The following is a 576,716-nucleotide window of genomic DNA, read 5'->3' on the forward strand; positions in this document are numbered from 1 at the left end:
ACAACAGGAAGTAATAAACATTTTTTTAGATGCAGACTTGATATTCAGTTTAATTCAATGTTGAAATGACATGGAACAAGTATAAGGCATTGCACAGCTAATAACAGGTTTGTTTAACTCTAGCATAGTATGTATCTCAAGTCTAGCATATATAGCATCTAGTTTCCAAAGAGTTAGTCCCCCTCATTTATGCACACAAACACTTGTAAAATATCAACCTACTACTATCCCAGGTATTTGGACTCATCAACCAGAGTTGAATTGAGTGAGAGAGATGCTCAGAACCAGAGGAAGAGGCACAGGCATTACATTTATTATCTTTTTTTTTTTTCTCAGAAGAATGGCATACTTAAAGGAACTCTTCTCCTAAGAAAAGGATCCCACCAGTTGAGGGCTAACTAACTTTTTATTGCTTCAAAACCACCATAGCTCAGGGGAAAGGCTACAACAATAAATCCCAAACACAAAAATCAAGAGAAACATGAAAAGTTTAGAAAATTATATGCACACCCAAACCATTAAGAAGTAGGGACATTTCCCTTTTATAGCATCCTTAGACCACTCCTTGGGAGAAGGGCTTCTATTTTTTGCTGATGTGAGCCAGTTGTGTGAACTATCATAGAACTTTAGAAAAATACAATGCATTTATTTTTTTATCCTCTGCTGCAACAGTAAAACAAAACTGAAATAGCTGATGAAAAAAAAAGTACTTAAAGGCACACTGAAACAGAATGAGAGAGATAACTAGAAAGAAGAAAATCAAAATAAAGTTTTAAAACTGTCTCTATAATTTCAAAGTTAGAACCTGCAGACGCTTATGTGGGGAACTTACCAAGATGTAAAGCTGCTATGTGCATTACTGAACTTCCTTCTATTTATACAATATTAATATCAAGATTAAAAAAATATTAGAACCACCCTTCAATATTATTTGACTGGATCTATACGGGAAAGGAAAAGTAGAGTTGAGACCACTATTCAAAAACAATGACTGTGAACGAAAATAAACCACCTGTGAATAAGGAACACATAAGAGTGTTTGATGCCTGACCTTTTTGGATTTTCAAATTCCCCTTCACCTATGTGGCTATAGTTTTGTTGGTACTCCAAGGGAATATAATTTTCTAAACTTTTCATGTTTCTCTTGATTTTTGTGTTTGGATATCAAACTTTCCACCTAGTTCTGGTCTTTTCTTTACAAATACTTGGAAATATTTTTTTTTTCTCTTCTAGTTATGGTCATTTTTATAAAATTTTATTTAGTCAATTTAGAACATTATTCCTTCCTTACAAGTGCAAAGATTGGATTTAGTTATCTCCTGATTGTAACAATGAAGATACTTAGTCTAACAAAATCAGGAATGGCTTCGGAACTTTAAATTACTCAACCCTGCTTAGATCTTACTTTATGGTGAAGATGAAATTGTAATCTCCTGATTGAACAATGAAGGTACTTAGTTCTTACTTTATATACCTTAGATTTAATTTGATTACTTTAGACCTTAATACAAAAAGGTGCTAAGTAACTATAAAGGTTAAATTAATCACAAAAGGTTGAGTAACTCACAAAAGGTGAATGTAACAAAGAAGTGTTAAGTAACTTTAAAGATATAATCTAATCAAATAAGATGAAAACTAAAGAATGGGCATTTAGAGGAGGGGACACAAAGGTAAAAGATCTATATATTTGGCTCACTTCCTCTCTCCGGGACCTTTTTGGCAGCAAAGATTTGGCTGGTGGCAGCATGCTGGGCCTTTCAGCATCTTAACATGGCTACAAGCTATTATCCGGTTCGGTGGTGAATTTCTGGCTGAGTTTTTTTCTCCATTCCTTTCCAAACTTATCCTCTTAGAAGCCTCTAATCTCCTTCAGAAACCTAATGGCAGAAATCTTGAACTCCCTGTGGCACAGGCCAGGCAGGAGAAAAATTATACCCTTTTCCCTCTTTCTCCTTGAATCCTTCCCTCTATATTAATTAAAATTAGCATAAATTTCCAGACTGACGGGTATTTTATTTGGGATTTTTTCCTTGGCAACCAATTAATTTAGATTTCAAGTCACAATCCTTAAATTGTGTTTATACAAGAATCGTATTCTATCCCTCCCTTCCCTAACCCCACCCTTTTCATAGCCCATGTGCAATTCCACTAGGTATTACATGTGTCCTTGATCAGAACCTATTTCTATGTTGTTGATGTCTGTACTAGGATGTTCATTTACAGTCTATATCCCCAATCATATCCCCCTAGACCCATGTAGTCAAGCAGTTGATTTTTTCTTCTGTGTTTCAACTCCCACAGTCTTTCTTCTGAATATGGATAGTGTTCAGTTTTTTAGATCCCTTCAAATTGTTCAGGATAATTGTATTGCCACTAATGGAGAAGTCCATTATATTCGATAGTACCACGGTGTGTCAGTCTCTGTATATCATGTTCTTCTGGTTCTGCTCCTTTCACTATACATCAATTCCTGTAGGTTATTCCAATTCACATGGAATTGCTCCAGTTTATTATTCCTTTGAGCACAATAGTATTCCATCATCAAAATATACCACAATTTGTTCAGCCATTCCCCAATTGAAGGGCATCCCCTCATTTTCCAATTTTTGGCCACCACAAAGAGCGCAGCTATGAATATTCTTGTACAAGTCTTTTTCCTCATTATCTCTTTGGGGTACAAACCCAGCAGTGCTATGGCTGGATCAAAGGGTAGACATTCTTTTATCACCCTTTGGTGATAGTTCCAAATTGCCCTCCAGAATGGCTGGATCAGTTCACAAATCCACCAGCAATGAATTAATGACCCAACTTTGCCACATCCCCTCCAACATTCATTACTTTCCATAGCTGTCATGTTAGCCAATCTGTTAGGTGTGAGGCGGTACCTGAGAGTTGTTTTGATTTGCATATCTCTGATTATAAGAGATTTAGAACACTTTTTCATGGGCTTATTAATAGTTTTGATTTCTTTGACTGAAAATTGCCTATTCATGTCCCTTGCCCATTTATCAAATGGAAAATGTATTGATTTTTTGTACAATTGATTTAGGTCTTTATGAATTTGAGTAATTAGACCTTTGTCAGAGGTTTTTGTTATGAAGATTATTTCCCAATTTGTTGCTTCCCTTCTAATTTAGGTGGCATTGGTTTTGCTTGTACAAACCTTTTTAATTGGATGTAATCAAAACTATTTATTTTATATTTTGTGATTTTTTTCTGTCTTTCTTGGTTTTAAAATCTTTCCTTTCCCAAAAGTTTGACATGTATACTATTCTGTGTTCACCTAATTTACTTATAGTTTCCTTCTTCATGTTCAAGTCATTCACCCATTCTGAGTTTATCTTGGTGTAGGGTGTGAGATGTTGATCCAAACCTAATCTCTCCCACACTTCTCTTCCAATTATTCCAGCAGTTTTTAACAAATAGATTTTGGTCCCAAAAGCTGGGATCTTTGGGCTTATCATAGACTGTCTTTCTGAGGTCACTTACCACAAGTCTATTGCACTGATCCACCTTTCTGACTCTTAGCCATTATCATATTGTTTTGATGACCACTGCTTTATAGTATAGTTTGCAATCTGGGACTGCAAGGCCATCTTTCTTCGCATTTTTTTTCCATTATATCCCTGGATATCCTTGACCTTTTGTTCATCCAAAAGAACTTTGTTATGTTTTTTACTAATTTAGTAAAAATGTTTTTTGGTAGAGATGGGTATGGTACTAAATTAGTAAATAAGTTTGGGTAGGATGGTCACTTTTATTATGTTAGCTCCTCCTACCCATGAGCAGTTAGTGTTTTTCCAATTGCTCAGATCTAGTTCTAATTGTGTGGAAAGTGTTTTGTAGTTGCATTCATATAGTTCCTGTGTTTGTCTTGGCAGATAGATTCCTAAGTATTTTATATTCTCTAGGGTGATTTTAAATGGAATTTCTCTTTCTAATGCTTGCTTTTGAGATGTGTTGGAGATATATAGAAATGCTGACAATTTATGTAGGCTTATTTTGTATCCTGCAAGTTTGATGAATTTGTTCATTATTTCCACTAGGTTTTTAGTTGATTCTCTAGGATTCTTTAAGTAGACCATCATATCATCTGCAAAGAGTGATGTCTTGGTCTCCTCATTGCCAGTTTTAATAACTTAAATTTCTTTTACTCCTCTAATTGCTACTGCTAGTGTTTCTAGTACAATGTTAAATAATAGAGGTGATAATGGGCATCCTTGTTTCACTCCTGATCTTGTTGGGAATGCACCTAGTTTATCCCCATTGCAGATAATATTTGCTGATGGTTTCAGATAAATACTGTTTATTATTTTTAGGAAAGGCCCTTCTATTCCTATGCTTTCTAGTGTGTTCAATAGGAATGAATGTTGTGTTTTGACAAAAGCTTTTTTTGCATCTATTGAGATAATCATGTGGTTTTTATTGGTTTGCTTGTGGATATGGTCAATTATGTGGATGTTTTTCCTAACATTGAACCTACCTGATCATAATGAATAACCTTCATAATGACTTGCTGGAGTCTTTTTGCTAGTATTCTATTTAAGATTTTTGTGTCTGTTCATTAGGGAGATTCGTCTATAGTTTTCTTTCTCTGTTTTTGACCTGCCTCGTTTTGGAAACAGTACTATATTTGTGTCATAAAAGAAATTTTATAAAATTCCCTCTTTGCCTATTATATCAAATAGTTTGTATAATATTGGGATTAGTTGTTCTTTGAATGTTTGTTAGAATTCACTTGTGAATCCATGAGGCCCTGATGATTTTTTCTTAGTGAGTTCTTTGATGGCCTGTTGGATTTCTTTTTCTGATATGGGATTATTTAAGTATTCTGTTTCTTCTTCTGTTAATCTAGGCAAATTATATTTTTGTAAATATCTATACATATCACCTAGATTGCCATATTTGTTGCCATATAATTAGGCAAAATAGTTTTTAATGATTGCCTTAATTTCCTCATCATTGGAGGTGAGATCTCCCTTTTCATCTATGATATGATTAATTTGATTTTCTGCATTCCATTCTTTTTATTAGGTTGACAAGTATTTTTTCTTTTTTATTGTTTTTTTTTTCAAAATACCAGCTTCTAGTCTTATTTATTAGCTCAATAAGTCTTTCACTCTCAAATTTATTAATTTTCCCTTAATTTTTAGGATCTCTAATTTAATTTTTATCTGAGGATTTTTTATTTGTTCTCTTTCAAGTTTTTGATTTGCATGTCCAATTCATTTAACCCTGCCCTTCATAATTTGTTAATATATGAACTCAAGGATATCCCCTGAGTACTGCTTTTGCTGCATCCCAAAGATTTTGAAAGGATGTCTCATCATTTTCATTTTCTTCAACAAAATTATTGTTTCTATGATTTGTTCTCTCACCAATTTTGGATAATCATATTATTTAATTTCCAATTAATTTTTGATTTGCCCCTCTATGTTCCCTTACTGATTATTATTTTTATTGTTATGATCTGGAAAGGTTTCATTTATTATTTCTGTTTTTCTGCATCTGTTTGCCATGATTACTCACTGATTCTTGGGTGTGCTGGCTCTGACTCTGGCTCCGTAGGTTGGGGTGAATGGAGGGTAGATCATCTTGTGTTTTGGTGGAAGCTTTTTCACCCCCTTATGGTGTGCAAATGCACAAATCCTACATACCTTCAATTCCGCGCCCTACTGTAGAGTGCCTTCGTTTATATGAATTTGTTTTTTTTGGCCTTTTAAGGTAATCCATATCAGTAGGTGTTGAGGAGAGGAAGAGTCCTGCATCTTGACTACCACCGTGTTTACCTGGAAATCAACATTTTTTTTAATGAAAAAAATAAGAGGATATTTGAAATCTCTGATTGGAAAAAAATTACTGACCTACAAAATAGATCATGCTGATGATCAAAGAAACTAGGCACAACATTGAAAGAAAGCATCAGGGGAAAATGTCCTGATGTTCTTTAATAAGAAAAGAAAATCACTGCCTGAAAGAAATCTCAAATTTAAAAATCCCATAACTATTATAGTTTAATTACAAAAATCCTAAGTAATTGGAAACATATTATAAACAGCCAGGAAAAAAAAAAAGGAATTCAAATATTATGTAACCAAAATCAGCATTACACAGGACTTAAAAATTTCTACATGAAAGGATCAGAAGTTGTGGGATATATTTCACAAGGCAAAGGATCTATGCTTACATCTAAATATCACCTACCCAGCAAAACTGAGCCTAATACTCCTGGCCAAGAAATAAACATTTAATGAAATGGAAGAATTCCAAGTATTCATGACAAAATACCTAGAGTTAAAAAGAAAATTAAATGATCAAATTTGACACTCAAAAGAAGTGGTTAAACTTATTATATTCCTCCATGGAAAAATAATTAGAATACTTACAATTACTATAGTACAGGAGATACCTAAAGTACTTAATGCAGTTAATCAAGGGTGCAAATAGGTTTAAACTAATTGAATTCCTTGTATGTGAAATTGATAGCTAGAAAACTTAAGATACATATGGTACGAGATGCTTAAGATACTTAAAATACTTAAAAAGAGAAACAAAAGGGTTAAATTGATTATATTACTAATAAGGTGATGACTAAGTTTCTTAAGATTTATATGATACTTTAAATACTTAAAATACCTAAAGTATTTAAGATGCTTAAGATACTGAAGATACTTAAGAATTTTATCAGTATTAAGGCAATGCAATAGGAGAGGGGGATCAAAAAAGGAGAGAACAAAAGGAAGGTGGAACTCAGAGAAGGGGATAAACAGAAGCAAAACTATTTGAGAATAGAGAAACACTGAAAGGTAAGAAAGAGAAGAATAGAGAGATGAAAAATAAGATAAGAGTGAAACAAAATAATCATAATTATGACATTATACTCATTCATAAAACATTATAGGACAGCAAAATGGATTAAATGCCATTATTCTACAATATTCTATCTATAAAAATCTCATTTAAAACAGGGACACACACATACAGAGTAAAGGTAAAGAGATGGAGCAAAATCTACTATTCCTCAGATAAATTTAAAAAAATCAGGGATAACAATTATGATCTCAGACAAAGCAAAAGTGAAAATTTAGCTAATTTAAAGAAGTGAGCAGGACCAGGAGAACACTGTACACAGTAACAGCAGTATTGTATGATGCTCACCTTTGGATGATTTAACTACTTTAAGCAATGTGAGGATTCAAGACAACTCCAAGGGACTCATAATGAAAAAAGTCATCTGACCCCATAAAACAAACTGATGGATTCTGAATGTAGATCAAAACATACTTTCATGTTATTTTCCTTAGAGATATGTATTATATGAGAGCACATGTAGAACTTATATCAGATTGCTTGCTGACTTGGTGATGGGAGAGAGGAAAGGGGGAAAGATTTTAGATTACAAAATATTAGAAAACAAATTCTGAAAATTGTGAACATAATTGCAAATATATATATCTGTGTGTGTGTGTGTGTGTGTGTGTGTGTGTGTGTGTGTGTGTGTGAGAAAGTCTTTGGGGAAAAAATCAATCTATACCCTGGAGTTTGAAGATTGAATCTCTAAATAGCTTGCCTTATTCATCCATCAATTCAACAAATATTAATTAATCACCAATTGAGCATAAGGCACCATGTTATAAGAGATTACTACTGGTAGCATTATTGTACTACCATAGGCCCCTGATGATACAAAGACAAAGATAAAGCAATTCTGGTTTTAGAAAAGCATCCTTTATTTCAGAAGAAAACATGTACCCAGAAAATAAACCTGGGGAAATAGATTGCTATAAGTTTGTAAAAGGCTTTAAAAGCTGGATGGACTTATATATTATTCTAGAGTCAGCTGGATAGCACAGTAGGTAGAATACTGCCTGGAGTGAAGAAGTTGTTATTATGTTGTTTCAATTATGTATGACTCTTCTTGACCCCATTTAGATTTCCCTTAGCAAAGATCATGGATTGTTTTGCCATTTCCTTCTCCAGCTCATTTTACAGATGAGGAAACTGAGGCAAACAGGGTTAAGTGATTTACCCAGGGCCATCCAACTAGTAAGTGTCTGAGAACAAATCTGAACTCAGGGAAAGGAGTCTTCCTTACTCCAGGCAGAACACTCTATGTACTGTGCCAACCAGGGAGTGTTGAGAAGACTTGAATTCAAAGTCAGAGATACTCACTAGCTATGTTTTTTTTTTTCAAATCAAAGGTTTTTAACTTATATTTGCTTCAGTTTCTTCACCCCTAAAATTGGTATAATAATACAACCTACCTCACATTGATGTGAAAATCAAATAAGATACTATCTATAAAGCATCTAGCATAGTGCCTTGCACATAGATGTTTAATTGTGTAAGGGAGAAAAGGAGTTATTTTTAAAAGCATTGGACTGGATTATTTAAGAATGTGGTCACCAGGAATTTATATTAATTCCAAAGAGATTTATTTACAATTTATTTACAAATGTAGAAAGAGTGAAGTAAGAAAATCAGAGAGTGGGTAAGGTAAGATATCTAAGTCTTTCAGAGGTAAGTCTCTCCCGAGGTAAGTTTTTTTTTTTTTTCAGACAATCTAGTAGTTGGGGTCATCTGGGTAGCTCAGTGAATTGAGAGCCAGGTCTAGAGATAATAGATCCTAGGTTCAAATCCGGCCTCAGACACTTCTCAGCTATGTGACCCTGGTCAAGTCACTTAACCCCCATTGCCTAGCCCTTACCCCTCTTCTGCCACCAATACACAGTATTGGTTCTAAGACGGAAGGTAAGGGTTTAAAAAAAAATCCAGCAGTTAAGAGTCAGCTTTTCACTCACTACGTATTAGTTCAAAGGAAGAGATTTTAGAACAGCCTCACCAGGAACAGGATCTCGGGCTCAGTCTCTACTTCCAAAGAATGAAGAACTCTCTTTCACAGGAAGTGACAGATCCTTTTACAGATGCTTCTTTTGTGTCACTTTCTGTCTCTTCCCCTAATTTTACATCTACCAATGACAGTTGAAGCTTTGCTTTAAGACTGCCCAGGGGCAGTTAGTTTAATTCTGATTCATCACCCACTATTGCACACATGGGTCACAGATCTCCCACCTAATGATTAAGTGGGATGTTTACACTTTTGGTGATTAGATCTAAAAATAGGCAGATCTCCATATTCAATTTTTAAGTAGGGTGTTTACACTTCTGGTGATTAAATCTAAAAATAGGCAGGGCTTATAATTTCAATCTTCATAATTAGGGGAGAGTTAATTTTAATCTTTACAATTAATATTTTTTCTTTCCTTATTTCTTTATTCTAGAGAGAGTTTGGAGCCTCTAGAGTTTCTTGAGTGGAGGATCAGAGAAGAGATTCACCCATACTTAAGAAAAATCAATTTGACAGCTCTGGAGATGAAAAATTGGAGAGGAAAAGGATGTAAGAAGATTATTTAGGACTTTATAATAGTAATTCAGACAAGAGATGATGGAGAACTTACCTAGGAAGATGGCTGTGTGATGGAGAAAAAGGATTGTCAAAATATTGATTGACAAAATATATTATGAAGGAAAATTGATGACTTGACAACTGATTAGCTATGAGGAATGTGGGATAAAAATGACACCATTGACTGAGACCAGGAAGTTAAGTGACTAGAATGATGTTGGTGGCATTAAAATTAACAGGGAAAGAAGAAGGGATAAGAATTTATATAGTGCCTAGTCTGTGCCAGGCACTGTGCTAAGCACTTTTTCCAAATATTATCTCATTTGATTTTCACAAATGTGAAGTAGATGCTATTAATATTTGTAATCATTTTGGTATCATACAAGGCTATCTATTTCATTCCTTTCTTCTTTTCTCTTACCTTTTTTTATTCACCTTTTTTTTTCATTTTTCATTTTTCATTCACCTCTTACTGGTGAGGTATGGAGTCTAAGAGAGGTTAAATTTTAATTTGCACAAGGTCACCCAGGTAGTAAGTGGGAAAGCTGGGATTCAGCTCTTTTTTTTTCTCCTGATCCCAGATCTAGCATGTTTTCCACTTTTACTATTTTCACTGTAATTTATAAATGAGGAAACTCTTGGAGACAGCAGTCAAGTGACTTGGTGGTGATCACATAGCTAGTCTATTTCTGGGTCATTATTCAAACTCATTGTTCTGGCTTTACATTCAGATACTACCCCACCTAGACAGCTTTTAAAATAAGAAAATTAGAGGTAGCCTGAAATGGATCTGATTCATCAGAAATTCAGTCTTATGGTGTATTATTGAGTCTGTTTCCTGGGATAGCTTCTAAAAACCTGACTCATTCCATTACAACATTTACCCATGATGGTGAATATCTTCCAGAAACATTCTACTCAACAAAATGAGGATCTTACTCTGACTACTTTTAATATTTTGTGAATATCAAAATATCATTCATACTATTCATCAATTCTTCCTCACAACCTATTATTTCCTTTATTATATCTTTTCCTCAAATATTTTTACTGTAATTTTTATTCTTAAATTATTGTTGATAAAATAACACAACCATTTTATATTGACCATGAAACTTTGTATTGTTGCTTTGATCACTTTTGTTTTTTCTCCTGAGAACATGGCATTTTATTATTCTCAGGCACAAAAAAGTATTGGGAGAACATAATCATTTAGACAGATGGGCTTTGGAGACAGCCAGCAGCTTAGGAGCAAGTGCAATTCACCCTGATCTTCTCCTCCTACTCATTTAGAGCCCCAACTCACTGGCCCATTACAGTTTTGTATTGTTGATTATCAGTGCCTTTCAAAGACATATGTCTTCATAGAAATACCAAGTGGTCTGCTTTTTTCCTGCTATATATAATAATTTAGGGAACATGAATTTTTAATAAATAATAATATTACCTACTGACATAAGAGGTCAATGCGTATTAGCAAATTGTTTTTAAAGGAAAAGTTCCAAATTATTCACAAACATTTAGACAGTTTCTCCAAATTACACATTGATACTTTCTAACTAACTCCTAGATTTCACCTTACAAGTAGCAAATTGACTAGTATGGAAAAAAAAACAAAACAGAAATAGATTTAGGGTAGCTGTGGGATAATAGATATACTAATATACTTTTGGTAGAGCTGTGAACTGATCCAACTACTAAGGAAATGATTCTTAACTAATTCTTAATTATGAGGGAAAAGTGATTAAATTCTTTAGATAGATGACTTCTGGGCATACACTTCCAAGTCATATAATTCGTATATGTGAGATATCTTATATATTCCAAAACATCCATAACAAACATTTTTGGTAGCAAAAATCTGGAAAGAAAATGGCTACCCAATACATGGAAAATGACTTAATAAAATGTTATAATAAATAAGTATATAATAGCAATATAATAAAATAATGAATATATTATCCATCTAATAAATAAAACATCATATTTTATAATGTATATGTAATATTAATAATTTATAATATAATAAATAAAATAAATATTAATGTTCTCAAGGAAAAATTATGTGAGGAAATCTGAAAAACAGAGATATATTATAATATATGTTATATTATATATTATATATGTATATGTATTAGAGGTATATAAAAATAACATAGTATTTGGATAACTTATTTAGTATTGTGAAGTAGCTTAAAAAATTCTCTCATTTTTTTTCTCACAAATTCCCTAGATCAGTGATGGTGAACCTATGGCACGGGTGCCAAAGATTGTGCACAGAGTACTCTCTGTGGGCACATGGCCAGCCTCACCACCCCCATCTCCCACCCCTAGAGTTCATTACTAGAAAGGCAGAGGGACTCAGATAGCTGCTTCCCTCCTTCTCTCTACTGTGCCTGATATTTTTGCCCTTCCCCTTCCCCTCATCCAGCAGCCCAATGGTAGCATATTCTCCCTTCCCTATGTAGGGTAAAGGGGAGGCAAGGCATGCCCTGCACTCAGTGACAGGGAAGGGCACAGCACTCAATCTAGAGTTTGGGTGGGGATAGGGACTGGCATTCCAGTTCTAAAAGTTTTGCCATTACTGCCCTAGGAGGTAGGGTTTTTATGACCACTATTTTACTGAGAAAACTGTGACAGTTGGACATAAAGTGATTTTACCAAGATCTAACACTTAATAAGTGTCTGAATCTGGATTTGAACTCAGGTCATTCTGATGATAGGTCTAGCACTCTATAAACTATATTACATAATTATCTCTATAAACAGAGATGGAAAGCTATATCACTACAGGTGAGGAATGTTATACATGCTGCCATATCAACCAGCTGCATTAGTGGACCTGACTTCATTGTTTTTATTCATTGATTGGATGGGGTTGAATCTATAGAAATAAAGCTAGGAAATTTATCAATAAAACATTTTAAAGAGAAAAATACATATACAAATAAATAAACCAAAAGGAATTAACTAAAATAAACTGTACTATAATTTAAAAAAATAAAAATGAAGTCAAAGCCATATGGACCTTTATAACATCTTTCACTTCCAACCTTAATAATGTCTCCACTAAGACCTCTGCTACCTAGGCATGTTAGTCTGTCTGTAGTTGTAAAGAACCCTGAGGGAGAGGCATGAGACTGACAACCCAAAAGGTCTTTCCCACCTCCCCTCAGAATCTAATGGCTACAGCCCACTCTCCTGGATTCATGAGTCCTGGCAAAAGCAGTGTTCTCTAGACCATCAGTCCTGCTTCTGGATTGTATCCCACTGCCATCATGGAGGGAAATGATCAACAAGTGTCTTCCTTTCCTCATTACCATCAACAAACAATGCAATTGCTTCCTCTTGGCATGGAAGCCTGACATCCTTAGGAATAGCTGTGTCTTCTTTCACCCCCAGCCAGATCATTTGTCCTTCCATTTCACAGGTATCATCCAGGGAAGCAATCCCTGTGGAAATGCAACCTGGCAACTACTTTGGCTGATGATTCAGCCTCTGGGCTCCTTAGCAACCATACTTCTTAAAGACACAGAAAAGAAAGTTCTATACACTAATCTGGCACTGTTACCTAGTTCGGCATCAGAAAGGGATATGACATCCGTGGACACAATTTTAAAGAACGTACCTTATCATCTGCCTTGCAGCTGTATCCAAAGGTCCATGGGGCTTTCTTGCCTACTCTGCAGCCAAATCTTTATATGTATTTTCTCTCTAACTTGAGTATGTTCTTGAGGAGAGAAACTATCTTTGCTTTTCTATTTGTATTTCCATTGCTTTGCAAATAGTGAAGGCTAATAAATATTTTTCATTCATTAATTCAGACCCTTATCAAAGTTAGCCTAGATTATTTCAATGACCTCTAAGACAAGTCTCCTTGCCTCAAGTGTCAAGAAACTCCAGTTCATCCTATAAAGTAATTTTAAACATAGTTCTATCCACATGGCTCCCTGCACAATGAAGTCTAGTGGCTGCCTATTACTGAAACTAGGATAAACTATAAACTACTCTATTTAGCTTTTAAAGTCTTATACAATTTCACTCCAATCAACCTTGCAAGCCTCAGGGCAAATTAATCTCCCACTTAATCTGTGCAGTTCAGCTAAACTGGTCTCCTCTCTGTCTTTCACATATGACTCCACCTCTCTTTCCTCCATATGCTTGGAAGGTATTCTTTCTCTATCTCATTCTGAGTATCCATTTTCCCCTTTCCAACCTGGCTCAAGCACCATCTTCTACATGAAGTCTTTCCCAATACACCCAATTATTAATGCTTTTCCTCTAAAACTGCCTTATTTGTAATTATTTTGTGTTTTTGTGTGTATATATACATGTATGTAAATGTGTAAACACATATACAGATATATATTTATTTGATTAATATTTGTGCTATAACCATATATACATTTGTTGATTCCTCAATTAGAATTACAGCTCACGATCCTCACTTCATAGCACATTTCTTGGCACATAGTAAATCCTTGTATATTTAGAGCTAGGATGTCTTTAGAGGTGATTTCCTCTAAATGCCTGATTTTACAGAAACCAAGTCAGAAAAAAGTAAGTGGCTTACTCATGGTCACACAGGAAATAAATGAGAGAAGCATGATTTGAATCCTGATTCTCCAACTTTAAAGACAGTTGTGCTTTCCATGATACCATTCACTCTCTTTATAGATAATATTACAGAGGATTCTCCTTCTGCTCCTCACCTCCTCACCACCACAACAGAATATTCCTGTGAATAAAGTCAATTCAAAGAAACAGAGGAACACTAAATTCAAGACAAGTGCTGCCCTAATGAAAGGCATCATGCATGACAGTGAGAAGGGATCAGTTGGCTAGAGAGGGATAGCTGCTGAAATATTGCTAGAGATCTCTGAATCTCATAAATTCAGAGTTGGATGGAAGAAAGCGTTTAATAAATATCTACCATGTGTTAGGCTTTACAATCCTTGCCTCATTTAATCCTTACAACACCCCTGGGAAGTGGGTGCTATTATTATTCTCATTTTATTGCTGCAGAACCCACAGGCAGAGATAAAGTGACTTTCAAAGGGGTCATAGAGTTAATGAGTATCTGAGACTGAACTGGAACTCAAGTCTTCCTTATGCCAGGCAGCATTCTATCCCTTGGGCCACAGACCAGCCCCTGAAGGGACTTCATTCATTGACTATTGAGTCCATCTTGAACTTGATCAAGAATTTAATCCACGTTTTATCTGATGTCAAACAGTCTTTGATTCAAGATGTACAATGAGAGAAAGGATCCTTTCTCCCATTCTCAAACCACAAATCTCTATATCAACTCAGTTATTCAGACCATAAGACTAATTCTCTGTTCATGTTTTATATTTCGTGCACTTCACCCTCTAAATCCCAGAGCCAGCTCCCTGGTCCTGCTTGCTCCAGTGACTGCTAACTTCAAGCACAAGTTATGACTATCTGTTATACAGCTGGAAGTAATCAGAAAATCAGTAAAAAGGAAAGGCTTTTGACTCAAGCATACAATCATTCTTCCTTCAATAGTGATAGAAATAGGAGATCATATAAAAAAGGTACAAGGAAATAGAATAGGGACATTCAGGATATCAGAGGCAAATTTTCTGGAATTCATCATTTTGCTTAGAGCAAACTTGAACAGTACCAACTGAACTTGCAGATGAAACCTAAAATTACCCAGAGACTTTGGCTCACATTTATTTTTTCTAGTGACCAGAATTTAACTAATATGGTTTTCTATTTCTTCCATTTCTTTATTCTTTGCTTAAGACCGAGCCACTATCTGACAATTTCCAATCAATATTATTACTAATTAAAGCCTAATAATCTGGCAACTCTCTATAGTACAGGCTTTAATATATAGTAGACTTCATTCCCAATCTGATTGATTCTTGATTTTTGAACTATGCTCTTTTCCTCACTTTTTAAAAACTTTAATCAATTTAGCCAGTATAGTCAGGATACTTTTAATGTGCATTTATTGTAGTAGTTATTCATGTTCAAATGATGGTTCAAAAGTTAAAAATAGCTCATATAAATCCAATATAAGCCAAAGCATTATATCAGTCATCTCTATCTCTGTAGTTTGTTTCTCCAAAGGCTTTCTTCCTTTTGACTTCCAAACCTGAGCTACAATGGAAGTGACAGATGACTCTTGCTTTAATTTGTTAAAACAGGTATTGTTCAAATGCCTTAACTTCATTTTTGTTGACTAGTAGAATCAAATCACAGAATCTCAGGTTTGAAAGGACCCCTATAAGTCATGCCTTCTCATATCACATCCAAAAAATAATCCTTACCTAAGTTGTATCTATCCTATTTGACAAGTGATTCACAGATAGGATCACAAAGCTGGAAAGGGAAGGAAACTCAACAGGCTCTTTAATATACCCCTCCTCATTTTACAGATGAGCAAACTGTGAGCTAGGTTAATTATAGAGACTTGTCTGAAGAGAAGGAGGTAGTAACCATCCTAAACTATATTTAAACCTAAATGCTCTAATTTAAGTGATGATATTCTTTTCATTGAATCATATCCATTTAGCCTCAGCCTAAACATTTACCATAACATGCAGAATTTAAAGGTAAGACTTGAATCTCTATCTTCATTCTTTTATTCATCATTCTGATTTTATTCTTTCACCTATATGTAACTAAATTTTGACTATGTCCCATGCAGTTCTAAATTCTATGATCCTAAGAATTTTGTGTCTTCTCCTCTCAGATCACCTTCTATTTATTGTCTAGAGTTTGAATATATCTAGTTATCTATATGTTGCATCTTCATTATACTATAACCTCCTTGAGAGCAGAGAATTATTTGTTTATTATCTTCATATACCCATAGGTTTAGCACAATGCATAATATTAATTTCTTAATGACTATTTGCTGATTCACTTTATTTTCATTGCCTTCTGTTTGAATATATGACATTTTAGCAAATTTACATGGTCTATATATTTATTATTCCTAATATGACCAATCATTTAGTGTTATTATTGTTACTAGAGCAATGGTGTATAGTGAATAGTGGACAAGTATTGGAGTCCAGGAAGATCTACTGTTCCTTAATCATAATGACTGTGAGATCCAAAGTAAGGCACTTCAATCCTCATTGTGCTAGGCAAATCTGTATGGCTATAAGTTTAACAAAAGATGCTAACTTATACAGACAGTAGAAGTTTCCTTATGTGGGAATCCTCATAAAATGAAATCAAAGATCACATATATAATTACCATAAAATTCGGGCAACTATGTGACAGTGAATAGGATTCTAGGTTTAGAATCAGGAAAACTTATTTTCCTAAGTTCAAATATTTAGTAGCGGTGTGACCTTCATCAAGTCATTTAAGCTTGTTTGCCTAAGTCTACTCATATATAGAATTTTCTGGAGAAACATATGGCAAACCACTCCAGTATCTTTGTCAAGAATATCCCAAATGGGGTCACAAAGAGTCAAACACAGCTGAACTAAAAAACAAACAATGAAATCAATAACTTCACAATGAATTTTTGTCATTAAAATGTTTTTAAATGAGGGTTTTAAAATTATTCCCTGGTGTTTGTGAGCCAAAGGCAAGTTCCTATCTTTCATTCCCCTAGTATAAGAAAAATATTAGATAAGGTTTATAACCATGAATAGTTTTCAACCTAGTTAGTTTATACTATATATACATATTTATATATAAATATATATATATATACACATATAAAACAGTAATTAGAGAATGTTATAAGATTATATACATACTTAAGATAATGTGTTGAGAGGTAGTCTACTGGGCTGGTAGTAAGGAAACCAGGGCCAGTTCTTAATGTGTACTATGTGACCCAGAGAATAGTACTGAACCTCAGTTTCCTCTTCTAAAAAAGATGAGAGTAATAGCCTCTGTAGCATACTTCAATGAGTCATTCTAAGAAATATTTTTAAACTTTAAAATGTTATGAAAATATAATCTGAATATAAGTCTATCTTGTATGATTCAGAGAATAATGACTATCAAATTTCAAGGCAGAGAAACATTATTGTGACCTAGTTGAAATAGTGAGGGAAAGATTTCCTCAAAAAAGGTAGGATTTCACGAACCTTGAGAGATGAATAGAGTTTGAAGGAGCTGGTGTGATGTGCAGTATGGGGAAGAAAAGCATTTCAATCATAGGCAATCCATTAAACAACACGTGGTTCCCTTTTTATAACACTTTTATAATGTTTATTCTTTTCCTTCCTTCTTTCCCTCCCTCCCTGCTTTTTCTCCCTTCCTTCCTTCCTTCCTTCCTTCCTTCCTTCCTTCCTTCCTTCCTTCCTTCCTTCCTTCCTTCCTTCCTTCCTTCCTTCCTTCCTTCCTTCCTTCTTCTTCCTTTCTTTCTTCCTTTCTTTCTTTCTTTCTTTCTTTCTTTCTTTCTTTCTTTCTTTCTTTCTTTCTTTCTTTCTTTCTTTCTTTCTTTCTTTCTTTCTTTCTTTCTTTCTTTCTTTCTTTCTTTCTTTCTTTCTTTCTTTCTTTCTTTCTTTCTTTCTTTCTTTCTTTCTTTCTTTCTTTCTTTCTTTCTTTCTTTCTTTCTTTCTTTCTTTCTTTCTTTCTCTCTTTCTCTCTTTCTCTCATTATCTCTCTCTTTCTCTCTTTCTCTCTTTCTCTTTTTCTCTCTTTCTCCCTCCTTCTCTCCCTCTCTCCCTCCCTCCCTTCCTCCCTCCCTCCCTTCCTTCCTTCCTTCCTTCCTTCCTTCCTTCCTTCCTTCCTTCCTTCCTTCCTTCCTTCCTTCCTTCCTTCCTTTCTTTCTTTCTCTAAGAGAAAAATGCATAGATCCTTTCTAAAGGCTAATGTTATTTGAGGAAACTTTAGAAAGTAAGAAGGAATTTGGAATTGTGTTATCTAGTTTCTAGAAAAAAAAAAGACTAGTATTATTTTAGGCCATACCCAGATAGCTGGGAGATCAAACTGAAGGGACAGAAGGAAGAAGAGGGAAAAGGGAAAGACTGGGAAAAGAAATAAGTTGAAAATGAAGAACTATGCAGAAATTCCCAAATCCTAGAGTATAACTATGATGAAAGAAGGAAGGAAAGGAACATGTCAGAAAGGAACTCTGTGCCTACTGGGCATAGATATTCACTAGAGAAGGCCTAAGTGGAAATCGATTCTGATAGTGGATGTGAGAGTAAAACCATAGTTGGAAAGCCCTGGGAGAAACATTCAGCTTTATCTACTATGGCTCCACAGGGAATCCATATAAGCAATACTTTCAGGAAATCTTACCAACTTGTAAATTTGGAAGTGTCCTGAGGAAAGTTGCAGCTCAGAATATAACTCGCCCTACCTAGAGCAAATGTTCTCAACTTGTTTTCACTGACCTTATCCCACCAAGTGGTCCAATCATAAATTCCAAGGGATATATGAATTCTGATGAGAAAAAAAGCACAACTTTATCTCAGCATAATTGTTTTACTTTGCAATCCTATATTTTTTCTATGTGTTTAAATACATTTTTTCTGGGAAAGGAGTCAACAAACTTTAATAGTCTATCTTGTAGGATTTTTTCTTTTGTTTGAAAGCTTTGGAATTTGGCAATTACATTCCTGGGAGTTGTCTTTTGGGGATTTAGTGTAGAGGGTGTTCTGTGAGCTCTTTCAGTGGCTTTATTGCCCCCTTGTTCTAGAATCTCTGGGCAATTTTCTTTGATTATATCTTCTGGTAGTCCAATTATTCTTAAATTATCTCTTCTTCCTCTACTTTCCAAGTCTGTCACCTTGTCAGTGAGATATTTTATGTTGTCTTCTAATTTTTGATCTTTTGGCTTTGCTTTATTGATTCTTGGTCTTTTACCTGCTCGTTGTCTTCCAGTTGCCTAATTCTGACCTTTAAAGCCTGGTTTTCCTTTTCAGTTTGGTCAAACTGGTTTTGTAGTTGCGTGAAATTCTTTTGCATTAATTCCCACTTTTCCTGCCAGAAGGCTTCCATCTTTTTGATCATTTTTGATTCAAATTCTTCAAAAGTTTGTGGAGAGTTTCCATTTCCTTTGGAAGGTTTAGGCGCATTTGCTTGTGTTTCCTCTTCTATCTCCTCTGTATTTTGTATTTTTGCTCCATAAAATGTGTCCAAAGTTGCCCCCTCCTTGTTTTTCTTGTTGTTTTGCAGCTTTTTTGCTTCTGTGCTGTTTGCCATCTCTATCTGAGTGAGGGGGGCTGGATCTTCTGTTATCTGTCTGGTGTTCAGTGGCTTTAGCCCCAGGCAAATTGTCTGTCTTCCCCAGGAAGCCCAGAATTGCTGGTGTTTTGGTGTTACTACCCTCCTCAGTTCCCTCCCAATGCTTCTCTGTTGCCTTACTTCTATGCTCTGCACCTGGCTTGACACCCTCAGATGTATTTCAATGCCTTTGCTGGCCAGAGGAGCCTGCACTCTGAGTGGGAGGGGCCGTGGCTTCCCTGAGCTCCAAGGGCTGGTGATAGGATTAACCTCAGACTGAGTATGCCCTGAGGCAGGGACCTTTGGTGAGACTCAGATGGAAGGATCTGGTCAGGGGGCTACAGGCTCCTCCTGTCTCTCTCTGTTTCCTTGCTGTCTGGGTGCCCCCTCAACTGGCTCAGGTTTTTTTAAGGGTGTGGCCTTCAGAATAGCCGGCTCCCGAGGCCCTTTTGCCTGCCCTGAGGTTCCTGCTGCTGCCTAGGATTCAGTACTCTGGGTTGGGGGGGATGGGTCCTGGGACCTTCCTTTTGCCTACCTCTTAGATCCGAGTGATCTCAGGTTCTGACCTTTGGGGGGCCGTACCTTTTGATCCAGGTCCAGGAGGAGTGTTCCCGGGGTCTATTCTGTTGTTTCTTTTGAATTTCGGTGCCCTAGGAGCATTCAGTTTGAGATCGGTAAGGAAGGGTTTCTGGAGCTCTGAACTTTAGCTTTCTCTAAGCTGCCATCTTGACCGCTAATAGTCTATCAAAAGAGACCATGACCCAAACAATAATTATGAAAATCTTTCAAAAGTCAAATACCTAGGCCTATACTTGATCTCTAATATTTGCTAACAGTAGGAATACATGCAAATCACTTGTTATTTCTAAGCCTCAATTCCTATAAAATGGCATTTGTAATTGTCCCTCAGTGTTTTTGTGAGTATCACATGTAATAATATATGTGAAGCATAATAGAAATATAAGCTCTTATGATTAAAATAACCTTTTCCTGAATAAAGACTCTCCCTACAACATGTCAAAAACATGATCAAGCCAGTTTTTGCTTAACCAGTCCCCTGGATTTGGGGAATTCATTACTCCCAGAGGTAAACCATCTTATAGCTGACAGACACCTCCAGGGTATTCACTTCAGAATTACCAGATGGGCCCAGATGGTACTTTCCTCGAAACAATAGGGAAAGTACGAACAAATATCAAACACATTCAAAAAGCATATTAATTCATACTATTTTCTTTTCATTGGAAAATGGTTGCTACATACTATACCTTTCTCAACTGATCCAAAATCTTAAAGATTTTTCTCTTTAATCATATTTCTTTAAATCAGCCCATCTATGCTATTATACTTTATTTCTTGAGAGAGAAAAATAAAAGTAAATAAAGAACTTTATCTTTCAATTGAATTACATTTAAAATGAAAGACACTGGTAATCATGGCTTTTACAGTGAGGTTCAAATTCATTTTTGGCTGCTAATGTTGAAAAGCTCTTACCATCAGATGAATGTTTGGCTGCCACCGAGGCATAAATTGATGGCATCAGATGAATTGGTAGTGGCCAGTGATAAATCATAGCCGACCATATCATCTACTTGCATTAGCTGTCCATTTCTCCATTTGTCAGAGAAAATCACTGTGATCAGTTGGGGCTATGAGAATGGATCCCTACCTTTTTTGAACTCCAAGATCATTTATTCTCTGCATTGCATATTTTACCATTTTGTTCTTTTGATTCATTTGTTCTACAAATATTTGGGAGCACCTAATAGAAACGACATTTGATATTCATTGTTCTCTAATTGTGTCCTTTTTACAGTTCCTCTCTTTAAAAGGAAGATATAAACTCTTTAAGGATAAGAACTATTCTTATAAATATGATAGAACATTCAGCATGTCTTAAATATAAAAGAAAAGAATATAAGATTTTGAAACTGGAAGGTACTTTATAATGTAGAATTGTGCAACTGAAAAGAAAATAACAGAATTGAATATTAGAAGTCAAAGAGATCTTGGAAAAAAAGAATTTTAGAGCTGGGAGCTACCTTAGATCAATGGTGTCAAACTCAAACTTCAACAGGGACCACATAAGGATCCCTATGGATCACATACTAACAGTTTTTAAATATAACATTATCTATTTTCTTATATATATATATATATATATATATATATACTTCTCAATTACATATTAATCTCATTCTGTCTGCACTCATGAGTGACTTACTGTTCACATGTTTTAAAACTCTGCCTTAGATATTAGTATGTTTGAAATGAAAGGGACTTTAGACTACATACTGTTAGAGCTAGAAGGGGTCTTAGAATATAGAATAATAATACTATGAGAGATAATAGAGATTATCTAATGGTTGGCAGTTTATATATACTTATGGAATTAAATTTAACTAAATCCTATTCATATGATAAGAAAATCTGGAAGGAATTATAATAAGACGTAGCAAGTAAGCAACATATGAAAAGAAGTAAAAAAGAAGAGTTTTATCACAATTGTCCACATTTATATAAGACTAGGTTCACACAGCACTTTGTTCATACCAGATCTTTCCAGGAAGACAGAATGGCAAAGAATTCATCATAGGCTCATCAAGAATATATCATGTCAGACAAAACTCATGATTGAAGGCTATTGCCTATGACTATACTTTTTTACAGACTTTAGCAAAGCATTGGATAAAATACCTCAGAGTATTCTTGTGGCAAAGATGGAGAAATGAGGATAACACATTAAAAGAATTCAAAACTAGGAGGATGATCAGAATTAAAGAGAATCTAATGTTAAAGTGGTAGGAGATCTATAATAGAAAATGGCCATGGATTCCTGAACTTGGTCCTATGTTGTTTAATATTTTAAATATTGAGATGAATAAAGGCATAGATATAATTTTCAAAATGGTAAATAACACAAATCTGGGAGATATTGTGAACACAGTGGTCAATTTTGACCAAGAAGATCTTGAGATAATTGGATATTGGGTACAATCTTGATGAAATTCAGTAAGGATAAGTGTACATGGAATTTTATACATAAATTTAAAAGTAAAAATAACTGCCTTCTTCACTAATACAACATGAGAGAGGCAAAAGCTTAGTTAGACAGTCACATTAAAAAGTGAATTGGTCGTTTTAGTAGACTGCAAACCCACTTTGAGTCTCAGCAGTGTCATATGGCAAAGAAAGAAAGCTAATGCAGTTATGGGATGCATTGAGTGACACAGTTTCCAGGAAAAGGCAAATGATAGTTCTGCTATCTGTTATTAGCATTAATTAAAAGAGAAAGAAATGAAACTTCCTATTGATAAAGTTAACAAGCCTTAACAGAAAAAATGTAAGAGAGTTGTTCTTTAAGTCAGAAGACCTAGGTTCAAATCGCATTAATTCCTAGCTATGTGATCATGGAAATATCACTTAATCTTTTAGAAACTCAATTCTCTCATCCGTAAAATGGAAATAATATATCTTAGCCATTGATTTCAGGGGATTACTTAGAATAAAATATTTTGTAATACGTTATTTTAAAGAATAACCCTATTATAACTATTTGAAAAGGGAAAACAAATACTAGATTATAAGAAATTAGAGACATCAAGTTGAAAGAGAAGGTCAATGATTGACAATTTTCTATATTTGAAGAAAGGCAACACAATTAACAGTAAGAGGAAAATCAAAATGAGGAAGAGACATTTAAGGAAAAGTAATGAATTCAAATTTCCAGATCCAGTTTCTTCTAAAAAAGAAAAATTCTACCAATTAAACCAAAATATTTTTACTAGGAAGCAAAAGGTACCAGGGGTAAGACAGGTTGTGCAGGGATCACTGTTAGTTTTTACTAAAAGTCATATTTATTAGTGGGAAATATGTAAGAGAGAATTTGCAAGGCAAGCATGCAACAGAAAGCTGAGAAAAGAAGAACTGTCAATCAAATGTAAAATTCTGTTTTGAATGATCCCAGGAAGAGGCAGTTGGAAGCTAACCCCACAGTGGAATAGAACTAACTCTCTTGGTTTTGGAGAGAGAAGGGAGGGAGAGGTCCTTGGCTTCTGACCAAGGGAGAGGCTGGTTTCTTCTGACCATTGATGAAGCTTTTGTGTGGCTGATGTTAGTGACTGACCATTATATACTGGGCTGATTAGAAAAAAAAAAAAAAGAAAATAAATTGTCCTTCATAACTCCCTGAGAGACTTTTGTGTCACAGCTGTGACAGGACTGACATTTCTCAAAATCTTCCTAACCCTCATTATAGACTACGGATAATCCCTTCCCTCTCACCTTATCTTCCATCCTTGTCTATTTTTCCCAATAAGCCCCCTTACTTGAGAAAGAGAGAAAGAGTATCTCTCCAAACCTCACAGTTTATCTTTGAGTTACATAAAAAGGTGGCTGACTAACAGGGGGGAGGGGAAGGGAGGCAGGAGAGAATAGGTGGAAAACTGAGAGGTGAAGGGTGGAGGGTAGGAAATATCTTGATCTATTAGCCATCAGTAGTGATCAAAAGGCAACCCCAGGGTATCCCCTCTGGTAGTATCTCTCTATCCTCAAGTATATCCTTTATTAATGTAGGCAACCCCAGTATCTCCTTTATTACAACTAGGCACCTTGGTTTCCCCTAGTATCTCTCTAGTCAAATCAGAGTATCTCATTTATTACAACTAGAAATATCTCCAGAGTATCCATTTATATTACAACAGACACCAGAGTATCTAGTTATTACAATTAGAACACCAGTATCTAATTTATTATAGAAACCAAGTCAAATAGAAAAAAGAAAACTTAGTAGAAAATTGACTTGCATAGTATAGAGTAGAGGGTGCTGGATTTAAAGTAGGAAAGACCTGGGTTCAAATCTTATCTTATGCACTTGATCCTACTATCCCTTCCAGCTATTATCTTATCTGTCTCTTTCCCTTGTCAGCTAAACCCTGTGGGGGGTGGGGAAGCAATTTATACTTTGTGACTTTAATTGACTCAATCACTGTCTTCTAAGCCTTCTGCAATCTGTTTTCTGGTCTCATCAGTGAACTAAAATTCTTCTTTCCCAAGTTACCGAACATATTTTAAGTGAAAAACTTAATGGTCTTATTTCCAATCTTCATCCTTCTTGAATTCTATACAGTATTTGACACTATTGATCACTGTCTCCTTCTGAATGTTCTCTGGGTTTTACTCATATGACTTTCTTCTAATTCTTTTATCTGCTTGATATTCCTTCTCAGTCCACTTTGCTAGATCTTCATTTATGTCACTAGAAATATCCCCCAATTCCTATGGCCTCTTCTATTTATTTTCTATATCTCACCTTTCTATAATATAATCTCCTTTAATTATCATTTTTATGTATTTGATTTCCAAAGCTCTATATTTAACATGACTAAGATATTCTGAACTCCATCTCATATCACCACCTGTCCTTTGGACACACTTAGATGAATGTCCAATGGATAACTCAAACTGTAGCTGTCCAAAATTGATATATTTTTCCCATATACCATCTCATCTTCTGAACTTCCATGTTATGGCTGAGTATCACCACTATCCTTTTAGTGATCCAAAATCACAATCTCACTGCCATCCTACAATCTTCAACTTTGATTATACCAATTTTATAATCAGTGGCCAAATTTTGTCATTCCTTTTTTAATAATTCTGATATGTGATTATGTTTATTGAGAGATAATTATGTCTATCTGTGCATTGAAATTGGTTATAACCCTCTGATTTCTGGCTTGAAATATAGTATTTTCTGAATATGGAGCCGAACAAAGATGGAAAAGCAAGAGAATAAGGTTGGAACTAGTCAGTTATAATACAGAAAAACTATTGAGGAAATTATTCAGATCTATTTTGAGATAACTATCTAGCAAAAAGTTGGAATAATCTATGATCTACAGAGCAGAGCACACCATTTTTTGAGGTTCCTGCTCAATATGTCAACTTCAAAGAGCAAATATGGGAGGTCATTCTCTTGAATCTCTTCATTAACTCTAAAAGGGACCTCATTTTGGAGTGACACAGACTAGACTTACACAGACATCATCCATAGATGACTTGAAGAGGTCCCTGTCTTTGAGACATAATTAATACAGGGTCTTGACATAGCCATCATCAAAATCTTTTTAATCTGCTTAACAAATTATAGAAAGTCAATTTATAGCACCCCATTGGTTTGAGTTTTGGCAACACCTTCTTTCATATGGTACAAATAATCATAAAATTAAACAGCTTCCACTTATTATTTTATAGCTTTTCCTGCCTAGCCCTTGCCAACATTTTCATAATAACTTCACATATAATTAGTATGTAATCTTCAGGCATAAATAACACCCTAATTAGTTAGTAATCTGTAATTATGATATATTTACTGACTAGGTGTGTGTATGTATTTGGATGCTTTGAAATAAAACAGTCTTTTTAATAAAAAATACTGAAAGGGAATTATAAAGGATTTTATACGTAAGCTGTTTACTAGGCTATCAAGGAACAAGAGAAATTAGTCATAATCCATTCACTGAAAGTGAGTATCCTCATCTTATGCACATGCACAATAATAGTAGTCCTCCAATGAAAGAATGAAAATGTGGAATGGATTAAAGGAGAAGATCAGGGATTCTAAACAAAAGAACATATATCTTGACCCTTTTGGTCTCATCTTTCTAATTTGCAAAATTATAATATTAAGCACTCACATTTATAGAAAATTTTAGGATTTACAAAACATTTTACACATCATTGCAGTTTTTCTTCATAATAACCTTGAGAGTTGTGTTATTATTTTCCCCATTTTACAAATGAGGAAACTAAGGTAGATAAAGATACAATGACTTGTCCAGAGTTACATAGCTAATTAGCCTGAGCCAAGATTTCTGCTTTGTGTTGCCTTCTTTCCAAAGTTATCAGAAGAATGAAGGAGATAATAGATTTTTAAATAAGTTGTAAATTTAAAGTACTAGGTTCAAAAATGGTTATTATTCATTTTTTTTGAAGAGGATGAATGACATCACATAATATATCTTGACTTGTGCATGAATTGGATTCAAGTGAGATAAAGCTTCACAAAGTCTTCAGCCTTACTCTCTCTTCTAGAGATGTCAAAGTCCTATGGAAAGACACAAGCCAGTACAATTGGCAATAGCCTGAGATGCAGTAGATGACTTTAAAGTCTTTGATGTATGGCCAAGCTTTAAGTGTACCACAGTGCATGTTTCAGTGACTTTCTCACCTAGGAATAATTTATTGTCATTTTTGCATTCAACCAAGGGAAATCCCCACATGCTTGAGGTAGACATTCACTTAGAACACCACAAGAGAGGTTTAAAGCACACTGGCTACCCTCAAACTGGCTTAGCTCCTCTGCCAGGATGATTTTCCAGAGTGTGGCCACTGCATCTCTGACATCTTCTTGGGGTCTCAGATGAAAAGTTGGGTGAAAGGTAGCCAGCAAATGTATCCAAAGCAGTTCTGAAAGAGGCTCTTCACATTTTCACATCTGAAGTGTTAATTCTTCCCAAATATTTGTGAAGATTAAATAAACTCCCCTGCCCAGTTTTTAGATTTAATCGCCAAAGGTTTAAATACCCCATTCACACTTGGGGGGGGGGGTCTGTGACCCATGTGTGTGATAGTAGGTGACAAATAAGAATTTACTGACTGTCCCCTGGGCAGTCCTAAGCAAAGCTTAAGACTATGATTTGTCCATGTAAAAAGTGGAGGAAGGCACAGGAAGTGACACACAAAAAGTGTCTTTAAAAGGGAGTTACAACTTCCTGTGGGGAGAATTTGGTCTTCTTCTGGAGTTCTGAGTTCAAGTTGGAGGCTTGTAAGAATCTTCTTACTGGACCTGAGACCTGGGACTTGGTGAGGCTGTTCTTCAATCTCTCCCTTTGGACTGACACATGGTGAGTTAAAAAGGCTGACTCCTTTCCTGGATTTTTTTAAGAGACTAGCCTCAGGAGAGACCTACCTCTTGAGAGAGGCTCCCTGCATCCCAAGGTCCTCAGCTCAAGGACAAATCTTCTCTGGCTAAGCCCTGCCTGGGTTGAGCTAGGTGTCAGAGCAAAATACTTAGTGCATAGGCTAGATTTCTTACCCTATCCTCTTTCTCTCATTTTCTTACTTTCACTATTCCCATATTTTGTAAATAAACTGTCAATAAATGTCTTTGGAATTAATATAAATTCCTGGTGACCATATTCTTAAATAATACAGTCCAACCTTTTATAAAAAAACAAAACAAAACAAAACAAAACAAAAAAAAACAACTTTCTCCCCCTTACATACATCATACATCCCCTGCCCAGGAAAAGAAGGAATGGAAAGAAAAGGTAATATGGTATGCAGAATTCTGTCTTCTGATATCCAGTTTATACTTCTTCAGATGTTACTGAGCTGGGCTACCATAAAGACGGAGTTATTTCTTCCTCAGTAGAAGTCTCTAATTAGGGACTGAATAAATTACTTAACAGGAATGTTGCAGAATGTTGGTCATGAGTTGGGCTTAATAAGGTCCCTATGAACTTGGACATTGTGTGAGTTGTTGTGTGAATTTAGACAAATTACTTTTCAGTTTGCTCACCTGTAAAATGGGGACTGAAGGGAATTACCAAATGTTTAATATCCCTTCCATAACTGAGAATCTAAAATTATGTAATCCTTAATCAATTATGCAATGGAGTGGTTTCTTTCTATGCCTGTATAAGGCTGGAAAAGTAATATTAACCCAGGCACCTAGAAAATTTTGTGAGTGCAAAGTTAAGACAACTTGATGAAATCCATTGGTGAAGGCAGTTTCATACTTGGAGTATGATCAAAAGTCCAGACTACCCAAAAGAGTAATACTAAAAATATTCAGAATATATGTATGTAGATGAATATATGTTCTGTGTGTATGTGTTGAGAGAAAGAAAGAGAGATAGAGACAGAGAGAGACAGAGACAGAGAGAAATCAGATAAAATAAGTATTTCCTTCCATGTGAGAAACTATTAATATGGGAATACTCACCAATATCTACCATCTCTTCTATAACTTATATTCTTAGTTTAAATGACTTATTACAGGATGGCACAGATAGTATATGTCACTAGTAAAACACCCAGCTCAGATATTTTGCTTCCAAGCTTAGCCCTCTATCCACTGCCATGCTTCTTCTCAATAATTATTTTTCTTATATATGACAATTCTTATTCTATAATAACCCTGAAATATTTACATATAATACCTTATCACAATAATTTTAAGTATTATTACTGATTCTTATATATTTAATGTTGTTTAAACTCTTTGTAGATTAAAGTTTTCCTTTTTTTAAATTGACTAAGAATAACAAGGTGTGATCTCAACTTCTATGGGCTCACTAATAGCATCTTTCATATAACTCTAGTAGCAGATAGAATAGCAGGGCTACCATTTACCTTGTCTTTTTCCATATAATTTTCTTTTTTAAACTATTCCCTTTTGTCTAAGAATCAATACCATCTATCAAGTCCATGGTAGAAAAGTGATAAAGGCCAGGCAATGAGGGTTAAGTGATTGGTCCAGTCACACAACTGGGAAGTATCTAAGGCCATGTTTGAACCCAACACCTCCTTTCTCTAGGCCTGGCTCTTAATCCATTAAGTGTCCTAGCTGCTCCAGTCTCCATATAGCCTTAACTTCTTATACCAGGTATTACTTTTGGAAATTTTTTTCATTCCAAGTAATTTCTGATTATGAATATTCAGTTTGAAAAGATCTATTAATTTTTTCTTAAAAATTTAGTTCATTTCTAAAGAGGAATAATACCTATATCTCAGCAGATGTGGGCAAACAGATCTATCTCTGAGGATACTCCAGTTTAGGAGAATTTATCACCTAAATTCTCCAGGATACTAAAGGGTTTGAATTTGAAGGAAAGGAGTATGTTATTCTATTAATTTATAGGGTCAAATAAGATTCTGGTTGTATAATTCTATCTTAATTTTACATGAGAAATTATTCAATAGACTCTAAATATTTGCAGTTTTCAACAGTATGCTACCCAGTTACCTCTACTTCATTGTAGATTTTGCATTTGCTGTTGTTGCTGTTGTTTTCATTGTCATTACTATTATCATCATCATCATCATCATCATCATCATCATCATCATCACCTTACATGCTATACAGAAAAAAAGAGGAAGGAGAATGAAGACAAGAATTGTCTTAGAGATCCTTCCCAAGTGCAACAATAAGAATGCTGATACTCCACATTTTATCACAGACATGGTCTGCTATCTAAGTCCTAATAAAACAATTTAAGAAGGGATTATGTTTATTGGTGTATGGCTAGACTTCCCAGAAAAAGCCAGACAATGAAATCCAAAGAGGACAATGTGATTAAGTCTGTGACAATATTAGGTTAATTCCATATCCCATTTAGTTCCATTTGGATGTTGGTCGGGAGTACATTTCTCTCTCTGAGCCAATGCTTGCTAAAACTCGAAGCAAATTCTAAAAAGGAACCTATTTTGTCCCATGTCTAGAGCTGAGCAGTAATTCACAAGCTTGGTCCCATAATAGCTTCATATCATTTATTTGTTCACAATTTTCCGGTTGTCATGAGCATCTAGCAATACCTTTCCAATTCAGTTTTCCACTAATAGAAGGTTTAGATTTCAACCAGATCTTTAGCTGTGGGAACCATAAACACAGGCAGTGAATGGAACATTTTAAATTAAAATGGTAAGTAGGTAAATAAATAAACAAAATCTGACTAGGGGGAACATCCTTTACTCTCCCAGTGGGGACTGATCAACTGCAGCTGATTTTTTTTTCTTTATATATTTGTAGTTTCTGACAATGGTTGTTGCAAAGGCTGTGACTTTTAGGTAATAATTTAATATGAGCTATTCAAACAAAAGGACATAGAGGAAGAAAGGGAGACAGAATGGAAGAAAGAGAAGAGGGGATATTTTAAGGAATGAATGAAGTATTGAAAGGAAAAAAGAAAGGGAAAGGGGGAAGGTAAAGGGAAAGAAGGAAGGAAGGAAGGAAGGAAGGAAGGGGCTAAGGGAGAGAGGAAGGGAGGGAGGGATATTTAAAACTTTAAAGTAGCTAATGCTTAAAAAAATTGAATGGCTTCTAACCAGATGGTTTCTAAGAAAAAAAACAGCCTAAAATGACTGATCAAAGATTTTCTGGGTGGCTCAGCTAGGTCTTTTTAAAATCCTCATTTTGATAAGACAAGTGCAAATGGAATGTAAAAAATAGACAATATACAATCCCCAACTAATCTTTGTGAAATTCAAACTTCAGAGAGAATACAGATGAGAATTCATACTTAATCAAACTCAGAGGAAAAAGGTTGGGAAGAAGGAAGGAAGCGAATAAGCAAGCAAGCATTATTAAGCATAAGCAGAGTGACTACTGAAATTCACTAGATCTGTAAAAGCATCCATTCTTCTCACCTTCTTCACCTATTATCAGGCTGATACCTGAGGTCTCCTACTTGTTTTTAAGTTCATTATGTCTCTATCCCTATTCTCTCTCAGGGTCACATAGCCAGTAAGTGTCTAAGAAGGAGTGATTCATACAGTATAAGACCTGTGGCCCTTCCACTCTGCATTGTGTTATCAGAATTATGACTTTGCTCATTTGACTGTTTCTTCCTATATACAGAGAATAAATGATTCTCACTGGATTTATTAGCAATCTAGGAGTAACATGATGCATTTCCCAATTAAGAAATGGTCAAAGCATATAAAAAGGTAATTTTCAAATAAAGAAATTTAAACTATTCATATAAAATAGTTACCAAATCACTATTAATTAGGGAAATACAAATTAAAACATCTCTGAGGTATCACTTCATATCTATCAGAGTAACTAACAGGACAGAAAAATGAAATAATAAATGCTGGCAGGGATATGGTAAAAGAGGGACATTAACATGCTTCCAGTGGACTACAAACTGATACAACCATTCTGGAAAGCAATCTGGAATTGTGTATACCCTTTGACCCATCAATATCATTACTAGGTCTGTATCCCAAAGAGATCAGAGATAGGGAAACAGGACCTATTTGTACAAAACTATTTATAGCATCTCTTTTTGTGATGGCCAAGAACTGGAAACCAAATGATTGTCTATAAATTGGGAAAAGGTTGAACATGTTGTGGTATATGATTGTATTGGAATGTATTGCATCATAAGAAATGACGAATAAGACAATCACCAGGAAAAAAAAAAAACAACAACCTGTAAAGACTTATATGAAATGATGCAAAATGAAGCGAGCAGAACCAGGTAAATACTGTATGCTATAATGGCAGCAAATTATGATGATGAATTTTATGCATGATTAACTGTGAATTAATTAACTGTTATCAGCATTGCAAGGTTCCAAGACAATTCCAAGGGATTCATGATGAAAACTGCCATAGAAGGAAATGAAAGATTCTAAATGCATGTTGAAGCATAGCATTCTTCAGTTTAATTGCTCTATAAATTTTCTGTAATGTAAGCAGTATGTGTCTTCTTTCACAATATGATGAACATGGAAAATGTATTACATGAAAACAAGTATATGACCTATATTATTTTTAATCTGCCATCTTGGGGAGGGGGGAAGATAGAACAGTAGGAAAGAATGGGAATTGCAAAATGTCAGAATAGGATTACTAAAAATTTCATTCAATTGCAAATGAAAAAAGAATATTAAAAACAAAACAATACAAACTATGTAAGAATATAATACATGATTGGCCATCAGAGTGTGCACCCCTTGGACTACTGATCCTGTGACTATGTCAGAGGGCCATTACTGTCGGGCAGACCTGGTTATCTCCATCTCTGCTCATTGGTTTTTCTGGTTTTCTGGTTTTTTGGTTTTCTGACTTGACACAAATCATCTCTGTCCTCTGCTCATATCACTGGCCTTCTCTCCTGGCTCAAAAATTTGCCATATTTTTTTCTGAATGGCCATAATATTTAATAAACCAGTGACTAAATTAAACATTATAGTAGAACACAATGAATTTTAAAGAAGCCTTTAAATAGCAAACTTCAAGATAAACAGTAGAAATACTATATTGCAATAAAAGGAGAGGGAAATAGAGAATTGAGTTTGTTAAAGTTTTACCTATCTAAATTTCTTTAGTAACTGTTCAGACAAAACAAGAAGGAAATGCTGAAGTTGACCTCCACCTGATGTTACTATAGGTTTGTTTCACAGAACATTCTATGCCAATTTGGGATCGACACTTCTCAATTCCATTTCTGATTCCCCTTTTCTGAACTCTCTTTATGAAGAAGATTCTTTCTCTGAGAAGTCCCTTACTGTTCCCCAGAAGATGCCCACAGATGTGATCTCAATTTGCTCCTGATCACTGTGGCTGCAACACCATTGACCCTCCTCATTTCTTCAGAAGGAGAAGTCAAAAGAGAATATGACTGAAGTCTTTCTTATAGGTCCTAACCAAAATATCCACAGCAGGACACATTTTCAAGGACAGAGGGATTGGAAATCTCATACTCTGCGAAGGTATGTCTACATACATCCTTCATTCATGGCAGTTAGGAGTTACAGTGGGCAGAGCATTGGCTTAGAATCTTGCTGAACTCAGCTCAAATCTGGCCTCAGATACTATCTATGTGACCCGGGGCAAGTCACTTATCCCTGTCTACCTCAGTTTCTTCAACTGCAAAATGAAGATGATATTAATAACATTTACTTCCTAGGGATGATATAAAGACCAAATGAGATATTTATAAAGCATTTAACACAGTGCCTAGAACATAGTAGGTGTTATAAAAATATTTATTCACTCCCACTCTTATCCAGCTTTAGCCTAGGGGAAATGTTACTTAGAAAGGATATTGTATTTTGAATAAAAACACTTGAATTTTAATCCTGGTGTTAGTGAAAACTTGCTGTTGGACTTTGGTCAAGTCACATCCAGTCTCTGGGTTTCAGTTAGCTTATCTCTAAAGTAAAGGTATTTGGTTACATCAAAACCCTTTCATCAAATCTCTTGCAGACCTCTCCCATGACAAATGGTCTTTGCTTTGCTCCCAGGTTAAAGAAAACAAGTCAAATTCTTCCTTCATATGACAGTCCTCCTGGTGTTTGAGGTAGTGATCATGCTTCTTCCTACAGAATCTGTGCCTGCAACAATATAGGCCAGGTCATCCTTCTGTGAAGAAATATAAATACAATAAACGCTCCCTAAAAGGCAAAGGATGATTGAATCTCTCTAAGCACTGTTTCTAGGTTGAGATTTTTTTTTTCCTTTCATGTAGCAAGCTGACAGAGAGAGGTACCTTAGGAGCTACTGTATCCCTTTTCAAACTCTCTGGGAACAATGAGAAAAGCAGAAGGTTGTACATCGAGGAGTGAGGTAAGGTTCAACAAAGCAATGAACTTTCTTTTAGGAATTTTACTAGTAACATCCTTGTGCCCATCAAAAATAAAAAAAGAAGAAGAAAAAGCTAAATAATGAAGGGAAAATTTATTTGTGCATGTCTGTATGTTTTAAACTAATTCTTGGCAGCTAGGTAGTATAGAAGAAAAATAAACACTGTAAATCATTTAACTTTGTAGGGTTTTTTATTACTAGGTACGAGAGAAAGGGATTCTTTCTCTCAGTAGGCAGAAGCAAGATCCAGAGTCCCAGCAACCTGCCACACTGGATTTGCAGGCAAGAGCCCTGGGAGTGGGATTAGCAAACCCATACCAGGATTTAACATAGGGACATAAGAAAAAGGAACCCCACGAAGAGTAGATAATGCTGGGGGATGAAGTCCCTCAGGTATAAAATTTTAAAACACGCATCCCTCTGGACCAGTCTCCCCAATGGATCACTTTAAACATAACCAACTTAGAACCCTAAAGATTTTTAACTAAAGGTGCATACAGTTTTGGCAGTTTCTAAGGCGAAATTGCAATAATTTGGGGATAAGGAGGAAAGAAAGAGAAAAAGAACAAACTCAATTAAGGAACCCCCTTTGGCATAAAAGTGTACATTCAAAACAAATGCATTCAACCCCCCAAAGTTCAATTCAGCAATCCAAAAGTTCACTCAGGATCTTTTGGAGCAGTTTGTAGTCTCTGCAGGCATCTTCATGCCACCTTCTGTAAGCAATTCACTTTTCCGGATGGTAGAAAGTCTCTTATTCTAAAATAACTGTCAAAAGAAATTAAAGTTTATAAAACAGGACAATAACACAGTGGCACAGTTGATAGAGTGCTGGCCCTAGAGTCAGGAAGACTTGAGGTTAAATCCATCTCCAGGCACTTACTGGCTATGTGACCCTGTGCCACATAAGTAACCGTGTTTGCCTCAGTTGCTTCATTTATAAAATGAGCTGGAGAAGCAAATGACAAACCACTCTAGTATCTTTGCCTGGAAAACTTCAAAAAGTGGGACATGACTTAAAACGAACTAAACAACATGATTATGAGGCGAATGTCTATAAATTATAAATCCAGGGTATTTTATAGATAGAACTTTGAATTTGGGGGCAGAGGGATTCTGTCCAATATGCTTTCCTGAAATTCTTCCTATATAAATGATTTTTATTCTATGTCATTTTATTTATTACTTAAGAGTCATTTAATCTGGATCTTGGGAAAGTTGCTTAGAGAGTTTCTTCCAAATACTATAAAGGTGGAGGATCACCATAAGGATGATACCCAGAAAATTCCCATGAACATTTCCTACAATTACTCTCCTGAACTTAATGGTCCCCAAGAAGCCATCGTTTTTCAAGATGAAATCAATTCTGAAACTCTCACTTCCTCATTTCCTTCCCATTTTGTCTGCAGGACTTATTTATGCCCCCATACTGAGTGACCTTCTCCCCCTACACTCCCCATCACTTTTGACCTTCTTTTTTGAGTTGTCTTCTCCCATTAGATTGTTAATAACATTAAGGTCAAGGACTGTTTCATGCCTTTTTTTTTTTATTTATTTTTTTTGGTAGCCCCAGAACTTAGTACAGTGCCAGCAAATAGGAGACATTTCTTACTTTGGAAAAAGCACTGGCCTGGAGTCAGAGGACCTAGATTCAAATTCTGGCTACCTCTGCAAACTTAGGAAAGTTGCTAAACGTTTTCAAGTCTCACTCTCCAAATCTTTAAAATTAAGAGGCTATACTAAATGCCTTCTGGGGTCTCTTCCAGCTTTGTCTATGATCTTATGATTCCATAGTCCTATTACATAGACAGAACAAAGACAATATCAAAGATAGAATATGAGTGGGGATGATTTGTCCTTAAGATTCCACCCTAGAGGTATGTATTTTGGGAATGAACTCATTCCACTCTCAATTGGAAAGAAGGCTAACAGTCAACAACATAATGTGACAAATGCCTCCTGTGCTCACATTAGCTTGGGTGACTATCACATCAGCAGCCTATTGACTCAGATGAGGTTTGCAGTCCACTGAACAGAATATCCCAGGTGTGGTCCAGTCAAGGATATATACCAATTTTTTTACAAGAGGAAATTCAAAATGCAATTTAATTTCCTGTTTTTGAGAAACAATTCTAGCCCCTTTGTTGTTGTCTGTTTTTTGAAAAATCAAGTCTAAAGAGTTCATCTCCTTTTTAGAAAGCTGTCACTGAGAATATAATTAGACATGATTTAGACAATGCATATGATTATTTCATCTAATTTGAAAAGCATTTACATTTCTTGATAGAGATCACAGTCCTTTTTTCAGTGCCATGGAGTTGTTTTTAAAGAAGTTTGTGTTATTTGTTTTTTATGCACTTCTGAATGAATCTTGATTTCTTCCAGATGGGTGCCCCTTCCACTGATTCGAATTCTGACCCCTCATCTCTTTTTTCCCATTCTTGTCCATGTTTTCCCTTACATTCTGCATAGGGATCTATTCTTTTTGAGAAAGGCCTTACCTTTGCCCTTTCCTTATCTCAGGTGTGAATATTAATATTACTTTAGGCTAATTATCTGCTATTCCTTGTTTTCACTATATGACCAGCTCCACTCTTCTTCTGGACATCAATATCCTCTGTTCTATAGATTTTGCTATTTTTGCCATGGAAGTCAAAATGGGCAAATGCCATGCATTGCTTATATTCAATATATATTTTGTTCCTTTATTTTTTTTTCTCTTTCTCCCACAAATTTCCAGTTTCTCTTACTCCTAAAATCACAATATATCTTACATTTATTCTCTCCTTTTCATTTTCTCGGTGTCAGCTCTAGGTCAAACTCTCATGTCTTCTTGCCTATACTACAGTAATAATCTACTAAATTTATTCTGATCTACTTCCTGCCTATTCTCCCTCCTTCATATATCAATCTAGCTATGCCATTCCCTCTTACAAAAACCATTAGCTTCTCACTTTTTGCCTACCCAACACATACTGATGATCAAAGTATTCAAGACCCTCCACAATCTTTATCCAATTAATCTTTCAAATGTTATCCTATATTACCTTCTTAAGCTCAAAATTCTAGCCAAGTAACACTATTTTCCATTACCTTGTTATCTTATCCTCTACTATTCTATTAATCCAGTCATTCCCTAACCTTAATAGGGGCTTTGTCTGAATAGAGAATTTACCCTCATCTGTTTTTCCTAGATATCATATTGTTATTATTGTTTATTAATTTTCAGTCATGCCCAACATTTAGTGACCCCCTTTTAGGGAGTTCTTAACAAAGATCCTGAAACTGTCATTTCCTTGTCCAGCTCATTTTACATTTAAGGAAACTGAGGTAAATAGGGTAAAGTGACTTGCAAGAGTCACACAGCTAGTAAGACCAGATTTGAACTCTGTTCTTCCTGACTCCAGCTTAGCACTCTTTCAATTGCATCACCCAGCTGCAACCTATTGTCATAGTCCAGGGAGCAGTAGGAACTTTTTTTAAAGGAAGAGGATTTTCCAGCCCTAGGTTTTTTGTTTTGTTTTGTTTTGTTTTGTTTTTTCCCCAGTCATAAGTTGTCTGTGCCCTAATTATATTGCTTTTCTTTACCTTCTGGCTCCCTTTTTTCCTACCATGTTCTTTCTTTGGAATCTCCCATATGTATATTATCTATACCTGGATTTTTCTGGCTCATAGTTGGTTGGCACTTCCATTTTTTTGGTGTTAGATGTAAGAAACCCATAAGAATGCTTGAAAGAGATTCCACATCCCTCCTTCTTTTAAAATACTTTGTGCTTTCCAGAGTGAAATTTGTTCATGGCATGGATATAAAATATTAATAATAGTAATAATAATAATAGTTATTCTTATTTTATAACATTTTCAAAGCTGGTTAATGTTTGCAAAGATATAGATAGATAGATAGATATAGATATAAACATATTAATTAATTTGATTCTTAAATGCAAAACGCTTTTTAGCTTAGCCATGCAAGGAATTTTGGAGCAGACTTTCACAAGGTGGTCATAGACTCCCTGATTCTTCCATGCCTTTAAAGATCATCATACCAGAGTCTTCTTGGTGATACCTTGATTATGTTCTTCTCCTGCCCTTCCCCAGCTACCCTTTGATCTATCTCTCCAGCCCATAATTTTAGATGTCATCATTCTGAACATGAATGGGGAGATATACTTGCTGGGCTGCAGGAGTTACTGAGTTATCAAATGCTTCACAAGTATGGGAAATTAATGCTAAACTAAGACCAAGCTCTTTTTGCCCTTGATTTCTGTTCTGGCATCTCTTGAGTATCTTTCTTCAAGTGACATGGTGTTTACTTTAAGCACACTGAATAAAAGAGACTAAGCATTGACTAGTTTTAATTCTTCTGTAAAAACATGTCTGATTATGTCCAATCACAAAAATATGTGGTGATTTTTCATTTCTTTTAGATCAGAAATTTATTGATGCTGGCATTGATGTTTCAAATTATTACTTATCTTTTTAAGATATAAGATGGTATTTCCCATCAAAATAAGATTAATCTTTTTGAAAATACGGAATGAGAAATATTTAAATTGTGATTTATTTTAACTTAGGCGAAATAATAGAAATTATTTCCTGAAACTTTAGTGGTTCCCCCTACCCCCCATTAGTGCATTTCAATATAAAAGTTAAATTTTTAACTTCAAGAAACTTCATGATCAGTATTTGGGGATATTGATAAAAATGAATTCATTTAAAGTTTTTTTTTAATGGCTAATTTATTATGTCAACAAATACTAATATTTTAGCATTTGAAGATATAAAATGCTTATATTTGAAACCATTAACATGTTACATAATTTTAAAAGTATATTGTATTAAAAAAATTTAAATAGAAATAAATCTATTCAATTTAGTTTTCCCTTCAGAACTATATTTTGTTTTTAAACGTTTTATTGGTGTTTTGAATGTTTTATACATGTACATTTCATTTATACTCCATTCTTTTTATTGTTTTTGCTTTTTTTATTCAGCTTTAAGAAAAAAATAATTCCTTTTCAGGTATGAGTGAGACTTATAATCATTTTTGTGATGTAAGTTCTAGTTTTTACTTATAAGGAAGTGAGGCAAGACAACTCCTCTGGCCTACAGTTTCTTCATCTCTAAATTAGTCAGAAATAAAACTTTGCCTGATTAAAGTAAAGATTTGTATTATAATGATTTAAGTATAAAACACTAAAAAAAATGAGGTTTTATTAATCACAATCTCCTTCCTTGCCCTCTCCCACTATCAATTCAACCATCAATATTGTATATTAATGGTTATGTTTGCATTATGAGGACAAAGGAAGTTAGAGTTACATAAAAATGACATTTATGTTTTTTCTACTACTCTAGAGCATTCCTATTATCCATATATCCCAAGGGTTCTGTCAATAAAACTTTAATCAATCCAGGATCCAATATGTGAGTTATATATATATATATATGTACATATATATATCCATAACCAAAAATATATATAAAGTATAAATATTTGTCTCTAAGAATTGATTGATGTATTGATTGACTTAGTACTTTTTAAATTCTATGTATTTTATTAAATTTTCATTTAAAATAATTTTTCAGTGATGATATTTCAATATATATATATATAGTATAAATATTAACAACTTCCATTTACTTAGATCTATACTTTATAGCATTAACTACTATACTGTATCTCAAGGCACTCTTCCTCCCTAGGTCTCAGTTTCATTTATTAAATATGGAAATTGTATAAGATCCTTCACAACTTTAAAATTTCACATTCTATGATTTAAGTTCCCTTCCTTATACTTCCTCAGAAGAGACCTTAAGCATAAAATTTTGGAACATAAAATAAAATATTTGAATAAGGAACATAGAATGCTAGAAGTAGAAGGAATCTCAGAGCACAGAAAGCTTGTCCAAAAAGTATATAATCCATATTTCAAATAATGACAGGCAGTTAAATAGCCATCCTGCCTATTTCCTATAGAAATGTATTTTTCCTCTTTTTTCCCCTTTTTTCCCAGCTCCACTTTTACTACACTTAAGCACTAAGGAGCCCATTATTTTAAATGAAAGGTCTTGATGCAATTGCACCTGGGGGTTAGGAGAGGCTAAGAGGGATAACCCTCAAGGAGCCAATGATTTTGCTTCCACACATAGAACCTATTCAGCCAATTCTAGTTGTCCCATGAACAGGGAAGCAAATCAATAGGGCTTTTATTGCTATAACTGTCTGCCTTATAATAGTATTACTCCATTAGAGAGAAGCATTTGCTTTCCAACTTGACAAATCTGCTATTGCTATCCAAGTTAGAAAGTGAGTGGGATTTTTGTGGTTCCTACTATATTACACAATGACATCTAAGAGGGATGCACATAAATTGTAAAACTTCAGCTTTCTTTGGCTCCATCCATGTCCTTCCCCCCAACCTCTATCATCTCCTGTTGAGAACCCATCTTTCAAACTCAGATCAACCACTACCTCCTCCATTTAATCTTTCTTTGTTTAATGCTGGTTAGAAACAATTTCAAACTACTTTCTTTTTATAGAAGATCACATAAGTCACATTAATCATATCTTTATCTATTTTAATAACTATGTAAACATGGGAGTCCAGTGAATTTATAAATCAGTCACCCTATATCAAGTGTGAACACCTCCACTGAGTCAAACACTTCACCGAAGTATGAGCAAAGGCTAAACATTTTCTTTGAATCAATCAATCAACCAATTAAAGATATTGGAGTTGATTCAAGAGTCCTTGAAAACCAATAGGACAAAATGTAGTGGCATTGTACAGGATCTATATTTAACCTGGCCAAAGAAACTTGGTATTGCCCAATGGCTCTGGCATAAGATAGTGAACAAATTAGGGACTCTGGGGATTCAGAGGAACAAGGAGAGAGAAATACAGACGAGCTCTTGAGAAAAAAAAATTCTTGGTAGGAAAATTATAGAGTTGTGTCTTCTCTGTACCACATCTTCCATCCCTTCTTGAACAAGATGATGATGATGATGATAACAATGATAATAATGATCACATTAATATCCTAAAGTGAAGAAAGTATCAAGGAGGAAACACAGTGTGTTACATTTGAGAGAGTTTATTGAAATGGAGCTAGGAAGACCTAAAATGAAATTCCATCTGGGACACAATTTGCTGGTGTAGACCCATTCTTCTCTGCATCTATGTATGACACATGTGCATCTTATGTACATATTATTTATGAAAGCATATATTCTATTTGTGTTCTTCTCTTACTAGCTTTGCACTGAGAATGCCTCCTGAATTATATTGATCATGGGCAGATGCGGGGAGACACTATTTGATTAAATGCCTTTAGCTTTAAATTAATGTGTCCTCTGGCCAGCTAGTAAGTGCTGACCTCAAAGCCTTTAAAACTAAGGTATCTTTTTAAAATGGAAGATCCCTTGTAATTATAATCAAACCAAGTCATTTGATCAATGGGCATACTCCTTCCAGCAGTATGGACCACTTCCCAAACAAAACTTCTTGATTCACATGGCTTTTTTTTTTCTGTCTTCTAACACAAATCCTTAATGGAGATTCTAGCTAACATGCAAATGCCTTCTCGAAGGATTTTAAATTTTTTTTGGAGATTGCCATTATAATACTCTCTGTTCCCCTGTTAGTTTAAGCACTCAAACATAACCAGTGCCCTTTCTGTCTAATTCATTTCCATGTTCATGTTTTAACACTGTTCACATGCTAATCATTTCTGATAATATGCTACAGCCTGCTTATGTTGAAGATGTATTTCCATACTTACCTTTAGGACATCCAAAATTTTGGTCATAACTAGTAGATTCGGGGGGCAGGTAGATGGTTTAGTGGTTGAGAGCCAGAGCTATAGATGGGAGATCTGGGGATCAAATCAGGCCTCATATACTTCCTAGCTGTGTGATCCTGGGCATGTTATTTTACTCCCATTGCCTAGTCTCTTAATCTCTTCTTCCTTGATTCTAAGAGGGTAAGATGGAAGATAAGGGTCTAAACAAAACAAACAAATAGTAGTCTCTTAATAAACGTTTATTAAATGCTTTCAAATGAAGCCAACTTATGTGCAAGCCATTAATATGTCCATGAACTAAGCAGTGACATCACTGTGCTATACTACACGGTGATTATCTACTAAGTTTCCTTTATGGCAATGAAAATAGTTAACATTGCTATTTCCCAGAAGTAAAATTCTGCAACAGCTGCCTTAAAACATCTCAAGTGGGCCATGTTCTGATTAGCTTTTTATATAACTGAAATCAGGCATATCCACGCTTAGGTGAATGAGACCCTGTCACAGTATCTCAGAATCTCAGAGTTGGAAAGGACCTCAGGAATCATTACCTCAACAAGTACCTGGACAGGAATTCCCCGCACAGCTACGCATCTCCTGCCAAGAAAAATAGAAAGGGAAAAATCAACAGCCCATTGGTGGTGATGGAGGGATGGTACAGTGCTAGATAGTAGTAGTAATCGTACGATGCTGAATACATATGAGTTCTTATTATAGACCATATTATCTAGGGTTGACAGCTGGTTACAACCTGCAAAGTGTACCAGGTGGTCAGGAACACTTTAAACCTATCTCCTTCATATGGATATTTAAGATTCTTTGCTGAGGCACTAGCGGCTCAATATTTGCCAAGGAAAAAAATCTTCATTGCCAAGGGTGCCAAGGAGCTCTGAGCTTTCAAAACAGAAGCTGAGGAGAGGAGAAAAAAACCCATCAATCAATGGTACTCACAACGGGAAGAAGACAGAGTAAGAATGCTAGCATTGCATATATCTGTCAACTTTACGTGTGTGTGTTTTAATTACTCTACTAATTAGTAGTCAGACTAAAATTAGAGGCTTTTTTTGTAGCTTCCCATCTCTTTCCCATGCATTTTAATTGAATGCTGCCACTGTCAGCTGTCACCCATGGAGATGAATGGAGGCCCTGATTCCTGCAGCATTCACACAAGATCAGGATGTCAGAGTTCCAGAAAGAGAACAAAAGCAAGATAATATATGTTTAAGAAGTAATGAAAAGAGGGTAAGTAAGAGGAAAAGGAAACAAAACAGCAAAAAGGTAAAGGGGAGAAGGAGGAATCTCATAGTAAAACTATGAAATCTGTAGATTGAGAATCAAAGTTTATTAGAATTCTAGAATCTAAGCATTATAGAACCTTCGACTGAATTAAAGAATCTTACAAACCCAGAGACACAGAATTTTAAAAACACAGACCTTTAATTTTTAAAAATTCAATTATAACAGAATCAGAGGATTAGGGATATAGAAGTCTTTATATTAAATTAGATTTTATTGATATTTGTTTAGTTATGCTGAAATATTTTTCTTTACTCTTTTGATTTTAATTTCTTTTTATAATGAATGGATCCCTGGAAGGAGGCAGGGAAGCATGTATTTGAGGATGAAAGTAATATAAAAATACAGTAATATGACATTTAAATATTCCTATATTTTTAAGTAAAAGTCATAATAAAATTTAGAATATGAGAACCAGATTTTTTGAATCATGGACTCAGAATTTTAGGACTACATAACCTCTGAATCATGGCATCACATTTTCTTACAGAAGCTGAGTTTTGGAATGACTCTTCAGAGCCCAGTTCATCTCCTTCCTAATATGTGAATCCTATCTATGTATGACATTGCTTAAAAAAAAAAAGTATGAATCTTCCAAGCAGTCCAAAGGTTATATGAAAGGAATTGCATTGCCATGAAGGTTAATTTAAGACAAGGTAGTTCATTAGGTGTTTTTGAGGGCATATTTCTTCTATTTCCTTCATCTCTCATCTTATTGCCAGGTTACTATTATAGGCTGCCTCATTTTCAAAGATGGTTTAGTGTGATATAATGCTTGACTGAAAATAAGGTTCAAAGTTCAAATTCTGATTATATATTGAAGGATGTTAGAGAACTGGGGAGGAGGGAGAGAAGTGACAGAGACAGAGAGACAAGCACAGATAACATGAGACAGAGAGATAGAAAAAGGAAAAGAGAAACAATGAGAGACAAGGACCAAAGACAGACAGGGTTAGAGGGAGAAAAGGAGGTAGGGAGAAAAGGGATAATGAACAGGAGAGAGATCTGAGAGGAGGAAGAGGGAGGCAATGAAAGAGGAGGAGGAGAAAGAGAGGAGGCAGAGTGAGTAGGTGGGGAGCTCCCTCCCCCATGCCTTATCAAAAAGAAAAAACAAAAGTCTCATTCTTGGTGACTCAGAAACATTAGTATAAACCTCCATTTTTGTTGGTAATAAAACAGCAGAATTTTTTTATCAGCTTTTGAGTATTTGTTCTCTCCTCTAGCATTGGTTATAGTGGTAGTGTTATTTTGTAAGGGGGAAAATTCTTTAGACTATGATAGAAGCGTGTAGGTCTGTGTGTGAATTCTGACTTTTAAAAATTAGCCCTGTGAAACTGGCACAAAACCATTTTATTCTTTGAGCCTCATTTTCCTCTTCTATAAAATGGATTGAATGCTTCCTCATTTAGGGAAATATCTTTTTAAAAGGAAAATAATAAGTTCACCTGAACTGCAGTAACCTGACCAAGGTAACAAAAATCAAGAAGGAAATTTGAGCACAAGTCTGACTGACTTTAAATTGAGTGTTATTTCAAAGCCAAGTCCAGAACAATCAAATTCTCTTAATTGAAAGGGACTTTAGAGGAACCTAGTACAACCCATATTTGAACAAGTGTCTCCTCTATACCATATATGTCAAGTGTTAATGTACTGAGTAGTTTTTGTTTGTTTTGTGACTGTTATTCTTCACCCAAAGAGTCCATTTAACCCATAATTTACCTAACTGCAATTCTGAGCCTAACTACCTATCACAGAATTGCTTTTATACGAAATTATACTGGCCTCTGACTTGGGATTCCAGAAACATTCCACCACTTGGTATTACTCCCAAAAGGCCAAGTATCCATACAAATGGAAGTAGACCTAGCAAGACTCCAATCATAGCAGGAAAGAATGTAGGAAAAGATAATGAAAGGCATCACGCTTTTTTTAATTTTTGGTAGATGAGAAAGAAATCATCATAATCTCCAGGAAGAATGTGACATCCTCTTTCTCAGCATTTATGGGAAAAAGAAAGGAAATTCTGACATTTGAAACCCAATGCCAGTAATATTTGCTCTTTGCCCATCTTCCTATGTTTTACATCCCAGGTTAGAGGACCTGGATTTATAAAGAAGTGGGCCTATAGACACTGGTCCAAATGCTGCTCCTTACATAATGTCTGGCCATTCTCTTCTTTTTCATCTCTGCATCCTAGCTTTCCTGGCTTCCTTCAAGGCTCAGCTAAAATCTTACATTCTTCAGGAAACCTTTCATAGTCCCTTATAGAATTAATACCTTTCCTCTGAGATTTTTTTCCCAATTTATCCTGTATATTTTTTGTTTGTTCATACTTATTTATCTAGTCTTTCCCATTAAATACTGAGTTCTTTGAGATTAAAAAAAAAAACAAGAAGTAGGCATACAACAAGAGCTTACTGGATGAAGCAAGAGATGAGTGAATACTGAATAATTGCTATTTTTCCCTACTTTTTTCTATGTTCCATTAATCACTGTCTATCCATGTCCCCCAATTAGAAACACACTATACTCTAAACACACAAGAATCAAATCCTAATTTTCCTCTGATGCAGCTGAAGTATGAGAGTGCCAGATTCAGAATGAGCATTTGACTTATGATCCTAGTTCGGCAATTTGGAATCCATGTAAATTTGGGCATCCCCCTTAAGCTTTCTTGACTTCAAGTCTTTGACTTTATATGTCTAATACATTTATAAATGAAAGATTGGGCTTTTTGATCCCTAAGTTCTCTTCTATCTCTATGATTTTTTCCTGTCAAGTAACTGCATCCCATCAGTTAATAGAGTAAATTGAGGATCAGAGAGGTTATTTGATTTCATTTTTTGCTTCCTAGAAAAGGTGGTCCATGGCAACCTCGCCATATTCTGAGCTATATTTTCACTTGTCTGGGGTCTATATCACTGAGTTTAATGCTTTCTTTTATTTATGCTAGTCATTTACTGTGTGCATATTTTGTCTTTCTAATTAAAGTGGGAATGCCTTTTCCCCTCCCCACCCCAACACATGGATGGCCTCTTATAACTCTTTGTATCTGCCACTGTGTTTAAAAACGCGCCCAGGTGCTCTCATTTCAAAGTCAATGGGGCATTTACACTACATTAAATTGCTTAAGCTCTCAATTAATGGAGAATCAGCACTGTTATAAAGAAAGAGAATTAAATAGGAAGCCTGCAGACATGGATTATATAATCTTGGGTTTGCCTCTTACTTGATGTTTGGTAGTGGGGAAATCATGGTCCTTCTCCAGCTCTCAGTTTCCTCCTTTGCAAAACCAGACTTAGCTGAAATAGACAACCCTTATACTCTCTGACAGTTCTGATGCTCCAAGATAACACTGAAAGTTCTAAATTTCTGTCCACTACTAATACCTGCTGCATTTAATGTCTGTGTCAATCCAAACATTGCTTGTCCCTAGGTCCTTTGCAACTCTAACCACACTTTAAGGGGTAACATTCTACGATCTCTACACCATGAATTCAAGTGATGCCAAGACTATCAGTGTGGCCTTGTATTTATTTTCGCATCACTATTGGTTCATAGACTTGGATAATCATAAAATTTTCCACCAGACTAGAAGCATGAATATGTATGTTTGCTCCTCTGGCTGGCTCTTTGCTGCATGTCTAATGAGAAGATCAAGACCCACACGGGAGAAGGGAAGGCACCAGGTGCATGGCAGAAAGCCTACAAGGTGAGGAGGCCAGTTTTACTCAAGCACTTTTCTTTGGCAAACCTTCCACTAGACATCTAAGATTTGCCCTTGAGGCCAATAGGTTACCACCAAGCTTTTCTTTTTGTCATTTTTTCCTCTTGTGCATTGTCAGCTAATTGATACCTGATGCTTCAACTAAGGAAAAGCAAGCCAATTTGAGAATCATTTTGGGAGAAAATATCCTCTCAGAGAAATCAGAGGATCTTATGTGTCTGGTTCATTCTGAGAAGTTAGGTGTAGTCAGCACGACTTTTTTAGCTCAAGTTCTGCTGAAAATATAGCATGGGAGAAAAATATTGATTTTTGCAGTCATTGTATATGAGTTTAAATCCTAGGGCTTCCATTTACTATCTGTATGACCTTGGGAAAGTCACAAAACCTCTCTGGTCCTCAGTTTGCTCCTCCATAAACAAGCGATGTGGTGTTCCATTACTTCTAAGATTTCCTTTAGCTTTAAATCTATGGATCTAAGTTTTATTAATATAGCTATAAATTATACTTATGTTAATGCTTAGGATAATACTACTCACAGACTAATCTTTTGCTGATCACCTAATAGCTGCTGACCAATGGGGCAGATAAAATGTGGAAATTTTGAAGAGAGATAAAAGGTATAGTTTGGTATATTCTTATTCAGAAACTTTGCCAATGTGTGTATGGGTATGTATTGGACAATACTTTAATATGCTAAAGATTTGGATGACAGAAACTATAACCTAAAAGTGTAACTAAAATCCCAACACAATTTAGATACAATCTAAAAAAATTACTAGTTACCAATGTTCCAGAAATATCCTGATATTCTAATGACATCCCCATGTGTTATCTTATCTGCAGATAGTAAAAAAGCATCTTTATTATACAGGTGTTCATATTCCACAAACAAGATATTCCATCTCTATACTTAAGGTATTTTTGCTTGCTGTTCTATGTGATCTTCTTCTTCTCCTCTACTTATTGAATTCCCTAGCTTCTTTTAAATCCCAACTAAAATCTCAACTTTTATGGAAAGCCTTTTCCAATCCCTCTTAATTCTAGTGCACCCTTTCTGCTAATTATTTCCTATTATTTCCTGTATATAACTTGTTTTGTATATATTTGTTTGCAGGTTGTCTCCCATCACTGATTAGATTGTAAGATTCTTGAAGACAAGGACATTATTTTTTTCTCTTTTTGTATGCCCAGAACTTAGCATAGTTCTTGACATTTAATAAATGTTGGTTAATTGTTGATTTGAAGAGAGGGAGGAAATAAATGAGAAAACAATGGGGTGAGGAAGAGTAGACAAGGAAAATGCAGGAGTAGTGAAAGTTATCTTTCATTTTCAAAGATGTTATAATTAAAAGTAGAATTCTATCAGACCTATTAATAGATATTTTGATATCTCTGGTACATTTAAGCCAATTGTTTCAAGCCAAATTGCAGCCTCTCTAATTTTCTACTATTTATTTATAGGACCAATCTGGAAAGTTATCTACTCAAAGCATGTGAAGATTTCCCCTAGGGGAATGAGTGGATGAAAACAATTTATTCCAATGGTTGTGAAGGAGGCTAAACCAGGCACTATGGAGTAGTTAGAGACCAAAGATGCCAAGTCTTCCTTTGCATTCCAGTTCATTTTCCAGTGATCCCGACTTTTGTCTTACAATTGTGATCCACTATAGCCAATGGCCAAAGGGGGAAAAAACCCTTAGATACTTATGGAATGATATCTAAAGCTAAAATATAAAATCCACATCTCATGTCCTTACTAAATTGTAAACTTCTTCAGTACAAGAACTGAGATATTTGTCCTGTCATTCAGTGATTAGCTCAAGTCTTTGAATACATTAGGAGCTCATCATTTATTGGGCTTGAATTTGTTGAACTGGAATGAAATTCACTCCTCTTTCTCATTTGGAAAGTCTTCATTTAGTAACACAATCTTTAGGATGATCATTCTTGCACTTTTCACACATATTAGGCACCTACTGAGTATCTGACCATCCTCTAATTAGAAGACTGTGAAATCATTACAATGAGTTTAGCATATGCAGTGCCCTAGGTAGACTCGTGCTGACACAACTCATTCTTCTCCCAGTATGACAAGAAACTTCATTGCAGATTCTGATCCCTGCTGAAAGCTGGGCATCAATATGCCCAGCTGAATATTTATGCTCATGTGGGGTTGACCATTAAAGCATAGCTCATGCCCATATCAGGTGGGGAGAGCAAAACATCTATATCTGAGGAATAGTCAACCTGCTCCAACTGGGTTATTAGCACCTCACCATGATGCACTGTTTATTCTTTCCTCTCAAGCTGACTCAGCTTGGTGAAATTGCTTCTTTAAGTAACTTATTTTGGCTTTTCAAATGATTATAGATATAAGGGTTGAAGAGATTTTTAGGGGCCATTAAGCTCAACCTCTTCATTTTATATGTGTAGAAACTGAGTCAAAAATATGTTAAGTGACTTGCCCAGAGTGACACAGTTATTTAGTGTCTGAAGTAAGATTTAAAGCAGGACTTCATTTCTCTAAGCTCAGTGTCCTATCAACTGAATCATGAAGTTTTTCTTTCTAAGACATATTTTTTATCTCTCTCTCCCCTATTTTCTCCTGCCTCGATAGCATCATTAACCCTGACCCCACAGACTGATACAGAGATGTACAAATCAACAGAAACATCAGAATCATGCTTAGCTGTTGCTCAGACATGTGACATCTCCCTAGAATGTATTAAAAATGCAGAAATACAAATTGCATTTGAAAGATCAGAGAATGTAGATTTGGGAGATTAGAGATTGTTTAATGCAACTCTTATTTTATGGAGCGATATTACAATGGTCAAGACATTTAAAGTCTTCAAGTGACAGTCATCTTTTCTTCAATCACTATGTCTCTAAATTCAACATATACAATTCCAGTTGAACAGTAATCATGGCTGTTGATAGTCATCTCGAAGCTTAGTGCTCGAAGAGGACAAAAATGACACCACTAGCTTAGGGTCAATGCCCAGTGTGTTTCACTGTTGCTGATCAGAGCAATACAATCGGTCAGGAAGAATACCTTCATACATATTTGGGATGTGTAAAAATGGAGATTTGAACATTGGACTTCAATCCCCAGAAGTCCTTGCTCTAGTTCCCAAGATGCCCTCTAATCTCACTGAGATCAACACCTGGGTGAGATCAAAATTTCTATTTAAACTGGCTGTAAAGCCTACTGAGGCCTCTCTCTATCTTCCTGCTTCTGTTTCCAAGCACACAGGTCTCTCAAGATATAGTGTAAGTGAAATTGAATGGGCCTTTCGGCCCTCTTAGGCACGTGCTTTCTTATTTTGTATTTTCTTTATTTCTTAATCTTTAATAAACCTCATAAAAATATAATACTTTTAGCAAAGAAACTGAATTTTAATCTTAACAGATGACGATGTCTAAATGTTCATATTTCACTTTTCTTTGGACTACTTCCATTCTGCTTTGCTCAAAGAGCAGAGCACTCTCTTTTTCATGTGGGCATCCCATGCTAGACAGTCCTGTGCCAGTGACTCCCATGTCTCATCCCTGATACGAAAGTTCTTCAGAGGGATTTTGAGTGTCCTGCCTTTTCTGACCCCCACAGGAGCACTTGCCTTGTGCCAGGTGTTCATTAAATACTTTTAAGTAAACATATATTTGACATGAGAACATGAGCAGCCCATCAAAATTGTGCTGTCATCAGTAGAACCATGGTAGTTTAGCTCAAGAAAGGACCTCAATGGCTTGTCAGATGATCTTCAGAACTTTGATACCATAATTTATATGGAAGTGATTCAGTTCTCTGACATCATGATGTTATATTGTCCAGGTATCACAGGCAAATAGCAAAGGGGTCACTACAGTAGATCTTCATTTTGGTTGGCAGCCTGATAATACTTCTTTCCCACACTTTCCTTCAGAGCCTCCCATAAATTGAGCTAGCTTGGGCAATGTGTGTGTCAACCTTAACACCCATGTGGACATTCCTGGAAGGTATACTGTCAAGGTAAGTGAACGTATCCACTTTTAATGAGATATTAAAATGTTAAATAGGAAAATGGTATGGGTGATATCTTCTAATTTGCACATGAATTGGATTTAGGTGAGGCAAAATTGTGTAAAGTTGGTGGTCTCACCCTCTATACCAAAGTCATCAAAGTCTAGTGACAAAAATTAAGATGATTGGTGATAGCTTGGGTATCATCATATTTCCTGGTTCTTCAATGTTTAACCAATTTCTAAGTGTTTCACCTTAACTCACCAATGGTTTTGAGGCCCATCATTTATCCTCAACCTAATAAGAGAGTTTTATTGGTGTGTGGCCTCTGTGCATGCTATAGCTTCTTAGGTGGCTGGTGGATATTTATAAATAGCCCCCAAAAAAGGTGGAGAGTAGCTTGACAAGCCTTCACAGTAGTGGTGCTAGTCTTCTTTGAACACCCTGTACAACATATCATAAAGTCTTGGACAGAAGCAAGTTATCTCACATTTTGGTATTATTATTGCCTAGGATTTTTTATTTTTGTTGATGTCTCATATATAACTCTTTTTTCTTCCTATAATATCAAATGTAGGGAAAGGTGGATGTAAAGTACAAGCATAATTGACTAAGGAAATAGTGTTAGAACAGACAACTGAAGCCATCTAGACCAACCTATATCTCCCAAAAGACTCCTTAGTAGAACAACTTATCAATGGTCATGCACAATTTATTTAAAGACCTCCAATGATAGGAATCCTTTTTATCTTGTGAAATAATACATTTAACTTTTGAATAATTTTGATTTTCAAGCATTTTTTCATGACATGAAAATATAATTTGCCTTTTTAAAATTCTACACATTTTCCTAGTTATATTCCTAGTTATATTTTCCAAGTTTTTTTTCTAATTTTGTTCTAAAAATTAAAATATTATAGTTATTAAAATTAACCCTATATCATAATATAATGATTTATTAGATAGAGAGCTACCTTCAAGGACAGGAAGAATTTGAGTATAAATCCCACATCTGATATACATTGGCTATATGACTTTCGCAAGACACTAAATCACACAATACCTCAAGTAACCATAAAATTACATATTGTAGAACAAGGGATTACCTCTCTTTATAGAGGGAGGGGAAACACTTAGAAATTCTTATGCAATGAAATCACAAACCTGATTGGAAATAAAATATCCCCCAAACTATACTCAACTCCTTCAGGTTAGATTCATGTTCCAGGAATAATAAATAACAATCTGATAATTTGTAATGAATGCCTTGCTTAAGTGGGCTCCACTATGAAAATGTCTGAATTGTTACCCCTCAAAAAATAATTCCTTTAATGAACATAATGATACTGACTAACAAAATTTGGATCAATATTGCTAGGAAGCTAGTGTTAAGTGAATGTCTTTATATGATTATTAGTTTCATTTTCCATGGTTGTTGTCCTTCATACTAAGAAAAGACCAAAATCACATCACTACTGACATTTTTTGACTCACATATAAATAGATTTAAGTCTGACAAGGTCGCCCACAGTTGTCAACCTTGCTCTCTCTTCGAAAGTCATCAGAATTCAGTTACAAGACAAAATTGAAGATGGTTGTCCACAACCTTCTGTAGCTTGATGTCCATATGAGAAACAATTTGAACCTATGTGATTCTGAGAAGAGGCATCTAGGTGGCATAGCTGGAGTCAAGAAGATTCATCACCCTGAGTTCAAATCTGGCCTCAGGCAGATTTGTATGTATGACTCTAGGAAAAATACTTAATTTTGTCTGTATCACCTCTTCATCTGGAAAATAAGCTGGAAGAAGGAAATGGGAAATTACTACAGGATCTTTGCCAAGAAAAACCTAAATGGGATCACCAAGATTTGATAGAACTGAAATGACTAAGCAATAACAACAACTTTCTATGTCTACTCCTAAATTACAAATTTAGTTGTGTAAAACAGAGAATTGCTAAAGTGACTTGAAGATAGTAGCTCTGAGTAAGAAGGAAGTTCAAAAGTCATCCATTTCAACTTATAGAATTTGGGATCCCATGCCCTTTCTGCTCCACTTGAGAAACCTTTGACACTACATTATCCTGGAGTGAAAAGTCGTGGTTTGCAGGGGGAGAAAATGAGAGAAGTTAGCATGCTTAGAAATGAAGACAGGAGAAGGAAATCCTGAGGAGGGGACAGAATCTTTGAATTGAAAATACAGAAGAAAAGATAAACCTAAAAACAATAAATGTATTTGAAAAATTTGAAGTGGATTGAATGATAATTGATTGTTTACATTCTCTTAAATGAAGAGAAAGGACTTTAGAACTCCATTTTCTTAAAGGAGATATTTTTTTATTCTGATTTTAAATAGAAGAAAGAAAAAGTAAAGATAATATACTCAGGAAGAAATGCTGAAGGAAGGGTAGGAACTTGCTATTTCTTAAACTTAGAATACTATACAAACATGGAGGTAGGAAGTGGAAAGTAAGCATTTCAGTAACACTACTCTTATCTGAAATGGACTAAAAATGGTAAACAAACACACATGCACTGTTTGTAACAGAAATTGATTAAATATCATAGGGAAACAAGAAGAGTCCTTGAAATCAGAATATGATTTAAGAAAGAGGAGAAATTTTGGTAATGGAAACATTGCAAGAAATACAAACCAGCTTTGGAGGGAGGATTATAATTAGAGATTAAAAAGGAAGGGGGGGAAAGTAAGAACCCATGCTTGAAGTATAAACTGGATGGAAAGGGACCTGATTAGAATATATAATGAAAGATATTACATTTTACTTAAACAGACTAAGGTGAAATTATACACATCATGCTATGTAAAAGTTATCCATCACCATAGAAGAAATTGATGAAATCTGAATGCAGATTTAGGTATGCCATTTTTCACCTTATTTTCTTTATTATTTTTTCTCTAGTATAAGTAATATGTGTCTTCTTTTATAACATGATGAACATGGGAAATATATATTGCATGATACTACATATACAACCTATAAAGGAGAGAAATGGGAGGCAGGGAGAGAGCATGCATCACAAAATATCAGAAAATTATTAATAAAATTTTATCTACATAATTTGAAAAAAAATTACAAAACAAACAAGTAAAAATAACTTTTTCTGCATCGGTTGATATACCATATGATTTCTGTTTTTTTTTTTTATTTTGACATATTCATACGTGCATATAATTTATATTCCTAACTGTTCTGACTTCCTTGTCTTCTGAGTTTATGTCTTAATCATCCTTTATAAACTTTTTTATTGTTGGGTTCTTTCTTTGTTGCTTGTTAATTTTTCTGGTCTATTTCTTAACTTGCTGGATACTATTCCCATGGGGTGGTGAGATAAGGGACACTGTCTCAAGATTTAGTCATTTTTCCATCACTGTTTTCAGAGCTAATTCTTAGGAATTAGAAATTGTTTTTGTGTTTACAAGGTGATGTAATCCAGGGAGAGATATGGTGACTTGTCTTTTGTGACCAGAAGCAGTAGTGTTCCTCAGGGCCTTTTCTTCTTACAGAATAAACACTCCTCCCTACCCTGGAACTGTGACCCAGAAGTGGGACACTGGAGTTGTCAATTGTTTCCTGTCATGCTTAGTGCTAGCATAACAGTCTCCTTGGTCTCTTTCTGACCAGTTGCCCAATCCTCTGGTTGCATTTTGCTTGGGAGTTCTTGAAGCTGTTATTTCTGTTGCTGCCACCTTTTAAGCCCATTTCTGGGGTTGCTGCTAAGTGAGCTATGAGCCCGTAATAGTATCACAGTCCTCTTTTCCCAACCTCCTAATTTGCTGTTGGATGGAAAAAATGTCTCATCTTAACTTTTTATTGACTCTGCTGCTCCAGAATATGATTTGAGATTTAATTTTATAGTCATTTGGAGACTATTATGAGAACTTGGCTATTTCATATATTTTGCCTCTTAGGTTCACCTCCAGAAGTCCCTATTTTTAAATAATTAAATTTAAAAATTATTACCTATTTTTATAAAAAATTTAAGAAAAACACATTACTTCAAAAAAGGACATTTCACAACAGATGACGGTTACATAGTGGAGGTATTATGAACAATTCTGCCCAATTATATGAAAAGCAAACTCATATCTTAAATGAAGTGAATAAATATTTGTAAAACAAATGTAAAATGTCAATTTTAACAAACAAAAAGTGAATTTAAGTAACTGTATCCCAGAACAATGAATTTCATAAGTTAAGATTACTTCCATAGGAAGAAAAAAGAAAAAAAATCCAGATGTATTTGCATGTGAGTTTTGTTAAGCATTTAAAGAAAAAAATAATGTCAATATTACATAAATTGTTTGCAAAAATAGATAAAGACATTTTACCAATCTCTTTCTGTCAGATTAATACAGTTCTAATGAGGTATAACAAAGAAAGTGATCCATAAACAATTCAAAATTATTTATTAAAATTTTTTATGATGGCCTCAGACACTTCCTAGCTATGTGACCTTGAGCATGTCACTTAAACCCCATTGCCTAGCCCTTACCGCTCTTCTGCCTTGGAGACAATACACAATATTGACTCCAAGATAGTAGGTAGGGGCTTTTAAAAAAATTCAGATGAGAAGTTATGCAAAGCAACATATTAAAAATATCATGTATTATAATAATGTTTCATTTAAATTAAGAATTTGTGTTGGTAAAATGTTAGGAAAATTGTAAACAACATAGGTCTTATTTGTAACGGAAATCATAAAATCACATGATCATGTGAATATATGTAAAACAAACTTTTAACAGAGTACAAGAACCTGATTTTAAAATGTTATACAAAGCATAATGTTAAATGTATTTTTCTTTATTATATTCAACCTTATTACATCTAAGAAATGGTATCATTTTGTACTAAAGAAATCCTAAAGGACTTTCTTGTGGGATATTTATTTGTACTATCACCTTCATTTTTGTTGATGTTATATTTTTATATTACACAATTCATGTATCACTCCCCTTTTCATGACAGGTTTCTAATAATAAAATAAAACATTTAAATGTAATAATAGCAATAAACATATGTGAATATGCATGTTATATTTCACATTGTAAGGTGTAAATTTAGGGAGTTTTGACTAATATATTGTACTAATGTTCGCCAGGGATTAATTCAAATCCCAATAAAAATACTCAGTCAGTTTGGGAATTTTATGGTGGTTTAAGTAATATAAAGGGAAGGAATTAAGAAGAAGAGAGAGAGAGAAAGGGGTATAAGATTTTTCCAGCTTAGCCTAAACCAAGGGAAGTTCAGAGACCTCAGCCACTAGGCCTCCTCCAAGATTAAAACTAGCTCGGCTTCCAACCGATGTCTACTCTGAGATGAGGGGCCTTCTAAGAGGATAGTGTTTTTAGGAAAGGTAAAGGAAAAAAAAAAAGAACCAGCCTAAACTACAAGAGAGCTCAGGGAAGATGCCTCACCTGACCCATGCTATTGAGCTACTCGCAGTCACCGCACTAAGGACACTCACTGCCAAAACCGGACAAGAACTGCAGGCATGCCAAGATGCCGAGATGCTGCCACCAGTCACACTGCTATGGAACCCAATGTCTCTGAGAGGGAGAGAGAGAGAGAGAGAGAGAGAGAGAGAGAGAGAGAGAGAGAGAGAGAGAGAGAGACCCAGAGCTCAACACCTCTGCCATGAAAGAGAGACTGGAAAGAGGAAGTGACGCAAATATATAGACTTTTTTTTTAACATCACTTCCTGTGTCTCATATGTACCAATAATAGCTTGAGCTTGACTTAGGACATCCCAGGGGGTCTGTCAGTTGTTTCTTATTTATGTAAAGATAACTTTTAGTGTCTTGATTTAAAATCTAAAATTAAGTGGTCACCATGGGAAAACTTTGCAAATATGAAAATACCCAAGTCAGCTGGGTTTTATGGAGATTTCAATGAATACAAATGAAGGATTTAAGGGAAGGGGAGAGAGAGAGAAAGAAAGAGAAAATAATAGAAAGGGCCTAGGCCAAATGGCCTAGGCCTGAGCCTAAGGGAGAGTGAGTCAGTCTTTATTACTCACCACAGGATTGTCTAAAGCATGCTCCAGTCCTCCACTGAACTCCTGAACTTCTGAACTGAGTTCAGAGCTCCAATTCAGCTTCTAAACTGAACTAAACTCAAACTGAACTGAATTTTCCTTTTAAAGAAATTTTCTCTTATGTCACCTCCCCTAAATTTTCACATCTACCAATCACAGTAGATGCTTTTTTCCAGGACTGCCCATTCTTAGTTCTCACCACTCTTTAGTTCTCACCTTCTCTGGGTAGATTATAACTTCTAAGTACTTCACACATCTTTTGTTGAGCTTGCCTTCTGTAAGTTGCTTGACCTTTTAGTGATTAATTTAACCTTTATAGGTACTGAGCACCTTTTTGTATTAGATATAAAAATGGACCAAGCTTAAGGTTTTAGCTTCACTATAAGTATGAGTTAGGGACTTTTCATTGTTCAATCAGGAGTTTGCAACTTTATCTTCCCCTAAGGCACTGTCTGAGTAGGGTGGAGTAATTTTAAAAGTTCTCAATACATTCCTGACCAAGTACCTCCATTGTTAAAAATGGGGAATAGATTAATCAAATCTTCTGAAGTAGAGTCTGAGTAGTTTTAAGATTTACATTTGTCACTTGCTAGTCCATGTCTGTCATAGGCCATCCTCCTTAACACTTAATCCTTAAGTAGAGGTGTATACATTCCTGATTACTAGACTAAGCAGGGTGGAGTAAATCTAAAATTCACAACATCATTGGCAATTTATCCCTCTCACTACCTTTTTTAAAAATTAGAATAGAAAACAAGGCAAGAAAAGAGGAATGGAAGAAAATTTCCTCTAACAATGTTCATAGCCAAACAAAACGAACCAGTGCATGTACACAAAAATATATATGTCTTATTCCATACTCTAAACCTTTCAACCTTATATTATGGGTAGCATATTTCATTTCTGAACATCTAGAATCATGAATGGTCACTGTGTCGATCATAGATCTTACAGATTTCTGTTTGTTTATTTATTTTTACATTGTGGTCGTCATTATATAGGCTTATCTCTTGGTCATTTTCATTTCATTCTTAATTGTTTTATAAAAGTCAGGAATTATTCATTTAAAAAATATTAATGTTTTAATATAGTTTATTCTGTAGGTTTTGATCACTTTGCTCTACATCATTTTGTAGCCTTTCATGTCTTGTTAAAGTAATCTGTTTTTTTTTTCATTTCTTATAAGAAAATAATATCCCAGTTTATTTATATACTCCAAACTACTCAGCCATTCCTTAATTATTGAACATCTTCTAAGTTCCATTTTTGGCCATTATATGAATAAAATAAAGGAAGGATGTCTATTTTCACCATGACTATTTGATATAGCTCTAGAAATTTTATGTACTATATTAGAGCAAAAAAAAAATTAGGGAGAATTTGTTCAGGGAAAAAGTATAATCAAAGGAGAAATAAAATTATCACTTTTTGCAGATGTTAAAATGGTCTACTTAGAGAACCCCAGGGATTCAATTACAAATAATTGAAACAATTAACAACTTCTTGTGACAGGATATATAAAAAACTCCACAAAATAATTGTCCTTTCTGTATATCATCAATAAAACTCAACAGTAGAGAAGGGAAAAAAATCTGTTCAAAAGAATAAAGATCATAAAATTAACTTGTAGTTCACCTACTAAGAGATACTTATAAATTATATCATTATAACAATAAAGCACTATTTATAGAAATTAATGAATCTTTAAATAAGAGGAGATGTGTTTAATTGTTCAGTGTGGGATGAAGATCATATACTTGTACTGGAAATGCTACGTTAGTTACTGCACAAATAGAGTATTTTAAAAATAAAATTAGGTTAGGGATTCTCAAACTTTTTGATCTCAGAACATTCCATACTCTAAAATTATTGAGCACCCCAGTCCTCTCAAGTGCTTTTATTTATATGGGCTATTTAAATTTATATTTTCCATATTATATTTCAAATAATCTTTTTTATTATTTATATTATTGAAAATAGTCTTCAACTCATAAAATCCAGGAAAGAGTCTATGAAACTCACAGAAATCCCCAGACCACACTTGGAGGAATACTGACCTAGATAATCTAATAAAATTATTTGAGGAGCAATCATGAGTATAAAGAGAAATATGAAAAAATAAAAATGGAAAGGAATTATCGCTAGCAATTATAAACTACATTTTAAAGCAATGATATGAACTACAATTTGTCAATTGCAATAAATTCTATTTAATATTGGTTAAAAATGGGGAAAAGATTAATCGGTGGAGCCAATTAGGTCAAATAAGCCTAGAATGAATCAAACATAATAGCACATTACTAGACTAATCAAAGGACACCAACCATCAACCGCTGGTGAGGTTCCTATTTGATGGAGGGGCAGGGAAGGCCAGGAAAAATATAAGACAGTCTGGTAGAAATTAGATTAAAATCATTATCTCTCAAATCGACCATAATATACTACAAATAAATACACAACATTCATATAATATATCACATCATAAGCAGATTACAGAAAAAATGAATGAATGAAGTTGTTTATGAAATGTTGATTATATCCTTCTTGGAAGTCTTCAAGCAGAGGCTATATGACTATTTCTTTGGTATTTTAGAGTGTGGGGTCCTTCCTTGTATATGAGTTAGATTAGATGACAACAGGGTCATTTCAAAATCTCAAATTCTGTGATTTTATGCTTTTGTGAGATATTTAACAATGATAAAGACTGTACAATTAGGATAGAGATCATAAAAAGATAAAAATAAAACAAATGATATGATAAATAAATGAATTAATAAAATAAATGATAAAAAAATAAGTAAAATGGATAATTAAATAAAATTAAAAATCTTTTGCATAAATAAAATAAATATAATTGGTATTAGATAGGAAATCATTTTTGGGAAAATGCAACAGTTTTCTCTGACAAATGGCTGATATCCAAGATATATAAAGAATTAATATAAATGTATAAGAACAAGAACCATTCTTCAAACAGATTAATGTTGAAAGGATATGAACATTATTTCAAAGAAATAATGGCAAGCTATTAATAACCTTATGAAAACATGATAAAATGTCTAAAAATAAAAACAATGCTAATCAAAACAACTGAGATTTTATCTTAAACCCTGCAAATTGACCAAAATGAGAAAAGTAAATGTTAGAGAAGCTGTGAAGATATTTACATGAATATACTGTTAATGGAGTTATGAACTAGTCCAGTCATTCTAGGGAGTATTTGGGAATTAGGATAAAGACATGACTAAAATATACAAACTTCCATAACTCCTAGAGAGGTTTACAGCCTCAAAGAGGTTAACAATTGTATGACCCATTCTCTGATGATGATCATTATTCCAACTCCTACTGTCAGAAATGAATATCTCTCCTTAAGTACATCAAAGGTACATCTATACTACATTTTCTAATAAGGTTCTACAGATATCAATGAGCAATTGGGGAGGGAGGCAATTCTTCAATGCCATCAGCTCAATTCCCCAATACTGTTCTTCCTACACCAATATTATCAGTGGAGAATCTATTAGTCAGCTAGTCTTTAGAAAGAGGTATTTACTGTCAGTACAGTGAGAACAGTTTGTATAAAATTCCCTTCATAGGTGTGTGACATTCTTTTACACCAATACAAAGAGATCCCTGAGGAAAGTGAACTCAAACTCAGGGAATAAAAATTGAAATTAGATCATTACTAGCCCCTGGCAGATGGGAGATCTTTTCTCTCATTCATGAAGGGCTTAAGAAGTTTCTCTTAAGTGTGATGAATATGTGTACAGTATGCCATTTATTTCTAATGCAGACAGTGCTGCACACCACCCATAGAATCATATAGGATGATTAGAAGAACAATACTTTTGGATCTGCAAAGTAACCTAAAGACAGGAAATCTTGGGTTCAACTCTAACCTCAGACACTTCCTCATAGTGTGACCCTGGGTCCCAACTCTTCTTCCTTGGAAACAATATATAGTATTGATTCCAAGATGGAAAGTAAGGGCTTAAAAGAAAAAAGAAAGAAAAAACAAAAATTTTTGGATCCTTCAAAGTACAGAAGATCCTTCTCTAGTCAAGGAAAGGGGCAGTCAATCAGTCGATCAGCAAGCACTTACTAAGCACCTACTGTATGCCAGATATTGATTCTGGCATTAAGAACACCAGGATTAAAAAGAAAAAGACATTTTTGTCTAGAAACTGATAGCTTAAAGGATGAGACAACATGAAAAAATATTTAGAATAAATTAGATATTAGTCAGAAGGCTTAATGGGAACTGAGGATCCAAAAGTGGTCATTCCTTTATTAATGAATATGAAACTGGATCATTATAGAAATCATGAAAAAACTGTTCCATTCTACATCTATTTTTTTTCTTCCTTACAGTTTTATGTATAAATATTAATTGTAAAATCTAACTCATTTGTGTCCCATTCTAAGATTGCTAAAAGGTTGATTTGACTTCTACCTTTAATTATGTCTTTAATCTCTTTTTAAAACTTTGGAGTGTAGTAACTGTACCTCTAATTTTACTATGGTAGTGAACTGCTTATGAGGAAATTCCCTCTACCTATGCCAGTTAATCTGTTTTCTGCAACTTAGAGCATTAGAGAATTGGGTGTCTATTAATCCTTCACTATTCTCCTTTATTATTATTCTGTTGTTTTCTGTCATGTCCAACTCTTCATGGCTACTTTGGGGTTTTCTTGATAGAGACACTAGACTGGTTCACCATTTCCTTCTCCAGCTTACTTTATAAACAAGTAAACTGAGGCAGACAAGATAAAGTGAATTACTCAGGGTTACAAAACTAGTTGTGTCTGAGGTCAGATCTGAATTCAGGGAGATAATTCTGATTCTAGACTCAGAATTCTAAACAATGTGTCACAAAGCTGCCCTTTACTATCCTCCACTGTGATGTTTAATATATGACATTATCTTTTAATTTAATAATGCCCTAAATATCATTGTTCTCTGCTTGGAAAGAATAAATGTTTTCTAGCAAAATTGTTTTCTGAGCTGTTTTGGCATCCTTAAGGTGATAATTATTTAACATTTCTTCAGTCTTTATGTGAAGTAGTGATACCTGATATCAACATTTCTTTTTTTTTGTTTGTTTGCCTTTCCATTATTTACTCTCAGCATCTACTGATCTGTTGAAGAGGTCACACTGAAAATGTTCTAAATTGTTTAAATTGTCTTCATAGTAAGGTGTCAACTAATTTGATGTTGATTTTGTCCTTTCCCTTAATTAATGATGGGCTGATTCTTAGGTGATTTCCTCATCAATAATGAGTCATTTTTCTGCCTGTTAAGACAGTCAGTTTCACTTTTTGAGATGTTGTTCAGTGCTTGAAATATCCAACACCTACCATCTATCTTCTGGAAACACAAATTCAGGATATTTAAACATGAAAATTCTGTGCAGCCAACAGACACTTGCTAACACAAGAATATTTTATGGTAAGCCCTGGGTTTGAAGATAATGGACATTGATTCTAATGTGAAATTTACCATATACTACCTGTGAGACCTTAATCCAGTCATTCCTTTTTTCTGAATCTGAGTGCCTCTTTTGTACAATGAGGATAAGGGGGCTAGGAGATTTGACAACATAATCTTTCAATATGTTATTATAATTAAAAGAGCACAGTATTTTTGAATCAGAGGATCTGGGTTCAAAATATCCCTCTGAAACATCCAACCTTTGGCGACCCTGAGCTATTTACTTAAACACCACAGATTTCATGTTCCTTATTTCTAAATTTGGATTACAGGGTTTTGAGCTAATTTCTAAGGGTATAGAGATGATTCCATGCTTCTAGATGTAAATTCTGGAATTTTCAATCTGGAGAGGCCTACTTTGAGTAAATGAAGTTGCTAAACTGAAGAATTAACTAGTACTGTTTTAGTTTCTCAGTATCACGTATTTAGAGTTTAATATAAAACTGTTTCTGAAATCATATGACTATCCTTGACTTTTTTTAGTATCCCTTTTGCTTAGCATAGTACCTGAAACAGAGACACTTGGTGTTTCCTGATTGGGAACAAATAAGTAATGAAAGTTGTTTTGCCAAATTAGAAAGAAAGCAGAAAATTGGGGAGAAATTTTCATGGACAGTCTCTCTGATAGAGGTTTCACATATAAAATACAGAGAGAACTTTCAATTGATAAATAGACACAAGATAGAAACAGACAGTTTTAAAATAAAGAAATCAAAGTCATATTTAGGTATATGAAAAAGTGTTCTACATCATTACTGATTAGAGAAATGCAAACCAATACAATTCGGAGGCATCATTTCATACCCATGAGATTGGCTAAAATGACAAAAGCTTGAGGCTCCCAGAGAAATCACAATTTTTCCTAAAATCAAACAAAAATGAGGGAATATATTTGAAATCAGGATCCATTTTATAGAAATAGGAGCTAGACTGAATTCTGGACCTGTGGGAGAAGTCTGAAATTCAGATGATGGGATTTCAGATACAATAACAATCAATTAGAGAGAATTTGGGATCTCAAGTCATATTGTATAGGCTGTCCTTTATGCACCACACCTTTCCTTCATCCCTGTGTGCTAATTGAGATAGAAAACAGAAAACAAAAAACAAAAAATTTAGAACTGGAGAAAATCTTAGACATCATTTGGTCTAAACTTTCCTTTTGTTATTGAGGATCCTGAATCTCAGAGGAGATGAGTAACATCCCAGAGATTCCACACCCAGGATCAGGATGATGTCAGATATCAAATATGAAATTACATCCAATAGTCCATGGACAGAGTTCTTGTCTTTGATCTCTGGCATTCTCTCTTCTACCAAAGAATGGCATTGAGGATTTTATTGAAAATTCTAAAAAAAAAAAAAAAAGGTAGGCCAAGGCTTCATCCCATTCCTGAGAGAAGTGACTGTCATCTTCTTTCTGTTTTCCCTGGATGTATTCCTCTCAGAAAAGCATCAGTAGAATTTTTCTATGTGTCCTCAAAACCTTTGCTATCTGCAATTTTGGACCAAGCTTTTCCTGCATTGGCCAGAAAACAAACTGGTATCTTTTGCAAGCTGCGTATTGCTACTCTGATATGATGTCTGCCTCAATTCTCTATTTCATTTTCTTTCAATTATTTCAAAAATAGTCTCTGTGTGAGCTGAACTCACATTCTCTCTTTCTATGTGCATTTCCACCCCACCCAACACCCATTTCCTCATTTCTTTGCCAAAAGAGATAGGCTCTGAGTTTAGGTTCATTCTTGTAAGCCTTCAAAAAGTTCATTCAAAGCTTATTTTAACTTTATGAGTCTATGAAATTGAACTCCAATCTTATGGGAATTGCCATCCTCAACAGACTTTCCAGACCTTCCATCAGAGGGATAAAAGAGATCTCTGAAAACAAGCCCACCTGCAGCTACCAATTTCTTGTTAACTCAAAGATTTGGAATCAGAGAATTTTTTTAGTCAAAATGAACTGCAGAGATGAATTACTTCACATTCATCATTTTACATTTGTAAATGATTTTACAGATGGGGAAATTGAGTCCTAGAGAGGGAATGTGAATTCCCTAAGGTTATAAAGGATTAAAGTTATCCTTTTTAGATTTTTCTACCAATGCTGGTATCTAAAAGTTTATTAATATTTCAGGGTTTCAATTACATTATCGATATAATCCAGTAAAAAAGATGAATGAATAATATATGAATGTGTAATATAGAACTTTTGTTTCTTTTCTGAGCTCTTTTCTGCATCACTACCTGCCTGTTAATCATTTCTACCTGGATGTTCCACTGACATCCCATATTCCAAAAGGCCAAATTGGAACATATTTCATTTCCTTGAAACATCACTTCAAGCATCTTTATTTCTGCTGAAGAAACCATCACAATTCCAGTCACCTAGGTTTCCAACCTTAGAATTGTTTATCATTCTTCATTCTTCTCTATTAAACAAATGATCAAATACTAATAATTTTACTTTTACATCATTTCTTGAATCTTTCCTTTTCTCTGTGGTAATATAAGTCCTACCTATATTCAAGCCATCATTTACCATCATCTAAGTTTCTGCTTAAAATTTGGTGAACCTGTTTCCAGTCTCTCTCAAATGTACACAACTAATAAAGAGCAATCTGGATATGATAATGGCATGCTTCTTTTTAACAATTTATGAATTTAACAAATAGGCTTCTTATTGTCTATTGTTTATATATCCCAGTGGCTAAAACAGTGACCTTCTACATAGTAGGTGCTTAATATGTATTGAAATTAATTGACTTTGATATTGAAATTAACAGTTGAATTTGAGCAGTGTTCAAAAGACAAGTGAAAAATATAGTATGACAGGTATATGATTATGGAGAGAATACTGGATATGGTAACTATAACTTACAAGTCTGAGGAATAAACATCTTCTATAGATAAGGAAACCATGACCCAGAAGAGTTAGGTGTCATACTTATAATTATAAGAACAGATGTCATGGTTTAGAAGCATGATTTTAATGTTGGTCTCCTGTTGCTAAATTTCATTTACATTCTACTTTTTTGTTGTTTGTTTTCTGTTCTCTCTACTCTGCATTCTTCCCCTCCCTGATTTCATCTCTATCTCCCAGGATAAGCTATCATTTCTAAATTCACCAGCATGCTGTTTACTCAAACCTTGATTGACTACATCTCCTGCTTCTTCTCCACTTTGAGCAGAGGGCTAGAAGGCTGAGTACCAAACTCTTACCAGTGCTTTCCTATTTAGAAGGAAGAAGTTGGGCTCTCTGCTCACTCTATTCTGAATTTGTTAATACTTTGCCTGCTTTCAGCTCCATGGAATAGAATGTGCTTGCATCAAGTAGCCTCTGGTATCCAACCTTCCCATTCATTTTGGTAAGTTATCACCACCTTTAGTTTATAAGCTCTTTAAGGTCAGGGGCTACCTTTTGATTCATAGTTTTCCCAGCCCTTAGCACTGTGCCTAGCACATAATAAGTGATTAAATGTCTATTTGATTTTTTATTGGATTCTATGACAAATTATCCAAGTTCAAGTCAAGATTTCTATTGTATACTTGTTTATGGACTTTTACTTTATTGTCTGACTTTGGATAAATCACATACATTCTTTGACTTTCAGTTTTCTAATATGAAAAATAGAGGTGATAATCCATACTCTATTTCACAAATAGTAGGATGTCAAAGTGGATGAAGAGCTCATCACTGAGTTAAAAATCATCTGTGATCAAACCCTACCTCTGACTGAATATGTGACCCTGGGAAATTATCTCAGCTTCTTAGTGCCTCAGGAAAACACTGCAGAACCATTGATGATATTATTGGTTAAGGAAATTTCTGACTTTGATCTGCATATACTAATGAAATCATAGATCCAGTAAAAAGTAAATGAATAGATAACAGACACAGAGGAAAAGAGACAAAGAGAGAAAGGAAATCCTATCTCAATAAATTGAATGTTACTTGTATGATATAAGATCATATATGCAAAGGCAAATACAAAATGCTAAATTAGTGTCTTATTATTATCAATATCATAATGTGAATATTATAGCCCACATTCTTTGACTTCCTGGGAATCATCCTACTGTTCAGAGTCATTGTTTTTGTTTGTTTTAAATATTTTATAATATAGTCTGGTAAGGGAAAAATCACTTCTCTTGTATGTCCTTAATCATCTGATAATTTTATTCATTGTAGATGTATAATTGAAAATCTGTTACCTTAAAAAAGAACTACATTTCCCAGGAGCACACCGACTTTCTGTCATTGTGTACTTCCTGTAGACAGGGGATATTAGGTGGGGACATGAAGGGTTCCACCTCATTTTTTTTACTTCTTGTCCTGAGCTTGGTGGTTGTAAGGTGGGCATTTTGAGCTGACTGAACAGCAATGGGTATGGGGTCTTTATTTTCTATCCTCTTTATTCCTTGATTTCTAATGATCGTTTAATAAACTTCCTAAAATATAATATTTTATTATTGAGATTTAAATTTAATTTTTACATAAATCAAACCCCTAAAGGCAGCTCTGATTTAGTGATAAGAGTTTCTATAACTTCTTTCCTTTGACAAAGTTGCAGTTTATATAGCCTACTGAAAAATGATTATAGAAGGAAAGTGCTATATGAATATTTATTTCCCAAATATGGCATTTCTTGATATCAGTGGTGGGCTCATTTCATTGATTTTAATACCCAAATCATTATAGCTGTTATCTCAGTGCTCTAACAATCTTCATTATTGTTTATTATGCTGGTCCATTCATTGTGTTACTAATTTAAGAGGTATGGAGGACTATTAAAAGTTATTCATATTTATAGAGTAGACAAAGTTAATTCTCCTCTTCATCATTCCATTCACTCAACTTTCAGGTTTGGGATTTGTTATCTCTTATTTCTCTTTCTCCTGAATCCTCTATAACAAAACATTTGTTAATTTTTATGGTTCCTGCCTTCACAGAACCCTTCATATCCATCTACTTCTCTCCACTAAACAACTTTTCCATAGTTTAGGTCTTCACTAACTTCACCCTGGACTAGTGGAATATCCTGGTAATTGGTCCCCATGACTTGAGTCATTCTCCTCTCCAATTCATCCTTCATATAGAAAACTCATAGATATAGATACATGGACCCACATAGGCACAAAACCAATAATAATAATAATAATAGTGGCTCCCAATTTCTAGTATCAAGTGTCAAATCATCAGCCTGAAATTTAAATTATTCTACAATCTAGCCCCTCCACATATCACCATTTTTACCACCATCTTTACCATGTTGACAACCTAGGACCCTAACCCCAGGAACCTTGAGAATAAGAAGTATTTCTCAAGCAGGTCCAATCCTAAACCAGCCTGCATAGTCATCATTAAATGAAGAAATTACAAAGAGGAGACCCATATCCACCACCAACTGCTGACTATACAACCAATAGGAACAAGACCACTGCAAGTAATAGTGCCTTTCAGATAAGTAGTCTTGCTTCCAACTTAGCCTTGAAACTTATTATCCAGGAAGCATTTTCTATGGAGAAAATACCAACTAACCCCATAAACTTCCAGCCACCTGTCATTTATAGGATAGGTAGGATAGTTTACCTGAAGCCACAAGTTACCATCAGAGAGAAATAGGAATCAGCTTGCATGAGACAGATCAAATAATGATCCCTACCAACTTTACCCTTTTTCCCCTCAGACTCTGATGGAGACCACTCAGGACGTTCAATCCCAGATGACCCTTTGAAATAATAATACTCTCAGCCCAGTTCCCTCAGTCTAGGCAGCATGGAGATATGGAGATACTGTCTGGTAGCTACTCTACATGTATTATACTCACATCTATTAAATAACCAGGAAAATACAATTCTTGCCACCAAAATCATTGGCACTGTGAAATTATTCAATATCAGAAAAAAACATATAATTTAATCAGTGGATATGCCATTTAAGAAAGAGACATTATCATCCACTTTTCAAACTGGCACCCTAGGACTTTTCCATATATATCTTATAATTGAAAACCCTCTCTCTATATATATATATATATTTTTGCTTTTTTTCCTCATTTGTACTTGGACTTTTTTAAAACAACATCTTTCTTTTCTATGTGTTTCCCTACCATTTAGCAAAATGCAAATAAATATATATGGTGTTTAAAATTCTTCACTAATTCATTTCAATAATCCTTAATATAATAAAACTTAACTGGAGCTATTCTGAATTTTGTGTGATTCAATTACTGCCTTATACCTTTGCCCTGATAGTACCACATAATTGAAATTATACTTCTTTTTTTATCTCCGTTTCATAGAATTTCTCATAGTTTTCAAAGCATAGTTTAAGTTCCACCTTCCATATAATACCTTTCTTGATCTCCTCTTTCCATATGTTATCAACAATCTTTCCCTCTTGAAATTAATGCAATTATTTATAATCATTTATATAAGTATAAGCTTTATCACTTCCAGTAGAATGTAAATTCCTTGAGACCAGGAACTGAACTATTTTTGTCTTTGTATCTACATTGGTATACAGTGCCTTGCATGTCACAGGTAGTTAATGAAGCTTTCTTGAATCAATATCACTATTATCATCAATAAGACAATGATCATTATCTTCTGACTAGTTCAATAATCCTGAAGAATCTATAAGGTACTGTTACTCTCTTCAAAGGCTTGGATCACAACTTCCCCATGACTTTGTGTGGAGCTTCTGTGTTTAAATATCTATCCATCTATATATCTATTTATCTATCTATCTATATGTATATATATGTATATATAAGTATATATACATATATCTACCTATATGTTTACCTTTTGATCAACATAAGTCACCTACTGAAGGCGTTTTATTCATTTTGACTGATCCTAAAATATGAAATTCCTGTCCTATAATCTGACTTTATATTCCCAGCCTATTCATCTTGGAAAGTTGTGCAATAACTTTGTCATTACTGGATAATCATTCAAGAACTTATTGTGTAAAAAGAGAAGTTGCTTACTAAGGGAAAAAGTCAATCAATATCTGTGATAAAATTCTGAGAAAGGAGATATAAAGGGAATGAATAAAAATAAATAAAAAGAACTATTCCTCATTAATTAACAAATAGTTCCCAAAAGAACAAATGCAAACAGTTACATGCCATAGGAAAGGTTATTTCAAGTCACTAATAAGAAAAATGCAAATTAAGTCAGCTGTGAAATTTAACCAAACACACAGAAAAATATAAAAGTTTTAAAAAAAATTAATTGAGAAAAACTGTGGGAAGGAAGATAGGAAAATTGTTATTCTATTGGTAGAGCTATTACAGAATCAAAGATTAGAGCTGGAAATGACCTCATAATCAATCTTCTCATTTTACATGAGTCTCAAGGAGAGTGATTCACCTAAGACTGTACAGATAATAATTGACAGAAAAGGAATTTGAACCCAATCCTGTGATTCCAGAGCCAATATTCTTTTGGAACTGAGGAGTAAATAACTACAGGGACCATACTGAGAAATCTTAATAATATAGAAATTTATATGCTAAGTGTTCATAACAAGGACGTTAAAGACAAAACAAAAAATCACATGTATTAAACAGCTGCACCTTTTGTGTCAACCAAGAAATGGACAAAGTCAGTACTGATAGACTAAAGACTATCTAAACAAATGGTGGTAGATGTATATAAAGGAATATTATTGAGCACTAAGAAATGATGAGGAAGAGGAAGTCAGAGAAATTTAGGAAACCTATCAGCTGATTGAGAGTGAAGTAAATGGAATTAGGAAAGCAATATACAAGACTACAACAATCTACATGGAAGCAATAATATGAAAGTGAATGAAAGGCAATTATCATGATAAAGTGTGCTGTTGGAAGAGAGAGGAAAACACAACATCCTTTTGTTGGAAAGGTTGGAATTTATGGTGGTGGAAAACAGAATATGCTGTCAGACATGGTTGATGTATTGATTAATTTTGTTGAACTTAAAAAAAATAGTCTTTGTTACCCAAGAAGGAAGGCTTACTGGATACGGGAGGGAAATAGGGATATATTAAAGAGACTGGGATTAAAAAAAAATATTAGAACTGAAGAGAGACATTGTTGCACAGTAAATGAATTGTTCTCAATGTCATAAGAAATTAGGTTCAACTTCTACCTCAATATCATACTTTCAAAAGATGGTCACACTCTCTTTATGCCTATGGAACTCTTAAGACTATATTACAGAGAAGATGCCAATAACTTCTGAAAGAAGAACTTCTCCATTGAGTTCTCCTCTCACTAATAAAATAAGAGGTCCAGTTAAAAATAGAAAAAAGGCAAAGAACCCAAAGTTGTCATCATTATATTAAATGAAGACTCTAACTTAAAAGGATAGTAACTGGATGATGTGGGGAAGCTTCAAAGAATGATATGGCTCTATCAGAGATAAAAAAAAATTGATTTGAAATGTCACACTAAGTTGATATCTATCTTGCAACTTAAATGGTTTCCTCCTGAATACAGGGAAATAACTAAGAATTTTTACAACTAGGTCAAATTCATTAGGAGATGTGACAGGGCATAACACAGAACACCCTTTGAATGAAAATGCTATCATGACAAGATCAGGGATGAAGAAACCCTACAGAAACATCAAGATTATCTTTTGAAAGTGATTTTTTTTTTTTTGGTGGGGAGGGAGGGTAGTGGTGATCCACAGAGGTGGTTGTGATTCACAGTGCTGCAGGCTGGCCAAGAACTCTGTGAAATAGTCAATAGTATAGGGAGAAAGCTGATGCTCACTCCCCACCACTGGAACAGGAAGATTTTGAGAATAGTAAAGACATTAAAGATATAGTGAAGAATGGTGCAAAAAATATTGCCTGAGTAGTGAGTTTATTTCTTTCTTTTTGTTTGTTTTCTTTTATTAGCAGGAAATTAAAAAAAATAAAATTCATTTTATTTTTAGAACCCTTTGCATTTTTCTAGTATTATTTTGTCTGGCTCCAAAGGGAAAAAATAGTTGAACTGGGTAGAAGTTACAAAGAGACAAATTGAGACTTGATATAAGGAAACATGCTCTAAGAATTAGAAAATCTCCAGAAGGAAAAATGGATACTTTTGTAAATTAGTGAATTTTTCTTCCCTGGAAAATTTGCAAAGGCTTCTTGTTTGTGTCATTTGTTGGAAAATAGATTCTTGTTCAGACATGGGTTGGATTAGATGGTCATTGAGGCTCCTTCTAACACAGATGTCCTGTAATTCAGAGGAAGACAGAAGTGCTTATGCAGCCACATCAGACTCTTATTCACCAACAGCCGAGTCCTTTAGCTGGATTTTACTGGCCAAATAGAGAACGTGTTAAATTTTTAGTGTAAGCATTTATACCTTGGAAATAGAAAATGCTAAAAATCAGAACTTGATTTATTGTTTCATTGATTGTCTAGACTTAATCTGATGCTGAAAATGCAGATTAAACTTTAAAATGTGTTGTTTTTAGATTTTTTTTTCATCCAGAGAGCCAGATATTAAACATTTGCTAGTATACACCTGGTCACCCATCCCTCCTTCTTAGTCATCACAATAATTTTCAATGCTATCCTCATAATTTTGGTTGGGGCATTAAAAGAAATGAGTTATTTCTGTTGGCTAGATTTATGACAGAAGTCTTTTTTTTTCCTTGGAAATTTGGATTGAGTTGACTTAAACTGAAGCCTGAAAGATGGGAAGTTGTTTTTTTTTTTTTTAAATACTTACCTTCTATGTTAGAATCAGTGCTTTTCATTGGAGTTCTAAGGCAGAAGAGTGGTAAGGTCTAGGAAATGGAGGATGTCTGAGGGCAGATTTGAACCCAGGATCTTCTGTCTCTAGGCCTGACTAATTAATTCCTATAACTAAATCTGACACTAACTTTAGAATGTCCTATTCTGTTCTGAATAATATTAAGAGAAAGGAAGGATGCAGTCTGATATAAAAAAAAAATGTGGTTAATTAGGAAGTATTAAGCCTCTTGCAAAAAATAGCTATGTCAACAATAAGATTAAAGAATATGTCCTATGAAAAAGAGAACATATTTAGATGAGTACAGGCAAATGCCTTGCATATATATATATATATATATATATATATATATATAATTTTATTTTATTAGCTTTTTCCTTTAATTTCCCTTTAATTACTTGTTATATATATAACTAGCTAATAAAATTACAGAACTACTTAAAGTTCCTTAAAGGGGGGAAAATCATACTAAAGGTAGACAAGGCCAAAAAAAGGAAATAAAAAAATGTATGTGACACAAATTTCCCTACTATTCCTTCCACATGAAATTTCTCTATTTCCTTCTACATACTCAAAATTCAAAATAGAAACATCATATTAAATGGTCTTACTTGTCTCCAATGCTGTTATTCTTTGATGGGAGAGGATGACAATTGTTTCCTTAATGAGCATCTCCCTAATTTTTCTTAATATTATACCAAGGAGTTGTCAATTTTAAATTAAATTAAATTAAATTAATCAGAAATTTTGCCTATAGAAAACTTAAATGGAAAATGAGACTATCACATATCTATCTATCTATATCTATCTATCTATCTATCTATCTATCTATCTATCTATCTATCTGTCTGTCTGTCTGTTTGTTTGTCTCTCTATCTTTGGATATAGATACATATTTATCTATTCCAAAGGATATCATTTAGAAAATGTATAACAGATCCTGTTCCAGTGGAATGAACTAGGAACAATGGGGCAAGTCATTGAGAGGTTAAATGTTGGGAAGGATTTCCTAATAATTAAATGGTCCAAGGATGGAAAGGGCTACGCTGAAAAATGAATTTCTTGTCATTGGAGATATTCAAGCAATCAGAACCAATCTGTCAGTAAGTATTTATTAAGGGCCTTCTATATGTTAAACATTGTATTAGGCTGAGGAAATAAAGAAAAATGACACAACAATCCCTACTTGTAAGGAGCTTTGTTCTAAGTAGATAACAGTACATGATAAAGAATAAATACAGAATAAACACAAACAAAACAGACTGGACAATCTCTGGTTGTTGTTGTAGGCAGGGTCTCAGTTTTAAATTCAACAGCTTCTATTAGTAATTCTATTTTATAGTTCAAAAACTGATGAAATAAACACCAAGTGACTTTTCTGAGATCACCTCCTTAGTATGTGTCTGAGGCCAAATTCAGGCAAATCCAGTGCTCTATTCACTGTACCATCTAGCTGCTTGACCATCATCTTATGGGGAAAATGATTTGTACTAATAAATTGTTTACATGATTTGTTTTGCATCAAAGTCCCCTTCCAGTACCTGAAATAACCCTGGTTTCTTACAGGCTATAAAAATATGGAATAAGCTTGAAAAGTTCCTAACTAGTTGGAAAACCTTTGAACAAAAGGCTGATTAAAGACTCATGTGTCAAAATAAAGTGCAGAGAGCTTCATCAACAGATGGTTAGCCACCAGAGGTTCCTTCACCATTTTTCTTTTATTTTCTTTTTTGTTGCTTCTATTAATTTGGCCATAGCAACTTATAAAAATACTCATTAAAAGGTAGATTAGTCTATGATTTGCAGTGACATAGGCTATAATCATATATTAAATCATAAATGTTTTGAATTATGGGTTGCACATATATGTGTGGATCCAAATAGCGTACCTCGTACTTACAGCAGGGATGTTCGGCAGCATCCTGGGCAACTGAGCAGCCCTCTCTAGGACAGCACTGCTCACCCTAATCAAGGGAGGGGACTAGAAAAGGCGTCTCAAACATTGCCTTCCCTACACCACCGGGTCAGCACACCGCGGCTGGCGGGTCATCCCTTTAAGTGGTCAAAATCAAAAGAAACAAAATACAAAAAAACTCATAAACCTCAAAAAAGATAAAAAAAAAGGCATCAGCAACAGGTGAAAGAACACTTCAGTCAGCTTCTCAACCAACCCTCTTCAGTCGACCAAAGCGCCCTTGACCAGATCCCCCAAAACCCCTCCATTGAACAACTTGATGTCCCTCCTTCAATAGAGGAAGTCCAAAAAGCCATTAAACAAATGAGTGCAAGCAAGGCACCCGGTAAAGATGGGATCCCAACTGAGGTGTACAAGGCCTTAAATAGAAAGGCGCTCCAGGCATTCAACATAGTGCGGACCAGCATATGGGAAGAGGAAGACATGCCCCCAGAACTCAGAGATGCCTCCATCGTAGCCCTATACAAGAACAAAGGCTCACGAGCAGCCTGTGACAACTACAGAGGCATCTCACTACTCTCCACTGCTGGAAAGATCCTCGCCCGTGTTATACTCAACAGACTCCTGTCATCTGTTTCAGAGCAGAACCTGCCTGAATCACAATGTGGCTTCCGACCAGATCGCAGCACCATCGACATGGTCTTCACGGTGAGGCAAATGCAGGAAAAATGCCTTGAGCAGAACCTGAGTCTCTACATTGTCTTCATAGACCTGACAAAGGCGTTCGACACAGTGAACAGGGACACATTGTGGGTGATCCTTAGCAAGCTCGGCTGTCCAGCAAAATTCGTCAAACTGATCCAGCTCTTTCATGTCGACATGACAGGGGAAGTCCTATCTGGTGGAGAGACTTCCGATCGCTTCAACATCTCCAATGGCATGAAACAAGGCTGTGTCCTCGCTCCAGTACTATTCAACCTATACTTCACCCAAATATTACGACATGCTGTGATGGATCTAGACCTGGGTGTCTACATCAAATACAGACTGGATGGCTCACTATTTGACCTTCACCACCTGACTGCAAAAACAAAGACAACAGAGAGACTCATGGCCCACCAAGAAAACCATCTCCAAACCATTGTGGACAGGTTCTCTACCGCAACAAAACTGTTTGGCCTGACTATCAGCCTCAGCAAAACAGAGGTGCTGTTCCAACCTGCACCAGGGAGGCCAATGAACCAGCCATGCATTATAATCGACGGCACGTAGCTTTCTAACGTCAACACTTTCAAGCACCTGGGCAGCACGATCGCCAATGATGGGTCCCTAGACCACGAGATTAATGCCAGGATCCAAAAGGTCAGCCAGGCACTTGGGCGGCTGCGCTCCAAATTCCTCCAACACAGAGGTGTAAGCACTGTGACTAAGCTCAAAGTGTATAACGCAGTGGTCCTCAGCTCACTCCTATACGGTTGTGAGACATGGACACTGTACCGGAAGCACATGAAACAGCTGGAGCAATTCCACCAATGCTTCCTCTGGTCAATCGTGAGGATCCAATGGCAGGACCAAATCACCAACCAGGAAGTCCTCGACAGAGCCAACTCCACCAGCATCGAAGTCATGGTCCTCAAAACCCAGCTACGATGGTCTGGACACGTCATCCGCATGAACCCACAGCGAATACCAAGACAGGTATTCTATGGTGAACTGTCAGCTGGACTCAGGAAACAAGGCCGACCAAAGAAAAGATTCAAGGATCAGCTAAAGTCCAACTTGAGGTGGGCTGGCATTACACCAAAGGAACTAGAACTCGCTGCCTCTGATAGAAGCAGCTGGTGAACCCACATTAATTATGCCGCCACCACCTTTGAAGATGAACAACGTCGACATCTCGCCGCTGCGCGTGAACGCCGACACCAGGCCACAACCGCACCTCCCATAACAACTGGTGTCCCATGCCCCATGTGCCACAAACTCTGCACCTCAGCCTTTGGACTCCAAAGCCACATGAGGGTACACCGTAGATGAAACTGCACAAAGACAATAGTCATTCTCGGTCACTGAGAGACTACCACTAAATGTTTCTGTGCATGTGTGTATTTATGTAAGTATTATGACAATTTCCTGACTTCAAGAAGCTTATATTCTATTGATTAACCGGGAACATCTAAATGGAATGGTGGCCAGAGAAGGGATTGTCTGGAAAACTACAATGATTATGAATGGAACAATAGAGTGGTCCATTAACAAACCCATTATTTAATGGCTTACTATTTAATTCTCATTATATAGTGTGATATTGGAATCACTTTAAAAGACTGATATATATTAATTTAAGGTCGCCAAGGAATTCATTTATGTAATTCCAAAATGAAACACTCAAGTCAGCTGCCATATTTTTATGGTGTTTTAATTACAAACAGGAGGAAGAAAGTATTAGAGGGAGAGAAACAGAGAGAGACAGAGACAGAGAAAGAGAGAGAGAGAGAGAGAGAGAGAGAGAGAGAGAGAGAGAGAGAGAGAGAGAGAGAGAGAGAGAGAGAGAAAAGAAAGGGAGAAAAGGAAAAAGAAAGAGGTTTAACTCAGACCCCACTCTGGCTCAGGCTGAGCCAAAGCAGGCTTTAAGGCCTTGGATAGCCAAGGTAGAGAAAAAGGATCAGTCCTTATCACTCACATGACCAATCTGAAGGAAAGCAGTCCACAGAGCTCCTCCAACTCCAAGCACAGTCTCCAACTGACTCTAGCCCTCCTCACAGGAAGTCCTGAGAACTCCAGAGGCTGTTCTCTACCTCACTTCCTGCATCTCACATTTGCCAATGGTGGCTCTAGCTTGACCTAGGATTGCCCAGAGATCTGTCCTTTAATTGCACATGTCTGTTGAAGGCCATATTCTCAAATAATTAAATCTTGAGTTTGCTGCAGCCCTTCCTAATCTTGTTGCACTGAGTAGGGTGGAGATTGTAGTTTCCAAGACCTGATTCTGTTATTCCAAGTATCTCTATTGTTATTGACCAGGAAATAGCTAAATCCCATCTTCTAAAGAATGGTCTGAATAGGGTAGAGTAGGTTTGAAATTCACAATAGTATATGTTTGTTTGTTTAAAAAACATTAGCCAGTTCAGGTCTATAGGAGTGCTCAATGAGAGTGTTACAGATATTATAATACCAGTAAACATGGATTAAGTAACAAAATGATGCTGATAAACTATGAGGGGCCATCACTTGCTAACAAATGGGATGTTTGTATTTAAATAGAATTATTACATGCTTATATGAAAATGTCAACAGGAGCGATGATCAATCACAGGCTCTATTTTTGAATTAAAGCTTCCCCACTGATTAAACTCTGTGTATGTGTGACATTGGGCAAATCATTTAACCCAGATGTAATCCTTTGTACATTTTTGAAATGGAGATAATGGGATATTTTATCTCATGTGATTTTTATTTGGATTTTATGTTGCCATAGCCAAAGGGGCAGGATCAGCATCTTACACTCTGTTATGAGGGCAGGACTTAGGTGGGGGCCCCAATGATGGCCTCAGCAAGGGCTCAAAGACCTACTGACCTGAAACTAAAAATAACAAAGCTGTTCTCAGATATTATCTGGATCATGAGTGCTGGAAATCAAAGTGCGGATTGTCAGGAAATAATTAGGCAGATTCAGACGATGTGCCTGGAGGGAAAAGCAAAAATTTTACTCTTCAAATATCGTTTCAGACTTCTGTCATAAAGGTATATAAAACACCTTAACCAAGAGAAAGCTAAGAGATTTCCATATACTGAGTTCAAGCAGTGTTCCTTCCAGTTAAGTTCATTTCAATTTCATTTTTATTAAGTGTCTGTAACATGCAAAATAGTGGGAGACAGCATTAAATATGTAATCGAAACCCCCAAAGCCATAGGTATAGAACTCTCTCCTCACTGATAGAGATCAATGATTGCTCCAAGCCTAGAGAAATTCAGACTCTTCAAGTTTTCAGTTGCTTTGTGCTCTACAAACATTTCAAGCACTTTTGGCTTTAAGCTTAAAGATTTTCTGAGGCAAACAGAATGACCATGCTTCTAGCCTCAAACTCCCATTTCCTCTTCTGGTAGGAATTAAAACTTCCCTTGGAAAAGGATGGAGGAACAGGAGAGGCAAGAGAGATCTATCCTGCCTCCCTCAAGCCACTCTCCAAATCAACATGCATATGTGGGGGATAGATTTGTTACAAATGAAATACAATGTTCATATATGTCAGTAGTCAATAACTTTTCTTTCCATCCTGATTATCAGCCCATCTTCCAACCTTAGAGTACCCTCCTCTTTGAGGTCATGTTCTCCCATCTGCTTTTCAGAACACTGTTTCAGGAGGGTCCCTTAGAAAGCTTTGTATCACTCATCACTAAACTCTCAGCACCTTCCCTTAACAAACACCTTTCCTTTTGGATCCATTTCTATACAACTGATCGACCCTCACTTTCTGGATTTTCTCTTTGTAATCTTCTATTACTTAAAAACATTATTCTGAGGACACATAGTTTCAATGAGGCAAAGGAGTTTCTCTACTTTCTCTGTCTCTCTGTCTCTCTGTCTCTCTCTGTCTCTGTCTCTCTCTCTCTCTCTCACACACACACATACACAAGATTAAGAATCATTATTCTAGTCTACCTTTTTTTCTTTTCACAAACTAGGAGACTGAGGCAGAGGAAAGGGAACTGACTTTAACTAAACATTACATGGCTATTTGTGACAAGGCTGAAATTAGACTGCCTTAAATTAGTACTTCAATATTAAGTATCAGGATTTTTTTAAAGGAAAGATTATTTTCACACTTAACTACTTTAACTTTCTGTTCATCCATTTGCCATATGCTGTCTTTATGAAACTTTTTCAATTTAAAAAATATACATTAACTGACTCTCTTAATTATGCTGCAAAATGCTTTGTCATCTCCTACTCATCTGGATATAATCTCATTTTTCAAAGATCATGTTCCCTAACCCAATTTTGGACGTAACCATTTCTGGAAAATATACAGCATTCCTTAATTAACCATAGCTTTTTCTTTTTCATTTTTCTTGTTATGTTCTGATTTTAAGTCCTCTTTGTATTCAAGTTTATTAGTAATACCATTCATTTCACATACTTTCTCATTTCTTGGCTGAACTGTTTTCATTCTAATCTTTCTTCACACAGAAGGTTTTAAAACTCCTTTATAGTGATAGTGTGACATAATGGGAAGAGCACTGAAAAGGGAGATGGAGACCTGAGTTATAGCACTGACACAATAATACCTGACACTTACTCTCCTGGTGTTCTTGGGCAGGTCATTTTATGTCTCTAGTCCTCATTTTTCTGTAAGCGATCCTCTCTGACTTTTAAAATAAATCAACTAATTTCTGTTGGATTCATATCATAAGACTCAAACAAGATAAAATACATTTAATAACCATGAAGTTTTATGTTAATGAGTTATATTTAGCCTCATTTTGAAATTTTCTTTGTTATGAGTATTAAATCACTGACAAATAGTTGATTCATTTACTTGTTTATATTAGGGGATTTTGATTTTTAATCATTTTCCAATCACATCTGATTCTTTATGACCCCTTTTGGGGGGTAACTTGGCAAAAAAATTAGTGTTTTGCCATCCCCTTCTCTAGCTCATTTTACAAATGAAGATCTGAGGCAAAGAGGGTTAAATAACTTGCCCCAGGATAACACAGCTAATAAATGACTGAGGCCAGATTTGATTACAGGTATTCCTAACTCCAAATCTTAGAATACCTTTTTCACAGATACCTGAACCGAGTCCAGCTAGGTATTTTTTGCTTTCCCTGTAATTTGGATATCTTTTTGAAAGGAGCCCTGAAATAAATTTTAATTAACCAATCAAGCTGCCCCAGAGGAAGACACAGAGTTATAAAGACAAGCAAGAGACCTAGAATGTCCAGCCAAACACAGAAAAAAACTTAGTGACAGTTTGCTGATACAAGCAGGACACAAGTTCCCCAGGTCTTAAGGAAAGAGGAGGCAAACAATCATAACTTATCATAACCCTAGATTGAGTTGAAGATGGACAATATTTATATATATATATATATACATATATATATATATCTAAAGGAATAATTCAACAATATATTAAGAAATAAATTGAAATGTAAAGAACAGAAGCTATGGAAAGTTGTTCCTGGGGGAGAAATGAGGGGAAAAGGAAGAATAGAGGCATTCTTACTCTAATACTTGCACTGAAGTGTTTCCAAGACCATTAAGCATAAGAGTGAGATTAGAACTCAATAACATTTGCTCCAGGTGATCCAGGAATAAGAAAGTTGGCTCCCTGAAAAAAAAAAGTGATGATCACCATTTGTTGGACAATAGAACATTATGGACATTTAAAAAAGGAAGTTAGCTTTAGGCAGAGCAAAGCAGGACGATGGCTTTGGGAGATAATATATACATCAGCTAGGAGAATACTGTGGAGAATAACATTACAACTTAAGTAGGGAAGTAAAAGTTATGGCAAGAGAGGAGTTAATAGAACTAAAAGTGATGGCACACAATAGTACTTGAACTTGATTATGGTAGGCAAAGAGTGATGAGTAATAGAAAGCAATAACGTTTGTCTAATGAAAATTTTGGAAAAAAACATAAATCAGGGCACAGACCTGTGCAAATATGGAGGAATAAAAATATCATTTATGGAGACTTACCAAGGATATTATTGTAAATAAGGGACAAATTATGTTTCTATAAAATTTTACATAAGGGAAAAGTTATGATTCTATGGGAACACAAGGTGGTTCAGTGGATAGAATATTGGATCTAGAGTCAAGAAGGCCTAAGTTCAATTTCAGCCTCAGACATTTACTACCTGTGTGATTCTGAGCAAGTCACTTAACCCTATTTGTCTCAGTTTGCTCATGTGAAAAATGAAACAGAAAGAATGTCAAATTGCCCAGCATCTTTACCACGGAAACCCCAAATGAGGTCACAAAAAGATAAATACAACTGAAATGACCAAACAACAACTATGATTCTAGAAGGCAAAGAATGTTTACTAAAGTGGGACATTTTGGCACTTTGTGAAGCATAGAGAGTCCTTTTTATGTTCCAATTAACAAATAAATAAGATTGACATATGCCTATCTACTCAATAAATGTTTAGATACTTCTATATACCAGTTAACTGAGGGGAGGTTAAGAAGGGCAATTAAACCGATGCTCTCTTTAAGGCACTTCTCTCTTTTGAGCTGTGTGAGCCCTTATAAAGAAAATTGTTGACTAATCATGGGTAAGTGACAGCTACTAGAGCCAGTAAAGTAAGTTTCCCAAAGTGCACTCAGACCTTTCATAGGGAGTATCTGGCAAGAGAGCTGTTAGTTTTTACATTGAATATACATATGCCATACATCTGAAGTTCTTTAGGCAATATAAAGAAAAGAAGGTTGTTTTTTCATGAACAGAATGAGAGCAATGAGAGTTAGAAGGGTTCAGTGAAAAGAGAACTGAACTTAATGTAAACAGCTCTAGATTTTAATTCAGGTCCCTCTATGTGACGGCCAGTTGAATTTTCCAAGACATAGTTTCAATACCTCTAAAATGTGATTGTTAAATAAGGTAATCACTATTGGTCCTTACATTCCTAAATCATATAATCCTGGAACACTACATGATCACTAATATTACCTGAAACTTTAAAGAAAATATTGTTAAAATATTTGTATATTTAGTTAGGGAAATATTATTTTTACAACTGAATTTCAATTTCAATTTAAAGCATCTATAGTTAGTGAGAAGAGAGTGGTAGATCTAATAAAAGTAATTTTAATGTGTAAGAATGGTTTACTTTTTTAGACTTGATTACAGAGAACTGAACTGAGAGCAATGGATAGAAGTTACATAGAGAAATATTTTAGACCAAATTCAAAAGGGGAGAAGATGGTACTAAAAATTATTACTGATTGAAACTTGGGCAGTAGCAGTGGCAGATCAGGCCAATATGCCAAAATAAGAAACATCCCCAGACTTCCATTCACCTTTCAAACAACCACAAGAAGACAAAAATGCCTCAAAATGAATACCAAGGAGGCAGAACCAAGAGAAAAAGGCATAAAGCAGCCCAGAGTAACATCAAGAGACAGCAAGGAGAATTCATCTGGAATGAATAGATGAACAAGCTTCAGCAGGATTTAGAAACAATACAGAACAATCAGTAGGAGAAAGAACTGGCTCAGACCAGTTTCAGAAGGCTGGCCAACAAGGAATCTAAGTTTGAGATATCTGAGCCAAACAAACTCAAGAGGAAAAATATAACCCCCAAAGAGCAAAATTCACAAGAAAACAGAAATAAATATAAATAAATAAGTAAAGCCTCAAAGAAAAATATAAAAGAATGTCAAGCCCAATTAGAACCCTTGGAAGAGATCAAAATAAAAATAGAGCAACAAACAATAAAAATCTAGAAGAAAGGGGGCAGCTGGGTAGCTCAGTGAATTGAGAGGCAGGCCTAGAGATGGGAGGTCCTAGGTTCAAATCTGGCCTCAGACACTTCCCAGCTGTGTGACCCTGGGCAAGTCACTTAACCCTCATTGCCTAGCCCTTACCACTCTTCTGCCTTGGAGCCAATACACAGTATTGATTCCAAGATGGAAGGTAAGGGTTTAAAAAAAAATCTAGAAGAAAAATTAGAAAAAATATTTCAAAAATCAAACTTAGAACAAAATCTTACTGAAGAAAATAGTTCTCTAAAAAAATGAAATATAATAACTAAAACAAGGAAATAACTCCCTAAAAAGGAAAGAATAAAGCCTAGAAGAAGAAAAAAAAAGCTTTCTAAAATTAGAAATGGAGAAATAGAAGATAACAATTTCAGACAGTAGGAAACAATAATTGACAAATTCAAAAGAATAAAAAAAAATAGAAGAAAATTTGAAATCTCTCACCAGAAAAACAAATGACTAGGAAAATAGATTTAGGAGGGAAAATATAAGTATCATAGGATTGCTTGAAATAAATGATTAACAAAAGAACCTGGATGCCTTGATGTTCTTGAAGAAAAGGAGAAAATACAAATTGGAAGAATCTACCAATCATATCCTGAAAGAAATGGTAAATTTCCATATCCCAAAACTATTATAACAAGTTCTAGAAATCCAAAATCAAGAGAAAATACTACAACAGCCAGGAAAATTAAAAAAAAAATTACCGTGGAACAATAGTCTGGATTACACAGAACCTAGCAGCTTTTACAATAAAGGATCAGAAGACATGGGATATCATATTCTATGAGATTTAGGCCTACAACCAAAAATCATCTACCCAGTGAAACTGAGCATAAACCCTAGTAAAGAAATGGATATTCAATGAAATAGAGCAATTCCAGACATTCCTGATAAAATGGCTAGAACTAACAAGAAAATTAATCTAAATTGACCCTCAAAAAAAGCATAAAAAAGTAAACAGTCAAAAAAATAAGATAAAAGGAAATAAATGGGATTAGACTAGACATATCCCTGCTTAGGAAAGTGTTATTTAGGATACTTAAGTTTACTATATTATAAGGGATATCTAAAGCCCTTAATGTACTTAAAACAGTCAAGGGAAACAATGGGGTTAAACTGATTACATTGCTAGTAAGAAGGTAATAACTAAGATATTGAAGATCTTAAAATTACCTAAAGTACTTTGGATGCTTAATGAAATGAAGACAAATAAGAATTTTATCACTATTAGGGCAATGAGCAAGCTCACACATAGATAAAAATCAAGGAGTAATTTGAATGTGATAACATTTTTAATCAAGGAATAAAAAGTAATATACTAGGAAAAGAAAAAAGTAGAGAAAATTGGAAATAAATTTTCTCACCTGAGGAGGCATGAAAGAATCAATCTAGTAAAAGGCAAGATGACAGGGTGATGGGTAATGCTTCAACCTTATTCTCATCAGAATAGGTACAAAGTGGGAATGGCATCCAAATTTAATAAATTGTAGAACTCTATTTTACCCAATAGGGAAGTAAGTAGGGGAAGGGGAACCAAAAAAGGTAGGGAACAGACAAAAGGGAGGAGAATCTGAATTGCAAAAATGTAAGAAAATAATTGTCGAAAATTATTTCTACATGAAACTGAACAAAATAAAACCTAAGTAAGAAAACTGAAACAAGGAGAAGGGAGTAACTTACTAATAGGGCTATCCAATAAAAGGATAAGTTACTATAATAAGTAGTAAATTGCTAACCAATGGTAATGTACAAGTAGAAACTTGATGAAAAGTTAAAAGAGATTCTATAGATGGAATTTCCTAATTTAAGGATTTTTTAATTTTATCCTAACAATGATCCCATAGATATGTACTTTTATTGTTTCCCTTTAACACATGAGGAAACTGAGGCGAAGAGGATGATTTGTCCAGAACAAAACAGATGGTAAGTATCTGAGGTAGTATTTGAACTTGTTACCCAATTTAAAGTTAAGTACTCTATGCACTGTGCTCCATAGCTTCCTCAAAAGTCTCCTCACTGGTAAATGAATTTTCTTAGCTACTGAGAGGTAGTACCTGAGACAGATGAAATTGGGATAACTACAGAAACCAGCATAAGCTTGACAAAAGATGTTTTAGGATCCTGTACCTTTAATGATTTACTCTCCTAACTTCTTGAAATTTGGAGAGTCATGGCATCCACTTTTTTTTTTTCCACTTAAAATGAAAAAATAAACATCAAGGCAAAGTCATGAAATCTTATTGCAGAGGCTACACATATTGGCCTCAGATAAAGGAAGTCCAAAAATTCTCCCTTTAGGGAATTGTCTCACTTCTCACTAGATCAATTAAGGGAGGTTATCAGATGAAGAAAAGAGGCCAAACCTAGAAGGACTAAGCATGCCTTTGACTTTTGAATGCTTCCTTTCCCCTCCTTCCACTAGTTCTTATTGAATAACTACCTATAGGTGAAGAAATAACTCAAGTTAGTCTCAGCACTCTCCATTTTATTATGACCCCCTTTTTGAAGAAGTATTGCATTCTCAAGATCATGAATGAATAACAAAATGCCATCTCAAGAGGATAATTGAGCAGGAAATTCATTGATTTGAAAAATACTTGCCCTCTACAACTAAAAGTGGATTGGTCCAATTGAGTAAGATGCCAATAAGTTTCATTAGCCAAGAGTCCATTGAATTTTTACTGTTTTTGCATTAAGCAAATGCAAAGCTAATATCACACATTTGTGATTTTCTGTAAGTTGCTTGGAGATGAGATAGCATTTACATGGGATAGCCATTCGGCTCAGTGCCAAGTGATGTTACAGCAAGGGCTCTGTTAGCATTTCTTTCCAAAACCATATTTTCTATGCTGACTATCTGGCAGTTTCAGATCGCTCCAGGCTGATCACTGGCAACTGAGCTGTTAGACCAGATGGTATTTATTTATTTATTTTATGAGAGGCGAAAAGATGATGGGGGTGGGCTCAAAAACAACCTCACATGATGTTAAATTGTGAGTCCATTTTTAGTTAGGGAGCAAAAAAATAAAGGAGAAAAGAAATTGATTTTAAGCAGTTCCAGATGTTGCAAGTGTTTCCTTTTTTTTTTTTGATAACCCACAGCTAAAAGAGGAACATCATTTAAGACAGAAAGAAAAAAAAGAAAAGAAAAATTATCAGTGTAATATCCAGTTGCATTCAGGTCACAAAGGTGAGGCATATAGTGAATACAGGCATGGATTATTAGAGTAAAATAATTTCAACTCATGATATTATATTGGAATAAGCATTTAAATCCCATGTCTCTATGAATGGAATAAAACCTTCTCAGTTGGTTAATTCTCCATGGTATTGTATCATAATCACCAAAACAGTACTATATATGATCCAGGTTTCTGAAGGCATCTAGGAGATTCCATTATGTTCTACCATCTTTTTGTCATTTTCATGGGCACTCATTCATTGCTTTTGTAACAAGTGAATGACGAATGAATCTAGTTCTTAAGAGTATGGGCATAGTACATAGTGCTACTGATATAATTTCTCTATAGTGGAGGTTGGGGAACTTGATCCTAGAAGGTTTGTGACAATCTGGAATGGAATTGCCTTAAAACATCTTTGGAGCATGAATAGATGTTCCACAACTGATTCTAGTCTACTAACCATGTGGTGAGGAAGAGCCTTTTGATTGTCCGTGGCCATAGAACTGGAAATAGTGAGATAAAATAGGAAGAAATAGTCAAAGGCCAGAGTTGGTTTAACCCTTCCTGACTAGGTTTGCCTTTTTTTTTCAGCTGATTGAAAAAGAAAGTGATCTTTGTAAAAGCCCAAACATAAATAATTCATTAGGAATGAATATTAATGTTGAATAAGGAAATAGTAAGAGAAGCACCTCAGGACCATAAAGAATTCTGGCCATCTGACCCAGGTGAACTGAATTCTATGGTACTTAACTAACAAGAAGATATAAATTCTGAGTCACTGTCAGTGATCTCTGAAAGAATGTGAGGAATGCAAAAGCTACTGCAAGACTAAAGTAGAACAACTATAGACTTGGTCTTCAAAAAATGGAAGAATATGGCATCTGTCAAATATAGGCCACTGAAGTTGACAAACTTCTCATCATGTAATTAAAAACATGATCAATTGATATTTAGCAAAAGAAGTTTTGTTCAGAGAGATTCAACATGGCTTCAACAAAAACATAACATATTACCTTACTTAAATTTCACTTTTTTACAGGGTAACTAAGTTAGCAGATCAGAATTTATAATAGAATTAGATAAGATTTACTTAGATTTTAGCAAAGCATTCCACAAAGTCTTTCATGCAATTCTTATAGATAAGAGAAATTTGGATTATACTCTAATGTATTAGTTGGATCTAGAACTGGTGGAGTGATCAAAAACTTAAAAAAAAAAAGGAGTCATCAATAATTTAAGATCAGTTTCTAAGGCCTTCTGCAGTGGAGTTCACCAGGTTTTTATGCTTGGGCCAAACCTATGTGAAATGCTTGACTATTATATAAATAAAAGCTTATTGAATTTTTTGGTTGCAAAGTTGTAAGTGGGATCTAATGTATTAAATGACAGAGCTAAATATGAAACACATCTTGATGAAAATAAGTGTTGGGCTGAATCTCCTAAAGAAAAAATGGTGACAATTACCAAGTCTTGGGTACAAAATATAAAATTTATAATGTATAATTTAAGGGTGGAAGTGTAAAGGTAAGTTTTCAGAGATAGGAGTTTTGGTGGATAAGAAGCCAATATGATTCAATATTGGTTGGCAGACAAAAAAAGTTCATGTGATAGACATAGTATCCAGAACTAAGAAGTTGATTATATCACTCTACCCAATCACTGACATATATTATTATACCAAGTACCTTAGGATAAACATTAATAAAATGAAGACTATCTAGAGGAAGTCAACCAGGATTTCTTGACTAAACAGTCCATTCATTTAAGGAGACCTTAATCAAAGTGTTGATGATTCCATAAACTGACCTCTCTGTTCATAAACTTCCTCAACTCACAAGACATTCATATGCATTTTGTCTCACTTCCTTATAAGGGTGTTATCATCCATCTCATCATCACCAACAACTTTTGTTCCTCTGTGATCTGGAATTCTGTAATTTTGCCTTCCTGATTCTAATGTCTTATCATCCTATCTCTATGTCTTCCTCACTGCCACCCAACTTTCTGTCCTTGTTATAATTAATATCACAATCCTTCTTTGTAGTAAGAACATGAGAAGTGATTCAAAGGCAAAATGTTAGTGAAATAGGACAACTAGAAAAAATAGAAGTAGGGGAGATAGAATTAAAGAACAGGTATAAACAATCAAAATCTCTTCCTTACTAGTTCAGGAAAAAATCAGAATGTCACTGGTGTTTCTGATAATATATATCTGTTGGTAAAACATGAGAGATAATATACAGTCTTAAGTAGACTAAATAATCAAACTTGTGCCTTTATAAGACTGACAGACATTGGGAATCAAATCCATCATCAATCTAGTCAAGGAAACTGTGATACTATATTGAAGTGGATACAGGAATACCAAGTTGCTTTAATGAAGACAAGACAACTATTTCTGTTCAATGATGCTATTCATGTCAATTGGAGTGATTACCTTTGAAAGATCAATATGAGTTGGACCCATGTGTTTATCTATGTGCCTCTACCTGGCAAAAATATATTGTATTGGTCCTCTTTCTTCCTTTCCAGTACAGAATACATGGTTATCCAGATTATTGCATTGTAGTCAAGTCTGTCACCATGTTAGCCACCAACAAAATTCCATCTTACTTTTGTGACTTCCTTGAAATATATTCATTTTTCTTCTATGTCTGTCTGCAAAATGGAAGGGAATAACTTGGGAGAGAAAGTTCTTGCTTTTTTGGGCTCCTTTTGGAAAGGTTATATGATCCTTAGCTGGGTATATGAAAGAGATAATTCTTTTTCAAGAAATGATTTGACTAGATAGATATTGCAGTATCTTTTAACCATGAAATACAATGAATTCTAGCTTTGACAATTAGGAATCATGCAACAATAACCAAATCATTTAGTCTTTTAATTGCCTAATTTCTTTAGCCTTTTTTGTTGATTTTTTTCAGTTATGACTATCTCTTTGTGACCAAATTTGGGGTTTTCTAGGCAAAGATGCTGGAGAGGATTGCCATTTCCTTTCCATCTCATTTTATAGATGAGATAACTGAGGCAAACTGGGTAAGTGAATTGTCAGTCACACAGCTGATAATTGTCTGAGCCTGAATTTGAACTCAGGTTCTCCTGACTCCAGGACTAGTGCTCTATATCACCATTCACTGTGCCACCTATTGTTTTTGTGTGTGTGGAAAAAAAATGCTTATGCAACATGCCAGATTTTTTTTTTGATATGAGGATAATGCTTTCTAAATCTTAAAAGTACTATAAAACTGTAAATTAATATTATTATTATTTTCTTTTGTCATCTTATTCTCTCCATTAATGTAGTCAATCAACTGTAGGTTAGTATTGGGAAAATGTTCTTCCTGACTCTCAATGATAATCACTTTGTGCCTCCAAGCATGAGAGTTAATTATTCTTATTATCTTGGTTTGCATATTTAAGAAAGTTGGAATTATGTAATTAAGAAGACCCCCCCCCTTCAATCTGTTGACAGAAGTGGGCTCATAATTTTCAAATGTTTAAAGAAAAGAAACCTCAGTGATACTTCATAGAGTCATTGTCATGGGCATGACAAGTATTCTCAGCTTTTGAGCTCTATGTATTATTATATCACACTTTCATTCACAAATTTAAGAGTGATGTTAAATATTATTTATACTAGAATTGCTATTAGTAATAGTAATCTCAGTAAAGACAATAAAGTGGTGGTGGGTGAATAGAAAGCCAATTGCTATCCAGAAGACTTTGGTTTAGATCTTTGAGATGTACTGTGTGACCCTGAGCAAGTCATATAACCTCTCATTGTCTCCCTACTTCTCCTGGGTACTCTCTTAGATGATAAATTGCAGAGAAATTATAGTTTGTCAATGAAAGAAGAAGTTTCCTTGAAAAGCGTCCTTACTACCACTAATAATCCAGATTCGGATCCAAACCCATCTGAAAAAATATATGTAGGTATAATTTTACCTGTAGGGACTAATTGAGTGGTCTTCTTTTAATCAATAAGAAATCCAAGTTATGTAATTTTTTTTAGATTTCATGTCAATACAATATTTAATCATTGTTTTCTGACATTTTGCAATCCATAATCTCTCCCTCCTAGGATTTCCCCACCCACTCCCCATGGCGACAGGTAAAATGATTTAGATTGTACATGTGTTATCATGCAATACATATTTCCATGTTTGTCATGTTGGAAAAGAAGATATATGTTGTTTACACTAGAGAAAATTCATGATGGAAATAAAGTGACAATTTGTATTCCTCAACCTGCATTATGTCAGCACCTTCTATGGTGGTGGATATACAAATATTTCAATAGAAATCTTGGTTTATGATTTCTGTAGGGGAAAGGGGGGTTATTGACAAACCCATAGAAGATATAAAAGGAGCGATCAGAGTGTTGAAAGTACTGGAAACTAAACCCTATGAAAACTAGTATAATGTAAATTCCTTGAGATTAGGAATGTCAATATTGCAAGATTTGAGTTCAAATCCAGTTTCAGGCATTTACAAGTCATATAACTCTAAATAAGTCCCTTAATTTCTGTCTACAAACCTTAAAACACTATGTAAATGCTACTTATTGCTATTATTAGTGATGTTAGATTTTATTATCAGTGACTTTTTTATCTAAAGTTCCTAGAACAATGGCTAGACCATATTAGATTCTTCATAAATGTTTATTGACCATTGCTTGACTGAATGGATTGGACATACTAACCCTTCAGAAGAGATAAGTTAAGAGGGAGGGAAGCATAAAAGGTATCTTTAAGTATTATGGCTATCATTGAAAAGAAGAACTAAACTTATTCATCTTTACCCCAAAGACAGACTAAATGTTGTAGTTTTATAGGAAATAAAGCATTATAAGATTTTTGTACTGAAAGATTGGTGACAGTAAGAGAAATTGCCTTGTAAAGTAAGATTTTCAAAAGCACATTAAAAGCATTTAAAATTACTCTGGAGAAAAAGAAGTTAAAAGAAAGCAAACATCAAAGTGATATACAAGAGAAGGGAAGGGAGTAAGCACGTTTTAAGTGCTTACTTAAAGTGCCAGGCACTGTGCTGATAAATATCTCATTTGATCCTCCATCCTCCCAATAGCCCTTTCAAGTCATTAATATTTTCATTTCCTTTTTGCATTTGAGAAAAAAAGAGGTAAACAGATTAAGTGACAGACTAAGGGAAGAATTTCCTAACAATTAGAGCTATATTAAAAATGGAATGCTCTGTTTCATAAGGTAGTGAGTTTCCCATCACTGAATATCTAGATTATCATTTGTCTATAATATTTTCAAAAGAGATACAAAATATTTGAAAGAGGCAGTGTAGCGCAGTGGAAGAAAGGTTTTGTTCATAGTCAAAGAAACAAAATCTTTGTTTTTATTTTTATTTATTACCTTGTGACCTTGGGCAAGTCACTTAATTTTTCTTGTATTGAATTTTGATACTCTATGATTATGCCTGACATCCATCATCATTTATATTCCATTTCCTAGTAACTTACCCTTTGTCATGGTACTAAGGACTACCTCATTTTTGGCCTATCTTTGTGAAGCTGACCAATAAAACATCAGAACATCTCAAACATAGGACTAAAGGGAAAATAATGAAATCCATTAAAACAACACAACTATAAAATTTTTCTCAAGAGAGTTATTTTATAATTTCCTTCTAACTATGGGAACTTGAACTCTAAGAAATTGGTATCAAGTAGAAACATTAATCAATAAGAATTATTTATAATTAATGTCAATTATTTTAATAGCTAAGTACTTTGAAATTGCTTTTAAAATTATGTTCTCTTTAGTAGATTAAACATTTCCCCTTTAGTCTCTACTAAGAAATTAATTTTGTTTAGTAATTCCATCCTCCTGTGTTAGGGCTTGTTTTCCATTTGTAAAAGAAGGAGGTTGGAAAAGATGATCCCTAATTTTCTTTTAGCTCTGACCTTCTATTCTTAGATAAAAGGCATGCAATACATCATTGGTGTCATAAAATTGAAAGAACACCAATCTTTTATTTAGATTTCATTTCATATCCTGGCTCAGAAACTTCTAAGCTATGGGATCCTTAATAAGTCACAGTATTGTGAGCTTGAAGGAACTTTATGAGTCAGCTTGTCCCAACTCCCCATTTTAGTAAATGAGGAAATTGAAGCCCTAACTTGCTAAGTGTCATTCCCTAAGTCAGATAAGTAGAAAGAGTCCCTATTCAAGCCTCATCCTTCTAATTCCAAATGTAGCATTCTTTCCATTGGTCCATAGTCCTTTTTTTGGATAATGTATCCACTCTGATCCTCAGATAAATCATTTCCAAAAGAGTGAACAATCACTGTATCAACTCCCTCACAATGCTGTTGTGCTTTGCAAATTCAAAGCATTATTATTATTATTATAAACTGTCAGTCAGATAGTAATAATAAATCATTTTTTAAAATCTCAGGGAAAGAGCATTTCTATCACAAGGTGAGGAAAAGGCAACTTCTAGTTACTGGGTGAAATAATATTCCTTCCATGAAACCCAAACTGCCAATGGTGTCAAAACTGACCAGAAGAGCTGCACTTAATTATTTGGGCAGTGGCCAAACAAAGCATTTTCTTGGGCTTCCTCTCACAGGTATCCACCAAGTGAAAATGATTGAGGTTTTGGTCTCAAATTGTAAACTGATAAAAAAAAAAGTCACTGAAATGCCATGGGTTGAAGGTGAAGAAAGGAGTTCCTCATGATAATAGTTATAAAAGCTAACATGTATGTAATATTTCAGGGCTTGCATAAACCTTTGCATGAATTAGATTTTTTTTTACTACTAACCTGTCTTTATAAAGTAGATGATGGAGACATGATATCATGCTGATTTACAAGTGAAGGAACCACGGTTCAAGGATATTAGGTGATTTGTCCACAGATACAGAGAATGTTAAAAAAAAATCAACCTAAATTTCTGTGATTAAATTCAGTACTCTTTTCCATATACCATGCTACCCATTTAGATGGTGTGCTGATAGGTCAGTTGGCCAGTTAAAAAACATTGATTAGTCCCCTATGTTCCAAACACTGTGCCAAGTTCTCTCTCATCACAGATTTTCCATTTAAGGAGATGGGCGTATCAAGTCCACTCATCTCTTCATTTTCCACCTAGCTGAACTCCTCTTGAATTCATTAAGCTTTCAAGAAGAAATTCACTTTCCTGAAAGATCATATCAGAACTGGAACTCCCTGTCCCTAGAATGCATCTTTCCCTTTGATGGGAAAGATTGAAGAGTAGAAGGTGGAAAGAGAGGAGTTACTCCTGGATCTCCCATTTAAGAAGGATGCCCAAAGGCATTTTCTGCTCTTCTGCACTCTCCTGAATTACATACATCAGGTAATCTCCCCCCTCCCATACAGCCCTTCTCCTGCCCCACTACCCTCATCACACTCCATCACACACCTCTAGTTTTTAGGTGTTTTTCCCACATTAGATTGTGAGCTCTTTGAGGGCAGGGGCTGTCTTCTTACATCATGTCTGGTTAGTAGTAGGCAAATGTTTGTTGATTTACTCATTGTCTGAAAACCCTGAGATACAAAGAAAGGGAAAAGGTAGTCACTGATTTAGAGGTGTTCATAATATAATGCACGAGACAACATCCAAACAATTATGTACAAACTATGTACAAGATAAACATGAAATGTCCAACAAAGGGAAGGCATTCATATTAAGATGGACTGGTAGAAAAAACCTCCCATTGCAGATAATATGCCAACTCATACTTGAAGAAAAACAGGGAAGAGAGGAGGCAGAGAAGAAGAGGGAGAGCATTCCAGGTATGGAAGATAGCTAGTGAAAATGTCCATAGTCAGGAGATGGAGAAACAACAATGAGACCTGTGGTAGTTACTATATTGCAGAATGAAAGGCAGCAGGAGCCAGAGGAGTTATAAGGTGAAAGAACACTGGAAAGGTAGGGATAGCTGGTTCTAAAAAGCTTTGAATATCAGAGGATTTTCTATTTGATCCTGGACATAATAGGAAGCCATTATAATTTATTGAGTACAGTGGTCACATGGAAGGACTTATACTTGAGGAAAATCACTTTCCTGATGAATAGAGGAAGGCTAGAGTGAAAAGAAATTTGTTCTAGGCAGACCAAGCAGCAGGCTCTTTAAATGATTCAAGCATAAACAAATGAGGGACTAAATTAGACTGGTGCCTGCATTAAAGAAGAGAAGAAAGCATATTTGAAAGATGTTACAAAGATTTCTCCTCTGACCCTGCCACCACTCTAGTACAGTCCCTCTAGTTCATACCTAGTTTATTGCACTAGCCTGCTGATGGGACTGCCTACCTCAAGTCTCTCCACCTTCCAATCCTTCCTCTATTCAATCACCAAAGCATTTCTCATCAAGCATAAATGGCACTTCCTTACTCAATTAATTCTAGTTATTCTCTATGACTTCCAAAATGAAATATAAAATGGTCTGTTTAGCAATCAAAACCTTTCATAATCTAGTCCCCATCCTACCTGTTCACGTTTTTATTTCTTGTTTTGTAACTGTTACTCTTTGATCTAATGACACTGACTTCATGGCTTTTCTATCAATAAGACACTCTTTTGCCTCCAGGTAAGGTAAGCCTGGGCAAATTACTTAACCCTCATTTCCTGGCTCTTGCCACTCTTTTTGTCTTAGAATTAATATTAAGATATAAGGTGTTTATTTAAAAAATAAAAACAGAAGAAAGGCATGGGCTCTTCCTCACTGGACATCTCCAGTCAAAGACTTGGGCGCATTTGTTGAGTATATTGTAGTAGGGATCACTTGGGATTCGATTGCTATTCAAGTTTCTTTCAAATTGGAATAGCTGTAATTCTATTAAAATTATATATATATCACTCCATTTATATTTCTTTACTTGGGTTTCATAACAGACCTCTAAGATAGAACAATGATTACTAGTATCATATTACAGGTGAGAAAACTGAGGTTGAGAGAGTTATCCATATGCCTTATATGGGGGTACTTAGTGATGTAAGTGGAAGGTCTGGGAATAGAACCTAGATTCTCTAACTTCATGTCTAGTCTACTGGACCACATCACATATCTTCTTCTACTATATCACATATCTCTTCAAGGTGCCATCCCTAAATAGCATTGGATGATATATATGAGTGTTATCTCTCAACAGAACTCTAGGGACTGGTCTCAAGGTCACTAGTGCTGGAAGAATAATGATTACCAGCTTCCTTTCTACCCCCATGTCAGTTGTAGGTTTGTTTTTGTTTTAATAGACTTTGTTTGATATGACAAACAATAATTCAAACCTAATTGTAGAGTTCCTTTCCTCTAAGTATAACAGTGGAGCACGTAGACTCCCTCAGTACAGAAGCTATTTAATTTTTGTCATTGTATCCCCAGTACATAACATAGTTGGGGGCACATAATAGGCATTTAATAAATTTTATTGAATTAAAGTATAAGTATATATATATATATATGTACATATATATATATAAAGATATATAAATAGTAAAGAGAGATGGATGGATAAATGGAGGATGGATAGATAGATCTAGATAGATAAGCGAAAGAGAGAGAAATGAATGGATGAATGGATAGATAGATGGATATAGATAGATAGTGAAAGAGAGATGATGGATAAATAGATGGATAGATAGATAAGTGAAAGAGAGACAGATGGATGGATGGGTGGATGGAAGGATAAATGGAACTAGATAGTAAAAGAGAGATGGATGGATAAATGAATGCATAGATAGATAGTGAAAGAGAGATGGAATGATAAATGGATAGATAGACAGATCTAGATAGATGAGTGAAAGAGAGATGGATGGATGGATAGATAGAAAGATGGTTATAGATTGTAAATCTTGAAATTTCTCAGACTTATGAATGTTAAAAATTTCCCCATCGGGGAATTCTCTATTGGAACAATTCCCTACTGGGAACATTCCACATTTGGATGTGAGAACTCTACTTGGATCAGAAATGGGAGGACCTCTGCTCCACTGGTACTTGGGACTGCTTTGGGGAAAAAACTCCTTGCTAAACAATGAGGGTACTTGGGCCCATACTTATAGTGAGACAAAAAGTTCTTTAAGCCATGCCTATTTTTAGAATTAATACAATGGGGTGCTATTAAAGGTCAGGCAACTTGTAAACTTGCCAGGAACAAAGAGGTGAAAACTTATTCAGAAGTTTTTTTTCTGGTACAAACTTACTAAAGGGATTAGTCGACCCAGCAGTGTTTTTAGAATGGGTTGTCCTTTGGAAAACTTCTACTATGATTGGTAGATGGAAGAACTTAGGGGAGGTGACATAGGAGAAAACCCCCTATATAAGAAAAAGCAGATTCACTTGAGAAAAGATTCCTTTTGAAGAATCTCTTGAGAGAGGCTCTGGAGAAGGGAAGCTCTTGGAGGACAATCTCTAAGGAGGTCTCTCTGGAGCTCCTCTGAGGGGACTCTGTTCCCCTGGAGGCTCTTGAGAAAGGCCCTTTGAAACAGTCTCTGGCTGGAAGGCTTTTTGAGGAGGACTCTGGCTGGAACTCTCTCTGAGGAGACTCTGTCACTAGAATCCTTACTTAGACAGACCTTGTGGTGAGTGATAAAAGACTGACTGACTGATCTCTCTCTCTTAAGACTCAGGTCTAGGCCATGTTGGCTTAAGGCCCTTCATACTTATTTCCTTTTTCTCTCTTTCTCTCTTTCTTTAATTCCTCATTGTATTATTAATTAAAATCTCTATAAAACCCAGTTGACTTGGGTATATTCATAATTGGGAATATTTCCCTGGCGACCACCTTATATTTGATTAAAAACCAAGACACTGTAGTGAAACATATTTTCTGCAGTCACAAATTTACTCACCCACTCTTATATCTACTATAATTTATATCTTCCACTATTTTACTCACTACAGTTTACAACCTCAACTCTTTTAACTCTTACAGTTTAAGACATCCAACCATTTAAATTATTACAGTTTATGGCAGACAACTATTTTAAATATAACAAGATAGATAGTGAAAGAGAGATGGATGGATAAATGGATGGATGGATAGATTGATACATAAGTGAAAGAGACAGACAGACAGATAGACAGACAGACAGACAGACAGACAGACAGACAGACAGACAGACAGACAGACAGATAGATAGATAGATAGATAGATAGATAGATAGATAGATAGATAGATAGATAGATAGATAGATGGATGGATGGATGGATGGACATAGGTAAGGAGACCAGTATTTATAAAGCACTTACTACAGGCCAGGCACTATGCTAAGCACATCAAAAATATCTCATTTGATACTGTGGGTAAATTGTCTGTTTAAGAATGAATTAGAACCAGTACCAAGATCAAAACCAAAATGATTCAGTCAAATGTTTAGGAAGCAAAATGAGTTTATTCGATTTGCCAGCAAGGGAGCTCCACTCACAGGAGTGGTGACTCCTCTAAGAAACAAAAGGACAAAACTTATACAAGATTCAGTTTAGGCAGAGAGATGAATTGGGTGTGGGGTACCTCAGGATTGGACAGGGCTTGTTGCTGAAGGCCTGGTGGATAGGAATAGAGAATGTGGTATCCTTGGATTGCAACAAGAAAGACTTCTTCAAGTTAGCTCTCTCTTGTAACCCCACACTAATTAATTGGCCTGTCCTTGCTATTTCAGCAGTAAGGAAGGTCATCAACAGGGAGAGAGCTGCAATACAAGCAGATTCTGGGCAAAATAGAGAAATTACAGGCAAAAAGGAGTTGTTTTAGTTTTTGTGGCTGGTAATAATCCCTCACAATCTGTGAGGAAGATGCTATAGTTGTTCATATTTTACAGTTAAGGAAATTGAGTGAATCAGAAGCTAAGAAACTTGCCCAGTGTCATAGATATAGGAAGTATCTGAGGCTTTATTTGTACTCAGATGTTCTTGACAACAGTCCAAGGAATCTATCCACTGTGGCAATGAGCTGTCTATATGAACTCTTTGGGGATAGGGGATAAATGGCAAAGTATTAAAAGTTTGCTCCTAATTTTCCTGCTCAGACATGTTTCTGCTTGTTGAAAGAGATAGACTGTGGGGCTCTGGACAGCCATTGGTCAGCACAGCAGCACTTGGGCCCCTGGTAGAGAGGAAATCAAGGTATATAAAGGGAGAGAGAAAAGAAACATAAATGGACAAGAGGGCACTTCACAGAAAGCACCTGATTTCATAATTTTGTCAAAGTTTGACTATACCTGACTTTCCTTATGAGTGTCTCGATTATAGAACTCTAGTACAAGAAGAGACCTTTGAAAATAATCATGTTAGCATTTCATTGTATAGATTAAGGTACAGACTCTGAGCAAGGGAGGTAGTTCTGTAAGGTATCTAGCTGCTTGGCAGAAGAGCAAAGACAGTATGTAGGTCTCAGAGAATTGGCTAAGTGATAGGACTATGAGGGATAATTTTGAAGATAATCTATGTAAGGAAATGGGTTCAGAGAGGTTGAGTAACTTATTCCTCCATCCCACAGCTAGGATTAATACATCAAGCACAACAAGAAAAAGAAAAAAAGGAGAAATAAGAGAAGGAGGAAGATAAACATTTACATAGCACAGTAAAATTGGCAAGTCATATCATGAATATTATTGTTTGGAGGGCTTCATTTACAAATAGAAAAATATGAGACTAAGAAAAACCCTACATCAAGCCTTTGATGATTTAGTGTGCTAGAATTAGGTGTGGGATGGATTTGCAATGAGGACTGAAAAAGCAGAAGAAATATTCTACCAGGACAAGATTAAAGAAAAATATTTTTTGGAAAGCACTTGGAAGATATTTTTTTCTTTTTTAATAATGTTATCTAATTGTCAAATAAATCCAAACTCTGCATCTAATTGAATAAGACTAGGTTATTTGATGAAGCTGAAATAGATTAATGTCAAGATAATCAATTCAATTTTAATTTAGCAAATTTATTAAATGGCTACTATGGGACAGCTACTGTGCTAGGCACTAGGGATAGAAATAAAAAAGAAAGAACCCTTCCCTGAAGGAGCTTACATTCTTACGATATGTACATGGGAGGACAGATAAATGAATACAAATTACATGAAAAATAAACACAAGTATTTGATGAAATATTAACAACTGAGAGGATCAAGAGAGATTGCATGTATAATCAAATGTAATAGACTTCTCTACTAGCATTGTGAGATTTAAAATGGTTGAGGTCTTAAACTGTAGTGATTAAAATAGTGGAAGATGTAAATTGTGATAGATATAAGAGAGGGTGAGTAAATTTGACCGCAGAAATATGTTTCACTACAGTGTCTTGGGTTTAAAATCAAATATAAGGTGGTCGCCAGGGAAATATTCCCAATTATTCAAATACCCAAGTCAATTGGGTTTTATAGAGATTTTAATTAACAATACAATGAGTAATCAAAGAAAGAGAGAGAGAGAGAGTAAGAAAGGAATAAGTATGAAGGGCCTCAAGCCAATATGGCCTAGACCTGAGCCTTAAGAGAGAAATCAGTCAGTTTTTTTTAACACTCACCACAAGGTCTGACTAAACAAGGATTTTAGTGACACCAAGCCAGTTCCATCTCAGCTGACTTCACCAGAGAGCCTTCCAGCCAGAGATTGTTCCAATGGGCCTCTCTCCAGAGCCTCCAGAGGGACAGAGTCCCCTTAGAGGAGCTCCAGGGAGACTTCCTTAGAGATTGTCATCCAAGAGCTTCCCTTCTCCAGAGTCTCTCTCAAGAGATTCTTCCCAAGTGATCCCCATCAGAGATCCTCCAAAAGGATCTCCCAATCAAGAGATTCTGCTTTTTCTTATTTAGGGGTTTTTCTCCCATGTCACCTCCCCTAAGTCCCTACATCTACCAATCACTGTAGATGTTTTCCAAAAGACAGCCCATTTTGAATTCACAGCTGAGTAGATTAATCTCTTTAGTAAGAGAGAAAAAAAATGCTGCTGTGTTGACTAATTTCATTAAGAAAAAACCTCTGAGTAAGTTTTCACCTTTTAGGTCTAAGTAGTTTACAAGTTGCCCACCTTTATAGGTACTTAGTATCCCATTGTATCAATTCTAAAACAGTCATGACTCAAAGAACTTCCTGTCCCTTCCATAAGCATGGATCAAAGTACTTTTCATTGTTCTCAAGGAGCTCTCTGTCCTAAAGCAGTCCTAAGTAGGGTGGAGTAGGGATATTCCCAAGGCAAGGAGCCCCCACACTCAAGTAGAGTTCTCACCATCTGCTAGGGAATTTTTTTAAGTAGAAGATTCCCCAAAGGGGGAAACCCCTAACATTCATAAGTCTGAGAAATTTTGAGGTTTACAGCAGCAATGTAATGATCCAGGACAATTCTGAGGAGTTATGAGAAAGAATGCTATCCAATCCCAGAGAAAGAACTGTGGAAGGAGAAACAAGAAGGAAAACAACTGCTTGATCACATGGTTTGATGGGGAAATGATTGATGATGGAGACTCTAAATAATCATTCTAATGCAAATATTAATAATATGGAAATAGGTCTTGATCAATGATAAATGTAAAACCCAGTGGAATTGTGCATTGGCTACAGGAGGATGTTGGGAGGAGGGGAGAGAAAGAACATGATTCATGTAACTATGGAAAGATATTCTAAATTAATTAATTAATTAAAACTTAAAAATAAATTTTAAAAAAAGAAAGACTCTATGTGGAAGCTCTCAAGTTGGTTGAGTCTTAGAGTAGACTAGTGGTTCCAAAAAGGAAAAAGTCTAAGTGAAAGAGCCAGAATGCAACTTCAGGTTTTCTGATATTGATTTCTCTGGTTTGATGATTTTTCAGAGGTTTTATGTTCTGACTATGTAGAATCTTAGAAAGAGCAAGTCTTTTTCCTGTTTTTATTTTTATCCATTTGACAAATAGCTTTCTTGTGACTGTCACCAAAGAGGAATATTAATTGTGACTGCTTTTTTTTACTGCTTATTTTGACCCTTGGTGGAAGATCTCTCATCTGATAATATATACATCAAAATTCCTTGGAGGAGTTCCAATCTAATCCAATAATTATTTATTAATTATGTACAATGTGCCAGGAACTGATCTAAGCCCTAGGGATGATATCAATAAAAATAAAGACAATCTCTGTACTCAATCTAAAGGCAGTGGTAACACAAAAAGAGTCAGGTAGAGGGCTGGGGGCTAGGAAGGAGGGACAAGACACCATGGTGCTGGTGTAGCTTGATTTCCTTAGGACTTGAAATCATCCAGGATAGCAAATACAAAGTAGAATTATCAGAGAATCTAGTTTCTGAGTTGAATAAAAGAAGTCATTGGGATGAGTTTGGTACTCTGCCCTACAGCCTTTCAGTGACAGGGTCAAGGGGGATGAGAGAGCTGGTGTCAACCACAAGTGAGTTAGCAGCATGGTGGTGAGTTGAGAAATATTGAGTATAACCTAGGAGGAGCATCCTGTTTCTTGGAGCTGAAACTAGGCACAGCAGAAGTGCAAGGTGAGTTTTCAAGTCTGTGGAGACTGGAAAATTCATCACCCTATAAATAGCCACCTATCTCCTCATGGAATGGAGACTCTCATATTCTGTTTAGTTTTGATAGTGTGTGTTTTTACAACTTGTGAGTACATATGTGTGTGCGTGGGCATTTCACATCACCTTAGTAAAATATAATCACCTTAAAGGAAAGGAAACTTCCTTTGTAAATTGTAGCCCTTGACAACTTGTGTAGTGAATTGACAAATAAATGCATGTTGAAGGCATTAAAATTTAATGAAGTTTCTCTGTTCAGAGGTCCTATTCTTTTTTTTTTTCTCCTGTATCCCATACTTCTAGTTACCAGTGTCCTAATATATGTCAGAATTACTGTATTCCTTTTCAGATAGACTGTGTGTGTGTTTTTTTTCTGTCTCTGTGTCATTCTATATCTCTTTCTTCCTATCTGTTTCTATTTCTGTGTCTATCTGTGCTTATATCTTTATGTCTATGTTTGTTTCTTTCTCTCTTTTCTCATTTTTAGGCACTGTAGACTCACTTCCTTTTTTATTATAGTTTATAAAGAACACTTCATTTCCTATGTTTTGCATGATTCATATTTATAATTGATATAATATTGCTTGATTTTTCAATGAGTAGAGGAGGAGTGGGAAGAAGGGAAAGAATTTGGAACTCAATATTTTTTAACTTGTTAAAAATAAATTTAAAAATTAAAAAAGAACACTTCATTTCCACAAATAACAAGAAAAGTAGAGGCATTACTCACTTCCTTTACCTTATCTCCAAGGAGTCTTACTGGCCTGTGATAAAAACTGTGTTATTCGGTTCCTAGAGAAACCTGTTTGTTTGTTTCGTTGTCATTGCTATTGTTATCATTTTTCTTGTTTTGTTTTGTCTCTAAAATAGGTGAGAACCACATTTTTTTCACTTTACATTTTGCAAAGCAATGTCTTCACAAGCTATTATAATGGACAATATCCCCAATTTAATAATGAGGAAACTAAGTCTCAGAAATCAAATGAAAGATCCACTATATAATGAAATTTGTAAATATCTGAGGCGAGATTTAAGGCCAGATCTCTTGATGTCAGATCCAGACCTCTCTTTTCAATGCTATTGCTAGCTCCAACTATCTGTGTGGCTTGAGAAAGGTCAGTTCATCTCTCTGCACCCTGGTTTCATCTACTGTAAAATTAGGGATTTTGAGTAGATGTTCTCTGAAATGCCTTTTAGCTCTAATGATCTATGACTCAAGTGAGGTAAACAAAGTAAGGTAATTGGGTCAAGCTCTCTCCCCTTCAACTGTAATGTTGAACTCCTAAGCCTTTGCTTTTGGAATATGCTGAGCCTAATAACTTCAAAGTAGTTCACAGCTGAATTTTCTGAATTAGGAAAACCAGAAAGGAAAGACTTTAAAAGCATAATTGATACTTACAGCCTTCCTTAAAAGAAGAGAAGAGGGGGAAAGAGGAAGTGAGAAGATCATCAAATTCTAGAATGCATATGGTCTATCTAAGGCCATTTTAGGGACCTTAGAATATTTAAATATTGACCATCAAAGATAGAAATGACTTTAGAAATCAATTCATCCAGCCCCCCATGAGGAAAATGCTATCTAGCATTGAGAGACATTGAATAAAGGAAAACCATAGTCAGCTCTTAGAACTGGAAGGGACTTGGGATATTATCTGATTAAATATAATCCCCATTTTGTAGGTGAAAGAATTAAAGTTCAGAGAAGTGATTTCCTAAGAAAGGTTCAAGAATATAGTCAATGGGTTGAAGATGGATATGAACCCAGTCATCCAGTTTCTTAGTGTATTACTGTGTCGGAAAAAAAATGAGGAGGGGGAAAAGGTACTGAAGGTTCTTTTTTTTTGTAAAAGAAGCAATTAGGTCAAGAACTTCTGTGCACTTCCAGGTCAGGAACGGACAGTAGATTCTCCAACTTCCATCCAGTCAATATATTTTCATGATCCCATGGGGCCTCTTTTTTTCTGTCTATTCCTTCTTTAAGATTTTAGGTGAGTATTCAGAGATGGATCTGATCATGTTACAACCTGCTGAATTTCAATTTTTTTTTTAAGAATCATTAGAGAGATGCTGTTGGGAATCTGAGGAAATAGCTTGGTGCCCAGGATTTGGTCATAGTGACCAACAAAAAATGCCTGTTAATAAGGTGAAAAGATATAGTGACATCATCTTCATATATTTGGAAAACTGTTGGATGATATTTGTCCTTCCTATGTCTTGAAGCTATTTTATGGAAAACTTGTTTATACAATGTATGATCCATCAAAAAGGAAAATATGACCATGCTCTAAGGAAATGACCCTCATTCACAGTGCCTGGTGTCTGACAGACACTTAATAAATGTTTGTTGATTTATTGATCAATTAAATTCCCTTCAGTTAGCCTGGATTGAAGCCAAGAAATCAACATGAACTGACTGGAGAGATCCAGTTGTTAAATTTTCACTATGAGCATTTACATCTCAGAAAATAAATAGCAAATGCAACAAATAGGGCTTAATTTACTGATTTATTGATGCTCTAGAATTTTTAAAAAAAGTGATAAAAGAAATGTTAATGCAGATCAAACTTTAAATATATTAGAGATTTTCAGAGATGATTATTTAATATCAGCCTACTGTGGGGGTAGTACATATACATGAATATTATTAATTTGGGAAAGACATATTCTCCCCAGATAAAGTAATCTCTGAATTTGAGTATATAGAACTGTGGGCCTTATAATTTATTTTCCTCCCTAAATGCAACAACATGATGAACAAAAAATTTCTATTTTTAAAGAATGTCTCTATCATCTTAGAGCAGTAGATAGAGTGCCAGGCCTGGAGTCAGGAAGACCTAAGTTTGAATTTGACTTCAAATACTTCCTAGCTGTGTGATCCTGGGAGAGTCATTTAACTCTCTTTGACTCAGTCCCTCATCTGTAAAATAAGCTCAAGAAGAAAATGGCAAACCACTCCAGTATCTTTCCCAAGAAAACCCCAAATAGGGTGACAAAGAGACTAACACAACTGAAAATGACTAAACAACAACTCTACCATCTTGTAGAACTGCTAATACAGAGAATTTTGAGGTGACCAGTCTCAAAGACATTCATTTCCTACAAAAATATATACCTGCCATCAGGCAATTCATATAACCTTAAGTCTTACATCCCTCATTTTCATTCTGCCTAACCATCTTTTTCGTTTATATTATCCAGTGATATAAACTGAGCTGGAACCTTCAGAAAGGTAGGAGAAAAAGCAAGAAAGTGGAACCAAGGAAACCAAGGGAATAGAGATTATTCAGGAGAAGGGGTTATTTGGCAATAACTGAAGCTTCAGATAAAATGAGGAATGAAAGAAGATCATTGAATTTAGCAGTTCATAGTTGGTAAATAACTTCATGGAACATGATTTCAGTCAAATGTTTGTGTGAGTTTCTTGAGGAACAATGTTTATTATTGTTGTTCTGTTTTCCTTGTAGTTCTAGTTCTTAGCGCAGCATCTAGAACTACTAGGTGCTTAGTAGATGCCAGTTGAGAAGATGATTGATTGAGTAGTAAGTAAAAAAATAAAGGCAGTTTCTTTTTCAGGAAAGGGTATTTCAAACTGGATGTCATATACCTCAAACTCAAAATGTCAAATAAATCAGCAAACATTTATTAAGTGGGATAAGAGGAAAGCATTTGGAATAACCGCCATGGGGAACTTGATAGGCAGTCACTCAAGAAAGAATTAAAGTATTTCTTTGCAATAGTGAGGACACTGTTGTTATGAGATAATGGTAATTTGTAGTGGGTAAGGTTGACCCAGCTGTAGGACTCTTTTTATAAATATTTAGCATTACTCCAAAAGAAGTGGAAGAGTATATTAAGGGTGACCCAGGATTGAGCTTTGGCAATGTTTTAGTGGGAATATGAAAAAGTGGCAGGATATTCAAAGGTAGTGAATATATAGTAGAGGTGGTCAGTCATAAGAATAAGGAAAAATGGGGGGAAAGTGAGAATGGTGGAAAAATATACTTGTTCCAAATGAATAAGTTTTAGGTAAGTACTATTCAACCAACTTACCATGTTTATACTTAAGTCTTCTCACTTTAGTTCTCTTTTTATAAAGGATCAAGAATCAGAGCTTTGATAGACTATTTTTGAATGGCTGAACCTCTTTTTAATCCATACAAACATTATTATTTTTGGTTTACTTCCCTTGTGATATCAACAATAGAGGTAACATAATATGAAGAAACTCCTTTTACTAAGGTAAAATTGCCAATTGTGTAACTTGTAGAAATTAGAGTGTAGCTAGGGACACAGAAATTCTTTTTTGTGATCAAATTAGTGGTTTGAAGACATGATCTAGAATGAAGAAGAACTTGGGATATTATGTATGCAGCTTAAAAAATGCATGTCTCACTCCAAGTTTTGTCACATGAATCTGTTGACTACAGGTAATTTCTTTTCGCCTCCAAACTTCAGGATCTTTTTATATTATATTGTTACTATTATGGATATATTTACTAATACTTGCACTGCATTCTTCTTAGTGATGTTGTGACACCAGAATCTTGTGATTTAAAATGCACTATATAAATGTGCATTATTCAATGATTAGATGTAATATTAAGAAGTTAGACTTTTGGTGGAGTCAAGATAGCAGCGGTGGGTTAGAAGCAAAAAAGTCAATACTCTGGAAAAACCCTTCCACACTAATCAAAAACAATGTGCTTCCAGGGGGACAGAAAAACAAATCCAACAAGAAGACATACCCGAGGGACCCTCCTGCTCAATTCAATTTAAAAACTACACAGAGAAGCTTGAATTCTTTGGTTTAAGGAAAAGAAAGAAGGAAGGTCCCAGGACATTTCACCCACCTACTGTGCTCAGACTCCAGTGGTGGTGTCTGAGATGTCAGGGCCAGGGATCCAACCAGAACAAAATACCTTCCTACCTCAACTGTCCAAAGCTCAGGGCTCTAACCACAGCTGGGAAGGGGGCATTTGGAGGAGAGAAGTAGAGGAGAGAAGTAGAGGAGAGGGCAGACCAGTCATAGCCTTCAGCTTCCACACCTCTATCTTGGACCTCTGTCTCTGGAAGTTTTGGCCTCAGGGCACATTCAGCTCTGCAGATTAGTTGTTCCCCCCCCCCCATCCACCCCTGCTTAATCCTGTTTATCAATAATGAAGAAAAGAAACCTCCAAAGGGCTGAGGGTTCAGTCTCAGGGAAGTGGCAGAAAATTAGAGGAGCAAGGGTACAGATTGAACAAAGAGTCAGTCTCAGCAGCAGGACAGTCATGGGTCTCTCTTGCTCCACCCAACCTGAAAACCTCTGCTGGCAGCTAGGGAAAATCTGGCCTCAGGGCACATTAATACAACTGGTCAGCTCTATCAGCCTAAACCAGTTAATCAGCTGAGCATAAAAGTCCAGACTAACACATCCAGAAAATAGAAGAGTGAGAATATAGCCAGTAAGGAGGGGAAAAGAAGAAAAAAAAAATATGAGTAAACAACAGAAAAAGAAAAAAATAAATTACAATTTTCAGCTTCTATTCTGATAATGAACAAATAACAAATGGAACAGAGGAGGAGCAAGGAGCACCAAGCAAAACCTCAGGAACTCCAGCAAATTGGACCCAGGCTCTGGAAGAACTCAAAACACAGTTCAAAAAACAATTAAGAGAGGCTGAAAAAAAAATCAGAAAGAACTTAAAAAGGCAAAATAGGTTATCTGGAAACATAAACATGATCTAAAACAAGATAACAGTGCTTTGAAAGCCAAAATTGAAATGTTTGAAAATGAGGCAAAGAAGGTAAAAGATAAAAACAATGGTTTACAGAGAAAAATAGCTTAAAAGGAAAAAGAGGTGCAAAATATCAGTGATTAAATTCAGTCTTTAAAAATTAGAATTGAACAATTAGAAGTAAATGACTTCACAAGGCAGCAAGAGTCTATAAAACAAAATCAAAATAGTGAAAAAATGAGGAAAATATGAAACGCCTCATTGATAATACAACAGACCTAGAAAAATAGATCCAGGAGAGATATTTTAAGAATTATTGGTCTATAGGAAAATCATGACCAGAGAAAAAAACCTGGAATTCATCCTATAGGAAATTATCCAAGAACACTGCCTTGATATTCTTGAACAAGAGGGTAAAGTGGAGATTGAAAGAATCCACAGATCACCTCCTATAGTAAATCCCCAATTGACAATGCCCAGGAATGTTATAGCCATGTTCAAGAACTTCTAAACCAAGGAAAAGATATATGCTACTAAAAAAAATTCAGGTATCTTGGAACCACAGTCAGAATAACACATGATCTGGCTGCATCTACACTGAAGGTCCAGAAAGCATGTAATATGCTGGAAATCAAGGGAACTGAGTCTACAACCAAGGATAAACTACCCAGAAAACTGACTATATTCTTGCAGGGGAAAGTATGGTCATTTAATTAAATAGAAGATTTCTAAGTATCTCTGAAGTAAATCCTGGACTTAAAAGATAAAATTTGATGTCTAAATACAAAACCCAAAAGAATCACCAAAAGGTATTTAAGAAAGGGAAAAAAATTAAGGAACCCAATAAGTTAAAATGATTTATATTCCTATATGAAAAGATGATATTGGTAACTTATAAAAATATTATTATCATAGAAGTATACTTAGAGAGTACAGTGACAAACTGTACAGAATGATATGTAAAAAAATATAAAAAACTATATGTAAAAAAGAATACTAAGAAAAATGGGAAAAGAGGTAAAATGGGATAAATATATATTTCATAAAGAAGTGCACAGGGAAAGGTCAAGGAAAAGAGTAATACAAATGAAAGGAGGAAGAGGTTGGTGACAGGAGCTAAGTCAATTGTACAAAAAATCAAGCAATTGATAAATGGTCAAGGGACACGAATAGGCAGTTTTTGAAAAGGAAATCAAAACTATCAATAAGCACATGAGAAAATGTTCTAAATCTCTAATAATTAGAAAAATGCAAATCCAAATCACTCTGAAATACCACCTGACAGCTATCAGATTGGTCAATATGACAACAAAAGAACGTGATAAATGTTAGAGAGGATGTGGCAAAATTAGAACATTAATACACTGCTCAACCATTCTGGAAGGCAATTTACAATTATTCCCAAATGACTTTAAATGACTGCTTGCCCTTTGATCTAGCCATACCACTGCTGAGTTTGTTCTCCCAAAAGATAATAAGGAAAAACACTTGTCGAAAAATATTTATAGCCATATTTTTTGTGGTGGCAAAATATTGGAAATGAGTGGGTGTTCATCTTTTGGGGAATGGTTGAACAAATTGCGGTATCTGATGGTGATGGAATACTATTGTGCTGAAAGGAATGATGAACTGGAGGACTTCCATGTGAACTGGAAAGACCTCCAGGAATTGATGCAGAACAAAAGGAGCAGAACCAGGATAACATCCTACATAGAGACTGATACACTGTGGCATAATCAAACGTAATTAACTTCTCTACTAGCAGCAATGCAATGACTCAGGACAATCCAGAAAAACTGGAGAAATAATTCCACATCCAGAGAAAGAACTGTGGGAGCAGAAATGTGGAAGAAATGTGGATCATCGATCATGTGGTTCGATGAGGATATGATTGGAGATATTGACTTTAAATGATCACTCTATTACAAATATTAATAATATGTAAATAGATTTTGAATAGTTATACATGTATAACCCAGTGGAATTGCTTGTCAGCTCTGGGAGGGAGAGTAAAGAGGGGTGGGAAAGAACATGGATCATGTAACCATGGGAAAAATCTCTTAATTAATAAATAAATTAATTAAATTTTAAGTTATGATTTTCTTTAGAAAAAGTCATGTTTACCTGAATTTTCAACTCAAGTATTTTTGTCTTTAGTGAAGTGAAAAGACAGCTAAGTGACACAGTGGAAATAGTTTTTAACCTGGAGAGAGGAAGATTTTGAGTTCAATACCACCTCAAATATATACTAGCCATGTGGTTGTCAATTTAAATTGTTTGCTTCAATTTCCTTATCAACTAATTGAAGATAATAGTAAGGCCCTTCCAGGATTGTTGTGAGGATAAAATGAGGTAACATATAAAGTACTTATAAACCTATATAAATATTAACTGTCAAAAATAATATTTTTAAAACAATTTATTTATTTAGTCAATTTAGAACATTATTCCTTAGTTACAAGAATCATATTCTTTCCCTCCCTTTCCTTTCCATAGCTGACATGTAATTCCACATGTGTCCTTGAACGAAAACTATTTCCATGTGGTTATTTGCACTAGAGTCTTTATCCCCAATCATATCCCTTCGACCCATGGAATCAAGCAGTTGATATTCTTCTGTGTTTCCACTCCCACAGTTTTTCCTCTGAATGTGGATAGTGTTCTTTCTCCTAGATCCCTACAAGTTGTTTAGGATCACTGCATTGCCAGTAATAGAGAAGTCCATTACATTCGATTGTACCACAGTGTATCAGTCTCTGTGTACAATGCTTTCCTGGTTCTGCTCCTCTCACTCTGCATCAATTCCTGGAGGTTCTTCCAGTTCCCATTGAATTCCTCCACTTTATTATTCCTTTGAACACAATAGTATTCCATCACCAACATATACCACAATTTGTTCAGCCATTCCCCAACTGAAGGGCATCCCCTCCTTTTTCAATTTTTGCCACCACAAAGAGTGCAGCTATGAATATTCTTTACAAGTCTTTTCCCCCATTATCTCTTTGGGTTACAAACCCAGCAGTCCTATTGCTGGATCAAAGGGCAGAGAGTCTTTTAGCGCCCTTTGGGCATAGTTTCAAATTGCTTTCCAGAATGGTTGGATCAATTCACAACTCCACCAACAATGCATTAATGTCCTGACTTTGCCACATCCCCTCCAGCATTCATTACTTTCTGTTGCTGTCATGTTAGCCAATCTTCTAGGTGTGAGGTGATACTTCAGAGTCCATTTTGATTTGCATCTCTCTGAGTATAAGAGATTTAGAACATTTTTTCATGTGCTTATTAATAGTTTTGATTTCTTTATCTGAGAACTGCCTATTCATGTCCCTTGCCCATTTACCAATTGGAGAATGGCTTGATAGTTTGTACAATTGATTTAGCTCTTTATAAATCTGAGTAATTAGACCTTTGTCAGAGGTTTTCATTATGAAGATCTGTTGTTTCCCTTCTAATTTTTGTTGCACTGGTGTTATTTATACAAAAACTTTTTAATTTAATGTATTCAAAATTATTTTTTCACATTTGTGACTTTTCCTAAGTCTTACTTGGTTTTAAAATCTTTCCTTTCCCAAAGATCTGACATGTATACTATTCTGTGTTCACCTAATTTGCTTATAGTTTCCTTCTTTATATTCAAGTCATTCACCCATTCTGAATTTATCTTGGTGTAGGATGTGAGATGTTGATCCAAACCTAATCTCTCCCACACTTCTCTTCCAATTATTCCAGCAGTTTTTAACAAATAGATTTTGGTCCCAAAAGCTGGGATCTTTGGGCTTATCATAGACTGTCTTACTGAGGTCACTTATCCCAAGTCTCTTCCACTGATCCTCCTTTCTGTCTCTTAGCCAGTACCAAATTGTTTTGATGACAATTGCTTTATAGTAGTGTTTGAGATCAGGGACTATAAGGCTTCCTTCCTTTGCATTTTTGTTTTCATTATTTCCCTGGATATCCTTGATCTTTTGTTCTTTCAAATGAACTTTTTTATGGTTTTTTTTTCTAATTCTATAAAAAAATGTTTTTTTGGTAGTTCCATGGGTATGGCACTAAATAAGTAAATTAATTTGGGTAGGATTGTCATTTTTATTGTGTTAGCTCATGCTACCCTCAACAATAATATTTTAAAGCATTGAATTTGGATTCACTATCCTACTTATATCTAATCTGGGACAATTTTATTCTTCCCTCTCCAATTCAGTTACCTCCTCTTTAAGAGGAGAATAATGAACCATATGTTCTCAAAAATTCCTTACAATTCCAGATATTAGGAATTATTATTATTTTTGGTTTTGTTTCTATTTTATATATTACCTTTTCAATAAAATTCCCATATCCTAAAGAAATCACCATCTGACTTAGAGTGTGCAGAAAAAGCAATCTGGTAATCTACTTTAACTAGCCATGATCAAATTGGTACATATTATTGACTACTTGTCATACTGACAGTAAAAGAATAAAAATTCACCTTAGCACACCTCAAATGTCAGAACAATCCTCTGTTCCAAATGGGCTCCCTTTAACCACATTTGTTATAATCTCATACTAATTCTACTGAGATTACAAGAATTAGCCTCCCCTTAATTGGCAGTTGTTACTGAGTCTCCACAGGAGCCTTTTCCCTAACAGAAGATTTAAAATTCCATTAGCAGTGATGACAGCATTGTAGCTGAGAGGAGGAAGGGCTGGCCTGATCTTTTGTCTAAGATATTCAGAGTAATTGATGATAAAAAAGAGAAACCATTAGCTGAATGATGGATAGCAGGACCTTTCTAATTACATCAGCCCTTTCCAGAGGAGACAGGTCATGAAACTTAGAGATCTACAGCACAAGTTTGAGAGTTTTTGACAAATACCCATAATTTAAAATACAGTTATAAAAAATAAGATAGATATTATACTACTCTCTATATGTCTCTGATTCTGTCTCTATCTGTCTCTGTTTCTATCTGTCTCTTTCTCTGCTTTTTCTCACTCTCTTTGTCTCTAATCTTTCTCTGAATCTGGCTATCTTCCCTTTCATATTCTCTCTTTCTTTCTTTCTTTCTTTCTTTCTTTCTTTCTCTTTCTTTCTTTCTTTCTTTCTTTCTTTCTTTCTTTCTTTCTTTCTTTCTTTCTTTCTTTCTTTCTTTCTTTCTTTCTTTCTTTCTTTCTTTCTTTCTTTCTTTCTTTCTTTCTTTCTTTCTTTCTTTCTTTCTTTCTTTCTTTCTTTCTTTCTTTCTTTCTTTCTTTCTTTCTTTCTTTCTTTCTTTCTTTCTTTCTTTCCTGTCTTCAATTCCCCACCCTCTCTCCCTCTCTCTCTCTTTATCACTCTTTCTCTCCTTTCTCTCCCTCTCACCCTGCCCCCTATACCTCTCTCTTTTTCATTCTTTCTCTTTCATTCATTAACTAGGAGAAGTGCCTTAGTTCTCATCTAAGAGCCTACATGGTAAGATTTATCTGGAACCACTGCAAAAAAAATGGGGAATATGGAGAGAAAAGTAGATAAATGATTTCAGTTGCTGTTGTACAGTGTTTGAATAGTTTAATTCCATAGCAATATATCAGTGTAACAAAAGTTCATAGGATCATTTGCTGTAGTGTTGCAAGCTACCCTGGAGATCTTCTAAGCCTAAGTCTTCTTTTGACAAATGAGGAAAATAAGAACCTAGAGAGGGTAAATGATATTCCCAAGATGACACCAATAGTAAGTAGAAGGTATGGCATTATAAACTCTGGCTTCTCATTCTAAACCTAAAGTAAAAGAAAAACTACAGACACTACCACAGCAAAATAACCTGACATTAATTTCCAAAATTCATTGCATTTTGGTAATTTCTCCCTCTCCATTTCCCTTTCCTTCTCTTTCTCTCTCCCTCTCTTTTTCTATTCTTCCTCTTCCTCCCTATTTCTCTCTGACTCTGTCTGTTTCTATTTCTCTTGAACTTTCCAATCATTCCTCCATAGATGCTAAATAATACTTCTAAAACACACATCTACCCAAGTCAAAAACAAAATATACTAAGTGACTGCTCACTGCCTCAATGATAAAACATGATTTCCTCAGTCAGACTGTTGCACTTCCCCAAAATGTGGACCACCTATAAACTTTCCACATGATGCTATATGACTCTCCATCAAATGTTTTATGTCCTAGGCAAATCAGAAGTCTCAGTTTTCAAATTTTAATTTGTCTTTATACAGGTTGTTGAGTATTTTTGCAATGTGTTTCTCTTCACCTCCATGTCTTCAAACCTCTAGGCTCATTAAGGTTCAACACAGATCCAATCTTATATATAACCATTTTCTGAAACACCAAATCATCCTATTTTTATACACACACATGAACACATGCACATGGATATGTATATAATATATAATAGATTTATAGTAGAATGCCTTTATTTCTATTTCTTTATCATTAGTTCCAACTAAGGTATCTTACATATAGTATGCTTTTTAAAAAAAAGTTTTTGATATATTAATTTCTTATATAACTATAATATCTTGTGTATTTCTACACTCCCCACCCTAGGCATTCTGTATGGAAAATCGGTATTTTTAGAGAATAAAAATTAAAAGTCAACTGGTTGTTAAAGTGAAAAAGTCCAAAAATATGGATAATGAGTAAATGCTCTAGACCTCGCACTTCCACAAAGAGGTACAGGTTACTTCTCAAATCTCTTCATTAAATTTACTTTTGATTTTGGGAATGGCATTTTTTCCCACTTATATGATTGTAATTACTAGTATTTTGAACCCTCTGCATATGTCACTTTGAATTAGTTAACAATAAACTTTTCATACTTCTTTATATTTATATATTTTATAACAGTAATGTTCCATTATATTCATGTACCCACAAATTGTGTAGTTATTCCCCAGTTGAAAGAGATCTATTTTGTTTGTAATTCTTAGCTATCAAAAACAGTTTTCCATAAATATTTAGAAGTTTATGGGATCTTTTTTATTGATGGATTTCTTTGTATAAAGCCAAGTAATGGAGTCTGATTCAAAAGATATGAGCATTTACAGAGTTTCAAATTGCTTTTCAAAATGGAAACATCATGTCACAGCTCCAGAAACAATTTATTAATTTGCTTATCTTCTCACAAAACTTCCAACATTGATTATTGCCATTGTTGCCAGTTTTCAGTGTGATATCAAATCATAGAGGTACCTTGATTAAATTTCTCTTTATTGTTAATGATTTGGATAATTTTTCAAGTAGTTGTGAATTCTTTATATACTTTTAACAATTGTTTTTTCATATCCTTTGATCATTTATCTTGGCAGTGTTATGTATGTTCACTAATTATCTATCTATCTTGAATTATAAGTCCTTATCAGAGAAAATTAATACATTTTATTCCATTCAGCAATTTCTCTTCTTGTCCTTGAGTAAATGTTTTCTATGTAGAAGTACTTCAGTTTCAAGTAAATCAAAGTTATCGAATATTTTGCTATTATCTTTCTTTTTTATTAAGAACACATTGCCTTCCCATAGCTGTAAGATGCATATGATCTATTTTTTCCTAATTTTTAATTGCAAAATCTTTACTATTAAGGTCATGTATCCATTTCGAATGCATTATGGAGATTGTTGCAAATTATTTGTCTAAAATCCAATATTTTTTTTTCCAGAATGCTTTTGAATCTTCTCGTGAATTTTTATCAGATAGGGAGTCCCCACACCAGATTTCATATATTTTCCACTATATCAAAACATTTTATTACTGAATCCTCTTATTTCTGAATCACCCTTGTCTGTTTTGTTCCCTTTATCCATTTTTCTATTCTTTAATCAATTCCAGATTGTTTTGATGACTGCTTCTTTATAACATAGTTTGAGGTATGAAAGTGGATGCAGCCTTCATCCTTACTTCTTTTTATCATTTCCCTTGATGTTCTAGGTCTTTTAATTTTCCTAATAAATTTTATTATTTCAAGTTCTAAAAAGCATTCCATCAACAATTTCATTGGTATAACAATAAGGTATAAATTTATTTTAGTAGTATTTTCATTTTTATCATATTTGCCTGACCTGACCATGAGAGCTAAATATTCCTTCTGCTATTTAGGTTGCTCTTTATTTCTTTAAGGAATGATTATTCCTTCTTGTGTTTCATTTTTATTTTATGCAAATACTGTTGATTTTTGAGGATTTGTTTTGTTGCCTACAACTTTACTGAATTTATTGCCCCAATTATCATCTTTGATGTTATATAGTAAGGTTTTATTTTTGTAATTTGGAGTAATTAAAATGAATACTTAGAGTCCTCCAAAAGTTCTACCTTTATTTCTAGTCACTATTACCAGGTAATAAGTAGTGCTTCTACTTGGATATGTGAATATATCTAGTATAAAATTTGGAGGGGCATAAAATGATACCAAAATAAATATCATTTAAAGCTTTCCATACTATCATGCTTCTCCATAGTAAAATTATGATAATTCAATTAAATTAAGTAAATCAGTTATTCAACAAACATATAGTAAGTTCTGACTAAAGGCCTAAAAAATATTGTAAACACAGATGATATGAAGAAATGCAAAAGTAGTCTGTCTTCAAGCAATGCACATTCAAATAAGGTAGTGCACCATGTAAATAACTGTATGCATTCAAGTTATATGCAGAGTAAATACAAATTACAGTAATCTCAAAGAAGAGGGGCAATGGAAATTGAGAAAAGTCTCCTGCAGAATGTGGCATTTGAGAAAGGTCTTCAAGGATGCCAGAGAAGCTAAGAGGCAGAGAGATGAGGAAGGAGAGTATTCCAGGAATGGAGGGTATCCAGTGAAAGGGAAGAGTTGGGAAATGGATTGTGGTGTGTGAAAACTACCAAGTAGGTGCATAGAGCTAGGTCATAAAATGTATATTGGGAAGTAAATTGTAAAAAAAAAAAAATAGAAAGTTATGAAGGAGCTTGTTACAAAAATCCCTAGATGCCAAAAACTATTTTTATATGAACTTGGAAAGGACAGGAAATAACTGGAATTTCCTGAGGGGATAGGAAGAGATAACATGGTCAAACATACACTTTAAAAAATCACTTTGGCACCTAAATGGAAAAAGGGTTTGAATGGGAGGCTGGGGGGAGGGGAGGGAAGATGAGGCAGGGAAACCAATTTAAAAGCTATTAAAATAGTCCTTTTGGGAGGTGATGAGGGCCAGAACTAGGATAGGGCTCTATGAATGGAGAAAAGCAAATTATATGTGAGAGATCGTGAATATAGAAAACAAGATTTATACAATGAATTAAATATATGGGCTAAGTCTGAGTGCGGAGTCAAGGATGACACGTAGATAATGAACCTGAGTTCTTGGAAAAGTGGTAGTACTCTTAAGAAATATGGGAGTGTGGAATGGGAAGCTTTTGGGGGAAATACAAGTTCTATTTTCGAGCTCGAGTTTTTGAGATGACCATGGGAAATACAGTTCAATATGCCTCCAAATCACTTGACAATGAAGTCTTAGAACTCAGGAAAGAGAATATTGCTAGATATATAGTTGTGTGAATAATCTGTATAGAGATGATAATTAAATCCTTGGGATTTATGAAATCACACAAGTGAGAGCACACCCGGGGAAAGAGAAATGACTGCAGGACAAAACCTTAAGGGAACACATATTTTGTATTCATGACAAAGTTGTAGAATCCAAAAAAAGAAACAGAGAAAGGTCTTCCAAATTGTTAGGAGGAGGACCAGTAACAAAAGATGATATAAAAATTGAGAGGAATAAATATTGATGAGAAGGTAATCAACAGAGTCAAATGCTGTTTTAAGGTTAAGATAGATGAGAATTTAGAAAGATCTATTGTATTTGATAATTAAGAGATTATTGGTAATTTTGGGGGGGAATTAGTTTTGGGTAAATGGTTTAGTGGAATCCCAGTTTTCAGAGGGTGAAGAAGAAAATGAGAAGAGAAGGATGAGGGAAAATGGCTTTCTCATTGTGCCTTGTTGAAAATAAAAGAGGAATAAGAAATGAAATCTAATAAGAATGGTAAGATCACATGAGTGGTTTTTGGTGAGTCTTGCACTGTTTTGTTTTGTTTTAGACAGAGGAGAAATAAGTTTGCTGGCTGAAAGCTCAGAAGACACCAACAATTAGGGAGAGATAGAGTAGGAATTATAAATGGACAACTCCTAAAGAGAGAAATAGAGTCATCCTGGGATTAAATGTAGCCTTGAACACTAGTAGCTATGTGACTGTGAGTAAGTCACTTTAGCCTGTTTGCCTCAGTTTTCTCATCTATAAAATGAAGTGGAGAAGGCAATGGCAAACTACTTTGATATCTTTACCAAGAAAAACCCAATTGTGGACACAAAGAATGTAACATAACTGAAAGGATTGGGCACAAATAAATCTGCTGGAGAAGACAGAAGAGGATGAGATTGAAGACATATTAGGAGAGTTACCTTTGGAAAAGAGAAGGGTGAGACTGGAGTGCAAAAGAGATTATAGGAAAATGATTCTGAATCACATAAGAAGAAGAAAAAAGATAAGGAGAATTTTGGAGAATGGTCACATTTTTTTCAGTGAAGTATGAGGCTAGGTCTTCAATTGAGAGGTTAGATGAATGAATGCCTCAGGATAATGAACATCTGGATCTGTAAAGTACAAACAAAAATTGAAGAAAAGAAAGAAAACAAACATCTATAAGGCATGGACTCATGTGCTAGATATATACATATCTCCAATTGTGTAAATTTTTTGTTTTTCATATATATATATATATATACATATATAAATATATACATATTTACATGTATGAATAAATTTTGCCTAAATCAATGAGGTGGTCAAGGAAATCTACCTGATTCCCCATAACTCCCTCCATAAATGGGCAAACAAAATAAACAAATAAAAATATTCCCAAGTTCACAATTGAAAGAAATACAATAATTCATTTTGGTACATATTCCCTAGGTTTGTAAATGTAGAATTCACTAGAAAGTATGATGTAATATATAGTTATAAATGCCTTGCTCAGCATTGTCAGCAAATTTTCCTTTGCTGGTTTGTTAAATAATGGATCCTTTCCCCAGTTATTTTCTAAAGACTTGCTGCACATTAATCGTTTTTATACAAAGTTAGTGTAATGCCTCATTTATTTATTTTACCTATCGATCTATTTCTCTATACTTTGCCTAGTACAAGTAGTTTTGATGATTATCACTTTATAATGTATTTTAAACCCTGTGAGTTCAATGACTTATATATTGTTTTTTCTCTTTTATGCCCCTTAATATACATGTCAAGCTCTTTTTCATAAATAAATGTCATTATAAAATCATTATTTTCTCATGTACTAGGAAAGCCCATTGATATTTTGATTTATGTTATATTAAAATATTAATTAATCTGAGGCATAGCATTATATTATTACATAAATATGATATATCCAAGATTATAAGTTTTTTCATTCTTTTGACTATCCTTTATTTTGGTCATTATTGTTTAACAGTATTGCTCTATAAGCTCATTTCTAGTTTAGTTACTTCTCATTAGTTGATTGTTTTATTATTATAAATGGTGTTTCTTTTCATCATGCTTTCTTAAAACTTTTTTAAAATAAATAACACAATAAAGGGAATTGGTGTTAGTGAATCTTTAAAAATTTATCCTTCAATTCCAGACACCTACTTCTTAGCCAGTTATTCACCTCTTAAGTTACTTTTTCTTTTCTTGATCTTTATTTTTGATTGGCAGCGATGAGGGAACTCATCTGTGCCTCTAAGGGCTTCTCTTTCTTGCCCAATACTTTGTAATCTTTAGTAATGCTTTCTTGTTAAACCCTTTAACTAGGTTTACTCCTGTGGCAATATCACTTGTTTTCATGTGAATTAACAGTAGTGGGTTATTATTGATCTGCTTTGACAAGTCAAGTCAGGTCAAGTCATAGAACATTTATTACGCACCAATTTTGTAGCAAAACTATTTTAAGCAATAGAGATACAATGAAAGACAGTAACAGTGCCTGCTCTCAAGGAGTTCAATATGATAGACAAGTTGTGATATAGTACCTGGAACAAAAAATTGATTAACTTGTGGACTGGATATTGCCAGGTTCTGTCCATAATGCCCCAGCCCTGCCTTTTCACTTGTTAATATTATAAGACTTTTGACTTGTGTCCCTGTTTACTTGTGTACATTTAACAAGAAGTCTCATTGGTTTTTCCTTTCCTCTTGCTGTTGCTGTCCTCAGCTGTTGCATTTATTCACTCCTGTGTTTCTTTTGGTGTGTTCAAAAACTGAATCTCTCTAGTTCTGGTTTATTTCTAAAAATATTTCAAACACCTCTTTATTATTGAACATCCATCTTTTTTTCATTTATAATTAACCTCAGATTTATAGAGAAATTTATCCTGGACTGTATTCTGAGCTTTATTGAACATTGGAACACATTATCCCATTCCCTTATATTTTCATGGGAGTGCAGAATAGTCTTGCATTATTCAAATTTCCCTTTTTTATAGTTGAAAGTTTTTTCTCCTGATGGCTGGAAGCAATTGTTGTTTCTGAACTGAATTGTTAAATTAAACTATTATGTATCTAGGGAATTGCAGATTTGTTTTTTGTTTGTTTGTTTGTTTTGGAAGTAATCTATGAATTCTTTCTATTTGTATTTAGTTGTCTAATTTTACAATTTCTAGGCAGTTCTATTATTTCTTGCATTGTGGTTTTAAAGATTTTTCTTGTCATGTTCTTCTAGGAAATACAAGATAATGAATTGTCCTATGTCCTGTTTATCAGATCCATGTATTTTGTTTGTCTGGTGAACATATATTATTTTAATATTTATTTTTTGCTTTGCTTCTAAATTTTCCTTCTCTTTTTTATATTTGAATTCCCATTCTATTTTTCTCCATTTTGTTACTTTAGCAAGATTTGACCTCAAAAATTCCAGGTTTTCTATTTTTCCCGATTATTTTTACTGTTCAGACCATTAATTTTACTCAAATAATTCCCATTTTTCTTTTAGTTTCATGATCTCCACACTTCTTACAGCACCCTATGCCTCATCAAGCGTTTAATCATTTGTGTTTGTTTTGTTGTAGTTATTCCTATAGTCTTGATATGAAAGTGTATTTGGAAAAGTCTTGAAAGCTTTTCTACCATGTTAAAAAAATGACCTTGAGAGAAAATACTGACTATCTATTGTACTTATTTATGAGATCAACAAATAACTTCCTTGGTACCCCTCATAAGAGAGTCACCTATTAAGACTACTATATTCTTCCTCCTATGCCTTTTATTGTAGAATCCCTGCCAGAATCTATATATTTTCATTTTCATTATTTGGAGGACACATACTTGCCTAATTCCTCAGAAGGGCCATCTCTTTCCTTATTGGATAAAAGAAATCTATACAGTGCATTTATTTTCTTCTATTTCTGTTTTAGTTTTACATACAATAAGAATGGACAGTAGGATTACTCCTTGGTTCCATTTTGAAGCACTTTTATACTTTTCTGTTTGTTTTTGTTTCTTTTAAGAATCACTTGATGGTCCAGATAAACTTGAGTCAAACTGTCATTTCCTTTAACTTTTCTATACAGAAAATAACCTGTATTATTGGCTTAGATAATAATCACTTTATTTTTTTTCAGAAATTCATACATCTACCACTCTTTGAAAATCATTGTCATTTAATTTATTCATTATGTCAATCATTTTATGAAAATCCTACTCTCATTCTTATTGTAAGTAAAATCCATAGACCTTTGTCACTCTTGCTGATAGCTCCTCTATATTACTTCACATTATAAGGTCTTCCTATCATTTAATCAAGATAACAACACACCGGGCAACACAAAGGTGATAAGGAATTTTCCTTTTTTAATATCTCATGAAATTATGCCATCATTTTTATATTGAACTAGGTGATTACTAAGGTCTTTTTCACTTCTAAGCTTAGATATTCTACATTCCAGTTATCCAGGCCTTAGGGTCAGTTCCAGGATTAATTCTCTATGCTTCTGATTCTGTATTTATTTAACTGAAAAAAATTGTAAACATAATTCCATAAGATAAAGAGTGGGGTTCATTATTAATTCATTCTGTCTAATACATTATTACCTAAAGATAGACAAATCTCTCTCTCTTATCTATCTATCAATTGTTCTATGTCTGTCTGTCTGTTAAGTGATTGATGCTCATAAGAATGAAGATAAAATATGGCACACCAAGCAGAGACACAAAAATGACTAGGCTCCCTTTTTAACTAGGTTCATTCCTTTGAGAAGGCATTTACTAGAATTCCATGCACCAGCTCCCAAACATTAGCAGTCTCTTTTATTTTTCTACAAGTTCAACACTTTGTTCTTTGGGTTTCCCAGGGATTAATACATGAGCCTACCAAAAAGGAAAACAAGCTCATTATGCAAATTATTTCTACTGATATGTGTTTAGGCATATCAATTTAAAAGAAATATAAGTAATTAGAGGCTTATATAAATTCATATAATTTCAGAGCTGAAAGCAAACTCAGATATCACCTAACCCAACTCGTCATTTTAAAGATGATATATTGGCTAAAAAAAAAATTAATGCCAACAAGATTCTCTACCTAATATCAACATTAACTTTGGGGACTCAAAAATGGCAAAATACATTCCATAATGTCATAGATTAGAGCTGGAAAGGATCTCAGAGGCCATTCATTGGTAGTGTCTCATTGTGACTTTGGAACTCTCTGAATCTGTTTCCTAATCTACAGAATGAAGCAGTCAGCTGTAAATTTGTGATCCTTTGATGGGGAAAGTGAGAAAACTGGGAATCATTCCATAAGCATGCCAGGTAAAGAAATAAGCAATGTTTATGTCAGAGAAGATAAAATATGTTGATTGATCAAATAAAATTTGAAAGATTGGATTGAAAGACCATAAGTTTGGGGCAGTTAGATGGCTCAGTGGATTGAAAGACAAATCTAGAGACAATAGAAGTCCTAGGTTCAAATCTGCCTCAGACATGTCCTAGCTATATGACTCTGAGCAAGTCACGTAACCCCTATTGCCTAGCCCTTACCACTGCTCTCTCTTCGAGTGAATACATAGCATTGATTCTAATGTGAAAGGTAAGGGTTTAGGGAAAAAAAAGATCATAAAAGCATAGCTTTAAATTTGGAAGGAAACTCTGACTCCATCTTCTTCATTTTAAAGTTAAGTAAATATACTTTCAACAATGCTAAAACTAAAGAAAGGAAATGAATACATTAATGAATTCCCCTCTTTCATTAGAAAATAGATATTCCTCAATATAATAGTGCCAATGAATGTATATGTTGACATTCTCCTTTAATATCTCCTGATGTGGTATAATTCCAATCTAAAAGACATCCTTGATATTTGCTTTAGCCATACCTATTTGGCAGTGGGTTTTAAAATATTGTGGCTGGGGGAACTGCATCCCTGAGCCTGCCACAGGGGTTTCTACCCCCTACTTTCCTAGTGTGGGATTGGTCTTGAATTGGACCAATCCTGTGCTAGGGAGGGGCCATCCCCCTACTTCCAGGTACAGAATTGGTCTATATAAGGACCAATCCCTGCCAAGGAGGGAACTTTGAATCAGAGAAGATTCAGGGTTTAGTGGGGTTAGTCTATTTCAGGCAGGGGAAACTCTGGGTTTTTTTTTCTTCTTCTTTTAAATAAAGTTTTAGTTAGATCAGAGAAATACTTTGTTTTCCTTTATTCATGGCTAAGGATACCCAATGCTCCTCTATCCCTGAAGGGATTTTTTTCCTATGCCCATGCTTCTCCACTGATCATAAATCCTTCCAAGATATTGGGGAATCGCTAGAGTTGAAATACACAATGTGCAATAGTTTCTGTCTCCTAACACAAATCACCTTTTGGTAATTAGAAAAATAATGAAATTCAAGAGTCAGTCAGGGCCTAATAGCCTTATTTCATGCAATATTTACCTTCTACATTAATACTGTAATTAGACAGCTTTACTACTTCTTAATATAAATGTAATTCCAATAGCATAGAGAATGTGGGTAAATATGTATATACATGTATGTATGAATGTGTTCATCGATGCACATATACAAATAAATTACATGTATGTGTACATACCTATATATCAATTTTTATTTAACCTTTAATTGTAAAAAGTATATTAAAATGGAATATTAGATATTAGCCCAAGGGGGGGTGTAAAAGACAAGAATGACTAATAAGATTGACTTAATTATGATGTGATCATGAAGTAGTCACTTCATCTCTATAAGCCTCAGTTATCTCATATATAAAATGAGGATACTCATTCTCATATGACTTAGCTCAGAGAGTTATTGCAAATAAATGAATGACTTAAGCATTAAAAGCTCTTTACAACCTCACTCTTTCCTACTTGTCAATTTCTCACACCTTCCTTGTACCCTTGCACATTTGCTATGGTTCATCCACACTGACCTATTTGCTATTCCTAAGACTGGAAGCTCTACTGCCCATGCCTACAGTTTACATTAGTAATCTCCCACATCTTGAAGCCCCTCCTTCCTCATCCCTCCCTTCTGGAATCCCAGTTTCCTTTTAAGGCTCAACTCAAGTATACTTTGCATATGTATCTTTTCTTGATCTTCCAAACTACTGCATTCCTTTTTTTTTTATCAAAACTCACCTGGGTTCATTTTATATATATTCTGTGGGTGCTTGTTGTCTCCTTCATTAGAACACAATCTCCTGAAGGACAGGAAGTGCTTGACTTTTGTTTTAGTATTTCCAGTACTTAACATTATTCCTGGTGCATGGCAAGAGCTACATAAATGTTTGATAATTTATTGATATTTATGTTAAAGAAAGAGCAAGAATTTTGATATGTCCTCAGATTGCATGATGTGTACATTAAACATTTACAGAAATATTTCTGGAATAGACCCTATAAAATCATAGTGAAGGTTGACAATAGGCTTGCACTACTCATCTCATCAGTTGTAACCTATATTGAACTCAAATCAATAATATGTTGACTAGAACAACAAAAAGATAAATAAATGGTTATATTTTGTCAATTCCTTTTTGAAATTGGAGAGGTTTATGGTTGCAATCCAGGACCACATATTTATCACTTGAAATTACAAAAAGATTTTCCTTAATGAGTTTATATTAATTAATGTAGATTATTCTATGAAACAATAGAAATCACAAAACACAATAGGTTGGAAAAGCTGTAGCACATGCTAAATATCTAGACAAACACAGTAGGATGCACAGATTTATACTCCAGAAATTCTTGATTCTTTATAACCTGAGAGGACAAATCCTTTTTTCAAAAAATACAGATTTCAAAATTGCTTTGAGAATTTCAACAAATAAACAGTTCTACAAATTAGCCATTAAGACAGACAGAATGGTTACCTACCAGTACCTAGATGGGCAAAATACTAATCTCTCATTATTTTTAAATTAAGACCATCTCTTTTAACAATAATTCATAAACATGTAAGAATATATTGAGAATGTGAAAAGAAAAGAAGGCCCAGGACAGATCATTGGAGAATATCTAAAAATAATGAACATGACATGGATGAAGATATAGCAAAAGAAACTTAAAACAAATAGTAAGGCAGATAGCAGGTCCACTACCAATAATTTTTACAAAATCTAAAGGAGAGGGTATCCAGAAAGAAAATAAATGGATAAATAAAAGAGAATATATTGAGTGATTACTATAACCAAAGCTCTATACTAAGTGCTATTTATACAAGAGGAAAAGTCATACAATTTCTGCTCTTAAAGAGCTTACATTCTAATGGAGAAGACAACTTGGATAGGAGGTTTTATCTCCAAGTTAGATAAAAATTTCTGATGGTACTGAGATGAAGCAACCGAGCAGAATAGAGTTCCTTCTTTAATATTGTTTCAGTTTCTGATGTTGAAATATTTGACAGTGCCAAGGTGTTTAGCAGTAAGAACTTTCTGTTTTGGATCTTCCATCTGTGGCTGCATCTAGCACAGAAGCAATTGCTTCCCCTGATGATAGCTGTTCCAAATGAGCTTGAAGTATCCACATTCCCAAGGCTCTTGACTGCAAGATCCTGGGCTATCTGCACTAAAGACTGAAGGGAGATAATGGTTATAGTTTGACTTCCCTGGCATGTGTTTTCTCTTGTTTCTCTAGCAGGATACTTTTCTGATTCAGCTACACTCCATTGTTAATTCCAAAGTTAGAACTTGGTTGATGGTGAGTGGTCATGGATGGCCCAATTTACAAAAGTTGCATTCCTTGATGGTGGCTATTCTGTTTGGGCTCTAAACAGAACTGGAATCCTGGGTGGTATCAAGAGTCAATAAACTTTTATTAAGGACTTACTATTTGCCAAACACTGAGCTAACAACATATCAACATAAAAGTAGATTATTAGAGCTGGACTCTCACATAGATGATATCCTTGATACAGGCATGAACTGACAAAGGACATAAACTACATTGGAAAGATGGGACCCTAAATTATCTGTGTGAATGTGGGCAAGTCACTTAACCCAATTCTAACTCAGTTTCACCATCTATTAAACAGGGATACTAATAGCACCTACCTCCCATGGTTGTTGTGAGAATAAAATAGTATTTTTAAAGTGCTTTATAAACATTAAAGCACTACATAAATTCAAGTTATTCTTCTTACTATTAGTCACAGTAATGAAAAGAGATATAAGAAATATTGCAAAGAAATAATCCATTATACTAGTAACTGATTTTAGAGAGTGAAGAAGGCAATGATGACTGACATTTCAAGCCTTAGCTATTGGAAAATTATAGCACCATCAGCTTCAAATCGTCAGGGGAAACTATATTTGAGGAGAAATAATTGAGTTTTGTTTCAGATATGTCAAAAGTGTTATTAGAACATATGAATGGAAATATCCAAGAGGCAGATAGTTACGTAAAATTTTAATTCTTAAGGTTACAGATGTAAATTTAAAAATCATCCAAATAAAGAAAATAAATGAAACTAAATGAATTAAAAACAACCAAAAAACAGAGGACATAGAGAAAACTTAACAAAGAACCAAGACCCCACCTTAGAGAATTTATATATTTTTTTGTATTCAGAAAGAAAAGACAAAGAGGAAGAATTCAAGAACATAGGATTAGAATGACATGGCTTAGTGTTGAGTATTCCAAATAAGAAGAGATGGAAAAATGATAGAGTGCTAAAAAATCAACATAAAGAGTAAAACTTTAAAATTGAGTTTTTCTCTCTTCAGGGGCCTAATTATAGGTTTTCAGGAGGCCCAAAAGAAAAGTACCAGAAGGGATATTCATTTTGTGTTGGATGTCTAACTACTTATAAGTTACAACCATTGCTCACACTCCCCACTCCTGATGAATTCCACAATATCTTTGTCCATATGTTAGAAATTCAGGAGTCCTAAAAAGAAACTGAAAAAATATATATCTGAACTTTAGAGATCGTGTTCTTCCAATGTAACCACCTCCACAAGTAGCTATCTATAGAAAGTATATATATATTCACACACATATGTATGTATATATATGTGCACATATACATATATAGCATATACATACATTCATACAGATAGATATATTGATAAGACAGACAGACAGATAGATAGATAGATAGATAGATAGATAGATAGATAGATAGATAGATAGATAGACAGGCTATATTATTATAGGCCCCCTTTCTCTCTCTTAAGTGGGTTGGTTTCCACACTTATAAAAATAAGGCACATTTCCTTGCAGCACTCTCCAACATTAGCCTAATATAGTGGAAGGAAAGCTCAACAAGTCATCAAGATTTGAACCTTATTACAGGATTATCCACTGATTTGATTTCCTGTCTTGACCTTGGTTAAGTGATTTCATTATCTTCCTCCAAACCACTCTCACAATGCACCCCCTCTTTTGGACTTCCCTGATCCTATCAAGGGCACTTCCATCCTCCAAGACACTAAGGTTAGTAATCCTTTTGTCACCCTTGACACTTTATTTTTTTCTAAACCCTTACCTTCCATCAAAGAATTAATACTGTGTATTGGCTCCAATGCAGAAGAGTAGTAAAGGCTAGCCAGTGTAAATCTTGAAATTTCTCAGACTTGTGAATGTTAAAAATTTCCCCATCAGGGAATTCTCAATTTGAACAATTCCCTACTGGGAACATTCCCCATTTTGACTGTGAGAACTCACCAGGATCAGAAATGGAAGGACCTCTACTTCACCCGTACTTAAGACTGCTTTAGGGGAGAAAACTCCTTGCTAAACAATGAAAGTACTTGGACCCATGCTTATGATGAGGCAGGGAGTTCTTTGAGCCAGGCCTGTTTTTAGAATTGATACAATGGGATGCTAGGTACCTATAAAGGTCGGGCAACTTGTAAACTTGCCAGGATCAAAGAGGTGAAAACTTACTTAGAGGTTTTCTCTTGAGGGGATTAGTTTTCTCTGGTTCAGACTTACTAAAGGGATTAGTCGACCCAGCAGTGTTTTTAGAATGGGTTGTCCTTTGTAAAACGTCTACTGTGATTGGTAGTAGATGTAAGGACTTAGGGGAGGTGACATAGGAGAAAACCCCCTATATAAGAAAAAGCAGAATCTCTTGAAAGACAATCCTTTTGAGGAAGATCTCTTATGAGCAATCCTTTTGGAGAAATCTCTGATGAGGATTGCTTGGGAAGAATCTCTTGAGAGAGGCTCTTGAGAAGGGAAGCTCTTGGAGGACAATCTCTAAGGAGGTCTCGCTGGATAGCCTCTGAGGGGACTCTGTCCCTCTGGAGGCTCTGGAGAGAGGCCCTTTGAAACAGTCTCTGGCTGGATCTCTCTTTGAGGGGGACTCTGGCTAGAACTCTCTCTGGTGAAGTCAGCTGAGATGGAGCTGGCCTGGTGTCACTAGAATCCTTGCTTAAACAGACCTTGTGGTGAGTGATAAAAGACTGACTGACTGATCTCTCTCTCTTAAGACTCAGGTCTAGGCCATGTTGGCTTAAGGCCCTTCGTACTTATTTCCTTTTTCTCTCTTTCTCTCTTTTCTTTAATTCCTCATTGTATTATTAATTAAAATTCTCTATAAACTCAGTTGACTTGGGTATATTCATAATTGGGAATATTTCCCTGGCGACCACCTTATATTTGATTTAAAACCAAGACACTGTAGTGAAACATATTTTCTGCAGTCAAATTTACTCACCCACTATTATATCTATCACAATATCTATCTTCCACTATTTTAACTCTTACAGTTTATAGCATTAACTCTTTTAAATGCTACAGTTTATGTCTCCAACTATTTTAAATGTTACAATTTATGACATCAACAATTTTAATTATTACACCAGTGAGGGTTAAGTCACTTGCCCAGGATCACACAGCTAGTAAGTGTCTGAGGCCAGATTTGCTGTCTCCAGGCCTGGTACTCTACACACTGTATGTCCCTCTGTTGTTAGATCCAGTGATTAGAATCACTAATTCCATTTAACCAAATTAATACTGATTAGCTTTTACAAAAATGATTATTTCAGATTTAACATGAACAGAAGTACAAATATTCTCCACTTGTTCCCAATACTTTAGGTTCATAGTCTTTTCCTTACTATCTCAGTTTCTAGAGATAATGAGTTCAGAAATAATGTTTCAACATAGTACTGCTATATGAAATGAGGATTTAATAATATTGAGTTCCTCTCAAAGTCACTGTTGGGATCAGTCCCAAAGGTTTGCCTAAGAGTCTCTAAGAACATCAAAAGACTAAGTGGCCTGGATATAATGCCTTGAATCCATTATTAGTACTTGGGCTATTCACTGTCCTGCCATCTCTAATTCTCCAAAGTTATAGTCATTTCATGCCCCTTTATCTCAAATGAACAATCACTGAATCAAAAATAATCCAGAGAGGGACCATTTATGGATCTCAACTATAGAGGATCTGAGCCTTCTCCCCTTGTAACACTTGTCTCTTGCTGGAATGCTCCCAAACTAGAAGGAATCAAATCAAGAAAATGTAGGTAAGGTCTTCTAAGTGCTTTGTGAATATACTTCTAGTTCTGGCTAGACATCCACACTCAATCTAAGAGCTCCTCTTCACCAAGTATTTAGCAGAATGACACTAACAGAATGGAGATAAACGAATCAAAGTCTGCATTGGCACATTATCTGTCAAAGACTACCCACTCATAAGGGCTGAGATTATTGTCCCTTCTCTTATCAAACTCATCATGCTCTCTCAGTTTTATTCTGGTTCAGCATAAGAGGAAACCATTCTCTTTACACAGACTTTCCAGTTTTTTCTATACTTTTCATCAATCTATCCCCTCTATCATTCAGTCTACTTGTTATTCCTGACACAAGGCATTCCCTATTCTCTGCATTTTTACTGGTTGTCTCCACTGTCTATAATACCCTTCCTCATCATATCCAAGATTCTACTCAAAATTCACTTTTCCTAATCACTCTACCTCCCACTATCTTCTCCTTTGAGATTATCTTCCATTTACTCTCTCTCTCTCTCTCTCTCTCTCTCTCTCTCTCTCTCTCTCTCTCTCTCTCTCTCTCTCTTTCTCTCTCTCTCTCTCTCTCTTTCTCTCTATCTCTATCTCTATCTCTATCTCTATATCTCTATCTATATCTATTTTAGGCTTCTTATTTAATCACCCTTTGTTAGAAAAAGAAATCTAGGAGGACAGGGAATATTTTTGCCTTTCTTTTTATCAGCATTTAAAACATAGAAGTTATTGCTTCACACCCAGTAAGCACTTAATCAGTGTTTGAGAACCGATTGCCAAAAGAATGAAATGCTCTAGAAATGTTAGAAACCATCACTGGTTGTATAAGGTAACAGTAATAATGTATGATGATTAACTGTGAATGATAATTTTTATCAGCAATACAAGAATCCAGGTGTGAATTTCAAAACTACTCAACCCTATTCAGACCATTCTTTAGAAGATGGGATTTAGCTATTTCCTGATAAATAACAATAGAGATACTTGGAATAACAGAATCAGGTCTTGGAAACTATAATCTCTACCCTACTCAGGGTAACAAGATTAGGAAGGGCTTCAGCAAAACTCAAGATTTAATTATTTGAGAATATGGCCTTCAACAGACATGTGCAAAAAGGACAGACCTCTGGGCAGTCCTAGGTCAAGCTAGAGCCACAATTGGCACATGTGAGACACAGGAAGTGAGGTAAAGGACAGCTCAGGAGTTCTCGTGACTTCCTGGGAGGAGGGAGAGAGTTAGTGGGGGCCTGGTTCTTGGAGTTGGAGGAGACCACAGACTGTTTTCTCCATTTTGGTCACATGAGTGATAGGGACTGATATCTTTCTTTGCTGTGGCTATCCAGGGCCTTGGGCCTGCTTTGGCTCAGCCTAAGCAGAGTGGGCATTTAAGCCCTATTTCCTTCTTTCCTCTTTCCCTCTCTCTTTCTCTCCCTCTAATACTTTCTTCCTCCTGTTTGTAATTAAAACACCATAAAAATTGGCAGCTGACTTGAGTGTTTCATTTATGAATTACATAGCTGAATTCCTTGGCTAACTTAAGTAAATCTATATCAGTCTTTTAAGGTGATTTCCTTATCACACAGCACAATTCCAAGGAACTTATGACAAAAAGGGATGGAATTGAAATAATCTGAATGCAGATTAAAGCAAATCATTTTCCACTTAATTAATTTGTTTTTCTTTATATAGTGATATATAGTGATTGTCTTCTTTCACATTCCAATGAACATGAAAATATATATTTCATGATAGCAGCCTCTGACACTATCAATTACTCTCTACTTCTCAATATTCTCTTTTTTTTCTAGGTTTATAAGCCACTGTTGTCTCCTGATTTTCCTCCCACCTACTATTTTGTATTCCTTCTCTATCTCCTTTGCTGGGTGTTTAATCAGGTTACACCATGTAAAGGATAATTTTAGCATTGTGACCTAAATTATGTTAATTATTTGGTCACCATGGATATCCCAAATATAAAAAAAAAAATATAACCATCAGCTGGAAATTTATGGTGATTTAATTGATATAGTGGAAATAAATGAAGAAGAAGGAAGAAGGAAAGGGTTTAGGATTTCTCCTGCCTGGCTAGTACCAGGAGGAATACCAGAGCTTCTAGGAAGGTAAGGATTTGGAGAGTAAGGAGGAAAGAATCAGCCTGAACTCCAAAAAGGGGCAGCCAAGATGAATCAGCTCAAGGGCAAACTCACTGCCAAACCCAGACAAATAGCTGCCACCATGCCAAGATGTTGGAATGCTTAGCATGCTGCCAGCCAGAGTTGCCTCTCTGGGGAAAAAGAGAGAAGAGAGGAAGTGACATGACTTATATAGATGGTTTTACATCACTTTCCTGTGTCTCATCTGTACCAACAATAGCTTAGCTTGACTTAGGACAGCCCAGGAGTCTGTCTGCTGTTTCTGCACATGTCTGTTGAAGGCCATTTCCTCAGATAATTAATCCTTGAGTATGGTGCATACACTCTTGACCTTGTTAAACTAAGTAGGGTGGAGCAATATAGAGTTCCCAAGACCTGATTCTGTTAAACCAAGTATCTCCATTGTTACTAATCAGGAAATAGCTAAATCAGATCTTCTAAAGTATGGTCTGAGTAGGGTGGAGTAGTTTTAAAATTCATAACCATCTAACAAGAGATGTCCCACAAAGTTCTTCCTGGGACTTCTCTCCCTATGCTACTTCTCCTGATGATCTCATCAGCTAACCTGCATTTAATTACCATCTCTATGCCAATGATTTTTATATCTCCCTTTCAAGACAATCTCTTAGCCGAACTCCAATCTCACATATTTCATTTGCCTTTCTTACATCTCAAACTGGATATCCAGTAGACATCTTAACTATGTCCAAAACAGAACTCATTCTCTTTCCTCCTAAATACTCCCTCTCTCCTACCTTCCTTATTAGTATAGAGGGCAACACCAGTCTCTCAGACTTACTGTCCTTGACTCCTTACTATCTCTCACCTTCCATATCCAAGGTATTACCAAGGACCATAGATTACACTTCTGCTATACTTCTTGCATATGCTCCCTTCTCTCCTCTGACACTGCCACCATTTTGGTGCAGGCATTCATCATCTCACTCTTGGACTATGGAAAAGGCCTATTTGTACATCTGTTAATTAGAGTTTCTGCTCTTTCCAATCCATACTTCATTCAGTCACCAATTGATTTTCCTAAAGCATAGGTTTGTCTATGTCATACACACACACACACACACACACACACCCCACACCCTTACTCAGTAAAATCCAGCGTCTTCCTATTGCCCCTAGTATCAAAAGTAAAATTATTTGGCATTCAAAATTTCTTATTACTTACCCCTGGAGGCCTTAGTCTTCTTAATTCTTACTCTCCAACACATTTTTTATCAAGTGACACTGGCCTTATTATTCCACAGACATGATATTCTTTCTCTTGGCTATGGGCATTTTCTCTGGCTTTCCTCCATGCCTGGAATGTTCTCCCTCCTCAGCTATGCCTACTTACTTCCTTAGGTTCTTTTAGATTTCAAATAAAATCCTATGTTTTACAGGGTGACTTTCCTAACATCTCTTAATTCTAGTACCTTCCCTGGGCTAATTATTTTTTTTTAATTTATCCTGTATATAGCTTGTTTTGCATATGTCTCTCTGCATGATGCTTCCCCCTCTGGATTGCAAGCTGCTTAAAAACAGAGACTATCTTTTGCCTTCTTGGGCATTCCAGGGCTTAGCATAGTACCTGGTAAATGTTGGACACTTAATAAATGCTGATTTATTGATTGATATTATTGGTAGATTTCTTCATGAAGTTTAATGAGATCTAGACAAAAATCCTACCATGTTCATCTCTAAGAAATCTAAAGATATATGAGAGACCTCCTAATTCTTTCTGGCTTGAACATTGTTTCTAAAATGAGAATTATTTTGAATTTTAAGACTAGAAACACTGAAGTAGTCTCCTGGCAATTCTCTGATTTAGTGTTTATATTTTCATCCCTATAAGTAGTTTCCTCATTCCTTCATTACCCATTATATTTATGCCACAGAGCTTCAAACTTCATACTGGATTCGGAAAGCCTGAGCCTCTCTCAGGAATGAAATCCCATTTTGAGAGGGCATAGCCACCACTAACATATTTGCCTAGTGTTGACAGAAATCAGCTTAGGAACAGACAGGGCAATATCATTTCACCAGTCAGCCTCATTTACATCTCATTTCTGGCTGAGAACAGCTTGTCCCCAAGCAAAGCTTCTAATGAACAGGTGTTAAAGGTTATTGGTATAAGTTTGGAGACGTAAGTAAATGCATTGCAAAAGGCATAGCAATACCGATTCAACTCAGGATACATTTATTGTGCTCCTGTTATATACAGATTTCCTTCCCTTAAGAAGTTAATGCTCCTGTAGGGGACATAAATCATATACACAAATAGATATGTTATAGGATGAATGTTACAAATGTAAAGAGAGAAAAACAGGTGCTATGTTATGTCTGAGGAATAAAAAATCATTTCTAGGAGAGACTTCAGAGAGGAAGTGTCATTTGAACTGGGCATTGAATAGGAGGTGGAATTGAAATCAGATAAATGGAAGAGAAGACATTCAGACATGGGGAAGTATGAAAAAAGAGGAGAGGAGGGAAGCCATGGCATATTCAGGTATTATGAAATCATTTATTAGGCAAGAGATATGAAAGAAGGCAAGAAAGGTGGGGACTGAGACGTGGGTTTTGAAAGAATTTGAAGGCTAAACTAAAGAAATTCAATTTCAATTCAGTTCAATTCAAATTCAATTAGCTCCTGGAGCAATGATATTAGGGGCATTTCTTTTTTTCTCCAGATACAATTTTTGGATACACAAGCAAAGAGGATGAGTGAAAACTTCCTAAACACAGTCTTAGTGTGGTCTGGAGTTATAATTCATCCTTGAAAGCCTGTTTATATAATACCACCTGACCCCTCAATTCCTTTATTTTACCTTCAGGCAAATGAAAATAGCAGACTACCTTATCAAAGTTCTCCCTTTCTCTAGGAACGTAGACAGACAGGGACCAAACCTTCTAGGGAATTTGGTCAGGAATCGGTCACCTCATCATTCCTAAGACAAATCTAATACTTTTGTGGATAGAAAATTCTCTGAGGTCAGATTAGATATTAATATTTATTAATACTATTACACATAAGGCAGCTAGGTGGCTCTGTGGATAGAGTTAGGTCTAAAGACAGGAGGTCCTGTGTTCAAAAATGGCCTCAAATACATCCTAGCTGTGTTATCCTGGGCAAATCACTTAATCCCCATTGCCTAGCCTTTACTGCTCATCTCCTTGGAATTATCAAGAGTTTTTTGTTTTGTTTTTTTTAATTGCTTTCCCAATACTTTACCTTTTCTACAATAAGGTAAGAACCCATACCAACAGCAGATCACCAATACAAGGATATTCCTGTTGCTGGTTTTCATTTGCTAGCCTGGGTGACTTAAACTGTGGATATAAGTTGCTGGCAGGTACTTATTTTTATGCTTTTTTTTTCAGCATTTCTCTGCTAGCTAACACTATGTAGAGATTAGGGATGCTTTTTGTTGTTGTTGTTGTTTTTAGTTTCTCTTCTCCTTTGGACTAGATGTCATTATTGTTATTGCCTTTATATTGCAAAAATTAAATTAGTACCCAGTAATAAAAGTATTATATTTTATGAGGTTTATTAAGGATTATTAGAAATCAAGGAATAAAGAAGATATGAATAAAAAAACCATTTGCCCATGGCTGATTAGCCAAGTCAGAATCCCCATGCTAAGCTTACCACTAACTTCCTATATCATTGCAATGGCAGAGAAGAGAGCATGGTAGGTGTTACTGCCAGTTAAATACTAATTATGATCTCACCTATGGGGAGACTCAGGTGAGATTATGGGGAATTCTGGGAAATACCAAGGACTTCTGGGGATTGAAGTCTAGAGTTCAACATCTCCATTTTTACATACTGCCTGTGATCCTATTGGGAAACCAGTTTCCCCAAAAAGATCATGGAAACATAATCAACTTAAATATTGCAATAATTTGTGGATAAAAGGAAAACAGAACAAAAACAATGATTACTAGGTACATTGACAAAAAGCCAGTTAGGGGCCAGTCCCCTTTGGTATAAGAGTATACTTACAAAACAAATGCATTCAAACCCCACACAATTCAAATCACCACATCCCAAAGTTTACTCTGGATTTTCTGGGGAAGCATGTGGCCTGTGCAGGCATCTTAATGGTGTCTTCTCCAAACAGTTGACTTTCTGGATGTGGAAAGGTAGCATGTTTCTTAACCTAAAATTCTTCTCAAAAGGAATTTAAACTTTGCAATTTAAAATAATAATATTTTTACATACCCCCCTGAAGAGGGCGATTGAAAAACACAGTGATCACTTAGGGATGCATGGCTGAGTTATGAGGTATATGAATCAATTGTAAAGAGAAATAAAAAAAACATAAAAAATTCCAAATAAAAAAATGATAAGTTCTGGATGGAATATAGACTATCAAAGTCTTATGTTTAAAAATTCCAAGTAAAGGAAAAATAAATCTATAACAGTTCCTTGAATCAGGACCCAATTAAAATGATATAAGCATTTACCCAATCATTAGCCAAGACTACAGAAAGTTCTCCACACTACAAAAGACAGAAAAGGGACTAGATTATAGGAGACAGGTAGGAGTCAAATTTGAGATACTTGGTAGAATGTGGAACAAGGAAGAACTGCCTTTAACACATGTTAAACAACCGCAACCTTGAACCCCAAACATGTTCAAGTCCTCTTTGTCTTGGCTCAAAATTACATCAATCCCATTGGAATTGGTTGATCTCTTTGACCTTGTGCTCGATTGGCACTATGCAGTTTAGCTTTGTGCTTCTTTGGCACAATGAAATGGCTCTTTTTATATTCTCTTGTCCTGGAATCAGACAGAATCATTAAACAAAGTCCCATAAATTTTTTTTTAAAGTCAGTGGCATCATTTTTATAATCTCAAGATTTTGAGGCATGCATTGACATTATAGCAAATATATTTTAAACTTATTTTACTGCAAAATCAAAAAAAATTAAAATCTTAATACTGTGACATGTGCTTCAATTATAAAAGGAGAAAAATAATAAAAAACTGAAATAGTATATTGCACATTCAAGAGAATATAATAATAAAAGAGTTTTTAAAAAATAAAAAATATAGCTTATAATCATTGAAGACATGTAGAATACAAAGGTTTCTCACCAAAAATGAGATCCATTTCCTCTTTATATCTGGCCATGATCGACTGTGAGTGCAAGCAAATGAATTTCATGAAGTAACAGTTTTTTATAAAGAACAGTAGTACAACAGGTAATGCACATTCAAAAAATATCAAAATCCCCAAAATTCACAATAGTCCATTTAATTATAATAGCAAACAAACCTGCTATCATATTTCACATAAGTTGTTGTATGGCATTTAGAGAAATAGATACTTGTCACAAGTTTTTCAGGTGTATCAATGTTTCAACCTTGGTTGAGATATTTTAAAACTAAGTAAAACTTAGTTGGGTCTAGAACATGACCAAGAAATCTAGATTACTTTGGTGGAAGGAAAATGAGCTGAATAGTTATAAATTAGAGATGCTCCCTCTTTTGGAGCCATCCAGGGTTACCTTGCCCTGGGATTAACTTCCCAGCTCCTTTGGTATGAGCTGTGATGTTCCATCCATTCACATTTTTATAAATGTGGGAGGTGAGTATTATAATTATATTTCACTTCAGCTACTAAAACGGACCTTACCCTCCTGTTAGAGGCAGGCAAAATGATCTGTTGCTGAAAAAAAAATCTAAAAATCTAAAGACCACTTAAAATCAATTTGAGATATTTAGCTCATTAAATTTTCCAAAGATTGTTATACAATTGTAACCAGTTTTGATGAAGTCCATCCATTCTCTATGTGACAATTTGCAAAGTCAAAATAGAAAAAAAGGCTGTTTTTTTTGAAAATATGGGCTTATTCAATACTATTTGTTTAGTATAGTTATAGGGGAAAAGCAACAGAATATAATATAACAGTAGTTAAAATCCAGTACATTAAAATGATTCAGTGTAACAAAATATTATTGAATATATTAAAATGTGAACTTAAAACCAAAAAATTAAATCTTAAACAAAACAATCAGCAAAATGTAATAATATACAGAGATTTTTATAAAACATTGGAGTCTGAAAAGCCTTAAAAATATAACCTCCAGTCTCTTTAAAGTTTTTTTTTTTATCTGTTGAGATTCCTTTTGTCAGTACTGTGAAATATCCTACAGCGAGGAGGAACATGGATTTTAGGAATCTCAAATTGGGTAGGCCCAAATGGCAAAGAGTTGCAAGGAGATGAATTCCTCCCCTGAATCTCAGGTAAAATAAGTAAAAGAATCAGTGCACTTAAAAGATATCCTTTGAAGTATGCCATGCTTGTAATCAACTTCCTGTTTGGAAAAGTCTCTTCCTTCTCCTTGTTCCCCAACCCCCCTGAGATCTACTGCCACATGGAGGCTAATTTTTGCCTAAGGAAAAAACATCTCATTTTTTACCAGTTTGTTTGTGATTCTGAATACACAGGGGCAGGTACCAGAGGCCTGCATCCTGAGGCTGGGCCTGGAGCGATATGGGTCAGGAAGTCAGCTGGGGCTGACGGCTCCCTGGGGTTGGAACTGGGGTGGGAGGCAGGAATAGGCAGCAAGAGCGAGCTGAATCAAGAAAGCTTTATGAGGGGGGCTGAAAAGCCTTGGCAGGAGAAACGTGGCTTTAAAAAATTACCTATACTATCTTTTAAAAAAAATTGTGAAGTTCTTATCCAATCTTGTGGTTGCCAAAAACTGTAAAGGATAATTTTGTAGTTGTGACTTGATATCTAAATTAATTATTGGTCACCATGGGATATCCCAAATAGTAAAATACCAAAGTCACCTGGAAATTATGGTGATTTTAATTAATATAGAGAGAAGGAATTAAGGAGAAGAGAGAGAGAGAGGAAAGAGTTAATTTAAATTGCTCTAGCTCAGACTGAGCCAGGCAGGAGTTAAAGGCCTTGGCCAAAGGGGCCTCCCCCGAGTCCAAGGGAAAAGGAAGTCAGTCTTATCACTCACCATGTCAAGGAAGCCTGTCTGAGGGAGCTCCTCCAGGCTTGAGTTCCAGGACTGAACTGGTGCCCAGGACTGCTCACAGGAAATCACCAGCCAGATCCACTTCTCCAGGGAAAGACCCCAAAGAGAGGAAGTTACATGCCCTATATAGACAGTTTTACATCACTTTCCTGTGTCTCATCTGTACCAATGGTAGTTCAGCTTGACTTAGGACAGCCCAAGGTCTGTCAGCTATTTCTGCACATGTCTGTGAATCCTTGAGTATGGGCACAGACACTCCTGACCTTGTTAGACTAAGTTGGGTGGAGCAATGTAGAGTTCATGAGACATTCCTGATTCTGTTAGACCAAGCATCTTCATTGTTACAATCAGGAGATTACAACTTTATATTCCCCTAAAGTATGGTCTGAGTAGGGTGGAGTAGTTTTAAAGTTCACAATATATGGTATTTTTCTGTGTCGATCATTTCTAACTTTTGTTTTTGGTAATTGTATGTCCATGATGAGTACATTTCTCTATTGCCTAATAATAGATTCATATGATTATAGATTTAAATGTGGAAGAGATATAGAGGGTTTTTTTAATTTAATTTTCCTTTTTTAAAGATAAGAAAACTCAGGCCCAAAGAGATAAAATCATTTACCACAATGGCACAGTTGGGATGACCAAACCACTAAGGGATTATAAGTAGGATCTAAGTAGGATATCAACCTGTTTCAGGCAGGAAGGAATTTTTCATTTTATTCTTCAGATTTGTACATTGCACAAATTGGTTAAAATGGTTGCTGAACTGAAATGAGTAACAAGATTTAGGCATCAGAATGCTCTACTTGGCAGCTGAATACAGGATATATTAGAGAAGTACGAAATCAAAGGCAGGAAAAACAGTTAGTATGGTTCAGGTGAAAGGTAATTTTGTTCTGAACTAGGATGGTTATAGTGAGAATGGAAAGATAAGGATGGATGTGAAAAAAAAAAGCATAAAAGGCAAAATCATTGGGATTTGGTCACTTGTTGGGATTTGGAAGTAAAGAAAAAGCAAGAGTCAGAGAGCTATTTGAGATACTAAATCAGTTACTTGGAAAATAGTGTGGTCATTTATAGGAAGGGAGAGGCAAGGAGAAGGTTTGTGAATTTTTTGGAGAAAGATATATTTTCCTTTAGAATACAAATTGCTAAAGGAGTATCTAAATACAACTATGTGAGACAGAGCTGGAAATAGAAATCTAAAATTAAGAGAAAATTAATGAAAAGTTGGAATTAAACGAAAGATTTATGAATCATGGGACTAGAAGTAAAAGGGAAAGAAATGTTCCAGTTTTAAATTGTGTAATTACATAGACCAGTTCCAACCAAATCTTCATTTTTGGAAATATACAACAACATTTCTATATTCTTGTCTTGATACCTATGCATCTTCTTTCCAGTGATGTTTCCAAAGTCATATTCAAGACTCTGAAGAGATTTGTGTGGGAAAATGAGAATTTAACCTAGAGAAAAGAAGACTAAGAGGTTGCCATTATCCCTGTCTTCAAGTGATTCTAGGAATGTCATAGGAAAGGAGGATTATTCTGTTGGGCTTCAGGGAACAGAAGTTAAATCCTCAGTGAAGGAGACAAAGGATTATTAGAAAAATGTGCAAAAAGAATGTCAGCGGCATTGAGAACAAGAATGAATCAGCTTATTTTATCAACTAGGCAATCAGTAGAATCAGAAGTCAGCTGTACAAAGTTAAACAATCAAAACCAGAATATAGAGCTGCTTAGCAACTGTAAATTTGAAATGGATATGAAAAATTATTAATGTCTGTAATAGTTTATATTTGCATCACATTTGGCTTAGATTACATAAAGGGAGATTCCGATTTCTTGTCAAAATAATGAATGTTGTAAAAGGCTAAAGATTAGAGGAACTGGGGATGTTTAGCCTAGAAGGAAAGGATTTGAAAGAACTTGATTGCTCCCTTCAAATATTTTATTTTAAAAGGCTGACAAGTCGAATAATAGAAGTTTATATCAATGACATGCTTTAAAATTTATAAAATGCTTTCTTTACAACAATCCTGTGAATATTACTCCTGCTTTAATGATGAAAAAAAAATAAGGAATAGAGAATTCATTAGAGAGTTAAATAAGATTAGAAAATGGAAGTGATTTTGCCAAGGACACACAGCCATTCGTGGTGTGCATAGTAAGTGGGGTAGGAAAGAAAGAATGGGGTGCAATTTGAAAGGAATGAGATTAGAAACTAAAGAAGGAGAGTATAAAATATACTGAAAAAGAAAGAGGAGAAGAAGAATTAACAGAGAGAAGGGAAAGGAGGGGAGAATAAGAGTGAGCATAGAGAGAGAATGAGAAATGGATAGGAGAGGGGGTAGAGAGAAAAATAGATTAAGAAGCTAGGTTAAAGAAAAAAAGAGGTAACTAAGGGGAGAATGGCTCCAATAAGGCCATATTTCTTTCTCACTTGTGAGTTGGTGAAAGTGTTGGATTGGCAGGAATGAAATGTGAAATCCTTTTTTTATTAAGCTTACCAGTACAGTATCATCTTTTCAGAGGTGTTTATGGAAACATTCAAACACAGTAAAACTGGCTTCAATCGAACTTGCTTATATTGAATTCTCTCAACTATCCATCAAATGTAAAAATCCAGGTCTATTACTATATCTCTACCTAAAGAGCACCCTGTGTCTATTGCATTCTTGTTTAGATGAAATTTTCTTTCACCCTCTGAATTGTGACGAAGAATTCACTGCCCCTGTCTATCTGAGAAATCCCCTGTAGCCACTGTATTTTTAAGCTTCTCTGGGGATTTAATGAAAACAACATTCTGCCCCTCGTTTTTCAATTTCTTTGGAGTGGGGGTGAAAATTGCCAAGAGGATAAAGGAAAATAAAAAAAAATCCATTGGCACTTTTATTATATCAGCCTTCAATTATCCAGGGGCCAATGATCTTATCCAGTGCTGCCTGCGCCTTCCCCGCATACTTGTATTTACTCATCTCATGGTTCACTCCTCAATGTCAACTGAAAGATGATCAGGAGATGGGAGAGGAGGGTCAGAGGAACACCAATCAGTGTTCTAATTGGAGAAAAAAAAAACATTGACCATGAAAAGTGGAAAAATTTTCCCCATTGTTGATTTCAGTGGATAGGAAATTAGGATAATAGGATTTTAGAGTCTGAAATGTCCTTAATTTTCCAAATTCATAATTATATAAAGGAGAAGACTGAGACATTCAAGAAGTAAAAAGACATATTCAAAATCATCCAGAAATTTCATTACATTTAAATTTAATTCTACAAGGATTTGTGTCTACTATTTACAGGATGAGAGACAGCCAATTATAGTGTGTAGACAACTAGCTTGAGAGTCCAGAAGAACTGTGTTCATCCCCCTCCTTAATACATTCTCGACTAAATTATCCTTATTGGTGCACTGTGTTTCAGATGACTCTATAAGTTTATGAGGTTTGAAAAAGTTGTCAGAATTCAGTGATAAAGGGACTATCTTCACCATATGTTTCCTATACCATTGAAACCACAGGTATGAACCAAAAATAAATAAATACAAATTTAAAAAATGCTGGAAGCTAGGAATAGAAAGGCAGAAAGAAGTGAAATTGTACCTGCAGCTGGATAGTATAATGAATTAGAGCCCCAGACCTGGAAACAGGAAGACCTCGGCTCAAATCCAGTCCTGGACATTGGCTGGCTGTGTGATCCTGGACCAGTCATTTAACTTTTATCAGCCTCAGTTTCTGTATATATCAAACGGGAATAATAATAACACCAGCCTCCCAGAGTTACTGTGATTGTTAGATTATTGAGGATTAAATGAAGTAATATAAGCAAGGCTCTTTGCAAATATTAAAGATCTATATGAATTTGCTTTATTATAATTTGCACTTTCAAGGGGGAGGAGGAAACAAAAAACTACATAAGTACAAAGTATGAAAAAAATAAATATAAGGGGATGAATAAGGGGAGGAGGGAATAAACATTTACATGGTGTCCACTATGAGCCAGGTAGTGCTTCATCTGGTGAAGGATTTGAATTCCAGAACTTGTGCTGCCATGATTATCCATATTTCTTGGATTGCTCACCTACAAAATTAAGAAATTGGGCTACACAAAGGTCCCATTTCTTCTTTTATTTTTTTAAGAATATTAGCGAATTAAAATTGATTATAGACTTGATTTATATTGGCTCCTTAAGTGATAATCATAGAATCTGAAAACATCAAAACTACATGGGACCATAGAAATGATTGAATTTCAAATCTCCTTTGATTCCATAGCCAAATTTGGATTTTATCAAAGTTTGAACTCAATTTTTTTGGTTCCCCTTTTCATTTACAAATATTTCTAGTTGGCCACATTCCAGATTATCCACTGGATTCTAGAGTCTTCCCTTAGAATTGCTAACCAAATTATAAGAATCCCCTGGCAATTGTTACAGGTTAGGCACTAAAACTCCACCATTGTCATAATGGTTACCATCTAACAAAATCCCCATCAGGAAAAGGTGTTCTTTATCATAAAATGACTAGAGTTGGAAGAGATTCCTGAAGTCATTTAGCCAAAACCTCCACCTGGAAAACATTAAAATTTACAAAGGACTGTCCTCACAACAAGCCAATGAGGTAGGAGGTGCTAGTGATATAATCTGTATTTTACAGATGAATATTTTTCTTTTGCACAAATGGGCAGGAAGTAGTGGAAAGATAACTAAAATGTGCATCCTCCAATTTCCAAGTATGGATCCCCTTACACTAAGCACCTTGTCACTAATTGTCACTTACCTACATTCTTATTTATTTTGTTTAGTTTTCCATCTTTATGTCCTCATTGCCTGAAATACCATTTCCAAAACAAAATAAATGAAGAAGAATAAATCTTTTGTAAGCTAAGATTTAATTTTTGTGTTATTTTTTGCCACTTGTAGTTTTTTGTGTTATTTTTTGGCATTTACAGTATTTGTTTAGTGTTCATGATTTCTTTCAAAATTAAAAAAAAAAATGAATCACATTGGAAACAAGAGATTATAAACTCCTCTAAACTAGGGGTGTGAGTTGATGTGTCATGACTTACTTCATCCAGAACTATTAGGGAGTCAATGACTAGAAGGGAAAAGGGTCAAAAGCTGAGTACTGGCTCACCAAGAAACTTGGAATGTTGGTTGGCAACAATCTAATCAAAGTAAACTCATCCAAGGAATACAAACCCTGTTCCTTAAAATACACAGGTAGTCTTAGATTCTCTACCTGACAGGCAATAACTTAATGCCAACAACACCAGGGCCTCAGACAACAGGACAATTGTCGAAAGGATAAATGCTTTGCCCAGTATCTCTGACAACTTCAACAATATTTTGATAATTATTTGTCAAGATATGTTTACCATTCCATCACATGCAGGTCTCCTGGCACAGCAACTTCCTTCCATCAGGGGGTCAGATAAGATTCAATTATATCTAGCTCTGAAACAAAAAATGAAGGCTTGTATGCCTTATTTCCCAGTCATTTTAGAAAGTGGCTACTGTTTATATAGTATCTTAATAATTCTATATAAATATATAAAATAATGGATACATGTATGTAGTATTCTAAGGTTTTCAAAGTTATGTGCACAAGTCATTTTATTTTCATCATCAATCTGTGAAATATTTGGTATTATTATTCCTATTTTGCAGATAAGGAAACTAAAAGATCCCAGAATGAAATGATTCTGTTACTAAGCATATTTTATCCACTGATTTTTAATGGTTTATGAAATGATGCTAATCATTCTCTTTCATCAATGTGCATCAACTTCTTAACCATTCTGAAGATAGCTCTAACTTCAACTCTTTTTACTGATTGATAAGTCTGTTTCTGGCACTGGAGAATTATGAAAATTGCCAGCCAAACTTTTTATTTATATTTCAGCACATTCTTCTGTCTGCTGTATCTTAGTAACAACTGCCTTGCCTGCTATGCAGGTATCCTACTTCCTCCTCACTCACATAGCTCTCCTTTATGTCTTGTTTTCCCTATTAGAACAAAAGCTTCATGAAGATAGGAACTGGGTTATTTTCTGATTTTATATGCATTGTGCTTTGTATAGTGCTTTTTGTAAGTGCTCATAAATATTTTATCAATCTGTTAACTCACTATAAAATTTTGAAGATTTCTGTGCTCTAAGCCAGGGAAGGGAATTTTCTCTATTTCATGACCAATGTAGTTTCTAGGAGTTTATGACCTACTCTTTAACATTAAGATATTTAAATATAATATTCTGATGGGGTGATAATTGTGACAATATCTGTTCTATCATTAATTTTCCATTTTTTCTACCAATAGTTTGGTCAAGTAAGATTTGTATTAATTGTGGTTTATATTTCTTAATTTTAATTCTTTTTTCTAATCTAACATTACATTTAAATTTTGATCTCTCAGGTCAGTTCTATAATAGTTTGGGAGAAGTTGGTTTTTTTTTTCCTTGTGAGAAATTGAAATCCTATAGCCTCCAAATAACTTGAATTTGTTTTACATTAAAATCTGACATGTTCTCTTAAACATGACACCCATCCATTGGACCTTGGAGCTTCTCCAGTATGAAAATTTGTATGCATGGATAATTAATATGTCTATATTAAATTCAAAATTAGAGTCAAAATTCTCTTTCCCAAGGAACTTTTGAAAAACTAATTTAATGTGAGATTTCTTTTTTCCTCTAGTGTCTGTTTTATATACACATTGATTTAAAGTTAAATGTCCATGTCAATATGATTTCCTGGATGTAATTGATCAGAATATACTACTACCACTACCGATGTTTTGAGATTTTAGGACCATTTGTGAAGAAGTATAATCTACAGTTGTGGTAGAGAATGTAGAATCCACTGGGGGAAAAAAAATCTCTTAATTACCTTCAGGGATCAAGTCAAGTGACATTTTCTTAAAATGGTCTTTAATTTACTTTACCTTACTGCTAGTGTATATATACACTAGCAGTAAGGTAATAATAAGCAAATACAAGATATATATGTATACATATGTATACATATATATCTTGTATTTGCTTATTATTAATTTACTTTTTACTTTATATTTTAATTTATAAATTAATTTCCTTATTATTAAAACAGGTCTTCACTGATCAAAGACAAAAAACTGTTTCCTTTTTTTTTTTATATTTTTTTACTATATCCCAGGTGTTAAGATTAAAATTTAGGGGAATCTGATAGATAGAAATTAGTTTTTTTTCTGCAAGGAGTATTATATTTTTAGAGGTTTATTAAAGGTTAAGGATTAAAGAAAATACAGAATAAGAAAACATGTGTCTAGGCCTCTGACCTAGACAACCTCACCTAAGTTATGAAAAGAGCCACTTCTGCTTGCAAGCGGAAACAGGAAAGAAAAAAGAGCCCCCAAACCCTTTCCAATCAGGTTAAATACCCCTTCTGGATCTTGGCCCAGGTGAGAACTCAGTGATATTACAAAGCATTCTGGGAAGTGAGCAAGGACTCCTGGGGATTGAAGTTCTGGATCCATTTTTTACACAGATCTACGATGTTGTCTAGCAAATAATAAGTTAACTAGAATTTAAGTACTTATTATGGACCAGGTAATATGCTAAATTTTGGGGATACCAAGAAAGGCAAACTTAAAAAATATTACAGCTCTCTAATATGGGTATAATATGCAAAATCCTGTATCCAATCAAGATATATTCAAAATAATTTGGATGTAGTCTCAAATGGAAGATACTAAGATTAAGGACCATGAAAGCCTTTTTCCAGAAAGTGACACTTTAGCTGAACCTTGAAGGAAAACATGCATATCAGGAGGCAAAGAGGAGGAGGAAAAGAATTCTAGAAATAGTAGGCAGTATTTGAAAAATGGAACACAGGGCTTTTTGTGTGAGGAACAGCAAATAGGATAATGTCCCTGAAACAAAAAGACTGAAAATATAAAAAAAGGGCCAGCTTTTAAAGAGCTTTAAAAATGAAATAGAGGATTGTATATTTGATTGTAGAGGTAAAAGGGAGATGCTGGCGTTTATGATTAGTGTGATATGGTCAGACCTATATTTTAAGGTCAGCTGATTAAAGATGGATGAAGTAAGGAGAGACTTGAGGCAAGGGGATCAACCAGAAGCAAAAGCAATAGTTCAGATGAAAGTTGAGGAGGGCCTATACCAGGTGGTTTCTGTGTCAAAGAAAAGAAGGGGACATATGTGAAAGGTGTTACAAAAGGAAAATGATACAAGTTGACAACTTATTGGATATAAGAAGGGATGAGAGAGGAATTAAAGATGATAGTGAACTTGTAATTCTGGATAACTGAGAGAATGAAGATACCCTCAACAGTAACAGGAAGTTAGAGAAAGGAGATAATAACATTTTGAGACATATTGAATTTGATGTCTTCAGTATATCTTATTTATATGCTTACTGATTAATAGATCAAATGTCCAAAATACAGTAAAAGAATATAAGAATATTCCTGTGGGGAAAGAAGGAAGGGCCACAGAAGGAAAATTTCTAAGATTTGGGATTAGATAGGAAGTAAAAATAATTCAAATGGCCACTTTTTTATTTTGATTTTTTGAATTAACATTTTAAAAAATGAGTCTGTACTTGGTATGAGTCCTTTTCCTTTTGAGGAAATTGGAAGAAAGAAAGAAAGAAAGAAAGAAAGAAAGAAAGAAAGAAAGAAAGAAAGAAAGAAAGAAAGAAAGAAAGAAAGAAAGAAAGAAAGAAAGAAAGAAAGAAAGAAAGAAAGAAAGAAAGAAAGAAAGAAGAACAAAGGAAAAAGAAAAACAGAAGGACAGAAAGAAAGAAAAACAGAAGGACAGAAAGACAGATAGAAGGAAAAAAGAAAGGAAGTAAGAAAGTAAGGAAAAGAAAGATCCCTCAATATGTATCTACAAATCCCTATATTTTGCAGTCCTTATTAACCTCATTTATCTGTAGCAACTGAGGTATGAATGCTAGTATGGAGACAAAAGACTCAAATAGGTTTTATCCAAGAGCTCAAGAAAGTAGGTGATGAGCTTGAATATGGATTTCTGAGAATTAATTTTGACAGTTTCTGGGAGGGAAGAGTTAAAAGCTAGATGGAGCAGATTCATAAAATATCACTTATTTTGTCTGTCAGTGAATGATAGATTTCATTTTTATTCATTTGGACTCATGGTTTATCATTGCATTAATCACAGTTTTATAGTCTTTAAAAAAGTTAACTTTTCCCTCTAATGCTGCCATCTATGCACAAATTCTTTTAGTTCTATTCCTTTCTTTTTGCATCAGTTCACAAAAGATTTTTTTCCCAGTTTTCTCTGAAATTTCATCATACTTTATGGCATCATAATACTCCATTACATTTATATACCACAATATGTTTACTCTTGCTAAAAACAAGCTGATCAGCAAAATCTAATCATCCATGTGTTGTCTCTGAGATGAGCATTGATTCTGGAGTGAGAAGCCCATAGCTCAGGTCCTAGACACAGTATTTACCAGATTCGTGACTCAACTTTCTTAATCTCATGTGGAAAAGGCTGACAATATTTCTACTATGTATCTCATAAACCTGAAGGGAAGAAAAATAATCTTCTAATTGATCTTTAAATGCTATGTGTTATGTTGTTATTATAATTAGGAAGGTATTGTATATAAGAAAGAGCCACCAGTTAATATTTTATAATATTTTATTAAATATTATTATTAATTTATATTTTATATATAATATATTCTATATAATATAGTATTAAATATTAAATATAATATAATATTTAATAATATATAATAAATTAACATTTATTAATTGAACCTCCAATAAGACTGCTAAATTCTGTGGGATACAAAGAAATGAAAAAGTATCTATTCTTAAAGAGTTTTAGACTAAAGGAGATAGCATATATATTCATATATTGATTATTATTAATTTATGTATTTCTATAAATATAGAAGTATAGCTAAACCATATATAAAAGAATATTTAAGTGATTTGGGACTTCTATCCCTCTGGGACCCCCTATTAACTGGGGATAGATGTTTGGACAGGGATCAGGAAAGATTTCAGTTCAGGTAGAAGGCTTTTGAATTTAGATTTAGACAAAACTAGTGATTCTCAGAGGGGAGCAAGGAATACATTTTAGGCATAGGGACAGGCAGTATAAAAACATGAAGGATTAGATTAGATAAATTGTGTCAAACTCAAACAGAAACAGGGGTCAATAAACCATATATAAGTATCCATTTAGGCTGCATATTGATTTATATTTAAATATTATATTATGTAAATTTTATTATATTTTATTTATTACATGAAATGGTTCCCCATTTAATTTTAATCTTGTTTAACCTCACTCAGAGTATTGTGGGCTATATTCATCCAATGAGCAGTAAATGAGACACCTATATAGTAGATAATCTCTAATATCCCGTCTAACTTCAGTAATTTTTTTATAACTGTTCATTGTCAAGTTATCAATTTAGTTTAACATTCCTCACATTTAGGTATTTTAATGTGGCTTCTTTCTTTCTTCAAGAGATTAGATATAACAATTTCATTTGCTTCCCACACTGGTCCACTCACTTGAACTTCCTTACATCTTGAGTGCGTACTACCCTGACAATGAACTGCTGCTGATGTTAATAGTGCTTCTGATCTCATTTGGTAATTATTAACACACTCGCACTTGAACATATTTTACTCATCCCAGTGATCTTAAACCACTAGATGATTTAAATATTTATTCACTGACTGACAACAGGAAAGACTGCATGTTGAACTTTGATAAGTACGCAACACACATTCCTTAATTCCCTTAGAATATATTTTGGAAACTAGATGAAAGGAAACAGCAGATACACATTGTCTTTCCCTACCAAAGAGTCCAGTTATAATTGTGTCAAATTCTTGAGATACCCAGAGGAATTTGATAAAGATTGGATCATAAAAAGTGAATGATTTATGGCTCCCTTTTGGCCCTAAGTAAGTGGTTGCTCTGTGCTATTCATCTCTCAAAATGTAATTAAAGTTAAAATTAAAACTCAATTACGCATCAGTTCTTTGGGAGGAACCTGGTGTGTTGGACAGAAGCAGTAGCTTTTGGCAGTGGATCCATTAAGAGCATTGGGAGAAATTTGTCTTGGCTGCTGTCTGGAGAAGAGATGGAGTAGAGATGAAAAGAATCTCAACTAGGAGGCAAACTCTAGAAGAGGGGAAAAAATGTAAAAGAAAAACAGCAGTCACCTATGACCCGGTTGTAATGGCTAGATCAGGATCTTGCTACCCAGAAGAGACAGCTAACCTAGAAACACTATTTTCTGCCTCCCAGGCTTTATTATTCTCATACTGGTTATAAACTAGGTTTCAAAGAAAAGATCAAGGTAGGAAATCATTCAGCTAAAACACATATCAAACTCTGATATATGGAACAACAAAAGTAAATTGAGGAAGATAGGATCCTTTCTATACAAAAAAAACTATAGAAAGTCAAACGGATCAAATCTAGGATGACTGATGGATTATAGATATTATGAGTCTATTGTCCTTAGCATCTGATTTCCTTTAGAATTTTAGTAATAGAGAAGTTCAGAATGGGGATGGTTTGGGAAAACAATGAGTTTAGTTTTGAATGTATTGATTTAAGATATTGACAAGTCATCCTATTTAAGATATCTTACAGGCATTTAGAACCAATGCTAAGGTGGCCAGGGAGGATATGTTGTCAGGAGGGAGCCAGGCAGCTAGGAGAGAGTCAGAAGATAGAAGGAGAGGGAAGGGATAAGATTTAAGAGGAAAATGCATTTACTGCCTGTGGATCATTTATTCTATACAACACAAGGAAAGGGATGAATAGCTTTAGATTGTGACATTGAAGGAACTGATTTGAGGAGAATAGGAATAAGAAATCAGGTGATGCAAATGGAATATACCATTTGTATGCCAGTTGGGAATATAGTATTGCTGGAATAAGGAGGATGTGATGGAATGACTTTTTTACTGAGTCCCTATACAATATTATTTGTTGTGCCATAAGAAAGAACCAAAGAAACAATTTTCTTAGGCATATGAACAAATGCAAGGTAAGTTGAGGAGAACCAGAAAATTTCTGCAAAGAAAATATTTTAAAAAATATATATCTTTGAAAGACTTAAAGAATCTGATCAATACAATGACCCAATGTGTCTCCAGAGAACATGTGATTTAACATGTCATTTCCCTCTTTCTGATAAAGGTGATAAAACTACTATGTAACATATATTTTTGGATATGACCATTGCATGAATTTGTTTTTCTTGATCAACCTTATTTGTTATGTTATGTTATGTTATATTTGTTTTAATTAGGATGAAGAATAGAAGAGAAGAGGTTTGCAGTACCAAGATTTTAAAAAATGGTCATTGAAACTTAAAAAAAAAATTACAGAAGATTGAACAGAAGGAAGTTAAGAAGAAAGCACAAATGAGCAGTACAGATTTAAACATAATGTGAAGAATTTATTATATACTTGAAAAAAATAAGCCATGTGAAATGGAGATTAATGATTTCACATCTAATCCTATTTTGTGCATGTTCTGCTGTATGGAGCACAATGAAAGTTATTACAAAGAAGGGGATAGTGAGTTGCTTTCAGTGTGAAGAAGACCCAGGGTCGACCCCTATAGGTTTTCAATGACCAGGCAAAATCCTAAGACACAGTTTATGTCATAGACCCCTTGGCAGCATGGTGAAGCACCTCCATCTCTTCTCAGAATGTTTTCAAATGCATAAAATTAAATGCAGGGGACTCCAAAAATTATGTTGAAATACATTTATATATATACATAAATACATATATTCATATATATATATATATATACATACATACATATAAACACATACACATATATGGTCTCCCCAAGACTAAAAACTACACATTTCCAGAGAAGGACTTTTTGGAAACTAGACATAATGCTATGTACTGGGGACACAAATACAAGCAAAACATACAATTCTTCCTTTCAGGAAGTTTTTATTTTAATATTTTCAAAACACTTTCAAACAATTCAAAATTTGAAACTACTTTTCAAAACAATCCTATGATGTTATATCACAGGATTATATAATAAATAATAAATATTATAAATATAAACAATAAACACATTAATAATATAATAATAAATAATATTTATTTAATTTTAATTATTTTAATTATTTAATATTAATAAAATAATTTAAATTAATAAATTATTTTGTTTATTTAATATTAATAAAATATTGTTTTATTATTAGTTAGTGTTAGTATTATGATCATTAGTATCATCTAAAATAGTGTTAGTATTAAAAGATGCTTAGGGTCACGGCTGTTCCAGTCGCCATGGAATTCCTCCACTTTATTATTCCTTTGAGCACAATAGTATTCCATCACCAACATATACCACAATTTGTTCAGCCATTCTCCAATTGAAGGGCATCCCTTCATTTTGCAATTTTTTACCAACACAAAGAGCACAGCTATGAATATTCTGGTACATATATTTTTCCTTATTATCTCATTGGGGTACAAATGCAGCAGTGCTATGGCAGGATCAAAGGGGAGACAGTCTTTTAGTGCCCTTTGGGCATAGTTCTAAATTGCCCTCCAGAATGGTTGGATCAGTTCACAACTCCACCAGCAATGAATTAATATCCTGACTTTGCCACATCCCCTCCAGCATTCATTACTTTCTGTTGCTGTCATGTTAGCCAATCTGCAAGGTGTGAGGTGATACCTCAGAGTTGTTTTGATTTGCATCTCTCTGATTATAAGAGATTTAGAACACTTTTTCATATGCTTATTAATAGTTTTGATTTCTTTGGCTGAAAATTGCCTATTCATGTCCCTTGCCCATTTATCAATTGCAGAATGGCTTGATTTTTTATACAATTGATTTAGCTCTTTGTAAGTTTGAGTAATTAGACCTTTGTCAGAGATTTTTGTAATGAAGATTATTTCCCAATTTGTTGCTTCCCTTCTAATTTTGTTTGCATTTGTTTTGTTTTTACGAAAACATTTTAATTTGATGTAACCAAATTATTTATTTTACATTTTCTGATTATTTCTAGCTCTTACCTGGTTTTAATGTCTTTCCTTTCCCAAAGATCTGGCATGTATATTATTCTGTGTTCACCTAATATGCTTATGGTTTCCTTCTTTATATTCAAGTCATTCACCCATTCTGAGTTTATCTTGGTGTAGGGTGTGACATGTTGATCTAAACCTAATCTCTCCCAAACTCTCTTCCAATTTTCCCAGCAGTTTTTATCAAAAAGTGGATTTTGGTCCCCAAAACTGGGATCTTTGGGCTTATCATAGACTATCTTGCTGAGTTCACTTACCCCAAGTCTATTCCATTGATCCTCCTTTTTGTCTTTTAGCCAGCACCAAATTGTTTTGATGACAACTGCTTTATAGTACAGTTTGAGATCTGGGACAGCAAGGCCTCCTTCCTTTGCATTTTTTTTTTCATGATTTCCCTGGATATCCTTGTTCTTTTATTCTTCCAAATGAACTTTGTTATAGTGTTTTCTAATTCAGAAAAAAAAAATTGTGGCATTTTGATGGGCATGACACTAAATAAGTAAATTAATTTGGGTAGGATTGTCATTTTTATTATGTTAGCTCATCCTACCCATGAGCAATTTATGTTTTTCCAATTTTTTTTGATCTAGTTTTAATTATGTGGAGAGTGTTTTGTAGTTGTGTTCATATAGTTCCTGTGTTTGCCTTGGCAGATAGATTCCTAAATATTTTATATTGTCTTGGGTGATTTTAAATGGAATTTCTCTTTCTAATTCTTGCTGCTGAGATGTATTGGAAATATATAGAAATGCTGATGACTTATGTGGGTTTATTTTGTATCCTGCAACTTTGCTAAAGTTGTTGATTATTTCCACTAGCTTCTTAATTGATTCTCTAGGATTCTTTAAGTAGACCATCATATCATTCGCAAAGAGTGATAGCTTGATCTCCTCATTTCCTATTTTAATACCTTCAATTTCTTTTTCTTCTCTAATTGCTATTGCTAGTGTCTCTAGTACAATGTTAAATAATAGAGGTGATAATGCACATCCTTATTTCACTCCTGATCTTATTGGGAATGCATCTAGTTTATCTCCATTGCAGATGATGTTTGCTGAGGGTTTTATATATATACTGTCTACTATGTTTAGGAAAGGCCCTTCTATTCCTGTACTTTCTAGTGTTTTCAATAGGAATAAGTGTTGTATTTTGTCAAAGGCCTTTTCTGCAACTATTGAGATAATTATGTGATTTTTGTCAGTTTGCCTGTTAATATGGTCAATTATGTGGATGGTTTTCCTAATATTGAACCATCCTTGCATTCGTGATATGAATCCTATTTGGTCATGGTGAATAAAACTCATTATCACTTGCTGAAGTCTTTTAGCTAGTATCCTATTTAAAATTTTTGCGTCTATATTCATTAAGGAGATTGGTCTGTAGTTTTCTTTCTCTTTTCTTGACCTGCTTGATTTTGGGATCAGTACGTTATTTGTGTTTTAAAATGAATTTGGTAGAACCCCTTCTTTGCTTATTCTGTCAAATAGTTTGTATAATATTGTGATTAGCTGTTCTTTGAACATTTGGTAGAATTCATTTGTGAATCCATCTGGACCTGGGGATTTTTTCTTAGGGTGTTCGTTGATGACTTGTTCAATTTCTTTTTCTGATATGGAATTGTTCAGGTAGTCTATTTATTCATCTGTTAGTCTAGGCAATTTATGTTTTTGTAAATATTCATCCATATCATCTAGATTGACATATTTATTGCCATATAATTGGGCATAATAATTTTTAATGATTGCCTTAATTTCCTCTTCACTAGAGGTGAGATATCCCTTTTCATCTTGGACACTGTAAATTTGGTTTTCTTCTTTCCTTTTTTTTAATTAGACTGACCAGTACTTTGTCCATTTTATTTGTTTTGTCAAAGTACCAGCTTCTTGTGTCATTTATTAAATGAATAGTTCTTTGACTTTTGATGGTATTAATTTCTCCTTTGATTTTTAGGATCTCTAATTTGTTCTTGTCTGAATGTTTTTAATTTGTTCACTTTCTAGTTTTTTAATTTGCAGTTCCAATTCATTGACCTCTGTCCTCTCTAATTTGTTAATATATTAATTCAAGGATATAATTTTCCCCCAAGTACTACTTTGGCTGTATCCCACAGATTTTGAAAGAATGTCTCATCATTGTCATTTTCTTCAATGAACTTATTAATTGTTTCTATGATTTGTTCTTTAACTAACTGATTCTGGAGAATCTTACTGTTTAATTTCCAATTAATTTTCAATTTGCCTCTCCATATACCCTCACTAATTATTATTTTCATTGCTTTGTGATCCAAGAGGGTTGCACTTATTATTTCTGATCTTTTGTACTTGTTTGCAATGTTTTTATGCCCTAGTATATGGTCAATCTTTGTGAATGTACCATATGCTTCTGAAAAGAAGGTGTATTCCTTTTTGTCCCCATTTATTTTTCTCCACATATCTACTAACTCTATTTTTTCCCAAGATTTCATTCACTTCTATTTCCTCTTTCTTATTCATTTTTTTGTTTTGATTTATCTAGTTTGGATAGAGGAAGGTTCAGGTCTCCCACTAGTATAGATTTTCTATCTATTTCATTGTTGAGCTCCTCTAGTTTCTCCTTTAGAAATTTGGAGGCTATGCCATTTGGTGCATACTTGTTGAGTCCTGATATTTCCTCATTGTCTAAATGGCCTTTTCTCAGGATATAATTACATTCCCTATCTCTTTTAACTAGATCTATTTTTAATTTGGCTTTGTCAGATATCATGATTGTGACTCCTTCCTTCTTTTTATCAGTTGATGCCCAATAAATTTGGCTCTACCCTCTTACTTTCACCCTATGTATATCTACCTTCCTCATGTGTGTTTCTCATAGACAGCATATGGTAGGGTTTTGGGTTCTCATCCACTCTGCTATTCGCTTGTGTTTCATGGGTGTGTTAATTCCATTCACATTTAGAGTTATGATTACCACATGTGTATTTCCCAGTATTTTGATTTCCACTCCTACTCCTGCTTTTTCTTCTTTCATTATTTCCTTCAACAACAATGTTTTGTCTTTAATCAGTCCCCCTAATTCTCACCCCTATTTTACTTCCCTTTCTACACCCCTCTGATTTCCTTTACAGTCTTTTTAAATTACCCCCACTCTCTCCCTCCCTTCTTTGCTTCCCTCACCACCAGTCCATTTGTTACCATTCTACTTCCCTATATGGCGCAAATCAATTCTCTGTCCCAATGTATTTGATTATTCTTCCCTCTTTGAGTGAATTTAAATGCACATAATATTTGAATATTTCCTATCTCTAACCTCTTTACCCTTCCAGTGTATTGATGTTTTCCCCTCTCCTGCCATGAATTTCTTTTTGACATATAAATTTACCCCATTTTGTTTCTTTTCTCATTTGTTTTAGTATTAACCTGTTTTTAGCTCTAGTTCTCTCTCTTTCTCTCTCTTTCTCTCTCTCTCTCTCTCTCTCTCTTTCTCTCTCTCTCTCTGTATACACACACACACACATACACACATACACATGTATCTATAAATATATTTATGTTTTGGCATTTCATCTTATACAATTTGTCAGTGTTCCCTCTAAGTGTAATACTTCTAGCTGCCCAGGTGGTAATAACAATTTTTAATAGTTACCAATGACCTCTTTTCTTATAGGGATACATATTGTTTTAAGTTAGTGATTTTTTTGGTCATCTTTCTCCTTCTAGTCTGACTTTATTTGGAGGTTGTCTTTCATCTTCTTTTCCTCATCTTTCATCTCCATTGCCTTATTTTCAAGGTGATTAATTTTGGCTTTCAAGACACTGTTTTCTGTTTTCAGATGACTGATCTTAGTTTTTAAGTTCTTTTCCCTGTTGTCTTCAGCCTCTCTTCATTGTGTTTTGAATTGTATTATAAGTTCTTCCAAAGTCTAAATCCAGTTTACTGGGTTTTCTGTTTTTTTGCTTGGTGTTCCCTCATCCTTCTCTGTTTTTTTTGCTCTTTGTTTATTACCTGTATAGTAGCGGTTAATTGTAATTTCTTTTTTCTTTTTCTGTTGTTTGCTCATATTTATCCTTTCTCTACTCCCTATATTTGCCTGTGCTTTTGATCTTTTCATTTTTTTGTTGTATCTGCGGTTCAGGGTTTTTCTGTCAGCCTTCACTCTTGGAGCTTAGTCAGCTAATCTCTCAGCACTCTGTGTTGGAGGGTTGTTGAAGCTTGAGATTCCTTTCCCTCTAAAGACTTTGATGGGGTTAAGTCCAGCTGGGTTGAGCTGGATGTGCCCTGAGGCCAAAACCTCAGGAAGGTTGAGGGCAATATGGAATGTCTCTGCTGCTGCAACTAGGCTGCACAATCTTAGCTCCGTGCTTCTTCTCCAACTGCTTGCCCACCGCCTATGTTTGACACTGAGCCTAGAATGGCTTTTCCCACAAGGTACTCCCTCCAGACCAGCACCCTTGCCTGCCCAGAGGTTCCAGCTGCCATTGTAGGCTTAGAGATCTAGGTAGAGGAGGGTCCTGGGACCTTCCTTCTTCCTTCCTCTTAGACACAAGTGTTCTCAAATTCAGGCTTTTGGGGGGGGGTGTACCTTTTAAGTTGAGTCCTGCAGGAAGGTTCCTTGGCTCTGTCTTGGTGGTAGGTTTGATTTTCAGTCCCCTGGGAGCATTTAATTTGTAATTTGTAAGGAAGGGTTTTCAGAGGTCTGAACTTTCGCTGCCTCTACACTGCCATCTTGCCATGCTAACACTTTTGAGGGGTATTCCCAGTGGCCCTTCCATAAAGAAGGTACCTCCTGAAATATAGTATCATAAATTAAGGGCTAGAAAGGGACCTTGGGAATCATTTAGTTCAACCACCTCATTTTATAGATCAGGAAACAAGCCCAGAGAGATTATCTGATTGCCTATGGTCATATTGGTATCAATTATCACAGGTACCATTTGAATCTACATTTTTCTGACTCCAAGATCAGCATTCTATCAAATATGTCACACTTCCTCCAGATATACAGAACATATTTTTCAAGAATTATTTACTACATGTAGGATGAATACTGATAATCCCAGAAATCCTTACTGTGTTGAATTTAATAGTATTTATATACACTTATGTCATATTTACTCTATTAGACTGGAAACTCTTTGAGGGTAGTGGTCACATCTTATTAAACACTATAAAGATGATGCTATTGAGCAGGATACAGAGTACAGAACAGATGCTTGACAAAAGTTTGTTCAACAAATTAGCAGAGGATTGGATGTGTGTGTGGTGTGTAACTCCATGTGGCTATGGATTCAGTGAATTTCAGAGAATAATATTTTTCAACAATTTAAATCCCCAGTGTGCAATTTCTTCACCAATACTACTTTTGCTATGCTGAGTCTTGATTCTGTATGATACATAATTGAAGACTCTCTTTGCTTTCATGGTAAAAAAGTACCAACTTTTTTCCTTCTGCTTTCACGTATTTAGAAGTCCTGTCTCCTCTTGGGCTCCAAATATGCTCTAATCTCTCTTTTTTTTTTGTGTACAGGGTATTTTCAATGCAGGATGCCATCCACAAAGAATAAACTGCTAAATGAACCTTCTGTTAACAATATATCTTCAGTGGTGGGTTTGAAAAAAATTTAAATGTATTTTTTGGCAAGATATTGCAGACTCCTGCTGTGCCCCTTGTAGTGGGAGCCCAGGTGTAAAACATAAGAAGGCCCACTTCTAAAATTGCTGTGATGGAATTTTTAAACTTTAATATACACCCAAGCTTAATTGGCAAAATTCATAAAGATTTTGTAAATCATCCAAACCAAAAAACATCTGTGTATAGCAGCTTCCTGTGCTCAAGACAGGAATTGCCCAATGCAGAGTTATCTCAATTGGTGAATCATAGGATTACAGGATCACTGATTTAGAGCTGAAATAGGTGTCATCTGGCCAAATTCCCCTTCCCCATAGCTATTTTATAGATTAAAAAATGGAGATCCAAAGAGCTAAAATTACTTGATCATGATCAGAACAAAGGGGAAACAGAGCTAAAGGAAAAGACAGAAGACCTGGTAATAAGTACAGTACAGACTCTGTTCTTAACACACTGACCTAAAGCAAGCCAAATTCCATAACCTCTTTTCATCTCAATTTCCTCTTTTAAAATCACTGAATTAGATCCATTTCAGTTTTGACATATAGTGAAAACAATTCCCATAATAATAATAATAATAATATTTTAAGATTTATAAAACACTTTCTTCACAAAAAGCCTTTGATGATGATTAGTACAAATTAAATGAGACTCAGAGAAATTAACTGATGAAGCCATGAAGTTGATAGAATAATAGATTTAAAACTCAAAAGAATTTTAGAATTTTTTAAACCCTTACCTTTAGTCTTAGAATCAATATCGTGTATTGATCCCAAAGCAAAAGAATGTTAAGGGATAGGCAATTGGGGTTAAGGGGTTTGCCCAGGGTCACATGACTAGGAAATGCCTAAGGCCATATTTGAACTGAGGACCTCCCTTTTCCAGGATTGGCTCTCAACCCACTGAAGAACTTGGTTCCCCACTAACATATCCTTACTTTACAGATAAGGAAACAGTCTATTTAAACATAAGTGATTTGTTCAGGGTTATACAGACAGTAAACAGCAGTGTACAGTTTTGAATCTACAGTCCTCTGATTCCAAAATTTAGAATTCTTCAAACTGCAAGCTGCTGCAATCAAATGTTGGAATCATATTTAACCCAATTTTCTCCTGATCTCAAGTCCTATGCTCTTTCTACTCTTGTCACAATTAGTTTGGAGCCTTAATTGCCTGACTTAAAATCTATTATTCTTTATATCCTGAAACACAGAATACTCTAATTCTAAATTATATATTATTTCTTCTATGTTCTAACATTCTATAGCCTCTCTTCCAACTTTCTACATTCTAAGATCTTTTCCAACATCAGCCTTCTGTGGAGATTGGGAATAATAAGGCATAACCTCTCACTCATTTGTTTCCTATCAATTTATCCTCAACCCCAGCTGACTGAAGACAATTACAGATAGCCAAAAGCAAAGCTTTTTAAATCTTGAAATGTTATCTCACCATTTCCAGGCTTTCCTATGCCTGTGATGAATTTCAGATTAGCAGACATCCTCCTGTAACAACAGCCACACAGTTATAATTTTACTTAACCTCATAACAGTTCAAAAAGCACAAAATATAAAAGAATATTAGCCTAAAATGGTTTGTTCCCATTTCATTTTGTTGGTGCATCAAATAGAAAAGAGAGTGAGTCTGACAGATAGCTCTGTGCAACTCTGACTCACTTAAATCCAATTCACATGCAAGTCAAGATATCACCCTGTGGTCCTGTGGTGATGTTACTGGTCCTCTTTGAAAATAAAGAATGAACAATAGCAACAATATGCATGTATCGCCACATATATATATATATATATATATATATATATATATGCATGTCCTCCCCACCCCCCAGGTAGTTAAAATGTAAATTCCTTAAAGGAAAGAAATATTTGTATATTTTTCCTTTTGAGGAAATTACAAATCTCAGAAGTATGAATATCATGTTGATACCTCAAATTCAATGTATTTAAACTGTTCATCCCCCTGATTTCCCTAAAGTATCTTTACCTTCAATAAGGGGGGTATAAGAGAAAAGGAAGAGAATTTAATAGAGAATGGAAGAGAAGGAAAAGGAAAGAGAAGGGAGGAGAGGGAAGGGAAGAAAAATGGAAGGGGAAGCTTTGTTCAAGTAAAAGATTTAGGACTTTCCTACAAGAACAGCTTGTTCTATCTGCCTATAGTTTTGGATCTAGCTATCTGGGTGTATCTTTCTACAGAAAGCAGAATGCTAGAGTGGAAAAAAAACTAGGCTGCACTTTGGGAGGTTTTGAGTCTAGTCCTGGTGCTCCCACAAATCTTGGTCTTGAATATGTCACTTTTTATCTCTGTGTCTCAATGTTGTCATCTTTAAATGAGATAGTTGAATCTGATAGTGGCTAAGTTCCTTTCCAGTCTCTCTTTATTCCATTTTAACATTCTACATCCTAAGGTTCCTTCCATCTGTAATGTTCTAATAGTCTAAAGACTGAGGTCTCTTCTAGCCCTCAGATATGTTTATATAAATGATTTTGATACTAATTTTAATATGCACAACTTGTCCTTCTATGCGAGTGATGAAGATGTGTAATGCTCACTTTATTTGCCTGGGACTCAGAGCGATTTGGAGAAACTTACTGTCTTTAGGACCCAAAGTAACCTGAAGATATTTGTATTTATTTGTCTTTGTGTCCTTAGCATAGTGCCAGTGAAATAATGGGTGCTTGATAAATGCATTCATTGAGGATGGAGAAGGATGGAGAAGAGAGCAAAGAACACAATTCATCTTGGATTAGTTTCAGGCATATGAATAGGGTGTCCTCCTGTACAAACTAGAATTAGTTTCATCCTGTTTTCACATTACTTTTTTAGCCTTTCTACTCATTGAGGTGATGTGGCAAAAGATAAAGACCTTAATTGCTTAATTAACCAGGAGTTTGGGACTTCAGGTATAGCCTGTGAGGTCCAGAAGATAGTGGGAGTGGAGTAAGTGGAGTGAGGGGAGAGTAGAATAAAGTTTGAATTTAGACTCAGAAAATGTTTCCCGTCCTAGCTAGGGTACTAAATGTCTAGATGACTGTGGGGAAAACATGATCTCTTTCGGAGCTTGAATTAGTCATCTGAAAAATGCAGAATGGGAAAAGGGAACAAATAGAGGTGAAGTGGTTTAAAATAATGCTCTCTGATGTTCTCTCCAGTTCTAATATTTTGAGATTCTCAGGTTATGTGTGTGTGTGTGTGTTTTTTTTTTTTTTTGTCAGTTCAGCTCAAACAGACTCTACAGCTAGATGATCTACAAGTTCTGGTCCAGACCTAACGTTTCATGATTCTCCCAAGTTTTTACTTTGCAAAAGATGAGGAAATTTTACCTAAGTGTATGCAAACTAGTCTATTGGCCACCACATTGTGCTCAGCAGCAGAGAATCAATCTTGCCTTTGTAGATGCAGATGTTATTCATTATGCTGTACAGAAATTAGGTTGCACTGATTTAGCATTGTGCTTAATTGGGTTTCAGACTAATACAAAGCAATGAGCCTTAAGAGCTACTTTGTTTCAAAATGGAAAAATGAATTCTGCAGTGATTTGACTTTGCCAGTCTTCAGTGTGGAAGTGCCCTGCTGGTTATGAGCCTCAGCTTCTACTTCTAATACTCCATGATTCTTTGTCACAGCCCCTGGAAGAACCTCAGTTTTCTCCTGTGTAAAAAAGATAGTGATCTCTGTCCTGGCTACTGTATAGGGTGCTTGTGAAAAAAGCACTTGGAAAATGATAAAAATTTTTACAAATCTGTAGACTAAAAATCTCTATGGAAATGTGAGAAATTAATATAAATAAATCGTAACATTTCTTAATTATATCATTTCAGGTGTCATTTATCATATCACATATTACAAAGCGGCACAAATGCAAAATGCAGGGAAGAATGACAAAGGAGATGAACCCAAACACCACAGAAGTGATTATTTTATAATGGATTATTATTTTATAGAATACAAAGGGGGAAGTGAACATGTCTGAGAAAGGGGACAGTTAGAACAATGATTTTCAAATTTAGCTTCATATGAGTTCAGAGTTGGAAGGGACCTTTAGAACATGTAAATCAAGGCTTGAACTTTGGTCTCTCCATCAACAGGGACAAAGACTCTGGGGCACTGAGACTTCTGGTCCACTTTCTCAGAACTGGAAGATAACCAAAGGATACTGCCCTTAAAAATGAAGATAATTTTATTAGACAAAGACAGACATTAAAATGTGAAATGAAATGGACTAGTACCAAAAGCTCAAAGTTTAGCTGACAAATTACTATACTTACAATTCTTAGCAAAGGGAGGCAGAGACGGGGATGATTCAGAAAACAATCTAGGATAGTATGTGCAAAGAAATAGAAGTCATATATTGTCAGGTATAATCCATTTGCCAGGGAAACAGAAACATCTCTGGTACATATTCTTGTGATAAGACAGCAAGATAAGAGTATGAAGTAACACTGTCTCAAGGTTTCAGCTATACAATCACCCACTGAGTCTCAGGACCAGGGCCAATTTGTCCCATAGTTGAGGTCAAGTGATAACAATTAAAAAGTTCAAAAATAATTTAATCAGAGATAAAGAGTGTAGGACCAAAAGCACAAGGACATCTGATTATCTCATCCAAGAGAGATTATGCCAGCTGGTATGGAATGAGCCAGTAGTTGGCAGGACCTAAATCCAGTCCAGCATTCCAGGAGAGAGAGACTTGATTTACATGGTGACCTCATTCAGGTGGCTACTTTCAGAGAGAGTATCTTCAGGTTACTTTGAATCCTAAAGACAGTTTCTCCAAATTGCTTTGAGTCCCAGGCAAATAAAGTGAGCATTACACATCTTCATCCGTCACATAGAAGGATAAGTTGTGCATATCAAAATTAGTATCAAAATCACTTACATAAACATATCTTAGGGCTAGAAGAGACCTCAGTCTTTAGACTATTAGAACATTACAGATGGAAGGAACCTTAGGATGTAGAATGTTAAAATGGAATAAAGAGAGACTGGAAAGGAACTTAACCACGATCAGATTCAACTATCTCATTTAAAGATGACAACGTTGAGACACAGAGATAAAAAGTGACATATTCAAGACCAAGATTTGTGGGAGCACCAGGACTAAACTCAAAACCTCCCAAAGTGCAGCCTAGTTTTTTTTTCCACTCTAGCATTCTGCTTTCTGTAGAAGGATACACCCAGATAGCTAGATCCAAAACTATAGGCAGGTAGAACAAGCTGTTCTTGTAGGAAAGTCCTAAATCTTTTACTTGAACAAAGCTTCCCCTTCTATTTTTCTTCCCTTCCCTCTCCTCCCTTCTCTTTCCTTTCCCTTCTCTTGCATTCTCTATTAAATTCTCTTCCTTTTCTCTTACACCCCCCCCCCCCGTATTGAAGGTAAAGATACTTTAGGGAAATCAGGAGCTGAACAGTTTAAATACATTGAATTTGAGGTATCAACATGATATTCATACTTCTGAGATTTGTAATTTCCTCATAAGGAAAAAATCATCTATTAGTATAAGAGTATTAAATTAGTGTGAGAGTGAATGAATCTATAATATATAATATTCTCTTATTTTAGTGTATTGAATTTGTTCAAATAAACGATTCAGCGATTGGAAAATGAAATTTTTTATGTTGTATTTTTGCATTGTTTCATTTTGGTCATTGGATCAAGTTCTATTCTGATGGTTCATCTTGGTATTAGGATCCAGAAGAGTATGCCTTTTGGTAGTTACCACCCAAAGGATTCACATATAGCTCAGTAATGGGTCATATGAATGTTTCAAAAAATAATCTAAGTGTAGAGATGTCCGTTACAAGAATGGTGAAAAAAATGTGACTCATTTTTTGGTTACAAGCAAACTCCAGGGACTTCTGGGTAAACATGGCTGCAATCTAGAAGAGACTCGCTTCCTCTCCCCAGCACGGAATGAAATAGACTACTGCAAAAGAGCATAAAAATCACATTTGGACGAATGGAGGGACTCTCCAGTACCCCACAGAAAGGAAGGTACGTGGGGTTTGAACATTCCCACACTCTAAGGAGGAGGGAAAGCTCGCACAAAAATGTGAACTGAGCTGCCCCTCCCTGCACCCCCCACCAAACCAGAGTAAGCTATCAGAGCATTCACTGGGACAGCGAGTGAGTGAGGAGCATCTCTGTCTGGGGGGAGGGGGGGCACACCAGGGTCCTTGGGATCTAAAGATTGCTAGGAAACGACCTCTCAGGGCAGTTTCATGGGAGAATCCTGCGCTCATCACAGGGGGGTGAGGAGCTGAACTCGGGGTGGTTGTGCTGAACAGCTTGGCGGAGCTAAACACCTGGGTGGGCTGCTCTGATTGCCTGGGCAGTTGGGCTGAACAAAGGGACCCGCTCTCTAAGAAACCTCAGAGGCTGGGAAGAACTAGTCTGAGGCAACCTAAATTCACAGAAAACCCGCCCACATCACCCAGACCCCAGACCAAAAAGGAAAGGGGAATAAAACCACTAAAGGGATGGCTCACATGTCCCAAAATCAAGCCTCCAAGAAGAAAGGGGGGGAAAGTGACTATTGAAAACTTTTATGGAGGGAGTACCCAAGGAAAAGAAGAGAATGAGGATGAAATCCAAACAAAATCAGAACATGCCTCCCCAAATGGAAACTATCCACAAGCTCTGGAAGATCCCAAACTGGAGCTTACCCAAAATATGGAAATCTTTTGGGAAAAAAAATGGGAGAAAGAGATCAGCAGTCTGATAGACAAGACTTCAAAATTGGAGAAGGAGCTGGAAGCTTCTAATAGAAGGGCAGACAAAGCTGAAAAGCACAACCAGTCCCTAACGACCAGAATTAAGCAGCTGGAAGACAGCGAGCATGCCCAAAAGATGGAAACCTTTTGGAAAGAAAGGTTTTCTTTTTGGAGAAAGAGAACAGCAGTCTGATAGACAAGACTACAAGCAAACTCCAAATGAGAAGCAAGGTGACACAGTAGATAGAATGCCATGTCTGGAGTCAGGAAGACTCATATTCCTCAATTCAAATCTGATTTCAGCGTGACCCTGGGGATGCCACTTGACCCTTTTGCCTCCATTTCCTCATCTGTAAAATGAGCTAGAGAAGGAAATGGCAAACCACTTCAGTCTCTCCGCCAAGAAAGCTTCAAGTAGAGCAACAAAGTGTCAGGCATGACTGAAAATGAGTACCAGAAAATCCCCAAATATTATGTTCAAAGTTCTAAAAAGATTATGATCTATAGTTGAAAGTATACCTCACACCAAGGAAGTTACAGGTCATTGAAATATTGAAGTATTTGTCTTAATTGGAAGACAACATCATCATTTAAGCAAAGGCAATAAGCATTTTTCAGGGAATTATTTTGCATTAGGTATTGTCTTAAATGCTGATGATATAAAGAAAACTAAAACATGATCCTTGCTCCCAAGTAGCCCACAGACTAATCAATGACAACACATGCAAACAATTATGTACACTTAAGTGTCTCCTCTTATCTCAGAGATATACAATAAGTTTGAACCTGCTACTTTTTAAAGCAGCATTCCACTTTTGAATGGCTTCAACTAATAGTGAATTTTTAATTCCATCAAATCTAAATTTACCTCTTTTCAACTTCACCTATTTTTTTTCTTTTTTTTCTTCCAGGGCCTAGAAGTAAAATCGAATCCTTTTTCAAATACTTGAAACCAGCTATATTCTCTTAAAATCTCCAATCTAAATATTTCCAAATATGGGACAAATAATGACTTTGAGGAAGTTATTTCCCTTCCCAATGCCCAATTTTAGCACATTTAAAATGATTTGGAAAAGATAATCTATAATTTCCCTCTCTCAGGTGTCTGTGGTCCAGCAGTAATGACCTCCTTGCTATTCTTGCTCATGGCATTCCATTTTTCCACTCCATGCCTTTTTGCTAGCCATTTCTCATGCTTGCAGATTTCTTCTTCATCATCTCTACCTCCTGGCTTCTCTGATTTACTTCAACATTCAGCTAACATCCTAATTTTTTAAGAGCCCTTTCCTCATCCCTCCATTTCTCACCACTAATATTTTACCTTTGGAATCACCTTCCTTTTACCCCATATTAATCTATATGTACATATAACACAGCTAGTAGATTTTGAGTTTCTTGAAGGCAAGTTTTTTGGTCTTGAGGGGTTTGATTAATTTATCTTTTACTTTCTTTGTATTTTCAGGACTTGTAACACTCTCTGGCACATAATTGGTTCTTGGTTTCCAGCTGTTTAATTTTGGTCTGTAATTTATTTATAATTTCATTTGATTTCTGGGCTTCTTCCTCCAATTGGGTGTTCCTGTCTTTTAAGCTGTTATTTTCTTTTTGAACCATTTCCCACTTTTCTTGCCAATATTCTTCCATCTTTTTGATAAGCTCTGATTTAAATTCTTCAAGGGCTTGTGGCCAATTTCCATTTTTTGGAAGTTTTAGATGCATTTAATTGTATGTCATCTTCTGCTATTTCCTCTGTAGTCTGGATTTTTCCTCCATAAAAATTATCCTGGGTCAAAGCCTTCTTCTTGTTTTTCTTGGTGTTGGGAAGTTGTTTTATCCTGGACGTTTTTTTTTTTTGCCATCACTATGGTGATTTTTCCTTCCCTTTCCCATCAGAAATCTGAGTGAGGAGGGAAGGCTCTCTGTGTATGGAGCTAAGACCTTTTTTTTTTTTTTGCCTAAGGCCACATCTCCAGTTTCTGAATTGTTTGTTCTACTGTTTGCAGCCCTTCTTTGCACTATCTTTTCCCCCAAGATCTGCGCTCTTCCACCTATTGGGGTCTCAAGTATAGCTGCTCTCAGGGGGTAGGATTTTGGTGGTCTTACTCAGCTGCCAAGAACCTAGAGGTGCCCCTCACTGCATGACTGATTCTAGTGGGTGCTGGCTCTAAGTCTAGTGCATTATCTCCATAGGTGGAATAGGGGAGGGTCTAGATTGGTTTGTGTTTTGGTGGAAGCTAACTCACCCTCTTATAGTATGGAAATGCCCAAATCTCACCTACCTTCAATGCTGTGCCCTACTGTGGAGTCCCTTTGTTCATATGAATTTGTTTTTGTTTTTGTTTTTTGTTTTTGTTTTTTGTCCTTTTGAGGTAGTCAGTGCTGTTAGGTGCTGAGGAGAGGTAGATTCCTCAGCCTAAACTGCAGGCATGTTTACCCGGAAGTCCCACATAATTGGTTCTTAATATATCTTGACTAGCAAAATATTAAACTAATGAGAGAGATCAAGGGTATTATATGGAGCTAGCACAAATCAGTTTGGGACAGAAGACTGATACATTTTCATTATAAGTATTTGTACTTCAGAAATAGGAAAACATTACAAATCAGGGCTTGGTTTATTATAGTATCCATTGTCTAAACTTACGCAAGTGGTAGAAAAAATGTTAATAATACAAATTAACCTTGAGTGTTAATTATATACACTCCCACACCAAGAACTGGTCATTAAACATTTAATAGCACACTACTAGTTTGGGTAATGTAGAAGAAAGAACATTGAAGTTGAAGTGAGATTAAAGTTGAAAATTCATCTCTTCTACTTAGAATCATGGAGCCAGATCTAAGAAGGACCTGAGAGATGATGTAATCTTATTCTCTCTTTTTATAGATGAATAAACTGAGTCTCGGAGAGATAGCATAGCTTCTTCAAAGTCACCCATGTAGTAAGTAACCCATTCCCAGAACAATGTACATTCTGCTATAATGCACTTAATATTTGTGTGATCTTAGGAAAGGTATCTTTCTATGCCTTAACTTATTCACCTGCAAAATGAGGAGGATATATCATCTTTAATATATTTGGTGTTGTTCATTCATTTTCCACTTGTGTCTGATTCTTTGTGGTCCCATCTGGGTTTTTTTTGGCAGAGACTGGGGTGATTTAAAATTTTCTTCTCCAGATCATTTTATGGATGGGGAATGTGAGGCACACAGGGTTAAATGATTTGCTAACTGTCTGAGGTCACATTTGAACCATAGAAGATAAATTCCTGACTCTAGGTGCAGAAAACTATCCACCCACTGGGTCACTTAGCTACCCCATTTTTAATATACCTTTTCACTATAAATAATATTATTCTATAAATGACATAAATGCTACCTATTTAATTATTCTTCCATGGACAAGACAAATGACTGAATATATTCCCCTTATACCAATGACTTATCAGCTTGATCTTTACCCTAAAGCAAGAGTCACCTGTGAGTACAATTCTTTGTCTGAGTTGCCTTCAGTTTTTAGAGACTTTTTAACTAGAAATATGTTCATACCAGTGCATCAAGTCTTTTTTCCTATCCATTGGAGCAGAGAACTCTTCTTCCCCGGTACTGACAACAAGAACTGAAGAGGCATCATTTAAAAATAGCAAGTCAGAGGTTGGAGCTGATTGACCAAATCTAATTAGGCACCTTGCTAATTGATCCCAGAGGTGCTCACCAATTGACCTCCACTAAAGAGTTCTCAGTACAACTCAGCAGTCAAGTACACAAAAGCAGCCAGAACTACAGAAAGAGTGGTTTCTTTCTTGGTAAAATTAAGCGCCAGATTCACAGTCCACAAACACAGACTGCTTACTATATTGAATTCACTGGGATTCAGTTCACCAAACATTTATTAAGCACTATTATACAGCAGGCCCTATGCTCAGTGGTAGAAATATTAAGATGCAAAAATGACTATCTTTTCCTTCAATGAATTTACAGAACAATAGGTTAGGGGTGATGAGATAAAACACTTGAAAAATGAGAGTGAGATAAGATAAAGTATGATAATAAAAACAGAGAGTTCTAGAAAAAATGCTATAGGAAAATTGGAGAGGATAAGGAAAGCTTCATGGAAGATTTAACACCAAAGCTGGGCCTAAAAAGAAGAGAATGAAATCAACAGATTAGGATACTGGGTATTCTGAGCATGAATGAATATAATTCCATGGTAAAACCAATTTTCCTTGCCCTTTAAAATTCACTCTACAAAAATGCATACACATCATTGAGAAGATTATTGTCCAAGGAGAATTAACCATGAGTTTCACTGAGGTTGTAATGATCCTGTTTTAAATATTTCACTTTTTTATTTCTCTTTGAAATTCCTAGAATAATCCAAAATCTGATTGTGGGTTGCTAACACTGAAAACCAACATTTAAAGTCATTCTACACCTGATTCAACCTGAACCTCATTACCCTTTCTGGATGTGCTGATCCAGGAAAATTGCTTTGCCTTCGTCCTTTAGTGAATAGAATGAACACCAATAGGTGGAATTTGAAGCATGACAGATTTCAGCTTAAAATAAGGAATGATTTTCTAAGATTTGCACCATTATAGCAACAAAGAAGGCTGAATCATGAGATAGTGAGTAACAGGAGAGGTTCAGAAAGATGGCCACTTGACAAAGATGGTCTCTTTTCTTTCTATATTCTCTCCCAATGCACTACCCATCTTTGAGCTTAATTATGTTCACTATAGTCATAATTACCATATAAAGTAATTATAAGTATATCTATATGTCTATAAACATGTTTATATAGATAAATGGATATATGCAAATAAATATATTTGTATATGTATCCATGTATTTGTATATGTAGACATGTGGGGGTGCACATATATATGCATCTATGGGTTTATGGAGAGAGATAGATGGAGAGAGAAAGAAAGTGAGAGAGAGGATAGATGGATAAATAGATAGACTGACAGGTAGATAAATAGATAGTAAGATAGATGGATGGATAGATAGATAGATAGATGGACAGATAGATAGAATGACAGGTAGATAAATAGATAGAAAGATAGATGGATGGATGGATAGATAGATGGATGACAAGTAAACAGGAATTCATTAGACTTGTGTGCCAGATAATATGCTAAGTACTAGAAACAAAATTAGAAGCATAAGAAATATAGTCCCTGTGCCATAAGAAACAAAGGGCAGATGATTAAAAAACTTGGAAAGAACTTCATGAAATAATGAAGAATGAAATAAGTAGAACCAAGAGAATATATACAGATATAGAATTAATTATTGAAGAATAACTTGTGAATGCTCACCTCCAGAGAATGAACTGGAAAGTGAAAACATGAAAGACATAATCTATATATGTACATATGCATTTTCTGGATGATACCTTCTATGGTGGGGATAAGGGAATGAGAAGCTGAGATATATGGAAATAAATTTTATTAATAAGAAAAAGAAAAAAAGATAGTTTCTGAGAATAGGCCACAGAAATAAAAAGAAGCCTATAAAATAAAGCATAATAGCATAGTAGAGAAAGGAAGGGAAATGAGCATTTATATAGCAATGTCTTGTGCCAAAGACTATGTTAAACTTTTTACAAATGTTACCTCATTTGATTCTAACCACTATAGTTCCTATGATTATCCCCATTTAATAGTTGAGGAAATTAAGGCCCATAGAGGCTAATTTGCCCAGAATTACATAGCTATTAAATGTCTAAGGTTGGATTTGAATTTAAGTTTCTTAAACTCAAGTCCCAGAGTTCTATCCACTATGTCACCTAAATGCCTAGAAATTAGGACAGTCAATAGCAAGGAATATAAATTTCTCCCTTGAACTGCATACCCACAAACAAAGTTTCATGCTAGATAAAACCAACTAGATGTTAAACTGTTCAAATACAAATTTATTTTCCTCACCATCACTCAAAAATCTGCTTGTCCTTAAAACTTTTCTATTTATGTCATTATATTTACAATTACTCCCATACGGGGGGGGTATGGGGTACTCAGGGAGGAGTAATATCTTTGGTATGGAGGGCTTGTCGTGCCTTCCTAGGGCAGCTCTCCAGCCTCTGATCCCCACCTGACACCCAGCTCTCACGTGTGGCTCCCAGTAGCTGCTAGCATGTGGCAGCGGCCACACCCTGGGCAACGGCTTCGACAGGCCGGCTAAACCTTGTGAGGGTAGCCAGCAGGTCGTGGACCCCTGGTGAACCAGGGCTTTGCTCACCCAGCATGTAAAGACTGCTTTGGCTGGACAGGCGGAAGAAACCAATAAGAAGTTTCAATGGCTGAGATGGCAACGCAGCAAAGCACTGTGGAGTGCTTAGGGCGTGTTGGAGCATAAAAGACAACACGGCCATCCAATGCAGCTGAGGAAGTCTCCAGGTGTAACGACTTTTCGTGCCACTGGACCCAGGCTTCCAATGCCGAGAGAGTGGGACTGTCTCTGTGCATCGACTTTTCCACTTAAATCTTCATGCACAAGTGTCTTTGTGCACAAAAACACACAAAGACAATTGTCATCCTTGGTTACCAATAGACTACTACTATACTATACTCCCATATCTGAATTTCAACTATCAAAATTTTTCAAAGTTCTGTCTTTCTCAACTCCATATTCAGTAAATTGTCATTTTGTAATTTCTTCTTCTAGAATATGTTCTTTATCGATCCCATCTTTGAATCACTTTGCACTCAACATAATAAAGATCTCCATTAATGATTACTAAACTTAGCAATCAAATTTTACATAGTACACTTAGTTAACTTAAGTTACTTTCCATTAACTATTGGATAAAATATTTCCTTAGACTTAGAGGCAGCATTATGCAAACAAGGGAGAACTTGATTTATCTTCTGGTTTGACACTTTGGAAAGGTCACTTATCATCAAAGCCTCTGTTTACTTATTTGTCAAATCAGGGTAAAAATACTTGCACAGCTGACTACATAAGTGTGTAATGAGGAACACTGTTGGTAAATCTTAAAGAATTTCCACCATATGAACCATGAACCTGGGACTAAATGTCCCTCCCCCATATTTCTGAGATTATTTGCCATTTCCATTCATTCATTTTTTTCATTCATCCAATCTTAGTTCCAGTGAAACAGAAGTCCTAGGTGTTCTCTGATATTATCCTGTTCTCTTTTCCTTCCAAGAATTAGAATTGACCATCCTCCATATATGAAGTATGTGCATCTCAGCCTCATGAAATATTTTTCTTTCTTCAGATACAACTTATTTGTAAGGGCTAGCTAATTGCCCCCTGAAGTCTTTGATCTTATAATTCTTACAGTTTTGTCAAGACCTACCCTTTGTTTGTATACTTTGTGTCATTCTAACTTACTCATATTGTATATTTCCCCCTCTTTCTAGTAAATTGCAAGATTCATTAAGGCAGGAACTAGAATTATTTAAATTTTTTTGTTTTTGTTTTTGACACACTTTGCACAAAAGCATTTAGTTTGTTTAATTAAATTCAGACACTGGAAAGTAGGTTAGACTAGTAGTTATAAATGAAGATTTAAGAGATCCTTGAATTCTGCCATTTCAAAAATAGCATTATTTCAATATATCAAAGATCCATGATTTTAATAGCTAGGTGGTATAGTGTGTAGAGTGACAAAGTCTGGTGTTAGGAAGACTTGTGATTAAATCCTGCCTCAGACAATTGTTCCTTCTGTGACCTTGATCAAGTCAAGTAACTTCTACCTCAGTTTCCTCAATTGTAAAATGGAAATAAATATAGTACCTTTCTCTCAGGGTCATTGTTAGGATCAAATGAGATAATAATTATAAAATGCATAGCATGGTATCCAGCATATAATAAGCTCTATAAATGTTAGCTATTATTATTAAGCATGGAATTGAAAACAATAAAAATTGTAATATTTTCTCACCTTAAATAGAAAATTTTTTGAGTTTCAGTTGCTAAAAAATTCATCCATCAATTCTTACATATTTATAGGATAAGAGTATTATCATAATTATGATACTAGTGGGGACTTCAGAGGCAATCTAGTCTAATTCCCTCATTATATTGATGAGAAAATTGAAGCCCAAGGTATGTGTGCATGTTGTTTCATTTGATGAAATGTAAGCTTCTTCACAAAAGGGAATGCTTAATTTTATCTCCATCATGTAGCACAGTGTCTGGAACATAGTAGGTGTTTGCTAAATGCTAGGTCAAATAATTAAATCAACAACATTCATTAATCACCCCTTCCATTACATATTGATTGAATAAGCTTGTCTGAACTTAGCCATGCTGGTTCTTAGTTGACAAACATACATATTCACTCCAGTATTATAGAAGCATGTCATGCACCAAGATTGGAGTGGTTTGGACACAACCTCTGAGAACTGAAAGACATCCTCATGCCCCAAACAGGCAGTAAGTATAGGAGGGTTTGACAGAAAGGGATCATGTAATCCCAAAGTAGAATGAATGATCAGCAGTATCAAATGCAGCTGATAGGTAGGAAAGAATTCAATCCATGCCTTATTCTGTTGGAATTGTGTGAAAACGTAGAAGCTAGTTAACCTCTCAGGTCCTAAGAAAACTCAATGGGGCCAAAAGTTGTAGATCAGCTGCCCATCTCCATTAGTAGCAGGCGTCTCATTGGGGGTTTCCTATACTGGACAAATCCAAGACTGGCTCTGCACATTTCCCCAAATCATAATACTATAATAGCTATGCCTTTGAAAAAATAGTCATCTATAGACAAGTATGTATAAATGTATAGGCATGTCTTGTAAGATGTATTTATTCATCAGTGTTGTTTGGTCTATAGAAAGTGTGTTCACTTATTCATTATCCTCAATCGTTGAATGAACTAACTGGTAATCTTTGTAGCTTTCAGATCTGAATTAAAGTGAAAATGCTTAATGCTTAGATGGATTTGAGATTCTCTTACAAAAATCATGCTCTCAAGCATTTATTTAATACTTGTTGTGTACTAGGTACTGTGCTAACAAAGGAACAGCCTCTCACTTCCAGGAGCTCACAATAAAGTGAGAAACAAAACAATAATGATACATATAATAAAGCTATATAGAATAGATGGATGGTAATGGCAGAGGCAAAGGCACTAGAAGATACAGGGAGTAATAAATTTCTCCTGTAGAAGATAAGAATCAGCCCAAGATATGAAGGATATCAGAGCAACTGAAAGGTGGAGATGAGGAACAAGAGTATTCTAGGCATGCAGGACAATTAAAAAAAATGATTGAAATAAGAAATACAGGTTCTTGTCAGGAACTGCAAATGACTACAATCCAATGTAAATCTAATTGGGATGGTAGGAGGAACGGAGAGTTTTAGGGGAAAACGATGAGTTTGGTTTCAGCCATGTTGAGTTTGAAATGTTAATGAAACATTTTGTTTGGCATCTTAGAAGCAATTGGAAATGTGAGACTGTATCTCAGTATAGATCTGGGAAATATATTAATGGAAATCATAATTGAACCATTGGGATTTAATAAGATAATCAAATGAGTTATGTTAATGGGAAAAGAGAAGACCAAAAGCAGAAATTCAGATAACACTCAGGATTAGTTGGTAGGACCTGAATGAAGATTCAGAAAAGAGAAATGAGAAGCTCTGGTCAAGCAAAGAAGAGGGAACTGGGAGAAAAGGTCCCTTAAAAACCTAGTGATAAGAGCTTCTATAGGAAGAAATCAATAGTGCTGAATGCAGAGCAAATTAGTTAACAAAATATTTATAAAGTACTTAATATGAGCTAGTCATTGTTCCAATGGTCATTAGACTGGCAATTAAGAGATCATTGGTGACTTTGGAGGGTGTAGTTTTATTTGAGCAATGAGTTCAAAATCCAGATTGAAGGCTTATAAAGGAATGATCAGAGTGGAAATACCAATTATGGATGGTATTTCAAGAAGTTTAGCTAGGAAGGGAAGGAGCAATATAGGATGATTTTTAGTGGGGATGGAGGGATCAAATGAGTTAATATCCAAAATAGTATTTGAATCCCCTCATTTATTTAGCCAGCCATTTATTCAATGCTCTTTACCATGTAAATAATGGCCACCTAACTCATATTTATTTATTTGAATTTGATTGTTGGTGGAGTCAGGATCTTGAACCCAAGTTTCCCTAGTCTATAGTTATTAGACTACCTATGACATCAATCTGCCTTGAAAAAATATATCATACAAATACCTCACAGCTTTATCTAGTGGCCATGCTCCCCAGAGATCTAGAAATGCTTATTAATATACCCAATGGAAATAATGACTCTCAAATAACTGTAATTTAGGTTAATGGACAATATTCCTATCTCCAGTCCTTGTGATGGGAATGAAATGAACTTATTGGTGGTTTATTATTAGAAAAAATCATTAAAATGTTCTCCGTTAGTGAATCACAATGACATTTTCATCTGTTTTAGGGGTGCTTGAGGCATTTTTGCTCAATTTTATGGCATACCCTGGGCAACTTCTCTTACAATATATAACACAGCAAATTCCCAGCTCTGGGGAGAACTGTGAAGTGAGAAAACTTGCTTTTAGCAGACTTCTCATTTTACCCTTCTGGGCTCCTTAAGGTACTCTGACGTTTTCATTAATTTAATCCCTAACCCTTCTAACTACTCCAAACTGCAATATTATCTAGTAACATGATCCTGGTCAGCTGTTAACTCTCCACGGGACTGGAAGTCAGATACTATACTCTTCTGTCACATTTTGTTCATATATAAAATGGAGATTATAGTACTTATACTATCTACTTTAAAGGGATGCTAGGAAGAAAACACTTTTATAAACTGTCAAGCACCATATAAACGTGAGACATTGCTACTATACCAGTATTATCTCTGCTTCCATAAATACTTAGTATCTTATACCTTTAGACTTCTTATTTCTATGTGCCAAGGTGATAGTTAACCTGAAAAACTCATCTTGGATAAGATCTTAATAGCTAACATTGACTCAATAAGTTACTTTACTACAATAACCAATTTTTATTTTGACCAGAGAATTCAAAAGATAAAAATCTCTTCACCAGATGGGGTTTCATACTACTGATAGAACTTGAATAACTTTGGACAAAATATGAAAGTATTTATTTATTATTAAGTATTATTATTATAGTATCTTGGCTACTATGTATGACTATTTCAGTAATTTTAGATAAAGGTAGGGTGGTATTTGATTTAAATGATATTCTCCTTTCTGTTTAACTTTGTCATTTTTAATTAAAAGTTTTATAGTTATCATCAACAAACCCAGTAAAACTTACCCTTCATTTACTTTGTAATTAATTTCAATGCAGTAGAAAGCTAAATTTGGGGAAAGGAAATTCTGGATTTGAATTCCACCTAATATTCCCTCTGTGACCATGGACAAATCACTTAACCTTTCTTTGCCTCAGCTTTCTCATCAATACACTTGTATGACTTTCTTTGAAAGTATATATTTGGATCCCTCTGGCTCGTAGGTCTAGTTTTATGTATTACACTCTTTTTTAACCTGCCAGATGTTGACAAGCAAAGCATTCACCCAAGGGTTGAGCAATTATATCACACTTCAAAGTCAATGACAGTTACATCTTTGATAGCATTTTTTGATTGCTCTCCTATTCTCTTGGTTTTTCCCTGATGGAGGTTTCAAAAGCATGAATTCCATTCCTTTTTCCTGCCTCTGCCTAGACTCATTGAATTATATATCTCGATGAACTATAGCTTTATCCAGTCCAAACTCTCATCATTCTCTGAGACTACCCTATGTACCATTCTTATTTTTCTAGGAAGAGTCTTTTTCTATTCATGCTGTCCCCTTTAATTACTGGCATGCTTGGGCCCATTCCTACTGTGGGAAGTGGGGAGGGGACAAGAACTCTGGCAAAATGTCCCCAATTAACTATAAAAATTAGATTCCTAGCAGTGGCCAAGACAAAAGAAAATTTTCTTAGTTATAATACATTTCATGAGGTTCAAGGTCTCAGGTCTTTGAGAGAGAGATAATTATACCAAAGAATGGACCCAGCTCCTGAGTTTCTCCATAAACACTAAGGATCTGGTGCCATTATTTCCATTCCATAGAACAGCTGTTAAGAGAAAAACAGAAGCCATTAAAAGCCATTTGAATTAGATGTGGTCCACTTGCTGAAAATATACAGTGTAGAGTCCATGGGTGTTCACTAATCAAGCACAGAGTCGAGTTACTGTTTATTTATTAACTAAAATGTGAGCCTGGGTAAAGAACACAAATTAAGTGCTCTATGAAGGAGTTCTCTGCCTTTTTTAATTTTCATTTTTTAGAAGAGACTTATTAGGAAATTGTTTTAAATATGAATTGTAGTTACTGAGAAATATCTTGCTCCAAACCACAGACATGAGCAACTCACTATTCTGGAAAGGGCATGTATTGTTTGGGAAAAATAAAAAACAAAGATTATGAGACCTGGTTGCTATTTGTGTGACAGTTAACTTCTATTATTAAGTAGCTGTGCAATCTTGACCAACCCACTTTGCTCTGAGTCTTTGTTTTTCATCTGTCAGAAGAATGGTTTGGACAAGAGGATGTCTGAGCTTCTTTCCACCTCTGGCATTTGCTGGTGCTTTAAGTTTCAGAGTCCTGAGGAATAGAAAAGGGAACAAAGAAGGAAGGTTCTATGTGGCCTCCCAGTGAACAGCTGGATAGAATAGGTGGAGGCTACAAAGGAGCCCATTGTAAGTCAAGGTTTCTTCCAATTGGAGCTCTGTAAAGTGAAATCAGCTGAGTTTGGATTGAATGGACTCTTCCTCTTAGAAAATTTTTAAACAAAGGATTTCTTCCACCACTTGTGGAAGAGATTTTTAGAAGGGGTTCTTTAACAGAGATGGGATGGGCTAAAAAGTCAAGTTTCTTTCCAAATATGAAATTCTATGAGTCATAGGTTAATCAGATCATAGAGCAATAGCTGGAAGGGATCTTAGATGTCATTGAGTCCATTTCCTTCATTTTACAGTTTGATAGACAAGGTCAAATGGATCAGAGGTGGCAGAAAACAGAATGCAAACCAACTCAAATTCCTCTGACTCCAAACCTGACATTCTTTGCACTTTGTCATGATTCCTTTCACTTAAAATGAGATTCTTTGGCACAGAAATGAAAGACTTTCCACTGCTCAGGTGCCACAGATAAGAGAGAAAATGATTTTATTTGTACCTTTAAATTTCTAAGCCCTTTCCTCCATTGATATATATATATATATATATATATATATATGTGTGTGTGTGTGTGTGTGTGTGTGTGTGTGTGTGTGTGTGTATGTGTACATGAATTACACTCTCCATTATAATTACATGAGAAAAAATTCAAGGTTAAAATCAAAATGCTAATTTTCATATTGAAATAAAAGCCCAGAAGTTTTGACACTATTCTGAATACCATTTTGTGGACTTTGAGTTGCTCTTAACCAGAGTATAGTGTTTATGAGTAATTTAATATCCAAATGTGTTCAATTCAACAAAATACATTTAATTCAACAAGCACATGTGTATGTGAGGTACTTGTCTAGGTCCTGAGAATAAAAAAAAACAAAAATGAAGAAGTCCCTGAAACTGAGAATCTTACAACATAATTGGAGATCTAACATTTATACAGATAAGTAAATGCAATATAATTTGAATAGAAATAGAGAGCACTAATAGCTCAGATAGAGAGATCAGTTAAGCCTTCTCTTAGAAGTGGTAAATGAACTGACATTTGAAAGGAGCTGGGAAGGAAGCCTCTGAGAGTCAGGGAAAAGAGGAAGTCTGCTAGGCAGAATGGAGAGGTTGGGCAAGAACACAAGTTGAGAAATGAAATACTGAACAGGTAGGTCCAATCTGGCTAGCATACTAAGTTAGAAAGCTAGATTGGAGTAAATTAGTGAAGGGTTTTAATGCATATCTAAAAAACTTGTCTATTTATTCTGTATGCAAATGGGAGTCATTGAAAATTCTGGAGGAGGGGATTGATTTGCTCAGATCTATTCATTAGGAAGATAAAGTTAATGACTGTTTGGTGGACAATTTCAAAGAAAATACAATAAAAGAAGTGGGTCTAATTAGGAGGCTTTTTCAATAATGCAGGGAAAAAGCTATGAGAGTCAGAAAAGTTGTAATTTTTTGAGTTGTGGTTGTCCATTCTCCATTTTCAAAGAAGACCAAACACAGGGTGATTACTTGACATGCCAGCAAATTGGATTTATGTGAGATAAATTGCACAAATTCATCAGCCTCACTCTGTTCTAGTCATGAAAGTCCAATAGCAAGACAAAATTCCAGATCATCTGATGATGGTCTGAGATGAGATGTAGTGGATGACCTTTGGTACTGTTGATATTTGACCAAGTTCTGAGCTCTCTAGTGTAGCTGCTTCAGGCATCTTCATGGTCTTTATAACAAATTATTCACATCTTCCTATTCCTCTGGAGTAAGTCTTCTGGTGTAAAGGTTTGCTTTTCAAGACTGCTCATCCACTTTTAGTGTCCACTTTTACTCAGCTCTCACTTGTGGCTCCAAGAACTAAAGCATGCACAGAAACCACATCCCAGAGAAACTATCTCAACAGATGTGCTAATACAAGTTGAGGGTAACTGACAGGTCTCACAAGAGTTGGTGACTTAGGAGGATGTCTACCCAAAGCTTTCTGAGTCAAGTAAAATGCATAACAAAGATACTATGGAAATATAATTCAAAAGGCATGGCAATTGGTTTGATAGCAGGATAAAGAAGAAAGAATAGATGATGACAGTGATGTTAGAAACATTGGTAAAGGGAAATGATGGTGGCACATTTAGCAAAAAATAAAGGAACTTGAGAGAAAATGTCTTCTATGGGGAAAGAAACAAGTTATGGATTGGAAATGTTAAGTTTAACATGCCTGTCGGACCACCAAGCAGAGACATTAATAAGGCAATTTTGATTGTGCAGCACTGAAACTAACTCCAAGAATTCTTTATCCCCAGTATTGCCCCATCTCTATTATAACTGCTCATTGACTTGGCTTTTCTTGGTTGTATTACAATAGAGTAAGTATAAATTGATTCTGCTTTTCTTTTAGTTGTTCATTCATTTTGGATTATGACTTCAGAATCAGAAGACTTATGTCTGAGACTTAGCTGTCACATGTACTAATCTTGTGATCTGGATAAATCATTTTAGTTCTCTGATCCTCAGTTTTATCTTTTCTAAAAACAGAGATCATTGTGTTTTACTACCAATCTCACAACGTTGTTATGAGAAAAGCTCTTTGTTAAATTTAAAATATTATTGTAATATAAATTATATTCATATTCATCTATCATATGGGCATCTTCCAAGTTGACATTGGAATGGATAGGTTCAGGGAATATTTTCTGTTAAAACTCCAAAATGACTAACAAGATGAATTATTCATCCTTTCATTTATTCACCAAAACATTTTTGGAGGCTACTTTGCACATTATGAATGACAGGAAGACAACACAATGAAGAAGAAAAAGCCTTGGTTTCAAGAAGTTTATGGTGTAAAGAGGATTGTAACACATATAATTCAGCAACTCCTAATACAAAATTGAATTTATCTTTTTTGGATAGGCAAAATAGAAACACAGTTCTATGTAAGCTCAGGACAGGTAGAAATCCACGAAGACTTAATAAAGCAGATGGCATCTGAGTTATACAATAAAGAATAACTAAGATTTTTGAGAGGTGGAGATGGAGCAGAAGAATTCTAAGTATAAAGAAAAGGATGAACAAAGGTATATAGAAGCAACAATGTGTTATTATTTCAAGTATATTAATTAGTCCAGTTTGGTTAGCGGAAAGGTGAGTGAAGAGAGAATAGTAGAAAATACACATGATAAAATCGCATATTAGGGAGTCTTTGAACACCGACCTTCAAAGAACTGTCACCTTTATATTCTATACAATAGAAAAGAAAGTTTTGAAAACCTTTGGGCAGAGAAATGAAAAACAGAGCTGTTTTTAAAAATGGAGTAGTTATTGGAAAAGTGAGAAAATAGAAATGGTGAGACTAGTTAGGAGATGATTTGAAAAGTACAGAGAAGATATGATATAATTCAGAAACAGAGTGATTGAAGTGGGAATGGAAAACAGAATTATAGAATCACAATGACAAAAAAGGGTTCCAAAAATGACCTGACTGGCTAACACATTGGGAAAAAACTGATAATATTATATATAGTTTAGAAAAATATGAAGTCTTACATTTGAATTCAGAGTAAAAAAGAAATTTCAGAAGGACAAAAACAGGAGAAATTACTTTATAGGCATTCCTCTATAAAAGATCTGGGTGTTTTACCATTAAACTAAAGATTTGGGCATTTTATAACTGAACTGCAAACTAAATATAAGTCAATAGTGTGATATGAATGTGAAGAATGCTAGTGACATCTTAGGTTTTTCTTATGAGAGGCATAGTGTTCAGGACTATGGAAATGATATTCCCACTATAATTTTCCCTGACTTGACCCTTACCTACCTCTAAGAATTTGGGGTAAAAAATTCTATGGAACACTTTATTCTTTATAAATACAAACTTTAAATGATTTTCCAACTACCATGTCTATGGCACCAGACGAGTAGCCAGTAAATACTGGCAAAATTGAAGCTGTTTATTTAAGAAAGTGATTAAGTACATATTTTGTTATTATAGTTCAACCATTCAGTAGTATGTGACTCTATGAGACTCCCTGGATAAGGTCCTTGGAGTTTTCTTGGCAAAATTACTTGAATGATTTTCTTGGCAAAGATACTAGAGTGGTTTCCTTGAAGTTAGGAAAATGGTTGGTTAAATGACTTGTCCTAGATCAAACAAATGGTAAATATCTGAAGCCAGATTTGAAATTAGATCTTCCTGACTCCAGGAATCTATCCACTGTACCAACCAGATCGTCCAAGTACCTAGTACATGAGGTTGAATATTTTAATATGAAGATCTGATGGTCTTTAAATTCAAAAGACCTGGATTCAAGCTCTTGTTTTGACAGTTATTGGATATATGATTTTAGTCAAGGGTCTTCACTTTTCTTCTTGACTTGGTGGGAGATTGGGTTACATTCCAGGTGAGCATAAATTGAAGGAATTGGGGACTTTTTTCTTGAAGAAAAGAAAAATTAAAGGGGACATGAAAGTGTTCTTTAAGAACTTAGAAGATTTGAATATGGGAGATTGATTCAACTTGTACTGATCAGCTCCAAGAGGGAAGAACTAGTAGGAATAAATATTACAAATGTACAAATTAAGATCAATGTAAAAAAACTTCCTAATAGACAGTATTATTTAATACTAAAATATGCTGTCCCTATAGAGAATAGATTTCCATTCATTGTAAATGTCATGAGGAATTGACGCATCCTCAGATCATCTATAATGAACCATACATATTGGAGAGCCTGAGAATTTGCCTCGGGGAGACAGGAGAGATGATGAAAACAAGGGCAGTCCATGATGAACTATAATATGTTTTGGAGAAGGATTTTCCATTGCCTGTATAGCTGGAACTATCTGCATATTTAAAACAATCTAACTGAACATAGTACAGTTCTCTCCGACATCTATCCAACCTCTAAGAGTACTGGGTTCCATCTTTCATTGCAAGTGATACTCTGGGATAAGTGGAAAGGATCTAAGAACCACTATCTCCTTCTTCCTTAGGCCAGTTGGCCCTCTTAAATAGCTCAGACCATTATGTTTAGTTCTAAATGCAGGGCACTGAGTGCCCAACTCAGGATCTTAAATTACAAGAATTAAGTAGACCAGATATCCAGGCTGAGAATCATACCACGTCCAACATCAATGCCCTGAGGAACAAAGCATATTAGACAAGTGTGATTTCAGACTTGAATTTGCTGGACTGATGCTATGAAGAAATTGAGATAAACTATGAACCTATTCCTTTTCGACCATAAGGCCTAGGTGGTAAGAGCAGGATTATGGTCCCAAGGTGCTAGAAGAAAATGTGTTTGTTCTTACTTTGTCTTTGAAGTTAATAGTTCTTTCTAAAGTTAATCTGAGGGAGTCAATAAGGCGGCGTAGAAGCAGCAAAAGTTCAGACCTCTGAAAACCCTTCCTTACAGATCACAAACTGAATATTCCTAGGGGACTGAAAATCAAACCTAACAACAAGACAGAGCCAAGGAACCCTCCTGCTGAACTCAGTTCAGAAGGTACACCCCACCAAAATCCAGAATCTGAGAACACTCGGGTTTAAGGGAAAGGCAGAAGGAAGGACCCAGGAACTTTCCCCCTCCTACCTAAAGCACTAAGCACCCAGTGGCATCAGGAACCTATGGGCGAGCAAAGGTGCTGGTCTGGAGGATGTACCTTGCAGGCAGGGCTATGCCAGGCTCAGAGTGTCTAACACATGTGGTGGGGAAGAAGCTGGAGAGGGAGCGCAGAGCAGGCAGCCTGTTCAGAGTGGTGAAGACCCTCCATATTGTTCCTGACTTCCAGGAGGTTTTGACCTCAGAGCACATCCAGCCCAAGGCAGCTGAACTTAATCCCATCAAAAGTCTTCAGAAGTCAGGGAAGTCCAAGCTTCAACACCCCTCCCTCACAGACTGCACTGAGATATCTGACAAAGGTCCAAGAGGGGAGACTGACAGAAAGCCCCCAAACCAAAAAAATGAGAGGAGCAAGAGCCAGACAAATACGGGGAGCAAAGAAGGGGTAAAAATGAGCAAAGAACAGAAAAAGAAGAAAGATATTACAATCAACAGCTTCTGTACAGGCAAGGAACAAAGAGCAAATGGAACAGAGGAGGAGGCAAGCAATAAAACAGAAATCCTAGTGAATTGGATACAGGCTTTTGAAGAACTCAAAATGCAATTCAAAACACAATAAAGAGAGGCTGAAGACAATTAGGAAAACAATTTAAACACTAAAATAAGTCATCTGGAAACAGAAAATTGTGTCTCAAAAGCCAAAATCAACCAGCTGGAAAATGAGGCAAAGGAGATGAAAGATAAGGCAAAGAAGATGAAAGATGACCTCCAGAAAAAATCAGATCAGAAGGAAAAGGATGACCAAAACTCCAGGGATGAAATCCAGTCTTTAAGAACCAGAATACAACAAGTAGAATTAAGTGACCTCACAAGGCAGCAGGACACTATAAAACAAAACCAAAAGAATGAAAAAAATTGAGGAAAATATGAACCATCTCTTTCACAAAACAGAGGATTTAGAAAATCGTTTGAGGAGAGACAATTTAAGAATCATTGGTCTACCAGAAGACCATGACAAAAGAAAAAGCCTGGACATAGTGCTACAGGAAATTATCCAAGAAAACTGCCTCAATATTCTAGAACAAGATGGAAAAGTGGAGATTGAAAGAATCCACAGATCACGTCCTGTACTTAATCCCCAACTGACAACATCCAGGAATGTTATAGCCAAAATCAAGAACTATCAGACTAAAGAAAATATATTACAAGCTGCCAAGAAGAAGTCATTCAGATACCATGGAACCACAGTGAGGACCTGGCTGCATCAACACTGAAGAACTGAAAGGCATGTAATATGATATTCTGGAAAGCAAGGGAACTAGGTCTACAACCAAGAATCAACTACCCAGTAAAATTGACTATATTCTTACAGGGGAAAATATGGTCATTCAACAAAATAGAAGAATTCCAAGAATTTGTAAAGAAAAGACCACACCTGAACAGAAAATTTGATGCCCAAGCACAGAACTCAAGAGAATCATCAAAAGGTAATTAAAAAAGAGGGAAAGAAAAACAAAACAAAGCAAAACAAAATACTTTTTTTTAAGTGACTCAATAAGTTAAAATAATATGTATCCCTATTAGAAAAGAGGTCATTGGTATCTCTTAAAAATTATTATTTTCACCTGGGCAGCTAGAAGTATTACTCTTAGAGGAAACAGTGGCAAACTGTATAGAATGAAAGGACAAGACATAAATATGTATATAGATATATGTATGCATAAATGCATGTACATATGTATAACTAGAGCTAAAACAGAGGTTAATACTAAAAGAAGTGGGAAAAGAAACAAAAGGGGGTAAATTTATATGTCATAAAGAAGCTCATGGCGGGAGAGGGGAGAACATCAATACACTGAAAGCTTAAAGAGGTTGGAGATAGGAAATACTCAACTCTTACATGCATTGAAATTGACTGAAAGAGGGAAGAACAATCCAATCCATTGGGGCAGAGAATAATTAGCACCCTATAAGGGAGTAGAAGGGTAACAAACGGATTGGTGAGGAGGGAAGCAGTACCAGGGAGGGTGAGAGTGGGGTAGTTTTAGAAAGATTACAAGGAAAACAAGGGGGGGGTAATAAGATGGGAGAGGTGTAGAAAGGTAAGTAGAATAACGGTGGGAATTAGGGGGACTGATAAAAGACAAAACATTGATGTTGAAGGAAATAATGAAAGAAGAAAAGGCAGGACTAGGAGTGGCAATCAAAATGCTGGAAAATACACAACTAATAATCATAACTTTGTATGTGAATGGAATGAACTCACCCATAAAACACAAGCAAATAGCAGAGTGGATTAGAATCCAAAACCCTACCATTTGCTGTCTATAAGAAACACATATGAGGAAGGTAAATACCCATAGGGGGAAAGTAAGAGGATGGAGCAACATCTATTGAGCATCAACTGATAAAAAAGAAGGCAGGAGTCGCAATCATGATATCTGACAAAGCTAAAGTAAAAATAAATCTAGTTAAAAGAGATAGGGAAGGTGATTACATCCTGATAAAAGGCAATATAAACAAAGAGGAAATATAAGTACTCAACATGTATGTACCAAATGGCATAGAATCCTAATTTCTAAAGGAGAAACTAGTGGAGCTCAAGGATAAAAAAGATAGAAAAACTACCCTAGTAGGAGACCTGAACCTTCCTTTACCCAAATTAGATAAGTCAAACCAAAAAATAAATAAGAAAGAGGTAAGATAAGATAATGCAATCTTAGAAAAAACTGTAGTTAGTAGATATGTGGAGAAAAATAAGTAAGGATAAAAAGTAATACACCTTCTTTTCAGGAGCACATGGTACATTCACAAAAATTGACCATGTATTAGGGCATAAAAACATTACAAACAAGTGCAAAAGAGCAGAAATAATAAAATCAAGCTTCTCAGATCACAATGCAATGAAAATAATACTTACTAAGAGTACATGGAGAGGTAAATAAAAAATTAATTGGAAATTAAACAATACAATTCTCCAAAACTGTTTAGTTAAAGAACAAATAATAGAAACAATTAATAACTTCATTGAAGAAAATGACAATGATTAGACATTCTTTCAAAACCTATGGGATGCAGCCAAGGCAGTACTCAGGAGAAAATTCATATCCTTGAGTTCATATATTAACAAATTAGGGAGGGTAGAGATCAATGAATTGGTTATGCAAATTTAAAAAATCTAGAAAGTGAAAAAAATTAAAAATCCTCAGATGAAGACTAAATTAGAGATCCTAAAAATCAAAGGAGAACTTAATAAAATTGAAAGTCAAAGAACTATTGATTTAATAAATAAGACTAGAAGCTGGTACTTTGAAAAAACAAATGAAATAGACAAAGGGCTGGTCAGTCTAATTAAAAAAAAGGAAGATGAAAACCAAATTGACAGTATCCAAGATCAAAAGGCAGACCTCACCTCTAATGAAGAGGAAATTAAGGCAATTATTAAAAACGATTATGCCCAATGATATGGCAACAAATATGGCAATCTACGTGACATGAATGAATACTTACAAAAATAAAAATTGCCTAGACTAACAGAGGAAGAAATAGATTACCTAAAGAACCCCATATCAGAAAAAGAAATTGAAGAAGCCATCAAAGAACTACCTAAGAAAAAATCCCCAGGTCCAGATGGATTTACAAATGAATTCTATCAAACATTCAAAGAACAATTAATCACAATATTATACAAAGTATTTGACAGAATAAGCAAAGAAGTAGTTCTACCAAATTCTAGCAAATTTACGACACAATTTCTGCATTTTGTTGAATATTAGAAGGAACAATCGTTTGGTTTGACTGGTAAAAGGGTTTTTCAAGGGGAGACTGACCTAAATCTTTTATTAGATTCCATATCTTATGCATACTATTTTTCAGGACTCTTAGAGAGAATTAGGTACATTACAGCTCCAACAAGTAAAATCACAAACAGAAACAGTGTGTAGTATAGCCATTACCATACATAATCTGGGATTATGACATAGACAAAGAACTATAATTGAACTGGAAAAAGAACAATGTATTTACCGAAAAGCCTGAAAAACCAATTGTGGACTAAGTTGTGAACTGGCTATAGCCACATATACATATATATATATATATATATTTATATATATATATATATCAAGTAACCAATTGGGGAACAGGACAGGGCCAGAGCTTTCTCCAGATTTCCCTTAATCCTAATCTAGGCAGTTGTTTAAGGAGAAATTAAAATGTTTTTTACTCACCTGCTCTTGCAGTTGTGTTTTGAAGCCAAGTTAGCACGTTTAAAAAGACTGAATAAATTTAGCAAGTAATAAAGAGAGAAAGGAAATAAATTTCACAGAAATTTGAGGGTTTTCATTACAATTTATGTGGTCTGCCAAAACTGTAACCATGAAAATGTGGTTTCTAAGATTGTGAATTGCCAAAACTGTAAAGGTTTCAGAAAAACTGTAAAGATAAATTTTAGTGTCTTGATGAGAGAGAGAGAGAGAGAGAGAGAGAGAGAGAGAGAGAGAGAGAGAAAATAGTAGAAAGGGCCTAGGCCAAATGGCGTAGGCCTGAGACTAAGGGAGAGCGAGTGATTCTTTACACAAGATAGTCTTCAAGCTGGGTTCTTTCACTCCGAACTGAAATTAGCCTCCAAACTGAATTCAAATTTTAACTGATTTCAATTGCCCTGAACTTGTTCCTTCATTTCCTTTTAAAGAGATTTTTCTCTTGTGTCACTCCCCTAAATTTTTATGTCTACCAATTACAGTAGACGCTTTTTCCCAGGACTGCCCGTTCGTAGTTTTATCTTCTTTGGTTCTCACCTTTTCTGGTTAGACTAAAACTTTACACCTCTTTCATTAAACTTCCCTTTTGTAAGTTGCTTGACCTATTAGTGATTAATTTAACTTTTATAGGTACTTAGCACCATTTTGTATTAGATCTAAAAATAGACCACCTAGCTTAAGATTTTGTCTTCATTATAAGGTATGACTTAGGGACTTTTCATTGTTCAATCAGGAGTTTGCAACTTTATCTTCCCCTAAGGCACTGTCTTAGTAGGATGGAGTAATTTTAACAGTTCTCAATACATTCCTGATCAAGTACCTCCATTGTTACATTAGGGGAACTTGCTTAGCCAAATCTTCTAAGGTATAGTCTGAGCAGTTTTGAGATTCACATCCCAAAATTCACATTTGACCAGGCAGGTCAAAAACAGAGAAAGAAAACTATAGGCCAATCTCCTTAATGAATATAGATGAAAAAATCTTAAATAGGATACTAGCAAAAAGAATCCAGCAAGTCATCACAAGGGTTATTTACTATGACCAGGTAGGATTCATACCAGGAATGCAAGGATGGTTCAATGGTTAGGAAAAGCATCCACATAATTGACCATATTAAGAAGCAAACAAACAAAAATCACATGATTACTTCAAATAGATCCAGAAAAAAGCCTTTGATATAATACAATAACTATTCCTATTGAAAACACTAGAAAGTATAGGAATAGAAGGGTCTTTCCTAAATACACTAAACAGTATATATCTAAAACCCTCAGCAAACATCATCTGCAATGGGGATAAACTAGATGCATTCCCAATAAGATCAGGAGTGAAACAAGGATGCCCATTATCACCTCTATTATTTAACATTGTACTAGAAACACTACCTGTAGCAATTAGAGAAGAAAAAGAAATTGAAGATATTAAAATTGGCAATGAGGAAAACAAGCTATCACTCTTTACAAATGATATGATGGTCTACTTAAAGAATCCTAGAGAATCAACCAAATAATCAACAACTTTAGAAAAGTTGCAGGATACAAAATAAACCCACATAAGTCATCAGCATTTCTATATATCTCCAACCCATTTCAGCAGCAAGAATTAGAAAGAGAAAATTCCATTTAAAATCACTCTAGACAATATAAAATACTTAGGAATCTATCTGCCGAGACAAATACAGGAACTATGTGAACACAACTACAAAACACTTTTCACACAATTAAAAGTAGATCTAAACAATTGGAAAAATATTGATTTCTCATGGGTGGGATGATCTAACATAATAAAATGACAATCCTACCCAAATTAATTTACTTATTTATTGCCATACCCATTGAACTATCAAAAAACTTTTTTACTGCATTAGAAAAAAAATAACAAAGTTCATTCAGAAGTACAAAAAATCAAGGATATCCAGGGAAATCATGAAAAAAAAATGCAAAGGAAGAAGGACTTGTAGTCGAGATCTCAAACTATACTATGAAGCAGTGGTCATCAAAACAATTTGGTACTGACTAAGAGGCAGAAAGGAGGATCAGTGGAATAGACTTTGGGTAAATTACCTCAGCAAGACAGTCTATGATAAACCCAAAGATCCCAGTTTTGGGGACAAAAACCCACTTTTTGATAAAAACTGCTGGGAAATTTGGAAGACAGTATGGAAGGGATTAGGTTTGGATTAACATCTCACATGCTACATCAAGATAAACTCAGAATGGGTGAATGACCTGAATATAAAGAAGGAAACTATAAGCAAATTAGGAAAACACAGACTAGTGTACTTGTCAGATCTTTGGGATAGGAAAGATTTTAAAAGCAAATAAGTGCTATAAAAATCACAAAATATAAAATTATCAATAATTTTGATTACATCAAGTTAAAAAGTATTTGTACAAACAAAACAAATGCTTCCAAAATTAGAAGGGAAGCAACAAATTAGGAAACAATCTTCATTACAAAATCCTCTGACAAAGGTCTAATTACTCAAATCTATAAAGAGCTAAACCAGTTGTACAAAAAATCAAGCCATTCTCCAATTGATAAATGGGCAAGGGACATGAACAGGCAATTTTCAGTTAAAGAAATCAAAGCTATTAATAAACACATGAAAAAGTATTCTAAATCTCTTATAATCAGAGAAATTGCAAATCAAAACAACTCTGAAGTGTCACCTCATACCTAGCAGATTGGCTAATATGACAGCAAAGGAAAGTAATAAATGCTGGAAGGGATGTGGCAAAGTTACGACATTAATTCATTGCTGGTGGGGTTTTGAATTGATCCAACCATTCTAAGGGCAATTTGGAACAAAGACTGTCTGCGCTTTGATCTAGCCATTGCACTTCTCAGTTTGTACCCCAAAGAGGTAATAATGAAAAAGAAATGTACAAAAATATTCATAGCTGCTCTCTTTGTGGTGGCAAAAAATTGGAAAATTTGAGGATGCCCTTCAATTGGGGAATGGCTGAACAAATTGTGGTATATTTTGGTGATGGAATACTATTGTGCTCAAAGGAATAATAAACTGGAGGAATTCCATGGAGACTGGAACAACCTCCAAGAAGTGATGCAGAGTGAGAGGAGCAGAACCAGGAAAATATTGTACACAGAGACTGAGACACTGTGGTACAATCAAATGTAATGGACTTCTCCATTAGTGGCAATGCAATGACCCTGAACAAGTCAGAGGAATCTATGAAAAATACCACTATCCACATCCAGAGGAAACACTGAAGGAGTAAAAACACTGAAGAAAAACACCTGCTTGAATACATGGGTTGTAGGGATATGGTTGAGAATGTAGACTCTAAATGAACATCCTAGTGCAAACATCAACAACATGGAAATAGGTTCTGATCAAGGACACATGTAATACCCAATGAAATTGCACATTAGTTGTGGGAAGAGTAGATGGAGGGGAGGGAGGGATATTATGATTAATGTAACCAAGGAATAATGTTCTAGATTGACTAAATAAACTAATTCAAATGAAAAAAAAGTGCAATATAACTAAAAAAATAAAGTTAATCTGATATTACTGCTTAAATGGAGTTGGGGTACTAGTCACTGACCCCTAAAAAGAAGGCAGAATTTAATCTGGAGTTAGAGCTTGAGCCAATGGTAGAAGAACTGAGATTACCCCAATTCCAATAAGGTGCCATAGATTTCTGGCAGAGGTGTGGGAGTAAAAAACTAAAGACCTGGCCTGAAATGGGGGGCTGGAATACCCTATATATTACATAGATATTGAGGAATGGCTAGATGACCATAGTCTGGCATGGAGGGAATTTTGTTCAGGTAGCCATTCTACTAGATGGTTTTTTGAGTTCTTTTTTGCCTCATCAATAATCAGAAATTTTTTTGATTCTGTAAAGGAGTTGTGAGAAATAATGAAGATATAAAACTGATAAGACTGTGACTAATTAATGAGAGGGAAAAGTGAAAGAAAGGAGTCAAAGGTTATAATAAAATTTGAAGCCTTGCTAACTTAGACTAAAGTCATTAATAGAAACAGAAGAATCAAGAGGTTGTACAGATTTATATAGAACCATATAGAAAGCAAGAGTTCAGTATATGAATGTTAAACAAATGAATAATGCACATAGAGGCCAAAAGTTAGAGGAAAATGCTATAGCCCATGCCGAATCATTAAAAATGTGTTAGCATAAGCTTGACTTTAACAGCCAGTCTTACAAGGGCAGTAGATCAATTAAGAAGAGGTGTTAATGTGGCTGAGCCTGTGGAAGTTGAGATTCTGTGATTCTGTGAATTTATCAGCACTTTTTTTCTTTCCTGTTACTGAACAAAATGCTAAAAGTTAAGGATGTAAAAATAAATAAAAAGTTATACTTCAAATTTCTCAGTGATCCAAATTTTGCCAAAATGAGTCCTGTCCACAGAATGAAATCTCGAAAACAAACAAACAAACAAAAAAGCCCCTTTCCTTTCATTTATAATTAATACTGTGTATTGGTTCCAAGGCAGAAGAGTGGTAAGAGCTAGGCAATAGGGGTTAAATGACTTGCCCAGTGTCACACAGCTGGGAAGTATTTGAGGCCAGATTTGAACCTGTCACTAGACCTGGTTCTCTATCCACTGAGTCACTCAGCAGCCTTGCTAGACTTTTTAATGAGTTGCATCATTTTTTTCCCCCTCTATCTCTAATGGCTATCCTTCTGGTGATTAGTATTAGCATACACACACACACACACACACACACACACATATATAGATGTTCACATACATGTATATGCATATATGTTACCTTTTTAAGAAGATATTTGCATTATTACATCATGGTCTACAAAAAGCTTTATATGTATTATCTAATTCAATTGTGACTTAGGTATTATTATCTCTGTTTTACAGATGAGAAAATGGAAGGTCGCATAGATCAAGAATCTTGCTCAGGATCATAGAGCTAGCAATTATTTCAAACAAGATTTGAACTCAAGTCTTCCTAACTCCATGTTCAGCACCCATCCACTGTGCCAAGACTATGAACTTTGCTCGACTTGCCCTTGAATGAGAGACACAGAGATCATTGCCAAGCTGTTCCACCTTGGAAGTACATGCCAACCTCATCCTTAGCTTGCATAGTCTTTGGGGATGCAGGGTCACCTCTATAAAACAATGACACATTAGAGAATCTTAGTGGAGGAAGTGAAAAGGTATCCCAAGAAAGTGAAAATGCCTGGAGGCTATGACAAGGCTGGACTTTATATGTATATATATATATATATTTTTTTTTCCCCCAATGCTCTAAGTTTAATCAGTTAAGATTATTTAACTGCAATCTTATTCAGCTGAGTGAATCGAAGTATTTGCCTTTTAATGGGAACTCTTTGTTTCATTGTCAAGATAAAACAGTGTCCTTGACGTAGGTCACTCCAAACTACATACTGTAAAAAATAAAGTTTAGTCCATTGGATTCCTGACAAATTCTTCAATTGAACTCAAATCAAGCCTGAGGCTTTGAAATAGCAATAACTTATATATATATATATATATATATACATATATATATATATATATGTATATATATATATATATACAGCTTTTTATAGTTTCCAAAGCTTCTTCAATTCAAGTGAACAAGCATTTATTAATCACTTACTATGTTCAAGGCTTTATGCTAGATACAGGAAATACAGACATTTCCCGCCCTAGAGGTTCAGCTTCAAAATCAGCCAGCAAATAATCATTTTTTTAATTGCCTACTATGTTCCAGGCACTTGAGTAAGTACTGAGGACAAATGAAAACAAAATTCCTTCAAGGAGATCATAGATTTGATTCTCTTTTTTTTTCAGTTTAATTTTTTTCTTATCTTTTTTAGATCACCTTTCCCTTTTTTTCCTCCTTTCCTTGCTTGATGAGTTATCCCTTAGATCACCTTTCCCTTTTTTTCCTCCTTTCCTTGCTTGATGAGTTATCCCTTATAACCAGGAAGCAAATTGAAAACACAAAACAAAACAAATAAAAGCATTCAGTAAAATGAACCTATGTTCCAAATACAGAAGTATATGCAAGGTCACATATATGTGACTCTCACCTATGCAAGGAAGGGAGGGGAATTTATTTTCTTTTTCCTCTGAAAGAGATAATTTTTGTCATTAAAATTACAAGTGTAGTTTTTCTTCCTTTGTTATTATTCCTTTATTTTCTATAATTGTAGCTATTTTGTATGCTATTTTCCAGGTTCTTTTTGTTCACTTAATTCTCAAGTCTTCCCAAGATTTTCTGAAATCAACATGTTTGTCACTTCATGCAGTGAGTAATATTTCAAAATGCATTCTTTAATCCTTCCTCAAAAATGAGCATCTACTTTGGAAGAAAAAGTTATTTGATGGGAATGTGAGAAGAGAGTATATTTTGGGCAAGGCAGAGAGCCTTGGCTTGGGGAAAGAGGTAGATTAAATACCCTCTTTAAGAATGAAGGAATAGGGCAATTTGGCTAAAACATAAGACAGGAAAATTAGGGTTAAGTTAAATAAGTGTGTAAAGGGAATTTCAATCTTCTCTCTCTCCTGGGTTGTCTATCCACTTCCCACATCCCATTTTGTAGGCTTATTGGACATTACCGCACAGGTGATACATGCAGGTCAAGACAACTCTCTCGATTCCCTTGAATGGACCACTCTCTCTATTCCCTTGGATGGTGGCAGAGGAGCACCGTGGTGGGGAGAGGCAGCCATGTGGAGAACCAAGTGGTCAGAGTTAGGTTAAAATAGGCTTAAATTTCTATATATATCTGCTTTCTCTAATTCAAGTAATTATTAATCAACTCTATGGAAAATAAGAACTTGGAGTTATTAATTTAACTCTAACATAAGTACTTTGAGTTATGTGAAATAAGTAATAAGAAAGATTCCTCACTTCACCTCTAGGAGGATAGTAGTGCAAGCATTACTGGTTTCATTAGTTAAAAAGATATTTATCACTAAATGTTCTCACTCACATAATTCTCAAGTGTTTGTGGAATAAACAACTTCAATTTCAAAAGTATTTATTGGCCACATACTTAGACACTTGGACTGTTCTAAACTCCTTAGGGAAAACAAATTATTATAGCTTTCATGTTCTCTGTAGTTAACAGAGCACTTTGCACCCCCCTTGTGCTAAAATAAAAATAGTTCACATATTATTACCCCCATTTTACAGACAAGAAGGAGACTCAGAGAGATGATGACTTAATTGAGGTCATAGAGTACACATTTGAACTCTATGGACTCCAATGTTTTGTACATAATTTGTTTAGATTTTGGTAAAACATCTTCTTAAGTAGTTCATGATAATTTTGTTAAAAAAATTAAATTATACCTTAATTAGCAGGACAGGATGGATTGGATGACTGGGCTCAAACAGTTGTTTTTAAACATCTTGTGTCAACTTGACAGAAAAATTCTAGGAAGATTCAACTGGGTATCTATGCTGTTTATTTTTTTTCCAATGCATTAGGATGGACATTGCTTCCAGGAATAGGGAAGTGAAAATACCACTGTACTGTGCCTTTAAAAGACTCATCTCCAGTATTATGTTCAGTTCTGGGAACTGCAGCTTATGAATGACATCGATAAACTGAAGAATGTTCAGAGGATAGTAAACAGGATGGGAAAGAGCCTAGAGTTCATGACATATGTATAAAGTTTGAAATAATTGGGATATGTTTAGCCTGGGAAAGAAAAGAGTCAAAGGGGACATGATAGCCATGTTTGAGTATTTGAAGGGTTGTCAATTTTTAGAAGAATTAAACTTGTGCTGTTAGATCCCAGAGGCCAGAAAAAAAATAGATGGATGTTACTAAGGGGTCAAATCATGCCCCCCCGCCAAAAAAAAACAAAAAAACAAACAAACAAAGCCCAATTTCAGGTTGTCCAAAATTGGAAATCTCTCTAGAAAAATGGATGAATTTTTCTCCTTAGTTGTCTTCAAGCAGAGTCTAGATTGACAACTTGTCAGGTAAGTGATAGAGATTTCTTTATCTATGAATTAGGCATTTTCCACTTTTCAGATCTGGTGACTGGGATTCAATGACTAAATGTAGTATTCTTTTCTATGAACAATGCTGTCCAACTTCATTAGTTATTTAGCTTAGAGGATGATCTGAAAATTAAATGGGAAAATATAAAATAACTAAATGTATTGATCTATCCATTAAGCCTCTCACATTTTTATCTTAAAATGTTAATAAATGGGGACTTCCGGTCAAGATGGCAGCTTAGAGAAAGCTAAAGTTCAGATCTCTGGAAAACCTTCCCTACCAAATTCAAGCTACATGCTCCTAGGGCACCGAAATTCAAAACGATCAACAGCATAGACCCTGGCAATCTTCCTCCTGGACCTGGATCAAAAGGTACACCCCCCCCCCCAAAAAAAAAAGCCAGAACCTGAGATCACTCAGATCAAAGGGGTAGGCAGAAGGAAGGTCCCATGACCCATTCCCCCCAACCCAGAGCGCCAAGTCCAAGGCAGCAGAGGGAACCTCAAAGAAGGCCACCTCCTGAAAACAACCTGACTCAGAAGAGGTGGCATCCAACACAGACAGCAGGGAAACAGAGAGAGACGGGGGGAGCCTGTAACACCCTGGCTGGATCCTTCCATCTGATTCTCAAGGAAGGTTCCTGCCTCAAGCCATACTCAGTTCAACCCAGTGAAATCTAATCTTATAGGGAGCCCTCAGAGCTCCGGGAAGCCACGGCACCCCTGCTCTCCCCCCAGATTGCTGGCTCTTCTGGCCGGCTAAGGCACAGAAACAAACACCCCGCAGAAAGGGCCAAGCCAGGCTCAGAGTGTGGAAGTAAAGCAACAGAGAAGCATCGGGAGGGAACCGAAGAAGGCAGTAACATGGAAACACCAGCAATTCCTGGCTTCCCCGGGAAGACAGAACAACAACTTCATAGAACGGACAATCTGCCTAGTGCTAAAACCTCTGAACACCAGACAGAGATAAGAAAAGCTAGTCCTCCCCACTCAGATAGAGATGGCAAACTCCACAGAAGCACAAAAGCCCCAAAATTCCAAGAAACACAAGAAGAAGGGGGTGACTTTGGACACATTTTATGGAGCAAAAATACAAAACACAGAGGAGATAGAAGAGGAAACAAAAGCAAATGCTCTGAAATCTTCCAAAGGAAATGGAAACTCTACACAAACCCATGAAGAATTTGAATTGGAAAAGATAAAAAAGATGGAAGCCCTCTGGGAGGAAAAGTGGGAAATAATGCAAAAGAAATTCATACATCTACAAAAGTCAGAATCAGGCAACTCGAAGACAAAGAGCAAGAATTAATAAAGCAAAGCCAAAAGACCAAGAAATTAGAAGAGAACATAAAATATCTCACTGACAAGGTGACAGACTTGGAAAATAGAGGAAGAAGAGATAATTTAAGAATAATTGGACTTCCAGAAAAGCCAGAAATAAACAGCAAACTCAACATCGTAATACAAGATATAATCAAAGAAAATTACCCAGAGATTCTAGAACAAGGGGGCAATACAGCCACTGACAGAGCTCACAGAACACCCTCTACACTAAATCCCCAAAAGACAACTCCCAGGAATGTAATTGCCAAATTCCAAAGCCTTCAAACAAAAGAAAAAATCCTACAAGAAGCCAGAAAGAGACAATTTAGATATAAAGGAATACGAATCAGGGTCACACAAGACCTTGCAAGTTCCACTCTGAATGATTGTAAGGCATGGAATATGATTTTCACAAAGGCAAGAGAGCTGGGCCTTCAACCAAGAATCAGCTATCCATCAAAACTGACTATATACTTCCAAGGGAATGTATGGGCATTCAACAAAATAGAAGTTTTCCAAGTTTTTGCAAAGAAAAGACCAGAGTTCTGTGGAGAGTTCGACATCGAAAAACAAAGACCATGGAATACCTGAAAAGGTAAATATGATGGAAAGGGAAAAGGAGAAAAATGTTACCGTTTTCTTTTACTCAAACTCTCTTCTATAAGGACTACATTTATATCAATCTATGTATATCAACATGTGGGGAAAATGTAATGTGTAAATAGGGTGAAAAGAAAAACTAAATAGAATAATCTTTCTCACACAAAGATTCACACGGGAAGGGGAGGGGAAGAAAACTCCTATAAGAAGGAGAGGAAGAGAGTTTTAACTTAAACCTTACTCTCAGGGAAATCAACTCTGAGAGGGAAGAACATCCAGATCCATTGGGATCTTGAATTCCAACTTACCCAACAAGGGAAGGGAGAAGGGAAAACCAAGGGGAGTAGGGGGGAGGGAACAGAAAAAAGGGAAGGAAGAAGAGGGGGGAGGGGAAGGGAACAAAAAGGGAGGGACTAAAAAAGGAAACATATCAAGGGAGGGGACAAGAGGGACTGATTTAAAGTAAATCAATGAACTAAAAGGTAGAGCTGAAAAAGAAAGGTTAGAATTAGGGAAGGATATCAAAATGCCAGGGAGTACACAAGTGACAGTCATAACTTTGAACGTGAATGGGATGAACTCACCCATAAAACGTAGACGAATAGCAGAATGGATTAGAATCCAAAACCCTACCATATGTTGTCTTCAAGAAACATACATGAGGTGGGTAGACACCCACAAGGTCAGAATTAAAGGATGGAGTAAGACCTTCTGGGCCTCAACTGACAGAAAGAAGGCAGGAGTGGTAATCATGATATCTGATAAAGCCAAAGCAAAAATAGACCTGATCAAAAGGGATAGGGAAGGTAATTATATTTTGTTAAAAGGGACTTTAGATAATGAGGAAATATCACTAATCAACATGTATGCACCAAATAATATAGCACCCAAATTTCTAATGGAGAAACTAGGAGAATTGAAGGAAAAAATAGACAGTAAAACCATATTAGTGGGAGACAAACCAACCATTATCAAATTTAGATAAATCAAATCAAAAAAATAAATAAGAAAGAGGTAAAAGAAGTGAATGAAATCTTAGAAAAATTAGAATTAATAGACATATGGAGAAAAATAAATACGGATAAAAAGGAATACACCTTCTTCTCAGCACCACATGGCACATTCACAAAAAATGACCATATATTAGGTCACAGAAACATAGCACACAAATGCAGAAAAGCAGAAATAATGAATGCAGCCTTCTCAGATCACAAGGCAATAAAAATAATGATCAGTAATGGTACATGGAAAACCAAATCAAAAACTAATTGGAAATTAAACAATATGATACTCCAAAATTGTTTAGTTAAAGAAGAAATCATAGAAACAATTAATAATTTCATCGAGGAAAATGACAGTGGCGAGATATCCTTTCAAACCTTTTGGGATGCAGCCAAAGAGGTAATCAGAGGTAAATTCATATCCCTGAATGAATTATATTATATTATATTATTAACAAACTAGGGAGAACAGAGATCAATCAATTGGAAATGCAAATGAAAAAAACTCGAAAGCAATCAAATTAAAAACCTCCAGCAGAAAACCAAACTAGAAATCCTAAAAATTAAGGGAGAAATTAATAAAATCGAAAGTGATAGAACTATTGATTTAATAAATAAGACAAAAAGCTGGTACTTTGACAAAACAAATAAAATAGACAAAGTACTCATCAATCTAATTAAAAAAAGGAAAGAAGAAAAGCAAATTAACAGCATCAAAGACGAAAAGGGGGACAGCACCTCCGATGAAGAGGAAATTAACCCAATCATTAAAAATTACTTTGCCCAATTATATGGCAATAAAAACACCAATTTAGGTGATATGGATAAATATATACAAAAATACAAACTGCCAAGACTAACAGAAGAAGAAATAGAATTCTTAAATAATCCCATATCAGAAAATGAAATCCAATAAGCCATCAAAGAACTTCCTAAGAAAAAATCCCCAGGGCCTGATGGATTCACCAGTGAATTCTATCAAACATTCAGAGAACAGTTAATCCTAATACTATACAAACTATTTGACATAATAAGCAAAGAGGGAGTTCTACCAAACTCCTTTTACGACACAAACATGGTACTAATTCCAAAATCAGGCAGGCCAAAAACAGAGAAAGAAAACTATAGACCAATCTCCCTAATGAATATAGATGCAAAAATCTTAAATAGGATACTAGCAAAAAGACTCCAGCAAGTGATCAGAAGGGTCATCCACCATGATCAAGTAGGATTTATACCAGGGATGCAGGGCTGGTTCAATATTAGGAAAGCTGTCCACATAATTGACCACATCAACAAGCAAACCAACAAGAACCACATGATTATCTCAATAGATGCAGAAAAAGCCTTTGATAAAATACAACACCCATTCCTATTAAAAACACTAGAAAGCATAGGAATAGAAGGGTCATTCCTAAAAATAATAAACAGTATATATCTAAAACCATCAGCTAATATCATCTGCAATGGGGATAAACTAAATCCATTCCCATTAAGATCAGGAGTGAAACAAGGATGCCCATTATCACCTCTACTATTTGACATTGTACTAGAACCACTAGCAGTAGCAATTAGAGAAGATAAAGGAATTGAAGGCATCAAAATAGGCAAGGAGAAGACCAAGTTATCACTCTTTGCAGATGACATGATGGTCTACTTAAAGAATCCTAGAGATTCAACCAAAAAGCTAATTGAAATAATCAACAACTTTAGCAAAGTTGCAGGATACAAAAAAAACTCACATAAGTCATCAGCATTTCTATATATCTCCAATACAGCTCAGCAGCAAAAACTAGAAAGAGAAATCTTAGACAAAATAAAATACTTAGGAATCTATCTCCCGAGACAAACGCAGGAACTATATGAACACAACTACAAAACACTCCACACAACTAAAACTAGATTTGAGCAATTGGAAAAACATTAACTGCTCATGGATAGGACAAGCCAATATAATAAAAATGACCATCCTATCCAAACTTATTTATCTATTTAGTGCCATACCCATTGAACTACCAAAATATTTCTTTACTGACTTAGAGAAAACCATAACAAAGTTCATTTGGAATAACAAAAGATCAAGGATATCCAGGGAAATAATAAAAAAAAATGATGGGGTCCTTGCAGTCCCAGAGTTCAAACTATATTACAAAGCAGCAGTCATCAAAACAATTTGTTACTGGCTAAGAGACAGAAAGGAGGATCAGTGGAATAGACTGTTGCAAGAGACCTTAGCAATTCAGTATACGATAAACCCAAAGATCCCAGCTTTTGGGACAAAAATCCACTATTCGATAAAAACTGCTGGGAAAATTGGAAGACAGTGTGGGAGAGACTAGGAATAGATCAACACCTCACACCCTACACCAAGATAAATTCAAAATGGGTGAATGACTTAAACATAAAGAAGGAAACCATAAGTAAATTGGGTAAACACAGAATAGTATACATGTCAGACCTTTGGGAGGGCAAAGGCTTTAAAACCAAGCAAGATATAGAAAGAATCACAAAATGTAAAATAAATAATTTTGACTACATCAAATTAAAAAGCTTTTGTACAAACAAACCAATGTAACTAAAATCAGAAGGGAAACAACAAAATGGGAAAAAATCTTCATAGAGACCTCTGACAAAGGTTTAATTACTCAAATTTATGAAGAGCTAAATCAACTGTACAAAAAATCAAGCCATTCTCCAATTGATAAATGGGCAAGGGACATGGATAGGCAGTTCTCAGATAAAGAAATCAAAACTATTATTAAGCACATGAAGAAGTGCTCTAAATCTCTTATAATCAGAGAGATGCAAATCAAAACAACTCTGAGGTATCACCTCACACCTAGCAGATTGGCTAACATGACAGCTATGGAAAGTAATGAATGCTGGAGGGGATGTGGAAAAGTAGGGACATTAATTCATTGTTGGTGGAGTTGTTAACTGATCCAACCATTCTGGAGAGCAATTTGGAACTATACCCAAAGGGCTACAAAAGAATGTTTACCCTTTGACCCAGCCATAGCCCTGCTGGGTCTGTACCCCAAAGAGATAATGGACAAAAAAACTTGTACAAAAATATTCATAGCTGCGCTCTTTGTGGTGGCCAAAAATTGGAAAACGAGGGGATGCCCATAAATTGGGGAATGGCTGGACAAATTGTGGTATATGTTGGTGATGGAATACTATTGTGCTAAAAGGAATAATAAAGTGGAGGAGTTCCATGGAGACTGGAACAACCTCCAGGAAGTGATGCAGAGCGAGAGGAGCAGAACCAGGAAAACATTGTACACAGAGACTAATACACTGTGGTATAATTGAACGTAATGAACTTTTCCATTAGTGGTGGTGTAATGTCCCTTAACAATCTGCAGTGTCTAGGAGAAAAAAACACTATTCATAAGCAGAGCATAAACTGTGGGAGTAGAAACACTGAGGAAAAGCAACTGCCTGACTACAGAGGTTGAGGGGACATGACAGAGGAGAGACTCTAAACAAACACTCTAATGCAAATATTAACAACATGGCAATTGGTTCGAATCAAGAACACATTTGATACCCAATGGAATCACGTGTCGGCTATGGGGGTGGGGGGGAGGAAAAGAAAATGATCTTTGTCTTTAATAAATATTGCTTGGAAATGATCAAATAAAATATTATAAAATTTAAAAAATGTTAATAAAATATAACCTATATTAATTTAAATCTCTTTTTAATATTGAATTTATAAAATTTTGACATATATTCTTAACTGTTTCATTGTGAAATCATAATTTATTTGCATTGGGTAGTAAATTGAGCAGTCATTATATCATCTAACTTTTATTATAGGTTTTCAATAAGGTTTAAATTATATCTCTTCAGGGGTTTTAAAACACATATACTTCCATTTTTTAATATGCTTATTAACATTTTTAGACATGCCTCCTAGTATAAATAACAGTAAAATCATTTTGTAGTATTCAATCTCCATTTGGGATTTTTTTTATAACCATGAAAGAGTTCTGCTTCTTTTGTTTTTTGCTGTTCAATTTTTTCAGGGGTGTACAAGTATTTTTGACTCCATTTGATGCTCTTGATGAAGGTAATGGAGTTATTTACCATTTCCTTCTTTAGCTCATTTTACAGATGAAGAAAATGAGGCAAACAGGATTAAGAGAACTCTCGAGGTTCATATAGCTAGTGAATGTCTGAAAATAGAATTGAAATCAGGTTTTCTTGACTCCATATCCAGTGTTCTATCCACTGTACCACCTAACAGCCCTTATGCTTCTTAGTTTATCACTATTTATTGTTTATGTCAAGTTTTTTTTTCTTTCTTTTCTTTATTTCATGGTAATAATTAGCAGATTTTATTTTTATACAACTCTTCTCACTGTTTTACCAACTCACAGAAGTTATGGTACAGAATGAATATGGTACAGAAGAATAAACAGAAACACCTAAAGCTGAATGTACTTCTGAGTTCTTTGCTTGTTTTCCAAGGAACAATTAGCATACTTTTCAGCAATATTTCATCATTTCTTTCTTTTATCCATCTTTTAAATTTTCTATCAGATTTTTGATTTGCTACAAATGATCCTATTTCAACATGGGTTTAAATGTTTCATGAAACATGAAATTTCCCTACGCTAACAGTTACTACAATGTCACTAACGTTCATTGAAATTTATTATTCAGGAAATATACTTTTCACCTGTTTCTTTGGTGAAATACTTGTTCCTTAAAAACTCACACACACAATTAAATCGCATCAAAGGTGTAAAGAAACGTTTTTATGGTACAAAATTAAAAACTCACCCAAAAGAGAAGTAGCTGAGAATGTTTTCCGTGTGAGAATTCATCAAAGTTGAAGGTTCAAAGGGCCACAAGAATATAAAAGGGAAGGCCTTCAGAAACAAATTAAATATTCCACACCTCAGATTGAATATGAGGCTTAAATATCTCAGTTACATTTGCAAAGGTAAGCAAGACAATAAACTTGCATCTAGTGTAATACTAGATTCAACTGTTTGCCATTAGCCACTTATTGGCCAAAAGGTATGTGGAACGTGATGGAATGAATCATTATTTATCACCATGATCCAAGATGTGATCCTTGATTGAGGGAAATGATCTGGAAGCAAATAGGAATATAAAATAATACAGGATAGATCTTTCCCTTCTACCTTGCTTAGAAATAACCAGCCTCAGAGTTGAGATTTTGAGGGAGTTTTCTACAATTCCTAGACTTAGGTTTGTTTGCTTAGATGAAAATTCTATAGCTTAAAAGAGTTCTATTAGCATTTCCACTTAAAGAAAGCATAATATCATCTTAAAAATTATTGAAGGTGATGTAATACATAATGAGCATGACAAATGAACAAGGTTAGGAAATCTAGCACACATACTTTAATATGGTAATGAAGAATTAAATGAGCAGAACTAGGGGAAATATTTAGTTATAAACAACCTTGAAAGCTGTAAGAGGAATGATCAAAAGAGTAATCATCTATGAATTTAAAGAATTGGTGACAAAAAAATACATCTGAATGAGATATGTAGGAATTTTTTTCTTTTCTTTTAAGGAACTAATAAGTGGGAGAAAGAGAAAAGAATTTTATTATTCTTTTAATTCTATTAAAATATTTATTAGTTAAATTATTTTCATTTAAATTCTTTACATTTTATTAATTTAAATATTTAAAAGAAATGCATGTATTGTTGTCATTTTCCTGTCATTAGAGATTTCTCACATAATAAAATATGTAAGTATTGTAATATAAAAATAAAACATATCAATAAAAGTTAAAAAAGAAAGCAAAAAATGCTATTATATTCCCTCTGAATCTTCTCTTCCCTAGACTGATTTTTCTTCATTCTTCCACTGGTTTATTTATAACATGTATAAAAGGCTCTAAACTATTCTGCTTTCTTTCTTGTGGATATCCCCTCTTAAAGGTCTCATGTTCCTATGCTCTAAAGGCTCTACTACATGTAATTACCTAGGATTCTATTAATATGAATAAATTTAAGTTAAAAATAACTCATACAACTCGCTGGTAGTAATTTTGCAGATTAGAGACAAATAGAAGGACTTTTCTGTAGAAACTTCTGAGGTCTCTGAAGGAAACAAATTTGTTTTTCCTTTCTATGCTGAAGAAAGCAAAGTGTCCTATAATTGTAAACAAAGCATTCTACTTCCCATTGTGGAAATTTCAACCCAATGCAGTTCAACCTTGTTCTTTTTCAAGGGTTATATTTGAAAGTGTTCAGTATTCATAAATATTGAAAAATATAAACCACTATAAATCTGTAAGAAATAGTCCATTATCTCTATAATGTTATTGCTGAAATAGACTACAAGACCATCTAATTGTTATTTAGTGAGTGTACATATTATAGGTATATGTGTATGTTTATATATGCAGACATATATGCACATGTGTATTTTATATATGTACTTATACATATGAGTATCAAGCATAGAATTTCCCATCACGAGTTTAGTTTTTTCTAAAATAAAACTTTTGACTATATAAAGAGAAACTAAATTTGGGGTTTCAGCTTCAATTAAGACTGGACATAGAGAAGCAGAGGGAGAGGAAAGGGAAATTGCATGTAAGTGGATACAAGTGTTGAGAAGGAGATTAAGCTATTGAAAAAGGGAAAATTGAGAAGAGAGAACAATTAAGAGAAAAAATAATAAAGAAGGAAAGACCATCTGGCTTTTTCATTCTTTGGGGTTGTTACACCAAGTCTGGGGTCTAATCTTTAACTTTTCAGGTCTAGAAATTAAATTGCTGGAAAGAATATAGAGAAGATTATCACAATCAAACTTGAAAGAGATTGAGTTACATACAATAATAGAAATTTATTTATTTCATATAAATATACCCTCTGAGCTGTGGAGGAGAGAAATTATAAAGCATGCAAAAGGACAAGAAGCAAGACAAAAAACTGGAGATTGATCAGTTGTCAATCAAAGGAAAATTCCATTTGGAATGTGACAGGGAAACAGTTGAAGGCTAAAGCTAGTGGTGACTGGATTTCTGGGCTTTGGGCTGATGGTGGTGACTTTGAAGGAAGAAGCTGGGTTTATCTCTGGGACTTGGGATAATCAAGCTGGAGGTGACCTGGCTGATTGAAGACAGAAGAAGAAGGACAATAGTCCTTATATCTCTCTCTGACTTGCCTTGTTTCATGCTAGTGACTGAATTGTCATTTCTCTCAGTATCCTCCATCCTAAGACTCACTGTAGATAATAGGGAAACCTCCACCACTCTCACCTCCATCCTCCATCTTGTCCTGTTTTCCCCAATAAACCCTTACTTGAGATAAAGAAGAGAAAAGAGTATTTCTTCTGAAACATCATAGTTCACCCTGAGTGACTTAGAAGGAGGCTGAAGAAGAAGGGGGAAGGGGAAACTGAAGGGAAGATGAGGGGTGGAGGTTTCAAAGTACAAAAAAACATGAGAAGACTTATATGAACTAATACAAAATGAAGTAATGACAACTAGGAAAATATTATTCACGAGTACAAGAACATAAGTGGAAAGAATAGTAACAATCAAAACTCTAAATTTTTGTAAAGGAAAAAAAACATGTTCCTCTCTCTGTCATTGTGGAGATAGATGAACTATAGATTTATGAAATAAATGAATGAATTAATGAAATCATGCATTAAGTATTTGCTATGGCCCAAGTACTGTGCTAAGTGCTAATGATAGAAACACAACAATGACACAATTCCTACCCTAAACTCTAATAGGGGAAACCATATCCACAGATGCTCTCTACCTTTGACATCCACTTACAAAGAGGTAAAGGAGTAGAGTACAAAAAAAGAATGCTTTGGTTGGAGATGTCAAAAGATAGGGATTGAGAGTGGAATCAAAAGAGAGTTGATTAACACATTCTTTGTACAAGTAATGGTACCATCAAATTGATTATAGATCCTAGTCCAAAAGGTGAGTATTGTGTTGACATTTACTATGAAGTGGTATAATATGAATAGTGACAGGCAAGTTGGCAAGAAGATGGTTAGATATGAAGAAAATCAGATATTCTGTTTACCATCTTAATGTGTTGGTTTTAGTTTTAATTTCTTTTCTCTCTTATGTTTTACATTCTTTGTTACAAAGTATATGTAGCTTTGTGTAATAAGAGTTAAGAAAATGTATATTTTGAAATAAAGGGGGGACAGGAAATGAAGGCTTGATATTTTTTAAAGTTCCCTAAAATTAAGTATTAAACTAATAAATTGAAATAAATAAATAAATAGATAAAATTAGTAAAAGTGAGATAAGTTTTCTCAGGAAGTAGCAGGTCCTTTTTTATTTTTATTTATTTTTTTTTTTTAGATTTAGGTTAATTTATTTACTCAAATTAGAACATTATTTTTGGTTACAATAATTATATTTTTCCCTCCCTCCCCTCTCCCCACCCTTCCTGCAGCTAATGCACAATTTTATTGTGTATTACATGTGTCCTTGATCAAAACCTATTTCCATGTTGTTGGTTTTTGCATTAGTATGTTCATTTAGAGACTACATACTCAACCATATCCCCTCAATCCATGTAATCAAGTAGTTGTTTTTTCTTCTGTGTTTCTATTCCCACAGTTTTTCCTCTGAATGTAGATAGTGTTGTTTTTTTTTTTGTAGATTGCTCCAAGTTGTTTGGATCACTACATAGCCACTAATGGAGAAGTTCATTACATTCGATTGTACCATAGTGTATCAGTCTCTGTGTACAATGTTCTCCTGGTTCTGCTCCTCTCACTCTGCATCACTTCCTGGAGGTTGTTCAAGTCCCCAAGGAATTCCTCCACTTTATTATTCCTTTCAGCACAATAGTATTCTATCACCAACATACAATTTGTTCAACCATTCCCCAGTTGAAGGGCATCCCCTCATTTTCCATTTTTTAGCCATCACAAAGAACACAGCTATGAATATTCTTGTACATGTCTTTTCCTTATTATCCCTTTGGGGTACAAACCCGGCAGTACTATGGCTGGATCAAAGGGTAGACAGTCTTTTTGTGCCCTTTGGGCATAATTCCAAATTGCCCTCCAGAATAGTTGGGCCAATTCACAACTCCAACCAGCAATGCATTAATGTCCTGACTTTGCCACATCCCCTCCAGCATTCACTACTTTCCTTTGCTGTCATGTTAGCCAATCTGCTAGGTGTGAGGTGATACCTCAGAGTTGTTTTGATTTTCATCTCTCTGATTATAAGAGATTTAGAACACTTTTTCATGTGCCTATTAATAATTTTGATTTCTTTGACTGAAAATTGCCTATTCATGTCCCTTGCCCATTTATCAGTTGGAGAATGGCTTGATTTTTTGTACAATTGGTTTAGCTCTTTGTAAATTTGAGTAATTAGAGCTTTGTCAGAGGTTTTATTATGAGGATTGTTTCCCAAATTGTTGCTTCCCTTCTAATTTTCATTACATTGGTTTTGTTTGTACAAAAACTTTTTAATTTGATATAATCAAAATTATTTATTTCACATTTGTGACTTTTTCTAAGTCTTGCTTGGTTTCAAAATCTTTCCTTTCCCAAAGGTCTGACATGTATACTATTCTGGTTTCACATAATTTACTTATAGTTTCCTTCTTTATGTTCAAGTAATTCACCCATTCAGAATTTATATTGGTTTAGGGTGTGAGGTGTTGATCCAAACCTAATCTCTCCCACACTGTCTTCCATTACTAAATAAGTAAATAAGTTTGGGTGGGATGGTCATTTTTATTAAGTTAGATCTTCTTACCCAATAGCAGTTAATGTTTTTCCAAATGTTTAGATCTAGTTTTAATTGTGTGAAAAGTGTTTTTGTAGTTGTATTCATAGAGTTTCTGCACTTTTCTTGGCAGATAGATACCTAAGTATTTTATATTGTCTAGGGTGATTAGAAATGGAATTTCTCTTTTTAATTCTTGCTGCTGAGATGTGTTGTAGATATATAGAAATGCTGATGACTTATGTGGGTTTATTTTGTATCCTGCAACTTTGCTAAAGTTGTTGATTATTTCCACTAGCTTTTTAGTTGAATTTCTAGGATTCTTTAAGTAGACCATCATGTCATCTGCAAAGAATGATAGCTTAGTCTCTTCATTGCTAATTTTAATAGCTTTAATTTAATTTTCTTCTCTAATTGCTACTGTTAGTGTTTCTAGCACAATGTTAAATAATAGAGGTGATAATGGCCATCCTTGTTTCACTCCTTATCTTATTGGGAATGCATTTAATTTATCCCCCTTGTAGATGATGTTGGCTAATAGTTTTAGATAAATACTGTTTATTATTTTTAGGAAAGACCCTTCTATTCCTATGTGTTCTAGTGTTTTCAATAGGAATGAGTGTTGTACTTTTTCAAAGGCTTTTTCTGCATCTGTTGAGATAATCATGTGACTTTTGTTGGTTTGTTTGTTGATATGGTCAATTATGTAGATGGTTTTCCTAATATTGAACCATCCTTGCATTCCTGGTATAAATCCCACCTGATCATAATGAATAACCTTTGTAATGACTTCCTGGAGTCTTTTTGCTAGTGTTCTATTTAAGATTTTTGCATCTATGGTCATTAAGGGGATTCATCTATATTTTATTTCTCTGTTTTGGACTGGCCTGGCTTTGGAATCAGTACCATATTTGTGTCATAAAAGGAATTTGGTAGAATTCCCTCTTTTCTTATTAATAGTTTGTATAGTATCAGGATTAGCTGTTCTTTGAATGTTTGATCGAATTCACTTGTGAATCCATCAAGCCCTGGGGATTATTCTTAGGGAGTTCTTTGATGGTTTGTTCACTTTCTTTTTCTGATATGGAATTATTTAAGAATTCTATTTCTTCTTCTTTTAATCTAGGAAATTTATATTCTGTAACTATTCATCCATGTCACCTAGATTGCCATATTTGTTGCCATATAATTGGGCAAAATACTTTTTAATGATTGCCTTAATTCCCTCTTCATTGGAGATTGTCTCCCTTTTCATCTATGATACTCTTAATTTGGTTTTCTTCTATTCTTTTTTTTATTAGACTGCCCATTGATTTTTCTATTTAGTTTTTTTAAAATACCAGCTTCTAGTCTTATTTACTACTTCAATAGTTCTTTCACTTTCGAGTTTATTAATTTCTCCCTTAATTTTTAGAATCTCTAATTTAGTTTTCATCTGGGGATTTTTGATTCATTTGCTTTCAAGTTTTTTGATTTACATGTCCAATTCTTGTACCTCTGCCCTTCCAAATTTGTTAATATATGAACTCAAAGATATAAATTTCCCCCTGAGTACTGCGTTGCTACATCCAATAGTTTTTTGAAAGGATGTCTCATCATTGTCATTTTCTTCAATGAAATTATTAATTCTTTCTATGATTTGTTCTCTAACTGATTTTGGAAAATAATATTGTTTAATTTACAATTAATTTTTATTTGCCTCTCCATGTCCCCTTACTGATTATTATTTTTATTGTATTATGATCTGAAAATGTTGCATTAATTGTTTCTTCTTTTCTGCATTTGTTTGCCATGTTTTTATTACCTAGTACATGGTCAATCATTGTGAATGTACCATGTGAAGCTGAAAAGAAGGTGTAATACATTTTGTCCCTATTTATTTTTCTCCAAACCTATTAACTCTAATTTTTCTAACATTTCATTCACATCTCTTACCTCTTTCTTATTTATTTGATTTGATTTATCTAAATTTGATAATGCTAAGTTCATGTCTCCCACTAGTATAATTTTACTATTTATTTCCTCCTTCAACTCCACTAGTTTCACCTTTAGAAATGTGGATGCTATGCTATTTGGTTCATACATGTTGATTACTGATATTTCCTCATTATGCATACTGCCTTTTATCCGGATATAGTTATCTTCCCTATCCCTTTTAATCAGATATATTTTTACTTTGGCTTTGTCAGATATCATGATAGCAACTTCTGCCTTCTTTCTATCAGTTAAGGCCCAATAGGTTTTTCTCCAACCTTTAATTCTAACCTATTGAGTGTCTACCCAACTCAAGTGTGTTTCTTACAGACAACATATGGTAGGCTTTTGATTTATAATCCAGTCTCCTATTTGTTTGTTGTCCTTCAGTACAGATACAGCCAGATCTTGTATTAACCTCACTGTGGTTCCCTGGTATCTGAATGACTTCTTTTTAGCAGCTTGTAATATTTTTCCTTGGTCTGATAGTTCTTTAATTTGGCTATAACATTCCTGGGTGTTGTCAGTTGGGGATTAAGTACAGGAGGTGATCTGTGGATTCTTTCAATCTCTACTTTTCCCTCTTTTTCTAGAATATTGGGGCAGTTTTCTTTGATAATTTCCTGTAGTATGATACCCAGGATTTTTATATTGTCATGGTCTTTCAGGAGACCAATGATTCTTAAGTTGTCTCTCCTCAAACAATTTTCTAAATCTTCTGTTTTGTGAATGAGGTGCTTCATATTTTCCTCAATTTTTTCATTCTTTTGATTTTGTTTTATAGTGTCCTGTTGCTTTGTGAAGTTGCTTGATTCTAGTTGTATTCTGGTTCTCAATGACTGGATTTCATTCCTGGCTTTTTGGTCATCCTTCTCCTTCTGGTCAGATTTTCTTTAGAGGTCATCTTTCATCTTCTTTTCCTCATGTTTCATCTCCTTTGCCTCATCTTTCATCTACTTTGCTCTTATTATCAAGCTGGTTGATTTGTCTTTTAAGACACTATTTTCTTTTTTAGTTCAAACGCCTCTGTTTCCAGATGACTTATCTTAGTTAAGTTCTTTTCCCAGTTGTCAGTCTCTCTTAATTGTGTTTTGAATTTTATTTTGAGTTCTTCCAGAGCCTAAATCCAGTTCACTAGGGTTACTGTTTTTTTTTTTTTTTGCATGGTGTTCCCTCATCCTTCTCTGTTCAGTTTGTTCTTTGGTCATTGCTTGTATAGAAGCTATTGATTGTAATTTCTTTTTTTTCTGTTGTTTGCTTAGATTTATCCCTTCTTACTCCCTTCAGTTGCCTGAGCTCTTGCTCCTCTCATTTTTTTTGTGGTTTTGGACTTTTCTTTCTGCCTTCACCCTTGGAGTTTGTCAGGAAATCTCTCAGGTCAGTCTATGGGGGTAGGGTGTTGGAGTTTGAGCTTCAATGCCTTCTGAAGGCTTTGACTGGATTAAGTCCAGCTGGTTTGCTGAGTGTGCCTTGAGACCAAAACCTCAGGAAGCGGGAGAGGGAATATGGAGTGTCTCTTCTGCTGCAACTAGGCTTCATGCTCTTTAGTCTGTGCTTCTTCTCTAACTGCTTCCTCACTTCCTGTGTTGGACATTCTGAGCTTGGCACAGCTTTGCCTGCAAGGTACTACCTCCAGACCAGCAACTTTGCCTGCCCAGATATTCTACCTGCAGCTGGAGCCTTAGGGCTCTAGGTGGAGGAGGGGTCCAGGGACCTTCTTCTTCCTTCTTCCTTCCCCTTAAACCAGAGTGTTCCTGAATTCTAGCTTTTGGGGGCATACCTTTTAAGTTGAGTCCTGCAGGAGGGTTCCTTGGCTCTGTATTGTTGTTAGTTTTGATTTTAAGTCCCATAGGAGAATTTAGTTTGTAATTGGTAATTAAGAGTTTTCAGAGGTCTGAACTTTCGCTGCCTCTATGCTGCCATCTTGACTCTGCCTCCCCAATTCTTGCTGTTTTGCAAGATCATTGGATTCCAATTGTCTAATTCTGGTCATTAAAGACTGGATTTCCTTTTCGGTTTGGTCTATCCTGCTATTCATGGCTTCCAGCTGTTTCTCCAGTTGGGAGTTTTTCTATTTTTAACTGCTATTTTCTTTTTGAACTATTTCACAGTTTTCTTGCCAGAAGGCTTTCATCTTTTTGATAAGCTCCAATTTAAATTCTTCAAGAGCTTGTGGACAATTTCCATTTTTTTGAAAGGTTTTGGTGCATTTATTTGTATTTCCTCTCCTTTTTCCTCTATAGCCTGGGATTTCCCTCCATAAAAATTATCCAGGGCCAATACCTTCTTCTTGTTTTTCTTGGTGTTGGCATGTTGTTGTTCCTGGACACTGTTTGCCATTATTGTGGTGGTTTATCCTTCCCTTTCCAGTTAGAAATATGAGTGAGATTGTCAGGCTCTCTGTGTATAGAGCTAAGGAGAAAGGGTTTTTTTGGCTGAGTATAGCGCTAGAGTCTCTCCACCTTCCGCTGTTTGATTTCCCTCTCTGTGCTATTTCCCTACTACTGCCCATGGTCTTCTTTCCTCAGCCTGCTGGGGCCACAGGTCTAGCTGCTCTCAGGGGTAGGTGCTCTGTGGCCTCAGTCAACTGCCAAAGACCCAGAGGTGCCCCTCATTCACTCCAGAGGTGCCTGGCTCACTCACTGTTTCTAGCATGTGCTGGCTCTGACTCTGGCTCCATAGGTTTGATGGGCAATGGGGGATCAATTGGCTGTTGCTCATTAGTCCTGAAAAGTCTGACCTAGGGACCTGGGTTACTTTAATTCCAGAGTAGGCACAAAGTATTGGATATGGGAGGAAATCTTTGGGAGAAATACAATCAGAAATAGTAACAGCAATGGTCAGTTCTTACTGAAGACTTGTGTGTCTCATGAACATCGCCAGTATTGTCTTTCATTTATCTAAGTGTAACAAAACATAATGAATGCATCATTGTAGTAAACATTGGAATTAAATGGACTTTATAATTTTAAGTAGAAAAGTCAGATAGGATGCAAGAGTGATGAAGGTGATGTGTGGCACACAGTACTGGACTGATCATAGACTTATCCTCTCCATGTCAAATATACACATTCAATAACATTGGTAGCCCTAAAGCAGGAAAACTATCAGAAGGCTTAACATCCACATATTCTAGGACTTTTCCTTGTGAGAACACTGAACCAAAACATTGTTAGCAACAGTGGAGCTGGAAAGGAGTGGGCTTCTTTCAGAAACTAAATGTAAAGAACTGACTACTTATCTAGATCTGAAAACTTGTAAACATAAGAACTGGTTTGCTAAAAATTATATATAAATTCTGAAGCTAATATGAAAAATGAGCATCCCACAGGGTTTGCAAGCAAGATATTGTATCCGTCTTCAAGAAGGCAGCATTTAACACCATCAAAAATAAAGTGTAAACAAAGCTTCAAGTGATTCCAGATTCTTGCCTTAGGAAGAAAGCAGATGAAATACAGTTTTACATTTAAAGTAACATCTCATGACAAAGACCTTTGATACATCCCAACTACTTGGTGCTGATGGAGTCACATTGAGTAGTGATAAGAATATGATTCTGGAGAAATGAGTTGAATACTTCCATAGTGTTCTCAGCAGACTATCATCACTCAATGTTGAATCCATTGACCATATACCTCAGGTTAAAGTTATTGCCTCTCTAGCCAAACCTACAACTGAAGAAAATATTTTCAATGTCATTAGTATCCTTTCCTTTGGCAAAATGCCTGGCACCAATTTCCTTCCATCATAGATTTACAAGGCAGGGCATCCAATGTTCATACAAAAGCTGCCTGAAATATTCCAGGTTATATTACCAGAGGAGGTTATGCTCCCCGAGATCAAGGGTGTTTCCATTGTCCATCTCTATAAGGGAAAAGAAAATGTTTTCCTGTGAGGGATCTCTTTCTTAGTCATTGCCTACAAGAATCTTTTCAGAGTCCTCCTTAATTTGGTGAGCCTTTCCTTTGGAAGATGGTCATCTCCCCAAGAACTAGTATGGCTTTAGAAAGGGACAAAAGAAAGTTGACATGATTTTTGCTCCTGATGACTCCAGATAAAATGCCAGGACCAGAACAGAGTTCTCTATAAAATGTTGATTTATATGACCAAGGCCTTTGATACTTTTGTAAGGGCTTAATCTGGTTGTCCTTAGAAGTTCATCAGTAATGTATACCAATTCCACGATGACATTCTTTCAAGGATTCTGAAAAAATGGACAATGTTCTCAAGCTTTTCCAGTCACCAATGGAGTGAAGCAAGGCTTTTTTCTTGCTCCCATCCTTTTTAGCATGATGTTTTCAGCAGTGTTGTCAAATGCTTTCAACAAAGGTAAAAATAGCATCAAAGTAACTGATGGCAAATTATTTAATTTGAAAAGGCTATGAGCCAAAACTAAAGTGGAGCGAGAGTTGGTGTGCAAATTTCTATTCATAGATGATGGTGTACTCAGTGCAACCTCTGAGACTGAGATGTAACAAAATATGGAACAGCCTTCTGCCACTTGAGCTAATTTTGGTCTGACAATTAACACCAAGAGAACTCCACTAGCCAATACTATAATATCCATACACTGAACCCTCAGTTATAGCAAATGGGAAAATTTTGAAAGCTATAGATAAATCAACTTATCGTGGCAGGATACTCTACAAGGTATCAACACACACATTACTAGAGGTAGCTCAGTGTTTGAGAGGCTTCTAAGGAAAGTATGGGAGAGAAGAGGAATAGGCTGCATAACAAACAGAAAGTTTAGAGAGCCATTGTATTGACCGCATTGTTGTATATCTTTGAGCCCAGGTCAGTAGTCTAGTGCCATGCCAGCAAATGGAATTTCATCCATCTGAATTCGTAGGAAAATCCTGAAGATAATCTATCAAGATGAAGTACCCACCTGAGGTATTTTCTTGAGCTGAACTGCCAACAATTCAAGCTCTACTGAAGAAAGCACAACTCCAATATCCTGGCCATATTGTTTGAATAAAAAGTTTATGTTTGCTTAACAGACGGTTTTACAGAGAATTCACAGAATTTAAGCATTCTTACAGAAGTCAGAAGAAGCCATAAAAGAAGTACTCTCTAGTACTACTCTGAAAAACTTTGGTATAGTTTGTGAGACATGGGAGACACTGCCTCAGGGATATCCAGGATGGTGTGCCTACATCAAAGAAATCTGATGCTCAATGAGCAAATCAAAATTTCAGAAACTCAAGAGAAATGTGAAATGTGCAAATTTAGAGATATCTCCATCCCAACTATCCATATAGTCTACTTGTCTCTGACCTTGAATAGAACCTTTAGAACTTACATTGGTCTAATTAGCTACTGTCAGACACATTGTACATTAATCTGACTAAGGATATCATTTGGGTTGTCTTTGAAAACAAAGGACAGCAACCATCCAACAAACCAACCAATAAGAGAAAAGTAATTCAAAATAATAAATATTTCATCTTTAGTGCAACACATTGGCAAAAAAAATAGGAATGGTCAATGTTGGAAGGATTATAGGTATATACATAGGCACATTAGTGCATTTTTCTTGGAGATGATGAAAATCCATACTTTGATCCAAAGATTTTAGTGTTAGGTATATACTCCAAGGAGATCACTGATAAAATAAACAAAATCCCTATAGATACTCAAATATCTATAGCAATGTATGTGTGACCCCAAAGAACTAGAAACAAAGTAGGTGCCAAACTATTGGAGGACAACTAACAAACTGTTTTACATGAATATAATATTATACTGTTAAAAAAAAGTGATAAATAGAAAAAAATTTTGGAAAGTCTTATATGAACAAGTAGAATGTAAAGTAAGTAGAGGCAAGAAAGATATGAATGTATATTATAAATATATATATATATTAAAATGAAATTATAATTAGAAAGAACACTTACCAGAAAACAATTAAAAATGAATCTTGTAAAATTACAAAAAAGCAAGGCTAGCACCAAAAGCAAATAAAAATAATATCCTTTCAAACAATAGACACATACACACACACATACAGAAACACAGAAGCATACACACAAGAAGAAATGCTAAATCCACAAGAGTCAAACAATGAATATATTTTCAGATTTAAAAAAATTACTGATCAATTTTGCTGAATTTTTTTCTTTTTATAGATATTTATTTTGAAAAGAACCTAAATATTGGATGGCTTTCTGGAAAGGGAGAGGAGGTAGAAGAAATAGAAATTTTGGCTGTGTAAAAACAAAAAGCTATTGATATAATTTGTTTCAAAAAGAAGAAATATTTTAATTTTTCATGTATAGTTCCAGGTTCTTATTTTCCAGAGTTTATTAATAATCACTTAAAATAAAGAAAGCAGATATATAGAGATTTAAGCCTAATTTAAACTAACCCTGACCATTTGATTCTCCACATGACTGTCTCTCTCAGCCATCGTGTTCCCCTTTCACCTCCAAGGGAATAGAGAGACTCCCTACAACACACCTTTTATCTCTGTGCCTGGAGGAGTGAGGAAGGCCAGAGCTGGGTCACACAAGCTGGAAGTTCAAGACTCTGGTGGGGCAGGGGGTTTTATTTACACATTATTATGATGAATATTATTGTTATTTAAGCTAGTGCTTACATAACTACATCAAATAATAGTGGTAATAGTGAGTATTCTTCATTTACCCCTTATTTTATTGTAAGTAATTCTATTCTTTTTTTTTTTTTCATTTCAGATCATGCTAGCTTCTGCTTGTGGACAGATACTGGTTTTGTATTTTTGTGTTCTCAACATTTAGTACAGTGCCTAGAAAAGACTAAGGACTTAATAAATACTCATGAATTGATTAAAAGTTTTTCTATTCTTACACTTTTTAATGGTTTAGCATGAACGTGTTTTGTCAGAATCTTTTTCTTTATATTTTGATCTAATAACATGATTGTTAAAATTATTATTCATTCATCACTTTTGTTTATTCTTTTCCCAATATTAGAGTAAATGATATACTCCTAATAAAAAACAACAACAAAAGAATGGATGAATGAAAAAGCATTTTTAAACACTTAGCAAGCACTTAAACAACTTGTAAGTAGTGGGAATAAAAATGGAAAAATCCAATAAGTGTCTTCTCTCAAAGAGTTTAAAAGAAAGTTCATCTACGGGAAAAAGATGGAAATACCCAGAAATCCTAATGGTTCAGTGGGGTGGTAAATAGAATATCCCAGAGGTCCTTTAAGTAGAATAAATGATAGTGCTGGGAAACTGAATGGTTTGCAGGAAGTGCAAATGCTAAGGCCTAGTGCACCTTAGAAATCAGTAGTATGGAAGATGTTTATGTATCTCATCATATGGAATAAATATGTTGACCTTCATCTCTGAAAACTAATAGCCTGTTTGACTGTTAGCAAGGGGAAAAGGAAAAATAGGAGGGTGTACCCTATGGCAAATTCATCCCACTCTCTGAAGATCCTGGCATGACATAAAGCTAGGGGAGGAGTCATGTGTCATAAGTAAAGGAAAAGGGGCACACCTGGTTGTGACTGATTTTTTCACCTCTCAGTCATTCTGGATGAGTCATAGAGTATGATATTTTAAATGTATTGCTGAATTCATTAGAATGCAAATTCCTTGATGGCAAATTTTTGGTATTTTTTTCTTTGTATCCTTGGTGCCTCAATGTTTGATACAAAATAAATATAGCATTAAACAACATAAAAGTTTATTGGTTATTTAATTTTCTAATATTTTCTAATGATATTCAATAGACAAACTTCCCATATTTTTCTTTTTCTGTTTTATTACATCATGGCTTGGACATTAGAATCATTTTTATGTCATAGAAAAAGTATGGTATGATGCCTCATTTTTATACTTTTGAAAATGATATATACACATAATATTAGAACTGATAATATATTTGAGAGTTTAAGTCTCATAGAATTCACTTGTAAAACTAACATCATTTGGAGCTAATTCGCCCCTCCTGCTTTGGTAGTTCATTTACCTCTTCTTCAGTTTCTTTTTTCTAAGATAAATTTATTTAAAGTCTATCTTATTCTGCTTAGTATTTTATACTTTAGAAGATATTTTTTTCTTGATCAAATAAGTTATTAGTTTTGTTGTCATATGATCAGGAAAAATATTTCCAGGAAATTATTTTACTTCATATTAAATAATTATAAATTCATCTTTTAATTTTTAAATGTGATATTTCTTTTCTCTCTGCCAAATTTGGTAATGATTTGTTTATTTCATTAGTTCTTAAGATCTAGTTTTAACTTTTTACTTTTTAGTATTCAGTTTTGGCTGTTTTGATTTTCAAAATTTCTGACATTTGTATCTAGTTTTGTTTTGTTTTTTCCTTGTTGCTTGTTTCTGATTGGCATTTTGGTCAAGTTTTGAAGAGTAGTTCTAGGACTTTTTCATTGTATTTGGTATGTATGTTTGCCCTATATCCTTGGATATTGTCCTAAAGGATTTATTCTCCTGAATTGGGCTAGTGGCAATATACTTTCAAATTCTGTGACAAGGCATGTTAGGGCTTGGTAAACTCATCCTTTTAGTTGTTCCAAAAGTCCACATCTATCAAGAACTGACTTTAACAGCTAGGCATATCATACATCACTTCCTATGGGAAGCTATCAGCATTTTACTTCATGTGATCCCAGCAACAAAAACATTTTTACCTTCATTGATTCAATTGAATGAGGTCTTATCCAGCAAGTCTCTAATATTCTCTCTGATGGCACAGAATGAAGAATCTGACAGAAATATTGGCTGAGATCTTTGCTCCTCTCTTCTCTAGCTAAACCTAATCCATGCTCTACATGGCCATGATAGGATCAGTTAATTTCCTCAGGTATTTCCCATAACAATGAGATGATTGGCTTCTATTATTTAATTGAGAGAGATCAATGAATTTTCTTAATAATTGTCTGGCAAATTTTGGCATGGACATTGCTCTTAGATTTCTGGTAGCTGGCTCTCCTGTCCTTTTAAAGCTCACAAGGTCATAGCCATCCCTAATCTCTTTTATTTAAAATAAGAAAAAAAAAAACCAAACAGGAAACACTAAAAGACAAAGGTCAGAAATCAGTATTCACAATTAGATGCCCAAGATTTTTCTGGCCTCGGGGATCTGGATAACCCATCAATTGCCTTAAAATATGTTTTATGCTATCATCAGACCTCTTGGAGTATATCAAGTATGTATGCAATGATATGTCCCTTATTGGTCACAGGCCTCCTGGAGGGCATGCCGCTGAGTACTACATTGGCTCCATCTATTCCTGTGGCTCTAACAGGACAACTGGATTTTGACCTCATTATCCTGAAGTATATAAACAGTGCCAGGATCCTTTCTGCTCATTTGCTTCTGTTTGATTGGATTCATCTTCCTGCTGTTGTTCCAACAGACCAGGGCTGAGATGCCACTGATTCCCTATTTTCTTCTCAGTCCTCCCTGAGAAGAACTGAGCTGACTTCTTGCCATCCCTACATAGCAGAATATTTCTGAGGTTTTGATTTTTGGTAACTAGAATGGTAGGGAGATGATAATTATTTCCATTTAGGATATTCAGAGATTAAGATTCCCATAGGACATCCAAGAAGATTCATAAGTAGATGATTTTTGACATATTCAAGAGGAATTATTGCTGAATATATAGCTTAGGGAGTGATACTTATATGACTATCAAATAGAATGTCATTTTATTGTCAAGAATCAATAATGTAAAACTTTTTCTTCCCAGTATCTCTAACAGGAAAACTTCAAATGGGATGATGAAGAATAGGACATGACTAAACAACAAAATCATTGTTTATATTAATATTTAAGATATCCTGTACAGATTGTCATAATTCTTCTGCTAGTAAGTGAAATCCTAGAATTTTAAATGCAGAATCTTTATACTAGATTTAGACATAGACCTATTTTATCCTCCTCCTCTCCCCTCTTAGTATCTCCAATAGAGGAAAACATTTTAAGACAAAAAAGACCAGTTAAAATCTCTGGTTCATTGCTTCTTAACCATAACCAATTTCCCCCCAAGATCGTTCTGTATTCTTACTGGTTGCACACACATTTACAAGACAGTGTAGAGTTCTGCCATGACTTTTCCTGGAAGGAAATAAGCCCTGATGCTCCAATCAGCTTAAATGTCCTTCAAAATTCAATAGGATAGAACTCTGCCTTACTTACCTCTGGGCTAAGTATAGTGCCTAAAGGCTTTGGAGGAGGTGAGAGAGGCTTTCTTTTCTAAGAAGACATAAATAGTAACCTAGATTCCCTATTCCATCTGGTAATAGTAACTATGAGTCATGGTGAGTCATCTTCATTTCCCAGACTTCAGTGATGGACCCCTGTAAGTAGAGCAGTGGATATTCTGACATTTAACTTAAGGTTTATATTACAAATATTTCCCTGATAGAGAGAATTTAAAGCCTCTTTATTGGTCTTTTCTCAGTAACATTCAATTCTGTTCCTTCTGAGGAATTATGTACGATTGACTCTTCCTTTATTCTTTTATATAAGTCCTAGCACATTGCAGACTCTATTACTTAGGACAAGAACAATGATAAACATTAGAAAGATAGAAATATAGATAGATAGACAGGAACATATATACATATTTATTAACACATCCCATGCATTTTCTTCGTAAGTGACACCAGGACTACTGGAATTTATGTGTAACTTACTGACCATTAAGTTCTACCTGTCCTTTTGTTCTTTCTCCCCCAGGGCCTTCTCTTAGCCCTCTACCAGATCAGATTCCTCCTACCTATAACCTTCTATCTTTTTGCCCCTGTGTCAGGAAACATTACCATATATATTGATACTTCCTCAAATTCCCAACTGCCAATATTTTCTCCAGTTCTCCTGAAGCCATCCAAGAAAAATTGTTTTCCCAACACACATTTTTCAGCATCTCACCACACTGCTACCTGCTCCTTTCTTAACATATCCCCTGAGGCCATACCTCCATATATATTCCTCTTTGCTGTTAGCCTGACCTACTGAGACACAATATTACTACATGCCAAGAGATTGGATATCAAGAGAGGAATTTGAACAGTTTTATCACCTGTTTCTCAGTAGGAACCACTCTCTCCAGTCACTGATACTTTTCTTAACTCATTCTTCAATGGTTTGCACATTCCAATTCCACTATACTCTCCCCATCCCAGCAATTCTGAATCCCATGCTACTGTAGAGCAAAATTTCAGACTTTCCCTCTGCCACCATTACTCAACAACTCCTCTTCCTTTGAAATTCATGCTATCCAAATTTAAGAATCCATCCATATCTTGATGGGTATTATTTATCAACCATCAAAGACATTCTCCTTCATTCTCCTATGAATTCTGTGTTAGGTTCAAGATCTTTCTCTATGATACAGCTCCTGCCCCTGTATCAAGGAACCTAGGAATGCACCTAGGAATGCACAAGGAACCTAGTATGCACACACACACACACACACACACACACACACACACACACACAAATTGTGTGTGTGTGAGTGTGAGTATAGATAAATAGATATCAATGCTTCCTCAATTACCCAACTGCAAGTACTTCAGTCTTTTGAAAAATCATAACTTCTTCACTCTACCTCAGCTACACATAGGGATGACCATACTCTTTATCTTGCCATCATTGTCAAGTACCCTACTTCCACATTCAAGAATTCTGGAATATCTTCAATTTATCCTTTCCTCTTTTCCCATACCTTATGACTCAATTCTGTTCTTCATCCTCACCATGATCTCCATTCCATCCACCCCTCGTTTCTTTCACAGTCTAGACCCCTTCTTTTTTTCCATTTTATCTGGTCTTCACTTCTTGTTGAATCACAATATTCCAGACCTGAAGCCCTTGCCACACACATCATTGTCTGATAATCTATTACAACTTGAGAAGCTGAAAACGTGTTTTATTCTCAACATCTATCTCCTTCACTTTTATTCACATGCTGTTGAATGGAACTAGGGACAATCATGGACTCATTCTTTTTGAGTCCAATACAAATTTATATTATTTAAGCTCAACTGGATCCTCATTGCAAGGCAATCTTTTTAGCTCCCACCAAATCAATTTCTGATTCCACTACACTAGCTAGAGTAACTATTCCAAAGTTTTATAGTCCTTCTCAATCTCTCCCATGGTACTCCCCACTTCCATTCTCTCAGCTCAGGGACTCACCTCATAATTCACCAAAATAATTGAGGACATGCAACAGGAGGTCCCTTATCCTATTTATTTCTCATCTCATATAACACTGACATATTTCTGCACTATTTTCAATTATGTCTCAGAGGAAAAGCTGGATTTTATTCTGGCTAATGCAAAACTTTCTACCTTTACCTTTGTCCCTGTTTCTTGCTTCAAGGAGGTGTTCTCTACTGTCCTTTAACCTAATCTGTGATCTCTACATATCTATTGCTCTTTACTGTATATACGACAAATATATTTATGTCTGTTCTATCCTAAAAAGAAAAACAAGAACAAACAAAAAATCTTCACTCAGTCTTCCCATTCCTATTACATACTGTTCTATGACTGTTTTCCTCTTCTTGTCCAAACTCCATGAAAAAGCCTTTTGTCCTATGTTTATCTATTTCCTTTGCTCTCATTTTGTTTTCAATTGGTTGGTTTTGAGTCATATTCAATTCCTCATGATTCCTTTTGGGATTTCCTTGGCAGAGATAGTGATGGAGTGGTTTGCCATTTCCTTTTCCAGCTCATTTTATAGAAGAGAAAACTAAAGCAAACAGGATTATAAGTGACTTGCCCAGGGTCACGGAGATTAGAATTTGATGACAGATTTGAACTCAGGTTTTTTAAACTCTCCAGGCCCAATATTCTATTCAATACACCGCCTAGCTACTCCTCTTCTCCTCTCACTCACATTTTACAATTTTCCCTCTATCCTCATCATTCAACTGCAATGGTACTCTCCAAAATTATCACTTCTCTTTCTTTGTATGCCTAGTCTTGCTTTTATGATTTTGATCTCTCTGAAGGTCTTAATATTATCATTCCCAGGCTCAGAATGAAGTTTGTCTCTCTCCAGGTTTTCTTGACACTGCTTCTTGTCCTGGTACCTTTGAGATGACTGCTCAGTCTTCTTTTCTGAATCTTCATCCATCTCATAGCCATTAACCTAGTATATACCAAGTGTCTTTGCTTTTTGTTCTTTTTCTTTAGATGCCAAACACACTTGGTAATTATTTGCTCATCATTTCTTCTCTAATGGCTTAGGCTTATCAGATCACTATAGAATGTGCATGTGTGTGTGTGTGTGTGTGTATGTGTGTGTGTATAAAATCTATTGTTGGATTTTAGTTCTTCACAACTTTCCCCTTTCCTATCTTAATTAAGCAAGATAGTATAAAGTGTTTTGCAAACTTAAAATGCTGTATAAATGTTAACTCTAATAATTATAATTATAATAATAATAATGTAGTTAATATGTTATATAGTAACATGAGGCTATAATAATAAAAATTGTTATTTCCATTTCACCCCAGTCTAACACTTTATCCCCTAGATTATTCTGTGGTTGCTATTATTTAGTTGTTTCAATTGTGTCCAACTCATTGTGAGACCCTTTGTAATTTACTTGGCAAAGATACTGGAGTAGTTTGCCATTTCCTTCTCTAGGTCATTTTACTTGAGGAAACTGAGAAAACTAAGTTAAGTGATTTGCCCAGGATCACACAGTTATAACTTTCTAAATCCAGATTTGAATTCAGGAAGAGGAGTTTTCCTTACTCCATATCCAGCACACTAACCATTATTCTACCTGCCTCCCCAATGGATCACCTACAACTCATCATATATTACACTGCATTCTCTTCTCCATGCCTTTGAACTGACTTTCCCTAGTGCCTGGAATATTCTTCCTCTTTAACTGTTGAAAAATTATTTCTTCACTTTATTGAAGTGGTGGATCACTCCACATGCAGGATGAAACATATGTTCACAGATATTGCTAATGTGTTAATGTTTTTGTTTAAATTATATAACCTTGTTTCAAGGAAAGGTGCATTGTTTTTAGTAAGTGGATGGTTAGCTGGAAGAAAAATGTGTGCAAAAACATTGATAAAACAATTATTTTTTAAAAGTAATTCCTGGAAAGACTTACATGAAGTGATGCAAAATAAAATGAGCAGAACCAGAACCCTGTACACAGTACCAACAATAATGTATGATGAGCAAATGTCTTAACTATCATCAACAAGGCAAAGGCCTAGGACAACTCCTAGGTACTTATGACATAAAGGGACATCCATTGACATAGAAGGAACAGAGTCTAAATGCAGATTGATATAGACCATTCTTCACTTTATTCATGAATTTTTCTCTGTTGTAAGCAATATGTATCCTATTTCACAATATGATGAACATGAAAATATGTATTATGTGATAATACATGTACAACTTATATTATCTGGCTTTTTGCGGAGGGGTTTGAGGAAGGAAGGAGTGAGGATGAATATAAAAATTGTATCAATATGTACTATGGAAAAAAGTAATTAAAAAAGATATCACTGCAATCTTCCTCGTACATCAGAGACTAGTGTATCACATTTATAAAGCCCAATTGAATATGCTGACCTTGATCTTTGAAAAATTTGATCCAAGAAAAATGAGATGGGTTTAACACAAATTCTCATATACACCAAGCCACGTCTGTTGGATTTCTGTTGTATTTTGTTAGGGTCACAAAAGACAATAGCAAGGAAGCTTGATTCTAAATCTTGGAGAGATTTCTACCAGGCTTATAAAGCTTATGCTGAAGTTAGAGCCTCACCACAAACAGACTCACATACTTTTTGCAACAAAATATTAATATTCAAGCAATGGCATAACTTTTATCACATTTTCTCTTTTTCTCTCCTTTGAAATACTCTCTGATGCAAAGCTTCTAAAGTGGGGCTAGGGGTAGAGAAAAGAAATACATGTTTTGATCCAGAGAGCAGCTTTAAGTGGAAAGTGCACATCACTTAAAGCATATAGGATAACAATATCAATTATTTACAGTATCAAATACAAAGCATAAATATTTCAATTCATGTCAAGAAACACATGGCTCATAAAAGACAAATGTTGGAATGGTCTTCTGAGGGATTTGAATATGACAGTTTGGCTACTCAAAGCAAATCATTGAATGTATATTTTCCATTAAACATAAAAAATGCATAACCTTGAAGAGCTTAAATCAAATTCACAAAAGGAGAAGAATTCAAAGATAAAATCCCTGTAATATCCTCCCTTTGCTTATCACTAAAGGGAATAGATGACTTTGGTAGAATTCAAAATAGCAGACGAGGACATCTAGCTCCTCTTTTCTGATTAGTTTGATATCTTTATAAAACTGGGAGTCAGGATAGGGGTAGTGCTAGAGGAGATGTACTGGCCTGTATTGATTTCCTTAAAATAAAGATAAACTACAGTGTGCAACACACCTTGCACTTCCTGAAATCAGCTTAAGACCTCATGCTGAAATGATTCCTTTGTCCAGAGCTACACATTTGGGGGGGGGGGGGTTTAATTATTTAAATTAGAATATTTTCCATGTTTACATGATTCATGTTCTTACCCTCCTCTCCTCCCCCAACCACCTCCCATAGCTGACACATGATTCCCCTGGGTTTTACATGTGCCATTGATCCAGACCTATTTCCATATTATTGATATTTGTACTAGGGTGATCATTTAGAACCTGCATCCCTAATCATATCCCCATCAACCAATGTGATCAGGCAGTTTTTCTTCTGTGTTTCTGCTCCCACAGATCTTTCTCTGGATATGGATAGTGTTCTTTCTCATAAGTCCCTCAGAATTATCCTGGATCATTGCATTGCTGCTAGTAGAGAAGTCCATTACATCCAATTGTACCACAGTCCCAGAGTTACACTTTTGAATTGAGTGACTGGATTTGTTCACTGGGTTTTGAAATTTTGAAAGATTTGATAGTATTCTTTATCAGGTACTAAGACAAACAAACACCAGGCTAATATGTAATAATTGAACAAACTAATAGCCCTTGTTGAGCATGCGAAAGATGAGCTCCCCTTTATTGTTTATTTACTTTTCATTCATTCATTATTAATTAATTTGGCTTCTTGGTGCTATTCCCTCCCTCATTAAAACCTCTGATGCAGTGGCTTTGAAGTATATTCTATCTCCTTTACTCCATAGTGTCATACCCACCATCTCCCCTCCACCTTTGGACTTTTTTGTCTCAGCATTTGAGATAAAAGGTCTTTTCGTACATTCTCTCCCTATCCATCTCCCAAATTAATTTGCATTTCCCCAAGCATGTTTATGAGATTCTTTCATTAGGCATAAGAATTGTTAGTTATAGATCTACCTGTATTTTAATCTCTTTTCTCTTTGACTCCTCTCAAACACACTCCTTATTGCCTACTTTTTTCCTTCTAATGTAGCTCTAAATTCACTTTGATGTTATGTCTGATCCTCCTGTCCTGACATTCCTATGATTTCTGGATTCAAATAGAATTTGGTCTCTGGTCTCCATTTCTTTTTTGCTCTCAGTTCTGGTATTCAGAATATCATCCTACAAGTAACTTTCAGTGTGCCTATATAATCCTCTTCCTGAAACCACTGTAATTGGAAATAGATTTTTCTTTTACATGCTAATATGAAGTTACAGAAGGTATCTTGATACCTACATGGAACAGTGGATAGAGTATTAAATTTAAGTCAGGGAGTCCTTAGTTCAAATCCTTCCCCAGATGCTTATTAGTGATTAGGTCTAAATCACTTAATCTTAATTTCTCAGCTCAGAGGTCTTATCTAAAATGGGAAATAGCTCCTACCTGACAAGGTTTTGTGAGAATAAAACAGGACAATATATAAGAAGTGATTTACATACTGTCAAGACTTATGTAAACACTAGATATTATTATCATAGTATTTAGCATGGAAAATACTTAAAGGAGCTACAATTGGTTATATCTATGCAAGCAGTCTTGGAAAAATAGCTGCACAGGTAAAATTCGAGTAGTCAGTCTGTTGTTTAGCCTGACATGTAGACACACAAGAGATATGAATATGAAGAAATGAATTAACATCAATATTTTAACTGAATTGACTATATAAAGTTTTTACTCATCTTTATTTGGCTTAATTGTTGAAATCACTGTAAATTGAATACATGATTTATTATCATTTTTAATATGCCTCATTTCTCTTAGAATTAGCAATTTTTAGAGGCAGGGGTAGGACTAAACTATTAAATTGCAAATAGATAAAGAAAATCTATAGCTGGCCAGATTCAAGTAATACAACTATGCCAAAATCCCTCACCAAAGTGGTTAGAAAATCAGAATGAGAGGTATGATTTATCAACAAGTCATGAAAAAGTCTTTTTTGTGTGTGTTACAAGCTCAAAGGAAGGTTACATTGTTACATGGTCAAAAAGGTTCATGAATGTTCAATAAAACTCTACTGGGGAAAGCTAGCATCATGTGGTGGAGTAAAGGAAGGAGGGAAGGAAGGAAGGAGGGAAGGAAGGAAGGAAGGAAGGAAGGAAGGAAGGAAGGAAGGAAGGAAGGAAGGAAGGAAGGAAGGAAGGAAGGAAGGAAGAAGGAAGGAAGGAGGGAGGGAGGAAGGGAGGGAGGGAGAAAGGAGGGAGGCATGGAGGGAGGGAGGAAGGAGGGAGGAAAGAAGGAAAGGAAGAGAGGGACTGAGGGAGGAAGAAAGGGAGGAGGGTGGGAGAAAGAAAAAGAGGAAGGGAAGGAGGGAGGAAGGAAGGGAGGAAAGAAGCATTATTTAAGCACCTACTATGAGCTATGCAGTGTACTAAGCATTTCACAAAATCTGATTTGATCCTCACAACAACCCCAGGAATTAAGTGTTATTTTTATCCACATTTCATAGTTCAGGAAATTGAGGCAAAGGTTAAATGACTTGTATGGAGTCACATGACTGGTAAATGTCCGAGGTCACATTTAAATGCAGTTCTTTCAAATTTTTGATCCCACATTCTATATACTATGCTCCCTTGCTAAGTCTTAGGACAAGGTCAGAATACTTCCTACAAAAATGTATTCTACAGCTTTGAGCAAGTCACATATTCACTATGTAACAGTTTCCTCTAATGTAGATGGTGGAAAATAATATCTGGAGGGATCTAAAAACAGTGTGACCTCATGGATTAGGTCAAGGCTTGGAAACATAGAAACTTTGGTTTGAATCCTGACTCTAACCATGAATAAGTCACTTCACTTTCCCTAAAACCATTCCTTAACTATCTAAAAGTATTTTTTACTTACAAATATTTTATTTAAAAATAATTTTGTCAATCTGCTCAAGTAAAGTGGGTTTCTGCCCTCTGAGTTTACTATATTGTAGAAACATTTTTTTTGTCTGGATCTACCACCTGCATACCAATACAAGGTACTTATTTTATAGGATTGTCAAATGAGACAAAATTTTTAATTAATTATCCTGTAATAATTATTTATTACTAGAAAGACTCCTGGCAAGAGAACTACAAGAACTGTTTTTATCTCCATGTCTGCCACTAAGAAACTCTGTGACCTTGGGCAACCCATTTGCTCTCTCTGGACTCCATCAATTTATAGGATTGGTTTAGATTTTTTGGTAAGATCTCTTATCCTCTTATAGTCTATGACTTTTCTGGTACTTTATTTTCTCACACTTTTAATAAAACTTTATTTTGGTCTATTTTCTTTCACCAAATGACTAATATGGAAATATGTTTTTCATGACTGCACATGTATAACTTTTATCATGTTTCTTTCCTTCTCAATAAGGGGGGGAGGGAGAAAGAGAAAGAATTTGGAACCCAAAATTTAAAAAAAATGAACTTTAAAATTACTTTTGCATGTAATTGGGAAAATATTTTAAAAGTAAAAGAAATTTCCTGGTAATTCATACAGACCACTTTCTCACTTATAGGAACTCACCTTTCACTGAATCCACTTGTTCATTCTTTCTGGAGTTGGATTGGACGATCTCTGTGGTCCCTTCTAGCTCAAACAATCCCTGAGTCCATAAGTCATTAACCTAACAGATGCTCCTGGCTTTCCTGTACTCTCCACGGGTCCTCGTCCAAAGCTGACATTGTCGCCCCTGGAAGAAGATGTTCTCTCAGCGGTGACTGAGTGTCCTGGTGCCTCAGGAGTGTCAATGGCTGCGGCCCACAGGGCTCCACTGACCCCAGGGCTATTACAGCAGCTCTGCCTGTGCCAGATTCTTTACATCAATAGAAATGTTCCTGGTCATTCATGCTCCTGCTTAAAAGCAGAATCCAAAAGGAGATGCTGCAGGAAGCAGCCATAAATCAATGTGAAACATCCAGCAAAGTCGTGAATGTCAAGGAAATGCAGGGCTCCCAGCAGAGTTCAATCTGTGTGACTGGCACACACTGGAGTGCTCAGGGCTTCCCTGGTGGGAACAAGTCAACCCTCATCAAGGGTCCCGTCACTTCTATTTTCTCAATAAAGCCTAGTATTGGTACCTGGAACCAGCAGAAGCCTTGCAGAGGAGAGAGGCCAGTGAATGGAGAGCCAAAGGATCTGGGTTCAAACCTCCTAAGCTCTGCCACATTGGAGCTGCATGATTCTGAGCTACTTATATCACTGCTCTGAGTTTTCAGTTTCCCTGTCAGTACTAGGGGGAATAAGACCTGGTCTACCTTGACCATCTCACAGGATAATAATAGTAATAATAAAAATTATAATAATAGCATTTATATTCACAAAGATTTGCAAAATACTTTATAAATATTATCTCATTTGGCCCTCACAGAAACTCAGGAAGGTAAGTGTCATTATTTTGACCATGTTACAAATGAGGAAACTGGGGCAGATTAAAGTTAAGAGACTTGCTCAGGATCCCACAGTTTGTGACTAAGGCCAGATTTGAATTTAGTCTTTCCCAGCTCCAAGCCTAGAACTTGATTACTTCACTATCTAATGAGGTATGTGAGTGCTATGAGGTTTCATGGAATATATGGAGTAATAAGAACCAGTGGACTGGTGATAGAATCCCTGCTTTTTCCTGGCAGTAACCTATGATCAGCACATAGTAGAGAGCCTGGCACATAGTAGGTATTCAATAAAACCTTGTTGACTTGTCCTGATTATGGAACCATGGGGAAGACCTTCCTCCTTCATGACTTACTTTGTTAAGTAAGGAGATAATACTATAGTTCTATGAAATTCTACCTCTAGATCCCTTGATTCTATGAAATTGCTTCCTCATAGCAAAGCAGTAGAGATATGTAGGTTATTATTTCTTTTTCTCTCTCTTTTATGCCCTGACTATAATTTTTGGTGTTTAAATGAAGGAGGGATAGTGAAAACAGCCACAGTAGAAATATTAGAAATCCTAAAAACTGTCAGGGAGTCCAGGCCAGTAAGAAATTTTATATTGACTGACCACATCCTTAATTTCTATGTGACCTTGGGGGGGGAGGGGGAATCCACTAGTTACGGTGGTAGAAGTAGATTCTGAGATCAATCAGTTAGTCGTTATGAGATCTGAATAAATCACTTAATAACTAACTCTCAATATGCTTCACTATATTATAGGAATAATAGCATTGCCTTCCTGGATTCTTTTCTTCAACGTGCATCATAAGCTTTATATAGTTTCTAATTGATGCTTTCTTATTTTTATTACTTTTGTGATCATTCACTTCCCTTAGCCTCAGTTTCCTAATTTATAAAAGTTTCCCCGTTTTAATCATCTCTTCTTTACTCTTCTACCTCCCAGAGTTGTATTTTTTTAACGTTTTGGGCTATAAAACATTGCCTGTTGTTTTTCTTTCATATTTGAATAGGGCCGATGATGTCACAATGTTGGTGTAAAGGTATAAAATATCTGACAGTGTCTGATAAGTCCAATATGAGCTTTGAAGACTACATTTGGGACAGAGATGTCTCTAGATTTTTGCATCACACATTTCCTTTGTGCTACTGCAATTTTGCTTTGCTCATGGAATAATACATAGCAGAGTGAGTTATAACTCCCACTCAGAAGGTTTCCTGAGCCTTCTCCAAAACCTTGAGGCGAATCTGTGTCAACAAGGCTTGTATATAGGCACCAGAAGTTCGGGGCCATCTTAACTGCCCAGGGCTTGGATTACTTTTCCGACTCCAATAAAATCAACTATAGAAATAGAGAAAGCTTGCTAGGGAGGAAGTCATTTTCTTCTGAGGATACAAACTGTGGGAGCCATTCATTAAAGAGAAAAAAGGAAACCTGGGGGAAAGAGAGAAAGGCAAAGGAACAAGCATTGTAATGCACAGGGTTCCTGGAAGTCTGGGCTATGTCTGTCTTTGCTTGTTCCCCATGAACCAATCTTCTCACATCTTAATTAACACAATCTGAGTGAAGGGCTCAGGCCACAGAAAGTGTGAGTAAAAGGCAGCCTTGGGCTGTTTTTCTTTTTATTCTTTCCAGTCCTTTAATGCTTCTCCTATGACTCTTCCACTACCACTCCCCATCTTGAGTAGCAAACAAGGTGACACAGTGGTGAGAATGCCCTAAAGTTATTTACTGAATTATTTTGTTCAACATGGGCAGGAGCCCTGGGCAGTCTTAGAAGGAGAGACTGGCTATCTGACTGCTTCAAGGAGATTTTCACTCCACATGACCAAGTATTAGAAGGATGTTTGAAATTCCTTTTTACAACAAACACACACACACACACATGAGAAAAGAATTGTATTATTTTTAAAATGTTTTTAACCCTTACCTTCTTACTTATAACTAATATGAAGTCTGAGTTCCAAGACAGAATTGTGGTAAGGGGTAAGCAATTGGGGTTAAGTGACTTGCCCAGGGTCAAATCACCAGGAAATTCCTGAGACCAGATTTGAACATAAGACTTCCCATTTCTAGACCTGATTCTCTATCCACTGATCCATTTCATGCTCTTCTACTATTTATTTTCGAAAAGTCAAGCTTCTATAAAAATAGAATGATAGAACATGAGAATGGGTAATGTATACAGATATTTGGTCCTCTTTCCTAAACGTGAATTACAAATGAGAATTCCTAGCAAGAATACACAGGGAGTTGTTTGTTTGAATCACTGAACTGTCCACTTGAAATAGACTATAGACATCATCCTTTAAAAAAAGGACTATACAATATCAGACTAAAGAAAGACCTCAGATTTAGAATATTAGAACATAAAGTGATAGGTAACTTAGACAAAGTTATGTCTAACTCAAGGCTTGCAAAACTACCATGTGGTCCCTGAAAACCAGGTAAAAATGTAAATGGGAAAAGTTTAACAAAAAAAAGTAATAAAGTATAATATAATATAGATAATGTTAATTCAAGGTTTTTCAGTATGTAACCAGAAGCGATTGGTTTCAATTTCAGTGACAAATGCCTTAAAACATAGATTGTTAGACTATAGACTATAAAATATTGGAATTAGAAAAACCAGACATATCATCTAGTCCAAATTCATCATTTGAAAGTAGATAAACTGAGGTTTAGAGTAGTGAAAGGACTGGTTAAGTGATTGATAGCTAGTTAATGAGAGGTGGGACCATAATCCAAAACTGAATACTGAGTAAAGCTCAGATTTCTTTACCTTAGAGTTAAAGAGAAATTGGTACAATAGTGTCCTAAAGCCATCCTGTCTCCTCTTAGACATTAAACTTCTAAATAATATTTGGAAGTTTTTCCTTACAAGACTGAAAGGAAATACTCCAGAACATGTTTAAATCATTCACTGCTGTTTGATTTGCTCCTGTCACTAGACTTGAAACAGGGGTCAAGGTTTCTATTTTGTTTTCTTTATTCATTTTTCCTATTGCTATTGGCTATGCTTTTGTCACTATTCTTAGAACAGGGGTCAAGTTTTTGTTTTGATCTACATTCTAAAATCCCAAAGTTGTGAATGTTGAATGGAAGCTATTTCGATCTGCCAGTTTTAATCTATGTCCTCCAAAGATAATTTCCTTTTTTCTTATTTTTAAAGGTCCAAAGATATATAGCCTAAGTTGCAATATAGGGAGTCTCCTTTTATAACAATAATGCTCACAAAGGGAAAAGGACCTCTTTTAAAAATATTTATTGCAACTGTTTCTGTGGTAGCAAAGAATTGGAAATGGAGTGGTTGTCCATCAATTGGAGAATATCTGAACGTTCTCCATTTGTGGTACATGATTGTGATTGAATACTATTTTGCTATAAGAAATGATGAACAGGATGTTTCAGAAAAATCTGGAAAAACTGATATGAACTGATACAAAGTAAAATTAGCAGAACTAAAATAACATTGTTATTTAGTGACAGAAATATTTTTTGATTAAATATTTTTGATTAAATTAAAAATTGTCAATGATCTTATTATTCTCAGCAATGCTATGATATAAGACATTCCTAGAGACTCATGGCAAAAAATGCCATGCCTTCCAAGAAAGAACTGAATTATATTTTACTTTCTACTCTTTGGTTTGTTTATTTTTGGGAATCTCTTACATAAAATGACTAATATGGAAAATGTTTTGCATGATTGCACATGGAAAATATAGATCAGATTGCTTATTATCTTAGGGAGGGGAAAGAGTTGGAGGGAGGGTGAGAGTGGGCAAGGAGAGACAATTTGGAACTCAAAATTAAAAAGAAATCATGTTAAAATGCATTTTACCTGTAATTGAAAAAATAAATTATTATTTTAAAAAAGTATTCTGCTCCAAAGTATTTTATAGCAAACCTGTTGGAGTAGGCAAGGTGTACAGCCAAGTGCATGAACTAGAAGTATATGTATGGGGAGAAAGTGAGGGGAGGACGAGGAAGAGTGGGAAGAGAAGTATGCAACAAAGGACACTTTTAATATTCCTTTTTATAAATGCCTATCTTTTTAATTCCAGGAATTTCTGATTGCTCTGGAGTCTAAGAATTGTTTTTCTTAGAATTTTAGAATATCAAAACTAGAAGAAACCTTAGAGTCCATCTATTCTAAGTTATGTATGACCAATAATCCCTTCTCCAGACTCTCAGACTAGTGATGAACTGCTCTCTTTTCTGCAAAGAGGAAACAATGATGTCAGGAAAACTAAATAATTCCACTTTGGGACAAGCTTAAATCATTAAGACAAATCTTCTACAACACAACAAAATCTATTCCTCTGAAATTTCCTCCAACTGTTCCTGGTTGTGTTTGTTGGTTGGCTAGTCAATCAACAAGAATTTATTAAGCACTTACTAAGTGTCAGGCACTATGCTAGGTGCTGAGGATAACAAATGGAAAGAATATGTTCCACAAAATTTCAAAATTATGTACTTGAATGTACTTGAAATGGTGAATTGAGGAAGACACAAATTGAATTCAGAAGAATTCAAATAACTAATGGACTTGTGACAAGGAAATCACTTTAAAAGACTGATATATATTAATTTAAGGTCGACAAGGAATTCAGCTATGTAATTCCTTAATGAAAACTCAAGTCAGCAGTCAACCTTTTATGGAGTTTAATTACAAACAGGAGGAAGAAAAGTATGAGAGAGAGAGAGAGAGAGAGAGAGAGAGAGAGAGAGAGAGAGAGAGAGAGAGAGAGAGAGAGAAGGGAATAGGGCTTAAATACCCCCTCTGTTTAGGCTGGGCCAAAAGGCCCAAGCCCTTAGATAGCTGAGGCAAAGAAAAGTGATCAGTCCATATCACTCACGTGACCAAAATGGAGAAACAGTCTCAGGGGCCTCCACCTCCAGCTTCCTTCAGAGAAAACTTCTCAGAGTACAACCTCTCAGAGCAAAAACTCTCCAACCTCCTCAGTCCTCAGACCCCGCTATCTTTAAGGAAACCATCCAAGTTCCCTCCCCTCAGTTCTCACATCTACCAATCACTGTCCATGTCTTCCCTATGCCAATGGTGGCTCTAGCTTAACCCAGGACCACCCAGAGGTCTGCCCCTTTACACATATCTGTTGAAGGTCATATTCTCAAATAATTAAATCTTGACCTTTGCTGCAGCCCTTCCTAAATCCTGTTACTCTAAGTAGGGTAGAAATTGTATTTTCCAAGACCTGGTTCTGTCATTCCAAGTATCTCTATTGTATCAATTCTAAAATCAATCATGACTCAAAGAACTTCCTGTTCTATGCTTAAGCATAGGTCAAAGCCCTTTCCATTGTTTAGCAAAAGGTTTCTGTCCTAAAGTAATCTTAGGTAGGGAGAAGAATGAAGAAATACATTCAGGAAGTTGTAACTCCCTTTTTAAAGACACTTTCTCTTGCATCACTTCCTGTGCCTTCCCCTAAGTCTAAGTCTACCAGACAGTTGAATTCTTGCTTTGGGACTGCCCAGGAGGCAGTCAGTCAATTCTGATTCATCAACCACTATCACACACATGGGTCACAGACTTCCCACTTAATGATTAAGTAGGATGGTTACACTTTTGGTGATTACATCTAAAAAATGGACAGATCTCCATACTCAACTTTTAAGTAGGGTATTTACACTTTTGGTGATAAAATCTAAAAATAGGCAGGGGTTGCAATTTTAATCTTCACACTCAGAGGAGAGTTGATTTTAATCTTCACATCATCAAAAGGTGGGAAGTTGTTCTTCAAAGCTTCAAAAAAAGCTAGATGACCACTTATTTTGGTTGTGGTAGGGACTTTTATCACACATGGATTAGACTAGATGGCTCCCAAAGACCTACTAACTCCCAGATACTATTGCTTTTTATGTCACAGTATTTGAAAATGTGTCAAATCCTAATTGACCTAGTATCTCAAAGATCAAACACAGTTAAGCAAACATGAAATCATCATAGTCAATCAACAAAAGCCAATAATGAGTCACAACCCACAACCATTCCACCTTACTTCCAATGGCCATCATCTCATAATGAGCCACAATAAACCAACACTATGACAAACCATCTCCACATCATCATAGCCATCAGAAATAACAATGAAAACAATTTTCCATTGATAGTTGACCTCAGGATGAATATAATTCTCCTCAATCTCCCCAACTCTCTTGTTGTATGTGTTTGTATGTGTGAGTGTGTGTACACTATGGGCATATAATATTCTCTTAGTTGGGGAATTCCAATCGCTTCCGATCGCTTCAACATCTCCAATGGCATGAAACAAGGCTGTGTCCTCGGTCCAGTACTATTCAACCTCTTTTTCACCCAAGTATTACGACATGCTGTGATGGATCTAGACCTGGGCGTCTACATCAAATACTGACTGGATGGCTCACTATTCAACCTTTGCAACCTGACTGCAAAAACAGAGACAACAGAGAGACTCATCCTGGAAGCTCTCTTTGCAGATGACTGTGCTCTCATGGCCCACCAAGAAAATCATCTCCAAACCATTGTGGACAGGTTCTCCACTGCAACAAAACTGTTTGGCTTGACTATCAGCCTCAGCAAAACAGAGGTGCTGTTCCAAACTGCACTAGGGAGGCCAACGAACCAGCCTGCATTACAATTGACAGCACGCAGCTTTCTAACGTCAACACTTTCAAGTACCTGGGCAGCACCATTGCCAACGATGGGTCCCTAGACCACAAGATCAATGCCAGGATCCAAAAGGCCAGCCAGGCACTCGGGCAGCTGTGCTGCAAAGTCCTCCAACACTGAGGTGTAAGCACTGCTACGAAGCTCAAAGTGTACAACGCCGTGGTCCTCAGCTCGCTCCTGTATGGTTACGAAACATGGACACTGTACCGAAAGCACATGAAACAGCTGGAGCAATTCCACCAACACTCTCTCCGGTCAATCATGAGGATCCGATTGCAGGACTGAATCACCAATCAGGAAGTCCTCAACAGAGCCAACTCCACCAGCATAGAAGTCATGGTCCTCAAAACCCAGCTACGATGGTCTGGACACGTCATCTGCATGGACCCACAGCGAATACCAAGACAGGTATTCTATGGTGAACTGTCAGCTGGACTCAGGAAACAAGGCCGACCAAAGGGAAGATACAAGGATCAGCTAAAGTCCAACTTGAAGTGGGCTGGCATTACACCAAAGCAACTAGAACTCGCTGCCTCTGACAGAAGCAGCTGGCAAACCCACATTAACCATGCCGCCACCACCTTTGAAGATGATCAACATCAATGTCTTGCCGCTGCGCATGAACGCCGACACCAGGCCACAACCACACCTCCCATAACAACTGGAGTCCCATGCCCCATGTGCCACAGGCTTTGCGCCTCAGCCTTTGGACTCCAAAGCCACATGAGGGTACACCGTAGATGAAAGTGTACAAAGACAATAGTCATTCTTGGTCACCAAGAGATTACCACTAGTTGGGGAATAGTAGGATCCAAAATAATACTTAATTGGGAGAAGGACTATTTCTTCTATGTCTTCTAATTTTCTATGTCCTCACTCATACTAACATTCATAATAAATGTCCAAGAAATATTTGTTGAATTGAAAGGGAAGGAACTAGATTAATTCTCCTTTGCCCAGAGAGGAGAAATTGAACTGGTGGTTGGAACATACAGGGAAGCAGATGTAGCTCATTAGAGGGAAGAACTTTCTATCACAACTAATTGATAGTGCAGTAGGCTACATCTGATTGAAGTTATTTATCCAATGCCATTAAAAGTGTTCAGACAGAGCCCTATGGCCACATATGGGGAAGGATTCCAGGGTCTAAAGGGTTGTTAAATTAGGTGACCTCAAAGTTGTCTTCTAAGCTCCAAATTTTATTACTCTTAGAATGGTTGTCACTGATAAATGTAAAAGAATTTCAAGGCATTTGGGTCAAACTCTTTAGCCTCACTATGATTATGACCCTTGTACCCTGGCAAAAATAGGGCCATTATTTCTATAGTTATGAGATTAAAAAAACACTCCCATTCATTGACAGTGTCAATGGGGTACACTTCAGAAATGTTTACAAAATGGGTGTCTAGGAAGCCTAGTCATTTTCTTGAAAAAAAATAAAATATTGCCTTCTTTAGATATGATTCTGTGTCTTATCAAGCAATTGTCTTTCCTCCCAAATACTTTTAGATTCAAACTATGATTAATAGGTTTTCTCTGTTGCTAATAGACAATGTTACATGCTTAGAGAAATAAATTAAACATTTGTGGGGTTTCTTCTTTTTTTAAATAACTTTGATGATATTAATGAGTTTATCAATATTGCTTTGGTAGTTTGAACAGCCTATTTCTGACTTGTGAGCTTGGGACTAAAGATAACCTTTTCTTGGTCTTTCTCAGATTGTTTTAAAATCACTTTTTTGGAGATTATATTGACATGTTGACTTTTCCCAACAGAGTTTTTAATTTTTAAACTCTAAGAAATTTTAAACTCTAAAAAATATGAGTTTGATTTTTTTAATTATAGACATCTTCAGAATAAGAAATTAGATGTGTGATTTAATTGGTATATGGAACTACAGGTGATAAAATTCTATCAATCTATCAATGACAATTCTTCACTTCAATTTCTATTCTTAGAGAGTTGTTTGAATCATTGAAGATCAGTAAAATCTGAATTCAGTTTATAAATAATTTGAAAAGTTAGACATCTTTGCTTCTCAAAATTTTATATACTCATCCTCTCACCCTAAAATTAATTTAATCTTCTTATCCTTTGTCTCATACCCTCTCATTTCCTATTTTCTCATTCTCTAAGGTATCTCTTACTCATGTAGGTTTAATTTTCTCGAACCTATTCCTGAAAGTAGATTTTTCCCCTCCTTAGAATAGGTTTGGTTTTAAAACTCAAATCTGAACTCCCACTTGAAGATTTTTCTCATCTTGCTATGGGACTAATTGATCATAGTTAGATGAAAGTGAAATTTGGCTCAATACAAGGATGGTTTCCTCAAGGATTATAGTGTCCTTATCATTGGAAATGCTGCTTGAAGTTAGTGAGTTATCCCTTTTTGGGGCTGTGAAGTGGAATGATACTTTAGGCAGAGGTTAGAATAGCTGGCTTTGAAGATCTGATTGAATTCTAAATTTCTATGAAATTACATTTTTCTGAGAAAATCCCTGTGCAATATAAGAAGGGACTCTTTTTATTCAATGGGCATAAATTTGGGACCTATTCAGTGAAAGAAGGGTTATTCATCATAAATCCTTCATATGTATTTTACTTATCAGTTAAGAAACTTTTCAAAACACTTCTCCAAAGAGATTTGGAAATTTGGTTGGTTTCAAATTATGATTAGATTCACTGTTGCTTTGTGTCTTGACAAACTAGAATATTTGATTACTCACTTCTGGAATTGTAACAAGGAATAAATCTGTTTTTCAAACTAACATATTGGACTGAAAGTGTCAGCTGAAGAGCAAGTTCCCAAGCATCAGTGCTCTATTTGTACTAAAATTGGTGAATAGAGAGTAAACACAAAGAAAAGTGTACTAAAAGTGATGGGAATAAACAGGTAGGTTTGTTAGGCCAATAGAAGATCTCTTCAGTATGAACAAATAAAAACAAAAAGAAGAATGATACATTCATGAATTTGGGAAGAGCATCAGAGATCACACAATTCAATCCCACTTGAAATCATAAATCCTGTCAACATGAAAAAAGCTCTGATGTTCATGTATTACTTTAAGGTTCTCAATGTGCTTTATGGATATTAAATCAATAAACATTAATTAAGATTCTATTATATAACAAATACTATACTAATCTCTAGGGATAGAGGAAGAAAGATAATATCTGCTTTCCAGAAGCTTACAATAGAGGAAGATAACATAAGATGTGGTAGAGTGGAAATCAATCTGAATTGCTGAATGAAAATGGAAATTATTTCATTTGACAGCCATTTGAAATTTTATTTACCTGTTCAAAATAAACTAAAACTCAAAAATATTAAGTCACCAGGGATCAAGTAGTCATTCAATAGGCAAGAAGAATTTAGTAACTTAGTAAAATAGGTGCTAAGCACTGGAGATATATGTATAAGAAAAAATACAATCTCTGCCCTCAAAAGGCATACATTCTAATGAGAGAAAATAACACACCAAAAGAAGATGAAAAGGTGCTTTCTGTTGGGGGAAGAGGATGAAAGTGTGAGGCACAGGGACATGAATTTGAAGCATGCAGAGTATGAAGCAGAAGCAGATAAAAAAATAAAGGAAGGCTTGCTTGAGCTGTTCTCCAAAATGGTGACCTGGAAGAAATTCACCAGTATCAGAATGGGCCTGGCATGGTGGAGAAATATTTTAGGGAGGAGGCTGCATGAGAAAATTAATGCTCCAAATTATGATAGAACTAATAGCTACCAATGTATACTTATCATATGAACAAAGCTCATGCCTCCTTCCTATTCTCCCAAACCTCAATTAGGCTCCTCCTCCACCTTTCCTGAAACACAATAAAGTTTTCCTTATAATGCATCAGATTAGTCTCTGGGACATAAGTGGCCCTTGTCTCCCTTGGGGCACCTCTCTGGTCACCTGAGGACACACATATCTGAAATGTAGGGGTGTTATGAAGACCCTAAGAGCCACCATAATCTCTGCTGGCCAGATTCCTTTTCTCTTGATTTGTTTTTAATACTAGAAACACATAATTTGTGTACCTTTATTTATATTCTGCTACTTTCCTGAAATTATTTATTATCTCAACTCATTTTTTTCTTGATTCTATAGGTTTTTCTTTTTTTTTCATGTTATTCAATCCATCTTTTTGTTGTTGTTAATTTTAAACATTATTTTATTTGGTCATTTCCAAACATTATTCACTGGAAACAAAGATCATTTTCTTTTCCTCCCCGACCCCCCTCCCACCACCTTTCCCTCTCCCATAGCAGACACATGATTCCACTGGTTATCACATGTGTTCTTGACTGGAACCCATTTCCCTGTTGTTGGTATTTGCATTAGAGTGTTCATTTAGAATCTCTCCTCAATCATATCCCCTCAACCCCTGTAGTCAAGCAGTTGCTTTTCATTGGTATTTTTACTCCCACAGTTTATTCTCTGCTTGTGGATAGTATATTTTAGATTCCTGCAGATTGTTCAGGGACATTGCATTGCCACTAATGGATAAGTCCATTACCTTTGATTGTACCACAATGTATCAATCTCTGTGTACAATGTTTTCCTGGTTCTGCTACTTTCGCACTGCATCACTTCCTGGAGGTTGTTCCAGTCTCCATGGAATTCCTCTACTTTATTATTCCTTTTAGGACAATAGTATTCCATCACCAACATATACCACAATTTGTTCAGCCATTCACCAATTGATGGTGTGATAATTAAAATGTTTTGGGAGCAAGGGAAATATATAACAATTATGACAGCTGAAATATGTTTTCTACTGTGTCTTGGTTTTATATAAATATAAGATGGTCACCAGGGAATATATTCCCAATTTATGAGTATGCCCAAGCCAACTGGGTTTTATAGAGAAATTTAATTTATAATGCACTGATTAATCAATAGAAAAAGAGAGAAAGTAAGAAAGGAATAAGAATGAATAAATCAGTCAGTTGGTTTTATTACTCACCCAAGATCTCTCTAGGTAAGGCTTCTCATGCCAACCTCAGGCTCCACCTTCAAGAGAGCCTCCTTTCAAGAAATGTTCCAGAGAATTCTCCTCCTGACTCCTCCTGAGTTCTCCTTCCACAGCCTCCTTCAAGACCTCTCCAGGAGCTCTCCCTCCAGGACCTCTCTCCTCTCAGACTCCTTCAGAGAAAAACCTCTCAGAGCAAAACCTCCTTCAGCAAAACCTCCTCAGAGCAAAAAACTCTCCTCAGAGCAAAACCTTTCAGAGCAAAAAAACTCTCCTCCCTCTGTCCTCAGACCCCCCTATCTTTAAGGAAACCATCCAAGTTCCCTCCCCTCAGTTCTCACATCTACCAATCACTGTCGATGTCTCCCCTGTGCCAATGGTGGCTCTAGTTTATCCCAGGACCACCCAGAGGTCTGTGTCTTTGCATATGTCTGTTGAAGGTCATATTCTCAAATAATTAAATCTTGATCTTTGCTGCAGCCCTTCCTAAATCCTGTTACTCTAAGTAGGGTGGAGATTGTATTTTCCAAGACCTGGTTCTGTCATTCCAAGTATCTCTATTGTATCGATTCTAAAATCAATCATGACTCAAAGAACTTCCTGTTCTATGCTTAAGCATAGGTCAAAGCCCTTTCCATTGTTTAGCAAAAGGTTTCTGTCCTAAAGTAGTCTTAAGTAGGGAGGAGAAGGATCCTCCCATGCCAAGGGGTTTCACATTCCAATAGAGTTCTTACTATCAGTAGGAAATTTTTTCCAGTATGAAATTTCCCAATGGGGAAATTTCCAACATTCATAAGTCTAAGAAATTTTAAGGTTTACAATCCCCCCTGATGATTTTTGAGAGACTAGTCTCCCCATTGATCATTTAACATAATCATTTTGTAGTAGTTCTAAATGCAATTCTAACTATAGATATACACAATATTCAATTTTCTAAGAGTAATTAGAATAGTGAGAGGAAATAGAAAAGAAAACAAAGTAAAACCAATGTTTTGCTAGGCGCATTGACAGAAAGCCAAATTAGGGGCAGTACCTTTCAGCATAAATGTGTACAATTACAATAAATGTTCAATCAAAAGTTCAGTCCAATCAATCATATCCAAAGTTCATTCTTGATCTTCTTGATGAAGTGTAGGTTTTTGGCATCTTTCTGCAACAGTTCATTCTCTGGATATAAAAGTTTCAAGCTTCTTTCTTGAAGATCTTTTCTTGAACAGAATCAAAATCATGAATTTTTATAACAGTAAAATCTTAAACAAAAATCAAAATTCTTAGATTTTTATAAAAATACAATCTAAAACAAATAAAAAAATTCAAAAATTCTTAGAATTTAAATTAAAATACAATCCCCCCTGAAGTAAGTATTAAAAAATAACAAGTTTAGCTCAGAATGCAATGTTCAGTTATGGGGGTGTATGTGTCAATTATCAAAAGAATAGAAAAATAATCAAAAACATAAGAAAAATTCAAAATAGGCCTTGTATAGGTCCAGTTTAAAGTAATTTCTATCCCACAAGTATGTAGGACAGAATACAGTCATATTTCACTTAGCAATTTGTAGCCAAGACTACAGGAAGTTGCCATAATATAAGAAGAAAAGAATTAGAATTCTATTTTGATGGGGAAATATCATTCCCTTGTCTGATTTTTTTTTCTTCAGGGATATAGGGAGCCAGCATGATAGTCAAGCTTTGTAATTGTTTGAGTACTTCGTAAAGAGTGTAGATACAAGGATGTCCTACGACTTAAACATAAGTTAAGCGTCGCAACCTCGAGTCTCACTTTAATATTTCTTGTGTGCTCTATTGGCACTATTCAGGTTTAGTCTGTGCTCCTTGTTTTTATCCCTTTTCCTGGAATCAGACACAAACATTAATCACAGTCCTATAATATTTTATCAATAAATGGCAGGTTCCCATTGTTTAAAGCTTTTAGGCATATATTGATATTATAGCAAGAGTATATATATTAACTTGTATTACTGCAGGAAAAAAATAATATTAATATTAATTATGTGTACCTTCAGTACAAAAAAATAAGAAAAAAAGAAATATTCTGATAAAAAATAAAAGAAAAGAAATAAGAAAAATAAGAAAAAAAATCGGTAATTCAATGTGTTCTTGAAAAAACAGCATCCATTTGTCTATGGATTATTATCTCCAATTCATATGATAAGATATAGTCACAATTCATATGATAGGATAGAGTCAATCAGTCTCAGCAGAAGATGCTTTCTTCACATGTGAGCAGTGAATCCAAGAGTCTCTTTCTCCAATCTTTATAGATGTTGGAGTAGTTAATAATATTTGGAATGGTCCTTCCCATGAAGGTTGAGTTGCTCCAGTTCACTTGAAATTTTTGATATAAACTTTATCTCCTGGGTTCAGGTCATGCAGAGAAAAGTCTAATGGTACAGCTTGTACTGCAGCTCCAGATTCATAAAGTTCATGTAGTTTGCGCTGTAACTCCTGTATATAGGAAGCAATAGTAATATCTCCCCCTAATAGTGACGTATAAGCTGGGGAGAAAGACTTAGCCTGTATAGGTGGATGTCCAAAAAGCATCTCAAATGGTGAAATATGGAAGTCTCCTCTAGGCCTGCTTCTAAGATAAAATAGGGCCAGAGGGAGAATTTCAGGTCATTTTAAATGGGTCTCAGTGCATAATTTGCCAATCATAGTCTTAAGTTCTTTATTCATCCTCTCCACTTGGCCTGAGCTCTGGGGGTGATATGGAACATGGAATTTGGGAGTTATCCCCAAGCAAGAATATATTTGGTTTATGAATCGGTAAAATGACTCCCTCTATCAGAGTCAATACGTGCAGGCAGGCCAAAATGAGGAATAATTTCCTTTAAAAGTATCTTTGCAACAAAATCTGCTGTGGCTCGGGTTGTAGGAAATGCTTCCGGCCATCTGGTTAGTTGATCTACAATTACTAGACAAAATTTATAACGTCCAGCCTTTGGCATCATTATGAAATCTATCTATAGATGTTCAAAAGGTGTGTAAGCCAGAGGACGTCCCCCAAAGCTTTTCCACGATATGCATTTTGGTTATATTCCTGGCAGATAGGGCAGGCTGAACATACTTTAGAGGATATAGTAGTTATACCAGGGTCTATCCATACTCTCTTGACAGAGTCCACGATGCCCTGGGTGCCAAAATGACCATTTTTATGAATAGATTGGCGAATTTGGTTATAGAACCTCCTAGGGAGCAGGGGTTTTACTTCATATGACATCCATACTCCATTAATCTGTTTTGCTTTAAATTTTTGTTTCCATTTTTCCACTTCCTTTTCATTATAGGAAAGTGATAAAATTAAATTATCAGTGGTTGATGATGTTAAAATTAATCCAGGTCCTTCTATGGCTGCTAGTTTTGCAGCTGCATCTGCTTGGTCATTTCCTCTAGAGACAGGGTCAGAGCCACCTGTGTGGGCAGAGCAATAAACTACAGCTAGGGCTTTAGGCAGTTTGAGAGCAGAAAGAACTTCACTAATAATTTCTGCATTAGCTATGTTTCCCAATTTGTTGCTACCCTTCTGATTTTGATTACATTGGTTTTGTTTGTACAAAAACTTTTTAATTTGATGTATTCCAGATTATTCATTTTGCATTTTTTAACTCTTTCTAATTCTTGCTTGGTTTTGAAGTCTTTCCCTTCCCAAAGGTCTGACATGTATACTATTCTGTGTTCACCTAATTTTCTTATAGTTTCCATCTTTATGTTCAAGTCATTCACCCATTTTGAATTTATATTGATGTAGGGTGTGAGGTGTTAATCTAAACCTAATCTTTCCCACACTGTCCTCCAATTTTCCCAGCAGTTTTTATGAAATAGTGGATTTTTGTCCCAAAAGTTGGGATCTTTGGGTTTGTCATATACTGTCTTGCTGAGGTTGCTTACCTCCAGTCTATTCCACTGATCCTCCTTTCTGTCTCTTAGCCAGAACCAAATTGTTTTGATGACCGTTGCTTTATAATATAGTCTGAGATCTGGGACTGCAAGACCCCCTTCCTTTGTATTTTTTCTTTTCATTATTTCCCTGGATATCCTTGATCTTTTGTTCTTCCAAATGAATTTTGTTATGTTTTTTTCTAAATCAGTAAAAAAAATTTTTTTTGGAAGTTTCATGGGTATGGCACTAAATAGATAAATAAGTTTGGGTAGGATGGTCATTTTTATTATATTGGCTCATCCTACCCATGAGCAGTTAATGTTCTTCTAATTGTTCAAGTCTAGTTTTAGTTGTGTAGAAACTGTTTTGTAGTTGTGTTCATATAGATCCTGTGTTTGTCTCGGGAGATAGATTCCTAAGTATTTTATTTTGTCAAAGGTAATTTTGAATGGGATTTCTCTTTCTAGTTCTTGCTGCTGAGCTGTGTTGGAATTATATAGAATTGCTGATGACTTATGTGGGTTTATTTTGTATCCTGCAACTTTGCTAAAGTTGTTGATTATTTCGATTAGCTTTTTGGTTGAATCTCTAGGATTCTTTAAGTAGACCCTCATGTCATCTGCAAAGAGTGATAATTTGGTCTCCTCCTTTCCTATTTTAATGCGTTCATTTCTTTTTCTTCTCTAATTGCTACTGCTAGTGTTTCTAATACAATGTCAAATAATAGAGGTAATAATGGGCATCCTTCTTTCACTCCTGATCTTAATGGGAATAGATTTAGTTTATCCCCATTGCAGATGATATTAGTTGATGGTTTTAGATATATACTGTTTATTATTTTTAGGAATGACCCTTCTATTCCTATGCTTTCTAGTGTTTTTAGTAGGAATGGGTGTTGTATTTTATCAAAGGCTTTTTCTGCATCTATTGAGATAATCATGTGGTTCTTGCTAGTTTGCTTGTTGATGTGGTCAATTATGTGGATAGTTTTCCTAATATTGAACCAGCCCTGCATCTCTGGTATAAATCATACTAGATCATGGTGGATGACCCTTCTGATCACTTGCTGGAGTCTTTTTGCTAGTATCCTATTTAAGATTTTTGCATCTATATTCATTAGGGTGATTGGTCTATAATTTTCTTTCCTTGTTTTTGGCCTGCCTGGCTTTGGAATTAGTACCATGTTTGTGTCATAAAAGGAGTTTGGTAGAACTCCCTCTTTGCTTATTATGTCAAGTTGTTTGTATAGTATTGGATTTAGCTCTTCTTTGAATGTTTGATACAATTCACTGGTGAATCCATCAGCCCTGGGGATTTTTTCTTAGGAAGTTCTTTGATGGCCTGTTGGATTTCTTTTTCTGATATGGGATTATTTAAGAAATCTATTTCTTCATCTGTTAGTCTAGGCAATATATATTTTTGTAAATATTCATCCATATCACCTAGGTTGGTATATTTATTGCCATATAGTTGGGCAAAGTAGTTTTTAATGATTGCCTTAATTTCCTCTTCATTGGAGGTGATATCCCCCTTTTCATCCTTGATGCTGTTAATTTGCCTTTCTTCTTTCTTTTTTTAATTAGATTAACCAGTACTTTGTCTATTTTGTCTGTTTTTTTCAAAGTAACAGCTTCTAAACTTGTTTATTAGCTCAATAGTTCTGTCACTTTCGATTTTATTAATTTCTCCCTTAATTTTTAGTATCTCAAGTTTGGTTTTGTTCTGGGGGTTTTTAATTTTTTTGTTCTCAAGTGTTTTGATTTGCACTTCTAATTCCTTGATCTCTGTCCTCCCTAATTTGTTAATATATGCACTCAGGGATATGAATTTTCCTCTAAGTACTACCTTGGCTGCATCCCATAAGGTTTGAAAGGATGTCTCGCCTTTGTCATTTTCCTCAACAAAATTATTAATTGTTTCTATGATTTCTTCTCTAACTAACCGATTTTGGAGTATCATATTATTTAATTTCCAATTAATTTTTGATTTTGCTCTCCATGTACCCTTACCAATCAATATTTTCATTGCCTTGTGATCTGAAAAGGCTGCATTTATTATTTCTGCTTTTCTGCATTTGAGTGCCATATTTCTATGACCTAGTGTATGATCTATTTTTGTGAATGTGCCATGTGGTGCTGAAAAGAAGGTGTATTCCTTTTTGTCCCTATTTATTTTTCTCCATATGTCTATTAACTCTAATTTTTCTAAGATTTCATTCACCTCTTTTACTTCTTTCTTGTTTATTTTTTGGTTTGATTTATCTAAATTTGATAGTGGTTGGTTCAAGTATCCCACTACTATGGTTTTACTGTCTATTTCCTCCTTCAATTCTCCTAGTTCCTCTATTAAAAATTTGGATGCTATACCATTTGTTGCATTCATGTTGATTAGTGATTTTTCCTCATTGTCTATACTCCCTTTTAACAGAATATATTTACCTTCCCTATGCCTTTTGATCAGGTCTATTTTTACTTTGGCTTTGTCAGATATCATGATTGCAACTCCTGCCTTCTTTCTATCAGTTGAGCCCCAGAAGGTCTTACTCCAACCTTTAATTCTAACCTTGTGAGTGTCAACCCTCCTCATATGTGTTTCTTGAAGACAACAAATGGTAGGGTTTGGGGTTCTAATCCAATCTGATATTTGTCTACATTTCATGGGTGAGTTCATCCCATTCACGTTCAAAGTTATGATTGTCATTTGGGGATTTGCTGGCATTTTGATCTCTTCCCCTAGTTCTGACCTTTCTTCTTTAGCTATCTCCTTTTGAACCAGTGATTTACTTTAGGTCAGTCCCCCTAGTCCCCTCCCTAGGGATTCTTTCCTTTCTAGGCCCTCCCTTTTTATGCTCCCTTCCCCTTCCCCCTCTCCTTCCCTCTCTTTTTATATTCCCTCCCCCTCCCCCTCCTTAATTTTCCTTTCTTTCTTGCCCTGTTGGATAAGATAGAATTCAGGATCCCACTGGATCTAGATGTTCTTCCCTCTCAGATTTGATTTCACTGAAAGTAAGGATTAAGTAATTCCACTTCACACTCTCTTCCTCTCCTTCTCATATGAGAGTTCTTCTCCTCCCCTTCCCATGTGTATCTTTATATGGGAAAGATTATTCTGTTAAGTCCCCCCCCTATTCCTTGAATCCAATGTTAGTGTTATCGATGGTTCCCCCCCTCCCTTTTCCTTTCTTTGCCCCCACTTTCCGCAAATCTTCTTAATGCCCCAATCTTTTCCTATGCATGTTTCTTCTAACTTCTCTTATGATGCTACAATTTTTTGAGAGTTACACAAAACATTTTCCCCAGATTTTAATATTTATAATTTGATGTAAATGTAGTCCTTATAGAAGAGAGTTTGACTTAAAGAAAAAAGATAAGATTTATCTCCTTTTCCCTTTCTTTCATATTGACCTTTTCATGTTTCTCTTGCTTTCTGTGCTTGGATATCAAATTTTCCACTAAGTTATGGTCTTTTCTTAGCAAATGCTTGGAAATCTTCTATTTTGTTGAATGCACATACTTTCCCCTGGAAGTATATAGTCAGTTTTGCTGAGTAGTTGATTCTTGGTTGGAGACCCAGCTCTCTTGCCTTTCTAAATATCATATTCCATGCTTTGTGGTCTCTTAGTGTGTTAGTTGCTAAGTCGTATGTGATCCTTATGGGAGCCCCCTTATATCTGAAGCTTCTCTTCTTGGCTTCTTGTAGGAATTTCTCTTTTTCTTGGAAGCTCTTGAATTTGGCAATTACATTCCTAGGGGTGGTCTTTTGGGGATTTAGTATAGAGGGTGTTCTATGAATTCTTTCTATTTCTATTTTACCCCCTTGCTCCAGAACGTGGGGGCAATCTTCTTTTATAATCTCCTGTAGAATAATATCAATTTTATTGTTTATCTCCGGTTTTTCTGGGAGACCGATAATTCAGAGGTTGTCTCTTCTCCCTCTGTTTTCCACATCTGTGACCTTCTCAGTGAGATATTTTATGTTTTCTTCTAATTCATTATTTTTTTGGGTTTGTTTTATTGATTCTTGCTGTTTTATGATCTCACTTTCTTCAAGTTGCTTAATTCTGGTCATTAGGGACTGATTTTGCTTTTCAGCTTTGTCTGCCCTTCTATTGGATGCTTCAGGCTCTTTTTCCAATTGAATATTCTTATCTGTCAGACTGCTGATCTCTTTCTCCCATATTTCTTTCCAGGTTTCCATCTTTTGGATAAGTTCCAGTTTGACATCTTCCAGAGCTTGTTGATAGTTTCCATTTTGGGGGTCATGTTCTGATTTTTTTTTTTTATTTCCTCCTCATTCTCTTCTTTTCCTTGGGTACTACTACCATAAAAGTTTTCAATAGTCACCTTTTTCCCTTTCTTCCTGGAGGCTTGATTTTTGGGCCATGTGAGCTATCCCTTTGGTGGTTTTATTCCCTTTTCCTTTTTGGTCTGGGGTCTGGGTGATATGGGCAGGTTTTCTGTATGCCTCAGACTAGTTCTTCCCAGCCTCCAAGGTTTCTTAGAGTGCTGGGGCCCTGATCACAGCCAATCTGCCCAGGTGTTCAGCTCTGCCCAGATAATCAGATGTTCTGCGCAACCACCCCAAGTACAGCTCCGAGGACCCCTCTGCTCCGGGCCGGATTCTCCCATGAAACCGCCCTGAGACGTTTTTTCCTGACAGTCCCCAGATCCCAAGGACCCTGGAATGCCCCCACCCAGACAGACTTTCCCCACTCACTCGCTGTCCCAGTGAGTGATCCGGTAGCTCGCTCCAGTTTGGTGGGGGAGGTGGGGGGGGGAAGGGCAGCTCAGTTTACGTTTCTGGGCAAGCTTCCCTCCTTCTTATTATAGTGTGGAAATGTTCAAAGCCCATGTACCTTTGCCTCTGTGGGGTACTGGGGAGTACTGGGGTGTCCTTCTGTTCCTCCAGAGGTGATTTTTATGCTCCTTTGATGTAATCTATTTCATTCGGTGCCAGGGAGAGGAAGCGAGTGGTGTTTAGATTGCATCCATGATTATGAGGAAGTCCAGTTTTCTAAATTAATTGCTGTGTTGCTTTCAAATAGGAATAGTTTCATTATTTGGTTGTTGTTGTTGTTTTTTTCTTTTTGCAAAGACCTATCTCACTTATTTTAGCCAAGTTTAACCCTTGGCCACTAGAACAAATCTTGTGTCATTGTGGGAGAATTTATAGCCTCCTCTGAAGTAGTTATTTTATTTTCACTGAAGATATTCAACTAACTCTAATGACATTCATTTGCTCCTAAAACAAAATATAAATATCTCTAAGGTGTAATATGTTACACAATATGAATCCAACCAACTATTCCAATATCATGAGATATACCCCCATTCACATTTTGTTATATAGCCAACTTTACCATTTCTCTGTTCCTCACTCATGACACTCCATTTACCATCTCTCCACCTTTGTACTGATTTTCTATCATTCCTTGAATGTACTTCCTCTATATCTCTGACTCACAGATCCCTCATTATCTTCAACACAGAACTGATACATCATCTTCTACATGAAACCTTTACTGATTACAGGAACAAATATGTAATTTTTGTTGTGAACTAGTTGTGTACTCAATTTCTTTTTTGATTTAAAAACATAGGATATAGATAGAATATTTATATCTATAATAAGAGATATGCAGTACTTACTCTTCATTGGAATATAAATAGAGGATGTTTTATTATTTGGACTTGTGTATGAATATGAGGCCATTGTTCTGAGAATAACATTGTTTATTGAGATGCATATATCTTCTAACAAAAAAATAGCTCTCTCCCTAGCCTCTTAAGCAAAAAGAGGATGATTGAATCCTGTCTTGCCAAGAAAGAGACTTGTGTCCTCTTTCTGATTGTCCTGACAGTTTTGAGACGTTAGGATCTCCTCTTCTAGTTCCCATTGATGGACATTTTGAGAGAGGAGCTAAACTGAAATATCTCAGTTCCTCCATCATTAATTCATCATAGGAAAAGTAAGTTTCACAAGGAAGAAGCCAGCACAAGTTTATCCCCAGTCACACTGCAAAGTCCAATAGGTAAAACTTATTGATTTCCCTTACGTAAGAGAGTTCTTGTTTATAAATGGATAAGGAGCAGGTCTCTACTCTGCCTCTAAGAGAAGCCAGCACAGTGAGATGCCTTAAGATCTGGCAGTAAATTGCTTTAGCTTAGAAGCTGGCTGACCTCCAAAACCAAGAATTAAGGAAGGTTTCTTATAGAAATTATTAGAATTCAATATTAATTTTCCACATATCCCTTCCAGAACAGGTTCTGACACACTGAAGTTATGTAATAAATACTTATTGGTTGAATTGATATTGAATTGATTTTATATAGAGATAAATATAGATATATAAGAAATTAACAGAGATATATAAGAGCAAAAGTCATTCCTCTCTATATAATTCATCCAACAATCAAAAGATGATCAGGAATATGAAAATGTTTTTAGTCTGGTTGTTGATAGTTTTAATTTCTTCTTTTGATAATATTTTATTTATATTGTTTGACTACTTGTTTATTTTTGAAGAAATGGTTTTTAATTTTAAATATTTTCTATATATTTCTGATTTTATTAGAGATGAAAATATATTTTCCCCATATCAAATATTTTACTCTTTTTTAGGTCATATGTTTTATGTTAGCCCAATATATTTTTTGCTTTACATCCTTTAGAACACAGATGCTTAAGATTCTTTTTCTCCCTTCTCCAATTATCAAAGATATATCTATCACTCTGCTTTAGTTTTCTAATGGGGTGATTTTTATATATGATAAACAATGCTATTCTAAATCCCTTTGTATCTCACTCATCCTGTGTGACATTAGATAAATCACTTAATCTTTGTTTGCCTCAGTTTCCTCAACTTTTAAATGGGAATAATAATAGCACCTATCTCCAAGAATAGTTCTGAGCTAATATTTGCAAGGGATTTAGCAGGCTGACCTGGAACATAGTAGGTAGTATATAAATGTTAGTTATCATTATCAACATTAGCATTAGCATCACCACCATCACCTTCATCATCATTATGTTACATTATTATTTTACCCATAGTTTCACTGAATAATGAGTTATTCTCCATAAATTCTTGTTCTTGAAGTTTTCATGAATAAAGTATTGTGTATTACTTCCTAAATATATTTTATAACTTTTATCTATTCTATTTATTTATTTATTCTCTAAAGTTCATCTATTACCAGATAGTTTTGATGATATGCTTGATTTTTTCTCCTTTCATGTTTTTTCCCATAATGTAATCTCATCTCATAAAATATTTGAATAATATATCTATATATTAAATTGTATACTGTTGTAATCATTACCATTAATCTAGTCATGAGCATTGTATATTCAAAACTTATTTTGTATTCAATCTTCAGACACACTTAGTGAGGGAAATGTTATTATCCCCATTTTATAGATGAGAAAACAAGCTGACTAACAGAAATTAAATGATCTTCCTGGGTTCACATAGCTATTGAGTGTCTGAGGCAGAATTTCAACTCAATTCTTCCTGAGTCTAAATCTGATATTCTAATCGTAATCATATTCCAATAACAGATTTAAGATTATTTCAGGTAGGGTCACTTTAATAATTTTACTATTATCCCCTGCATCTAGCATATTATCTGACACTAGTAGGCACTTAATACAGTCTAATTGATTGAAGATTTATAAGTAATTAACAGAAATGTATAAGAACAAGAGTCATTCCAAGAGAGAAATTATTAAAAGGATAGCAATAGGTCTCAAAGGATTGTCAGTGATCTTGAGGACACCCAGCTCGAGCTCTTAAGGTGACTCATTTCACGTTTGAAAAATTAGATCTTTATTCTGGTAAAGCTATCATTGGTGTTATACTGCTATGGCACTTGTGTTTATCTTTGTGAACAAACCTCAATTTCCGTTTAAATTGATATCTTTCCTTTTTTAGAGTATTTTTCATATTTCTTGCTAATAATTAAAGAAAATTGTCTTTGTGCGTTTCTCATTCTGATATTTTGCTGACACTATTATCTTAAATTATTATTTTGTTTGTTCTGTTAGGATTTTCTAAGGATCCATTATATCCTTCACTAATTAACGTTTTTTTTGTCTCCTCTTGGCTAATGTGGTTTTTTCAGTTACTTGCAAGTAATGAAAGCAAGAAATGAAATGTCATAAGGCTTAAACACTCTTAGCTTGTGCCTTAAAAATAAAGGATAAATGGGCTATAATCAGAGGAGAAGCATGAAGGTTAAGAAGACCAAAGAAAAGCTTGTTGCAGAAGTTGGAATGAAAAGGTCTGTGTTTTAAAAAGGGTTGAAATATAGTTTTGTTATATTATATCTAGAACATAATGAAAAAATCATTTTAGTCATTTTTAGTGCAATTCTAGTTAATTTTAATCAGTGGCTTTTTCCTGCCTTGTTTGCTATATTTTTCTTAATTTTTATTATAATAACTTCTCCAATCAATTAAAAAAGATCTTTGGTTTCTTGCCACAAATATACATTTGTTATACTCAGAAGTTTCATATGCATTCCCATACTCTTTTGCCAGTATTTTAGTTAGTATTTTAAATAAAAACATATTACTGCTATTAAGTTAAAATTCTCTTTCCCTGAATTATCCTTCCCTGTTTTGTATATTGTAAACATTTTTTCTAATACAATGTGTTTGATAAAATAAAGCATTTCTTCATTATCAAAAATGTTTTAAGCAACAGAGATATCAAATATTTATGGCTTGAACTAATAGCATCTGTCTGATCCTAGAGGTTTTTTTATTATTATTATTTTTAGATTCTATTTTTCTCCCCTCTGTGGGATATTACTTGGGACTTGCTAAATTTCAAATTCTGAGATTACATGATTGAATAATAATGCTTACTATATTCTTTCCACAATGCTAAGCATTTTACCAATATCTCATTTGATCCTCACAATAATATAGTTGAAGTAATTGAGGTAGACTGAGTTTGTGACTTGTTCAGATCACAGCATATAGATTTGAACCTTATTCCTCTGACCCATTTTCTTCACAACCATGTTTACCACCCTACTATGGCTACTCTGACTGAATCTTTTGGAGGATGGTTTCTAAATATACTATATATCCATGTTACTTTCTTGTTTGGAAAACAAGGTAATCCAAGCTAATTTATTCGCTCATCTCACCTTGAACAAAAAATTTTAATGAAGCTTATAAGTGATGCCATTATTTTTGCCAAATTAGGCCTAGGACAAGTTTAAACTTGCCTATTTTTAATGAGTTTTTCAGAACATTTATGCTGCCCATATACCAAGTCAACTTAACATTAAATGGTAGCAAATTATCTATGATGATTTAAGAGAACAACTGAGCACAAATTTTAAAAAACACAATCACATAAAAATGCTTTTATTCATATCATTACAGTTGAACAAATGAATTCTTCCATTTTTCATACCAAAAATGCTTCTCTATATTTGAAATTCATAACCATTTATATTTTTTATTAAATTATATCAATGTATTCATTTGCTGACATTTATTTCTTTGTTTGCTTAAATGTTCATTCATTTTTTCATTTGTTCCTTTTTATTGCTGAAAAGTTAAAATAGTAAATAAATAGGTTTTTAATGATTTCTAGAATGATGAGAATAATGCTATGTCTCTGTTTTGATATCTTTTCATTCCATGTAACTTGAATATTGAGTGTTTGGTATGCCAATACATATTATAATCATTGTTTTGGAGGAAAGGATCATATTTCTAAAATATTATGAAAAAATAATTTTGTCTTGGCTAATGTTCTATTTCTACTACAGTTTGTTTATTGAATCCTCTTTTAAAGTCTATATTGAAATTAAAAGAATTTTTCCATCTTTTACTCTATATCTTGCTAAGTGGCTGGGGCTGTCCCTTCTTAGAAGGATATCTTTTCATCATTATCAACCTCATGATGACTTATTTTGCTTTCACTTATGTAGACTTTTAGAACCTACTATGTTTGATTCTTGTTTGGTCATTTCATTCATGTCTGACTGCCATTTTATTTACACACACATACGTATTCTGAAATGATTGAGATATCTGGCTTCCTTAGGGATATTTTTTGTGATATATGGTGATAATATTTTGCCATCATAAATATATCTGTTTTTTAAATGAGTCTTTATAATTCTACCATTTGTTCTTTGTTTGATGTTTCTTTAGTAGCATATCATTGACTGACTTCATGAGGATAGTACCAATGACTGGCTTGATTCCACTCTTGAATTTTAGTTGATTCATAGGCTATTTGTTACTATTATTTTTTCAGCATACTCTGTCTCTTTTTATGCTCATTGTATCCATTTTGCCCAGTTCTATAAAATCTTCTATAAATTGTGCTTCTTCTCTCTTGATCATGGTACCTTTATTATACCAAATTTTCAAAATTTATTGCTATAAAGCATAGCCTGAATTTCTTAGTTTGATTTTCAATGGCCTTTGTAACTGTGTTTCCAACTAAATTTCTAATCATCCTTCATTAAACTCTTAGAATCTGAAGAATTAGATCAGATGTTTGTCAAGGTAATTTGATTTTGTAGTATAAAGTATCTTCATCTTCAAAATGAATGGGTTGGACTAAATGCCCAGATGTCAATATTATTCTGTCTCAGCTGAATTTTACCATAGAACTTCTCTCAAGATCTTGGATCTTCTAATCCTTTCTAAGGTCCCTTCTGGTGCTAAATCTATTATCACCAAGTTGGTAGAAATATGAAGCATTTTTGTGTGTTCCCATCTCTATGCCTTTTCGCATCATTTCCCACTGAGTTGGAATAGGTCAGAATCTGTCACAGAATCATATATGTAAGATCTATAAAGTTTCTCATAGAAAATTAAGAATAAACTTTTTTTTTCTAATTAGGAAACTATAGTCATAGGAGATTAAATGACTTGCCTAAGATCACACAAGTATTTAAGTGACTGAGTTAAAATGTCAAGCACATTTTTTATTCCAATATTTATTGAGCCTGATCATTATTTGTCTGTCACAATCCTTCAAGACTCATTTCTAGTATCACTTCCTCCATTAAGCTTTCCCTCACTCCCCAGCTAGAAGCAGTTTCTTCCTTTAAACTACCACTACGTTGTTTATATATACATAAGGACATTAACATAGTTTGATTTGTAATAAAGTTATTTGTTTTCTTGTAACAACTGAACTGTTAGTTTCAAATGATTTTCAACTGCATCTCATCCATGTCTATATTTCCCAGAACATGAAATATGGTGTCTTGATCTATTAATAAATGAATCAATCTATATATCACTAACTTGATTAATGGAGTAATAAATATGTAAAATGATTGATGGGAACATGGGTTGTAAGCACTTGATTTGGAACAAAGCCACAATTTGGCCCTGGATTATGTAGTTAATTTGGCTTCTTAGAGTCTTAAGAGAAAAATCAAGTCTAATTGTCCATTTTCATTATGTTGACCCAATAATTAAGGTGAAATGTCAGCCCCTCTATCATTTCTGCTGTGTTTACTCAACCATGAAAACAAATTAAAAAGAAAACCACTTTCTTTAATCTTTAGATCCAACATGCATTTATGAAATGGATGTTTTTAAGTGCAGCTGCATAATATTTTAATAAGAATATCTTATATAGATAAAACACTTTAGGTTTGGTAAATGGCCTGCCTATATAATCTTGTTTGATCTTCATAATAGCTTTCTGGTTTAATTGATACAGGTTTTATTTTCAGTCCTTAAAAATACAAATGAATTTTTTTCTTTGTGATTCTAGATAGCTGCAAATCACAAAACAGTATGATCTAAGAAGAATTAAAATTTTAAGTAACACAAGGGTCAAGAAAAAAGATGCCTGCTGAGTATAAATATACAAAAAGTATGTGGGTATTATAATAAACATAATTCACTCAATTGGTGAACACATTAAATATATATTTTGTACCAGGTTTTGTAGTAGGTGCTGAGAATGTAAAGACCAACAACAAAATAGACTATACCCTCAAGAAATGTATGTTATATTGAAGGATGATTCATTTTTGCTTGTTCTGTCTACAGAGCCTAGAACTGGGACTCAAATATAATAGGCTTTTAATAAAAATTCACCAATTCATTTATTGGGGGAGGAACCATATGCAAAATACATGCAAAAGTAAATGCAAAGTATTTTTGGGAGGAGGCACTAATCGATACAAGAAATAGTAATAAAATTTCAGGTGGTGTCATTATGCTCAACTTTAAAGGAAATTAGAAAGTTAAAAAATGGCAGTGAGAAGATAGTCCATTATAGGAATACAGGACTGCTTCATCAAAAACATAGAGAAGAGAGATCCAATACCATGTACACGGAAAGGTCATAAGGCTTTTGTCTTTTTTCCTAGAAGTAATAGAGAGCCATTGCAAACATGAAGTAGGAGAATAACATGATTGGATTGCCACTTTGGGCATATAAACTTGGCAGCTGTTTGGTGGATAAACTAGAGAGAGGAGACGAGATCCTCTAAATATAGTACAATATGATATAAAAAGGAGCCTGAATGAGAAAGGAAATCAGATGAGAGGAGGGAACAGGATAGGAATGTGGGTGATGCTGGGGAAATAGAATTGATAAGAGATGACAAATGACTGGATATGTGGGATGAGAGACAATGACAACAGAAGGAAGATTCTAAGATTGCAAACCTTTGTGGATAGAAGGACGATGGTGCCCTTGACAGAAAAGGGAAGCTCACAAAACACATGGGTTAGGAGGCAAGGACAGGAAAAACAGTGAGATTTCTTTTGGACAAGTCAAATTTAAGATTTTTTGCCTATGTGATATCCCATTCTGAATGTCCAATGGACAATCAATAATGTGTGACTAATACTTGGAAGAGTGATGATATAGAGTTGGGAGAAATCTGCATAGATATGATCATTGAAGTCATGGAAGTGAGGTCCCCAAAAGAGATAATTCTGGGAAGAAAAACAAACTAATGAGAAAAGGCTCATCTAGGAAAGAGTTTGGGGCCATATTGGCAGTTAGGTGGCATGAAATGAATGATGATCTAGCATGTATTCAGAAGGGGTGATCAGATAGGTAAGTGAAGAACAAAGTAAAAACAATATGAGGGAAACAGAAGAAAGAGAAAACAGAGTTAAATACTGAAGAGAGGTTAAGAAGAATGAAGAGTAGCATATTCCATTTTTAAGACCAAATAATAGAATTCAGAGATAGGTCTAGCTGAGAAATGGCACAAAAATACATTAAGGAGATATATGATTAGACAAGGAGGTAGTCCAGAGAAAGAACTATTGAAGTTAGAATGCAAATAAATGCATATAATTATTCAATTGTTTATTTGGGCTTAGTTTTTAGAGATAATACATGTATAACATAGATTGAATCACCTGTATGCACTAGAATGAGGAAGAGAAGGGTGGGAGGGAGATAAATTTGATCATATGACTTGGGAAAACTTATGTGGAAATTTGTTATTACATGTAATTGGTTTAAAAAATAAAAATATATATGCATATATACATATGAAAGAAAAGGAGGTGAACTGTAATCTAATAAAAATGATAGCAAACACATGGGCAGTGTGAGTAAGAGAAGTAGAAGAACTAGACAGAAATATTTTATAATAAGGACTTGGAATGTTTATTAGGGAAGTAAAAAACATAAAATACAATCACAGATCCATCTGAATATCTTTTGAAGAAGAATACAGAGAGGTCAAGTGGCTTTTTGAGCTCAGGTAGCTAGGAAGAGGCAAAACCAGGTCTTGAGTTAATGTACCCTCTTTTCCATACAAGTGCCCTTTCCATTACATAATTCTTTTAACTATATCCCCTGAGCTTAGATTTACAAAGTTGTTTTTTTTTTTTAATTGGTGCTGTTGAAACTGTGCTCATGGGGAGTGAAGAGAGAGAGGAGGGCAGGGATAGATATGACATACTTTTCAACATTTCTCTCAAAACAATTTGGCCAAATGGAATTAAAATGCCTTTCCTACAATTTCCGACTTGCTCTATTTTTATTAGTCTTTTTCTTATTCTGTTTCTGTTTTAGGAATTGAACAACTCAAGCTTTGGCAATGATTTGTTTTGGATAACGTCATCTTAGAATTCTTGTTAATGTCAGATTTAATCTAACCCAGTGGTTTCATAAGGCAGAGGGTGATTGCAGTGGCATTTTTAGGATGCAAACCTTAAGCAGTCATTTTGTACATTTTAAAGTATCATTTTAAAATTAGAGGTCACCTTACCTATTATGTTCTGCTACATAAAGGATCCTTTTTAGTATGTGCTTTTTTCCCTTCCATCCTTTCATGGAAGGGGAAAAAATTACACATTTGTAATTCTAGACACCTGATTGCAGGAACAGTTTAGGAATTCATAGAAGTAAAATCTTCCTAATAGAATTATCAAAACAATGAAATAGAATTTCATGGGAGGTATAAGTTTCCTGCTATGGACCATGGACTGGATGTCCTTTATTCTAGAGTTCATGACTGTGTATTTGTCTTTCAATGATAGCAAAATTTGGGGTTTAGGGAATGTGAAGGCATGCAGTAAAAAGAGAAATGGAGTAGCAAGCCAGGGTAAAGAATTAGAGAGAAGCAGACATGCAATAGGAATAAAAGAATGGAAGGAGGAAAAAGGAATGGGTGGGATGAAGCTGAGTAAGGAATGCAAGTGTAGAGGAAGAGGATTCAGCAAAAAAAAAGAAAAGTGGGAAACTGAGAAATGGAGAATGCAAATGGTGAAGGCAAGAGGAGGAAAATTCTTTAAAAACAGATGAAAGAAGAAAAGATATAAGGGGGAAAAGGATACAAAGAGAGGAAGAAAAGGGATAGAAGAAAAAAAGAAAAGTTAAATGAGAATGGGAAAACAGGAGAAAGAAGAGTAAGAGTAAGATGAATAACTATTAGGGAAAATGGAACAAGAAGAGGGGGAGGACTAAAGAATGGATGAGAGTAAGAAAGAGAATGGAGAGGAAACAGGGAATAGGAAGTAAGAAAAAGGAAACAAATATTATGCACCTATGATGTAGCAAACGCTATGCTAAATAAAATGTTATTTCCTTGGATCTTCACAACAATTCTGCAAGGAAGGCAATATTCTTGGCCTCATTTTGCATTGAGGAAACTGAGGGAGACAGAGGTTAAGTGACTTTCCCAGGATCATTCATCTATGAAATATCTGAGGCTAGATTTGATATCAGGTATACTACTGTTTCCAAGAATAATATTCTATCTACTCACAGTCATATCTGTAGGAAGAAGGAAAAGAAGAAAGAAGGAATCCCTGGTCTTAGTAGTAGTATAGACATCAATCACCTAAGTAATGCCAATAATAACAGACACAGGCAGACATTGTTTCCTTGGTCTTTGTTATGGAGTTTACTTTTCATTCAACTTCTGAGATATGTGCAATTTCTGGTTCAAAAGCATAGCCAAAATCCATTCTTTACACTTATTTAACATTCTGACCTTTTCAAAGTGCTCCTACATCTGTTACTGCATGAGATCACTGTCCCCAATTGATTTATGACAAAATTGAGGCTCTGAGAAGGGTATGCAATGAGCAAGGCCAGAGAGTTACCTTACTCCAAGTCCAAAGTACTTCCCACTACATCACAGTGTCCATCAACAGCCATTTGCAGGAAATAGACATCAGAATTGGGAATTCTTTCAATAATTCAGGGTAAAAAAAAAAGGCCCTCATTAAAATTTAACACTATCCCTAGAGTGAGAACCTTTGGCATTTCAAACATCATGACTGTTGTTAATTACAATAGATGAATAGTTCTCTAAAACTACCTCAACAAAAATTGATTTCACATGCATTAAAGTTTATTACCTACTCCTAAAAGTCTAAATCATTTTGTCATCACTTCTCAGACAGTTGGCTCAGTAGTAGTCATATAAAAAGGTCAAGATGGGAAAATTGTATGGAAACTAACAAGAAATCTGCTTTGTTTTTTATTTTATTTTTCTTGTGACATCAAAAAGAGAGTCAAAAACCCTATAGTGGTGTCCAAATTATTCTTCCCAGTTAAAGTTCATATCACAGAGGCATGGCTGGGCTGGTTATAGGATATCCGGATTATAGTCCTGCTTCTCCTATTTGCTAGCTCTAACTAGCTGGTAAACCATTTAATCTTTTTGTGATTTTGTTTATCTATAAAACAGAGGAAGGAGTACAAGAGAAAGCTAAAACTTATCTTCTCTAAGGTCCTCTCTAGCTGTGTCATTCTATATAATTATATATATATATATATAATTGAGATTTATATATATATATATATATATATATATATATATATATATATATATATATCAATCTCAGTTGTAGTTCCAGCAGATTTTATTTCTATCTGGAATATTTTATTCAGTTCAGTTGCCACATTTCTGGTAGGGAATTTATAAGCTGCATAATATCCTGAAAAGAGGTAATTAAGTCAGTGAAGGGCCTTAAGTTCATGGCAAGTGAGAATTGGTTGAAGAATTAGGTAGATTACCTTGGGAAAGATTTGAGTGAATTATCATACCTCTCATCAAACAGAGGAAAAGTTATCATGTGGAGCATGGATTAGATTAGTTCTACTTGACCCAGAAGACAAAACAAAGATTAATAAATGGAACTGAAACAAAGAACAAAGGAGAGAAGTTATGAAGTCATGAGTTTAGGTACAATATAGAGTCCTGTAAAATTTAAAATTAAATCTCAAATACTAATATTATTATATTTTAGGAGATGTATTAAATGTTCATTAGAAATCAAGGAATACAGAGGAAACAAAATAAAGGCCCATGGTTTATTAGCCATTTAAAAATCCTTGAGATTAGCTTACCACTTCCACCATGTTCACTGCATCCTGCCAAAAAGAGAGAGAGCCTCAATGCCACTGACTTTATCCTCTGTCTAGGAAATCAGAGGGCTCCCAGGAAATGTAGTTCTTTTTTAGGGTAACATTTCAATTAAACCCCCCGCCCCGCAGATCCAAAGAAGACTAGTCTCTCCAATGGATCTTGTAAACATAACCAACTTTAATATTACAATAACTTGGGGATAAAAGGAAAAGAGAACAAAACCACTAATTGCTAGGCACATTGACAAAAAGCCAGTTAGGGGGAAGTCCCCTTCAGCATAAGAGTATACATACAAAACAACTGCATTAAACCCCACACAGTTCAAATCTGGATCTTCTAGTGCAGTTTGTGGTCTGTGGAGGCACCTTCATGGTGCCTTCTCCAAACAGTTCACTTTCTGGATTCTGAGAGGTAGCATGTTTCAAAACCTAAAATTACTCTCAGAAAGAATTTAAACTTTGTAATTTAGGATAATTATATAGTCCCTAACCATTGGATCTATCCAAGTATAGACTGAATTGTTGAAAGGGGTTATTGGGTTCCTCTTCACTGGAAATCTAGGAAAGGATGAGTGAATACTAGTGAGTTGTGTTGTATAGAAGATCTTGGACAGAAGGAACAAGATGACAATTAGAATTCTTTCCAGCCCTCTTTTTCTCTTCTCATTATCTATCCTTTGAACCAAGTAAGAAAATGTCTTCATGAATTCCTAAACACTTCATATCCCATTACAGTTTCTAAGCTCATCCTATTCCCTCTACCTAGAACTTCTTTCTCCTTTTACATGTTTATTAGGGAGAAGCTCAAGTCTCACAACAGCCATGACATTTCATAGTAATCAGAGAACTCATGTTATGAGACACAGATTGCAAAACCACATGATCTCATTTAGAAAGGATGTCAATAGATAACTAGTCAAGTTCTTGCTTTTAACAGAGAATATTCTACAATATTTCCTACAGGTGGTCCTCCAACACTCACTGGAAGACTTCTACTTTGAAAAAATCTCTCTAATGGCTTCCCATTTCACGTTTGGATAGCTCTATGAAACAGGATCATATATAAAATTTTATGTTTGGTTTCTAAAGACCCTAACAACGGGTTTTTTCCTACCTTTTTCCAGTCTTCTTTAGACTCGGACTTCCCTCTATACACTCTATGGTGCAAGCTACAATAACCTACTTACTGTTCCTCAAACATAACTTTCTTTCACAGTTTTGCATTTACATACTTTTTACTGGTTATCCTCTATTTTTAGAATGCACTGCTGCCCCCTCTCCTTTTTTCAGGATTTCCATGCCTTCCTTCAAAATTCAACACAAATTTCACTCATTGAAAGAAATCTTTCTCTCCTCTCTGTAGTCTCTTCTCATACTCCCTTGCTGTCTTCCCTGATTTCATTCTCCTAACTCTAATGTTGTTTACCCAAATCTTTGTGAGCTTATTAGAAGTTAGACTGATTGCATTATTGATATCCAAGGTCAAAGGGCATACATTAAATATCGACATTATATATCTTAAAAAATATTAACTTTTTTGATCCTCACAAATGGGGGGAGATAAAGTACTCTTATCCCCATTTTATAGTTGAGAAAACACAGGCAGGCAGCAGTTAAGAGTTTTACCTAAAGTCTAACACCATCACATAGTTAGGAAGTATCTAAAAAAGTATCTAAATTCAGGTTTCTCTGACTCCCGGCAGAGAGCTCCATCTACCATAACATCACATTAGCCAGTAAGTGAAAATTATAGGTAGATAATTTTTTCCTTGTTGTAAAGTAATAATATTTCTCAGTATTTAAAGCTAACCTAAAGTACAAGCTGCCCTTAGGATAGGGTAAATAAGTTCAGGATCATTTAACATTGTCAAATAGAAAGTGGGAAATGACCATCTCTCAGGGTTTTTTTTTTTTTTTAGAAAAATCATTTTCTTTTTTTGTATCCACAGTGCCTGGGACATAAGAAATGATTTTCACTAAGTAGCTGACTATAGTTACTCTAGTTTCAGAAATTGGATTTGAACCTAGAACTCCTGGATCTGCTGATTTCAGTGTATTTTCCAAGTTTCTTTCATAAAGTATCAGTTCACATTTTTCTTTTTTTTTTGGCTGCCACAGAGGTGGAGTATTAGTTCATCCTCTATCAGACTGTGTAATCTTAAGCAAGTTACCTCACATTTCTAACCCAAAGTGTCTTCATCTATAAAATAACAGATGTCTCCAAGTTTATCTTAATTGTCCTATTCTATTTCTCCCTGAGATTCTGTTAAAAGGTCCTTTAATGGAAAATTGAAGATTTGAACTGGAAGGTTACTTGGAGACCATTTTCTAGTTCTACCCTCTCATTTTAGACTTGAGGAAAAGTGAAGTGCTGAAAGTCACCCTAAATCACACAAATGCAGATAGAGCTAGAACCCAGGTCTACTCTACTGACTTCTAATACAAACAAACAAACAAACAAATAAATGAATGAATGAATAAATAAATAAATAAATAACCCTCTCTTTTGTTGTGAACTTTTCAATTCTGATGCAATACAAAATGTTTGTTCTTAAGCAATTTCTTATTGTTCCCATTGTCTCCATATGTACTTTCACATTTTATCTTTCCTATGTCTTAGATCTATCTCTTCTGCATTATAAATTCCTTCTAAGAGGGGATTCATAAGTAGAATCATGGAACCACCAAGTCAGAAGGAGCCTCAGAGAGCATGTTTTTCATTGAATATCTGGAACAGTCTCAGTTAAAAAACGTGTGAGAACTGGTCATCGTCCAGATTCTAACTGAAGACTGCCAGTGATGAAAACTTTATTTCCTGGGGCAGCATGTTCTTCTATTGTTAGTTGTTCAGTTGCTTTAAACTCTTGAAACTTTCTGAGCTCTTCCTGATTCTGAGTTCAATTCATGTTTTTCTTTTGGTCTTTGAATGTGTTTGCTTTGTTTTCACTGTCCGCTTCTGTGTCTGTGCCTTGCTTTTTGTCTCCATAAAATTTTTCTAGTTAGGTGCTTTTTTTATGTCTGCTCATTTTCCCAACCTTTTTTATACCTAGGTTCTGTTCTCTGGGAAGTTAGGGTATACTCTTAAACTTCAGACCTTCTCCAATGCTACCCTTAGCTGTATTTCTGGGTTTCAGTTCTTCCAAGATAGTATTATGGCCTGAGGACTGGGAGCTCTGAGAGCCATCTCCTACTGCTAATTTAATTAACTAATGATACTAATAATAGCTGAAATTTTAGCCTCAGATTTGGGTGGGAGCTTTCTGTCTCATTCTGGACTTGATCAGACCAGGCACATAGCAGACTGCTCTGCCTTGGGGCTCCTCCTTGGCCTTTTGGCAAGTGGATGAGGGGGCTCAGCTTTGGGTCTACTGACTACCCAGATTTGGCCTATTCAGTGTGGACTGTCCCAGGTTGGAATTCTGGACTTCACTGAAGGTTTGCTTGAAATTTTAAGGGGTGTGCATTGGTTTGGATCACTATTGGCCCTGGCAGGGTCTCAGAGTCTGGATGTTGGCTTGAGCTTATGTTTGGAACCTGGCACAGTAGATACAGGGGTAGAAAAGGGGTTTGGCAGGGCTTGATCCTTACTCCTTGGCTGTAGCCTCCTGCAAGTTGAGCTCTCCTCTCACCCCAATACCCCAGATGTTCTCTGACTCTTATTGATCCCATTTGCTGTTTTCTTGGTAAAGATACTTTGGGTGGTTTTTAATTTCCTTCTCTGTCCCATTTAATATTTAAGGACACTAACACAAACCCTGTTGAGTGATTCACCCAGGGTCATATAGCTTATTAGTGTCTGAGGCCAGATTTAAATCAAGAGGATGACTCTTCCTGACTCCCAGCCTGGTGGTCCATTTACTGTACCACATAGCTGCCCTGTTCTACTCTAGATTAGCTCAAAATATAACAGAATGATTCCAAATAATAAATGGAAACCCAATTACCTGTGACTTCTACCCATTTGTCTTAGTTTAATCCTTGGACACTAAGCAGAATACATCTAACTCAGCTTTTATGTAAAAGATAAGGATGCCACATGCTGTGGTAAAAAAAAAAAAAAACAAGAGATTTAGAGATGTACATCTTTCGTTTAAGTCCAAAATTTGCTCCTTTTTTACCATGTGTACTGAGGAAAACCAATTAAATCATCTTTAATACTCTCATTTATAAAATATGGGGCTACAATTGGATGACCTCAAAGGTCCTTGTTATTAAATTCTATAAATTTATGAATCCTTCAAATATTTGATGACAGTTAACATAATAGGCAGTGTGGTGGCTTAATGGATTGAGTACCAGGTTTAGAGTTAGGAAGGCTAGATTCAATTCTAGCCTAGGATTCTTATTGTATGTGTGACCCTGGGTAAGTCACTTAACCTCTATTTCTGTCAGTTTCCTCCAATGCAAAAGAGTGATAATATCAGCACCTACTCTCAGAGTTGTTGTGATGACCTGATTAAATAATACCTGTAAAGTGCTTAGTACAGAGCTTGGTACATAGTAGGTATTATATAAATACTTATTCCCTTTTTCTTTAATCAACTCCTTACCCCATAGCTCCCCTTCTCGAGGTTCAATATCATTAGGACCTTTCCTTTCCTATCCTAGTAATGTTCTTCTGAAGATAATTCAGTCTTTCAAAATCCCAAATAAATTACTCATTTTCATTGTTCTGGACACTATCCATTCCAACACCCTAAAACTGGAAAAGTTGATTATTATTTTTCCCATCTGTCATGCCTACCATGAATTTTAGATTTATTCCACCCTACTTAGTCTTTAGAATTTTAGCAACCAGGTATGTATATACCCCTACTTAAGGATTAAGTGTGGGAGAGGAAGTTCTATGTGTGGGAGAAGGTCTATGACCAACATGTGCTAGCAAGTGACAAATCAGAAACAACTGACTGAATCTCTGGGCCATTCAAAGCCAAGTTTAATCTACCATTGGTACATGTGAAACACAGGAAGTGGCATAAAGAACTGCCTGAATTCAGCCAGGTTGCAGGTCCAAAAAAAGGAAAAGGGCGGAGTTATAGACACTGAAATACAATCATGCAAAATGCTGGGAAGCAGGAAAAGGGAATTTTGGGAAATACTGAGGGGATTCTAGGGGATGAAGTCTAAAGGCTCAAAAATCTCCATTTATGCATACTTTTTGGTGGGAATTTTATGGTGGTTTATTTACAATAGAGTGAAGATATTAAGGAAGAAAGAAAGAGAAGAAAAAGAGAGAGATACCAGGCAGGAGTTTAGCGGCCCCAGCTAAGGGGAGGGGCACAGAGGATTAAATCTAGTATAGCTTCCAGCCACCAGACCTCTTCTAAGATAAGGGGCCTCTTCCAAGGCTGGTGCCTCCAAAAAGCCAAAGGAAAGGGAGTCCCAAGAGATCGGCCTATCCAGAGGCTTGTGCCTCCAGAAAAGCCAAGGAAATGGGGAGTAAGCTTTACACTTACCATGTGACAGTCTAAGGGAAGCAGTCTGAGGTCTTACCCTCGAGTTCCTCCATAATCAAGTTCTACAGTCAAGTCCCTCTCACAGGATGTCACTGTAAATATGGTTTTTAATAGTCTTTTTCAGTTACTAAAACTTAAGGTTTTCTAAATTTCTTATATTTTACAAAATGCTGGACAGATAGGAGGCATTAGAGTAAATATTGGTTCTTTTCCCCCACCCTAGGGAAAACAGACGTGGACAAAACATCAGAAAGGTAGAAATTCAATTGCTTCATTACCTACATCTGGAAATAAAATTACATTTCCAGGTCGGGGGGACAAATCAAAATATTTCTCTCTATTTTTCCCCAAACTGTTATTGCTGTGAAAGCAGGAAATTTACACCTGGAGGAAATCTGCATCTAATTTTGTAATTTATTCTAGCATGAAATTTTACCAGATCTGTCGAGAATGAAACAAAAACCAATTCATGTGTTCACTGAGATGATGGAGGAGCCCCCCACCCCTCTTGCTGTGTTTGACGCAATTTTCTTTTCTGCCAGGCTCAGCATGGGACCTGTCTGGAGTCCATTCACTGGTCTGTAATTCCTGTGGCTACTGATTGCAGGTGAAAATGGAAAGATCACAGCCCTTTTGGCCTCCCTGCAGAGTCATAGAGCTGAAAAGGAGACGATGTCTGTTCCACAAGAAAAAGCAGGTTTTGCCCAGAGCTTTACACTTTAGCTTGTGGGTCATCGCTATACAGTGGTAATGGACCAAGTCCATTTCCAAACTTTGTCCCAAAGCCCCCTCTTTGACATTCCTAACAAGTGACCATCAAGACCCTGCTTGAAGGCTTCCAAAGAACCCATTACCTCCTAAGGTAGTTTAAACCATCGAGCTCTAATTGCCCTTATGTTTTGCCAAAAGCCTCCTCTCTGCAATTCCACCAAGGACTTCTGGTTCTCTGGCCATGCACATACAAATGAGAATAGTTCTAAGCTAACATTCATGGAATCATATGATGTCAGAGCCAGAAAAGAACACAGAAAAAAATTACTTTTATATTACAGTTATAGAAACTGTAAAATCAAACAGCTAGCAACACTCAGAGATGGATGGGGCTCAGTACAACATCATCTGATTCCCAGGTCTGAAATCATTACCCCTATTCCATGGGACTCTTCTCCTGGCTCCCTTTTCTGTATTATCTTGTCTTTTGTGAAAAGAGGATTAACTGTGAGGTGAAGAAACCTCGCTTCAAGACCTAAATCTGTCAGTTACAAGTTGTATGATTTTGGATGAGTTACAGAAGTTTCTTCATCTGAAAAATGAGGATAATAGTCTGTGACCTGACTATCCCATAAGGTGATTGTGAGTATCAAATGAGATGCTGAATGTGAAAATCATCTGGAAAGCTTTAGGAAAAAAAGGTTACCTATTAGTGCCTCATCCTTCAAAGAAAGAATCTTTGGATTTGGAGAGAAGATTTGGGTTTGATTTTGAAGGACTTTGGGGAAAAAAAGAACTATGTAATGTAACTACACTGAGACCAAGGTTTCATTTCTACAAAATAGAGATATTTATATTTGATCTCTTGATCTCAACAGGTTGCTTTAAACAAAGTGTTCTGTGAACTAGAAAGTACTCTATTAAGTACACCCATATACACAGACACAGAGAAACACACATGATGATTGTAATTCCCTAGTCATATGAGATTATATGTATTAAGTTTTTTGCAAACCTTAAAATACCATATACATTCTTCTTATTATTCCCACCAGTGCATATTAATGGAACCATGTTATAGAAAACCACTGGTCAATTCATTTCTTTGGGTCTCGGTTTTCTTATTTCTAAAGGTATAAAGGTAAATTTAGATGTAATTAAAAAAAAAAAGCATTTTAGATTGGGATTCCGAATAGCTTGAGTCTAGTCCCCGGTCTATCACAAACTCATTTCAGCAATTTATTTCCTCTCCTAGGTTTTTAATTTCCTCATCTGTAAAATAAAGGGATTAGAAAGGATAAACCCTAAATTCTTTTCCAAATCTAACATTCTGTAGGAATTAGAGATAGGGAGGGGGTACATAGCCTGTACTGATAGATAATTTTTGTACTCAGATACCAACTTCCTCACAGTCTTTTCTACATATGCCTTATTCTTTATCTCATGAGGTTCTTAAAGGTCTAGGGTTAGAGACAACACAATTAAAAGATCTTAGCATGAGCATAAATGAGATTCATCCATTCTAAGAATAAGCATTCTTGACTTTTCTCTTAAGCAAAAACCAAGGCCAAATTGATCCTTCTAGGAGTTTTCACCAACAAATCATTTTCTGGAGTCCTAATTACCCACATTATTTTCTAAAGGTTATTGCCATGACTTTAGACAAATTACTTCTGTGACTATACAGGGTTCATAGAGGCACAGAAGAGTAACTTATCCAGAAATGTTTAATATCTATTTATTCCTTCAATGAGCAGCCAGGATGTCCTTCTGATTTGACGTCAAACAATCTAAGATCAGTATTGAGTACCTTATGAAATTAATTGGAGAACAAATGTCGAGATATTAGGAAAGAATAAATTTCTCCCTTTAACAACAGTTGGAAACATCTTCTGTAAGCCTGAATAAGGCTATTTATTTACTCCTTTGCTGAAAGGAATAAAATTCCCCTAATTAAATAAAATAAGCCAAAATCATCAGAAACTATAATTCTTTTTTAATTTTTATTTGAATCCTTTCTATATATTGCTCAATAGAGGTTCTTATAGATTTCAAGGTCAGTGTGACTAATTGTAACATCCTAGGCAAATCACTGCTTCCTTATGAACCTGATATTTCTCTTTTATAAAATGGAAACAATAACATTAACCTCACAAGGTTATTATGAGAATCAAAGTGTTTTTGGAAAGTTTAAATCACTATAAAAGTGCTAATTAGTGTAATTAATATTATCGGGTGAGAAAAAATATGTAAACTATTTTGTAAACCTTAAAATCCCATATCTAGCAAGGACCTGAGCTATTACATGCTGTAAGAGATAAAATGATGAGGAAAATATAGCCTAGAGCCCCCAGAAGTTTATTATATTTTCATATAAATATGAAAAAGTCATATATATGAAAAATTAAATAGGTGCATATGTCCATACATATACATACTTCATATACATGTGTGTATGTATGTATATATATATATGTATATATATATATATATATATAAATACCTATCCCTTCAATTTAGTGACTTTACCCATCATAGTTTCAATATGCCATGCATGGGCATGAGAAATTAAGCAGTAGTTTTGGGGAGAATTTTGTAGAAGTCACAGACAAAATGCAAAGGACAGTAGATGACAAAGAAAAATATTAGAAAATCAGAAATGCATAAAATATGTGTATAGTATTGTATAATATCAATGTGCTTTATCTTTTAATACCATAAATATACACAATTTCTTTTTTGAAGTTAAATTGGGTAAAAAGTTAAAGTTTGGGAAAACAAACTAAAGCAAGTGGATGATACCAAATCTTTAAAATGCTTAATAACTCAGAAATGCTTATAAGGTACTGTAAATATCCCATGAATGAAAAAGAAAAACTGTTCAGATCTTTGGGTATAAAGAGAAGGACAAAAACTTTTTGCAGATTTTCCAGATTACTGGGGTATTATACCATGTGGAAAGAATACCTCTCTTGTTATTGTCATTGTCTTTGTTGTTGTTCTTGTTGCTATTCTTTTTCTTCTCTCTCTTTTTCATTCTCAGTATATGTGTATGTATGTTTGTAGACATATATATATATATAACAATAGTTATGTTTCCTTCTCTCCATGATAAACATTCCCAATTCCTCCAAATGGCATACTATGCAGTCCTTTGACCATTTTTATATCTATCCATCCATTCATTTATCCATTTATCTATCTATCTATCTATCTATCTATCTATCTATCTATATTTATGTGTGTGTCTATCTACAAATTTTCCTTTCTATACTTATATGTGCATATATATGATATATGTATGTATACATATACAGGTACAAATACAAAAAATAGAGTCCCTTCCCGAGAAGTTTAAAATATAATTTGAAAAGACAACAAACAAAGGGAAACTTAAGGTGGGAGGAAGGGAGGTATTTTGGGTGGGGACATGAAGGAGATGTCCAAAGAAGTCCAAATGAGTGAAACTAAGAGGGAAATGAGAAAAGAAAAGAGAAAATAGGCACAGAGGATGGTCAATTTGATAGAAGGGCTCATTGTTATTTCTAATTGAATTTTTTTAGAAAATTCTTTTTTTGTTTGGCATGAAAACTCCCAGTAGAAAAGAAGGAGCAGTGCTATATTTAGAAATAAAGATGATGAGGAATCAAAAAGTTTCATTAAAAAAAAAAGAAAAATACTAGTAAGAAATAAAAAGTGACTAAATAACTCATACTTTTTAACCTATTTCTGGGAGAATACTCCTGGGTTCATTGGCCTTTTACTTGCCTTTTAAAGTAATCTGCTGATCTATCTCATAGATGTGAGATACCTCCAAATACAAAGCATTAAAACCCAGCTTATGAAATGTGTTCTATATGGCTTTAAAATGTCATTCCTGGAGGGTGATTGAAGCCTGCATTCCAGGTCACAAAGATAGACCTTGAGATAATGAATAAAGAAAATTTCTCAAGTTAATTTATTTTTCATCCAATTCCAAATTATTAGATCTTTATAAATGCCTCCCTCCCTTTTCATTCTAGAACCACCTGGCCTTTTAAAATAGTAAATGAAAAACGCATCTTTTCTGTTTGTTAATAATGCTTTAGTTGCTTAAGACAGTCACCTGAGGAACTGATTGACAATAGCTTCTATGATAATAAATTGATTCAATTCAAAATTAGCATTTCAATTTAAAAAAACAAAACTAAGATAACTTTTTCTTACTGAGAACCTAAAGAGAGATATTTATTAATTTGATCCAAATAAGGATATTTGTATAATATTAAAATATAAAAAATCTAAGGGATATTTGCATTATCTTAAAATAAAAAATCTATATCATGCTATATATTGTGAGATTTAAAATGGTTGAGGTCTTAAACTGTAGTGATTAAAATAGTGGAAGATATAAATTGTGATAAATAAAAGAGACAGTGAGTAAATTTGACCGCAGAAATATGTTTCACTACAATGTCTTGGGTTTAAAATCAAATATAAGGTGGTCACCAGGGAAATATTCCCAATTATTCAAATACCCAAGTCAATTGGGTTTTATAGAGATTTTAATTAACAATACAAGGAGTAATCAAAGAAAGAGAGAGAGAGTAAGAAAGGAATAAGTATGAAGGGCCTCAAGCCAACATGGCCTAGACCTGAGTCTTAAAAGAGAAATCAGTCAGTTTTTTATAACTCACCATAAGATCTGTCTAAGTAAGGATTTCTAAAGGCGCCAGGTCAGCAGCATCTCAGCTGCTTTCACCAGCTCCCTCCTCCATCTGAATGTTTCAGAATCAGTCTCCTCAGAATGAGTCTCTCCAATCTGAATTTTTCAGAATCACTTCCCAGCTCTTCCCTGAGCTCTTATTTTTAAGGGCAAAATCTTCTCTGTCACCTCCCCTAAGTCCTTACATCTACCAATCACTGTAGATGTTTCTAAAGGACCGCCCATTCTTAGTCCACACCTAAGAAGGTGTGGATTTTTGAGTAATTCACACCAGGAAAGCTCTAAGTTTCCCAGTTCTTTGTTCCTTGTAAATTCACAAGTTGCTTGACCTTTATAGGTATTTAGCTTAAGAAAAGTATGGGTTTAAGTACTTTTCATTGTTCAGAAAAGAGTTTACAACTTTATCTTCCCCTAGGGCAGACCCAAGTAGGTAAAGTAGAATTCTCACATTCCTGCTTTAAGTAGAGTTCACTGCCCAAATGGGGAATGGTCTTAATCCAATCTTATAAAGTAGGGTCTGGGAAATTTTAAGGTTTACAATACGTGTGTGTGTGTGTGTGTGTGTGTAGTCATATATATTGCTTTTTCTGGAATGGTATAGTTTAGAAAGTAAAGTCCCTTCAAAATATAGAATTCTGTGAAACTCTGTGTCTACCTTGCTAAAAATTATATCAGTTAAATTCCAGTATACCACTTATACATCCACTTGCTTATTATGCATATTTTTAGAAAATAGGAATAGATGTAGATATATAGATATATGTGTCCATGCATTTATTTATATTAGTTATTTTTTAATGTCCCTGATGCTTTTTGTTCATTATTAGCCCTCCATTCCTAACACTGATCTACTCTTTTCCTGCCCCTATTATTTGATTTTAAAAAATCCACCTGAAGAATTCACCCTCTGTGCCTGTGTACAGAAGATGTCTCTCAGCATGTCTGAGTTTAAGGCTTACTATAAAATTTTTTTGTTTTCCTTCTGTATTCCTTTTAATTATTATAAATTTTGGTATTTTAAAAATCAAAAACATAACCCTACATACAGAACTCCACTACATTTCATCTTTTTTCACTTTTCAAATTTAATATAGTAGTTCCAAAATGGCACTATTTGTGTGCCCCCTTATGAATTTTGCTGTATCTTCTATTTATGTTGAAAATTTGATAACATCTTGTTCTTCCTTTTTGTATTGCTAAACTCTCTATTTTCCAACACCAATAAAATTCACTTTTGTAACAAATAAGTACAATTACCACAAACAGTCCCTGGATAAGGAGTCCATTCCATAAGGGCTCTATCTTCTCCCTTCCTAATCAGATTATATCATGAAGATGACTTCTGCTCTCTTCTGTTCCTTCATTCCAGTTACAGAGGAAGAAGGGGGTCTTCTTGCCAAGGTAGACTCTTCTACATGCACATTACATTCTTTCTTTTCTAGCAGATTACCTTTGCTACCATTTCCACCTTTAAACTTATTTTCAATATCCCCCTGTCTATTGACCATGTCTCTGTCTACAAATATTCCATAAGTATCCCATCCTCAAAGACTATTCAAACCCTATTCCTGCTCACTACTGTCCACATTTCTCTTCCTGATTCTCCTTTTATCTATCAGCCTATTCTTTTTCAGTCTCCTTGCTAGATGGTAATCCAGGTCACAGAGTGCCTTGTACTTAAGAGGAGCACAAAATTTATTGATTGACTGACATATATTGCCCATGTCTTAAAATATATGTCTTGTTCTATATTTCTCGTCCCATGCCTCTCTGATATGAGATGGGATGTCACCCTTGTTAATCTTCTCAAGTCATGACTGATCATGGCATTACACTGCTTAAGTCTTTCACAGTTGTTCTCTTTTACAATGTTATAGTCATTTAATTAATTATTTTCATTTTCTTTTCATTCATCATCAGTTCTTTTTTTTTTCTTTAACCCTTACCTTCTGCTTTGAATTGATACTAAGTATTGGTTCCAAGGTTGAAGAGTAGTTAAAGATAGTCAATTGAATTAAATACCTTGCCCAGGGACACATAGGTAGGAAGTGTCTGAGGTCAAATTCTAATCAAGGACCTTCTGGATATCTATTCACTGAACCACCTAGCTGTTCCTCTGAGCATTCTTTCATTGTTTTTTTATGACACAATAATATTCCATTCATTCATATACCATTATGAAATTAAGCTTTCAATTTGGCCTCTGGCTCCACTAACTAGTGGGGAAGACTAATGCATTCCCCAAATCCAATTAAATTCAAGGAGGTCAAAGCCAGAAACCAAAGAACAAATATATTAAAATATTCATGGCGACACTTTCTCTGGGAGCAAATAAATGGAAATACCAAAAGAACAATATGCACATTGACTATAATTATACAAATGAAAGATCATCCTAGGAAGTTAAACATGGAGTTTATGAAAGATGAATTGAAACATGAATTTCTGTTTCTCTGCTCAAAATAATAAAACATACAGCTTGCTTTTTAGCTGAGAGACAATGGAATCTAATATATTTTATACTATTTAAACATAGTTTTTATGTAAGGTTTAAATATTTAAATGTGTGCTTTGTTTCTTCTTTGTCATGAGGAAGGGTTCAATTTGTAGAATAATGTGGGGAGAAGTGATTAGAAAAAGAAGTAACCTTGTTTAAATTAGCTCTGTAAAATGAAGGTGTGGAATTTGATGATTTTTAGTTCTTCCCTGCTCTAGATTTAGGATTCTATGTTGCTATGGTTGTAATGTAAATCTCTAAGTCCTTTAAAAATGTTTTTGTTGTTTCTTAATTTTTTCACGACCAGATAAAGAGTTTTTGTTTTGTTTTGTTAGTCATGTTGGCAGGAGGGAACCAGTAGATATTCCTGAGTACATGTATGCATAATGAGTTTTAATACACTATTTTGGAAGTTCTTTAGTATAGATTGGAGCAGATTGGTGTTGGAAGAAGGGAGTTCAGTTAGGAGTTAATTGCACTAGACCAGGAAATGGTACTGAGACTGTAAATCATAGTTATGAACTTATATATCCTTGATCATGTAAGAGAGTGGGAAAATATATATTATGGCAGAAGCACTGACAAAATTTAGAAACTGATTACATGTGGTGTATGTAGATACAGAAGAGTACAAGATGACTCCAAGTTTGCATACTTGATTATATCTAACACACATTTCTTTATCAAAAGAATGTCATGAAGAATTTTATTTAAATGCTTCCGTGAAACTGAGGCAAGATACATCTATGCTTTTGTACTTAATCTACAGGTCCAGAAAAATCTGTTTTTAAAAATAGATGATTTTTAAAAAATAAATGAGACCAGTCTTTTATTACTTGTTTAGTTCATAGTTCTGTCACTTTTTTCATCATCTTTTTTAATATAGTTTATGAAGAGCCAAAACAAATAACCAGTTTTTGTTGTCCTTATCACTACTTAAAAGTTTTAGATCATTTTTAACATCAATCTTCTTGATAATTACATTACAAGCACATGTCACACTTACGGTTTTGTATTCATCATGTCATTACTTAAATCTTCTGATCTTCTGTAAATGGTAAAAAAAAACAAAACTCATCTCAATGAGTTTCCTTTATACATCTGTCTTTTTATTCAGCTTCTCCATTTCCTCCTTATTATTTTTCCCTATCTTTAGAATTTATTATTTTAATTTTGAAAACTGAAATTTCAAATTTTCGATTTTGAAAGCTTGCTATACCTCTAGTCTAAATTCACCTTTAACAGATTAGATAAATGTCTCACACATCTTTTCTATGAATGCCTTGAATTCTGTTTTCTCTTCTAAGGTGCAGGTCTTGCCTGGACTTGGCTTTCTTTGTTTCTTTACTGCATCTTTATTGCAAAAAAACAGTTGGTATGGTTATGCTCTTTTGTGATTTTATTTACAAAGGAGATTGAGGCAGGTTTAGGGCTGCATTTAGCTTAGTTGATCATTTATCTTCATTAATATAGTGAATACTGGGATCAGCAGGACTACCAAGTCCTAATGAGAGAGTTTGAACAGGGAAACCTATGAAGACGAAGTAAACAATAGATAAGTAAAGTGACAGAGAAACAGACTGGCAGCAGACAGACAGATAGACAGATGATAGATAGATAGATAGATAGATAGATAGATAGATAGATAGATAGATAGACAGACAGACAGACACAGATTGATAGCTAGCTAGCTAGCTAGATAGATAGATAGATAGATAGATAGCTGGATAGATAGATAGATAGATAGCTGGATGGTTAAACAGATGATTGATTTATTGGAAGAATGAACAAATAAATCATTAAAGAGATAAATTAATGAATAAACAATTCAACCAAACAAAATTAAATAGGATGGACGACAGAGACAGAAACTGAAAGCAAGTGAAAGCACATTCAATGAAAAAGTGTACAGTTTCCTCTCAAATTCCCATTGTTTCAGTTTTAGTATCTAATTATTCTTTTTATGAGAATTAAGTTCAATATAGCACTTCTAACTTTTGTAGTAATATCCTTAAAATGACTTACTAAGTTATTAGATGCTCTGTTTTTAGCAGAGGGAAAAAATTCTTTAGGATAAGGCTATATAATTGAAGCCCTTAACATCACCAAACTGAATTTTGTGTCAATCAGGCAATATGCTAAATATTGGGAATATAAGGAAAAGGAAAAGACAGCCCTGGCCATCAAGAAGCTCACAGTCTAATGAAGGAGAAGACAATATACAAACAATTACCAACAAGTTTTATAGGGAATAAATTAATAAACATAGAGAAGGCAGTAGAATTAAGGGGAATTGGGAAAGACTTCTTGTAGAATGGGATTTTAACTCAGACTTGAAGGAAAACAGCGAACCCAGCAGACAGAAATGAGGAGAGAGAAAATACCAGGCATGGGAGACAACCAGTGACAAATTCCCAGAGACAGAAGATGAAATATGGTGTGCAAGGAACATCAGAGAGGCCAGTAGTGTGATATGATTCCTAAGTTTAACATGTACTTTCATTTTCTTTCTTTTCTAGTGGTCTGTAATAAACTCTCAGAACAATATTATTCTCCATTAATCTTTAACGACACTCAATATAATATGGAATTACAGTTTCTTAGGTACCTATTTTGAGTTCTCTCTTCTCAATAGTTCCTTTGTTATTGCCTTGTAGATCCTTGCCAGTTTTTAAAAAAATTGTTTTTCATCTTAAAAGTATGGATTCCTATAGGACCTTTGATCCTAAGTTGTCTCTATCAGTCTTGTTTTCAAGGTCATAGATTTTACTTGCATAAAAATGATTTTTAAAAATTGTCTTTCATTTTACTTTTTCCAGGTTGCCCTTCATCTCTGTATATTTACATTCATAATCAATTGGTATATAATTTTTTCTTTTGATGAAATTTGCCACCAAATCTTCAAGCTTTTCTATTATGCCAATTTTTTCTTTTGTGTAGGTTATAAATTGCCTTTTCATAATTTTTTTTCTCTCTTAAGCCATTGTAATATTTATTGGGAAATGTGTGGGATTGAAAAACAGGGGATACGGAAGGTTTTGTAGCAGTGAATGGAGGAGTTGTAGGGAGAGAGGGAATATAGCCACAGGTGAGATAAAAGGTTATACCCCCTGGTGAGAGACTATCATTGAAAATTGGGGTTCCTGAGAAATAGGTCACTTATGATAGCCTGAGGGGATGTCTTCTCTATGGATTGATGTGGAAGATACCCCAGAGAAGGTAAGCATGGACCCTACTGAGAGACAAGTCACCCCTGACCAAGGTTGCCCAGCAGGGGTCCAATAAGGACCCTTTATAATTGAATGGCTGTCCTAAGGTTCAGCTCCCTCTATGTTTCCTGAAATGTTAGTCCTCTTATATGACTGCAGTTATTTAAATAAAGATAAATTTTAATAACAAATATGGATTCAGTAGACATCAAGGAAGAGGGAATCAGGATTTCCCTAGAAGAGGTTTGAGTGTATCTCAGCTTTTGAGCTGAGGCCAGGCCTCACAGTTACTGGAGCATTTCTTTTATTCCTGTCTATGCTGATCTGTGCTAGTTTTCTTGAGTTCAAAGTTTTAGCAGTAGACAGCAAGAGGAAGAAAAGTTCTGACTTTCAGAGCTGGTTGGGCCTGTCTCTTCTGGCTGACACCCCTAAAGACCAGCCTTACAGTTCAAACTGTTTCCCTTAAGTTCTTTTGTCCAATGACTCGATCATAGTAATCCAGGTAGAGCATACAGTTGGGAAATTCAAGAATTTCTATCCAGAAATTCTATCCAGAGACAGGAAAAGAGCAGTTCCAGGGCCAGAAAGCAAGTCAGTTACAAGACCAACTACCATCCCTATTGTCCCTTCCCCCACCAACTATCATTCTTGCCAGCATCTTCTCTCTATCATTCCAACTGATGTTTGTTCCTCCTAATTGACAGAAAGTCCAAAACTTGCCTCAGTTTTCCCTTTCACACCATCCAGAAATGTTCTGCTGTTCCCATGCTCTTTTGGGAATCCTTGGGAACTTCTATCTCATAAGTTATTGATCTATTTTACTTTGTCTCATGATGTTTATTCAAGGATTTTAGACTTATCTAGATGTCATGGAGGCAATTTCTCCTTCTTTTCTATTGGTTCATCTGTTTGTACTTAAGATTTTTCTCTGGGTTTTTGTCTTTCTGAATTGTTTAGCAATTTCAGTCTTTTCCCCTCTTTTATTTGAGCATCAATCACTATATAATTTCTCCTTTGATGACAACTATACCAGAGATTTGATTGATACCATATTCTTTACACTCTCTTCCCCTTTATTTGGAGGGCTGGGGAATGAAACTCCAAATTCTACCCAATGTCTTCCTTTATTCAGGGTAGAACTAATTGCTCAGATCAGTGATGGCAAACCTTTTAGAGACAAAATGTTGGGCCCTGCCCCCATCCCACTCCCCAGACTGAAGAACTGAGTGTGTGCCTGCCCCACCAGAGACCACATATTGTGGCCTTTTCCTGAAAAGAATGCTAAGTGCTCCCTGCCCCCAACCCCTTTCCCCACACAGGGGTGCTTCTATTGGGCTTATAGGTGGAGGGTAGTGTCAAATAAGGAATGCCCTCAGTGAATGTGGGGGGGAGGGCAAGGGAGTGGCCCAAGTGCTCTGCTCCCCCCACCTCTGCAACCCTGTGAGCTGCCCACCTTATCCCCTGTGAGTTCCCATTGGGCTCTTTGGTGGAGGGGAAGTGAAAAAAATTATCCTTAGGTGTGGTGGAGAGGGGGAAGTGAGCAGCTCTAACCAAGTCCCTCTGCCTTACTAGTAATGGACTTTAAGGGGAGGGTGGCCACATACCCACAGAGAGTGCTCTGCATGCCATCTTTGGCACCCATGCCATAGATTTTCTATCACTGTGGTAGATTATGTTAAATCAGATGCCCTACCAGGTTTCTATTCCATATAATAAGATGCCTTCCATGTCCATCCCCACCCCATCCTCCACTTTCCCCTTTCCTGTTTATTTTTGTACATTGTCTTAACCTTTAGATTGTAAACATTTTGAGGGAAGGCATACATTTTTAAAAAATAATTACATCCTCCAGTGCTTGGCACATTTAGTAAATATTAGTACATTAGTACATAGGAGACATTTAATACATATTTATTAGATTAGATTATTGGATTGGATTGGTTAGGCCTCATATTTATTTCAACCTCCTCTCATGTGGGAGAATTCACTTTTCATTAGTCTCAGTCTTTGTCCTAATTGACTTCAGGAAGAAGAGGATTGCTTTCATCTGGAAGCTGATAACCTTTCCTCCAGACTTGATGGAGCTACAAAGGGACACACACACACACACACACACACACACACACACACACACACACACATACACACATACACAAAAGGGGAGAGACAGAGAGACAGAGAGAATGCAAAGGGTTGTCCTGTCAGAATCTAGAGCAGCAAAGGAATTGCTGCATGGGACACAGAAAATCACTGCAGCTCTGCCAGAAGATGGAGCCCATGAGAGAAGACATCAGGAATTATATGACTCTATTTTTAGTATCAAACTATTATCTCATTAGTATTCATGATGCCTTAGCCTATGGAGATATCTGCAATTGCTTCCTATTTGTAAAAAATTCCTATTTGGGAGAAGTTTAAAAGATCAATATTAGTTCAAATATTCTCCATCTTTTTGGCCGGCTACATGATGAAGACTTCTTCAAAAACAACCTAACCAAGATATCAAAATGAGTTAGTTATGTCTCTTTCCTACTAGTCATCATTGGAGAAAGGATCTTTTGATATGACCTTAAATTAATAAGCTACTCAGATTCACAGAATTTTAGAGTTAGAGGCCCCTGATAAACAAGAACATAATTTTCATTATTTTATGTTAAAATTACTTTTTTTGACCAAACCCATTATCTTGTTTTTCTTCATTCTTTTGACTCTTCATGAAATAAATTGGACTTGGAAGCAGTTAAAGTCATTCTTAAAGGACAAATATTTGCGATTACTGCAGAGAATGATATGCCATCTCTGAAAGGTGTTCCCATAGGCCTTCCAGACATGTTTTGAGCAATAGTGGACTAATTGGAATAAGTGTATAGTTTCCCCAAGGTTCTATTATGAAACAAGGCATACTCATTTATTTGACTTGGTTCTGCTATGTTTGCTAAAAATAACTCTGCCATCACTTAAAGAAAACATCTTACAAAGAATAATGAAGTATGGTGAAGTAGACTTCAATGACATTGTTCTGTATACCACATCACCCTTTTTGATGAGTTTGTGCCCCCATAATTAATATGGGAATGATATGTGTCCTTCCTACCAAAAAGGTTTGTTCTTAATATCTGTATAAAGTGTTTTGCACCTATAAAGAGATATAGAAATGTGACATATTCAATTGCCATCAAATTATCTGTATGACCTTGAGTAAATTATTGTCGCCTTGGCCTCAGTTTCCTGACAAAGAAAGTGATTATATTAATGCTTCCATTAAATTTTTCATATAGACTGTCAGACTATTAACAAGCACTTGTTAATCACCTACAATGTGCCAGGAACTGTATAAGTAGTGGGAATAAAAAAAAGTCTAAAGATAAACTTGATTCTCAAGGGTTTGTAGATTATAAAGGAGATAACATGAAAACTAATTTATAAATATATATTAATATATACATGCACATATATGTGTTAAATTGGAAATAATAAACAGAAGAAAGGCACTAGCATTAAGTTGTACCAGGAAAAGACTTCTTGTATAAATTGAGATTTTAGAAGGTATTTGAAGGAAACCAGGGAAGCTAAGAGGTGAAAATAAGGAGAAAGAGAATTTTGGGCATGGGAGACAGATAATAAAAATGCACACTCTGGAGACAGAGTTTCTTGTGTGAGGAATAATATGGAGGGGGTCACTAAATACATGGTGAGTCAGGTCTAAGAAGATTGGAAAGGTTAAAAGGGACCAGATTATTAAAGGCTTTAAATGACAGAGGATTTTATACTTGATCCTGGAGGTGAAAGGAAGTCAATGGTGTTTAATGTATAAGGAAGAGGGTGACATGGCCAGACTAGTGCTTAAGGAAGAATAATTGAGTAGAAGATAAACTGAAGTGGGAAAAGATTTAAAGAAGGAGGATTGATCAAAAGGTTATTACATTACTTAACTCCCATTGCTTAGCCCTTCTTCCTTGGAACCAATACTTAGGATCAATTCTAAGAGAGAATGTAAGGCTAAAAAAAAAAGGCTTGGTCTACTCTCAGTAATGCAATGATCTGGGACAATCCTGAAAGACGTATGATGGGGGATGCTATCCACCTTCAGAGAAAGAACTGTAGGATTCATCTTTCACATTAATCTATGATTTTATTTGGGGGTTTTGATTATGTATGAGTTTCTTTTACAACAATGACCAATATGGGGAAAAAAGAAATTTTATAATCAAAGAAGAAAAATAATTGACATAATTAAAAGAAAACTGTTATTGTTAATTGAAAAAAAATACTTATTTCGGTAGTCCAGGAGTTGGACCTGGTGGCATCAGTGTCCCAGACTATCAATGGAAGCAGCCCATAAACCCTAATTCAATACAATAATGATATTTGGGAGTAGTAAGAATAGATGAATGACAACATAGAATTTATAATGTGCATTTATTAATGGAGTCTTAGATCAGAAAGTATAAGTCCTCCTGAGAATAGTGTCTGTTTCAGGCCACAGTGTAGTTGGGAGGCCAGATGGGAAGTTGGGTAAGGTACATCAAAAGCCTTTATAGTTCTTAGCAGGAGCACCATCAGTAATAGAACAAGTTGGAAAAGGAAAGAATAAGGGAGGGATTTGGGAAATGTATAAATGGAGATTTTGAGCCTTTGGACTTCATCTCCCAGTAGTCCCTTAGTATTCCCCCAAATTCCCTTTTCCTGTGTCCCCTCATTTTGTGTATTGTAGTTAAATGGCTCTAACTCCTCCCGCTCTCTCTTGGACCTGTGACCAGGCTGAAGTCAGGCAGTTCTTTTGTTTTAGTTATTATTAATAAAACTTTATTAAATATAATATTTAGTTATTGATTATTAATTTTAAAACCCACATTTTTACTTACCACAAAGGGATTATGATTCTCAAAGATTTATGAGCAGTTAGCCTTATAGTAAAGATAGTAAGTTTGCCAGGTCGCTGCCCACCATGAGGGTCCCTGGCGGGGTGTTACTTAGTTCCTGACCCACCATGCCACCTGCAGCTGCCTGTTGTTTCTCCTGTCCATCTCCTTGGCCAGCATTTCTCACCACTCTTCACCCAGCTTGGAGCCTTCTCTTCTTTCTGTTTGCTCTTTAAACAAACCCCATTCAGTGTCTTTCAGGAAAAATGCTATTGCAAAGCATGCTTGAAACTCTGAAACAACAATTTGAGTTGGTAGAGCTAAAAAGTGCAGTTTGGATCTGCTTAATTCTTATCCTGGGACTTTTTATTTTATTGGAGATTTCCTATTTTATTGCCCTCTCCTCAAAAATATGCCACAAGCTAGACTGCTTATGCTACAAACCAACTTGAAATATTTTGACAGAGTTCTAAAAGTCCTAACTGCTCTTAACATGCAGAGTAGAGATTCTGCCCTGTGCTTCTATGAGGAAATTCAGAGTGCTGACAAAAGAAATCTAAATGGATAATAAATATGGGGGGAGGGGAAGGAAACTTTAAAAGAGATCTAGAAGTTTCTTGCTAACTATTTTGATTTTATTCTCCTATAATAGTGAATAAGTCTATTGGGATTGGTGAAAAGGATTTTGACTGCACTGCATGCCAGCACCTTTCTTTATATTATTGTATTTACTGACTGCTTTAAGGTTTAATTTTTTTAAGTTTATCTGTTTTAATTTAACCAATATCTTTCTGTTATACTGAATATTTTACACTATGTTTTGTCTATATTGATCTTTAATTTGTACCTTTACCTTTGCTGAAGAACAAAAATATCATTGTAAGCCCATGATGTAAGCCCATCTTGCCCAAACCATTTTCACTACATCCATTGAAGATGACATGTTGCCTTTGTGTATTGTCACACAGATGATGATGGATGGACTTCATCAAAAGCTATATACAACCATTACAGAATTTAATAAGTTAAGAATTGAATTATAATTTTAAGGGGTCTTCAGAAATAATTTTACATTACTAGTAGTTTCTGAATGGATGATATTTTATCTTTATATTTAATATTATAAAGAATGTTGTATTCAAGGTAGAGAAATAAAGAAATGTTCCTACCAAGATGTTTCTATGAATCAGGAAGCCATAAAAAGAGCTCCTGCAAAACTCTTCATTTTAATTTACTTCCACCAGAACAATCTAGATTTATTGATGATGTTCTAGACCCAAATAAGTTTTACTTTGTTTAAAAATAGGGTTGTCAAGGTTGAAAGATTTGCTACATTTATAGAAAGTGAGACAAATCCATCAGATCATAGGATTTTAATGGCATACAGCAACTTCTGTAAAATATGATAGTGTGTTTGTTTGCTATTTTAATTAACAGGTTTATTGTGAATTTTGGAAACATTGGTACTTCTTTAAATGTGCATTATCTACTGTGTTACTGTTTTATTCTGAAAATCATTTTGTACTCACACATGGCTGACACACTGTGTCACTGATTTTAAGCTATACATTTTTGATTTCTAAAACTTGTTCTTAAAATCTTTGATTTTTATTGCATGTGCAATATAGTATCTGAGTTTTATTTTTCTCTCCTTTTTGTATTTGAAGCACATGTCAACAGTATTGAAAATATTTTTCTTTATTTTTTTATTTTGCAGTAATATGTTTTAAATATATTTGTTCTAATATTAATCCATGCCCCCCAAAGCTTTAGACTATAAAAATGATGCCATGGATTGTTTAAAAAAATATGGGACTTTGCTTAATGATTCTGTCTGATTCCAGAACAAAAGAATACAAAAAGAGCCATTGCACAGTGCCAAAGAAGCACGAAGCTAAACTGCATAGTGCCAATCAAGCACAAGGTCAAAGAGACCAACCAATCCCAATGGGATTCATGAAAATTTTAAGCCAAGACAAGAGGATTAGAACTTGTTTGGGTTTCAAGATAATGGCTGTTTAACATTTGTTAAAGGCTGGTCTTCATTGTCCCACATTCTACCAATTATCTCAAATTTGACTCCTACCTGGCACCTATAATCTAGTCCCTTTTCTGTCTTACATGGTGTGGCAAACTCTGTAGCCCTGGCTACTGATTGGGTAAATTCATAATTGATTTAATCATTTTAATTGGGCCCTGATTATAGAGTTGTTTTTCCTTTAGATAGATTTTTTTAGACATAAGACTTTTACATTTTGCATTCCATCCACAAGTTATTTTTTCTCTTTGAATTTTTTCATGTTTTTTTTATTTTATTTTGCAAACTGATTCATATACCTCATAACTCAGCCATTCATCTCCAAGTGATCCCTATGTTTATTATTATTCACCTCAGGGGAGCCAAGTTATTGTTGCAAACTTTGATTTAAATTTGAGCAATTTTAGGATAAGAAACTTGCTACCTCCCAGAATCTAGAATGTGCCATAGAGATAGATGCCTGCAGAGACCCCATGCTGAACCAAAAGATCCAGAGTGAACTTTAGGATGTGAATTGAACTATGGGGTGTTGAAATGCCTTTGTTTTGAATGTATACTCTTATGCTAAAGGGGACTGCCCCCAAATTGGCTTTTTGTCAACCTAGTAATCATTAGTTTTGTTCTCTTTTCCTTTTATCCACAAATTATTGCAATTTTTAAGTTGATTATGTTTCCATGATCCTTTTGGGGAAACTGGATTCCCAATAGGATCACAGGGAGAATATGTATAAATGGAGCTTTTTGAGCCCTTGGACTTCATCTCCCAGAAGTCCCTTAGTATTTCCCAAAATTCCCTTTTTCTGCATCCCCATATTTTGCATGATTGTATTTAAGTGGCTATAACTCCTCCCTCTCTCTCTTGGACCTGAGACCAGGCTGAAGTCAGGCAGTTCTTCTGTTTTAGTTATTATTGATAAAACTTTATAAAATATATTTAGTTATTCATTATTAATTTTAAAACCCACAAAAAGATGGTAAAGGTTACCTGCCTTTCAATTTTTTTCACAAGACTATCTCATCACAATGGAAGTGAAAGGAATTCCATAATGGCAGCTGTATCCAGTTCCTGGCAGGTTTTCAAGTGAAATCCCTGGAATGATTTGAAGTAGATAAAGATTAGTGAGTCCATGAGAGAAATTAAAAAGTCTCTCAGATCATAACTCAAATAAACATTTTAAAATGAAGGCCCAATGTCAGAAGAAGAGAAATATTTTTAATGGGACTTTGAAATGCTTAAGAATTCAGCTGGTTGGGGTTTAATGCACAATAGAACTAAAGTTCTCCCCTGGAGATAATAAAATAAATAACTGATATCTTGGGATCGTATAACCAGAAGTTGTGGAGAATAGCAAAAACAACAAAAATGGGTATTCTCTGTAGCAAACACTTCTAGCTCAGTGAAAAGAGCAACCCATTCAATTGACATCATCAGAGAACATGGAGGTTAACAGTCTATAATGATGGTGATACGAATTGCCCTAGTCGTGCATGGAAATATGGATGCTCTGACCACAAACATTCTCTACATGTATGTCTTTTCATGCTTGTTTCTCGGAGATACATGTACTATATATACATCATTTATATTCCTTTGGACTAGTAATTAGGGTACCAGGGCTGAGGGCAGAAAATTGTCAGGCAAATCCAACCTCAGATACTTACTACCTATTTAATCCTGGGCAAGTCACAACCTCTGTTTGCCTCAGTTTCTTCACCTCTCAAATGAGGATAATAATAGCACCTACTTTGAAGAGTTGTGGTTAGGATCACATGAGGATCACACAATAAATAAATGAGCAAAATTCCTGGCAAGTAGTAAGCATTAAGACATTATTTTGATTGTTGAATTGACAGAAATAACTTATTAAGCACGTACTACCTACAAAATATAGTGGTAGTGGTTAATGAAATATAACTGAAAAAATAATTTATTTGAAAGAATTAATTTTCAAAAGAGGGAGAAAACATATATAGGTTTTGGTCTCAAGTCATTTGGAGAGACTCTGCTGATTAGAATACAGCTAAGCAGAGGGTAATTTTTGTTCTTTCATTTTATTGCTACTGATAAATATCTATTTCTGAACCACTGACAAGACCAAAGATATTGGTTCCCAAAAATGTCTTTTTCTTCTCCTCAGTAGGAATGGTTGATAAGGAAGCAAGTACTGTAGTTAGCACCATCAGAAGCAGTTGCTAGGTTGTCTTTCAAATTTCTTGGATAATGGTGACAAGGGCTAGGCTGGAAGCAGATCTGCTGCTCTATTTCTGTGATCCTTGGATGTTCATGCTCATTGATTGAATGCAATGAAGATTGTAGTGGGCACATTCTCTACATCAACGACTCTTCATGATGATGGCTTTGGGGGCCAGACTAAAAGTCTAGGGGAAGAATACAGCTATTCCTAAATGAGGTGATGATAAAGGTAATGGCAGAGAAGGAAATGGCAAACCACTCTAATATTGTTGCAAGAAAATCCCAAAATGGGGTCACAAAAAATAACTGAACAGGGGGCAGCTAGGTGACTCAGTGGATTGAGAGCCAGACCCAGAGACAGGAGGTCCTGGTTTCAAATCTGGCCTCAGACACTTCCTAGCTATATGACCCTGGGCAAGTCGCTTGACCCCCATTGCCTAAAATAACATAAAATAAAATAAAATAAAATAAAATAAAATAAAATAAAATAAAATAAAATAAAATAACTGAATAACTACTGTAGATAATTTAATTCTCCTGGCACATATATGAGATAAACTTTGTCACAACTTAAATAGGTATATTAAAATAATGGGTAAAACATATAAATATAACAAAATAATAGTTTAGTTTAAGGTAAGGGAAGAAGGCAAAGAAATTGGGAATATCTTATCTTAAACCCAAAACCAAATTGCTACACCACACTATTTAATAATTTTCACTATCTAACTACAACTAATTAAATTTACCCCCCTTAGTTTATAAATTTGGGAAAGACTTGAAGTTTACAGGAACAAGTATAAAGGAAGTCTCACTGTCAGTTGTCCTCTTGTGTCTGGAGTAGATCTGTTGGTAAACCTCTCAACTTCAAGAGGATTCCCAGTCATATTCTGGATCATGAGAAAAAGCCACAGGATAGAGAATTGCCTAGTTATCTAGGACCACCCTAGAAAGACTAGACTTTTACTCAGCTTCTGGCTGCTTAACTGTCCTCTCCTTGAGAAGAAAAACTGTCAGTGTGTTCTTCAAAGTTCCGGAATATTCCTCCTGCCTGCAAGATTTCTGTTCCTGCTTTTTTAGCATTTCTCTTGCTTAATCCCTTATAACACAATCCGGTCACATATGCATTAGTCTACTCCAACACTGGTGGTCTGAGAACTTGTGTAAGAATGTTGTCAGTTGTCAATGAAATCTTATTGCTTTGAACTCATTTGTCCTCTGGTTATCTGGCAAAAGAAGCAAAACAGTGCAGTGGATGTAAATTGTCATTCTGAGGGGCTACTGCCCCATCCTCTACCATTCTTTGAATCTGGGTCCATGTGTGATGGAACAGAACCCTCCTTTTGAACACAAGAGAATTAGAGACAATATAACAGAAATATGTGCTAGTTCCTTAGTAGAATATTTATGAAATTCCATGGATAAGAATTACACACATGAGTATTGCGGTATTAGGCTCCATACCAGTGGGAACACCGTTGAGTTCATGAATCTGGTGATGGATGTAAATATAGAAATAGAGAGCTAAGTGAAAAACGCAATTACCACTGCTTCCCATTGAATGTCTAAAGCTGTTAAGCAGCATGGGGTTCCTTAATTGTATCTATGAATTTGCTTTATAAATAAAGGGAAATTCTATATAAAACAGGGAAATCACCCTTTTCCTATCACATGACCTCCTAAGTAATTCTTACATTGGAGTACTCACATATGCATTTGAAGCAAGATTATTCCTTTCTACACAGGCCATAGGGGCACATTTTTTTAAATTTGATTGTGCAACATAATCATCTCCTGCCATTATTCTTGGACATATAGACACTATTCTTGGAGATAACAGACAGACAGATAGATAGATAGATAGATATGAAAGATGTTTGACAGAGATAGAGAGATCAAATGATATATTTAAACAGGTAAAGCCACAAATACAGATATAGATTTCAAAATATCAAATTCACATTTCCAAGTATACAAAGAATCCTAATAGGCTATTGCATGTTCTTATGGAAATGGGTGATGTAGAGAAGTGATAACTTGTTTAATTAAATAAATGGTGGCAATAATTGATAAAAATTATCTAAATGATAAAAATTATCATCATTTTAATCTTTAGTTTTGGGTTCTATAGTTGATTCTGAGAACTTTCCTATATCTCACATTAGTATAGCAATCAGGGAAGAAATAAGATCAAATGTAACCATCAAGATCTTTGGTTCAGTGGACTTGGGTGCTTTTTAAGCAATGTGAAGAAAATAAAAAGAATATTGTATTTTATTACACTCCTGCCACTATTCTCATCTCCTCACATTGAAATCTTCTACTTGCTCTTAGCAGTATTATGGGTTCTAATAGTTGAGCTTTTGTCTAATCTCTGCTGAAACCAAACTTAAAAGTCACTTCTGGGCCACCATTCCAAACCATATCCCATTATTTTCCATTTCCCTCTCATGTATTGTCTTCAATATTGGAATGTGAATTCTTTGAGGACAAGTGCTGCCTTCTCCCTACTTATATTTGTATCCTGAAATGCCAGTGCTAGGCATTATATAGAAAGTGCTTAGTAAATATTTCAACCATACATTTCTCTCTCTCTCTCTCTCTCTCTCTCTCTCTCTCTCTCTCTCTCTCTCTCTCTCTCTCTCTCTCTCTCTCTCTCTCTCTGTCTCTCTCTCTGTTTACATGTCTCTCTCATACATACACTTACACACAAAAAGAACAAATTTCCCTGATATATTCTGATTTGTGGTTTCCTTGTGAAGGCGACCTCATGTTGTGGGAAGCTGTTTGTAATTGTAGTCAGAAGACTATTTTTTGTATTATAATAATTGTAACAATAACAATGACAGCTAGTATTACATAGTGTTTCAAGGCATACAAAGCAATCTATGTTAGTTATCTCATTTGATCCTCTCAACAACCCTGTGAAGTAGATACTATCATTCCTGTTTTACACTCGAGGAAACAGAGTCAAATGACTTGCCTAGGGAAATACGCCTATCTATGGCAGGTTTTGAACAATTCAGGTCTTTCTGACTTCAAGCTCAGCACCTGGTCCACCATGCATCCCGAGTCTGTGAGCTCATCAGACTTCACATTTCATAGGAGAGAGTAGAAGGACTAGAAATACAAAATGAGACATACTCCTTCAGATAGGGCAAATGTGCATCAGTCAATCAGTCAATAAACATTTACTAAGTACCAACTATGTGCCACACATTGTGCTAAGTACTTTACTGGAGGTACAAAAGGAGACAAAAAGACAAACCCTTCCCTCAAGAAACTCAGTCTAAGAGGCGACACAACAAGCAAACAAATAGGTGCAGACTATATGCCAGAACAATAGGAAATATTTAAAAAGGAAGACTAGAATTAAGAATAACTGTGAAAGACTATCTGTAAAAGATATAATTTTAATCAGGACTGGAAGGAAGCCAGGAAAGACGGTATAATGAAAATATAATGTATGTACCAAACACCTTAAAGATCATTGGAAGTAAATCACTTTATAAACCTTAAGGAGCTATTTAAAAATTCATTGGTGTGTGTGTGTGTGTGTGTGTGTGTGTGTGTGTGTGTGTGTGTGTGTGTGTGTGTTTGTAGCTGTGTGTGTTTTAATGAGCATGGTATTTGACAGGCCACTTAATGATAAGGGAACAAAATAAGGTTAGGACTCAAAAAAGTACCCACACTCCCCCATCCAATCCCATATCTCTACTTTGATCAGCCCATATAATATCTAAGCCATGTGTGAGACATGACATCCTTTTCTCTGTGTGGTGCTAAGAAGAATTGGCATAGTCCCAACCCACAGACATGATGGTCTAAGAAATAATCCATCCGGCTTTTACAGTCTTTATAAGGAAGGGGAGAAAAGTCATAAGACATTAGGAGTGGGTGAGAGCAGCTGGACCTGAGAATGAATCACACCCTAAGCCTCATTTGCCTTCTCCCTGACATCGAAATGTAGGACACAGTCAGTCTAGAATATTTCTTTCTGCCACAGCTCTTTAATAAATGCTGCTATATTGCTTGGGCAGTGGAGGAGAGAAATAATTCTCTTGCCTATCACACTTGTCTTTAACTTCTAATAAAATGGTCTGTTGTGTTTTTAAAGGCTGGAATCTTGGATATCCAGTGGTCATTGTTTCTTTTGTCTCCGGCAACTGATTTTCAAGCTCTGTGCCTGTCAAGAGAGCCAGTGATTCATTCCAACTCAACAATCAAACAAGCATTTACAAGGTGCCAAGGATATGCAACATCCCATACAAGGTGATGGAGACACAAAAACTAAGTTCCTTATCTCAAAGAGCTTATGATTTACCTGGGGAATATACATTTAGTTAAAAAAATACCTCAAGGCAGAAAAGAAAGTATATTTTATCCTAAATGGGAAATATTTGTTATATATAGAAGACAAGACCCTTAAAAGATTATATCTCTACTTTTTCTTTGGAAATGGATAGCTGTGCAATGTTGGACAAATCCTTTAAGCCTTCTGGTCCTCAGTTTTTAATCTATAAAATGGGAATAACAATAGATGATCCAATTGTTTCACTGAGTCATTATCATTATTAGATTTAAGCAATGTAATAGATTCAATGGACCCTGAATAAATAAAATCTTATATTAATTTATAACTATCTGCTTAATTAAATCTGCTTAATTAGAAAGGCCCTCATTGACCTTCCTTTCATCTGATTTTCTATTATAGCACTTATAATCATTAATAGCATCCAAAAATATATAAACTTCAAGGTTTACAAAATAGCTTATGTACATTATGTCCTTGATCTTGCCACAATTCAGTTGGATAAAATCAACAATTATCATCCACATTTTACAAGTGAAGAAACTGAGGATTCAGAGAAGTGACTTGTCTATCATCACAGCATTAGTGAACATCAGAGACAAGATCTGGAATTAGCACTATCGTAACTGCAAGACTAACTGAATAGGCAATGTCACCTAGTGGGCTGAGACCCTCCCTTAGATCTCTAAAGGACTGGAGTCAAGACCTACCTTCTCCAAATACTATTTGGTTCAGTGTAAGTCACTTCTCTAAGATACCAAGCAGAACAGGTAAAAGGAGTGTCCTCATTGGGTGCTTCATATGCAAATGAAATTATAAGTCCCCATTTCATCCTAGAACCTTTCAGCTACCTTTCCAAACAAATCATGCCCTAGGGAACCTAAAATTTAAACTTCTGGAACTTCTGTACTAAGGTCTTACTTTCCTATTGCTGAATGCCTCTCATGGGCTATTAGACCTGCTTAGACTCCATCCATGCTTCATTTAAGTTCCTGACCATCTTCCCACTTTCAAAGTGTACTTCTGGAATTATAATGAAATCACTACTGATATGGTGGTAATGGGCATTTCTACACCACTTTCTGATTTTCACAGTATTTTATTCATAAGAATCTTATTCAGTAGATTTGTAAACTAGTTTTTCTCTTTTTAAAGCTGAACAATTTGGGACTCCAAGGGGTTAAATAATTTTCCTAAGTTCATTTGCCTAGCAAATGGTAGAGCCAAAATTTGAAGCCAGTTCTTCCAGGTCAAATTAATAGGAATTATTCCAGCACATGATTCATAGCCTTATAGTTTTTTTCCAAGGATTGAACTTAGCAATCATTTATCTTGTTGAATAGAGTTGTTACCCAAGTAGTATAAATATGAAAGCAGGTACAACTAAATAGTGGTAATGACTCAAATTTTCATTGTTTCAGGTTCATAATCTTTCTTTTCAAAGCTCCTCTATTTGAAAAAAATATATATTTTATCCAATTAATTTGTGCCTTGTCCTGGAGTGGTTTTCCTGAAAGATAGCTTAGTAACTAACGTGGTATGCTGCCTAGGAGGAAGGAGATGTTATTTATGATTGGCTGAGTAGTGTGGAGTTTGGCAGAGATGGATAGAGATAGAAGCAATCTCTATTTGTTGATTGGTGGATTTGAGAGTCTCTAACATGTGAGAAAACCAGCTTCCAACATATCCTCTGATTCTCAACAGCTGCTACCAAGAGACTGCTAAGGGTAGAACATTCCCTTTTTGTACTTCCCCCACCCCTAATTATTTTCACTCCTTGCTTGAGCTGTGATCTTATCTCACTTCTAGTTCAAAAGAATATTTACTCATGTGTATTCTTTTGTCTACTCTAATCTGTATCATTTCCCAAATTTATGTTTAGTGCTTACTTTCATAAAGAGACTTACTAGCTATTCATAATGGTCTTTCGTGTAATTACATCTTATGGGAGTTAAGCTAGAAAGACTACTCTCCTTGTGAGCAGTCCAAAATTGTGACTTTTATTCTGAGCCTTTTTATACCCCAAACTAGAGCTGTTTGATTTGCAATGATAAATATAATTCTAGAATGATAACTTCCTTGGACATAGCAGAGTGAAGAAAAGAATCAGTTACAATAAGTTCAACTTGGTTCTTGCCTGCATGGTTGCCAATTTGACCCTCCTAGTCTCTCTATATTTGGATTTTGGAATTTCCCTTGGTTAAAGGATGGGCCAAATCAATATTTATCCCTGACACTTGCGGGCTAACTAAATTTTTACTGGACTCACATCCACATTTGATTTATAAACAACCGAGGAAGCTAAAAGTTCAGAGAGTTTAAATGATTTGCCAGTGTCAGAGTTCCATCAAAGCCAAGATCCTCCAGTTCTAACTTCAGTGCCCTCTCTAGTACCACACTGCCTCTATCAATGCTTGTTCTGAGGATACCTCGAGAAAGGTGGGAAAATAAGAAGGCATGAGCCCTCAGAACCACCATGGAGAATATCTGTCAAGACAGCATAGACTTACACACTTGGAAGTTCACTTTGTCACTTGAAGGAGATGTGGTAAGACCCTTCTTTTAATAAACACCTTAAAAAAGCAATAACTCTTTATTTTTAACATTTTTTGGTTTGTTTGTTTTTGGCAAAGAAGCATCAATAAAAACTGAAGAAGTACCTGGAGGAACCCTCAAATAATTTCCAGGCCATAAGAAGGGATGGAGAAAGAAATCATTAGAATCAGCCCTTCAACAAGGACCCAGAAAGCACTTGCTTTTTTGTAAAGCAAGGGTGGAAATTCAAAAATAGGAAATGAATATGTAAGTGATTTAAACTCATAAAGATGGGATTAATTCGAGGCAATGCAAATTTCAGATGAATATCAGAGAGTTGATGGGTTTTGAAGACATCATTGAATTATGACCACAGTTAAGGCAAAATGTGAAGAGTGCTAAGAGGCAGAAGGCATGGGATCTAAATCCTCTTCCTAGATAAAGAGGATAACCATGGGAAAGTCACACAAGAATAGCAGCAAAAGCAGCATGAGCAAAAAACTCTTTACTGTTGTATAGAGTCCTGGAGAATGCAACAAAGAACTATGAAATTCAGATAAAACATAGTCCTCTCCTATGAAAAACTCTGGGCCATAGTTTACAAAATTTTACAAAATTTATTTGCAAATTTTTACATTTACAAAATCAAGTCAACAAAGCATTTATTGAGTACCTACACTATGTCAGGCATTGAACTGTTCATCTTTAGTTTCTGAAGAAGACCAATGACATAATGATGTATATTCTGCTATGGATGATCAATCTCAATACAAGTTTGGTAAGCACTACCACAGATGAAGTACAAGTGGTCCATTCGAACATTTAAGATGGAGGTGGCTCTAGATTTGCACATCACACATTTCCTTTATACATCTACAATTCTACTTTGTTCATGGAATATAGTACTTTCTTTGATATGGGCATACCATGCTGACTAGTCCTGTGCCATCATCTCCCATGTTTCATAGGCAATAAAAAAGTTCTTCAGAGATAACTTGAATGTGCTTATATCACTTCTTCTGACTACCAGAAATTGCTATCTTATACAATTCTCTGTAAAATATTCTTTTGGGTAAGTGTGCCTTGGGCATTCACACTAAGTGACCAGTCCATGAGAGTTTTAGTCTCTGCAATTTCCAAAAGCAATATGCTAATCTTTGTGAATACAAATGTAAGTACAGGAAATAAAAAGAGATAATTTCTGCCCTCCGGGAATTTACATTGTGGAGAAGACAACACATTTTAAAAGTAAGCTTAAAAAGTTGGAGGGAGATATCCTGATGGGGGCATGGTTGAGTAAGTCTAGAGAGTTAATGTACCCTGGAGATGAATGAAGATTTTTCTGACATGGATGTTTTCCCATAAAAATAGAGGTTCTTGGAGGAACTGAATAATGAGAAGAAGCTACAGGAGAGGAGGATACTTACAGTATGAGAAGTCCAGGACAGGCTGAACTTCCAGAAAAAAAGAGTTAACTATGGAATGGTTCAGAAAATCCAGTCAGGAGGGCAGCATGGAGAAGATGAAGGGGTAAAAGGTAGAAGGCTGAAGTAAATTATCTTTCATTTTCAGGATCATTATTCTGGCTTTGCTAATGAAATAATGGAAATAAAAGTGCTATGGTGATATCTAAATAAGAAGCCCATTATCATCTGTGATAAAGTAACATGTAATCAATTCAATTTCGAAATGTGTTGCCAAAGAGCTAAGGCCTATTGTTCCCCCAACACCATTCCCACTCTATACCCAGTTCCCAGCCACCATGATCTCATGATCATGTAAGCTTGCCTGGGTGAAACACTGTACAGAATAAAAAGGAAATCATTGTTTCTGCCTTTAGATCTAACTGGGATGGAAGTAGGAAAAAAAAATCTATGGAAGGGTTTTGTAATTAAAGATTTAGGTGACAATAATAATATTTTATATTTGCTACAGGCTTTATGTTTTGTACTCACTTCTTCATTTAACATGCCTCTATTCAATTCAGTCTAATTTAACCAACATTTATGAAGTGCTCATTATATGCAAGGTACTATATTGAATCTGAGAACATGAATAAAGAAGAAAAATTGTTCATTCTAGTAAGCAATTTAGAATGTGGATGAGGGTACAACGTTTATAGAAGTAAGTAAATGCAAATCGATACACAATAAGGAAAAATAATTTAAAGAGAGTGAAAACTAAAACTTCAAAACTTGAGAATTCCTTAAAAACTTTATACAACCTTAAAAGCCATCTTACCTGTGTCTTTTTTTCTTGCTCTTTTTATTTACTGTAAAAGCAAATTTTCAAATAAGTTTTCCAGTCATATGATCCATGTTGTCTCCTTCCTTTCTTCCTTCTCCCCATGTAGAGCTGACAGGCAATTCAATATGGGTTATACATATGTTATCATATGAAACATATGTCCATATTCATTTCCATAAACAAATAATCCTATAGAATCAAAAACCTAAAACATATATGCAAATAAAAAAGTGATAAATCACATATTTTCAATATCATTTCTACTTCAATAGTTCTTTCTCTGGAAGGTAGATACCATTCTTTTTCATACATCTTTAATAATTTCCTGGATCATTGTATTGTTGTTAATAGCGAAGTCTATCACATTTGATCAATCCATAATATTGCATTTACTGTGTGTAATGATCTCTTGGTTCTCCTTATTTCACTCTGCACCAACACATGAAGGTTTTTCCAGCTCTTTCTGAAATCATCCTGTTCATCAGCACAATAGCATTCTATCACCATTATATACCATAATTTTTTCAACCATTCCCCGGTTGAGGGACATTCCTTTAGTTTCCAATGATTTGCCACCACAAAAAGAGCAGCTATAAATATTTTGTACAAACATGTCCTTTCCCATTTTTTTTTATCTTTTTGCATACAGACCCAGTAGTGGAATTACTGTATCAAAGGATATACATATATTATTTTATAGCCCTTTGGGCATAATTCCAAATTGACCTCCAGAATGGTTGGCTCGATTCATAACTCAATCAGCAATGCATCAGTGTCCCAATTTTGCCACATCCTCTCCAACATTTATCATTTTACTTTACTGTCATATTGATCAATCTAATAGGTGTGAGGTGGCACCTTAGAGTTATTTTAATTTGCATTTCTCTAATCTACAGGGATTTAGAACATTTTTCATATGATTATTGATAGCTTTGATTTCTGTATTTGAACTCTGCTTATTCATATTATTCATATCCTTTGACCATTTATCAATTGGGGAATGATTTGGACTCTTATAAATTTGACTTAGTTCTTTATATATGTGATAAATGAAACTTTTAATGGACAAATTTGTTTTAAAAATATTTTTCCCAGTTTGTTGTTTCCCTCTTAATCTTGGTTGCATTGGTTTTATTTGTACAAAAACTTTCCAGATTTAATATAATCAAAATTGTTCACTTTGCATCTTGTAATATTCTCTATCTCTTGTTTGGTCATAAATTCTTCCCTTTTCCATAGATCTGACAGGTATACTATTCTGTGTTCCCCTAATTTACTTATAATATCACTTTATGTTCAAATAATATACCGATTTTGACCTTATCTTGATACAGGGTGTGAGATGTTGATCTAAACCTAATTTTTGTCATGGTGTTTTCTAATTTTCCCAGCAGTTTTTGGCAAATTGTAGGTTCTTATTCCAAAAGCTGGGATCTTTGGGTTTACTTACCACTAGCTTGCTCAGGTCATTTACTCCTCATCTATTCCATTGATCCATCCTTCTATTCTTACCTGTATTTTGAAGAAAACTAAGGATTTCAGAAGTTAGAGATGAAAAAGTATATTCTAAATATTGGTACTATAGTATCTTTCTTAGATGAGGGAAAAGTGAGGGATGACAGTATGGGAAATAACTATTGAGTTAATTCAATTGGAACAAAGAATAAGTAAAAATAAGTAGTTGCCAAATCTTGCCGTTTCCTTTTACATAACATCTCTCTGATATGCTTCCTTCTCTTTAGTTCCACAGTACTATTCTACTTCAGAATCTCATCACCTTTGCCCAGATGATTACAGTAGTCTCGCAATTGTTTTCCTTGACTCAAGTCTGTATTGTGTCCCTTTGATCTGACCTTCACAATATTGACAAAGTGATTTTCTTTCTGAAGCATTTCACCAGTTACGGCATGCCCCTCCCCCAGACACACATTACTCAGAACTAGTGGTTCCAGATTATTCGTGTTTATCCTGGGAAGGATTCATAGCCTCATGAGTAATGTCTTGATTTGTGTATGATTTGGATTTCAGTGAGACAGAGTTGCACAAAATCATCACACTCACTCTCTTCCAGAGTTATCAAAGACCAGTGGCAAGACAAAAGTCAGGACAACTGGTGATGGCCCAGGATGCAGTGGATAACCTTGATGTCTACAATATCTGACCAAGCTTTTAGCTTCATCTACCTTCAGGGCTATTGGCAAAAAATGATTGTCATTTGTCCTTTCCACTGGTGGAAATCTTTGCATCCTTGGGGTAGACATTTCCTAATTTTCTTATGGAGTTGAGATATGTTAGTTGCCCTCCACTTGATTTGATCCTTCTACTGGGGTGGTTTTACCAGAGTGTGGATACTGAAGAATACTACAGCTTGTTGGAGCCATAGCTGAGAGTTTAGGGTCATGTGGACACCAACAATGGAAGAGCAGCCCAGAAAAGAGCTCAGCAAATCCTCACTCCAGAAGTGCTAGTCTATCCTGAACACCCATAAACTTCAGTTCTATATTACCTCTAAGTTCAAGTTTTACTCTCTGATTTTGTAAAACTCTTCCAAATCTGACCTCTTCCTTTCTTTCTACTCTTCACACTCCATTGTCTAGCCTGCTTAACTTCTCCCAATTCACAGTGCTTCCATGTTTAATGTCCTTAACTGCACACTGACTCTTGTAGGATTTAAATTAATGTCCAATACTTCAAGTATTGTTTTTATAACGTTTATGATCTGACAAAACATAACCACGTGACTAAATTTTTCTGGCTGCTTAAAAATCCCTGCTCCACCAAAAGCTGAGACAGGAAGGAAAGGCACCTTTATATCCTGTCTATCTCACCATGTAATGACAGGAAATGAGTTGGGTGCTGGGAAACATAGTTTTGCTGGAGATCATAGTTTTTTGGGATTGGATTCAAATGACCCACTCTCCTTCAGTCCTAAAATGGTTTTCCTATTCACCTCTGCCTCTTAGACCCCCCCCATTTCCTTCAAGCTCTTAGAAAAGGCATTTAATCAAATGTCATAGTCAACATAGTAGTAACAAAGAATTTCTTTTTAAAAACTTAAACATATCCTCCCACAAAGACACACAGAGTCCATGGACAAAGAATGAGAATGAAATTAGCTTGAATTAATCAACTTGATGAAGTTACAATGACAGTGAGGCATACATATAGGGAGTTATATGTGGCTAAATGAAAGGACTGAAAATAAAATAAAACTGACTCCAATCTTTTTTCAAAACTTTACTCAAAGAAGAAAAACAAAAAACAAAAAACAAAAAAAAAAACAACAAAAATGGAGTTCCTGAGCTGAAATTAACTAGAGGCCCCACTACTCTGAATCTTCTCAGATTCAATGGTCCCTCCAGGTGCAGGATTGGTCTGTATACAGACCAATCCCATGCCAAGAAGTAGGGGAGGTATGGCCCCTCCCTAGCACAGGATTGGTCCAATTCAAGACCAATCCCATGCCAGGAAGTAGGGGGCATGGTACCTCCCCCAGTATGGGATTGGTCCATTCAAGACCAATCTAATGCCAGGAAGTAGTAAGGAGGGACCTCTGAGGCACACTGGGGGCAGTTCCCCCGACCACAACATTTCAAAACTCACATAAGACAACAGCAAGTCTTTAATGTGCTTTACAGACACCGTAGAGCAGAGTTTCCGTTTTAGAGATTCAATTAACTACCAGATTGAGTTGGCTTATCATAATGCATGGTATTTCCTTTAGACAGATGAATCAGGGGGTTTAACTCCACAGAAGATGTGACATCTGGACTGGACAGGTCTATCTACTGCTGGGCTAGACTAGCAGTTCATTTACCTGTAGAGCTGGTTCTTCATTGGACTCAGCTGGAACTGGTCTGCTCCAGACAGGTCACTGAACTATGAGTCTATTGCAGCTGGCCTGGGTCATACAGGGCATTCAACCTGTAGTTATTGCAGGACTTAGACTTGGCAGGTTACCTTGTTGTCAAGGAGCCTAGACTAAACACTGCTGGATTTTCCCCAAGATAGAGCATCTCGCTTAGTTAATCTGCTGGATTTTGTGCAATTTTTTGATGAGAAGCCATAGTCTCCATAACCACCAGACACTGTATGAGTTTTTTTTTTTGTCTGGAGTGATATAGTTTTCTTTTTATCTTTGGAACTACTACATTATTTCATTAAAGACACCAATCTTTAGCTAAATCTTTAAGACTAAATCCTCTCTCCCTTGATATCAATACTTAAGGCCTTGGCACGGAGGTTCTTCATCTCCAGGAAAGCATAGGGATAGGTCTAGTCTCTTTTTTTCAATAATTCTCCCTGATTCCCATCTTAGTGAGGAACTTCACTCTTATTTATGATGGTTGGCAACTTATATTTCCCAGAGTATTTTGGGGGTTTCATACAGATTGGTGACTGAGAACAAAGGAATAGAGGCAGGTGTTAGCATGGAGCAAGTTAATTGTTCTCTTTACATTTCCATTATATATCTCAATCTTTAGTTTGGCTAAAGTCTCTGTAAAGTATAGCATCACATTGGTATGCCCAAAGCTTAGCACAGTGCCTGACCCAAAGTGTTTAATAAATGCTTATTGATTGATTGATTGAATTATTAGTATGTAATTAATATAGAAAGGTTGATGGGAATCAATTTGTAAAGGGCCTTCAATTTTAGGCTATGGATTGCCAGCATTTTTGGTGTGTATTTGTTATTTTTCCCCTTCAAGGCAATAATTTGCCAGTAAAGGGCTAGTGGTGTTTTTTTATGTTTATTAATCTTAAGGAAGTTTATGTTATACATTTAGACCTCAAACAAATACATTCATTAATTTAGCATTATTATATTCATTCATTCAATGTCTAGTAAATCTTAAATCTACTTGTCTAATCCTAATTTTCCCTATCCATTATTCCACATTCAATCACTATCAAGATTTTAATTTTTCTACCTTCATAATATCTCTTTCATATGCCTCCTCTTCTTCTCTTAGACAATAACAATGTAGTCTGGTATAGTCTCTTACTGTCTCATGCCTAGATTATTGCATTATTCTGCTGCTTGATCTCCCCTTCTCATTTGTCTTCCCATCCTCCACTCCACTGTCAAATTGATTTTCCTAAAATGTAGTTCTATCTATATTATCCTACTATTCAACAACCTTTTTTGGTTCCCTGTTAACTCCAGGATCAAATATAAGATCCTCTTGTTGATTTTTTAAGGCTTTTCATAACCTATTCCCTTCCTGCCTTCCCAATTTTCTTCTTTTTCTCTTTCTATATATTCTGTGATCCAATGACATTGTCATCCTTGTTCTTCCTTATATGTACTAATCCCTCCTTCTGATTCTGATAGCCTCCCAAACCTGTAACATTCTCCCTCCTCAGCGCTGCTTCCTGGCTTTCCTAAATTCCTTCAAATCTCAGGTAAAGTAAATTCTCCAAAAATGCTTATCTTAATTCTCCTTAATCTTACTGTTTTCCCTCTATGCTTTCTCCCAAGTTTTTCCTTTATAAATCTTATTTATACCCAAGTATCCACATATTATTTCCTTTATTTTCTTCATTGTACAATCCTTGATAGCACAGACTATTTTATGCCTATTATAAAAATAGTATCCTTAGTACTTGGTACATGTCTGGCACATAGCAAGGGCTTAATAAATTATTGGCTGACTCTTCATCCTTTCAATATTTAGCAAGTATCTAGTTTTGTAGCAGGTTGGATTATGAACGAATTAATATAACTTATTTGTAGAGTAATTTAGGATTTTATATCCATCCATCTTTTCATTTATTTTTCATTTATACTTCATCTAATTTCCCTCTTTCTATCCTTTCCCTACCCCTCAATGGGAGTAATTTGCAAAGTATTAGTGAACAGATGATGTCATTTGTTCCTTGTAACAGTCCTGAGACAGATGAATTTTTCACTCAAATAAGTTTGTCAAACTATTTTGAGAGAAACACAGCCAAATTTATTGTGGATTCTCACCCCAAGAATAGGAGACTCAAACTCAGTTCAATCCAGAAGTAAGAAAAGAATTTTATTTGAAGAAGAGGTTTAAGGTGGAATAATAACCTAATAGGTGGTAGATTTGTCTAGGAGCTGGGCAGAGCAGTACTTCAGTTGGGAGTAGCAGTTCCATTAGCTCTGGGTTGACTGCAGATAATAGGGTAGCCATGAAGCCAGTAGAGTAGTCCTGAATAGTGGATTAGCACATCCATATTCCTTGGCTAATGGAGTAACAGCTCTCTGGGTGATGGAGTAGCCCTTGTTCCCCATGGAATAGACCAATATGTAATGGAGTAGCAGCCCCAGGTTTGGACGAAGGCTTGAATATATATATTAGGAATTGGGGAGCTAATAGTCTCCCATCACAGAGAAATCTTCATCTTTCCTGAAAACCCTGAAAAATGGGCATGGCCAAATTCAGGTAGAGGCGTAGTTTGAGGTTTGACACATATGTCATAGGGAATAAAGAGGATGAGCAGATTTGGGGAAACCCGTGTTACTGACCCCATTGTCTACCTTGTCACCATTTGTTAATGTGGGAGAGTTCTCTCTACCCTTCTGGAATGGGACCATCAGGAAGGGGATGCAGGATGGTCCTAGCATTTGAGAACTAAGTTAAATAAAGAACAATATGAGTAATTCCTAACACCAAACAACACAAAGCTGGTGCCCAGTACAGAACGGTACAGATCCAGTACATGTGATTGATGCTACAGAATGGATAACTGATCAACAATACCGATTCTGTGATTTATGCTTAACTATTATTGAAACCAAATGTTTTGAGTTGATGTTTACTATTGTTAACTGTTGAGAAATACAAGATTTCAGAGTGTGAAGGTCCTATTCCTATTCTTACCACTCACTGCCCATTGCCAGTATCCATCTAAACTTTCTAGCTTTAGATCTTGGAGCTTGAAGACCTAACTTGGAGACATTTGACCTAGTTTCTTCCTTTGGGCTTATGTAATATTAATATTCATATTATATAAAGCCTAATGAGGTCAATTGAGATTACATAATTACATAATATACTCAGGAATCAAAGTAGAAGACTACTATAATCTATTGCACTCTATTATTTCTGCCTTATAAACAAGTTCCTCAAAAACTTGGCTTAAAAAGAGAAGCTACACATATTGCTTACATGCACAAATGCATGTGTGTACATGTATGATTATATCTAGCTGGCCTTTTTGGTTCTAATGTCCTAAGACACAGGTGTCAACACATGGATCATTTTTTTTGTCACTGTTAAGTGCTTCCTTACAATGTTTTCTTTGTCCTCTGTTTCTAGTAACTTCTTCTACCTTGCCATATATTATCTACTAATGTCCATTTTCCTTATATTTGGCTTGGGTTAGAAGCATGGTCAAGCAAATCATTATATGTAGTCAAGAAAAAATAAGTACTTGAAACTTAGATTCAAATTCCCATTCTGCCATTAACTCAGAGTTAAGATGAGCCATTTTACATCTCTCTAGGACTCTTCATCTAAGGAGTGGTATATTGGATAGAACACTGAAATTAAATTTAGGAAGGCCTGATTATTAAATCTATCTTAGTCAGTTAATAGTCAATAAGTATTGATTAAGTGTTCACTGTGTCAGGCAATGGGTAAGAATTTTGGCCCATGGTAGTCACTTAATAAATGTTGACTGATTAGTTGATTTATTGATTTACTCTGTATATGATGCTGAGCAAATCACAATATCTCAGAGAGCCTTAGTTTACTTATTTGTAAAATTCAGAAGCACTTCCTGCTCAAGGTTGTTATGAGGAATCATACCCATCTGTAACACTCTTTATAAACCTCAAAACATAATATGAATGTGTTATTATGAGCATAAAGTTACACAGATCATCAGAGAAGCAATTACCATGGAGACTGGGCTGGCTATACTTACCATCTACTAACTGACAGATGCACATGGGGAAAGCAAACTAGCCTAGTGAAGCAGCAAGATGCCTTGAGGGAGAGACATGAGGTGGCATGGGCCAGAAATGTCTATTGACCATCTCCACCCTGACCACAACTTTCTCTGAGACTCTGATGTAAATTACCAAAATTCTGAATTCCTGAGAGCTTTGGGAATAGCAATGCCCTTCAGACTACTGGATCTGTTACCAACCAGGGTTCATGGCTATCCCAGAGGGAAGTAATCTCAGTGGAAGAGGGACCCACATTTCTTTCTGTCACAAATTCCAACTGCCAATAGCCCAGAAGGACTTGCCTGGATGTCACAGAGAAAGGATTTTGCTGGAGACTGCCACTGTAGTAGGAGACTGGAAGAGAGAGAGCTAAACCCCAGCTTTGTCTGGTTGTGTTGATAAGAACAGAGAAACAGATCTGAAGGTCAGAGGCATGCATATATCCTGAAAGGGAATCCACGAATGGTTCCTTATCAAGGCCCTTACCTTTCAGGGGACAGACAGCTTTGATGATTCACATGAAAAAGTGACACATTCCAGGGTTCTGAATTCCCTTGAGGCAGGTATATAAATTCATCAGGTATATAAAAAGTTTCCCCAACATTTCTATCTCTTGTTATGTTGGAATGTTGAAAGGGAAATTCATGCTTCAGGCAGGGGCAGGGGCCAGTCCATTTCTCAGTTCTCTTTGTTAAATTTAAATCAGAGATAATACTTAATATTAATGTAGCACTTTGAAGGTGCTTTATTGTGCCTCAATTTTCCTCCACTGTAAAAAAGATTTTTTTCATCTCTAAATCAGTGATCCTATTATCTTTTGGAATCCTGAATGTCCTTCAAAAATCACCTCTAATACCATCTGAACAAAGCATCATCTTCACCATAACACTGTCATCCAGGTGGTCAAATTGTTGAACTGGGTGATCGTTAGGGCTTCTTCCAATTCTCAACCCAAAGGTCCTAGGAGGTGCCCAGAGAAACAAGGTTGATAAATGACAGAGCTCAGAGAATCCATATATGCCATTTCCCAATACTCTTTCTCTTGGTAAGAATTGGGTCAATTAATATAAACATTTATTAAGGACTTGCTATATTCTGGATAGTATAGTAAGCAGAATTTGATATTTATTTGTTTCAGCCATGTCTCATTTCTTAAGGGTAAATTTAGGGTGAAACTGAATATATTTTTAGTGGTCACCAAGGATTTAAATTCTAAATCCCAATAAAATACTCAAGTCAGAATGGAATTTTATGGCAGTTTATTTACAATAGAAGGAAGAAATTAAGAATGAGGGAGAGAGAGAAAGGGGAAGTTCTGCTCCAGCCTGGTCTGAGCCAAGGGGAGTTCAGAGGCCTCAGCCAAGGGGCCTTTCCAGAAAATTAAATCTACCTCAGCTTCAAGCCAGGAGGCTTCCTCCAAGATGAGGGGCCTCCTTGGAGCCTAATGCCTTCAGAAAGTCAAGGAAAGGGGATTCTTCCTTAACACTCACCATGTGGTCACCTAAGGTAAGCAGTCTGAGGTCCCACACTGGAGCTCCTCCAAGTCCAATACCACCATCAAGGCCACAAAAGTCCCTCTCACAGGAAGTGATGCAAACTATAAAGGCAGTTCTTTATATCACTTCCTGTGTCTCACATGTACCAATGGTGTCTTAAACTTGGCTTAGGACAGCCCTTAGCTGTCCCCTAAGGGGGTCAGTCAGCTGTTTCTGATTTGTCACTTGCTAGCACACACGAGTCAAAGACCATCCTCCCCTACAGTTAATTCTTAAGTGGGGTTTTATACATTCCTGGTTGCTAAAATTCTAAAGACTAAGCAGGGTGGAGTAAATATAAAATTCACAGATTCTTGGTGACTGCTATTGGGGGTAAGGATACTGGAGTGGTTTACTCTTTTGTTCCACAGATCATTTTACAGATTAAGAAATTGAGGCAGAGTTAAATGACTTTCCCAGTGTCACACAGATAGTTAAGTCTCACAAAGATGAGTCTTCCTGACTCCAGGCCTGGCCCTTTATCTGCCGTGCTACCTCATCTTACTTTTTTATTGGAGGCAGATGACATAAATATCTATAAATATTAACAAGACACATACAAAAATGCAAAATAATTTTTTTGGGGAGCAGAGGCATGATAGCAGTTAGAATCATCATGAAAGGTTAAAGGAGATATCAAGAAGGGATATTGCAAGTGAGTTTTTAAGACTACTAGAGATTCTAAGAGATAATAGGATCACAGATTTAGAGATAAAGAAATCTTCAGATAATCTTACAGGATAAGAAAATTAAGGCACCATAATGTAAAATTGCTTATCTGATGTGTCACATACAGTAAGAAGCAGAGACAGAATTGGAACCCAATAGTGTGGCAGTTAGGTGACTCAGGGATAGAGTATTGGTCCTGGAGTCAGGATGACCTGAGTTCAAATCTGATATTAGATATTTGCTAGCTGTTAAATCAACCTGTTTGCCTCAATCTATTGGATAAGAAAATAACAGACCACAAAAATTCCAGTCTTTCTCAAGAAAATACCACAGACAACTTTTGTTTGCTATGGTCCACAGAGTCATGAAGAGTCAGATACAACTGAACAACAATAACTGTAACACTGTGGTACAATTAGTTAATAAATCCACAACATTTATTCAGTGCCTACTATGCGAAATATAGAGCAGTTGGGTGGCATAGTGGATTGAGTATCAGGCCTGCAGTCAGGAAGAATCATTTTTGTGAGTTCTAATCTGGCCTCAGACATTTTACTAGCTATGTGACCCTCGGCAAGTCTCTTAACCCCATTTGCCTCGATTTCCCCATCTGCAAAATACACTGGAGAAAGAAATGGTAGTCCAATCCTCTATCTTTGCCAAGAAAACTCCACATAGGGTCATAAGAAGTGTGACATGACTGAAATGAAGAACAAGCACAATGTACTCAATATAGTGCTAGATAGTAGAAATACCAAGGCGAAAATGAAACAAATATGAAATATTTATAATATCTTGACATCAATGAGCTTACATTCTATTTGCAAGAGAAAATATTTAAACTAATAAACTATTTTAAATAAATAAAAAAAATTTTGTCTTTTAGTTTGTTTTATTTTTATGAGGAGGAAAGGAGAGACACTGACATTTAAGGGGACAACGACTTTATGTAAAAGAACTGGAGTGGATTTTGGAAGGCAAAGAGGGACTCAATGAGGTGAGGGACAAATATATTTCAGGCCAAGGGACAGATAGTCTGTTGAAAGGCACTTAGAGGGGGAAATGGAGTACCAATAGGAAGTGTATGGGTACAAACATATATTGAGGCATGATTATAAAATACTTTAAGGGCCAGAGGGATTTGTATTTAATCATAGAGACAACTGGGAGGCATTTTTGTTTGTAGAGTGTAGTAGTGATATAGAATAATCTGGACTGTTGGGCCAACTTTAGTAGATATCTAAATGGTGAGTGTAAGAGGGGAAAAGACTAGAAACAGAAATAATAATTACAAGGATTTTTTGATGAGGGTTAGGAGTAGTGAGGTGGTTTATGAATAGGATTGAAGGAGGTGATAGATATTATAAAATTAAAAAAAGACAAATTTTAGCAACTGATTTTCTATATGAGGTAATGATAATGAGAATGATTCCTGAACTTGGTACTAGAGTGACTAAAAGCACAATTATGCCCATGACAAAATAAGGAATTTTGGAAGAGGTATGAGTTTGGAGGGAAAGATCATGAGTTCTGTCTTAGATATACTGAGTCTGAAATATCTATAGGACATCCAATCTGAAATACCTAATAAAATCTCCCTGATTCCAGACACTATGCTCTATCCTCTGTGCCATCTGGCTACCTCTAGGTCCTTGTGTGATCCAACCTAATTCAAGAAATATTGATTAAGGGACCACCTTCTAGGTACTAAGTATTAAAGATACACTTATTAAAATGAAAGATAGTCCCTCCAGTCAAGGAACTCACAATATAATGGGAGATACACATAAAAGAAGGAGGGAAAGGAAAGGGGAGCAAAAGCATCTTGTAGGTGAAACCTGGCAAGGCAGCAGATGCAAAATGGAGTGAACAAAAGTCTAGTTTCTGCCCTCTATAAAGGAAGGCATTGGGAGGAGGAAAATACTCCACCCAAGATACTACCAGTAGCAAGGGTCATGCCTAGGATTGTAATCCAAATCCTGAGGCTCCTACTCCAGTAATCTTTTCACAGCATCACAGTTTTATTTCATCTAGATTATTTATTCCTTTCCTACATTTTCATCCCTAGCTGCACTTTAAAACACAATTGAGTTAATAATGTAAACTACCTAAATAGAAACACTTCTCTCCTAATCCCACCTCCATCCCTACCCTGGAGGAAAATGAGCCACAACACTGCAGGAGGCTAGGAGCTTTCACCTTGGTTTTGCATAATTAGCATCATTATCTGTCAGATAGCTTGGCTCAGCCTGGTAGTCATTATGAAATCATTAGGCAAAGGGTTGTAATAAGTTCAACAGGCCAATGGGCTGTATTCTAATCGCCTGAGAAAGCACTGATGATGGAAGCCATTGGAAAAATGAAGAAGAGTTTAATGGCTGAATCAAGTTAAGAATGGAAAGTACCACCTGTGTTTTAGTTAACAAGAAAATTTCACTTGGGGATTGGGAGGTAGCTTCAGTTAGGAAGAATTCCCTATGGCTAAGACACCTCTTGTTATAGGTCAGTCTAGATGGTCACTGATGTCCCTTCCAACCTAGGTGTAAACTGGAGCCAGCTAATACTTACTGGTTTAAGGGAGCCCATTCATAATTTTTCTTTGAATTTATTCATTTGTTGGGCTGCCTTATGCAAAAGGTAGAAATGCATTTTTATTTAATGCAAATCCTGACTCACCCATTTGAAATTCAAATTAGTAAGTACCAAATGAAATATCTGACAACAAATGACCAAACCTATTAATTAAGTCTACAACAACAACAACAACAACAACAACAACAAAACTCAATATAATCTAACTAGTCTAATTCCTAAATGACAAGCAGGCCAAGAGTTACAAAAGAGATAATTTTTTTAAGCTAATTATCTGGGCTCTTAAAGGTAGTTCACACTTAACCACAGAATGTTCCAGAACTTCTTCCATTTTTTTTTTTACTTCTCCATAATGTTTATAGCTGCTTTCTTTATCCTTTCTGGAAGACTTTTTATGCTGGAAAAAAGGGACTCTACCACGAACAGAATCACATATACTTGTTATCTACTGTGGGTTCTTCCCTTTTATTTTCATCAGCAAGCTCCACAATAGGCTTCTCTTCATCTAAGTCCTGACTAGGGTCTTCTGCTTTATTAATTACTGATGTTAATAGCTCAGGTTCTTTCAGACATAGCCCATTAAGGAGCTCTGAGGTTCACTCCTTAGCAATGTGGATGTTTATGAATATATTTTCCTTTGTGAGGTTTTGCTTGTTGGGATATCTAGTTTCAGGTCCTGTTGCAAGAAGCAATTAAGTTTATTCCAGCCACATTTCATGATATCATTAAATTGTTGACTCTGTTCCAATAGTTTTTTCTGGTCATTAGTTATCTCATCATGAAAGGAGGTTAGCTGGCTGTCTTGAACTGCCTTTTTTGTCCATTGACTTTTTCCATGATCTCTGAACTGGACATAACACAATCTTGCTTTACAACCTTTTGTAAATTATATAGATAATTTTTCAGTGTGAATATTTATGTCTCAGAAATTGGCAAAATGACCAAATAGTGATCAATTCATTTTGTTGATTTTTTTATACTTAAGAAGGCAATGGAGAAAATATAACAATACAGATTAAACCAAAAAGTTATTTGTAGGCAATGTTTTTGTTTTCTTTTCAGGGGAGTTAGTTGTTAAATATTTAGCAATATGCCACGGTTTCCAACCTTAAGATTCTATTATTCAATATATGAAAGATGACAGAGAAATGGGAAAAGACAGAGTTGGCAGAAGGGTCCATGGACAGGCAGGAGCAGTTGCTAAAAATAGAGCTAAAGTTAGAGGGAGAAGACCTATGTTTGCATTTTACTTCTACTTTATAGTATTTGTATGATCTTTAAAAAGTCTTTCATTTCTGGGGCTCCTACTGGCTCTAGATGTTTCAGTGGGGAGAAGAGAAACTGAATCTCTTCTATTTAGATTTGAGTAACAGTCAACTGAGAATTCTGTGGCCAGGGTGCCCCAATCCTTCCTGGTACAAATTCATTGTGACATATCAGATTTTTAGGTCAATGTATTTTTCTCAGGTTGTTTTCAAAATCAAGAACTTTTTATGAAAATAAAACTGAGATGAAGGAGAGAGAAAAAGGAAAAACAATCTCCTAATGGAATGAAAATATAATTTAAAATCTCCTTTCCACAAGGCATCTGGACATACTGTTTTAATGTGGACAGTTACCTAGGAGTCTATTTCCTGCCCAGCAGCCTATGGAGGGGGGTGCTATTGAGCAAAATGATGTAATGGGCCATGGGAACTAGATCTGGAACTGAGGGCATCACAAGTGCCTTCCACTTTATAGAACAGAAGCACTAATGGTAGCACATCTCAGATAATGTTGTTGTCACTTTGGGTATCTTTATTAAATGTTGTCATAAGGGGAAAATTTTCTTCCATACATGAACATCTTTCTCGAAAGTTTGCAGCTTGAAAAGATCTTCACAGATTAGGTCTTAAATTCTATTAAAAATGCTGAGAATGTTGAATTTAGCAGGAAGAGACAGGGGAAGGTGAGGGCAATTTGAATCTGGTCTTTAAAAACCTATTCCTTAAATGTAAAAAAAAAAGAATGGATTAAAACCACTTTACTTATTTTGCACGAGACCCAATGAGAAAGTACATGAAAATGTTCTGTGAAATATAAGGGAGCATTGTCATATAGCCATCATTTCATAATTCACTTAGCTCCTACTCTTATGGCCCATAGAGACAAAGAACCCTAGATTCTTCATGGTGATGCTAACAGAAGACAGTTCTAGTAGTTCCTGTTGAGATGTCCAGCTTAGGAAAGACTCGGATCTCAAGATCAGAATGATCAAAGAAAGACAGTTTATAGACAATTATAGGCAATTTTAGGTGGCGAATAGAGAATTGGACCTGAAATTAGGATGACTTGAATTTAATCTGGCCTCAAATCCAGATAAGTCATCAAATAATCTGTCTTCATCTGTAAAATTGGGTTTATAATGACACCTACCTCCCAGTATTGTTGTGAGGAATAAATTGTCAAGTTCTTTGCAAACCAATATAAAAGCTAACAATTATTATCAACTATCATCGTCATCATCAAATATAAAAAAGAAATTAATTGTCTCAAGGTTGGCTATTAGGTGATATTTTTGTCCACAGCATCATCTCTCTCACTCACTATCTGAGTGATCATCTCTAAGTTACTTAAAATTGCCAGGACCATAATTTCTTCATCTTTATTTATAATGAGATTGGGTTAGAAGTTCTCTGATTTCCCTTCCAGCTATAAATCTATTATCCAATGGCCTCATTAGAAATAAGGTAGGATTATAAACTATGTTAAATCAGGGAATACACATGTTTAAGGAACAACACATATTAAAAGATATTAAATTCTATTATTTTGTGTCACTCTCCAATGGCTTAGTGTGTGCATGCCCTGATGCACCAAAAGATGCCAAACTCTCTTTATAATCCCTGCCCTTTTTCTATGCTACCCCTCACAGTGCCTAGAGTATAGGAAGTATTCACTAAATACTTGTGGGCATAACACAAAGTGATTTTTAATTTATTTTCCCTAGAACAAGAAGCATGAATCTAGTGTGTCCCAGACACTGAAGGCAATTATATTATTAGTTATAGATTATAGAGCTAGTCATGGAAAAGGATTTAGAAGTCATCTAGTTCAGTCCACTCATTTTATAGAAAACAAAATGGCCTTTAAGAGATTTCACTCAAACTGACTTCCTGTATGATCCATTAGAATGTAATCTCCTAGGGACAGCTAGTTGGCTCAGTGGATTGACAGTCAGATCTAGAGATTAGAAGTCTTGAATTTAAATTTGACCTCAATCATTTCCTAGTTTTATGACCCTAGGCAATTCATTTAACCCCGATTGCCTAGCCATTGTGGCTCTTCTGCTTTAGAACCAAAACTTAAGCCAATGGTCTAAAAAAACTAACAAGAACAAAAAAAGAATGTGATCTTCTTGGGTATTGCTATCATACATTTAAGCACTAAAAAGAAAACTAATGGAAGACAGAAGACCTGAGAACTAATATGGATTCTACTATTATCATGGGCAAATATATTTATCTCTTAAGGACTTCATTTCCTCCACTGCAGAAGAAGGTGGTGGTTAGAATAGAGGATCTTCAGAAGTCTCATGTTCTTTGATTCAGTGAATATCATTTGCTCAGGATTACACAATTTGAGTAGGAAGTGGTTAGTACTTTTAGCCAGATCTTCTGAACCCCTCTCTTTTTTTCCATTTAATGTTTTGCATATAGATTATATTGAAAAATTAGGACTTCATAGCCTCCATTAAAAAACCAAAAATCTACCTGCCCTCTTGAGTTGCACCTGTTCATGGGAACTAAGAGGTTTCTGTAGAAGAGGCAAACCAACCAATAATGCTACCTCACACATGGGAGGGTACTTAAATGTAGAGAAACTTGGGAGATGAAAGGGGAGAAAAAGCTATATGAGCACCATTGTCACCTACAATACAAGGGTCCAATTAAATACACAGAGCTCCAGCCCTTTTCGGACTGTGATCTTTAGGCTGTTTTAGGAGGAGGAAGGATGTTATTAGTATTGTAGAAAAAAGGCAAACTCATCCTCTAATACCCAGGCCATGCCAATTCCGGCACTACAGAAGTCACTCCTTTGGTCCTTCTGTGAAGGTTGTCTGGGCTACGCAAATAACAGGATCATGTAGTGATGGAGAAAAGGATCTGATGCTTAATAGGAAGTGGTAGAGTCTCAGGTTTACACTCTGGTTTGCCACCCTTATGGGATAGGTAAGTTGTTGCCATTTACTGAGGTGTCACAGGAGATGGGAATGTCTGATGTGGAAGGCAGAATAAGAACAAATGGGTGGATCTTGCATTGATGCAAAGTTAGCCCTGAAAAAAGGAAAATCTTTCCAATAATTAGTTATCCTAAGAATAATAAACAGGCTAGGAAGGGGAGTCCTCTCGCTTTTTCCAGGCAAAGGCTACATGATCACTTGTCATCTGGGTTGTAGACAGAATTATTTTTCATATTTGGCTTGTAGAGGAAAGCCTTTGAGGTCCCTTTCGATTCTCAGATTCTATGAATTGCATAGTCTGGAAAGGGGAAGGGTTTCTACAAAATGGATGAATGGAAGACAGGAAGAGACATAACTCTAGACCCAGCCTGTCACTGAACCGAATGATCCCTCCTAGAAAATGTTTCCTTGCTTAAAAAGACTTGGTAAGAAGTTTAATTCAGTTTTTTTTCTGCCCAGGTATGTGTTGTCGCCACTTATGGTTAGATTCTCCTATCCCTCTGAGGATGGCTTTGGGAAAGCTTCTGTGTAAGTATGTATTACCGCTGACAAGTTTGCCTGTTGGTCTTTGAACCACACACTGTGATTTAATTTGAAACTTCATGGCTGCTGAAGTACCAGGAGCTCTCTCAGCAGAATCCCCTCTTTGCCACAGTGGACAAGTAGGGAGCAGTTTGATCAACAAGTACAGGCTTGTTAGGAGGCACTGGGGGAAGCCTATATATTATTCATCACATTAAATCCCTTCACGCATTCAGTTTGGTCAACAGGAACATGAAGACAGCAAGAGAACAAGGGAGCTGCCGTCTGCCTTATATATCACACTCTTCAGATGCTCGTTTTTCAATTCCATGTAAACAGTTGCTGGAGTCTGGCACATCCACCAGTATGCCACATCTTGAACCTTCCTGAGAGTAAGGAGAACAAAGGAGGACATCCATTCCTCTCTGCAATGACCCCCAGAGCCTTAACACAGTTAACAACCATTATTGAGCACCTACTGTGTTCAAAGCACTGAGCTGGGATTTATTAAGAGAAATCACATGCAACCCCTACTACTGGGGAGACAGAAGATAGTGGATTGCTTGAGCTTAAAAATAGGAACTATAGCAGAACTAAAGCCAATTGGGTGTCCACACTAAGTATGGAACCCATAAGATGAACCCCTGAGAGACGGAAGACATCCTGTTGCCCAAGGAAGGGTAAATCCAGATCAAAAAAAGAGTGGGTTAAAGCTCCTTACACCATTGGCACTTATGGTGAGGTCAAGTTGGTGAGTGGCAGTTGAATTTACAATCTGGACAAAAGAGAAAGATCTTGTGTGTGTGTGTGTGTGTGTGTGTGTGTGTGTGTGTGTGCACAAGATAGACAGACACAAACAGAAAAAGAGGCAAAGAGACAAAAAGAGACAGAAACAAAGAGACAGGGACAGAAATGCACAATAAGAGATAGGGAACAGAGACACATTGTGTACAGTAACAAAGAGGAAGTTCATACTCCAACTGTACTTGCTGTTAGACTTCAACTGGTCAGATTGGTCAGATCTCAAGTATTGTCTCCAGTTATAAGTGCCACATTTTGGGAAATAAAATCATTGATTAAACTGGAAGATATCCAGAGGTGAAGAGGCCCAAGAGCATGGCACATCACATGAGGAATAGTTGAAGGAATTAGGGTAGTTAGCCTAGAGATTAGAGAATTTGGAGGACACAGGCAAGATAGCTGTCTTCAACTATTTGAAGTTCTGCCACTTGGAAGAGAAATTAGATTTATTTTGACTGGCCCAGGAAGGCAGAACTAAGACCTATGGGCAGAAGTTACAAGGATGCATATTTAGGTGTGACCTAAGGAAATCTTCCCAATTAGAGAAGACCTAAAGAGTAAAAGATGGTTGGTTAACTTTTTTTTTGGACATCTTTAAACTAAGACTAGACTATTTATCAGGTATATTATAGAAGGAATTCTGGTTTGTGTATGCTTTGCTTTGGATAGCATATATCCCCTTTCCATTTGTAGATTCTCTGAATTGTTAATGGAAAGAGAATTAGAAATGTTTTTAGAAGAATTGGGCTCAAAGGCTAAATCTATGCAACCTCTAAAATATCCCAAAACAACCGAATCAAAATCAATCTCTCAGAGTCTGAAGAAAGAAGCTTTGGAGATTATTTAGTCCTCTGGGTGCCTGAGAAAGAACCCCTCATAACTACCCTGGCAAGCCTTCATTTAAATTTTGCTTCAATATATATAATGGGGATAGGGGTAGAAATGAAATGGTTCCATTTTCCTTCTCTTAAGGAAGCTAACCAAGCAAATGTGCATGTATTTCTCCAGAGAAACAAAGAAACTATGATATTGGGGTGCGGTATGAATACTTCATTCTTTTCCTTCCTTTAATGGAATTTTTTAATATAAAAGATTAGATTAAACCTGGCAAACCCATCCTATATTAATTTTCCCTTGAGCAAGAGAATCCTAGGTATAGCCAAAGGGAGAAAGATTTAATGGAATGATGAGACTGACTTATGGCTAATTGGTGTCTTAATGTGGAAAAACAAATAAATATTTGAAGACCATTCACTACATGTCCTTCTATCCAGATAATTCTCTTACTGACTAAAGAAGGGAGTGCAGTATGTACTTCACACAGCAACTCATCATAGATAGATAGACAGATAGATGAATGGATAGAGAGATAGAGAGATAAGTAGACAGATGAATGGATAGATGGAAAGATAGATGAATGGATGGATGGATAGAGAGATAGATAGACAGACAAATGGATAGATGGAAAGATGGATGGATGGATGGATAGATAGACAGACAGACAGACAGATAGGCAGACAGGCAGACAGACAGTTAGATAGATAGATAGATAGATAGATAGATAGATAGATAGATAGATAGATACTGTACTGGGTAGGCATTATTCTAAGCTATGAATACAAATAAGACTAAGAAATAGATAACCCCTATCTCTGAGGAGGTTAGGTGATGATAGGGGAAGGAAAGATATAAAAGGGAACTAAAAAGGCTCTATATGGTAGAGAAGAGAAGAAGAACATATCTACATAGGCAAGGTGGAGAGGTGATGTGAGGAAACAAGGGCTGGTTCAGTTTTGAAGAGAGCATGCTAGCTAGGGAGAATGCTTTCTAAAATAGAGGTTTGGGAAGAACTCGTCAATTAATATACATCATATTGCAAAAATATGATATTGAATCAAAAAAAGCTAATGTCATCTTGGGCTGCATTGAAAATATGGTTTCCAGGAAGAAGAAGATGTTATTCCCTCTGTTCTCTAACCTGGTACCTTATTCCTAGCTTTCTTATTCTTTCTTTCTATTCATCTAGTTTTGAATTCTCTGTTCTTAAATAGTTCTTAAATCTTCACCAACACTTGCTCCTGATATTTAAGGAGAAAGCATTACATAGTGAATAGAGTAGTGGACATGGAGTTAGGAAGACTTGGGTTTATATCCTATCTTAGAAACTAACTAGGTGATCATGAGCAAATTACTTAAATTTTACTCAGTCCCGGGTTTCATCTGCAAAATGGAGATAAAAGTAGCAACTACTTCTCAGGGCAATTGTAAGATCAGATAAGAAATTGTAAAGTGTTTAGTATGGTGCCTGGCACATAGTAAAGGCTATATTTGTTAATAATTGTTATTACTAGATGGGATAATGTGTGTAAAGTATTTTATAAATCTTAAATCACCGTATCAATGTTAGCTATCCAGGCATTTGAGAAGTGTTATGGATTCTGTTTCAGTTATATCATTCATATCCTCCCACTTCTATCAATCACATGTCCTTTACTCTTGTTTAGGACCTTATCTGGGCCTGGCTTTTTTGAACAGCATTCTTATTATTCTACTTACCATCAATGTCGACCTTTTCCAGTCTATCTTGCACCCAACTTCCAAAATAACATACATAAGGGGAAGATCTCTAACTTTAAAAGTCCTTTACTATCAGGTTCAAATAGACTCTTTTCAGGCCTGTTGCATATTACATGATTTCAAACACACTATCTAACTTGCTAGCTGTTCTAAGACTTCATGTTCATCATACACTGTGAGTCATTGTCTGCCTCCCTACCATTGGTGAAATTAGTGTGAGTGACCTCCTCATTTAAACTTTATAGCCCTGGGCCTTCTTTCAAGACTCAATGCAAATGCTCTTTCTTACCGAAGTCCTTGTCTTGGTCCAAACACTTGTTTTTCCTCTTTCATATCACTTTGCATACATTTTGCGTTTTATTTTCTTTGTACATTTTGTAGTGTTCCACTTTCCCACTCCTTCCTTCTTCCTAGCTCTTATCCCTCAGTAAAAATTCCTTGGGAGAAAGAACTATCTTGCTTCCCCTCCCCTCTGTTCCCAACACCAAGCACAGTAGCTGCCAGATGGTAGGCACTTAATAAATGGGCTTTGAATGAATGAATGAATGAATGAATAGCCCCCCAAGGCAGTTTATTTTATTTTAACTGTTAGGAAGTTTGTTTTCCCTGAATGGAATGATAATTTGCTTCTTCAAAGCTTTGTCCCAGGTTGCTGTAGTAATCAAAGTGTGAAAATAAAAATGGAACAAAATTCAAAGGTTATTGGAGAAAGAAATGGGTAGTCTTGGCTATTGGTTGGTTTATGTTAATAATAGATCATATTTAAATTGAAGCTTCAATTTCATATCACTAGCTTCACATAATCCTGTCAGCTAGTAAAGACATTATCCCCATTTTACAGATAAGACTCAGGGTTTCAAATTTCTAGTCTAGGGGACGTACTGATGAAACATAGGGCCACTCCAGTTGACCAGTTGACAAAGAAAGAAAAAAAATGAGGCAAAGTGTCAAACTCAAGTCTGCTGATTCTAATTTTAATGAACTATTTAATTTTTAATGAACATTTTAATGAACATCATGTAGGATGCAAGTCATTTAACCCTGTATGCCTCAATTTCCTCATCATTAAAATGAACTGGAGAAGGATATAGCAAAGTACGGCATTATCTCTGCCAAGAATATCCCAAATTGGATCAAAGAGAGTCTGACATGACTGAAATGAGTTAACAACAACAGAATGCTTTTCCTTTCATGTAACAATGCATTTCCCCTCCCTATAATATGTGGATTCTTGTGAAAATTATATCCAGTGGGCTCCCTTTTTTAAAGTAGTGACAGTTTTCCATTTCTTGTGAATCCTTCTATTCTTAGCCTGGCCTGCATTGTGTGATAAGTTATTTCTACCTAACATCATCTGTAGGCTATTCTGTTGGGGAAAGAATTGCTGAATAAAAGGAAATCAATGGGCCATGCGGGCAGATGTTTAGCTTATAGACATGACCTCATCATAAAGCTTCAAAAGAAGATAAACCCTAATATGCCAGAACTATTCGAGCCATTCATTTAATACCTGTTTTCTCACTTTCTTTTCATATACTACCTTTTCCAGGGAATTTTCTAGAGGGATAGTATAAAGACTCATCTTCTTTCTTTCCCTAGCCACATACTTTGGACATTAAGGACTCAGAATCATTGGATCTCCAAATTTTAAATTGAAAGTTCATATAAAGTAATATAAATTCTTAACCCAATAAGTATCACTCTATAGCATTTCTTACCAATGACCACCACATTTTGTTTGAAGTACTCTATTGTCCGTATATGTATTAAATCCTGAAGGCAGCCAATTATTAGGGCATCTCATCTTTTTTATCAAGTTTTCCTTACATTTAAGTCAAAATGCCCATCTTTTCAACTACAAACCATTGTTTCTGGACTTATGCTTTGTGAACAATTGAACAAGTCTATTTTCAATTCCACCTGATAATACTTCACATACCTAAAAATAATTGTCATGCTTCACCCAAGTCTTACGTTCTTCTAGATAAATACTTTTATTTTGTTCAATCAATCCTCATGTCATATGATTTTGAGAAACTCAGTTATAAACTATTGATGTCCGAAAGTTTAACTCCTTAAGTTGTATAATTTATTGTCTTTAGTATTTGGCTCAGGAAAGAGAATTAAGAACCCCACTCCTCCTGACTGACAGACACCAGAAGTACTGAGAATTTTTCTTTATCTCTACATTCATTCAACAACTATGTATAAAACATGTTTCTAGAGTCTAGGTTGGGCCAGATGACCAAACAAAGTCAACTTTGCCAAAATATATGAATACGAATAAGAAAAAAAATCTTTAATGGTCTTCTAGTCCAATTTTGTACATTGTACATTATACATAGAAATTGAGGGGTTTATCAACTCCAAGGGTCTCAAATTTTATTGATTGTGATCTTGCAAAACAAGAAAGCAGGCAGGATGTATAGGGCATTTAAGGACAAAGAAACATATCATTTATAGAATGAGCCCCAATTCTGTTAAGAGAAGGGCCAATGGAAGAGGTCGCCATCCCTAGGCTAGAGAGGAGGCCCAGTCATAGACTTTTAAGAATCCCAGAATCAATAAAGTTGCCATTTACCCTTGAAGGACAATGGCTGCTATCCTTGTAGACACTTAGCCTTCATCTGACATCTCCATGATGTCTGCTTCAATGTACTACCACTTGGACTGTGTGTTCCTCATTGCCCCATTACAATGAGAATCTGAAGTAACTATTGCCCTATAGAACTGGTCTCAGCTTAGGCTGACCTCTTTGAACCTCTATCCCAAGTGTCCTCATTTGATAATTGCTCAACTGGCAAGTCCTGCTGCCGAACCAAAGTGTGAAAAGATTGGCCTCCTAGATCCTAACCCCTTGTAGAACTCAGGAAAGAAATTCTGACCTGGGCATTTCCTCCACACACACACACCACAACCACCCCACTCCCCAAGTGTGTCCCAATCAGTCAGGTCTGTCAATATACAACTCAAAGTTTATTCAAATTCCTACAATCCCCAGGATGGTCTGGATCCTTGCTCAGCCTCACTGCACTTTCAGGATCTGGAGGGAAGCAGGATGCCCTTATGGAAAAGTAACCTCCAAGAAGATCCACAAGAAGAATGAATACTATAAACCAGGGGCCCCCCAACTTTTTACACAGGGGGGACAGTTCACTGTCCCTCAGACTATTGGAGGACAGGACTATTAAAAACAAAACAAAACTATGAACAAATCTGCATCCTGCTGTCTGGGATAGCGGATGCTGTCACACCTTGCATAGGCCCGTTACCACCACCACTATACTGGGCAGAAGAATTCACAGTGTGGAATCCCCTCTCCCAGGTCTCTGCTCACCATGCTGAGGTCTTCCATTGTGCAACCACACAATCCTTTGTGCGGTGCCTTGTCCTTTTTCAGTTACTCTCAGAATTAGGTGCCACACAATGGATTATGCCACCAGAAGTAGTACTGTGCCTGAGGGACTCCACACTTTGCATTGATGCCACATATAGTATTCCAGAAGCACAGGATGCATATTCATCCTGTGCTCCTCTCACTGACCACCAATGAAAGAGGTACCCCTTCCAGAAGTGCAGTGCAGTGGGGGCTGAATAAATGGCCTCAGGGGTCCACATGTGGCTCACGGGCCATAGTTTGGGGACCCTTGCTATAAACTAGGTTTGAAATTGAAACATGAAAATTAAACATACCTCCCTAAAGAAAAAGAAAAAGGAAGCTAAGTCCCAGAAAAATTATGACTTGCTTAAACAATATATTGCAGGAATTTGAATCCAAGTTCTCTTACTCAAAATCCAGTATTCTTTCTAGGTCAAGAAAAGGAGTTCATTCATGTGTTCAAAAATATATAGTGTCAATGGAAATTAGGAGAAGTGAGGAGATCAGACAAGGAAACAATTATTTACTGACTATAAGAATTAAAGAAGTCTTTGCTTGAAGTGGATTTTAAGAGCCAGAAAGGATGTCAGTAGGTAGAAATCAACTCACATGCTGTGTTGGGAAAAACATAGAAGGAACTAGCTTTTCTTTCCCCAGAAATCTTGGGTATTATTCTTCTATTAACTGGATTAATGAATACAGAAAAATATCACCTAGAATACTCTTGATAAATCACATCAAAATCTGTGTGCTTCAATATGGAGGGTGTTTTTAGGTGATCTTTAATCTTTTTGAACCTAACAGATGGTGATTGCAAATAGCAGATTTTCTTTCTTTCTTTCCCCAAAATATGTGACCCTTGGCCTCCAGGAAGAATTAGATTTCTCATGGAAAGGTCAGCAAATGTTTTCTTAATGAAATAAATACAAGACAGACTTAAACTTCCTAGTTAACATGGACCTGATCTTTTAGAACCTTTATCAACTGACAGTTTGCTCCCTTTTTCTGATAGTTCTTCTGAAGCAGTTCTAACTTTAATAATGGGAAGAAATGGCATAGACCTATGATCCTAATCAGTGAATCCTCATTGATTTTTAAAATCAAGCATAGTAATCTACTACAATCTTCTATATGACTCTCCCAACTCTTTGGGTCAAAATTAATTTATTCAATTTTTGTCAGTCACTGCTATATAAAAAATATTGTGCCTTCTTTCCTCATACCCCTGGTCAGTGATTTTCATTGCCTGACCTGTAGAAATAGTATTCAATCTTCATCCCCATTTCTAGTGGTTTTTTCTCTCTAGTCCATCACAAATAATATTGTCAGATTAATCTTGTTCAGTTAAAATCTTTGAATTGATCTAACCTGTCAATGATCAACACAAACTTAATTCAAATGAAGATCAAACAGTATATGCAAAAGATCTATAAATTTTGAGGTGCTAAATAAATGTTAGTTATTAATTCTTTATTAAAAGTACATTTCTCCAGTAAGGAGAGAGGGAAGAATATGAGAAACATTTAGGTGGTTTAAAATATATATATATATATCAATAAAACTAAGATTTGAGATTTATAGTTAATATTATGCATTGAAAATAGGATCTCATTTCAAAGGGATCTCAGAAGCCATCTAGTCCAACCTTTCTTTTGTTTTTTCCCCTGTGACACAGATGAATAAACTTTGTGTGACAAACACCAGATATTTTAAACTATTATCAATGAGGATAGTTAGCTGACCTAGCTAAAACAAGAAAGCATCCTAAAGAAGAGACAGAAGGTAGTATGTGCCAGTGAATTCATACCTTTCTCACCATTTTGACCAATAATGCCTCTATTATCCCAGTGGTAATGGCAAAAGACTCAGAGTCCAAGAGCCCCAAGAATATCTGTCTCCAGGAATGTACTATCTCCTAGGCCATCAGGCATGGTTGCAGCTTAGCCTCCACAGCCATTAGAGGGAGAATAACCCACGTGACTGAACCTGAAGGTTCTGAAAGTTTTACAGGCCATTTCCTCAGGAATCACAGGTACTGAAAGTCCACAAAGGAAAATTCTCATTACCAAAGTTCCTGGTACTGTCAAATTGTTCAACATTAAAAATCAATACTTTTGATCAGTGAAAATGATATTAAAGGATATGAATTGCTATCTGCTTTACCACTATCCCCCAAAGTTCATTGGATATTTCTCTCTGTTTTGCATTTGTAACTGCCTATATATGTTGTTATAATATGAATTTTGTGTGATTAGGGACTATTTTCTTTTCTCCACTTCTATCCCACACTTAATGCAGTTATTTGCACAGAGTAAACCCTTTATAAATTCCTTTTTATTAACTGATTCATGATGCAGGACATTCATACACATGATAAGTGGACGATGAACTTTTGCTTGAATATTTCTAATTACAGATGACTCATTACCCCACCAACAGAAATAGCCCATCCCATTGTGGGGAAGCTTGGATTTGGAGAAAGTTCTCCCTGCCCCCACCCCCTTTCATAAAATTGGGCCAAAATTAGCTTTTTCTTGACAATCATCCAATTGTAAGGGTTAAAATAGGGGATTTGACAAAATAAGAGAGAAGCTTTTTATAATTTAAGTTTTAATGAGAATATAGTATAGTTGTAAATTAATATTATCCCTTTAAGCCAAAGAAAAGAAAACTTCGAGTAGTTTTTAAGAATTAACCATTTATTTTAATTAAAATAAAGATAGTAAAAAAAATATAGTTAAATGAATATAGTAAAGGAGAAAATATAGGAAAGAGGTAGAGAAAGAAAATTCCCTAATGTCTATGTTAACTATCCTAAAACTACCTATAATTCCTATCTGATACTGCCTATATCTACCTATAAATAACAACCACCCCATGAAGTTCCAACCCAATCAATGTTTAATCCAACCCCAATTAGGTTTGTCAGCAAAGACCAGCCACCTCCCAAACCAGAAAAGGTCAAAAAGCCCCCTAAATACTAAAGCCAAAAAACCCTCTCAGTAAGCTCAGGCCCACCTTTATATTCCAGCAACTAAATACCAACCACCAACCCAACACACTCCCAGCAGTCAACTTCCCTGCAACTGCCAGCTCTAACTGTCTGCAACTGTTAGCCTTTCATACCCTTCTTTCTGCCTCACTTCCTATCTCTCTGGTTTCTACTTCCTTTCACTATGGGCTGGTATGTCTTTACACATCTCTATGGTAAAAGGAAGGACCTCCATGTTCCCAGTTAAATTAGAGAAAGGGATTAAGAATTCCATTTTTCACAGTAGCTCTATATCTGCCATCTATATAGGATAGTTATAATGCCTTTACATAAATACAGTAATCATGTCACCTCTCCTCAGTGAATAGATACTATCTATCCACTCATTATTTCATTTATTTATCCTTCATTTACTAATGATCTTAAAGTGTAATAGCTTATATTATGAAGGGAAGGGAGAGCATAAGTGTTTATTATACATCTACTGTGTTCTAGGTATGCTAAATGCTTTACAAATATCACTACATTTGATACTCACAATGTCCTGTGAGATAGGTGTCACTATTACTCCCCATTTTACAGTTAAGGAAACTGAGGTTATACAACTTATGCATGGTCTCATAACTATTTCAGACTGATTGACTAAGCCAATAGCCTATCTACTATGCCACCTAGATTTCTATTAGGCACTGGAAGAGAACAAAAACTCAACACAATGCATTTCCTGATATCAAGAAAGGTAGTCTTATAGAAGTAGGACAGAGAAGACACATACATAAGTTGTTGTTTTTTTAGTTGCATGTTAAGAATAGCGTCATATTGATTTGTATCCCTCAAAATTACTCAGTTTCCTGTTAGAAAACTTTATTCTTTTCTTTTCAAAGGTTTCAATTTTATTTGTGTCATTAGGATAGGAATTTGTATTTACTCAATACTAAGCAAACTGTAACTGATCTACAATATTAAAACCACAGGTAAGAGATAGAAAATAAAGTTTGAATAGACTATTGAGTGTTAATTTCACATGTTGGCACATATCCAAGACAGACCAATACACTCTTTATCTCTGATTTGACACATCCAACACAAATAGCACCACAATTTAATAGGAAGTTCTGCTTGGTCAGATGAACATTTAATGTGCCCCATCAGCCATGGCCTTTCCATTCAAATGGCATCACTCATCAATCAAAAGAGTGAAAGATGGCAGCATTCTAATGTCATTCACCACTTGGGTGTGATCATCATGCACTGGGGGAGCTGGCCATGGCCCATTTTACTTTGCAATGAAGGAAGTGGTCCTGAACCAACATTCATTTCTGGTAATTGCTTTTTCTTTGGATCACAATATGCCTGGGGATGTATTTCTTTGTTTTCTTTCTGAGATCTGTTTAATAGATTTCAACATTTGTTGCTGTGGGTTCGATTTTCTGGATGTAGGGTTCAAACATTCATAGAAAGTTCTGATTTGCCTTGGCATAAGAAAATTTGGTGGAGGGAAAAATAAATAGCAGGAGGAAATTGATAGGCAGAACTATGAACTGAAGGAAACACTAAAACACAGAGAGTGACCTGATCATCTTCTCATGAGTATGAGTATACCTTTCATATATGACCCCACTAATGTCCTCAACTTTCTCTGACAGAAAAACAAACAAACAAACAATCATGTCTTCCCATTCATTAGTTTTGAAGGAACTATGGATTTTTAGTCTAGAGAAGGAAATAGATGGGAGAGGGCAGATAAATGGGAGCTGGGACAGATATATGATTTCTATCTTTATGTACTTTGCAGAACAATAATATGAAAGAGAGAATACTTTTCTTAACATTGATCCCAAAGTGTAGAACAGTGAATGGAAAGGTCAGGGAAAATGTATACTGAAGATGTAAATGCTGGAAAAAGTTGACAATCGGAAATTTCCCAAGGTGACATGTTTCAGGAATTAATATATTCCTTATCACTAGATGATTAAAAGAAGCTGGATTTTTCACCAACTTTTTTCTTTTACATTTGATGCTATAGTATCACAGAATTAGACACAATCAATTTTAGAAGTGATATCGGAGGTAATCTAATTCAATCCATACTTGAACATGAATCGTGCCTACAACATTTTCAACAAGTGGTCATCTGATCTCCACTGAAATGCAACCCACTACCTTTCAAAATCACCATTCTTTTTAATTTGACTCTCTGAAACTTCCAATCACTCCCAGTTCTATTCTTTGGGGTCAAGCATAATAAATATGATATAGGCTTTCCACCCACCTACCAATTTTCTTTCCCCCTAGTTAATCATCAAAAGTTCTTTCAATAGCTACCCTTAGGGGATGTTCTCTGGTCACTTTCTTTAGACATAGTCATAAAATCAAAAATTAAGTGCTAAAAGGTTCTTAGATATCATCAGACTCAATTACCTCATTTTACAATTAAGGATTTTGAGTCCCAGAAAAGTTAATTATCTTGTTTGGATTTATACAACTAACAAATATTTGATTCAGGATTCAAACTCAGGCCTAAATGGTTTCAAATATACTGCTATGCCAACTATGTGATGCTGCCTTTATGACTTTGGTCACTCTGTGAAAATATGCTATATTTTGTGTTTCTTTTCTAATCTAGTTCCCTCAGTTGAACACAAGATTTAAGAGATCTTTTCCAAGAGTCTATCAAGCAAGTAAAGAGAAATCATTACCTCCATTTCACACATTGTACCTTTCTTAATTTAGCCTAAGATCACATTAACTTTTTAGTTTGTCATATTGTTGAAGTGGTGCACTACATAAAATGAGTCCAAACACCCAAGAATTCAATTATTGGAACTGTGATTAATTAATAAAAGAACAAATAAAGAATCTACCAGCTGGGACAGCCTTTCCTAGTGGAAGCTGCATCAGACTGACATAAGAGACAGTTTATATAGGTTTACAGGATATAAAGTTATTTCTTTTTACATATAGGTTCTTAATCAAACAAATCTTGTCACCGACACAGGAATGTGAGGTCAGAGATGGGGGTACAATCCTCAGATTTATTTGAGGGTTGTTATTTTTCACATGCACTTAGTCACTTAGCCCTAGTCAGTCATATGTTATCCTGCATCCCATCCTGACCTCTTTGATATTCTTGAAATCCCTTTGTTGCCTGCCCTTCCTAATCCTTATCCCCAAACTAAGTAGAGCCTGGTCTGCTGCCTGCATAAGCAGTTTGACCTCCTCGGAGGAGGGAAGCCATGTCTGTTCCCTAAAACATGCTGTCAGGGATTTATCTTCTTTATCTACTTCAATTTTATTATCCTCCCCTTTTGACACTACTTCATTGCAGTGTTGATTCATGTTTATCCCGTGGTACTTTAAAAGCTATAGGTTTTCCTCCTTCCTTCCTTCCTTCCTTGTTTTTGTGTTTCCTTCCTTCCTTCCTTCCTTCCTTCCTTCCTTCCTTCCTTCCTTCCTTCCTTCCTTCCTTCCTTCCTTCCTTCCTTCCTTCCTTCCTTCCTTCCTTCTTTCCTTCCTTCCTTCCTTCCTTCTTTCCTTACTTTCTTCTATCCACCCTCCTTTCCTTCCTTGTTTTTTTTTGCCTTACTCTGCTTATAAAATGAATTCCTTTGGTGTAAGCACAGAATTTTATATTTATCTTTAATCTACCTTAATGTTATTTGATTTGCTTTGTTGTTCTGGCCTGCTAAAACCTTTGTGGATGTTGATTCAGTCACCCAAAGACGAAAGGTCTATGCCCTAAAAACAAATAAAACACATTTATTTGACCAACAAAGTAACTCGAATTGATATACCAGAAACTTGGACTGCATATGGTCTCAGACAAAGTTCCAAGTCATTGATTTACGCACAGCCAAAAACCTTACCTTCCATCTTAAACTCAAAATTGTGCATTGATTCTAAGGCAGAAGAGCGGTAAGTGCTAGGCAATGGAGGTTAAATAAAATGAGCTTTACAACTACATAGAATAGTAAAAATGGCCACAAAATACATAGAAAAATGATGGTGATTGTAGGAAAAGGTTGTAGTTGTGGGACTGTAGAATAAGAAATAACTAACAGTGGAAATTACCAACACTATCCAAATACAATGTGTTCAACAAGCCTTTCTTGAAGATAGCAAATGAGAATATGAAGAGTTTAGTAACTTCTGAGACATAATGCTTGTGAAATTTATTTCTTTAAAAGCTACTTTAAAAAGACAAACATATATTATTAGCTTCAGACCAAAGATTTTTATAATCAAGATTTTGTATATCCTGACTCATCCAGAATGTTACTTTCTTTTCTTACTTTGCATCGTCAGTAAACTTAATCAAATTTTGTGAAATTTGCACATAATAAAAGGGTTTTCTTAAACTTCACATATTTTTATCTTTTTTTTGTTGTTAATCAAGTGTACCTAAATTTGAATGTGTCAAGTTCCTGTAAAACAAGGTGCTAATGTACTTAAATATTTGGTTGAATTTAATTGAGCAGCCCAAGAGTTTTGTCACTAAGAACAGCAGTCAACATTCTGATCTGTGTGCTGCCTGCTTTCTGTGGCTTATGTGGGCTACTGTATGACAGGGCTTACCAGGATTTGTTCGAGTACATTCTTGTCAAACTATAACCCCAATATTGCATCTTAGTGGTTGGTTTGTGAACTCTACTGAAAAATTTAATTCATCTCCATTAAATTGTATATAATTTTATTTGGCCTATAATTTTAGCCTCTTAGCCATCTGAATTCAGTCATCTCAATGTGTTCGCTAACCTTTCATTTAAGTATCATATACAAATTTGAAAAACATGCCATTTATACCTTCATCCTAGCAATTAATAAAAATGCTGAACATTAAAAAAAAGATTCCAACCCATTCTACCATTCCTAACATAACAAGTACTTAATAAATACATATTGATTGCTTTATTCAGATTTTCCAAACAAAAGTTAATCTATATATGCACTCAATCACCAATCCCTGGAGTATTCCACTGGAAATTTCCTTCCACAATGTTACAGAAACATTAATGGCTACACCTCAAGTATGGCCATTCAGTCAGTTCCAAATCCATTTAATCACACCATCATTCAACACTCAATAATGCATCATATTTTATTTAAGAATAACATGATATACTTAATGAAATATTTCACTAAATAGATAAACTATATATATTCATCAATATTATAAGCTACTTGCTTATTAACTGTGTTTTAAAAAGTTCTAAGTACATGCTACCTAACTAAGACCTTATAAACTACCTGAGTGCAGGGATGTGGCTCTATTTTGTATTTGTATCACCTAACAAAGTCCCTAACAGAGAAAATACTTACTAAATGTCTGTTGCCTGACTGATTGATCTGAGCTTCAGTTCCCAAATTATAAATTTGAATGGAAATGGAAAAAATAAACCTTTTTTTATACTCATTACCCTCCAAATTATTTCCTCTTTCCATTTCTTGATAAGCAGAGCTATAATTAGAGACTCTAATACCTGGACAATGCCATATAGGTATAGAATTGATAGAACATTCTCTAAGAGACTACCTCTTAACCCACTGGTCACCACTTCTCTGTCCTAATTTTATAATCTGTAAAACAGAGGACATGAGGGCATAGATTAGAGCTAGAACACCTTTCTGTCTTAATTTCCTAATCTATAAAATAGAGGACCTGAGGGCATAGATTTAGAGCTACAAGGGCATTTAGAAGTCATTGAGTCCCAGCCCTAATTTACTAATTTGGAAACTGAATCCCAGATAAATCAGTCAGGCAATGGACATTTAGTAAGTATTTTCTCTGTTAGGGACTTTGTTAGGTGATACAAATACAAAATAGAGCCACATCCCTGCACTCAGGTAGTTTATAATTTAATGGGGGGAAATAGAACAAAAGAAAGCTAAAAAGATTAAGAAAAGGTAAGATATTTTAGGGCTTTTCCCTGATAGTGTCTAAAATAGAACTCAAAGCCTGGTCTTCATGACTTCATGTTCAGTCCTCCATTCACTATACCACACTGCCTTTAAGTAATGATGTTCATACTCCTGGCTCTCGGAGCTTTTGTGAAGACAACCCATTATGAATCATAACATGACATAAATGTGAGCTCTTAGTATTAAGTTCACATCTAGAACTTCAGTTTCCTTCTGCTACCATAAGGGAGGGAGGAACCTAGTGGGATGATGTACAAGGGAAAAATGGATAGAGGCAGATTTCTCTAGATGTGTCTCCTATAAAGTTCATCTACTCCCACGCAAAAATGGGAATGCACTCTTTGGTTGGTTCCCTTAAAAAGAGACAATTCCAATAACTGTTAAACAGTGAAACCCTGCTATGTGCTTTCAAGCAAAGAAAAGTCTCAAGACTTTCCAAATAAAGATCAATGTGCTTTTCCCACATGCAGACGATTTCATCAGTGGAAATGCACTTGGTAGAAATAGAATACTCCCCATGGTTTCCTGCCCTGCATCTTTCTTAAAGGAATAGCAGATGCTCCACAGTTTTGCCTATTTCCAGGCTTCTGGAGGCTATTCATTGGCTGATACTAATTGAATCACCGATCTCCTGACCTACTGTGCGTGACTGCCTGGAATTACTCAAAGAGAGGTAGAAGTCGCTGATTGTTCACCAGTGTGGGGAGAGAGTTCAGAGAGACTGAAGGAGGTCTTTGGAGCCCCACAATTATTAGAAAATCTGGGTGCACCCATCCCTCCTGATTCCAATAGAAAAATCAGCCAGGGTTTTTATGAAACCAATATTAATGAAGAACCTAGGATGTGCTAGGCACTAGAGGGAGATATTAAACAGATAAAATAAAACCTTTACCACTCGAGCATCCAGTCAAGAAATTTTAGAGCTGGAAAATCTTTTGAAAAGAACAGTTCAGCAAATATACTAAATCAAAGCTCAGGGGAAGCAGATGACTTGCCCAAAGTAATGCATCCACTAAGATAAAAATCTGGTATTCAAAATTAGATATTTTTAATCCAAATGTAATATTTTGACTCTATTACAGCTTTTGATATGTGAGGAGCATTGTAGCAGACTCAGAAACTGGTATTAAGGTGAATTAACATAATTCCTGTTTTCAAACTACTAATATACAAATAAGGACATAATAATAGGTACACAAATAACCATTACATCAAATAGAGCATAATAAGTGCCAGGAGAAATATAAGATGTTTTAAGAGTTTAGAATCAGAATCACCGAATCTTTGAGTTGGGAAGGACTTAAATGACAGTTCTAGTAGTTTCCATGCCTATGGTATACAGGAAATTCTAGTATGTCCTTAGGACACTGTAAAGGACCTGAGACCAGAGCAGTTCGTCTGTATGGGACTCTTTAAAAAAATAACCCTTACTCCTTGTCTTAAAGTTGATACGAAGTGTCTTTTTCAAGACAGAAGAGCAGAAAGGACCAGGCAATGGAGGTTAAATGACTTCTCAAGAGTCACAAACCTAGGAAGTATTTGAGACTAAATTTGAATCTAAGGCTTTCCATCTCCAGGTCTGTCTCTCAGTCTCTTCAGTCATCTCACTGCCTCTCTGACAAATATTCTTGTTTTTACCTTTCCACATTATTTGGTAGTGTTCAGCACCTTCTCTTGGATCCTTTCTTTTCTCTGGGTTGCCATGTTATTTCCCTCTCTTTGTTTTCCTTCTCTTGTCTAATAAACTCTAGTGGTTGCTCATTTTCTCCCAAATCAACTTTCAAATGTTCTGCTTGACTTTGAAAGTGCTCCATGTCTTATCCCTTTGCCACCTTTACAGTTTTCTTATATTTATTTCCATCCATATACTCTATAACCCAGTGACAATAACTTTGATTCTCAAACACAACATGTCATCCCAGATTATGTGCCTTGTTTGGCCAACTCCCCATTGCCTGGCATGCTTCCCTTTCCACTTTGATCTCATGGCTTCACTGACTTCATTCAAGACATGGTTAAAATCCAAACTTCTCACAAGAGGTCTTTCCTTTTGTCCCCGATTCATTCCTTCTGAGTATACCACCTATTTACATGCTATGTATCTTCAATGGATAGGTATGGAACTCTCTGAGGACAGAAACTGCACTTTCTTCCTTTTCTAGCCCCAGTGATTAGAACAGTACTTGGTATGTAGTAAAAACTGAATAAATGTTTGCTAAACTGACTGACTTCTCATTCTGCTTGTCTGGCTCATCACTCTTATCATGTCACCTAAATATAAATATCTCCACTAGGCTTTGCCCTGAACTTTCTTGCCTTCACTTTGTAGTTTTACTTGGAAACATTATTAGCACTGAAGTTTACATTTAATTGATATTTCTACTCTAGATTTAGATATTTTTAGCTTTTGTCTCTCTTCTGAGACCCTGTCCCAACGAACGGTCTTTTGAACATATGAAAAAAAGATGTTCCACAGACATCTCAAATTTCACCATCCAAAACAGAATTCATAATCGTTTTATGATAAAATAATCCTCTTTTCCAAATCTCTTGCCTAGATTACAAGCCTTGGCATGATAGTAACCATGTCCCAGCTCTATCTCTGTGTCTCTGAGCCCCCCCCCCCCGCCTTTTTAGTTATTCATCACAAATCCCACAACAATCTCTTCTCCAGGCATTTGTGTTGTTCCCCATACCTGGAACACATCCTCATCTCACTTAGAACCCTTAGAAAGACTTGACTTGATTCATTCAAAACTCCTTTAAGGGATCTTTCTATAGGAAGCCTTTCCTGATCATCCCAGGTGCTAGTAAATTCCTTTTTAATGTTTACTTTTTATTCATTTTCTATGTAAAATTATCTTCCTTTCTTAGAAGGTGAAAGGGGCAGAAAAAGGACATCAGTGTGAGAAATACAAAGACAAAACAGCTGGTCTCTCAAAGGGCAGAAGTAATTGATGGTAACAGATAGCCATAGTGCATTCTTTCTCAGCAACTAATTTACATATGGTGATTTTTTTTTTAACTTTGAAGTTTATTGCTGTGAAACTGAATCAAAGAACTGTTTGCAGATTATGGCTGACTTTTATATTTGGTATTTGTGTCATCTTTCAGGGAAATCTGGAATTTGGGTTTCTCATCCTAAGGCAGAGGTAAGGTTCATTACCCTTTAGGAAGTCCTGATGAGAAGCCACAGGAAGAGAGAGAATGGAAGATGCAGGAGTATAAAGCAAGATATTGCGGGTGGGGTGGGGAAGTCAGCCATGAGAACACAGAAGCCAGTAGACCTGATAAGTGGACATAGAGACTTCAAGCTGAAGGCAAATGACTAGAGATTGATAGGCTCTGCAGCATATATTATAAGGAGCTGATTTGATTCCAGGAACAATGTTGTTCCCTCCTTATACCAAGTTTTCCTCAGGTGAGTATATAAAGGCTATCCTGAAACGTTTTTCTCTACTGTTATCTTTTAAATAAAGTGTTCTTTTTCAGAAACTTGTGGCTGATCCTATCAAATTTTAGTTATACTTATCTCTGTGGTTTGGTTTGGTTTATATTAGGAATTCTAATTTAGATGTAAGTGCTCCCAATACTCCGGACTTCAGACAACACTAGATTAAAATGCAATCAGAAAATATTTAACAACAAATTAATCACATTTACATCCATAAATACTTATATGTATACATACATATTACAATATGCATACTGTAAGGGAGTAAGAGAGGCAATCCAATTTGAACAAGAGAGCAGTTTATGATAGAGACTAGCTGCAGAGAGAGTGGGGAAGGTACTAGAAGGAAAAACTGAAAGTTCCAGAAGAGAACTGAAGCTTGGGGGAGTTCCAGCTGCTCACCTCACTTCACACTTCTTCTAGTTGGGAGGTGGTGGGGATATCTCCTAGGCTGGGAAGAAGCTGTCTCTCTGGAGATCAACTATCTGTTCCTGAACCCTTGGAAATCTCACACTCAACTCCAAATAACTATAATCAAAAGCCATCAGTGAATATTGTGGACTGGGACTTTGAAGAAAGCCATCCACAGACATCATTTTCAAGGATCTCCCTTTCTATGTCTCCCTTTTTTGTTCCTGGACTCCTTTATTCAAAGCTAGTTAACTTAGGAGTAGAGATCAACTGGCATCAGACAAGAGGAGGGATCAAGGTCCAGAAAGCCTTCAACTTGCCAGAGGGGCAAGTATAGGACCTTCTGTACCCCCATTTCCCCTACTTGGTACCCCTTCCACTCCTTCCCTGTTTAAACCCAATAAGTTTATCTGTTACTCTAGAATTAGGTCTGGGTGAGTTCCTAGCAATAATAAAGGTGACTGAAGATTTGGGGAGTCATACCTTTCCTCAAAAGGGTGGTTAACCTCTGGATTCCAGTGATCCAGACCTCCAAACCCAAGGAATAAACATCTCTCCTTGATAGTGGTGTAGCTCTAGGATTCTGAAGGGAACTGGCAGTTGGTGTTCATGAGGAACCCAGAGGCAGAAGAATTCATCTTGCCTCTCAGGAAGAGATTGGACCTTAAGCAGGACAGTGTGTCATCTTACTAGGGCTCCCCCCAAAAAGGAAGAGAGGGGAAAAACACTCTGTTCACACTCTCACTGCATTCCCTCTCTCCTTCCATCCTCCCTGTTCCCTTTTAGACCCTACATTACAATACATATAGGTTAAATTATACACATATATGTTGATATATATGGGTAAATATAAATATATTTTAAACTCAGTGAATACAAGGCCTAGGAGACAAGCTAGGTGGCTCAGTGGATAGACTGCATGGCCTGGAGCTAAGAAGACCTCAACTCAAATCCAGACTAGATACTTCTGAGTTATGTAGCTCTGGGCAAGTCTGATTAGGTAAACCCTAAATTGCCTGGCAAAAGGATCCACTGGATCCATTGGAAAAGAAAATGGCAGTCCATTCTAGTATCTTTGCCAAGAAAATCCCATGGGTAGATATTGTCCATGAAGTGACAAAGAGTCAACATGACTGAACAAAAACAATTTGAAACCTACAGAGATCCTTAGATATACTTTAGTGACTCCTATTTCTATTTGAAGTGTGTACCATTGATCTAATTCACCTTGATTATTACTATGTCTCCATTAAGTATAGATATCTTCATCTCTGGAAATACAGATCATTTCTACTTCTATTCTTCTTCCTAAATTGAAACTATTCTCTACAGTATCTCTTGTGATAGATAAGTATAGGTATATTTTTCTACTCTTTTCAGTTATGATTAGATTTGGAAGAGTTCAGGGAAATATATATTAACCAGTCATAGTTGTATTCTATCTCTGCCAAGAATTCATCATTCCCTTATTTCAAGATATAGTCCAGAAATCCAAAACCTGTTCTCTGACACCATCTTCTTAAGTTGATATTCATAGACCAATTCTTTGACCTTGTCTTCAATGGACAGCAGGGATTACAAATGTTGCCTGTTCCTCGGGCTTTCAGTTTCTCGTCCAAGCCTTCATAATTCTTAGCAAGGCTTACTATATTCCTCCTGGCAGTACCATTTGTGCCAACATGAATCTTCAGAAATGAATAGTCCGTCATCAAGTTAATAAGTCTTGGGAGGTTGTTTGCTAACTCCTGAATACTTGCTTTGGGAAGACAGAAGTTCTGTTTATAATCAATGTCAAGTAAACAAATAAGGGTTTCAGGACTTCTTTTCCTCACCCTCAGAGGCACCAACCATCAATACAATTCTTTTTCCTCTGGTCCTCACTGGATGATGTGTCTTGAGAGAATCTATTATCTGTTTTGATAGATATGCTACATTTCCCCCTTTTTTGTTTATCTGTTCTCCTTTTCAATTCAAGAAAGGAACTTTTAACTATTTTACTTATCTATGATTTGTTTTTAATTATATTATCCTCCACTAAATTATACTCTAATATATCTTCTATTATTATTTCCTATCACTCTCTTCTAAAACATCTGATCTGGCATCCAACATCATCATTCAACTGAAAATATTCTCTACAAAATTAACTATAATGTTGATTTGACAAATAATGGCTTTTCTCAAACCTCATCTGCTTGGCCATTCTACAGCATTTTACACTGTTGATCATCTTCTGGACAATGAACAGTATTTATCTGGATTTTCATGACATTGCTCTCTTGGTTTCGTCTTACCTGTTTTACTATTACCTTTCAGTCTCCTTGGCTGAATCATCATCCATTTCACTACCAACTTCATCTATGGATATCTCTTAAGGCTTTCTCCTGGGACCTGTATTCTTTTCTCTTTATGTTATATCTCTAAGTGACCTTGTCACTTTATTTTATTTTATTATTATCATCTCTATCAAGATGATTCCCAGATCTTTAGGCCTAGTACTAGTTTCTCTTTTAAGTTCAGGTTCCATATCATCCACTGTTTTTTGAAAATCTCAAATCAAATGTCCCTTAGACACCTCAAACTCAATCTGTCCAAATTAGAACTCTATCTTTTTACCCAAAACTCTTCCCTTTTCCTGTCTAATTACCATCAAAGGCACCACCATTCTCTCAGTCACTCAGGCTCACAACCTGGAAGCATTCCTTGTTTCCTCTATCATAGTAAATCCACGTATCTAACAGGCTGTCAAATTGTCATCTGACCTTTATATCTCTCATATGTGTTCCATACATGCCATATAGTTAAGTCAGGGATGTTGGAAAGGAGGAAATACTGACAATATACATAGCATGACATGAAGGGGAAATTTCATCATGGGCATAAGCATAAAGAAGAGGAGGCAGAAATTCACTAAAAGAATATCAGTGTTTCAGGGACTGAAGTTTTTAAGATTATGAGGCTACAGTGAAGGGAGAATATAGTATCATTTTTAGTCATCTTGCTATATTGATTATTTTTATTAAGCAAGGTCCTTCCAAAAGAAAAAATTGTGCCCAGAAAAAAATGCAATATTCCAGATGTAGTTTAAGAATGATAGAATAATGTGGCACTATCACTTTCCTCATTCTGGATACTATGCCTACCTTACTATAATCCTCACACTATATTAATTTTTATGACTGCCTTGACATAGAAGGTTCATTGACCTTATGGTCTATTAAAACCATTAGTATTTTTTAAAAAAATGAATCACAATTTTCTAGTTATCCTTTACCAAACTTGAGCCATTTGTTTTTGAACCAATATAGAGGGGTTTATATTTATCCCTAATTATTTTCATGTCTTTGAATGCAGCTCATATTTATTTGCTCAAGATCATTTTGGACCTATTGTTCTTTCCACTGTATATGGTGTCGCCCATAATACTCTAGTCAATAACTTTGGGACCAAGTTCAACCTAAGACTATATTTTTGGGAAGATGAATCACTTTAGAATGAACAAAGAAGACACATAAGATAAAAACACAAACACACATACCAGTTGCTTAGCCAGTCTATTGTGGATCATTTTTTATCTGAATATCATTACCTTTTTTCCTTAGACATCATCATTTCCCCTAATTTAATTTTTTTTACTCTTTGTTTTAACTTGCTTAGCATTCTGTTAATTAGATTCTACTACTCATAGTTGTCAATCACTGACTAATAGCTACAATTCATTTACAAACTTGGTTACATTTAATTTTGTATGGGAGAACTTAAGACAACTGTTTTTTTTTCTATTCATCTATCACTCCTCTTCCACATCCCATCCCTAAAAACAACAAAATAGTCAAAACAAAAAATTTGACAGATTCCATTTTATTATATACAAGTCTTTATTCAACAACATATGTACATTCCCTAGTCTTTTGTATAAAAATACATTATGGTGAATTATCATGTTGTATTAATTTTATTTCTACTGCTTTGAGGATTACTACCCAAAAAGGCTGAGCTGCCGTCCTTCTACATGTGTTCCACCATAAATAAACAAACCCCCAAACCCAATTTGTAAAATGTCATCACAAAGCTAAAGCTAGGTTGCTGTAAGGATTGCAAACAAAATGAAATCAAGCTGGGCACAATGCCCAGGCAGTGGTCCTCCTGCTGACCAGTAGAATTAGAGGAAAAACATTCAATGGGAGGAAAACTAACCCTGCAGCAAAAAAGGGAAAACCACAATAATTAAAGATGGTTTCAACCCTCATACATTCAGAGCTAATGGAAATGCAAGAATGATGCCCAATTTTCTCAGGAAAAAAGATCCCCTGAAATAGAACTCATTCAGTGAAACTGTCTTGCCTTGTATTCCATGGAAAAGTTTAGCATATTATAATAATTCACCTTTCTATAGAGCTTTATAATCTTAAAATAAAATTTCTCATTATAACCCTATGATATAAATAGTAAAAGAATTATTATCCCCATTTTATATAAGCGGATATCAGGGTTATATTGCTGAGGCCAAAGAATTCATCACCAAGTGACCAAGCTATTAGTGATAAACCTCTCAATGGTTAGTGAGGGTTGCCCTCAATAAATTGATTCAGTCTCTTAAAGAAATTGTACTCAAAGTCATGTTAACACCTTCTAAAACTTGGACAGCCCCAAAGAATGTCAGGTCCATATTATGAGACATTGGAATAGGACTACATGAAGTCTAGTATCCTCCCATCCTTGAAAACATGTTTTCAGGAATGGAAAGAGGAGTTAGTTTAAAAAGGGTCATTGTGAGAAAAGGAGTACTTATCCTAATTAGAATTGTTGAAAGGAACCCTGAAGACCATTTATTCTAATTTTGAATGGAATCTGGCTAAAGAATCTCCAATTTAAAATAGAACAGTGATGCCTTCTACTCTAACACCTATTCATATATGAACATATTTTAAGATATTTTCCAAAAGTGAACATTCAGAATTTACCTGAAAGCTTCTAGTGAGTCCTCTATCTGCTGAAATAAACCATTTTATTATTTTTTTTTAATTATTATTAAATCATTCCTCTCACTGCTAATAGTTCTGTCCTCTGAGCCCATTTCGAGAAATTCTAGTTCTTTTTTCCATGTAATAGCTTTTCAAGTACTTGAAAACTCTCTCTTCCCATCTTCAAGCCCTCCTTTACCTTCAAAATGAAACATCAAAGTTCCCCAAAAAGGTCTTTTTTTATGAAATGGTCTCCATTCTCCTTACCACCACCAGCACCATCACCACCATCTGCACACATGCACACACACATAAACCTCTCCTTTGAACATTCTCCACTTATTCATATTCTTTGAAAATTCTGTCCCCAATAACTTAACACATTTCACATATAGAGTGTCCAGGAAAGTATATGTGATGACTTTTCTGATCAATGTCCTGAATGGGACATTTTTCTTAATGCAGTCTAACAAAATATTCACCTTTCAGAAACATGTCATTTTATTACTTCATATTGAATTTGGAGCTCATTAAAATTTCAAGACCTTTTCTTCTGTGTCTTTCGGGACATGATAGAAATGAATTAATGACTAAGGAAAATATTTAAAGTTCATAGAAGGATAATGTTTGGGATATGGTCACAATATGATGAATGAATGATCAATGGCATAGGTGGGAAGCAACCAAGCAGTATTAGTAGTGCTCTCTCTGCAATATGGAACCCAGATCAAAGGACCATAAAATTAAGCATACCCTTTGACTCAGCAATATGATTATTAACTATGAAGGATTAAACCATTATCAGCAAAGAAAGTCTCCAAGTGCAAGGGACTCATGATAAAAATGCTATCCACAGCCAAAGAAGGAACTGTTAATAGTCAGGCAGATCAAAGTATGCCTTTTTCCACTCCATATCCTGAATGGGATTTTTAATGTATGTGCGATATATATCTTCTTTAAAACATGGGAAAAATGGAAACAGATACTGCATGAAAGTATTGATATAACCTATATCAGACTATTAACCCAGGGTGAGGGTAAGAAAGAGAGAGAGAAAATCTCAATCCTAAGATGTCAGAAAACGATTGTCAAAAATTGCTTCTACATGTACTTGAAAAAAATAAAATTTTTAAAGTGTTGGCTCTGTTTGCAGAATATGTGTATTCTATGTACTTCAAGTTATTCTGACACGTATTTTGGACAGGAAGTAGGGAATCATTAGACTAAATAGCAAATGTTTAGCTGAGAGAAATTTGTTAGTTCTGCTTATTCTGTTGTTATGAGTTGTTTTATTGAGGAATGAGAGAGAAGGAGGAGGAGAAAGGAAATGAAGGAAGAAGCAAGGAAGGAAGGAAAGAGACAGTATTTATTAAATGCCTACTATGTGCCAGGCATTGGGCTAAGCACTTTACAAATATTGCTTCATTTAATCATTGCAACAACAATGAGAATTAGATGATATTATTATTCCAGTTTATATTGTTGAGAAAAGTGAGGCAGGCAAAGGATAATCAACTATCCTGGGTTCATTCAGCTAGTCAGCCTGGAGTCAGACTTATCTTCCTGAGTTCAAATCTAGACTCAGCCTCTTATTAGCTATGTGACCCTGGGCAAGTCACTTAACCCTGTTTGCTTCAGTTCTTCATCTGTGAAATGAGCTGGAGAAGGAAATGGCACACCATTCCAATATCTTTGTCAAGAAAACCATCCAAATGGGGTCATGAAGAGATTAACACTACTGAAATGACTGAAAAATTTGTGATTTCTGATCCAATGTCCTTTCCATTGTGCACTGGTATTGATGGCTTCCAAAAATCTATCATCCTATTAACTTGTCAAAGGGCTGCCATTAAGAAGAAGAGGTAGTTCTATTCTGCTTTGCCTCAGAAGACAAAAATAGGAGAAAAGGGTAAAAGTCCCAATAGGTAGAATCTTCAGGGATGACTTTTAAAAAAGCATAGACCTTCACGTGAGCCATAAAAAAGATAGAGCAGAGAGCAGAGAGGTGTGTAAAAATGTAGATTTGAACTCAGGACTCCAATCCCCAGAAGTCCTTGGACTCTTCCCAGAATGCTTTGTAATCTTACTGAGATCCTCACCTGGGCGAGATCAAAATTTCTATTTAACTGGTTCTAAAAGCCTACTGAGGTCTCTCTCCCTGTTTCTGCTTCCAAGCAGACATGTCTCTCATGATGTAAGTGAAATTGAATGGGCCTCTTGGCCCACCTAGGCATGTGCCTTTCTTACTTGGATTTTCTTAAATTCTTAATCTTAAATAAACCTCATAAAAATATAATACTTCTAGCAAGAAACTAATTTTTACCTGCCACAGTTTGGCCCAAATTTTAATCTTAACAGGTGGAAGGAAACCAATCTTGATAGAGTAAAATTTATGTACAAAATTTAGGACACTTGTAGAGAAGTCACAAAATTATTTTTGAACAAAAGCTATTGAACAAAATCATTTGAGTTACAAAGATTCCTAAGGTGACAACCCTCAAGGGCAATGTTTATTTGAATGAATAAATTTGGATAATTTTCCTGAAAAAGATAGTCTCATGCTTTAAAGTACACCTCAAGTATTGATGTGATTTGTATACAATTTACATAATCCTATAAAGTTTCTGATATTATCTCCTGAGATTTTTCAAGTAGATGTTTCCTTATTACAACCTTGAAGCTCACCATATCTGGATTTTGCTTTTCCCAGTTCCTTCTCACCCTTTTAGCAGAATTCGTCCAATTTTCCTATGAAAAATGTGATCTACTATGAAAGGAAACTCATAAAGCAGAGTGAATCTTAAATCTGTAGCTTTGTATAATGCTTTCTTGGTTCTACTCATTTCACTCTTTATTATCTCATGTAATTGTTCCAAGTTTTTTTTTTAATAATCTGCTCATCATTTTTTTATACTGCAGTAGTATTCCATCACAATCATATACCAATATGCCATTTCTCAATTGATGGTTATCACCTAAATTTCCAGTTCTTTGCCACTACAGTTTCCTCCTATAATTATTTTGGATCATATAGATTCTTTTCCTTATTAATTTTATAGCTTTCTGGGTATAATTCTAAAAGGCTCACCAAAATAGTTGGATCAGTTTCTAGTTCCACAAACACTGCATTAATGTCTTCACTTTTTCACAATCCCTCTACCATTTGTGGTTTTGCTCTTTTATCATTTTAGCCAATCTGATATCAGGGTGTGAGGTTATAGCTAAGAATTATTTTGGTTTGCATTTCCCTAATCAGTTATGATTTATATCAAATTTAAACTTGATTTTCACACTTCTCCCAGTATTTTTATCAAATAATGATTTTTTTATCCTAATATTCTATGGCTGCATATTTGTTAAATACAAGGTTACTATAATCTTTTATTATTGTTTAATGTATGTCTGTTTGTTTCACTGACACCTTTCTATTTCTCTGCCAGTATCAGAGTTTTGATAATCACTATTTTATGATATAGTTTAAAGTCAGGTATTGGAAAACCCCTTTCCTTTACATTTTCCCAATAATTCCTTTGATAGTCTTGGTCTTTTTATTCTAAATAAATTTTATTATTTTTTCTAACTCAATAAGATCATTTTTTGGAAATTTGATTGGGATGACATTGAATAAGTTGATTAATTTAGGTAGGATTCTTACTTTAATTATATCACCTTTCCTAAAACAATTAATATCCATCCAATTAATTAGATCTAAATTTATTTGTATAAAAAGTATTTTATAATTATGTTTGAATATATATCTGTGATGATTTTAAATGAACTATCTCTTTCTATCCTTTCTTGCAGAATTTTGTTAGTAATATGTAAATGTAAATATGTAAAAATGGTATTAATTTATGTGGGTTTATTTTGTATCCTGCTACTTTACTAAAAATATTGATAGTTTCAACTAACGTTTTAGTGAATCTCTAGGTTTTTCCACATATAACATCATATTGTCTGAAAAAAAAAAGATAATTCCATTATCTCTTTGTCTACTCTGATTTCTTGAGTTATTTTTCTTATCTTATTCCCAATGCTAGAGTTTCTAATACTATAACATTAATAAAATGGGCATCCTTATTTCACTTCTGATATTTTATTAATAAAATATATTTTTCCAGATGACTTATCAGTAAAATTTAAAATATTTTCTTTTTGGCATATTGCAATCCTTGCTTTCTCCCCCCTTCTACTTATCCCACCTCCCAAGAAGGCAGGCAATATGATGTAGCTCTTACATATTTTGTCAAACAATACATATTTGCATGTTTGTCATGTTGTAAAAGAAGATACACATTGCCTGCACTCAAGAAAAGTTCATAGAGGAAATAAAGTAAATGGTATGTTTAATTTGCATTTGGACTTCATTCGTTTTTTGGAGGTTGATATCCTTTTTTGTCATGAAACTCCCAGTTGTCCTGGGTCTTTGCCTTATCGATAATAGTTAAGTCATTCACAGTTGATCCTCAAACATTATTATTGTTACTGTGTACAACATTCTCCTTTTTCTAATGACTTAATTTTGTATCATTTCATATAAGTCTTTTAAGTTCTCTTTGTGATCATCTTATTAATCATTTCCTGTGGTACAAAATATTATAAACATATACCTCAACTTGTTCAATCATTACCCAGTTGATGAACATCTCCTTAATTACCAGTCTTTTGTCACCACAAAAAAGAGTTGTTACAGTAATTTTGTACAAGTAGATTCTTTTCTCATCTCTTTAATCTCTTTGGAATACAGAATTAGTAGTGCTATTGCTGGGTCATAGTATATGCACAATTTGATGTCCCTTTGGGCATGGTTCCATATTGCTCTCCAGGTTGTTAATATGAATTCACAGCTCCACCAGGAGTGTTAATGTCTCAATTTTCCACATTTTGGATATGATATGATAAATATTTATCATTTTTCTTTTTTTGTCATGTTGGGCAATCTGATGGGTATGTGGTGGTATCTCTGATTTTTTCTCTCTTTCACTATTCAATAGTGACATGAAATATTTTTTCAGATGATTAAACATAGTTTTAATTTCTTTGTCTGAGAATCACCTGTTCATATCCTTTAGCCATTTGCCAACTGGGAAATATTCTGGATTCTTATATATTTGATTGAGTTGTCCACAAATTTGAGGAATGAAGCCTTTGTCAGATATATTTGATATAAAGATTTCTCCCTAGTTTGTTGTAAGATAGATTTCCATACCTGAGTGTGGATGTTATGCCTACTTTGTTCCATTTCAATGAAAGTAGAGTTTAAGCATTGCCCACTACTTATTGTCGCTATCTTCCCTTCCACTTTCTTGATTCTTAAATGCCTCCTCATGTAACATAATTTATTCCCAACTTTCTCTCCTTTTCTCCCAGTGTATTCCTTTTTCTTATTCCTTAATTTTTGTTTGAATATCATCCCAACATGTTCATCTCACTCCCTACTCTCTGTCTATATATTGTCCTATTCATTGCCCTAAAAAGAGGTAAAGTGTTTGAGTATCTTCAGTACCTTAAGCATCTTATGTACTTTACATATCTCAGACACATCAAGTATTATACCTTATGCATCTTATGTACTGCCTTCATACTAGTAATGCAATCAATTTAAACCCATTGTTTCCCTTGATTACCTTAAAGTATCTTAAATATCTCATGTACCATAAGTATTTTAAGTATTCTAGTTATCACTTTCCCATGCAAGGAATGTAATCATTTAGCCCTAATGTTTCCCATGATTACATTAAATATATTAAAGATGTTAGGTATCTCTTTTACTATAGAAATTTTAAGTATCCTAGATACTACTTTTTGATGTAGGGATCTGATTAGATTAACCCCACTGATTAGTTTTTGGCTTTTTTTCTGTTTGTCTTTTTATCTTTCTTTTAAGTATCAAATTTGATCATTGAATTTTTTTTAGCTTTTGCCACTTTGTTAGAGTAGTAGTCTTAGTTTTACTGTGTAGGAATTTTCATAGTAAGCTTAGATTCTTTGCCTTGTAGAATATCATATTCTGTGCCTTCCAGGCTTTTAATGTAGAAACTACTAGATCTTGTAAAATCCTTACTATGGTTCCATGATATTTTTTTCTAGCTGCACATAGTATTTATTCCTTGCCTTGGGAGTTGTGGAATTTGGTTATGGTGGACCTGAAATATTTAAATTTTTGATTTCTTTCAGGACATGATTGTTGTATTCTTTCAATTTCTTTTTTCTCCCCTTGTTCAAGTACTTCAGGGTACCTTTCCCTCATAATTTCTTTAAATGTGGTGTCCAGATTCTTTTTTGATCATGACTTTCAAACAATTCATTGATTCTTAGACTATCTTTCCTGGATTTATTTTCCAATTTGTTTGTTTGTTTCCAGTGAGAGATTTCAAATTTTCTTTTAATTCATTGTGAATTTTTCCTTGTTGAATTCTTTTGAAATTTTTTCTTGTTTCCTCATGTTGTCTCATGAAGTTCTCCTAAGACTTTTTTCAGAGCTTTCTCCTTCTACTAAAGTGAGATGAGTCCTGGTGCTGCCTCTCTGCATTGTTCTGGACCAGAGTAGTGCTTCACCCTGTCTTTTGTTGGTTCTATCCCTCTAGTATTCATTTTGATGTGTTTTTGTTCTGTAGTCATTTAGAGAGTGGTTAGTAGATTTCAAATATTTCTTACTTCCTATCTTGGCCTAACCTCTTCAGTATTTCTGAATTCTATTATTGGATTTGTGAACTCCTCAGTCACTTATACCATCACCACTACCATCACCACCATTGCTGCTACTTCTATCACTAAATTCCATTCTTGATCTTATTGGGAAGGCTTCTAGATTTTCCTGGTTATAAATAACACTTGTTAATGGTTTTAGGTCGATGTTTTGTATCACCTTTAGAAAAACTACATTTATGTCTATTCTTTCTAGTGTTTTTAGTAGGATTGAGTGTTATATTTTATAAAAGATTTTTTTCTGCATCTATTGATATAATTGCATGATTTTTATTGATCTTGTAATTAATATAATCAATTATGTTGATAGTTTTTCTTATTTTAAACCATCTATCAATTAACAATATAAATCCTATTTGATTACAATGTTAATCTTTGAGATGTATTGTAGCCCCCAGATTCAATTTTGTGAAAAAAATACTTTCACAAAAAAAAAAAAACCTTTGAAACACTATATGAAGTGATGTAGAGGAAGTAAATAGGAGAACATTGTACACAGTTGCAAAATTAATTGATGATAACCAACTATAAATTATTTAACTATTATCAACAAGGCAAGGATCCAGGACAACTCCAAGGGACTCATGATGGAAAAGTATATCAACCATTACCGAAGGACAGATAGTCTAATAACATATTGAAAGCAATTTATGTTCACTCAATTTCCTCCATGAATTTTTCTTTAATGTAAGCAACATGTCTTAATTTACTACTATATGACAAATATGGAATTATATGTTCAATCTATATCATATTACTTGTCTTCTTAAAGAATAGGTAGGGGTGTGAGAGAGGGAAAGAATATGGATTGCATAATGTCAGAAAACAAGTATTAAAAATTGGATCAACATGTAATATTAAAAATTTAAAGGATTCTATGATTGCAAATTCAAATATACAATGTATGATCTATACATTTTGGCTGATCAAGGTGGAAAAAAGCCACATCATGTCACTTGAAAATTCTCTGAAGAAACTAAGGATGTTTAGGTGAGAGATGGGGAAGATTCAGTGGTCATATAATAATTGTATTAATATATTTGAAGGTATAGAAATTGGAAGATCAACTGAACTTCTTGGTAACAGTCTTTCAAATACAGAGAGCAGGAAGACAACTTAGAAGCAATTAATTAATTAGTTAATTAATTAAAAAATCAATTAAATTCATAAAAGCCTAAGTTTAGGATTCATGTAAAGAAAAGTTTAGGATTAAAGCTATTCAAAAGTGGAATGAGATGACAAGGAAGGTGTTTCATTTTCAATGGATATCTTCAATCAAAGACCAGTCAAACACTCTCAGATGTCATAGAGGGATTGTTATGCAAACAGGGGTTATACCAGATTTTCTCTGTTAGCCCTACAATACTTTACTTTCAATGATTCCTTCATTGTCTGGACATTGAATAATAATCCTGTCATAAAATTAATTTCTAAATAATAGGGTCAGATGTATACTAAGTTTGTATAGCCAACTTACTACCTCAGGCATAAAAAAAACCCAATAAACAAAACAAAACAAAACAAAAAACCTATAGAGTGGCCTGAGAAATAGCCATCTTTCTTATACTTAAGCATAGCTAGTTACAGAGAACTCATTATTTCCTGAACTAGTCCATTCAACCAAATAATTCCTAAAGAAGCCTTTAAGAATGATCTTGTCCAATTCCTTCCCTTTATAGATGAGTAAAATGGGGTCCAAATATGAGTTTCAAGTAAATTTTTTTCAATATTACCTGGAGATAAAAGTAGCAAAGCTCTGATTTGAGACCAGTTGCCCTGATTCTGCATCTATATTTTGCCAGACTGCTCTAATTTTTGAGAAATATGTTTTTATAATGCATAAAATCTGTCTTTCTAAATGACCAAAAAATGTCTTCTGGAAATCAACCTTATAGATCCCTATGGAACCAAACAGAATTCATTTAATCTCTTCTACAGATGGTCATATAGAAAACTGGATTTGTATTAAGAGAACTGATATTAAATTCCATATCTGACATTTAAAACTATGACACATTTAAATTAATATTTTTGTGCTCAATTACCACATCTGTAATATTTCTACTGCCCACTTACAGGGTTGGAAAGAAAAATAAGTATTAACCTTAAATTACAATAGAAATTAATTCTAATCATTCTAAATCAGTATTTCAAAATAACCCTCACAAACACCTATTCTCCTCCAACCTAAATGTCCTCAGTGCCTTCAACCAACCTTCATATAACATAGTTTGAAACCATACCCCAATAGCCATCCTTCTTGCCCAATTTTCATCATGGCCTATATAGAATAATTATTGCCAAAATCCTATCCTAACTTTGTACTGTGGTGCTTAGATCTTGCCTGCAAATTGTAGTTAAGTCAAGGGCATTATTGACAGTAAAAGGAGTTTCCAAAAATCAAGATATCCTCGCATTTATTCCTAGATACACCATTATCCACAAACTTTTGTTAGGGCTAAGACTAATTATTGCAATCCATGCTCAAGAGGAATATCAACACTGGCCCAGATCTGAAGACTGAAAGTGAGTAAATTGGTTTTCAAGTAGGGAGGAGTTAAGATGGTGGCTTAGAAGCAGCAAAAGTTGATTCCTCTGTGAAAACCCTTCCACCTCAATGAAACACAAAGTGCTTCAAGGGGGACTGAAAACTGAATCCAACAAAAAGATAGAACTGAGTGATCATCCTGTACCTCCAATAGCTCAATTACACAAAGCTCAGGACTCTGACCACAGCTGGCAAGAAGGTAGTTGGAGGAAAGAAGCAGAGAAGAGGGCAGGCCAGTCATAGGCTTCAGTCACCACACTTCCCTATTGGGCCTCTGCCTCTGGAAATTTTGGCCTGGGGAACATTCAGTAGTCCAAATCAGCTCCACTGGCTTAATCCAGTTTATCAATAGTGTAGAAAAGAAGCTTCCGGGACTTCCGGTTAAGATGGCGGCTTAGAGAAAGCTAAAGCTCAGATCTCCCGAAAACCCTTCCCGACCGATCTCAAAGCAAAAGCTCCTAAGGCGCCGAAATTCAAAACGATCAACAGCACAGACCCTGGGAACCCTCCTCCTGGACCTGGACCCGGTTCAAAAGGTACGGCTCCCCTCAAAAGCCAGAACCCGAGATCACTCGGACCTCAGGGGTAGGAGCGCAGAGTCCAAGGCTCCCGGAAGCCGCAGCCCGGCCAGGCTCAGAGAGCAGGGTCCTCGCTACCCGAGTCCCAGTGAAAGTAACTGCCTGGGGCTTCCGCTGCAGAGAGCTGGTCGAAACAACAGCAACCCTCAGGGCGGGCAAGACAGCCTCAGGGGCTGGATCCTGCTATCCAAGTCTCAGTGAAAGTCCTTGCCCGGAGCTTGGGGAAGCTGCAGCCCATCCCCCGCAGGCCTACAAAACAGCCTCATGGCCAGCAATTCTGAAGGCAACTTCTGGAAAGCGAGCTGGGGGGAGAGTGTGGCCCCCTGGTCCGACCCTTCCATTCCAGTTCCTGTGAGGCATATTCAGTTTAACCCAGGGAAAGCTCATAGTCCTGCCCAGGACTAAAGCCTCTGATCACCAGACAGAGATAAGAAAAGCTAATCCTCCACATTCAGAGATGACAAACTCCACAGAAGCACAGACGCCCCAAAATACCAAGAAAAATAAGAAGAAAGGGGCGACTTTGGACACATTCTATGGAGCCAAAATACAAAATACAGAGCAAATAGAAGAAGATATACAAGAAAATTCTCCAAAATCTTCCAAAGGAAATAGAAACTCTCCACAAACCCATGAAGAATTTGAATCAGAAATGACCAAAAAGATGGAAGCCCTCTGGGAGGAAAAGTGGGAAATAATGCAAAAGAAATTCACGCATCTACAAAACCAGTTTGACCAAACTGTAAAAGAAAATCAGGCTTTAAAGCAAGAACTAATAAAGCAAAGCCAAAACACCAAGAAATTAGAAGAGAACATAAAATATCTCACCGACAAGGTGATAGATCTGGAAAATAGGGGGAGAAGAGAAAATTTAAGAATAATTGGACTCCCAGAAAAGCCAGAAATAAACACCAAACTAGACATGGTGATACAAGATATAATCAAAGAAAATTGCCCAGAGATTCTAGAACAAGGGGGCAATACAGCCACTGACAGAGCTCACAGAACACCTTCTACACGAAACCCCCAAAAGACAACTCCCAGGAATGTAATTTTCAAATTCCAAAGCTATCAAACAAAAGAAAAAATCCTACAGGAAGCCAGAAAAAGACAATTTAGATATAAAGGAATGCCAATCAGGGTCACACAAGACCTTGCAAGTTCTACGCTGAATGATCGTAAGGCATGGAACATGATCTTCAGAAAGGCAAGAGAGCTGGGTCTCCAACCAAGAATCAGCTACCCAGCAAAACTGACTATATACTTCCAAGGGAAAGTATGGGCATTCAACAAAATAGAAGACTTCCAACTTTTTGCAAAGAAAAGACCAGAGCTCTGTGGAAAGTTTGATACCGAAAATCAAAGAGCAAGGAATACCTGAAAAGGTAAATATTAAGGAAAGGGGAAAATGTTATCTTCTTTTACTCAAAATCTCTTCTATAAGGACTACATTTATATCAACCTATGTATACTAATATGTGGGGAAAATGTAATGTATAAATAGGGGGTAAAGAAAGACCAAATAGAATAATCATTCTCACACAAAGATTCACATGGGAAGGGGAGGGGAAGAAAACTCCTACAAGAAGGAGAGGAAGAGAGGGGGGGGGGTTTACTTAAACCTCAATCTCAGGGAAATCAACTCTGAGAGGGAAAAACATCCAGATCCATTGGGATCTAGAATTCTATCTTACCCAACAAGGGTAAGGAGAAGGGAAAACCAAGGGGGGGAGGGGGAGAGGGAGAACAAAAAGGGAGGGAAAGAGAGGGGGGAGGGGGAGGGAAGAAAAAGGGAGGGACTAAAAAGGGAAACATCAAGGGAGGGGACAAGGGGGACTGTTTCAAAGTAAATCACTGGACTAAAAGGTAGAGCCGAAGAAGAAAAGGTTAGAATTAGGGAAGGCAATCAAAATGCCAGGGAGTCCACAAATGACAATCATAACTTTGAACGTGAATGGGATGAACTCACCCATAAAACGTAGACGAATAGCAGAATGGATCAGAATCCAAAACCCTACCATATGTTGTCTTCAAGAAACACACATGAGGCGGGTTGACACCCACAAGGTCAGAATTAGAGGATGGAGTAAGACCTTCTGGGCCTCAACTGATAGAAAGAAGGCAGGAGTGGTAATCATGATATCTGATAAAGCCAATGCAAAAATAGACCTGATCAAAAGGGATAGGGAAGGTAATTATATTTTGTTAAAAGGGACTATAGACAATGAGGAAATATCATTAATCAATATGTATGCACCAAATAATATAGCACCCAAATTTCTAATGGAGAAACTAGGAGAATTGAAGGAAGAAATAGACAATAAAACCATACTAGTGGGAGTCTTAAACCAACCATTATTAAATTTAGATAAATCAAATCAAAAAATAAATAAGAAAGAGGTAAAAGAAGTGAATGAAATCTTAGAAAAATTAGAATTAATAGACATATGGAGAAAAATAAATAGGGATAAAAAGGAATACACCTTCTTCTCAGCACCACATGGCACATTCACAAAAATTGACCATACATTAGGTCACAGAAACATAGCACACAAATGCAGAAAAGCAGAAATAATGAATGCAGCCTTCTCAGATCACAAGGCAATAAAAATAATGATTAGTAATGGTACATGGAAAACCAAATCTAAAACCAATTGGAAATTAAACAATATGATACTCCAAAACCGTTTAGTTAAAGAAGAAATCATAGAAACAATTAATAATTTCATCGAGGAAAATGACAATGGCGAAACATCCTTTCAAACGTTTTGGGATGCAGCCAAAGTGGTAATCAGAGGTAAATTCATATCCCTGAATGCTTATATTAACAAACAAGGGAGGGCAGAGATCAATCAATTGGAAATGCAAATGAAAAAACTGGAAAGCGATCAAATTAAAAACCCCCAGCAGAAAACCAAATTAGAAATCCTAAAAATTAAGGGAGAAATTAATAAAATCGAAAGTGATAGAACTATTGATTTAATAAATAAGACACGAAGCTGGTACTTTGAAAAAACAAACAAAATAGACAAAGTACTGGTCAATCTAATTAAAAAAAGGAAGGAAGAAAAGCAAATTCACAGCATTAAAGATGTAAAGGGGGACAGCACCTCCAATGAAGAGGAAATTAAGGCAATCATTAGAAATTACTTTGCCCAATTATATGGCAATAAATACACCAATTTAGGAGAAATGGATGAATATATACAAAAATACAAACTACCTACACTAACAGAAGAGGAAATAGAATTCCTAAATAATCCCATATCAGAAATTGAAATCCAACAAGCCATCAAAGAACTTCATAAGAAAAAATCCCCAGGGCCTGATGGATTCACCTGTGAATTTTATCAAACATTCAGAGAACAGTTAATCCCAATACTATACAAACTATTTGACATAATAAACAAAGAGGGAGTTCTACCAAACTCCTTTTACGACACAAACATGGTACTGATTCCAAAACCAGGCAGGTCAAAAACAGAGAAAGAAAACTATAGGCCAATCTCCCTAATGAATATAGCTGCAAAAATCTTAAATAGGATACTAGCAAAAAGACTCCAGCAAGTGATCAGAAAGATCATTCACCATGATCAAGTAGGATTCATACCAGGGATGCAGGGCTGGTTCAACATTAGGAAAACCATCCACTTAATTGACCACATCAACAAGCAAACTAGCAAGAACCACATGATTATTTCAATAGATGCAGAAAAAGCCTTTGATAAAATACAACACCCATTCCTATTAAAAACACTAGAAAGCATAGGAATAGAAGGGTCATTCCTAAAAATAATAAACAGTATATATCTAAAACCAACAGCTAATATCATCTGCAATGGGGATAAACTAGATGCATTCCCAATAAGATCAGGAGTGAAACAAGGATGCCCATTATCACCTCTACTATTTGACATTGTACTAGAAACACTAGCAGTAGCAATTAGAGAAGATAAAGGAATTGAAGGCATCAAAATAGGCAAGGAGGAGACCAAGTTATCACTCTTTGCGGATGACATGATGGTCTACTTAAAGAATCCTAGAGATTCAACCAAAAAGCTAATTGAAATAATCAACAACTTTAGCAAAGTTGCAGGATACAAAATAAACCCACATAAATCATCAGCTTTTCTATATATCTCCAACACAGCTCAGCAGCAAGAACTAGAAAGAGAAATCCCATTCAAAATCACCTTAGACAAAATAAAATACCTAGGAATCTACCTCCCAAGACAAACACAGGAACTATGTGAACACAACTACAAGACACTCGCCACACAACTAAAACTAGACTTGAACAAATGGAAAAAACATTAACTGCTCATGGATAGGACGAGCCAATATAATAAAAATGACCATCCTACCCAAACTTATTTATCTATTTAGTGCCATACCCATTGAACTACCAAAATACTTCTTCACTGATTTAGAAAAAACCATAACAAATTTCATTTGGAAGAACAAAAGATCAAGGATATCCAGGGAAATAATGAAAAAAAACACATATGATGGGGGCCTTGCAGTCCCTGACCTAAAACTATATTACAAAGCAGCAGTCATCAAAACAATTTGGTACTGGCTAAGAAACAGAAAGGAAGATCAGTGGAATAGACTGGGGGAAAGCGACCTCAGCAAGACAGTATACGATAAACCCAAAGATCCCAGCTTTTGGGACAAAAATCCACTATTCGATAAAAACTGCTGGGAAAATTGGAAGACAGTGTGGGAGAGACTAGGAATAGATCAACACCTCACACCCTACACCAAGATAAATTCAAAATGGGTGAGTGACTTAAACATAAAGAAGGAAACCATAAGCAAATTGGGTAAACACAGAATAGTATACATGTCAGACCTTTGGGAGGGGAAAGGCTTTAAAACCAAGCAAGATATAGAAAGAATCACAAAATGTAAAATAAATAATTTTGACTACATCAAACTAAAAAGCTTTTGTACAAACAAAACCAATATAACTAAAATCAGATGGAAAACAACAAATTGGGAAAAAATCTTCATAGAAACCTCTGACAAAGGTTTAATTACTCATATTTATAATGAGCTAAATCAATTGTACAAAAAATCAAGCCATTCTCCAATTGATAAATGGGCAAGGGAAATGGATAGGCAGTTCTCAGATAAAGAAATCAAAACTATTAACAAGCACATGAAGAAGTGTTCTACATCTCTTATAATCAGAGAGATGCAAATCAAAACAACTCTGAGGTATCACCTCACACCTAGCAGATTGGCTAACATAACAGCAAAGGAAAGTAATGAATGCTGGAGGGGATGTGGCAAAGTAGGGACATTAATTCATTGCTGGTGGAGTTGTGAACTGATCCAACCATTCTGGAGGGCAATTTGGAACTATGCCCAAAGGGCAACAAAAGAATATCTACCCTTTGACCCAGCCATAGCACTGCTGGGTCTGTACCCCAAAGAGATAATGGACACAAAGACTTGTACAAAAATATTCATAGCTGCGCTCTTTGTTGTGGCCCAAAACTGGAAAACGAGGGGATGCCCATCAATTGGGGAATGGCTGAACAAACTGTGGTATATGTTGGTGATGGAATACTATTGTGCTAAAAGGAATAATAAAGTGGAGAAGTTCCATGGAGACTGGAACAACCTCCAGGAAGTGATGCAGAGCGAGAGGAGCAGAACCAGGAGAACATTGTACACAGAGACTAATACACTGTGGTATAATCGAAAGTAATGGACTTCTCCATTAGTGGCGGTGTAATGTCCCTGAACAACTTGCAGGGATCCAGGAGAAAAAAACACCATTCATAAGCAAAGAATAAACTGTGGGAGTGGAAACACCGAGAAAAAGCAACTGCCTGAATACAGAGGTTGAGGGGACATGACAGAGGATAGACTCTAAATGAACACTCTAATGCAAATACTATCAACAAAGCAATGGGTTCAAATCAAGAAAACATCTAATGCCCAGTGGACTTACCCGTCGGCTATGGGGGGTGGGGGGGGAGGAAAAGAAAATGATCTATGTCTTTAACGAATAATGCTTGGAAATGATCAAATAAAATATATTTAAATTTAAAAAAAAAAAAGAAGCTTCCAGATTGCAGAGGGACTCAGTCACACAGAGCTGGCAGAATACCAAAGGAGCAAGGTACAGAGTGGACAGAGAGCTAGCCTAGGCAGTGGGACAGAGCCACAGGTCTCTCCTGCTTGATCCAATCTGAAAGGGTTGCAGATAAAGTTGAATTCTCCAGTATAAAGGAAAGATCCAACACCCCTTCCCCACTTACCATGCTGAAACCCATGGTCTTTTAAAAGGGGATGATAAGAGGGAAATTAATAAGAGGGGAGGTGGTGGGAAAGGGAGTAACATTAGGGAGTGGAAAGGGGGGAGACTGACTAAAAGCAAAAAAAAAACGGAGAAGAGGGTAAGAAGGATAAAATAAAATATAGAATCAAAGGAGAAAGTCAAAATGAAGAGAAGTACACAGAGAGTAATCATAACTGTTAATGTGAATGGGTTGAACTAACCAATAAAAAGGAAGGGGATAGCAGAATGGATTAAAAAACAGAATCCTACCATATATCGTCTACAAGAAATATACTTGAGGTAGGTAGACATACACAGGGTAAAGGTAAGAGGGTAGAGCCGAATTTCCTGGGCTGTAACTGAGACAAAGAAAACAGGAGTAGTAATTATGATCTCAGATAAAGCTAAAGCAATAATAGATCTCATTAATGGAAATAAGGAAGGCAATTACATCTTGATGAAAGGCAGTATGAATAATGAAGAGATGTCAGTATTCAACATATGTGCAGCAATTGATATAGCATTCAGATTTCTAAAGGAGAAATTAAAGGAGCTGAAGGAAGAAATAGATAATAAAAACCATACTAGTGAGGGACCTCAACCTTCACCTATCAGAACTAGATAAATAAAAACAAAAAAATAATGAGAAAGAAGGGAAGTGAATAAAATGTTAGAACAATTAGAACTGACTATTTGTCCCATATAACTTCTAATAATCTCCCTTTGTGAAGGTGAAACATAAAACAAGATGAGAATATAAACATTTATTAGGAGTTGAAGAAGTATATAAGAATGCCTCTTTTTTTTGGCATGGCAGAGCCGAAAAAGTACTCTATAGAGCCAGAAGAACTGGGTTTGAATCTCATATATATCACTTGTAAAGCCTTAATCAATTCATTCATCCTCTATTGACCTCAATTTTCTCATTTCTAAAATTAGAGGGTGATAATGCATGGTATCTAAATGGGATCTCCAGCTCTAATCCATGTTAACCACGTTGTTTTCTAGAGCTCTGTTTTCTTCCTAAAATGTCAGTCATTCAGTATCACCTAACACTTATTAAACACTTACTTCATGCCAGAACTCTATTATGTGCTCAGGATACAAAGAAAATTAAAAGACATACAAAGACATATTCTACCTTCAAAGAACTCACAATCTATTAGGAAGAAAATACATAAAAGAAAGCTGAAAATGGAGGGGAGAAGGTTATCCAGAATGGGTCAAGTTGGGGCATGATAAAGTCAAAGGAGTACAGCCTGTGGAAAATGATGTGACCTGGATACCCTCCTTAAGTGGCGGATCTTTGTGGAATCCTCTACAATGCATCTTGCATGCTCTCCAATTATATGGGAGTTGGAGGACAAATGATGCAAAAAAGAAACAAAGAGATGTGATAAGAATAATACATCTATACAGTTATGTTATTAACTGAATTGAACTGAAAGATACAAAGAATGCATCTTCCATTGTACTTTTTTTGTTGACTGTAAGAAAACATTTCATTTGGCAGCACAAAAGACTATTTAAAGGATTCCTTTTCATTAAAGTACTTACAAAGGATGTTAAATAAGGTTAGATTCATTGCATGAAATAGTAACTGAATTAATTTTGTTCAACAACCTTATGACCATTATTAACTTGTGAGATATAAATTGGGAAATACATACTCACCAAAGATGCCAGTCAGTACTATGAAAGATAAATGGTTTACATTTGAAAAGGAAGTGGGATTCCCTATAAATTGAAACCCTAAAGATATTTCTGTTTATGGGTAATATTGTGTTGATCCTATCAAAGTTTGCAGAATCGCCTCAATGAAATATATCAATACTCTTTCTCAGTATTGAATGGTAATTATCGCTTGCCTCACTATCACCTATTGTCTCTCTCTTGAACCCAAATAGATGTAATATATTTATTTATTATATTTCCTCTGATTAGATGCAGTCTTATGTTCTATTTAATCAAGATATTTGTTGGATCCTGACTCTGATACTCAGTGTGTTCTAGCATTTCTAGTATTCTGTTTTCTACAGCTTTGAGAAGGATCTCAGCTAGACCTTTATTTAAGTAACTAATAAATTATTTTAAATGGAATATGTCAAAGCATTAGTCATTAGGATATTTTACTTCTAATTTGACATGGATGTTTAATTACAATCATGCAACCACTTCTTAATCTACTTAACTGTCCTATCAACTAACCTATACTTATCCAACTTTTCCAAAAAAAGAATACCCTTATATTTTTTTCAAATATTTTATTAAATCATAATAAGCTTTATCAATAGAATTCTCTAATTTTATCAATTTTAAAAAATGTATAATCAAGTACATAAGCTTGGTCTGGAATGACATTTCCTCAACAAAGCCATATTTATTCATTATAATCACTACTTCCTTTTTCTATATGTCTACAAACCATTGATTCTCTCTAATGCTCCCCTCATTAGACTTTGTTATCATTGTTCAGTGGTGTTCACCTCTTGGTGACCCCATTTCTGGTTGCCATTTTCTTCTCTAGCTCATTTTATCTATGAAGATATTGAGTCAAATAGGGTTAATTGACTCATCCAGTCACACTGCTACTAAGTGTCAAAGGTCAAATTTGAACTCAGTAAAATGAGTCTTCCTGATTCCCAACCCAGTGCTCTATCCATTTAACCACCATGTTGTCCTCAATAGCCATGAAGGTGGCTAAAGCAAACTCTGCCCAGCTCATGAAGCTTGGTCAGACAGAAGATTCTAAGGTCATTCTTTACATCCTGGGTCATCATCAGTCATAGTAACTTTTGTCTTGCCCTTGAACTTCGATGGCTCTTGAAGGGAGAGTAAAGCTGACAAATTTGAGAAATTCTGCCTCACCCAAATCCAATCCATGCACAAATCAATATATAACCTGTGATGTCATTGGTCTTCTTCCAAAATGAAGGAAAAACAACAATAATCAACCATATCTTTAATAATGTATACTAAAATTTTTCCCAACATTCAGTGAAACTCATCTGCCTATAGTTTGTAAATTGTCTTCTCTTAGCTAAAAATCAGGATATCATTTGCTCATATTTGGTTCTACATTTTTCTCCTATTTGATACAACCATTCATATGTTTTAACTATTACATATGCCTGCTCTTTTGATAGCTGATTATGTAATTTATCTGCTTCAGTTTTGAGCTGCAAACTCCAGAGTATAATAGTTTGCAAGCAGGGACTGGATAGATAGACTGTACTTCTGTGCACAGTTCAGAATCATTGCTTTCTAGGTAGCTGTCTGAAAGTTGTTTTCCTTAGATTGCATTCTAAAATCCTTTGTGATCTTCATAAAATATATCTCTCTCTTTGTTGAGGGTAGTTATGAATAAATTGCTCTTTAGGATACTGGGAGGAAAATAGGATGTCAAGGTTGGGGAAAGAAGGGGTCATGAAGATTTCATAGAAGAGGTAGAATTTGTAAGACAGAGATGGGAAAATAGAAATGTGAATGTCATAGAGAAAAGTAAAAGAGAAAAAATACATGGAAGAAGAAAGGTAAATAGTCAAGTGTTGCTGGAGTAGAGGACATGGAGGAGAGTAAAATGGCAGATAAGGAAGGCAAGGCAGAACTTATCTGTAGGGGACCATAGATACCAACTCTGTGCCTAGAATTTATTCTGTATGTGAAGGGGAATTTTACAAGGTTCTTACATTACTTCCTTTTCTCCAAACATACTTCTTGCTTTCTACTTCTCTGCCTTTGTTCATGTAATTCCCTATTCCTGGAATGCCTTCTCTATCCCACTTGACTGGGGGAACACTAGCCATCTTTCCCTTTCAGTTCAATTGGCCCTCCCACATGAAACTTTGCCTGACCATACATTATACCTCCACCATGCAGACTTACATAATAATGGTCTTACTCTTTCAGTTCATTTTTTGTTCAGTAATTTTTAAATGTACTCGGCACGTAATATATTGCATCATAATTAATACACAATACTTTGTTTTATGGTTAATGAACAACACTGTAGATTATAATTAATACACAATACCATTTTATAGTTAATATCCTGCATTAATTTCAAGTGGACAGAGACTCTGTTCCCTAAAACATGGATCTTTCTGATCTCAGTGCACAGCATTCTAAAATCTATAGGCACTCAGTAAATTAATACATTGAATTGAATGGAACTTGACTGAACTGAATTTTCTTTTTTTCACTGTCTGGTTGTAATATGGTGTGGTGTAGCTGGAATGAGAAGAGATTCAAATTTGAATCCCATTTACTGTGTGACCTGTGGCAAATTACTAGTGCTTTTTGAGTCTTTGATTAAAAATGATATAATTAAAATATAGTTTTCCTTACATCACTTGTATATTGCTGTCAGGAAAGAATTTTGTAAACTCTATGAAGATGTGAACTCAATGAATCAAGCAGGATCCATGAGATCAGCATCGCTGGACTTTTAGAAAGATTATCCTGAAAGTTTAATTACCTCACTTCTCTCTATGTCCATTCTCTTGTCTGTACAATGAGGATAGTAGTCCTTTACCTGCCCATCTCTCAGGCTGGTGGTGAGCTAAATGGCCAATGTATATGAAAATACACTTGTCTGTATTTTTAATAGAAATATATGGCCATTTTAATAAGAAGGAATATAGACACACAGGAGAAAAATTGGGGGCGTGGGGGAAGGAAGCACCTATGGAAAGGATGGTGTAAATGGTGAATATGTTCTCCTCACACAGAAGGTAGCATAAAATATGCCTTAGCCCATCTGAAGATAAAATGTTTCCCTATGTTTCAGGTAAACAGCAAGCAAGCTCTCAAAGGTAACCATCATGCAGCCAGGGAGCAGTTTGAGCCCTGGGAGCATCTGGTCCAACAAATCACAGGCATTTTTCTCTGTCAGAGTGATTTCCAAAATCTGTTTACAAGACCTGAAAAAGCCTCCCTTCACCAAGAATAAACTAGTGAGAACACCCAGGGATTGCAAATTGAGTTTCAGCTACCACCTTTGTTATTTGTACTCCTTACTGCTAAAAATGCACTTATGATGCTGCTCCAGTAGGTCTAAGGCCATACATATGTAGACTATATGTTAAACTACATTGTAAACTTTAAGAAGCATCAATTGTGTCTTGCCTGCCCAATTAGACAATGGGAATCATGAAAGACGAGAATTAGAATAGATTTTGGAGAGGATTCAGGACAATTTCTCCCTTTATAATATAGGTGATATTTCTATTGCACTTTAAGCTTTGCTAAGTACTCTACAAGAAAGAATCTTTATTTTACTCTCACAATAACCCTGGAAAATAGGTGCTATTATTATCCCCATTTTACTGAAGAAGAATATGAAACAGAGTGAGGTTTAGTGATTTGCCAAGTCACACAGCTAGTGACTGAGGTTGGATTTGAACTCAAGTATTCCACTCCAGGTCCAGCACTCCATTGTACCATCTACTGCCTCTAGCATACTCAATAAATAATCATTTAACTTCCAATTCAAGAACTTCAATAAACAATTTCTTAACTTCCAGTTCAAAAACTCCAATGACAGGGAACTCACTACCTTCCAAGAAAGCAAGTTTCCTTGTTGTGCATGTTTTTATATTGTTAAAAATATCTCCATATATTGAGTTTAATTCATACTCCCTATAATTTCTACCCATTGTTACAGGTTTTCCCCAATGGACCACTAAGGTGCTTGAAATTTACACTAGTAAGATATGAATAAATGGCTGACATGTCTATGACACTTTACAGTTCACCAAACACTTTCCCAATATTGTTTTATTTTACCTTTTGTAATAAATTTGTGAAATAGTGCAAGTAATATTATAGTCATTTAAACCAATGAAGAAGCTAAGGTACAGAAGTTATATGATTTGCAAGGTCACCCAGCTCATAAATGACAGTGGAAGAATTTGATTAACCCTGTCTTCTACCTCCACCATTGCTTATTTTCCCCATTATGCTGTTATCTCATTCCTTTAAGTTAAGACTTTTTCTCTTGGTCATTATCAGTAAGCAAATATATTACCTGGTTTAAGTAGGTTAATTGCCTTGCTTCTCTGTTCACAACTTTGTTTTAATTTTTTTTCAAGCAGAAAACAGGCAATGAAAACATAGAACAGATGAGTTTTGATGGGAGCAGTTATAAGAAACACTGTGATATAATGATGGAGGCCTGGTGTTAGAGTCAAAAAGACCTAGGGCTTGCTTACCACCTCTGTTTAAGTACTACAGGAATGACAGTCATTGTTATGATAGGAAAAGATAAAGCACAGAGCTTAAATGGAAATAGTAATAATAGGGACCATTAGGGAGTGGAATGGCATTCTCTATGCAGGTATGATGGCAGAATTGCTCTGATTCTAATTCTAGAACTGGAGATTTGAAGAACTGGCTGGGAATTGGGGAAGATGGGATTGGTTGATGAGGAATTCATGGAGAAAATGGCCTGAGAAAAGGGAATGAAGTGACTTTGTAAGTATTAAAGCATTATATAATGATGCATTATTGTTCATTTCATAATTATCTCATTTTCATCTTTTCAAAACAGAATTTAAGATAGAAATGGCTCTGGGACAATTAAACTATTTAGTTTCTATCTTGCTTTCATTTATTGTATTTAATATTTCACTGACTATATTGAATAACTTTTTATAGTTAAATAAAAGTATTAGGATAGAAGATTATCCTCTATAGTAATATTTTTGCAGGCAATATTTGTATTTTTGTTTTAATGATGTCGATGATGGTGGTAATAGATATTCCCAACCTTTGGCTCCAATTCTGATTTCCAAAGCCAAAGAGAATAAGACTAATTTATTTCCCCAGTTCTTTCTACCAATCCTTTTGTGGCATGATTTCTTGTCCCTTCAGAACCAGATAAAATGAAATAATGTTTCTAAAGTGCTTAGCATAATGCCTGTCACATATTTACTATTTAATCAATGCTTATTTCTTCCTCTTCTGTTGCCTTTTCAGTATCCTGATTGTCCTCCTCTGCTTGCTAAAAATGGTACTCAGGACTGATGTGAAACTTAATATGTGATAGGACTTGTCCAAGATCACATTGTCTGCACCACAGTCAGTCCAAGGACCCCTATCCCTTTCCCTTAGTGAATTACTCATTCTTCTTGACACATTGTCCACAGTGTGAAGCATTATCTTTTCTCATGACTTGGGCTATTTCTTAACAAATACCACCATTTTTAGTATCATTACTAGGAGCAAGTTAACTGGACTTTTGATATAGGTGAATGAAATGTCAGGGATATGACCTCATTTGCCTCCCTTCAATAGCATCAAATCAACTGAACTTCATCATTAAAAAGAATAAGTAGCTACCAAATGCCTTTCCTTCTACCCGGAACTCCAAGTAAGTCCATCTCAGGTCAGATTTCAGCCCACTACTTTCCTACCCCATCACTGGCCTTTTTGTGTTCAAGGCAAATTTGCAGATACCTTCAATCCGAACTCCCCCCAAAAGGAAAAAAAAATCAGGAGGACATGTTTTATACCAAAGCTTGCTGCTCGTTGTAATTCTGACCACTGATGCATTAGAGAAATACATAGCAGAACAGTTCACTCCTCTTCCCCTAAATACCCAACTCACTCCCAGAGTCTACTTTAAAAACTGTCAGAGCTTAATAATGCATGAGGGAACATTACCTTAAGGTATAATTATGGTTTTTCACAAATGGCCTGAGTAACTACATGAGAGTAGTGAACAGCAATTGCAGAGCTAAGTTGGAAGAAGTGCACAAAAATATAATGCAACAAAATGACCCCCACTTCCATTTTCCGCCTTGTAACTACATAAAAATTACATCCGGTTCTATCATGGAAATTTAAGATAAAAGGTAAAAAAAGAGGGCCTATTAGGTTATCCACGCTATCCTCCAACTGGGCTAACATTGTTTCCTTTGCTAGACTTTCTAGGCCTTGGGCTGTTTAAATATCTCAAATAATAAGGATAATGATTTGCAAAAAAAAAGTCTCACTTTTAAGTGTTTACCCCTTTCAGATATATACAGTTATTGGGCAGAATGGGGACTTCATGCCGTCATGTCAGAGCTGTGGTCAGCAGTGGGGATAAGCCACAGAAAGAGACAGATAAAGTACAATAGACAGATAGACAGACAGACTGACAGACAGAGACAGAGAGAGACAGAAGCAGAGTGACAGAGAGGCAGAGATAGTTAAGGAAAAGGAGTTAGTGGTAGAGAGAAGTGGGACTGGAGAGAGGAATAGGAATATAAAGCATCCAATTCAAATTTTCTAGATGAGGTCAACTTGTACTGACTATGTAGGGCAATTAACAGGTCCCAAAGGAAATTATTTTCCTGAGGAAATTCAATTCATTCCCATTCAACAGATATTTAATAAGTACCTTCCATAAACAGATCTCTGTACTAGGACATTCTGAAAGAAATTTTAAAATAATTAGATATGACATAGCTTCTGCCCTCAAAGAAAGGGGCTGGGTTCAAATTGGGATATAAGAGATACCAAATTGGCTAAGTGAAGCGAGATCCTTAGTAAATAAAAGACCCTTAGGACAGGTACCTGTAGTGTTGTTCCAAAGCCTGGAAAGATAGCCTGGAGTAACTCAAGAAGCACACGGGGTGAAGAGAAATAATTGGTATGACCAAAATACAGAATTTCAGTAGGAAGATACCTAAATCATCTAAATCATTATGGGAAAAAGTCACTTAATTTCTGTATACCACAATTTCTTCATCTGTAAAATGGCTATGATAATAAAGAGTATATGCATCTCAGGTATTATTTTTCTCTACTTTCTAGGCATTTTCAAAGTTAAGTGTATTATTTTATCTATTTTTTCCATCTGCAAGGAGGGAAAACTTATAAAGTTAGATGATGAAAAGTTCTTTGATAGAGAATAAAATGAGATAATATTTGTAAAGAGCTTTGCAAACATACATAAATTATACACACGCACATATATTTATTCTCATGTATAAATTGGATTTAAGTGAGACAGTGTTGCACAGAATCATCAGTCTCATTCCTTCTTCCCGAGTCAAGACTACTGGTGATAGTTTGGGAAGCAGTGCATGATCTTGGCTTCTTAGACGTCTAATAAAGCTCTACTCAGGACTTGTTTTATCTGCCTTCACGACCTTTGGAACAAATTGTTCCCACATACCCCTTCCATTGTGGGAACTTTTCATATGCCTGAAGGATATACCCTACTATCTCACTGATGAGTTTGAGACCTTTTATTTACCCTCAACTTGGTTTTAGCCCACCTGCCCAGATGGTTTACTGGAATGTGTCCACTGTGCATACAATATTTCTTGGAGCCACAGGTAAGAGCTGGGTGATGACAAGCAGACACCTGAAAAGAAAAACAGCCCAGAAAAGTTTTTGGTAAGCCTTCACATCAGAAGTACTTGTCCTCCCTGAATACCTCATAAACTATACATATATACATACATGCATACATACATACATACATCAAAGAATCTTTTCCATAACATACATAAGTTTGCAATATGAGATTTTGCTTAAGCATCTACAGTAAAAGAAAACAAATTTCTTCTTGAGGTAGCCCATTTTACTTTGAAAGAGTTGTAATTGTTTGGAAGGTTGTCCTCATATTCATCTTAAATCTGCTTCTGTATTGTCCACAAATTCCAGTACTCAGAGTCCCATCTTCTTAATTGAAGTTAAACAAATCTAATAACTGTTTTCATGTTATAGTTTTTCAAATATTTGAAAACTCCTTCCATAACTATTTGGACTTTTAAACAATGACAATCTTTATTCTGCTGGGGAAGAAAATGACCTTCCTTCCTCTCTCTCTATCTTCCTTCAGTCTCTCACTTTTTTCTCCCTTTCTTCCTATCTTCCTTCCTTCTTTCCTTCTTTCCTTCTTCCTCCTTTTCTTCCCTCTTCCCTCCTCCTTTTCTTCCTTCTTTCCTTCCCATTTTCTTTCTTCTTCCCTCCCTCCCTTCCTTCCTTCCTTCCTTCCTTCCTTCCTTCCTTCCTTCCTTCCTTCCTTCCTTCCTTCCTTCCTTCCTTCCTTCCTTCCTTTCTTCCTTCCTTCTTTCCTTCCTTTCTTCCTTCCTTCCTTCCTTCCTTTCTTCCTTCCTTTCTTTCTTCCTTCCTTCCTTTCTTCCTTCCTCCCTCCCTTCCTTCCTTCCTTCCTTCCTTCCTTCCTTCCTTCCTTCCTTCCTTTCTTCTTTCCTTCCTTTCTTCCTTTCTTCCTTCCTTCCTTCCTTCCTTCCTTCCTTCCTTCCTTCCTTCCTTCCTTCCTTCCTTCCTTCCTTCCTTCCTTCCTTCCTCCCTTCCCCCTCTCTATTTTTCCTCTTTCTTTGTTTCTCTCTTTGTCTTAAAAAATAACTATTCTATTCAGGATGAAATTATAGAAGCCATTCACAATGTAATTCCACTGTTAATAAATATGCAATATTTGAGACAGCAACATGGTTCAATGGATAGAGTGCTGGACTTGAAGTCAGGAAGACTTGAGTTTAAATATAGCCTTAGAAAATAATTAGATGTGTGGCCCTCAGCAATTCCTTTAACCTCTGTTTGCCTTAAGCCACTAAAGAAAGAAATGGTAAACCAATCGAATATTTTTACCAAGAAAACCCCAGGGACTATATGATTCCCAGGATCATGAAGAAAAGGAAAATTGAACCACAATATCACTATGTTTGACGTGATCTATTTGTGACCTGTACTGATTTTTCCCTTTCTTAGGCAATCTAAAGGCACCCCCTCCTGGGGTGAACTCACCATAGTGGTGATGAAATTAATATAGACATTATATTGAATTTAGCTCTATTGGCACTTAGTACTTATAGCTCAAGGGAACCATCACCCTAATTGTCACCTGCTCCTAGCAGTAGACATTACAGGAGTGTACCACCATGCTTGGCTTGGTACTTCTCATTAGAGACTTTTTTTTAACATTTCTACCTAATAAAGACTCTACCTGATCCTTTCTTTCTCTGATGGAAATTACCAGAAAAAAATAATATTCTCCCCTAGGAAATGTCCAGAAGCAAGAAATTAAAAAAAACAAACAAATGCATTGTGACCCTTTATTACTCATGTGACAATTACAGTACCTTATATTACATTTGTCCAATCCCACTTCTAATCCCTCTACTAGGGTGTGAGAGCCACTGTGGGAGGGGGAGAGTTGTGAGCATGAGCAGGGTGCTCAGATGATGTAATCTCCATCTTGATGGTAAAGGCTAGCAGTCCTGTTTCCAGAAAAGCATGATGTTCTAAATTGAATTCAATGAATCAGACATAAACAGGCATTTATGTAGCTCAACTGTTCCTTTTCCCCTGACTTGCAGCATGTAAAAATATTCTGTAGTTTCTTCTGGTCTGCTAATAGCATAATGAAGAGAAGGATTGTTGATTGCCTATATATCCCAAACTAGAGTAAATTCTAAAAACTCAAGTCAAAGAAAATCCTTTGCTTTGATTTTGCCCTTTCACTATTCAGCAGAGAAAGACAAAGTTCTGAGGCCCCCTCATTTAATGCCAACATATATCCCTGAAGTACTGGCCTCTATGCTTTTCCTCTTTATAGATATTTTTCCTGTAGGTGAAAGAAGATTACTAATACCTGTAACATCCTAATTTTTGAAAGGTTTGAGTAGTGATCAACTGTGGTGTGGTAGCTAGTTATTTGGGTTGTGCAAGCCAGCCAATCCAAACTCAAGGCCCTAAAGAATAATATGAGGGAATAGCCAGGTGATATCTGAGATTAAATTTTGTCCACTTGTCATGAAGCATTTGAAAGTGAATCTAATGGGACAAATATTATATTAAAATTAAGTTTAATTCCACTGTCCTGAGAGAGCAAGATAGGTAAGAAGAAAGTTCTCCCCTACAAAGGTAGGTCAGGAGATAATATTTGGGACTTTCATGCATGCTATACCTTCAAAGTAAATATCCCTTTATAAGATCAAATTGATACTAATTAGTTAAATGGAAGATGGATACTAACCACTGACAGTTACCAGAAGGGAAACACACTGGAGCATAGGTTTGGACTGTTAGCACTAGAGAAGGGACACCATTAAAATTCAGAGATAGCCTTTAGAACCCTGAGAAGATGATTGTGCTGGTCTTGCTCGAAAGAATAAATCCAGAGCCTTAATATACATATCCCAGAAAATATCTAGCCTCAAACAAATATCTGTCAGATAAAGGATATAAAGAAAATCTCTGTGTGGAGAACAATATTCCAAATTTGGGCTCCACTCCCCAATCCCTTCTCCCTAATGGTTCCCTCTAGCTCAGATAGATCCATATCTGGACCTGATAAATCTAAAGACTCTTCACTACCTTTTCTCCCTCCCTGGTCTTTGTGGCCCTTGAATATCCCAAAAGTCTTGGCCTTTTAAAAGAACAGAAATCTCTTTTCCTTCTTATACTTTGACAATGCAAACTATAAGCAAAGAACATTACAAAATAAATAAGAAAGTGGCATATTGGTTGGAATATGGCAATATGTGATTCATCCTAATGTAAGTCATACTCTCCAAATGAGATTGTTTATAAGGAATATAAAAATAAGTTTGTACTGAAAGTTAAAAGGTATCATAAGATTAATTTGTGTTTTATCCAAGAAATTATTGGAGGAAAAGAGAAATAACAGTCTATATATTACCTAATCCTTCAAGTAGTTCTTAGTTCATGTGTGAAGTATTCCTTTCACTAGGACAGGCTGTATCTTTTTTCAGAGTTTAGTGCATTGTATTTAGGGATGAAATAACCTTTGAGATCTCAGAATTACCTTTCAGACCATTATTAGGCATTAGGGAAGGACTCCAAAGGATATAGGAAAAGAAAACAAAAGAGAGTACAGAAATGTGAGGTGCTGAAACTACTAAAGCATCCCATTCTTTCATTTAATGCATCTAAATATGTCCCCTCATGAGTGGAATTGAGGAGAAACAACACTAAGCATATGTCATATTCATTTTCACTTGTCAGTTACTTGGAACATTTATGACAAAATGATAATGTTGGGAAACCCTTGGGCCAGGAAAAATCCACTTTCAGAGGCAGTTTTTTCTAAGGTGACATTAAAACATTAACTATCCTGACATGTCTCAAGGAATGCACTTTTGGGGTATAGGATAGGATTAGCATGAGAAACAAAACCCACAAGGGGGTGGGGGATGTCAATCCAAATTCTGCTCATGTCCCAACATTGCCTCAGGGCCACTTTTATGGCTATTTCTGTTCTAGTCAGGCAGATAGCATTTATTAAAGCTACTACTGTGTGCCAGGCAGTGTGTTAAGCTGTGTAGATATAAAAAAGGGCAAAAGACAGTCCTTGCTCTCAAGGAGCTCACAGTCTAATGGGGGAAACCACATGCAAATAACATTGTACACATGGGCTGTATATAGGATAAAAGAGATAAAGGCGATAGGATAATTTGGGCTCAGAGGGAAGGCATTGAGATTAAGGAGGTCTGAGAAACGTTTCTTGCAGAAAGTAAAAGTTTAGGTCAGACTTGAAGCAAGCCAAAGAAAGTAGGAGGAAGAGATCCAGAGGGAGGGTATTCCAGGCATGATTGATATCCAGGGAAGACACTTGGAGTTAGTCAATAGAAAGTCTTCAAAAAATTTCAACAAGGCAGTGTCACTGAATTATAGGGTGCTTGGGAAAATGTATGAGAAGCCTAGAAAGGTAGGAAAAATAGATAAATGAAAAAAAAAGAAACTGGAAGTCTAATAAGGTCACAATCAAACACTGTGGCAAGCTGAGTTTATTACATCAGAATTATCAGACAAAAAGGCAGAGATAACATTTAGGTATGCAAGAGGACCTAAGATTCTAAGGTTGTTTCCTTCTCTTTCTTCCACCTAAAAAATAATTGGGATTGTCCAGTCACAAAGAAGTCACTTCTTTTTAAATCCCTCTTCATTTTAGTTGGATTGTGTTCTCATTCCAGGGCCAGGGTACTCTGCTCTGTATACTGCATCATTTCTGTCAAGCTAAAAGGACCCCAGAGGCAGTCTAGTTTGGATATCTTCTAAACAGAGGCTTTGGGAAGTTAAATGACTTGACCAAAGTGGAACAGGTAGTAGGGGTCAAAAGGGGGCATTTGGACCCAGGTCATTTAAATTGAGAGCTGGTACCATATTTGCCTTCCCTAAACAAAAACAAAAAATAATAAATGATAGACTCTTTAAAAATGGGTTCCTGTTTGATCGGTATGTACTTGTTCATCCTTCATTTTCAAAGAGACCAATGCATCACTGGGTCATGTCCTCATTTGCTTGCAAATTGGACTTAAGTGAGGCCCAAAGTCACAACCTCACTCTCTCTTCTTGAGTCATAAAAGTCCAGTCACAAGACAAAAGTCAGAATGATTGATGATGGCATGAATCACAGCAGACAATCCAGGCATCTTCAGCTTCTGACCAAGCTCTAAGGATTCCACAGCATATTCCATAGCTGCCTTCATGGCTATTAGAACAAATTGTTCTCATCCACCCATTCCACTACAGGAAATCTTCACATGCTCAGAGTGGACATCCCTATTCCTCACTGACAAGTTTGGTGACTATCTATTCCCCTCAACCTAATTTAGCCTGTCTGCAGAGGCAGTTTTACCAGTGTGGCCACTGTGTATACTACTGCTTCTTGGATCCATAGGTAAGAGTTGGATGGCCCCAAAGGACACCAAAGAAGGAAAGCAGCCCTAAAAAGGGCTTGGCAAGCCCTCAAACCAAAGTTTTGCCTGTCTTGCCTGAATATCCCACACACCAGTATTCAATATAAAAGCTCGGGTCATTTTCATTCCACAGCATGATAGGCTCTCCCTCCTCCTCACCTCCATCTCCTCCCATATACACAATGTCTACCTTTTTTGCTTATTGCTCTGGACATAGTAATAAAATCAATACTTCTCTTCCTAGGAAAAAAACATAACTATCAATTATCCTATGACACCACTCAGTATCCTTTTATATTGCCTGTCCAAAAAAATTCTCCCAAGTCAGGGATCTCCTATATATTTTCTCTTTTCTTATTAGAATAGAAATTCCTTAAAGGGAGAGATTTTCTTCCTTTTGGTAAATGAATCCTCAGGCTTAGAATGCTGTCTGGAACATAGCAAACAAAAATATTAATTCATTCACTCAATAACACATTTATTCATGAAAAACTTCTAAGTCAATTCAATAGATGACTAATCAACCAACTGATGGGCAAAGATCTTAAAAGTTAACTTTATTCTATATCAGGTAAGATTTAGTTTAGTTAAGACTTTGGTACTATTCTTAAGAAATATTCCAACTAATATAAATGAGAAAGGCATCAAGGTAGTGTAGTTGATAAAGCACCTGATCTGGAGTCAGGAAGATCTGAGTTGAAGTCTATTTGTAGGCCCTTGCTCGCTGTGCGACCCTGAACATATCATTTAACCTTGTTTGCTTCAGTTGTTTTTTTTTTAATTAGTAAAATGAGATGGAGAAGAAAATGACAAAACACTTCAATATCTTTGCCAAGAAAACTCCAAATGAGATCTCAAAGACTAGGTCATGACTAAAACAACTAAACAACAATAGAAATAATAAAAGTAAAATTAATACCTTTAACATCTCTTTTGCTAGTTAGATCCCTCAGTATTCTCAAAAGTATTCCTTCAGCATCACTGTGCCTGCTGGTATAGACCAGTAATCAAGGTTTGAAAAATGTGTTGGTTTAATTAAAGTGATGAAATTAAAATACAGCTGAGAAGCAAAGTTAATGCAAATCTTTTCTGTGGATCATTGGTGGAAAATGCAAGTTGGACATATTGATATCTTGTAAAGCATGTTCCAAATCCAGCGGTTTGCTGATATGAAAAACTACAAACAATTTTTCAGTGCCCTCAAGACTGTCTATGGACCATCAAAACCCTCCCTTGCTATCCCCTGATGGTGACACTCTCATAAAAGATAAAAAAGGCATCAGCAATAGGTGGAGAGAACACTTCAGTCAGGGGAGTTACTAGAGTTATAATAAAAGCTAAACTCCCTTTTAACTCTGTGTTCTATGTCTTCAGATTATTTGTTATTTTGAACCACTTGGAGAGAATCAGAAAGAATAACCTATTAGCAGACAGTATATACAGTGGTAAAATTACTTGATTAAGAGTCAAGAAACATTAATTCTTATCATGGCTGTCTCATGTACCAGTGAAAAAAGTATTTCATCCCTCAATGTCATTTTCCTTTTTTTTCATACGAGGAGAATGATACTTGCACTCCATATCTACATACCTAAGAGTGTTGTTCACAGAATCATAATCACAGAATCTCAGCCTGGTAGGGAGCTAAAAAGACACTAAAGTACAATGAAAAAGAATGCCTTTTGTAATGTGACAAACAAGTGGCTAACTAGTATATGTCTGAAGACCTCTAATAAGGGAAAATCTGTTTCTGGAGACTGCCTGTTCTACTTTTAAATACTTAAATTAGCTAGGAAATATTTCCTTATATAAAACCTAAATTGGCTTTTCTTCAACTTTCATCTGTCATTCATCATTTTACTCTTTAGTGCCCAGATGAAGAAATATTATCCCATCTTTCAATAGCCTAGAGATTTGAAGCAATGGATTTTTTAATAAATCAGTAGCCCACAAGCAAATCAGAATTCATCAAATAATCTGTTTTTATGAGAAATTATGCAATATATGGTTATAAATGCAGTTAATGTTGATTGTTACATTACAAAGAAAATAAATGCAAACTAAAAATCCTGATAAATGTATTTATTTTACTTTTGTATAATGTGTTCTAATTATCAAATAATCTATACATTAATTACCTGGAGTTCCTCTTTATCTTTCTCCAAAATAAACATTCATGGTTATTACAAGAGGTCTTTCATTTGACTTGCATTTAGTTTCTCAACAACCTAGCAACCCTCCACTGTCAACACCATCCATAAAATGTGAAACCAAAAACTCCTGATGCCTTGAGACTACTGAGACCTTCCCTAACCCTTTTGTAAAACTACATTCTGGTGAAAGAACTTTGTTTTAGAAAACCTATATAATGATTTTCGTTCTTAGCAATCACAGAGCACAAGGGTGAAGTCAAAGCAGGAGAACACTTGTGGAATCCTGGCCACTACACTAATGAAATGGATAAAAAGACTAGAGCAAGGATTTCCTCTCCACCTGGCAAAGAAAGTCAGTTATAGAACAAGAATCTGTCAAGTGGAAATAAATTTCCTATAGCCCATTCCACATGTCTCCAGCTCCTATGCACCCTACCTATATTGCTTTCTATATCCTAAATACAGCTGGCTATATACAAAGATCAAGGCTATGTAATCTGAACTTATACCAAAGTGAAGTATTTGTCAATTTATTTCAGTTTCTTTTTAATTTAAACAATTTATAGGTACTAACAAATTTCCAGTTGAAATCAAATAATTGATCTCATAGATTAAAAGAGACAGTAAAATTGCACCTTCGTTGATGGTGAATGAAATCTCCCTAGATCATATTGATTAATTGATTGGAGACAGTTACAAATTCATCTGAATAATCAGAGGCTCACATATTTAGGATCATAGGATAATAGTTTTACTGGTATGTGATACCACAGAGACCACTTTAATCCAATCCCTCATTTTATAGGTAAGGAAACTGAGGACCAAATAGGTTAAGTGACTTATCCATGCTCATACAGGTTAAGATGGATTGGTACCTTAGAGGACACCCAGTGAAAGCACCTTCGTTTTACAAATGTGGAAACTGAGGCTTAGAGAGGTAACATGAATTGTTGCCATCACATCAGTAGCTACTAGCATATCCACAAATGGAACTCTAAAACCAGCATTTTTAAGTACAACCCTGCCTCATCTTAAATAAATGTATGCCCTATTTTGCACAGAAGCTAAGAAGATCTTGCCAGTCCATGGATGTCTGAAAATAGAAGTTTGAAATGACTTCTAGCCATATAGCCCCACAGAAGTCACTTTACCTCTATTTTCTGATCTGTAAAATGAATATTATGTCAATTAAAATTCCCTATTTCACAAGGTTCTTATGAAGAAAAGATCGAGCAAAGTAAAAATTACTCTACAAATATGAATTATCATTATTGTTGGGATGCGTGGGGTATTCAAGCAAGACTAATACCTCTGGTGTGAGGGCTTATTGAGCCCTTCTCAAGACTGTTTTCTGCCTTTGGTGCCCACCTTTCTCCAGTTCTCTCCTCTGGCTCCAAGAAGTTGTAATATGCATAGTGGTCATACACCAGTAGACTTTCTAGGCAAATGGGCTAAACCAGGTTGAAGGGAACCAATAGTCCTTCAGCCTTTCTGTGAGTTAGAAGGTACATCTATCCCAAGCACATGAAGACTTCCTTGGGGGAAAGGAAGGATCTGAGCAATTTGCATCACTGGCCATGAAGGGAGCTGAAGTGGGCCATATAGTGCCCTTAGAATTTGGTTAGACATTGAAAACACCAAGGTCATCCACTGCATCCTGAGCAACCACATGAATTATCCTGACTTTTGTCTTGCCTCCAGACATTGATGGCTTTCCAAGAGAGAGTGAAAGAATGATGACATTGTACAATCAAACTTCAAGCAAAGCCCATTTATGTGCAAATTGAAAAGATCTGCCATTTTTATCTTTTACCAAGTCAAAAGACAACAACTAACCAATCATTATTGTCCTTGTTGTTGCTGTTATTCAACTGACATTCAAGGCCCTGAAAACCTACCTCTGAAATATCATGGAAAACTTATCCTCAATTAATACCTTTGATTTAGCCAAACTGGACTATTTGCCATTCACTGAACATGTCCTGAGATTTCCTACCTCCATGGTTTTACCTAATTGTTCCCACTACCTGGCATGTAATTTATATACCTCTGACTATCTAAATCCTAACCATTTCTCAGATCACCAAGATCAATATCTCTTGCTCTGCTGTTCCCCCAGAGAAAAGTGACCTGTCTCTGACCTTTGCAGTTTTGCTCTTATACCACAATACCTGTCACATCCTACAATATCACGGTGATTCTAGCTACTGTTTAATTCACACCCTATCTTATCCCTCCAATGAGATGCAAATTCTTTAAGGGAACTGACCATTCATTCTAGAGCTAATGTACCACTGAAGCTGAAAAGGAACACAAATATAATTGGCTCCATCCCATTCATTTACAGGTGAGAAAAACAAGTCTCAGAAATGTCAGTCACCAGTATCACAGCAACAAGATTTTACTAATCATAAACATCCAAACATTTAATAAATATTTATAATTCAAATCACTATAATAATCCATGAGGGTACAAAGGAGGCAAAACAGTGTTCTTACCCTCTTGACTCTCATTCTAAAAGAGATGGCACATAAACAACCATATACTTATAAGACACATATACAGATGATACTGGAAAGAAATGTGGAATGGAGATTAGAATGGAAGTATCTTCATTTTTAGGACAAGTAATTTTATACCACATTTCTATGCCCTATATCTCCCTCTTAACACCTTTTGCACAAAATAAAAAAGAACCTATGGTCTTATTCCTGTTGATTATTCACTAAACGTCTGACAAACTGACTTCTATTAAATATTAGAACTAAAAGTTTAATTCTACTTCCATGCACAGGGAAAACCTTTGTATTGTAACCTCTATTAAGCACTATTATTCTTCCTTCTAACAGAAAAGGAAATGAAGGTTCCCCTGGAAGAGGACTAGTGATGTATATTGCATTCCAAGGGGAAGGAGCACAGTGTTGGACCATCCTCTCTCATGGCTTGGGATGATGTCAGATGATGAATGCTGTAGACGGGGTATCTCTGAAGATCATTCAAGGTTAGCAAAATAAACAATGACCAATTTTCAGATGTAACCCAGAACACTTGCTTTGACAACTCCATAATTTTAACAGTGGCCTCACAACAAGATATTCTAAATCAACTATTATTCACTTCTCTACAGTGACAGGGGTGAATATGATTGATCTCCAGACTTCTGAAATCATCCTGAAGCTCATTAAGGTCTAAATCCTATTTCTCCTGCTCATAGCTTTGGGTGAGCCTCCTCTTAGTAAGAGGGCAGGAGTCCACTGTCTGGGGAGGGCTAAGAAAACACAGCATTACACAGCTCTAAGAAATCATTTAGTTCAACATTTACTAAAAACACGAGTTCTATCTTAAGGATTCTGAAGCCCTGAGAATTTGTTTCACTTTGTATAATTTGCTTTCTGACATTTAGCTGGAAGGGACTTTTGAGACTGCAGGACTACAGATTTTTAGAGTTGTCAGGAACCTGACAACATATCTAAAAGGAATCAAATAGTACATAATAATATTTATATAGTGCTTTATGGCTTGTAATGTTGTTGTTCAGTGATTTCAGACTCTTTGTAATCTGATGGGTTATTCTTGGCAAAGATACTTGAATGGTTTGCTTTTATTTTTCAGGTGAGGAAACTGAGAAAAAAACCAGAATTAAGTAACTTGCCTAGGTCACGCAGATTTGAATCCAAGTCCTGAATCTCTATCTATTGTACTACTTGGTTACCATATGACTTGTAAAACACTTAAGGACTTTACAATAGATTTCCTGATTTTATTCTCATAAAAAGCCATGGAAGGTAGATGCTATTATCCACATTTTAAAAGTGGAGAGACAAGGGCAGACAAATTTGAAAAGACTTGTCTAGGGACACAAATACTAAATATCATGAGTCACATTTAAACTTAGATTTTCTTGGGTCCAGGGCTATTCTTTTATCCCCTCTGCCAACAGTTGTCCATCTTCTGGTGAAATCAGTAGTTCTTAAGTTAACCCTTTCAACCTTCGTACAAATTTATTAGTTCTTTGTTTTATTTTTTACATCAAATCCAAATTCTCTTCTTTCCAAATTCTGCTGACTGCTCCTGGATAAATATTAAGTCTAATCTCTCTTAATAAAGGCTATAAATATCCTCTCCCCCTTCTCCTATTCCCCTCGTATTATCTTCTCCAAATTTAATGTCTCAAATAACTATAGATTATCCTTGTATAGAATGCATTCAAGGTCTTCCGTTGTCCTTAACAACTTCCTCTGTCCACTCTTCTGCTTACTGATGGCCTAAACTGCAGCTCCTAAAATTGAACACTATAATCCATATGTGATATGACCTGACTAGGATACAATGGTGATACAGTATTTAACTCCTTATTCCTGGAACTATATCTCTCAACACAGCTGAAGATTGCAATAGCTTTTTTGGCTGCTACATCATCCTGCTAACTTATACTGGTCTTGCAATCCAGTGAAAAATTTCAGTCCTTTTCCAGACAAAGGGCTATTTTATCATACTTTTCTTCCCATCTTGCATTTGGAATGTTGTTTTTTTTTTTTTTCAAACCAATCAGAAGACTTTTACTTTTATCATGATTGCATTTCATTTTACAAGTAAGGTTCAGTATACTACCCTGTCAAGATCTGTTTGGATCTTGACTGTCATCTAGTGTATTGCATCCCACTTTTATTGCAGCTAGAGATTCTATGAGCATGCCATCATTGCATGGATCACTGGGTAAAAAATGTCAAGTAACATAGCATCAAATAGTAATCCCTGACTGAAGGTCTTCTTCCAAGGGAACATGAAACCAAGAGTGACTACTCTTTAATTCCCTCCATTCATATCAAATGACATAATATTGCTAAAGTTAGTATATGTCCTGGAACATAGTAAGCACTTAATACTTGTTTATGCCCCCCTACATCTATTTCTAAATCTACTTACTATGTTAATCTCTAGGCTACAATTTTCCAACTTTTCTAAATGAATGGTTTGAAATATAGTCATCCCTCACTATAATGAGGCTCACTTATCTTGGCTTCATTGCATCACAGGTTGCTTTTTTTTTTAATATATCTAATTCGGTATTGCAGAGTTTTCTCTATATAGCAGGACCAACCACAGCACTATGTTCTGTATCCTGGATGCTGATTGACTCAGTGTATATAAGAGTGTAGGAAAGGTTAATAGGAGTTTGGAAAAGGTTTATAAGAGAGCAGGAAGAGTTTATAAAGCTTTAAATATATATAAAATAAAATAAATACAATGCCTCTACTCAGATTTTTCACCTATCGCAGGGTCTCTGGACTTATCTCCTGAGATATCAAATATTTTGTTAAATCAACTGTTTAATATGAACTATATCTATCATTAGCTTGAGCTATGAGTTGAATAAACCTCTTAATAGGCTAAATACTCCATTGTACAAGTGAATGTGTTGAAGTCCAAAAAGATTAATTGACTTGCCTGTTTCCAAATAATAAGAGAAGTAAGACTAAAGTTTCCTGGTTGTTCCACAAATAAAACATTCCATCTTTTAGGGATTTGCTCTGTCTGTCCCCCATGCCTGGAATATTCTTCCTTCTCAACTATGCCTATTGTCTTCTCTGGAATTATTCATCACAATTTAAATTCCATCTTTTACAATAAATCTTTTCCAATCTCTCTTTATTCTAGTGCCTCTCCTTCCTTAATTTTTCCTATTTTTTCCCTACATATAATTTGTTTGCATGTTGTTTCCTTGATTAGTTTATAAGCTGCTAGAGGACAGTGATAGCCTTTCACTTCTTTTGGGTATCTTCAGTGCTTAGTAGAGTGCCTAGGTAGTAATAGTAGCTGATTAACAAATATTGACTAATTTAAACTCATATCTTCTTTATTATTCCAAATCCAACATTTATTCTACATACCATGTTGCCTCTATGACAACAATATTCATCTCCCTACCAAAAATGCAGTCCTCATCCTCCCAAAAGACAGCCCTTCCATTTTTGATTTCTGGGGTGTATGGGGTGCTCAGGGAGGGGTGATATCTCTGGTATGGAGGGCTTGTCATGCCCTCCTAGGGCAGCTCTCCAGCCACTGACCCTCACCTAACACCCAGCTCTCACTTGTGGCTCCTAGTAGCTGCTAGCATGAGGCAGCGGCCACACCCCGGGCAACGGCTTCGACAGGCCGGCTAAACCTTGTGAGGGTAGCCATCGGGTGGATGTCGACCCCTGGCAAATCAGGGCTTTGCTCACCCAGCATGTGAAGACTTCTTCATCGGAACAGGCGGAAGAAACCAACAAGAAGGTTCAACGGCTGAAATGGCGATGCAGCAAGGCACTGTGGAGTGCTTAGGGCGTGATGGAGCACAAAAGACAACACAGCCATCCAATGCAGCTGAGGAAGTCTCCAGGTGTAACGACTTTTTGTGCCAATGGACCCAGGCTTCCAACGCCAAGAGAGTGGGACTGTCTCTGTGCATCGACTTTTCCACTTAAATCTTTATGCACAGGTGTCTTTGTGCACAAAAACGCACAAAGACAATCGTCATCCTCGGTTCAAGAGACAACCAACAGTAAGTCATTATTCATCCATTCAACTATTCATGAGTGCAGGGAATATTGACTAAGGACCAACACACAGAATGCCCTTGCTTCCATTTATGTCTTTCCAGATTCCAATGATCTTTCAAGGTCCCTCATAAGTATCAACTCCTTCATGAAAATTTCACAATTCCCTATACTGATCCATACTACATCTATCAATCCCACCCCACTCAACGCCAAGACCAGAAGCAATCTCTCCCACTCCTCTCAATTTTAGAGCACATTGCATTCATTTCATTCTGCCTTGTAGGCTATACTTTTTCACTGGAAGATCATTTGCCTGAAGATATAGAAAGTGCTTTGCAAATCTTAAAGCTCTATAGTTTATAATTACCATTGTTATTATTTCTGAACTATTTCAAATACAGAATCACATTTATAGAGTTGAAAGAACTTTAAAAGTAATAAGTTCATTAATTCAGACCTAGAAGGGCATTTAGAGACCATCTAGTGCAATCATTTCATCTTACAAATGAGGAAACTAAGACCCATAGAACAGAGCTTTGCCCAGACTCACCTATCAAGTTGGTCTGTTTATTCCCAGGCCAGGGTTCTCACCACCATACTGAGTGCTGTTGATTGCCAGCAGATTCTTTTAAATCAAGGACAGAGGAATATGATATTCATTTCTAGTTGTAACCCCCACACAAGACAACCTGTGAACAATGCAATCTGTTCCCCCATATGGATGTTGTAACTATGATCAATGCTACTAAAAATCTGCTGTAACTTGACTTCATGGAAATTAATTTACTTTGAGACTCATCATCAAAATTACACCACTTAAAATAATTAATCAATTATGGACTACTTTTAATGAAGTTTTAAGAAAAGCAACTTTGGGGTAAAAATGAAGTCTTTATATTAGTTGGTTCCTGCATGTGGATGATGAACTGTGCTAAAAACTGAATAGGAGGAGTGTAGGCCAGATCCCATTTGGGAAATGGTACATGATTGTCAATCTTTTTTTTTTTTTAAACAACATTCTTCCAGTGATGTTGCATGCATATGGATCATGGAACAACATACCTAATCTCTAAGCAATCTCAATCACTGTTGTAATTATGGTGATTAAAAGCAGAGTGCATAGGCAGTCTAAGGAAGGCAGGCACAACATAGAAGGTGCCTCAAAATTCTTAGTATAGTTTTAAACTATCAGAGTTGAGTTTTAAGCTCTGCTATGACTATTAAGACATCTTGTATTATCAGCAATGATTCTAACTTGATAAATTGATCAAAGACAAAGTTAAGGACAAGGACCAACCAGGAAATGAAGTCATAGAGCAAGAACAAATCTATCAGACCAATCTGGTAGGTGAATGTTAAAAGCATTATTGAAAGGCATCCAGTACCAATATAGAGAGAATATAGACAAGATGAATGAAAGAAGGCATGGATGAGTGATGAGTTGCACCAGAGTAGATGAATATGCAATGGATAACAACAAGAATTCATCATAATATAAAAGTAGGGATCATTGAGAACTTTATCCAAATTGCCCTTCCTCCATTTCTGCCTATATAGAATCTAGTTCTTTCAAGCTTTCTAGAGATGGCTAGGTATCATCTAATTAAAAACTTTATTTTCACAGATAAGGAAAGAAGGACCAGGGAAGTTAAATGACTTAACCATGATCAAAAAATACTGTCAGAGTGTTAGAGGCAAGATTTGAACCCAGATCTTCTGACTTCTGACCAAGTGTCTGTGAAAGGCTTATAAATCCAGAAAAGTAGGGTTAATTGTTGAATCTTGTTCATTTTCCTTGCAGCAATAGCCTGCATATCTATAGTGCTTTGTATTGAAATGAGCCTGCTACCCAAAACAGAGAGAGATGGAAGATACCTCAGAGGCCATAATCATATAATATATCATATATAAATTAATCATAAATTCTTATCAGAAACTATAAATAGAATACAATAAATACAATCACAAAGTCCTTCATTTAATAGGAGAGAGGGCACAGAAATTAAGTGACTTTTCTGAGGTTGTACTGGCAGTAAGCATCAGTGGTGGAACTTGAGCACAGATTCTCTGTACCCACTACTATACTGACTAAGTTTATGCTCAACTTTGGGATCTTTTTCCATTTCTAAGCTGAAGTTCCTTCCACCTGTGTTATGAGAAGCTAAGTCCTCCAGATATGTAAGGTGGCTCTCACCTCTCTGAATAGGACATGGCACGGTCTCATCTTAAAACACTATTTTACTCATTTACATGCACCAATAAAACATGTAGGGTTTGGATGTATGAATCTTGGTATAGACATGCATGTGTATATATACATATATTATATATGAGTAAATGCACACATGTGTGACATAGATCTATATTTGTGTGTATGCATAAAATGGAAAATAAAATATTCCCAGAATTACAGTGAAATATGAGTTTCCTGGATACTATCTGTGGCCACATTTTAAGGGGAAAAAATACTTTCTACCAAAATCAAAAGGATGCAAATCTTCAATAATTCTGGGCCTCCTTCCAGAAATTTCATGTAATTAGCCCCAAATGTGATCTCACCTTTCCTCATCTGGCTGTAATGATCCATTGAACACTATAAATCTAGGGCTTGATGGAATGATAGGCACACTGGTGCATTGTTGGCAGAGCTGTGAATCAGTAAATTATGCAAATAAAGTGCCTGAATATTCATACTTGTTGACCCAGAGATTATTCTACAAGAATTATTCCCCAAGAAAGTAATTGATTAGAAGAAAGTTCATTTGTACACCAAAATATTTAAAGCAGCACCTTTTGTGATAGCAAAGAATTGGAAATAAAGTAGATGCCCATAGATTGGCAATGAATAAACAAATTCTGGTACACAAATGTAACAGAATATTACTGTGTAATAAGAAATTATAGATGTCATGAACAAAAAAGTATAGAATGATTTTATGATATAATGCAGAATGAAGTAATCAAAGAACAGAAAACCATAAATGCAATGGGGAGACAATGTAACTAAAAAGAATAAAAATAGAACAATTAAAGGAAAATGTTCCAAAATTACAAATGTAGCTTCATCAAAGAGACATAAGATGAAAAGCTTCATTCTCTTATACATGAGATGTTTATAGATATAGTATATTGAATATATCTTCATATTGATCAATTATGCTGATTTTTCTCTTCCTTTTTTTTTCTTTTTAAATGTTATTTGTCCTACAGGATATCTCTCTGGAAGATAGAAAATGAATAAGTACTGGAAGAAATTTTGGTGATAAAAGAAAAAAACACAAAAGATAGCATTTAAAATTTATTTATAAAACAGTTATAACCCAAGTTTAAATTCTCTTTCTTCTACTAGTCTGAATTGTGATCTTGCACAAATCACTTCAATTCTCTAGGTCTCAATTTTCTCAGCTGTGAAACAAGGAAGCCAACATTTTTTCACCAGAAAATGGACTTTGTAAAGTAATCTGAGTGATTGACCAACCACAAGAGATAAAATCTATGTGATTCAATAGTGTCTAATCATGATAGACTCCTTGTCAATGAGACATTAGTCCTTTTGAAATCCATTTTCTTCCTCCAAGACATGATTCTATGAAACAGATTCAATCTGGCTATGGAAAATCACAAGGGCCACAACTGGATGAGAGACACAATTATTTGTAGAACTATTTGCTATCCAGCTCACATACTTTCCACCTCCTCCTCCTCCCAAAAATTTAGGACTTCCATGACAACAATTATTTAAGAAACACTTACTATATGCCAGATATTCTCCTTAGTACTGGGAATACACAGAAAAGGAAAACAAAAGCCAAAACAACAGATTTTGCTCTCAAGAAACCCACAATCTAACAGGTGATTAAAGTCATTCATTCATCTAAAGATATTATACCATTTCTCTCATTTATTCTTTCAAATTTATCCTTTAAGTAGTTTTCTTTTATGAATCTTGCCTCTCCCATTACACTATGAGCACCAACAGAGCTAGGACTGTTACTTATATTTGGTTTTTGTTTGTTTTATTTTTGTTTTGTTTTGTATCCCCAACACTTCACACCATGCCTAGAATATAGTAGGTATTTAGTAATTAGTTCACTGATTTTGGCTGAAACAAACCAGTGTTTTAGATAGCCTCACAAGATTTTTGACTAACATGATCAAATTAGAATTATCTTTTAGGTATAATTATTGCTTTTTCTTATGCTGGGAGTAATCAAGGAATATTTACCTTTGTAGGGAATGCTGGACAATGAAATACTATTAATATTTCTTTGATGGTTGAAGGAATTGCTAGCAGACTGAGGCAAAATATTTGAGGACAGAACTGAAGTCCTTATGCTTGTAAGGCTTCATTTTCTCCGTCTGTAAAATGTCTATGCCTTACACCATAATCATCTATCAAAGGATGAACTGAGATCATTGGATCATTGATTTTTGAGGTAGAAGGGATCTTAATGGCCATCAAGTTTAGTACTCTCATTTTACAAGTGAAGAAACTGAGGCAGAAAAATGGCTTAAGTAGCTTTAAGTGACTTTTCAGGGTCACACAACAAATCAGTATCTGAAGTAGAAAGTTAACTCAGGTCGTCCCAATTCCAAATGTAGTGCCCTCTCCATTATGCAACACTGTCTCTTGTTTCCTTAGAAAGGAAAATCACAATCAATAGATGAAGTTAAAAACAGAGGAAGACTTGTTCAAATAAGTCAGCAATTAACGTTCTTACAATTAAACTTGTGAAAAAGCTCATCACCTCAATAAGTAGTGAGGTCCTGATTCCCATCGCTGGAAATCTAAGTTTAAGGCTGGACTACCATTTATTAACAATTGGATCTCTGCTTTGGAGAAAAGGTTGCACTTGACTTGCAACATTTTTTGACAATGAGATTGATAAAATTTCAAATGTTATCCATGTATGTCTACTGTAGCAACATTCACAAGTCTTGCCTAAGACCAAATCTCAGATCAAGGAATGAGGCATTTGATTTTCATGGCATGGAGGAGTACTTTGAAATAAATGCACATTCAGTGCTACTTTTCCTGAGACATGTTTTCTAAGTGCTCATCAAGTGAAAGCTGATTATCTTCTCCTCCTCCATGCTGTGGTTCATCATTGTGCTTGCCAGGGTGCATATAAAATGGAGAAAACCTAGGCATAGTCTGTTCTTGTCATTATCATTCTATAGTCACAAAATTGAGCTGATTTCTTCTGTGACAAATTTCTGGTGTATCACCTCATCTGGAACATTGCTGATGGTTGTTAATATATGTACTCTACTTTTATTGACTCCCAATCTCCATCCTTCATCATTATTGGTCCAAACCCATTTCTGTATTCCTACATTTCTACTCCCACTACCCCAACAGTTTTGGTCAGTATTTGTCTTCACTGATAAGACTGAGACTATCATAAGGAAGTTACCTCAATGTCCTTCTGTTTATACCAAAAATTCTTAGTGTCATAATCCACTGTATCTTCCTTTAAAAGTCACACTTTAAGCAGCACTTAGATTAATCCTCCTATCTGTTCCATTATTTATTTATTTTCCATTTCCTTCAAATTTGTGATTTATATTGTCTCTTACTTTCAGTCCTTCATCTGGTATCTTCTCATCTGCTTACCAATATATGTAAGTATTGACAAATCAAAACAAAAAAAAATTCACTTGACCCTTGTAGCTGGCAAAAAAAATAGTATTGAACCTGAAGTCATTAATATCTGAATTTGAGTTTTGCCTAGGTTACTCTTTGTACAAGCTTGGGTGAGTAATTTAAACTCTTTCATTCTCAATTTTCCCATGTGTAAAATGGGTTAATAATAGCAGCCATTTTCTAGAGTTATTGTGGGGGCCAAATTCTGTAACATATTTAAAATGCTTTGCAAACTTTAAAACACCACATACAAGTTAGCTATTATGATTATTATTCTAGTTTTTTAAGCTGCCATACTCCTGGTTTTTCTGTCCCTCAGTGATGATATATTTTTTTGGGAAAGGCATCTGTACCCACTTCTACATAACAAACTGTCCTCTAAAACAGTTGCATTGTGTCTTCTGTTCTCCTTAACATTCTACTATCACTATGTGTTCAAAAATCACCAAGGACCGGGGATAGTTAGGTGGTTCAATGTATTGAGAGCCAGGCCTAGAAATGGGAGGTCATGAGTTCAAATAAGGCTATTCTACAGGAAAACAAACAAACAAACAAACAAACTTGAAAGGGAGGCAGGAGAGAGAATAGAGCACAACTGGCAGCAAATTTAAGCTCTAAAGAGTACAAGCTGCCCACCCATCCCCACCTACTGCTCTAGGATTTGAAAATGGGCTCAAGACAAATTTAAGACTCTGAGATCCTGCCTAAGGCAACATCAGAGCACCCCATGCCCACCCTTTGAAGTTCCAAGCCCTAGCACAAGCCTGCATGGAGGTTCCAAACCATAGCAAAAGGCTATCCTTGGTGCCCATTCAATCTTAAGGGGAGGTCCAGAGCTGCTGCCCAAGCTTGAGGTAAGATTCTAAGCTCCATTGCAGAAAAGTCCACAGTGCACCAGGGTTTTTGTAAGCCCAGAGTGAGGATCTGAGAATCTGCCCAAGTCTTAATTAAGTAAATACCTGAAGCCCAGAGCAATCCCATCTCAAGGCATTCTGTGCCTGGCTGGTATAGGCCCACAGTTAGATTCAAAGCCCCTGCCCAAGCCTGTAGTGAAACCCCAAGGCCAGTGCAAAGCAATTTAGAACTACTGAGGGTAGCAGAAAAGAAAATTAGAATTTAAGGGAATGCCACCTGTACAGTGAAAACAGAACCCACCTTTAATATAAAAGAAAGTTTTAAAAAACATGGGCCAATGAGCAAATAACAAAAATGAAGTACCTAACTATAGAAAATTATTATGGAGACCAAGAAGAAAGAGCAAGGATCAAACTAAGAAGGGGACAGTAAAATGAAACCAGCCATATGCAAATCTTCAAAGAAAAATTATATTGGTTTCAGGTTTTGGAAGAGTTACAAAAGGAATTTAAAAATCAAACAGAGACATATGAAATAATGGGAAAGAAAAATGCAAAAAGAAAATAATAGGTAAAGAGCAAAATTGGCCAAATGGAAAAAGGTACAAAAGCCCAATAAAGAAAAAGTTTCTTAAAAATTAGAATTGACAAAACAGAAAAGGAGATTCAAAAGTTCATGGAAGAAAACAATTTCTTGAAAATTAGAATTGCCAAAAGAGAAAAGGAGATTCAAAAGTTCATGTAAGAAAACAATTTCTTGAAAATTGTAATTGATCAAATAGAAGCAAATGACTTCACAAGACAGAAAGAAAACAATAAAATGAAATGAAAAGAATGAAGAAAAGAGAAGAAAATATGAACTACCTCATTGGAAAAACATCTGGCCTAGAAAATAGATCCAGTAGAGACAATCTAAGAATTATGCAACAACCTGAAAGTCATATACAAACAAACAAAAAAGCCTAGAAATTATATTACAAGAGATTTTCAAAGAAGACTGTCCTCATGTTCTTGAAAGAAAGTATTAAAAAGAAATGAAAGAACCAATTATCTATTGAAATAAACTCCGAAATGACAACTCCCATGAATATTATAAACAAATTCAAGAGCTCCCAGGCCAATAAGAAAATAGTGTAAGTAGTCAGAAATAACTTAGTCAAATATCATGGAACCACAGTCAGGATTACGTAGTACTTAGTTGCCTCTACATTAATAGAATATTCTAAAAGGCAATAGAATTAGATTTGAAACCAAGGATCATCAACACAGCTAAACTAAATATATTCTTTCAAGTGAAAAATATTTATTTAATAAAATTGAAAATTTCCAAGCATTCCTAATGAAAAGACCAGACATACACAGAATGTTGAACCATTTATATTTCTACTTGGAAAGTTGATGTTTGTATCTTTTAAAACCTTTATCATTATCAGAGCAATCAGATGGATTATATATATGGAGAGAGATAGACAGAGACTGAGACAGGGAGTTTGATAATATGCTGTTTAGCATGACAAGCAAAAAATATCAAGAAGTGAAAAAGGATTGCACTGAGAGAAAGGAAAAAGAAATGTAAAATGGAGTAGCAATCACAATCTCAGACAAAATTAAAGTAAAAATAGATTTAACTAAAAGTGATAAGGATGGGAATTATATCTGTTAAAAGGTACTATAGCCAAAGAAGTAAGGTCAATACTCAATACATATGCACCAAATGTTATAGTTTCTAAATTTTTAAAGGAGAAATTAAATTACCTTCAGGAGGAAAGAGAGAGACTAAAACCATACTAATGATTTCCTTAATCTTCCCCTCTTAGAATTAGATAAATCTAATTTTGAAAAAAAAAGGTAGAAGTAAAGGAAAGAAAGGAAATTTTAGAAAAGTTACATTTAATAGACTTATGGAGAAAAATGAATGGGGATAAAAATAAATATACCTTCTTTAAATCAGTAAATCATTCCAACACAAAAATTGGCCCTATACTAGCACTGAAAAACTTCACAATAAAATGCAGAAAAGAAGAAATAATAAATGCATCCTTTTGAGATCATAATTGAATAAAATATAACCAATAAGGGTCCATGGAAAGACAAATCGAAAATTAATTGAAACAATATTATAATTCTAAAAAAGTGGTAGATCAAAGAAGAAATTATAGAAACAATAAAAAAATTCATTAAAAAGAATGACAATGAGGGGACAACATATTGAAATTTTTAGGATACAGCCAAAATAATACTTAGGGGGGAAAAAAGGATATCTGAACACACATCAATAAAAAAGGCAAAACCAGACCAATGAATCAAGTATGAGACTAAAAAAAACTAGAAAAAAAAACAAATTAAAAATACACAATTAAACAGTTAATTGGAAATTCTAAAATTCAAAGGAGAAATAATTAAAATTGGAAGTAAGAGAATTATTGAACTAATAAATGAATTTAGGAGTTGTGTAATTAGGATCTCCTCCCCAAAACTCGAAATCCCAGCTTGCCACATTCCCTCTCACATTATGCGCTAATGTAGGGAGGATATAAGTTTTGTGGTAGCTCTGCCCCTCACTCTTTTCTCCCTGTGATATCAGCTGTAGATATGTTTTTTTTTGCCCAGCAGGAGAATCTAAAAACATGAATTTACTTTTTGTTAAATAATTAGGTTGGAACTTCTATTTCTTTTAGTTTTATTTTCTTTCTACTTCAAGTGATTGTTAATGAACTTTATAAAATATGATACTTGGAGTTATTGGATATTAATTTATATCTTATCAAGTTAGTTTCATGATAATAAAAAAGAGAGAGAGAGCATTGGTTAATTTGATTTGAAAAAAAGGAAAGAAGAGAATCAAATTACAAGCATCAAAAATGAAAAGAGTGAATTCACCACCACTGAAAAGGAAATTAAAGCAATCATCAGGAGCTATTTTACTCAATTACATGACAATAAATTTGACAATTTAGGTGAAATGAATGAATACTTACAAAAAACAAATTGTTGAGTTTAACAAAAGAGGAAATAGAATACTTAAATAATTCCATCTCAGAAAAAAAAAGCCTTAAATAAAGTTGTTAAGAAAAAATTCCCAGGGCTAGATGCAAATAATGTCAATATTTTATAAACTATTTGGCACAATGGGCAATCACTATTAGGAAGTTGTATTTATACAAGAAATAGAAAACTGGTTTGATATTAGAAATACTACCAGAATAATTGACCATATATATAAATAACCAAACTATCCGAAATCATATGAATGTCTCAATAGATACAGAAAAAGCCTTTGACAAAATACAACACCCATTCCTTTTAAAAACATTAGAAAGCATCAGAATTAATGGACCTTTCCTTAAAATTATAAAAAACATCTACCTGAAACCATCAGCAAGTATCATCTGCACTGTGCATAAGTTAGAAGCATTACCAATAAGATTGGGGTGAAACAAGGATGCCTATTAGCACCACTATTATTTAATATTACACTAGAAATGCTAGTTTTAGCAATAAGAAAGGAAAATAAATTGAAGAGAAAGCAATGAGGAAACTAAACTATCACTCTTTTCAGATTATTTGATAGATTTAGAGAATCCTAGAGAATCAAACTAAAAACTAGTTACATAATTAATGATTGTGTCTGTTGCAGGATTCAAAATATAACCACATAAATCATCAGCATTTCTATATATTACCAGCAAAGCACAGCAGCAAGAGATAGAGACATTTTATTTGAAATAACTCTAGACAATATAAAATACTTGGAATCTACTTGCTCAGACAAATACAGGAATTATATAAACACAATTACAAGATAATTTTCACAGTCAGATTTAAACAATTTAAAAAACATTAATTGCTCCTGAGTAGGTCAAGCTAATATAATAAAAAATGATAATTCTACCTAAATTAATTTACTTATTCAGTGTCATACTAATTTAGGTGAATTTGCTCAGGTGAAATGAGACACTAATGAATTGTTGGTGGAGTTGTGAACTGATCCAGCCATTCTGGAGGGCAATTTGGAACTATGCACAAAGGTCTTTAAAAGAATGCACACCCTTTGGTCTAGTCATACCACTGCTGGGTTTGTAACCCAAAGAGAATAAGGAAAAATACTTGTACAAAAATATTTATATGCTTGCTCTTTGTGGTGGTAAAAAAAATTTGGAAAATTAGTGGGTGTCCTTCACTTGGGAAATGGATGAACAAATTGCAATATCTGACAATGATGGAAAACTATTGTGCTGAAAGGAATAATGAACTGGAGGATTAAATGTGAACTGGAAAGACCTCCAGGAATTGATGCAGAGTGAAAGGAGCAGAACTAGGAGAGCATTATACATAGAGATGAATGCACTGTGGCACAATCAAATGTAATGAACTTCTCTACTAGCAGCAATGCAATGACCCAGGACAATCCAGAGGATCTTACGAGAAAGAATACTATCCACATTCAGAGAAAGAACTGTGGGAGCAGAAATGCAGAAGAAAATATATGATTTATCATTTGATTTGATGGGTATACGATAGGGGATTCTGACTTTAAATGATCACTCTATTGCAAATATTAATCACACAGCAATAGTTTTGATCAAAGACATGTATAACTCAGTGGAACTGCTTGTCAGCTCTGAGAGAGGAGAGGAAAAAGGGGAGGAAAAGAATATGAATCATGGAATCTTGGAAAAATATTCTAAATTAATCAATTTTTAAAATAAGCATTTATTAGTAAGGAGGGAGAGACTGATTGAGGTAGGGAGAAAATTCAACCTTTCTAACTTAAGGTAAAATCATATCCCAAATGTCAGCCCAGAATGGTCCCTTCCATGCTGCAGCTTGTCAGAGATCAAGAGATAAGGAAAAGCTCAGAGAAAAATCTCCAGCCCAGAGACAGATACTGAAGCCAAGAAAGAGAAAGTAAAAAGTCCACTCTCCTTCTTTCCCTTTCTTTTTATTGAATACATTCCTTCCTCCTTGGCTAGGTTGCACTGGCTCTGCCATGCTGATGCTCCAAATGCCCAAGCTGACACTGGCACTGGCTGCACTGGGATACAGCATCAGGGTTCAGACACATGACTCTGTGACTCCTGTGTCCCACTCCTGGGATACTTGAGATTAAAGCTGGAATGGAGGTCCCCTATTCAATTCACACATAATAACAATAACTCATGAAAATCAATTATGAATGACTTAACCATTATCAACAAGACAAGGATCCAAGAAAACTCCATCACCACCATGGAAGGAACAGATAGGGTGAATTCAAAGTGAAATATACCATTCTTTACTTTATTTAATCCATGATCTTTTCTCTCATGTTATCAATATGTGTTTTCTTTCACAACATGACAAACATGAAAATATATAATATCTGATAATATATGTACAACCTATATCATATTACTTGTCTTCTTTAAGAATGAGAAGTAGTGGTAGTGAAAGAGAGAATATGGATTGTGAAATATCAGAAAAAAATCCTAAAAATTATATTGATACATACTGGAAAAATTAAATTATAATTTAAAAATCATACATGAGATAGTATGTAAAATATATTTCTATATTAGCCTCATTGCAAAAAAAAGGAGAAAAAAGGTAGAAAAGTATATACCAATTTGCACTCAGAGTTCATTAGTTCTCTCTTAGAAGATGGATAGCATTCTTGCTTTATGAGCCCTTTGCAGCATTCTAGGATCATTGTATTGATCAGAGTAGCCAAGCCTTTCAAAGGCCATCATCATTACAACATTCCTGTCACTGTGCACAATCATCTTTGAGTTCTCACTTTAGTTTTCATCAGTTCATACAGGTCTTTCCATGTTTTAGTTTCTTTGTTTGTTGTTTTTTTCTGAAACCACTTTCCTCATCACTTCTTATAGCACAATAGCAGTCCATCAAAACCATATGCCACAAGTTGTTCAGACAACCCCCCAATTAATGAGCACTCCCTCAGTTTCCAACTCTTCCACAACAAGATAAACTATTATAAATAGTTTATACAAAAAGTTTATCTGATTATCTTTCTTTTAATTCTGTAAATTTTTGCTTTGCTTGAAGTCATGATTGTTACCCTTACATTTTTTTACTTAGCTGAAGCAGAGTAGATTCTGTTCAAGCCAACTCTGTGCATGTCTTTCTATTTCCTTGAACCCCTGGATTTGGAAGTGTTATTGGCCCCTTAGAGTTTCCACTTCCTCTTGAAAAAAAGTGTTTCTCTCTATCCTTGAACTATAATTCAGAAGGAAGTAAAAACAATGAAGTTGCCAAACTTTCATGGTTCCCATTCCCTTTTAATAGAAAAATGCTCCTTTCTGGACTTGAACTATGACCAGAAGTGAATATAGGCAATGAAGTTGCCAAATAGCGTGTGGTCCTACATTTAGGTCTAGCACAGGGGGTACCCTGTTATCTTTTTCTGTCCAGTTGCCAGGGACCCTTTCCATCTCTAGTTTGAGATATCCAGAATCTGGTGCTCCTTCTGACATCAACACTTTGTTCCACAATTGGTATTTCATCCACTTGAATTCTGGGGAAGTCTCTCTTTTCAACTTCCCATGTGGTCTTGGATAAGGAAAAAAATGTCTCAATCTGATATTTGTTCTGCTGCTCCAAACTTTTCTTTGAGGCAGTATTTTAAAGTTATTTGGAAGAGAAAGTTGGGGAAACCCAGTTAAGGGTATACTCTGCCACTATGGCTCTACTTTCCACCTAGACCTTCTTAAGATATGCTGCTGCGTAACCATATTTCTCCATCTTGTAATTGCTCATATTTTAATCTTTAGAACCCAAAGTCTTACATATTGTAAATAGGATTCTTTCAAACTCTGGGGGTTTATTATTATACATGGGTCTGATTTTTAGAGTAGTATTTGAGAAATGTATATATTAAACTATAACTATCCAGTTTGACTCCAGGGATTAGCACACAAATACAAAGGAAAGGTTATGGGAACTTCATTTTTTAATTTTAATTTTTAAATATTTGTCCATGTTTAAATAATTGGTTTTTTTCCAGCCCCTCTTCCTTCCCACTCCCAGAGCTGACAAGCAATCCCTTTGGGTTATTCAAATGTTAACATTTGATACCTGTTTCCATATTATTCATTTTTGCTATAGAGTGACTTTTAAAGCTTAAACCCCCCAGTTCTCATAAACATATATGTATGTGATAAGTTATGTCATAAGTTTTGCTTTTACATTTCTGCTCCCATAGTTCTTTCTCTCAATGTGGATAGCATTCTTTCCCACAAGTCCTTAAGGAGTGTCCTGGCTTGTTGCATTGTTCCTGGTAGCAAAGTCCATTACATTGGATTGTTCCAAAATGTTTTACTTTCTGTGTACAATGTTATCCTGGTTTTGCTCATTTCACTCTGCATCAGTTCATTGAGGTTCTCCCAGTTCACATAGAAAGCCTCCAGATCACCAGTCCTTACAGCACAATAATATTCCATCACCACCATATACCCAATTTGTTCATTCCCCAATTGAGGGACACCCCCTCATTTTTAAATTTATTGTCATGACTGGTGTGGGTATGAATATTTTTGGACAAGTATTTTTCCTTATTATCTCTTTGGAGCACAAACCCAGCAGTGATATTGCTGGATCAAAGGGTATGACTTCTTTTAAAGTGCCTTGGGCATAATTTCATATTGTTTTCCAGAAAGGCTGGACTAATTCACAACTCCACCACCAATGCGTTTGTGTCCCAATTTTGCCACAACCACTCCAACATTTGTTATTTTCCTTTGCTTTCATATTAACCAGTCTTCTATGTGTGAGGTGGTACCTCAGAGTTATTTTTATTTGTATTTATATGATCATGAGAGATTTAGAACACTTTTTCATGTGCTTAATGATGATATTGATTTCTTTATTTGAAAACTGCCCATTCATGTCCCTTGACCATTTATCAGTTGTGGAATGGCTTGATTTTTTTGTACAATTGACTTAGCTCCTTATCAATTTGAGAAATAAGACCTTTGTCAGAGGTTTTTGTTATGAAATTTTTCTCAACTTGTTGCTTCCCTTCTAATTTTGGTTGCATTGATTTTGTTTGCACAGAAACTTTTTAATTTAATATAATCAAATTATTCATTTTATATTTTGTAGTGTTCTCTATCTCCTTCTTGGCCTTAAATTCCTTCCTTTCTCATAGTTCTGACAGGTATAATATTCTATGTTCACCTAATTTGTTTAGGATTTCTATGTGAACTTCTAATTGAAATGTTTTAATATAATTTTGTTACTTTGCATGCTTATTAACATTAAAATATATTATATTACTTTGGTTAAATTACTTTTCTCTCTTTAAAGTTGAAATTTTTCATTTTTTTTCTCTACTATCTAGCATTAAAGAATCTAAGAGTGCTGGATATGCAAAAAACCTATGATGTGAACTAGTTTAATTCCTACTCAAAGAAAAAATTATGTTTCTAATAAATGGTCATGCATCCTATGATGTAATACTCCTAATATGAAGGAGCAACCTTCATATGTTTTCAGACATTTCTAATTGTTAGGAATTGCTTTTTTTACTGAGCAGAAATCTTTCTCTGTAAGATTGACTTTTAGGTCTCATAGAGTCCTTATATTGCAAAAATAGTAAGTACCATCTCTCTTCCATTTGACAGCCCTTTAAATAATTGAAAATAGATCAAGTCCACCCACCCTTTATGTCTTCTTTTTTCTAGGCTAAAAAATTTCAGTTCCTTGAAGTATTTTTCAAACACCGTGGTTCTTTGTCTCCTCATTATCTCGGTTACCTGTTTTGAACAATCCAGCTGTTTTTTGGATTGACTGCTGTTTTCTGTATTTTTTTTTAATTAAAAATGGGCCAACTATCTGGTGGATGTCAAGATTGCTTTAGTCTTTCATGAAAATGGAAATATTTAGGTCACTGTAATAGTACCCCAAGCCCAAATTCAGAAACTAACATCATTTTATTCTGGTTGGTTCATTCCCACACCTGAGGATACAGAGCAACGAAAACCAAATTTAGGTCAGAGGAACTAGATTTAAATTCTGATACTGTCATTAATTTAACATCATTGGGCATTACTTCCCTTTTCTATAAAATTAGAGTTGACTAGATGACTTGCAAGGTCATGTCCAAGAATAAATCTATGACATTTCTATTGTGTTATTTATTTATTTGTTTGTTTGTTTGTTTATTTATTTGTGGGTCTTTTTGTTATTTTTTCCAATGATAAGTAATAACAAATTTCCACACAAATTATCTCCCTCCCTCCGTCCCTTTCCCATGAACTAGCAAGCAATTCAATTTGGATTATACATGCATTAACATGTAAAACATATTTCCAAATTGTTCATTTTGGTGACTATTCTTATAAAGCTGAACCCTAACAACATATATCCAACTAAACAAGTGAAAAATTTTATCTTTTCACCTTCTTTCCTACTCTTACTCTTTCTATGAAGGTAGATAGAATTCTTTGTTATAAGTCTCTCAGAATTGTCCTTGATCATTGTATTGCTTTTAGTAAGTCTATCACAGTCGATCATTTCATAATATTGCTATTACTATGTACAATTACTATGCTTCTACTTTTTTACCCTGAATCAGCTCATAACAGTATTTCCTGCTCACCATTGCCTACAGCACAGTAGTATTACATCACCATCATATACCACTATTGGTTTAGCCATTCACCAGTTGATTGGACAACCCCTCAATTTCCAATTCTTTGTCACCACAAAAAGAACAGCTTATAAATGTTTTTATTTTTTTATTACTGGATCAAAGGTCATACAGTGTTTTGAAGGGCTTGGGGCATAAATTTTTTGGAGGGGGACATAATAGTGTTTTTATGGACATATTGAGTTAATCTGTTTCTGGAACATCTAGTTCAAAATGTCTAATAAATAATAGGTTAATGATTATAGTTGTGGAGAGAACTCAGAGCAGAATTTTTAGATCAGAGAACCATCTAATGATAATTTAAATCTATAAAAGCTGATAAAATCAAAAGATAGAGCAAAAGAAGATAAGAGGATAACCTTGTGCAAAACCTGGAGATATGCTCATAGATAGGAGGCACATCCAGACTGATAATTATTTCTACCAGAGCACATAATCTCTGTACGCTCACATAGTCAGTCACATATGTGAAATGTTCTTTATTTGGGGAAAATCTAGCTCATTCAAAGCATAGCTCAAGTGTTCCTTGTTATAAATTATCTTATTAATTTGATGCTCTCAATTGATAAGGATTTCCCTCACCATTAAATTATTTTATAATTATTTTGCATATATATACAATTTTATTTGTGTGTGATATTTAATTCACAAGATTTTTTAAAGTCTTTGAGGTCAGATTATATATATTTTTATTTTTTTTCCTTTTCATTTCAGGGTTTAGCACTATTCCCATCACATAGTAGACATTTAATAAAAGTTCCTTGAATTGAAATGAACAATAACTCAAAGCCTTTCTGTGTGACCTGTCAGAACTTCATCTCAATTGGTATGTCCATGAAGAACTGAGGATTATATTCACACTGGGCGTAGTGGAAATAAGAAGACCCAGACCCAGATTACCCCTCCACCCTCCAACCCAACCCAACACATATGCCCACAGTAGAAATGGAGAGGCCACTAACAGAAACATCATCTAACTGTTCTTTAGAAAAAGAATGGTGTGGACTTCCGGTCAAGATGGCGGCTTAGAGAAAGCTAAAGATCAGATCTCCGGAAAACCCTTCTCGACCAATCTCAAACTATAAGCTCCTAAGGCGCCGAAATTCAAAACGATCAACAGCACAGACCCTGGGAATCCTCCTCTTGGACCTGGACCTGGACCTGGATCAAAAGGTAAGGCCCTCCTCAAAAGCCAGAACCCGAGATCACTTGGACCTAAGGGGTAGGAGCACAGAGTCCAAGGCTCCGGGGAGCTGCAGCCCCTCCCCCCTCAGAGAGCAGGGTCATCAGAAACAACAGCAACCCTCAGGGCTGACAAAACAGCCTCAGGGCCAGCTATTCTGAAGGCAACTTCTGGAAAGCAACCCAACCCAGTCCAGTCGAGGGGGCACCTTAGCAGCAGGGAAGCAGATAGAGCCGGGGGAGAGTGTGGCCCCCTGGCCTGACCCTTCCATTCCAATTCCAGTGAAAGTCATTGCCTTAAGGCATATACAATTTAACCCAGGGAAAGCTCATAGAACCTACAATCTGCCCAGGACTAAAGCCTCTGAACACCAGACAAAGATAAGAAAAGCTAATCCTCCACATTCAGAGATGGCAAACTCCACAGAAGCACAGAAGCCCCAAAATCCCAAGAAAAATAAGAAGAAAGGGGCGACTTTGGACACATTCTATGGAACCAAAATACAAAATACAGAGGAGATAGAAGATGATATACAAGAAAATGCTCCGAAACCTTCCAAAGGAAATGGAAACTCTCCACTAACCCACGAAGAATTTGAATCAGAAATGACCAAAAAGATGGAAGCCTTCTGGGAGGAAAGGTGGGAAATAATGCAAAAGAAATTCACGCACCTACAAAACCAGTTTGACCAAAGTGAAAAGGAAAACCAGGCTTTAAAGGCCAGAATCAGGCAGCTGGAAGACAACGATCGTTTAAAAGAGCAAGAATTAAGAAAGCAAAGCCAAAATACCAAGAAATTAGAAGAGAACATAAAATATCTCACCGACAAGGTGACAGATCTGGAAAATAGAGGGAGAAGAGATAATTTAAGAATAATTGGACTTTCAGAAAAGCCAGAAATAAACACCAAACTGGATATGGTGATACAAGATATAATCAAAGAAAATTGCCCAGAGATTCTAGAACAAGGGGGTAATACAGCCACTGACAGAGCTCACAGAACACCTTCTACACTAAACCCCCAAAAGACAACTCCCAGGAATGTAATTGCCAAATTCCAAAGCTCTCAAACAAAAGAAAAAATCCTACAGGAAGTCAGAAAAAGACAATTTAGATATAAAGGAATGCCAATCAGGTTCACACAAGACCTTGCAAGTTCTACTCTGAATGATCGTAAGGCATGGAACATGATCTTCAGAAAGGCAAGAGAGCTGGGTCTCCAACCAAGAATCAGCCACCCAGCAAAACTGACTATATACTTCCAAGGGAAAGTATGGGCATTCAACAAAATAGAAGACTTCCAACTTTTTGCAAAGAAAAGACCAGAGCTCTGTGGAAAGTTTGATACCAAAAAACAAAGAGCAAGGAATACCTGAAAAGGTAAATATTAAGGAAAGGGGAAAAATGTTATCTTCTTCTTTTACTCAAACTCTCTCCTATAAGGACTACATTTCTATCAATCTATGTATACTAACATGTGGGGAAAAATGTAATGTATAAATAGGGGGTAAAGAAAGACCAAATAGAATAATCTTTCTCACACAAAGATTCACATGGGAAGGGGAGGGGAAGAAAACTCCTATAAGAAGGAGAGGAAGAGAGGGTTTTTTACTTAAACCTTAATCTCAGGGAAATCAACTCTGAGAGGGAAAAACATTCAGATCCATTGGGATCTTGAATTCTATCTTACCCAACAAGGGTAGGGATAAGGGAAAACCAAGGGGGGGAGGGGGAGAGGGAAAAAAAAGGGAGGGAAAGAGAGGGGGGAGGGGGAGGGAACAAAAAAGGAGGGACTAAAAAGGGAAACATCAAGGAAGGGGACAAGGGGGACTGATTCAAAGTAAATCACTGGATTAAAAGGTAGAGCCGAAGAAGAAAAGGTTAGAATTAGAGAAGGCTATCAAAATGCCAGGGAGTCCACAAATGACATTTGTAACTTTGAATGTGAATGGGATGAACTCACCCATAAAACGTAGACGAATAGCAGAATGAATTAGAATCCAAAACCCTACCATATGTTGTCTTCAAGAAACACACATGAGGCGGGTTGACACCCACAAGGTCAGAATTAAAGGATGGAGTAAGACCTTCTGGGCCTCAACTCACAGAAAGAAGGCAGGAGTGGTAATCATGATATCTGATAAAGCCAATGCAAAAATAGACCTGATCAAAAGGGATAGGAAAGGTAATTATATTTTGTTAAAAGGGACTCTAGACAATGAGGAAATATCATTAATCAACATGTATGCACCAAATAATATAGCACCCAAATTTCTAATGGAGAAACTAGGAGAATTGAAGGAAGAAATAGACAGTAAAACCATATTAGTGGGAGACTTAAACCAACCATTATCAAATTTAGATAAATCAAATCAAAAAATAAATAAGAAAGAGGTAAAAGAAGTGAATGAAATCTTAGAAAAATTAGAATTAATAGACATATGGAGAAAAATAAATAGGGATAAAAAGGAATACACCTTCTTCTCAGCACCACATGGCACATTCACAAAAATTGACCATACATTAGGTCACAGAAACATAGCACACAAATGCAGAAAAGCAGAAATAATGAATGAAGCCTTCTCAGATCACAAGGCAATAAAAATAATGATTAGTAATGGTACATGGAAAACCAAATCTAAAACCAATTGGAAATTAAACAATATGATACTCCAAAACCTTTTAGTTAAAGAAGAAATCATAGAAACAATTAATACTTTCATCGAGGAAAATGACAATGGCGAGACATCCTTTCAAACCTTTTGGGATGCAGTCAAAGCGGTAATCAGAGGTAAATTCATATCCCTGAATGCTTATATTAACAATCTAGGGAGAGCAGAGATCAATTAATTGGAAATGCAAATGAAAAAACTCAAAAGCAATCAAATTAAAACCCCCCAGCAGAAAACCAAACTAGAAATCCTAAAAATTAAGTGAGAAATTAATAAAATCGAAAGTGATACTATTGATTTAATAAATAATATAAAAAGCTGGTACTTTGAAAAAACAAACAAAATAGACAAAGTACTGGTCAATCTAATTACAAAAAGGAAGGAAGAAAAGCAATTTAACCGCATTAAAGATGAAAAGGGGGACAGCACCTCCGATGAAGAGGAAATTAAGGCAATAATTAGAAATTACTTTTGTGTTTAGTTCTGGACACTAAAGTTTAAGAACCAAGAAGAAAACAATCAGAGTGGCACAGAGATTTAAGTTCATATCATATAAGGGTGATTTAAGAAACTTGCCATCCTTCGCCTTGAAGAAAAAAAAAGACTTAATGGGGATAGAAGAACTATTTTAATGTATTTGATAGGCTGTTTTATGAAAAAAGGGATACAGCCTTGGTCTCTTTGGCCATATTGGGCAGAAGTGGAAGTAATGAGTTAAAATTGCAAAGAAGCAAAATTAGGCTTATTGTTAAGAAAAACTTACTAATATTTTAAACATGCCCAAAATGGAATGAGTTGCCCTGAGTTATTGGAAGTTGCTCCTCCCTGGAGGTCTTTAAGCAGAAGCTAAATTATCATTTGTTGAACTTTATATATGGGAGATTCATTTACTATATAGGTTTGACTAGATGACAAATGACAGCTGAGATTCCTTTCAAAATTCTTTTTCTGCCCTAATTCTGGAATGCTATCATTCCATGACTGAAGATGTATCCTTTAGGAAGAGTGAAATAATATCTTGATGGAAAAGTGTGGCTTGGTTTTCTCTTTCTGGTGGTTGGAACTTTCATGGGTTTTCTCTTCTATTTTTTTTTCTTTTTAACACTTATTTACTTTTTAAAAATGAGTTCCAAAATTCCCTCTATCTCTCTATCCCATCTGGCACCCAGCTGAGAAGGTAAGCAATATGAAAACCATTTAGCATGAAAAACACACTTACATATTAGCTATGTTGAAAAAAGCAAGAAAAATAAAGGAAGTAAAAATGTTTTAATCTGCATCCTGGATTCATTATTTTTCTCAATTCGGGTGGATAGCAATTTTCCATTATGAATCTTTTCAAATTGTCATGATCTTCATGGGATTTTTCATATGTCTACTTCCTTTAGGTCTAGAAAATTTATCCCAAACCCCACCAGAATCCTATAAATATCTTCACTTAAGTCAGAAGTTAAAATAAGGCAAATTTAGGTTTGATATAAAGGACATTTTCCCAACATTTGAAAGCATACAAATGTGTAAAGGGCTTTATCAACAATGGATAGATGGCCACTGGTCAATATGTTATAAATCAGCATTGGTGAATATTTTTGAAATTACATGCCCAAACTGTACTTTCAAACTGCGTGTGAGCCCCCATCACAACCGCGCACACACACACACACACACACACACACACACACACACACACACACACACACACACCCTGAATTACCCCAGAGAGTAGAGGGAGGAGGAGCTTGTATTTGGCTGCTGAACAGAGGGGTAGTGCATGTCAAAAATGTCCTCAGGCTCTGTGAAGGGGAGGAACAGAGCAGTCACACACAGATACCTCGACACTTTTGCCATGGCTTGGCCAACATAGCTATAAATGCTGTGATCATTAGGTATTCATCAGAATGGGAGATCTCTTTTTTTTTCCCTTATAACTTTAAGATTCTATGATTCATAACATACCATTCTTTACTTTGTTTCCTCCATGAAATTTTTTCTAGTGTAAAATTTTTATCTTGTTTCACATAATGATGAACAAGGAAATATATGTTATATGAAAACACATATACACTCTTTATTATATTTCTTGCCTTCTTGGGGAAGAGGAAGGAGTGGTACAAAGAGGGAAAAAAAATGAGACACACTTTTAGACATAACTAATATGAGAATTTGTTTTACTTGGATAAGCATATTTCTCATGCTATATTAAATATTTATAACACATTATGTTATATTATTCTGCTATATATTATATTGTCATTTATAAAAATAAGTAGTAACTCAAAAAATCTTTTAAAAATTATCTGATTATATTACCTTTCTGTGTATATGCATGTTATCTTTGTATGAAAGTTGGGCCATAATTTTATCAGAACCATAATTCCTTCACACAAGGAAGTTATCATGCAACTAAAATGATACATTTTTGAGGTCAAATTTCCCCAGAGTAACCCATGTATGCTTTAATTGAGAGCTTGATAAACTCTCATTTGCTAGCAGAAAATATACAAGCATTGTGTGTTATCGAACTTAACTTGAAAAGATACCTTTATTCCAAACATTAAAAAACGCCAGATTGACAAGACTCATGAATTACTTGAGATTTTGAAAAGGGTATGGGAGATGTCTCATTAAACAAAAGCAATTGGCTTTCCTTGCATTTCTATATTTCTGTTTTCCTATTGGAAAGTGTTCTTGAACTTGAGTCTGCATTTTTTTCAAATGTGAAATTAAATTTGACCCCAAAGAGAGCTGAAATTCATTTTGCTTTTTAATGAAACCACTCATCATTTGATTCCCCCAAAGAAAATCAAACAAACTAGAGGGTTGTAAACATCCCTTCACTTTCTCATACCCTGTGCCTCCCCTAATGATAATTAATAGGAATGCTTTTCTATAAATATATTTTCCAAAATATTTTCAGAGAGTAATCACTTTCTGGTTTCCATTGTTTTTTGTCAATTTCATATACATATAAGGGAGACATGATTGAACACTTAATTTTTTAGGCATTCAGTGCTAAAAAATCCTTAAATGCTGTCAGGATATGAGTTGATACAGCATTCAATTGACTGTTATTTTAAGATAGGGTGAGAAAAGGACATGAAAAGAGTAGCTTTTTCAATTAAAAATGTTTCTTGTTTTACACATTCAATATGAGCCAAACTCTTTCCCTCTGACATGAGAAATATTTAAGGCCAAAAAATAAATTCTGTTGAAAACATTTTAACCTCTTCCTCAATGGGGTTGGCCTTCCATGTAAGTTAGAACAGAGAATAAGAAATTGAGTCTCTCCTCAGTCATATCCCCTTCCTCCCTGTAGTCAAGCAGTTGCTTTTCCTCGGTGTTTTTACTCCCATAGTTTATCCTCTGCTTTTGGATAGTGTTTGGATAGTAGATCCCTGCAGATTGTTCAGGGACATTGCATTGACACTAATGGAGAAGTCCATCACCTTCGATTGTACCATAGTGTTTCAGTCTCTGTGTACAATGTTTTCCTGGTTCTATTTCTTTCGCTCTGCATCACTTCTTGGAGGTCGTTCCAGTCTCCATGGAATTCCTCTACTTTATTATTCCTTTTAGCACAATAATATTCCATCACCAACATATACCACAATTTGTTCAGCCATTCCCTAATTGAAGGGCATCCCCTCATTTTCCAATTTTTGGCCACCACAAAGAGCCCAGCTATGAATATTCTTGTACAAGTCTTTTACTTATTGTCTCTTTGGGGTACAAACCCAGCAGTGCTATAACTGGATCAAAGGGCAGAAAGTCTCTCATCACCCTTTGGACATGGTTCCAAATTGCCCTCCAGAATGGTTGGATCAGTTCACAACTCCACCAGCAATGCATTAATGTCCCTACTTTGCCACATCCCCTCCAACATTCATAACTTTCCTTTGCTGTCATGTTAGCCAATCTGCTAGGTGTGAGGTGATACCTCAAGGTTGTTTTAATTTGCATCTCTCTGATTATAAGAGATGTAAAACACTTTTTCATGTGCTTATTAATAGTTTTGATTTCTATGGCTGAGAACTGCCTATTCATGTCCCTTGCCCATTTATCAATTGGAGAATGGCTTGATTTTTTGTACAATTGATTTAGCTCTTTGTAAATTTGAGTAATTAAACCTTTGTCAGAAGTTTTTATGAAGATTTGTTTCCCAATTTTTTGCTTCCCTTCTGATTTTAGTTACATTGGTTTTGCTTGTACAAAAACTTTTTAATTTGATGTGTTCCAGATTATTTATTTTGCATTTTGTGACTCTTTCTAAAGTCTTGCTTGGTTTTAAAGCCTCTCCCTACCCAAAGGTCTGACATGTATATTATTCTGTGTTCGCCTAATTTTCTTAAAGTTTCCTTCTTTATGTTCAAGTCATTCACCCATTTTGAATTTATCTTGGTGTAGGGTGTGAGGTGTTGATCTAAACCTAATCTTTCCCAGACTGAACTCCAATTTTCCCAGCAATGTTTATGAAATAGTGGATTTTGTCCCCAAAGCTGGGATCTTTGGGTTTGTCATATACTGTCTTGCTGAGGTCACTTACCCCGAGACTATTCCACTGATCTTACTTTCTGTCTCTTAGCCAGTACCAAATTGTTTTGATGACTGCTGCTTTATAATATAGTCTGAGATCTGGGACTACAAGGCCTCCTTCCTTTGTATTCATTTTCATTATTTCCCTGGATATCCTTGATCCCTTGTTCTTCCAAATGAACTTTGTTATGGTTTTTTCTATATCAGTAAAAAAAATTTTTTTGGAAGTTCCATGGGTATGGCACTAAATAGATAGATGAGTTTGGGTAGGATAGTCATTTTTATTATATTGGCTCATCCTACCCATGAGCAGTTAATGTTTTTCCAATTGCTCAAGTCTAGTTTTAGTTGTGTGGAGAGTGTTTTGTAGTTGTGTTCATAAAGTTCCTGTGTTTGTCTCGGGAGATAGATTCCTAAGTATTTTATTTTGTCTAAGGTAATTTTGAATGGGATTTCTCTTTCTAGTTCTTGCTGCTGAGCTGTGTTAGAATTATATAGAAATGCTGATGACTTATGTGGGTTTATTTTGTATCCTGCAACTTTGCTAAAGTTGTTGATTATTTCGATTAGCTTTTTGGTTGAATCTCTAGGATTCTTTAAGTAGACCATCATGTCATCCGCAAAGAGTGATAACTTGGTCTCCTCCTTGCTTATTTTAATGCCTTCAATTTTTTTTTCTTCTCTAATTGCTACTGCTAGTGTTTCTAGTACAATGTCAAATAATAGAGGTGATAATGGGCATCCTTGTTTCACTCCTGATCTTACTGGGGATGCATCTAATTCATCCCCATTGCAGATGATATTAGTTGATGGTTTTAGATAGTTTCCATTTTGGGAGGCATGTTCTAATTTTGTTTGGATTTCATCCTCATTCTCTTTTTTTACTTGGGTACTCCCTCCATAAAAGTTTTCAATAGTCACTTCCCCCCCCCCCCTTTCTTCTTGGAAGCTTGATTTTGGGACATGTGAGCCATCCCTTTAGTGGTTTTATAACACTTTCTTTTTTTGGTCTGGGGTTCCGGTGATATGGGTGGGTTTTCTGTGAATTTAGGTTGCCTCAGACTAGTTCTTCCCAGCCTCAGAGGTTTCTTAAAGTGTGGGTCCCTTTGTTCAGCCCAACTGCCCAGGCAATCAGTGCAGCCCACCCAGGTGTTTAGCTCCGTCCAGATGTTCAGTGCAACCACCCCGGAGTTCAGCTCTTCATCCCCCACTGCTCAGCGCAGGATTCTCCCATGAAACCTCCCTGAGAGGTTGTTTCCTTGTAATCTTTAGATCCCAAGGACCCTGGTGTGCCTCCCCCCCCCCAGACAGAGACACTCCTCACCCACTCGCTGTACCAGTGAGGGCTCTGATAGCTTACTCTGGTTTGGTGGTGGGGAGGGGGGGAAGGGGCGGCTCAGTTCATATTTTTGTGCGAGCTTTTCCTCCTCCTTATAGTGTAGGAATGTTCAAACCCCATGTACCTTCCTTTCTGTGGAGTACTGGAGAGTCCCTTCGTCCAAATGTGATTTTTATGCTCTTTTGAGGAAGTCTATTTCGTTCAGTGCCAGGGAGGGGAAGCGAGTCCCATCTAGATTGTGGCCATGTTTACCCAGAAGTCTGATCATTCATTATTAAAGTGTTTCTTATTATAAGATGCAGAAATACTGGTAGGTTTTCTTTCTCCTTCTCTGCCTCTTAAGGGTCAAATCCTTGGTTTCCCTCAATCCCTGGTACAGAGGGTAGCTAGGAGGCCCAGTGGATAAAGAGCCAGCCTTGGAGATGAGAGATGAGAGGTCATAGATTCAAATATAGCCTCAGTCACTTCCTAGCTGTGTGAACCTGGAGGAGTCATTTAACCACTCTTGCCTAGCAGTTACTACTCTTCTGTCTTGGAACCGATATTTAGTATGGATTGTAAGACCAAATATAGGGGTTTAAAAAAAAAGACAGTTTAAAGACCATCTCTTGCACAGGTCCTTTTGTGGTCCTCTTGACCACTAATATCTGATCTCAGTGATAACTTTCATTAATTCTAGACATACATTGTATTTATGTATTTATGTATATGTTATCTCCCCCATTAGAATGTGTTTTATCTAGAGGTAGAGCCGATAATTTTGTCTTCAATTAGCACAGTGGCTAGCATATAGTAATCGCCTGGTAAAAACTGATGAATTTATAGAAGATGAAAAGGCCATTAGATCAAAGAACATTTGAACATATAGAATAGACTATTAGAACTATGAGGAACTTGACCTAGAAGAGTAAAAGTTACAGAGAGGTAAGCTTAAGAACAAAAGTTTTTTTAAAATCCTTAATATTTAGAACCATAAAATCAAGAGTGGAATAGATTGCATTGGAGAGTGAGAAGTCCCCCCTCTTGTTGGAGTCTTCAGGCAAGGCAAGTTCAAGTATAGATTAGATTAGGCAGTCTTATGAACTCATATAATCTCAAAGCTGGAAATAAAAGGTATTTTTGTCAGTCAGTAAGTCAATCTGTCAAACTCAGAGCCTCTCTTTCCACTGTAACATGGTTGCTTCAGTTCTAAACTTCAGTCTGTTATGATAGTAACCAGTTTTTCTAAAACACTTTAAGAAATATAAAATATTTTATTAAAAATAGTCTTTTAAATTAGCCAATCAATCAATCAATATTTATCAAGTGCTTACTATGAAGTGAGTTAAGCACTGGGGATTACAAAAGGAGGCAAAAAGTCCCCGACATGAAGGAATAGTCTGAATTTATTGAGAACACTAAGCAACTGGGAAGTATCTAATCCAAGACGCTGTTACTTTCCTATTCTTCTCCAACCCTCGTAGGAGCAAATGGGGTAACAGGAGGATATTGGATTCTTAAAAAGAGAGGAGGAAGTGCAGATAGTACTGAAAGGAGGCAAAGAACATAGAAAGGGTGGCAGAATCATTAAGACTTACCCTCAAACATCTAGTAATTTTACCAAGGACCTGTGCCACTTCTTTTCATCCATGGAAATCTGAATGGTAGCTCAGGACAAAAAGCATCCAGCTGTATTGATTAATGCTTCTTGTCTCTTCCATTGTGTCTTTTCATTTGTTTCTATTTGAAACACCCTTTTAACAAAGTAATTGAGTTTGAATTGCTCTGGGAATCCTCCTCTTCTTATGGTTCCATGAATATGAGGGGAATTTGTGTTACCAATGATGTATCATCGCTTTCTGTGAGCATAACTAGTGAATACGCTCCAACAGGACCTCCAGAGCAGAAACAGAGACTTTAACTTCACTTTCTCTTTTTCTTCATTTCTTCCCTCCTCTCTCTTTCTCTCTCTCTCCCTCCCTCCCTCTCTCTCTCTCTCTCTCTCTCTCTCTCTCTCTCTCTCTCTCTCTCTCTCTCTCTCTCTCTCTCTCTCTCTCTCTCTCTCTCTCTCTCTCTCTCTCTCCACCTACCTCTTTCTCTCATTTTGATAACAATCAAAATATTAAAGTTAGAGTTTTCAGATTTCAGCACCTTCTGAAGGTAAACTATGGGATAGTTTAAATTGTTTGAAAAAATGTGTACCTTGCCTAAATCTGTTTTACCATAACTTTAAACCACTGGTCCCCTAAGACTTCTTTTTTTCTTAGTTAAAAATACCCAAATCCCTTGAGAGAAAGAATTGCTTTGTTTTTGTCTTTAAAACCCTACCATCTAACACAGTTCCTGACAAAATAGAAATTTAATAAGTGCTTGTTGATTGATGATTAAAGCAATCTTTATTGCACCCAACTTAAGGTCCTTTACCCTTCTTGCCAATGTCTCCTGGATATTTTCCAGTTTATAAATGTACTAATTCTAAAAATGTAGCGCCTAGAATTAAGAATAACATTTCACATATATAATCTTAATTATGGCAAGATCAGCAAGACTTTGCTCTGAAAGTTCCAATTTCAGAACAGGGCAGGCTTCTTCCCTATAGTAGTCATTGAGCTTATTAGCCCTATGCCACAGGAACCATTCCTTCCCTCTCCTCTGGTACTGGGCTGCATTCCTAGAGCCCTGTAACCATTATGCCCATATCCTAGTGCCCAAATTCCCCATTATCAATGCTCAATTCACACATTTATTAAGCACCTAATACCTATCTACCAGGCACTGGGTATACAAAGGCAGAACCAAAATAGTCCCTGAGTAGGAGGAGATAAAAATATAGAAATTGAAGCAAAGTATGAGTTTATAGATCTATATCTATCTATCTATCTATCTATCTATCTATCTATCTATCTATCTATCTATACCACAAATGAGAGTTTTGGTGATGAGATCAATTGCTAACCAACACCAGGTGTCAATAATTTTTGTACTGACCATTCTGTTAAAGATGAACCTGCAGGCTCGAACCTTCCAGTTCAGAACACTAATCCCTTACATGAAGTACTTATGTTTGCCAGTTGAGTTAGGCTATTCTTGCAAGCAGTCACAAGATAAATTTACTTGACTCTTCTATGTAGCTTTCTGGCTTATGGAATTGTTTTGAAAAGGAAAAAAAATGATTTTAGCGTTTAAATGGGAGCTCTGTAAATGTACATAGTTAGGAAAATATCAAATTAAATCTTTTCTTTACCCGCTAAACCCCAGTTTTACTGAAGAACAAATCTCCTCTTCTTTAAACTAATGAGGTCTAGCCTCTATATAATTTCATAGGCAACATAAACAGCTTGGAATTATGAGCTAACAAGTTTTTGTTTGTTTGTTTGATTTGTTTCATAGCTTAAATATGTAATTAAATAGTTTTAAGGGAGTTAATTAGCTTAAATATAAAATTAAGCAAGGATATTGAAACTCTTAATGCCAGATGAAGCAACCAGAAGAGACAATAGGCAGAAAAAGGCAAAGGGATTTAAAGGCAAACTTGAGGCAGTGTCTAATTCCTTGGAAAGGAAACAAAATGGTAGAATTAGAAGTCATCTCATTTTCTGGGTTCAGTTCCTGTCACCATCCATTTGGTCTTTCCAGTTATGTAAAGGGAACCCCTTCCTCCCAGGGTCATGAACTTTCTGCTGATTTGAGCCAGCCCATTAGCATGACTGGAACACTCCAAACAGAGGCCACAAGTTAAGAATCCATTGAACATGACCCACACTAAGGTTTATGGGTCAGCGTCAGAGAGACTTTGATTGGCTCCTGAGAAGTGAAAAATAGACCAGCTCACTGGGAAAAAAAATGACATGGAGAAAAAGGACTATAAAAATGAGACGGAGATAGAATACTATTTCTCTGGAGGTCTTTGGCTGGGGGGTTTTTCTGTGATTTTGGCATTGGTGCCTCGGGCAGAAGACACTCTTGTGGGCTGATAAGATTAGGGTGGTAGGTTAGGAAATATTTTTCTATTTCCTTCCCTCATTATTTCTTTATTAGACTATATTTATAATAAAATTAAATTGTTAAAAGCTACTATCATCCTTGTGACTTAAGGGTTAATTATTTTTAAGTGGTGACCACAACAACCTTTTAAAAAAAAAACTAATATCATAAATCCAAACCAATTTCTAAATATTACATTTAGCATATTACATTTGACATAATATTAATTTTCAATATTACACAATCATTCTCTTACATTTTCATATGTTCTTTTCTTACTCTCTGTGAGCTCCTCATGAAGATTTCCCTGAACCCTTGCTTTATGTTTATTTTTTCTTTTTTTACAGAAGTCTGTTCAAGTTCAATGGTAAAGGCAAGATCATCACAGAAACTTCCAAAGCTAAGTGGTATACCAAACTAATAGGCAAATCCTCACATCCTAGATTTCCATGGAAATTCTGGTGAAGTGTCAAAGACAGACTACACACAAATATATTTGGAATGAAGACATGGCATCTATCCTTAATTCTGCTCACATTTTCTCTTTACTTGAACCCAGTATGGCTTGCTCATTCCATATCCACCCACATCATCAGGTCAGACTTGTTTCTCAGAGACAAGGCTACATGACTATTCGATTCTAACTCTTAGGACCACTAGATGACTCTTAAGGGTATATTAGGGATAATCTTTATGGGAAATTATTATTACCAATACCATAGTTCATGAGGTCCCACTCATGTATTTCCCATGAACAAATTGTTGATAATATTAAATTAATTTTAACCAGAGTATTTACTGAAAATGCAAAGCAACTGCATAATATTTATGTAACCTTCTTCCCATGAACTTTAATCACCCTCTTTCACTAACCCAAAAGTATCCCTTGAGAGAGTGGATATATATGTAAAGTCTCAGAGAAATACCATTCATGAAAGAAAGCATGTGGTGAAGGCAATGTACAACTTTAGACCTAGAAATTTAGTGTCTTCTTCTATCTCATGAACAAAAAAAAAGTCTTTATTGAACGTGGCTTCTATATTGAATAGATGTTTCCACCCCTCAGCTTGGTTGAATTCATGCTATGCATGATTAACACTTCCTTGGACATGACATCTCAGCTAACTGAGTCAATTTCTTGTGCTATTTCTCTGATAGGTTGCTTCCATCCTATCACTCTATTTATCTGGATTTACTCCTCCATAGTAACTGCAATATCTATCACTTCTAGCTTCAGGTTTAGTTGATGCCTTTGGCTAATTTTTTTTAATTGAACAACTTTAATTTTTAAGGTTTTTCTCTTTAATTTTCATAGTAAATGGTCCTTTTTGCCATTTTTCTTTTTTTTAAAAAAACAATTTTTAGTATGGAGAATGAAATAATTACAATAATATTGTATCAAGAGGCAAAGGCAATGGATAATAATAGAAAACCAGTCATGGAATCATAAAGAATCTGACTTTGAATTCTGCCTCTGGCATATTATGAAAATCTATCCAGTGACTTAACTAAGTGTCAATGGCCTGGGCAACTCAAACTCTTTAAGATAAGTGACAGATTAATTGCTAATCTCCATTATTGAAGGGTGTTTTCACCATAGGGATTTTTTCATTTTTTATTTTCATGCAAAACACTTCCCTATTGGTTACTAATGTGAGAACAAAGTCATACATAACCAAGACACCAAAATTAAAACAAAAATGCACTGATGTGAAAGACTTCTTTAGTGTATAGCATGCCCTTTCATAAGTCTTTCAGGATCCAGATCATTGTCCCAGATCATTACATTACTGAGAGTAGCCAAGTTTTCACAGAAAACTATCATCCAATATTGTTGTTATTGTGTAAAATATTTTCCTAGTTTTCTTATTTTGCTCTGTATTAGTTCCTGCAGATCTTTCCAATTTTGTTCTGGAATCAGGTTGCTTATCATTTCTTATAACACAATAGCATTTCATTACCAACATGTACCACAATTTGTTAATCCATTGCCCAATTGATGTATATCTCCTCAATTTCCAATTATTTGTCACCACAAAAAGAACACTGTAGGGTTTAAATTAGTGTCCTATACTGCAAGTGTTATATTTTATAAAGTTTATTATTAATCACTAGAAGTAAAGGAATAAAAAGGTAATTATCTAATAAAATAAACCACATGACCAAGCTCTCCTTGCCTGTTTAAAAGGCCCGCTCCACCAAAGCCACAACAGGAAGAAAAGAGAGTGAGAGGTATGGCTACACAAAATTTATATCTTCCCTATTGCTGTATTCTTATTGCTAGTATCTTATTTAAATTTTTTGCATCAATATTCATTAATGAAATTGGTCTATAATTCTCTTTCTCTGTTTTTGTTCTTTCTGGCTTAGACAACAGTACAAGATTAATTTCATAAAAATAATTTGTTAGGATTCCTTCTCTGCCTATTTTCCTAAATAATTTGCATAGAGTTGGGATTAATTGTTCTTTAAATGTTTGTTAAAATTCACTTGTTAATCTATCTGTCCTGAGAATTTTTCCTTAAGGAGTTCATTGATGGCTTGTTCAATTTTGTTTGATTGTTTGATATGGGATTATTAGGGATTCCTTTCCTCTTTTGCTAATCTAGACAATTGTATTTTAGTAAATATTCATACATTTCACTTAGTTTGGCTGTTATTGGCATATAATTGGGCAAAATAGAGCCTATTGATTGCTTTAATTTCCTCTTCATTGCTGGCTTGTTGACCCTTTTAATTTTTAATATTGATTACTTGATTTTCTTATTTACTTTTTTTAATGAAATTAACAAACACTGTCTATTTTTTGCTTTTTTAAATATAACTCATAGTCTTAGTTATTATCTCAATGGTTTTTCAATTTTCAATTTTATTATTTTCTCCTTTAATTTTTAGGATTTCCAATTTAGTCTTTAAATAAGGATTTTTAATGTTTTTTCTAGGTTTTTTTTGTTGTTGTTGCAATCCCAATTAATTTATATCCATTTTCTCTATTTTACTGATATAAGGATTTAGAGATATAAATTTTCTTCCAAGTACTGCTTTGGATGTGTCCCATAAATTTTGAAATATTATATCCTTATTGTCATTCTCATGAATAAAATTATTGATTATTTCTATAATTTATTCTTTGACACACCCTTTTTTAGCATTAGATTATATTGTCACCAATTACTTTTTTTATTTATGTTTCCATTGAAATTTGTTGATTATAATTTTATTGCATTATGATCTTTAAAGGATGCATTTATTATTTCTGCATTTCTGCATTTGTTGTAAAGTTTTTATGCCCTAAACGTGGTCAATTTTTATGTGTTGTAGCCATGTACTACTGAAAGGAAGATGCCTTCCTTTCTGTTGTCATTCAGTTTTCTCCAGAGATCTATTAGTTTTAACTTTTCTAAGATTTCTTTCACTTCCTTTTACTTCTTTTTTATTTTTTCATTTGATATATCTAGATCAGAAAGGGGGAAGTTGAGGTCCCCCACTAGTGTACTTTAAATATCTATTTCTTCCTGAAATTCTTTTAATTTCTCCTTTAAAAACTTAGAGGCTATGCTATTTAGTGCATGTATGATCAGTTTAGTATTGTCATTACTTCATTATTCATAGTACCTTTTAACAACATGTAATTTCTTTCATTGTATCTTTTAATCAGATCTATTTTTGCTTTAGCTTTGTCTGAGATCATGATTGCTACTTTAGCTTTTTTTTTACTTGAGATGATCATAACAAATTCTGCTCCAGAATCTTACCTTTATTCTGTGCATGTCCCACTGTTTCAAATGTGTTTCTTGAAAACAGCAAAAGTAGGATTCTGGTTTTTAATCCACTGTGCTATCCACTTCTGTTTTATGAGTGAGTTCATCCCATTTATAATCACAGTTATGTTTACCAACTGTGTATTATTCTCTATCTCATTTTACTCTTTTCATCCAGCCCTTTTTCCTTTCATTCTGTTCCTCCTCATCAATACTTTGCTTTTTATCTCCCTTTCACTTCCCCCTCCCTCTTATTATCATACCCCTTCCCTTGTCTTATTCCACTCCTACATCTCTATAGCATAAGATAGGATTCTATACCCCAGCAAGTATGCTTGTTATTCCCTCTCTGTACCAGTTACGATGAGGGTAAAGTTTAATCAATGTCCCTCACCACCCTCAAACTCCTCAACCTCCTCTCCACTGTAATATTTTTTCATGCCTCTTTAGGTTAAACAATTTACTCCATTCCATCTCTCCTTTTCCTTTTCTCTCAGTGAAATCCTTTTTTTTTCACCCCTTGATTTTCTTTTTTGTATATCAAATCATACTAACCAGATTACTTCCCTAACCTCTGTCTAAGTATAATCCTTCCAAAAGCTCTACTACTACAACTACTACTAATTTTTAAGAATTATAAATATCCTCTTTCCATGTAGGAATACTTATTGAGTTCCTTAAATTTTCTCTTTCTTATTTACCCTTTTAGGCTTCTCTTGGGCCTTGATTTTGGACTTCAAGTTTTCTGTTTAGGCCTGTTTTTTTTTTCAGGAATGCTTGGAAATCTTCTATTTTATTGAATGACCACTTTTTCCTCTGAAAGAATACATTCAGTTTTTCTGGATAGGTGATTCTTAGGTGTAAACCTAGATATTTAGCCTTCTGGAATGTCATATTCCATGCCTTTCTAAACATTAATGTGGAGCCTGCTAAGTCTTGTATGATACTGATTGTTGCTCCACGATATTTGAATTATTTCTTTCTGACTGTATGCAGTATTTTCTCCTTTACTTGGGGATTTTTGAGTTTAGTTATTATATGCCTGGGAGTTCATTTGAGGATTTATTTCTGGAAGTGATCTGTTGATTGTTTCAGTTTCTATTTCACTTTTTTGTCCAAGAATAGCTGGAAATTTTTCTATGATAATTTCTTTTATTATGGTGTCCAGGTTTTTCTTTTAATCATAGCTTTTAGGTAAGCCAATAATTCATAGATTGTTTTTCATGGTTCTATTTTACAGGTCAGTTTTTTTAATGAGATATTTCATGTTTTCTTCGTTTTTTTTTCATGCTTTTGATTTTATTTTATTGTTCCTTGATGTCTCATGAAGTCATCAGCTACTAATTGCCCAATTTTGATTTTTAGGAAATGATTTTCTTCTATTAGCTTTTGAGTCTCTTTCTTTTCATTTGACCCATTTCTTCTTGTATTGCTTTCATTTCTATTCCCCATTCTCCTCTGCCTCTCTCTTTTTTTTTTTTAAGCCCTTACCTTCCATCTTGGAGTCAATACTGTGTATTGGCTCCAAGGCAGAAGAGTAGTAAGGGCTAGGCAATGGGGGTCAAGTGACTTGCCCAGGGTCACACAGCTAGGAAGTGGCTGAGGCCAGATTTGAACCTAGGATCTCCCATCTCTAGGCCTGGCTCTCAATCCACTGAGCTATGCAGCTGCCCCCTTCCTCTGCCTCTCTTAATTGATTTTTTAATTCCTTTTTGAGCTCTTCCAGAATTTTAGTCCAATTCATATTGGTTTTTTTTTCTTCCTTTTGGTCTTTACATGTGTTTTCTTTGCTTTTATGTTTCTCTTGAGTGGCAAATTTGCACATCAAATTTTCTTTTCAGGTTTGATTTTTGATCAGGAAAGGCATAAATTCTTCCATTTAGTTAAATTTCACTTTTCTCCCTGAGAGATTTGGTCAATTTTGCTAGGTGTAATTCTAGATTGTAGTACTAAATCCTTTGCCTTTTGGGATATCATATGCCATGCCTTCCATTACTTTGAGATAGAAGTTTCTAGGTCCTGTGTGAAACTGATTATTGTTCTTTGATATTTGAATTGTTTCCCACAGGCAGCATATTTTTCCTTGGTCTGGTTGTTCTGGAATTTGACTGCTGTATTTTATTTTGACATCTCACTCCAGGGGTGTTTGGTGGGGTGGGAATTCCATTTCCATTTGGTTCATTCTATTCTGAGAGGGGTTATTTTCTTCAAGATATTTATTTTTGTGCCTCATTTTCTTTTGGGCCTATTCTATCTTTTTGTAAATTGATTTCTTCAGTGATTTCCCCCCACCTGTTGTGTTATTTTTTAATCTTCTTTTCAAGTTTTTCAAAGGATTCTTTTGAGGACTGATGTCATTTCATACTTTCCTTTAAGGCTTTATATGCTCCCTTTTCGGTACTATTATCCTCTTCCAAATTTGTATTTTGGTCTTCCCTATTAATAAAGTAACTTTTTAAGGCCAGATTTATTGTTGTTGTTGTTTTTTAAATCTTTTGCTACTTTTTCTAATTTTTGTTGTTTTTTCTTCCTATTACCTTATCTATCTGTTGAGATTCTTCTCTTTTCTTAGGGTACAGAATGTATTACTTCAAACTTGTAGAGTATTCCTCTCTTGTGCTTAGAATAGACCAAGTTTCCCTTATTCTTCATGGTGTGTTTGCTGTAGAGGTTGTCCTGCTGGTTTATTCTAAGGAGGTTTCTGACTATTTGCCTCACTGTGTTCAGCACCCAGGTTACCATTTTCCACCATCATTTGGTAGATTTCATTGGTTCCTGGTCTACTGTCTCTCTGGCCCTACCTACTGGCCTGGGCTAGGCAGTTGCCCTGCTTTGGGCTCTATTGGCTCAGGTATTCTATTGCCACATGGAAGTAAGCTGTAATAATTCCAGGTCTCATTCTATGCTTTCTTGTCATCCCAGGGCTCCCCCACCATGTGAAAGTTTATATGTTTCCTGACTTCTATGCCTTCTATACCTGTGTTGAGTGGCTTGGGCTAGACTTATTTCTATCCTACAGCTTCATGGCCTCTGGTGGAGTCACAGTATATTGGGTTCCTCCAAGATCTGCTGGTTCTCACAGATGCTATGCTACTTTGCACTCTCTCTCCCCTTACACCATTGAGGCATGTTCCTCCAGCTTTCTTTTGTTTTTAGTCAATTTATTTTCTTATTGTGTGTGTGTGTGTGTGTGTGTGTGTGTGTGTGTGTGTAGGGATTAGGGGAACAGATTATCCTTTACTCTGCCAGTTTAGCTCCCAGCATGTAACTGTTCATTCCAGCTTTTCACTGGCCAACTATTCAGCCCAGGAACTATTCAGCAATTTGTAAGGGACAATACAAATAAAGTCTCTTTTAACAGTGTTGAAATGTGTTATTTCACCATTCTTTATGTAACCTTTCTTGGTTCAACAGTCAGGTCCTCTCTGTAAAAACAAACAAACAAACAAACAAAAAAATATCATAGTTCATGGAGAATAACTAAATTTCCTTCTGCTACATGTATACAATCAGGAAAGTTAACTAAGCCCCATAATCACAGAATAGTTCTGGTGTCCATTTTCCCCCCTTTATTAACCAAAAGGATTCCCCGTTCAATTTAAACAAATTACTGACACAGATTGTATTTTCTATTTGTTCTGACTTTTTCATTCAGTCATATGCCAGTGTGCAATTGAGATTTCAAAACTTTATGTGAAACTGATGCCCAAGACAAGTGAACTGTCAAAGGTCATCCAATTATATATAAAAATGATATATGATAATTCTGGAGAGAATACATTAGCATATGAAAGGATGCAAGCATTAGGGAGAACAAGCACATGCATATAGATGGGAAATTGAATGTCATGTCATGTCCAATTAAGAAGGTCAATTTAGTTAGACTACAGGGTGTATGAAGGGGAACAATGCTCAATAAAGCTGCAGGGCATGATGGGACTGGATTGTGAAAGGCTTTAAATGTTAGAAATGTTTGCATTTAACCCTTGAGGTAACATGGGGTTGACATGGTCAGATTTTCACTTTAGGAAAATCAGCTTGACAGCTATATGAAGAACAGATTAGCAAGGGGAGAGACTTGAGGTGGGGAGACTCATTAGTAAGATTTTCTAATAGTATAAACAAGAGTTGATGAAGGGCCGCTTGGCTTCTGATAGATGACAGAAAGGGAGGGATTCTAGATTAAAATGTGGTAATAACAATAAAATTTGGTAAGTAACTGGATACAATACATGGGGTTAATGAAAGTAAAAAAGTAGAGGATAACACCAATGTTACAAACCTAGGTGACTAGGAAGATAGTGTTGCTCTTGGCAGAAATAAGAAAGTACAAAAGATATATATGAGATATCTAATTCAAAATATCCAATAGGTTGGGTACAACTAGGTTAGCACAGTGGATTGAGAACCAGCCCTAAAGCCAACGGGAGATCCTGGGTTCAAATCTGGCCTCTGACACTTCCTAGTTCTGTGACCCCGCACAAGTTATTTAACACCCTTTGCCCAACCCTTATTGGTCTTCTGCCTTGGAACCAATACATAATATTGATTCTAAGGCTGAAGATAAAGGTTAAAAAAATGTCCAACTGGCACTCAGTGAAGTGGAAAGTGAAGCTCAGAGGAGAGATTGAGACTGTTTATATAGATTCATGAGTCATCAGCATAGAGATGTGAGCTTATGAAACTACCAAGAGTAAGGGTAGAAACAGAGACAAACAGACAGGCAGACAGACAGACAGAAGGGAAAGATAGACAGAGACAGAGAGACAGAGAGAAGAGCAAGAGAGACAGAAACACAGAGAGAGATAAAGACAGAAAGACACACAGACACTCTTTTGACTTTTCTTGGCACAAGACACTGCCTGTGTCTGCTGCTGATGGATTTGGTTCCACACCTGATGCCTATGGAGAGAAGGATGAAAAAAAATTTTCTTGACAGAGAATCCTTCTGAAAATTAAAGTACAAAAAAAAGATGTCTAGACTAACATGCAAAAACAAGAGCAAAAATATAAACAAAAACAACCATAGAGAGAGAAAGGTATAGAGGAGAACTTTGGAGTATAACCATAATTAGGAGACTATATATATATATTTTTTTTTCACTGTGGAGATGTGATTAACTCTGCCCTGCCCATTTTATTTTTGATCACCTCACCAGAAGTGTATACACCCCACTTACACTTGAGTGGGGAAGGTCTGTGACCAACATGTGCAATAGTGGGTGATGAATCAGAATTGACTGATTGCCCCCTGGGTAGTCCTAAGCAAAGTTTTTGCTGTAATTGGTACATGTAAAATGGAAGGAAGGCAGGCTCAGGATGTGATGAAAAAGAATGGTCTTTAAAAATGCCAAGAAATTCCTATGAAGACATCTTTCGCCTTCAACTTGATTGTGGAGGAGCTCTGACTGAGGACCTTGGATTGCTTCTATTTTCCCTTAGAACTACCACTTGAGTGAGTTTAAAAGGCTGACTCCCTTCCCTGGTTTTCCTGGAGGTGATAGCCTCTGGAGGGGCCTCTCATCTGGGAGAAGGCCTCTTGGCTAAAACCTTTGTTAACTGACCCACAGGCTCTCCAGCTGAGGCTTCTGGAGCCCTGCTGAAGTTAAGCTAGATTTCTTACTCTGCCCTCTTTCTCATTTCTCTACTTTTACACTTTCCCTCCCTTTTATAAATAAATTGCTAAAAAAATCATTTGGTATTGATTAAATTCCTGGTAACCTATTCTTAAATAATCTAGTACAACCTTTTATATTAACCCCTTACAACACACATACATGTATACAACTTGATAAAAGACATGTAGGAATGGTCAGACAATTAAGAGGATAACCAGGAGAGAGCAGTGTCTCAAAAATCTATGAGGAAAAATATATATCCAAGTGAAGAAGGTTGTCACTAACTGTTACAAATTACTTGAGAGAGATTTAAAAAAAATATTTCCCTGTAAGTTACATGTTAGAACAATTTTCAACATTTTGAGAAGAATTTTAAGTCTCAATTTCTCTCCCTTACCCCTAAATGATATAGAGTCATGAGACTATAGATTTTAAATGTACAATCATGTAGATTATTTTTCCATTGTTATCCTTTTGTGAAAGGAAACTCAAAAAAAAATTAAAAATGTGAAAAAAAGCAGAGAGATTTTAAAATAAGTATTTAAAATTATATGATGATAATTTGTGGTGATTGTACATCTAGTGAGGGTTCTAGAGGTATATGTATTTCTGTATATATGCACATATGTGTGTGTGTATATATATATATATATATATATATATATATATATATATATATATATGAACGTGGTTATCTGTGTTTATTTTAAGCATGAGAAGTAAGTGAATTTGCAGGCGGCAAAAAAGTACTATTCAAAGTAGTGAGCTGAGTTTCTGACTTAATGAGTCAGAAGGTGCTTGAAAGCATCCAAAATTTGCAGAGCCCCATGACCAATTCTGAAAACAACAGCCTGAAAATACTTGAAGCTTGCTTAGAACAGTGTTCCCTGTCCCAGGTAAACAGAGACTAACTTTAACATAAAGTTCAAAGTGAAGAAATCGATTCATATCTTCTGATAGAGAGACTGAGTTCAGTCATGGTGCTTTCTCTCTAGGCTGCATGGTGCCATGGATGGAGAGTTGATCTCAAAGCTACAAAATCTTAGGTTTGGATTCTTTCTATATAACCTACTGACTGAGTGACTGGGTGACCATGAGAAAATAATTTAACCTGTCATTACTGTGGGTAACTGTCAAAGACAAAAAGTTCCTGAAAAAAAGATAAAATGCATTGATACAGGAGTGTTCCTCACCTGGGAGTTTCCATATTCCTGTCTTTCTTATAATAATTCTAGGCTGAAATTCCTCTGCTTAATATGCAAATATGGTTGATGTTTCTCATAGATCCCAAGTCCATGTAATCATCAGGCTTCCAATATTAACATCATTTGATCTTACCAACATTGGGAAGAAAATATATTATTATCTCTGCTTTACAGATAAGGGATCTCAGGCACTAGCTTAAGAGACTAGCCCAAGGAAACACGGATAACAAGGATAGGATGAAAACTTTGAACTCAGATCTCCTGCCTTCAAGTTAAATGCTCAATCTACCACCTACCTGGCCCTAATGTTTCTAAGATAAAATACAAAATTTTCAGCCTGGCTGAGTTGAAAGTCTTTTTTTTTTTTTTAAATATATTTTATTTGATCATTTCCAAGCATTATTCGTTAAAGACATAGATCATTTTCTTTTCCTCCCCCCCACCCCCCATAGCCGACGCGTAAGTCCACTGGGCATTAGATGTTTTCTTGATTTGAACCCATTGCTTTGTTGATAGTATTTGCATTAGAGTGTTCATTTAAAGTCTATCCTCTGTCATGTCCCCTCAACCTCTGTATTCAGGCAGTTGCTTTTTCTCGGTGTTTCCACTCCCATAGTTTATCCTTTGCTTATGAATGGTGTTTTTTTTTTCTCCTGGATCCCTGAAAGTTGTTCAGGGACATTACACCGCCCCTAATGGAGAAGTCCATTACGTTCGATTATACCACAGTGTATTAGTCTCTGTGTACAATGTTCTCCTGGTTCTGCTCCTCTCGCTCTGCATCACTTCCTGGAGGTTGTTCCAGTCTCCATGGAACTTCTCCACTTTATTATTCCTTTGAGCACAATAGTATTCCATCACCAACATATACCACAGTTTGTTCAGCCATTCCCCAATTGATGGGCATCCCCTCGTTTTCCAGTTTTGGGCCACCACAAAGAGCGCAGCTATGAATATTTTTGTACAAGTCTTTGTGTCCATTATCTCTTTGGGGTACAGACCCAGCAGTGCTATGGCTGGGTCAAAGGGTAGATATTCTTTTGTCGCCCTTTGGGCATAGTTCCAAATTGCCCTCCAGAATGGTTGGATCAGTTCACAACTCCACCAGCAATGAATTAATGTCCCTACTTTGCCACATCCCCTCCAGCATTCATTACTTTCCTTTGCTGTTATGTTAGCCAATCTGCTAGGTGTGAGGTGATACCTCAGAGTTGTTTTGATTTGCATCTCTCTGATTATAAGAGATGTAGAACACTTCTTCATGTGCTTGTTAATAGTTTTGATTTCTTTATCTGAGAACTGCCTATCCATTTCCCTTGCCCATTTATCAATTGGAGAATGGCTTGATTTTTTGTACAATTGATTTAGCTCATTATAAATATGAGTAATTAAACCTTTGTCAGAGGTTTCTATGAAGATTTTTTCCCAATTTGTTGTTTCCCTTCTGATTTTAGTTATATTGGTTTTGTTTGTACAAAAGCTTTTTAGTTTGATGTAGTCAAAATTATTTATTTTACATTTTGTGATTCTTTCTATATCTTGCTTGGTTTTAAAGCCTTTCCCCTCCCAAAGGTCTGACATGTATACTATTCTGTGTTTACCCAATTTACTTATGGTTTCCTTCTTTATGTTTAAGTCACTCACCCATTTTGAATTTATCTTGGTGTAGGGTGTGAGGTGTTGATCTATTCCTAGTCTCTCCCACACTGTCTTCCAATTTTCCCAGCAGTTTTTATCGAATAGTGGATTTTTGTCCCAAAAGCTGGGATCTTTGGGTTTATCGTATACTGTCTTGCTGAGGTCGTTTTCCCCCAGTCTATTCCACTGATCTTCCTTTCTGTTTCTTAGCCAGTACCAAATTGTTTTGATGACTGCTGCTTTGTAATATAGTTTTAGGTCAGGGACTGCAAGGCCCCCATCATATGTGTTTTTTTTCATTAATTCCCTGGATATCCTTGATCTTTTGTTCTTCCAAATGAACTTTGTTATGGTTTTTTCTAAATCAGTGAAGAAGTATTTTGGTAGTTCAATGGGTATGGCACTAAATAGATAAATAAGTTTGGGTAGGATGGTCATTTTTATTATATTGGCTCGTCCTATCCATGAGCAGTTAATGTTTTTCCAATTGTTCAAGTCTAGTTTTAGTTGTGTGGCGAGTGTTTTGTAGTTGTGTTCATATAGTTCCTGTGTTTGTCTTGGGAGATAGATTCCTAGGTATTTTATTTTGTCTAAGGTGATTTTGAATGGGATTTCTCTTTCTAGTTCTTGCTGCTGAGCTGTGTTGGAGATATATAGAAAAGCTGATGATTTATGTGGGTTTATTTTGTATCCTGCAACTTTGCTAAAGTTGTTGATTATTTCAATTAGCTTTTTGGTTGAATCTCTAGGATTCTTTAAGTAGACCATCATGTCATCCGCAAAGAGTGATAACTTGGTCTCCTCCTTGCCTATTCTGATACCTTCAATTTCTTTATCTTCTCTAATTGCTACTGCTAGTGTTTCTAGTACAATGTCAAATAGTAGAGGTGATAATGGGCATCCTTGTTTCACTCCTGATCTTATTGGGAATGCATCTAGTTTATCCCCATTGCAGATGATATTAGCTGTTGGTTTTAGATATATACTGTTTATTATTTTTAGGAATGACCCTTCTATTCCTATGCTTTCTAGTGTTTTTAATAGGAATGGGTGTTGTATTTTATCAAAGGCTTTTTCTGCATCTATTGAGATAATCATGTGGTTCTTGCTAGTTTGCTTGTTGATGTGGTCAATTATGTGGATGGTTTTCCTAATGTTGAACCAGCCCTGCATCCCTGGTATGAATCCTACTTGATCATGGTGAATGATCCTTCTGATCACTTGCTGGAGTCTTTTTGCTAGTATCCTATTTAAAATTTTTGCATCTATATTCATTAGGGAGATTGGTCTATAGTTTTCTTTCTCTGTTTTTGACCTGCCTGGTTTTGGAATCAGTACCATGTTTGTGTCGTAAAAGGAGTTTGGTAGAACTCCCTCTTTGCTTATTATGTCAAATAGTTTGTATAGTATTGGGGTCAACTGTTCTCTGAATGTTTGATAGAATTCACAGGTGAATCCATCAGGCCCTGGGGATTTTTTCTTAGGAAGTTCTTTGATGGCTTGATGGATTTCAATTTCTGATATGGGATTATTTAAGAATTCTATTTCCTCTTCTGTTAGTCTAGGCAGTTTGTATTTTTGTATATATTCATCCATTTCTCCTAAATTGGTGTATTTATTGCCATATAATTGGGCAAAGTAATTTCTAATGATTGCCTTAATTTCCTCCTCATTGGAGGTGCTGTCCCCCTTTTCATCTTTAATGCTGTGAATTTGCTTTTCTTCCTTCCTTTTTTTAATTAGATTGACCAGTACTTTGTCTATTTTGTTTGTTTTTTCAAAGTACCAGCTTCTTGTCTTATTTATTAAATCAATAGTTCTATCACTTTCGATTTTATTAATTTCTCCCTTAATTTTTAGGATTTCTAATTTGGTTTTCTGCTGGGGGTTTTTAATTTGATCGCTTTCGAGTTTTTTCAATTGCATTTCCAATTGATTGATCTCTGCTCTCCCTTGTTTGTTAATATGAGCTTTCAGGGATATGAATTTGCCTCTGATTACCGCTTTGGCTGCATCCCAAAAGGTTTGAAAGGATGTTTCGCCATTGTCATTTTCCTTGATGAAATTATTAATTGTTTCTATGATTTCTTCTTTAACTAAACGGTTTTGGAGTATCATATTGTTTAATTTCCAATTGGTTTTAGATTTGGTTTTCCATGTACCATTACTAATCATTATTTTTATTGCCTTGTGATCTGAGAAGGCTGCATTCATTATTTCTGCTTTTTTGCATTTGTGTGCTATGTTTCTGTGACCTAATGTATGGTCAATTTTTGTGAATGTGCCATGTGGTGCTGAGAAGAAGGTGTATTCCTTTTTATCCCTATTTATTTTTCTCCATATGTCTATTAATTCTAATTTTTCTAAGATTTCATTCACTTCTTTTACCTCTTTCTTATTTATTTTTTGATTTGATTTATCTAAATTTGATAATGGTTGGTTTAAGTCTCCCACTAGTATGGTTTTATTGTCTATTTCTTCCTTCAATTCTCCTAGTTTCTCCATTAGAAATTTGGGTGCTATATTATTTGGTGCATACATGTTGATTAATGATATTTCCTCATTGTCTAGAGTCCCTTTTAACAAAATATAATTACCTTCCCTATCCCTTTTGATCAGGTCTATTTTTGCATTGGCTTTATCAGATATCATGATTACCACTCCTGCCTTCTTTCTATCAGTTGAGGCCCAGAAGGTCTTACTCCATCCTTTAATTCTGACCTTGTGGGTGTCAACCCGCCTCATGTGTGTTTCTTGAAGACAACATATGGTAGGGTTTTGGATTCTAATCCATTCTGCTATTCGTCTACGTTTTATGGGTGAGTTCATCCCATTCACGTTCAAAGTTATGATTGTCATTTGTGGACTCCCTGGCATTTTGATTGCCTTCCCTAATTCTAACCTTTTCTTCTTCGGCTCTACCTTTTAGTCCAGTGATTTACTTTGAATCAGTCCCCCTTGTCCCCTCCCTTGATGTTTCCCTTTTTAGTCCCTCCCTTTTTGTTCCCTCCCCCTCCCCCCTCTCTTTCCCTCCCTTTTTGTTCTCCCTCTCCCCCTCCCCCCCTTGGTTTTCCCTTCTCCTTACCCTTGTTGGGTAAGATAGAATTCAAGATCCCAATGGATCTGGATGTTTTTCCCTCTCAGAGTTGATTTCCCTGAGATTGAGGTTTAAGTAAACCCCCCCCCTCTCTTCCTCTCCTTCTTATAGGAGTTTTCTTCCCCTCCCCTTCCCCTGTGAATCTTTGTGTGAGAACCATTATTCTATTTGGTCTTTCTTTACCCCCTATTTATACATTACATTTTCCCCACATATTAGTATACATAGGTTGATATAAATGTAGTCCTTATAGAAGAGAGTTTGAGTAAAAGAAGATAACATTTTTCCCCTTTCCTTAATATTTACCTTTTCAGGTATTCCTTGCTCTTTGATTTTCGGTATCAAACTTTCCACAGAGCTCTGGTCTTTTCTTTGCAAAAAGTTGGAAGTCTTCTATTTTGTTGAATGCCCATACTTTCCCTTGGAAGTATATAGTCAGTTTTGCTGGGTAGCTGATTCTTGGTTGGAGACCCAGCTCTCTTGCCTTTCTGAAGATCATGTTCCATGCCTTACGATCATTCAGAGTAGAACTTGCAAGGTCTTGTGTGACCCTGATTGGCATTCCTTTATATCTAAATTGTCTTTTTCTGGCTTCCTGTAGGATTTTTTCTTTTGTTTGATAGCTTTGGAATTTGGCAATTACATTCCTGGGAGTTGTCTTTTGGGGGTTTAGTGTAGAAGGTGTTCTGTGAGCTCTGTCAGTGGATGTATTGCCCCCTTGTTCTAGAATCTCTGGGCAATTTTCTTTGATTATATCTTGTATCACCATGTCCAGTTTGGTGTTTATTTCTGGCTTATCTGGGAGTCCAATTATTCTTAAATTATCCCTTCTCCCCCTATTTTCCAGATCTATCACCTTGTCGGTGAGATATTTTATGTTCTCTTCTAATTTCTTGGTATTTTGGCTTTGCTTTATTGCTTCTTGCTCTTTTACACGATCATTGTCTTCCAGCTGCCTGATTCTGGCCTTTAAAGCCTGGTTTTCTTTTACAGTTTGGTCAAACTGGTTTTGTAGATGCGTGAATTTCTTTTGCATTATTTCCAACTTTTCCTCCCAGAAGGCTTCCATCTTTTTGGTCATTTCTGATTCAAATTCTTCATAGGTTTGTGGAGAGTTTCCATTTCCTTTGGAAGGTTTTGGAGCATTTTCTTTTATATTATCTTCTGTCTGCTCTGTATTTTGTATTTTGGCTCCATAGAATGTGTCCAAAGTCGCCCCTTTCTTCTTATTTTTCTTGGTATTTTGGGGCTTCTGTGGTTCTGTGGAGTTTGCCATTTCTGAATGTGGAGGATTAGTTTTTCTTGTCTCTTTCTGGTGTTCAGGGGCTTTAGTCCTGGGCAGATAGTTCTATGAGCTTTCCCTTGGTTAAACTGAATATGCCTCACTGGAACTGGAATGGAAGGGTCGGACCACGAGGCCACACTCTCCCCCTGGCTCGATTTCCGGAAGTTGCCTTCAGAATCGCTGGCCGTGAGGCTGTTTCGTCGGCCTGCGGGGGGATGGGCTGCCGCTTCCCCAAGCTCCGAGAGCACAGACTTTCACTGAGACTTGGATAGCAGGATCCAGCCCATGAGGCTGTCTTGCCCGCCCTGAGGGTTGCTGTTGTTTTGACCAGCTCTCTGCAGCGGAGGCCCCAGGCAGTAACTTTCACCCGGACCGACCGGCTCTTTGACCGACCGGCTCTTTGCAGCGGAAGCCCCAGGCAGTAACTTTCACCCGGACTGGGACTTGGGTAGAAGACCCTGAGGGTTGTTGTTCCTCAGACCCTGCTCTCTGAGCCCGGCGCGGCTGCCGCTTCCGGGAGCCTTGGACTCTGCGCTCCTACCCCTGAGGTCCGAGGGATCTCGGGTTCTGGCTTTTAAGGGGAGCCGTACCTTTTGAACCGGGTCCAGGTCCAGGAGGAGGGTTCCCAGGGTCTGTGCTGTTGATCGTTTTGAATTTCGGCGCCTTAGGAACTTCTAGTTTGAGATCGGTCGGGAAGGGTTTTCCGGAGATCTGAACTTCAGCTTTCTCTAAGCCGCCATCTTAACCGGAAGTCCGAAAGTCTTTTTTTATATGAGTTCTGTGTAGCTTTTCTGGCTGCCCCTTCAGGAATGCTCTTTTCCAGTCAAAATGCTCTGAGAGCTCTTCCCCAAACATAATATTCTTTTTGATTTGGGGTCTTTTCCCAACTTGAACTTCATGTGAAGAATACAATCCTGTGTCATTCTCATTTCACAAAACCCTGAGCTTCCTCAAAAGATTATTTCAGGTGATACCTACTTTATGAGACTTTTCCTGTTTATTCCCAGTTCCTAGCAGTCTTTGTTTCTTGAAACCATTTTGTATTTGATTAATTGTGAGCAAATAATAATGCAATAATAGAATGCAAAGTCCTCTAGGTTAAAAGATTTTTTCCTTTGTATCTCTAGTACTTATCACAGTGCCTTATACAATTCAATTATATCTATTTATTTAAAAATTCTTTATCCTAGGTTCAAATCTGGCCTCAGCCACTTCCCAGTTGTGTGACCCTGGGCAAGTCACTTGAACCCCATTGCCTAGCCCTTTCCACTCTTCTTCCTTGGAGCCAATACACAGTACTGACTCCAAGACAGAAGGTAAAGGTTTAAAAAAATCTTTACCCTCAATTTTATAATAAATATTAAATAAGGTTCAAAGGTAGAAGTAGCCCAGTAAGTCCAAGCAGAAGTTTTAGTGAGGCTTAATAAATTGAGTTTAAATGACTTGTCCAGAGTTACACAGCTAGGAAGTGTCTAAGGCCATATTTGAACCCAGAGCTTCTTGTGTTTAGGCCTGGCTCTCTATTCACTGAGCTCCTTAACTGCTCTAATTCATTTATACTCAATTAATTTAGAAACACATCTATATTGGATTAGATAGTCAGGGCCATCCCTTCCAAATCCATCTGTGACTCTGTGGGAAGTCTTTAATCCCTATTTCCCACTTTCACCTCTCAGCTTCCATATTCTACCTGCCATTATTTCATAGACTAGATAGGCATGACTAGAGTTTAGGTAATTAGTTCTTTCCTTTCAGGGGATTAGCCTAAAACTTATAATAGCTGACATTATTTCACTAGACCAATGGGAGTAACTTTTTAAAATTCAAGTGGGTCTATAACCTTTTAATAATTAACATGTTTAAGTTAACCATAACTTCAAGAATTTGATTTACCAAAGAATCAGGATCTTAGAAGTGGAAGGGAGCCCAGTTATCACCCTATTTTACAGAAGAAGGAGCTGAAATCTAGAGAAGTCACCTGACTTGTAGTCACATATATAAAAGAGGTAGAACTCAAATCTATGTCTTCTGACTAAACAGCTGGTTATCTTCTTACTCTGCCATCCTAATATACTATTTTGTCTCTTTACTCTAAAGAAACATAAAGGGCCAGAATCGAATTGGGGCCTCTATCACTAAATCTAAATTGTCTACCCTGCCTGATTTTCCAACAGTGTTGGTTTGAAAAGCCCTTAATTATCTGTTTGCCTTACTGGGTAAATGCCATAATACTCCCACTATATTTTCTTAATTAACTCTGGAAATCCCAGTCCTCATCCCTTTGTGGGAGGACACTGGCTTTCTGATTCCTTTTCCTTTCAAAATTGGAGCATAAAAACAGAGACATCACAGCCCAACTGCATGTCCTTCCTCCCAGGTAGGGAAAAAAGTCTCTTCTCAGTCAGTAAAAAGGTTTCCTTGGCAACCAGATTTCTTTTGTTGTAGTTATTCAGCCATTATTCAGTTGTGTCCTACTCTTCATGACCCCATTTGGGGTTTTATGGCAAAAAATATTGAAATAAGTTGTCATTTCCTTTTCCAGCTCACTTTGCTGATGAAGAAATTGAAGCAAACAGGATTAAGTGACTTGCCCAAGGTCACATGGATAGTGTAGATTCTACTCCCAACTTTATCCCACTAGCTTTTAATTTATCAGTGTTTCATTTACATTAAAGCTTTGTATGTGTATGTGTTTGTATATACATAGCAAGAAGGAAAAAGAGTAGTAGAAAGAACATGGAATTATTATAATTAGAAAACCTGAGAGTAAGGGAATAAGGTAAGACTTAGGTAAGTCATCTCTTTCTGAACTTCTGCATTGTAGTCCTCTCTACAAAATAGTGGAGGTAGATAAGATGATTTTTAGTTGGTGAGATCCATAAACAAAACTCCTTTTATATGGAACTTTAAGATGAAGAAATTGCAAAATGTACTCCTTCTTCCACTGATTTTGCAGTTTAAAATGTCAAGGCTTAAGAAAGTTATGAGACTTACCCATAATGGCACAGTTAGTTAATTCCAAAGCAAAGGTTCAAATCCAACACTTCCACTTTCTGAGTGGAAGTTCAGTGTTGTAACTTCCAACTGTAATTAGAGAGAGAGAGAGAGAGAGAGAGAGAGAGAGAGAGAGAGAGAGAGAGAGAGAGAGAGAGAGAGAGAGAGACGGAGAGAGACAGAGAGAGACAGAGAGACAGAGAGACAGAGAGACAGAGACAGAGACAGACAGAAAAGATCAGAGACTATAGGTTTCTACAATAGGTCCTAAATTTTAACATAGAACATATCCTTTGCTCTTAAAGGTACTAAGTATTTTTTTCCTCAACATTTTAAATGCTTTGTATCTATACCAGGAGAACTTTTGCATACTTTAAGCCAGTTGTTTCTTCAGATAAGCTCCATCATAAAACTTCTGACAATGTACACCATGTCTGGCTCTGAATTACAGGCAAGAATTCTACTTATATTCCCTATAACCCTCAGCATTCCTCTGGTGCATGTGTCAAATGTCAGATAAACATTGATTCTCATAGCCCCACTAATCTCAGTGCTAATATTTGTCTGTCCCTTGATAGAATGATTGCCAAATCCTAACAGAAAACTGTCTTTAAGTTTCGCTGAGTTCCTCATAAATAGTTATACAGGGCTTCCATCTCCTGTCTTAGGAAAAAGAAGGGCTTTTTTACACTTTTGATGGAAACTATCTATAGAACTTACCTGACCCTTAGCTGAACGCTGACAGCTCCAATCCTGACATAAGAATAACCACTGAGAACTCTGTATAACAAAAACAGAATTTTAATGTAAAGTTATAGGATCATTTTTTAATTTCTTTATGTTTGCTCACATTACAGTAATTTCCCAGTAGGGCATTACCCATTTATCTGCCCATCAAAACCTTTCTTTGTAATAAAGGGGGAAAAAAGCAAACAAACATCCACATCTGTCCTTGTCTTTTGGATTGGGGATCACAGCTAACATTTATTAGGTTTGTGACCATGGACAGCCCACATACTACTCTACTCTGAATTTTCTTATGGTTCTTGATCTGTCAGCAGGAGATGATACATATCCTAGCCCTCTTAGAGGCTTATTATGGAGCAAATATATTGTAAACCTTAAAGCACTATTTATAGGCGAATTATTATTTTAATTTCAATCAATCAAGTATTGTTTGATGTTGATGTACACCCACTCACTCACACATGCACACATTTCTAACTACATACTCTGAACCCAACACCTTGTCAGATACCCCTGAGATCCAGGAAAAAATAAAATATAGTCACTTCCCTTGAGAACATTATGATTTAATTAAAATCATAAAATCAGAATTGGAGCAAGAAGAACTTTGGAGCACATCTTGTCCAATCCATTCATTTTACAAAGATAATGAAACTGAGGACCTGAGCATTTAAATAATTTGCACAAGATCACACATGTTAATATAGGAATTTGAATTCAGGCTTCTGATTATAAATCCAATACAAATGGGATAATGAATAAGACATTTCATGTCATCTCTCAAATCTTCCCTTTCCATTCATTGAGCCACTGCTCTAATTTAGTTTCTCATCAACTTTCAATTAAATTGTTATAACAACTTCCTAATTAGTCTTCAATTGTCATGGTTTTCCCCTCCAAAAATATATTCTGTATAGTTACAAATTAATATTCCTAAGAGACAGATCCAGATCTGACCATGTAATTCTCTTGCTCAAAAATGTTCTGTGACTTCCCATTGTTTGTGAGTTAAATAAAAGCTTGTTAACCTCACATTTACCTACCCCCACTTTTCTGACTCATTCCCACCTTTCCAGTTTTATTTCATATTTCTCACCTTCACAAACCCTGTATTCTATCCAAATTGAACTACTATCAATCTCATAATGGGAAATGCCATCTCCAGTCTCCATGCCTTCTTATTTTTCATCCCATATATAAATATACTCCATTTTTACATTAGTATCTTAGAATTCTTAACTACCTTCAAGACCCAGTCCAAGAGCTACCTTTTATGTAAAGTCTTTACTGAATCAGAAAGCTTTTAGAGCACTTTTCTGCCTCAAATTAACATGGATTTGCATATCTAGGGCCATTTTGTATTCTCTATTCCATTACCAGTAAAATATAAGCTCTTCAAAGACAAGAAGTTCAATGATCCCTCACCTATCACCAGAGTGATGTTCCAGACACAAGAGGGATAGGTGAAAATTCAAGAAATAGTGGGAGAGCAAACAGACAGATGTTACAGTCACTGAGCTGATGAGCACCCAGGATACAGAACACAGGACTATGGTTGGCCACCTTTCATTCCATCAGCCAATAGTATATAATATTATGTTGGCAAAGTTGTGCAAGTGGTAGTGGAATACTACATTTCCATTGTGCAAAGTACAGTATTCATCTGTAAAATCCCTCAATATAGCAAAAATTCTGCAATACAGAAATATATATATATATATATATATATATATATATATGTAACCCACTTGATATAGTGAGGGATTGACTGTATACTTTATGTCTTTTTTTTTAACCTTACCCATTTTAGAATCAATACTGTTGCATTGTTTCCAAGGTAGAAGAGCAGTAAGGGCTAGCTAATGGGAGTGAAGTGACTTGACCAAAGACACACAGCTAAGAAGTGTATGAAATAAGATTTTAACCAAAGGACTGGCTCTTAATTTCACTTTCTAGATGTCCTCTGTCTTTGTTTCTTTACTGTCAAGTGCAGTGTTTTGCATGTAGTGGGTCTGTAACAAATGTCTAATAAATTAAAGTGAAATTAATTGAAAATGAGTAGATTGCCTGCCTGAGTTATATTGGCTCCCAAATTATTGACCATCAGGTAGTGAGCTTTCTAAGACTGAATCTATGTACCCATAGATACTTGTTCATTGTTAGGCCCATGCTTAAAGTCTTCCCATCTTAGTGCCCTAGCTTTGGAAAAATCAGGATCGCCATATCATTATTAAGCATTGAAAGAGTGACTTACTGGAAGTGAAAATCAAAAATGGAATATCAGAGTAAGGGCTAAATAGGTTCTATCAAAGAAATATTGTATCAGAAGTTACCATACTTGGGGATCTAATTAAAATATAGCTTAGTGTTGTAAGAAAATTGAATACAGAGTCAGATATGACTTGTATTCAAATTCTGACTGACTCTGTGTCAGTCAGTTTTCCATTCTCTTCCATTACCTAATCTGTAAAATGGATGTATTTTTACTAACTACCATGTATGTTCATGATGAATGAATCTTATGAATCACAAATCCCTAGAAAAACACTGTTATTACTAGCATGAATATTCTTTCAATAATTTATGGTGATATTCAGCAGTTCTTTTTTGCCTTCTGAACCTTAGTTTTCTCATTTGTCAAATGAATGTGTTGACCTTGCCTATCTCTAATTTCCCTTCTATTTTTGATATTCTGAGTTTATGTTTAAAAGTACAATAATTCAGAAGGGATAGAGACTCAGAATTGAAATAATCAGTAAAGTTTTCAGAAAAGATACAGTATATGAACTAGCTAGTAAATTACTTTTTATCCTTCAAAATTTGGAGGAATTAGTTGGGGAAATTATTATCCTGGATTTGATTATTTGATTCCAACCAATAGAGAGAAATTAGCTTTTGGTTTTAAAATGATAGGAACAATGGGAAAAGTAAACCAACCAATTTAGAGATTTGGGGGGTGTTTTATTAATAGAAGAGGTAACTAAGCATAAATATACACTCACAATTTTGAGAGAACATGTTTTAACTGGTTCAGGGAAAAGAAAGGTAAGAGCCTATACACTATAAAATTTTACAGAACTCATTTGAGGAAGAATGGGAAAGCTCATAAGAATTAAATTCTCAAGGCACAATGAAAAAAAGAATTCCCAATGAAAAGAGGGGAGTTATCCAAAAAGACTAACCTGCCTAAGAAGGGATCTAATTTTTTAAAAGACATATCCAGAAGATGGAGGTAAGACCAAGTAAGAAGATGAGTGTGAAATGGTGGTGTTGTTCTATAAAAATAGTACTATGAATGCCAGAGTTCAGAATAAACATGGGTAAAACTAAAGACAATAAACAGGCCTGGTTGGCAAGTGGGTTTTTTTATTCTCTTTTATTGTCTTTAGATTCTATGGGAGGAGAGGAGTTTACATTTTTAAAGAAAGAATAAGAATATTGCTTGTAATCAATTAGGGAAGATAACCAATAATGAAAAAAGTAGAACTTAACATTCATAAAAAGTATTTTATTTTTCCTTTCAAGTCTGGAAAGGATTGTGGAATATAAGAAGCAATTGAGTGGCATGATGGATAGAGCCATGGAGTAGAGTCAGAGAGACACACTTGCTAGCTAAATGACTCTAGGCAAGGCATTTAACCTTTTTATGCCTCAGTTTACTTACCTGTAAAATGAAAATAATAATAGCATCCATATTCCCGGGTCTCATTTCCCTCCTTGAAAGTAAGGATTGTTTTTGTTTGTCTTGTCTAATCTTTTTTATCTTCAGTGCCTAAAACAATGCCTGGCATATAGAATACATAATGAATGACTAGTTAACTGAATCAGTAAAACATAAATGTTTCTTAGGGAGTTTCGAGCCTAAGGTAAATGAGGAGATAATAAAGAGCTTCACCATCTTTCTGTTTGTGATTTCACCAGTAGAATTTTAGTCATAATTCTACCTGGCCTTTCCCTGAACAATAATCCATACAATTAGTACTAAAAAAGATCTTAGACTTGATGCAGTCCAACTATTTCAGTTTATACATGTGGAAACAGAGGTCCTGAGGCATTTAGCAACTTGTCCTTAGTCATACAGGTAGTAATCTAAGAGTGCTAAAATTTAAATCTCTGAATTAAAATTTAGACCTTCTATTATGTGCTAACTTGGATGAATTCAGATCACCAATAACAGTTGGATTTTCCATCCTCAAGCACTGAAAAAACTTGTAGCCATAATCAACAAAACCTAAGTCAATGATTTTTGAAAACCAATGGAGAATAGGAGTATTGGTTGGAGGGAAGGAGCAATAATCTCATGTTCTCATTTTAAATGAAGTCATGAGAGCAAGAGTCTGCTAACTATTCAACCATTGAGTAGGATTTCAATTCCTGTAAAAAAAAAAGCACAAGAATAGGTTATTAAATAAATAAATTATGAACATTTAGGATAAGAATTGAAATTACAAAGAGCTAATAGTATTTCTTCAAGAACAGATCATGCCAGATTAACTTCACCAGCATTTATTTATTTTAAATTTTATTTTATTTATTTATTTTCATTTACAGGTAGAAAAACTTTTAACAATTGTTTCCTGACATTTTAGGATTTTCTTTTTCCCTCCCTTTCCCCTCCTCCACAAGGTGGTAAATGATCTGATATATGTTATACTAGTCCTTTCCTGCATACACTGCCTTCTTAGGTGTGTGTATATGTATGTTTGTGCATGTTTATAATGTTTGTCAAGGGGTAAATCAAGGGAATCCATATAGACATATTTACTTAGATTTTAGTCAATTGTTTAAAAAGGTCTCTAATGTTATTATTTCAGAAGATACAGAAAGAGCTGGATATGACAATTAGGTGGATAATAGCTAAATGAGAAATGCAGTCCATAGTGGTTGATTGAGAATTGAGAAGGATGCCTCCAGTGGAATGGCCTACCAATCTGAACTTGCTCCTATTCAATGACAATTTTATTAAAGGCTTCAATTAAGGCAAAATACCCTGGAAGGGATTGCTAACATATAGTCAAATCATATAGTATAATATAAAAATAAACTTTGTAAACATAAGATAGAAAAGGAATATCTCTGCCTCTAAGAATATTGTTTTTTATTGCAATTCAAACTTCAAATGAATTTATAGTGGGATATAGTAGAGTAAAAAGCTAAGGATGCCTCATCTGCATTAAGAAAGTCATTTTATCTCAGACAAAGGATGTTCCATTTTAACTCACCCTGGTCTGACCATTGCTCTATGGTCATTGCTCTCTGCTCAATTTGTAAATATTATAAGGGCTGAAGACAGATGAAAAGGCAAATTACTAGCTGCAGAACATGCAGAGGAGAGTAACAATGATGGTGAAGTGTCTTAAGTTCACAGCATTTAAGGATAAGTTGAAGGAAGTAGAAGTGTTTAGTCCAATGATGTTTTAAAAAGGGTGAAAATGGATTCTGTCTACAAGTATTTAAAGGACTTTCACACGGAAGTAAAAGCAATGTTTGGAATAAATAGGGAGAAAACTCATTGGAAATGAAAACTCCCTAATAATTAGTGTTATCCCAAAGTGGAATGAGCTGCCTTTAAATGGAATGGACCCCATATAACTGGAGGACATTTAAGTAAAGTTTTTATAGATATTTACCACGAACCTTTTCTGATGGATTCTTATTCATGGGTTGAACTAGGTGAAGAAATGTATGGAAGATATTTTATTAAATGGTTAAGTACCAAGCACCTATCTGAAATCTGTGAATATAAATGAAAAAGCAAAACAGTGCTGGTTCTCAAGGAATTTCCAGTGTAATAGGTAGTAACACATAAAGAAGGTTTCTGATCCAACTCAGATGAAAAGACTCAATGGTCCTTAGGATGAACTGGCAAAGCAGGTGGTGTTTCATCTTCTTTTGTGTCATTTCCATTGAGAAAATCACACCACACAGGATGTTCAAGATTCAATGATTTGGAATCTGAAAGATTAGAAATAATGCTTACATTAATGAAATCAAAGGTCCATTTAAGCATTAAAGGAAAAATTGAGTTTAAGGGAATTGCCCACATAGGTGGAACAAAACTGATAACAACAATTAACATTTATAAAACACTTCAAAGTTCACAAATTGCTTTATATATGCTATAATGTTTGAACCTTGAAATGACCTTGTGTCCTAGGTACTAGTATTATCCCAATTTAATAAATTAGGAAATTGAGGCTAGGACAGATTAAGTGATTTGTCTAGAGGAAAACAGCTAATAAGTGCCTAACACTATTTTTGAATGTGTTTTCTTTGTTACAAGTCAGCACTCTTTCTGCTATGCTATTTACCTGCTTATTAACATAGTGTCCAGGTATGTTTCTTAACATTGGGACAATTTGCAAATATTTTAAAGACTGAAGACAGATAAAAAGGAAGAAGATAACATTTGCTAAATTCGGTCCTAGTGAGAACTAGAGAAACCAATGAATGAACATTATAAAAATCCAAATCCTTTGCTATTTCTATGAAACCACAAGAAGCAGTACTTCCTAATTTCCCAGAGCCTGAATCTTTTCATACCTCTTTATTTCATCTCTTTTAGACCCTCTATCTCTGGGACTCAACTAGTTTGCAAGGTAGGGTAAGAGTTGGGTTTGCCCTATTCAACAATTAACTATACCACTTGCATCATATTAGAGTGGTGGGAAAGATAAAAGAGAAAAGGGACAAAAGAGAATGAAATAGTATCAAAGAAGCATCAAATGTAAGCTTAAACTTCAAGGAATAGTAGATGATAGAAGGGTCTGGCATGCTAAGGTTCATGGGATCACAAAGAGTCAGACATAACTGAACAATGAACAAGAAGAATGAACAAGAGTCCATATTTCATATATAAGATGTTGACTTCAATGTTGGGAAAACATGGATTAAAGTCCTGCCTTTGGGAAATACTACTTTTTTGGTCACTTCCACATATGAGATTTGTGATTCTTTCATCTAGATTCTAGGAGTATGTATGGTAGTGCATCCCAGTGGAAGAGGATACCATGAATAAAGGTCCAGAGAGTATATTGAGTAGGAATGTATTGGGATAACTGCTGTGACTAGAATGGAAAGTGTTGGGCAGTCGTTAAGGGGGGGAAATCAATAAGTAAAGGAGGAAGAGAATGTAGAAGGCCACAAAGTCCCCATACAGGATTTAAGGCTATGTTAAATAGTTAAATAGTCATAGAAAGTTGGATATGACTGAAAACTACTGAATAAAAAATAGGGATGGCTTCTCCTAAAGATGTTTTCTGCCTCTTCATCATGGCATGTAGGTCACCTTAGATGTTCCACTGAGTCCAAGAGGAGTATAAACTCTAAGAAGTCATAGGATTGATGGAAGGGCTCTTCAAGAAGAAATAGTCTAACTTCCTTGTTTTATAGAGGGGAGCTCTGAGAACTGGAAAGGTGACGTAAGCTCCATTGAAAGGTAAGCATTTTTAGTGCAGGGGCTTCTATTTCTTTCTTTCTTTGTATACCAAGTGTTAAGTGCAGTGCCAAGTATTTAATAGGTACCTTTTAAGGTACCTATTACTTTTAAGTAATCTGCAACTGACTTACTGACTAAAGCAATTTCTCCCCAATCTAAGAATAGTTGTTAAGAATGCAAGGATTGGGACAAGAGGGTGGATTAATGGATTAAAAGCCAGGTCTAGAGGTGGGAGGTCCTGAGTTCAAATTTGGCTTAAGACACTTCCTAGCAGGGTGACACTGGGCAAGTCATTTAAACCCCATTGCCTAGATTTTATTGCTCTTCTGTTTTGAAACCAATATACATTATTGATTCTAAGACAGAAGTTAAGGGTTAAAAAAAGTAAATGCTAAGATTTGAACCCAGGAGGCCTTCTGATGTCAAATCCAGTCATGAAGCCTTTCTGATCTAACCTTTGCTCTGCCGTTTCCTAGCTGGGCAATCACAGATGAGTCTTTAAATGACTACTTTCTTTGCTCTAACATGAACAAGTGAAAACCATGCTATCCACCCAGTTTTGTCCTACCAAGGGAAAAAATGGTTTTAATTAGGGATTCAAGTAACATAGTGCTAGTCTAACCTGGCCTGATATAACTCAGCTTAACTAAATTTGGAGGGGTTCATCACCAGAAAGTTCACCTCCAGATGATAAATTATCTTAAATACAGCAAATCTCATTAAACTCTAGACACATTCATTATCTAAGTCAGTGAAAAGGAGACCCATAGTCCAACTATGGATGTTATTAAAGTGTGATATTATTAAAATTATTTCTTTTTAAAATCCCTGAATTCCTTCATCCTAGAAATTTCATTTAACCAGGTCAAAATAAAGAGAAATTCTGATTAAACTGGCATTCTATAGCAGAATTAAAAAGTAATTTACGTTTACATCATATTTTAAAATATACAAAGTGCTCTCTTCATAAGTCTACAGTAAGTAGTGCAATTATTTATCCTCTCAGAATTACAGAATCACAGAATTACAGAGTTGGAAGATTTTAGACACCATAAAGTTAAACTTCTATATTGTGGATTTTGAAAATATTGTGGCCAGAGGACTGCATCCCCAGCATTCTTTGCTGTGTTAAAGAGAATTGTATGCTGGGGACTATATTCCCCCAGCATGCTCTAGGTTTCCCTCCCACCTACTTCCAGGTTGTGGGATTGGTCTATATAAGGACCAATCCAGCACCAAGGAAGAGCCTTTGGGAATCAGACTTGATTCAGGGTTGGGGGATGGGGTAGTCAGTTTCAGGCTGCTGGAACTCCAGTTTTTCTTTTAATAAAAGTTTTGTTGGATCAAAAATAGTTTTCTTTTCATCATTTCAAAATAAAATAGCCTCCCCAATACACCTCACCCAACAAATAGTTATTTGTCTTCTTACTTGAAGACCTACAATGAGGAGGAATCCTTTGTTGGTTGTTGTCCTTTGTACTCAAAGAGGACGAAATGATATCACCATGTTAGGGTCAGTTTACAGGGAGTCTGACTGTGGCTGTTTAGACCAGTAGGAATACAGAAGTCTCTATCACAGATTGGGCACAAATAGGCCTGTTTCCCTAAGCAACATATTTAACTTTGGGAAAACCCTAACTCAGTGGAGTCGTAACCATTTGTGAACATCTCCCTTCAAACATACATAATCAAGCCAAAATGGGAGCTGTTGCAGCTCCCTCCAATTGCTCCTGTCTCTGTTATCTGGGGGCAAAACTTAAAAGCACTAAATGCTTTATACATGACAGCTTTCCAGCTATTTGAAGACAACCGATCCCATAGTTTAGATAAGGAAATAGACATTCAGAAAGAGGAAATCACTTCCCCATGGTTGTCCATCTAGGAAGCATTTTTGCCTCATCTTCCACAAGTATATTCAACCTGAATTCTAATCCAGAACCATTTTGGATCAGGACCCTATTATTCTTATTCTATTTCTGCTACTAACTCACCATCACTGGATAACATGAAATTCCTTCCCTTTCTCTAGGTCTCAGTTTCCTCCTTGGTAACATGAAAGAATTGGACATCCTTATACTTCTCGGATGGATGTCATGATCCTATTATCCTCCAATTCTGTGATGAGATAATGTGATTAAGGGATAATAATAAACTGGATTTTTTTTTTTACTTTTTCAATGTTATAATGAGAATGATGACCTATACTCTAAAGAATACAGTTTTGGTTAAGTTCCTATTTCTGGTGAAAAAGACTGTCTCTGGGCTTTTCCTGTGACATTTACTCGACACCATTTGCAAAGTCTGCAGCAAACTGAGGCTTCAGCAGGGCACTTAGGAATCCTCCCCCTCTCATTACTGATGCTTCATTTCAGATCCCTGGGGAAGGATGGAGCTGTTATTATCACTATTTCTGGAACATGTAAGCCTGCCGTACTGGAGACATGCTGTTGTTTGAATAACATGAAAAGTATTTATCCAATAACTCTCTTTCAAATTAGGGTCGTGCAGGATGTTGTCAAGGCTGCCATCAGCAAGTGTAAATTCCAGCTTCATTTACAGATCTCTTCTCTGTGAGTCTTCTCACAGGGAGAGCATCTCTCCTGTATAACATTCTGGTAATGAGAAGATTTGTCAGAAGCAAAACAATGTGTGCAGTGGTAATGGAAGAGAACGGGGCCTTGCTTGACCTGCATTCCATTTCTGACTCTATTACTAAAAATTTGTGTAGGGTCCTGAGAAAATAATTTCAACTCTCTGTGACTCAGTTTCCCCATATGGAAAATCACACAAATGAACTATATTAATTCTACAGTTTCTTCTTATTATATAATTGTGTGATTTAATGTTTTTAATTAATTAATGTATTCATTTATATTTATTATATATTATATATAATATATATATAATAAAATTTATTTATTAATTAGTGATTTAATGTTTTTAGTACTAAAGTCCCTTCTACATCTAAGCTTTTACATTCTATGTTTTGACTACAAAAGGTGACACAATAGAGTGCTGGCACTGGACTCAGGCTGACCAGTTCAAATGTAGCCTGCGATATTTGCTAGCTGCTGTGATCATGGGTGAGTCACTTGACCTCTATCTGTTACTTCTTCATCGGTAAAATGTCTATAAGAGCACCTATCATTTAATGTTGTAAGAATAAAAATGGGACATTTATAAACCACTTTTCAAACAGAACATTATGTAAATGCTAGTTATTATTATGGTTATTAATTATTACTACTATTCTGTGTTCTGAATTACTGACCATTCTACATTCTTTTCTCTATGTTCGCCTGTACCATTCTCTTTTCTGAAGCCAATTCTGCCTCTGACAGATCATGTCTAATATCTCCTTAAAATTTAAATGCCCTATCAGGCTACTAATCCATTTTCCCCTACATCCCAATACAATATCCATTATTCACTTTGATGTTGTTCTTTCATACCTAAGCAGATTACATTTGGTTGTATTTAGATTACAGTAGGGATAGTTAGTGCCAGGGTCCAGAGAGAGTTCATAGGGTTATAGATTGGGTTTTCCTGCCTTCTCCAGCAATCAAGACTACAGTTAGGAGAGTGTCATGAAAAGCAAATGTACTCCCATGACTGGATGGTCCCAGAAACATGTGTGGCAAAATTCCATTCATTACATTTGCTCAGCAGCTGTGTAACTTAGATAAAAAACTATCAAAGACCTGTCTTTGCTCATTTCTAAGTACTCTTCCATCAATGTGGGAAACCAGGTCACAAATTTCATTTGGCAATACTATATAAAAGTCAGGAGATCACCTACAAGTTTCCCTACAATATCAGAGGTCATTCTTCTTGTTCTTTGTAAGTTAAAGTTTTCTCCTATTCTAAGGTTATTTCATAACTGTAATAGTCGAATTGTGTTTATTGTGTAAATATGCTACTTAATATATACATTGTATGTTGGAAAGTAAAACTTGCATTAAACAAAATTATTTACAAATTCCCTTTGATCTGCAACAACATCTAAATTTTCCCAGTGACTCTCAACAAAATTCATGGGATATCCTTCAGGAATCACTGCCTTAGACAGAATCTGAAAGTAACATTTCTTTAGTATCGTGCCTGCTGATAACCAAAACAATATATGGAGTCCCCTTAAAATTAATAAATAAGTTTGTAAGGTTTATGTACATGAACTTTTTCCAAACTGGTAAGTGGAGAACCTGATAAAGACTTTAGTAGTAGCTAGGTGGTTACCTTTTAAAAACTATATCATATTAATTGGTAAGACCAATTTACAGAATAAACAAGGAGATAACTAGTAGAGACTGAACTTTAAAAATCTGGCAGTGCAAATCTAATAGACAATACTTTTTATTTACCCCCCAAACAAGCATTTGATTGTTTAAAAATAAAATAAAATACCAATCACGTGGTAATTATGGCTGTTTCATTTTCAAATAATTCTGCAGCAGTGGTTCTTTTTGAGAAATAAAAAATAAGTTGCTTAGAGAGTAAGAAAGAAGTTAGAATTCATAATCACTGAAGCCACACCTAGCCTAGAAAGTAAAACAATTAAATACTTCCTCACCCCAGTTCTCCAGTCACTTTCAGAGGAACCAAACCTATCTGGAGATGCATTTCTGTAACACTAAGCCCCCTGCCCCTCTTCCTCCCTCTTCCTCCCTGGGCCAAGGCACCCTGACCTGGCAGGGGAGGGGAGAGGAAGGGCTAGGGGTAGAGCTCCATTTCCCCACCCCCTTTTCACTTTTCACTTCCTCAACTAGCCTTAGGGTAAAGACTTTACTCTTTAATCTCCAATAAATTCTAGTGTTTAATCACTTGCATGCAAATGGTTGTGGTCTTGGTCACTGAGACAGTGGTGGTCATGGTGAGCAATGAGATTGAGTATGGTAGTTAGAGCACTGATCCTGGATTCAGGAGAAACTGAGTCTCTGATACTAGCTGTATGACCCGAGATAAGTCACTTAACCTCTGTATGTAACCTCAGATTCCTCATCTGTGAAATAAAGTTAATCATAGCACCTACCTCCTAGCATTGTTGAGAGGATAAATTCAGATAATAATTGTAAATTGGCTGGCACATAGTAAGGACTGTATACATGTTAGTTATAATTAGTGTCAATAATAATGCATTATTATCATTATTATTTCCTAACTTAAAGGGTCTGTGATTGATTTGACTTGAGTAGCCCCTCACCCAATCTAGCTCATAGCTATTCTACATACTCAATGATTTCATTATTTGCTAAGGCCAAACTATGGACGGTCAGACTTTCTGAACTTGGCTAGAATTAGAATCCAAGAGACAGAGAGAAGAGACTCCTGCAATCATCTAGCTCAAGTACCCTAACTAGGAATTCTGTCTACTAAATCCTTGATTAGTGATTTCCTACGCTCTGCTTGAAGACCTCTAATAGGAGAACTCATTATGAGGCAGCAAAATCATATTTTAGGCAACACTGATTATTTTCAACCCTTTCAGAGTTGAGTATTTCTCCATTCCTCAAATTATTCTCATTTGGCTTATCTGGTCATGTGTTACAGCTTCTTGAACTCAGAAGAAATTATTTTGCTTTTGTCTAGCACAACACCTTATGTGTAGTTAGCATTTAATAAAGTTATTAAATTTAACATATTGAGTTGATATTTGGTTCTCTGCAACTTCCACTTACTATGCTGAGTTCTAATCTCAAGGAATAATCTGAATAATTATCATTTCTGTTCTATATTATGCCCTTTCAAAAATCTGAGGATTGACAAAAGTTAGCAAGTATTTACTATGTGTAAAGAAACCCCTGTGCTACGCACTGGGAATACAGATCAAAGCAAAAGGAAATTCTCTGCCCTCCCAAGGCAAAAAAGTATAATGGGGAAAGATTATAAATTTAAAAAAATAGTAAAAATCAGGACAAAGAAGGTACCTGCATCAGGAGAAGAGCTTGAGGAAGAATGACGAAATGGTGAGCTTAGGTATCTTTCTCAAAAATGGAAGCAGTCAATCAGAAGAAAGGAAACTGGGGCTTATTACATAGGCTGAAAAGGGACTGAGTATCTGGATTATACAGGACTTCACACGCTAAATTAAAGGGTCTGCTTTTTTATTTTAATGCCATAGAAGACCACAGGAGGTTATTGAGCAAATGAATGACATGGTCAAACCTGTACTCCAGGAAAATCTTTTTGACAGTGAGGTGGACAATGGACAAGAAACTTGGAGAGGCTTTAGGCTGGGTGACCTGCTAAGGAGACAATAAAGTAGTAGCAAAAAGTAATAAAGACTCAAGCTAAAGTGATCATTGTGTGAGTGGTCAAAAGAGCACAAATCTGAAAAATCAACAATACAAAGGTGGGGGTAAATTAAGATCCTCACTGTAGCTGGTCAATGACAGGATTCAGAAACAAAAGTATATACTTCCTGAAACTTCTTTAACAAAGATAGAAAAAATATTGGATATTTATATTATCTTTTTAAGATAAACAAATTATCTTTCTTATAACTACCCTGTGAAAGTAAGTAAATAAAATAGTTTTTTTCCCATTTTCTGAGGAAACTGAGGCCAAGAGATATGAAGCCATTTGCAGTAGCTCTGTCTATGCTCTTTTTAAAAAGCATTTAGAATTCTATGCAGAGCCAGGGTTTAAAGTATTTTTAAGGAATGAATTTAGCCAAACCAGTCACAGAAATATGAGGGAAGCAAAGTCAAGATTCAAGACCTAAGACTTCTCAATCCCATCAACTGAGCATGCATCTTTCTATTTCTTGACCATAAAAGAAATGAGAAGCAACAAATGAGAAGCAGGCTGTAGCTGATTGTCCTAATGACTGCTCTTTAGGATCATTTTTGCAAGGAAGGCATAACACCAACTCCTGAAAATGAACCTGAGGAGTCAGTATATAATCAACAGATCTAATATTTTCATAAAAAGTAGCTCCCCCTTCCCTCCACAAACATACTTCAAGGTTTCATTGGGCTTATCCTATTATTGTGAGTGACCTCAGACACAAGGGCTTAGGAAATCTTATGGGAAAGAATCTTTTTTCAAATACTGGTAAGTAATAACATTGCTTAGAAATACAACTCAGGCTGAGTATTTGTCAAGACATGAGACAGATCGAGAAACCCAAATCTCTGGTGTAATCCTATTGATTGAACTAAGAAGGAGATATCCATTTAGATTTTATCTGAAATTTCCCATAAGATTCTATTCTGCCCAGATGTGGTTTCCAATGTGGTGGTGGATGGATGACTGTGGGTTTGTGCGCGCGCGCACACACATACACACACACACACACACACACACACACACACATACACACATATACACACTCACACAGAGTGACTCAATTGGAAGAAAAAATTGATTCATGTTTTAATACATGAGCTGTCACCAGATGTCAACCCAGTTTGCAAATTTCCCCTCATTTATAGACATCTTCCCTTGCAGTTTATGCATTTGGCAGAAATCCACAGGGTTTTGTTTTTGAATGGAGGGTAGAATTTGGGTCTCAAATTGGAACCCACAAATCTGCACTCTTAGATTATGCTGAATAACCAATCCAAAGGGAATGAATTCAATGTGGTTTTCTTTGGACAGATTGAGTCCTCTATCTGAGGTCCCAGAGAGATCATAGTATAGGTTGGAAGAAGATATGCAGTGGGGAGTGTGTTCACAGAACACACACACACACACACACACACACACACACACACACATACACACACACACACATGGGATAGGCAGTACATGGTAGCAGAAAGACTACTTTATTTATTCTGCCACTTACTAGTTATGACCTCTAGTAAATCATTTAACCTCTCTTATCCTTAGATTCTTAATATTTAAAATGGGAGAGAGATTTTTTTTTTACATTACACAGTTATTATGAGCATCAAATGAGATAATTATGTAAAAATGGTTTGTAAACTCTGAAGTGCTGCATGCAATTATGATTCCAACTCTAAATATTTCTTCTAATATTTCACTGTGGGAGGAGGTTGGAGGTGGGATGGTATCTTAGACCCTCAGAAGCTATGCCAATAGATCATGACCTCTGGTAGCATCTATGAAGCTGAAAGGGGATTTTAAATTCCCTGGGATGGAGGGTAAAAGGGAAAACAAGAAAAGACATTTTATTCATTTTAAAACCCTATCCAATGGTTAAATTAATAAACAGAGGTAGATAGACAGATAGAAAAATAGATAGGTGGATACATAGATAGATGGAGAGATAGATGGAAAGATAGAGGGAGACATAGAGGGAGAGATAGAGGGAGAGAGATAGATAGATGATAGAGGATGGATAGCTAGATGAATGTATGGATAGATGGATGAATAGATGAATGGATAGATAGATAGATAGATAGATAGACAGACAGAGTGACCTTCAATGTACTGATCATCTCATCTGAGAATTATTTTAGGTGATTATTAGAGAGATTCATTACAGGAAGACTGGCCAATAGGTGATGAATTTTGTTTTACTCACAATATCTTGTATTCTGTTTACTAAGTCATGAATGGAATGTACACACAAAGGAATTAATAGTTGTTTTTTTTTTTCTGAAGTAACAACCGAAGTTGAACCCCAAATGCATATGACATCCCTAGAAAAATGAACCTAGTTGCATGGTACTCTGGGGGTCTGTAATCAATTTTTAAAATGCTCATGTGCACCCACTATTGTGTTTCTTTTACTAATCAGCCAGAGGGCAGAACTGGCTGTCAGCAAAGACATTTAATACCTGATATAGTAAGAAAAGTAGAAATAGAACAGTTTTCCCACAAAACCAGAACAAAATCTTCCATAAATAAACATATTATTTCAAGAATGGGCATGATGAGAGAATACTCAAAGGGAACATGTATGTACGAGACATGTATAGAGGGGCAAATCATTCCATGTAAGGGGGTAAAATTTCAGTCTTTAGGAGGCTCAATCATGATAAACTAGTTTAAAAGGATCATTTTCACATAGATTTATCAGAACTACCTTCAGCTAAGCTTCAGTTAAGGGTTTCTTCTACCCTTTTGACATCATCCATGTTTGTGCTAATTCAGAATCATCCTCTTCATCAGAGAGGAATTCCATTTAGTATAAAGAGCATTAGATTCAGAATTAGACCAACACAAGTCTCGTCCTGTCTCTATTACCGCCTAGTTGTCGGACTAAAGCATATCACTCAGTCTCTTTTGGGTCAGTGTACTTAGTGTAAATCATTTTCTAAGATGCCTTCTGCATCTAACATTCTACAGGTATATTCATCAGTGTATGTGGGTTCTAAGGTCCCATCCTGCACTAACATTCTAAAATACTATGCTATTTAACAGAGGAAGCAAATGGCAATATGGTGTGATTCAAGCATCCAAGAAAAGCCCTCTGTCCTAAAATATCTGTCTCTCTCTCACTGACTCCATAAACTGAATCCTAAATGTCCCTGTTGTAATGCAAATATTATCAAGATTTGCAGGGTGTGAGGTGACTATGTTGGGTGGTGAAGAGTATTAGGTTGAACTACTTTCCTACAATTCAGAGAGGTTTGAGCCTCTGATTGGCTTCCAGTGACCCCCAGGTGATGAGTTCTATGCTTTGTACAAGGGTATACCAAAGAACAGAAAGTCAGAAACTTGAAGTCACTGCCTAAATGTGTCATGGTTGGATTGAGAAGATATGTAGCAGGAGAGCTGATAAAACTATACACAAAATACAGCTAGATGTCCCCGTGGATAGTATAATAGACCAGGAGCCAGGAAGATCTGTGTTCCAATCTAGCTTTGGGTTCTTCCTTTCTGTCTGATTAAAAACTACTTAACCTCTGTCTGCCTCAGTTTTCTCAACTGTAAAATGCAAATAATAATATCACCTACTTCTCAGGGTAATTGGGAGAATCAAATGAGAGAATATTTGTAGAGCTCTTTGCAGACCTCAAAAAGTTGACATGAATATATATGGAATATATATACAAATATATATAATAAACATATATATACATCAATAATAATAATTATTATTATTAACATTGGAGGGAAAGAGGAAACAGAACAAGGACAATGAGTACCCAGGAAGCAAGCACCAAAAATAAGGGGGGGAATTCCAGAAAAGAGGAAATATTTTGAGAAATGAAGAGTTGTGAAATAAAAAGAACATAGGATTTAGAATAGACCTTGATTTGAGTCTTGTTTCTGACATTAGTTTTGACCATGGGCAGAGCATTTCATTTCTGAAAGCCTTAATGTGAGCAGCTGGATTGAGTAGTAGATAGAGTGTTGGAACTGGAGTTAGAAAGACACAGATTTGCATCCTATTTCAGATAAGTACTGGCCACATGACTGGATAAGTCACCTCACTTTGGCCTCAGTTTCCTCAATTATGCAAAGAGAATAATAATAGCCCCTACCTTAAATGGTTGTATTGAGCTTCATGGAAAATAATATGTAAATTATTTTACAAATCTCAAATTGTAAAATAAAGTTTAACTATTTTTTCTATAGCAGTGGTTGGACAGCTAGCAGGGTATGTGACTTACTCTTGTTTGTCTCAGTTTCCTCATCTGTAAAATGTGCTGGAAAAGGAAATGGCAAATCACTCCAGTATCTTTGCCAGGAAAAGTTCAAATGGGATTGTGAACAGTGAGAAATGATTAAAAAACAATTGGAACATAACAATGATGTCAAAATCAAATAGAAATAGATGCTTGCTCCTCTAAATTGACTGAGAAAATCACGTTTTAGACTGCATTAAATTGAAACAGTTTTACACAAACAAAATTAATATAACCAAGTTTAGAAGAAAAACAACAAACCAGAAAAACGTTATATAGTTAAGTATCTCTGACAAAGGCCTCATTTCTCAGATATATAGATAACTGAGTAAAATTTATAAGAAAGCAAAACATCCTCCAATTGAATAGTGACAATTCTCAGATGAAGAAATTAAAACTATCTGTAGTTATACGAAAAAATGTTCCAAATTATTATTACTCAGATAAATGCAAATTAAAACAACTTTGCAGTGCCACCTCACACCTATCAGACTGGCTAATATAACAAAAAAGGAAATTATAAATGTTGGAGGGTTTGTGGGGAAAAATGGGACACTAATACACCATTATTAGACCTGTGATCAGATGGAACCATAATGGAGAATAATTTGGAGCCAATAATTTGCCCAAAGGGCAAATGTAGCACCACCATTTCTAGGTCTGCAGCCACAAAGATCAAAAATAGGGCAAAAGGTTCTATTTGTACAAAAACATTTATAGTAATTCTTTTTTTTTTGTGGTAGCAAAGATGTCCATCCATTGGGGGATTGTTGAACAAATTGTGGTATATGTTTGTAATGGTTTGTTCTTGTGCCATAAGAAATGACAAATGATGTTACAAAAAAAACCCCTGCAAAGTGTTATATGAAGTGATAACAAAGTGAAATGAACAGAATTAAGAGAATGCTGTACACACTAACAGCAATAAAGTATGGTGATCATCCATGAATGACTGAACTATTATCAGCAATGCAAGAATCCAGGACAACTTCAAGGATTTCATGATGAAAAAAGCATATCTGTTGCTAAAGAAAGAACTGATAGAGTTTGAACAAAGATTGAAACATGTCATTATTTCCTCCATATTTTCTCTCTCATGTAAGCAATGTGTCTTCTCTTATACCATGATGAACATACAAATATAAACTATATAATAACACATGTACAATCTATATCATATTACCTGCAGTCTTGGGGAATAGAGAGTGATGGGAAGGATTGAAAATGTCAGAAAATAATTATTGAAAATTATACTGATATGTAATCTGGAAAAAATATAAAAAATAACATTTTAATAATGTCTATGTTGTATTGTATTTTTATTTATTTTGTTAAACATTTCTCACATTTTAATCTGGTTCAGAATCCATTGATGAGAGAGGGTTTGAAACCTCTGGTTTATAGAATAGGATTCATACTTATTATAACTAAAGGGATAACAACTCCAACTTGGTTTAGGTAGGACAAAGGAAAATTTCCCAAGGAGGCATATTAGGTAAAGATGGTTGTTTAAAGGTTATAATTGCTTCATTATTAACCTGGCAATGAAACTCCCTTTTAGAGCTCATGTATTGTCCGACACCCGAGTGCTGAAATATTGAGTTATAACTGGGTTGTAGGATCTAGTTGCCATCCTAAACAAAAAGAAATTCAATTTCATATTAAAAGGTGTTTCTCAGAAGCATGGGGGAAGTCATCTCCTTATACAAAATGAACAGAACCTGGAAAACAACTACAACTATGAAAATGGAAGTGACTAAAACAAACAAATATGAAGAATTTTAACTGAATTGCTGAGGAATTATAATGACCAGTTTAGCGTTAAAGAGATAGGAAAAGGAAACCTTCTCCATTTCTTTTCAGAAAAGGAAACTTCCCCCATTTCTGTATAGGGATAAGAGTCCATAAGTATGGAATAATATATATGATGTCAGAATTTTTTTACAAACTAGCTGGTTTTACTAAGGTTTTTTTTTTCTTTCTCTTTGTTTAATTGTTTGATGTGGGAGATGACTCTTTAGAACTGAAGGTTTAGAAATTGCTGTTGATAAAAAAATTTAAAAATCAATAAAATGGTATTTTTAAAAAATACTATTACCCTGGCCTAACTCAGTGAGGTTTCTATCTAGACCAAATTTCCAAAGACAGGAGCCACCTAGACAGCCTAACTACACTGTAGGATTTTATCAGAGATTCTTACACTCTTCCTTATATTTTCTTTATTAAAGTTATTTTCAAGGCTAATTGTGGTCCTCATTGCTCCACTGTTCCTCTGATCTTCTAACCTGGGCCTTCCACAGTCAACAAGTGGTAGAAAGCTGTGTTTTTTCCTTCCTAAATTTGAACATACATAAATGTATATATTAATATAATTTTCTTTCATTGTAGTATACCTAAAAATATATCACAGCCAGTAGATCTAAACTTTTTTCCCAGTTTTGCTACTAGTTTTCATCTTGGACAAGTTACTGAATTCAAATTCCACATCAAGCATTTATTAGCCACATGATCATGGATGTGTCACTTAAGCTGCCTGCCTCAGTTTCCTCAGTTGCAAAATAAGAATAATAATAGCACTTATTTTCCTAGATTGTTGTGAATACCAAATGATATGTTTCTAAAGTTCATAGCACACATTTAATAAGTATATATTAATAAGATACTTAATAAGTGCTTCTTTCTTATTTTTGCTCAGTTTTCTATTATGTAAAATGCGAGTATTTGGTTTAATGATCTCTATAGAGCTTTTAGACATTGTGCAATATATCTCTAATTACTTCTATGTCTTTGTTTCATATTTCACCTATTTGTGCACTCTACACACCAATAAAACTAGACTGCTAATAGTTTCTTGAACCTGACATTTTGTCACTGCCAAATTCACATCATATCTTAGAATGATCTCCCTTCTTGTCTCTGTTTCTCAAAAGTCTTGTGTTTTTTCAACCCTCAGTCCAGGTGTGACCTTGCAAGCAAAATCTTCCTGGATCCCTCCATTTATCAATGAGATGACTTCTCTCTTCAAATTCTGGTGTATTACTTATAATTATGTATGTAGGTCTTACATCAGAAGACTCCAAAATAATGATTGAATAGATTGTCTTTTGCTTTTTGTAGCCTCAGCTCCTAGCATAGTGCCTTAAATGTCGGAGCTTAATAAATTAAGAGCTAAATCCCTTACAATAGCAACTTTCAAGTCAATTTGTTCCCAGTATAGGCTTGCTTACTGAACACCTAGATAATCATGAAGTTTTACTCAATAATCTCTTGTGTTGACTGAACACTTTCACTTTCATTATTTCATCTGATCCTTAGGGAAAAAATGGCACTATATAATTGGCTAAATAGAATTTATTATCTCCTGTTTACCTATGAGGAAATAAGCTCAGATAATTTATGTAACTTGGCCAAAGTAAATAAGTAAAAAGAGTAGGGTTGGATCCTTAAAACCATTTATTTCAATGGAAACTCTGCTTTGTTTTTACCTTTTGATCTTCTGGGTCCAGCCTCCATCTAGCTCAGATTGAACACTTGATTAATGCTTGTGGATTCATTGATTGATTCAGTGATTCTGAGATTATCCAAGTCCATGCTAGGTCAACTGTTGTAAAGAAAGTATACGCTATGAACTATTACTAATAAGTGACCAAAATACATTTGGGGACAATCTTAATCCTCCTTCATGTAGTTTCCATTAGGCTTGGTTTGGAATAAATTTGTGATAAGGGCTTTTTAGGTCCTCATAATTAATTTCTTGAGAGGATTTTTTTGTTTGTTTTAAATTTTGTTTTGCCTTTTTTCCCCCAGAAGAGGAAGTTTCTAAAACAGTTTATAGTGTACTCCAATAGGGGGTCCTTTCTTTATCTCTTTTGAAAGGTGGACCATGCATCAAATCTTATCTCTACCAGATGTACTTGTGACCTACCCTTTCATGATCACAAAGTTTCAGAGTGAGGAAATCAGGCTTGTCACCTTCCATAGGAGGCTAAGTTGACATTCAGGTATTGGACTGATCCAAAATGGGCATTTCCCATGGGTGTCTCAAGGGAATTTTTACCAGTTCATTCCTTCTATTTAAAAGTGATTGTCAGAGTCAATTAGGGGCCTTGCTACTACTGGAGCCAAGCTCTCTGTCCAATGTAATACCTTTGATTTTTTTTCCTGCCTTCTCAAGTGGAAGAATACTTGTGCCTAAGGCTAGATAGTTCCTTATAGACCTTGTCAGGGAGGTTAGTGGATGGGGGAAGAATTTTAATCAATTTGATTTAGTTCAATAAATGTTGATTAAGTAGGTGGTATATAGAAAGACACTTCTTGGAATCTGAGGATGCAAAGATGAAAAACAACGTAGTCACTACCTTTAAGGAGTTTATAGTCTAGAAGGATTCAACATATTTACAAATACAAATGATCCAATGTTCAATGGGAGAAAAGAAAGAGAGATGTCAATATCTATAAGAAGGATAGATTATTTTCATCTGAGGTCATGATATAATATAAAGCCCCTTTTTTCTTAATCTTTCTTTGATAAAATTTCTCTGCTATAGCGTGATGTCCCCTACCTATTCTATAATCTGTGGGACTAGACTCCAATCTTCCACTCAACTTCCCTGATTGGTACCTCCCTACCTATGATATTAATTGATAAGTCAATCAGACACCCTCCTTTTATTCTTTTCACCCTATTTAACTATTCTCTTTTTATCATCTCAAAGATAATTTCATCCAAGGCTAAGATTCCTCTCCTGGCTAAAGTTCAAATTCATCCCATTCTAATTCTATTTTTTTTCTTTTAAATGACTGTGGTATAAAAAAAAAAAATCCCTCTCCCTTTTAACTCTTTTCTCTGTGTCCCTCCCCTGCATGACCAGGAGTCTCAAATTAAGCATCAACTCCCATGCCACCTCTAATTGTCATTAACATAGTTTGCCTGGGCTTTTTTTTGTACTGAAATGCTTCCATACCAAAAATTAGTTGTAATGGACAGGGACAGAATTCAGAGAAGGCTTCACTGGGGACATGGTACCTGATCTGGGCATTAAATGAAGAGAAGGATTTTGACAGGCATAGATAAATATGATGTGAGTCTAGGCAAAAGACATAGTGCGTGAGTGCCCAGAGATGGAAAAATAAAAGGATCAGGAGCCAGTACAAAGTCTTGTTTGATGCAGGAGAGAGAATAATATGAAATGCTAACATTTATGTAGTTTTAAAGTTTTGAAAGTACTTTACAAATATTATCTCATTTTATCCTCAATTCAAAGATTGATAGTAACTTTATCCCCACTTCTCAGATGAGAAAACTAAGACATACAGTTTAAATGATTCTCCATAGCCTATAGCTTTAAATTCATGTGGCAGAATCTGGAATTAATCTTTCTGATTTTAAGTCAATACATTAGAGAGATAGAGAGGCAGAGAGAGATGGAGAGACAAATGGATAGGGAGACAGAGAGAAGATAGAAAAGACAGAACACAGAGAGAGAGAAGAGAGAGAGAGAGAGAGAGAGAGAGAGAGAGAGAGAGAGAGAGAGAGAGAGAGATTGAAGCAGATAGAAAGACTGCGACAGAGAAAGACACAGATATTGAGACAGAAAAACAGACAGAAACAGCTCACTTTTACTGTCAAAATTTTAAATGCCTACCAGTTCCAGCTCAGCAGCACAGAATTCTCTTCATATTTTTTCATACTGAAACTAATTCCATAATGTCTGAATATTCAAAGTTCATGGAAATTATATAGCATTCTCTTATGTGGGGGTTTGTCTAGTACTCCATTCCACTTACACTACTCTATTCCCAGTTAATGTGAATTCTAACTTACTTAGGGGCTGAGATTCTATTTTTGGTGAGGAAGGGGATCCAGTTTTGTATAGTATTTTAGCAATTTTATGGCCACACGGACATTTGAATTATGGATAAATTTATTCTTATGATGTACATCAATCATAAGAAAATTTAGGTAATAATATCATAAAAATCACACCTTTATGATGTCAGATTAGAGGATTTTTGAAGCCAGAAGAGGTTTACAATATCAACTTTCTTCTGTATAACTGAAGAAGAAATTAAAGTCCAAAGAAAGAATGAGACTTATCCAGGGTTACATATTTACTGAGTGGCAAGATATGACTAGAATCCAAGTCATGGAATTCATAGAATCCTAGTTAGAAAGGACCTAAGAATGCATTTTATCTAATTCCTTTATTAGGGTATAAATCCTCAAAAAGTTATTTTGAATAGGATCCTTATCTTTAGAGTCCTCAGTGAATATCCTGCAAAGAATGCAGTCTAGGCATCAGCACTGAGTGCAGATGAACTTTATATTATCCGTAATGTTTTGCATACAACAAATTTTCAATTTATATGTTATGTGATATTATTATTGTAGTCCAAGGATGGAGGAGGGGGGCTTACTATTGAATGAAGCAGCCCATTCAGTTTCTAGACAACTATAATTGAAAGGTAATCCTTACATTGAACTGAGATTTGTCTCTAATTCCCACTTACATCTCTGGAACTAAATAGAGTAAGTCTAGGTCTCCTAGGAGAAAAGGAAAGCTCCCATTACACTCTCAGAGCATGGTTAATGGATTCATCTGAGTTTGGAAGGGCAAGGGAGTGAGAGAGGATAAGTGAGAGAATTAGTGATGGAGAAACAAAGAGAGGAGGAGCTACAGAGAAAGAAATAGTAGATGGGAGAGGAAAGAGTGGGAGAGAGATACAGAGGGATAGGAGTAAAAAAAAATAAACATGAGGGATGGGGGCACTGAATAGTTAGAAAAGCTAGATAAAATGAGGCAAAGAGAGGGTGAAAGGAACCTTGTAACTTATTCAATATGGGCAGCACCAGTGAACTTCAGACAAACAGCTGCTAAACAGCTCTTCAAGCTTCCTGGCATTATCATGTCCAGAACTGATGAGTTTGTGGCTCACAGAAGGGCTATTGTGGTTTTAATCTTCTTTTAGTGCAAGAAACTAGTGTTCTCCCTCTGAGGCAGATAAGACAGAATTGCTTATCTCTCCATTCACCTGACCACCCCTACATACTGGTCCTGGCTAGCCCTGGCTTAATCTCTCTCCTCTTTTAGCCAGGGTTTTGCTGGGTAGCTGGGGGGGGGGGGGTCCTTAGGAGTCAGAATGGAGGTATTGTTATTTCACTCTCCTGTCTGAGGTGTGAGGTGTGGGGGAAGCAGGTGATAAACCTTCCAGAAAAAGTGGTAAAGCCATAATCTGGGAAGCTGGGGGAAGAGAGCCTCCTGAGCTGAATAAGCGATCAGGTCATAATGAAAAGAAGACTGAAATTTAAGCTCCGTAATGTTCAAGGATACAATTCTGTTTTGGCTGAAGCAGAAGTTACACAGGATTCTGTAAACTATTGTGGACTCTTAAGAACTGGATGGAGCCTCCTTACAGTTATCGCATGTTATAAAAGAGACAACTGGGGGCCGGGGGAGGGGACAGTTAGAAGGCTCAGTGGACAGAGAGCCAGATCTAGAGATGGGTGGTCCTGTGTTTAAATCTGGTCTCTGGCATTTCTTAGCTGTGTGACCCTGGGCAATTTACTCGAATGGGATAGAATTAAGAGTGTAATTCTCAAAATAAAGCACTCAGTTTACACCCCAATAATCTCAAGGCAAAGAATCCAGCTTATACCACTCCAACAGAAATGAAATGTGTAAATAAGTCTATTTTCCACCTCAAGGATGAGTAGTTATTTTAGGACCAGACTTTTTATCTCATGTCAGAGTCCATGAAAGGAGAAGATAGCCCAGGTCCAAGCTGTTCCCTTATCTCATCTTACTCTTGAAAATTTAGGGAGATACTCTTACTCTTACACCATCCCACGTGATGCACTCATACACATTGCTGTTTCCTGATTGGAGTAGAATTCAAGCCTAGATTGTGTTTGCTCCCCCACCCCAGACAAAGGAGGACAGAACAAGAACAGAAGAGGGAGGGGGGGGGGGTCTCACATCAGAAACCCATAACATTCTTAAAAGTTTACCCAGGCAATTTGCAATTTACAAGTAGGGTATTTGCCTTTCCTCATAGGGAAAAGAAATAAACTTCTATCTCTTCCACTCTCATTTTCTGACTCCAGGTTTGTAATTGTAATTAGGGTGGGTGGTCCTTTTTATTCCACTCATGCTTAACTCCATTGTCTAGCCCTTACAGTTCTTCTGCCTTGGAACCAATACATAGTATTAATTACCAGATGGAAGATAAATGTTAAGATGGAAGATAAACTTAAAAAAAAAGATAAAAGAGGAAATTATTATTGTAGTTCAGTCATGTCATTTGTATTTGACACTTCATGACCCTGCTTGGGGTTTTCTTGGCAAAGATGCTATAGTAGTTTGCCCTTTCTTTCTCTAGCTCATTTTACAAATGAGGAAACTAATGTCTGAACTAGAGAAAGTAGACCTGAACTTAGAGACAGGAACTGGGTTCAAATCAGGATTTTAACATTCATTTCTGAGAACTTGGAAACATGACTTGGATTCTCTAGGCTTTAGTTATCTTATCTACAAAATCAATCAAGTGACTTACTCAGAATTACACAACTGGAACATTTCTGAGGCTAGATTTGAACTCAGGAAGATGAGACTCCAGAATTGGTAATCTAGGTACTGAATCACCCAGTTGTCCCATAAGGAGCCATTATGACAATGAATTTCGTAGTCCTATGACAGGCCACAAGTAGGTTGTGATACAGTTAGTTATCTAAAATAATAATTATTAATAATGTATTAGAAACATGCAAAAAAAGTACCATGTAATACCTGAGGACAAATATTTCTAAGGAATGGTCAATTGGAAATCAACTCCTGACATCCTGAAAAAAGAAATATATTGTGTAAGCTATGACCAGAATTCTCGAGACTGAAAGCTCACACAAACATGGCCCAGCCCTGGGGTCTGACATTCAGACTTGGGTAACTATTCAAGAAATGTCTGATTGGAACTTCTGGGTAAACATGGTGGCAGTCTAAAAGCAGAACACTACCTCTCCTCAGCACCTACCAATATACACTACCTCAAAAGACCAAAAAACCCAGCTTCATATGAACGAAGGGACTCTACAGTAGAGCACAGCATTGAAGTTACATGTGATTTGGGCATTTCTACACTATAAGGGGTTGAAAAAGCTCCGACCAAAACGCAAGATGACCTATGTTCCCCCACCCCACCTACAGAGCCAGAGTCAGAGCAAGCATGCTCCAGAATCAGTGAGTGAGCAAGGGACATCTCTAGAGTGAGTGAGGAGCACCACTAGTTCCTTGGCCGCTGACTAAGACCACAACAGACCTACCACTGAGAGCAGCTAGACCTAATACCCCAGTAGGCTGAAGAGCTCAGACTGTGGGCTCTCCCAGGAAGGTAGCACAGAGAAGGGCAGCAAATAGCAGAAGCTGTGGAGATTTGATAGCATGCATCAAGCAAAATCCTTGCACCTTAACTCCATACACAGAGAACCTACCCATCACACTCATATTTCTGACTAAAAACGGAAGGTGATGGCAAATTATGTCAAGGAACAAAAACCTTCCTCCACCAAGAAAAATAAAAAGAAGGGGTTGACCCTGGAAATGTTTTACAGAGGAAAAAACAAGGCTACAGAGGAAGTAGAAGAGGAAATTCAAATAAATGCACTAAAACCTTCCAAAAAGTGAAAATTGTCCACAAGTTCTTGAAGAAATTAAATTAGAGGTTATCAAAAAGATGGAAGCCTTCTGGCAAGAAAAGTGGGAAATGGTTCAAAGAGAAAATGACAGTTTAAAAGACAAGAACTCTCAACTGGAGAAACAGCTGGAAGCCACAAAAAGCGGGATAGATCAAACTGAAAAGGAAAGCCAGATTTTAAAATCCAGAATTAGGCAATTGGAAGCCAATGAACTTGAAAAACAACAAGAATTAATAAAGCAAAGTCAAAAGACTGACAAAATAGAAGAAAACATAAAATCTCTCTCTAAGAAGATGACAGATCAGGAAAACAAATCAAGGAGAGACAATTTTAGAATCATTAGTCTACCTGAATAGCTAGAAATAAACAGAAATCTTGACATCATACTTCCAGAAATCATCCAAGAAAACTGTCCTGATGTTCTTGAACAAAGGGGAAAAATAGACATTGAAAGAGTTCATAGAACATCCTCTACAATAAAATCCTTAAAAGACAACTCCTAGGAATATAATTGCAAAATTCAAGAGCTTTCAAGGTAAGGAGAAAATTCTACAAAAAGCCAAAAAGAGAAAATTCAGATATCAAGAAACACTAATCAGGATTACACAAGATCTGGCAGCTTCCAAACTAAAGGACCTCAAGGCTTGGAAGATGATATTCAGAAAGGCAAGAGAATGGGTCTTCAACCATGGATCACCTACCCATCAACACTGAGTATATACTCACAGGGGAAAGTATGGGCATTCAACAAAATAGAAGATTTCCAAGTATTTATAAAGAAAATGCCGGAACTAAGTGGAAAATTAGATATCCAAACACAAAAATCAAGAGAAACATGAGAAGGTAAAGAAGAAAGGGGGAAAAGGAAAAAAAATTATTTAAATTTTCTTCTTTAAGGACTTCATTAAGACCAAATTGTTATATTAATATATGGAAAATGTTATTTGTAACTCTCAAAAATTATACTCACTATTATACTAATTAGAAGAATCATTCACAGGAAGAGATTGGGATAATAAATGCTATAAGATGGTGTGCAAAAAAGAAAAAGGGAGGGGGCAATAGAGGATGGCACCAAGTGATACTTGAAAAAATAAAACAAATAGGTAATCTTTATCACACAAAGACACATATGGGAAGGAGAGGGGAAGAATACTCATATAAGGAAAGGAAGAGAGTGCTAATAGATAATACTTAAACCTTACTGTCAGTGAAATCAATTATGAGAGGGAAGTGCATCTAGATACATTAGGGGTCTTTAATTCTATCTTATTCTACAGGTAGAGTGAGAAGGGAAAACTAAGGGGGTTGGGGGGGGAGGGAGTACAAAAAGGGAGGGAAAGAGGGAGGAGGAAACTTAACAGACCCTAAAAAATAAGAAGGGAACAGAAAGGAAGGGGCCAGAAAGGGAACCATATTAAGAGAAGGGATTAGGGGGATTGATTAAAAGCAAATCACTGGTTTTAAAGGATATATCAAAAGAAGAAAGGACAGAACTAGAAGAAGATTTCAAAATGCTGGGGAATACATAAGTGACAATCATAACTTTGAACATGAATGGAATGAATTAACTTATAAAATGAAAATAAATAGGAGACTGGATTAGAATCCAAAATCCTACCATATGTTGTCTACAAGAAATACACCTGAGGCAGATAGACACTCACAAGGTTAGAATTAAATGTTGCAGCAAAACCTATTGGGCCTCAACTGACAGAAAGAAGGCAGGATTTGCAATCATGATATCTGACAAAGCCAAAGTAAAAATATATTGGATTAAAAAGGAAAGGGAAGTTAAATACAACCTAATAAAAGGGAGTATAGATAATGAGCATTTATAAGTAATCAACATATATGCAACAAATGGTATAGCATCCAAATTTCTAAAGGAGAAACTAGTTTAATTGAAGGACGAAACATATAGTAAAATTATACTAGTGGGTGACCTGAACCTACCACTATCAAATTTAGATAAATCAAATAAATAAATAAATGGGAAAGAAGTAAGAGATGTGAATGAAATCTTAGAAAAATTAGAATTAATAGATATCTGGAGAAAATAAATAGGGACAAAAAAAGATTACAACATTGGCCATGTACTAGGTCATAAAAATATGGGAAACAAATGCAGAAACGCAGCAATAATACATACAACCTCTTCAGATCATAACACAATAAAAATAATAATCAGTAAGGGTACGTGGAGAGACAAATTAAAAATTAATTAGAAATTAAATAATATGATTCTGCAAAATCAGAGAATAAATCATAGAAACAATTGAAATTTTCATTGAAGAAAATGAGAATGATGAGACATCCTTTAAAATCTATGGGATTCAGCCAAAGCAGTATGCAGGGGAAAATATATATTCTTGAGTTCATTTATTAACAAATTTGGGAGGGCAGAGGTCAATGAATTGGACATGCACATCAAAAAACTTGAAAGTGAACAAATTAAAAATCTCCAGAAGAAAACTAAATTAGAGATCCTAAAAATTAAGGGAGAAAATAATAAAATTAAAGTGAAAGAACTATTGAACTAATAAATAAGACTAGAAGCTGGTATTTTTGGAAAAAAACAAAAGAAATAGAAAAAATACTGGTCAATCTAATAAAAAAAGGAACAATGAAACCAAATTAACAGTATCATAGATGAAAAGGGCAATGAAGAGGAAATTAAGGCAATCATTTAAAAGTATTTTGCCCAAATATATGGAAATAAATATACCAATCTAGGTAATAAGGATGAATATATAAAAATATAAATTGCCTAGATTAACAGAACAAGAAATAGAATTCTTAAATAATCCCATATCAGAAAAAGAAACTGAAGAAGCCATCAAATAACTCCTTAGGAAAAAAAATCCCCACAGCCTAATGCATTCACAAGTGAATTCTATCAAACATTCAAAGAACAGCTAATCCCAATACTACACAAACTATTTGACATAATAAGCAAAGAGGGAATTCTACCAAATTCCTTTTATGACAAAAATATGGTACTGATTCCAAAGCCAGGCAGGGCAAAAACAGAGAAAGAAAACTATAGACCAATGCCCTTAATGAACATAGATGCAAAAATCTTAAATAGAATACTAGCAAAAAGAATCCAGCAACTTATCATGAGGGTTATTAACTATGATCAGGTGGGATTTATACCAGGAATGCAAGGAAGGTTCAATATTAGGAAAACCATCCACATAATTGACCACATCAACAAGCAAACCAACAAAAATCACATGATTATCTCAATAGATCCAGAAAAAGCCTTTGACAAAATACAACACTCATTCCTTTTGAAAACACTAGAATGTAGAGAAATAGAAGGGTCTTTCCTAAAAATAATAAACAGTATTGATCTAAAACCATCATTAAACATCATCTGCAATGGGGATAAACTAGATGCATTCCCAATAACATCAGGAGTCAAACAAGAATGTCCAATATCACCTCTATTATTTAGCATTGTACTAGAAACACTAGATATAGCAATTAGAGAAGACAAAGAAATTGAAGGTATTAAAATTGGCAATGAGGAGATCAAATTATCACTCTTTGTAGATGATATGATGGTCTACATAAAGAATCCTAGAGAATCAACTAAAAAGCTAATGGAAATAATCAACAACTTTAGCAAAATTGTAGGATAAAAAATAAACCCACATTAGTCATCAGCATTTCTATATATCTCCAACACAGTTCAGCAGCAAGAATCAGAAAGAGAAATTCAATTTAAAATCACCCTAGACAACATAAAATACTTAGGAATCTATCTGCCAAGACAAACACAGGAACTATATGAACATAACTACAAAACACTTTCCACACACACAAAAAAAAATTGGAAAAACATAAACTACTCATTTAAAAATGACCATCCTAACCAAACTCATTTACTTATTTAGTGCCATATCCATCAAAATACCAAAAAACTTTTTTACTGAATTAGAAAAAAAATAACAAAATTCATTTGGAAGAACAAAAGATCAAGGATATCCAGGGAAATAATGAAAAAAAATGCAAAGGAAGGTGGTCTTACAGTACCAGATCTCAAACTATACTATAAAGCAGTGGTCATCAAAACAATATGGTACTGGCTAAGAGACAGAAAGGAGGATCAGTGGAATAGACTTGGGGTAAGTGACCTCAGCAAGACAGATTATGATAAGTCCAAAGATCCCAGCTTTTGGGACTAACATTCACTACTTGATAAAAATTCCTGGGAAAATTGGAAGATAGTTTGGGAGAGATTAGTTTTGGATCAACATCTCACACCATACACCAAGATAAACTCAGATTGGGTGAATGACTTGAACATAAAGAAGAACATTATAAGTAAATTAGGTGAACACAGAATAGTTTATATATGTCAGACCTTTGGGAAAGGAAAGATTTTAAAACCAAGGAAGACTTAGAAAAAATCACAAGAATATAAAATAAATAATTTTGATTATATCAAATTTAAAAGTTTTTGTACAGACAAAACCAATGTAACAGAAATTAGAAGGGAAGTAACAAATTGGGAAAGAACCTTCATAACAAAAACCTCTTACAAAGGCCTAATTACTCAAATTTACAAAGAGCTAAATCAGTTGTACAAAGAATCAAGCAATTCTCTAATTGAAAAAAATGGGCAAGGGATATAAATAGGCAATTTTCAGGTAAAAAAATCAAAAGTATTAATAAACACATGAAAAGGTGTTCTAAATCTCTTATAATCAGAGAGATGCAAATCAAAACAACTCTGATGTATCACCTCACACCTAGCAGATTGGCTAACATGACAGCAACAGAAAGTAATGAATGAAGGAGGGGATGTGGCAAAGTTGAGACATTAATGCACTGCTGGTGGAGTTGTGAATTTACCCAACCATTCTGAAGGGCAATTTGGAACTATACCCAAAGGGCGCTAAAAGACTGCTGGTTTTGTACCCCAAAGAGATAATAAGGAAAAAAAAAACATGTACAAGAATATTCATAGCTGTGCTCTTTGTGGTGGCAAAAATTGGAAAATGAGGGGATGCCCTTCAATTGGGGAATGGCTGAACAAATTGTGTTATATGTTGGTGATGGAATACTACTGTGCTCATAGAAATAATAAACTGGTGCAGAGTGAAAGGAGCAGAACCAGGAGAACCTTGTACACAGAGACCAATACACTGTAGTATAATTGAATATAATGGACTTCTCCATTAGTGGCAATGCAGTGATCTTGGACACCTGGAGGGATCTATGAGAAAGAACACTATCCACAGTTAGAGGAAAATCTGTGGGAGTAGAAACACCTTAGAAAAACAACTGCTTTATTACATGGGTTGAGGGGATATGCCTAGGGATATAGACTCTAAATGAACATCCTTGTGCAAACATCAACAACATGAAAATAGGTTTTGATCAAGGACACATGAAATACCCAGTGGAATGGGTCAGCTATGGGAAGGGCGGGGGCAATGGAGAGAGGAATAGGATATGATTTTTGTAACCAAGGAATAATGTTTGAAATTGAGTAAATTAAAAAAAAGAATATAATAAAAGAAATATCTGATTGAAATCTTCTTGAACTATGCAATCCCATGTCCCTTTGTGAGTTTAAGAAAGCTCCTAGCAATCTTGCATGCTAGAATATAATTCCTCCTTATCACTTGATTATAGAACTCTTTTTCTACCTTTCTTATGATAGATTTCAACCAACAACTTCTACATAAGTATGTGCCTGGGGGCATCTAGGTGGCTCAGTGGATTGAATGCCAGGTCCAGAAATGGGAGATCCTGGATTTGAACTCAGACACTTCCTGAGCAAGTTCCTTACCCCTCCCCCATTGCCCATCCCTTACTTTTCTTAGAGATAATACACAGTATTGATTCTAAGATGAAGCTACCTTATGCTTAACTAATTAGTATTTATTAATTTATTGATTATTAATTTATTGATTCGAACTTTACATTTATAATGTAATACTTCTATATTCACCTATTGTCTTCCCCAAAGAAAGTAAGCTTCTTGGGAATAGAGATTAATTCATTTTTACTTACATCCTCAGCACCTAGCATCATGCCTGGCACATAGAAGACATGCCATAAAGGTATACTCTTATTATGGTTGTCACTTAAAATATCCTGGTGTCAAATTCCTCAGCTGTAGAATGAGGATGATACTATTTATAATACCTACCTCACAGGTGTATGAGTGAAATGGTTTTTATAAACTTGGAAATGCTATATTAGAGTGAGTTATTATTATGATCATTCAGTGACTTTTTAAAACTAGAGACAGATAATGAGTGTCTTATTTATTCTAGGCACTTTGTTGATGACATACTAGTTGCTATAAAAACTGAAAAGTCAGATCAATTTTATGAGCAATTAAATGGGGTCTATCCAAAGGTAATTAATTTTATGGTGGAGGTTGAACAAGGTGATGGCATAACATTTTTTAGATGCATTGATGATAGGAAGGAATAAAGGCTCATCAGCTATTAAAGGTTCCAAATGATCACACCCATGGGTCATTATTTATATTTTACACTGACTGGCCTGTTTGCCTTCTGAAGAGCTCTTCTCTCTTAAATGAATAGAAGAGACATTTTTAGAATGATCTAATGAATAGAATCATAATACAGATATTTAGGGAAATTGGCCATGACTTTCCAAGATTCTACTCTATTCTATTCATCAAATATTTATTAAGCACCTAAGATTAAAAAAAAAACACTGTCTGCTAGAGTTACAAAAATAAAATGAAACATCTCTTAGCCTGAAAGTGTTACATGAAGGAATCCATTCTGCTTAGGGATAACTAACAGATATAGGGGTAGGTAAATATAAAGTAAAATTATTTCATTCAAGAGAGAAGAAGCCCTAACAATTTGGAGCAATCCTGTTGTTGGAAGTCCCTGATTTGTGTCTCTAGATGGGGATTTTCTTACATTAATTAATGGTGAGACAGAGAAAGGAATAGATCATCCTTAAGTGTATTTGATTTTTTCCCAAGATGCTAAAGAAGGCTGTTGAAGAAAGACTATCCTAACCCTCCCCACCTCTATGTCAATAAGGTTTTTTTTCTTTTTTTAAAATGTAAATTAATTTATTTAGTCAACTTAGAACATTATTCCTTGGTTACAACAATCATATTATTTCCCTCTCTCCCCTCTTCCCATCCTTTGATGGTATCTGAATGACTTCTTTATAGCAGCTTGTAATATTTTTTCCTTGGTCTGATAGTTCTTAAATTTGGCTATAACATTCCTGGGTGTTGTCAGTTGGGGATTAAGTATAGGAGATGATCTGTAGATTCTTTCAATCTCCACTTTTCCCTCTTGTTCTAGAATATTGGGGCAGTTTTCTTGGATAATTTCCTGTAGTATGATATCCAGGATTTATATTTTGTCATGGTCTTTCAGTAGACAAATGATTCTTAAATTGTCTCTCCTGGAACAATTTTCTAAATCTTCTGTTTTGTGTATAGGGTGCTTCATATTTTCCTCAATTTTTTCAGTTTTGTTTTATAGTGTCCTGCTGCCTTGTGAAGTTGCTTGCTTATAGTTGTTATATTCTGGATTTTAAAGGCTGTATTTCATTCCTGGCTTTTTGGTCATCTTTCTCCTTCTGATCTTTCATCTCCTTTGCCTCATTTTCAAGCTGATTGATTTTGGCTTTCAAGACACTATTTTCTGTTTCCATATGACTTATCTTACTTTTTAAGTTCTTTTCCTAGTTTTCTTTAGCCTCTCTTAATTATGCTTTGAATTTATTTTGAGTTTTTCCAAAGTCTGTATCCAATTTGCTGGGTTTTCTGTTTTATTACTTGGTATTCCCTCCTCCTTCTTTATTCCATTTGCTCTTTGTTCATTGCCTGTATAGAAGCTGTCAATTGTAATTTCTTTTTTCTGTTGTTTGCTTATATTTATCCCTTCTTTACTCCCTGCATTTGTCTGAGCTCTTGCTCCTCTCATTTTTTTTTTCCTTTTGGGCTTTACTGTCAGTCATTCCTCTTGGAGCTTTGTCAGCAAATATCTCAGCACAGTCTGTGGGGGAAGCTTGTTGGAGCTTGATCTTCCCTGCCCTATGGAGGCTTTGATTGGATTAAAGTTCAAAAGTCTGAGGGGGAGGGGTGTTGGAGTTTGACTTTCCCTGTCCTCTGAAGGTTTTTATGGGATGAAGTCCAGCTAGGTTGGGCTAGATGTGCTCTGAGGCCAAAACCTCCTGGAAGGGGGGGGGATATGGAGGGTCTCTGCTGCTGCAACTAGGCTGCCCGTTCTTCGCTCCTTCTCTTACTGCTTCCCCACTGACTCTGTTGAATGCTCTGAGTCTGGCACAGCTTTGCCCACAAGGTACTCCCTCCAGACCAGCACCTTTGCCCACCTAGAGGTTCCAGCTGCCACTGGAGGCTTAGAGCTGTAGTTGGGGGGTCCTGGGACCTTCCTTCTTCCTTCCCCTTAAACCATAGTATTCTTGAATTCTGGCTTTTGAGGGGAGTACCTTTTAAGTTGAGTCCAGCAGGAGGATTCCTTGGTTCTGTCTTGTTGTTAGGTTTGATTTTCAGTCCCCTAGGAACATTTACTTTGTAATTGGTATGGAAGGGTTTTCAGAGGTCTGAAGTTTCGCTGCCTCTATGCCGCCATCGTGACTCTGCCTCCCTATTTTTTTTTCTTAAAAGGTATAGAGTCATTTTTTTCTAGATTTTATTGGCTCAGGAGACTTAAAGGCTCAGATTGTTACTATTACTTCCTACCATTGGGTACAAAACAGACACCAACAACTGGAAGGATAGGCAAATGCTTGGTTGAAGCGTTATAATGAAAGCTTTGCTCAGTTAAGTCAAATCAAATCAATTTGATAAATACCCTTTTAAAATATCCTTCCTCTGCTCTGGCTAAATAAACCTCTTTTTGCTAACTATTAAATGAATGACTATTTTTTTTCATTTTGGTCAAGTGTTAAATTGCATCTTGTTTGGTAGGACCCACAAAGTAGGGAATCAAAGCCTAACTGATTGGCATGTGGAAAGTGCATTCGATCCTCCCTTAGAAAAATCTTGAGTCATGGCCTAGATATAGTCTGTAGTCATGTCTTGACTATAGCTTCAAGCTTGGACAAATCTCTGAGCCTTAATTTTAAAAATGGGAATAATAATTCATGAACAACCTGTTTCTCCCAGAATGACATAATATACGTTAATGTGATAAATAATCAAAAAGCATGTTATAAAATCAATGTTATTTATTATTATTGAGAAATAGCTTTGAGGACAGCCTCTGTAATCAAGAAGACATAGTTTCAAAACCTACCTCTGAGACCTTTTGGTTGTATGACTTTGGACATGTCATTTTAATCTCTCAATAGCCATGGAAATGGGAAGCCTAAGAAACAATTGCAGATATGCATTAGTAGAAGAAATTTCTATACTATAAAGTTCCTATAGAAATGAAAATGCCAGTCTTTTCTAAATTATTATTAGTATCATTATTATTGTTGTTACTTATACCAATCAATTTATACTTCCTAAAATTGTCAGATTACTTGCCAATGATATAAATAATTAATACATTTATACAGCACCTACCAAGCATTGTGCTAAGGGCTTCACCATAATCACATCTAATCCTGACAAATTGATAAATAGGTGCAATTATTATCCCCATATAGATGAGGCAACAAAGACAAAGATTACCTGATTTGCCTAAAGTTACACAGCTAGTTAGTGAATAAAGGGAGATTTAAATTTATGTTTTTCTGACTCCAGGACAAGCACTCAGTCCACTGAATCACCTAACAATACCTTTAGTTCTATTTTCATTTGTACATTCCTTGTTTCTATAATCAGAATTTAGTTTCTTTATGTTAAGACACTCTTTTTTATTAATTTTCTTGGCAGTGAGCACAGGAAGTCATATAAAGTTGACACTAACAATAACATTAACCCATATTATTAAGGTACTTGAATCTATAAAGTGCTTTCCCCGCTCGTAAGGAATGCAAAGAGACTATGTAGTTATCAAAACTCATGGCAAAGATTGCTATAACCCAAGAGGCTATGAGCTCTCCTTCCCACCAAAGGGTCCTGGTTCTAGGGTTCTAAACTATAACTGGGATGTAGGCTGAGACTCTGGTGTGCCAAAAAACAAATATCTTAATAACCAACCACTTTCTTCCTGGCTTCAGATTGCTTTCTGTTGAATTAGCATTTGTTCTTAACTCTACTATGTTTAAGTAAATATGTGTGTATGACTCTGTATGTATATACACACACATATATTATATACAAATATACATTTTATGTGAATTCATGTAATGTACTTGTATTTATATAAAATATATAATTAGAAAAGAAAAGAAGAAAGAGAGAGAGAGAAAGAAAAAAGGAAAAAAGGAAAAAGGAAAGAAAGAAAGAAAGAAAGAAAGAAAGAAAGAAAGAAAGAAAGAAAGAAAGAAAGAAAGAAAGAAAGAAAGAAAGAAAGAAAGAAAGAAAGAAAGAAAGAAAGAAAGAAAGAAAGAAAGAAAGAAAGAAAGAAAGAAAGAAAGAAAGAAAGAAAGAAGGAAGGAAGGAAAGAAGGAAAGAAGGAAAGAAGGAAAGAAGGAAAAAAGGAAAGAAAGAAAAAAGAAAGAAAAAAGAAAGAAAGAAAGAAAGAAAGAAAGAAAGAAAGAAAGAAAAAAGAAAGAAAAAAGAAAGAAAGAAAAAGGAAGGAAGGAAGGAAGAAAGAAATAAGGAAAGAGAGAAAGAAAGAAGGAAAAAAGAATCTAAGAAAGAAGGAAAGAAAGGAAGGAAGGAATAAAACAGAAAGGAAGGAAAGAGGAAAGAAAAAAGGAAGAAAGAAAGAAAAAATGATGGATATTGTTGTTTGCCCTTAGTTTTCAAAGGACAAACCTTTTATATTGTAAAGGATAATTTAGTGTTGAGACCTAAACTATGTTAATTATTTGGTTGCCATGGATATCCCAAATATAAAAGAAATATAACCAAGTCAGCTGGAAATTTATGATGATTTAATTTATATAGTGGAAAGAAATTAAGAAGAAGTAAAAGAGTGTAGGATTTCTCCCACCTGACTAGTGCCATGAGGAAGACCAGAGGCTCTAGGAAGATAAGATTTTGAAGAGTAAGGAGGAAGAATCAGCCTGAACTTCAAAGGGCTCAGCCAAGATGCCTAAACCTGAATCAGCTCAAGGGCAAACTCACTACCAAATCCAGACAATAGCTGCCACCATGCCAAGATGCCAGAATGCTTAGCACGCTGCCAGCCAGAGTTGCCTCTCCAGGAAAATAGAGAGAGCAAGTGACATGTCTTATATAGACAGTTTTATGTCACTTTCCTGTGTCTCATCTGTACCAATGATAGCTTAACTTGACTTAGGACAGTCTAAGGGTCTGTCCTCTTTTTCTGCACATGTCTGTTGAAGGCCATTTCCTCAGATAATTAAATTTTTGAGTATGGTGCAGACATTCCTGACCTTGTTTAACAAATAAGGTGGAGAAATGTATAGTTCTCAAGATTTGATTCTGTTAAACCAAGTATCTCCATTGTTACTAATCAGGAAATAGCTAAATCAAATCTTCTAAAGTATGGCCTGAGTAGGGTGGAATAGTTTTAAAATTCACAATATATACATTTTTGAGCATGTATATATTAGGAACATGTATTCTTTCATGGGAGTACATATAAACAACATTATTATGTAAGCATATATATTCACACGTGTGTATGAAAGATGGCCTTGAAGTTTTGTGGTTATAAATATGTGTATACAGTGTGTACTTTCATGTACATACACATATACATATAAAAATAATTATCTCTTTGAATATATATTCCTCTGTATATAGAAACAAATATCTGTTAAGAAGTATGTTTCCAATATGGTTCTATTTAATTTAGATTTTTCATTCCAAAACAAGTCACTATATTATCTTCTCGTAACTTATTTGCACTGAAACAGAAATGTCTTCTATATTTCTATGATCTCCAAACTTCTGCCTTAATCTTTACATATACCTGTATAAATTATATCAAAGATTTAGCAACTTCTGGAAGTCTCTTTACATAAAGAGGAATAAAATGACAGCGATGAAAAGATAATGAGCGATATGGAGTTTTCTGACATTTTGAGATCTTTGTTCTCTTCCTCCTTCCCAAATCTCTCCCCTCTTTGAGATGGCAGATAATATGATATAAATTATACATATGCTACCATGCAATGCATATTTCCATGTTTGTCATGTTGTGAAAGAAGATACATGTCACTTATAAAAGAAAAATCTCAGGAAGGAGATAAAGTAAGAAATTGTATGCCTGCATTCAGACTACATTAGTTCCTTCCATGACAATGGATAGCTTTTATTCATCATGAGTTTTATCATGAGAGAGGAAAGATTATAAACAGGGAAATAAATAGGTGAGTACTAAGTAGATGGGGAAGAAAAGTAGACCAATGTAGCCAGATCATAGAGTGCAAAGAGGAAAAGAGAATTCAAGAATACTGTAAAGTTAGGAAAGGATTAGATTGGGAAGGGTCAATAAGATTCCCACCTTTGGGATCTTTATCCTTTCTGTTAGACCAGAGTTGTTAAAGTCATAGCTATGGCCCACCAGCAATACTCATCTATTCTGGTCCTGATTAAATTAACATAAAATTGGCCAACATTTAACAAGATCTGCAAAAATACAATACAAAATATTTAATGTTGATCTTTTATTCTGTTATCATGCTGCTTACAGAGGTCCTTATATAGATATGTGATTTTGTGGCCCTCATTTCTATTTGAGTTTGACATCATTATGTAGTACCAACCTGGTCTCTCAGGTCCTTTGAAGAATATAGAGATAGAGAATGTCAAACCAGGATTTCATCTGTCCTTCAAGATGAAGAGTTGTCCATTACAGACAAGTAGGTCCTTTTGCTTCTCTGAGAAACAAAATCAAACTGAGGAAATAATTTTACAAGCTGTTTTATCAGTTCTTTAAATCCCAAATCATTCTGCTTATCACATGTAGGGAAGCAGTCATATAAAAATTATTCTCTGCAACTCCAAAAATGTATAATGCAATTTGAGCAAAGAAAATATTGTGAGCCATTTGCAAGCACAAGACAGAATTATGGCATGTACGAGGAATATGAAATATTTAGGTATAGAGGAAATACAGGTGAGAATTCATCAATATCAGTGGTGCTTTTTTCCTCTTCTTAAGTAAGGGAGTAAAATGAATCTATGACATTTGACCAGGGAAGTTTCCTTGGCAGAATATTAAAATTAGAAGCTCTATTGCCTTTTGTAGCCTTGGAGGAATTTGGAATTATTTATTTACATACTTCTGTGATAAAAGGGTGGCCTTTATCCTATCTCCAGTAAAAGCATCAACAATAACCAATGGATTATCAAATTCAGCCCACCTTTGCAAGAGCCTACCATGAACCTGTCAGCATGTAAGGCACTGGAGAATATAACAAAATTCCTTACTAAAAGTGGAGTGTTCAGTGTAAGGAAAGGATAGTCCCACTATGTTCTGTCTTAGTCATGCCACACCTGAGATAATGGATTCAGTTCTTAGGTTTATATTTTAGGAAATACACTAACAAACCAGATCTCTAAGCAAATTGTTGATTAGAACACTGGACCTGGAGTTAGAAAAACCTAGGTTCAAATTCAGCCTCAATACTATTGGAATAAAAATTCATTTTCCCCCTGATTCACAAGGGATTGTGAATTGTGATTCTCAGGACAAAGAGAATTCAAAAGAGTTTATTGTAAATATATGAAGGTAGCAACATGTGGAGGCTGATCACTGGAGATCAGCAAATGGCTTTCAGGTTCTGCTTGCTTATATTAATAACTTTGGCATTGAGATAAAGACACTTCTATTAGGTTCACATTAGCAAAGGAGATTCGACCCTTGCATCTCAGTTCCTCTCCAAGGCAGTACATGATAATTTCCCAGTACAAATATAACAATTAGTGGTATGTGACTTATCTATGTGACAAATATAGGGAATACAAAGCTTTAGAGTGATATCTCACCAAAAACTGATTGATAACCAAGTTACTGAGTCAAAATGACTTTCAATAATATGTTATTAGCCAAATTATCCTAAGGAATTCACTAAGTCTCTATCTACCTCAGTTTTCTCATTTGTAAAATGGGTATAATAATAATACCTACCTTTTAGGGCTATTGTGAGGATCAAATCAGATAACATTTATAAGTGTTTTATAAATCTTAAGGATTCTGAATGCATATTAAAGCACACTATTCCCCAGATTATTTTTTCAATAGTATAAGTGACATATATCTTGTTTTATAATATGATGAACATGGAAATATGTATTATATGATATTGCATGCATAATATACATTATTATTAGCTGCCCTCTTGGGGAGGAGAAAGGGGGAGAAAGGAAGAAGAGCCATGTATTGCGAAATGTCAGACAATGATCATTAAAAATCATATCAATGTGTAATTTGGAAAAATTTAAATCTTAAGGTTCTATATAATGGTAAATATTATTATAAACTATAGTGGTTATGAAGGAAAGGTAATGAAGGATATAGAAATTATGGTGTGTTCAGGTTAGCTGAAATCCCATTTCATATAGAATCAGTTTAAAAACTTTCCTTCTCAAGCAACTCAGAGCACCCTTAAAAAAAGACTATCTGTCAAGAACCCTCTAATCTCTTCACCATCATAGTTTAGATCTTCGCAATGTCATCATCCATTCTCTCCTCCAATGACCAGGGAAAGAGTTAATAATTCTTGTTGTCATGACCTAAACTGAACCTTTTAGATTCCTCCTCTTTCTAATCTTCATTGTCTCTTTATGCAGTAATCCCTTCTCTGGTGCCTATAAAACAAGCATTCTTAACCTAAGTTTTAAAAAAATCATAACTATATCAATGTAATTTATTTACTTTATAATTCTATGTATTCAATTTCATGCATTTAAAAGCATTTCTCAGAAAAGGGGTCCATGAGGACTTCAAAAGATTGCCAAATGTATCTGACACACACACACAAAATTATTAAGAACCTTTAATATAAACTCATCTTATTTCTACCTATCTAAAAGAAAAAACCTTCACTTGACTCAAGTATTCCCTTTAAAGGATTTTTAAAGGCCGTTATTTCTTTTCTAGTTCACATTAAACTCTAAGAAACAGTTACCTACACTCATAGCTTATACTTCCCTACCTTTCCAACCTCTTGTAATCAAACTACCCCCTGTGTGGGCTCTTCTCCCAAGCAATGTAGTTGGCAAACTACCTGACATACCAGATAAGCCTTAGAGAGTTGCCTCAAGAATATAGTGGTTATAAGTCAGTTATACAATGTCATTTAACTAATAAACCTCAAAAGTTGGGACTAAACTCAGATTCTCCTAATGCCAAATCCAGTAATCTGTCTCTATCACCGTAGCAAGAACAGGATAAAGGAAATTCCAGGATGTGTCTGAAGGAGAGATTATAGTTCATTCTAACTGACTTATAGACTATATAAATCTGGTGGGGTTAGTAAAGGGCCTTGATAGTGGATTCAAAAAGGGTTTAAATGTATTTATTAGACAAAAGCACCTGAAAATTATTTTAATCAGAAGAATGGTATGAGCACAAGAAAGATTAAAATAGTGGTGGCATGAAAGTTGTGTTGGAAAGTGTAAATATCATATAAATTAGGACTAGAGTAGCCTTAAAGATCAGATAGTCCAGGCTTTTTGTCTTAGAGATGAGAAAATATGTTAAACAAATGTTAAATGAAAAAGCATAGAGAATAAAAATTAATAAATAAAGCCACTGATATTTAAGGTAGGAACATCTGATAGAATATCAAAATACTAGGAGAAAGGTAAAGCAAGTCTTTGATAGAAAATGCCAGTGGAAATAGAAAGGAGGGGATGCATCTAAATTAGATACAAATGAGTTAATAACTTTAGAAAAAATAAGTGCTCTGTCCATTGTGCCAAAGCTCAGGACATTGCTTTCAAAATTGTACACAATTTGAGGACAGAGATTATGTGTATCAAAATCAATTTTATCTTCTTTCTTTTTCTTTTTAAACTCTTACTTTCTACCTTAGAATCAATAATGAGTATTGGTTCTAAGGCAGAATAATGATAAGGGTTGGGCAATGGAACTTAAGTGACTTGTCCAGGCTCACACAGCTAGGAAGTACCTGAGGCTAAATTTGAACTCAGGAAGTTGAGTCTTCTTGACTCAAAGATCCATACTCTCCATTGTACCACCTTTCAACTCAGGTTTCTTTACTCTAACCCCAGAGCTTAAATGACTTCACCACCTCTATCTACCCCTTGGCAAATGTCTTAATTTCTTTGTCCTAAATTTTCTTATCTGAAAAATGAGGAACTTGATCTAAATGACCTCTAAAGATTTTCCTACCTCTCTATCTATGATCCTGTGGTCTACCATGAATCCCCCCAGTCTCCTTGTCCATCCATCTTCTATCACAGGTAAAAGCATTTATTTCCTCTTCAAATTTCTCCTCATAAACTATTTGGGGTTCTCTCTTTTGCATTTATCTCTCTCCATTTGGAAATAGGCATCCTGAGTTCAAATCATGTATGGCATACAAAATAACTGCTATGTAGCTGGGGTAAGTCACCTCTGTGGCTGTTGTGTCCTCATTTATAAAATAAGATTGAACTAGATAACCTCCACATTCTTTCCCATCTCTAGATCCCTGTATAATGAAAGGAAGTCTGGAATAATGAACAGAGCCTCGGAGTCAAGAAGATCTGGATTCATGTTTTGCCTCTCACATAATCTGAATATGCAGCTTTGGAGAAGTTATTTAAACTCTCAGTACCATAGATAATACAGTAAGACCATGATTTGTATTAGTTGTATCTCACAGTTATTGGTGTTCATTACTTACCCATCCTTCCCCATTCTCCATCCTCTCCCCTAGTTTGCATATAAGTACCTTGAGAGCAGATTTGTATCTTATTTCCCTTTGTATCTGCAACAATTGGTTATTAATATATCTTTGCTGAACTGAAACAAATGAAGTTGATCTTAATTTTCCATCTGTTAAACCATGTGTTTAATAGTTTAGGAACTATGTCCCCTTCCTCCCCTTCTCCATGAATTTTGATCCAAACTTTAACAACTCTGCTAGTTATTACCACAACTACCCACACACAGTGTTCATAAACCCTTGGCTGGTTCATTTGGTCAGTGTACAAATAAAGAAGGAACCTGTGAGTTCAAAATATAACAAGCCAAAAAGTAGCTCCAAATTAGCTGGTGTAAGAAATAATGTAGGCACTCGGTAAACATATCTTTATTGAGCTAGATTGGGACCAAGAAAGGCAAAGCTTTATGTTTTAATTCAGGGCAAAAAAGAGAAAGTAGTTTAGTGGTAGAATAACTATTGCTTCAAACTATATTAAAATAAACATTTTAATATTTTCCTGGATTTGTATATAAACACTTGTAGTATGTTTTTAATAAGAGTAATGTCTTACCAATGTATCAAACTTTTTGTTCTCATCTTTCCCTAGTTATATTATATCCATAGCCCACGAGGTAGATGATTTTTAGTTCCATGAGATGATAAAACTGAGTCTCAGAGATATAAAAGTATTTGCTCAAAGGCGGAGCTAATAAAACCCAGAATTAGAACCCAAGTTTCCTTTTTCCTCATTTATGAGACTATTTGTCTCAGAGTTATGAATATTAAAGTAAGATAATGTACTAAAGCTCTTTGAAAACTCTAAAAATGCTATAGAAATTTCAACAATTTTTAAAAAGTGATAGCAAATAGCGGGGAAAGAGCAATCAATAGGAAGATAGAAAACATGAATGTGTTAAGCACCAACTACATGCCAAATACTCTGGTAGATGCTTTCCAAATAGTATCTCTTTTGATCCTCACAACCTGGGAGTAGGTACTATGTTACTCCCATTTTTCAAGGTGAGGATTTTGAGGCAGACAGAGGCTAAAAGACTTGCCCAGACTCAACAAGTTATTAAATGTCTGAGACAAAATTTGAATTCTAATCTTCCTCATTCCTAGTGTTCTAATTCCAAGTCCAGTGTTCTAATCCACCCTAATATCTAAAGACCTAGATATTTCATCATCAATGGTCTTGAACAAGCCACTTTATTTTTTTTTCTTAAAAGTATAATGGGAATGATAATGCCTTTCACCACTGATTTCATTCATATTACAGGTATGTGACTGTGGCATATATAATGGTAGTACTCTGGTAAAATCTTTTTTGTAGGTGGGCTAATCCAGGTTGAGGGTAATCAAGAGTCAAATCTACCAGTTAGGGGGATATTTACCCCAAGCATTTAAAGACTTCCCCCAATGGAATAGGTAGATAAGAACAGTTTCTTCCAATGACCACAAAGGCAACAGAAGCAAATGTTGTGGAGCAATTAGAGCCTGGTCGTATATAGAAGATGCCAAGATTATCCCCTGCATCTCAGCTCATCACCAGTCATCTTGAATTCTGTATTGCCATTAGACCTCCAAGAATCTAGAAGAAAGAGTAAGGTTGGCAACTTCATGAAATTTGCCTCACTTAAATCCAATTCACTGGCAAGTCAAAACATCATCCTTTATGTTTTTGATCCTCTTTGGAAACAAAATATGTACAACAACATGAGATGGTAAAATACAGTGTTTCAAATATATTAAAGTACTATATGATTGCTTTTATAATTACGTGTGCTCCTATATTGACTAATACAGACCTTCCAATCCATGATAAGCTCTCCACTGTAAGAAATAAAATGGTTGAGGTCATAAACTGTAGTGATTAAAATAGTGGAAGACTTAAATTGTGGCTGCTAAAAGAGTGGATGAGTAAGTTGTGACCGCAGGAAATATGTTTTCACTACAGTGTTTTGTTTTTAAATCAATATATAAGGTGGTTGCCAGGGAAATATTCCCAATCATGAAATATACCCAAGTCAGCTGGGTTTTATAGAGATTTTAATTAATTAATACAATGAGGAATTAAAGAAAGAGAGAAGGAGAGAAAAAAAGGGAATAATGAGAAAGGGATAAGCCGGCCCTTGACCAGTCCTGGCCAACCCAGGCCTAAGCCCTAAGAGAAAAGATCAGTCAGGCCTTAATCACTCACCACAAGATCTGTCCAAGCAAGGTTTCTAGTGACACCAGGCCAGCTCCATCTCAGCTACCTTCACCAGCTCAATCTTCCATCTGACTGTCCCCAAGAGAGTCCCAAGAGAGACCCTTCAAGGCAGCCTTTCCCAGCTGACTGTCTTTTAGAGAGAGCTTTTTGTCTCCTTTTAAAGGGCCTTTTCTCCTATGTCACCTCCCCTAAGTTCTTCCATTTACCAATCACAGTAGACATTTTCCAAAGGACAGCCCATTCTGAATTCACACCTGAATAGCCTAAACTTTTGAGTAATCCACACCTGAGTAGACTATAATCTCTGAGTAAATTCTCACCTCTTTGTTCCTTGTAATTTCACAAGTTGCCTGACCTTTATAGGTACTTAGCACGCCTTTTTATTAGTTCTAAAAATAGGCATGGCTTAAGTACGGGTTTAAGTACTTTTCATTGTTCAGAAAAGAGTTTACAACTTTATCTTCCCCTAGGGAAGACTTAAGTAGGTGAAGTAGAGTTCTCACATTCCTGATCTAAGTAGAGTTCACTGCCCAAATGGGGAATGGTCTTAATCCAATCTTATGAAGTAGGGTCTGGGAAATTTTTAAGGTTCACAATCCCCCCTGAATGATCATTGGGAGACTAGTCTCCCCATTGATCATTTGACATAATCAATTTGTCGTCCTAAATGCACTTCTAACTACACATATATACAATATTCAATTTTCTAAGAGGAAATTAGAGTAGTGAGGAAGGAATAGAAAAAGAAAGAAAGCAAAACCAATATTTTTCTAGACACATGACAGAAAGCCAAATTAGGGGCAGTCCCTTTTGGCATAAATGTACACATTTACAATAAATGTTCAATCAAAGTTCAGTACAATCAATCATATCCAAAGTTCATTTTTGATCTTTTTGATGTAGTGTAGGTTTTTCTGGCATCTTTCTGCAATAGTTCATTCTTTGGATTTAGAAGTTAGCAAGCTTCTTCCTTGAAGATCTTTTCTCGAACAAAATCAAAAATCTTGGATTTTTATAAAAAATACAATCTCAAACAAAAAATCAAAAAATTCTTGGATTTTAAATTAAAATATACCACTAACTTTTGCTAAATGATATTAAAACTAAAAAGAAGTAGATTTTACTTAAAGGTTCTCCCTTTAATCTGATTCACCTAGAATTGATAAAATGGTCCTTAATAGTAGATCCAGGGATCAATCCCAATTATTTTACTTCCTCATGCACAGTTCTTTGAAAGACATCACATTGTCTCATGGATGAGTCACTTCTAATCAAATATGTAGTTGATGAAGAAGTACACTAGTCTACTAATTTGGTTAACTAATTAATGTCTTTCACCTTAGTCATCTCAGAGGAATATTGAGTCTCTGCTTTACACAACTATTATTTTGAAGTAATTCAGAGTAAAAATCAGACTTCCAGAAACAGAAAGATGAGACAATGGATCCTAGTATGAGACCCTTGGAGTAGAATATTAAAATGTCAGGTGCATAGATGATGGTTGGGGAACCATCAGGAGGGTTAGAAGGGTAAAATAGCTCTACTCCCAAGGGGATAAAAATGAGAGGCCATTCTTCCCACATCATTGACTCAAAAGACTTTAATGAAACTATAATGATCTAGCATGTCAGAGAATAGTACTGTTTAGGGAGCACTTTGTCCATGGATCATTGGCCCAAAAGAGTATAGGGAATCATTAAGGAATAGTGTGGCAATGTATATGGCATTTGGGGGAGTCATTTCTCCCTAGGTCAGGTCCTACCTTGATAACTCAGGAAAATTCAGTTCCTGAGATGTGTGACAAATATCCAGGGAATAGGTTTTCTGATTTATAGTTAAGCTGTCCATTAAAAAAATCAAAATAAAGACAGATTTTACACAGCTCTATAACACAAAAAAAGTTGCAAAGTCTAAGAAGCTCTTTAAATGATGTGAATCTCTCTTATCCCTAATATAACAAAAGGGAACATTTTTCAGAAATCCCTAAAGTGTCTATTCTTCTATGTCAAGTTTCAAATCAGTGAACTTTTTTATTGCTATGATTCTAAGTTATGATCCCTTTAAAACCTACATTTTACAAATCAATTTTTTTCCTAGCAGACTGTTAACTAAATTGGCCCCAAGGAAAGAAGTTTAAGTGTTGACAACTGAGCTCTGGAGTGCAGTAACATGAGTTCTTGTCCTGGATGCACAGCTTCCCTGTTCTGTGACCATGGAGAAATATTTTCCCCTCGGTGGACCTCAGTTTCTTCATTTGTAAAAAATAAAGTAGTTGAACTAGACAATCACTAATCTCTTTCTCGATTCTGACATTATGTGTTTGTTCTACATTCCTTTCTGCCACTTTGGATATGAGTGTTCTCCTTTATAACATGTATTGCAATATACTTTTCAGTTAAAACATTCTTTCATCTTTCTAGAATTTTATAATCTAAGTTCATTTCTTTAAGAATTTAGGTTATAAGGATGTGTTTTAACAATTCATTCATTCCCTTCTTTTCATGACCTTATCTGGGATTTTCCTGGTAAAGATACAGGAGTGGTTTGATATTTATTTCTCTCATTTTGCAGATAAGGAAACTAAGGCAATGTAAAAAATATCATTATTTAAATTGCAAAGTTTAAATTCCTTTTTGAGAAGAATTTTAGGTAAAGATGATGCTACCTCTCTGAATCCAGAACTGAATTGTTGGAGAAGCCACCATGAAGAAGCCTCCAGACCACAAGTTGCACAAAATTGAACTTTGGGTGTGGTTGATTGAACATTTATTTGTATGTATACTTTCATCCCAAAGGGGACTGCCCCCTAACTGGCTTTCTGTCAATGCATCCAGTAATTATTGTTTTTGTTCTTTTTTTTCTCTTATCCTCAAATTATTATAATCTTTAAATTGATTATGTTTTTATGATCCTTTGGGGAAGGACTTCTTCCCAGAGGATCAAACGGGGGGAATGTAAAATTGAGATTTGAACTCTGGACTTCAATCCCCACAAGCCCCACAAGCCCTTGCTCCACTTCCCCAAAATGCTTTGTAATCTCACAGGAATTCTGAGGTGAGCTGAGATTGAGGAAGGATTTAAACTGGTGGCAAATGCTCTTTTCTATCTTTTGGACTTCCATTTTGAAGCAGAGGCGTCTCTTCCATGATGTGAGGTTATTTTGTCTAGGCCTCTGGCCTAGGCACATGTTTCTTACTTGTATATTCTTTAATCCTTAATCCTTAATAAACCTCTAAAAATATAATACTCCTTGCAGAGAGAAACTAATTTCTACCTGCCTCAGTCTCCCCATATTCCTAAATTTTAATCTTTACAGCAAAAAGGGTGGTTTAAGTGACTTGCCCAGCATCACACAGCTAGTCATTACATGAGATCATATTTGAACATATGAAGATGAATCTTCTTGACTTCAGATACAGCATTACTCTAAGTATTGTGCAAATTAGCTGATCTATATGTATCTGTGCACATATGTGTATGTGTGTATTCATGTGTGTGCCTATCTGTGTATGTTCATACATACATATATATCCAAGAAATGGGTAGTATAATGGATTTATAGACCCTTTTTCTATGTTACTTGTATGTCAAATATGTTCTCTCCTTACATAGATCCTGCTGGCTACTAATTTTCGTACAGCATGTATACCATAGGGATCAAAATAAATATAAAATTATAATGGTTTTCATTCAAGTCCTGCCATGTTGGACCAGATTAAAAAAGATAGAATAATTATATATTGAAAGTGACTTAAATTTGGGGATATGGATAAGCCAGAAGTTTAAAAAAATAACTCATTCTTCTGTCCTAATTAGACATTGTAATTCACATAAGTGATTTTTTTCAGATATGGGAAGTATGATTCAGGGAAAGAAACATTACACAAGAAGGCATAAGAAAAAGATTCAAATCCCTGACACTAGGTATGATCTGGAATGTTTTTTTGCTTCTCAGCCTCAGTATCCTTTTCTGTAAAATGAGGATAATTATTGTTGTATTATCTGCCTTAGAGAATTGTTAGGCAAATGAAATTCTGAGTTTTATTACTGCATATATAGTTAAAATTATTAAACATATGTTTGCTTTAATAAATCTACTTTAAACTTTTCTTAGTAAGCAAGGATATTACTATATGAGATTCTCTCGAGGTGCATTTGTTTCATTCCACCCTGTTAACTAACTTTCTATGTTATAGAGATAGGTTATAGTCAAAGGCTACCAGTTTTGATTGATTGATAGATAGATAGATAGATCGATAGATAGATAGATAGATAGATAGATAGATAGATAGATAGATAGATAGATAGATAGATAGATGGATGGATGGATGGATGGGTGGGTGGATGGATGGATGGAAGGATGGATGGATGGATGGATGAATGGATGGATGGGTAGATGGATAGATAGGATAGACAGATATTTCCCCCTTTCTTTTCCCCATATTGTTCGTAGTTATTTGGGGCTTTGATGCATAGGTAATGAAAACCTGTGTCTCTGTTTATCTAACTTCCTGCTTGACTTATCTGTCTTGATCTCTGCCTATCTCTATCTCTGCTTCTATTTCTCTGTCTTTGTGCATCTCTCTACAAATATATAAATGTACATCTATATATTTAATATATGTATGAATACAGATACACATGTAATACACATACAACCATACCTATACACACATACCTGTAATAGTATGATGTACATTATGCAGTGTGCATACATATGAATATGTGTTTTGAATGATGCATTTCATGTGCATTATGAACCTATATATATCTATATATATCTATATATATATGAATGTGGGCATACTCAAGTGTGAGCACACATGTTAGCTATAAGTATATTCTCATACAGGTGCAATATACACACATTCTATTATCATATATATGCATTGTATGTAATATTTTAATATACACCCCTTTGTACATGTGTGCATGCATGTATAGAAACCTTATATACTAATGTACACAATATGTCCCTCTGGGCACATACACAGGGCACGAGTGCTAAATGATACATTTTCTTCTTTTTATAAACACTTCTGCTCTATACTATCATTTCTCACAATGAATTGATTTCCATGGCACCTCTGTTTGGCTAAGAAAAATGTTCACTCACAACAACCTTTCTGTCTAAATTCAGCAAAATCAATTCAAGTTGAAAGACACTAATCACATATTGTTAGTCAAGTACTTTGGGAGAAATGATAAAAGAAAGTTAAATGGCACTGTCTCTCTTTGTACTGAGTGATAGGTATTGGCCATGTCATTTTCTAGTTATGATACAGAAAAAGAGCACAAAAAACAATGTGATTAGCATCATTAGACATAGTGCTTCAAATTTTATGAAACTCTTTACATATTGATTCAGGCAGGACTCAAATCAGATTCAATGGAACACTTGGAGCTTAAGTAAATAGTCACTTCATTGAGCTATTATAATAGAAACAGCTCTCATAGTTTTCTTACTGAACCATGAATTAAGTCAATCAATAAACATTTATTAAGTGCCTACTATGTGCCAGGCAATATGCTAAGAACTTGAATAACTATGTGGAGAAAAACTGCAAAGAGATAGACAGGAATAAGTATAAAAATCCCTGGAGCAATAACTTGAGTGGGATTCTTCAGAAGCACCTCACTATTGAGTGGCTGCTTACATAAAGACACCTACATCTCAGGTCATCTGCCTGGAAGAGGTCTCTATTACCTTGAGCCATGCTTCATCTGCACCATAGCTTAACACATTTAACTGATCTTGCTTGATCTTTCCAAAACCATTGTGTAATGATTACCACCCCAACTTGGTGGAACAGGGTCAGGGCAATCCTGTGCTCCCTACCATCTTCTGCTTCCTACCTGTACAACCTGATTTTTGATTTGTGAAAAAAAATTGATGACATCCTACATAACAGTGTGAGGGGAAGACTCATTGTAAGAGCTTTGGAGAGGAGAGATGTTCTTTATCCTTGTTTTGAGAGATGGCATGTTGATCAATAAATATTTAACAATGCCAGGCAATCTGCTAATCCAGGGGGATATTGAAAAAAAGGAAAAAGACAGTCTATCTCCTTAAGGAGCTCATCATCTTTCAGGGAGTAATTCATGGAGAGAGAAAAGATGTTAGAAGTCAGACTTGACATGAGAGAGAAAGTTTATTGCTCAGCATATTCCTGATTTCCAGCTTGACTCCCTAGAAACACCCAAGAATTTTGATTTTAGTGAGAATGGTTGAGCAAAATCTCTACTTGCTGACATCCAAAGAGCTTATTCACTCTGGTGTGTGTGTGTGTGCAAGTGCGTGTGAATCTGCATGTGTGCATATATGTGTGTACACTCTGTAATTTGTGTGTATCTTTTCTTGGCCACTTATTCTGTATGTAACTAGTACAAATGTTTTTATCTACTTATTTGGTTAAATGAGTTTACTTATGCACTATTTCTAATAGTATTTTCGATAATTAGCATTTGGTGGAAATTAGTAAAACCTGAAAATGCAAGCTTGAATTTACCACTTACTCTTTATGGAATAAATACCAAGAAAGTATCTTGAATCTAGAGAGAGAGAGAGACAGAGACAGAGACAGAGAGAGAGAGAGAGAGAGAGAGATAGAGAGAGAGACAGAGAGAGAGAGAGACAGAGACAGAGACAGAGAGACAGAGACAGAGAGAGAGAGAGACAGAGAGAGAGAGAGAGAGACAGAGACAGAGACAGAGACAGAGAGAGAAAGAGACAGAGAGAGACAGAGAGAGAGAGAGAGAGAGAGAGAGAAAGAGAGAGAGAGAGAGAGAGAGAGAGAGAGAGAGAGAGAGAGAGAGACTAATTCTCATCAGACCAAAAATATTCAAATTCTATTCAGATGATGGACTTTCTGAAAGGAAAACACAACAGCTAGCCTTATGTTCCTTTAAATTGCTACTCTCCCATCAGGAATCAGTATTCCTTAAAGAGGGATTAGGCAAGATTCTAGAGATATCTATCAATGCCTCTCTCTGAGCCACAGGTAGGCAAAGCATGTGGACTTGCAAATCTTAAACTTGTAAAGTAGTTACTAGAGAAATTTATTAGTCATTATACAGAGAAGGAAACTGAAACTCGGAGATTTTAAATCATTTACCACAGTCACAGCAAGTCATAACTCTTAACTGATGGAATTAACTCTAGGTCATGCTCCATTTCTATGTTTCCTGATTGCTTCATGAAACCAGAAACCCAGTCTTGTGAATAAAATCAAGTCAAATATGATGTTTAGCTGGTATGGAAATGAATTGGATAAAGAAGTTTGGCTTAAAGCTTTTTTGACTTCTGTTTTCATTTGTATTCTAGAAGGTTCAAGATCACAGAATCTCAGAACTTCAAGACAGAAGATCATCTACTACAATTTAAACTTGACTGACAATTCTCTTTATGATATCATCCCCAAAGTGATTATACAAAATTCACTTAAAAAATTCCACTGGGGACATCTACTAACTGATAAGACAGCCAACTATTCTATCTTGGAACATTAAGAAGTAGTTCTGTACCTTATTAAAGTGTCTCTCTGAAACTTCCATCAAGATCTCTTTGGTCTGTTCTATGGATACAGGCAGAAAAGGCTAATTATGCTTCCTGGTGACAGTTCTTTAAATACTTAGAGACACCTATCATGTCAACGAATAAATCAAGAACTATTTATTAAGCAACTCCCATATAATTCAGGGACTGTGCTAAGTCTTGTGGATACAAAGAAAAAGTGAAATAGTCCCTGTTCTGGAGGAATTTAGAATCTAGATCAAGTATACACTATATGTGACTAGAAGGACATACAAAACTCTATACAATTTAGATACAGGATATTTGAACAAAGGAGATGGAAAGAGGTACTAGAAGTGCAGGAGTTCAGGAAGACTTCATGAGGCAGGTAGAAGGTGACACCTGAGTTGATCCTTGTAGGAAACTAAGAATTCTTAGAAGTGGAAATGAGGATTAAGTGCATTTTGGACATGGAAGATAGCTAGGACAAAGACAGGGATTTAGCAGGAATACCATTTATTTGTCTATTCATTTAATTAAAACAAATCTTACCTTACATCTTAGAATCAATACTGTTTGTTGCTTCTAAAGCAGAATAGTGATAAGGGCTAAGCAATGGGGTTAAATGACTTTCCCAGTATCACATAGCTAGGAAGTATCTGAGGCTAGATTTGAATGAAAGACTACAGCGTAAGAGGAAGAATGAGAAGGCCAATCTGTTTAAACTAGAGACTATGTGACAAAGTAATGTTATAAATAACCATAGAAAGATAGGCTTAAGGGCTAAATTGTTTAGAGCTTTAAATACTAAACATGTATAACCTTGGATGGGTCTTCTTACCTCTCTAAGCTAGATTCCACACTAATAAAGTAGGAATACAAATATTTGCATTAACATTCTCTAATAAACAGTACTCTTATTGGTGGGATATAAACTATAAAAATGCCATATGAAATTAAGTTCATGTTACTATTCACCAGGAAAGGGTTGGTTGGCCATCAGGTAATGATTTTTATTTTAGTGACAGCAACTAATTAAGGTCATCCACTATGGCAATGGTTCTCAAATGTTTTAGTATCCCGACCCCATCATACTCTTAAAATTACTGAGGAATCTCTTCTCAAAAAGAGCTTTTATTCATGTGGCTTATAGTTATTGAATATCTGTTATAATAGAAATTAAAGAATATTAGACTTATTATGAAAAGTCTTGACCTTTAGGAAAGATCTCACTCCCAAACATCTCAAAGACCTTCAAGGGTTCACAGACCATAATTTAAGAATCGTCAAACATAGGTAAATAAGTTGTATTTGAAATTTGTGATAAAAATAATTTCCTAAATATATCATGGATCATTTTAGCAAGTTAGTTATTAAAGAATGGGATTATATGGAATGCTTTGAATCTTGAGGTTGGCTGCCAGCAAATCATCTTCTTTTGTCTCCCTTTGTTCCCATTCATACTGGTTGCCCCTGGGGACCTTAAAACATAGCTCATATCTATATCTCCACAGATGTGGGTAAAAGTGTATAAATTCCTTTGAAAACATTCAAAATAAGAAAACATTGAGAACAAGACAATCTATATTACTCTTCAGACAGAATGCAGAAAACAAATCAGAGGGTTCACATATCAGGTCTTCCTCTCCTAACCATTTCTGGTTGTTCCAAATCTTTTTTATTTTAAGGACCTCTATCATCCTCAATCTTAGGGTATTATTGTTGTTCATCCTTCATTTTTGAAGAGGATCAATATCATCATGGGGTGATGACTAGCTAGTGAACTAGATTTAAGTGATTTAAGTTTTAAGATTTAAGTTTTAAGATTTAAGATTTATGTTGCACAGAGTTGTCAACCTCATTCTTTTCTCTGAGAGTAATCAAAATCCAGTGTCAGGACAAAATTCAATACAACTGGATGTGACCCAGGATTGTGAAAGGAAATTCTTGATTCTCTTTGACTATTCTGAGTTCCTACTTTTGAAAAGGGAATCCTTTATTCTCTTTGCCCTGTTGGAGTTAACACTTTAGTTAACAATAGCTTAAGTACTCCTCCATAGTTCCTCACTGAAATGTAAAGACAGGATTAACTTTCCTTTGTCTACTTTTGAATTGAATCAACAAAAGATTGAGTATCCTACTTAGTGCTAGGTGAGAAGGTAGCTAGCAGGGTACTTAGAGAATTCACACCCTTAGAAAATCAATCAGCCAGAAATATGTGAACCCTTTTGATGAGTATTCACTCCTGCAGAAGGTGAGAACTGGTTCCCAAAAACACTGCCCCCTGGGCAGTGCTAGACAATTTGGAAGCTGTGATTGGCCCCTGTGAAGAGGAGAAGGGATGAAAAGTCACCATAAAAGCCATGAATCCTTTGGCTTGAGTCAGTCTTATGGGGAAAGTTTCCTGAGGAGAGAGTCTTCAAGGGAGCTGCACTGGAGACTGCAGCTTGGATTGTGGCTTGGAGCTTGGCTTCAAATAGATGCTGACTCCTGGACAACTTCATGGGGTGAGTGAAATGCTGACTCCTTTCCTAGTTTCTGTAGAGACTAGCTTCCATCTTGGAGGAAGCCATGTAGTTACTCACTACTGGCCTTCCTGCTTGAGAGCTAATTAATCTTTGCATGAATTAAGATAGGACAGATAACTTCTCTATCCCCTTCACATTTCTATACTTTATTCTTTCCCCTCTATTTTATAAATATCTGTAAATAAATTTATGCCTCAAGATACAGTAAATATTGGGGACCACATAATTTGTCCAATTGTTAATTTTCACCTTTACAGATCCAGTAGATGACACTGATATCTATAATGTCTCACTAAGCTGTAAGCCCTTGAAAGATCCTACTTAGACTCCTTCACTGCTAACAGAACACATTTTTTTCTCATTCATTCATCTTGCTGGGGGAAAAGTCTTTACATGCTTGCTATGGACATGCCCCTAACTTGCTTACAGGTTTGAGACCTGTCAGTTACCATCAATACAGTTTAACTGGTCTGCAGAGATAGTTTTACCTACACGTGTCCACTTCTTCATATGCTACAGATATTTGGAACCAGAAATGAGAAAGAGAGGGAGGGAGGGAAGGAAGGGAGGAAAGAGAGAGAGAGACAGAGAGAGAGAATATTAGCATTTGAGGTGATCCAAAAAAGCCGATGGAGTTTATGCTACATACAGAAATAAATGGAATGCTGTAAGAAACATGTGAAGATGGAGTACATCACAGACATGAAGACAGTATGTAGGCATGAATGCTGTGTTTTAAGAACTGAGAGGCCAAATTTGCCTTGATCAATGTGGTCAGAGAGTAATAGTATTGTATAAGGTTGGAAAACTAAGTTGGGCAAAGTTGTTAAGGGCTTTAGAAAGCTAAACTGAGTGGTTAATATTTGATTCTAGAGGCAACAGTAAAACACTGGAATTGCTTATGTAGAGGAATGACATGGCCAGATATTTACTTTAAATAAATCACTTCAGTAGCCTTGTAGAGGAGAGCCTGGAGTGAGGAGGAGAGACTTGAGACAAGGAGACTTGCTTTCATAGCCTAGGTGAGAGAGGTGATGAGGAACTGAACTAAGGAGTCAACTGAAAGAGATTTTGTGGAAGAGAGCACTTGACTGACAAAATCAAGCAATATAAGAATCACTTCAGATAATCTATCTCTCCAGATCATCCTCCTCTAGCTTATTAAGAAGAGATTTATATCAGCTTGTGTGGTATATTTGAAAGAATGATAAGATTTGGAAAGAGAGGACAAGGTTTGAATTTAGACTTTGCTTTTTATCCCTTTTGCGACCCTAGGCAAATCATTTTCCTTCTCATTGCCTAGCACATTCAACTTTAAAATAGTTAGGCTGAAATGAATGACTTCTAAATTCTCATCTACTTGGGAAAACTTTGAGTATCATGGTTCTATGTGTAAAAATTATAATTAATTTCAAAAATAAAAAAATTATATTTTAAAAGATTTATTAGTGATCATTAGAAATAAAGGAATAAAAAGGTAACAAAATTTTTAAAAAATGTGCTCATGGCCAATCAGTCTGTTCAAAAATCCCCCCTTACCACCACAGTTGCCAATAAGGATGGAAAGAGGCCAGGACCAGCAATCCCACTGCCTAATATCCCCTGTCTACAGGAAGTACATAAGGACAGGAAGTCAATGGAAAATGTAGTTTTTAGGGTAACAGATTTCCAATTACATATATGCAAGTAAGAGAAACAAGGATATGTGAAAGCAGGAGGAAAGTCTAAAAACAAACCAGAACAAAACAAAAAACCTCCCAGAGTTATTATCTATCTTTATAGCCAACATCTAAAAGAAGAAATGAACAGCAAACACATATGAATAAAATTGAATTCACAGATTTATCTACTGAGGCCTTAGCTGCTTAACAAGGTTGCTCCAGTAATGTATAGCATAGAGGGGAAAATGCTCTGATTTCTTCTTACATATATAATACCAACAATTCACTTTGATTCTTTCATACAGAAATACAGAACACAGACTTAGAGTTGGAAAGGACATCAATGGTAATTTAGCCCAAACCCCTTATTTTAGAGGGGAGGAATATTTGGCAAAGTTGGGACTGGAACCCAGACCTTTCCATTAGTTATAATATTCCTAGGGTGGCATTGCTTGAATCTGAGATTTTGAAACAAGTCGCAGCATGCAGAAAACTAACACAAGCACTAATCTAAATGGACCAATTTCTGGTCCTCAGGGGGGAAATTTTGACATTCAGTCACTCTGGTTATGTTCCCTTTGAACCAGACTGCCTAGAGCTAATCATCTACTTTGTCCCCTAATCCTTTTAAAAGAGAAGGTGGGATCCGAGGAACAATAAAAGCTACCACCAGCTGGGTAATCACCTGCTGCAGCATTCTGTAGCTGTTAACACTCAAATGGTCACCTGAATGTATACTTATTAACTAATCATCCCCATTGGGTAACCTGGAGAGAAATCATCTCTAGCCTTCTATAGCAAACTCTAAGAGGAAGAAATACTCTGGAAATCTGAAAGGCAATGGGGAAAGATGAAAGCTCAAGTATAGAGACATGGTGTTGCCCAGATTTTAAAACATTTAGTAAATCCAAATGGAAATAACAAAGACATAAATATACTTGAATGGGGAAGCTTTAAAAAAAATAAATTATTCAGGAGAAACAACTTTGTTTTAGGGGTCAAAACCCCTGGGTTCATATTGTGATTTTTGCATGGTTTACTCAGCCTACCTAAAGTAGATTATTCCCTTATAAATCTAAATCTATGGCCCTTTCAACTAGATTTTGAACTTCAATGTTGCCATATATTTCTTTTTTTTATTATTTAACTCTTATTTTCTCTCATAGTAACAACTCTAAAACAGAAGAGCAAATGAGGCAAAGTGTCTTGCCATGAGTCACACAGCTAGGAAGTATTTGAGACCATATTTGAACCCAGGCCTGGCACTCTATCTGCTGAACCATCTAGCTGCCCCTCTACCATTGTAAAGTACATGAGTCACTTTCTCATTCTGGGTCTCTTTTCTCTTTTGAATGTGAAGTATGGAGGTGGAGTATATAGGGAGGCACTGAGATCAGCGCAGTGTCCCCCTTTAGCAGACAGTACTATACTATATGGTATCCATCAAGTGTTTCATTGTACTTTACTTGTGTCTCCCCCATTCAATCAGTTAAGAGCAGGGACTGTCTTTTATATTTCTTTAAACCCCTAGTCCTTGGTACAGTGCCGGGCACATACTAAGTACTTAATAAATGTTTAATAGGTGAGTGATTGAAAAATAACTGTTTCCTCATCTTTAAAACAAGGAGTTCAGACTTTAATGATCTCTAAGGGCCCTCCTAGGTCTAAAACATAATATTTCACTAACATTTCCATTCAAGAAAGGAAGTCTCTTAACAACAAAGTTCCAGATACTTCTCCCTCACCTCAAGATTCCCTTTTACCAGTTCCTAGGCTCTGGAGTACTAGAGTTATCCCACATTTCTCAGTCTGAGAAAGAAACAATAAACCATATGCTCAACTAAAATGATTAAGTAAATAGTGAAAGGATTAACTAATCAATGCAAATTATTAGCATCAAGCCATAGAAGAAAGAAATTTACAAAGGTCAGGTGATAAAAATGAAAAGAATATTCCTTTATTCATTTAATCCAGTAAATAGGAATGCTTTCAATTTCTCTTCTACATTCTTATTCATTTTTTTGCTTCCTCACTCATATCATGCTCTCCTCCTATCTCAGAGAATGAGGTGATACTTTTCCCTAAGGTAATGCTATTCCTTTGGCCTTTTCTCCACTTTGAGAAGAAACTCTCCCTTCATCTTTTTCTCATACATTCTCAATCTAGTATGCTCCTTCTGTGTAGATCTTCTCCTAATCTATAATAACCTTCATAACTCTTGGTTCTTGTCTTTTTTCTATCTATTCTCCATTATCAAAAGTCTAGGAAGAGAAATAAAATTTTATTGACTGTATTTCCTCAATACCTATTCATTCCTCAGTGACTTATAAATTGATCCTCTCCCATCGAATCTCCAAATTGGAAGTTATCCCAATGAATATCTAGACCAACAATTGCTGAAAAAAAAAGACTTCCTTTTATAAAATTGGACAATTGTCCATTCAGCCTTTGTATGCAGACTATCAATGAGGGTGAATTCAATACATCCTGAAGCCCACTCTTCTATACCTAGAAAAGCTAAACAGTATTTTTCTTCTTTACATAAAACCTAATTGTGGCATTGTCACTTATGCCTAATGTCTCTAGTTCTATTCACTAAGGTAAAAAAGAAGTATTCTACTCCCTCCTCTACCTAGAAGTACTTCATGTACTTAAAAATTCAGTACATCCCTTCTTCATACCAGCCTTCTGTTCACCAGGCTGAACATTCATTGTCTCTCCATCCAATATTCATATCAATCAATAAATGTGTATTAAGCAACTAATTTATACAAGACATTCTGCTAAGCACTGGAGATACAAAAGGTAGGTCCTGCTTTCAAGAAGTTTACAATCTAATGATCCCCAGTGCCTTACTGAAATTTTCCCCTATGGTCTTCCCTGTTCCTTCATGACTGACTGAATGCCCTTCTTTCCACCTCACAGACAGAAATGCTAAAGGAGAAAAAATGAGAGAAGAAACAAGGTATGGAACTAGAGAATGAGAGATCAGGAAGGAAGGAAGGAAGGAAAGAAACAAACAAACAAACAAACAAACAAACAAACAAACAAACAAAGATTGTAGAAAGAACTGAAGGAGGAAGGGAAGGAAGAATTCTCTAAGTTCCTACTATTTGCCAGGCACTGGGAGGCAGAAATAAACATTTATGTACAACATATTGTACTTTACAAATATTACTTCATTTAATCTTATTTCACTTTAACTCTAGGAATTAGGTACTGTTATTATACCCATTTTATAGTTGAGAAAAGAGGTTATGTAACTCACCCAGGGTCCTATAGCTAGTCTTTGTGGCCATATTTGACTTCAGATTCTGACTCCAGTCCCAGGGCTCTTACTGTGTCACCTAGCTATATGTATGCATCATACAGCTAAATATTTTAAGTCCACAATGCTTACCATTTTAAAACTGGACATGTCTGAGAGAGTTTTACCACCCTTCTGCTGATCACCACCATGAACTTCTGGTTATTTAGAAAAACAAGTAGACAGAGGCAACACATGTTTTCTAGCTCTTTCCTTTCAAATCTTACCCCTTCCTCTTGCTTCCTTCGCCAGTCACCTGTCTGTGAATTATTCTCATCCTCATTCCCCACTAAAGGCTTTCCTGAATGAAGCATAAGAATTAGATTTTAAACAAGGCATTTTAATGAGTTGGATAATTTGGAAGGTTCGTTCCACCTCTAATATTCTATAATCTAAGGTCACTTTCAGCTTTTACATTATTTGTTCTAAATGTCTCTTTTTTAACAACCAAGGAATGCCTGGTTTGATAACAGCCTCTTTTTTCAATGTTTTCATGGAGACTGGTGTTACTTAAAAGAACAAAAGAGGAACAAGGGAATGGTTGTGGAAAAGAGGGAGGAAGGAAGAGAGAAGTAAAAAGGAGTATCTGAAGAGGAAGAATGAATTTCTGATGTATGTCAGGAAGCTGAAAAGGGAAAGAATGCAACTTAGAGGAACAGGGAAAGATAGTTATCAAAAGAAAGTAATTTAGTCTACCATGTCCTTATGTGCTTTTGGAATTCATGGCTTCTAAAGTCCATTCCAATGATAGCAGCCTTCACACTTTTAATAAGAAATAACTGATTTCTGGGGTTTAAATGATAGAAATTTTAGAGGGGAAAAAGCATAATTCTATCTTAGGATTTGGGATAAGGATGGACTTGAAAGCTAGAAATAGGTTGACATGGACCCTAGATTTGGTGGGAATAGATTATAAGAGTTCAAAGAAAGAATATAGAGAACCCCACAGCCTAACATTCTACAGAGCAGGTAGTATGTGATCTATAAAGACTCCATTCCAAAACACTACTGGCAGAGGTAAGGAGTAATCCTTCTCTCTTCTGGCATTTACTTTTTGAATTTGGGCATGGCTAATCTTTTGACCACTTCCCCTTTTTTTGTTACCAGGCATTATCTGCTCTCTAATTTCTAACCTCAGAAAATATCTGCATGACCAATGTAGCTGTTCTCCTCATCCCTACCAAACAATTATTACTATAATTAATTAGCTCAGTTTGTGTCTAGAGTAAAAGTACTGAATCTATGCTTACATTGTTTGAGGAAATTTTGCTTCTTGTTAAGTAGTTTTAGTCGTCTGAATCATTATGACTGCATTGAGTCAGACACTACTGAAAAACAACTCCACAAAAAAGAGGTACAAGACCCCATAGGGGGATTAAAAAGAATTGAGAAGTTTTGTAACAGCTGCTATGCAAAATATGATAAGAAATAAAAATTGAATAGTAGAAGGATCCCCATGATGCAGTGAGGGTCCAATTGTGATTACTGACATGAAGTTATAGTGGACCTGTTTATCATGGTTTCATGATTTCCTTCAGCTCAGTTTAGTAGCATGTGAATAGGAATGAAGGAGATAGGTGATGGAAATAATTCAAGGTTAGTCTGGCAAAGTCTGTTTCTTATTATATACTAGGAGAAAAGGGAGCAAGGGAGAAAAGGATTGGAGAATAGCGAAGAGAAAAATGCCCTGAATCTTTAAAGGGGTAGGATGGGAAAGAAATGTAATTTGGAAATATTAGGTCTGTTACTAGCCAAAGTTTGGGACATATTATTAATGGAATGGCTGATTAAGAAAAAGAAAAGGAATCAATAATAAAAAAAAGAATCAGCACAGATTTCTGGATCATTTGAGCAACAAGATGGAAGACTAGACATTTTTTCTCAATACCCACAGCCTCTCAAACTTTCCCAAACTGAAATTATGCGCCAAAGATAAATCAATAATACAATTCTTTCAATGTTCTAAGATGATTATCATCCAAAAGATTTTTAAAATCCAAGAAATGACACCCACTCTCCCTGAACACACTTAATGCTTCTCCCCAACCTTGCACACTGTCACTGAGGCCACACTAACAGATCGAAGCATACAATAAAGGCTTACTTCAAAATGCTCACCTGTTCTCTTTTTCCCCTTCCCCTCTTTTTAGTGTTATAGGGATTCTAGTTCCATCCTGCAGAAGATTGCTTCAGGCCTTGATTTCCAGCTTGAACACAGCCTTTTAAGAGCAAAAGCCTGCTGTGTGCTAAGTCCAGAATTAGCATCATTGAATCCCTGAACTGCTAGTGCTGGGGAAAGCTGACTCAGAACTGCCAGTGGTGGGTGAGAAAACTAAGGGACAGAGAGAGTAGGACAGGGGACCATGACAGGACCCCATTGACATTGTGAACTTTGTAAAACTCTATCAAGCCTTTCAAAGAAAAGTACAAATCCAATTAGGATCAGCTATGACTACCCAAAATTCAGCTGAAGCAGTTATCGATTGGTGGATCAGGAACTGTTGTTCAGGGCTGGAGGAGACTGAGACACTTTAAAATCCAGTCCTGTGTTTGGATCTCAAACCCCTGAATCCTGGGATTTACTTGAAAAAACTTAGAGTATCAGAAAAGTTACTAATTGAGATAAATATTATCTTTGCAAAATCACCAATTACAAAATAGACCCTCAAATATAATAGCATTTCTATATAATAATAACAAAACACAAGAAGCTCTCATGGAAAGAAAAATCCCATTCCATATAGTTACAAAATATCTGGGGATCAGCCTTCCAAAGTACACAAAAGGTTCTCATAGATTAAATTAGAAATTATGCATTAAAGAAATAAAGAACCTAAATACCTGAAGAGAGATTTAGTGCTCCTGAATAGGCCATGCCAATGTAATAAAAAGGACAAAATAATCAAAACTAATTTATATTTTCAATGTTATGCCAATCAAATAACCAAGTGTATACTTTACAAAGATTGATAAAATAATAAAATTCATTTGGAAGAACAAAAGAACTAGAAAGTAAAACAAAATTATGAAAATGAGAAAGGGTAAAGTAAAAATAGCACTTCCAGAGCTTGAACTATATCATAAAGCAGCAGTCATCAAAAGCATCTACTACTTATTAAAAGCTAGAGAGATAAATTATTGGAACAGACTAGACAAAGAAGATTCAGAAGCAATAAAATTCAATAACCCAGTGTTTGCTACAGGGGAAAACATGACTTACCCAAGGTGAAAAATTCCTAATTGATAAAAACTGCTGGGAAAACTAGAAAGCAGTCCAGCAGAAATGACTTAGAACAAAGTCATATGCCACACTTAGCAATACATTCTAAATGGGCATATATACATAATAATCAGGATCATATTATTAAAAAAAAGAAGTGAAGTAGATTATGTTTCTCATACCACTTTAAAGAGCTATACCTACATTGTGATCTGAAGGCAACTAAGCCAAAGTGGATGGCTTAAAGCAGTGATGTTCAACCTTTTGAGCTTGGTGTGTCAAAATTCCTCAAAAAACCAAGCATAACTCGGGTGGTGTGTCACTTTCCAAAAAAACTCCATAATTTTGTGATATTTATAGTTTAAATAACAAAAATGTATCATTGCAATATAAAACTAAATTTGATAAACCTAAAACTAATTATTTAACTTATCTGCTTAGTGACTTCTTTGTTCATCTGTCAGTTGGTTTCTTTTGTTGGTCTTGATATTTTTGACTTATGTAGGGTGCTGTGAACTAAGATAAATGAGGGAGAGGGGGAAATTCTTTGACTAACCTGCCTAGTAGTGACTTTTTGTTGCTGAATTTCATTAGTTAAATCTTCAATTGAAGGTTGGTATTTTGTATACTTCAAGCCCAAGCAAGTGCTACTAACTTCATCTGTCAATCTGTTTCTTTTGTTGGTTTTGATATTATTTAATGCTGAAAATAAGGTCTCACAAAAGTACATGGAGGGGGAAATTGTGAGTAAAGCCTGTAAAAGTTAAATTAGTTTCTAGTAATAAAAGATTATATTTTATGAGGTTTATTAAAGATTATTAGAAAACAAGGATACAAAATAATAAACCACGTGCTTAGGGCTGATTAGCCCATTCACAGCCTACTTACTACATGTTGCAATGTCCGAGTAGAGGAAGAGAGCTCTTGGGAGGCAGAGAGCCCATTAAATACTAAATTGTGATCTCACCTACTTGGAGACTCCCCACAACCAGCACATGGAACAATTGGGCTAGGGTATGGCCACAGCTGCAGGCACACAGCTCCCCAAGTGGGCCCCAAGGTGCTCTGAGCCCACATGTGGTCACGTGTCATTGAAAATGACTACACATGTCAGTGCTGACACATGTCATAGGTTTGCCATCACAGGCTTAAAGCATTGGGATATTGCTCCCACTTCACCAGGATGCAAGGAAATCTTCTCAGTTGTCCAGTCATCATTTCTTGCTGTATAGTAGTATTCTATTTCATTCATATACCACAATTCCACAATTTCTTTACCCATTCCTCCAACTAATGGGTACCCACTTGCATTATCATTCTTCTTTGCTTCCCTTTTAGACCCCCTTTTAGGAAAAGGAAGTTTGCTTTACTTGAGGCTATTCCCTCTCTGGTCTTATACTTCCTTTAACCCCCTCTCCAAACCCCTATTCCCACTTCCCAGTGTTGAATTTTATGAGTTTTAACTCCAAACTGTGCATGTGTTCAACTATTCTTAATTCATTTCAGATAAGAGTGAAGCTCATCTAGTGCTTCCACCCCCAACAACTTTCATCATGTCTCTTATGTCATGTTCCACTCCCTCCTTCCTTTTGATAAGAGTATACTTATTTTATTCTTCTTACTTTTTCCTTCTATAATGCTCAGAGCAGAAACAATGCATGTCGGGGATTGTTAGGACCCTTTATATCTTCATAGGACAGAGTTCTAAGGACAGTGTGGGTCCTGGGCTTAGCATCACCATTCTCCATACCTTCCAAGTTCCTCATTCTGTAGTTTGATGATCACCCTGGGCCATTATTTTAGCAGAGAGAAAGATTTTATACTCTCTGGCCAAACAGAGATACATGACAGCCATACATGTCTGGCTTTACACTAGTCACAAAGGGAGGATGGTTCATTGGCCTGTACTTATTTTGGTTTTGCCTAGGCCCACTATTTTATTTCCCTTGGGTTTATGGCTTCTGTATGTGAGTAGTTCTAGAAATAATTTACTGTACTTTCTCATAGTGTTTCTCTGCTATATCATTATTTAACCTGATATGAATTCCAGCTTTTTTGCTAGCATAGATATTTAGATTGTCTTTCTTTCTTCAGGTAGACATCTTGGCTGCAATTCTCCTAATTTAGCTTTTTTACAAGGGTTAGACCTCCCTGTCTTACCTTTATACTAAATGTACCTCAGTCAACTCTCACTCATTATCCCTATTTATTATTGAGAGTCAGGATTCAAATCTACTCCTAGTCTTACTCCTCTTGAGTACCCTCATGCCATAGATATTCAGAGTAATATAAGGCATTTTTTCACAATAAGAGATCTTTATGATATGAAAAAATATTTTTGGCTGGATTAATATACATTAAAAAATAATGAGTTTAATATGAAGGTACTCCCCACCCCTGACATAATGTAATTCTGTATCAGCGATTTCATTATTGTTAATTTATCTCTTAAGCATGCCTGGTTTCCCAAACATATTCCACAGTTCTCTTATATTCCTAATAAAACATTGTGGCACTTGCATTACCAATGGGACATGAATTAATCTGACAGCAAGTAAAAATCACACTGAAGCAGGAAGAAATCAACAGTTTCCTAGTATTGATGGACATTTATTTGGACATTTGACAAAAATATTTGAGCATTTTGAGTACACACCCTGATTAATGATTACAATTGTTTAGCCAGCTGTCTCTTCATATCCCTTATATATGTTATCATAACACCTATATTCATCATTTGGAGACATTTTAGAATATTTATAATGAAAAATGATAGCAAAGAAGAATTTTTGAGAGGAAATAATGAATTAGAAAAAAAATCAAATCTGCAGAGTACCAAGAACATAGCATATTAGATCACATAATGTAAAATATTAGCTCTGGAAGGTTTATTAAAATGTAGAAGGTTTAAATAAAGAATATATAATGTTAGTGCTTAAAATGATATTAAAATCTACCTAGTATACTTCCTTTATATGGAAAATGAATGTACTGATGCTGCTCCAAAGAAAGGAAATGGTTTTCATTTTTTAGTCAGCAAATTAATGACAGAAACAGAATTAGAATGTAGGTTTCCCAAATGCTTGTCCAGAACTTTTCCTATTTTACTTTTAACTACATGTTCAATAGACATAATATGAAATTTATTATATATGAATAACCTCAAACAACTTTAAGTAAAATAATGAAATTGTCAAAGTTTTTTTTTTTCAGATTTCATCTTCATGTCAGCATCTCTATTTTCTTCTGTATTATGAGTGTAGTGTGAGGCTTTAATAATAGATGAGTCCATCCCATCACATTCACAGTTATGATTACTGTCCATGTATTCCCCTCAATTTCAACTTCCTCCTTTAATTCTACCTTTTCTTGTATCCCTCTTACTCTCCCCCATGCAGCTTTTCACTTTTAGTCAGTTTCTCCCCTAATCTTTCCTAATGTTACTACCCTTCCTGACCCCTCCTTGTTATTATTGCCCTCTTATTATAGTGCATTTTAAATGACTCCCCAAACTCTCCCTCCCTTGTATTGCTCCCCTACCCACCAGCCTATTTATTACCCTTCTACTTCTCTATACAGCATGGTACAATTCCCTTCCCCAATGGATCTGATTGTTCTTCCTTCTCTGAGCCAATTCCAATGTGCATAAGATTTAAATATTACCTGTCACCAACCTCTTCTTCCATTTTAATTTATTGGTCTTCTTCACCTTGCCCCCCTCTACTCCATGCACTTCTTTATGAAATATATATTTACCCCCATTTTAACTCTTTTCACATTTCTCTTAATATTATCCTCTTTTTTACTCCTGGTTTTTTATATATTTTTGACATATCATCCTATAAAGTTACCACCTAACCCTCTAAATATACTTCTTCTAAATACTCTTATGATGATAATAATTTAAGGGTTACTGATATCATATTTTCATATAGTAATACAAATCATTTGACCTTATTGAGACCCATAAATGTTTATCTTAATTGTCTTTTTGTGATTCTCTTGAGTTCTATATCTAGGCATCAAATTTTCTGTTTAAGTTTGATATATTCTTCATAATGCTTGTAAATCGTTTTTATTAAATGACCATACTTTCCACTGCAAGAATATAGTCAATTTTGTTGGTTGTAGTTGTACACCCAGGTCTGTTGCTTTAAGGAATACCATATTCCATGTCTTCCAGTCTTTCAGTGTGGATGCAGCCAGGTCCTGTGTAATCCTGACTGTGGTACCATGATTTCTGAAATGGTCTGGAAGTTCTTGAGCTTGACTATAACATTCCTGGGTGTTGTCATTTGGAGATTTAATGCAGCAGGTGATCTGTAGATTCTTTAAATTTCTATTTTACTCTCTTGTTTTCAGGACAATTTTCTTGGATAATTTCTAATAGAATGATTTCCAGGCTTTTTCTTTGGTCATGACTTTCAGGTACACCAATAATTCTTAAATTGTCTCTCCTGAATCAATTTTTCTGGTCTATTTGTTTTTTATCAATGAGCTATTTCATATTTTCTTCAATTTTTTCATTATTTTGATTTTGTTTTATAGATTTTTGCTGCCTTGTGAAGTCATTTGCTTCTAGTTGTTCAATTCTAATATTTAAATACTGAATTTCACCCCTGACTTTTTGATCCTCCTTATCCTTTTGATTTATTTTCCCTTGTAAGTCATTGTTTTTATCTTTTTCTTTCTTTGCCTCATTTTCAAGCTGATCAATTCTGGCTTTTAAAACACTATTTTCTTATTTTAGATTGTGTGCCTGTATTTCCAAATGACATATTTTGCTTTTTAAGTTCTTTTATCAATTTTCTTCAATCTCTCTTAATTGTTTTTTAAGCTCTTCCAGAGTCTAAGTCCAATTTGCTGCAGTTTCTGAGGTTTTGTTTGTTGTTCCTTGATCCTTCTCTGTTTCATTTATTTTTTGTTCATTACCTGAATAGAAGCTGCTCATTGTAATTTATATGTTCTTCTTCTGTTTTTTATTTATATTTTTTTCCTTCTGTATTCTTACTCTTCTGTTTGTTTGCTGGATCTGTGAGTTTGGACTTTTCTGTCTTGAAGGGGCTTCTTCTCCAATCTGCTGGTAAACAAGATTAGGCCAATTCAGCTGACCTAGTGTATTAATGTGCCCTAAGGTCAAATCTTCCCCAGGTGCTGGCAAAGACTGAAGATGAAGGTGAAGGTATGGAGGTTGATGTTAGTTACCCCCATTTCTCCTCTTTGCTCCTCTCAGCCAGCCACCTGGTCAAAGTCCTGAGCTTTCCATGGTAGTACCACAGTACTCCATTGTGGTTGCAGCTCTCACCCTGGGATCTCACAGTCAACCGTAGTCCTACCAAAGGTCTCAGCTCAGTAGATGGGGGAGGAGTGTTGGATCTTTTCCTTATACCCAAGAATTTGACTTTATCTGTGTACCTATCAGGTTGAATTGATTAGGAAAGACCTTTGCCTCTGTTTTGTTATTGAGTTTGGCTTTCTGTCAGTTTTGAAGCACTTAGTTTTACCTTTAGTGTCAAAGGAGAGTCACAGAGGTTTTGTCTTCTGCTACTTCTAAGTCATAGTCTTGACTCTGCCTATGTGAGGCATTATTATTATTATTATTACTGTTTTTATAACTGATGTTAAATGCATTTTATAATTTGAAAATATTTCACATGTGATAATTCATCTGAATCTCCCAACAACTCTTTGAGGCAACCACTATTGACATTATTATCACCATTTACAAATAAAGAGTGACATAGAATTGACTCTGCATCTTTGAAGACTAATAAAGCAGAATTCATACTCTGCTAGATCATATCAAACTTGGAAGCCATATCTTATATAGTCTATCAGATGACCTAAAGCTATGATGATCTAAGTTAGGTATAGAGAAGTTTATCATCAAGTTAGTTACATAATGAAGAATTTTTCAGCCAAAGTAACTCTACAATTATATAAAATAAAATATAGAAGGCTTTATTATCTGTAGTAGTGGTAGAATTTTCCAAACCAATTAATTACAGAGCATTGAACTATCAGATTCTCATTATAATTATTACTGTTATAATTTTATTTTATTTTTGTTGTGTTTTCCAATTAGGAAATGGAGCCAGATTACATAAAACGCTATCCATTGCCAGGAACTATATTTCGTTTCATCTCTGCCTCTTTCCTTCTCTGGATTTCTTCAGGTCCCAGCTAACATTTCACTTTCTGCATCCTCCTCAATCCTCATGTTCCCTCTGTTGCTTTTCTCTAATTTATCCTACTTATTGTGACAGAGGCTGGCACTAAAGAAAAAGTGTCAGGCTGAAAAATGTGTGGATCTGATCACCTCAACGGGGTAGGGGACCCAGGAGATTGGAATCTTGAGGAGATGCAGAAGGTCCCATCTGGGGTGCCAGTTGTAACAAGGTTAAGTCTTTCAGTATAAATAGAGAGAAAAAGAATGGAGACCTCCCTTCTCAAAGTGGGGTTCAGGGGAGACAGCTGATGTAATGGAAAAAAGGGCTTGGGAATGGTCAAGGGAAATAGGATCTAGAAGAGGACAAATGATGTTTAGGGTTGGCTCAGAGAAAGGAGAGGTGGCTTGAAGATTTTCCCCCTTCTGCCTTCCCTCCTTAGCTATGGCTGCTCTCCCAGATTTGTTCTTGTTCCTCTTGTCCTCCCTCCACTCTGAGAGACCAAAAGGTTTCTTCTTAGGAAGATGGCTCTCCCCTTGATCTGTTCACTCACATTTGATTCACAGCTCAGGGAAAAGATAATTACTTTAATGTCAACTCAATCAGGGTAATACAAAGGAATAACTGGCAGGGAAAGAATGGGAAAGGAAAGTGGGAAAAGGGAGTCCCTGTCTCTATCTAAAACCCCTTTCCTCCTTCCTCGAGTTGGGGGGGGGGGACTCAGACCTTGGCAGCCTAACTCCCTGAGAGAAAGTCATGTTGACTCACCCTGGATTTGGCCCATTGGCCACAGTTCAGACCCAGGGCAACAGAAGCTGAGGTAAAGTCTGACCGAGATTCAAAATGCCTTTTCTCAGGTTTCTCTTCTCTGAGTCTCTTCAATTGGGAAATGTTGGGGGGAAGGATTTCCAGTCACAAGCAGGAAAAAGTGGGTAAACCTCAGGAGAAAGTCTTATTCAACCTTCTCTCTTCGGCTTCTCCCAACTGAGAGACCAACTGATCTTCAGAAGGAACCTTCTGCTTCTCTTCAAGATTACAATCTCCTGGATCCCCTCCCCCACCAAGGTGGACAGATCCACACACTCTGCAGCCTGGCACTTTTTCTTTAGTGCCATCTCTGTCACATTATACACAGTTGTTTGCAAGTTGTCACACATCTTATTTTTGGTAGTTATTTCTGTTATATTACATTGGACTGTATGATTATTGAGAATAAGGACCCTTTTTTGCCTTTCTTTGCATCTTTAAGAAATATTTGTTAACTTACTGGAGAATATAAAATCTTAAGAGAATTAAAGGACCATTTTATGAGACATTGTAGGAGTGAAAGATAACAAGAATGAAAAATACTTATTCATTATTATAATTATTCCCCCCAAATCAAGAAGATTCCCATAATTGCTGAACCTTAGGTCTATTTTCTAAACTTTGTAAAAATAGGAATGAGAACTACATACATGAATATTGAGAATGAACATGATGAAAATAAGATAAAAAAGGTAATTTTCATAAATTATTTTCAATAATAGATCAAATTCCTGCAGTTACACAACTGATAAGTTACAGAGAATATAAGATACCATTGCATTTATAATTTCTTAGTAACAAAGGAAAATTTGCCATGACAAGTCAATTGTACCCTTGATTTCCCTCCTCTCATAAGGTGCCAGGAATGCACAGGTCAAGGTTTTATAAAACCTCTTGATTACATGAATGTAATGAAATATTACTGTTATAAGAAATGATGAACAGAATGAGTATAGATGTAAGTTGTATATTACCCATGTAGATTATGTATATTTATGTGGATTCAGATAAATGGGTATCATAAGAGTATTTATTAGACATCTATGGAATCTTGCTTACTCCATTTCATAGATGATTTTGATTCCTACCTGTATGAGGAGCAGAAAAATTAGTCAGCAAACTGCTGCTCTTCTCTTTTCAGAGATGGAATACAAGACTAGAATTTTATCTATCTTCCCCATCACCAAAGAATTAGACTATGGGAATAATTTTTTTTTAGTTTTAATTAACTTCCATAGTTGTTTTTCCTTAAACAAGGGAAGGTATACCCCTTAAATTTGTGTTATTTTTATGTATGACATACTTATGTATGACTTCCATACTACCAAATCCTTGTTACACAAAATACCATAAAAATAGTGAATAATGAGTATTCATATTTCCAAGGAAATAGCAAACAAAAATGAGTTATACAAAATCAAATGCAGGAAATACATGAAGTGAACAAGTTCCCTTACTGTCAGTAAGATGATATTGATAGATAGATAGATAGATAGATGTAATCTATCTCATCCAAAGGAAATTTCTTGATGTCTCCCGAAGAACAAATTGAAAATCAGGGACAAGTCTGAGTATTAGCTCCTTTATATAATTGTCACTTCCCAAAGTCTTGGTTCTCTCTGGAGGTTCTCTAAGGAGGGTCTGGGACTACTTGTGTCCTTTCCTGAAGCAGGAAGGAAAGAGGATATTTTTTGATACCTTCAGGTGACAGCTCATGGGTCACCAAACCAGGGTTAAGGAAATTTGTTTTTGGAATTACAGGAGGGTCAAAACTGACAGAGAGAGACACGCAAAGAGATCTCTTTGAGGAGTGACAAAGTTTAATGATTTGGGGCCATAGGGTAAATGATGTAGGTAAAGGGATTAGGTATTCTTCATGCAGAGACAATGATAAACAATGACTTATAAGATAAGGAAAATTGATATAAATTACTTTAGTGATTCTCAACAGGAGTTTTATATAGGTAATAGATCAATATGTCAATGTGTGACTCTCTAGCTGGGTTCAATATGTCAGTGGGTGACTCCCTAGCTAGGTTTCTCATGGAATTCTTGCACCAGTAATTTCCTAGAAGGACATCTGGTATCTTGGGGAAGAAATTGGATTAAGTTCTCATGCTGGGGGGGGGGGGGTGAAGCTATGTGTCTTACTGCTTCTAAATTAATGGCTAACCAGAGACCTTGCATTCTGGGATGAAATGGGCATGTTTCCACAGCCTTGCTGAATGGAAATCCCCTAACATCTTAACTACCCAGAAGTTTTATGTTCTGGGGTGCATTAGGAATGGAAGCCCCTGATCTTCCCACAATTTTTTCTCTCCCAAATGCCTACACTACTAGCTTTCAACCCCCATCATAGGCATGCAGAATTGAATCATAATTCTCTCTATCCTGTATTCAAGCATATTATACAAATAAAATTCTAGAGTATTATGCAAATATTCTAGACTTGGACCCAGAATTACAAGGAATAGCAGGTAAAGATGATCTAATATAAAGTGAAGTAAGAAGGTACAATATACACAATGACTACCACAATCTAAGTGTAAAAGACAACCACAACAAAACAACTAAAACTGTATATTTCAAAATTTAAAAGAATGAGATTGACCCCAAAGAATAGACATAAGACATCTCTCCTCTGTCTACTCAAGTCCTTTTTAAAGGTGGAAATCTGCAGGATGTATAGCTCATTTCTATTCATTCCATACAATTTATAGCCCATTTCTGTTACTACTTCTGCTAAGAAAGGGAAGTCCTTTCACTTCTCTGCATCTCACTTTCCTTAGATGTAATTTAGAAGATTGGACAAGAGGGTCTCTGATATCTCCTCCAGGCTTTTATCCATTCAATGAATATCTACATCCAATGAATGCTAATTCTGAAATGTTTAAGGTACACCAAGCTGTGACTCATGCTCAGAGCTTGAGGAGCTCTCCTGACATGTAGAGGGAATATGGCAAACTAATCTGATCTCAAGCCTTAGCTACTGATAAATGGCACAATATCTCTCTGAGATAATGAATTTGCATTTTAAATGAAGCAGTCAATCTCTTAAATCAAAGGAAGGATGAATGGTGGCATATCAGGCACAATAATTCAATAGTAATAGCTTATATTTACATAGAACTTTAAGGACTATGAAGTACTTCCCTATAACACTCCTGGGAGGTACATTGGATTTAAATTACTAGTCTGTATTAAAGAATCAGAAAAGAAGTCTCAAATCAAAAAAATGACAGTCATAGCCTTAAAGGTAGTGAGTTTCAGAACCAAGATACAAAGGTAGATTTCCTAATTCCAGTCTAATTCTCCTTATGCCTATAACTCCCTGACTCTTCCATATTAAAAGAGACAAAAGTATTGTTTAGTTTAGAAGGAGTTTTTCATTTCTTTTCATGATTCTTTAAAGCAGACTAGTAATTTCTATCCAATCTACCTCCCAGGAGTGTTATAGGGAGAGTGCTTTACCTGAAGCTTTCTTCCTCTTTTGTAGCTTAAGCATAAATAAATCCCATGTAAACTGACATTAGGGAATCTCTTCCTATGCAAGAGGGGTTACCTTGCTAGTAAACCCAATAAATTGCAATTCCCTTGAAAGTAGTTGCATGTATTTGAACGTTGGCCATGTGGATATGGTTGTAAAATTCTCCTGTCAAATGCCAGAAGTCTGATATAGGAAAATGGGTAGAATTGCAGAGAATAATTTAAAGTTGATGTTAAGAAATACTAAAGATTAGAACTGTCCCAAAATTCAATGTTATGCCACCAGAGTTGTTGGATTCTTCCTTCTTACAATGTCTTCAGGTGGAGACTTCATTTACCAACTGTGGGTTATTTTATAGTGAGGATTCTTTTCATGCTGAGATGCCTTCTAATTCTCATATTTTCTAATTCTTTGATTCTATAATATTAGATGCAGCTTAGAATTATGGACTGCCAAGAACTTTTATTTTTAATATTCTGATATCTAGTGTCTTAGTTCTCCTTCCTAAATTTGTATCACCTGAAAATTTGATAAAGCTGATATAAATGATTTTATCTGTCATTTACAATACATTTACAAAGGTATTACATACTGCAGGACCAAGCACAGATCATCAGAATTCTTTTTTTTTTTTTTAAATCCTTACCTTCCATCTTGGAGTCAATACTGTGTATTGGCTCCAAGGCAGAAGAGAGGTAAGGTCTAGGCAATGAGGGACAAGTGACTTGCCCAGGGACACAGAGCTAGGAAGTAGCTGAGGCCAGATTTGAACTTAGAACCTCCCGTTTCTAGGCCTGGCTCTCAATCCACTGAGCTACCCAGCTGCCCCCCAGATCATCAGACTTTCATAGAAGACTATTAGAGTTTCAAGGAAGGTGACTTGTTCTGAGAAATCTTCTCAGGGTTTCCCAACAATCTGATAAACTTCTATGAAATTTACCAGGATTCTAGATAAATTTGCTAGCTTTATATGGAAGCTCATAATGGTTTTATGTAAACTCACTAAGGGTTGGTGTAGTTTTTCATATGATATGTTAAATTGGCAACAGGTTCTAGTTTTGGGGAAATTTTCCTTATTTTAACTCCATGTGAGATTATTTGTATATGGAGTGTTAGGTCCTTTCAAGACATTTTGGTGGTGACTATCTACTTTGAAAACTCATAGAGTTAGTTGGTGGTGTAATAAAACACTATAGAATATTTCTGGAAATTAAACTGATGACTTTATCATATCTCATCTTGCTGCCTTATGCAAGTGTTTTTTTTGTCTGATTCTTAGAGATCAGAATCATGATTAGATGCAATAAGTTCTGAGATACCTCCCTGTTCTAACATTATACAATCTTAGTATTCTAGTCACGAGATTTAAACAAAATTCCCCCCAAAACAATGCTGTAAACTATCTTCCCATGCACCATTGGTTGTAGTAGAAAGAATATGATTTGGCCAAAAGTCTCCAGTTCAAATGCTGGTCTACAACTGGATCAAGTAACTTCTTCACTCTTGTGGGATCTTATTTCCTCATATGTAAAACAGGGAGGTCTTAAATATTTTATGCCATGTGCCCCTGTGGCAGTCTGGTAAAGTCCATGCACCCTTTTTCAGAATGATACTTTTAAATGAATAAAATAATATTAAATGAATTATAAAGGAAATATATCATAAGTTATCAAAATGTACATTTTATTTACATCCTATAGACCCCAAATTAAAAATCCGTGAAAGATGTTCTCTGAGTTCCCCTCTAGCTCATCAGTTTGATCCTATTCAGATACTGTCTCTTTTCATTTTAAAATATGAAAGGGTCCACTGAAATAAGATTCATTTGATAATAAAATATTATTATTGAGTGTACAGAGAGAAAAACAGAATAAAGAGTTTGCAACTTAAATTTAGATAAGACACATTTAAGTGCTGATTTAATACCTTACTATTTACATAATATTGGTAAATCAATATTTCTCTCAGTTTCAATTTCCTCATTAACAAATAGGAATCACAACCCTTTTATTGCCTATTTTATAAGACCCTTAAAGTGGTCAAATGTGAAGTAGCAATGTGGGTGTTGTTTTTCAAAGGAAAGAGTAAAATAGTAATAAAGGTGACTACTAGATATAGCCTCATATTCTTGAACTACAGATCTTCAAAAATACATGTACCATTAATGGGAAGAATGAACAATAATGAGGGAATGAACAATGATGGGAAGAATGAACAATAAGAGAGAGGGTTAGAGCAAGTCTGCAGAGGCATGAAGCTAACAGGGAAATAATTCTAGAATGGGAAAGTAAGGGAGAGAAAGTTAACTAAGATTTAGGGGTCTTTCTCTGGTTTTGGCCTGGAGAGTCAAGCTGCTTTTCCTTAGTGGCTGCTTCTACCCTGAATTCCCTATTGTAATATTTTTAGGGAAAATGTGTTGGAATATGAAGAACACTGGATATGGAAGGTTTTCTAACAGGGAATGAAGGAGTTGAAGGGAGAGAGGGAATTCATATTCCCTCTGCTAGTGAGGTAAAAGGAGATATCCTTGCTGAGAGGCTATCTTTGAAAATTGGGGTTCTCAAGAAATGGGCCACTTATGATAGCCTGAGGGGATGTCTTCTCTATGGACTGATGTTGAAGATACCCCAGAGCAGGTAAGCATGGACTCCCCTGAGGGACAAGCCTCCCTTCAGACCAAGGTTGCCCAGCAGGTGTCCAATAAGGACCATTTCCTCTATGTCCCCTGAAATAATAGTCCTCTTATCTGACTGCAGTTATTTAAATAAAGATGAATTTTTATAACAAGTTTGGATTGGGGAGGTATCAAGGAAGAGGGAATTGGGGATTAGCCTTGATTGGGTTTGAATTTTTCTCAGCTTTTGAGCTAAGGCCAGGCCTTGCAGGCTGGTGGAGGGTTTTTTTTTTAATTTTTTATTCCTATCTATGCTAATTTGTGCTAGTTTTCTTAAGTTCAAAGTCTTAGTAGTAGATAGCAAGAGGAAGAAAAGTTCTGACCTTCAGAGCTTGTTGGACCTGTTTCTTCAGGATGACACCCCCAAAGGCAGGCCTTACAGGTTGAACTGCTTCCCTTAAGTCCTTCTGTTCAATGACAGGATCACAGGAATCCAGGTAGAGCACACAGTTGGGAAAATCAGATAGAGAGGTTCCTTCCAGTCCAAGGGCCAGGAAGAGAGAGTGTCATGAGACCCACTACCACTCCCAGTTGTCCCTCCCCTCACTAACTGTCATTCTTGTCAATATCTTCTCTCTAACATTACAATGCTATTTGTTCCACCAGTTTGGCAGAACATACAAAACTTGCTTGAGTTTTCCTTTTACACTATCCTATTTTGCTTTCTGGCTGCCCTGCTGCTCTACTACTCTGCTGCCCTGCCTGCTTTGCTGATCATTTTTATCTACTGTAGTTCATGGTGATCCTGAACCATCTGATATCTGATTGTGAGACCAGGACTGAATCCTTTTAGATCTAGGACCTTCCCTGGGCCCTATCAAACTTACACAGACCCTTTCCTTAAAACCAGTTAGGGAGGATTAGAGTAGGAAAAAACACTATGAAGAAAACTCTGTAAAGAAATATTAGACCCTGGGGTTATTCGTTAGACAAATTAGTTATAGGTCATCCCATATCCTTCTACCTTATTTCTTTTAATAAACCTACTTCCCATTTTATTGGTTTGGTTTGTGTGTGTCATCTTAGAGTCAGGCTCTGCCTGGCTGGGTTTGGTGGCCTTCCCAAACCTGTTAATATTCTAATACTGGCCCAAACCTATCCATCTGGTCCCATCCCCAAAATCACCCTCCTAACAAGACTCATGCAGTGATTTACATAGAAAATCATGTGGTCAAGACTAAAACATAGAGGAGCATATAAACAAGGAACACATGTGATGGGGAATATTTTTGAACTTGTCTCTCATGATGCAAGTTTACAAATATCTTCTTATTGAATCAGACCTCCTCATTCATTTCAAAGTGCACGCTCTCTTCCTAACATTTTTGTGCCCTGGTCTTATGTGGCTGCTTATTTAGTATGACTCCATTTATTTATAGCTGTTTATGGAGGAGAGATGTGATTTTGATATGGTCATACCTAAATTTTAAGGAAAACAATTAGATACCTCAATAGAGGATGGATTGCTCTCAGGAGAGGTAAGGCAGGGGAACCAGCAGAAGGTTATTACAATAGTACAGGTGTGAGGTGATGAGGACCTGCTTCAAGATGGCAACCCTGTCAAAGAAGAGAAGAGAATCTATAAGAGAGATATTGGGAGGATTTCTACATAGGATTTGGCAACTGAGCAACAGAGGAGGAGAGAGAGTCAAAGTAAATGGATTAAGGTCAAAATAGTTTAAATAAAACTAATACAAAGACAAAATATTGACCTAAAAGTGAAAGATGATTTAAAAGATAGGAAAAAGAAGACTATCAATAATGATTTTAAATGTGAGGGACTTAAACAAAACCATAAAAAGAAAGTCACAAAACATGTAAGAAAAGGAAATCTATCAATCTCATTCACAAGAAACACATTTAAAAAGTAGATGTATAAAATCAAAATTAAACGTATAAATTTGACTATGCATCAGGTGAATACAAAAAAGCAGGAGTTGTAATCATACTATCAAATGAAGAAAAAATTTAAAATTCACAGCATCAATAAACAAGGAAATTATACTATATATAAAGGAACCAGAGAAAGTGAACCAATATCAATACTAAATATATATGCACCAAACCACATAGCATTTAAATTCATAAAGTTAATTGAATTGCAAAAAGACATACATAACAACATAATAATGGTAGTATGAAACTTTAATGTTATTTTCTTAAATCTAGGCAAATTTAACAGAAACATAAACAAAATAGAAAATATAAAAGTGTACAAGTTGGAAAATTTAAAACTTAAAAAACTATGGTATCTTCTGAATGGGAACATTAAAAATATGTGCATATTTTTGGTACAGTGACTTTAAAAAAATAGACAATATACTAGCAAAGAGAGGAAGCATAATTCATGTAAAAAAGCATAATGTAAACAAATCATTTACAAAATACATAGCAATAAAAAGTAACTAATACAGGGAACATTAGCAAAACATACAGACCTAAATGGAAATTGAAAATGAGAAGATCTAAGAAAGAAACACAGAAATGTTGTGTAAGTAAAAGATGATAATTTTAAGACAATAGGTAACAACTTTTTTTAAACAGCTAAGGTAAGCTCCAAAAGAAAATTATATTCTTTAAAACATACATTAATAAAACAAAAAAGAAAGGATTAATACAATTAGTATCTTTTTTTAAATCAGAGAACTTTAGTATGTCAGAAATTCTGTAGTACTTATTAATTTTCATATTACAAAACATTTTCAGTCAGCATTTATTTGTCAGTCTTCCAAAAACACTATCAAGGTTTCCCAAGGTCTTGAGTTCTCCAGCGACTCAGTTCCAAAATTTGTTCTTTACCCATTGAAGATGAGTAGCAGAGTAAAAGGTGCTAAAACTAAAGCCATGGGGAAAGTTCTTGTCTCCCTAGAAGCACATTTAAATGAACTGGCAGTGTTTCCATGTTTTAAATGTACCATATATGTAAAAGGCATTCTGCTAAGCAATGGTATACAGAGGCAAAAAATAAATTCCCTAATATAATGACCTCGTTTTTCATGCAGTATATAGCAGGTATGCATTTAGGTTAATATAAGGTATTTGAATGAATGATGACAATTTAGGAGAAAGAAGTGGGCATGGGGTAAAGAATAACCCTTGAACTGATCTTTTTTTTATTAAAAAAAAAACCTCCAATTACATGTAAAAAGTTTGTAACTTAAAAAAAAATAAATTGAGTTTCAATTTTTCTCCCCCCATAATGAGATTCTATGCAGTCTGATAACAATTTCACATGTGTGAACATATAAAACATTTTTATGTTAATCCTTTTGTGAAAGGATTAAAAATAAAATGGGAAAAGGATTTCTTTGGTCTGGATTCAGTCTCTATCAGTTTCTTTTTCCTCTGGAAGAAGATGGCATTTTATATCATGAGTACTCTGGAATATTTTTGGATAATTGTATTTCTGGAATTGCTAAGTTATTGATAATTGCTCATCATACAAAATTGTTGCTATTGTATATATTTTCTTGGTTCTACTTTTTTCACTAGTTCATGTAAGTCTTTCCAGGATTTTCTGAAATTATGTTATCTACTATGTTCCATTACAATCATATACTATAACTTACTCAGCCATTCCCCAATTGATGGATATCCCCTCACTTTCCAATTCTTTGACACCACAAAAAGAGCTGCTTTAAATAATTTTGTACATATATGTCATTTTCCTTTTTTTTAATCTCTTTGGGATGAAAACCTAATAATGGTCAGCCTGTTGAAGGGTATGTACTGTTTTATTTTCTTTTAGCCATAGATTCAAATCATTCTCCAGAATGGTTGAATCAATTCCCAATTCCTCCAACAGTCTTAATTTTCCCACCTTTCCTCCAAGTGTCATCATTTTCTATCATATCATATTAGCCACTCTATAGGTGTGGGGAGCTACCTCAGAGTTGTTTTAATTTGCATTTCTCTAATTAATAGTTACTTAGAGCATTTTTTGACATTACTAAAGAAAGGTAACTTTAATTGCTTTGTCTGAGAACTGCCTGTTCATATCTTCTGACCATTTATCAATTAGGGAATGACTTGGATTCTTATACACTTGACTAATTTAACCATGTATTTGAAAAATGAAGCCTTTGTTAGAGAGACATAGTTTTTTACCATTACAATTATTATATATTGCTATCCATCCTTTTCTAATTTTTAAATTTTTTTTTAAATTTTCCTTTCTTCATTCAAATGTTACTTTTTTGTAAAGCACCCTCACGGTGTCACAAAGACTAACTGATTTATTCAGCTTATTGCAGAATAGAGAATTTGAACCTAAAATGTTTGTTGCCTACTTATCTTTTTCTCTCCCCTTTCATTCTGTCCATCCAGGAAAAATGTTTAGCTTCTAAACACTCTCAATTTGCCTATATTTATCTGTTCCCCCTTTTTCTTCCTCCTATTTTTCTGAAGAGTAAGATAAATTTCTATACTCTATTGATTGTATATGTTTTTTTTCCTCTTGGATCAAATTCTGATGAGAGTAAGGTTCAAGTGCTCTCCTCTCTATGTCCTCCTTATACTCCCCCACTGTAAAAGCCCTTCCATTTCTTTTCCTAGACTTCTGTCTATGTATATTCCTTCTAGATACCCTAATGATGATAAAATTCATAGAAATTTCAAGAATCATCTTTCCATATAGGGATACAAATAGTTTAACTTTATTGAGTGTCTTTTGATTTCTCTTTCCTGTTTACCTTTTTCTTTCTCTTGATTCTTGTGTTTGAGAGTCAAATTGTCTATTCAGCTCTTTTCATCAAGAATGTTTGAAAGTCCTTTTTTTTTTCACTCAATGTACATTCCACCCTTACCCCACCTACCCGAAGGATTATCTTTAGTATTTCTGGGTAAGTGATTCTTGATTGAAGTCTTAGCTCCTTTTTCCTCTGGAATAACACATTCCAAGCCTTCCAATACTCTAAAGTAGAAGCTACTAAATCTTATATTATTTAGACTGTGACTCCACAATATTTGAATTGTTTCTTTTCATCTGCTTTCAACATTTTCTTCTTGAACTGCAATTTCTAGAATTTGGCTATAATAATGCTTGGAGTTTTCCTTTGGGAATCTCTTTCAGGAGGTGATTGGTGGATTTTTTTTAATTTAAATTTTATCCTCTGATTCTAGAATATCAATTCACTTCTTTGTTGTTTTTTTGTTTGTTTGTTTTTACTGTGATTTTCAGGTAGTCCAATAATTTTTATATTACCACTCCTGGATGTATTTTCCCGGTCAGTTATTTTTCCAATGAGATATTTCATATTTTATTCCATATTTTTTAATCATTTAACTTTGTTTGATTGTTTCTTGGTGTCTCATGGAATCTCTAAGTAAGTTCCACTTGACCATTCTTATTTTTGAAGAGTTATTTTCTCCAGCAAACATTTGTATATCCTTTTCCATTTGACCAATTCTTTTTTAACAAATTATTTTCTTCAGTAATTTTTTCAGACCTCTTTTTCCATTTGGTCAATTTTGCTTTTTAAAGATTTCTTCTCTTCAGTGGATTTTTGTGTTTCTGTTAACAATTGGCCTATTTTTAAGTTATTATATTCTTTGTTATTTTGTGCCTCCTTTACTAAGCTGTCAACTATTTTTCATTATTTTCCTGTATCATTCTCATTTCTTTTTCAAATTTCTCTTCCACCTCTCTCATATGATTTTTAAGATTCTTGTTTTTTTGAGATCCTCCCTTTTGGGGCTTGATATAAAGTCATATTTATATCAGAGGCTTTGAGCATAGTGGTATTAATTTTGTTGTCTTCTGGGTTTGTGTTCTTTGCTGTCATCAAAATAACTTTCTACATTGAATTACTTTTTCTGTTTGTTTATTTTCCAAATCATTATCTTGTCTTTTAACTTAAAAAATTGTAATGAAAGGAGTACTATTCCAAGTTTTGCATTCTTTGTGCCATTGCCTTCAGAAATAACTCTGAGGAACCCATACGTTTTCAGTTCTTCTAAGATGCCTAAGCAGATATGTGTTATAATGCTCTCCCAGACTTGCTCTGATCTATGAGCAAAAACAAACTTTTTTTTTCCCATCTTAGAAATATGACCAGGGTCCTCTGCCCCCTTTCACCATAGGCACTAGACTGTGCTATTGCTCCTCCTTACTGTAAAAGTGAAAATTAATGGTTGGTCAATAATTTTATGAAATTATGGTCTCAAATATTTATTAAAATCTCAAGTCAGAAATTTATTTGCAAGTATTTATAAGTAGAAAGGAAACAATAAAGAAGAGAAATGTGAGGGGGATAGAGACATTACCTATTTTATCAATCTAAATGTTTTACACTAGATCTGCTTAATCCAGGCAAAGATTAATTAGCTCTCAACCAGGATGGCTGGTGGTAAATAACCACAAGGCCTCCTCCAAGATGGAAGCAAGTCTCTTAGGAAACTGGGAAAATAGTTAGCCTTTCACTCATACAATGAAGTAGTCCAGGAGTCTGAGTCTAAATTGTAGCTGAGCGCCAAGCTCATAATCCAAGCCTCAGTCTCCACTGAAGTTCACTTGAAGACTCTCTCCAGTTAGAAGACTATCTCGTTAGACTAACTTCTCAAAGACAATCTACTCTGAGGGAGTTCAGGCTTGCTTTTATGGTGACTTTTTGTATCCTCCCCTCTACACCGGTGTCAATCACAGTTTCTGAATTGTGGAGCACTGCCCAAGAGGCAGTATCTGTGGGTTTGACTTCTCACCTTCTGAAGGTCACATTCTCATAAAAAAGGTTCAGTTTCCTGAGTGAACAGTTTCTGAGGGTGTGAACTCTTAAAAGAACTCACAAATTTATGACTGATTGAATTAAAAAAAGAGTGGAGCTCTTCAAGTATCTTGCTGACTTCTCACCTAGCACTAAATAGAGAATTCAATCTTTTGATGATTCAATTTAAAAGGTAGAAAAAGGAGAATTAATCCTGTCTTCATTCTAGTGAGGTACTAAGTAGGGGTACTTAAGTTAATGTTAACCAAAGGATCAATCCAAATAGACAAAGAAAACAAAGAATTCCCTTTCACATTTCCCTGGAACTATTATGCAACATTGTGTCACATCTGTTTACAGGCAATGCAACAGAATCTTGCACCAAAAACCAGCAAAAGGTCTCATATAATCCCCTTTTTGGCAGTAATTGGATACCCCCGCCCCTTGTGAACTGTGAATGAAAGCTCTGGAAGATTTTGCTTCTGATTCAACTGTCCCCAAAAATCCTGTTTTGACTTACAAAGGTGGGGCCTGTCAAGGTTCTTGTCTGTGCTCCACTTCCATCTCACCATTATGGATTTTTTTGTGCTGGCTTTCTAAGTTGTTTGGGGCTAAAAATTATTTCATCTCATCCTTTCATGGGTTATGCCACTGGTGAATTTGTTTTGAGTTGTTATATCAAAGTAGTTTGGAGGGTAATTCTCTAGAGATCAGGTGAGTCTGTGTGCTTTTTCTACCATCTTGGTTCTACTCTAAAACCCAAATAATCTTTAAAGAGAATGAAAAACTCCCAGAGAAGAAAGCAAGGAAGGAGTGTATTCTAGAGATAGCAGAGAATGAGGGGAATAACAAGGAGGTAAGAGAAAGTAGGCCAGGTTAAACAAAACAAGGTGTGTCTGAAAAATATTAACATAAGTATAACATGGATAAAGGGAGTATGAAGAACAATGATGTGAAACTATTTTCCTGTTCTTTCAAAGATTGAAGCTCACAAATTTCTCAGACAAGAAACTAAAAAGTGAGCCAACTTGATGTTTGTAGATGTTGAATTTGGCTTAAGACAGAATTCTGTCAACTGTATCCAGGCCATCTTTATACAGTTTTCTATATTACTCTTTTCTTCCTTTACTTGGAGATATGTTCTATGACTATTTCTGGCAATTTTCCTCTCATTTTCTTCATGTATTTTCTTTGTTCTTTTCCTTACATGTTAATATGTTGATGCACCCTAAAAGATGATGAGTGGGTTAATATTAGAAAAAAATTTGGAATGATCTAAAGGAAATTATGAAGAATGAATCAAGCAGAACCAAAAGATCATTATATATAGCAACATAAATGTTGTTTGAAGAATGACTTGCCTATATCCACCTCCAGAGAAAGAACTAGTAAATAAAAACAAGCAAGAAATAGTTTTCTATATACATGTCTTTTTGTTAAATGATGGATGCCTTCTCTAGTTTGGGAAGGGGAAGGAGGGTGGCAGATATCTAGGAATTTTAATATAACAAGGAAGCTAATTAATTAAAATTAACCTTAAATAAAGTACATAATGGGACAAAGAAAATTCAGCATTCTGTAGTGAAAAAGAAAATGAGTATTATTCAGATCCATTAAAATTAATGAAAGGAAAATGTCATTTCATCTCAGATCAGCAATTAAATGGTCTTGTGAATTTTAGATTTACTCCACCCTGCTTAGTGTTTAGAATTTTAGCAACCAAGGAATGTATATACCCCCCACTTAAGGATTAATTATAGGGAAGGATGGCCTATGACCAGCATGTGCAACCAAGTGACAAATCAAAAACAACTAACTCACCCCCGGGCTATCCTAACCAAGCTTAATCCACCATTGGTACATGTGAGTCACAGGAAGTGATGTAAAGAACTGCCTATATATTTCGCTTCACTTCCTGTGATCTCTCTCAGCAGCTTTGGGAGCTTTTGGCAGCATTTGGAGAGCTTGATTCTTGGCGGACTTGGCCCTGGAATTCGAACCTGGAGGAGCTCAGCATGAGACCTCAAACTGCCTTTCCTTTTAGACAGTCAAGTGGTGAGTGATAAGACTGACTCCCCTTTCCCTTGGCTTCTGTAGAGGCCCCTTGGCTGAGGCCTCTGAATTTCCCTTGGCTGAGGAAAGAGAAAATCTTTTACCCTTTCCCTCTTCTCCTTCTTCTTAATTTCTTCCTTCTTTTATAATTAAACCTCCATATAATCCCAAACTGACTTGAGTATTTTATTGGGATTGAAGTTTAATCCCTGGCAATCACTAATATAACATATTCAGTCAATAACCCTAAAATTTTACCTTAACAGTCTTAGTCACAAATTTATTTAATTTTATTTTTGTCTAAGGGGTACCTTTCCCTACATTCTCTCCTCTTTCTATTTTCCTTCCTTGTTCTACTTCTACTTAACCTGTCTACTTGACTACTAAAATGGGTTGGATAAGAGATAAGAGTCACCAACTTTATTAATTCTGAGAAAATAGAAGACCACAAAGACTTATAATGGCCCCTGAAACTGGATCTGATGGAATTTCCATATTCGCCTACATTGTCATTTGACCTCCTGACAACCTAAGGTCCCTTGGATCTCACTAATTATCCTTCCAGTGCTCTTTTAGTTCATCAGTCCTATCTTGGAATTTTCTTCCTGTAGTTTTCCCCAATTAGAGTGTGAACTCTGAGATCAGGGATTATCCTATATTTTATTTTTCTATCAATATCCCCAATGCTTTTGAGCATGATGCTTGACACAAAATAAGTTAATAAATGCTCTTTTTTCCCTTTTAAAAAGTCCTAGAAGTAAGGATTAGAATGAGATTGTAAAGAGCTTTAAATGCCTGGAAAAGGAATTAAACTTAATACTTCCAGCATCCATAAAGCATTCCTTCATGTAATTCAACACACACAAACACACACATGTGTATGCACAGACACAAACCATTCACACACATACATACATACGTACCAAAGTATTTCTCTAAATCCAGGTTGAAAAAAGTGAATGAAAATTAATGTATTTAGTGGAATTGTGTCAAATCTCCTCACCATTCTTACCAATAAAACAATCAAGGACACAAAGCTATCATCCCCTGTCTCTTCAGCTTCATTAAGTATATCTCAGGAGGTAAAGCAGAGATGAGAAGTAACACTTAGAAATTTGATAGATGCTTAAAAGATTCAAGAAAGGAAAGGAAGAACAATTGGCAAATAACTCCAATTTCTTCCATTAAGATGGATCTTAATTATATTAGACTAGATAGAGTCAGCTGAATTAGATTTGAAAGGGAATTGTTTGGTGGGATTCTTTGTAATTGGATGAGTTAATTCAAAACACAGAAGCCTAATCATTCTATCAGCCTCCTGATGCTTGATTGACAGATATAGTATCATATTAGGCCAAGTGCATTCCAAAAGAAGGAAATAGGTTCTAAAACAGAAGCATTCTTAATTGTATATAAATGCCCATTTGCGTCACATTTTATGGAATGAAATTTCTTTGCTTATATTATATCATTTGACATAAAAATATTTCTGTGAGGTAGAGTACATGTGTTAATGTGTTCATCATATGAATAAGAATATAAGAGGTTTATAAGGGTTGAATTACTAACCCAAAGTGACAGAGATAATGTGTTACAGATGAGATTTGAACCCAGATTCTCCTCTGATTCCAAAGTCAAAAATTATTCTGCAATCTGTTTTCTCATTTCAATACCTAACTCCATTTTCTATAAGGATTATCAGTAATCCTTTATTGAAAAATCCAGTGATCCAGTATCAATTTTTTTAGTCTACTCTCCAACTTTTAACAAGTTTTAACCTTGAAACAACATGCCATCTAAAGAAAAATTTAGTATGGGTACATATTCCATATAAGAAACCTAGTTTCTTTAAATCCAGAAAGAAATATATATATATATATATATTGACCATTTTTCAAAACATAACAGATAATGGGACAGGTTCCATAGCAATAGAGAATGACATTTTCTCATTTTCAAAAGAAAAAAATGGAAGGTAATCTGCAAACTATAGGCCTGTGAAATTCACTTCAATTTCTTGCAAAATTCTAAATGTATTAACAAATGTTTCATGAAAATATCTAAACAAGTTAAGACCACAAAGAAAAGGAATTGCTTCCTTAAGAACAGGTTTTGGGGAAAGTTGAATTCTGGAAGTTAAGATGGTAGAGGAAAGGATGCTCAACTCATATGAACTACACACACACACACACACACACACACACACACACACACACACACACAAACGTACACTGAGAGAAATAAAATATTTCAAAGGAAAGAAAGAGAAATATATATATATATATATATATATATATATATATATATATATATATATATATATATATATAGTAGGATAAGAGGAAAGAGTTTCCCAGGGAAGCTACAGAACTCTGATCAGTCCAACACTTTGCTATATGACCTAAGGTAGTGAAGCAGAAGAGCAGGGGATCCATTCAGCCTAGGGGACAGGTGTAAGTTGCAGAGAGAATAAAATCAGTGTATTCCCACATGGCCTAAGGCAGTAAAGTAGCTGAATGCCCGAGGAAATAAAGTAGCAGAGGAGGATACAGGCTTAGACCAAATCACAAGAGACTATTCCATACCACAAGATAGTAGGGGAATCAGCAGGACAGGAAGCAGAATCTAGGGAGACAAAACAGTCCCATGACCCCTCCCCCCTCATACCCACAGTAAGGAATCAGGGTCACACCTTCAACAGACATGCTAGGAGAAAAAGGCAGCCAAGTCTAACCCAATTACCAGAGAAGAATAACCATCAAGCTTGGAACAGTGTTTCCTTGGCCCCAGGAGAAGAGACAAACTTCAATAGATAGATAGATTACAGAAAAAAATCAACCTAGAAAAAATTTTAAAAGGTAAGGAGAAAACCTGACCTTAGGGAATTACTTTAGTGACAGGGTATACTAAAATATAAAGTCAGAAGTGGGCAACAATGTGAAAAAGGAAATATATGAGACCTCAAAGCAAAGTGGGAAAGGATGTTAGGCCTCAAAAGAACCCATAGGGGAACTTGAAAAGAAGTTTAAAAATCAAATGATAAGAAATGTGACAGAAAAATTAAACAGTTAGGGAAAAATGTCACTGAAAAAATAAACTCTCTAAAACCCAAAATAGCCCAAAATTAAATGAAGGTACAAAAATATATTGAAGAAAACAATTTCATGAAGATTATAATTGACTAAATGAAAATGTAGGCTAAAAAATGCTGAGGAAAATAATCTCTTAAAGAATAGGATTCACCAAGTGGAAAAGGAAACATAAAAATACAAAGAAGAAAATAATTACCTAAAAATTGAATGAGAAAAAAATAGAAGCTAATGAATCTGTAAGACATCAGGAAACAATAAAACAAAATAAAAACAAATATAAAGAAAGAAGACATTCTAAAATACTTCATTGAAAATAACCAGCAACCTAAAATATAGATCCAGCAGAAATAATCTAAAAATCATTGGAATACCTGACAGCTATGAACAAGAAAAGTGCCTGGACACCATATTACAAGAAATTATCAGGAAAAACTGCCCTGATATCCTTGAACAAGAGGGAAAAATAGAAGTTACAGAATCCACTGGTCACCCCCTAAATATACTCAAATTCCAAAACTCCTAGGACAATGACAATAGTACTATAAGCATACAGAAGGAAAAAATTCAAATATCATGGAATCAGAGTCAGGATTACATTGGACCTAGCAGTTTCTACATTAAAAGACCAACAGTCTTGAAATATGATACCTTGAAAGGCAAAGAATCTAGGACTATGTCCAAGAATTACATCCCTAGTAAAAATGAGTATAATACCCCAGGGCAAAAAAAAAGATTTTTAACAATTTAGAGTTCTTTTAGACTTTCCTGACACAAAAAACAGAACTAAAAAGAAAATTCTATGAGTAAAGGTGTCACTCAAGAGAAGCATAGTTATATGTACACTTAAGAGTTTCATTAAGGTTGAATTTAGTGCATTTTTATCTGGTGTGAAAGAGGAATTGGGAAAGCATGCAAAAGCCAGAGGGAAGGCATGCAGCAAGACAAGAAGTAATGGCTGGAGGTTGATCAGTTGCCAATCAAGGAAGATTCAATTTGGAATATTACTGGGAAATAGTTGAAGGCAAGAGCCAACTGCTGACTGATTTCTGGGCTTCTTGGCTGATGGTGGTGACTTTGAAGGAAGAAGCTTTGTTTATCTCTGGGACTTGGGATAATCAAGCTGGAGGTGGCCTGGCTGATTTGAAGGCAGAAGAAGAAGGATAATAGTCCATATATCTCTCTCTGACTTGTTCTGTTTCATGGTAGTGACTAAATTGCCATTTCTATCAATATCCTCCAAACTAAGAAACACTATAGATAATAGGGAAACCTCTAACCCTCTTAAATCCATCCTCTACCCTTTCCTGTTTCCCCCATTAAATCCTTATTTGATATAAAGAAGAGAAAAGAGTATTTCCTCTGAAACATCATAGCTCACCCTAAGTGACTCAGGAGGAGGCTGAAGAAGAAGGGGGGAGGGGAAGAATAGAGAGGCTGAAGAAGAGACTGGAAGAGGGAGGAAGGGAGATATAGAGAGAGGCAAAAGAAGATAATTACCTAATTCATTAGTTATCACTTACCCATAATGTATACCCCCTCCAATATTATCTATTGCACTGGTAAGGTGATAATTGACATATCTAAGATATCTATGATACTTGAGATCCTTAAGGTATTTATGCAAGGCAAATATGCAAGATACCTAATGTATTTAAGATACTTAAGAACTTAATCACTATTAGATAAATGAGGAATACACATAAAAAGAAACAGAAGAAAAAGGATATTCTCCTTTTTCTTCTCTTTCTACGTGTATTCTATGTACATCCTATTCGGATGCACTGATATTAAAAAAAAAAAACAATCGAGGTAGAGTAAAGAGGAACACACAGGAAGAAGAAAAAAGGAAATATAGAAGATGGTAAATTATCTCATAAAGAGTAACATAGGCAATACAGTGGAGAAAAATATGAGGGAGAAGTGAGCAATGATTGAACCTTACTGTCAACAGAATTAAAGTGTGAATAAGACCCATATTCAGGCAGCTAGAGTGATCTAGATTAGCTTATAAGGAAAAAGAAGTGAGGGGGCAATAAGAGAATAGAGGGATGGGCAAAAAGGAAGGTTAATTGGGTGGATTGGGGGATGTGATGGTGGAAGCAAAACATCCATGAAAAGGGAAAAACTGAAAGAAAAGAGAAGGGAAAAGGGCAGGGGGAATAATATGGATGGAAACACATAATTAGCCTTCATAATTGTGAATGTGAATAGGATGAACTCACCCATAAAATGGAAAAGGACAGCAGAGTAGATTAAAAACCAGAACTCTATACTATGCTATTTACAAGAAACACAAAGAGTAAAAATAAAAATTACATCTAATAAAAAGATAAAGAAAGAAATTCTATATTAACAAATGGCACCATAGCCAATGAAACAATATCAAAACACATACAAACCAAAGCCACATTCCTAAAGAAGTTACATGAATTACAGTAATACTGAGAGAGTAAAACATTATTAGTAAGCAACCTTAACCTTTTTCTCTGAGCAGTAGAAAAGTACAACCAAAAAATAAACAAAAAATTAGTTAAGGACTAACAGAAAACTTTAGAAAAGTTGGATATGATAGAATTCTGGAGAAAAATGAATGGGAAGAAATGGGAATATGCTTTTTTCTCAGCAGTGCATTGCACATTCACAAAAATTGACATAATAGCTCAATAAAAACTTCACAACCAAATAAGAACAGCAGAAACATTAAATGAATTCTTTTCAGTCTACAATGAAATAAAAATTACATTCAACAAAGGGCAGCAGAAAGAAAAACTAAAAATTAATTGGAAACTGAATAATCTTATACTAAAGAATTAAGAAATCAAATAAGAAAAATCAGAAACAATCAACAATTTCATTAAAGAAAATGACAGTAAAGAGACAGCACATAAAAATTTATGAGACACAGTCAAAAAGAAAACTGTATACTTCTAAATATTTGCATCAATAAAATAGAGAAAAAGAAGACCAATGAATTGGGCATACAAATAAAAAGAAAAACTAGGAAATTAACAAATTAAAAATCCCCACTTAAACTGAATTGGAAATACTGAAAATCAAGGAAGTATTAAAATTTAACATAAGAAAACCATTGAACTAAAAAATAAGATGAGGAACTGGTTTTATTAAAAATAATAGAAAATAGAAAAAATTATTGAATAACTTAATTTAAAAAAGAAAGAATGTCACAAAATAGTTGTCAAGCATTTTGTCTACATATAATTGAAAAAAATTAAAATATAAAAATAGGCTATGAGAAACAAAGTGTCTTCTTTTTGGGGGGAAGGGAGGGTGACTATAATATTTATTAAACTGATAGATCAAGGGGATGCTGCATATATAATATACTTAGATGACAGGAAATCATTACATCATCTTTTATGATATTCCTGTGGACACACACATGGAGCTAGATGATATTACAATAAAATAACCACCAAATTGGTTAAATTGGCTAAAAGGTCAGATTTAAAGAATAGTCCTTAAGGGTTCAATATCAAATTTAAAGGCAGACTCTTGAGATTTTTGCTTGACTTTAGGCAATTTAACATTTATATCAATCATTTGATCATGTGGAAAGGAAACTAGACTAACAGTTGGTGGGGGAAGAGGCAACTGGGAGTGGCAGTTGGGTCTTGTGACTAGCAATTCCTTCCTGCTCGGTGGGACTTGCTTCCTGGTGTGGGAGGAGAGAGGAGCTTGTTCAGCCCAGTCTGGAGTGGCATGCTCTTCTTGGTTCAGCCCGAAGACACAGGCTTCTGAAGGTTAGACCTGTTCTTGTTTACTTTCTATCTACTGCTAAGATTCTGAATTAGGCAGAGCAGGACTGATATAGAGTAGACGGGAGTGGGAGAATCCCTACGCCAGCCTCTGGGCCTGGCCTCAACTCTGAAGCTGAGGAAAAACTCCAATCCCAAATGGTTATTAAACATTATATTCTTTGAATTCGCAGTCAGATAAGTGGACTATCTTTTCTGGTCATAGAGAGAGCTGAACTTCAGTTCAGTCATTCAATGACAAACAGTCCTTATTGGACCCCTGCTGCTTCCTCTCAGCCTCACCCTTTGCCTCACCAAGCGATATTCCCACTCTGCCCTAAACTCCTCCATACCCCATAGAAACCTCCCATTATCCCTGTTTTCCAAATTCCCCATTTCCTTTTCCAATAAATATTACAATGATAATATGGATTATATGCTTTTCAGATGTTCTTTTGAAAGGCCTTCAGGAGAAGTAGCTCATGCATTAGATAATAGAGCTAGGATGTCACAAAATTTTGATGTGATAGAACACTGAGCTGACTTCAGATAAATGAAATTTAATATGGATTGAAGAGATGGATAAAGAAAAGGAAGGGTCTTAAATATATGCATTGTAAATATTATTTGCCAAAACAGGGAAATATCAAGAAGTCCTGAGTTTAAATCCTGCCTCAAACAATGCTTAGCAATGAGAGCCTTGTATAAGTCTCTTAAATCTTCTATGTCTCAGTTTTCCTCATATATTAAGTGAGACACCCATACATACTAACTTATTCTTTAAAAAAATGCACTTGGTCCATCTAACCTCATTAGCCATCATCCTTTATTTCTCTATTTTTCAGCTAAAAATATGAATAGGCCTTCTACAATAAAACACTATTTTCTGTTTGCTCACTCTATTCTTAATTATTTGGAGTCTGTCTTCTGACTTCATCACTCAATTAAAACTGCTTTCTCCAAAGTGACCAATGATCTTATAAATTGCTAACTCCAATAGGCTTTTCTCAGTCTTCATTATTCTTGACCTTTCTTCAGTCCTTCAGAAACAGCTCGTCACTTTTTTTTTCTTTTTTATAGACTTTTTTCTAAGTTTCTTTGCTGCTACTCTACCCTCATTCTCCTACCAGGCCTTCCCTGTCTTTTTTGCTGGATTTTCATCTGGACTATACCTGATAATTGTGAATCTCTTTCAGAATTATATTCTAGAACTTCTCTCTTATTCTGTTTCTCTTGGTGATCTCATTAGCTCCCATTTTTTTCAACATATAGGTATCTTTCTATGTAATCCCCCTACCATCTGGAAAATTCATGTAAAATTTTTTGACACTCCTTTTTTACCATAAAAGTCTGATTTTCCCCCTTTCTTTTATGGGATTTAATAGTACCTTATTGTAAATTTTGAGTTAAATATATATTTCTGATTTTCTAAACTTTTTCTTTGTCATCTACTGGCCTTTGTTAGCCATCTGCAGTTTCCACAAACTTTTTCCCAAAATTTACCCTTTAGTTTCTTATGCCAACCCATGATATATTGAAACCATGATAGGGAAAGACATTGTGGAAGGGATACTTGCATTATGTGCTATCATACTTATTTGTCCACCCTTTACCTCTCTATTGATTCCCCAGTCTCCCATCTCCACTGGCCTATTGAATATCTTCAAGTAGATATATTGTGGACATCTAAAACTGAAAATGTCCAAAACAAAATGTATTGACATATATTACAAACAGTTGCCACTTTATGACTGTTAAGGTCACCACTATCTTCCTTGTCGTAATGCATGTGGTCACTTCTACTCCTCACTATCTCATTCTCCACTCTTTCACCATATCCAATGATTTAGCAAGTCCTGTAATTTTGTCTTGGTAACATCTCTCATATATACCCCCTTCCATCCTCTAATCTTGACATGACCCTTGTGACACTTCTCAGCAACATACACTTGGTCTATGGTAATAACGTTCTGTTTGGTCTCCTTTCCTCCTCACATTCTACTCTAGCACACCCTCTATAATCATAGCGTTTTTCCTAAAACACAGGTCTGACCATATACATGTCATCTCCCTATTCAACAAACTCTAGTATCTCCCTATCACCAAAATTCAAATATAAAATCTTTGATTTTTAAAATCTTTCATAAGCCATTCCAGTTTTCCTTTAATACTTCTTATATGTTAATTCCCTCCCTATATTCTTCAATTCAATAGCACTGACTTCCTTATTGATCCTTGAATGAGACATTCTATTTACCAATTCTGAGCATTTTCACTGGATGTTCTCCAAGTCTGGTATTCCCTCTCTCCTCATCTATGCCTCCTTCCTTCACATTTCAGCTAAAATCCTACCTTCTGTAAGAATGATCCTTTTTAGAAGATTTTCTTAGTTCTCTTTAATTTTAGTGCCACCCTTCTGAGGTTATCCTCAATTTATCCTGTATATATTATGTTTGCATAGTTGTTTGCAAGTTTCCTCTATCCCTCCCCACTGGATTGAGTTCCTTGAAAGCAGATACTTTGCTTTGTCTTTCTTTGTATCCTAAATGTTAAACCCAGTCACTAGCCAAAAGAAGGTACTTAAAATGAAAGTTGACTGACTAATAAAATGTACCTTACAAGATTTTTCTGAGAACCAAATAAGTAAAAATATATAAAAAACTTTCAAAGCATTTAAAGCATTTTATCAATTGTTGCAATTAACCATTTGTTTAGCCTAAGAGGAGACTCATGAGTAACAAGTATTTAAAGGACTGTTATGTGGAAGAGAGATTGAATTTGCTCTGCTTGTCCTCTGAAAGCAGGCTTAGCAAGATTAGGTAGAAGCAAAGGATGAATTGAAGTGGGAAGATACTAATTAGGTCATTAATGTAATAAGTCTGCCATCAGGTGATGACTTGAATTAGGCTTGATTACTCTGAGTGAAGGGGGGATAAAAGATGGATCACAGATATTACAGAGGCTGAATGGAATAGATTGGTTTTAAAGGGTGAGGAGAAGAAATAGTAAAATAAAATTCTAAAGTTTTTATAATTTGAGTGACTGGAACAATTTCTAATAAGCAAAGTTAAAATAATGTCTGTAAAATATTCTTAACATTTATTGTTCTCCTTAAGTGGAAGGGGCTTCATTTGAGGTACAGTGTTATCTCTCACTCATGGAGAGTTTGGATTATCTTTTGTTGAGTATGTTCCATTGAAAATTACTTTTGTGTAATAGATGGACTAAGTGGAGGCTGAAATCCTTTTCCACTTGGAAGTTCTATGATTCAGATGCCTTTCTTTTGTATATTTCAGTCCCATGAATTCAACTTCCTTTTAGGTATATCTCCTTAGCGTCCCATCATCATTTCATATTCAAGATCAACAAAAAAGAACACATTTCTAGTTATATCCATCCTCTCTTATGTATTTACCCTATGGGTTTTGAATGCCATCATTACCATTGCTGACATGTAAGTTTTAATTTCTTGGTCATCTTTGATGATTTATACTCCTTCATTGTACAAAACTAAGATATTCTGTTTCATTTATCCTATTTTTCTCCAGTTGGTTAAATTGAGTCCTCATCACAGTTCATTTAGACTATTGCAAGAACTTTTTAATTCCTGTCTCGGCTTCCAAGCTTTACTAGTCATATTCTCACATGTGAAAGAAAATCTGAAAGAAGAAGCAACCAGCTCTACAGAGGATGGCCAATGATATAATTCCTTCTGGAGGGAGTCAAGTTTCTATGAGTAAAAAGAGATGGAATATGTGCATATAATTGTTAGGATTATTTAATACAAAAGACACAGCTGCTACATCTATGAGAGACCTGCATCTCTTTTCCTCTCTTACCTTTTGTATGAGTTTCAAGTACCTTGCCCAATGCCAAGAACTACAAACTTAGAATGAAGTCTTGTCTGTGTCATTTAAAGTGCATTATATTATCCTTGTATATAAAATATAATATATGATCCATTATATGTTCTTATTATATGGCCCTATCTATTAATTTTGTTGGGAATAAGTGATACCAGTGGGTAGAAGAGTAGCTGTGACTTAACTAAATCAGTGAAAGAGCAGTATCTATAATTTTCACAATCGTTTGTTGAAGGCAAACCAGTATGAATCTCCATATTTGCTAGATTATAGTTGATTATAGACCTTGGTACTATCTGATTTTGATACTCAAATAGTTTGATGGCAAATAAAACTAAATAGTTATCTGTCCCCAAGTATATGTTCATTCTGCTTCCTCTTCTACTTTTGATAAAATTATCACAATGTCTAAAATATTCATCATTAGAATCAATCCTGTGGATTAAGGTGTTGTAGGACCCAGTTAAATAGTATATATGTTTTCTGGAAAAGTGGCACATGGAAGCAGCTGTGATAATAGCAAAAGAGCCTTACATTAGGAGTCATGTGTCATGAATTTGTTACTAAGTCATTGTGTGAACTTGTGCAACTAGGTTCACCTTTCTAAATCTAAATTTCCTTATTTGTCATAGAAAGTAGTTGGATTACCCAATTTCAAAGGTCCCTTCTTGCTCTAATATTTTATAAGGTTCCTTCTATCAATTAATCAATTAAAAAGGCATTATTAAGGCACTGGAGACATAAAAATAAATGAAACTATTTCAAGGACTTTACATGCTTTATGGGGAAATAACAGGTATAAATACAAGGATATAAAAATAAGTATATACAATAAATATCCCCAAAACAGAATTTGTAGTATGAATGGCCTGTTTTCTTGCATTCTATTGTCTGTTTGCTTCTAGCTCTAAGAATCTATGTTACATGTTCTCAAATTGATGATCTAAAGTTAATCCAAGCTAGTAATAATGATAATTCAAATTTATTAACATAGTGAGTGCTTTTTCACATTTATCAACATAGTGCCTTATTATGCAAAGCATTTCCCCCTCAATAATATTGTAAATATACTATATAGGTAGATAGACAAACAGATTGACAGACAGACAGAGAGATAGATAGATAGGGAGAGAGAGAGACAGAGAGAGAGAGACAGAGAGAGAGAGAGAGATAACGGGTGCCTAGAGCTGATGATTTTCAACTTGTCACACAACTGGAAAGTAGGAGAATGTTTCTGACTTGAGGCCCTGCCACTGGTGTTCAGGTCCAAAGTTTTCTATGCTTCACTATACTGAAAGACTACTTCAGCACTAAAACTCTAGTTATATGATCAGTGCATTTTTGCAGAAAAAAAAATAAAAAACACAACTCCTTGATAATAGCTTGGACTATGCTACTAGAACTAAAACCCACGTAAGTTAAATACATGAAGTTATAGTATCAAAAAAGAAGATAAGACTATCAGTTAATATCTTCTCAAGACCTAAGAAAATAGCTATTGATAAAATAATACTTGGTCTTCAGATAGGGTTGCCAAACAAACTGCTAAGCCCTAACACCTGAAGTTATTGCCAATAATAACAAAATATTTTCTATGACTGAAAATTCTAGCAAAGGCAAGAGAGAACTTAAGAATTTATCAGTGGAAATGACATTAAAGAAGAGGTATTAACATCAGATTTGTTATTGCACTAGAAAGACTAAGGGATCTTTCCATCTGACTTCTCACTGAAACCTTCCAAAATGTATTATTTACCTCATTAAAATGTGAGTTCCTTGAGAACAAGAACTGTATCTCCATCACTCAGAACAATTCTTTGTCTAAATTAAGTGATGAATAAAGTATATTTCCATTCATCCATTAAGCTACATAAAGAATAGCATTTTATATTAGAATTAATAGGATGCCACCAGAGCTTTTGGAACAGAGGGTCATAATATGTTCAGGTCTATGCTTTAAGAAAATCACTTTCCCAGGTCTTCAGAGGATGAAATAGAGAGTTGAGATACTGGAATGAGGGAGAATAATTAAGAAGCTACTCTAATTATCCAGGCAATGTAGTAATGATAGTCTTGCCCAGGGAATTGGCTATCTAACTAGAGAAAAAGGATGAGTGTGAAATTAAAGATACTGAATCAAGAGAACATGACAACTCACCAGACATGGATGGTGAAGGAAAGTAAAAAATTGAATATGATTATAAGTTTGGGAACTTGGAGGACTATAAATATAATGGTACCCTTGAAAAAATGAGAGTCAAAAAGCTGAGAAGTAGGCTTTTGGAGGAAGATAGAGTTCTCTTTAGGGCATGTTAAATTTGAGATTTATGTGATCTATTCTTTTGTATATGAACCCAACATGTTCAATGAGAGCAAGGAGTATTTTCTGCCTTTTATTATAGTTCCAGCACTTTGCAGTGCCTGGTATATAGTAGGTGCTTAATAAGTGCTTGTGGCCTCTCTGTCTGATTTAGGACTCAGGATTAAGAGAAAAGTAAAGTTTAAAATTCAGATTTGAGGATCTTCTCCATAAATAAATTATCATTGAACCCATGAGAACTGATGAGATGGCCAAAACAGACATTATAGAGAAACAGGGCCCAGCTCAGTGCCTGGAAAAGTGGGATAGAGCTAAACAAAATAAAGTAACATGGATAATTGATCAGGCAAAGGAAACTAAGAAAGAAAAACTAATACGGATAAGAAAAAGAACTAAAAGGGAACAAAGTCAGAAAAATTTAAAGGGGGACAGAGTATCAAGAAGTAGAAGTGGTCAAAGATGTCAGATATTGTAGAGTTCAAGGACAATGAAAGCTGAGACAGAGTAGTTTTTAGCAATTATGAGATTGTTTGTAATTTAGAAGTTTAGTATGAAACTGAAAACTAAATTTGAAGGGTAAATAAGAAGTAACTGTGATATGAGAGAGTGGCAGGTATATTTCCAGAATTTGGAAGTCATAGCAAGGAACACTTTAAGAAAGTGATGGTGGACCTATGGCACATGGTGCCAAAGATTGCACACAGAATGCTCTTGGTGGGCATTTCACCACTTTTCACCCCCAAGTTTGTTTACTAGAAAGGCAGAATGACTTGGAAAGAGCTGCTACCCTCTCCCTCTCCATCATGCCTGATGACAATTTTTTGCTTCCCCCTCTTCCCAGAAGCCCAATTGGAGCAAACAGAGGTTAAGGTGGTCAGTTCACAGTTGGCAGAGCTGGAGGGGAGTGGAGTGCTCAGGCCACTCCCCTCCCCCTCTCTACATTCACTGAGAACATTCCTCATTTCACCCACCCCTTCACCCAGCAGCCCAATGGGAGCACTTCCTCATTCCCCTGTCTGGTATACCATGGCATGCCCAGGTCTCTGGGGGAAACCAGCACAGCACTTGGTTTGGGGGGTGGGGTGGTGGGTCCCAGTACTCCATCTCTAAAAAGATTCACCATCACTGCTATAGGGCAATAGCTTGAATTGACTGAATAATATGTTACAAAATAAAGTGATGTTTTTTTTTTCCCCTGAGGCTCACATTTTTTAAAAGAGAGAAGCAAAGGAGACAACAGAAGATAAATTAAAAGTTAGAAGAACAAAAATTAGGTATAATTTAAGGAGAATACTCCCAGAAAGAAAGAAAAGGATGGAATCAAGGGCACAGGGTTAGCCTTGGCAGGAACATTCACCTGTTCCTCTAAAACCCGAAAAGGAGAAGAACATGGAATATCACTTTGAAAGGATTCAAAATGTCGAGTTGGGAAAAATTCTCATTAAGGGCTATGATGAATGGCCTCAGCTTTCAATAAAATGTGAATTAGATATGTTTGGTGAGAGAAAGGAAAGAAGAATGGTACTGGTTGTTTGAAGAGAGAAGAGAATATTTAAAACAGGTGTTATAGGGAACATAAAGTAACATGAGATTATGGCTTGAAAGAATTGGTGATGTTCTGACTAGAGGAGATGAGGAAGCACATGGTAATAATAAATTAGTAGTTGGAATATTGTCTTTTGAAAGAGGAATTAGACTGGTTTTGTTTGATGCTGAAGAGAGGACTAGAAACAGAGGTTTGAAATTCCAAAAAGAGCAATTTAGGTTCAGTGTAAAAATATTAATATTTAAAACCAAGAAAAGCAGATTAAAATGACTCAGGTGGTATTGTTTTCCCTTCTATGGAGGCCCGCATACAAAAACTGTATGACTACTTCTTGGATATGCTAAAGAAATAATTATTTTCCTGATTTCAATTGAATCTGATCATGCAATTAAGTGATTCTTGAATTTTGTGGCAATTTCACTTTTTTTTCTTTCTGTCTCTAGAAGCAATCACAGTGCTTTACACAGAGTAGGTACTTGATAATTTTAATTGAATTAAACTTCCAGATTAATGAATTAAAATGTGAAATAAAATTCTCAATGAGAACAAGTTCAGAGAGAGACTAATTTCTTGAGTCATGGACTCTAAGTTGAGACTTAAAGATAAGCTGAAGAGTCGTGTGAGAAATAGGACATTCTAGGTATAGAAAAGAATAACAAAGAGACTAATTAATTTTTATAGCTCTTAAATGTTTTCCCAGCACTGTCATCCTCAGTACCCTATGGAATATGGAATAGGAGATGGCCTAAGCCAAGAATGAGAAGAGAAATGTAAGAATGTCCAAAAGCACAAGGATAGAAAGTAACAGGAAAGACTAAAACTCATCTCTCCCGACTCCAAGTTCTTTATTCTTTCTATTCCATAAACTGATGGACTTGTGTTGGGCTTTTGCTGGTCTCTTAGGAGTATGCCTGGTTTGTTGATTTGGGCCTTAACTACATTTGTTCCTCCCCACTTCACCTCAGTGGAGAATCATTTCCCCTGTTAAGCTGGGCTAAAGCAGATGACCCTCCCCAGGGATCCATATTCCCATTTTAATTATTAGGCATGGCTTCTACCCAGCCAGCATGAAAAAGTACAACTCACATGATCCAGTTCTTAATTGATGCCTACAATAAATTCTGAGCTTGCTTAATTATCTATGCTGGCTGCCAGGGAGGGAGGAAAAGAGGAGGAAGAAAAGAGAAAAATGACATATCTTTCCAAAAATGGCTTTAGTTTGGATTGCTGGCTTATTTGAAGTTATCAGCCCCCTACAATGATGCAAGTAGCAAAGCTGGGACCTGGCACCATATCAAGGTTTGCAATTCAGGTTAGATTTTCAATGTTTTTTATCTATTACCTCAAGACTAGCCTGTCTTATATAGCCCATGATTTTTGATCAGCACTGGACAAAATCTGGGATAATAGGATAAGATGTAATGAAAAGGTCACCGAACATGGAGCAAAAAAATCCCAGATTCACATCCTATACCTCCTATCTATAAGCTATATGACTTCAGGCAAGCAATTTCACTTCAAACTCTGTTAGAGATGGATTTGACATTGGCACATTAATAGTTCAGGTCCTGTGTTAAGAGCTGAGCTAAATCAAAGTATTCATACTTCATAGAACAATTTCCAAAAGGTATTTTACTTCACTCTATTATCTCCAGTAGCACTTAGCTTCAGCAGTGTACCACCCTCCCACCCTCATCTCCTTAGGGAAACTTGTCTAATTAGAATGGTCGGGGGTGGTGACCAGTGTGATCTCAGGACCTCCATCAAGTTTGAAATCCACAGAACTCACAGTTTTGAGATGTTTTATGCCCTTAGCTGACCAGGAAGCTATTGAAATAATTTCTAGACACTACCAGCAAACCAATGTCAAGTGAGACACAATGGGATCCTTGTCCCAAACCCAGTCAATAAAATCCTGGATTTGTTGCCTTTTAGTGAAAATACTGATTTTGGTACAGTTTTATTCTCCACATTATTAAAATGAAGGGGTTAGATTGTATGGAAAGATTTTTGGATTGGAAGAGCCCTTAGAGGTTATCTATGCTCTTATTTTCACCAGAGAAATGTGAAATATTGAGTTGGGATTTGCTGGAAATCACACAATATGTTAAAGAAATGGAGTCTCTACCTGCTAAGATTACAATTCTCTGAAGACTGTATATTAATTTATACGTGTTTATTAAATAGTGAAAAGTAGGTTTGAGAAAGAAAAGGTATGTAATCACTTGGCCAGTCACCTATCTAACCTCTTTGCTCATCTTTTTTCTCTTTTCACCCCTACTGCTTGGCCAGAACATACTGCTCCTTAGCCAGGTAAAACAAAAGCAAACAAATTGCAAGCTTCTTTGAGTTATAACTAAAACTCCCTGTGACATCACTTTTTCTGGGTCTCCCTAATTGAACAGATGATCTCAGTCCAGGTCAGAGATTGGGTATAGGTGTGCATTTGTGTATGTCTATATGTATGTATAGTGCACCAGGTCTACAGTTAGTAAGATAAGTTCAGATCTGGTCTCAGACACTTGGCTGTTGGCTCTAGAATTCCAAGAGTCAGGTGTGTGTGAACTGAACATCAGTTTGCATTCCCTGTCTTGGTACCTTAAAATCAGCCTTGGGGTGTTAAAAGGAAAGTTTTAGGCTAAATGGAAACCCAGTTCATAAGAGAATGGTTTTCAAATTCAGTATGAAACTTTTCTTTTGGAGCAAAAAAGTTCAAGATCCTATACCTGCCATGGAAAGATCTCCTTTTTTCTTCTTCCAACTTCTTTCTCTTTTCCATTGCTTTTTTTAAATACCAGCCAATCTTATTTAACTTCCTTCCTTCTTTTCTATTTATATGCCTTTTACTTTGTATATGCCTTTTAATTTCTTTAATAGTGACAAAGTTCTTAATTATTTAAGTATTTTAAGTATCTTGCATACTTTAAATGCTTTAAGTACTTGAAGTATCATAGATACCTTAATTATTTAAATTATCACCTTTCCAGGTATGAATGTATTCAATTCAACCTTATTAAAAACCTTAAGTTTTCATATTACCCTTTTATACTTCCCTTAAGTGTTGAATTTGTTCATCAAATTTTCTTTTCAGCTTTGGTTTGGGGATCAAGAAAATCTTAAATTCCTATATTTCACCAAATATCATTTTTTCCTCTTATAGGATTATGCTCAGTTTTTCTGAGTATATGATTCTTGGTTGTAGTCCTAGATCCTTTGCCCTTTTGGAAATTCATATTCAATATTCATATTTCTATTCCAAGACTTCTGGTCCTTTAATGTAGAAACTACTCAGTCCTGTGTAATATTGACTATGGCTATATGATATTTGAAATTTTTCTGCTTATATATAGTACTTTTGCCCTTGTCCAGGGAGTTCTGGAATTTGAGTATGTAAACCTCAAGTATTTTATTTTGGGGTCTTTTTCAGGAGGTGATCAGCAGATTCTATCAACTCCTATTTTTCCCTCTTCTTCAAGGATATCAGGGTAGTTTTTCCTGATGATTTCCTGCCATATGCTGTCCAGGCTCTTTTCATGATCAAAGCTTTCAGGTATTGCAGTGATTATTAGATTATCTCTCCTGGATCTATTTTCTTGATTGGTGGTTTTTCAATTGAGGTATTTTAGATTATCTTCTAGTTTTCATTTTTTTTTTAATTTTTGCCTTCTTGTGTGCTAATGTCTTATGGATTCATTAACTTCCTATTTTTCTAATTCTAATGTTTAGAAAGTTATCTTGTTCCTTGTATTTTTGTGTTTCTTTTTCCATTTGGGCAATTCTACTCTTTAAAGAATTGTTTCCTTCAGAATTTATGTGAGTGTGTGTGCGTGTGAGAGAGAGAGAGAGAGTGTGTGTGTGTGCATTTTGCCTCCATTTTCATTTGATCCATTCTATTCCTTATGGCATTATTTTCTTTAACATATTTTTGTGCTTCCATTCTTTTTTATCTATTCTAGTTATTAGAATAACCATTTCTTTAGTGAATATTTTCCCCCACTGTTGATATTTTCTGTCATTTTTCCTATTATTTGATTTTTAAACTTCTTTTCAAATTCTTCCCAGGGTTCTTTTTAGACCTTACATCATTTCCCACTTTTCTTTGAGGCCTCAAATATTTCCTTTTTGGTATTCTTATCTTCTTCTGGGTTTGTATTTTTATCTTCCATGACACTAAAGTAACTAAGGTCAGGTATTTTCCTTTATCTTTTGCTCATTTTTCTAGTTACATTTTTCTGTTACCTTATTGACATTTTTTTCTAATACTGGAGTAGAGGGAGCACTCTTCCAGGCCTACAGAGTACTCTTCTCTGATGCTTGAGGTAGCTCTGGCTGCCTTTGTTTTCCATGATATATCTGTTGAGAAAGTGGCCTTGCTGCCTGGCTCTGGGGAGGTTTGCAGCTGTTTTGTCAAGCTAGATTCATAGCCCTTTTATCAGTCCCACTGTTGTTTTGTGGTCTGGGAAGGATCCTGCTCTGCTGCTTTCCTGCTCCTACCCAGTGGCATGTTCTAGGCAAGTTCCCTGCTCTAGACTCTGCTGCCACATTGAAATGTGTAACTACAGTTTCCTATAGGTTTCCAGTTTCCCATTCAGCTAACTCAGCTAACTTGCTGAATCAGGTGCTCTGCTACTACATGGGAGTGAGTAGGTTGCTTCCCTCTCTGCCTTCTATACAGTGTAAAGTGGCTCTGGCTGGGTTCATTCCTGTCCTATAGTTTTAGTGCCTCTGGTGGAGACTCAAAATGTTGGGGTGGTCTGCCAGTTGTCTCAGATGCTCTGCTGCTAAGGATACTCTTTCTCTATGCCACAGTGAGACTATGTTCTTCATGCTTTCCTTTGCTTTGAGTATTTTGAATACATTGAGTCGCTTCTCATATGCCTAAAGTTCAGTTTTATTTCTTTACCTTATCTGATTTTAAGCTTTGTTACCCCAAAACCAACTTTAATTTATTGTATGTGTCCATGCACACAGTAAATAAGTTATCTCCCTTGACTCATTTGCAAACTCAAGATCAGGAATAGATTTAACTTTTGTCTTTGTATTTCTAATATACCTGACACATAAAAGTCACTTAGGAATACCTTGTTGTTGACTGAGGAATTGAGTTACTGACTATCTCTATATAGTTTATGCAAGATAAATGGACTTGTTAACAAGCTTTGTAGGTTGTCAATTCAAAGTCACAATATATTGTCTGGAAAATAGACATTTTTCATTTATTTGCCTTTTGCTGATATTTAAACTGAACTCTTTGGGGATGATATTAAATCTCAAATGGGAGGCCCTACAATATTTAATGGGATTGCACCTAATACATCATTTTCAAACTGAAGCATCTAGAAGGCATCATCATCTTTGTTTATACCCTCTTTTATATAAACTCTATGCTGAACATCTTCTATGAGAAGTCAAGGCAACAGCTAGCTCGTATTAAATATTTACTCTTTCCCAATACTGGGATAGGTGCTATGAACCCGGAGGAAGGCAAAAATATCCCTGTTCTCAGAGAGCTCACAATCCAAGAGGGGAGACAGTATACAAAAAAACTGGGTATAAACAAGATACATACAAGGTATACTAAATTGGAAATAATCATGAGAGAAACACTAGAATTAAAATGCAACAGGGAAAGATTTCTTGAGGTGAGATTTTTAGTTAGTACTTAAAGGTAGCCAAATAACCCAGAAAAGAAAGATGGGTGAAAGAGAATTCTAGTAATGAAGAATGGTCAATAAAAATGCCCAGAATGGATAGATGGGGATTTATGTTTAAAAATCATAATCAAACTTGTCTCATAATATTATCAAGATTGTAGAGAAAGGTAAATAAGATATAAGAAGATGAGAAAGTATAATTGATGATATTTTGAGGGTATATTTTGATGGATATTAGGTAACTAATAGAACAGATAGTTATCTTCTTTTTGCCTTTTTGCTCGATGCTGGGCACCGAGCATCCAGTGTGGACAGCGGGGAGGAAGCCAGGGAGAGACCGGGGCTGTGGCTGGGTCCCTCCACCAGGCTCCAGTCTCACCATTGCCTCGGGGCACATCCAGACCAATACAGTTGAACCTAATCCCATCCAGACTCCTCAGAGCTCAGGGAAGCAGGCAAAGGCACTGGGGAACCTTGCAGACAGCGGAGAAACAACTGGAGAGAACTGGAGAGAGCCTGGATGGCCCAGCCTTCCAGGAGTCACCCAGTTGAACTTAATCTATCAAAAACCTCCAGAGGACAGGGAAGCTAACATTTCTCCCCTAGAGACTGTACCAAGAGATCTGACAAAGCTCCAAGAGGGGAGACTGACAGCCCCAAAACCAAAAAAAAAAAAATGAGAGGAGCAAGAGCACAGACAAATATGGGGAGCAAAGAAGGGGTAAACCTGAGCAAACAACAGAAAAAGAAGAAAGAAATTACAATTGACACCTTCTGCACAGGTAATGAGCAAAGAGTGAAGGAAACAGAGGGAGAGGGATCAGCAAAGGAAAAATCAGAAATCCCAGCAAATTGGATAGGCTTTGGAAGAACTCAAAATGCAATTCAAAACAGAATAAGTGATGAGGGCCTCAACCTCAATAGTGACAGTGTCAAAGAAAATAAGGGGACATTTATGGGAAACTTTATGAGGGTAAAATAAAAAACTTAGTTAATGATTGGATATGGAGGGGCCAACAGAGTGAGGAGTGAGCAACTGGAAGATAGATGGTAATATTGATAGGAGTAGGCAAGTAAGGAAGAGAGGAGAATTTGGTGACAGGATGGGATATGGTGAGTTTTTAAAATTAGATTAAGATAGCTGTATTTAGAGATGTTTAATGTACCTATAGTTCAAGATCCAGTTTAAGATGTGCAATAGCTGGTTGGAGATGGAAGATCAGAGGTCAGGAGAGTGGTTAAGGGTAGATCAATGCATTTGAGAATCATCTACAAAGAGAAAATTGAACTCACTGTTGCTGAGGAGTTCAATAAGCAAAAGAGTATAGAGGGAGAAGAAAACAGGAGCTAGGAGAGAGTTTTAAGGACACGATTCATATTTTGGTGAAAATACACCTACCCATTTCATGACTTACTTGATATATATAATCTGAGAATTATTGAACCTACTAAAAGTGTTCTTTTCTTTTTGCATCTACCATCTATTATATTATATTTACATTTATATTTTAATCTGAAATACCTTGTTGAGGGATAACTTTTTGGGAACAAGGATGCCAAACTTTAATCAGTGAAATAAAATGCTTTCTTTTTTTAATCAATAAACAAAAAATCATCTTTTATTCTATGCACTTTAAGTCAGCAGCACAAATCTGAAGAAATGGTCATCTGTAGAAAATTGTTCATGAAAATTTGACAGTTTCTTTGATAAGCTTTTATTCTTGAAGTATGTATAGGTTATTTTCATAAAGGTTTTAGGGAGATGTGAATTTGAGGATTATCAAGGTCATCCTTAGGGCAATAGAGAAGTACATGGTAGGTGAACCTGAAGACAGTAGCAGCATATAGCAAACAAAGATTGTGCTGGAGAAATAGTGTAGATATTATCCAAAAAATTTGTCATAAAAATTATAAATCAGTAAAGAAAACAGAAATCCTGATGGATGGCTCACATGTGTTTTTTTTTCCTATTTTGTTGTCAAGATAATTCAAAGGAAACATTAAGGATGTTGAATATATGTAATCTGCTGAATTTGAGAGAAGACATGAACAAAAATCTTAGACATAAATTGGTTACCATAAGAAACATTGGAGGGAATACTCAAATTCATAGGATTATTGAATCAGATTGAGAGCTACAAGAGACCATCTAATCCAAACTCTCATTTTATAGATGAGGAAACCAAGACCCTGAAATGTTAAATGACTTGCCCATTGTTAGTCAGAGAGTGAATGACAGTTAGGAACTAAATCTAAGTTCTCTAGTCCACATCCACTGATCTTTCCACTATTATAAAAAAAATCCATTGAAGAATATAGGTGAGAAGAAGGAAAGTCATTACAAACATCAATATAGACTAATGTTCTCTCAATTATGTTTTCGTAATAAAATGTGAAGTAATTTCCACCCCCTAATAATTTAGTAGTCCCCTGGCATCTAATATGTTGAACATTATTGCCCCAATGCATTCAATATTACATTGTTCGATAATATTTTCTCACAAGTATTTCATCTTATTACTTTCTTCTTAAACATGATTTCCTCCCCTTCATATGGTACAATGATACCGAGCTGTTAATGTCCAAATGTATCAGTTCCACTGTCATGGATGAAATCAGTTTATATCAGAAAAAGTCTAGTAAAAGATAAATAATACCAACACAAATTACTATAGTAAAAAATTTTAAGAGGAAGAAGACCTACTATGAACTAGAGCTATGATTTCAGTGGCATAATGAACTCTGAGTGTCTAAATTTTCTAAAATGGCATACCAACAATTTGTTTATAAGGTAATGTTATAGATGGTTCACTCTCTGAAAGCCTAGGTGACTTATACATGTTAAGCACTCTTTCTTCCATTTCTCAGTTCTGGGACTTACATTTTGGAGAAGAGTTCAAACAAGTCAAACTTTATTTCCCTCTCAATTCTGCTTCTGATTAAAATTTTACCACCATGCCTTAGCTTCCCTCTCACCCCACAACTTCCATCAGATCCTGGAACCTTCTGACCTTACAAGTTCATTCTGCTTCTCTAATCCCCTTTTCCCAATCCTGAATTTCTCTCTGGGCTTGTTGGTCATGCTTCATTTTCATGCTTCATTTTCCTTTCAGCTCTGCTTCTTATTCTGGTAGTAAAATAAATGTAAACTCCTTGAGGACTTGGAATATTTTCCCTTTTCATCATATTGCAACCATAAGGCTTGGCATAGCACAATGCCTAGCACATAATAAGAATTTAATAAATGTTTATTATATATATATATGTATATATATTGTCTAGTTATTTCAGAGGTAAGACTTAGACTCAGGTCCTCCTAGTGCCAAGGTTGGCCATCTCTCTACTGTGTCACATTGCTTCACTCTATATTACTTGTTAATTATTTTAGAGGGGTGCTAACTTAAGTGTTAATGGGGACAGTTGTTATGAATGGGCTTGAAGAATTTAGCATATTTTATCTTTAAAGGATGGACAGGAACTCAAAATGTGAAGAGGAGTAAGGAGAGTATGAATTAAATTTTTTTTTCATTATCTCATTTTCAGAAGTTGTGTAACAAATAAAAATTGGTCTTAAGGCTCAACACCAAAGTTATAAGCATTTACTAGTTAAGAGGGAAAGTGAGTGATTGAGAGGTTTCTGCCCAACTGGAACTGATTCTTCATTTGACTGGCTAAGTCCCTCCTGGCAGCAAGGCTGACCATAGATCAAAGAGTAAGATAAGTTATGGCTTGCACAGCTCAGGGTCAGTCACAGGTATGGAAGCTAAGAAACTGAAGCATGCTTCCTACCTGGGTTTATTAATCCTCCTTACCCACTGCTTTCAAATATCATACCATCTGCCCTTCCATGGTAACATTCAACAGACTCTCTCCCATTCACTAAGGATACCCATGGTGATACTGGCTTTGACAAATGTTGTCACTCTCACATTGACACCAGGGGATTCCAGGGCTAGACTCAGTACTCAGGACCAATGTCCCCTAAACAATTTTCTTCACACAGTTGAAAGGTATACACCATGAGTAAGAAGAGATTAAGGGCAATCAATTAAGGAATCAATAATAGATTTTTAAAAAATTATTTCCTGTAGGTCAACGCTCCTAGGCCAGGTCTCTATGTACCCTCAAATGTATTGGTTCACAATACCAGGTTTCTACTCTTCTGACATTTGTTTTACAGGGGGATTGAGTGATTCAGAAGAGAGATCTATAATGGGTGATTAGTATCTCTATTGTTATACTATGACTAGCCAAAGAATATCATTGACCATGGTAGATATGATACTCTTCTCCTAGTCTAAAAAGGTTGAATAGTCAAGTCTTCTAAGCTGTACCTGGAAGAGATTAATACTACAGCTGTCATGGCTCAGCTCCCATGTATAGTTTAGGGGAGGAGAAAAGGGAAGAAATGGTTTCTGGTACTAAATCATTATATCCAAATAATGGACACCTATTGAAAGAAGAGGTCTATGCTCTACATTCCTGATTCTTCACCTTACTTGGAAAACCTTAATTTATCCTTTCCAGAAAGCTCTTTTACTTTGGAAAAATACAGTAGAAAAAATGTATTTCCAGCACTATTACACTTATTTTCACTGATATTTAAAGACCAGACCAATTAAATTCTAAGAGGCATTTCACCAAAAGATTGGAAAACAGATGATGAACCAGCTTTATGTTGATATAGAGAGCACATATATTGATGAAATTATAGAATTTTTTTGTAAAGTCATCAGAGATTAGCAGCAGTAATATCAGCAAGATCATAGCCATTAGTTGCAAAATAGCAACTATTTCTTCATCAGGTGGGGATTGGGAGATTTGTAAGTATGGAGAAAAGAAGATGGCCTTGCAACAGTCATGCATTGGGAGATCTGAATTCATAGCTGTGAAAAAGGGAAGGTTTGGAATGGCCTGAACCAAGACCTTGACCAGGTGAAATGACTCCTGAAAGTCCTAAGAACAAGACTGAATTAAGAATCTCAAATGCAAACTGGATGACACAAGTTGTTAGAAATTGGGGAGGGGGGAGTGGAGTCCATATGGCTGCTTAGAAGCAGCAAAGGTCCAGTCCTCTGTGAAAACACTCCTACATCAATCAAAAACATAGTGCTTCAAGGGGACAAACAGCCAAATCTAACAACAGGACAAAGCTGAGGGCCCTCCTGCTCAATTCAAATGAAAAAGTACACAGAGAAGCCTGAATTCTCAGGTTTAAGGAAAAGAAAGAAGGAAAGTCCTTCTCACTCACATACTGTGCTGAATCTGGTGGTCGCTGGAATCTTGAGGTCAGGGCTCCAGTCTAGAGGGAGTGCCTTGCTGCCACAACTGTGCCAGGTTTAGGGCTCTAACCACTGCTGGCAGGAAAGCAGTTGGAGGAGTAGGACAGAGGGGATGGCAGCTTGTTCACAGTCACTACTCTCCATCTTGGGCCTCTACTTCTTGAGCTTTTGGGCTCTGGCCACAGTCAGGTCCAAAAATCATCTCCTCCACCCTGTCTTAATCTAGTCTATCAATAGGGCAGATAAGAAGCCTTCAGAGGTCAAGGGAGCTCAATCTTCAACAACCTTCCCCCAATGACTACACTGAGAGCCCTGGTAAGAATCTAGCTGACTGGGATCTTAGGGTGAAAGCTTCAACCACTACAGAATACCTTGATAACAGGGCAAGAAGCTCAGCTCCCTTCAGCCTCCACACCTTTACCTACACCTTCATCTTTTGCTGCCAGCTGGGGAATATCTGGGCTCATTAATACTCCATCAGCCTAATCTAGTCAATCAGCAAAGCAGAGAAGGAGCCCCTTCTGGAATTAATAGCCCAAAGTCACAGATCCAGCAACTAATCATAGGAAAACGATTACAGCCAATGACAGGGGTGAAACTATGAGTTAACAACAGAAAAAGAAAAAAAATAAGTTACAGTCAGTCAATAGCTTCTATCCAGGTAATGAACAAAGAGCAAATGGAAAAACTCTAGTGAATTGGACACAGTCTTTGGAAGAATTAAAAACACAATCCAAAAAACAATTAAGAGAGACTGAAGACAATAGGGAAAAGAACTTAAAAAACAAAATAAGTCATCTGGAAACAGAAGCACATGAACTAAAATAAGAAAATAGTATCTTTAAAGCCAGAATTAGCCAGCTGGAAAATGAGGCAAAAAAGGTGAAAGATGTCCTACAAATAAAATCAGACCAGAAGGAGGATGACCAAAAAGCCAAGGATGAAGTTTAGTCTTTTAAAATTTGAATCCAACAACTAGAAGCAAATGACTTCCCAAGGCAGCAAGAGTCTATAAAACAAAATCAAAAGAATGAAAAAGTTGAAGAAAATCTGAAACATCTCATTGATAAAACTACTGACCTGGAAAATAGATCAAGAAGATACAATTCAAGAATTATTGGACTACTGGAAAATCATGACAAAAGAAAAAGCCTAGACATCATTCTACTGGAAATTATCCAAGAAAACTGCCTGACATTCTTGAGCAAGAGGGAAAAGCAGAGATTAAAGAATCCACAGATTACTTATCCATATTAATCCCCAAGTAACAATACCCAGGAATGTTATTGCCAAGCTCAAGAACTTCCAGACCAATTCAGATATCATGGAATCACAGTCAGGATTACATAGGACCTGGCTATATCCACACTGACAGACTGGAAGGCATGGAATATGATATTCTGGAAATCAACAAAACTGGGATTATAATGAAGAATCAGATACCTAGAAAAATTGACTATATTCTTGCAAGGGAAAGTATGGTCATTTAATAAAATAGAAGATTTCCAAATATTTATAAATAAAAGACCTGACTTAAACAGAAAATTTAATGCCTAAACACAGAACTCAAGAGAATCACCAAAAGGTAATTAAGAAAGAGGAAAAAAAAGCTTTTTTTAAGGGATCCAATAAGTACAAATGATTTGTATTCCTATAAGAAAAGATGATATTGATAAATTTTAAAAAGTGTTATTATCATCAGGGTAGTTAGAAGTATACTTAGAGGGAACAGTGATAAACTATATAGTATGAAATGTCAAATATATATATATATATAAAAGTATATATATATAAACTAGGAGTAAAAAAAGAGAATAATACTAAGAGAAATTGGAAAAGAAATGAAATGGGATAATTTTATATTTCATAAAGAAGCACATGGGAAGAGGGGAGGAGAAGACCAATACAATGGAAGGATAAAAGAAGTTGGAGAGAGTCTCCAAGAAAATTTTAATCATTACAGTGGGAAGGATCAGAAAGGTTCAAATGGAAAGAAAACCTCCAACTCCAAATTCAATCATCATTATCATCATCATCATGATCAACATCAACATCATCATTATCCATATTATCCTCAACATTAACATAATTACCATATCATCTTCATCATCATCATATAACTATCCATCTTTTCCTGGCTCAGGAAAGATTTTTGCTGAATGTCCTAACCTAATAGCATGCTATGCAGACTACTGAATGAAAGCCAAAATACTTAAACTCTAGACTATGTGTCCTTTGGGGGATAAAAAGAAAGCCTTCTTTTTTCTTGACCTCAGTTTCCTCATTTATGTATGAGTGAAGCTTACCTGGGTCTGCATTAAGTTAATCAATTAAATCAAGGAATAAACCAGTTGTAAATAAAAAAAAGAAAAGATCCTGGTACATATTAGGTAGTTAATAAATGTTTAGTGACAAAAAAGTAAACCTAAGAAGACATATTAACTGATGCAAATTAAAGTGAGCAGAACCAAATGTACATCATATTATTTTACAATATTATAACAGCAATATTATAATGTTGACCAACTTTGAAGGACTTTACATTGATCAGTACAATGGTACAAGACATTCTGAAGCAGTCATGATAAAAAAAATGCTATCCACCTCCAGAGAAATAATTGAAAAGCTGTGTGTACATTGAAGCATACTGTTTTTCTCTGTTTTTTGACAATATGGCTATTATAGAAGTGTTCCCATGATTTCATATGTATGATTTATATCATATTATAGAATATATCATAAGTATATCTTTTCAATGAGTAGAGTAGCAATGTGAGGAAAGAATAGAATTTGCAACTCAAAATTTTAAAAAATGATGAAAAATAATTTGTTAAAATTCTTAAAAGTAAAAGAAGATAAATGTTTCATAAAAAGTATCCATTTTGATTTTTCTGTAAACCCTTACCTTCCATCTTAGAATCAATACTGCATATTGGTTCTAAGGCAGAAGAGTGGTAAGGGCTAGACAATGGGGGTTAAGTGATTTGCCCAGGGTCACACAGCTGTGAGGTGTCTGAAGCCTGATTTGAACCTAGGATCTCCCATCTAAATAAGTTTCCTCAGAAAAGAAACAAATAACAAACAGAAAAGATGAGGTGCTATACTTGAAGCTGTTTATTCATATAAGGAGTGGATGACCTCAAGCAAAAATTACCTTCATTATTCACAATATTCAGCATTTTCCCCTCTACTCTTATGGATCCTTGTTGTCAAAATCTCTCCTCACCCTACTTCCTGATTTTGTCCCTCCCAAATGAAGCTAACCAAAAACTCTCAATTGTTTTTCTTAATGCCATTAGATACCTTATTGCCTTAAATATTCCTTTTCTTCTCATAGAACATCAGCTCCAAACTTCCACTTTCAACTCATCCAAATAAAACTTGCCCCAGGTAACACAGCATGGGAACTCATCTTCTCTAATCTCATTTTAATAAGCCAGAACTCATTTTGCTTATAATTGCATCTTTACCCACTATGCAACAAAATAAATGTTTTTCGTATTTTCTGCTCATATTTTTTTCAATTTCAAATTTTTTCAAATTTGATTTCAAATAAATTAATTTTAAGATTTTAAAACTGAGCTTTGATTTTCTTTCTTTTTTTGATTAGGCAATGAAAAACATTTTCAGAGGGGGAAACAATAATAATTCATGAGCAAGTGTTTTCACATTAATCCTAATAATTAATCTATAATTAAAAAGGGCATCCTTAGGATGCGTGATGTCAGATGAAAGTCATATATTTATACTCAACATGAAAGTTATCTCTGTAAACTATCCTTTGGAAATGTTTGTTTTTTTTATTAATAATAAATTATCTAACATTTAAATAGTATTTTAAGGTTTACAAAATTCTTTACATATATTATCTCTTTTGGTCCTCATAGGAACCTTGGGAAGTAGGTGCTATTAATATCTCTATTTTCCAGATGAGGAAACTTTGACACAGAGAAATTAAATGGCTTTCCCAAGACTATACAAGTAGTGCCAGAGGCTGAATTGGAACCCAGGTTTTCCTTACTCCAATTTGAGTGTTTTCTGCACTTTGTCATCTAGCAACTAAGCTATAAGTTTACATTGAAGACATTCAGGAATTTTGTATTAAAGGAGTTAGTTGTTTATTATTCTATTATTGTCTCACCAATAACGGGCAGGGAAATGGAATGTATTCTGCCTCTATTGTTGATTCAGCTGAAGAATACTTCAGGAGGATAACCCTTACTCTTCTAGTGCAGATAAAATAATTTGTTTTTGTTGTTTTTTATTACGTCATTTACTTGTGTCTGACTCTTTATGACTACATTTGGGGTTTTCTTGGCAAAAATGCTGGAGCAGTTTGCCATTTCCTTCTCTAGATAATTTTACAAATGAGAAACTGAGGCAAAAAGGATTAAGAAACTTGCCTTGAGACACACAACTAGTAAGTATTTGAGGCCATATTTTAATTCATAAAGTTGAGTCTTCTTGATTCCAAGCCCAGTGGTCTATTCATTGTGACTACTACCCATCCTAGGGGAAGTCCTAGTACATACATAATTTATATTATTTCATTACTCTAAAGGAGATGGGATTCATGAGTGTGAGCAGTCTTTATTCCAATGTAAAAAGATAGCTGATGACCCAGTGGATAGAGTGCTAGGCTTGGAGTCAGGAAATCCTAGACTCATACCTGGCATCAGATACTTATTAACCAGGTGCTCCTGGGCAATTCACTTAACTTGTCTTTCTTGGTTTTATCAAATACAAAATATGTATAATAATAGCACCTACTTCTCCAAGTTTGTTGTAAAGATCTAAGGAGAGAGTACTTGTAAAGTGCTTTCCACAGTGGTTGGCACATTCTAGTGCTAGCTATTATTGTAGATTCCAACTCTAAACTCCCCGACTCTTCAATCTTTGTGTGTTGGCATGGTTGAAAATAATCCATCACCATAATTTAGTCTTCCCACTTTATCAAGACCTGTAGGTTACTACTGAGTTACTAGAAATTAGTAGTTATGACTGAGCTAGTACAACCTTTGAGAACCTGAAGTCATGCCTATGTGGGATAGAGTGTTGAACTTAATATAGGAAGTCCAGAGATCAAATCCTATATCATAAAATTACTATGTTACCCAGAACAACTCATTCAACCTTTCTCAGTTTCTTTGTTGGAATGGAAATAATAACAACACCTCTCAGGTGTTCCATACAGATAATAACTGATCATACTTATGAAGTATCTTGCAAGCCTTAAAGCAATATGTAAATATCTGCTATCAAAATGATTATTAATATGAATCACATGAGTATCTTAGTGGAAAAAAGAATGAGTTATATATATATGTGTATATATATGTGTGTGTATATAAATATGGGTGCATAGATACATATTTACATATATGTATATACACACATATATTATAATCATTTAGGCTGACCTAACTAATGTTGAGAAATAATGAAGAAGTATTATGCCATGGAAAGAATATAAACTTTGGAATCAGAAGGTCTGGGTTCAAATCAGAGGTCCACCATTTTTAACCTATCTGAATTTGGACTAAATCACTTCACCTTAGTTTCCTCATCTCTAAAATGATGTATTTTGACTAAAGAATCTCTAAGGTGCCTTCCAGGTGTGACTCCTGCAATTCTATAAACCCACTTCTCCCATCTATTGAATATAAATGCAATAATGGCCCCAATGCATCTTAAGAGAACAAGAACAAGATGGTTTTATGATCTTTGAAATTCATGAAGTACCATTTGCTAGCAGGACTGCATAAGTAACCTTTCTCCTTTTTTGTTTTCCTTATTTTGAGTAAATAATGTCAGGGTGCCTCTTAATGCATTTTCTATATGCATTTCCTTGCTTGTCTCTCCACTAAGTCTATAAAGTAATAAGATTTTCAAACACTAAAGCAGTTAATTTGCAAGGGCCCAGGCCATTCACAGCCCAAGGCAGTGGTTGCCCAATGCAGTAAGTCCTGGGGTTTTGACAAGTGTTTACCCAAGTGTCTAGTATATGAAGCCATATATTATACCAGAATCTAATACATAAAGGCTGTAAACATACCTCATTACTTCAGCAGGCAAACAGGCTGATAGCAGCTATGACAAAAGGATGCAAGATACCCTTGTCAACAACACTAGAAATGTAAGCTATTACTACTCCCAAAGAGATGTTTGTCTGAAAAGAAATTTGAATAGTAAAATATAGAATTGAAGTATTTAGAGCTAGAAAAGGACCACAGAACTCATTGAGACCAGGGACTTAAAGTAGTGTGTAATGGAAAAAAAAAAGCATTTGCATTTTCAGTCCCAGTTCTGTCACTGTCTGATTGTGAACCTCAGTTTCCTCATTTGTAAACCTGAGGGCTTGGACTAGATGGTATCTAAGGGCCTTTAAAATTTTTACAGTCAATGATTTGATTGTTCTGTTAACTAATCATATTAAAATATCTATGTTGAAGTCCATCAGGAATTAAATAAGTTAGTGTTACCATATATTCCAAAGGCACCTTTCTCAATATACCTTACACTCAGAGGCAGTGAAGCATAATGGTTAGAGATCAGAACCAGGAAGATCCCACCTCTGATACATATTGATTTACTGTGATATCTTTTAACATCTTAATGTTTTACTCTATAAGATTGTAACTTACAAATAAGGTGCCAAGTCAGCTTGCATTAGGAAAGGGAGTCCCTTATTCAGGAATTTCCCATACTAAGGTGATCAGAAGTCCTTACTCTTTTCCCTCTATAGCCACTTGCTCATCTCCATTCTAGGCAAAGTATATGCTTTTCATTTTCCCTTACAGCTCTTTTTATGTGCTGAATTTTACAACACATAGGGGGACTGCCTCCCTAGCCTGTCTCACTTTTGTCATCGTGACTACATTGTTCATCTGTCAATTATAAATATCGTTTTCCTTGCCATCAATTTCAGTGTTGCTAGGTGCTAGAAAATAATTGGAAAGTTGCCTTTCACAAGGATGATGGGAATAATCTGAATTTTTTTAACATTAAAGTCCTACTCAAAGTATTATTATTGTCATTTTCATTACTATCATGTTTATTGACCATGCAAAAATGTTTTCATGTTTATTTTTTACCCCTTTCTAGATTAGTGCCCTGGAGACTGATTCAGTGGGACAGCCAGTCCTTCAAATCCCTTAGAAAATAGAAATATTTTCTGTGATTCTGCTTGAATGTATGTACCTGTGTGGGACAGGGAAAATTTAAAGATAGATTGAGGGTGGGTCAATTATCCATGATTGCCAATGAAAAAAGTGAACCTTAGAGAAAATCTAATTCAATATATGCCCAAATGTACTCTACAGCATTTCCCATAAGTTGGTATTCAGGACTGCCAGAAACACTTTGAGACTCATAATCTATAGAGGTAGTTCATTCAGCTGTCAAACAGCTTTAGTGCTTATACTACCTACCCCAATTAAGGTTGTTGTGAAAGAAAAATTTTATTAAATTTAAAAAGCCCAGTAGATCTATGAGATGTGATCATAGTAATTCCTTAAGTTCTATGATTCCAGAGTGGTGAAATAAATGGCAGTCTTTGAGCTGTCATCATGATACTTCCCATATGCCATCCCCTCGACTTCAAATGAAGTCTGTGCTAAATTTTCATGGAACCAAACAATTGGGACCAAGGGTAAGTTATAATATTATAATAGACTCCAAAGTAGACACTAGGGCTGCCATTTAAATAACTATCATTTCCCCAAATATGTGAACTCCCTGAGACCAACACTGAATAAATATAGAGAACACATCTATTAGCTGAAAATGAATAAAACAATATTTATGAAATGAGTAATTTGGATTTGATTAATGTTTATAAATGTGTTTACATATGAATTGAATATTAACCTATAGCTCTGAAGAGTTTAATTAGCTTCAGAATATTGTTTCAGTGCACAATGAAAAATAACCAATTCACAAAGGAACACGGAGAGGATATCTGCAAACCCAAATGAGGTCAATTAATTAAGCAATTTGCATACATTTGAATAGTTATTTTCAGGATTTAAAAAAATTTGACATTTTGCACTTCCTGTTCCCACAACACAAGTGAAATGTTTTTCCATCACCCTATTTATACAGTACATCAATCAGCTAGCCTGGCAGAGAGTATCTGGAGCAGTTTGGGACCAATAGTCATGCACAAGGATTTTGTGAAAAAAAAAGCTTTCTGGGTCACAATTTCTATCATGGATGATTAAGCACAAGAATTCAAGCTGAGTTCAGGTTTAAATTAAGTCAGTGTGAAGATATAAAATCATAATCATAAATGTATACAATATTAGGATCAGAAACAAACCTGAGAGTTCATTGAATTCAACCCCTTCATTTTAAAGTTGAGAAAGCATACCCCAAAAAAGGTAACATCCAAATTCACATAGTTTCTAAATAGCAGAGCCAGAATACACATTGAAGTTTCCTGACTTCATCTGATCTCTTTATCTTTCAACAATAGCTCATATTTTGTAGAGTGTTAGAACTAACTTGCAGAATCTACAAGATTAATTAGGTTAGTACTTTCATTTTATGAATGAGGGAACTGAGTAAATAGAAGGGAATGACTTATCCAAGATCACACAGCTATCTAATATATATTGGATTCATTTATTTGGGATTTTAATGTCTATCCTGCAAGATGTGGATAAGAATAAAAAATGTTATCAACATAATGACCAAAGATTGTGTAGAAATAGAATATAGAAGCTAAGGAAGAATTGTCTTTCAATGAGATAACACTGCAAATCTTAAAGTACTACATAAATACTAGTTGTTGTTGTCATTATTATAATTATGATTATATATGGAAATTCTAAACTTCATACACTTAGGAATTAGAGTAGAGATAGAGCATATCGAACAGTGAATTTGGAATTCCCTTTTGTTCTGAACTGGGATGGTTTTATGGAAAGATGAAATAAAAGACTGTCTGTATTATATGACTCCATGGATCCCAAGAAGGCCCACTCACCCTCCTCCCTTTCCCCCACGTCATTTTCTCATCTGCTTATTGATATGTGAAATTATTTTCATGGTTCATTCAACATTTATCCATTTATCCACTTATTCTTTCACTCAGCAAGCATTTGTTCAAAACCTGCTTCTTACAGAGTACTATACTAGGCACTAGGAAAAATAACAATGGCAAATATTTATTACCCCAACACTGCTAACACTTAGGATTACAAAGGCAGGCAAAAACAGTCATTGCCCTCAGGGAGCTCACATCCTAATGGAGTAAGTACAAACAAGTACAATTCGAGGTACATGCATGACATATACAGAGTAGACATGAGGAAATCTCAGAGGAAAATACAGTATTCAAATAAGATATGATTTCTGCCTTTTGGTATGTAAAGTCTAGCAAAAGATAAAAATTCATAAAGAAGAATGGTTTCTTTACATAATTGCAATGAACAATTAGATAGTGTCACATGGTCAGAGAAACTGAAATCATTTATACCAGCTGATCCTCACAAATGACCCAAAGTAGGAAAGAGAATACGGTACACATTTTACATATATATAAGATGTAAATGCAAATTTTCTGACTCCTACTCCAAATGGGTTTCCACTAAACTGAATGCTTCTCACAAAAGAACTAAGCATTAAAATACTATCTTCTGAGAAGAACAAATTAATATTGAAGTATAAATGAGTAATATCCCTGCAATACTCCATTGTCTCACCAACTAGAGATCTGATTGATATCAGTCATTACTCCTTTGCCCTCAATCCAATCAGTATCAGGTGCCATGCCAGGCTGGAAACCCCAAGTTCTTTTCCTGGATTTTTATTGCCCAAATGAATTAAATGGAAATTATATTAAAGAATAATTTCTGTCTGCTTTAAAGCTATAGCCTAAGAAACATGGAACATCTCTTACTTGCATCTGAAAACATGTATGTGTGTGTATTTATAATATATACATATACATATATAGTATCACCTAATGGAATTTAAATAACAGGGATTATCTTGGCATTTCTATTCATTTCCACAGTAATTAACATGCCTTGCATATTGTAAAGAGACTAATAAATGCTTTTTCATTCATTTAATCATTCTTGCCTAGACACTTTTCTATTCATCAGGTTGTCTCATTATGAAGAACTGATGCACAATAAAGAACTCTTTGGGGGGCTTAAATATAACTTTTATAATGACCTTTCTCCAAACAAAATAGAGCATAAACCTCCCATGTCTTGGGAAGTATTTTAATGAGTATTTATGGAGAAAAAAATCCTATAAAACAATCAGCCTGCTGGTAGTTCTTCCCAGCTTAGCGTGGCTAGCCCTCAGAAATAGACCATCAACCTCATATGCTGCCTTGCAGTTTAGAAAGTATTTTCCTCACAATCCTCCTATCAAATTTGTTGTCTATGTCACAGTTTTCACTGATGTTCACTAACCTGCCTTTTGTGCCTCTTCCAAGAAGCATTCTCTGAGCACCCTGTCACAAGTGATATTTCTTTCCTCAGAAACTTCATTGTCAATGCTTAGCTTGTTCTTTGTTTGGGCTTAACTTGCCATTTTAAAATATTCAGATTCCTGTCTTATAATTCCTGCTAGACTCTCATATCTGAGGGTAGCAATCATTTTTATGTATTTTTGTAACCCTCTTTGTATCTCTTGCAAGATCTTTTAATAATAGTTTCTTAGAACTGAATTAAATAAAATTGAATTAATTGCAATTAAACTGTATACAAAATTCCACATACCATTTGACAAATAGGAGAGTATTCTCTTGTTCTGAGCATATATTATATTCTTATTAATACAGTCTAAAGCCACATTGGATCTTTTCTTCCAAATCTACTATTGATTTGTAATGGATTTGTAGCTCAACTAAAAAATCCCATGTCTTTTCACATGAAATAATTGTAGCTATGTTTTACCCATTCTGCACAATTTCATCTGCACTTGTATTTCTTCCTTTTAACCTAAGTAATCACAGTTTAATTTTAAAATTGAATTTTAACATTTTACTTTTAGCCCACTTTTCCAATCTATCACGACATTGTTCGGATCTTACTTCTGTCAGGCAATGTATAAACTATCACCCTATCACAGTTTTGCTTTAACTATAAATACATTTCATGAACACATCATCAACTTTTTTTATACAACAATAAATCTCAAAAATAACAAAGCAAAGCTAGAACCTAGAAAATCCCCCTTGTAAATGTTATGAATCAAAACACTTTGTGTCAAGTCAACCAGATCTGAAAACATCTATATACCATCATCCAGGTCATATCTCCCTATTATGTTCACAATAATATCAAGATTTTTTATAAAATCCATAAATGAATTCCAGGGAAACTGTCTACCAAAGTCCCTTATTCTAACATTAAGGTTAATGAATTTTCTTAATAAGAAATGTTGGTTTTAAGTTTTCTCTGCTTCCCTTTCTAAATATTGACAAATAATACTTTCAAGTATCAATCCTAGAACATTACCAGGAACTGTCAAGATCAATGGCCTATTGTTTGAAATATATTGATGATGACAAAGAAGAAAGGGAAGGGAACCTCCAAATGTAATCCTGCATGTTGATAATAGATAAACCCTAGGCATTGCCATTTAATTGAGTTAGATTTTCATGATTTTAATTGTTTTTCTTCTAGACATTAGCTGGCAACCATCTTGATATTTGCTTTGCTTTTTTTTATTTTTGTTCTCCACTTTGTTAATCTAGCCTCCTGAACTCATATTCCCTGCCTCATAAGAGAGAAGAATAACATATGAGCACTTGTCTATTGAGATCATTTGGGTCGCTAACAGAAAAATTTCTTTCACAAAGACATGCCAGTACAAGACATTCTTTTCTATTCACCATCTAATTGGGCTTAAATCACTTATCACTTATACACACATAACTCTCACTGACTTTAATTGCCCAGGATATAGTTTAAGTTGTGAAACCATTTCCTAGCCTATGTGCATAAATATTACCTTTGTCTCCCTTTCTCTGATTTTCTGTCTCTCCTCTAAAAAAAAGAGATCTAACTATATCACAGTCTTCCCTTTTGTGTTTAAAAACCTCCTTGTGAATATTTACAATATCTCATATTTATATAGTACATTGATGTCTATCAAGCACTTATCTCACAAAATCCTATGAGCCAGGCAGTGTCCCCATTCCACAGATGAGAAAACCAAGACTCTTCTGACTCTATATTTGGTACATTCTACTACAACAAGTTAGAATTGCCAGGAGGATATTGCAATCACCTGCCAATGATCCCAAAGTTCAATATAAAGAAAATTTTCCCTAACAAATCATGTTGTCTAAAAATGGCATAGGTTATTTCAAAAGGTAGTAGGCATTCTATCAATTGAAGTATTCTGGCAGAGCCCAGATAAAGTAGAGGGGATTTTAGATGTTAGATAAATGTTCTCCATGGTCAGTTGTTCCACTCACTTCTATGATGCTCTGGTTCCTCAGACAAAGCAAGAGCCAAACACTCAAAATTGTCTTAATGTTGGTCACTTCACTAAGTGGTAGAGAGGGAAATGCAGATATTTTTCATCCCTTTTCTTGTACCCCCCCCCTGAAAAAAAAGCTATCAGTTTGTTTAAAGTCATGTTCTTCTCATTCAAACTGATTTCCTCCAATTATCCCGATCTTCACAGCTGCCACCCTCTGCTTCAAGAGCAATCTCTTTCTTGATTACTAGAGAATGGAATTACACCTGCAGTTTCTTAAAGCTAACATCCCATCTATTCTTCCAGGATGAGGAACTAAACACACTCAATCCTTTGTAATTCGTTCATGCCCTCAGGGTGTCTTCACAGCACCAAGGATATACTCCTTGCTGACTGGCAGTTAATTGATTCTTTTTAAATTGTCCAACTGTCTCTCTCCTCCTATTCCATCCTCTTTTCTCTCCTCTTTTCCTCTTCAATTTCACTCTTCCTCTCTTTCTTCTCTCTTTCCTTTCTCCTCTTCCCCTTCCCTCTCCTTTCCTTCTTTGTACCTTCCCATTCTCCTCCTCTTCCTCTCTCCCATAACAGCAGATATTGCTATTTGAAAGCTGAGAGTTTGTTAGGCACTTAACATTCAAGAGGCCGTTCCACATGCCTTGATACAAGAGATGGTAAAGACTAAGTCAGACTTGAAGTTTCAGATAGACTTGGGTTCAAATCCTGGGGTTGAAATTTACAAGTAACCCTTAATCTTGAAGTTCCACAGGGAACTCTCTGACTATGAACTACAATGAGATGACTCATTTACTTTGGTGACTGGAGCTTTCATATTAGGATTTCTCTACACTGCTGAAATCACAAATCCAAAATAAAATATTGACTATATGCAGGGAAAAGAGTCTAATTAACAGGAGAGTTGGGTAGTAATAGTAGTAGTAGTAGTAGCAGCAGCAGCAGCAGCAGCAGCAGCAGCAAGTAAACTAGATTGTGTTGGGAAGTGAAAACTAAAGAAAAACACTCTGCCCTCAAAAAGCTTGTATTCTAACAGAGAACAGGTAGATGGGTAGATAGATAGATAGATGATAGATAGACAGACAGATATATAGATATATGGATGGATAAAGAGATAGAAAGATAGATATAGTTACATAGATACATAGATGGATAAAGAGATAGATTGACAGACAGATAGATAGATGACAGATATGATGAATGGAAAGAGATAGAAAACAAACAAAACATATAAAATATATACAAAACAAATATAAAGCAGATACAAAGTGACCTTGAAGGAGGAAGTTACAAGTAGCTAGGGGATCAACAAAGGACATTTGCAATATGTGGTCCTAGAAGCAGTAACAGGTACAGCAGTAGTGGAAGTTCCTATTCCTTCAACCTTGTTTACAAAGTGCTTTCTTCATAGCAACCCTATGGTCAAGATAATTCAAGTATTATTTTCACCATTTTATAGATAAAAGAATTCAATGTTTAAGAATAAAAAGTCTAAACATGGAAGAAGGGATGTTAATGATTATCAGTTTAACCACAGCTCTTTATAGATGAGAAAACTGATGAAGCTAGGAAAGAATTTACTTTCTCCAAAGTCACCTAGGTCAATTAACACCTGACCAGGTCTTGACCTTAGGTAACATGACATGGTGTTCTTTTTTCTACATTTTACTGCCTCCTTCCTCAGCCAAACCCATATAAAAAGAGAGGTGGGATCATTTATTGAGAGCCTACTATATGCCAGACATTATGCTAAGTGTTTTACAAATATTATAATTTTATCCTCACAGCAATTCTGTAATATAGGTGTAATTAGTATTATTCCCATCTCATACTTGAGGAAACTGAGCCAGGCAAAGGTTAACTGGTTTGCTAAAGATTACACAGGTAGCCTGGATTTGAAATCAGATTCTTCTGTTTGAAGGTCCAGTACTCCATCCTCTCCCCAACAAATACTTGCGTTTCAATGACTTTACTAAGGTCTTATGATTCACATCCCTATTCCTTGGATCTCTATCTACTGATATAGGTCTGTTCTTACTATAAAGTACTACCATATCCTGTTGTCCCCATAAAGAATTTTACTTGAGCAAGACAGTCAACAAGTATTTATTAAGCACATAACTATATGCCAGGTGTAGTGCTAGGTGCTGAGGACCAAAAGAAAGGCAAAAATATTGTTTTAACCATTCTAAAGGCTTGTTTCTCCTTCCTCCAAGCAATTGGAATGATGAGTTCTTTAGAGAGCTCTGGGTTGTCATATGCTAATTAACACAAATAGCAATCCTTAAGTGGCCAGCATTGTATCTGAAAAACCATCTTTGAGAGAAAAAGCTTAGCATCAGGGAAAGTGGAAACAAATAAGTGTTTTCTCACGTTAATGGCTTGAATTGCTAGATATTTCAAAAACACTATCAACAGAATGCCAATTTATCTGACAAAGGGAAGATTGCACCAAACACATTTCTGTGTATTTCTCTTCTTGAGACATTAAAGATTTAAGTGAAATCCACAGATCATTCAGCTTATTAATGCAATTCTAGGACAGCATCTTAATACAGTGAGCTTTAATTTGGTTAACATGCTGATTTCAGAATGAGTTGTCTTGCCTGACTATTCAGAGAGATCTCTTAATTTCTATAAAAGATTATTTGCTTGGGGGTCTAAACCAGAGTCCTAGACAAAGCTTGCTTCAACAGAGAAAAATGAAATCAATGAATTGCTTACAGCTTCAAAAACCTCTACAGAAATGCAGAGAAATATGCCCTAATCCATATGGTGCTTTAGGAAGAAGATTGAGGAAGAAAACAAGAGATGTGATTTCTAGTCTTATCTTTGCTTTCAAGTTTTGTAGTCTTGTTCAGTTGTTCAGTCATGTCTGGTTTATCTTGTCCTTATGAACCATAACATACAAGTATTATCCATGGGGTTTCTTGGAAAAGATACTGGAATGGTTTGCCATTTCCTTCTCCAGTGGATTAGGGCAAACAGAGGTTAAGTGACTAGCTGAGGGTTACATAGCTATTAAGGGCCTGAGGATGGATTTGAATACATGTCCTCCTGATACCAGGTTCAGTATTCTATCCATTGAGCTAGCGAGCTAACTCTTGTGTGATTTTGATCTATTCCAATTCCTTGATACTCAGTTTCTAAATCTGTAAAAGCAAAAGCAAAATAAATTAATTGGTTTCTAAGGTTCCTTCAGGCTATAAAATACTGCACTTACTTTGGTATCTCAGGAAAAAGAGGAAGATTTTCTAGATGACAAGCAACTTCAAACACACCTATTCCCTCTCCAATTCCCTTTCCTATTGTATATTTCCCTAGCCTTGACCTTTCTTGAGCTCTGGACTGATATCTCCATGAAGACACTTTAATGTCAGAGGTTCTTCTTTTGGAGACAATTTGACTTTTTTTTGTAATTACATATAAAAATAATTTTAACATTCATTCTTAAAAGATTTTAGTTCCAAATTCTATACTTTCCTCCCACCCCTTTCCCTCTCTGAGATGCAAGCAATTTGATATAGGTTATAGGTTAGTCATGCAAAACATATTCCCCTGTTATTCATACTATAAAAGAAAAGAGACAAAACCATGAAAAAATGAAGTAAAAATATAATTCAATTTTCATTCAGACTTTCTCAGATATCTCTTGGGAAGTAGATATCATTTTGCACCATGTCCTTTGGAATGGTCTTAGTCTTTATATTGTTGAAAATAATAAAGTCATTCAGAGTTGATCATCACATAATATTCTCCTAGTTCCCCTCACTTCACTTTACATCAGTTCATGTAAGTCTTTGAAACTTTCTCTGAAAGCATCCTGTTAATTTCTTATAGCACAATAATAGTCCATCACAATCATGTATCATAACTTGTTCAACTATTCCCAATAATGGGGACATACTCAACTTCCAATTCTTTACTGCCTCAAAATGATCTGCTATAAATATTTCTGTACATATCGATAGTTTTTAATTTTTAAAAAATTTCTTTGGAATGCAGATCTAGTAGAGATATTGTAGAGGGGGGAAGGGCATATACAGTTATAGCCCTTTAGGCATAGTTCCAAAGTACTCTTCAGAATAGTTCATCAGTTCAAAACTCCTCCAATGGTATACTAGTGTCCCAATTATCTCATATCTCCTCCAATATTTGTCATTTTCCTTTTTGGTCACATTAGTCAATCTGATAGGTTTGAGGTGGTACCTCAAAGTTGTTTTTATTTGCATTTCTCTAAACAATAGTGACTTAGAGGATTTTATCTATATTACTGTATATAGCTTTGGTTTCTTTACCTAATAACTGCCTGTTCATATCTTTTGATTATGGGGACAATTGGGGAGATACTCATATTCTTAAAAATTTTATTTATTTCTCAATATATTTGAAAATGAAACCTTTGTTAAAGAAATTTCCTATAAAATTTTCCTTCTAATCTTGGTTGTATTGGTTTTATCTGTGTGGAAATTTTAAATCTAATTAAATTATTCATTTTATACTCTGTAATTCTCTCTATCTCTTGTTTGGTAATAAATTCCTCCCTTATCCATAGATCTGACAGATAAACTATTCCATGCTCCCCTAATTTGCTCATTGTATCATCTTTCACGTGTAAATCATGCACCACTTTTGTCATTGTCTTGGCATATGATATAAGATGTTGGTTTAAATCTAGTTTCTTCCAAAATGTTTCCCAGCTTTCCCAGTAATTTCTGTCAAATACTGAGTTCTAATCTTAAAATCTAGAATGTTTGGATTTATCAAACACTATATTAATATTGTCTTTACCTATTGTATGCACAATCTATTCCACTGATCCACTGCTGTATCTCTGAGTCAGTATCAAAATGTTCTGATGATTATCCCTTTTTAATACACCTTGAAATCTAGTACGGTTAGGCCGCATTCCATAGAAGGTAAGGTTTTTTTTAATAATTATGATAAATATTTAGTGCGTATTTTAAGCACTAAATCCCATTCCTTCTTTGTGTTTACTAGTGTTTTTAAAAGGCATATTGTTTTATTTTGTCCACAGCTTTTGCTGCATCTATTGAGATAATCACTCTTTTTTGTTGGTAGTGGTTTTGTTATTTATATGGTGAATCATACTAATAGGTTTCCTAATGTTGATCCAGCCTTGTATTCCCATTATAAATTCCACCTGGACATGGCATATAATCTTTTTTTAACCCTTACCTTCTACCTCAGAATTAATACTAAATTTTGGTTCTAGGGTAGAAAAGCAATAAGAACTAGGCAATTGAGATGAAGTGACCATAAACCAATTTTCCTAATGAATATTGATGCTGAATTTTAAAACAAAACAATAGCAAGAAAATTATAGCAGTATATTACAAGGACCATATATACTCTAGGGGACAACTAGGTGGCTCAGTGGATAGAGAGCCCGACCTAGAGACATGTGGTCCTGGGTTCAAATTTAACCTTGGACACTTCCTAGCTATGTGATCTAGACATTTTATCATAATTGCCTAGTCTTTACCACTCTTCTACCTTGGAATTGATACTAAGTATCAGTGCTAAGTAAAAAACGTTAAGGTTTAAAAAAAATATATGTTTAAAGGTAATTAGTCATCTACCTGAAGCACGAATTGCCTCTGCAAAGCACTACAAGAATATTCTAGATATGTTAGATTAAAGCATCTTCCTGGATAAGAAGGCTGATATGACTTGGTGAAGAATTCTTGAGGGTGAAACAAGAAGCCAGAAAGAGAATGAAGGATGACATGCACAAGTGACCTGGACACTTCTTCAAAATGAATGTTTTAGAGAACTCATTAAAGGGAGAAGGGGGTTATAGAGGTAGAAGGATTTTCTAGGGTCTGACAAAGAACTTGGGACATGAAGACACAAGATCGGACTTTGAGTCCTGGACTTACTTCCTGTATGACTCTGGGAAAGTCATTTTATGAGTGTAAGCCCCAGTATTTTCATCTGCAAAATATGGTAGCTGGGTAAGAAAATCTTTAAGGAACTTTCAGCTCTAGACCTATGATTATATTACTTCCAGTTACTATAACCTAGCTTTCCTATCCTTTTCTATCATAAACTCTCTGATGGATTATTCACTTGCTCCCAAGATTCCTGTAGTTTCTACATTATTACTTATTTTCTTCTTAGAATTGTTTGGAATTTTTTTCTTTAGGAGAAGCTGAAAAATTCCTGCAGTAATTTTAACTAATTAATCTGAATTTTGCTTTCTGAGTTCAAGTAGAAAAAATTACAATTTCACTTTTATTTGGTACTATTTCACATATATTAAGAGTTGTCATGCCCTACCTTTCAAAAAAAGTATTCCTTGTTCATTCAACTAGTCTTCATATCACAGTTTTTAATATGTGTCACCATGCTGATACACTGTTCTCTTTGTCAGCAGTTCTCAAAATGTGTGCTAGAATTTATATTTACTATTATGTACACTTGTGGGAATATTTTGGCTCTCCTATTGTAGGCTATATTTCTAATAATAACAGGTAGTTCTGTGCTATGAGCAAAAACAAATCTAACAGCTTCATTCAGAACAGAATATCAGATGTGATCTGGCAGCTAGTAAGTAACAGAGACAACACTGAACCCGTATTCATAATTTTTGAACCTGGATCTTCTGTCTCCAAGTGCAGGATGCTTTTATATATCGCCTGATGTATCACTCCTGCCTCTCAAATGGTGCTTTTATCTTGATGAAATTGAGGCAGAAGTGAAGATGATTGCAAATGATGTGTTGCTTAGTGTCTTCAGTTAACAATGACTTTTCATTGTAATATAATGTTCTCACATTGTATAAAGTTATCATCTCATCACTAAATATCATATAATTGTAGAATTCCAGAGCTGAAAGGCACCTCAGAGGTCATCTAACCCAACCTCCAAATGGAATACAGTCTCATTCTCTGCATCTCCTTGAAACTTTGACCTGACAGAGAGTAGCAAGCAGTGACCCAGTAATTATTGTCTTTGAGTACTCTGTTATCTCAGATCTTGGGTATGCTGAGATAAGGAGGCCCTGGGAACTAAACTATAGTCAAAAGCAAATTGTTCCATATCCAGCCCTTTGGACTTACTAGCTTTATTATATAGTTTTGATAATTCAATTCCCCTGAAAGAAAAGGGCTAGAGAGCTGGATCAAACTTCCCACAGTGGAGAGCAACTTTTTGGTTCATTTGGAAACAGGATCTTCAGCAAAATGGTATGAAATATTCACATCCTATCCTTTTCCATTTCCTATTAGATAAGGTTAATTTCTATATAATATTCATCTGGTCATTATCCTTTCTATCATAATACATACTACCTTGCTGCATCTATATCAAAACCCCTTGTATAAAGTACATATCTATTCTATCTCCCATCCTGTTCTGTGTATGTTCCTTTAGGCTAAGAAATAATATTAAGGACCCTATGCATTGATGCAGTGTTTTAAAGATTACCAAGAAACACTAAAAATATTTTGTATGATTTGATGCTCATAGGGACCCTAGGAGGCAGATAGGCAGTATATTAAGAGCTGTCAATCATTCTACAGGTAAAAAAGAATGAGACTGAGAGCAATTAAGTGACTTGCTTAAGACAATAATACTAATAAGTACCAGAACCAGTATGCCAACCCAGGTTCCAAGTCTTGAGTTCTTTTCTTTTTCATTCTAATAAAGGTATATAGATATAGATATAGATATGGATATAGATATAGATATAGATATGGATATGGATATAGATATAGATATAGATATGGATATAGATATAGATATGGATATAGATATAGATATAGATGTATAAAGCATGAGTTACTGGAAAGGGACATTTGTCTGGAGTCAGAGGAACCGCAGTTCTACTACTTAATATCTGTATTATTGGGGGGCAAGTCACTTATCCACTCCAAACCTTATTTTTATCATCTGTATAATCAGAAAATGGACTAGATGTGTTTATGTATTTATCATGCTGATTCCCTTATCTAAAGTTATCTCCTCATTCCTGATTGTAGTTTTCTTTCAAAAAAAAAAAGAGGGAAGCTCACATTTTTAGAAACAAATTTAATTTAATGTATGGTCACTATTTATCCTTTACTTCCCCATTAACCAAAATGACCAAATAAGTCTAGATATTACTTTTGTTTCTACTTTCCAGGTCCAAATACAAATCCTCCTTTTCAGAACCAACCCACCAACCTCAGAAAGAGATTTGTGTTCTTTTAGTCATGGAGTTTTCCAAACATAATCTTTGAACAAGCTTCTATCAGCAAAATAACACTCTGCATGGATATTTCCCTTTATAATGTTAAGGAAAAGAATAATATCCTCCTCAAAATCTTATCTTATTGACTCTTGTAAATGATATGGTATGTCTCCTTACTTTATCAATTTTAATCATGAGAATAATAAAGTATATCAAGACACTAATTTTTAAAAAATCATCCCAGACAATGGGTAGTTTCATTCTCTCAAAGAGCATATGCTTACTCCCCAATCTCACTCACAGAGCACTTTTAAAAAACACTGGCCATGGTACTGAAATGATTGTATCCATAAGAATTGGCTTGGCCAAAAAGTAGGTAGCATGATACAGTAAAAAGAAAGCTTATTTTAGAATCAAAAGACCTAGATTCCAGCCACATCTCTGTAACTTACTTATGACCTTGGGAAAATTGCTAAACATCCCTAGACCTGTTTATTCATCTCAGAAATAAACAGATTAGATAATCTCTGAAAGTGGGGAAGAAGAAATACACTCAAAGACAATAATTACTGAGTCAGGAATAGGTATTCTGCCATTAAAATAATTATGCCTCCCCTTAGGGTAAGAAAATGTTAAGTTGGGGGGCAGCTGAAGAGGGTTTTTAATATATTTACTCTTAAAAATATAAAAAGAGCACTTCCATATTAAAAATAACTTTGAAAAAGAAGAAAATTGGCTTATACGCACATGAATTTGCAAATCTCTATTGTGCACAGCTTTTAAACACGTGATGAATTCAATATGTAACTTTCAAATCTGCCTTTCATGTTTGTTTCTTTTTGACCATCTAACTCTTCTGTACACTAAAGTGTTAATGACCCTTTTCTTTTTCTTTTTTCATAATCTTATTTCTAGTCTCCCACCATTTAAACACTTAATCTTTGCAAAAGAAAAAAAGAAATTCTGTATAACAAATTTAGTAAAAACAAAACCAGCCCCCCCCCCAAATCCTAATTCACACATTGATTATGTCTATAAATATATTTCCTATTCTGGAACTTGAGTATATCATCTCTATCAGGATATTGGTAAAATGCTTCATAATCTCATCAATCCTTTGGAATCACTTTATCATTGCATTGTTTCAAAGTCTCAATTATTCCAAGACTATATTTTCATAAAATATTCTGGTTAGAATATTCATTTTGCTCTTGGTTGCATTAAATTCATTCTCTATTAATTCACATAGGGAAGGGAATGGAATGGAAGGGAAGGCAAGGGAAGGTTGGTAGTAATATCACTAGGTTAAAGGGTACACACAATTTAATGACTATTGGTGCATAATTTCAAATTTCTTCACAGATTGGCTAGATCAATCTGGAAAGTGATTTTAGACATGAGAGGGAATCTTATCCTTTCACAAACACAGATGACACATTATGTTAACTCATCTAACTGAGTGATGAGCTAATTAATCACTAGCTATTATATTCTTGATATCTAGCCCCTCAATCCCCATCAGTATGCTGAGTGAGGGTAATTTGAAAGGCTTCCCACTTGGAGGACTTTAAGATGCAACATAGTACAATAAAAAGAGCTCAGTCTCTGAATCTGTGTTCCAATTCTCCTTTAGACAATTGTTATTAACATAACTTTTGGAGTTTCATTTCTTTGGGCCTCTTGTTCCTAAACTATAAGTAATGGAGGTTAGATTAGATGTCTTGAGTTCACTTCCAGTTCTAGGTCCATGATCCTATGATCTCGGTGTGCCTCCACATCTTCCTATGTAAAAAATAGAGTGAATACGATAGCATCTGAGGACCCAGCTCTATAATCCTGCAATGAACATCTGACCCTCACCTTCATGTCCAATGATATTGTCTTTTTTTCTCAAAGTTGTGTGTATCGTGGCTCCAATCCCTGGACTTTGATGACCATAGTTTGTCCAGGCTAAGTAGTTCTGACTTCCAGGGAAGTTAGTGTATTTTTATATAGGTCCATGTAGATTACATAGGGCTGGTGGAAGTTGGTAGAACAGATTCCACTGCTGCTTGAATTGTTCTTTCTAAAAGCAGAGACTGAAGTGCCTTTAGAAGCACAGATTTTACATATGAGACATGTATAAGGTTCAGAATATTTTTAAAAAACAAAAAAATGAACATAAGTACACAACTGCATCAAACTTACATAGCTACAGACCTTATTGAAAAATATTCAAACAACATGGGGATACTCATTTATAAAGTGCCAATCACTAAATTAAGTTTTGGAAATCACACCATCATTAGCCTTAATACCATTTAGAAAAACAAAAATGAGAGATGAGAGGGCCATTGTGGTTGGAGGTGATGGGAGGAAATCTTTTCTGTCATTTCAAGATATATGAGTTCCTAAGCTTCTGCTGAGCCAAGCACACCTGACCTTGGGGTGTGTTAGTGATTCTCCACCACGTTGAAATGACTCAAGATGTAAAAATAGGAACAGAATTAATGAAGCATGAATGACGAAGAACAGGTTTCCACTGCTTTTGTATGATGAATGCAAGATGAAAAAATTTTAAATGGCAAACAACTGAAATAAAATCCCATCTGACAGAAGGCTGGGAAAGAAGTACTGTCAAGTGATGGAGCAGGGGGTGGAGGGAGTTCTCTGTCTTCTGCCTACAGAGCAGTGGTGATTAGTCAACTGTCCTTCTTCACAAGCTAAAGTCTAAAATTCAAACAGACTACAATTACTGAAAAGATAGCCCAGATAGAGTGAAGAGTTCCCTAAACTGAGTTAGGAGACTAAATTATATTTAAGTTTTAGTTCTTTCTTTATTTGTTGAATATCCACAAACCAATTATTTCATCTCTTTGGACATTCATTGGTTCTGATGTAAAATGAAGGGGTTATGCCAAAAGATCCCTAACATAATTCTAATACGATTCTAGTCATAAAAGTCAATACTTTATGATATTGCATACCTGGAGTGAGGAAGACTTAGGTTCCAATGAAACTTTTACCCTGTTATGGATTATGGATGAATCATTTAATCTTATTGGGAAATAGGATCCTCATCTATAAAATGGGGATAATTGTATCATAGTACTTACCCAATAAGATTGTTTTACTTAGTAAACTTTAAAGCAGGCAGTTAGCAAATACCAATTATTATCATAGAAGTGATGATTCATTGTAAGACCCAAGTGAATGCCTTTAGGAATGCTATTTTTCAAATAATCTTAAACTTTCTTTAAAAAAAAAAACTATACCTTCTGTCTTAGAATTGATACAAAATATTTATAAGGCAGGAGTGGTAAAGGCTAGGCAATTGGAGTTAAGTGTCTTGTCCAGAGTCAGACACCTATAAAATATTTGAGACCAGATTTGAACCCCAAACCTTCCATCTCCAGGGCTGATTTGCCAACCAATAAGCCACCTATCTGCCCCAAACATTAAGCTTTCTTCTTTCAAATGTTAGTCTGGCTAATGTTAGATTGAAAGAAAGATTGATATAGGAGAAAGGATGCTTGACATGAAGTCAGTCAGAGTGGATTTTATCAAATCTTAGTTCTGATATTTGCAAGTTGTTCAAAGTTGGGCAAGGTACATAACACTATAAGTCTCAGTTTCTTAATCTTTAAAAATGAGTTATAAATACTTAGGGTGATCTCTAAGGGTTGTTACAAGAAAAAAAAGTTTATTAATATTAAATTACCAACAAAATTCCATCTTTTATTAGAAGCTTTTTCTGATTTGCCTTAACACTAATTTTTTTTTGCCTTTCCACTACTGGTTATTTCTAATTTATGTTATGAAAATCTTTTTTTGTAAATAGTCATTTTCACATAGTACCATATAAATTTGAGATCAAAGTCTATTACTTGCCTATATATTGAAGATATTTAATAAAATATTATTAACTATTAAGGTACTGTGAACTACTTTTAATACATACTAAGTACTTAATAAATTCTTTTTGACTGATAAACTAATCCAGTTTTACTTTAATGCCTTATTAAAACATAGTGCTGATCCTTAGTTCTTGAAGATTATGATTGGAAAAAACAATTTTTGATATGGAAAGAATTAGATGTTGGAAAGGATTTGAGAATAGTTCTAGAAACAGACTAACTCTGTTGTTCAAAGACCAACCTAGCCATTTAAGGAAAGGTTCATTACAAATAAATGGCTTGCCAGGTGAAGCATTCCTTGGACATGACAATCCATGAGGCAAAGGGGAAATGATACCAAGTTGATGTATCCTTCTTCAACTTCTGAAATAACAGAGGTGAAGGGATAGAAATGGTAAGAGACACTGAAAAATCACCATTTTACTTTTTTTTAATTTTTAATTAAAACAAAACTTTTTTTTGTACTTAAATTAAATGGAAGCAGTTCCTCAGTAGAATCTTGAACCACATAAATTCTCTCCTAAAAAACCCTCCTACTAACTCTGCCCCCTCACATAGTCATGCAGAATTGTATCTACATTTTCTTCAAATGTGCCAGGATTGTCTTGAAGCAGAAATTATACAAATAGGAGATTTTTGCCCAGGGGCCAACTAATTGATAAATTCTTTAAAAGACTTGAACTATACAAATTCTGATTTGAATGAAACCAGAAGATAAAAACTTTCAGTTAAATGTTTCACTGAGAGGTTCTCCTGGAAGAGAAAAACAAAAAGTGTTAGTTTCTAGACCATAATTTGTGGACACATTTATGTATTCATCTTATTATTAAAAATAAATAAATAGCAGCTTTATACATTCAAAACCATTGGACACTAAGAAAATAGGAGTTTAATGATAGAATCCTACTCGTGATCAGACCTTCAGGTGCAAGTCTTCTTTCCTTTTCAGGACCTGGACATGAAGCACATGAGAACTGAACAGACATGAAGTAGAGATTCCATGTGGCCATAATTAATTCAGAATGATCATTTGCTGTGTTAGGATGAGCCAAAAAAAAACTGATTATGAGCATGATTGCAATGTGGTCCCCATGGGTATATTTTAACCATGTATTTACTGATCCTGTTGCCTCATATGGTTTTTCTTCTTCTCTTATATTTAAGAGAGAACAATCTGCTATCAACTTCTATTATTGCAGGATACTCAAAAAGTCAGCCTCTATACTAGTCAACTGTTACTTCCCCATTCAATACTTAGGAAACTTCCCACCCTCTTTATCCTTAATATCTGGGATTCAGTGTTTCAGGCTACTGAATTGAATATGTTCTTCCCCCAGTAATATATTTTCCTCTTTCATCCATATCCTCTTTAATCCCTATCCCTCCCAATTCTCTATGTCCTATTCAACCATTGTACCTTCTGGAATCATATATTTTTGTTAAAACAAATGAAAACACACATCCATTCATGTTCCTCTTACAATTCTCTTCTCTTCTCAAAATCTTAGAAATCTGACTCTCTGTAAGAGACCCTAATTCCCAAGTCACCCTCTGCAGTAACATGTATGTCTTCTCTCATGCTTTCTGGCATACTTGACTAAGAGGAGGATTAAGTATGGTCCCTATTCTCTACCTTCACTTTCATGCTAGGAAATGTTCAATACCCACGTCTTGACGGGTGCAGGGGAAGAGGGTAGGAATGTACCAATGACACATTTTATAATTTAATCTGCATTACTAATATTTTCTGGATGATTTTCTTTAATCTACTCTAAAAATTCAGCACAATAAATCAAACCCATATTTATGCCATTTGCAAATTTTCAAGGTACAAATTCTTATACTGAAAACTTAACAATTGATCCTCTAAGTTCCAGCTAATTTCAGAAGATTCTTATTTCGATTCTGTTGAGGTTTAATCATAAGTGTGAGCTTGCATGGTACCACAGAGTACTGAAAAAAATCTGGCCCCATCCCTTTATTCATATTTTCCTACTGTTTTATTCACCTAGTGGTTAGAACTAGAAGAGTGCCAGAAATCTTTACCTGGGCTCCTGTTGCCTGCATATCACTTTGTTCATCTCCTTAATCTGTGATTACAGAAGGGAATAGTACTTTATATCCTTTTTATTTTCCATTATGTGCTTTTAATCTTCAATTATTAAAGTAGATTTAATTAGATTTTACAGTTCATAGGTACTTATTGTATTTTAAAATGGGGAAGGTGCTTGAGCCTGCTGGACTAAACTGGTTTTAAACTTAACCCACAATAATTCATCAGTATCCAGTCCAGATCTTGGTGAAACACTGTCAATACCAAACAAACATGTAACCTTCTTCTGTGTTACTGACTTGCCCTACAATATCCTAAATATACCTAATATGACCTGGGAAGAGAGGTGAGAGACTGACATAAACTGTGTTGATCTGGAGGGAACCTATCATGGGAAAATAGATCTTCCTTCTATTATGTCTTCATTAAGATCAATTCATCCAAGATGTAGACTGTCCAACTAGCTACTAATGGTTATTCTCCCCTCAGAGAGAAATCCAATTATAGCATCATTCTATGTAAGATCTTGATATATGACACCAAGGAAAGATCATTGGTTCTAGAGTCTAAGGAGTCTGGATTCAAATCCCATCTGATACTTATTAGATTGATAACTATTTGAGTACTTTGCTTCTTTTGTCCTTAGCTTCTTTACTATAAAATGAAGTAATTCTATCAGATAGTCTCTGAGTACCACTCTAGCTATAGATATGAGTCTGTGAACTTATTATCAATTCCTTTTGCCATGCCCCTATCCCACCAAATGTCTTAAATTAAGTCTTCCTTTTTAGTAGGTAAATTTGTGTACCATAACCAATTATTTGGCTAACATGACTGAAAAAAATGATAAATGTGAAAGAGATGTGGAAAAATTGGTACAATATGCCACTGTTTGTGAAGCTATGAACTAGTCCAACCATGATAGAGACTATTTTGGAACTATGCCCAAAGAACTATAGAATTGTGCATAACCTTTGACCCAGCAATGCCACTATAAGGTCTAAATACAAAAGAGAACAAAAAAAGTAGAAAAGGATATATATGCATTAAAGTATTTCTGGAAATATTTTTATGATGACAAAGAATTAGAAAAGGAAGAGATGTGCATCAATTAAGGAATGCCAGAACAAGTTGTGATATATAATGGTGATGGGACGCTATAGTCTTATAAGAAATGACAAGAGAAATCAAGACTGATGCAAAGTGATGTGAACAGAACCAGGATAACATTGTACACAGCAATGGCAATATTGAAATGATGCTTAACTGTTAAAGATTTAGCTATTCTAATCAATATAAGGATCTAAGATGATTCCAGAAGACTTGTGATGAAAAATGCTCTCCACTTCCAAAAATGAATTGTCTAATAAATTCTCAGTGCAGATTGATTATACTTTTGTTCATTTTCTTTTTATTGTTTTTTTTGTAACATGACTAATATGGAAATATGTTTTGTACAACTTCACATGTATAAATATTGTCATATTGCTTGCCTTCTTCAATTGGAGTAGGACTAGAGGGAAGCAAAAACTTTAAAGCTAGGGGGCAGCTGGGTAGCTCAGTGGATTGAGAACCAGGCCTAGAAATGAGAGGTCCTAGGTTCAAATCTGGCCTCAGCCACTTCCTAGCTGTGTGACCCTGGGCAAGTCACTTGACCCCCATTGTCTAGCCCTTACCACTCTTCTGCCTTGGAGCCAATACACAGTATTAACTCCAAGATGGAAGGTAAGAGTTTAAAAAAAACTTTAAAACTCAATCTTTTAAATTAACATTAAAAATACTTAAAACCCCAAAAGGCAATTATTATAGCATTAAATGGATGACCTAATTCTTCTGTATTAGATAACATTCAGAGCCCATAAGTGGGAAGATCTGCATTCAGATTCAGCTTGATATTTAAATGTGTGACTCTTAAGAAGTCATTTAACCTTTGTTTTCCTGTTTCCTCAATAGTAAAATGGGCATAATTATATCAACTACCTCCACGAGTACCTGGCTCAAAGTAAGTGCTATGTAGATATTCCATTTCCTTCTATTCTCTCTTGCTTTGGACCAATCTCTATTAAAATTAAAAGAAGAAAACCTTCCCCTTGCCAATGTCAAAAACCCAAGTCATTTTGACAGTGTCAGTCAATAAATATTTAAGTGATTCCCAATTGCCAGACATTGAACTAAGCAGTAAAGATACAAGGAAATACAAAAAACAAAACCAAAAATCTCTGCCCTGTATCCTTGATCCTATATCCTCTAGGACCCTATGCTCTTAGTAATTACTTCTCTCTTATCTTCAGTCTTTTCTTATCTACAGCTCTTTACCTGCTGATTACAAAGATGTCCTGGTCTCCTCTACCAATCAATCAAAAACATTTGAGTACCTTTCCTGTGTTAGCCTCTATGCTAGGCTTTTAAAAAAATAATAACCAAAACACACACACACACAAACCTTCTAATTTGACCCTGCCCATCCTCTCAAGCTACTATCCTATAAACCTGTCCCTCACTTTATAGATATACCCTAAAAATGAATCTCTCCTCTTTTCTCTGTTCACGTGAAAACCCTCCTTCCATAGACTTTCCCTATTGTATCTTAATTGGTCTCGTTGCTTCTAGCTTCTTCGCTAATCCATGCTCCACAAAGCCACAAAATCAATCTTGCTAAAGCATAGTTCTTAACACATTAGTCCCCTTCTCAAAAATCTACAGTGAATTCATATTGCCTATGGGATAAAATATAAACTCTTCAGCCTGGCATTTAAAACCCTTCATAATCTGACTCAAGCCTACCTTTTGAGATTTATTGAACATTACTCCACTTCACAATTTCTGTGACCCACTTGTTCTTTCCTGAACTTAATATCCTGTCTCATGTCTATGTGCCTTTACACAGGCTATTCCTATGCCAGGAATGCTCTATTTTCTAATTTCTATCTCTCAAATCCTTACACTGCATGAAAGCTCAGGTCCAGCACTAGTTCCTAAAAGAACTTGTTTTGGATACCTCCTCTCCCTTATTGTTACTCCCTCTGTTTACGTATTTGTTATCAATATTGCATCATCTGATAGAATTTACTGGAATCTGAAGACAGTTTCTCTTTTAGTTTTACATCCAAAGAACCTAGCAAAGTGGTTTGCAAATATGAGATTTTTCATAAATGCTCATAAAACAGATTAGAGTTTAGCACAGTAGAATAAAGTAGAATGGAGTTGATTAAAGTCATTGAATCAAAGGAAAGGGTATTAAGGAAAAGAAAAAGAGAGAGCAGAAGAAATTGAGAAGGTATCATCTATGTCAAGTGTCACATGAAATTGAACAAATTTTTTGATTCTCTCTTAGAAAGGAAATGACATTTTACTAGTATGTTATGAATCTTATTAGAATCCATTGCTTGTGTGCTCACAGACTAAAAACTAGTTTGAAGCCAAAGTCAAAGACCAAAATAAAACATTGGATTAGAAGAAAGGGTAAGGATGCAAAGACTCTGCATATAATTGTAAAAATCTTCAAATTGGTCTGTACAAATGGCATGCTGATGCAGAAGAATGAGAAATGCAAAAGATCAAAATATTGCTCTTGATCATTGCTATTTACTGAGAATATTTAATCACTGTGAGCTCTCACTAAATTGAGGGGGACAAAAAATAACATCAGAAATCACCTTAGCCAGAAAACATTTGATATTATCTAGAAGAAATCTATGATGTCTAAGGGCAATAAAAGTTTCCAATTGTTAAACTTCTGTACAAACCTTACACATTCTTATCTATAGGATTTTATTCATTTCCAGTCTTCTTCCTCAACTGCATCGATCATCTTTGCCTAATGATCCTACCCATCTGTCAAAGTCCAACTCAGATACTACCTCCTTTGTGAAGTTTTTCCTCATACAAACACATAATGGTGATCTCTTGTACCTAACTTAACAGCAAAAGGCAGGACCAAGATGGTAGAGTAGAAGCACCAAAGGCTTGAACTCTCTGATAATGCACTCCAACCTTAAAATAAAGCTTCAAAAAGAACATTGGAATGTCAGAACCAACAAGGGGATGGAGTGAAGCAACTTTCTTGCAGAAAACATTTTAGAAGGGAAGTAGAAAGGGTCCGGTTCACTGGGGTTAGAAGGGAAGTCATCCAACAGCAAATCTATAACCAGAAGTACTGGTTCAAATCAACAGCAAGATCTTCCCCAACCCTACACCTACTGCTCCACATTCTGAACCTGGCCCAAGCTAACCTGGGGACAAAGAGATCCTGGCTAAGCTAATACCAGAGCACAGAAAAACCAACCTTTAAAGTCCCAAGCCCTTTCAATGAGATCCCATGCCCTAGTGCCAGAGAGTCCACATTGTGCCTGCCCAGTACAAACCTAAAAGGAGGAACAGAATCCCTGCCCAAGTCTGCAATGAGGCCTCAAGGTCCAGAATCAGGCAGTCCACAGTGCACCTGGCTGGTATAAGTTCAGAGTGAGGCTCTAAGCTCTTGCTGAAGCTTGCAGAGAGAAACCAAGCCCCAGTACAACCCTAAAACAAGGAAGTCCATAATGTACCTGGCTGGTATAAGGCTAAGGGAAGGGCCAAAGACCTGTCCAAACCTGCATCCCCCAAGCCCCAGTGCAAGACTGTCCACAGTGTGCCTAGCTGGTGTAACCAGAGTGAGCCTCCAAGACCATGCCCGATATTATAGTGAGGCCCCAAACACCAATACAGTGCAGTCTGCCATGTTCATGGCCTGTATAAGCCCAGTATGAGGCCCTGAGCCCCTGGAAAGGCATGAGATAAGGCCTAGAGCCCCAGCATAAGGTAGCTAATAGTGCTCTGAGGCCCACAAGCCATCAGTATTCCCTGGAAGAGACTGAACGAGCAGTGAGAGGTGGCTTCCAGAACCTTCAGCCCATGGGCCATCAAACCACCTCAGAAGAACTGAAATTTGCAAAAATCCAGAATAGGTGAGGGTATCAGCCAGGAAGATCTGAAGTCTAAGAGAATGCCTGAGAGCAGGTTGGTGGCTCAGTACACTGAGAGTCAGGCCTAGAGACTGAAGGTCTTGGGTTCAAAACTGTTCTCAGACACTTCCTACTTGTGTGACCCTGGCAAGTCATTTAACCCCAGTTGCCTAGTCCTTACTGCTCTTCTGCCTTAGAGCAAATACACAGTATTGATTCTAAGGTGAAAGATATGGGTTTAAAAAAGAAAAAGGGAAGACCAACTATACACTGAGAACAGAGCCAAACTTTAAGATAAAGGTAAAAATTAAAAAAAAAAGTCTGTGAAAATGAGAAAATATAAAAAAGTCTAACCATAGAAAATTATTATGAAAACATAGAAGAGTAACGCACAGAATCAGAAGGGGGCAGTAGGATCAAAGCAACTACATACAAAACTTCAAAGAAAAATGGGAATTGGTCTCAGTCTCTGGAAGAGCTCAAAAAGAACTTCTAAAATGAAATATGAGAAGAAAAAGAAAAAAGGAGAAGAGAATTAAAAGTAATGCATGAAGAAGATTACAGCTCAAAGAAAAATAGACCAAATTAACCTTAGTTACATTGGCTTTGTTTGTACAAACCCTTTTTAATTTATTATGGTCAAAATTATACCTTTTATATCTTGTAATATACTTTATCTCTAGTTGGGTAATATTTTTTTTTTGCTTCTCCATAGACCTATAGGTAAACTATTCCATGTTCCCCTAATTTCCTTATAATATCACTCTTGGTGTGTAAATCATATATCCATTTTTACCTTCTCTTGGTATATAGTATGAGATATTCTTCCATACTTACTTTTTGCCAAGTAGTTTTCCAATTGTTCCAGAACTTTTTGTCAAATAGTGAATTCTTGTCCCAAAAGCTTATTCTTATGGATCATCAAACAATAGTTTGTGAATGTTATTTACCTCTAAACTATTATCCTGTTTCTTAACTCCTACCAGATTGTTTCAATGATTACTACTTTAAAATACATTTTAGGGGGCAGTTGGGGTGATTCAGTGGATTGAGAGCCAGACCCAGAGTCAGGAGATCCTGGAGTCAAATCTGACCTCAGACACTTCCTTGCTGTGTGACTCTGGGCAGGTCACTTGACCCCCATTGCCTAGTCCTTACCACTCTTCTGCTTTAGAACCAATACACAGTATTTATTCTAAGACAGAGGGTAAGGGTTTAAATAAACAAAATAAAATACAGTTTAAGATTTGGAACTACAAAACCACCATTCTTTACATCTTTTTATTAATTCCCTTGATATTCTTGATCTTTTATTCTTTCAAATGAATTTTATTATTATTTTTTTTCTATTTTTATACAATAGTTTTTTTTTTTTGGTTAGCTTGAGTGGTATGGCACTGAATAAGTTAATTTATAAAGGATTGTCATTTTTATTATATTATCTCAGCATACCCATGAGTAATTAATATTTCTCCAATTATTTAAATCAAACTTTATTTTTGTAGAAAGTGCTTTGTAATTGTGTTCATATAATTTCTGTTTGTCTTGGCAAAGAGATCCCAAAATATTTTATATTGTCTAGAGGTATTTTAATTGGAATTTCTCTTTCTAACTCTTGGTCCTGGAGTTTGTTAGAAATATATAGAAATGCTGATGATTTATGTGATTTGATTGTATCTGCAATTTTGCAAATATTATTTATTTCAACTAGTTTCTAGTTGATTCTCTAGGATTCTCTAAGTATACCATCATATCATCTGCAAAGAGTGATAGTTTAGCTTCTTCATAGCCCATTTCAACTCCTGAAATTTCTCTTTATTCTTTTATTGCTAAAGTTAATACTTCCAATGCAATATTGAATAATAGTGGTGATAATGGGTATCCTTGATTCACCCTTGATCTTATTGAGAAGGCTACTAATTTTTCCCCATTGCAGAAGATCCAGCTTTTTAAAATATAGATGTTTATTATTTTATGAAAACCCTTTTATTCCTATACTTTATGATGTTTTTAATAAATTGGGTGCTGTATTTTGTTTAAGGCTTTTTCTGCATCTATTGAGATAATCATGTGATTTCTTTTAGTTTATTTATATGATCAATTATACTGATAGTTTTCCTCATATTGCACAGTTTTGCATTCCTGGTAAAAATCCCACTTAATCATAGTGAATAACCCTATGATATGTTACTGTAGTCTCTACTAGTATATTATTCAAGATTTTTACATCAATATATATTAAGGAAGTTGATCTGTAGTTTTTATCTCTGTTTTTTGTCTTCCTGGTTTAGGTTTCAACATTATATTTGTGTCATAAAAATAATTTTATAATACTCATTTGAGTATTTCTCCAAATAGCTTATATATTTAGGGGATTAATTTCTCCTTAAATGTCTGATAGAATTTACTTTTTAGTCCATTTATCCTTAGGGATTTTTTATTAAGAAGGTCATTGATGGTTTGTTCAATTTTATTTTTTTTCCTGCAATGAGTTTTGTTAATCTGGACAACTTATTTTTTAAATATTCATCCATTTCACCTAGATTACTAAATTTGTTGTCATGGATTAGACAAAATAACTCCTAATGATTGCTTTAATTTTCTCTTGATTGGATATCTATTCACTTTTTTCTCCATTTTTTATAGTGGTAATTTGATTCTCTACTTTCCTTTTATTTTTAATTATATTAAACAATGTTCTATTTATCCAATTTTTTTCATAAAACCAATGCTCAATTATATTTATTAGTACAATAATTCTCTTACTTTCAATTTTATTAATTTCTCCTCTGATTTTTATGACTTCCAATTTAAGTCTTTATTTGGGGACTTTTAATTTGTTCTTTTTTTAAGTTGCATTCCCTAGTCATTGATCTATTTTTCCCTCTATTTTATTCACATAGCATTAATGGATATAAATTTCCCTCTAAGTAATGCTTTGGTTTTATCCCATAAATTTTCATATGTTATGTCCTAATTGTCATTCTTTTTAATGAAATAATTGATTGTCCCTATAATTTGTTCTTTGACCCACCCCTTTTGAAGAAGTAGATTTTTTAATTCACCAATTCATTTTTACTTTGTCTTTCCATGAACCTTTATTAAATATAATTTTATTGAGTTGTGATATAAAAAGCTTGCATTTGTTATTTCTGCTTTTCTGAATTTGGTTGTGAAGTTTTTATGCCCTGTCACACAGAATTTTTGTATATGTATCATGTGCTGCTGAAAAGAAGATATATTGCTTTTTAACTCCATTCTATTTTCTCCAGAGTTCTATTAAATCTGAATTTTCTAAATTTTCATTCACTTCCTTTACTTCTTTTTTATTTATTTTTATTAGATTTATCTGGTTTTGAGAGTGGTTTGAGGTCTCCCACTGATATAATTTTACTATTTCTTCAGTAAGTTAATTTAGTTTCTCCTTTAAACCTATGGGGGCTATACCTTTTGATGTTAAGAACTGATATTATTTCATTATCTATACTACATTTTATTAAGATGTAATTATCCACTTTTTTCCTTTTAATCAGTTCTTTTTGCTTTAACTTTGTATGAGATCATAACTTCTACTCCTGCTTTTTTTTATCTCAGTTGAAGCTTAATAGATCCTTCTCCATCCCCTTGCCTTTAGTCTGTTTTTATATTCCTGTCTCCAATGTGTTTCTTGTAAACAACATATTATAGGATTTTGATTTTTAATAATATAATATGGAACTTCAACTTCCCTCATTCAGAACTAGAATAATCTAACTAAAAATAAAGAACAAAAAAGTAAAATTAAATACATTTTAGAAAAGTTAAGTTTAGTAGATGTCTGAAGAAAATAAAATGAAAATAGAAAGGAATATAACTTCTTTGCAGCAGTACATGGCAACCCCCCTCCCAAAAAAATATGGCCATATGCTAGGGTATAAAAAATTCCCAGTTAAAAGCATAAAAGTAGAAATAAAAAATACGTTCCTGTCAGATCATAATACATTATATCATAATTAATAAGGACCATAAAAAGATCAATTAACAATTGATATCAAACAAAATAATCCAATTCTAGAAATGGGGTGGGTAAAAGAACAAAATCAATAATTCCATTAAAGTGAATGATAATGAGGAGACAACATATCAAAATTTATTAAATAAAGCCAAAGTACATAGGGTACAATATATAACTCAGGTCATTTGTATTAATAAAATAGAGGAAACAGATCAATGAATTTGTTGTGAAACTAAAAAAAAAAATGGGAGAACAAACTAAAAACCCTGAATTAAAAACTAAATTGGAAATCATTAAAACCAAATGAGAAATTAATAAAATTGAAACTAAGAGAATTATTGAATTAATAAATGACCCTTTGATTTAAAAATGAATAAAATATAACATTGTTTAATTTAATTAAAAAAGAAAAGAAGAAAATCAAATTACCAGTATCAAAAATAGAAAAGGTGAATTCACCTCCAATGAAGAGGAAATTAAAGCAATCATTAGGAGATTTTATGCCAAAATATTTGACAATAAATCTTACTTTCTAGGTGAAATGAATGAATATTTACAAAAATACAAAAATACAAATTTCCCAGACCAGCAAAAGAGAAAATAGA

This window comes from Monodelphis domestica, chromosome 3 (assembly GCF_027887165.1).
Source record: "Monodelphis domestica isolate mMonDom1 chromosome 3, mMonDom1.pri, whole genome shotgun sequence".
NCBI classification, from domain to species: Eukaryota; Metazoa; Chordata; class Mammalia; order Didelphimorphia; family Didelphidae; genus Monodelphis; species Monodelphis domestica.